Source organism: Salmo trutta, chromosome 22, assembly GCF_901001165.1.
Source record: "Salmo trutta chromosome 22, fSalTru1.1, whole genome shotgun sequence".
Lineage (NCBI taxonomy): Eukaryota > Metazoa > Chordata > Actinopteri > Salmoniformes > Salmonidae > Salmo > Salmo trutta.
In genome coordinates, this window is record NC_042978.1 from 23,867,269 (window position 1) to 24,443,984 (window position 576,716).

Sequence of the window (576,716 nt, forward strand, 5' to 3'; positions counted from 1 at the left end):
TGATTCCTTTACAAACAGAAGGACAGCATAACTTGTGCTGTGTGACCGTTAGCTAAATTACATTTCATAAACTCTCTCGAGGTTGTCAGTCTCAGTATGCACTCTCTTGTCCTCGTCCTCTCATATGTACTGGCTCTCATCCAATCTTTTTTCAGTAATTGCCTCTTCCAAAACTTCCAGGGTCAATTGAAGCGCTTTGGTGTGCTTTTGTGTAAAAAATACACTGATTGTTCACAAATGACTTTGCAGCGTATTAACTCTCTGAAGGTGATAACAGCCCAAGTCAGAGACAAGAATGCAGAGGAAATACCGAGCAGCTTCTTCAGCTGTCTGAGAATGCACTGCTTCTTCCTCCAGGAGCTGCTAACATACCAACATCTGACTTTTAAGCAGCACCAATTAAATGTATTTTTAAAACCACTGCACTTATGACAATTAAAATAGCATTCTCAACCACTCACCTCATAAAAACATCACATCCAACCCCGGAGCGGGACAGTTTTTTACACAATCTTTGTCGCGTCAGCTCAAAGCACTAATTGATGCCTTGTGTAATGTCGATGTCTACAGATGATCTCTTTGAATAAAGTTTAAATATAAACTCCTTACCTTTACTAACATCGACTCTTTAGCTATTTAAAGACTGGAGGAATATCTAAAGCTTTTTATAGTTGTCAGTGGCTGACTTAAAATCACTCCTCCTGTACCTTCTTCTTTAGGATTACCAGGAATGAGCCCAGCCGTTTTATTTCTCCTCCTGAAGATGTCTTCAAAGATGTTCCAGTCAACGCACCTTTCAAACCTGTTTAAAGTCTTACAGGAATCAGACTCTCCCTCCTTTGTGTTCAGAAATAATTATTAAGTATATTTTCAGTGTCTCTCTCTAGATATCCGGCATTTCTAAGGGTAAAATAGTCTTGTCGTGAGCAGGTTCAATCGTACTGCAAAGGGAAGTGGGGGGAAATAATCTGTAATTGTACTTCTTTTATATGCAACAATACTGCAGCCTATCACAGAGGAACGTTTGCACAGCTATCATAAAGCTCACCAAAGGTCAGGCCTGTACAGCCCCTTTGCTTGGTCTCTGAATGTTAAGTGAATGCAGTTGTAGTCGACTACAAACCCAGCCCTGTCATATTTCCCAGTGTTTTTTCCACCAGTTAGCTTCTCCCTTTGAATTAACAGTCAAAGGCACTTTCTTTGTGTTCTAAAACAGAATAAAGAAAGGATGGGAGGCAGGTAGTGTAGCATTTAAGAGTGTTGGGCCAGTAACCAAAAGGTTGCTTGTTCAAATTCATGAGCTGACTAGGTGAAAAACATGTCTGTGCCCTTGAGCAAGGAACTTACTACTACGTCGCTCTGGATAAGTGTCTGGTAAGTTACAAAAATGTTTGGCACATCAAATTCTTTATTTCCATCAGAAAAACTGAAATCAAATCGAAGTTTATTGGTTGCGTACACAGGTGCTATAGCAGGTGCAGCAAAATGCGAATGTTACTAGCTCCAACAGTGCAGTAGAATGTCTAGCCAATACAAAATTATTATACAATGTTTTTTAAATGGTATGGACAGTAGTGGGTATATTAGGATGAGCTATGTTGTGAATACAGTATATACATACATACATACATACATACATACATACATACATACATACATACATACATACATACATACATACATACATACATACATACATACATACATACATAAATACATACATACATACACAGTGAGTAAACAACAGTATATAAACAGAGTACGAGGTGACCAGCGTTCCATGACTCCATATACTCTACAGTCGTGGCCAAAAGTTTTGAGAATGACACAAATATTCATTTTCACAAAGTCTGCTGCCTCAGTTTGTATAATGGGAATTTGCATATACTCCAGAATGTTATGAAGAGTGATCAGATGAATTGCAAAGTCCCTCTTTGCCATGCAAATGAACTGAATCCCCCAAAAACATTTCCCCTGCATTTTAGCCCTGCCACAAAAGGGCCAGCTGACATCATGTCAGTGATTCTCTCATTAACACAGGTGTGAGTGTTGACGAGGACAAGGCTGGAGATCACTCTGTCATGCTGATTGAGTTTGAATAACAGACTGGAAGCTTCAAAAGAAGGGTGGTGCTTGGAATCATTGTTCTTCCTCTGTCAACCATGGTTACCTGCAAGGAAACACGTGCCGTCATCATTGCTTTGCACAAAAAGGGCTTTACAGGCAAGGATATTGCTGCCAGTAAGATTGCGCCTAAATCAACCATTTATCGGATCATCAAGAACTTCAAGGAGAGCGGTTCAATTGTTGTGAAGAAGGCTTCAGGGCCCCCAAGAAAGTCCAGCAAACGCCAGGACCGTCTCCTAAAGTTGATTCAGCTGCGGGATCGGGGCACCACCAGTACAGAGCTTGCTCAGGAATGGCAGCAGGCAGGTGTGAGTGTATCTGCACGCACAGTGAGGCGAATACTTTTGGAGGATGGCCTGGTGTCAAGAAGGGCAGCAAAGAAGCCACTTCTCTTCAGGAAAAACATCAGGGACAGACTGATATTCTGCAAAAGGTACAGGGATTGGACTGGTGAGGACTGGGGTAAAGTCATTTTCTCTGATGAATTCCCTTTCCGATTGTTTGGGGCATCTGGATAAAAGCTTGTCCGGAGAAGACAAGATGAGCGCTACCATCAGTCCTGTGTCATGCCAACAGTAAAGCATCCTGAGACCATTCATGTGTGGGGTTGCTTCTCAGCCAAGGGAGTGGGCTCACTCACAATTTTGCCTAAGAACACAGCCATGAATAAAGAATGGTACCAACACATTCTCCGAGAGCAACTTCTCCCAACCATCCAGGAACAGTTTGGTGACGAACAATGCCTTTTCCAGCATGTTGGAGCAACTTGCCATACGGCAAAAGTGATAACTAAGTGGCTCGGGGAACAAAACATCGATATTTTGGGTCCATGGCCAGGAAACTCCCCAGACCTTAATCCTATTGAGAACTTGTGGTCAATCCTCAAGAGGCGGGTGGACAAACAAAAACCCACAAACTCCAAGCATTGATTATACAAGAATGGACTGCCGTCAGTCAGGATGTGGCCCAGAAGTTAATTGACAGCATGCCAGGGCGGATTGCAGAGGGTCAACACTGCAAATATTGACTCTTTGCATCAACTTCATGTAATTGTCAATAAAAGCCTTTGACACTTATGAAATGCTTGTAATTATACTTCAGTATTCCATAGTAACATCTGACAAAAATATCTAAAGACACTGAAGCAGCAAACTTAAAAAATTTATATTTGTGTCATTCTCAAAACTTTTGGCCACGACTGTACATGGGGCATTAGTCACAAGGTGCAGAGCTGAGTACTGGGAAGATTGCTGGCTAGTCATGGCTGTTGAACAGACTTGATGGCCTGGAAATATAAGCTGTTTCTCAGTGTCTCGGTCCTGGCGCTGATGAACCTGTACTGTCTCTGTCTGCTAGATGGTAGCAGAGTGAACAGACTGGGGCTCAGGTGCTTAATGATCTTCTTGGCCTTCCTTTGACACAGAGTGCTGTAAATGTCCTGGAGAGCAAGCAGAGTGCCCTCCGAAGAGTCATGCGGTTGAGGACTGTGCAGTTGCCATACCAGGCGGTGATGCAGCCTGACAGAATGCTCTCAATGGTGCATCTGTAGAAGTTTGTGAGGGGCCATGATGAATTTCTTCAGCCGCCTGAGGTCGAAGAGGCGCTGTTTCTCCTTCTTCACCACAGTGTCAGTGAGGTGGGAACATTTCGGGTCCTCAGTGATGTGCACACCAAGGAACTTGAAGCTTTTGATCCTCGCCTCTGTGGCCCTGTCGATATGGATGCCCCCCATCCATATCGACAGGGCCACAGAGGGGTGCTCCCTCTTCTGGCTCCTGTAGTCCACGATCAGCTCCTTGGTTTTGTTGGCGTTGAGGGAAAGTTCATTTTCCTGGCCCTACTCCGCCAGGGCTCTAACCTCCTCCCTGTAGGCTGTCTCGTCATTGTTGGTAATCAGGCCTACCACTATATTGTGTCGTATACAAACTTGAGGATTGAGTTGGAGTCATGGGTGGCTAACTCAAATGGCTTCAAAACAAAGAAAACTTGGTTTTGCAGTTGGTTCAATGTCACTGGCATTCTTCCTGGACAATGATTTGGCATTCTAGAGGAGTCTGGTTGGCAGGTAAAGTTGTCCACCTGTGGGTGCCATATGGGTCCACAAACTACCACCAATCTTCTGATTGGGCTGTCAAGTTTGAAGGAGATTTTGCAGCCTGTAATGAGCGTATTCTTCTGTTTTTCGGTTTCTTTAGATCTGTGTTCTGTCCCTGTGCAGAATTCTTCCTGGTTATCAGGGGCTCTGTTATCATCAAATTGACAAAAGACTCAATGTCAGTCATTTCAAGGCCAGTGGTAATCCCTGCAGATTTGCCCAGGTGGCTCAAGGTGGATTCGATTGTGTGCCTTCTGTTGCAGTCTGTCCTGTCCTTCTCAGACAAGTCGTTTTATCTCGCAGTCTCTGTTTCCCCCAAAACTTGCTCACCTGTAGGCCTGCTTCCCGACTCTCAGCGCACTCGTTACAGTATACAATTTCCACCTCCAGAACAAAATTACATTTGAAAAGTGAGGTTGCCATTTGATGTTTGAATTGACTGTTGTGCTTCCAGACACTAATTTCCCGTGGTCTGTTAAAACAAGTTCCATAATTTCTTTCCCCAAACGCAAGAAGCCTATTTCTTTTGAACCCCATTAGAATTTATACAAAGTCCAACAATGTCCTAGGCCCAGTTTCACAAAAGCATTTTAAGACTAAGTTCATTGTTAGAACCTTCATTGGAGCATCGTTAAATCTCTGAGCTGTTTCAAAAAAACATCGTTATTTACGTTGCACTTGAAAACGCTCGTAATCTAACGCCCGCCTCGTAGAACAGCCAAGACCACTCGTAGAACAGCTAAGTGAGTCGTTAGATAATTTTTTGCCCTCCCGCGTAACTTTATACACAGAAGACCTCGACTAAACATAGAATCACATGGTTTATTCACCTCTCTGTGACCTGATAACTTCAAAACAAAGTTGACTACAAATATAAAGTTGCCAATGTCTTTGCAATTGATGCAAGTATAAAAACATGCTTAAAATGAAACCGAGGCAAAAGTTTGGACACGCCTACTCATTCAAGGGTTTTTCTTTATTTTTACTATTGTCTATACTGTGGAATAATAGTGAAGACATCAAAACTATGAAATAGCACATATGGAATCATGTAGTAACCAAAGAAGTGTTAAACAAATCAAAATATATTTGAGATTTTTCAAAGTAGCCCCCCTTAGCCTTGATGACAGCTTTGCACACTCTTGGCATTCTCTCAACCAGCTTCATGGGGTAGTCACCTGGAATGCATTACAATTAACAGGTGTGCCTTGTTAAAAGTTAATTTGTGGAATTTCTTTCCTTAATGCGTTTGAGCCAATCAGTTGTGTTGTGACAAGGTAGGGGCGGTATACACAATCGCCATGACAGTTCCACTCTACTCAATGGACTCCATGACCTCTTCCACTCTACATCAACTCCAGCAGCTAATAATAGATATCAACTGACCAATTCTGAACCAGGCATCAGTGTGAATGTCAACAGTGTGCCACAAAACTGTGTTCGGCCACTGAGCTACAGCCTAGACATGTGGCAGTGAGGCAACAACAGGCAGTGGGGCAACAACAGGCAGTGGGGCAACACTGCAAAACAGTACACTAATTAAAACACAAAAAATAACTAACCACATTAGCATTCCTATATCGCCATTCTAACCATTTTCATATAAACAGCTTTACACAAAAGTGAAAATCAAGGCTATGGCCTTCAATGTGTTCATTAAATATGCATGTAGGCTTGGATTATAATAATTGTTTACCAAATGGAAACTACATCGGGCATAATTAATCTTTTAAAGATGCCAATAGAGTACCTATGCCAACGTTTTCTCTCCCCGACCACTCAATAAATGCCATTAATTTATTCAGCGAATAAAATAATGCATGCCCATATTGCTGATCACAACATTGCTTATGCCGACTCGGTTGTCAACACAATTCCCAAGGTATTAAGCACCCATCTGAACGGAAACGGAGGAAGCAAGAGACAGATGGAGGGTGGGATGAGAGAAAGAGAGAGAAACACTGTACTGTAGAGTAGGAGCCCTGAATGAATCCTCAAATAGGGAAATGTGGATTATTCAGTAGTAAGGGAAAAGAGAGAGAAAGAGACCAGCCTTTGTTTTCCCAGAGAGAGTAGATAACAGGAGAGAGAAAGAAAGAGAGAAAGCAGCTGTCGATAGCACAGAGCGCTTCTGATTGGCTGTCCCAGAGGAACTACTTTGGGAAGCCGGTGCTGACCGGCCAGTTGATGGATCAGCCGTGGGCACGTGAGTGACGAGGGCCCCACTGATTGTGTTTACTCACAAGGTTTTACCCTGCCTGATTAATCCCCAAACTGCACATTTGGCATTGAAATGACTGTGATACACCAGACTGTAGTAACATGGTCATCATACTGTACACAAAGTGTTTATGCTGCTGTTTCCAGCTAGCTACTTCAGGAGAAAGCATGTTTGTTTTATTTGAATCCCTTTTCTTTTCCTCCTAAGGATTGAGTGGAAAAAGGTTTTGTATTTCTTGTTAGTTAACCAACCATATTGATAAAGACAATGTGATTTAATGAAGGTTGTTTCATGTTAGACAGTTTTCAAAACATCAGAGAATCTGGAGCCGGATTTGCTGTGAATCCCATAATGGGAATGCATACATCATTATGATCATGCTACTGCACCATATGGATTTGTTTGTGTTTACAAACCATCTCTCATATTACAACTTGCATGAACAATCATAAATTAGCGAGTTTAAACATGAAACCATCTCCTTGTGTATACATTGAACACTCCCACACGTTTGAATCAGCTAGGTCTTTCATCTAGAGGTGGGGCTAGAGACGCTATCTTAACGAGTAAACAAGGAGGTGTTAAAGTGTTAAAAACAGACCCTAAATCAGAGTAAAAGCAAGGCTGCAGAGTCCATTTATTTCTGCCAGCCTAGAGTAATGGTGTGAAAGATGCTGGGACTGAAGATGAGGCTTTGTGAGAGGGAAGAGGAGGGTGTCCATTCATTTTGAGGATGAGGATGACTTCGGGCCTCCACTGTCCTGGCCTGCAGATCACAGGTCTGGTAAGGTCATTGGTGCTACTGCTATCTCCTGCTGGGTTTCAGTGGGACGGACTTTGGGCTTGTCCGTCACCACCGTACCCCCTCCTTTGGCCCCTATTTTGACCCCTGCTTTGGGTCTTCCTCTGGCTTTCCCCTCCGCCCCCTGGACCCCGGCCCTCTGCTTCCTATTGGCCCTCTGAGCCTTGTTCTTCAGATAGGTCTCCTCCAGTTGGAACAACAGATCCTCCAACATCCCCACCTGAGCAGAAAACAATTCAAAACACAAGAGAACAGAACAAGTTACAATGTGCTATAAGCAATAACTAACACTTTTCACATGAAGACAGATTTTCCAGAGGAGCGTGAGGTTATATAGATTGTGTGTTGCGAGCCAAGCCCAGCAGCTCAACCCCTCCTCTCCTCTCTGCCCCACCAGGGAAGTAATTACCTGGTAGAGATGTAGGGTTTGGCCTGTACCTCCCTCATTCATTTGTGAGGTGAAGGCTTGGCGTGGGAATTTACTGTGCCCAGCCCGCGCTCATACCGGAGAAAGGGAGGAGGAGAAAGGGAGTGAAATATGAAAGTGAATGTATGATGAAGAGATGAATTTACAAAAGCCTATTTGGAGTACCGGGGAGAGATGGAGAGGGAGCACTCAAAGTGAGGCTGAGGTGAGCGCGAAGGAGAGAGAGTGGGGAATAAAAGAATGAAAGAAACTGAAAGAGAAACAGTGAGATAGAGGGGAGATACAATGTAGAGAGACTGAAAGAGACAGGGTGAGAGAGGGATATGTGTGTTGTGAGTGACAGAGGAGCCAGTCTGATGGTGGAGGTGGTGGTGCTGGGGTGTCTGTTTCTATTAATGGGATCTGAGACCCAACTCCACAGCCATACCCTGGGGATTCACCTAAACTCAGAGCAGGAGAAGTGGGGCTGAGACATTGACTGGTTCAACCCCATCCTGCACTTTCTCACCCTACATACGCGCTCCACACTTCCCTCCCATGCATCTTAGAACCTGGGACTCCATTTGAACAACAATTAGCCTCTCCATTGGTGTGCAGGCCGCATCTGCACCACTTTCTATATGAAAGCAGCAGCAACTTCAGAGGGCCCAGGGCTGACTGAGGTGGCTGTGCTATCTATCTATTTGTTTATTTGGATCCCAATTATCTTTTGCAGAAGCAGCAGCTACTCTTCCTGGGGTCCAGGAAGTAACAAAACACTGATACACAAGAACAGTCACACAAATGTACGATATACAAATACAATACAACAAAAAATGATGTGTGTGTTAGAGTATCTTTGTGTGTGTGTCTATGGAGGCTGCTATGCCATGCCCAAGGAGCTGAGCTGTGATATGACACCTGTCAAAGTGTCTATCAAACCTGTCAGCCCTCATCAGCACGGTGACGGAGTGTTACCCTATCGACTGACACTCAATGTATTCAAACTAGCCCAGTCAATACAGCCCTTAAAACATTTAGTGACCTTTTCACTGTTTCCAAGTCAAATGAGTTTCTAAATCAATAAAAATGAAACTTTATGTTGAGTCACAGTTTAGGACTACTTTGTAGTTTTGCTTTGTGTTGTTTGAGCACAGACTCCTGTACAAGCACTCACAGATGCACTGCTCTTATGCTTTTCCATCTTTCCAGGGAGGGGTTGGAAATATTCTGAAGTTTGAGTAAAACACTACAGTGCTGCGGTGCATTCCACATTTCTTATAGATATTTTATGGAGCGGAAAACATTGATGCCGTCCTTCTGCCGGAACTGGGGAAAGTGCAGTTATTTTTATGTCATTTATTTACAGCAAGGGCCAATGTCCTTATAATGACTGGCCAAAAACAAACAGGAAAACAATGCAGACCTGTGTCAGAATCAAGTCGTCATTTCAATTTGTTAGTTAATGCCCTGCTGATTTATGCCAGTTGAAGAGAGCCGAAGGGAAAATTAACTTGCCACCTATTTCTATTTCTCTAGGCGTCGAGTAGCCGCACTCAATAAATTATTGTGTTGAGAAAAGGTTGGTTGTCACTCTCAGGATATATGAAGCAAATACCGGCGGGCATTGATTATAGATTTTACAAGTCTGAGGATGGGAGATTTTATGACCTTATGCACTTTATAGAGTGGACTGGTGCATGTATGCTAGCACAGGCTAATTTGCACATACAGTAACAGTACAAATGGCCCTTACATAAAATACTTGAGATATGGCATGGCTGAGTGGAGGATAAGGTAGACTACATTGCTTGCAGTGCTTCCATTTTCTTCCACAGCCTTATGGCTTTACATCTCTTAGTTTAACAACTGATTTTAGACACAGTGCAGGTAACTCAGCGAAAATTACACCCGCTACAACAACGCTAAATTACAATGTGAATTCAACATGCACAATAAATTCAGGGTGACTAACCAATAATATAGTCTTGAGTTAGAAAATGTGATGTTAGTTATCGTAAGTAAAGCTCGACCTTTCAGTGAAAATCAGTTAAATATCAAAATAGGGAAGTACTATAATGTCCCATCGAATAATTCAAGTAAATTACAACTATTACTGTATCCATTACATGTTTAAACATTGAAACAGAAACAGCTTGCCAGCCCAGCCCTTTCCTGCTCAGTTTGACAGACTCTGCATAGGAATGATGTATGGGTCAGATAGGGAGTGAAAAGACCCATCCACCAGCACTGGGCTCAGCCTATGGCAGTGGGCTTTTAAGGTGTGAGTATGTGTCGATATGCGTGTGTGTGTGTGTGATAGAGTATGTGTGTATGTCAATGTGTGTGCATGATTAATACAGCCCATCACTAACGGCTGTGGTCATGCTCCACTGGGTGTGAGATAGACTGACCCAGTGATGCACTGCACTGCCCTGCGTCAACCCCCCTCCCATACCCACCAGGCACCAGGAAACAACTCCACACAGGACAGAGAGCATGGAAATGCAATCAGGGATATTGTAATGTGATTTATCTTTGATTTCCAGCTGTCCAACGAGGCTCCAGCCCTACAGGACTTGATGTTTATACGCTGATCTGCATTACAGTATCTCAGTAGCTTTACACTGGGTTTTGTTCTCAGGCCAAGTCTGTTTGCAGTACTATGTACCGTAGTGAGATTAAATGCCAAAGCCTCACTAATTAACAAAGAAAATAATTTGGTCTGAAAAATGAAATGGGCCTCTCCCTCCTGGGAGCCATGCCATTTGAAAGTTCAGTAGGCATTGTTCATCTTAATAGAGGTGACAAGCGTGCCACAAGGATATCCCAACGCAAAATATATATATTTTTTCCTGACTCGATATGTCAAATCATCATTTAGATTTTGTTGGGAGAATGCTAAGCGTGCGTTTGGAGGGTACAGTGTAGACGTTGGTATTTCCATCCCCTCGTCCCCTCCTCGTTCTCATTGTCATTTTCCTTTCTCTCTATTTACCTTTTGCATTTCATTCCACACACGTTCTCTATCAGTCCGCCTTCCTTCAAGGGTGTCCATGGTGTCTGCCATTAGAGCCTGCAGCTGTGGGCCCGAGATAAAGATTATCAGAGCGCAATTCACACACCAGCAATAACTTCTCTAAACACAGACTTAAAAGCTAATTAAAAAATCATTTGTCGGATGATTATTTTTACAACTCATTCCTCATACAATGAGGGCTGCCATCTTGTCTTTTTTCTACATGGAGAGAAGCCTGGATGCTGTGGCCTTTCACAGCAGCGGTGGGCTAGGGGAGACAATGTGGACAAATTGACAAACAGCACTCGTCCATCCAACAACCTCTCAGTCTCACATCAGAATTGAACATTCATCCATGTTTCTCAAATGTAAAATTTCTGTGTTTTAGGTAAAGTTTAGCCATTAATGCCAAATTCTTAATGTTAGGCATTAACTCCGAATGGGTTAAGGTTTGGGACAGGCTTAAAACAAAAAACCTTTGTATTACTGAATTCAAATATGCAACCTTTGGAACCAGAGGCAGATGCTTACGCCCATCCACCATACCAGCGCACAATGCCATAGCAAAACCAAAACCTACTTGAAGGTAATAGCGCTAACTGTTGCCACTAGTGGCCGTTTTCCATGTAATCTCCCGACGTCCTCAGACATGGATGGATGTCAAATATCGACTTGTATCACGGGTGACCTGCTTGCATCCATCACGGTGCGTGGGAGGAGGTAATATACATGGGGCTGCACTTTGGAGCCCATTTATTTGCAGCACTAACCCTTAACCTAACCCATAACCCTAACTGTAAGCAAAAGCCTTTTTCCTTGTGGGGACCGGTGAAGTGCTGAATTTTCCCCATAAGGATAGTAAAACCAAACACACACACACACACACACACACACACACACACACACACACACACACACACACACACACACACACACACACACACACACACACACACACACACACACACACACACACAGGTGTGGCTGGCTGCTGGCTGGTACACCTGCTTTCACAACACAAATACCTTTCCCCCTTCTATTTTTCCAGACACAGGACACTTTTCTGGGGGGCAATTCACCAACATGCAGCGTGTGTTCTGAATTATTAAGTTTCCTGAGAGAGCGCTCGCCGGTAAAACTGTGTTTTTTTTGGTCTCCGGCCGGACATCCACTGAAAACTCAGAGAACTCTATAGTTCAGTTGGTAGAGCATGGCGCTTGCAACGCCAGAATAGTGGGTTCGATTCCCAGGATCACCCGCATGTAAAATGTATCCACACATGACTGTAAGTCGCTTTGGATAAAATAGTCTGCTAAACAGCATATATTTGAACTAAAGGCAGAGCAGCTCCCATTACTGAGTGACTGTGCCAAAATATCCACTAAAAGGGCTGGGTATTTAAACTGATTCACTGACAGAAATATCATTATTTTGGACATGTGTTTTTCTCCTTGCCTGTTGAAAGGAAGCACATCGTCATATCGTCATGACTCCAGTGTATGCGACAGCCGACCCCTTTACTGTACTGTAATATCTGTGGTAGTAGAAGCTGTCATGGCTGTTGTTGCCTAAACAAACATGGCCTCTCTCTCCTGGTCTCTATTCATGGTAGATTTGGTTGCAATATCACAGCCACTGTGCGGCTCTATTCTAGTAAAGAGGCAATTCTAGAGCTTCAGCAGCACAGCACATGGTATACCTGAATGAGACTTGCATACACCACCTCTTCCATTTCTGTTTCCCTATTCCCTCCTGTTATCTACTCTCTCTTGGAAAGCAAAGGTCTCTCTCTCTCTCTTTCCTATCCTATATATTTTTTGCCAGTGTGCTGTTAAAGTGCTCCTAGATAACACCACCTCAGGCCTAGGAGAGACCTCTTATCCACCCCTGTACCGCCTCTGATATTACCAGAATGATGTTGAGGTCGCTGCGTCCTGTTGTGTGTCAGTGCACAGAGAATGAGTCAGTACTAGGTAGGCATTTCAAAGTTTGGCCAGAGACTGTTGGTTGCTTACCAGTGAGGTATCTGCGTGGCTGAGGTCCTGCAGGTAGGGGGCGACAGCGAGCTCAGCCAGCGCCTGGTGGAGGATGACGGTCTGCTCCCTGCTGCGTTGGATCTGTCCCAGGTAGCCAGCATACTGCAGCCTCTCCACAAGCCCAGACCCTGGGGAAAAACCTGCCTGTTGTCTTAGAACAAACACAGCATGTGAGAAACAAGGAAACATGGGAAAAATAAAACTTGTAAAACCCCCCCCCCTCTCTTTTCACTCGGCCCTGTTGATCACTAATCACACATTTTTCAAAGAGCTGAAGTCGGAAGTTTACATACACCTTAGCCAAATAGATTTAAACTCAGCTTTTCACAATTCCTGACATTTAATCATAGTAAAAATGCCATGTCTTAGGTCAGTTAGGATCACCACCTTATTTTAAGAATGTGAAATGTCAGAATAATAGTAGAGAGAATGATTTATTTCAGCTCTTACTTCTTTCATCACATTCCCAGTGGGTCAGAAGTTTCCATACACTCAATTAGTATTTGGTAGCATTGCCTTTAAATTGTTTAACTTGGGTCAAACGTGTCAGGTAGTCATTCACAAGCTTCCCACAACAAGTTGTGTGAATTTTGGCCCATTCCTCCTGACAGAGCTGGTGTAACTGAGTCAGGTTTGTAGGCCTCCTTGCTCACACACGCTTTTTCAGTTCTGCCCACAAATTTTCTATAGGATTGAGGTCAGGGCTCTGTAATGGCAACTCCAATACCTTGACTTTGTTGTCCTTAAGCCATTTCGCCACAACTTTGGAAGTATGCTTGGGGTCATTGTCCATTTGGAAGACCCATTTGCGACCAAGCTTTAACTTCCTGACTGATGTCTTGAGATGTTGCTTCAATATATCCACATAATTGTCCTTCCTCATGACACCATCTATTTTGTGAAGTACATCAGTGCCCCCTGCAGCAAAGCACACCCACAACATGATGCTGCCACCCCCGTGCTTCACGGTTGGGATGGTGTTCTTCGGCTTGCAAGCCTCTCCCTTTTTCCTCGAAACATAACGATGGTCATTATGGCCAAACAGTTACATTTTTGTTTCATCAGATCAGAGGACATTTCTCCAAAAAGTACGGTCTTTGTCCCCATGTGCAGTTTCAAACTGTAGTCTGGCTTTATGGCGGTTTGAAGCAGTGGTTTCTTCCTTGCTGAGCGGCCTTTCAAGTTAGGTCGACATAGGACTCATTTTACTGTGCATATAGATACTTTTGTACCTGTTTCCTCCAGCAACTTCACAAGGTCCTTTGCTATTGTTCAGGGATTGATTTGCACTTTTCGCACCAAAGTACGTTCATCTCTAGGAGATAGAACGAGTGTCCTTCCTGAGCGGTATGACGGCTACGTGGTCCCATGGTGTTTATACTTGCGTACTATTATTTGTACAGATGAACGTGGTACCTTCAGGCATTTGGAAATTCCTCCCAAGGATGAATCAGACTTGTGGAGGTCTACAATTGTTTTCTGAGGTCTTGGCTGATTTCTTTTGATTTTCCCATGATGTCAAGCGAAGAGGCACTGAGTTTAAAGGTAGGCCTTGAAATACATCCACAGGTACACCTCCAATTGACTCAAATGATGTCAATTAGCCTATCAGAAGCTTCTAAAGCCATGACATCATTTTCTGGAATTTTCCAAGCTGTTTAAAGGCACAGTCAACCCACTGGAATTGTGATACAGTGAATTATAAGTGAAATAATCTGTCTGTAAACAATTGTTGGAAAAATGACTTGTGTCATGCACAAAGTAGATGTCCTAACCGACTTGCCAAAACTATAGTTTGTTAACAAGACATTTGTGGAATGGTTGAAAAAACGAGTTTTAATGACTCCAACCTAAGTGTATGTAAACTTCCGACTTCAACTGTACATATGTCACAGTCACACTGCGCATTGTTTGTACCAGTTCATTATAACTTTGAATTTTCAAGTGACAACAGTGGGGTGGTGAAACGGGGATTGCTAGCCACTACACGATCTACTACAAAACATTGAACAACAAATGAGCATAGATCGTCAGCAGGATTAGCATTTTGCTGAGTTTTGGAGTATTGACAGCTGTTAACACAGTTCCATAAGGACTAGTGTCAAAGGTCCTTCCTCCAGTGGTATCTAATCTAAGTAGCTGGCGCTTCCTGAAGCGATCCATCACTGAAGATATCTTTTGGCATATCTCCCGTTGTGTTCTTTCTCTACCCGCTGGAACCTGACAAAGTGCCCAGGCCCTTTTATTCCAAGGCAACAAAAGGCTGGAAATCATGTTGAAAAATTGTGATTTTCTTTTTGTGGGACAACGCCCCACCTCTACCCCTCCTCTCGCAGACCTCAAGGTTTTGTTTTGTCCTGGCCTTCCTCCCTTCTCGGTTTACTTTCAACATCCTAACGAGGAAAAAAACAACACATTCCTTTACAGGCTATGCTGTTTTGTTTTGCTCCCCCTGAATATTTCATATAATGATTTTCTTGTACTACTCCCTCCTACCCTTTGCATGCAATGTTTGGGATGCTACAGAGCAGAGCAGCACAAGGCAAACAGTGCAGCAATAGAGTTTGATTTTTATTGTAATTATGTACAGTATTGAAATTAGTTAACCCACACCTCTATGCCAATGCTTTTACTGCCTGTATGATGTTGCTAGTTAAACTATGCAAATTATCAAATTGTTGGTGCCTACTGTAAAATATTTTAATCTACATCTCTATATGTTAGCATACTGTTCCTATATGAGGAGTTTAACCCTGACCCAGAACATATGCAGATGTATTTCATCAACAAATATTTTAAAATACTAAAATACTATAAAGTAGCAGACATGAAAAACCCATCCCGATTTTAAAATTAAACAATTTAGCATTGCGCGCTTCACGGCTCTACCAAATACATGCAGCTCACATCAAATAATTGTACACTAATTGTTGGAGGGTGTTCAAGCTGCATTTGTCTAGATGCATCGCAACATAATAGGATTTCCTTGAGCCTTCTCAGCTGCAGAGTGACTAATTTAATAACCACTGTGTCTCTGCATCTCATAGAGCTGGTGTTACAGATGCAGATGTAATTACAATTATGCTGCTTCTGAAATTGACAGCTAGAGCTCTGCTGTGCGGCTCCAAATGAAATCTCCTCTTTAGTTTGCATTGTCCATCTTAAGGAAAAAAAGGGGTCAGTGATCAGTCAGTTGAATTATTGAGAGCAGCGGGAGGAGAGAGCGAGTTCGTCGGTGACAGGGCTGTCTATGTGGTGGCGAGGAGTCCGCTTGACCTGCAGCCATGCTGCCAGGGGCCACGGGGGAGAGCAGCATGTGTGTGTTTCTCTTGCTCTGTGTGTGTGATTCTGTGTGTGTATCTCTCTCTGGGTGTGTGTGTCTCCCTGTCTGTGTGTGTGTCAAAGTGTGTGCATGCGTGCGTGTGTGTGTAATACGATTGTGTGACTCCCTCAGGCCACATGCTGCTTAGTAAACCCGAGACAGGATCGAGACACAGCACACCAATCAGGGAACTGGCCTGGCCTGCACTGCAAGAAATGAGCACTCCAATTACTAGGGACAAGCACATTTTAACAACAACAACGACAGTGCAAACAACTTCCCCACAAAGTCTATGTTACAAGCCAATCTGAAGCTTCATGCTATTTCATTCATTACTGCTCATTCCCTTTCAAAACACACATCTTAATTCATTACAGAATAGCCGTAGAACTAATGGCTAAAGTACACACGTGAGTAGAAAGGGGTGTGTATGTATGTATGTGTGTGTGTGGTTCTGTTCAGGTAAGCAAGAGAGAGCTGCTATGAGTGAATTAATTTCTTGCAGATAAGAGGACACCACATTATCATTTTGAAAAAACAATCAATAGTTCCTCTCAGATCTCAAAGAGATGAGCCTTGTGTACATTTAGTTTTGCTCTCCACATAACCTGTACTTTCCTTTTACATGTTTCTATGGTCTTCCTCTTTATAAGGATTATTAAAGTAACAACAAAAGACATCAAGGACACCACAGTCCTCCTAGAAATCATCTTCATTATGGAAATATTGTCAATGAAAATGTAGTAATTATGATCCACATTATGTCCTGATAACGAGCTAAAATAAATGACCACTGTTTCTCGATTACAGAACATTTTCTTACATTTTCTATACCACTGCCACATTCAAATACAAACTGTGTGAACTGTTATCGTGGTACAAAATACGAGAGAAAGCGTTTGAAATTAAGATGCATCTGTGATGAACAAACGTTGCTTAAAGAATATGACAGACAGTTCTGACTTAATAGGCTCTTAACAGTGCTGCCTAGCTGTCTGTTAACGCTGCGGCCTAGCCGTCTGTTAACGCTGCTGCCTAGCCGTCTGTTAACGCTGCTGCCTAGCCGTCTGGTAACGCTGCTGCCTTGCCGTCTGGTAACGCTGCTGCCTAGCCGTTTGTTAACGCTGCTGCCTAGCCGTCTGTTAACGCTGCTGCCTAGCCGTCTGGTAACGCTGCTGCCTAGCCGTCTGGTAACGCTGCTGCCTAGCCGTCTGGTAACGCTGCTGCCTAACCGTCTGGTAACGCTGCTGCCTAGCCGTCTGGTAACGCTGCTGCCTAGCCGTCTGTTAACGCTGCTGCCTAGCCGTCTGGTAACGCTGCTGCCTAGCCGTCTGGTAACGCTGCTGCCTAGCCGTCTGGTAACGCTGCTGCCTAGCCGTCTGGTAACGCTGCTGCCTAGCCGTCTGGTAACGCTACTGCCTAGCCGTCTGGTAACGCTGCTGCCTAGCCGTCTGGTAACGCTGCAGCCTAGCCGTCTCTTAATGCTGCTGCCTAACCGTCTGTTAAAGCTGCTGCCTAGACGTCTGGTAACGCTACTGCCTAGCCGTCTGGTAACGCTGCTGCCTAGCCGTCTGTTATAGCTGTTGCCTAGACGTCGGTTAACGCTGCTGCCTAGCCGTCTGTTAAAGCTGCTGCCTAGCCGTCTGTTAAAGCTGCTGCCTAGCCGTCTGTTAATGCTGCTGCCTAACCGTCTGTTAAAGCTGCTGCCTAGACGTCTGGTAACGCTACTGCCTAGCCGTCTGGTAACGCTGCTGCCTAGCCGTCTGTTATAGCTGTTGCCTAGACATCTGTTAACGCTGCTGCCTAGCCGTCTGTTAAAGCTGCTGCCTAGCCGTCTGTTAATGCTGCTGCCTAGCCGTCTGTTAAAGCTGCTGCCTAGCCGTCTGTTAAAGCTGCTGCCTAGCTGTCTGTTAATGCTGCTGCCTAGACGTCTGTTAAAGCTGCTGCCTAGCCGTCTGTTAACGCTGCTGCCTAGCCGTCTGTTAACGCTGCTGCCTAGCCGTCTGTTAAAGCTGCTGCCTAGCCGTCTGTTAATGCTGCTGCCTAGACGTCTGTTAAAGCTGCTGCCTAGCCGTCTGTTAAAGCTGCTGCCTAGCCGTCTGTTAAAGCTGCTGCCTAGCCGTCTGTTAAAGCTGCTGTCTAGCCGTCTGTTAACGCTGCTGCCTAGCCGTCTGTTAACGCTGCTGCCTAGACGTCTGTTAACGCTGCTGCCTAGACGTCTGTTAACGCTGCTGCCTAGACGTCGTTTAAAGCTGCTGCCTAGACGTCTGTTAATGCTGCTGCCTAGCCGGCTGTTAAACCTGCTGCCTAGCCGTCTGTTAATGCTGCTGCCTAGACGTCTGTTAATGCTGCTGCCTAGACGTCTGTTAATGCTGCTGCCTAGCCGTCTGTTAATGCTGCTGCCTAGCCGTCTGTTAAAGCTGCTGCCTAGCCGTCTGTTAAAGCTGCTGCCTAGCCGTCTGGTAACGCTGCTGCCTAGACGTCTGTTAATGCTGCTGCCTAGCCGTCTGTTAAAGCTGCTGCCTAGACGTCTGTTAATGCTGCTGCCTAGACGTCTGTTAATGCTGCTGCCTAGCAGTCTGTTAAAGCTGCTGCCTAGCCGTCTGTTAATGCTGCTGCCTACACGTCTGTTAATGCTGCTGCCTAGACGTCTGTTAATGCTGCTGCCTAGCCGTCTGTTAAAGCTGCTGCCTAGCCGTCTGTTAAAGCTGCTGCCTAGCCGTCTGTTAATGCTGCTGCCTAGCCGTCTGTTAAAGCTGCTGCCTAGCCGTCCGTTAAAGCTGCTGCCTAGCCGTCTGTTAATGCTGCTGCCTAGACGTCTGTTAAAGCTGCTGCCTAGCCGTCCGTTAACGCTGCTGCCTAGCCGTCTGTTAAAGCTGCTGCCTAGCCGTCTGTTAAAGCTGCTGCCTAGCCGTCTGTTAAAGCTGCTGCCTAGACGTCTGTTAATGCTGCTGCCTAGACGTCTGTTAAAGCTGCTGCCTAGCCGTCTGTTAAAGCTGCTGCCTAGCCGTCTGTTAAAGCTGCTGCCTAGCCGTCTGTTAAAGCTGCTGCCTAGCCGTCTGTTAACGCTGCTGCCTAGACGTCTGTTAACGCTGCTGCCTAGCCGTCTGGGAACGCTGCTGCCTAGACGTCTGTTAATGCTGCTGCCTAGCCGTCTGTTAAAGCTGCTGCCTAGACGTCTGTTAATGCTGCTGCCTAGATGTCTGTTAATGCTGCTGCCTAGCTGTCTGTTAAAGCTGCTGCCTAGCCGTCTGTTAATGCTGCTGCCTAGACGTCTGTTAATGCTGCTGCCTTGCCGTCTGTTAAAGCTGCTGCCTAGCCGTCTGTTAAAGCTGCTGCCTAGCCGTCTGGTAACGCTGCTGCCTAGACGTCTGTTAAAGCTGATGCCTAGACGTCTGTTAATGCTGCTGCCTAGACGTCTGTTAATGCTGCTGCCTAGCCGTCTGTTAAAGCTGCTGCCTAGACGTCTGTTAATGCTGCTGCCTAGACGTCTGTTAATGCTGCTGCCTAGACGTCTGTTAATGCTGCTGCCTAGCCGTCTGTTAAAGCTGCTGCCTAGACGTCTGTTAATGCTGCTGCCTAGCCGTCTGTTAAAGCTGCTGCCTAGACGTCTGTTAATGCTGCTGCCTAGCCGTCTGTTAAAGCTGCTGCCTAGACGTCTGTTAACGCTGCTGCCTAGCCATCTGTTAACGCTGCTGCCTAGCCGTCTGTTAAAGCTGCTGCCTAGCCGTCTGTTAAAGCTGCTGCCTAGACGTCTGTTAACGCTGCTGCCTAGACGTCTGTTAAAGCTGCTGCCTAGACGTCTGTTAATGCTTCTGCCTAGACGTCTGTTAATGCTGCTGCCTAGACGTCTGTTAATGCTGCTGCCTAGACGTCTGTTAACGCTGCTGCCTAGACGTCTGTTAACGCTGCTGCCTAGCCGTCTGTAAATGCTGCTGCCTAGACGTCTGTTAAAGCTGCTGCCTAGACGTCTGTTAATGCTGCTGCCTAGCCGTCTGTTAAAGCTGCTGCCTTGACGTCTGTTAATGCTGCTGCCTAGACGTCTGTTAATGCTGCTGCCTAGCCGTCTGTTAAAGCTGTTGCCTAGCCGTCTGTTAAAGCTGCTGCCTAGCCGTCTGTTAATGCTGCTGCCTAGACGTCTGTTAAAGCTGCTGCCTAGACGTCTGTTAAAGCTGCTGCCTAGCTGTCTGTTAATGCTGCTGCCTAGACGTCTGTTAAAGCTGCTGCCTAGCCGTCTGTTAACGCTGCTGCCTAGCCGTCTGTTAAAGCTGCTGCCTAGCCGTCTGTTAATGCTGCTGCCTAGACGTCTGTTAAAGCTGCTGCCTAGCCGTCTGTTAAAGCTGCTGCCTAGCCGTCTGTTAAAGCTGCTGCCTAGCCGTCTGTTAAAGCTGCTGTCTAGCCGTCTGTTAACGCTGCTGCCTAGCCGTCTGTTAACGCTGCTGCCTAGACGTCTGTTAACGCTGCTGCCTAGACGTCTGTTAACGCTGCTGCCTAGACGTCGTTTAAAGCTGCTGCCTAGACGTCTGTTAATGCTGCTGCCTAGCCGGCTGTTAAACCTGCTGCCTAGCCGTCTGTTAATGCTGCTGCCTAGACGTCTGTTAATGCTGCTGCCTAGACGTCTGTTAATGCTGCTGCCTAGCCGTCTGTTAATGCTGCTGCCTATCCGTCTGTTAAAGCTGCTGCCTAGCCGTCTGTTAAAGCTGCTGCCTAGCCGTCTGGTAACGCTGCTGCCTAAACGTCTGTTAATGCTGCTGCCTAGCCGTCTGTTAAAGCTGCTGCCTAGACGTCTGTTAATGCTGCTGCCTAGACGTCTGTTAATGCTGCTGCCTAGCAGTCTGTTAAAGCTGCTGCCTAGCCGTCTGTTAATGCTGCTGCCTACACGTCTGTTAATGCTGCTGCCTAGACGTCTGTTAATGCTGCTGCCTAGCCGTCTGTTAAAGCTGCTGCCTAGCCGTCTGTTAAAGCTGCTGCCTAGCCGTCTGTTAAAGCTGCTGCCTAGACGTCTGTTAAAGCTGCTGCCTAGCCGTCTGTTAAAGCTGCTGCCTAGCCGTCTGTTAATGCTGCTGCCTAGACGTCTGTTAAAGCTGCTGCCTAGCCGTCTGTTAACGCTGCTGCCTAGCCGTCTGTTAAAGCTGCTGCCTAGCCGTCTGTTAAAGCTGCTGCCTAGCCGTCTGTTAAAGCTGCTGCCTAGACGTCTGTTAATGCTGCTGCCTAGACGTCTGTTAAAGCTGCTGCCTAGCCGTCTGTTAAAGCTGCTGCCTAGCCGTCTGTTAAAGCTGCTGCCTAGCCGTCTGTTAAAGCTGCTGCCTAGCCGTCTGTTAACGCTGCTGCCTAGACGTCTGTTAACGCTGCTGCCTAGCCGTCTGGGAACGCTGCTGCCTAGACGTCTGTTAATGCTGCTGCCTAGCCGTCTGTTAAAGCTGCTGCCTAGACGTCTGTTAATGCTGCTGCCTAGATGTCTGTTAATGCTGCTGCCTAGCTGTCTGTTAAAGCTGCTGCCTAGCCGTCTGTTAATGCTGCTGCCTAGACGTCTGTTAATGCTGCTGCCTTGCCGTCTGTTAAAGCTGCTGCCTAGCCGTCTGTTAAAGCTGCTGCCTAGCCGTCTGGTAACGCTGCTGCCTAGACGTCTGTTAAAGCTGATGCCTAGACGTCTGTTAAAGCTGCTGCCTAGACGTCTGTTAATGCTGCTGCCTAGCCGTCTGTTAAAGCTGCTGCCTAGACGTCTGTTAATGCTGCTGCCTAGACGTCTGTTAATGCTGCTGCCTAGACGTCTGTTAATGCTGCTGCCTAGCCGTCTGTTAAAGCTGCTGCCTAGACGTCTGTTAATGCTGCTGCCTAGCCGTCTGTTAAAGCTGCTGCCTAGACGTCTGTTAATGCTGCTGCCTAGCCGTCTGTTAAAGCTGCTGCCTAGACGTCTGTTAACGCTGCTGCCTAGCCATCTGTTAACGCTGCTGCCTAGCCGTCTGTTAAAGCTGCTGCCTAGCCGTCTGTTAAAGCTGCTGCCTAGACGTCTGTTAACGCTGCTGCCTAGACGTCTGTTAAAGCTGCTGCCTAGACGTCTGTTAATGCTTCTGCCTAGACGTCTGTTAATGCTGCTGCCTAGACGTCTGTTAATGCTGCTGCCTAGACGTCTGTTAACGCTGCTGCCTAGACGTCTGTTAACGCTGCTGCCTAGCCGTCTGTAAATGCTGCTGCCTAGACGTCTGTTAATGCTGCTGCCTAGCCGTCTGTTAAAGCTGCTGCCTTGACGTCTGTTAATGCTGCTGCCTAGACGTCTGTTAAAGCTGCTGCCTTGACGTCTGTTAATGCTGCTGCCTAGACGTCTGTTAATGCTGCTGCCTAGACGTCTGTTAAAGCTGCTGCCTAGACGTCTGTTAATGCTGCTGCCTAGCCGTCTGTTAAAGCTGCTGCCTAGCCGTCTGTTAAAGCTGCTGCCTAGCCGTCTGTTAACGCTGCTGCCTAGACGTCTGTTAACGCTGCTGCCTAGCCGTCTGGGAACGCTGCTGCCTAGACGTCTGTTAATGCTGCTGCCTAGCCGTCTGTTAAAGCTGCTGCCTAGACGTCTGTTAATGCTGCTGCCTAGATGTCTGTTAATGCTGCTGCCTAGCTGTCTGTTAAAGCTGCTGCCTAGCCGTCTGTTAATGCTGCTGCCTAGACGTCTGTTAATGCTGCTGCCTTGCCGTCTGTTAAAGCTGCTGCCTAGCCGTCTGTTAAAGCTGCTGCCTAGCCGTCTGGTAACGCTGCTGCCTAGACGTCTGTTAAAGCTGATGCCTAGACGTCTGTTAAAGCTGCTGCCTAGACGTCTGTTAATGCTGCTGCCTAGCCGTCTGTTAAAGCTGCTGCCTAGACGTCTGTTAATGCTGCTGCCTAGACGTCTGTTAATGCTGCTGCCTAGACGTCTGTTAATGCTGCTGCCTAGCCGTCTGTTAAAGCTGCTGCCTAGACGTCTGTTAATGCTGCTGCCTAGCCGTCTGTTAAAGCTGCTGCCTAGACGTCTGTTAATGCTGCTGCCTAGCCGTCTGTTAAAGCTGCTGCCTAGACGTCTGTTAACGCTGCTGCCTAGCCATCTGTTAACGCTGCTGCCTAGCCGTCTGTTAAAGCTGCTGCCTAGCCGTGTGTTAAAGCTGCTTCCTAGACGTCTGTTAACGCTGCTGCCTAGACGTCTGTTAAAGCTGCTGCCTAGACGTCTGTTAATGCTTCTGCCTAGACGTCTGTTAATGCTGCTGCCTAGACGTCTGTTAATGCTGCTGCCTAGACGTCTGTTAACGCTGCTGCCTAGACGTCTGTTAACGCTGCTGCCTAGCCGTCTGTAAATGCTGCTGCCTAGACGTCTGTTAATGCTGCTGCCTAGCCGTCTGTTAAAGCTGCTGCCTTGACGTCTGTTAATGCTGCTGCCTAGACGTCTGTTAAAGCTGCTGCCTTGACGTCTGTTAATGCTGCTGCCTAGACGTCTGTTAATGCTGCTGCCTAGCCGTCTGTTAAAGCTGTTGCCTAGACGTCTGTTAATGCTGCTGCCTAGACGTCAGTTAAAGCTGCTGCCTAGACGTCTGTTAAAGCTGTTGCCTAGACGTCTGTTAACGCTGCTGCCTAGCCGTCTGTTAAAGCTGCTGCCTAGCCATCTGTTAAAGCTGTTGCCTAGCCGTCTGTTAAAGCTGCTGCCTAGCCGTCTGTTAATGCTGCTGCCTAGACGTCTGTTAAAGCTGCTGCCTAGACGTCTGTTAATGCTGCTGCCTAGCCGTCTGTTAAAGCTGCTGCCTTGACGTCTGTTAATGCTGCTGCCTAGACGTCTGTTAATGCTGCTGCCTAGCCGTCTGTTAAAGCTGCTGCCTAGACGTCTGTTAACGCTGCTGCCTAGACGTCAGTTAACGCTGCTGCCTAGACGTCTGTTAAAGCTGTTGCCTAGACGTCTGTTAATGCTGCTGCCTAGACGTCAGTTAATGCTGCTGCCTAGACGTCAGTTAATGCTGCTGCCTAGACGTCTGTTAAAGCTGTTGCCTAGACGTCTGTTAACGCTGCTGCCTAGCCGTCTGTTAAAGCTGCTGCCTAGCCGTCTGTTAAAGCTGCTGCCTAGACGTCTGTTAATGCTGCTGCCTAGACGTCTGTTAATGCTGCTGCCTAGACGTCAGTTAATGCTGCTGCCTAGACGTCTGTTAAAGCTGCTGCCTAGACGTCTGTTAACGCTGCTGCCTAGACGTCAGTTAATGCTGCTGCCTAGACGTCTGTTAAAGCTGTTGCCTAGACGTCTGTTAATGCTGCTGCCTAGACGTCAGTTAATGCTGCTGCCTAGACGTCTGTTAAAGCTGTTGCCTAGACGTCTGTTAACGCTGCTGCCTAGCCGTCTGTTAAAGCTGCTGCCTAGCCGTCTGTTAAAGCTGTTGCCTAGCCGTCTGTTAAAGCTGCTGCCTAGACGTCTGTTAATGCTGCTGCCTAGACGTCAGTTAATGCTGCTGCCTAGACGTCTGTTAAAGCTGTTGCCTAGACGTCAGTTAATGCTGCTGCCTAGACGTCTGTTAAAGCTGTTGCCTAGACGTCTGTTAAAGCTGCTGCCTAGACGTCTGTTAATGCTGCTGCCTAGTCGTCTGGTAAAGCTGCTGCCTAGACGTCTGTTAATGCTGCTGCCTAGACGTCAGTTAATGCTGCTGCCTAGACGTCTGTTAATGCTGCTGCCGTCTCTTACCAAGTCACAGGGAAATGAGTCCATATCAACCTACCCACGACCAAGGTGTGATGACCTTCACACCATCCTGCCTGTTCTTAACAAGAGAGTGTAATTGACAGATAACACACGCGGTGCAGTGTTCCAGCACAGTGGGGCATCAGCTAGCCTAGCGGTTAGAGCGTTGGACTAGAAACCGATAGGTTGCAAGATCGAATCCCTAAGCTGACAAGGTAAAAATCTGTCATTCTGCCCCTGAACAAGGCAGTTAACCCACTGTTCTTAGGCCGTCATTGAAAATAAGAACTTGTTCTTAACTGACTTGCATAGTTAAATAAAGGTAAAATAAACAGTGACGCTCAGCACCTTTTGTTGCTATCAGGAGTGTTTACGAGTACAGCACCACTCTTTTTAGTAGCGCTTAAGGACCGAATATGACCTATCTTTCTGTCAATTATGGTTGCTTTGTTTTCCTCCACTCAAAGCATGTAAACATATACCCACAGCTAGTTTGGTGCACTTAATAAAATCTAAGACTGGTAGGATCCTCCTGCTGAACGTGTCACACACCCGCTCCATGTCCTCTGGGCTACTGGAGCTGAATGAGGCTCTGGGTCCTGAACAAACAAAGAAATAAACATACAATCAACATCCACAGACTCAGCGTTAAACTCAAACTTACTTTAGAACAAATAAATGACAGCTAATCAACACTACGGTTTGCTAATCAATGCAGGATTGATGGTGTGTCTGGTTCTGTGTTTGTGACTCACACAGAGCAGCAGCAGCACACACGCACACTGCAGTGGTGACATCCCCTTATGGTGAGCTCAGCAGCCACCCCCCCTGCACCAGCGGCAAATGACTGATGGCTTAACAGACCCATGCAGTGCCCATGTCTTTGATACATTACACAAAGGCATCGATTTCCCCCCTGCCTACCCCCAACCCTTTTAACAGAGCACAGAGCAGACGACTACAGCACAGCTGACCTCCTCAGCTCTGTCTGTCCGCTCCTCTACCGAGGAACTGAACAAGCAGACAAAGATAGAAGCCGGTTTACACACATGCACGCACACACACACACACAGACAGAGAGATTATATAATCTTTGTTAGTGCAGAGCAGTCAATTCTACACCATCTCTCCTGTATGCTCTTTCTAGACCAGTGGTTCCCAATCCACAAGGGGTACCTAAGAAGACTCATGAGACCATAGGCCTACTGGTAAAATGTACATGAGGGGGTACTTCAGGGGCACTCTGGCAAGGGCAAAATTCTGTTGGTGGTACAGTAACCAAAACAAGTTGGGAACCACTGCTGTGGACCATATGAAGTGTCATGTAAATGCATAATACAGAAGCTAGATTTCTGTTCCATTCTAACAGTGTCAATATTTCACCTCCCCTGCCCCCCTTGACGTAATGATTGCAAGATGACTGGGGTCAAATGACAAATCCACTAATTCCAAAATTGACCAGCTGACTAATGTAATGAACTGAAAGCATGTGGTCAATTTTCATACCATCATCCAACCTAGTGTTCTAAGCCTGCAGTACAGTGGTATGCAACAACCCTGACTGAATAGTCTCTAATAAATATTAAATGTCTCTCGGCAGCATTGCTGTTTTGTTCATTCTGAGAAGTGTGTGTAGAAAGTGTGTGGGATCTCTTTGGTGTGGTGAGTATGAAGGTGCTGTGAGAACCCAGAGCTGACAGTGTGGCGTGATCACCAGGTCAAAGGTTAGGTGACAGTCATACCACTCTGTGGGATGTCAAGGGGGTTCAGTGACTTGGAACTGTCTGTCTGCATACTTCAATATTCTACATCATCTGCAACCACTTCAGAAAACAACTCTATCGACTCTCTCAGGTCTCAGAGTTACACGTCCATAATAAAACAAGCATGCTTCAACAGATGTACAAACTCCAACATTATAAAACAGTTTTACAAACTGGCATACATGAGTTAAGAGTTGGTAAGTATTGCAGTAGCCCGGGACAATAAAATCAGTGACTACAGCTGCTAGCAACAGACTTCTGTGTTCTGTGTGTGCCAGCAGTGTCACGCGTCAGTGAGATGTACAGTATCTGTACCTGTAAAAGAGGGGCAGGTCCTGCTGGTGAGTTTGCTGAGGAAGCTGCCGTCCTGTCCCCTCCTGAAGCCCAGGGTGAGGACGTATTTCTGCTGGGTGGACGGGGGATTGCTCCAGTCTGTGGTCTGGGGCAGCAGGTGACCTCCACTGGGGTCTGGGGGACAGGCAGAGAGGAACAGGAGGGCTGGGTAATTAACATGAATACATTCAAGGTGAATCTTAATCTATTTATTTATTAGGTTAATTTCATTAACGACAGTGTACATCTGAGATGTACATACAGTACATCTCAGAAGTGAGAAGTGATATGTTGCACCACATTTAGCTAACAGCTCATTCCTCTCAAATCAATAGAATCCAATCAGTCTTTTTAGTATATGACCAATATAATGCACAGAATGTGTGAGAGACAGACTTGGGTACGTTGATTCTTCTTGAGTCTGTTGATTGCTATTCTCACAATGCTCTGACATACAAGTAGTGTCTTTATGTCTTGTAATGTTCTACAAGCCAATTCACCCGTAAATATTACATTCAAAACCACACACAAATGTCAGCCCTTTCATATGTTACTGCCTGTATGCATAGTGTACCATAAATGCGTAAAAATTGGGAAATTGCCTTTTTCATCCCCCGAGGCAAAGTTGACAGAAGCCACAGCAGGGGATGATGTGTTCTCCATGGAATTCCAATGATTGGATTACAACTAGGCTGCATCCCAAATGGCAATCTATTCCCTATTTAGTGTAGTACTTCTGATGACAGTTCATAGGGAATAGGGACCCTACATAGGGAGTTGGGTGCCATTGGAATTGGGTAGCCTACTGTATTACCAGTGTCCCCCACAATGGCTGCTTTGCTCCCAAACCAGGTCACTCATTTGGGTTGTTTTCATGGCATTGCTGACCCTTGGGTCAAAGTTACATTAATGCTATTAGCCTTAAAAGGATTCACCCCAGACAGACACTCACCCTCAGAGTGGTGATGGATGGATGATGGGTTCCCTGCTGTGTCTATGAATACAGAGTTTCCATGGTGAATGTACAATACAAAAAAGCAATACCCTTCAGCAAGACTCACTGAGTCTTATAATAGTAATACTGTAGCCTAGACTTCTGGAGCAATTCAAGTGAATGTTCCTCTTTCCTCTCTCGGTGTGTGTGTGTGTGTGTGTCTGTGTATATCTCTCCCTCCCCTGTGTGGTGGTGTTATTGATGAGGCTGGTCCAGAGAGCACTCCCCTCTCCTCTCTGACCACTGACCTGTGTCACCGGGGGTTACTGGTCTGGCTTGTTATCCTGGCTGGGTGGAAGCAAAGAACTGAGCACAAGTCTAACTTTAATCAAGGCCTTCAGAGATCCTCAGCCCTTTTCATCCACTGTCTCTGGGTACTACCCTTCCCTTCCCTCCTCCTCCTCCTTCCCCTCTTCTCTCCTCCCCTCTTCCAACCATTCCTGCTGATGACCTTCCTGGACACTACAGCTCATGCCTCACCCCATGGCAGTTTGAGAAATCGGACCTGTCCGCGGACACATGCACCATTCAGCGCCCATGTCTCAGTGTAGAGGGTAATTAAAGTGAGTCTCCAGAGGTTTTGTATTATTTCAGCCAGTAGTTTTGAAAGTAGAGCTCCCTGAAAATGTTGCACAATTGTGTACTATGTCATCCATTTCAAATATGTTAAAGTCCTGCATTTGAAAAAATATATATAAATGTTTTTGTGCAATACGTATAATACGTTAACAAATTCCAATTCGTACAATATGTTACGAATTTGTAAGTGCTTAAGATCATGGACTGCATCTTTAAGAGTTAATGGAACAGCACTTCTCAAATTGGAACACACTTGCATGGGGGGGTAACAGACAGCCCATGGTGGGGTAACCAGCTAATGTAGCTGAACCACGGTAGAGGGCAGCTTATTTGATCTAGACAGGGGTCTGTAGATATGCATTTGTTTTCGATAGGAGGACATGGTGGAAAGATGAGGCAGGTCAGGCTAATTGAGGCACTGGCAGTGTGTGTGTTTGACCCCTGCTAGTCTGAGCTGCAGGCTGACAGTAAGGAGAACAGTGTAGCCTCCTGCTGAGAGGAAGATGTGGGGGAGAACCATGTTCATCTCACTCCCTCCTTCTGCTGGAGGGAGCTCTATCATTTCTAAAGGATGAATCTCATAGAGATGAGAGTCTATTCCTCGCTCCCATTCCCCCTGGTCTATATTCCATACCTGTGAACAGGTAGTCTGTGAAGGCAGGGTGCTGTTTCCTGAAGGTCTCCTCAGCCTTGGCGATGCAATCCCCCGCGGAGTCCCCAGCAGAGCGCGGGGTGTACATGACAGAGAAACCATCCTCCATGGTGATTGCCTCGTCCAACAGAGCCTGGGAGTCGTGGGAGGCAATGAAGAGAGTAAGAGAGGACCATTGTTATATAATTTCCTTATTATTTTTTATATTTAACCCTTATCTTACCAGATAAATTGACTGAGAACATATTCTCATTTACAGCAACAACCTGAGGAATAGTTACAGGGGAGAGGAGATGAATGAGCCAATTGGAAGCTGGGGATGATTAGGTGGCTGTGATGGTATGGGGCCCAGATTGGGGATTTAGCCAGGACAGCAGGGTTAACACCCCTACTCTTACGATAAGTACCATGGGATCTTTAACATCCCATCCAAAAGACAGCACCCTACACAGGGCAATGTCCCCAATCACTGCCCTGGGACATTGGGATATTATTTTTAGACCAGAGGAAAGAGTGCCTCCTACTGGCCCTCCAACACCACTTCCAGCAGTATCTGGTCTCCCATCCAGGACCAACCCTGATTAACTTCAGAAGCAAGCCAGCAGTGGGATACAGGGTGGTATGCTGCTGGCCTTATGCTGAGGTAGACACTCCTAAAATGATGAAAGTTACTAAAAGCAGAGCTGATTGAATTGTTCAGGCTGCTACAGTAGATCTGCTGATTTGGCCATTCAAGGTTACATTTGTTCTTACTGTTTTCTGTGCTTTGATGGACTGGGGAAAAAATGTATTTTAAACATTGCTATGCTTTCCGTTGGGTTGTTGGGATGAATAAAACATTGCAACTGGGAAACTAACGGTGTTCCTGGACTAATCTATTCTCCGTTTAAATCCACTCTGAATGAGAGGGAACAGATTATGGATTGGGGATTAACATGGCTTTGGTTTTCCCATAACCTTTTACATTTGTCTGAAGCTAAAGGGAAATATTACCCTACCAGACAATTCAGCTCTCCATCTACTTATTATTTCAGATGACATTAGAATAAGCAGATTACAGTACTATGTCAATGAGTTCTTTTTGAGCTTCATATCGCTAGCTAGCTACCTTATTAAATCAACTCTATTGATAAGTGAAGGAGAAAGAGCTGAGGCTTCATTTGTCTGACCACCCAGAGAAACACAACATTATCTCCCTACAGTACTTAGGGAGATAATGTTGTGTTTTCGCCCATTGATTCAATTATTTGGGGGTGTTCTGTTTTGATGGAGAATATCTGAGCCATTTGTCAGCAGGCAAGCAAATGTATCACAATGAAACAAATGCCACAGCTAGGGCTCTAAGATATTTTCTATTAACATTCATTTACATGTGCATGTTTAGTGAGAAAGTATTGTAATAAAATATGGAATGAGTTAGCTGTAAAGATGATCCATAAAAAGGCCATGCGATAGAAAAACAAAATGCCTACTTGACGTCAATACCAGTCCGAAGTTTCTCCCCTGCTTATTTGACAAAGGAAACATTCAAAGTGGAAGTAGTGTGGTTCAAAATCTGTGGCCCTCACCGAGGGACTTGAAACCCACAGTGGGTAGAAGGCTGTGTGTGATGTTGGGAGCTAGTTTAAGGGCCGTCAGGATAAACACACACAGACGTATTGAAATTCACATGGGACGGAAATGAATAAAACGGAAGGTGCTTGATGTACTGAATACTAAAATCTATCCCACACTCATCTCACTTCAAGCAAATGCAAATCAAGGCTCGATTTCAAGCGAATGCAGATCCGTACAAACCCACTTTCAAGGTCAAAAGCATTCATTTTGCCCTCCGAATTAAAAAAAAACTCTTCACCTTTCCTCTGCTAAACTTGAAGTGCAGAAAAGTAACTTCAGCGAGTGTAATTCCCTCTATGTTTGCATGTGTTCCTTCGCCAACCTCCAACATCTTATGGAAACTCATGTACAAAGCTTGGAGTTTATATTCAGTACTACATGGTTATGATGCTAGACATATGCAAGGCAAGTAAAAACGGGAAAACATAGCAAACACATTACATGTATTCTGTCAATTTTGTAAATTGTGTGATAGTAGTGGTTGAGGTCATTAAGATTAGATTAGAGAGAGGACAATGTTAGTGTAACCATACAGTAGTCTAGAGGCTGATTCATTGGATGACCTTTGCTTGCCGGTGTTGAGGTTAGGTTCACTCGGTGCCACCCCGCTGTGCTCTGGTTCATTATAAACCGTTTACTGCTATGCAGCGTTCTGCCTGATTGATATGCAAAGAGCTACCTCAGTCGGCAGTCTTTTAAGTAATAATCATTCATTGAGCTTTTGATTGGGCGGTGGGCCCCTCGTCTCTGCTCTGGGGCCATCTGTTCTCACCTGCCAATACAGTTTGATGAGCTTGCTTATGTGTTCATCTGAGCCCCCGGACAGCCAGTACACCCAGTCAGCAATCATGGCACTCCTAATGACAAGGACAGAGACAAACAGAAACTATCAGACACATTTCAATCAAGATGTTACACTCTGTGGGGAGAGAGGCACAAGAGAGACAGCACACACATTCAATAGCTAGGTGAAAACTGCATACGCAATAGTCTAGCATAGCACAGGAGAGCAAAGCACAGCAGAGTCAAGCAGAGCACATACAAAACAGTGGTTTTTATTCTCTAAAATGGAACAGCATAGCACTGATGACATTATCAAAAGAACCATCTGCAGCAATATCAAAAAGTCAACCGAAATAGCAGACATAAGACCCAGTTTCAGTGTTTCTGGTGTCCCTGCGATGTAAGGATAAATATTTGTCAAGGGAAAAGTATTGCCTGGCATCCTGCCATTCAAAAACCTTTATGTCGTTATTGTGTATTTGTCCTATGTTCTCAGAATAACCAGGTTGCCAACAAAAACAAAGAGGAATGAATTGCACATGACATTATACAAAAAAAACTTAAGGGACTGAAAAAGCATTCTGTCACGTTTAGTCTTGGGAGCACTATGCCTGTAAGTGGATCTATAGCGTAAACGATCACAAGGTCAGGTATTGTTTGTTTTGCAAAGAGTACCTTTGGGTTACTTTAGTATGCCCCATTTATAGCCAATGCCCGTCCATGGCTGAGGGCTCTGTATATGGCACACTGTGTCGCCTTACAGATGTCACATCTGATGCTGCATAAATCCTCTGCAAACATGTTCACCAATCATCTGTGAAAGACCCTTAAAATCATCCCACCATGCAGTCACACTCCTGTCTGTCTACTACACTACCTCTATACTCGTGGAGGCACATTGGATTTGAGTTTTTATTCTGAAGACACTGTGGTAACATAACTGTAAAATCATTTTCAGTGCTTTGGTAGAAAGTGACACAAGCCGCCAGAAGAACACATCACATTTGTCAAATTGATGAAGCAACTATCTCTGATTTTACATCAAAGATTTATTCTCTTTATGGCTGATGTTTGGCTCCCCACCAGAGAAGCAGCTACCAATAAATGATCTTAAGCGTTGGTACTTGTTGGGACAAGGGCTGGAAGAAAGAGGCTGAGTGGTCATGATGATAATAATAATATTGTAGGGGCGGTAACCGAAAGGTTGCTGATTCGAATCCCTGAACCGGCAAGGTGGAAAAATATGCCGTTCTGCCCTTGAGCAAGGCAGTCCACCCCCGACAACAATTGCTCCCTGGGCGCCGATTAAGGCAGCCCCCCGCACCTCTCTAATTCAGAGGGTTTGGGTTAAATGCGGAAGACACATTTCGGTTGATTGCATTCAGTTGTGGATTTGACTAGGTATGCCCCTTTCCCCTAGTTGCAGTTCAACCCTGTTGGCACTGGCCGGGTCTCTAGCAGCTAGGATCATGCCTTGGCCTGCCAGGTTGCTGTCTCCCCTGCTTCCAACAATCTATACAGTGGCTGATGACTGCCAGATGTGCTGTGATCACTGAAAGATAATCCCAGTAATTGGTCATGATTGGTTCATCTGACAGTGATGATGATGGCTCAGCTCTAAGGGATGGATGGATGGGCCAGTGGGCCTGGATTGCCAGAGAGAGAGAGAGGCCAGGCATGGTTGAAGTCATCATCACAGCCACAATCAATGAACCTCATGAGAGCACTCACTGGTGTGTGTTTGAGAAAGGAAAACCCAATTGCACTCCCCAAAGAGTGAAGCAACTGATTTTCCATTGTTGGACCAGCCTCTATTGACTACAGCGGAGGTTAGGACTCATGCCTGGTTAATGGGCGTGAAGTCCATCTAGTAAACCCTAGAGTCTTAGCATTCTCACAACAATTAAATGGTCAAATGCATTGGTAGCGTTCAATGTACATCAGAGTGCTAACTCTATGCGATCTCTACAATAAAGCCAAGATTTCCCCCTCATGAAGCATTCAATGGAATGCTAATTGCTGGCATACAGTTTGCATATAGCATGAAGCTGCATATAGAAACAGCTATTGTTTGGAAGCAGAGTGCCATAGTTCTCAGTCATCTCAGCTTAAAATATACTGCTCAAAAAAATAAAGGGAACACTGAAACAACACATCCTAGATCTGAATGAAAGAAATAATCTTATTAAATACTTTTTTCTTTACGTAGTTGAATGTGCTGACAACAAAATCACACAAAAATAATCAATGGAAATCCAATTTATCAACCCATGGAGGTCTGGATTTGGAGTCACACTCAAAATGAAAGTGGAAAACCACACTACAGGCTGATCCAACTTTGATGTAATGTCCTTAAAACAAGTCAAAATGAGGCTCAGTAGTGTGTGTGGCCTCCACGGGCCTGTATGAGCTCCCTACAACGCCTGGGCATGCTCCTGATGAGGTGGCGCCAACTCCTGGACAGTCTGTGGTGCAACGTGGCGTTGGTGGATGGAGCGAGACATGATGTCCCAGATGTGCTCAATTGGATTCAGGTCTGGGGAACGGACGGGCCAGTCCATAGTATCAATGCCTTCCTCTTGCAGGAACTGCTGACACACTCCAGCCACATGAGGTCTAGCATTGTCTTGCATTAGGAGGAACCCAGGGCCAACCGCACCATCATATGGTCTCACAAGGGGTCTGAGGATCTCATCTCGGGAACCTAATGGCAGTCAGGCTACCTCTGGCGAGCACATGGAGGGCTGTGCGGCCCCCCAAAGAAATGCCACCCCACACCATGACTGACCCACCACCAAACCGGTCATGCTGGAGGATGTTGCAGGCAGCAGAACGTTCTCCACGGCGTCTCCAGACTCTGTCACGTCTGTCACGTGCTCAGTGTGAACCTGCTCATCTGTGAAGAGCACAAGGCGCCAGTGGCGAATTTGCCAATCTTGGTGTTCTCTGGCAAATGCCAAAAGTCCTGCACGGTGTTGGGCTGTAAGCACAACCCCCACCTGTGGACGTCGTGCCCTCATACCACCCTCATGGAGTCTGTTTCTGACCGTTTGAGCAGACACATGCACATTTGTGGCCTGCTGGAGGTCATTTTGCAGGGCTCTGGCAGTGCTTCTCCTGCTCCTCCTTGCACAAAGGCGGAGGTAGCGGTCCTGCTGCTGGGTTGTTGCCCTCCTACGGCCTCCTCCACGTCTCCTGATGTACTGGCCTGTCTCCTGGTAGCGCCTCCATGCTCTGGACACTACGCTGACAGACACAGCAAACCTTCTTGCCACAGCTCGCATTGATGTGCCATCCTGGATGAGCTGCACTACCTGAGCCACTTGTGTGGGTTGTAGTCTCATGCTACCACTAGAGTGAAAGCACCGCCAGCATTCAAAAGTGACCAAAACATCAGCCAGGAAGCATAGGAACTGAGAAGTGGCCTGTGGTCCCCACCTGCAGAACCACTCCTTTATTGGGGGTGTCTTGCTAATTGCCTATAATTTCCACCTGTTGTCTATTCCATTTGCACAACAGCATGTGAAATGTATTGTCAATCAGTGTTGCTTCCTAAGTGGACAGTTTGATTTCACAGAAGTGTGATTGACTTGGAGTTACATTGTGTTGTTTAAGTGTTCCCTTTATTTTTTTGAGCAGTGTATATTCTCTTTGTTACAGAGTGAGAGCAAACACCCATTTATAATCCTGTCATGCCACTCTTGTAACAGAGAGAGCTATAAAAACAGGTTTGCCAATAATGTCAATTGACCCCTTAATCCCCTTTTCTGAGGGTCCAAGGTAACATGGGTGATCAGATCAATAGCTCCCTTACATGAGAGGCCCTGTCTATTGAGTGATGTCACGGAAAGTACATCTGGCTATCACAAGCCTTTTAAAAACGTCTTCAAAACACTTGGAATTGGAAACCTTTCCAGTTGCACTGTGACCGCCCTATGAGACTAGCCTGCTGCCTACAGCCCCTCGTCCTCTTGATATGTATACATTAAAAATACATCTCCTTTATGTCAATGCTGGCAGTCAATTTGACAGAGTTAAATTCAACAGGCAGACTGGGATTTGGGTTAATTTGAAAAGTTCCTGTTAGTTCTCTCACTCTGGCCACATGGGGGGTGTGGACGAACAATAAGAGATTTGTCAAAGGACAGCATGACAACCAAAAAATATCAACCTCAAGACAGAAAAAAAACATTTGGGACCGGCCTGACCCCTCATATCAAGATAATGACCAGTCTGACAGCATTGGGCCGTTTGTGACGGCTGGCCTGAAAAAATGGCCAATAGAGGCAGCTTGTGTAGACTTCACAATGTGACACCATTAAAGTCTAAGGAAGAAAAAAACAAACCAAAGTGATGGGGAAGGTAAGTGGAAGGCCACAGCAGCCCCACAGCACAGTGGAGTACTAGGGGATGGTCAATTCATCATCACCACCAACTCCCTTCACATAGCAGCTCAGCCCAGGTAGCTGTACTGCACCACAACATAGATATGTTCTGATACTCAGGTGACACACCATTGTAAGAACTGTCTTTGAAAGCTGTAGAAAATAACAGCCCAACCCCACATGCCACAGCAACTCCATTAGCAGCACATGCAGCTGTAGAGAATGGCGTTGTTTTCTACTGGTGTCAGCATTCTACATACTCTTGGCTCCCGAGTGCAAAAGGTTTGGCATTCAACACCTCTTTTCTCACACAAATCCGAGGTCTGGGCTTGGCAAATCAGATGTATGCATAATGGAAGACAAAAGTGAATCGTATAAGAAAATGAGTTAGTGGTGTGTACAGGATATTTTTCTCTCCATTCACCAGGCACTCAGTAGCCTACATCCTCTAGTTCCCATAATCGTGGCATACATGTGTCTATTGATATACATTTGATTTGATTTATTAGGATCCCCATTAGCCAACCCCAATGGAGACAGCTAGTCTTACTGGGCTCTGACACACAACAAAAAAATACATTACAGACAAAAGACTTTACATACATTTACAAATATTAAAATGTAGTCTGTGTGCGTGTGTGCATCTTTCAGTTACACATACATGTCAGTACATACAAGTAGCTCACATGGGGGAGAGGCATTGTGCCGTGAGGTGTTGCTTTATTTGTTTTTTTTAAACCAGGTTTGCTGTTCACTTGCGCTATATGAGATGGAAGGGAGTTCCATGCACTCATGGCTCTGTATAATACTGATGTTTCCTTGAAATTGTTCTGGACCTGGGGACTAAAAAAAACTGGTGTCTCGTGGGGTCAGTGCTTTGTGTAAGTGCAAACAACTTGCAATTTCCAACATGTTTCTTATAAAAAAAAAAGAAGTGAAGCAGTCAGTCTTTCCTCAACTCTAAGCCAAGAGAGACTGGCATGCAGTGGCGGTTCTAGCTTGTATGGCTCCCTGGGAGAACCCCCCCCCTTCAGCTACCCCACAGCCAACAACAACAAAAAAGCACCATTCTGCACTAACTGTAATTTTTATTCAGACATTTGGAACAACACAAATAAATAGTCATAACATTTAAAACGATAAAAAAATATATACAAAAATAAGACTCATAAATATCAAAAAGTAACAAAGACAAATAGAAACAAATTGTAGTATATAAATACAAATAAAGATAATCAAATTATTACACTGTTACTCCATTGCTAACAATAAAACACACAAAAAACTAGATTACACAAATTCTATATCACACAAATACACAAATAGAATAACACAATTATAAAGAAGAGAACCTGATTATTACACTATTGCACTTCAAACAAGAAACACAAACTAAATTGCACAACTGCCATCTAAACCCTGACCTTTCTTGCCTTCCTTGATTCAAAGTCATCAATTATATCATAAGAAATCTGCCCAGCAATTGCATGGCTAATACTGATGACAGCAAGGCCACTAAGGCGTTCCTGTGACATGGTGGACCTCAGGTACACAATTGTGGATACATTTCTGAGAGCACCCTTCGTGTATAAATACCAGCAGCTCAAGCAGGGTCATGGTCTTTTTCTTCCCCCTTTAAGGAGTGGATCAGCTTAATATTGCAGAAAGAATGTTGCTTCCATCAATGTAATTGTCTGCATCATTTTCAATCCTCCATATATTGTTTGGGTAAATATATACATCCATATACATACACGCATGCATACATATACACATATTGTCATAGGGGTCGTTGAATGGAGACCAAGGCGCAGCGTGTATAGTGCTCATTCTTTGATTTTTAATGAAATTTTTTTTAAATTAATTTTGTTATTTTTTAATGATTTTTAATGAAAACACAAGAAAACGACCAACAACAGTCCCATCAGGTACTCTAGACTAAACGGAAACAACCACCCACAAATCCCCATGAAAAACAGGCTGCCTAAGTATGGCTTCCAATCAGAGACAACGATAGACAGCTGCCTCTGATTGGAAACCATACCTGGCCACAACATAGAAAATGACAACATAGAATGAAACTCTAGACAACCCACATAGAAAACAGAAAACCCAAAACACATAGACGAAACACACCCCTGTCACGCCCTGACCAATCTACCAGGGAAAAATGACCTCATACCAGGGTCAGGATGTGACAGTACCCCCCCCCCCAAAGGTGCAGACTCCGACTGCACCCAAACCAAAAAACCCAACAACAACAACCCCAAACACAAAGGGAGGGCAGGGAGGGTGACAACAGTCTATGGCGGCTCATGTGCTCCACCCAGAACCTTCCTCTTCTCCCGATCCTCCAGCAACGGAGGTGGCTCTGGCTCAGGGTGTAAACTCCATTCCGCCCGCAGATCCCTCCGCTTCTGTAACATAGGCCTGTGGATCATTATTGGAGGAATCGGACTGTAGATCCTTACCGGAATCACTGTGCTGTAGACCACTGCTGGAGGTTCCGACCTCCAAGCCGCCGCTGAAGGCTCTGGGCTGCAGACCGCCGCTGAAGGCTCTGGGCTGCAGACCGCCGCTGATGGCTCTGGGCTGCAGACCGCCGCTGATGGCTCTGGGCTGCAGACCGCCGCTGATGGCTCTGGGCTGCAGACCGTCGCTGAAGGCCCTGGGCTGCAGACCGTCGCTGAAGGCCTCGGAGGCGTCGCTGGAGGCCCCGGGCTGGGAGGCGTCGCTGGAGGCCCCGGGCTGAGGAGCGTCGCTGGAGGCCCCGGGCTGAGGAGCGTCGCTGGAGGTCCCGGGCTGAGGAGCGTCGCTGGAGGCCCCGGGCTGAGGAGCGTTGCTGAAGGCTCTGAACTGAGAAGTGTCGCTGGAGGCTCCGGACGGAACAGCGTCGCCGGAGGCTCCGGACTAGGAGGCGTCATAATCGGTTCCGGACTAATGACCGTTGCTGCTGACTCCATGCCATGGATCATTTCTATAGGTTCCGCGCCAAGGATCATCACTGGAGGCTTCTTACCTTGGATTTCTCACTACAGGTGCCGGGCCATGGATTATTCCGACAGGCATCGTGCCATGGTTTATCCTTACAAGCTCCGGACCATTTAGAATCCCTCCAGGCTTCTTGCCAAGGATTCTTTCCTCAGGTTTCGGGCCATGGATTACCTCTTCAGGCTTCGTGCCATGGAATATCCCCACAGGCTCCGGGCCATGGACCATCACTAGAGGCTTAGTGCCCTGGATCATCCTTACAGGCGTCGGACCATCGATTATCACTAGAGGCTTTTTATGTGGAGCAGGAATCGGTCTCACCGGACTGGGGAGACGCACTAAGGGCCGAGTGCTCACAGCAGGCACCGGCCGTACCGGGTTATGGGTGCGCACTGGAGGGAGAGTGCGCGTAGCAGGCACCGGACGTACTGGGCCATGGAGGTTTACTGGAGGTCTAGCGCTTGCGGCTAGCACAACCCGTCCTTGCTATTTGCCATATATTTTTCAACTGTGCAGTGATGCTTCACAAAAGTATTGAACTTTTCTATTCTCATAGCTTCTACAGACTGTAAATTAAAAATACACGTTTTTGCTAAAATAATTATTATATTATTGATTGATTGACTATGGTTTTTCAAATCACCCAGTATTGCTGTCTGCAGGGTCATGGTCTTCGATGGCAAGTCAGGCAAGTTCTTCAGTTCCTGTGCAAGGTCTCTGCCATCCAAGTCTGAGTGGTCTTTATAGTGCAGTGTCATACTAAGGGCTTCACATTGTTCTGTCAGCTCCTTATTTGAGAGACTTTGGAAGGTTGATAGCACTCAAACTTGTCTCCTACATTTTCCAATGTGGAAAATCTTTCCTGAAGGGCTGAGGTTGCAGCATCAACAATGACACTGAAAAATGTCACCTCCAGCTTCATCAGGGCATCAATCAAAGGCTCATCAAATGATTCGTATGAAAAGTTCCGCTTTGTGGACCTCAGCCTTTTTTGCTGTAGAACAGCCTCTACATTGATTCCCTCGCAAATATCCTTGGCTGACATTTATGTAGTCATAAAGCCTTTTGCCCTGTAGTTGCTGAGACCTCTCTCCGTCTTTCTGAGAAGACTGACTGCAACATCCACATGCATACTGGGAGACTGCATCAGCTTGCTCACATGTTGGATCTGGCTCCAGATGTCATACCACACCATTGTACAGATGCTGAAGCGGTATGATCCCACCTCCTTTGACAAGGACTGGGCCTCAATCTTTATCACAGGGTCTTGGGTTTGATCCCTCACCTCAATCAGTGCCTCTCTCACAGCTGCTGCCGCATACCTCAGTGGTTCGACACTCTTAACTTTACTCTCCCACCTTGTCTCAGTCCACATCTTCAAAGTGATGTCCACATGTTTTTTCAGGATGGCCCATCGCTGTGTGGAGGCTGAGAACAAGGTGTACAGTTTGTGTAAGATACCAAAGTAACCTGTGGCATCGACAGAACTTTAGCAGCATCAGCCACAATCAGGTTCAATGTGTGAGCCCCACATAGCACAAATAGAGCTCTTGGATTCATTTCCAGGAGTCTGGCTTGGACACCATTGTTTTTGCCTCTCATGTTGGCCCCATTATCATAAGACTGTCCTCTACAGTCCTCAAAAGGAATTTTTAGCTCCTCTAATCTTTTGAGAATCAGGGATAAAATGTTGGCCCATGGACTCCTCTGCCTCCAAAAACCCCATCAAATGTTCCTTTATAAGGGGCTCCTCCTGACAACTGTTCCGTGTGGATGACAACGGAGGTGGAATCTAGAATGATAGAGAATCATTTTGCCAGCTTGATGTCACTCACCATTATTGAAATGACCTTGCTGCTCAACAAATCACTGAGTTCATTCTGTATTTGGTGGCCAAGGTAGCTGGTGGTGTGACTCGAGGTCCTTTTTTGGACATGGCTAAAGTGCTCTTTCATGACTGGATCAAATTGTGCCATCAGTTCAATCTCTTTGAGGAAATGTCCATTTGATGGAGAGTACAGTGATTCTGTGTGTCCCCTTAGTGCCAGATTTCTAATTGCCAGAGACTGCACAATAGCAGTCAGACGTGTCAACACCTCTCTCCATCTTATCCTCTCAGCCCCCATAAGTGCCATCTCATGCTTATCAATTGTTTCCCCTTTTTTGATCCTCATTGCCAGTTCTTTCCATGTTTTCATGCAGTTGTGGTGTTCTGAACTGCTGTTGTGTGAAGTCAGCAACGAACTTGCATGTTTCCAGTTTGTCAGTCCTGAGTTTGCTAAATTAATTTGCTTCTTAGAAAAGAATTTGCAGCAAGAGAGGCTGTTGTTTCTTTCGGAATACACCAACCAATTTGTAGGGATTTTTTCACCACTCACCAAGGTCTTCCTGAAATACTGGTGGTGGCAACTTCTTCCATCACTCTCATTCCTTGGGAAAACAGAGTTAGGTGGTACCTCACTTGGTCCTCGCAAACTAGTTGTGTCCGAATTCTGTCAGTCAGAACTGAAGGCCAGTCAGCAGGGTCTGTAGACTGTGGTTAATCCTCAGCAGCATGATTTGGTGGGGATGCATTTCTAATGGGGAGCACATGGGCATTAGTTTACACACGTTATTCACAGCATTTATAGTTTTATAGTGGTGGAACATCCCACATACATACCCAGTAATAATAAAATCATCAATGTTACCTACAATATGGAAACTTAAAACTTTGCAAAAGGGAAAGTATTTATTTTGTTAATGTTATGCAGGGATGTACACATAAACACATGCGTGTGTACTCACACACACACACACACACACACACACACACACACACACACACACACGTGCTCGTGCACAAACACACCTGAAGAATCCTGCTAGGGACAAGTGGAAGCAAATGGGTCTTCATCCTCAGGCTCAGACAACATTTGTGAAAACACCTGTGTGGCTGAGGAGGTGGATGGCTCCTCATTCTGAGGCTCTGAGATCGATTCTGAAGAGGCCTGTGTGGCCGAGGAGGTGGATGGCTCCTCATTCTGAGGCTCTGAGATCGATTCTGAAGAGGCCTGTGTGGCCGAGGAGGTGGATGGCTCCTCATTCTGAGGCTCTGAGATCGATTCTGAAGAGGCCTGTGTGGCCGAGGAGGTGGATGGCTCCTCATTCTGAGGCTCTGAGATCGATTCTGAAGAGGCCTGTGTGGCCGAGGAGGTGGATGGCTCCTCATTCTGAGGCTCTGAGATTATTTCTGAAGAGGCCTGTGTGGCCGAGGAGGTGGATGTCTCCTCATTCTGAGGCTCTGAGATCATTTCTGAAGAGGCCTGTGTGGCCGAGGAGGTGGATGGCTCCTCATTCTGAGGCTCTGAGATCATTTCTGAAGAGGCCTGTGTGGCCGAGGAGGTGGATGGCTCCTCATTCTGAGGCTCCGAGATGATACCTAAATCCCATACCTAAATCCGCCACTGCCGGCATGCATAGTATTAATATTAGCCCTCTGATTACAATGAAGCAGTTCCTTATAAATGGAATGCACATTAGCGGTGCGCTGGTCAGCTGTTTGTTCACCCACACGCAATTGCTAATAATCCATCCACAACTGCCCTACTGTGATAAAGTGAAAATGCTCGACCCTAACCTGCAAATATAGAAAATGATCTGTAGGCTACAGTCAGAGAGGACGGAACGATTTGACAGGGGGTGCAGGATTTATTTTGCCTAATTTAGATTAGATTCTGCTTATAATGATGGAATTTTGGTAGGCTATTTGTTAATTAAATACATGCACCTTCTCTTCTGTCATTATATGTTGCCCTAGAAGACTAAATAAACCCTTGCTCACCAGAATAATGTCCTAAATGATAGAAAGAATGCTTCAATCTAGTTGACATCGGTAGAGTTTCTCTGCCATCTCTGCTTCTTTCACAGAGCAAAGACGTTTAGGGACCTCGGAAAAAAATAAAAATAATTGGGGGGAAAAGTTTTCTAAATAACATCAGTTTGATCAGTTGTGAGAAAATAGAAAGCTGTGAAAACAACCCAACATGTTTCTGATAAGATTTCAGTTCGGCTTGGACGCATGTTTTATGTGGTTGAAATACTATCAGCTTTTATGATGCTTATAAAGATAGCACCTCTCAAGATGCTGAAACTAAGAAACCATATTTCTCCACTCCTGAGTCAGAATGTACATTTGGTGTACCATTTTACTGCAAGAAATGCTTAATTCTGCAGGAGTTCATATTAAGACTATGTGAGAAGTTATAGACCTACAGTCTGTGTCCATATTTCAGTTTCCATTGTACCCATCTGAACAGTAGGCTACAGTTCCCTTCTCGTGCCATAGGCTTTTTTGAAGTCCCCATCTTGTGACTGTCAAATTTCTATAGTGCCTCACAATAATCATTCACATAGCATAGGCACTGCTATCATCCTCTTTTACCACTTCATCAAATCTTTCACAAACATTACTTTTCTGGCCCTCTCTTCTCTTATTTTCAACTCTCCATTTCACAGCTTTCGCTTATTGAATTAAAACACAGACATTATCCTTTTTGCCTCAGTGGATAGACATTAACTTTTGCTGCCCGTTCCCAAAAGCGTTTGGCGATTGGTGTGTATGCTATCTGGCGCGTGTAAAGTTAGGCCCTGAAGCTTAGACTTACGTACTAATGCCAGTTAGACAAAAAATAATGAAAGAAAAACATTTATAGATTTTTTTTAATGTATTGTTTGAACCCGACCGCCACCCACCCACCCTTAACCCGCCCGCACCGCGGATTTAACTGTGGGGACTGCAGGTTATGAGTCAACCTGCGGATCACTAATGCACATAACGGCCACATTTGTCAAGTGATAAATGTTTCTACAACATGTAAAACATATTTGCCAAAAACGAGGCTATTAGGATCACTGCAGCATTGTATGGGTATTCAATAATTCAGAGCCACTCTATTCATTACATTTCTGTGTCAACGCAGTTTGACACTAGAGAGAGGAAACCATGACCCTTAACTGCTTAAATGGACAAATTTCTTTGTCTAAAATCACATTCTTCACAGAGCTTTTTTTCTACAGGAGAGACATGTTATAGCATACGAGTGGTCAAATAAACATTCCTATTCAATCTTCAACCTGTAATGTAATTGTCTGCAGATGACTATCCAATGATGGAAAGTGCACCAGAAGTCAGGAAAATTGCAAAGCACAATTCAGTGGAGGCATGGTGAGAGCCTTCTACTAGCAGGATTTCTTCATGGAACAAAGGGAGAATCCATCACATTCTCACTACCATTGGAATATAAAAGAACAGAACCATTAAATGAATATTAAATGAGATTGATGTTCGTTAATTATCTGCCCACCTGAAACGGCTTAAGGAATGCATTCACTTATCCATGTAATTAGCTTTGATATGGCTTTATATAATTTCCAAGAAGAAATTATAAAATGTTGTGCTTAGCCTTATAAGCAAGGCTAAGCACAAAATCTCTTGAAATTCCAAAACAAAAAAGGTTTTAGTCTATTGCATGAAAAAAATTCCATTGTAGCTCATACACCTACTGTACCCAGAGAGGTACACACAAGCAATCTTTACCAATGTGCCATCCAGAAGACACATTTAAGCAGCTATTTTCAGCAGGCCAAGATTATGACTGCTTTTCTCATAGGTAGCCAAGCAGTTAAGAGCGTTGGACCATTAAGCGAAAGGTTGCTGATTCAAATCCCAAGCCGACTAGGTGAAACATCTGTCAATGTGCCCTTGAGCAAGGCACATAACCCTAATTGCTCCTGTAAGTCGCTCTGGAATAAGAGTGTCTGCTAAATGACTCAAATGTAAAATGTCATAACAGAAACAGCATATGCAATGCCTTGACAAGATCCATCCCCCAGTTCACTAATCTACGATGATTTGAGCCTAGGCAAAGATGCTGATTTTCTGTTTTGGAGTGTCCAGGACAGAGCAGTGTCAGCATTGGCTGACCTGAGGGGAATGGACAGGAGTCTGAGATGTGTCCGGAGGAGAGACAGAGCACTGCCCACTGCCAGTGTCCTCCTCCTCTCCCTCTCCTCCCTGGATCCCTGACAGCTGTACTGTAGCCATTCAGTTCAGGCCCAATGCCAGAACCCCAACACAGAGACCCAAGAAAAGGCAACTGACCTTCCCATTGACCGTTTATCAAAGCCCTGATGCACACGGAAAACTGCTAAACACATAAGGCCCTTTTATTTTTGTATTAGTAGGCAGGTCGCTAAATTTTGATTTAATTGGTCCCCCAGACAATTCAAAAGAAGAGGGATGGAGGGGGGAAAGAGCGAGAGAGATTAACCAAACTTAACCTGCTCTCTGCTCCAGTCCATTCCAATGATGTGGTTCGATAATGATGAAACAGGAAGGGACATTAACAAAATAAATAGCAGACGGTCGGCTGTGGCTCTGGAGCCCTTTGAAATTTATTCCCTCCTCATTCAATATAGAATAAGCACCGTCATATGTAAGGGACTACTGGTGGACACATTAACAACACTGGAGCTGTAGGAAGTGATGGCTTCTAGTATCTGGGTTATGGCAGCGTTAGCAGAGAATGTAATTATGAGTCTAATTGTCCTCTACCCACTACTCATACTACATTGAGCAGTTAGTATTTATGTGTCTCCATGAACATATTTTTCCTGGAAAAGACGGATCCAACAGTCGGCGAGCCGATGTTACAACCCGCTGACTGGACATGTGTTCATCCTCCCTCTGTAAATGACTTGGCGCTTTAGCCAAAGTTAATCTATCTTCATTTCCTGTGGAGGACCCCCTCCTCACACCCTAGCATTTACCACTAACTCTTACCTCGCCGCGGCACATGGGTTCCCCAGCAGTCGATACACCATGGCCTGGCGCAGATGGTGGCGGAAATAGATGGGGTTTAGCTGGATGGCTCTGGGAAAGAACAAAGAGAAATAAAAAGAGACTAGTGTTATTGAAGAGAGATTCAACCAGTTCAGAATGGTCCATAGTTTCATTGTCTGAGAATCTGTTTAAACGTAATTGCCTCAAAGTGTAAAACAAAAACAGCCTTTCTTTGATGCCTGGTGGTTACATTGTACAAAAAAATTAAAACAACATATTGCTGAGTTGTTCTTTTGGGTCACTTAAAAGGGGAAAATATTGTTGTCATTGTGCTGAGTCCGAGTGATTTTGGCTGAGGCTGTTTCAGACAAAGAAATATACTTTTATGGCAGATCAGTTATGGGGATTTATGAGGTAATCATAGAATGAAATGTTCAATGGGAGTGAGGAACTGTGATGCAAGAAGGGAAAAGAATTAAGGTATGATAGGTTTAATGTGAAATTACTCTGTGCAATTATTGTTCCTGATGTGTTTGCCATTTTATACAAGCATTGTCCTCTTAAGTCTAGGCTTAAAAAGACACATCATCAAGATAACTACTGTAAAGCAAAATGAAATAAACAAATTAAATGATAATCATTTTGCTGGTAGAGTATGTTTTGACAGTGGATTTACAAGTGGATATGAAAAAAATTCTTCACTTTAACTTGATTGGTCAACTCCCCCAGCCCTCCTGCATTAATTTACATAATTTTGTTTCCTTTTGGGTTCCTGCAGTTCAGTGTTGAGGCACTGAACTGCACTGTTTCTTAGTACGAAAACTAAAAAACAGTCACCAAAGATATGGAATAAAAGAAAGCAACTCAGTTGGTGAGCGATAAATATTGCACCATAACAATTAGTAGAGACCTTGAAGAGTAGGAATATGTAAATAAATAGTTAACATGTAAAAAGACAAAAAATGTGCTCAACCACACGGTTCATAAGTCAATATAAGGTACTATAAAGTATGAAGAAAAAAAATGAATACAAATACTTATATTGGTGAAGAAAATATTGAATTGTTGACAACACACCAACATAAATTGGTTAAACCAACATAAATTGGTTAAACTGCATTTCATGCCCCTTGAGGTCAATTCATCCATATTCAGACTAAATGTCGCCTATAAAATAATGCAAATAATATTAATACAAAAATGGTACTTAATTAATTATCTCAAAAGGTAGTCTGAACATGTGTGAAACACGTTGGAAAAGCCTGGATCATTTCAAAATGTAAGAAAACTGTTTTAGGGGACATTGCACTATTCACTGAGTGTACAAAACATTAGGAACACATTTCCATTACATAGACTGACCAGGTGAATCCAGGTGAAAGCTATGATCCCTTAATGATGTCACTACTTAAATCCACTGAAAATCAAGGAAAATGAAGGGGAAGAGAAAGGTTAAAAAAGGATTTTTAAGCCTTGAAATAATTGAGACATGGATTGGGAATGTGTGCCATTCTGAGGGCAAGACAAAAAAGATTTAAATGCCTTTGAACGAGGTATGGTGGTAGGTGCCAAGTGCACCGGTTTGAGTGTGTTCAAGAACTGCAACGCTGCTGGGTCTTTCACGCTCAACAGTTTCCTGTGTGTATCAAAAATTGTCCACCACCCAAAGGACATCCAGCCAACTTGACACAACTGTGGGAAGCATTGGAGTCAACATGGGCCCCCATCCCTGGTAGAGCGCTGTCCTTTCTAATATAAACATTAAATCTGAGAAAAAAGACAATTGGAAGTTGTAGGATTTTACGGGGAAATATATACAGTACCAGTCAAAAGTTTGGATACACCTACTTTCTTTATTTTACTATTTTCTCCATTGTAGAATAACAGTGAAGACATCAAAACTATAAAATAACACATGGAATCATGTAGTATACTTTAGATTCTTCAAAGTAGCCACCCTTTGCCTTGATGACAGCGTTGCACACTATTGGCATTCTCTCAACCAGCTTCACCTGGAATGCATTTCCAACAGTATTGAAAGAGTTCCCATATATGCAGAGCACCTGTTGGCTGCTTTTCCTTCACTCTGTGGTCCAACTCATCCCAAACCATCTCAATTGGGTTGAGGTCGGGTGATTGCGGAGGCCAGGTCATCTGACGCAACACTCCATTACTCTCATTCTTGGTCAAATAGCCCTTACACAGCCTGGAGGTGTGTTGGGTCATTGTCCTGTTTTAAAACAAATGATATTGGGAATAAGTACAAACCAGATGGGATGGCATGTCGCTACAGAATGCTATGGTAGCCATGCTGGTTAAGTGTGCCTTGAATTCTAAATAATTCACTGACAGCATAATCAGCAAAGCACCCCCAAACCATCACACCTCCTCCTCCATGCTTCACAGTGGGAACCACACATGCAAAGATCATCCGCTCACCTACTCTGCGTCTTAGAAAGACACAGCAGTTGGAACCAAAAATCTAAAATTTAGACACATCAGACCAAATGACAGGTTTCCACCGGTCTAATGTCCATTGCTCGTGTTTCTTGGCCCAAGCAAGTCTTTTCTTATTATTGGTGTCCTTTAGTAGTGGTTTCTTTGTAGCAATTCAACCATGAAGGCCTCATTCACACAGTCTCCTCTGAACAGTTGATGTTGAGATGAGTCTGTTACTTGAACTCTGTGAAGCATTTATTTGGGCTGCAATTTCTGAGGCTCGTATCTCTAATGAACTTATCCTCTGCAGCAGAGGTAACTCTGGGTCTTCCTTTCACGTGGTGGTCCTCATGTGAGCCAGTTTCATCATAGCGCTTGATGGTTTTTGTGACTGCACTTGAAGAAACTTTCAAAGTTCTTGAAAATGTTCCTTATTCACTGACCTTCATGTCTTAAAGTAATAATGGACTGTCATATCTCAGTACTTATTTGAACTGTTCTTGACATAATATGGACTTGTTCTTTTACCAAATAGGGCCATCTTCTGTATACCACCCCTACCTTGACACAACACAACTGATTGGCTCAAACGCATTAAGGAAAGAAATTCCACACACCTGTTAATTGAAATGCATGGCAGGTGACTACCTCATGAAGCTGGTTGAGAGAATGCCAAGTGTGCAAAGGTGTCATCAAGGCAAAGGGTGGCTACTTTGAAGAATCTCAAATCTCAAATATATTTTGATTTGTTTAACACTTTTTTGGTTACTACATGATTCCATGTGTGTTATTTCATAGTTTTGATGTCTTCACTAATAGTAAAAATAAAGAAAACCCTGCAATGAGTAGGTGTGTCCAAACTTTTGTCTGGTACTGTAAATATATATTTTTTTTCAAGAAGAGACAGTTAAAGGGTTAAACAGAAAAGGAGGTGATGTCACCCTGATCTGTTTCATCTGTCCTTGTGATTGTCTCCACACCCCTCCAGGTGTTGCCCATCTTGTGTTCTCTGTTTGTCTGTTGCCAGTTTGTTTTGTTTTGTCAAGCCTACCAGTGTTTTCCCCTCTGCTCCGGTCTCTCGATATGTTCCTGTTTCCTAGTTTTCCCAGTGTTGACCATTCTGCCTGCCCTGACCCTGCCTGCCATCCTGTACCTTTGGCCCCACCTATCTGGATTACCAACCTCTGCCTGCCCTTGACCTGCTTTTTGTCTGCCCCTGTTTGATTAATAAACTGTTGTTACTTCGATGTTGTCTGCATCTCAGTTTTACCTGAAACGTGATAGTACAACCTGTCCATGACTGACCCAGCAGACTCGGACCAGCTGCGCAACGCCATCTCCTCCCAAGGAGCCACCATTGATAGGCACGAGGAATTGCTACGTGGCCTTGGCCCGAACGCCATGACAAGGCGTTGGACATCTTGCTGGAGCAATTCTGTGGGTTGGCTCAAGAGGCAGCCTACTACGAAGGTAACCTCACAGCCCCTCAGTAACTCGGCTGTTAGCAGCGCCTTTCTGAGTGTAGATCATGCCCCCCCCCACCTCACTCTCCTAACCCAGGATTATTACCTCAGGTCGTTAATACCGGGTAGAAACTACCATGCAGTATTGAGGGAGTCTCCCAGAACAGAGACTTGGCCAAACTCCTAATCCCCAAAAATGGGAGAATTAAACAATATTGCTACTTTTGAGAATGTGGGAATAGTCTGGACACTTCACTGTCCCTTATGGGGAGTGTGTTTCATGTGGTGATCTCATGAAGGACAGGAAACACACATAACTGTATCTCTTAAAGTGTACATTTCCCAGCTGTCAGGTTTACATCTAAATATTGTGAAATGTATGTGATTAAACATAAAACTATTTGTGAAAAGATGTAATGTGCTATTATCCTTCTAAATGAGTATGGATTTTCATGTAAAGATTAACTAGTCAGTGGCCAAGCCCACATGAGCATAGGCATTACGTTGGCACCATGGACCGCCCTTTTCTACTGAAATGCATAAAACCCACTCCTGATGAAATTCACATCAGACTAAGCAAACCCCAGTGTGAGCTGAGGTTGCAAATGGTTGAATTTCTGAAACCAAAACATGCCGGGTGACGCTGGTGTGTGAAGTGGTTTAAACTACAACTCTACCAAAGGACAAGACCATACCACATGGAGCATTGGCTACACGGCTGGAAATGGTTAAAATCTGAGACTATCGATCCCTACAGAATAAGAGCAAATCTTAGATATGAATTACTAGTCTGTAGCTAGAAATCACGTAAACCTAGGACGAGAATACAGACAACCGCCGAAACATCTATTCTATGAGAACATTCCTGAATGGTACTCTGAAGTACCATTCTAACAACACGAAAGATTTTAATCTTTGGGGAAACGCAACCAGAGTGACTCTGATGAACTCTCCAGCAGACGGACCGGATTCCAACAGCGAAGACAACAACGACATGTGGTTGTAAATATGAATTGCAATTTACTTTCAAACGTGCGGCCGTTCATGGGCAAAGGATTAGCATTTCAATTAATATAATTATAGACTGTGTGTAATGAATCCATGTGGTCTTTCCTGCTCTTTCTCAGTCCACACTCCCTTCCCTTTGTCTACCAAGCCGTCATATCAGCTTAGCCCACTAGGGACTTTTTCCATCATTGTTAGTAACCAATATCTACTGCTTGATTGTTATGTATTTCTGTGGTTATTTAGTTAGTTAGTAAATAAATGATTAAGCCAATTTGTATGTCGCTGATTCATAATTTATGCTAGGGTTCGTGCAGATAACCAAGAATTTTACGACGTTCAGATGAGACTGATAGAAGGTTAACAATAATTAATGATTGACTGCTACTGATATAAAAGATCTTCAGATCTTTAAGATCTGATTCGGGAGATAGCCGCTCTATATAAACTAATGCTTCCGTGGTGCCCCAGGTTATTAATGGTTTAATTGTTGCATGGTTTAATTCAATCACGTAATCAATTAAACATTAGGTAATCGATTTGAAAATAGCATGTCATCTCATTTAACCATACTAGAGACACGACACCGCCTTTCCGCGAGCCCCGCTTACCTCCCAGGAACGCTTCAATGGAGAGCCGGGGAGCTGTCGGGCATTTCTAGCTCAGTGTGCCCACATCTTTGAGCTTCAGCCCTCCTCCTTCCCCTTGGACCACTCTAAGATAGCATACCTTCTCACGCTGATGTCCAGGAGGGCGCTCGCCTTCGCTACAGCATTCCAGTTCTGCTCATTAAGTCTCCTCAGTTTCCCATGGTATTGGGATTCTCCTGGCTCCAGCGACACAATCCCCTCATTAACTAGTCTACTGGTGCCATCATGGGCTGGAGCCCATTCTGCCACGCCCATTGCCTGAAGTCAGCACAACCTGCCCCGGGACGTCTTCCTGGGGGCTCGGAAGTTACCCCGGACCTCTCCGCCATTCCCGCGTAGTACCAGGACCTCCGGGAGGTGTTCAACAAGGCCCGCGCCACTTCGCTTCCGCCGCACCGACCATATGACTGCAGGATTGACCTTCTCCCTAGCACTACTCCGCCCGGGTACGACTGTACTCTGTCGGGACCAGAGACCAAGGCGATGGAGACCTACATTGGGGACTCCCTAGCTGCAGGATTAATCAGTCCTTCTTCTTCTCCCGCAGGCACAGGGTTCTTCTTTGTGGAGAAGGACAAGACTGCGCCTGTGCATTGATTATCGGGGTCTCAATGACATAAGGGTGAAGAACCGCTACCCCTCATCTCCTCGGCCTTCGAGCCGCTCCAGGGGGCCACCGTGCTTTCCAAGCTGGATCTACAGAACGCCTACCACCTGGTGCGGATACGGGAAGGGGACGAGTGGAAGACCGCCTTCAACACGGCCAGCGGTCACTACGAGTATCTGGTCATGCCATTTGGCCTTACCAACGCCCCTGCTGTGTTCCAGGCTCTGGTTAATGATGTTCTCCGCTACATGTTGAACCGGTTCGTCTTTGTCTACCTCAATGATATGCTTGTCTTCTCCCGCTCCACCCAACAACATGTGCTCCACGTCCGACAGGTTCTCCAACGCCTCCTAGAGAACCAGCTGTTTGTAAAAGCTGAGAAGTGTGAGTTCCATTGCTCCACAATCCCTTTTCTGGGTTACATCATCACTGCAGGGAGTGAAAACGGGGGTGGATTGGCCCCAGCCTACTTCCAGGGTGCAGCTGCAACGTTTCCTGGGGTTCGCCAACTTCTATCGCCACTTTATCCGGGGTAACAGCACCCTGGCTTCCCCCGTCTGCACTCACCTCGCCCGAGGTTCCGTTCACATGGTCTCCAGCTGCTGACCGGGTGTTCAGGACCTCAAAAATCGCTTCACCACAGCTCCCATCATGGTTCATCCTAACCCATCCCGTCAGTTCGTGGTGGAGGCCGATGCTTTGGATGTCGGAGTGGGGGCTGTCCTGTCCCAGCGTTCTGCCCTGGACCTCAAGCTACATCCCTGCGCCTTCTCCCATCGCCTCAACGCCACGGAGAAGAACTACGATGTGGGGAATCGTGAGCTTCTCGCGGTGATGATGGTGTTGGCAGAATGGAGGCACTGGTTGGGGGGGCAGAACATCGGTTCATCGTGTGGACCGACCACAAGAACCTGGAGTATCTCCGCACCGCCAAGCGCCTCAATTTCAGGCAAGCTAGATGGGCCCTGCTGTTCACACGGTTCAACTTCTTGGATCCCGGCCTTGTCAAGCCGGATGCGCTGTCACGCCGCTATAGTCCCATGACTACTACCTTGGAACCCAAGACCATCCATCCCACTTCGTGCCTGGCAACGGCACTCAGCTGGGAAATAGGAAAGCATGTCCGTGAGGCGCAGATTTCCCAGCCGAACACCGGGGGGGGGGGCCTGATAACCGGATGTTTGTTTCTGACGCCGTCCGCGGTCCTGGATCGGGCCCACACCTCCAGGTTGGCCTGCCACCCGGGTTCTGTCGGACCCTGGCTTTTGTGTGACAACGCTTTTGGTGGCCTACCATGGTCCCTGACCTGTCCGCATTCGTCGCCGCTTGCACAGTTTGTGCACAGAACAAGACTCCTCGGCAAGCTCCGGCTGGTCTCCTCCAACCTCTGCCTGTCCCTCATTGTCCCTGGTCTCACATCTCCTTGGACTTTGTCACGGGTCTTCCCCCATCTGGAAGGCGTTCTGCACTTTCATTGGGTCGTTGGCCAGCATGTCCTCCGGGTTCCACCCCCAGTCCAACAGCCAGTCGGAGCGAGCCAACAAGGACCTAGAGACTACTCTGCGCTGCCTGGTCTCCGCCAACCACACCACCTGGAGCCAGCAGCTTGTGTGGGTCGAATACACCATTCCCTGCTCTGCCACGGGCCTGTCACCTTTTGAGTGTTCCCTGGGGTATCAGCCCTCGCTCTTCCCTGAGCAAGAAGATGAGGTCGGCATACCTTCTGCACAGATGTTTATCTGCCGCTGTCGTCGTACCTGGAGGAGAGCCCGGTCGGCCCTCCTCAAGACCACCTCCAGGTATGGATGACAAGCAGATCGCCACCGGACCCCGGCATTGGCTAGGGCAGAAGGTATGGCTGTCCACCCGGGATCTGCCCCTCCGGGTGGAATCCCGCAAACTCTCCCCCCGGTTTATCGGCCCGAAGTCATTAGCCCCTCTGCTGTTCGCCTTTTGTTCCCCCTCATATCCTTTGCCCGCCCCAACCCCATCGACTGAATAATTAACTGGTTTGAAAGCAGAGCTATTAAGCACACAAGCCACATTAACCTATAAAATAATTATGTTTTGCCTGTCTGATGCATCTGAGCTGTGCTTATGGTCAGGCCTAACATTCCATGGATCTTTGGCTAAGATACTGTCAACATTTTTTTAAATGTTTACATTTTAGTAATTTAGCAGACGCTCTTATCCAGAGCGACTTACAGTAGTGAATACATACATTTCATTTTCATTTCATGCATTTTTTTTTTGTTGTACTGGCCCCCATGGGAATCAAACCCACAACCCTGGCGTTGCTCACACCATGCTGGCGTTGCAAACACCATGCTCTACCAACTGAGCCACAGGGATGACTAACATCATCATCCCCACTCCCCCTCTGCATCATTCTAATGTACAGTAAGATAAGGGTCTTCTAAACTCCTTATGCATAGGAGGACCCTCGTATCCAGACAGGGGATAGAGAAAGAGAGATCTGTGTGCGTCTCACACTCAGTGGTGTTAAGTATTTAAGTAAAAATACTTTAAAGTACTACATAAGTCATTTTTTGGGGCATCTGTACTTTACTATTTATATTTTGGACATCTTTTACTTCACTACATTCCTAAAGAAAATGTACTTTTTCCTCCATACATTTTCCCTGACACCCAAAAGTACTTGTTACATTTTGAATGGTTAGCAGGACAGGAAACTTGTCCAATTCACACACTTATCAAGAGAAAATCCTTGGTCATCCCTACTGCGTCTGATCTGGCAGACTCACTAAACACAAATGCTTTGTTTGTAAATTATGTCTGAGTGTTGGAGTGTGCCCCTGGCTGTCCATAAACAAGACAACTGTGCTGTCTTGTTTGCTTAATATTAGGAATTAGCAATAATTTATACTTTTACTTTTGATACTTAAGTATATTTTAGCAATCACATTTACTTTTTCCAAGTATGAAAATGGGGTACTTTTTCCACCACTGCTCACACTCTTCTAATGAGCTTGATGAGGGCAATATAAGTCATGTCAGAGATGTTCTACAGCAAGCTGTGGCATTTGGGGTCGAAAACAGCTGCTTATTCCTTATTTAACATCTTCGAGCTTTGGAATGTAACAAATACACCTTGTGTAAAAAAAACAGTAAAAACTTCACAAACGGATCCAGAAGCAGGTCTGCCAGCCAACCTTTCTCAGATGAACTTCTCATTCAAAACCTGAGACATTGGACCTGGCTGGCATTATCAAATATAACAAATCAAATTTGATTTGTCACATGAGCCGAATACAACAGGTGTAGGTAGACCTTACCCCAAAATGCTTACTTATGAGCCCTTAATTAAGCAATGATGCAGTTTAAAAAAAGTAAGAAATAAACTAAAGGAAAAATGGTAACAATAAAATAACGAGGCTATATACAAGGGGTACCAGTAACCAGTCAATATGCAGGGGTATGGGTTAGTCAAGATAATTGAGGTAAAATGTACATGTACTGTAGGTAGGGGTAAATATGCATAGATAATAAACAGAGAGTAGCAGTAGAATATGTCAAGAATGTGAAGGAATGTGAATGTATGCATGTGTGCATATAGCATCAATATGCATGTGTGTGTGTGTCCATATGTATATGCCTCCAGTGAGTGTACATTGAGCCTGTACAATAGAGTCAGTGCAAAACATTTGAATAAATAAGAATAAAATAATGGGGTCAATGTAAATAGTCTGGGTAGCCATCTGATTAACTTTTCAACAGTTAGGGGGATAGAAGCTGTTAAGGAGTTTTTTGGTCCCAGACTTGGCGCTACGGTACCCCATGCCATGCGGTAGCAGAGAGAACAGTCAACAGTCTATGTCTTGGGTGGCTGGAGTCTGACACTGCCTGGTATTGAGGTCCTGGACGGCAGGAAGCTCGGCCCCAGTGATGTACTGGGCCGTATGCACTACCCTTTGTAGCGCCTTGCGGTCTGATGCCGAGCAGTTGCCATTCTGGTGATGCAACCAGTCAGTATGTTCTCAATGGTGCAGCTGTAGAACTTTGAGAATCTGAGGTCCCATGCCAAATCTTTTCAGCCTCCTTAGAGGCAACTTACAACTTGCAGACTTGTTTACGTGCTGCTGTGCGTTTTGTTGCCGATCTTACTTTGCTACTTGACTACTTCACGGATTTTACTTTTTCATTACCGTATATTTTTTGTTTTTCCCTCACTCAACTTTTTTCATTCAACTTTTTCACCCCGGAGGTTTTATCTGGACATGCTTCGTCAGGACTTCAAACAGCCGAAGCTAAGTAACATTAACATGATGCCTTCTAATTGCAGTTGTTGTACTTATAATATACAGGAGAACGATCGCCTTACGGCGAGGATAGCTGTGCTGCAAGCCCAGCTTCAGACGCAATCGTTAGGCAAGGGTAATTTCAGTGTAGGAAAGGATGAAACAGCGTCTGTGGCACCAGTAAGTACAGATAGTAACGTTAGTATAAACCCCCTCGCACGGTCCCCGCAGCCGGACAATTTTCTCATGGCTTCTGGAGGGAAACGCTGTAGGAATGCTCAACCGGTGTCGCTTATTCAGCCGACAGAAACTTTCAACCGGTACTCCCCATTAAGCGAGTCGGAGTTGGAGGCCGAAACTTCTCTGGTCTCTGCTCCTCCCGTTGTGGGGTTTGAGACGCCGAAGCCTCTCACCATTAGCTCTGACAAATTGAAAACCCTAGTCATTGGCGACTCCATTACCCGCAGTATTAGACTGAAAACAAATCATCCAGCGATCATACACTGTTTACCAGGGGGCAGGGCTACCGACGTTAAGGCTAATCTAAAGACGGTGCTGGCTAAAGCTAAAACTGGCGAGTGTAGAGAGTATAGAGATATTGTTATCCACGTCGGCACCAACGATGTTAGGATGAAACAGTCAGAGGTCACCAAGCGCAACATAGCTTCAGCGTGTAAATCAGCTAGAAAGATGTGTCGGCATCGATTAATTGTCTCTGGCCCCCTCCCAGTTAGGGGGAGTGATGAGCTCTACAGCAGAGTCTCACAACTCAATCGCTGGATGAAAACTGTTTTCTGCCCCTCCCAAAAGATAGAATTTGTAGATAATTGGCCCTCTTTCTGGGACTCACCCACAAACAGGACCAAGCCTGGCCTGTTGAGGAGTGACAGACTCCATCCTAGCTGGAGGGGTGCTCTCATCTTATCTACGAACATAGACAGGGCTCTAACTCCCCTAGCTCCACAATGAAATAGGGTGCAGGCCAGGCAGCAGGCTGTTAGCCAGTCTGCCAGCTTAGTGGAGTCTGCCACTAGCACAGTCAGTGTAGTCAGCTCAGCTATTCCCATTGAGACCGTGTCTGTGCCTCGATCTAGGTTGGGCAAAATTAAAGATGGCGGTGTTCACTTTAGCAATTTCACTAGTATAAAGACCTCCTCCATCCCTGCCATTATTGAAAGAGATTGTGATACCTCACATCTCAAAATAGGGCTACTTAATGTTAGGTCCCTCACTTCAAACGCAGTTATAGTCAATGAACTAATCACTGATCATAATCTTGATGTGATTGGCCTGACTGAAACATGGCTTAAGCCTGATGAATTTACTGTGTTAAATGAGGCCTCACCCCCTGGTTACACTAGTGACCATATCCCCCGCGCATCCCGCAAAGGCGGAGGTGTTGCTAACATTTATGACAGGAAATTTAAATTTACCCCAAAAAAAACAACAACGACGTTTTCGTCTTTTGAGCTTCTAGTCATGAAATCTATGCAGCCTACTCAATCACTTTTTATAGCTACTGTTTACAGGCCTCCTGGGCCACATGCAGCGTTCCTCACTGAGTTCCCTGAATTCCTATCGGACCTTGTAGTCATCGCAGATAATATTCAAATTTTTGGTGACTTTAATATTCACATGGAAAAGTCCACAGACCCACTCCAAAAGGCTTTCGGAGCCATCATCGACTCAGTGGGTTTTGTCCAACATGTCTCTGGACCTACTCACTGCCACAGTCATACTCTGACCTAGTTTTGTCCCATGGAATAAATGTTGTGGATCTTAATGTTTTTCCTCATAACCCTGGACTATCGGACCACCATTTTATTACGTTCGCAATCGCAACAAATAATCTGCTCAGACCCAAACCAAGAAGCATTAAAAGTCATGCTATAAACTCTCAGATAACCCAAAGATTCCTTGATGCCCTTCCAGACTCCCTCTGCCTACCCAAGGACGTCAGAGGACAAAAATCAGTTAACCACCTAACCGAGGAACTCAATTTAACCTTGCGCAATACCCTAGATGCAGTTGCACCCCTAAAAACTAAAAACATTTGTCATAAGAAACTAGCTCCCTGGTATACAGAAAATACACGAGCTCTGAAGCAAGCTTCCAGAAAATTGGAACGGAAATGGCGCCACACCAAACTGGAAGTCTTCCGACTAGCTTGGAAAGACAGTACCGTGCAGTATCGAAGAGCCCTCACTGCTGCTCGATCATCCTATTTTTCCAACTTAATTGAGGAAAATAAGAACAATCCGAAATTTATTTTTGATACTGTCGCAAAGTTAACTAAAAAGCAGCATTCCCCAAGAGAGAATGGCTCTCACTTCAGCAGTGATGAATTTATGAACTTCTTTGAGGAAAAGATCATGATAATTAGAAAGCAAATTACGGACTCCTCTTTAAATCTGCGTATTCCTCCAAAGCTCCGTTGTCCTGAGTCTGCACAACCCTGCCAGGACCTAGGATCAAGGGAGACACTAAAGTGCTTTAGTACTATATCTCTTGACACAATGATGAAAATAATCATGGCCTCTAAACCTTCAAGCTGCATACTGGACCCTATTCCAACTAAACTACTGAAAGAGCTGCTTTCTGTGCTTGGCCCTCCTATGTTGAACATAATAAACGTCTCTCTATCCACCGGATGTGTACCAAACTCACTAAAAGTGGCAGTAATAAAGCCTCTCTTGAAAAAGCCAAATCTTGACCCAGAAATTATAAAAAAACTAAAAATCGGCCTATATTGAATCTTCCATTCCTCTCAAAAAAATTTGAAAAAGCTGTTGCGCAGCAACTCACTACCTTCCTGAAGACAAACAATGTACACGAAACGCATCAGTCTGGTTTTAGACCCCATCATAGCACTGAGACTGCACTTGTGAAGGTGGTAAATGACCTTTTAATGACGTCAGACCGAGGTTCTGCGTCTGTCCTCGTGCTCCTAGATCTTAGTGCTGCTTTGGATACCATCGATCAGCACATTCTTTTGGAGAGATTGGAAACCCAAATTGGTCTACATGGACAAGTTCTGGCCTGGTTTAGGTCTTATCTATCGAAAAGATATCAGTTTGTCTCTGTGAATGGTTTGTCCTCTGACAAATCAACTGTAAATTTCGGTGTTCCTCAAGGTTCCGTTTTAGGACCACTATTGTTTTCACTATATATTTTACCTCTTGGGGATGTCATTCGAAAACATAATGTTAAATTTCACTGCTATGCGGATGACACACAGCTGTACATTTCAATGAAACATGGTGAAGCCCCAAAATTGCCCTCGCTAGAAGCCTGTGTCTCAGACATAAGGAAGTGGATGGCTGCAAACTTTCTACTCTTAAACTCGGACAAAACAGAGATGCTTGTTCTAGGTCCCAAGAAACAAAGAGATCTTCTGTTGAATCTGACAATTAATCTGGATGGTTGTACAGTCGTCTCAAATAAAACTGTGAAGGACCTCGGCGTTACTCTGGACCCTGATCTCTCTTTTGAAGAACATATCAAGACTGTTTCAAGGACAGCTTTTTTCCATCTACGTAACATTGCAAAAATCAGAAACTTTCTGTCCAAAAATGACGCAGAAAAATTAATCCATGCCTTTGTTACTTCTTGGTTGGACTACTGCAATGCTCTACTTTCCGGCTACCCGGATAAAGCACTAAATAAACTTCAGTTAGTGCTAAATACGGCTGCTAGAATCCTGACTAGAATCAAAAAATTGGATCATATTACTCCAGTGCTAGCCTCCCTACACTGGCTTCCTGTTAGGTCAAGGGCTGATTTCAAGGTTTTACTGCTAACCTACAAAGCATTACATGGGCTTGCTCCTACCTATCTTTCCGATTTGGTCCTGCCGTACATACCTACACGTACGCTACGGTCACAAGACGCGGGCCTCCTAATTGTTCCTAGAATTTGTGTGGCCTACCACTTCGCGGCTGAGCTGTTGTTGCTGAGCTGTTCCACTCTACAATAACAGCACTTACAGTTGATCAGGGCAGCTATAGCGGGGCATACATTTTACAAACTGACTTGTTGGAAAGGTGACGTCCTATGACATTGCCACGTTGAAAGTCACTGAGCTCTTCAATATGGGGCAATCTACTGTCAGTGTTTGTCTATGGAGATTGCATGGCTGTGTGCTTGATTTTATACACCTGTCAGCAACAGGTGTGGCTGAAATAGATTAATCCACTAATTTGAAGGGGTGTCCAAATACTTCAGTATATATATTTGCTAGTGCTTGACTAAAGAAAATCTCGGTTGACCAACAGCCTATTTGTCACGTTCACTATCTTCAAACTCCTGATCATAAATAAACCAAGGCGCAGCGTGCATGGAATTCCACATCTTTTAATGAAGATGAAACTCACTAAACAACAAAACAGGAGAAAAACGAAACTTGACGTTCTGGGCTGCTCACAGGCAGCTACACAAAAACAAGATCCCACAATCACAGGTGGGAAAAGGGCTGCCTAAGTATGATTCCCAATCAAAGACAACAATAGACAGCTGCCTCTGATTAGGAACCATACTCGGACAAAAACAAAGAAATAGACAACATAGAATGCCCACCCCACATCACACCCTGACCTAACCAAGTAGAGAAATAAAACGTCTCTCTAAGGTCAGGGCGTGACACTATTGACCAAACAATCGACTAATTGAGATAAACCCTAAACCAAAGAGAATTCTCTTTGGAGGTAATACAGTCAGCATTTGATTGCGAGGTATTCTAGGTCGGGTGAACAAAAGGACTTGAGTTCCTGTACATTATCACAATCACACCATGAGTAGTTAATCATGAGACATACACCTCCGCCTTTCTTCTTCCTGGCGAGTTCTTTATTCCTGTCTGCGCAATGTACTGAGAACCCAGCTGGTTGTCTGGACGGGGACAGTATATCTGGAGAGAGCCATGATTTCGTGAAACAGAGTATGTTACAGTCCATGATGTCTCTCTGTAAGGAGATCCTCACCCTGTGCTTGTCTACTTTATTGTCCAGGAACTGAACATTAGCGAGTAATATACACGGAAGCGGTGGATGGTGTGCACAGCTCCTGAGTTGGACTAAAAGTCCACTCCGAATACCTCTTCCTCACCTTTGGCATCTTGGAGCAGCATCTGGGATAAGTTCAATTGCCTTGGGGGCAACAAAGGTTCTAATTTGGGAAAGTTGTATTTCTGGTCAGAATGCTGGTGAGTTACAGCCGCTCTAATATCCAAAAGTTATTTCCGGTTGTATGTACTAACACACAAAAAACATTCTAGGCTAATAATGTAAGAAATAAGAAAACAATAAAAAACACTGCGAAATTGCTTAGGTGCTAGAAGCAGAGCTGCCATGTCTATTGGCACCATCTTTCTCATTGACAGGTCCTTAGTGATGTGGACACAAAGGAACTTGAAGCTCTCGACCTGCTCCACTATAGCCCCGTTGATGTAAATGGGGGCATGACCGGCCCTCCTTTTCCTGTAGTCCACGTTCAGCTTATTTGTCTTGCTCACATTGAGGGAGAGGTTGTTGTCCTGGCACCACACTGCCACCTCCCTATAGGCTATCTCATCATTGTCGGTGATCAGGCCTACCACCGTTGTGTCGTTGGCAAACTTAATGGTGGTGTGTTGGAGTTGTGCGTGGCCACACATTCGTGGGCGAACAGGAGGGGACTAAGCACATACCACCCCCCCGTGTTGAGAAACAGCAGAGAACATTCACAGCCTTTTATGAAGCCATATCGTTTGGTTATTCTGACAGGGCCAGAGCAGATCACCATCTCCCTAATCAGGAAATCATGACAACTTAGTTCTGTTCTCTCCTTAAAAGTAGAACACTATTCTCCTTTGATGTCTGGGGACCTGTTTGTCTGAATCTGGTCTGACATTGTCTGGCTGGCTAATTGACATCTCAGCACCACTCTCAATGTATTGTAAACACGTACCTGCTGCTAAGAAGAAAAATCTTCTAGACAGTGAGAATGCAATACGAATGTCAGTGCCACTGATCACTTTGTGAAAGTTTTGTTAACTCCTTGCACAGAAACAACCCACAAATGGTCAGTATCCTTCCCTAAAACTGTTTATGTCCATCCTATTTCATCTACATGGAAACGATTACCTGAGTAGGGCTTGGCTCTTTAAAGCCTCCCAGATAATTACAGCCATTAATCTGCTGCCTTAACTAAATGGCTGGCATTTAGATGAACGCACAGCTTTTTAGCTATAGTTTCTTGTACGTAAGTGTTCTATTTTAAACTTTACAGACAGAAATGCCATGTAAATGGCCATTGTTCAATGAAGGTGAGGTTCATTGCTTTTATGGAAGAAAAGGGAAACTTCCTCAGTCACATATATAGCTTGAGAACACACACCACTACGGTGTAGCACTACATCAGGAACTATAATAATGAAAATGCACTAACTGGTAAAACATAATGACTCAATCATACTTCAGATCTGTACGTACATCAATTCATCTACTGAGAAGAAATGAGGAAAGTAAATCTCATTTACATAAGGGACACTCAAATTCTCTCAGTTGATTTTTTTTTTTCAGTCTGAGAAAGATGTTGGGATCTCAAAATAACTGTTTGTAGATGACAAACAGTTTGTAGATGTGCGATTTGACAATGTGAGAACAGAACAGCATTGGAAGAGAGATGGCATCTACAACCTGAAGACGAGACAGACGCAGCCCTGGAACAGAAAGTAATCCATAAACACTGTCATCACAGCGGGTTCAAAGACTGCACCATGGTATTTTTATCTGTATTGTTTTGTCGGGTTCCAGACTCCTAAACTAATACATACAAAATCCATTTATGGGGGAATCGTCATGGCTGTCTTTGATCGAATCCCGCCTTTCCCCTCATCCTGCTCAAAGCCAGTTCCTATGAAGCAACAGAAAATATAGAATGCACCACATTTACAGCCGGTAAATGCAACAACAACAAAAATACAAAAGGGAAAAGATGATCGGTAATCCATTTGTGGTTTCAGGAGCTGTGAACATGTGCGCTTGCTTTGAACCCATTGATTTTCTAAACTCCATAAAGCAAACTTGCATTCAGATTTTTTTTTGTGCAACCAACACAGCACAGCTGAGAAAGAAATGTAGGCAGCTGCCATTAGTTGAATAATAATATTCACTTGTTTGAAGGTAGGGCATACTACCTTTATATATATGACATACTGCTCCTGTGGAAGTATTAAACAGCCTTTTCAAACTTTTCTGGACAAATATCCTTTTCTAATGTTTGACTGGTTTTACATAATCCAATAACATATTTTCAGATCAAAACCACTGCTCTAAACTACCTGTCACCCTGATCCAAAATGACCACATGCCAGAGCTGAAATCACCAACAGTAGACAGAGCCCAAAAACGAACAAACGCTGTTGACTTGTCTGTCAGTAAACAAGCCTTGAGATCCTTTGTCACTAGTTCACGTTTTCTGATTCTATACTGCACATCAACATCTTTGGATTAAATATACACTGCTCAAAAAAATAAAGGGAACACTTAAACAACACAATGTAACTCCAAGTCAATCACACTTCTGTGAAATCAAACTGTCCACTTAGGAAGCAACACTGATTGACAATAAATTTCACATGCTGTTGTGCAAATGGAATAGACAACAGGTGGAAATTATAGGCAATTAGCAAGACACCCCCAATAAAGGAGTGGTTCTGCAGGTGGGGACCACAGACCACTTCTCAGTTCCTATGCTTCCTGGCTGATGTTTTGGTCACTTCTGAATGCTGGCGGTGCTTTCACTCTAGTGGTAGCATGAGACGGAGTCTACAACCCACACAAGTGGCTCAGGTAGCGCAGCTCATCCAGAATGGCACATCAATGCGAGCTGTGGCAAGAAGGTTTGCTGTGTCTGTCAGCGTAGTGTCCAGAGCATGGAGGCGCTACCAGGAGACAGGCCAGTACATCAGGAGACGTGGAGGAGGCCGTAGGAGGGCAACAACCCAGCAGCAGGACCGCTACCTTCGCCTTTGTGCAAGGAGGAGCAGGAGAAGCACTGCCAGAGCCCTGCAAAATGACCTCCAGCAGGCCACAAATGTGCATGTGTCTGCTCAAACGGTCAGAAACAGACTCCATGAGGGTGGTATGAGGGCACGACGTCCACAGGTGGGGGTTGTGCGTACAGCCCAACACCGTGCAGGACTTTTGGCATTTGCCAGAGAACACCAAGATTGGCAAATTCGCCACTGGCGCCCTGTGCTCTTCACAGATGAGCAGGTTCACACTGAGCACGTGACAGACGTGACAGAGTCTGGAGACGCCGTGGAGAACGTTCTGCTGCCTGCAACATCCTCCAGCATGACCTGGTTTGGCGGTGGGTCAGTCATGGTGTGGGGTGGCATTTATTTGGGGGGCCGCACAGCCCTCCATGTGCTCGCCAGAGGTAGCCTGACTGCCATTAGGTACCGAGATGAGATCCTCAGACCCCTTGTGAGACCATATGCTGGTGCGGTTGGCCCTGGGTTCCTCCTAATGCAAGACAATGCTAGACCTCATGTGGCTGGAGTGTGTCAGCAGTTCCTGCAAGAGGAAGGCATTGATGCTATGGACTGGCCCGCCCGTTCCCCAGACCTGAATCCAATTGAGCACATCTGGGACATCATGTCTCGCTCCATCCACCAACGCCACATTGCACCACAGACTGTCCAGGAGTTGGCGGATGCTTTAGTCCAGGTCTGGGAGGAGATCCCTCAGGAGACCATCCTCCACATCATCAGGAGCATGCCCAGGCGTTGTAGGGAGGTCATACAGGCACGTGGAGGCCACACACACTACTGAGCCTCATTCTGACTTGTTTTAAGGACATTACATCAAAGTTGGATCAGCCTGTAGTGTGGTTTTCCACTTTAATTTGGAGTGTGACTCCAAATCCAGACCTCCATGGGTTGATAAATTGGATTTCCATTGATTATTTTTGTGTGATTTTGTTGTCAACACATTCAACTATGTAAAGAAAAAAGTATTTAATAAGATTATTTCTTTCATTCAGATCTAGGATGTGTTGTTTAAGTGTTCCCTTTATTTTTTTGAGCAGTATATATTTTTCCCCCTCACCCATCTACACACAATACCCCATAACGACAGTGAATACCCTATGTTAGAATCCCCTTTGACGTCGATTACAGCTGTGAGTCTTTCTGGGTAAGTCTAAGAGTTTTGTACACCTGGATTGTACAACATTTGCACATTATTCTTTTGAAAATGCTTCAAGCTCTGTCAAATGGGTTGTTGATCATTGCTCGACAACCATTTTCATGTCTTGCCATAGAATTACAAGCAGATTTAAGTCAAAACTAACTCAGCCACTCAGGAACATTCACTGTCTTCTTGGTAAGCAACTCCAGTGTAGATTTGGCCTTATGTTTTAGATTATTGTCTTGCTGAAAGGTGAATTAATTTCCCAGTGTCTGGTGGAAAGCAGACTGAACCAGGTTTTCCTCTATGGTTTTGCCTGTGCTTAGCTCCATGCTGTTTCATTTTTATCCTGAAAAACTCCCCAGTCCTTAATGATTACAAGCATGCCCATAACATTATGCAGCCACCACTATGCTTGCAAATATGGAGTGGTACTCAGTAATGTGTTGTATTGAATTTGCCCCAAACATAACACTTTGTATTCAGGACAAAAATGCTTTGCCACATTTTTTGGCAGAATTACTTTAGTGCCTTGTTGCCAACAGGATGCATGTTTTTGAATATTTTTATGCTGTACAGGCTTCCTTCTTTTCACGTTGTCATTTAAGTTAGTATAGTAGAGTAACTACAATGTTGTTGATCCATCCTGGCTGCTATCACAGCCAATAAACTCTGTAACTGTTTTAAAGTCACCATTGGCCTTATGATGAAATCCCTGAGCGGTTTCCTCCCTCTCTGGCAACTGAGTTAGGAAGGACGCCAGTCTCTTTGTAGTGAGTGGGTGTACTGATACACCAGCAAAATTGTAATTAATAACTTCACCATGCTCAATACAGTGAGGGAAAAAAGTATTTGATCCCCTGCTGATTTTGTACGTTTGCCCACTGACAAAGAAATGATCAGTCTATAATTTTAATGGTAAGTTTATTTGAACAGTGAGAGACAGGATAACAACAAATAAATCCAGAAAAACGCATGTCAAAAATGTTATAAATTGATTTGCATTTTAATGAGGGAAATAAGTATTTGACCCCTCTGCAAAACATGACATAGTACTTGGTGGCAAAACCCTTGTTGGCAATCACAGAGGTCAGACGTTTCTTGTAGTTGGCCACCAGGTTTGCACACATCTCAGGAGGGATTTTGTCCCACTCCTCTTTGCAGATCTTCTCCAAGTCATTAAGGTTTCGAGGCTGACGTTTGGCAACTCGAACCTTCAGCTCCCTCCACAGATTTTCTATGGGATTAAGGTCTGGAGACTAGAGGCCGATTTCATGTTTTTGGATGCCGATTTGGCATGCCGATTTGGCCGATAATATATATATATATATTTTTTACTCCTTTATTTTAACTAGGCAAGTCAGTTAAGAACACATTCTTACTTTCAATGACGGCCTAGGAACGGTGGGTTAACTGCCTTATTCAGGGGCAGAACGACAGATTTTTACTTGGTCAGCTTGGGGATTCAATCTTGCAACCTTACGGTTAACTAGTCCAACGCTCTAACCACCTGCTTTACATTGCACTCCACGAGGAGCCTGCCTGTTACGCGAATGCAGTAAGAAGCCAAGGTAAGTTTCTAGCTAGCATTAAACTTATCTTATAAAAAAACAATCAATCACAATCACTAGTTTACACATGGTTGATGATATTACTAGTTTATCTAGCCTGTCCTGCGTTGCTTATAATCGCTTAGGTACACGTTGCTCCAACCATAAACATCAATGCCTTTCTTAAAATCAATACACAAGTATATATTTTTAAACCTGCATATTTAGTTAATATTGCCTGCTAACATGAATTTCTTTTAACTAGGGAAAATGTGTCACCTCTGCAACAGAGTCAGGGTATATGCAGCAGTTTGGGCCGCCTGGCTCGTTGCGAACTGTGAAGACTATTTCTTCCTAACAAAGACAGCCGACTTCCCCAAACGGGGGAGGATTTAACAAAAGCGCATTTGCGATAAAAGCACAATCATTGCACGACTGTACCTAACCATAAACATCAATGCCTTTCTTAAAATCAATACACAAGTATATATTTTTAAACCTGCATATTTAGCTAAAAGAAATCCAGGTTATCAGGCAATACTAACCAGGTGAAATTGTGTCATTTCTCTTGCGTTCATTGCACGCAGAGTCAGGGTATATGCAACAGTTTGGGCCGCCTGGCTCGTTACGAACTAATTTTCCAGAATTTTACGTAATTATGACATAACATTGAAGGTTGTGCAATGTAACAGGAATATTTAGACTTAGGGATGCCACCCGTTAGATAAAATACGGAACGGTTCCGTATTTCACTGAAAGGAAAAACGTTTTGTTTTCGAGATGATAGTTTCCAGATTCTACCATATTAATGACCAAAGGCTCGCATTTCTGTGTGTTACGTTATAATTAAGTCTATGATTTGATAGAGCAGTCTGACTGAGCGGTGGTAGGCAGCAGCAGGTTCGTAAGCATTCATTCAAACAGCACTTTCGTGCGTTTTGCTAGCAGCTCTTTGCAATGCTTCAAGCATTGCGCTGTTTATGACTTCAACCCTATCAACTCCCAAGATTAGGCTGGTGTAACCGATGTGAAATGGCTAGCTAGTTAGCGGGTGCGCGCTAATAGCGTTTCAAACGTCACTCGCACTGAGACTTGGAGTTGTTGTTCCCCTTGCTCTGCATGGGTAATGCTGCTTCGAGGGTGGCTGTTGTCGATGTGTTCCTGGTTCGAGCCCAGGTAGGAGCGAGGAGAGGGACGGAAGCTATACTGTTACACTGGCAATACTAAAGTGCTTATAAGAACATCCAATAGTCAAAGGTATATGAAATACAAATCGTATAGAGAGAAATAGTCCTATAATTCCTATAATAACTACAACCAAAAACTTGTTACCTGGGAATATTGAAGACTCATGTTAAAAGGAACCACCAGCTTTCATATGTTCTCATGTTCTGAGCAAGGAACTTAAACGGTAGTTTTCTTACATGGCACATATTGCACTTTTACTTTCTTCTCCAACACTTTGTTTTTGCATTATTTAAACCAAATTGAACATGTTTCATTATTTATTTGAGGCTAAATTGATTTTATTGATGTATTATATTAAGTTAAAATAAGTGTTCATTCAGTATTGTTGTAATTGTCATTATTACAAATATATATATATATAAAACATTTTAAATCGACCGATTAATCGGCATCGGTTTTTTTGGTCCTCCAATAATCGGCATCGGCGTTGAAAAACCATAATCGGTCGACCACTACTGGAGACTGGCTAGGCCACTCCAGGACCTTAATGTGCTTCTTCTTGAGCCACTCCTTTGTTGCCTTGGCCGTGTGTTTTGGGTCATTGTCATGCTGGAATACCCATCCACGACCCATTTTCAATGCCCTGGCTGAGGGAAGGAGGTTCTCATCCAAGATTTGACGGTACATGGCCGCGTCCATCGTCCCTTTGATGCGGTGAAGTTGTCCTGTCCCCTTAGCAGAAAAACACCCCAAAAGCATAATGCTTCCACCTCCATGTTTGACGGTGGGGATGGTGTTCTTGAGGTCATAGGCAGCATTCCTCCTCCTCCAAACACGGCGAGTTGAGTTGATGCCAAAGAGCTCCATTTTGGTCTCATCTGACCACAACACTTTCACCCAGTTGTCCTCTGAATCATTCAGATGTTCATTGGCAAACTTCACACGGGCATCTATATGTGCTTTCTTGAGCAGGGGGACCTTGCGGGCGCTGCAGGATTTCAGTCCTTCACGGCGTAGTGTGTTACCAATTGTTTTCTTGGTGACTATGGTCCCAGCTGCCTTGAGATCATTGACAAGATCCTCCCGTGTAGTTCTGGGCTGATTCCTCGCCGTTCTCATGATCATTGCAACTCCACGAGGTGAGATCTTGCATGGAGCCCCAGGCCGAGGGAGATTGACAGTTATTTTGTGTTTCTTCCATTTGCGAATAAATCGCACCAACTGTTGTCACCTTCTCACCAAGCTGCTTGGCGATGGTCTTGTAGCCCATTCCAGCCTTGTGTAGGTCTACAATCTTGTCCCTGACATCCTTGGAGAGCTCTTTGGTCTTGGCCATGGTGGAGAGTTTGGAATCTGATTGATTACTTCTGTGGACAGGTGTCTTTTATACAGGTAACAAATAGAGATTAGGAGCACTCCCTTTAAGAGTGTACTCCTAATCTCAGCTCGTTACCTGTATAAAAGACACCTAGGAGCCAGAAATCTTTCTGATTGAGAGGGGGTCAAATACTTATTTCCCTCATTAAAATGCAAATCAATTTATAACATTTTTGACATGCATTTTTCTGGATTGTTTTGTTGTTATTCTGTCTCTCACTGTTCAAATAAACCTACCATTAAAATTATAGACTGGTCATTTCTTTGTCAGTGGGCAAACGTACAAAATCAGCAGGGGATCAAATACTTTTTTCCCTCACTGTGGGTGTCCTTTGCGAGGCATTGGAAAACCTTGCTGTTCTTTATGGTTGAATCAGTGTTTGAAATTCCCTGCTTGACTGAGGGACCTTACAGATAATTGTATGTGTGGGGTACAGAGATGAGGTAGTCATTCAAAAATCATGTTAAACAATATTATAACAACACATTTTTACTCCTAACTTATTTAGGCATACCATAACAAAGGTGTTGAATACTTTCTGAAGACACTGTAGCTCCATACATAACAGGCCCAGACAGGGGAAAAGTTTCACACATAGTTCCCAGGCACTGTGTGCTTCCAAGGGTAAGAAGACAGTGGGGCCAAGACAGGGTGAGTTATGGGGGTCCAGGTCTGGGTCCTAATGGAGGGGGCGGTGGACAGGTGTAATGGTCTGACTAACAGGCAGGTCGGAGGGACAGAGGCAAGTGGAGGTCAGGCGGGTGGGCAGCATGTAAACTGCTCAGAAATAACTAGCTTTATCTCTGGTCCATTAACACATCCTCCCTTTTATACGCATGGAATCAACTGTATACAGAGAAATACTTTTCAGACTGCTTTTGGCTACACAAGATGGGGGTAATGGTTATGTTATCCTTCTGCACAAAATGGATGTCTATGGGAGTTGTATTCAGGCTTGTTGTGGGTAATTCTGACGTACTCTCACTGCTGAGTCCTTTGCTGGGTGTTTTTGTGAATATAAAATCTGACAAGCATCCTCATCCTTACCTGTGGGAGTGGTTGAGGGCTATCTCCGGTCTCTTCAGTCTCAGGTAACAGGCAACAAGTCTGGACTCAATCAAACTGGCAACCTTAGAAATGTCTTCATACACCGCATGCAAAGATTGTTCAACTGCAGCGCCTTTTGAACACAGCTGAGAGAGAGAAAGAGAGAGAGAGACTTTCACTACACAAATCAAAATAGACAGAAATTAGTAAAATCTCAGAAGGCAGAATGTTGGCACATTTGACATTAAGTCTAAGAAATACTTTTCTCTATGCAATTATCATATGAACAGAACATTTCAAACAAGTCCTGTTTTTTTTCCTAGGGATCATGGAAAACATGTCTGATGTGTAGTTGGGGTGACCAGTAACACACAAATGAGTCATCAGCGGAGCTTAATCAAATGACTAAGACAACATTTTAGTGCCACTGGCAAAACTATGCAGCATGTGCTAATTATAGGACCTCTCAACAATGTACAGTAAAGGATTCATGAATGATTCATTTGCATATAAGAGACTGAGATGTACCTGGCGATGCACTAATTAAATACATTTATTTCAGCAGACAATAAACAGGGATTTTTTACATTGAACACTAGACCAGAGGGGTATACTACAAAGCAGGTTCAAGGAGTTATCCAGATAACGTGCCTAAATATTTTGATATAGTATAACATTTTACTTTTAGACAGATAGGCATGGTGTAATAAATTCAGTATATATATAAGTTTATATTTTTGAATGAACCAGAAAATGAATAGTTATTTATGCTTGATCATCAAAGTTTCTCTGGGCATGAATGTCTAGTTCTGATTTACATTTGGAGTTTTCAACTTATGTGAATTCAACGTCAAATCAACAAAAAAGGTCACCGTGTCATTAAAAGTTGGGTGAAAAAAAGACGAAATGCCCTTTCATTGATGACTTCTTGCAAATCCAATCAGTTTCCCACATTGATTCAACGTCATCACATAAATTATTTGGGTTGAAATAACGTGGAAACAATGTTGATTCAACCAGTTTTTGCCCAGTGGGTTAGCTGGTTAACTAATGTATCCTGCTCTGTAGTATACTGCTCTAAGTTTGCCACTTTGTGGGATTTTCAAAGTACATACGCTTTGTAATAAGCTGCTTTGTTTTAAGCATACAACATTGTGCCATACAAGACAAACAGATGTACACAACTGTATCTAAAAGATATACTACATTAAATGCCATGACATTTGTAACACATGATATCTGTGAAAATAGAGGTCATATACCCTGGGGGAAAGCTGGCTGCTGCCATAAGTTCTGGCAGTTTTCATTTTAAGTTTTCAACACTTTGATTTAAAAAGGTTTGACAATCATTTTACTAGACCGGGGAGGGATGGAGACAATAAATAATGATGTAATCTATTTGTTTAGAAAGTGAACAAATAAATAAATAAATGAGGAAGGACTATGGACAGATTTAATTTAAATATCAAGTACCTCCAGAGCTGTGGTAAAACGACTGGCTGCGATCCCATATTTCTTCTGTTGGTAGTATGAGTTGGCATCCTGTAAGGCTACATCCAGCCATTTGTCAATTTGAGGCAGAAAGCCGAGATTAGGTCCACTTGGAGGGCCTACTATTTCAGAGGCTTGACACATAAATTGTGAAGCCGAGGAGGTGACTGGGGACTTGGAGGGCTGCTGGGTAATGTTGTGCTGCTCGTCACCATACACTAGCTTCATCTCAGCCGCCAACAGGCTTTTTAAAGAGATACGGAGGGGTGGAGGTAAGGGGCTTCCCTCATCACACACCCCTTGCTTCTCCACTAGTGGTCTATCGCTAACACCCCTGCTGTCCGTCATTCTCTTCTTGGGCCTGGTGCTGTTTCCCCTCACACTCGCCTTCCTCCTCTTATTTGGGCCACTTTCCTTGGGTGGAGGTGGTGCCTGGGTATTGTGAATCAGATCCCCTTCTGTCTCTGTAGCCGAGCTGGGTCTCCCTGGCGGAGCCTGATTATCTGAAAGCTGTGGAACTCCTGCAGATTGAACCATGATGCGCCTGCAGGAGATGATCACCAATATGAACAGATAATGTAGACTCATGAGGCCAAAGACTCAGCTGGAAAAGTTCTGAGGCAAGAATATACTTGTTACTGTGTAGCCTGGCCCTAAGCATTGTGACTGTGTGTGGGAAGAAATCTCAAAGAGAAACATGGTTCAGATGTCAAATTCCTGCAAAATATGCGTTATAGGTTATAAACCAAATTCCTAGTCTACATCAGAACTTTTCAAAGTAGAAAATATGAAGTTTCTCAAACATGAGGTTGGCCTAGAGACAGATTACATAATGGTAGGCCTAGCCTTGCCCCCAGTCTAATTGTGCATTAACCAGGGTAAGGTAGGCCTACAACTGTGCAATAATTTGTTATATGTAACCTAGACAGCTTTCAAAGTCAGAGATTATGAAAGTCATGCGGACGCTATCCACAGATCTTGCTCAGTGGCGACATCAATTCGCTGCTAATGGGTGCGTTTTTGTAAACATATTAGGCAACACCATATATATTTAATGGCTCTTTGGTATGTAGGCTAGATGGGATTAGTTACTCACCTATATTTTGCTTGCTTGTTATGTGGGTTGTATGCATTCGATCATCTGCATTCGGTTCGTAAAACAACATTCTGTTAGACCATTTGAAAGCGTTCTTCAGGTATTTGGATTCCATGCTATATCATTCGCGGCAAATTTGCGCAGCAAAAAAAAAACACGCATGTTCATAAAACACGTATTTGATTCCAGTATTTCAACATGAACCCATAGACTTAAGTGAAATGTACTTGTACACTGTCTGCTGCAACCTGATTACAGTTTTTGGGAATGGCGAAAGTGGTATCTAGACAAGAGTTTCCCCAACTCCTGTCCTCGAGTACAACCAACAGCAGGTCTACTCATGTTTGTTGTAGCCCCGGACAAAAACAGCTGATTCGATGTGTCAAGGGCTTGATGATTAAATCAGTTTCTCAAAGTGGGGTCTGTGGAGGTACTGCATGGGTCGGTCCACAGCCAGATCAAAAATATTCTTTTTTAATTCATATTACTAACAACTACAGGTTAACATAATTGGCCAAGGGATCCGTGGAATAGGTTTAGAGTGTGTAATACAATAACATGTAATATTATGAATCTACAATTTATGTTATTAATCCTGGGCAACATGGGCCTTGGAGCCAAGGCTCACAAGGATATTTGTATCCACAGTGCTCCACCAATTATACGTTTCAACTCAATACTTACTGCATTCCCCCTCAAGGTATTTTTTTTGGACTTTTATAAATACACTGCTTTAAGAATGCAAAGTTTTCTCTCTGCCCCATGTATTTTTTTTAGAATTGCAGGATATTAGCATTAAAGCTGCAACAACAACACAAATATTTCTGCACAATGACATGTGTGCTGCGAAACTTTTCCTAATCCTTATTATTATTTTCTGAACACATTAACGTGATCTGTGGAATGCACTTGGCATTTTGACTTGGGACCACAAGTTCTGCTCAGATAGTACATTGAATAGCATGGTTACATCTGTATCGAATGTTTCAAATCCAGTGCACTTAGACTGTTGGTACATTCGTGTCATTTGAGGGTCGTCATGAGCAAAGTAACTTGTATCATTTTATTTCACTTGTGAGAACCATAAGTCTAGCCATTCATACACGCGAACTACCTTTAGGTTTATTGATGAAGGTGTAGCCTTCCCGGTGGACTTCTGTTAAGAGCCCGACGCTTACTGTTCATCACGTGGTACGGTTTTGGAAACATAAGGAACATAGCTTTCATATCAGTGAGAAATATGTTTCTAAAAACAGTAGGTTAAATTACACCACACCTTTTATAGAGTTAGGTTTAGTGTTCTCACACGGCCATATCTCCATGTTACAGTGTGTGTTTACGGAAGACAGACTGAAGACAGATGGAAGACAGGAGACCACCTGTGCCTATTAGCTATCTAGGGTGTTCGAACACCTGTGTGTAAGCAGAACTGGGGAGGAAGTCTAGCGGAAGTGTAGTTTGTCGGCTGGAGGCACACAGCCTATAAACACTTACTGTGCAAACCTGCTACAGTAAGTGTATATTTTTTTATTAAACGATTATTTCTCACTGATATGAAAGATAAGTTCCATATGTTTCAAAAACTGTAAAGCAAGCTATGATTATTGATGTTTCTAAACATTAAAACAGAGCATTGGGATTGTAGTTTACATGGTCCCACCAGTAAGCGGTGCTTATAGCTGAGAACCCTTGGGATGAGGCAGAATGCCTTATTAATGCCATGGCTTCTCAAGAGCAAGTGGACACTAATTGGCAGGCTAAAAATTATGCTTGTTTTGTTTCTGGAGGAATTATTTAAACAAGGAACTGGGTGCGCTATAATAATCTATAGTTTCAACAGTGAGAATGAAGATGCTCAGATGGCTTGACAGTAACTTGCTATGTTTATAGACATCCCATAACTCACAGCGACATTGTACCTCAGCAACAGCTTGGTGACAGATGTATAACTTTTTGCCTCTAAGGAGAGTGAATCTGCCATTTGTCTCCAGCAGAGGTAGTTAACATTCTAACCTCTCAAGATGAATGAATGTTCTGCACACATCCATTTCTATTTGATACCTACAGTATATCCATGAATCTGTGTCTGACTTTGGTATTAGTCTACATGTCAGTCTCACATGTGGCACTCCTAACACAACTTGTGCTTATTGTCAAGGCAATTTTTCTGGTTTTCATAGCGCAGAGAATGTTAAACCTTATCACATGCAGATGGGGATAAGTGTATGGAGTAAATGAATAAAATGTCTGAACCTTCCCATCCCAATCTCTTAGATGGTGTAATTCTGCCATTTTTAGTCTGCTGCATCAAGATGGCACTTAAAACTGACAGACCCAATTAAAAAGAAAATGTGTCAATGTCATCAGATGGCCCCAAGTCTTTTTGTCTCTTCATTCTCTGGTTTAGAATGTGAAACTAAAATAACACTAAAAGCTTGGTATTGTATGATACTCATTTGCCATTGTGAAGATTTGTCATACAACTTTGACTTCGAGTTCCTTAGAAATGACAAAAGAGCTGGAGGGTGCTCAAGTATGGTGTCACATTCAGCTCTGCTAGGACTACACTCAACTTGTCTGTGTCATTTTACCAATACCCTGTACTGTGCTATGGGGTTCTTAATGGTTCAGAGTGAATGATACACTAGACAAAGACTATGAGTGTGTAGAGCCATTTGATCTCCTGTTGTTTTGAGGGTCAAAGTACAGTTTCAGCAGGTCATATTTTCAGTAGACTCAGTAAGGCTGTCTTAATTTTCAACAATAAGACAGGTGTTGTTTAAATGCAGTAGCCTCTCTAACCCCCATCCAGTGATTTCTTGAGGGTTCTCTCCTGTGGCAGAAAGCTTTTGTTGTTTCTAGGGCTGAAACAGTCATGGAATTTTGGATGACGGTAATTGGCCAGCAAAATGACCACGGTCACGTCACAGTAATAACAGTTCGAAATACACATTTTCTCCTCTCTTCCGCTCCTGACTGCATTTGTTGCATTAGAAATTGAATGAATAGAACGGGGATCACCTTTAAGTCAAAGATGGCATAATGGGTGGACTGGCGGCCATTGCGAGTGTACCCATAGGAGCAAAGCAGGAAGTAAAATATGTGCTAAAATATGTGCTGTGATTTGTTGATTAAACTCAACTGACGTTACAAACAATACATTACATTGGATGAGCCACATCAGTTAACATCATTTGAATGAACATTCTACATTACCATGCAAATTATTGCATTACAATACCAGACTGCCATTGCGAGTGTACCCATGAGTTTACCAGTCAAGTCAAATTGCCAGGGTTAGAGGTTCCAAGACCGTTCTATTTATTCTATTTCTATATGTGCTGCTGCTGCATTGTGGAGGCATTGCCTAGGCAACCTTAGACTACTTTGCTTGTTTCAGCAAGGAGAAAAGTTTCATCACGTTGTTAAGAGTCCATGTTATGGCTAAAACGGACTCAACCTCACCGATGTCCGGTCGTCCCATCTTCAATTAGCTGTTTTTTCCACTCAAAAAACAAACACCAAAAAAACAATTTTAACAGTTATGATGGTTATTTTATTTTCATGTCGGTCTTCATCCATAACCGTCGGTTACACAGTTGTACGATAATTGTGCCAGCCGCAGTTGTTCCAGTCATCTGAGTGACAGGGCCATGGTACTGGCACATGTTGCACAGTAGATTGGACCTAGACAATCGACGCAGAACAGCAGACACAGCTATTTCTCTGTTGCCTATTGTTTCCCTTTGATGCATATAAATAGCTGTTTATTCCACCTTTTGCTTACCACTCGTTTTAGTGGCTGGGTACGATGTCACAGTCCACACGGCCTGGCAAAGTGAAATTTATAAAAGACCTCAGCTCTGAATTATTAGATAGTCCATTAGAGACAATCTTATGGTGCTGTAAATGGCTGTTATATGACTAGTGCGGAGTACATCTGTGTGAAATACTCTTATTACAGCGCAGTTTCTTTGCATCTGTATTTGTCTAGAGGGCAGTTAAGAGCTGTACCATTTCCTGGATAAGTAAGTGGAGGGCTGTTATAGTATGCCATATTTCACGTTAAAGAAGTGCTTCTGGACACAGCTGCACTTTCTAAAGTCAAGCCTTTATATTTTTCTCTCAATCTCTTTGCTAATAATGAGATAGCAGCTCATCCATATGCATCTACCTTACCCGAGGAGGACCTTGGGAGTATGTTTATGCTTAGTCTAATACACTATTCACAATGAAATAGAAAGACACGTCACAGAGACATCCTTCAGATTTCTTGCTGCTACATTTGTTCCTTCTCATAATTGCAACCCAATACATAGATCTTGCTCACCCTACCCTGGGAAAGATACTACTGATGATATGCTACAGTGGAATGCATCTCCTTGCATATTCAGTAGTCAAGCGTGGAGAGTCGTAATGACATAAAAGGTGTCGACGTCTCCCGATGGAGAGGCTGCTGCTATGTGGATGGTTTAGAGGAGGGGTGGGTAACTCATTCTGGCTTCCTCTCTGCAGTGGTGGGTCTACTGTTAGACCCTATAGCTTGAAGCTTTTCCTGAGCCCCCAAAAAATCTGCAATGACGAAGGAAATATAATAACTTGAGTGGATATCTAATGAAGAAAGTAGGGCCATATAAAAATCAGTTTGCTCACAAAGGCTGACACGGCTGATGAAATAAATCATGTAAACTGGTTGTAGCTGCAGTATAACAGCAAATAGCATAGGGAGACAAGGCTAGTACTCATCGGGAGTCAAAGTTAATACCAATGCTAATGTAGTGGTTCTGGTTAGAGGAGGAAGAGGATGGGGAAGGGTGGGTGCTAATGTAAAATTCATTTAGAAATACAAATAATAATATTAATTAAAATCATCAGTCCGTAACTGATCAACAATACAAACAAATTGGTTCAGAAGAGATTCTGGCTTCTTCTAAATTATGAACATAACAGAATCAAAGTGAAATGGAAGCTCTGTGTTATTTTGTTATTACAAAAAAAGTTGCTAAATATGACAACTTTGTAGTCCTAGATTCCACTGAGTTAATGAAATGGACATCAATATGCTGCTAACAGTATATCTTCCTCTACTGTCCCTGTCCCCATACTGGGCTCGAACAAGGGATCCTATGTTTTGCAACACACATGACCGCCTCCTTGCCAATGTACCAACCGTTTGAACTAAGGGTTAAAGGGTTAAACCAATTCCAGCACTGACCCTTGACTTCAAATCATACGCCTTTACTAAACCTTACTCTGCCAATGCTTAATTAAATCCATATGTCATCAGATTTATTTGGGGGTAAATCACCATGAGGATAAGTATCTGGTTCTTAGAGTAATATACCATGGTGTGGAATACATGTGGATGAGAAAATGCTTTCGGGCCATATCAAGAGCCCTACAATCTTCCACTCTGTATATTTTCATCTAAAACGATACACTTCAAATGAAACAACAACAAAAAACCTGTTGGATATACCACACATTATATATGTGTCCCTCTAGAAATGCAGTTTAGGTCTGCCTTGCTATGACAATTCCCTGCTTCGGTGGGAAGTGTTCTGTCTTCATACTCGGTTGAATAACTTTTGAGGGTGTTGGTACTAGACATGATGCAGGATTTCCCTCCACACATTAGTGATGTAATATAATGTATGGTTCTGGGCTAATGTACTTGCCCAACTTTAGTTTAACCTCTTTTGACTAAAAGTAAACAGGCTTGGAGAAACATATTTAATGTCCAAACAGGCTTGGATAAACATCTTTAATGTCCAAACAGGCTTGGAGAAACATCTTTAATGTCCAATCAGGCTTGGAGAAACATCTTTAATGTCCAAACAGGCTTGGAGAAGCATCTTTAATGTCCCAACAGGCTTGGAGAAACATCTTTAATGTCCAAACAGGCTTGGAGAAGCATCTTTAATGTCCAAACAGGCTTGGAGAAGCATCTTTAATGTCCAAACAGGCTTGGAGAAACATCTTTAATGTCCAAACACACTTGGACATTAACGTTTCCATGCAGACGGCTCAGCTTTTTGAAAGGGAAATGGTTAAATACTGCAGAAATTAAAACGTGGGTCCATTACTTTGTATGAATTGACCCCATATTGAGCAGCCTTTGTCGTGTTCAAATATGTGCTGTATATGAGAATGTTCTAGGAAATGGCAAGGTCAATACAATGTTCAGTGGATCTGTTTCATTAACACACTCAGATCCCCCGTGTGTAAGCCGTTTTCACTGTCAGTTGAGATCTCAGCTGTCTTAGATCAATGAAAGTAAGCTCAGCTGTAACTTTGTTTTACCATCAGATGCATTCTAAAGGTTGCATTGCTGTAAATTTGTGTTCTGTGTACTATAGTGAGCTTTACTGTCAAGGGTGTGTACGGAGGTGAAGTCAGGTGCAGGAGATCAGAATGTAGTAAATAGGCGCACTTTAATTCCGGTCAAAGAATGACAGCACATAACAACATAAGCGTGCCAAAAAACACGGAACTTAACAAAAGTATAGCGCCTGACAATACCCACATAACAATAAACAATTACACACAAAGACATGGAGGGGAACAGAGGACTAAATACATGCAGTGTGATTATGGAATGAAAACCAGGTGTGTATGGAACAAGACAAAACAAATGGACATATGAGAAATGGAGCGACGATGGCTAGAAAGCCGGTAACGTCGATCGCCGAACGCCGCCCGAACAAGGAGAGGAGCCGACTTCGGTGGAAGTTGTGACATTTACTTTCCACCACTTTGTCTACAACAATACGCTTTTAAGTGATACCATGTTTTAACATACAATAAATTCTCATCAAGAGAGATGCGTAAAACGTGCACACAACTACCTGTTTGTCAAAAAGGAGAATTTGGATCCAAAAGCTAAAAGTGGATGCAGGATAAGAACGTGAGCTTGGTGGAAGGCGACGAGAGACAACAGCAATTGTATGAAAGTGAATAAATAAAAGCATGGTAAAGATTGTTATATTATGTCAGAGAAAGAGTGCATCCATTGTCTTCTCTGTGGATTTCAGTGTTAGCCACAGTGGGCCTGGCAGCATGGAGGATCCTGTCTCTGTCAGTGTTATGGATGGTGCTGGCCCAATGCTGTTGCTGAGTGCTAGGCTTTTCACAGGACCCACAGAGAGTGTCATCACTGTGATGTTAAAATTAGCTCACAGTCCAGACTCAGTACCAGGAAGCTCCTCTCTAAAGAAGAGATGCTCTAGGTTGGGAAGGGAACCTTGTAATATTGGATGTTTCATTTATTAATTAGAAATGTGAAAAAACAGACATGAGACCCTCAACAGTAACCCATTAAATATAAAGAATGTTGTTATTGGCATATTGATAAACATTGTTTTATTAATGCTGTAGAAAATATCAATGCAGCTCCTGCCTCTGGCATTTCATAACAAATATTGGACTTACGCTGTATGTTTATCTGATTCTGGTGGTGTTTGTCGATGAGTTATTGAGCAATTATACCAGCACTGTGTGCATGTCAGTGAAGTGTTGTCTTTTACTTCTTTCAATTAGAGGCTATTTGTGTTTTTGAATGTACACAGTGTTTGATGTAGATGTAGATGTTGATGTAGATGTGATTGGGATAGATGTTGAGTCTAGCATATATATCATGGCTGATTGATTTGTCTGAAAGCTATACTACCCAGTACCATGATCACCATGGTGACATTCAGGATCATATCTGTGTCATAAAGGATGCTGGCAGGATTTTGTTTCCACCACCTGAAGTGGTTAAACCACGATCTAGACTTTAGGTCTACCACAGAAGGTGGGCTCTTTCGTGAGGTCATGTAAAACATAATTGTTTAGCTACACAACCCTTATACAACAACACAACACTTCTGAAATAAAATGAATGTTAGTTGCAACAGAAATCAATGCCTTCTGTAATTTGCCATTAATATCAACTGGTGTAGCCTTTCACCTCAAGACCAAGTACTGATACATTACAACCCAATTTTCTATTCTACCATATAAGTAAATAAAACAGAAAGACACATTTTCCACTCAGAAATTGAGGTTGGCAAATGAACGAAATCACTCTGATTGTAGCCAAAACCTGATGTTTGTTTCAATGAATATATCTGAAACATGCTGCCTCTATTCAACAGTCATTGAGATTTTTTTTTTTTTTTAACGCAGCTCCACATTTGTTCACATACTCAACTATTTACTAACTAATTTAGGCAATGTTCTGAGGCACATTCCCACTCTCTCTCTCTGTTGTTGTAAACTAGAAATAATAATAAACAACTTTGTTTTAGAACAGGGGTCTTCATCCTTTTCTTGCCTATGGACCCCCTCTCATGCAAACCGGCAAACCAGGGAACCTCCATCATGTCAGCAACACATGTTTTTTCTCCACATGTCTTGTCTTATCATCTGGTGAATAATAATGGCAAGGACAAGTAATTAGCATTTTAAAATGAATAGATTTGGTAGATCGTTTTTTATTATTTGGACCTCACCACGTTATAATTGAAAGTGTAAACTCTAACATAGCCTATTAGCTAGAAAGGTAACTCTAAACTACGGCTGTGACGATTATGGAATTTTGGGTAAGAAACAATTAATTGTCATGCAAATGGACACTGTTATTGCCATAATTGTAATTTTTGTAAAACAAAAAAATCATAATACATCTTTGAAAACCATACCTAATGAATACAACACAGCTTTGGTGACACCCCTGTCTCAAAAACCAATGGTTTTGATAGAAATTAATAGAAATTGGAAATGAAGCTTCTCCTAACCCTGCCATTCTGCTCGTAAAATGATTACCAACTTTACCCACATCATGTAAAAAGGAAAAAACTGCTATTGGGTAAACTATATCTAGTTGAATATGAAGATGAATTCCCCCTTCTCCTAAAATGAATGTAGTAAGATGATAATGACGATTATTATATGATACTGTAATTGTGCCAGCCAAACTCTAAACACATCTTCGATAATAGCAGCTGTTAAGCTGGTTAAACAAAGGTTAGCAATGTTTTGGAAAAATGTATGTCCAAGTCAAGAAGGCTTGCCATCAGCCAGCTTGACAGCCAGCTGGTATGTCAGATACTCCAGTGAGTGTAATTATCTCAAATCAGTGTAATTTTTTCAATATTAGGAGTTTAAAAAAGTTGACATCAGTAGAAAGAAGATATTCCCATCTTTTTGGTTAAACAAAGGTTAGCAATGTTTTGGCAAAAATGTATGTCCAAGTCAAGAAAGCTTGCCATCAGCCATTCAAAAGTTTGCACACACCTACTCATTCCAGGGTTTTCTTCATTTTTACTATTTTCTACACTGTGGAATAATAGTGAAGACATCAAAACTATGAAATAACACATGTAGTAACCAAAAAGGTGTTAAACAAATCAAAATATATTTTATATTAGAGATTCTTTAAAGTAGGCACCCTTTGCCTTGATGACAGCTTTGCACACTCTTGGCATTCACTTAACCAGCTTCATGAGGTAGTAACCTGGAATGCGTTTCAATTTCAACAGGTGTGCTTTGTTAAAAGTTAATTTGTGGAATTTCTTTCCTTCTTAATGCGTTTGAGCCAATCAGTTGTGTTGTGTCAAGATAAGTCCATCGTATGGCAAGAACAGCTCAATTAAGCAAAGAGAAATGACAGTCCATCATTACATTTACATTACATTTAAGTCATTTAGCAGACGCTCTTATCCAGAGCGACTTACAAATTGGTGCATTCACCTTATGATATCCAGTGGAACAACCACTTTACAATAGTGCATCTAAATCTTTTAGGGGGGGGGGGGGGTAAGAAGGATGACTTTATCCTATCTCAGGTATTCCTTAAAGAGGTGGGGTTTCAGGTGTCTCCGGAAGGTGGTGATTGACTCCGCTGTCCTGGCGTCGTGAGGGAGCTTGTTCCACCATTGGGGTGCCAGAGCAGCGAACAGTTTTGACTGGGCTGAGCGGGAACTGTGCTTCCTCAGAGGTAGGGAGGCGAGCAGGCCAGAGGTGGATGAACGCAGTGCCCTTGTTTGGGTGTAGGGCCTGATCAGAGCCTGAAGGTACGGAGGTGCCGTTCCCCTCACAGCTCCGTAGGCAAGCACCATGGACTTGTAGCGGATGCGAGCTTCAACTGGAAGCCAGTGGAGAGAGCGGAGGAGCGGGGTGACGTGAGAGAACTTGGGACGGTTGAACACCAGACGGGCTGCGTCGTTCTGGATGAGTTGTAGGGGTTTAATGGCACAGGCAGGGAGCCCAGCCAACAGCGAGTTGCAGTAATCCAGACGGGAGATGACAAGTGCCTGGACTAGGACCTGCGCCGCTTCCTGTGTGAGGCAGGGTCGTACTCTGCGAATGTTGTAGAGCATGAACCTACAGGATCGGGTCACCGCCTTGATGTTAGTGGAGAACGACAGGGTGTTGTCCAGGGTCACGCCAAGGTTCTTAGCACTCTGGGAGGAGGACACAAGGGAGTTGTCAACCGTGATGGTGAGATCATGGAACGGGCAGTCCTTCCCCGGGAGGAAGAGCAGCTCCGTCTTGCCGAGGTTCAGCTTGAGGTGGTGATCCGTCATCCACACTGATATGTCTGCCAGACATGCAGAGATGCGATTCGCCACCTGGTTATCAGAAGGGGGAAAGGAGAAGATTAATTGTGTGTCGTCTGCGTAGCAATGATAGGAGAGACCATGTGAGGATATGACAGAGCCAAGTGACTTGGTGTATAGTGAGAATAGGAGAGGGCCTAGAACAGAGCCCTGGGGGACACCAGTGGTGAGAGCACGTGGTGCGGAGACAGATTCTCGCCACGCCACCTGGTAGGAGTGACCTGTCAGGTAGGACGCAATCCAAGCGTGGGCCGCGCCGGAGATGCCCAGCTCGGAGAGGGTGGAGAGGAGGATCTGATGGTTCACAGTATCAAAGGCAGCAGATAGGTCTAGAAGGATGAGAGCAGAGGAGAGAGAGTTAGCTTTAGCAGTGCGGAGAGCCTCCGTGACACAGAGAAGAGCAGTCTCAGTTGAATGCCCAGTCTTGAAACCTGACTGATTAGGATCAAGAAGGTCATTCTGAGAGAGATAGCAGGAGAGCTGGCCAAGGACGGCACGTTCAAGAGTTTTGGAGAGAAAAGAAAGAAGGGATACTGGTCTGTAGTTGTTGACATCGGAGGGATCGAGTGTAGGTTTTTTCAGAAGGGGTGCAACTCTCGCTCTCTCTCGCTCTCTTGAAGACGGAAGGGACGTGGCCAGCGGTCAAGGATGAGTTGATGAGCGAGGTGAGGTAGGGGAGAAGGTCTCCGGAAATGGTCTTTAAGACATGAAGGTCGGTCAATGTGGAAAATTTCAGGAACTTTGAAAGTTTCTTCAAGTGCAGTCGCAAAAACCATCAAGCACTATGATGAAACTGGCTCTCATGAGGACCGCCACAGGAAAGGAAGACCCAGAGTTATCTCTGCTGCAGAGGATAAGTTCATTAGAGTTACCAGCCTCAGAAATTGCAGCCAAAATAAATGCTTCACACAGTTCAAGTAACAGACACATCTCAACATCAACAGTTCAGAGGAGACTGCGTGAATCAGGCCTTCATGGTCAAATTGCTGCAAAGATACCACTACTAAAGGACAGCAATAAGAAGAAAAAACTTTCTTGGGCCAAGAAACGCGAGCAACGGACATTAGACCTGTGGAAATCTGTCCTTTGGTCTGATGAGTCCAAATTTGAGATTTTTGTGTCCTACCGCTATGTCTTTGTGAGACGCAAAGTAGGTGAACAGATGATCTCCGCATGTGTTGTTCCCACCGTGAAGCCTGGAGGAGGAGGTGTAATGGCGTGGGGGTGCTTTGCTGGTGACACTGTCAGTCATTTATTTAGAATTCAAGGCACACTTAACCAGCATGCCTACCACAGCATTCTGCAGCGATTAGCCATCCCATCTGGTTTGTGCTTAGTCCCACTATCATTTGTTTTTCAACAGGACAATGACCCAACACACCTCCAGGCTGTGTACGGGCTATTTGACCAAGAAGGAGAGTGATGGAGTGCTGCATCAGATGACCTGGCCGCCACAATCACCCGACCTCAACCCAATTTATATGGTTTGGGATGAGTCGGACTGCAGAGTGAAGGAAAAGCAGCCAACAAGTGCTCACCATATGTGGGAACTCCTTCAAGACTGTTGGAAAAGCATTCCAGGTGAAGCTCGTTGAGAGAATGCCAAGAGTGTGCAAAGCTGTCATCAAGACAAAGGGTGGCTAATTTGAAGAATCTCAAATCTCAAATGTATTTTGATTTGTTTAAAACTTTATTTTGGTTACTACATGATTCCTTATGTTTTGTTTCATAGTTTTGGTTTCTTCACTATTATTCTACAATGTAAAAGAGTAAAATAAAGAAAAACCCTTGAATGAGTAAGTGTGTCCACACTTTTGACTGGTACTGTATATATACAGTACCAGTCAAAAGTGTGGACACACCTACTCATTCAAGGTTTTTTAATTTTTTTATTTATTTATATATATATATATACTCTGGGATGCTGGCCTTCATTAACAATGTCTACACAGTACTTCTGATCAATTTCATTTTATTTTAATTGGACAAAAAAAATTGCTTTTCTTTCAAAAACAAGGAAATTTCTAAGTGGCCCCAAACACACTACCGTTCAAAAGTTTGTTAATGAAGGCCAACATCCCAGAGTCGCCTCTTCACTGTTGACATTGAGACTGGTGTTTTGCAGGTACTATTTAATGAAGCTGCCAGTTGAAGACTTGTGAGGCGTCTGTTTCTCAAACTAGACACTCTAATGTACTTGTCCTCTTGCTCAGTTGTGCAGTGGGGCCTCCCACTCCTCTTTCTATTCTGGTTAGAGCCAGTTTGCGCTGTTCTGTGAAGGGAGTAGTACACAGAGCTGTATGAGATCTTCAGTTTCTTGGCAATTTCTCGCATGGAATAGCCTTTATTTCTCAGAACCAGAATAGACTGACATGTTTCAGAAGAAAGTTATTTGTTTCTGGCCATTTTGAGCCTGTAATCGAACCCACAAATGCTGATGTTCCAGATACTCAACTCGTCTAAAGATGGACAGTTTTATTGCTTCTTTAATTAGCACAACAGTTTTCAGCTGTGCTAAAATAATTGCAAAAGGGTTTTCTAATGATCAATTAGCCTTTTAAAATTATAAACTTGGATTAGCTAACACAACGTGCCATTGGAACACAGGAGTGATGGTTGCTGATAATGGGCCTCTGTATGCCTATGTCGATATTCCATAAAAGAATCTGCCGTTTCCAGCTACAATAGTCATTTACAACATTCGCAATGTCTACACTGTATTTCTGATCAATTTGATGTTATTTTAATGGACAGAAAATGTGCTTTTCTTTCTATAACAAGGACATTTCTAAGTGACCCCAAACTTTTGATCGGTAGTGTATATATATATATACACTATATTATATATATATTATATATAGATATTTTTTCTTCTCACGAACCCCCTGCAGTACCTCCGTGGATCCATAGGGGGCCGCGGGCCCCGGTTGAATACTCCTGCTTTCGAAGGAACCATATAATAAGGATAAAGATATATCTCTGCTGGGTACGGTATCTGCAATACACACACATCCAAAAAATACAAATGAATAAATGAAGACATATCAGAACGAGCAATGTCTCTCTTACACAGGTATAAGAGTTCAAAACTTGATATTGAGATTTGTTAACTAATTATATTTCCTCAATGAGGCTGGTCTTTTCATTTTATAAGAAGATCATTACAGTGTCAAAATGTTAAGGTCCTGAGAAAATAATCATGCATTTTCCTGCTTCAAAAAGTATTTACAAGATTGCCTGTTGAACATTTGATTCCATCTCCTCTGAAATTTCTTGACAGGATTAGATTAGGTTTTAAACAGAATATGATCCTACTCTCAGGAACTTCAAAGCCCTAGGGGGAAGGAAATACCCTGGGGAATCCTAGTCCTACATGAAAACAAGTAATTCAGCGGCTCAAAAACTGGGTTCTAAAGGTTCAAACATGTGCCAAATCATTTAGAATTATATTCTTGTTTTATTCTTCAGAATATTGCAGACATTCACAGACAATGGTCAAAATGAATGGGTGTACATTGGGAATCTCTATGAATGTATTCTAATAGACCAAGCTCAAATAAATGTAGCAGTTTCCCTGCAAATTTGAGATTTAACCTGTGTTAAGAGCTGCTCTTGCCTGATTAAACATAGCACGTTCGCGCTGCTTTCTGCAGAATCTCACATCACTTTTGTTATGGCAGCGGAGATGCACCGCCTCGTTAAGATGTGTGCGGTTAACTGCTCATCTTTTCATATCAACATTGGTGATTATAAGAGTTGGGTAATTTGTCTGGACTTGGTCTATCAACATACAGTTTAATAATGTCGGCGGCGCACTCATTGGAACGTCAGAGCTGACTTGGTTTCTTCATCGGACTCTATTCTGCTTGTTATTCCGTTCACTGTCAAACACACAGCAACTGGCGCAGGAGCGGGAGTCGACTGTTTTACCTTCAAACTTTGGGAAGGTATAACGGTTGCACCAAATGTAGCCGGTCCAAGCAGCTGGTCCAAGACATTCTGAGAAAAAAATGTAAACTGACTGTTGATAAGCTTTTTGGGAGTATTGACGGCAGAAACCCGGTGCAGTTGAAAAACCTTTGCCACTCCCGTTGCTTCAGTCATCGCAACAGTCAAGCATCATTAACTGTGAATTAACTGGGAAAACTCCTTCAAGGATTGCTCCGATTCGACGAGCAAAATAGAGATTCTCCCATAACGCAGGTATGTTTTATAAGCTATCAGCATATTTTACATGATTTAATTATTTATCTTAGATCATGTGGTTTATTAGGCCTATGTTTTTAAGGCCAGTCTCCATCCCTTATTCTATTTGCATAATGCAACTGAGGATTCATGCCTCTTAAGGAAAACTATCAAGACGAAACGAAGTTGCAGTTTCTGATTGATTAGTGTGTGTGTGTGTGTGTGTGTGTGCGTACGCGCGCGCGAGAGATGATGAGTTACTGAGTGAGTGTGTATTAGGCTATATTACCCGGAGGTCGATCATTCCAAGTGAGATAATTGTTACTACGTCAACAAAGTGGTGAGATATTATTATATATTCTTATTTAGAAAGTCACATTTTTCCTCCACAACATGCTCATCGAATTAATAAACTAGCTCTCAAGACAGAGAATGTTGCTTACAAATAAATAAAACAAATCTGAAAATAACAGTATTCGATCTCCATTGCAAAATCTGGTGCGACATTTTGCAGTATCAGAGCTTTTATTAATTTTCATTTAATGAACAATTGAGACAATAAGAAGTAAGCAGCTTTGCTAACTTCCCCAGTGTTTTACGATTTCCCTCGCATATTCCAACATTGAGCCAGGCCAGCTCTAGTCTCCCATTTATAAAGCACTGCGTCGCTGTCCATGGTGCTGATTAAGACAGTTTGCGGGCCATGCGTGTAGTTCTTGTTCGACAGGAGCCATTTCTCCAGCCTGGCTTTTCAGTTGAAATCACCAGCACTGTGCGCAGAGGCACCAGCCACCAGGCAGTATGGCGTCAGTTGCCTCATCTCTCTCTCTTTAAATGAAACACTAGCTTGAGTCCAATTTGACACAGTAAATCAGTACCACAACCAACTCCATCAACCATTGCTACACATACTGGACGGGGTTGAGGCACTGATTGGATACTCACAACATGAGATTCATGATTGTATGACACCTTCATATTCAATGCATTTGAGATATTCCCTGCCTCATACAACTACAGTATAGTTGATAGCTGAAAAGGATAGCATAAATCACAAAGCTCCAGTCTCTGTACAGTGGATAGTAGTGATAACACTATGTAGGCCTGAGGCCATCAAATTGCTTGCTTATCTCCTGATAACAGTGATTGTGATCATAAAGGATAGCTTGAGATAGGGTTTTTAAATTCACTCAATTAGTGGCACTGCCAAACTGGTTGTTACCCTCTGGACTGTTTGCCTGTAGATGGCAGTACAGGTCAGATATTCATTTACACACAACGCCATCAATCCTGATAGGCCGTTGACAGGTCTAGTGTAATTGGGGTATCATAGCGAGATATTGTTGAATTATTCATTGTGGTATGGTGATGGACTAATGTATCTTTATCATGATTTATGTTTGGATGAATGGTGATGTAAAACACTGACTTCAGTGAATGCGCAGAGTGTACAGTAATGTGCATTCTAGGCCTTCATCTAAATTCTGTGGATCACACAGTTGTGCATTATAGACTCTTTGCATAATTTCATGTAGCAGACCTGGATATATTTTATGAAGGCCTGCTCACCTTAGGTTTCACAGGTGATGTACTGATAAGGTCAGTAATGATTCAGTGAGAACTAAACTCACTATGAAATGAAGAAGTTATATTTAATTGATCTGGATTCGGTAAGCAATGCACAGGCTCTATTGGGTGTCTGAGTAACAGGTATCATGGTTTGTGGTCTGTTGGTGACTCTGTGTTCCTCTTTGTAGAGATGAAAGCCAGACAGCTTTGACACCAACCACAATACAATTCTCTTTGTATTTTTCTGCTGGCCAGCTCCATGTCCATCATGTGAATATTTAGAAAGTGAACAACTGTGCTTCCACACTACACTTTTAATTTGTATTTTAAATAATAATTCCAAGGGTCATGCTGTCTGGCCACTGTTGATGTCTCATTGTTCATTATTATTGAATCCAGGGTTACATACTGTAGACTGCCAACAGAGACCAGTTGATTCAGTTTGAATGTCTACTGCATAAGGAGAGGGGGAAAGGGAGATAGACAACCATTTAAAAAGATATTCTGAGAAATAGAGAGAGCGAGCGAGCGAGAGTCCTCAACATCCTGTTGAGTACTACAGTGGAAGAAGTAAAAGAGTGAAGAAATATTCACCACTGAATAGCTACAGAGCTATGAGTTTACTTGATGGGCTCCAATTCTTAGTCAAGTTTTCACTGTCAAATGAAGTTGTGAGTGTCATTTAGAAGATTGAATGGTTCTGTTACACAAACCAGGGATTTTAGATAAACCAATATTGAATACAGTTGGGTTATTTGACTTTTGTTTGTTTGAAGGACATGGTGAGGGTTGATCAAAGTGGGTTGCTGGTACAAACATGTATTTCAGGTTGTACATGAGAGCCTGCTTGGCTAATGGGCTGAAGGTAATGTATCACGTTTGTAATACTTTCCATGTTAAACTGCCATCAGTGCCATGTTTTAATTACATTACATGTTATGCTTCATGTTGTGCTGGAACCTGAGCCATGCTGTTGGTCTGTCCTGACTGTTTACTGGTTGCCGTAGGCACAGGCGGGTACTGTAGACAGCTAATCTAAATAACAGCATGTTTTCTCTATGAAGGGTCACTGCCTCACTCTGCCTCACGCTCAACAACAAATCATATCACAAGCACAGAAACACAAAACGTTAACTAAGACGCTGCTTTATTTACTCACGTCTCTCAGGGTCACTTTATCGCTGGAGTGTCCTTTCTTTCAATACTTCAAACCTGAATGTTGTCTCCTTGACATACATGTACTGTATGTCCATTGTTAGTGAATCCACTCCACAGTGTGTATTGGAAACAATGCTTTCTCTTTTCTCCATTCAGTTAGAATGATGTGTAAGCTGAGTGTTCCCCATTCTTTCAACATGGCTGACTAGCCACCTCATGACTACTTTGACTTTCTAAACCTGGTTCACACGTGTTTGAGGCCTCCACAGACATGAGCCGTGTCTTGTGTCAACAAGACAAGGTTGTTTTTTTTACAGGTTTATTTTTGTAGCTCATGTTCATTGTCCTAGTCGTCTCAATTTTCTGACTTTGTGAACAGAAAATATGGATATCATTTTTGGGAAGAATAGGTAACTTATGATGGTCTGTTCTGCAGTGCAATCTCATTCCTTTGGGATCTAGCTACAATGTGTTTGACCCTGCTAGCGCTGTGGCTATCTCCTTGTTTAGCCCTGTCGCCAGGAGACTGTTTATAGTCACCTTTAGCTTTTGACCCTCCCGGGCACTTCAATATGACCACAGCTCCTCTACCTCGGTCACACAGGCTTGAAACACGGCAATTAGCTGTGCGGTCACAGCTAATGTTAAGGCACTCTGTCAGAGGGAACAGGGGGATGAGACATGGATTGCACCCCAAATGGCGCTCTATTCCCTATATAGTGCACTACTTTTGACCAGGCCCCATATGGCTTTGGTAAAAAGTAGTGCAATGCAGGGAATAGGGTGCCATTTGGGACGCACACAGAGTCACAGAGCTGACGGATGGCAGAGGGCAAAGCCATGTTACGTAACACAGCTCTGGTGACGGTCAGACTCAGACTCATTGGGTTCATTGAGCAAATTGATAAGACAGCATTAGTCAAATTTGAATATTCCCCATTAGGGAAGTCACACATCAAGTGAAAATGGGGAACGGCTTCATTTAGTCTCTTTGGTGAGTATGACACTAATGAGCTCAGCTAACAGTTCTGTATGTATTTGGGTGAAATAGGACTGCATTTGCTGATATAATCTTCACTACAGTTAATCTTTTTTGTATTCGTAAACCAATATAACCTACCTAGTCATTACTGGGGAATCAGATGCCTTAAAAGTCATATTGATCCATTTCATGGTCCTAGTACTGACATCATTCTTTCCAATACTTTCCTATTTTTCTGGATTTTTCTGGTTTATGAAACCAGGCAGTTTAAACTTTATCTTTACATTTTGAATCCTCACCAGTACTCAAATACTTCAGCGTTGTATCATTATGCAACATTTCCAGGATCTGTCTCGATAGCATAATGTGATTCTAAACGTGGCTTGGAAAATTACAAGCGACAAAGCATTCAAGTATTGAATGCGGAGCTCAAGGCAAGATAAAAAAAAGTTAATTTATTAAATTGTGCTTCCTACTAATTCATGGGCTGTAGTTATTCATTTTAGTCTGTGGTTTTGACTTGCAGCGTTGTTTGCACACACAGAGGACATAATGAAATAAGATCTGAGGGAAAGTAATCATGAAGTGAGGGTATAAAATGGCAAGTGTTCCCCACATTGATCATCCGTCTCATATCCCCTGGGGGATACAGAAGACTGGAGTCAATTATCATCAAAACGTTTGTACATCTGCAGTCTATCTGAGTTATTACTGCCAATAAAGCACAGAAGCTCAGATGCAGATTTGCATTCAAATGCAGAGGATATTTCCTCCCACACCGGAGTCGATAGCATCTCTTTGAGTCACTTATGAAAATGGCTGCTTCATTAGAAGCAGGCAGCCTCTGCCTGTACAGTACTTCAGTGTAATCGTCCAGGTCTTGTGGAAGAGAAGTAGAGGTCAACTGTTGTTTGCCAACAATCAATTGGGGTTGGCTTTAGCTTGATTAATTTAATGACAACATGAATATATTATTGAGATGTCCTGTTCAAAGATCACCCGGACCCCTACTGTGGCTCTCCACAGCTAATACAGAGGTGTGTGTGTGTGTGTGTGTGTCTGTGTGTTCGTGCTTGTGTCCTTATGTACTGGAACGATGGAGATAGTTGGGTGGTTGGTTGAGTGTTATTCAGAGAAAACGGCTCCATATTGTCTGTATGATTTATATGTTCTGCTGCTTAGCTGATGTTGACGCCCTAGTGTGGCTGGGGCCAAACTAGTGTCATCTCAGCTGTCCGTACAGGATGCTACATGTCCCCATGTCCCCACGTGTTTGGCTGCGTACGTTGTCACTTTGTGCTGCACGATGATGAGGACCGTGACCTATCCGCCTTGACCCATACAATGGGTCCATCCGCCAGCCCTGCTCCTAACAGCAGCACTGCCCACTTCACCAGATTAAACGACTGACCGCCGCAGTAATATGGATCATCTGTCTATTGGCTATAGATCCTTCTCACAGGGCCACTGCCAAGGTTATAGATGGCAACATATTGCACTACAGGCATGCGCTCATGGCTAAAACACAGCCACGGACACTGACTGAGCCAGAACATCCTCCTGAGATAGATGGAATAGCAACTGCTAGCTATTGACAGTGCACACGAGTGTAAACAGTACTAGTTTTACATTGCCTCAGGAATGCCTTTCCAAATACCATTCAGTATACAGGCTGCACTCTTAGGAAAAAAAGGTGCTATCTAGACATAAAAGGGTTCTTCAGCTATCCCCATATGAGAACCCTTTGAAGAACCGTTTTTGGTTCCACGTAGAACCCTTTATGTGTTCCATTTATAACCCTTTCCATAGTGGGTTCTACATGGAATCCAAAAAGGGTTCTCATATGGGGACAGCCGAAGAAACCTTTTGGAATCCTTTTTTCTAAGAGTCTATTTAGGCTGCCCTTTACAGGTAATGAAACTCTTTTATATCAGTTATATTTTTCTTTGCTGAAGATGTCACTAACACGCTTACCCCAGAAGCTCAGGGTTCGTTCTCACTAGTGTTAAGGAGAGTTGGTAATGTAATTATTCTAATTGTTTATTCTCTCTCTCCATCCTGAGTAAATGGCCTGCACTCACTGCATTCATCTGAATTACCTGTACTGAAGCAGTTGTACATTACCTTCTATTCTCCACCACTCCTTCCCTTCTCCTTTCTCCATTTACAGAAGTGGATGTTTGACTCTAGTCTCAGCCCAATGCTCCTGCAGCCCTCCGCTCTCCCTGACAAAGTAAGCAGCAGTTACATTTTTTATTAAATAGCTCTGTGAAAAATTTAACAAATCAGTACTTCCCTGTGTTTTAGGGAAGCCTTGTCCTCTACCGATGGCTCTGTGGGACACCCAGAGAGAGAGGGCGGGGCTTGTACATTGATACGGCTTCCTCTTGCTTTTTAAGCCTAGAAACACTTGAAAACATGCCACAGTCACTCATGTCTCCCCCTCGTTTGTCTGGGGTTGTTTTTGTTGCAAACATTCAAGACCTGAAAATGTTGTGTGATCCTTGTTGAACAGATCATGACCCTTCCTTCCAGGAAAAGTAGGCCAGGGGCCTGATAGATATGAGGATCATGTTCTCCCAGGCCTTTGTTGGTCAGTATGGGGAGCAGAGCAGAGCAGTGGAGCGAGGGAGGAGTGGAATAGCCACTGGTTATAGGAGAAGTGCTGGGACATGGGTTATCACTGCAGTGAGGATGAGACCTCTTTCACCTAGCTATATGATCTACTTACTGCCTCACTTTGAACTCAAATGAGCACCTTGGGTAGAGCCACCGCTGCCTCCACCACGTCTTCTGTTCTCATAAGCACGGGGCCTCTTAGGAGTAAGAGGGTTCTCCAAGGTTATCTCTGGGGAGAGCTGATATGAATATGCAAGTGAAATGATGGATATGAAGGTTGATCAGACAATTAAATAATTCCTGCCAGCTAGAGCACACTTTGGCTAACACTGACCACTTTGCGTATGCTTTTATTCTCAAGCCCCATCTGTTCTATTTGAAACTTTTTAAGAGTAGGTTTAAAGAAATGCATTTCCTTTTTGAATAGTCAAATGCTTCCGTTTTACTTGCAGGTGAAGATTGTGACCTTTGTACGCCATTTGATGCATTCTGCAGTCTATATCTGGCTGACCTCCATTCAGCCTGGTATTAGAGTGAATCAGCAATGAGCTGAGTGGCCCTAATACGCAATTTTTCACTCTCAACCCTCACACAGCCCTCTAAACTTCTTTGGACAAACTTAATTAAGAGCTTGAAATCAATGTACTATTGCATAAAAAAACACAAACAGTGAAAACGGAGGGGGAGAGATTTCGCCATATAGTTAATTATAGAGTATATATTACCAAACAACCACTTCATGTTGGTTTTGGTTTTTTTAGTGTGCCCCTCCTAAACTGCTCAGCCCTGCTTCACTTTGGGTTTTACAGACAAAATTACCACGTAATTCGTGTCAACAATAAAAGGGCTGATCTATGTGTAAAAACGGCAACAGGATTGCAGATTGATGGCCAGACCTGGACATTTACGGCTGGTTATTACCAGTTCAATGTTGGTTTATTCATTTGTTTCCCTTTTTCTGAGGCGTGGTAAAAATGTCAAAATGTTCCCTAGTTATTTAATAGGGCAAATGTGCTTACCAGTAAAAACAGCCTCTTGTGATTCCCTAAACTACAACTATGGTAAACCCCAAACAACCTGGTCATCTACAATAGGTCATTGTGTTGTGTAGAGCTCACTAGACACTGAGGCAGTGTATAATCTGAATTTCAGAGAAGTGCAAGATTGTCCTCCTTTTTAGAAGCAGTAGCGTGATAGACGAGGTGAATGTAAAATGGCTTCAGAAACCCTGTTGTAGTCAGACAGGTCGTATCAAATACGGCTGGGTTGATTCTATGGAGGCAGCATTAGTATGCCGAGCCCACAGTCATGTCCCTGCTTGTGATGATATCATCTGTAGTGCTCTTCGGCAAATGTCGCCCCATAGTTTACTTGGCCTTACAAAAATTACCCTGGAGCGTGGCCAAATGCACAGTGAACATGGTTGAGCTGCAGCCAACCTGCACCTGGGAGCAGAGCCTAGGAACACTGTTTGAATTTGCTGACAAGTATTCTTAAGCAGTGAGCCCTGGTGACTATTGGATTATGGGAAACAATAATGTCCTGTTCTACAGGTAGCTCTGTCCTATGGCAGCCAGCAGAGAAGGCGACACGGTCCTTAGACAGGCAGCTAACCAAGAATGCAGTGGTTGATTCTCAGTGGCATTGAACAACACTGAACACACGTCGGTGATTGTGAGACAGATTGGGATGCTGTGATCTATAATAGACAGCTATTGTGGCAAAGGATCAGGTGTAAATCATCGCTAACCCAGATCCCTCATCCCATGAACATCACATGATAGCTGCATGAGGCATTTGCAATGCATTATGTGAGGAACAGATGGTGCCATAATAAATCCCCTCATATCAAGTGCCTATATGTCACATCTCATAAAACAATCATGTGCAGTGTCTTTCAAGTGGCTTATGGAGCCAGAATGTACTCGTGTGTGTTACCTTCTGGTCCCATAGACTGTACAGTGAAAAAATCCATGTTGATTTGTCTTGGATATATATAAATATACAGTACATGTTAAATATAATTGTCTTACGTCAGATGGCATCACTCCTACACGACCCTCAACCGATATGTCATGTAGGATGTGGAACTCATCTAAAGAAAATTGAGATTTTGCTCATCCGCCTAACACAAGTTCCTAATCCACTTTTGGTAGCTATCCAGCTACTGTAGTAGCCTAGTGCAAGCTTGTTTGAATGGCCATACGGTAGCTAGTTTGCCAGCTTGTTGATTAAGTTGTACGGCACCAAAGTTATGGGACTGTTTTCAGAAATCAGCATGTATCTGACTCTGACAGCTGGCACTGTGCCTCGCTACTTTGTAACATTTGGCCAACGTGATAACGTGGCAGAGAGCAGTCGGCTCTGCTGTTGTACTCTGCGCACTAATCACAGCAGAACAGTTATAATGAAAACTAATTTTGCATTAGCTAGAACGTCACTTCACTACACTAGCTAGATAGAGGGAGTATTAAGCATTGAGTGTGTGAACTGGCGCTGTTAGCAACCCTGCCTTTTGTTTCATATGGATTGATTTGAGACTGGTTCAGCCAGCAAGCAGACACTAGCTAGCTAACGCGTTAACTAGCACATTTTCGTGTACATTCCAAATTTCATAAATACTAATTCTACCACCACAAAACACCTTAGTTAACGTTAGATGTAGAATTAGGTAGTGAAGACTTGCTCATGAAAAACCATCAATAGTACCTACAGGTTTATAATTGTTGGTAAGATGAACACTTTGAGAATGTGTTTGCGTGTTATCAGGCCGTAGCACTATCCGACGTGAGACAATGTGTTAAATATATTAATCCAAATGACTCCAGGGTGCAGGATCAGAATAACGACCTGCAGTTGACCCAGTCATTACTGTGATTTGTTAATAATGAAGTATTGAGCTCCTACAGTATCTACTTGGCTGGTAGCAGTCAGAGAGATGATGAACCCGGTGAAACGACTTGGCAGGCCACGCCAGCCACTACTGTCCTGGCTCTCAGAATGGACTTTGATTAATGTCCTCTGTCCACCCTTACAGTCCCTGGGGAAGACGGACTCAGAGACCGGGTCATTGGTGTCACATTAAAGTGCTGTATATGCTGTGCATAGAGTTCCCTCTGGGTGCTCTTTCTTTACTTTGTGTGTGTGTGTGTGAGAACGCCGGAACATTATGTTTCTGTGAAGCGGTGGTGTGGGTTTTTTCCTGAACGCGCACGTATACAGCAATGATTTATATATACGTTAGGCTAATACATAGCATCAGCAATCCAGAGTTTAAATGCATCATTGTTATACAGTTGTTCTGTGCGTCAAGGGTTGAGCTTGTTGTGTTTTTGAGTGTGTGAGCATTGTATGCTTTCCAGAAATGCCTGTGTATCTCAGATAGGCACTATTGGTATTGTACACACCACTGACACTGCTCACTGGTGGCTAAATGCTACACACTATAAACCACTTTCAAGCTGCCCTCTACAACATAGCTCATGGAAACTACCATATGTGAAGAGAAAACTCTTTTGCTATTGATTTGTGTGCTACAGCTTTCAAATCAAAGTTTATTGGTCGCATACACAGTTTAGCAGATGTTATAGCGGGTGCAGCGAAATGCTTGTGCTACTAGCTCCTAACAACAAAATACAAAAAACAAGAAATCAAGAAATGTCAGAACAAATGCCAGTTAGCAACCCAAATAACACTGTATCAATAATCCAAATGCAGTCTATGTGTATATAAACAAAACATATATAGTGAGAATGTACAGCAGTAGATATATTAGCTATGTCAAGAATCCAGTATATAAATAAGAATCAAGTATATGAATATACGGTGTGTATAAACAGTGTAACAAAAATGCAATGTACAGTAGAAGATATATTATAATGAGCTATATGAAGAGTATACAGTGTGAAAAACACTATAAAATAAACGGGAAGTATCCAGTGTTTAATGTCTCTATATACACGGTGTCACGCCCTGACCTGAGAGAGACAGTTTGTTTCTCTATGTGGTTAGGTCAGGGTGTGGGGTGGGCATTCTATGGTGTCTATTTCTTTGTGTTGAGCCGAGTATGGTTCCTAATCAGAGGCAGCTGTCTATCGTTGTCTCTGATTAGGAATCATACTTAGGCAGCCTTTCCCCCACCTGTAGTTGTGGGATCTTATTTTTGTACTGCTTGTTATAGCCTGCAAGACGTGACGGTCATTTGTTTATGATTTTGTTTGAAGTGTTCTGGTTTATAATAAATGAAGATGAACACTCACCACGCTGAACCTTGGTCTACTCCTTTGGATGGTCGTTACAGAAGATCCCACCACCAAAGGACCAAGCAGCGTGGGCAGGAGGACTGGACATGGGAGGACATCCTGGATGGCAAAGGATCCTGGATGTGGGAGGAAATCCAGGCCGGAAGGGATAGCCTCCCATGGCAACAGGTAGAAGCAGTGAGGGAGGTACAGCGACGAGATCGACAGGCAAGGCAACAACGGAGGCCCGAGAGGCAGCGCCCATATTTTTGTTTGGGGGGGGGCAGACGGGTAGATTGGCTAAGGCGGTTTTAAGACCTGAGCCAACTCCCCGCGCTTACCGTGGGGAGTGAGTGACTGAACAAGCACCGTGGCATGCGGTGATGCGCACTGTGTCGCCCATGCGCACTCACAGCCCGGTGCGCACGGTACAAGCTCCTCACCGTTGCTGTGCTAGAGTTGGCCGTCAGCCAGGAAGAAGTGCGCCGGCTCAGCGTATCTGGTCTCCAGTGCATCTCTTCGGCCCAGGTTATCCTGCGCCTGCTCTACGCACGGTGCCCCCCCGTTCACCAGCGCAGCACAGTTCATCCTGTACCAGAGCTCCGCCCTTGCTGGGTGAAAATAGCCATCCAGCCAGGACGGGGTGTGCCAGCCCTAAGCTCCAGACCTCCAGTGCGCCTCCATAGCCCAGTACGTCCTGTGCCTGTTCCTCGCACTCTTCCTCCAGTACGCCTCCATAGCCCAGTAAGGCCGGTGCCTGCTTTGAGCACTCGGTCCTCAGTGCGTCTCCCCAGTCCGGTGAGACCTGTTCCAGCTCCACGAATAAAGCCTCCAGTGATAACCTATGGTCCGAAGCCTGTAGAGATGATCCATGGCACGAAGCCTCCAGTGATGATCCATGGCACGGAACCTGTATTGATGATCCAAGGGATGGAGCCTGCAACAACGGTCCCTAGTCCGGAACCTACAACAACGCACTCCAGTCCGGAGCATCCAGTGACGCTTCGCAGCCCAGAGTCTTCAACGGCGATCTGCAGCCCAGAGTCTTCAACGGCGGTCTGCAGCCCAGAGTCTTCAGCGGTGGTCTGCAGCCCAGAGTCTTCAGTGGCGGTCTGCAGCCCAGAGTCTTCAGCGGCGGCCTTCAGCCCAGAGTCCTCAGCGGCAGTTGGCGTTCCTAAGCCTCCGGCGATGACCCACGGTCTGGTTCCTCCGGCGACACAGAAGCGGGGGGATCAGCGGGCGGTATAGGGGCTACGCCCCGAACCAGAGCCGCCGCCAAGTATTAGATGCCCACCCGGACCCTCCCCTATAGGTTCAGGTTTGCGGCCCGGGAGTCCGCACCTTTTGGGGGGGGGGGGGAGTACTGTCATGCCCTGACCTGAGAGAGACGGTTTGTTCCTCTATGTGGTTAGGTCAGGGTGTGGGGTGGGCATTCTATGGTGTCTATTTCTTTGTGTTGAGCCGAGTATGGTTCCTAATCAGAGGCAGCTGTCTATCGTTGTCTCTGATTAGGAATCATACTTAGGCAGCCTTTCCCCACCTGTAGTTGTGGGATCTTATTTTTGTACTGCTCGTTGTAGCCTGCAAGACGTGACGGTCGTTTGTCATTTGTTTATGATTTTGTTTAAAGTGTTCTGGTTTATAATAAATGAAGATGAACACTCACCACGCTGCACCTTGGTCTACTCCTTTGGACGGTCGTTACACACGGGACAGCACTATTGGCTGTTTGTATGTGTGTGTTTGTGAGAATGCCCAGGGCTACCTGCCCAGGACAAAGTACTGGGCAGGTAGCCGGCTAGTGATGGCTGTTCAACAGTCTGATGGCCTGGTGATAGAAGCTGTTTCTCAGTGTCTCGGTCCTGGCTCTGATGCACTGTACTGTCTCTGTCTGCTAGATGGTAGCAGAGTGAACAGACCGTGACTCAGGTGGCTAAGGTCCTTAATGATCTTCTTTGCCTTCCTTTGACACAGAGTGCTGTAAATGTCCTGGAAGGCAGGTAATGTGTCCTCCGAAAAGTCATGCGGTTGAGGATGGTGCAGTTGTCGTACCGGGCGGTGATACAGCCCGATAGAATGCTCTCAATGGTGCATCTGTAGAAGTTTGTGAGGGTCCATGACAAATTTCTTCAGCCGCCTGATGTGGAACAGCCTCTGTTGTGCCTTTTTCCCCACAGCGTTGTGATGGGACGATTCTCTTTTGGGTCAACTTGTTGGTAAACAATTCGATTGAATATAGGCACAAAAAGTGGAAAAAGCCAACAGCAAGAGACAGAGAACAATTCTGAATGGGTTTAGGAAGGACGAATAACAATGACAGTTATGAGCAATATGTGGAGCTTGCATTGGCGAGAGAAGACAATGTGCCATCTACCTTTAGAGGGGATTAGGGGGAGTTTCAGTAGCCTGAGCTGGCTGAGACTGGTTTCGTTCAACTTAATTATGGAAGAAGAGCAAATTTGGCTTCACATTTTAACTTCCGGTGGCTTATGGTGGATGGCTGATGAATCTGTGATTGTGTGGTGGTGTAGATGGAGGTTGTGGGTAGATTTGATGGAAAAGATTGAACACATTTAGCCATAACTGCGGCCTAAGCTCCCCAGCCCTCTATAGTTCTCTAGTCTGATGGAAACCTACAGTATGTGAATGGCTGTGCTCCAGTGATAACACAGACCACGAGCTCTGCCAGCCCCCTCGGGGTAAACAATGGATTCACTAAAGGTTTTGCTGTGTCCAGACTTCTCACATCTCTAGCCGGGGCCTACTGAATACTAATGCTTTGCCGGCTGGTGTCCATGCATGAACAAACAGACCGATAAACAGACAGACAGACAGACAGACAGACAGACAGACAGACAGACAGACAGACAGACAGACAGACAGACAGACAGACAGACAGACAGACAGACAGACAGGGCAGTAAGATGTCTGTTCCTGGTGATCCAGGAGGCCTGAATGAGAGCCAGCAGCCAACCACATGATTAAGATGCCTAGTCTTGTTAGCAGAAAAAAAGGCAGGGTTGCCATACACTGTGTCATTAGTTCAAACAGTGTGCTCTGCTCTGTGTTTGTTTCTGCAAATGCAGAACGAAACATAATCTTATTAATGAAGGCATATAAATTGCAATCGGGCTGCTTCTAGTTTCTCTGTCAGGTGTCAAGTTATGAATTTCCAATGAGAGCTTTAAGAAATATCACTGGAGCACTCCAAGTTGGTTTGTTTGTCTGTGATTTTTCCTCCCTTCATCAAAGCGTGTGATACATTACAGGCACACCAGTAAGGAACCAGGAAGTGCTCATGAGATTATTTGCTCCTGCTCGTACACGTTCCCCCATATCACTCTAGTCCATACCCATTGTACGGTTTAGGAAGTGGCTCGCTATTTTTGTGCGCAAGTGTGTTCCCAGATGATAGTAGCAGGGGATTTACATTTTTAAAGGTAGTTCTTGGCAGGTCATCCACATTCTCATACAGCAGAGGCTCAGCTTGGAATAGAAATAAGGGGGACATTCGGTGGGATATTTAGTGCAGCATGTGTCTATTTTCAGACGTTGAATGGTGGATCATGCCATTTGCGCAAACTTCCCACATCATTGTGTGATTATCTGAATGCTGGACATGAAGTGGTGGCCTCAAGCGTCTTTGTCGGTGAGGTGGAGAATAATAGCAGAGCTGGCTGATTTTTCAAGGACAAGAGGACAAAATGGTTAGCATGAAGTGCCATCTTCAACCGAGACGATATAAAGGTCGTTCCACAAAATGAGTGCCTTTTGATATTTTAAGTAGGAATTGTGCACCAATATTGCATTTTAAAAGCCTGTTATATTAAATGAAGTGCCCTTTAATATAGACCACATGGAGAATTCAATAAATCAGTTATCGCTATTATTGTAAAGTTATTTTATTGCTTTGGCAAAGTCATTTCTGAAGATTATTATTTATTTTATGTGATTAGTGATTCATTTGTGTCTGTCCCTAATTTTAAGGACAACCCTGTTTTATTAAGTTGAACCTCTGCTCTTTATGACACAATGTAAAACATTTCTGAAATCAAACATGTAGATTTTTTATACCAAGTTACACTTCTCAAAGCAACTGAATTGGTGGACTGCCACATAGATTAAACTGTTATCAGTGAAATGGCTGCTTACATTACATTTGTGTTGTTGTTGAATACCAATAGGAGGAGTTTGTTGAGATTCACAAATGTCGAAGATTCAAAGCAGTCAAAGCATGACTACCCTGAAGGCTTGAGAACTAACACCCAGACGCAGGCGGAAGCATAACCAAACAGACAATCCCAGGTGCTTCGGGAGTTATGACTAATCAGTGGAGAGAGGGCATGTTCACTGATTTCACTGCTTCCCATACAAATCTACATTGTGCAACATACTGTAGGAGCTTTAGAGCCAGGCTCCTAACACTGGGACCACTATGTTCAATTTAGAAGCCAATAATATTGCTGTGCTTCCATTTAGAAGGAAATGTGTTGTTGTGCTATTTATTGATATTTTCGTATTATTTAGACAGAAATGTTGTAACGGCCGTCGTCAAAATGAGACCAAGGTGCAGCGGAGGATGTGTTCATCTTGAAAGATTTTAATGGACCGAATGAACACTTACAAAATAAACCAAAAACGACCAGCAACAGTTCTGTCAGGTTACAAAACTAAACAGAAAACAGGCTGCCTAAGTATGACTCCGGGTATGACTCCTGTTCCTGATTGGGAGCCATACCCGGCCGAAACAAAGCAATCCCAAACATAGAAAAACAGACATAGAATGCCCACCCAAATCACACCCTGACCAAACCTAAATAGAGACATAAAAAGGATCTCTCAGGTCAGGGCGTGACAAATGTTCCTCTCAGTCTGATGCTGTTCCTCTCAGTCTGTTGCTTGATTAGTATGCAGCCTAGCTAAGTGTCCAACTACCGTCATTCGGTGCACAACGCCAGAAGTAGGGTCATGGCAGCACCCACCTTGTAATAAAGGACAGAGACGTCAGAAGTGTTTCAGTCCTCCCTGGTGTTTGAGAGAGAGAGAGAGAGGATCCTTAGGAGGCCTGAGACTGGAGGAGTTAAAGCTACTTTGGCTCACGCTGTCTCCCTCAGCTTAAATCAGTAGAGCTGGATAGAGGACGGGACAGTTAAAACTCCTCTTCTGAGGAACTCACTGATCTCTGGCTCTCACTTCAAAGAGCCTCATTATGCTACAGATCCTCTGTAACTGCCTTTACAGGAAGTGGGTACTTATTGCGTTAATCTGAAAAAATCTGTCATTAGCAGTCAGGCAGCTTTTGATATCCTACACTGAAGTTTTGTTGGGATTTGAAACCAGTCCAGCACCATGTGAATGGATTATAACCCTTTGGCAGTTTTGTGACAAGCCATAGTCCCACATCCCGTAATTCTGAATTCATGACACATCATATGTGTAAAAGTCAGGGTTGATATTGTCCAATCTTAAATGTCCTCCAGGCATATACTGTAGATGCATTCTGTCTCTACTTGACGTAATTGCATAGGATATGAAGATCTGCCTACAGTCAAAAACAAAATACATGTTTTTCTCATGTTATTAAAGATGTTACCCACTTATTGATACCATATTTTAATACAGCCTGTCATTTACATGCCGTACAAAAGAAGACAATGTGGTTCTTCAAACATTAACATAGCTAATGGCCGTCTTTGCGTTCAATCTTCCAAACTTGGTAGTCAGTTCAGTGGACCAATGTTCTCCTATACTATGAGAGGGAATGGTCAGAGCTCCATTGAACAAGGAATAGGTGCACCATTAATATTCCAAAACAGGTTTTATCCCCAGGTAAAAAAAAATTGGAAGGCGGCAAAAACAGAAGAACATTTGTTGTCAAGGATGAACAGATTGGTTTCCAAACAGCGGCGAAGTGTATTAGATTACCCAGTGAGGAGTCTCAGCCTGACGTCTGAAATGAGGTCCGAACTGTTGAATGCCTAAAAACAAATCCATATTTGCTGGAGGGACCTCCACGGCTCCCCGAATCCCACTTTAATGTCTTTAAATATCGAAACCTCATTATTCTGTTGTCAGAGAGGGGCATTGAGAGCCAGAGGAAGAGGGATGCCATAGTGGGCATAGGGCGGTGCACAGGAGGTGCGCCGCAGAATGTACTCCAGAGATTATAAGGGGACCGAGGGAGCAGGGCTCCATACAGGAGAATGAATAAACCCTAATACCTTTCTGTTGTGTTGGTTCTATAGATTCTGAGCTGGTGTAGAAGAAGTATATAAATAAACCTGGAGATGGAAAAAAACACTGCTTGTTTTTACAACAGTATTTATTTCCTGGCTTCAGAGTGTGGATCAATATTCCTTATTCTAGTACCAATAACTGTGGCTGTATGTATGTGGCTGTATGTACGTACTGTATGTGGCCGTATTTTTATAGACTGTGGCTGTATGTATGTGGCTGTATGTACATACTGTATGTGGCTGTATTTGTATAGACTGTGGCTGTATATATGTGGCTGTATGTACATACTGTATGTGGCTGTATTTGTATAGACTGTGGCTGTATATATGTGGCTGTAGTTTTATAGACTGTGGCTGTATGTATGTGGCTGTATTTGTATAGACTGTGGCTGTATATATGTGGCTGTAGTTTTATAGACTGTGGCTGTATGTATGTGGATGTATTTTTATAGACTGTGGCTGACAGAGCATGAGTATGTGTGTTCGTAGAGAGAGAAGTTAGACATGATAGTCTGACCATCACATTCTCTGTCTAGGAGTGGAAAAGTGGCGGAAAAGTGGTGAATTTGTGGGATGAGGTGGAGTGATGCTTTTCCCACTGATATGAAACTGGTAAATTGCTCAGGGTGATTGGATGAGTACCATAGCATGGTGATGGGTGCATCCATGGCTCTGTCCATGCCTGTTTGAACAGTAGGAGGTGCTCTGACACTATACAGAGGGCTCCTAGGAGGGGTCAGGATTGGTCTCTTTAATTCTCCCACTTCAGGTAAAAAATAATCAGTGTCCTGCTGAGCCTCAATCTGATAGGAACAGACGAGGCATGAAAGTACATGCAGGGGGATGAGGGCCCAGGGAGCTGTGGTGGCTGAGCTACCAGACAGCCTACATAAACACTGAGGCTCCAGGTGAGTCCATTCCCTTACTTCTGTGTGATATGGTGCCCTGGTCATGTGACGTGTGCCAGGTCTCCTCCCAACGTGCCTGCCCCAACCCCTCCTCCTCTCCTTGGCTGCAGCCAGGTCTGTTTGTCACTAATGGAGCTGCACCACTCAGACCTCAAGAGGAGGCACCAAGCATTGAAATGGTGGGCATAAATCATGCATCCCGCGCTCACTACGCAGCCCCCTGTTAAAAATGCATGCTGTTGAGTACAGCCCTCTTACGGGATGAACACTCCCACCGAGAGAACGGAACAGGAGCATGGCTGAGACAGACAGCCGGGTGAGGCGCTTTCAACAGGGAGCCTCCTTTAAAGCAGACCTGCTGCTATTGCCGATTAATGAATGTCTTCCCACTTCAACGTATTGGCTTAGAAGGCATAAATGGCACTGATCCCATCGCTCATTTATTCCCACTCTGACTGGTATTGACAGCACAGCTCGTTGGCGATGTGTTATTTTACCTCATGCTTGAATACACCAGGACTTGAGTCATTTATGCATGGTTTGAGCAGTCCTACCAGCTCCTGGCTCTCCTAATGGAACTGGGAGCCCCTTCGCTGACCATTAGTGCAACACAAACAATGATGGCCAGCAACTGAAAAATAACAGCAGATTGTGAAGTTCGATCCTTGGTTCCCACTCCTCTCTCTCCATCCATTATTGAGTCATGATGCAGTGTGTCACAGTGGTGGTCTGCTCGGAGAAGGGTTGGAGGCACACAGGTGGTGATCCACTGGCCACTGATTGGGTTGTGTGTTTTACAAATGGTCAATAGAGGCACAGTGGGGGTACACTGACATAGTCATTAACTGTGGAGAACCATTTGTCTATGCCACTGTAGGGAGGAAGATCCCATCCTGCTCGTTCATGTTTCTTGTTATTAACGGCTGCTTCACACACACACACACACACACACACACACACACACACACACACACACACACACACACACACACACACACACACACACACACACACACACACACACACACACACACACATACACACACACACACACACACACACACACACACACACACAAATCCAAATTAAATGTAACTCACACTACACATTGGGACATTCTTACAAGCTTGACTTACAGCATTATTGGAGATGAGGGTAATGATCATGAATCAGGTCTGAGTTTTGTCATTGTTACTGTCCTTGATTCATTTAAAGACTAGAGAATGACGATGCTTCTGAATAGATAACAATATCCCTCTAAGATTTGGGGCAGCTTTTTTTCTCCAACATGCGCATAATGACATCTAAGCATGGCTGGAGAGGACACAGAGAGAAGATTTGGCAGATATCTCTTTAGCTGCTTTGCACAGGGTTTTCCCATACAAACAGAAATTTGTTTGTCAGATGAAAAAGACTGGATTTCACAAGTAAAACATTGTTTACTGTAAGCTTTACATCCCCAAATTAATACACCAGAGAGAGGGGAGGAGGAATTACCTTAAAATAGCTTTTAACAAGCTCTACGATTTCGGGTTATGCTTATGAATTGTGTTTAACCACACACTAACATATAGGACAAAAGTAAGGTAACCAATTGATAACTGAACAACAGGAATGGATCCACTGAGATGAACAACCTCGTAGCCTAATGTAGATTAACAGCACTTAAACTGCAATTAGTGACATGCTCTATGTCTATATGGAGTTTAGAGCCTCTTCCATTCAATCTACTGTAATCCTCTAAAGGGCTTCTTCGCAGTTCCAATCTACGCCTCTGCTGTACAAGAAGTCCATTTTGACCAGCCATTTGAGTCAGATGTGGTAGCGCTTGGGTCACCAAAGTAATGTAGTGCTTCTATTGGGCTTATCAAAACACCAACCATTACCTCTGAAGGGTGTTGTGGCTGTTTTCTGCACTCCATTTAATTCATGCCTGCTGCTTTTTCCAGAACATGACATTTTTTCCAGACAAAAAGGAGTTCTTTTTTATTTTCAGTTTCTCTCCATGTTCTTTGAAAGTATATTTTCCGGTTCAAATCCTTCTAAAGTAACTTAGGGGTAAATAAAACCTTCGTCCTAAAATATGACGGGAACAAAACAACAAATGATATGCTTGGCTTGAAGCTGGAATTGGCTTGCCCTTTTTTACTCTGCACATTTGGGTCTTGCGGCTTGTGCTCACGGCTCAATAATCAGGCTAGTGCTCGGCCACAGACAGAGAGACAGAGATTTTCTTCCTTATATCTGAACATACGACTGCACATACACTACCAGTCAAAAGTTTGGACACACCTACTCATTCAAGGGTTTTTCTTTATTTTTACTATGTTCTACATTGTAGAAATATGAAATAACACATATGGAATCATGTAGTAACCAAAAAAGTGTTAAACAAATCAAAATATATTTTATATTTGAGAATCTTAAAAAGTAGCCACCCTTTGCCTTGATGACAGGTTTGCACACTCTTGGAATTCTCTCAACACCTGGAATACTTCACCTGGAATGCTTTTACAGCAGTCTTGAAGGAGTTCCCACATATGCTGAGCACTTGTTCTCTGGTTTTCCTTCACTCTGCTGTCCAACTCATCCCAAACCATCTCAATTGGTTTGAGGTCAGGTGATTGTGAAGGCCAGGTCATCTGATGCAGCACTTCATCACTCTCCTTCTTGGTCAAAAAGGCCTTACACAGCCTGGAGGTGTGTTGGGTCATTATCCTGTTGAAAAACAAATGATAGTCCCACTAATCGCAAGCCAGATGGGATGGCGTATCGTTGCTGAATGCTGTGGTAGCCATTGTGGTTAAGTGTGACTTAAATTGTAAATAAATCACAGACAGTGTCACCAGTAAAGCACCCCCACACCATCACGCCTCCTCTTCCATGCTTCACGGTCAGAAGCACACATGCTGAGATCAACCGTTCACCTACTCTGCGTCTCACAAAGACATGGCGGTTGGATCCAAAATGTTACATTTGGACTCATCAGACCAAAGCACAGATTTCCACCGGTCCAAGCAAGTCTCTTCTTATTATTGAAATTCCACAAATTAACTTTTAACAAGGCACACCTGTTAAGTGAAATGCATTCCAGGCGACTACCTCATGAAACTTGGGGAGAGAATGTCAAGAGTGTGCAAAGCTGTCATCAAGGGAAAGGGTGGCTACTTTGAAGAATCTCAAATATTAAATATATTTGGATTTGTTTAACACTTTTTTGGTTACTACATGAATCCATATGTGTTATTTCATAGTTTTGATGTCTTCACTATTATTCTACAATGTAGAAAATAGTATAAATAAAGAAAAACCCTTGAATGAGTAGGCGTGTCCAAACATTTAACTGTTATTGTACGTCTCACAGCTGCCTTATGTATCACGGCCAGTTCTTTTTCGAGTGCCATAACCGTTGAGGGATTCTGCACCGTCATCCTCCCCTGACGCAAATCCATTGTTGACAGGTGGCACAGTGCAGAAAAGAGATGGCTGGTGGGAATTATCTTGTTGTTGCGTGTGCTGTGGCTTCCTCTCACCCTGAGAATTAGGCCAGGCACACATCATTTGTAGACCTAAATAGGGCAGACATGTCCTGCTCTGACTCAGAGATACATCTGAATTCTAATCCCGTACACCGTGGGATTTTAGCGTTTGCATTATTTAGTGGAGGAAGGCCATTAAACAAGGCTCTGTTAAGTTTTAGCCACTGACATGACATAGCCTGTCATTTGTGACTCTATAAACTATGACACTGAGTGGCAAAAGTCATGAGAACGTTGAGATGTACTGTAGACTAGGCTATGTGATTGTTTTGTTAGGAAGACGGGGAGTGAAACAAAATTGTCACACTAACATTCTGAAGAGCTTCAAATTTCTTCTGGTGAATATTCATCACATTGCATTTCCAGGAATAGAGGCCTTACAAACACAAACTGCTTTCCTTTTTTATTGACCTCATACTAAGCCAGACACTTTTTGAACACACTACACACATACAGACACACATCCAATAGCCTCAGACTGTTTGGAGCCATTACTTTTCCTTATTCAATTTGCCAGTAAGTCTACAAATGGTGACCTTAAAAGTCTGAGGTCATAGGTCACATTGTACAAAAGTACATGGAACTTTAGCTTGCATTCTAGTCTCTATAAATGTAAATATAAATGTAGAGAGAACGATTCATTACCAGTAAGTGAAGATGGAAGACAGAATTTCCAGTAATATTTCATCCACACAGATGCCACCTTGCATACTGTAATAATGTATTGGCCACGAACAGCCTCATAATGTGCATATTTGTTTTCTATGCTGTAGTAATGCAAAAATAGCTGCAGTCAGTATTATTTAACAGCAGATTATTATAACTCTTATTATTGCTATTTGGAAATCGGTGGTCAGTTAATTATTCTAAAAGGAGCTGCAATATGCTCATTAAAGTGGAAGAATATTCACATTCATGTCTCAGGTCAGCATTTTTCATCCTTAATGTGTTCCATGTGTAAAATACCTTGTGGAGTTGCAGTGACAGTAATAAATAATGGAGGGATGATAAATGAACATTTCTAGGCCAAGCTATGCAAGTATGATAAACACACAGCATATGTGTGAATGTGTAATGGCACCGCTGTTGCCACAATGTGCCTTGTAAGGTCCAATCCCCTGACAGAACATCTGTATCAGGTAGACTAGAGAACCCCCACCCATACAGTACCACACACACACACACACACACCCTACCCTTGTTTCAATTCACAATGATCCAGCTCAGTTTAATACGTAATTATTCTACAATATTATGTGTCTCACCTTGGTTTATGACCTGTATCTGCAGTAGATGAGGGCAGTGTACGTAATCAACAAATGTGTCTCTTTGAGGTCTTTAATGAAGGTGGACCAAGATAGGGAGGGAGTCCATATTAATTACCTTTAGAATGGAGGGTATTCAGCTCTTCACTCTCCCATTTCAGATTTAATCAGGCTCTTGAAGGACTGGCTGAGATTTACAGAGAATGAGCAGGAAGAAGAGTGGCGGAGTGAGAGAGGAGAAGGGAGGGAGAGTAGGAGGGGAGTGTTGAAAAATAAGGTTTTCTCTGAGAACCACTATGAGGCCATTTCCACATTCAGTGTAGCTTTTTAATTTCTCTAAGTAATTGTGTGTCTTTTCACAATGGAATTTATTTTACGGTGCAGCACACACTGGGCCTATGCCTATGCTTACAGCCCATAGAGCTCCTGTTGGCTGCTGTACTGCTCCACCGTGGCTGCCGATGCAAGCATAGCAGGCTTTCCCTGAAGTGTAATGGAATGATAAATTAACGATCATACATACAATACTAGGACATGAACACTAGCACTCACACATACACAGCTGTGTCCTTCAGAGACAGCTGTTCCATCATGGGTCTCCATTCTCAGTGGTTACAGGAAAAGTCCCTCTATCTAATAGTCATGCAACCCCCCCCCCCCCCCCCCCCCCCACACACACACACACACGCCACACTATATCCCTGGACCATTCTGCATAACAGGGATCTTGGCCCTCTGTTATCAATTTTTCAGCAGCATTCTCCAAATTTAAAGGCCATGACGTATCCATGGTGATGGCAGACAGCAGTCAGTTCTTCATAAAGGTGTGACAATTCGACACCCCTTTCCTTTACAGGTTAGAACTTTTCGGCATGAATCTTGTTTTGGAAGCAGCTCTTCAGAGTAGTCACTAGCTGGCACAGTCACAAAGTCCCAAAATCTGATTTTAAACCTAACCCTAACCATAACCCTAACCTTAACCACACTGCTAACCCTAACGCCTAACCCAAACATTAAATTAAAAGCAATAAGCTCATTTTTGTTTTCATACATTTTTACAATAGCCATTTTTGTCTTTGAAGCTGGCCTATCTAAGGGGAAATCGCTCAGTTCTGCATCCAGGACAAGACTCATGACAATAAACATCAACATGCCTTCACCCCACTTTCCCCACTTTCCCCTCTCCTCTTTACTTCTTGAACCCTGAGGTCTCATATCCTATTGTCTCCTGTCATCTCTCATTTTCAAATGACTACAGCTTAATGTGACACTGCTGGGCCCATGAATACTGGACATATTGATTTCCAAAATACACCTGGCTTGACCTTTGTATTATGTGTGTATGGCCACTATACAGTGCCTTCAGAAGTATTCATACCCCTTGACTTATTCCAAACGTTGTTACAGCCTGAATTCCAAATTGATTACATTGTTTTTTTCTTGCCCATCTACACACAATGCCCCACAATGACAAAGTGAAAAGAAATTAAAATGTTTGCGAATTTATTGAAAATGAAATACAGAAATATCTCATGTACATAAGCATTCACATCCCTGAGTGAATACTTTGTAGAAGCATCTTTGGCAGCGATTACAGCTGTGAGTCTTTTTGGGTAAGTATCTAAGAGCTTTCCACACCTGGATTCTGCAACATTTGCCCATTATTATTTTCCAAATTCTGGAAGTTCTGTCAAATTGGTTGTTGATCATTGCTAGACAACCATTTTCAGGTCTTGTCATAGATCTTCAAGTAGATTTAATTCAAAACTGTAACTAGACCACTCAGAAACATTAACTGTCTTCTTGATAAGCAACTCCAGTGTAGATTTGGCTTTGTGTTTTAGGTTATTTTCCTTCTAAAAGCTGAATTCCTCTCCCAATGTCTGGTGGAATGCATACTGAACCATGTTTTCCTCTAGGATTTTGCCTGTGCTTAGCTCCATTCCATTTTTTTTATCCTGAAAAACTCCCCAGTCCTTAACGATTACAAGCATACCCATAACATGATGCAGCCATCACATTGTTTGAAAATATGGAGAGTGGTACTTTAGTGCCTTGTTACAAACAGGATGCATGTTTGGAATATTTGTGTTCTGTACAGGCTTCCTTCTTTTCACTCTGTCAATTAGGTTATTATTGTGGAGTAACTACAATATTATTGATCCATCCAGTTCTCATATCATAGCCATTAAACTCTGTAACTGTTTTAAAGTCACAATGAAATCCCTGAGCGCTTTCCTTCCTTTCCGGCAACTGAGTTAGGAAGGACGCCTGCATTTTTGTAGTGACTGTGTGTATTGATACACCATCCAAAGTGTAATTAATAACTAATAAATAAATAATAAGTTCAAACGGATATTTCATGTCTGCTTTTAAAATGTTTACCCATCTACCATTAGGTGTCCTTCTTTGTGAGGCATTTGAAAACCTCCCTTGTCTTTGCTTGAAATTTACTGCTCAACTGAGGGACCTTACAGATAATTGTATGTGTGGGGTACAGAGATGAGGCAGTCATTCAAAAACCGTGTTAACCTGTTTGGGGATAGGGGGCAGTATTTGCACGGCCGGATAAAAAACGTACCCGATTTAATCTGGTTACTACTCCTGCCCAGTAACTAGAATATGCATATAATTGTTTGATTTGGATAGAAAACACCCTAAAGTTTCTAAAACTGTTTGAATGGTGTCTGTGAGTATAACAGAACTCATATGGCAGTCAAAACCCTGAGACAAATCCTGACAGGAAACTGAAATCTGATGTGTGGATATCACTTCAAACATTTGCCATTGAAACACACAGGGGCTTATGAATTATTTAGCACTTCCTAAGGCTTCCACTAGATGTCCCCAGTCTTTACAAAGTGGTTTGAGTCTCCTACTAGAGGCTGTGGAAAGTGGTCACAGGTGGAGGGCCATTTACCATTGTGACGCGGCCGCCCATGGCTACCCTCCCCTTTCGAAACGTTTTGAAAGACAATGCAAACGTCCCCATGGAATATTACTGAAGCTCTGGTTGAAAAGGCTCTAAAGATTTATGTTATACAACGTTTGACATGTTTGAACGAACTTAAATTTAAAAAAATGGTACATTCGTGACGACAAGTCCTACTCAGCACGGTACATTTTCAGTAGCCTTCGGAGCGCGCTAACAATTGGGACATAAATGATTAACCTTTTCGAACAAAACTACATTTGTTATGGACCTGGGAATCCTGGAAATGCTTTCTGATAAAGATAATCAAAGGTAAGGTTTTATTTACAATAGTATTTTTGATGGTTGATCATTCCAAGATGGCTCCAACATGTATAGCCTAGCCTATTTTGCTGGGTATACCACGTCGTTTATTGCAAAGTGTAATTTCCCAGTAAAGTTATTTTTAAATCTGGCAAAGCAGTGGCATTCAAGACATGTTAATCTGTCTGGCCCAGACAGGTTAAACACTATTATTGCACATAGAGTGAGTCCATGCAACTTATTATGTGACTTGTTAAGCACATGTTTTACTGCTGGATTTATTTAGGCTTGCCATAACAAAGGAGTTGAATACTTATTATCAAGGCACAAGGCGAGACCCAGATGCAGATGGTTGGAGTCTTACAATGTTTAATAATCCAAAGGGTTAGGCAAGAGAATGGTCGTGGAAAGGCAAAAAGGTCAAAAGCAGGTCAGAGTCCAGGAGGTACAGAGTGGCAGACAGGCTCGTGGTCAAGGCGGGCGGGTACAGAGTCCAGAAACAGGCAAGGGTCAAAACCGGGAGGACTAGAAAAAGGAGAATAACAAAAGGAGTACGGGAAAAACACGCTGGTTGACTTGACTAAATATACAAGACGAACTGGCACAGAGAGACAGGAAACACAGGGATAAATACACTGGGGAAAATAAGTGACACCTGGAGGGGGTGGAGACAATCACAGGAACAGGTGAAACAGATCAGGGCGTGACAGTACCCCCCCAGGGACGCCACCTGGCGTCCTACCTGGGTGCATACCTAGCTAACCGGGGTGTCAGCGGTGGAAATCGGCAATGAGGGCCGGGTCCAAGATGTCTTTAGGCGGAACCCAGCACCTGTCCTCCGGGCCATAACCCTCCCAGTCAACCAGGTACTGGAAACCCCTGCCCCGTGGTCGAACCTTCAGGAGGCGTCTCACCGTATATGCTGGCTGGCCACCGATAACCCGTGGGGGAAAGATGGGCCTGGAGACAGAAGACAAAGGACAGTGAGACACAGGCTTAATCCTAGACACATGGAAGGTAGGGTGAATACGGAGGGTATGGGGTAACACAAGACGGACAGCAGTGGAACTCAGGACTCTAGAGATGGGAAAAGGACCAATGAACCGGGGAGACAGCTTGCGGGACTCTATCCGAAGGGGCAGATCCCGAGTAGAAAGCCTCCGAGTAGAAACCCTCTGCCCAATTCGGTAGCGGGGAGCTGGGGTCCGGCGACGGTCTGCTTGTCGACGATACCTGGAGTTGGTCTTGAGAATAGCCGCCCTTGCTCTTCTCCAGGTACGTCGACAGTGGCGGACAAACATCTGGGCCGAGGGTACGCTGACCTCCTGCTCTTGTTCCGGGAAGAGTGAAGGCTGATACCCCATGGAGCACTCGAAAGGGGAGAGTCCCATGGCAGAACTGGGAAGGGTGTACCGGGCATACTCCACCCAGACCAGTTGACGGCTCCAGGTAGTGGGGTTGGTTGAGACCAGGCACCTTAAGGTGGTCTCCAGGTCTTGCTTGGCTCGCTCCGTCTGACCGTTAGTTTGGGGATGGAATCCGGATGACAGACTGGCCGATGACCCAAAAAGGGTGCAGAATGCCTTCAGAACTGAGATGAGAACTGAGGACCCCGATCGGAGACCATGTCTACCGGGAGTCCATGGATCTGGAAGACATGCTGCACCATAAGCTGGGTCGTCTCCTTGGCAGAAGGTAGTTTGGGGATGAAATAGTCGGCCTTGGAAAACCGATTGACTACCGTCAGAATGACAGTGTTGCCATCAGACGGAGGGTACCCAGTGACAAAGTCCAGAGATATATGAGACCAGGGAAGATGAGGGACCGGTAGGGACTGAAGGAGGCCAGAAGGAGCTTGCCGTGGAGTCTTGTTCTGAGCACACAATGTGCACGCGGCGACGAAGGCAGAGACGTCAGGGACCATTGTGGGCCACCAGAAACGTTGTCGGAGGAAGGCTAGTGTATGACGGGACCCTGGATGACAGGTCAGCCTGGAGGAATGAGCCCATTCCAGGACCTGGGACCAGACTGGATCAAGGGCAAACAGCCGGTTAGCCGGGCCCCCTTCAGGTCCAGGCTGGGAGTGTTGTGCCTCGCGGACCAGGTTCTCAATACCCCAATCCACAGTGGCAGCAAATCATGAGGTAGGGAGAATGGTTTCAGAGGTTGAGGGTGTGGCAGAGGAACTGTATAGGCAGGAGAGGGCGTCAGGCTTCACATTCTTTGACCCTGGGCGGTAGGAGATGGTGAAGTTAAATCTGGTGCACAGGAGGGCCCACTGGGCCTGTCTGGAGTTGAGGTGCTTGGCTGTATGGAGATATTTTATGGTCAGTCCAAACCAGGAATGGCTGTTCTGCTCCTTTCAGCCAGTGCCTCCACTCTTCCAATGCCATCTTCACCGCCAGGAGTTCTCGGTTGCCAACATCGTAGTTCCTTTCAGCAGGATTGAGACGATGGGACAGGAAGGCACAGGGATGAAGCTTCTAGTCCTGGGCAGATTGCTGGGACAGGATGTCCCCCACTCCAACATCCAAAGCATCCACTTCCACCACAAATTGATGCGAGAGGTCCGGATGGATGAGGATGGGTGCTGTTGTGAACCGATGCTTCAGGTCCACAAAGGCTTTGTCGACAGCTGGAGATCATTTGAACGGTACCTTGGGAGAGGTGAGTGCCAAGAGGGGGGCCGCCAGGGTGCTGTAGCCCCGAATGAAATGGCGGTAGAAGTTTGCAAACCCAAGAAACCTTTGCAACTGCACTCTGGACATTGGTTGAGGCCAATCCACCACTGCTTTCACCTTTCCAGGATCCATCTGAACATTGCCCTCAGCAATGACATATCCCAGAAAGATGATTGTAGAGCGGTGGAACTCACACTTCTCGGCTTTCACGAACAGTTGGTTCTCCAGGAAGCGCTGAAGGACCTGTTTGTCATGAAAAACATGTTCTTGTGCAGATCGGGAAAAACCAGGATGTCGTCAAGGTACACGAACACAAATCGGTTTAGCATGTCCCGAAGCACATCATTGACCAAAGCCTGGAAAACAGCGGGGGCGTTGGTGAGTCCAAATGGCATGACCTGGTACTCATAATGTCCACTGGCTGTGTTGAAGGCTTTCTTCCACTCATCCCCCTCGTGTATCCAAACCAGGTGGTAGGCATTTCGAAGGTCTAACTTGGAAAATATGGTGGCCCCCTGGAGAGGTTCAAATGCCAAGGAGAGGAGAGGTAGGGGGTAATGATTCTTGACAGTAATGTCATTAAGTCCCCGGTAGTCAATGCACGGACACATGGTCTTGTCCTACTTCTCCACAAAGAAAAACCCTGCGCCGGCAGGAGATGCAGACGGACGGACGGCCCCAGTGACCAGAGACTCCTCTATGTACTCCTCCATAGCTTTCTCTGGTCCAGACAGAAAATACAGTCGACCCCGCGGTGGTGTAGTGCCTTGGAGAAGATCAATGGCTCAATCATAAGGGCGGTGCGGGGGAAGGGAAGTAGCACATGCCTTACTGAACACTTTCAGGAGGTCATGGTATTCTGTGGGGATAGCAGAGACATCCATAGTCTTGCTAACACCCAGAGGAAGATGACTTGAGGAAGGCTGCGCTGCTTGAAGGCAGTGGGAATGGCAAAATGGGCTCCAACCCAGGATGGAACTTGCGGTCCAATCAATCTTTAGATTGTGCTTTTGAAGCCAGGAAAATCCCAAAACAACCAGAACATGGGGAGATGCAATGAGGAGGAACTGTATTGTCTCACTGTGGTTACCAGAAACCCGTAATTGAGCGGGCACAGTACTATGAGTGACTTCCCCTATAGAGCCGCCTTCCACTGCCCTAGCATCCATGGGCACAGAGAAAGGCTGAGTGGGAATACCAAGCTCCGAAGCTATCGTGGCATCCATAAAGCTTTCATCTGCCCCAGAGTCAATGAGCACTCTGAGAGACTTAGATTGGTCTCCCCACAGCACAAGAGCAAAAAGGGGTGTGCGGATGATGGGAATTAGGGAACTCCCGGTCTGACTCACCATGTACTGGTACCCACTAGAGACAAGGGTTTCCTAATAGGGCAGGTAGCTATAAAATGTCTTGCCCCTCCACAGTACAGACAACAGTTATTATTCATCCTTCGTGAGCATTCCCCCAACTGATAACCTTGCTCTTTCCAACTGCATAGGCTCAGGAGTATCCAACTCAACCTTCGTAGATTCCCGAGAGTGCTCGGGTGGCTTCAAATCCTCTCGGAAGAGCTGTCTTCGGAAACTTCAGGATTCCCTTGGAGGTGAACGCGCCATAGCGGGTGCACAAGTGTGCCTGAGACCAGACCTCCTCTCACTCTTGCGTTCCCTTAGGCGTCCATCAATTTTAATGGTAAGGGTGATAAGGGAGTCAAGATTCATCGGCAATTCCCAAGCAGCTAGCTCATCCTTTACTTCAGATAATCTGTGCAAAAAAGTATCAAAAATAACTCCGGATTCCAGGCACTCCGGATTCCAGGCACTCTCGGCGGCCAATCTGCAGTTCGCAGTCTGCCACACTATGGGAGTTTTGATGTAAGTCAAGCAGTTTACTGGCCGCCTTTCTCCCAGAAACCGGAGACTCAAATACCTTTCTCACTTCTGCCATGAATTCCTCCAGATGACCACAAATGGCAGATTGTTGCTCCCAAACTGTCGTAGCCCAGGAGAGTGCCCTGACATTAGCGTATTAATATACACTATCTTCGATTTGTCTGAAGGAAACGAAGATGGCTGTAGCTCAAAAATAAGCGAGCACTGAGAAAGAAAACCCCTGGCAGGTACCAGGATTCCCCGAATATCTGTCACATCCTGACCAGTATAAGGGGTTATTTGTTATTGTAGTTTGGTCAGGACGTGGCAGGGGTGTGTTTGTTTTGTGTTGTCAGGGTTTTTGGGTAGTGTTCTATGTTTTGTATTTCTATGTTCTATTTTCTAGTTATTCTATTTCTATGTTTATTTTATTGTTTGACCTTCAATTGGATGCAGCTGTTCCTCGTTGCCTCTAATTGAAGGTCCTATTTAGTAGGGGTGTTTTTCTATGGGTTTTGTGGGTAGTTGTTTCTTGTTTAGCTGTGTGCCTGACAGGACCGTTTTCGTCGTTCTTTTTGTTCAGTGTTCATTTATTTAATAAAGAAGAAAATGAGCATTCACATCCCGCTGCATTTTGGTCCAATCACTATGACGGCCGTGACAATATCGCTCCGGAGGAGGTAAGCGGGGTTCTCGGGGAGCCGGGATAGGCTGTATAAACTCACCACAGATAGGGGAAAAATTACTGTGTGATTGGGGATTTTCAGAGGTGGCAGGTAGCCTCTGAGCTAACTTCCTGATTTGCTCCATAACAGCCTTTAACCCATGGTCGTGGCGTTCCGTCAAGGACCTGAGCCCTTCCAAAAGGCCCTGTACCAACTCCTCATGTCTCCTAATGGTGGCTCCCTGCAGGGAGACAGCATGGCGGAGCTGGTCCAAGTCTGCTGGGTCGGTCATGGCCAGTTCGTACTATCAAGGCACAAGGCGAGACCCAGATGCAGACACAGGAGGCAGTTGGTTGGAGTCTTACAATGTTTAATAATCCAAAGGGGTAGGCAAGGGAATGGTCGTGGAAAGGCAAAAAGGTCAAAACCAGATCAGGGTCCAGGAGGTACAGAGTGGCAGACAGGCTCATGTTCAATGGTCAGGCAGGCGGGTACAGCGTCCAGAAACAGGCAAGGGTCAAAACCGGGAGGACTAGAAAAAGAAGAATAGCAAAAGGAGTACCGGAAAAACACGCTGGTTGACTTGACTAAACATACAAGATGAACTAGCACAGAGAGACAGGAAATACAGGGATAAGTACACTGGGGAAAATAAGCGACACCTGGAGGGGGTGGAGACGATCACAGGAACAGGTGAAACAGATCAGGGCATGACAGTACATAACTCCACTTTGACATTATGTGGTATTGTGTGCAAGCCAGTGACAACAATATCAATTTAATGAATTTGAAATTCAGGCTGTAATGCAACAAAATGTGGAAAAAGTCAAGGGCTGTGAATACTTTCTGAAGGCACAGTATATACTGTCATATAGTCACTCTTTAAAGAAGCAACATTTCCTTCAGGCACACATATTATGATGCCCCCTATTTTATATGAACTACTGCCTCAAGGCACTTAAACCTTATTGGGTGTTGGATCAGAGGTGAAACCTAATGGGAAAAAGAACAAACTAACACTCAAACCTTTTTTGATATACTCAGAGGACCATTATTAGCATGTTTTAACCACTCCTATATAAACGGTAGATTATCGGACTCGCAACAAGGTCTGATTTCATTATTACTGAAACAGGATCCAAGTGGTATATATAAAGATCCAGTCCATTTAAAAAAATTGAGGCCTCTTACACTTCAGTGTTGTGTTGCAAAAATTCTAGCTAAATGCTTGGCGGATAGAATTTAAAAGGTTATGTCAGATATTATTCATCCTAATCAGACAGGTTTTTTTTACATGGACAATACATTGGAGATAATATAAGACAAGTACTGAAAACAATAGAATACTATGAAATACCGGGGAAACTAGGCATGGTTTTCATAGCTGATTTTTAAAAATCTTTTGATAAAGTACAACTGGACTTTATATAAATGCCTAGAATATTTCAATTTTGGAGAATCTCTTATAAAATGGGTTAAAGTTATGTATAGTAACCCTAGGTGTAAAATAGTAAATAATGGCTACATCTCAGAAAGTTTTAAACTGTAAAGAGGAGTAAAACAAGGTTATCCACTATCGTCATATCTATTTATTATTGCCATCGAAATGTTAGCTGTTAAAATTAGATCCAACAATATTATTAAGGGATTAGAAATCCATGGCTTAAAAACAAAGGTGTCATGTATGCTGATTTTCTAACCTCTGGATTAAAACCAAATTATGATGTGTACTGTACTATATTATGTATTGGATCACAAAAAAATTATACTTTTACATTACCGTGTAGTTTACCAATAAAATGATCTGACGTGGATGTGGACATACTCGGTATACATATCCCAAAAGAAAGAAATGATCTCACTCCAATACATATTAATATAAAGTTAACAAAAATAGTTGTGGGCGAATTTTGGCCCATTCCTCAAGCCAGAGCTGGTGTAACGGAGTCAGGTTTGTAGGCCTCCTTGCTCCCACATGCTTTTTCAGTTCTGTCCACACATTTTCTATGGGTTTGAGGTCAGGGCGTTGTGATGGCCACTCCAATACCTTGACTTTGTTGTCCTTAAGCCATTTTGCCACAACTTTGGAAGTATTCTTGGGGTCATTGTCCATTTGGAAGACCCATTTGTGACCGAGCTTTAACTTCCTGACTGATGTCTTGAGATGTTGCTTCAATATATTGTGGCAGACCAGGGGGTTGGGTCAAGACGTTTACACAGATCAGACACGGACAGAGTATGATTAGCTCGGTTTCAAGGGTGTTTATTAAATAATAAATCAAAAGAAAAGGATAGGTCTCCCCCATGAGACCCTTTCCGGGATACCGTCTTTTGGGCTCCAGGTCTTCCTGTATCCTGTTGGGCACACAAACTCAAACTCCCTCGTCTTAGCTCAGGCACCATCTCCAACTACACGGAAGTCACCTTACTTCCCCAGTCCTCTCCTGTGTGCTGCCCTTCTGGCAGCTTTATGGGGCTTGTACAGCTGGTGAGCAATCAGCCCTTGATTACTCACCAACTCCCCAATCAGCCCCAATAAGTCCTGGGCGGAGAGCCCGTCGAGACCTGGCACGTCCAGCAGATGGAGCCATTGCCTCGTGATGTATACTCCGTCTGTCACCAGGCCTCGATGAGTCTCCCCCTGGTGGCTGACCTGCTGTACGCCACAATATCCACATAATTTTCCTACCTCATGATGCCATCTATTTTTTGAAGTGCACCAGTCCCTCCTGCAGCAAAGCACCCCCACAACATGATGCTGCCACCCCCGTGCTTCACGGTTGGGATAGTATTCTTCGGCTTGCAAGCCTCCCCCTTTTTCCTCCAAAAATAACGATGGTCATTATGGCTAAAGAGTCCCATTTTTGTTTCATAAGACCAGAGGACATTTCTCCAAAAAGTACGATCTTTGTCCCCATGTGCAGTTGCAAACCGTAGTCTGGCTTTTTTATGGCGGTTCTGGAGCAGTGGCTTCTTCCTTGCTGAGCGGCCTTTCAGGTTATGTCGACATAGGACTCGTTTTACTGTGGATATAGATACTTTTGTACCTGTTTCCTCCCGCATCTTCTCAAGGTCCTTTGCTGTTGTTCTGGGATTGATTTGCACTTTTCGCACCAAAGTACGTTCATCTCTAGGAGACAGAATGCGTCTCCTTTCTGAGTGGTATGATGGCTGCATGGTCCCATGGTGTTTATACTTGCGTACTATTGTTTGTACAGATGAACGTCGTACCTTCAGGTGTTTGGAAATTCCTCCCAAGGATGAACCAGACTTGTGGAGGTCTACAATTTTTTTCTGAGGTCTTGGCTAATTTCTTTTTATTTTCCCATGATGTCAAGCAAAGAGGCACTGTTTGAAGGTAGGCCTTGAAATACATCCACAGGTACACCTCCAATTGACTCAAATTATGTCAATTAGCCTATCAGAAGCTTCTAAAGCCATGATATTATTTTCTGGAATTTTCCATGCTGTTTAAAGGCACAGTCAACAACAAAAATATTTGGGGGTTTGGAAATGATGCAGACAATTACATTGATGGAAGCAACAATCAATCTGCAAAATTAAAGCTGATCCACACCCCCAAAAAATACAAACAATAATAAAAAATAAATTAAAAAACACTTGCACTTGATTATTTTTTTAATTTTTTTTAATAATAATAATCTTACTCGATCTGACTTTGCTGATAGCTACTTTACTGAGGAAAGATGTGCTTACTATTACTGTGATTGTCCCACCTAGCTACTGTATCTTCAAATAATGCACTAACTGTAAATTGCTCTGGATTAGAGAGTCTGCTAAATGACTAAATTGTAAAATGTAAAAATGTTATGTTATTCTCCAGCAGTATCTCAAGGATGAACTGTTTGAGGAGTCAGTAATCCTCTTGTAATGTAGTATTTATTATCCATTATGGAATCAAACAAGATAGAGCTCCATTACTGACATATATGTACCTGTAAATTATACAATAGTGTGTTGTTAGATCTTTTTACAGTTTTCAGAGGCCTCACATTCTCCCCATGCCACAACCAATTACATCAATGAAGAACTTGAAATCTAATACAAAAGACAGACTTCCCTTTACACTTGAAATTATGAACAGTGGAATATGTAAGGTATCTATCAAGTTTCACAACACATACTGGAATTGTAGCCTAAAATGCATCATTCGCAGGGTAAAAATCCATTTAGGTCCATTTCACACTTTCAGGTTATTCTATCTCTCTGGTGTAATTTTTTTCCACTCAGTTTAAACACATTATGCTGCTTGGGGGAACTTAGAGTTCTATGGGGTTGACAAATTCAGCAGTACTTTTCCCAAGGTTTTGCCTTTATTTGCCAAGAAAGAGTGAGGCAGACCGGGAGGATGAGGGGGAAGAGGCTGTGCACTTTTTCCTCTGTTGTCAAAAACTAAGTAAGAGGTAGCTTTTTACATCAAAGAAGATGGAAAGCCCAGGTTTCATAATGCAGTCTCATCAACCAGGTGTCCTGTTTGTTTTGGAATACAAATGAGCAAAAGGCGCCGAGCAAAAACAGTTTCCCCGCAAGGACACTGAATGTGAACTCAATGTCTGGCAAATGTTTCGGGAAGAGGTTGTGCAGAATTCTGAAACAGCCATATTTGCTTGACCTTGCATCCAATGAGAAACACCACTTCTGCCTTACTTCCCCTGGTCACTACTTTATTTATCAGTTCTCTACTAGCGCACTAATGCATCATCATGTCCACAATGCAGACACATCCTACTAAGTTTAGCAGCACAGTAAGCCCAGCTTTATGGCCAGACCAAACTCCCTAGACTCATTGGTAAGTGGAAATGGGAGGTCAAGAAGCTAATATGTCCTCGACTGTCTCAGATAAAATAAAATAAAACTGTCTCAGATAAAATCTTTATAAATTAATTTCCTTTTTTTACTTATTCCAGACACTGTCTGGGACTCCTGATCGAGGGATCAGGTCACCACTAAACCAGGCTTTTGTATATCATAATAATTTCCCTACAATAAACCACACTTTTATTTTTCAGATAGATTCATAGGTTTGTCCCTTGCCCCCTGCTTCAGAGACACTTCTGTCATCTCTTGTAGGCACAGAAATACTCCCAGGCACATTATGTGAGTCAGTGGCGGTCAGTGCCATTTAAGATGAGAGAGGAAAAATTTGAGGTGACAGACAGTGACACATGGACAGACAGTGACACATTCAATACCGCCTTGCACACTCTTGCCTGCCTCTAGCTGATATAGGGTGTGATCATTAGTCCAACAGTTGCAAACGAGAGTTTGGACAAATTCAGGTATGTTTATCCATTTTCAACAGAATCGGCAGAATTATTACACCCCTGATCACGCGTAAACACAGTTCACTTTCATAACAGCCATGTTGTATTCCTTCTCGCATGTATGCCCTCTCCTCCTCTCACCTTGTCCCTTCGCTTGTGGACTTCAATGCACAAAACATCAGCTGTATGTGACCAGGCGAAAAAACCTTTGCAAGCCAAACCATATCATAACTGCTACACACAGCCTACATCATTGCCACAATATTAGATAAAGTAACGGCATAGTCAACATAGCTAATAGAATTAATGAGTTAGTAAACCTGCTACAGTCATGCAGTGGCATTACAGTGTACAGTCAGTAAGCAGTTTAGCACTTACACCGGAGGGCCCTGGTGGCAATAAATTCGGAAAATCATAAGCTTACCTTGACTTGGAAGTATTTGATAGTCATAGGCAGCTAGCTATCATAGCATCTATCTGTTTGAGCAGGGTGTTTGAGGAGGATAAACTAGCTAGCTGCATTTGCTAGCTAAGTAAGTGAAACTGAAATAAAAATGACAATCTCTCTCTCTATCTTTCTCTTGCTTCTCCTTCATTTTGGAAGAAATGAATTTGTTCAAAACTGTTCAACTATTTTCTTTCTCTGTCTTTGAGTCAACTACTCACAACATGTTATGCACTGCAATGCTAGCTAGCTGTATCTTATGCTTTCAGTACTGAATTTATTCTCTGATCCTTTGATCAGAGAATCAGTTCATGCTGTAAGAGCTCTGATAGGTTGGAGGACGTCCTCTGGAAGTTGTCTTAATTACTGTGTATGTCTATGGATGGGGGTGAGAACCATGAGCCTCCTAGGTTTTGTATTGAAGTCAATGTACCCAGAGGAGGACGGAAGCTAGCTGTCCTCCGGCTACACCATGATGCTACCCTACAGAGTGCTGTTGAGGCTACTGTAGACCTCCTTTGCAAAATAGTATGTTTTAATCAATTATTTGGTGGCATGTAATTATATTTAGTATAGTTTTATCTAAAAAGGATAACTTTTTTAATGTTTTACAATTGACATTTTTCTGAAAATCACTGAGGAGGATGGTCCTCCCCTTCCTCCTCTGAGGAGCCTCCACTGATGTGAGTGTCTCTAAGACCATGCCTCTGTCAGTCTGGACATCAGACAGAGTCGAAGAGCTAGCTGATGCTCCAGACAGAGAGAGGCTGAGGAAGGCTGGAGGCTAGCGGCTTCCTCTCCCATCCCGTGGAAATCTGTTTTGCCAGTAGTGGGCCGCAGCAGTCACACTTGTTGACCCCGTGGCGCGGTATAAACAAGATTTAGTGGGCAGTCAATATGTGCCAGGCAGCTCCAGCCCCTTCCCCGTCCTGATGTAATTGGAAAGGGCTCTCAGATATGGTGGATCCACACTCTCCCAGTTCCTCACTCAGTGATAAAGGGAGAGATCCTGCACGACCAATGAATCCCATTTCACTCTACATGATGTAGGGCACAGACAAAGTCCCTTATGACTCAATGGGTGGACAAACTCCTAAATAATATTGGACTGTATATAGACCATTCATAGTGGTTAGCTTGGATGGTTCAGCATCATAAAGCTTTTAGACTTTTTGTTGTTGTACATTTTTAACATCATATCTAAATGCAGTGCATTAGTCCCCCTTTAAAAAAGTTACGACACATTTAATTTTTCTTGTTGTTTTTTCTGTATTGACTGTGCCAATGAGAGAGGATTGTTGTGCTTTGGATTTGAAATGGCTCTGTAAGACGCATTTAATTTCACTCTCCCCTCTCCCCCCATATAGATTGATTACAGTTTGATGATATCAGATGATTGCTCTCTCACTCCTGGAACAACAGGCTGCCGGTCCCCCTGGCATCAGATATAAATTTGATGGGCTTTTCGCTCAGACATCAATGAGTGAGTCACTTTTGCCAGAACGTCTGCCTCTAACCATATCCTACTAGAGATGAAGGAAGAGAGAAATTCAATTCAATGACTTGAATGCCAAATGAGTGTGAATGGTATTCTGTTAAAAAATGGTTTGGTACCAAAATCTTTTGGGTTTACAAATATACAGCAGAGCAGTATGCACATTGTTATCACTACTCTTTTAAAATGTGCATGCCTTGATTAGAATGTTGTGTAGCTGACATTCTATTGATATATGGCACAGGGGAACTCATAGCCTAAAGAATTTTGTTACAGTAGCCTTCCATATTCAGCTCATTGGTAAATGTTGCAGATCCTCTCACGCTATGTTTTTCTTATTTAAACATGGCTAAAGCCGGTGTTCTTTGTTTACAACATACACCATGGCAGTTGTAAATTCATTTGTAGACATTAATGTAAAGTGATTTACTTTGTATTACAAAATAGAATGAGCAGCACTATTTAAGAGCAGCCAGCAAGGACACAAACCACACTGTCATTACAGAATACCTGTGGAACTGATTATGGCTGACCGCACTCTCCGACACAAGGGAGGAGCAATCACAAATGGAAGCATTTTCATTTCCATTAATTTAGTTATAGATAAAAACCTGACCCATTTACTAATCGTGGCGTTGGCACGGTTTCAGCAGGGCCTGTGCTCGAGACCTAGTTGGTAGACAGATTACACCATTAGACTATCATACCTTCTCTGTATGCGGAACCCCCTGGAGTTAGGTATCCAGGAAACAAGTGGTCAGTGGGGCTTTAAATCAATCACAATACTTTTAGAGAGATAAAGAGACCTACAGTACTTTGCTGTGCTTTGCAATATGTAGTTCATGGTGGATTGGCAGGCAGTTGAATGGTGGTATATACAGTATGTGACGATGGTGTGGCGTGGGCTCTATTTTAGATTGGTGCTCTTTTCAGATTTGCTGGAAGGTAACTAAGTGGGTGAGGAGAAGAAGAAGCAAGATAAGGTGGAGGAGGAGGAGAAGAAGCAGGAAAAGGAGGAAGCTGTGGCAGCAGACAAGGAGAGTGGGTCAGAGGAGATGGGGGTTGGCCACAGCAGCGGCAGCTCCTCGTAGCCAGGCATAGGCAGGCCGATCATCAGAGTCAGCCTGAGGGGGGCCTGGTTATTACACCAGCGTGTACTTGGCACCATGCTTTCCTCTCTCCTCTCGGGGCAATGGAGCCACGTGGTGCTGTACCCAGCGTCTCTGAGTCTCCCCCAACATCTGTCCACATGCTTGTTCCACATTGTGCAAAGATAACGACCAGTCTGCATGATGGCAGGCACCTCAGAATGACAGCCCAGGCTGACATATGGAAAAGCTGGCGGTGTTTCATGTAATTCTAGAGAAGACCTCTCCAACTTGGCCCATTGTACATGGGTGGAGAGAATGGCAGGGTGAAAGACTAACATTTGAGTCAATTTCAAGTGTCTCCCTATACAATAGCCACTTTCTGGGAGATCATCTTGTTGCCCATGAAATACAGTATAGACAGGATGGATGCTGTTGTAGTTCTGAGCATGAGTCATATGATGGGGGCGTTCTCCTCTCAGGCTTTGAAGAGTGAACATGGATCCACAGAGGAGAAGTGGGTTGGTGTAATTTACATTGTTCGTGGTTCTTAACATATATTAGAATCCACAGTCTGCGCTGAATGCAGAGCTTTCATCAGAGTATCCACAGGCAAAACGCAGCTTTTAGATTCAGTGGGTGGAATGAATCTTGGATGAGGTCAGGGCAGCGTTTCACTGCTAATGACCAAAGTGCATTAATGTGAAAAGTGCATTAAAACTTTCAATGGGTTATCTGGTTGTCTGTGATAAAAAATGGAGCACGTCAATTAAAATATGCAATATTTATGAAATGATATAAGAGACAATGACACTGAACAAGGAAGACCCAGTTAGCTGGAGGCTATTTTTTTCTTTTCAAATGGTTCAGCTCACTCAAATGGGAAACAGGCTGTGCATTGTGTTTCATTCAGTGAAAGCAACAAGCAACCACAGCATGTGGGTTGCTACCCAGTAGTGGCCTTTTGTGACAACACAACATGCACTGCACCCCCCCCCCCCACACACACATTCTAAAATTGCATTTTTGACCCCCACAGTTTTATCATTGCACTGTGATACAAAAAAACGGCATCGGTGTGTTTTAGGACCATGTGGACACCTCAGCGGTTGGGTAGGCTGTTTGGTGGTTTTAGCCGGTTGGATTTAGGACCACTCGGACACCACAGAGCGTGCGCACAGGCAAAGCTTCTGACCAGCACGATGCTGCTGTCTGCAGCTGCAGTCTGTGTGTTGCGCTTTTTCTCAGAGTTGTAAAAGCAAGCAGAGCAGAAACTGGCTACTCTTTATTTGACTGATGTAGCTGGCAAGGTAACTACCGTTTTACTTTTTTCCCAGTGCAGTGCTGAGCTAGTAGTGTAACTGACATGTAATGTTAGCTAATGTTTCATTCCTTCTCGACTGAAGTTCCATCTGAAGAGAATCAACTAGCTAGCTAGCTAGCTAGTAGCTACTACAGCCAGTTAAGCTCTTGCCTCTAGCTATATGTCAGATTACAGTATCTAACAGCTGTTGTGTGTATGGAAATGTTTTGTAGCCTTTTTATCCCGTTTCAACAGAAGTAAATTAATTTGGCTAGTTATCATCAGTTGATGTACCATTAGAGCTATCAAAAAGTTGGCTAACGTTAGCTAGCTAGCTCACTAACTTTCGGTATTATTTTTACCTCAATCACACTAGACCTGAATCAAATGATGAAACCAGCGTCCAAACGATAGAAGATTGATATTCTGATGTTTTTTGACATAGCAATGTGAGTTTTTATTAAAGTCAGTACAGCAATGTAACGTTATTGATTTGTCAGTTTCTCTAGCGACTTCCCTACTTTTCATACTGACATGGTATAAACAGCTCTACAGACTACACTGTCATGGTGCACACTCAGTACACAACACAATACTGATGATGAATGAATACAGATATTGTATGTTTGAATGCCCAGTCATGTTCATATAATCTCAGACATAAATCATTGCCGTTTAAGACCATCTATAGAACATCCTATATGCCAGTGAAACTGAATATCATGCACTCAGAAATGTAATTCCTCTGCTGGAAATGTAATACCAAAAGGGGACATATTTGTATGTTATTGTCTTCTGAAGGCTGGCTGAATTCTGGCAAAGAGTATGATCTGCTATTTCAGCATGTCTACAGATTCTTCCTTCTCTCTGTTTTTGTTAACTTGGAAATGTTGATACTGGAGACTGTTATCAAAAGAAACGGTGTAACCTATTATTGATAGAGGTTAGGAAATGTATTGCCATTAATTGGAAGGTTGGTTATGCTCCCACAATGTCACAATGGATGGCAGAAATGTCAAGTTATGTATCACTACTACATTTGATTTATTACAATATTAAGGGTGTACTGTGCAACTTTCATAAGGTCTGGGTGCCTTATATGGAATAGCCTACTGTATGACTAAAGGGTCTGTATTGAAAACATTTTTTTTGTTATGGCACACGAGAAACCTGTTTGATTTGCGCCTGTCTCAGTAGACTAATCCATTGAGGAGGCCGTGGGGACGCCATGGCCCAAGAATAAGGGCAGTGTGGCTCAGATGCACAAAGAATGTCTCTCCAGAATGTGCTCACTCCCGCCATTTCGTATACATTGTTTCATAACTTCATTGTGTGCATTGTTTTCTGTGTATCAATTCCCCATTACATATATCACAAGTAGTAGCTTACATTTGTTTAATTGCTAAATTAAATTAAACCAGTGTTTAATTGCTAAATTGTAATTATTTCGCCACTATGGCCTATTTATTGCCTTACCTCCCTTAACTTACCTCATTTGCACACACTGTATATAGACTTTTCTATCATGTTATTGACTGTATGTTTGTTTATTCCATGTGTAACTCTGTGTTGTTGTTTGCGTCACACTGCTTTGCTTTATCTTGGCCAGGTCGCAGTTGAAAATGAGAACTTGTTCTCAACTGGCATACCTGGTTAAATAAAGGTTAAATAAAAAAATGCCGTTAATTCCCATCATTTCTAATCTGCAATGTTTGTTTGGTTATGGTTATTTCTGTTGATGCATTTAATACATTATCATTTCAGTCATTTACCGTTCTCATTGTTGGAGTGGACATGTGTTTTGCAGAACTCACAACCTATGCTACACTTGTGAGAAACAAGTTGTTTATTTCATTCCATTTATGAGTTCTGTCAATTTATTAATCGTCTTTTTTTGAAACGCTCCTGTCAATGTTGAGTAAGGATGCGCCCCTGATTACGCATATAGAAGTAGGACTAGTCTACCTGTCCTGCGCGCAAATGAATGCCTGTAAATGTGCCCATTTGAGGATGTCTGGTAGTATTTCTGCTTGTCTTAACTCACCCCCACTAATGAGCTGTGGAGCTTCTCAAAGTAATTTTTCTTCACCTCAAACAGCAAGTAAACGAAGTCTGTTTTTAGAATCAATTGATAATGACAATAGTTCATCAAAGTATTTACACAATATTTCCAGCTTTATCCCTTTCGATAACCACTCGGCATGAAACTGAAAAATGTGATGCTCTGATAAGGTGGAAACCTGATTACTTCTTATCCCTTGCACAAATAGCCTACAGTTGTGTCTTTCATGGGCTCACTGGCGCGGGCCCAGAATATTTGATACAATGTTTCGAGTTTGCTAGGGAGAGTTTTGGGGCAACCAGGTTAATAGTAGATACAATGTTTCAAGATCATTGCAGACAGACTGTGCATAGCTGTAACGGTCGTTGTAAGGAGTGGACCAAAATGCAGCGGGTAAAGTCTTCTCATTTATTAAAGGAAAAACACTTAAACAAAACAAACGACGAAAAACAGTCCAATAAGGTGCACAGACTATACTGGAAACAACCACCCACAAACACAAGTGAAAAAACGAACACACTTAAATATGGCCTCCAATTAGAGACAACGACAACCAGCTGCCTCTAATTGGAGATCATTGAAAAACACAACATAGAAATAGAAAACTAGAATACAATAACAAATAACCTCTTTTACTGGTCAGGACGTGACAATAGCCAATGTGATTTAAAGGTTATTTATTTTTATCATGATATTTTCTACCTGCATGCCACAATGTTTTTGTGTTGGCTTTATGTAGGTTATTATTACATAGTTGGGAATGGCAAGAAAAGTTATTTTTAGATTTGTATAATTTTCATTTAGATTTAGATAGAATGTGGATTAACCACAGACAATGATTTTGAGATACAATGACTTTTATAAATGAAATTAAACTGTTCCACGAAAATGTGGATATGAAAATCATAACTGGCATGGAGATTGGTAGAAATGGTAAGATAAATTGGCACTCCAAATGGAAAAGCTTGTCGAGCACTGGTGTAGCCTATTACCATTTTCCAAGTCGCCATATCAACTGTAGCAGCTGAGTTGCTTGATATCTGTCAGTGCAGTTATCACTATCTAAAGTTCTGTTCAAGTGCTTATTCAGTCTCTGGTTCCCTTGAATAGGCAGCTGAAAAAAATATGGAAAATATTCGTACTTTCTTTATGAAACACCATTTTCCACCACCATTTTTGTATTTTCAGACAGGATGTTGCACACCCTTGGCTGATCACAGTGTGCAACATCCTAAATTGGCTGGAAATCTGAAAATGGTGGTGGAAAAAGGTGTTTCATAAAGAAAGTACACATATTTTCCCATTTTTACCACCTTCTCGCAATTAAAGCTAGTTAAGGAGGAAAATTATGCCTTTGCAGCCTAAATGGAGGATGCACATCAAGTATTACCGGGAATGCACATCAAGCCTAGGCGTTTGTGCAGATCTAGCGCCCATGCACTATTGGCTGCCTAGTCTACTGATTCCCAAGTTATCTGATGACTGTCAACAGATGACTGTCAACAGATGACTGTCAACAACGGCACTGTTTAAGATATCACAGACATTACGTTGCTCTATTATATCCGTGTAGTTATACCAACTGAATTACTACAGTCACAGCATTGTACAATGTTCTGTGTTACCACGTTAATACAATGTTGTTATTAGTGTAATTACAGCATTTCTACACGTTTAAGAGCAACTCATTGTATACTGAACAAAAATATAACTCAACATGCAACAATTTCAACGATTTTACTGAGTTACAGTTCATATAAGGAAATCATTCAATTGAAATACATTCATTAGGCCCTAATCTATGGCTTTCACATGACTGGGAATACAGATATGCATCTGTTGGTCACAGATACCTTAAAAAAAGGTAGATGCGTGGATCCAAAAAACAGTCAGTATCTGGTATGACTACCATTTGCCTCATGCAACACATCTCCTTCGCATAAAGTTGTTCAGGCTGTTGATTGTGGCCTGTGGAATGTTGTCCCACTCCTCTTCAATGGCTGTTCAAAGTTGCTGGATATTGGTGGGAACTGGGACACACTGTCGTACACATCGACCCAGAGCATCTCAAACATGCTCAATGGGTGACATGTCTGAGTATGCAGGCCATGGAAGAACTGAGACATTTTCAGCTTCCAAGAATTACAGATCCTTGCGACATGGGGCCGTGCATTCTCATGCTGAAACATGAGGTGATGGCGGTGGATGAATGGCACGACAATGGGCCTCAGGATCTCATCATGGTATCTCTTTGCCATTGTTAAAATGCAATTGTGTTCATTGTCCGTAGCTTTGCCTGCCCATACCATAACCCCACCTCTACAATGGGGCACTTTCTTCACAACATTAACATCAGCAAACCGCGCACCCAGACAACGCCATGAACTTGGTCTGCGGTTGTGAGGCCGGTTGGACATACTGCAAAATTCTCTAAAATGATGTTGCAGGCAGCTTATGGTAAGAAATTAACATGACATTCACTGGCAATAGGTCTGGTGGACATTCCTGCAGTCAGCATGCCAATTGCTTGTTACCTCAAAACTTGAGACATCTGTGGCATTGTGTTTTGTGACAAAACTGCACATTTTAGAGTGGCCTTTTATTGTTCCCAGCACAAGGTGCACATGTGTAATGATCATGCTGTTTAGTCAGCTTCTTGATATGCCACACCTGTCAGGTGGATGAATTATCTTGGCAGAGGAGAAATGCTCACTAACAGGGATGTAAAAAAATGTGTGCCCAAAAGTTGAGAGAAATAAGCTTTTTGTGCATATGGAAAATGTCTGCAATCTTTTATTTCAGCTCATGAAACATGGGACCAATACTTTACATGATGTGTTTATATTTTTGTTCAGTATAAATTGAGATTCTTATTTTGTGACCATGTCTACACAATAGAATCACAACTGAAACTCACTTTGAAGTGTAGAAATCTATTAAACCTAGCCTTCTCTGACTTCTCTGCCCTATTATTTTAACATTAATAGGGTACAACTTCAACGGTTGTTTGTACCCTCTAACTTTCTCTACATGGAAAGGATGTCCGTGTTGCTGAAAATATCCTTTAGGTGAAATCATATATAATGGCAGTCCCACAATGCTTGTAGCAAACAGAACAATACTCTTAGCATTCTCCATGTGCTGCAAGTAGCCTATCAATTGTGAAGTGCTTGCAGAACAATGGCTCTATATGGTGGCTAAGTCCAATCCATGGTTTAAATAATTATCCCTCTCAGGTGGTATATGCTCACATGAACTGGTGATCATTCTGTACTACAAAAAAAAAATAACATTCATGCAAATAAAATGCAGTCAAAAAGTACCTGTGAATGTGATGCAACAGCAGTAAATTCAGGGAAGTGATTCATTCCGGGAATAATAGCTACTTCAGAAATGCCCACACATAGAGATACAACACAATAGGTAACCTATAATGGGCTAGAGTAAAATCGTGACCTGAAAAGAGGACGTTAAGTTGCAGACAAACGGAAACAAATATTCCTTGTCTCTTTAAAAAATATTTAGCAGCTTTATTGAAGTTCTTTCTTGGGCCACTAGGTGTATCTCTGTTCCATTTTTCGATCAGCGCATCCTCTCTCCAATAGGGACGAGAAGAGACCTCGGCATTTTATCAAGCAGGTGCACCCTGAATCGTGAGGAGCAGATAAAAAAATATTTACGTTCTTTAGTTTTCATGTTGTTAAGACAAGGAGGGTTGCGCAAGACCCAGAGCAAATGGTCGTCTCTGATGAGGGAAAACATTTTGGATTAAAAACACTTATTCCGGCTGAGGGGGACCCTTCAGTTTGTCTTTATTCTGCGAAATTGGACCGAATTACGACGAAGTATGAAAAAGCGAGTTTATAACCTTTGAAGTGAAAAGTCCTAAGTAAAACTGTCCTATTTTTTCTGGCAATGTTTGTGTCCCTGATTTTAAAGAGCAATGCACTCTGAAATAACGGGACATGGCACTAAGGAAAATTGTCTGAGGTGACGACGAGTGGTGGAGATCAAGCCTTATGGTAAATATACATATACGCAAATATGACTGTTTAAACATGTTATTCGGTCGCAGCTTTTGTGTACTTTTATCAAATGGGGATTTTAAATGCTAGCCTTTGTGTCGAGGTCAATTGTAATATATTGGGAAGGAGGTGATAAACAAGTTCTAGACTGCCTAAATGTATGTAATTGCATGCATAATGTGTAAATTGCATAGCCTATATAATTATCCTACAGTTATGACGAATTTCAATTGGGGATGATGGAATTGTGGCTACATTAAACGATGGAGCATATGTTGCTATAGATGCTCCTGTTCAGCTCTCTGGTGAAATCTCTCTGCTGGAAGCTCACACACTCACGTGCCTGTATGTTGAATATGAAAATGTGATTAATCTACTTTCATAAGGGTCAGTTGTGCTGATGCCAGTTGCACAGGTGCTTAGGTCCAAAATTCACTGTCCATTTTAACACCAGCTGCAGTCCTGTGAAGAGACCTAACCTTATTCAGTGCAATAAAGATAGAACACCATCCTCACTTGATGAAGGAAAATCAATTTCCACCCTTAATTGAAATTAATCAGCCAAATGACTTGATATTAATTGACCCATAATTAAGGATATATACCTCACGTTGAGTCGGGAATGTCTTAGCCTTCATTAATTAATGTCAATGGGTATGTTCAGAGACGACTGAGTAGACAATTAAAACACTCAGCTGGTGGCTAAACATTTTATGCTATGAAGAACTGAATGTATTATACAGTAAATCCAGTAGGCAACGTTTGATGGGAAAGTTCAATACATTTGGCTATAGGCACGAGGCACCAGAAAACTGGATAAATGCGGTATTTATGTGCGCTCAATTCATACCCTACAGACAGGACTAGCTACTCATGGTAGTAAAAGACTGGATTAGTTTATATGGCTTTAGCAAATAGTCGTTAATGATATTATCTACAACATGGATGTTTAAGGCATGTTTGATATGGGGGATAAACTCACCAGTTATCATTATGTGATCTTCAAGCTATTGGTCATTGACTTACATCGATTGCTATATGCATAAGTGGGCATTTTTCAGATCGGCTCCTATACAGTGCGCTCTGGCGTGGTGCTGTTAATTACAGTTTTATTGACATGAACACTGCATGTTGTGTCGTTTTAGCCACATTGGATTTTGCTCCTGTAAAAGCTCATAAAATGAGGTAGTAGGTAGGCCTACCCAATCAAATCGTACACAATATTAGAGTCAAGGACACAGTTGAAAATAGAGAGCCATATGATTAGTTGCTCTCAAGCATTTCGCTACTCTCGCATTAACATCTGCTAACCATGTGTATTTGACGAATAACATTTGATATTGTAACGCAAGCACAAAATACGATCAATTAGGTCTACTGATTTGTGAGAGCAACGAGTAAAATATTAGCTTTTTCCCGTAGCCATTTAAGTTAACATCTATAACATTGAAATTAACATTCAAAATTGTTCATATAAATGTTAATTTAAATGGCTAGCTAAATAAAGATATAATTTTGACTCACTCAACTCAACTAAAATGTATGGTACGAGCCAAATTGATTTGAAACAACGGGATACATTGTTGCTAACGCTTAGGCTACTGTTATTTTTGTGTACATTTATTTATGTATTTCTATTTTTTAACATCTGTGTCATCAGTAGTTCGTACCCACAAAAGTCTCAAACCATTGATCTATTGTCAAACCAGTAGCCTGAAAGGTTAGAGCTTCTTACAATAATCTACCTTCTTTCCTTTAGCCCCTCGCAGCCTCTAACTCAGCTACCCACTCTGTACATGGGAGGGAGCTAGTTCATAAATAATGGAAGTGTTGACTTCTGCGTTCCTGTTGTTTCAGGTGCGTTACTTTAGAATTATGTGACCGATTTAGTGAACTCACCCTCATAATGTTGGTTAGGACATTTTTGGAACTCTTTCTTTTTCAGTGCATTATGCACAGTGCCTCAGACAGCCTATGACAAATGAGCATTGATGGCATATTCTATTGTTCAAGTACAGAAAGTGAACTCCAGGTCTCATAATGCATTATTCATCTAATTTCCCTTGTTACAAGTATTGCAAAAAAAAGTCTGATTGCCAAATTGTCATTGGAATAATACTTTTCATTACAGTATTGACAGAGAGCTTCCAACTGTTGCATGTCTTTGTACATAACATTCTCTGTCTGGGCATTAACATAGCAAGTTGACCTTCACCAGTTTTTCTTTCTATACTACTATTTTAGATTAATTGTTTTTTTTAAAGAGCAAAATATTTTCCCTTTACCGCTTGAATGGACAGTATTGGCACATGATCACAGTCAGACAGTGTGGCGTTTAGTTTCAGATAATAATTCCACAATCTAATAGACATGTGGGAAGCACACCTGCTTTTGCTATGGGATGGAGAATATGGAAGATATCTGCTACCCTTAACTCCTTAGATGATTGCTGTGGAGTTTTCTGTTACAAGTTCTGACATGGTGTTGTTTAACTTGGGGCCATTTTGGAACTGTCTGCATTTTTCTCAGATTTTCTAGCATGGGCTCCAAATGGCACCCCTAAAGAAGGCTTTGTGAGTATCCTGTGTCATGGATGGTGTTTGGGATTTGCCATGGTAGGTGGTTTTGTATGTAAACTAGCCATTTGCTGGTTATTTAGCCCTACAGTCTTTCTTCAACTCAAGTGGACTGATCACTGATGGTCTCCTCTTGTCAACATGAGAGCTGAGCTTAATGGTTATTTGCTGTGTTTTTGGTCAGTTCATTATGTCTGACTGATCTGAGGTGGGTAATGGGTGCAGCGAGAGCATCAGCTCTGACAGGGCGCACAGCAGGATCTGGGAAATGGGGCATTAATCAGGTCGGAAGTGTGTGTGTGTACACAATGGAGGGACGCTGGAGCACCCCATCTAATGAGTGGACAGAGGCACAGAGCTCTCCTGTGGGACCTGACCAACCCTTTGGTCTGATGACTCAGGTTCTCACCTGAGGGCATCCAGTCCTTTTACACTTCTTTTGTCCATTTCCTGGAGAAAACCAAAACACATAAAGTGAATCACAGTATGTGCCAGGGACTCAAAGTGCAAGACAAAGCTAAACGGCCTTAATGGACTTTTATCTCTGTGTCCCTGTGAGGAGTGCAGTTTTTGCTGCTGCTCGCTTCCTCTCATCTGTACTCCACTTCTCACCTATCCACAGCTGCTGGAGTGAAAGAATGTCTCAGCCAATCGATCAGTCCTGTAGCTCTAAAGGTGAGAGAGAGCTGGGCCACAGCAGCGCTTTCACACTTTCCAATTCAGTAGGCTCTGTGTTTTCACAAGAACACCTGTCCTTCCACTCAGGGGGGTGGCTTTTAAAGCCAGATCAGAGCAAAGTGAAAAAATATTGGATTCATATAGAGAATTAACACCGCAAATGCTCCACTAAAGTTTTGACTCATTTATGTCTCTTAAAGAAAGTTTTGCCCTCTATTTGTGCCCATTAAGAAACCAAACCCAAGTTTGAGTCCCACCAGGGGAAACTAGCTGAGTGTGGGTTCTGTGTTTACTCTCTCCAGCTCACAGGCTTGGCCCTTGAGGGCATCCCAGTCCCTTATGAGCTCTGCAGTAACTAACTGACTAATTATTGCTTTGATGTAAACCAATTTTAGGGGGCCCCCTAGATCCTAGGGGTGGGCTAAAGTGGAGCCGTAAGACCTGTCTGCCCCAGGAGAGCTGGGCTGGGGAGAGCCCGCCACATTTGTATTGGAAAATATTATCTAATAGTGGAGTTGATCATTTTCCAAGTATGATAATGACTTTCCCACGCATCCTCCTGACCAGGCCTGTTTCCCTGTGCCCTGAAGTGAGAGAGTGGGAGGTAGTGTTTCTCACTGAGCACAGGGACTCTCGGCGAGAAGGCAGGAAGCTTTTCCATTTTTCAATTTTTCACGCCAACCTAGTGCTTCAGCTGTGACCCCTGGCAAGAAGGCACGAAGATGGCAGCCAGGTGAACCAAGTGGAGGGAAAAAAACAGATGCCTTCCCACACAACCATCCAGCCATGCTGCATAAATGTAGTCAAATTATGAAAACATGTTTTCTAAATACAGGCTCTAACAAGGGCTGTAATCAACTGATCACCGCCTCTACCACCTCTACTTGCTACCTGTCCCGGTCTTTATCCATTGATTGTGTTATCAATGTTTATTCAACTTGTATTCCCTTTTCTTGTTTTGTTTGGCAGTTCTTGCTTCATTTTGTTCAGTGTCTTGACACCCACGTGAAATGCAGTTAAATATAAACTTGATTTGAGAGAATTGACCCGATTGCTAAGTAGAAGCACCAATGAAGCTGTCCAGTTATGATGCTGTTTATCATCTTGGTAAACAGTGTAATGTGGGGACGTGAGACCAGAGGAGGAGGCTTTCTTAAGGGGGCTAATTAAGGATAAGGGGGTAAAGTAAGGAGTAGTGTAGGGAGTAGTGTAGGCTATAGTGTGCAGTGTGATGCAGGACTTCACCAGAGCTGCTGCAGACGCTCGGAGTAGAGCAGGCTGAATAATGCGCAGCCACGTCACCCCTGTCGTCATGCACTTCAGTGCTCCGCCACGAGCTGCAGGCGTATGCTGGGCACCATACGCCGTGTGTTTCTCTGTGTGTGTGTGTGTGTGTATATGTGTGCAGTTTGTGTGCAGTGTGAAGCGCTCACGGCTTGCCATTACAGTTTTAACTCCTCCATGTTCCCAGTACTCCAGAGCACTGAGGGGCCATCAGAGTTGATGTGACATGACAGCACACGAAAACCTGCTACAGTAAGAGGGACTTAAGCAGTAATTGAGTAAATCATGGAATTTGTTAAGTGTCATTAGCCATAATTAAGATGGTAGTAATGATGGAAAACCAAAATGGTGGATACTACTACTTGTATTAGTGATTCTACTACTTCCGCTGCTAACAAATGTAATTGATGATATTATTGGTATCAGCGCTCTAAAAAAATTTATTAGTAGCACACATAGTGGTGGTGGTCATTTGTCATATGATCATTATTGTTTCTTAATCATCATTTCCTTATGGATTTACTATAGATTGTAGATTTCTTATTATTAATGCATGGATGCTGGACGTATTCATCAGTCTTTAATTAATAACCCCAGCCCTAGGATTTCCCCCAGTTTGGAGACAGGCCTCAGTGGAGCTGCTGCAGTCATGTCTAGTTACTCACTTCCTCACCATGTGACTGACATGTTTTACTAAAGGATGGTGATACAATGGGCATTGTCACAAACGGTGCTCAATTTGTTATGAGCACAGAGGAGGCTTCTGACTCCTGTTCTTAATTCACAGCGACATCTCACTGTCACACCGCAAAATCCCCTAATCACACTCTGGCCATGGCGGACCTGCTGGCTAAGCATATCCACTGAAATAGTCATAAGCAGTCGTCTATAAATTCCCCAAAAGCCTTTATTGGAGGTGAAATTAGATCATTAAGGTCAGTGGGAGCTCGCATGGATGTAAACCACACAGTGATGGAAGGTTTAGTCTGTTGACTGACTGCCACCATAACTCTGCTTTGTGCCTCTATGTTCTCTATGTTTTACAGCTTGGGCTCAAATAATAGGCCGTTTGTTTTCCAGAGTACACCTCTATATAATCGGGGACCTTCCAGTGGCTCCTATGGGGAAAAATGTGCTGAACCTCATTAAACGCTGCTCATCTACCATCCTCTCTCAGTCTATGTACTGTATAGCCATGACTTTTCTGTGGTATTTTGCCACTCCGTATACCCATCAGTTTATTAATAGGGTAATAAATAAAATGGTGATGACATATTGTGATGCATTAGGTATAGATTGTCTATAAGTGAACAATTACATATTTTTGACATAACATAACATTGCGTCCCATTTCAAAGCTTCCCATTTCAGCATTGACACTTGGCTGCAGTGTCCCTGAGCAGGTTAGTGATTCGACTCACACTGGGGCAAGTTCCTGCACTGGATCTGCACGATGCATGCCAATCCATGTACTCTGGGAACCAACAACATACTAACAACATGGAAAAAAACCTGGAAAAACAGGATGATACATGAGTTACTCCACATGCAAAATAAATGGCAAGGTTGATTTCATAGATCACCTCTTTTTGCTTGATCCGCTGAGCTTATTATGGTGGGGTTCTTAAGCAGGGGATTTTCAAAGGATTTGTTAAATGGATATCTTGGCCACGTGTGAAATTTGTTCTCAACACCTGGAAGGGTTTAATCACACACAGAAAGTATGGAAATTGGAGGCAAAGTGGCAACCATTTTCTGTCCCCATTTAGGGAAAGTGAGGAAAATGGAATGAGACATAATTTTCGAGAAGGAAAACATGAGCATATAGTACAGTATTTAATTGATTTTCCTTTTGATTCAAATTACATCGGGGTGACGCTATTGTTATGCTATAGGTATGACAGATATTACACAATGTTAAGGTAGCTACCATAGATTTGTTGCCCAGTGTTTCTGGGATGTGTACAGTACATTACCGCCCCAGAGAGATTTAGCTTTGGGAGAGACCTCACTAAACTCCTCTCACCATAGGCCTGTTTGAGTTAGATTGTCATAAGGATTAAAGGACACAATCTGATCTCATCCTCTGTGCACACACTCATTTACTTCATCTCCCTCACACAGTGCAGCACAACAATGTTACCAAATCCTGCTTTGCTCCAACCAGCCAGCTATCATCACTTCAGCCAAACCTCGCCCCTCCATGATTCTGAAAAAAGATTAGAGCCAAAGCCTTGGTTTTTATTTGCCTGTCTGCAGTCTAAATATTTGTCTGGTGTGTCAGAGATGACAAAGGCTTGCGGCGAGGTCCATGTGCAGTTTTTCTTAGCCTCCCCATTGTAAAAACCTCACAGTAGTTTTATAGCCTCATTAACAATACAGTACACAATCAATGCCAGAGGTTTTCATTTCATTCCTCTGTTTATCTGTTTGCCTAATTATTCCAGGGCGCAGATTGCTTGCTATGCATTTGTTTGGATGCATATCATTTGTACGCCTCTGTCAATAGATGCGATTTGTTTTGAAATATGGTTTTGTTGCAAGGGTTGAAGTGAGAGTGGTACCAATAATGAATGTGTTTGGCTATATACAAAAAAAAATTGATGGCAAATATTACCATTGGGTACACCAGGACATCTCATCTGCTGTGTCTGGGATGGTTTAAAACGATCAGACCACTGCAAAACTCCTCCAACCCAGCACATTTCATTTACATTTACTATGGGAGATATAAAGCTCTGTTCCAACCCTGTATTCTTGTATATTCACACACACATAAGTGTACTTAGGTCTACAGGAAGACCAATAAACTGACAGATCTGCTTGACCAACCTAAGTGTTTCTTTCAACATGCTCACAGCTACAGTGTATTTTTAGAACTGCTGTCTAAAAATGTCCAACCTTAGGGTGTGCTTAATGTCTTGGGGTTGTGCGTTGTTAGGATCACTTCATCTCCCCATGGTGTCAACCTACTTCACCACTGGGCCACTCATTTTAAAGTCACTTACTACATGCAGAGGCATCATGTCCATAGGGGGAACAGAAACACTTGACTCTTCAGATTTGTCCTGTTTAAAATATATATAGATACATATTTTTTTTTATACATTTTTGTTGTTGTTGTTTCTCTGTAATACTACTAGGCATCTCGAAATTTTCTGAAGTTGGCTTTAGCTAGCTCAGTTATGTTCTCCAAATCTCATAACTAGCTACTAAGAAGCCATTTCAGGCTATCAATCAAGTTAGAGTAGCTAGCTTGTCTAACTATCTTAGCTGGCATGCCTGCTGGCAAGGTTGGTAGACTTTAGAAAGCAAGCATTAACTAAATGTACTGAATAAAGACAGCTCAAGACAGCTCAAGAGGTATGCTTAGATATGCAGACAAATAGACATATCAATTTTTTTTTTACATAGAATTAAGCGTAATGATTATGTCTCTAGATTGCAGGAAAAAGCTATTTCACGTGTTTGAAAAATGCTAAATTCTTCAACCTAGCCCCCCTCCGGACCATCTCCCAGCCATCCTCAGGTACTTTGTGCCCCCTCAGATTTCTGGGGGGAATGACGCCCCTGACTACATGGTTACTACACTACATTGTATAGTCTCTACTCCGGATGCTGATGTCTCTACGTTTTGGTCTGAATTTTGAATGATGTGCCTGTTCTGCTGCTGTCTCTGTGTCTGTGACGCTGTGTCATTGACTCTATGTGTGGCGGACCCGGTACAGTAATATTGAAGACAGGCATCCCATATTGGGAGGACATAAACCCACTTTGTGTTTCACTGAGAGATCTGGCGCTGTTTTCATGTGCTGGTCTAAATGAATGGCTGATCTGAATCCGCCTGTAACTGATTCCCTTGGAGAGAGAGAGAGCGAGTCGCTTCTAGTTACAAACTAACCTCCCATTCCTCATTAAGACTTGTTTTCTAAAGACGGGTTGGTTGTTTAGCAACAAAACCGATGCGTGTGCAACTATGGGGCAATACACAAAGGGTTGGCTTAGATCGTGGACAACATGTAAACTAGATTTCATCTCCAATGTTTATTGAAAACATAAATACATTTGCACAATGATTTGTTGATTAGCTAGCTAGCGAATTTTAGACATATTAGCATAGAGGTGTCATCCCAGCTAGCAATGAGGAATTGGCCCAGAAGCGTCCCTCTTCCGGGGGGCCGGAACTGATTGAATCGGCCCGGAATCGGGTGTCGGACTCGGCCCGGAATCAAAATGAGTGACTGCCCAAAATCGTCCCAAGTAATCGGTCCGTTTCCGTCTACCGGAATTCAGCCAACTTTGCCAGCATTTTACCAGAATCCCTCCAGAAGTGGACCAATGCAAATTGAAATAAATGTATACAAAATTACCCAATTTAGTAATTTTAAATATTTCTATTATACATTTTATACATACAAATTATACCCATCCACAAAAAAAACATTTTGTGTCAGGGAAATACCATACACCTGGTGACTTTGTCAGCGTGCATGCGCTTGGCCCGCCACAGGAGTCGTTACAGCGCGATGGGACAAGAGCATCCCGGCCGGCCAAACGCTCCCCTAACTCGGGCGTCAGCTCGGGTCTCGAACCAGCATCTGTAGCGATGCAGTTTGCACTGCGATGCAGTGTCTTAGACCGCTGCGCCACTCAGGAGGCTCCAGCCACAAAGTTTTTAATGCTTATCAATTGCGTTGCACAAGTATCAAAACACTAACATACTACACAGGACTCTTAAAGAATTTAATTTAAATGTTAATTGTATTTTTTGATCACAGAAACGATGAGAAAATATGGAAAAATAAATCATGAAATGTTAATTATATAAAGCAGCCCGTGTAGTCATCTGCCAGAGAGTATCCCAGAGCCCCAAGTAATACATTTGGGACAGATAATTGTCACTGGAATCGGCCCAATCCCCAAATTATACATTTGGGCCAGATAACTCACACTGGAATCGTCCCGAGCCCCAAGTAATATATACATTTGGGCCAGATAACTCTCACCGGAATCGGCCAGAGCTCAATCCCCGCATCTTAGCCATAAGTAATACTGCCGAAGGCGGCACATACTCGGGCCACATGACGTCGGGCGAGTCTGACTCTCAGCCGAGTGCCCCGACTCTCAGCCGAATCGGCCCAGATCCACTGTGCTAGCTGGGATCAGTCAAAACACCTCAAAACAAGACATGGTATTAAGAACAAGATAAAACTAGCTGAAACGAGCCAGTTATGATTCCCACATGGCAGCTTCTTGTCATTGTTGCAAGCTATCTGGCCATCCAGAATCACAACAACACACAAACTTCTGCCTCATTAAATCATGCGCAACGTTTTCGTGACATCAGCTAACCCGTCTATAGATGATGATCCAAATATAGCTTTCAAATATTTGTTTTATGTACCGTACTGTATGCAAGGTTGAAAGGTTTCTCTCCTAAGATTTGGAAGTAGCCAGTTAATGTGCAAGTAGAAGCAAGTCAACATGTCGCATTACCTCAAGGCTCGGTTTGCAACTTTATTATGTTATTCTTCTGAGCATATTTCCCTAATTAACGTCAATCTCCTTGTTGAGTAAACATGTTCAAAAGGGTACTCTAGTCATAAGAATATGGATGCTCTTAGAGAATGTTTTGATCTCTTTTCCCATTTCCATGCTAACATTGTCATAATTGAAGTTTCTTTATGTCCCCCACTATGTGTCTATGACAGGTGTCATCGCATTGTAAACAAATAGGATTTCCTTCTCTATATGAACATGATCTTCTTAATTCTCCCTCCATGGTCTGGAAGAGGAGGAGGGATCCCTTAACTAATACCTAGTCACTCAGTCAGTCTGCTACTTGCACATGATTGATGAGGTGTCACTAGGCAGACTCTGATTCCCCTGTGCCCAGAATGTAACAGCCAGTAAAGCCCTGCTCTGTTCATATTTCTTCTCTCCACCTCAGTACTAATTAATAATTTTTTATTTCCTGCAGGATATAGACCCACTCCTCGACTGGGGTTGATTTATCTGTGGAAGACCTGCTGCAAATGGCTGCCCTGCCTGCTTCGCCAGGATGGAAAACAGGACTGTCAATAGGATGCGGCCTGACGAATAGCAGCAAGTGAAGATGTTGCCTCCGCCAGTGTGAAATCAGTGGGGAGTACTTGCCATGCGAAGAGCCTTTGAAAGTTTTGACAGCCGCACGTTTGGGAGGCCTCATACTTTTCCTTTGATTGTACCCCTTTCTGTGGGCGGACCTAAAGTGGATTGTTGCTGCTAGCGCTGCAGTGTGGTGAGCCCTAGTTGGTGTGTGTGTGTGTGTGTGTATCTACTGGTGTGGCAGAGGGAGCATGCCCCTGCAGAGGCCTGGCCGTCTGAGGCTGCACCCTGCCTGGAGGGCCATGCAGCCCCGGCTAGGCGTAGGCCTTGGTTTGGGCCTGGACCTCACCTTCCTGCTATGGATACTGAGCCTAGCGCAGCAGGCCCTGGTCACGGCCTCTCAGAAACTGGACGAGACGGACCCCGTGGTCACCACTGTCTACGGCAAACTGAGGGGCGTCAAGAAGGAGCTCAACAACGAGATCCTGGGACCCGTCATTCAGTTCCAGGGGGTCCCTTATGCCGCACCCCCCACGGGCGAGAGGCGCTTCCAGCCCCCGGAGCCGCCCATCTCGTGGCCGGAGGTCCGTAACGCCACGCAGTTCGCCCCGGTCTGCCCTCAGACCATCGTGGAGGGGCGTCTGCCGGACGTCATGCTGCCTGTGTGGTTTACTAACAACCTGGAGATAGTGTCTTCTTACGTACAGGACCAGAGCGAGGACTGCCTTTTCTTAAACATATATGTTCCCACTGAGGATGGTGAGTTAACAGCAGGACCAACAGGAAAAACAGACCTAAACCAACAACCCCTTTTTAAATATTTTCCTGTATGTTTTGTACTGACAAGAGTGAGAAAAGCATGACCTCTGCATGTTTACGTGCATGACACTGCTTTTATGTGTGTGAGTATGAATGTGTGTGTGTGCCTCTATGTGTGCGTGTGTCTGTGTGTGTCTGTGTGTGTGTCTGTCTGTGTGTCTGTCTGTGTGTGAGTGTGCGGCTGTTCATCAGTCTCCTGATCCCTTCCTCATGCACATCCTCCTGTTTACCTCAGCACGTCCATTCAGGTGAGACTGGTTCCTCCTTTCCCCTCCTCCTCCTGCTTCTCCTCCTCCTCACTCCTCACTCCTGACTGATAGCGGGTCATCATCTGTCCATTGTGTGTAGGCACAATGAATAGGGCTCATCAAGGAGGAAGCTCATGTAAATAATGATTATTGATTGATTTACTGACTGATTGATTAATGAACTAAGCCAGTAAGAGCAACCCACTGGGCACAGATGTCAATTCAACACCTATTCCACATTGGTTCAACGTAATTTCATTGAAATGACGTGGAAAAAACGTTGATTCAACCGGTGTGTGCCCAGTGGGAACTCTCTTTGTTACCACATTCTCTCCTTCCTCAGCAGTCAGATAGTGGTGTTGCATGCTCCAACTGTCCTTAATGGAGCTCCATGTTATTTTTTAGTCTTCTATTCATTTTACAGTAAAAAGAATATCCAAGGAATGTGCCAGGAAACCGGGCAAGAAAATATGTAGACAAGGAGGTATGTATGCACTGGAATAAATAACAGAGAAAACAGAGAAGGGAGGGCCGGTGGCATGGGGCCCCAGAGAGAGGCGTCTCCCCTCCCCAGTCAGCGATCCACCGAGAGGTGAGGAGAGGAAGTGGGGCCCTCTGATTGGCTGCCAGGTCCCAGGTCAGAGAGTATCCTGTAATTGATGACGTGTGCGAGGAGTTAACTGTGGTGAGACGTCGGCTACTCTTAAATTAGATGGGCGAACGGTGAACTTGCAGAGTCTAATCTCAATTAAAAGGGATGGTATCGCTGTTCCATTGGCTTGCTCTGGCTTTATCGATCATGGCTTCATCAAGATAATGTCCTCTAGGCTCCTTCCCTCCCCACTCCTCCCTCTTTCTTTCTCTCTCCTTCCTTCTCTCCTTCTCTTCTGCTGGCTGGCAGAGTGGCAGTGCATTGTGCCTCTCAGGGCCGGTGACAGCGCCCTTGATAAGGCGTGTGGTGTTAATGCAGCCACTCTGGCAGGCAGGAGGCTGGGGGGGCGCTCACTAAACATCCTCTCTCTGCGCCCTCTCTCCTCTCTGCTGAGCTACACACACAGGGCAGGGCAACCCCTCTCCAACCCTCCTCCCCTCCGTAAATTTGGGTTCTGGCATATCAGGCTCCGACACTGTTATAGCATTGCCAACATATTCCCACATCATCTCAGATATTCCATCCCACTAGCACTCCAAGTCCCTTAAACATATATACCCAGAGGTAGTCACACATATATAGCATTTTGTAGACATATACAGTAGCTCCAATGTGCAGTTGAAGTCAGAAGTTTACATACACCTTAGCCAAATACATTTAAACTCAGTTTTTCACCATTCCTGATATTTAATCCTAGTAAAAATTGTCTTAGGTCAGTTAGGATCACCACTTTATTTTAAGAATGTGAAATGTCTGAATAATAGTAGAGAGAATGATTTATTTCAGCTTTTATTTCTTTCATCACATTCCCAGTGGGTCAGAAGTTTACATACACTCAATTAGTATTTGGTAGCATTGCCTTTAAATTGTTTAACTTGAGTCAAACGTTTTGGGTAGCCTTCCACAAGCTTCCCACAATACGTTGGGTGAATTTTGGCCCATTCCTCCTGACAGAGCTGGTGTAACTGAATCAGGTTTGTAGGCCTCCTTGCTCGCACACACTTTTTCAGTTCTGCCCACAAATTTTCTACAGGATTGAGGTCAGGGCTTTGTGATAGCCACTCCAATACCTTGATTTTGTTGTCCTTAAGCCATTTTGCCACAACTTTGGAAGTATGCTTGGGGTCATTGTCCATTTGGAAGACCCATTTGGAAGACCCAAGCTTTAACTTCCTGACTGATGTCTTGAGATGTTGCTTCAATATATCCACATCATTTTCCAACCTCATGATGCCATCTATTTTGTGAAGTGAACCAGTCCCTCCTGCAGCAAAGCACCCCCACAACATGATGCTGCCACCCCCGTGCTTCACGGTTGGGATGGTGTTCTTCGGCTTGCAAGCCTCCCCCTTTTTCCTCCAAACATAACGATGGTCATTATGGCCAAACAGTTCTATTTTTGTTTCATCAGACCAGAGGACATTTCTCCAAAATGTATGATCTTTGTCCCCATGTGCAGTTTCAAACTGTAGTCTGTCTTTTTTATGGCGGTTTTGGAGCAGTGGCTTCTTCCTTGCTGAGTGGCCTTTCGGGTTATGTCGATATAGGACTCCTTTTACTGTGGATATACATCATTTTGTACCTGTTTCCTCCAGCATCTGCACAAGGTCCTTTGCTGTTGTTCTGGGATTGATTTGCACTTTTCACACCAAAGAACGTTCATCTCTAGGAGACAGAGATTAACGTATGACAGCGATAAGACGGCTGCGTGGTCCCATTGTGTTTAATCTTTCGTACTATTGTTTGTACAGATGAACATGGTACCTTCAGGCATTTGGAAATTGCTCCCAAGGATGAACCAGACTTGTGGAGGTCTACAATGTTTTTTCTGAGGTCTTGGCTGATTTCTTTTGATTTTCCCATGATGTCAAGCAAAGAGGCACTAAGTTTGAAGGTAGGCCTTGAAATACATCCACAGGTACACCTCCAATTGACTCAAATGATGTCAATTAGCCTATCAGAAGCTTCTAAAGCCATGACATAATTTTCTGGAATTTTCAAGTTGTATAAAGGCACAGTCAACATAGTGTATGTAAACTTCTGACCCACTGGAATTGTGATACAGTGAATTATAAGTGAAATAATCTGTCTGTAAACAATTGTTGGAAAAATGACTTGTATCATGCACAAAGTAGATGTCCTAACCGACTTGCCAAAATTATAGTTTGTTAACAAGAAATTTGTGGAGTGGTTGAAAAACGAGTTTTAATGACTCCAACCTAAGTGTATGTAAACTTCAGACTTCAACTGTATATACCCAATATACCTTTACTAACTAATCATATCATAACTTCCCCTCTCTCCCTGTTCCTCTTTGCTTAATCATTTGACCTCCTTTCCTGCCAGTCAGAGCCACCATGTTGACCCCCCCCCCCACTTAACACGGAAATTAGAGTATGACAGATGTCACATGACTCTGCCCCCGCCGAGTGCAAGCCAATGAAGTGGCTGATCACACCTTTTAATGTCTCTCTTAAATGTTCACTTGATGATGGCAAAACTGCAGCAACTATGTTACTGTGTTTTGCTACATTGTCTATTTCCATGTGTTCTTATTGCCTAAAAAAAATGACACAGCTTCCTCTAAGTTAGGCCTAGAATTGATTGATTGCAGTGCTACATGGGTAAAGTAGTGTGATGAGATGGAATGATGTTTTAGTCTTCACAAGCTGCAACACACTGATATGTCTGATTCATTTTTTGGCACTGATCACATAGTATTTTGCCACTGCAATTAACTACTCACTCTATATCTCGGGTCACTGTGGAAGCACACACAATTCAGGCAATGAGTAGAGCTCAGGAACATCAGTAATGCAGTAGAGTCATGTTTTGTGCCTCTCTTATATATGTTTGTTAGTAGGCTATTTTTCATCCTTCCAGACCACATTGATAATAGGATTTCAAATTTACAGATCAGAATGTCTCAGTCACATTGATTGTTTCAGGGGAGAGCTAATTCATCCTCTATATCCTCTGTAATACTGCAGAGCTTTTCAGTTATGGTTTGTATTCATTCAATGTTTTGTTCCTCTTTGGGCATATGTAAAAGAGAGGCACATTTGAAGTTGAGTGTTTGGTGTAATTCAGATTGAACTGTGATAGTGTGGTCCTTCTATTCTACATCTGGGGTTCCCAAACTTTTTCACTCAGGCCCCGCATTCCAGCTTTTAGGAACATCCCTCGTCCCAAATTTTAGTGCAATTCTATACATTTTGCCATGTCTAATGTGGTATTTGAGTGACAAACAAATTACAACAAAATCTATAGGTTAAAAAAAACAAAATAAATGTTTTTTGCTAACATGGGCTAGTTGATCTGCACATTTCTGACAAGTTATAAATAGCTCTCTAAGGTATACAATGACTAACATGACAAGAGGAACTGATGATGCACTACCCAATGTGCGTTCTACTATTACAACTTTCAAGAGTAAGTTAAAAGCCGGACTGAGTTCCATGCATTTTTTTTAAATACTCCCCATCTAGTAAGATATTAGTTAGGTTGTTCTCCAAATTTGCATCCACATTGAGGGTACTACAGAGCTGATTTAGAATAGATCTGTGTGGTTGGGGAAAGTCGGCGAAGCTTAAATAAAGCTCTTTAATCAATATGGGGATGGTTTCTATGAGCTGCTGTTCAGTTGTTATAGTAGTTCTGCAGTACTCCAAATAACTGGAACCCAGTGTAGTTAGTGTTATGATGACGGCTGTTTTACACAGAGTGATATATAGTTGCCCTTAGCACCCCCTCCCCCCTTTCCATTTATGAGGTCTCGTCCCAGTTTTGTAATGGTTGAAGGGGGCTCCTGGGGGAGGTGCAGGGCCTCAGGAATAGATTTTTACAGCTCCAATAAGTTTCCAGCCTTCTCCCCACTGTCTCCCCGGAGAGAAGCTGTCTGTAAAACCTGGGCTAAAGTTTTAGTTTTAAAGGTGTGCTGTATCTTTCTTTATGTGGGCTGAAGCACTGTGGGTGGGTGGGTGAATGTGTATATGGTTGTATGTTCCATGTGTTACAGTCTTTCTCTGTAAGAGAGATCAAAAGAGGCAAACCTGTGTGTTTGTGTTTGTGCAGGCAAACGTGGGTGTGCATTTGTAGACTTTTCTGTACACATACTGCCTTGTTCTCTATCAGGAAATCAGAGATGAATTATTCCAGTGGTGACTGTGAACACCACCTGTAGTTCATGCTAAGTGTATTCAATTCGGGCAGAAGTGTACAATGGTGGGCTCAGCATTTATAAAACATCAGGCTGTGAGTGAAGTCATTAGAGCTTGGTAGAGTTGGGAAAGGCCCTATATGTTATTCATGGCGGATTGGATTCTCTCTGCGGATTGTGCTTGCACATACAGAGGGTTTTAACTGCTGTGGTGTGTAGTAAGTATGTGTGAGTCGTGGGACTGCTCTGTAGACTTAACGAGGTGCTTCCAGACTTCGAGGGAAATCTAATCTGTTAATTTTCAATTGATCGATGTTGATTCCACTACTGAGAGCCACACTTCAAGTGTATTTTCAATCTGAAAAACTAATACCTCACCTGGTTTTGATAGCTCCGTGCTCTCACCGTGAGTTTCCATCAACTGAGGTATGAATATGTTGATTGGAAAAGTCTCCCCTGATCTTTTATGCTGTAGCAGGAAGAATGGTGGCTGAACATTTACTATTGTTGTCATACTGAGAGGTTTCTGTGAAAGTACAAATGGTATTCCAAGGTTCCAGTGTTGATAGCTTCAGTTAAATATTAACGACGACTGTATTATAATAAATAAATGAGTATCTTAATTTTTGAATCTTTAATAAAAGGCATTAAACTGAAGTTAACACTCCAGGCATGGCACTTATTATAGAGCTCCTCTAGTAGTAGGGAAACAATGGAAAACAACACACCTAATATTGCTTTCTGTGCTGTTCATTTCTAAGAAATGGTCTTTTGATGCAGTGTGAAATGCATTGCAAGCTCTCATGCATATTTAAAATATACTGTTGAATCAACATTGATATTGCTGCCGAGAAGTAACAGCTTTTTACCATAGTTTCAATTTCATATTCACACGCATTCTTTATGGGCCTTTCCAAAATGTCCTTATACTATGTAATGCATGAGGCTGCAATGATGGAGAACATTCAACAATGATAATGCAATGAGTAGAGAGGGAAATGTTCCCACATTTAGAGTTTGTTTTCTTTCTAACAATCAGTGTCAATACCATGTACTATAGCCCTATTGTTGATGCACAGACGTAGAAGCACTGTACAGTATGCACATCTTTGCACTTTTACACATGCTAACATATGTTCATTGCAGTAGGGTTTGATTCTATCACTTCATTTTTTGTGATCTCATGACCTATTCCTCGGAATTCAGAGCAGGGTTGAATAGAGGCTCTTTAAGAAAACACAGGCCCGGATGTGCAATGCTGCAGTGAAGGAGAGAGAGAGAAAGAGAAAGCGAGGGATAGAAAGAGGGAGAGAACGAGAGAGAGAGAGAGCGCCAGTGGGTGATATAATGTTTGGACCGACTTGGTCGGTGGCAGCTGTGATAAATTCTGAAACGCCAATTCACTGCGGCCCATTTTAAAGGGCCAGGCCACACTTTAGTGCAGAGTTGCTGTGTGCCTCATTTGAACTACAGTGGGAAGCTGTTAAACATCATCTTCCTTGACATACAATCCACTAATTGCCCAAGGACATGTTTGCTATGTGTCAGAAGACTGTGAGGTATAACTCAAACAGAATGATAATGCCAATGGCAACCTGTGATGAAATGTGATGGTGCAGGAACCTTGATTTCAGGATGATGCGGTATTGGAAAGTGGCTTATTTGTTGGTTCTGTGATGAGTAAAACCCCATAGGTTTTATATAGGCCTTACATCATGGATAGCTGGGACTGTATACTCAGGATACCTTGTAATATACCTGATAGAGGAGATGTGTTTTTTCTATTTGCACTATAGTCCAAAAGTGTCAATATATAGTACATTAACCAATTACCATTGATAGTTGTACATCAGTTTGACTGTATTTAATAATTGTCAGGGTGGGCATTTAAATAACAAGTCCACATCATCAGGCTCATTTCTGGCTACCAACTGCACACCCATTCTTGTGATCAGAGAGTATGAAATTTGGTTTTAGCCGACTGCCAAGTCACTTTAATTATGGTTTATGCTAAATTAGGGAGTGTCGGATGAAACAGATTCCGTGCTGCACTTGGCCCTGTTCCCGGTTGAGCACAGTGCATTTTCTCAGTAAGTGACAACTATTGAACCTGAAGAAGAGGGGGGAAGAGAGAGAGAAATAGAGCGGGTTGGAGTGACAAGCTGTTGCAGATGGCCACCGTGCAGGGGAATCTAAGTAAATGCAGGTTTCACCTTGACTTGATAATGGGAACAAAGCACCTGACCCAGAGTGTGTTAATCACTGGGTTTAAGTTTACCTCCCAGCTGCTACCTCTTCTACAGTCTGCCTGTTTACTGTAGAAAGGTCATTGGCACATTTTCATTCCCATGTAGAAACTCATTTTTAATACTTATGGCCCCCGTAACAAATATGTTTAAATGACAGAGGTTAGTCTTGGAATAAGAAGTAATAAACTGTAATTTGCACATACAGTAGTCCATAAATCATTTAGCCAGGAGCCACGTTCTACTGAGGTGCTCCATATCAGAGGGTGTCATTAATAAATGTTTAACCCCAGCAGTTGTCGAGGCGGCTTTCAGATGCATATTAAAGATAAATCCATGAGGATTTGAAATCATTAAGTACCTTCACCCTGTGTTCACTTGTTTTAATGTTTAATTTCAAACAAAAATCAGGAGTGGTCGAGAATGGTACATGTGGGACTTGAATACTTTTGGGACCAAGCCACAAATTACCCAGGTCTCCCATGCTCCCACTTTCCACCAAACATTTCATTATTGGCCTGGAGTTAAAGCCAGTAATTAGTTTCACCAATCCACGGAAGTGTGACTAATTGGAATTTAAGGCTTCTGTCGGTCAAAGGGACAGCAGATAACTTGCTCCCCTGCCCGGCAATCTCTTACACACTCATATACAGTACACACACACACACACACACACACACACACACACACACACACACACACACACACACACACACACACACACACACACACACACACACACACACACACACTCCCTGAAGTATCCAGATACAGTCCACCACAGCAAAATCAATGGTCCTCTTTGTGTCTGCACAAAGGCTGCAATAGACACCTCAGTGCCTCTAATTAGACGAGAGCTGTCAATAACTCATCACTCCTGTCATTAAGCATATTGGCAACCAGGAAATGGGCCGCAGTCAGGTTTTTTTCACTGGTTCAGTGGCTCGCCACATCGTCCGTCTCCCATCTGTGACAGTGCACATTGTCGTTATAGCGGGGGTCATTTAGTCACAGAGTTCATAATGTGTGCACGCAGCTAGAAAAGTAACATGTATTCTGGTGGGTGGCCTCTCCACTCATCTTGCAACCAGGCGACGCTCTGGTCTGACAGGTAAAGGCAAAGGTGATGATTAATGGAGGGGTGGAGGAGTACATTAAGTGACGATCACAAAACAGGCAGACTGGGAGAAATCAGCCTTGAGGTCCGTCCGCACCGAGCAGGTTCCACAAGCAGTTGAAACTATGAGGAGTTCACCTTGAATATTAATGGCTGAGCAGAGCCATCAATCCCTGTGGCAGCCAGGCAGAGGGAGAGAGGGAGAGAGGGAGAGAGGGGAGCTTCAGTATCAGACCGCTGTGGTTATTCTGTGTCAACTGTGCAGCCTGCTTACGGCAGAATTGTATGTGGACATGATAGACAAGTCAAAGCAAAAGATTTTCAATCCAAATGCAACTACATTCTAAGAAAAAAAGGTGCTATCTAGAACCTGAAAGGGTTCTTCGGCTGTCCCCATAGGAGAACCTTTGAAGAACCCTTTTTGGTTCCAGGTAGAACCCTCTCCCCAGAGGGTTCGACATGGAACCCAAAAGAGTTCTGCCTGGAACCAAAAATGGTTCTACCTGTAACCAAAAAGGGTTCTCCTATGGGGACAGCCGAAGAGACCGTTTGGAACCCTTTTTCTAAGTGTGTAGTCAAGAAATATCAAGATGTCCTATAAGTCAACTAAAGTAAATCCTGGGCAGACAATTTGTATCTATTTCTTTTCATTAGAGAGATATTCAATGAGGACACTGTACAGGTCAAATCCCTTTCTTACTCAGTTTTAAAATTGAAGAACAGGAATGGTGGCATAATCCTACGTTAGATATACCTTTCTGCCTTCCAGTGCAGTGCATTTGAAGTCACCAGAGAGAGTTAGATTGGGGCTGCTGGACCCACTGGCTAAGAAACAGTATCACCATTAATATTCATTCAACAAGTAGACATTCTTATGAAAAAGGGGCAGAGGGAAAAAAACGAAATGTATATTGTTTTAGTGTGGCAACTCAAAAATAACCAATAATTAGTACACTACAGTGCATGAAACCAAAACAACTACAGATCTATTCAGCCAGAACAATCACACAGAATCTTATTCGTATATGTTCAATTCCCACAGTCTGCAGAGTGGAGACTTGTTTGAGCTGGGTATACTCCCCTGAGGTGTTAAAGGATGTCAGTGCAGAGTTAAAAGCAGACATCAGAGTCCGGCTGCGCCAATCACATGCCTCACTTTGAGTCAGTAGTCAACTCTATATAGATGGAGCACCATTTCAAGTCTGAGTCACACTCCTTTTTGTGTGTGACTAACTTTGGATCATCCCACTCAAACCGCACCCCGAGCTAGGATGTGATGCTTTGTTGTCTATTTTATGTTTGTGGGTGTTCGCCAGAGCTGAGTGCATCAGTGTCTCTGTGTAAGAGATCTAAGCCCAAAGAAGTTAATGTTAGACATCAATAATTCCATAAAGCAGAATTTCATGTTGAGTCAGAGGATAGCGTCATAAAAAAACTGTGCATTGGGAATGCGTTCCAGCCTCCTTTTGTGCTGTCACTTTGTGACAAGAAGGGTTCTATTCAATCCGTAGCACTGAAGATCCGCTTCATAGTGCGATTGACAATTAAAGGCAATGTCTCAAGCGGCAATTACCTTTACATTTTATCTTCCGCATTCTGGGTTGAATCCAGACCGAAGAATATGACACTATATAGCATCATCTACCGTAGTTACATTATTGTCATATGATTTAGGCATTTTTCTGTTGACCCCGTCAGTGTTAGTAAATCATACATTTGTATGCTCTTGCATGTGGTATACAGATGTAAGATCTTAATTTGACCACTCTTTTGTTGCTGAGAATGTTCCTGCATTGCAGGAAATGCAGATGAGCTTTGTGATTTACATACATTTACTGAAAACCCACAGTAACAGGGTTATATTAACAGTATTGCACTTTTCATGTAGCCTATTTTTGGCCAGATAATAGCCTAACCACGGATCAAGCAACATCATTATGGACTACATGTTCAAATCCTGTTGCTGCAGGATTATTTTGCTGTGAAAGTACAGTCAAATTAAGATCCTACACCTACATCTGTACTATATGCCACTTTTTGACACCCTCTAGCTACAGTAATTTTAGCATAACCTTTAAAACAGCAGGATCTTCTCTATGAATTATGCTTGAATAATCTATCTGTCTGTTGCAGGCAGCACAGGACCCAGGAACTGCATTCATGCCATCAGAGTTCATTTTGTGGGATCACTAAATTCAGTTCTGCTCAGGGTCACAGTGAAGAATTCCAATAGTATTGGACAGGCAATGGTCAGGGTCACGTTTGCCATCTCCCTCCAGCGCTACTCCATAAAGAGCTTAATCGGAAGCCTTAGCACTTAGACCAAAGGTCAACACAGACCAGAACCACAGAGAAAAACTGCAACAACATTCAGACTCTAGAAACATTACATTCCTGTAGGGCCAAATCATTTTTGTTGGAGATTGTAACAAATGCAAAGAGCATATTTTCTGTGTTTATTTCAGGAGGATTTATGACTTGGTGATATAAAACGGCACGCTATACTCAAATAGCTAGCAGCGATTTAGCCACTAAAGCTGTCAGGACTCCAACTGTTGGTCCTTATTAACCAGTGTAGTGGCATTTAGGAAGCCACATGACAAGCTTGGCTAATTCTCTACCTCCTTCCTCGTAAAAGAAGAAGAGAATAAAAATCAGGCTGAAAATCAGGTTAGCCCAGTCCACAGATTTGAAATATCAAGATTGTTAATCACACTGGTCTTTTGCTGGTCCCTGACGTTTGAATAATCACAGGAAGACTGCCTGGCTTTGGTTTTTAATGTGCTTGATGGTAGTCCGCTGTGACTTGGCCCTCTTTGTTCCGCTGTTTAAATGTTCTATCTAGCTGCTGACACAGAGGCCTGTGTTTAATTGTATTCAGGGCTCTTTGTTTGGGATTTTGGAGCGCCATTATGCCAGGAAGTCGGGTTAATTGGTGTTTCTGCTGATAGGAAGGACCTTTAAACAGCTCAAACTGAGTTTAACATCTCTGGCCAGATATTGCTCAATGCCTCTCAAGCCACTGCTATAGCAGAGGCAGCGTGGAGCAACAGTTCCCACTGTACTGTATAACACAGGATATCGGAACAGCGACTTGTTATCATTTGCTCTCGTGACACCTGTCTCAGTGCACTCAGCTCCTGATGTCTCAATAATGGGAAAGAAGGAAACCTTAACAACTCACAAATTGTGTTTGCCAAACGTTCCCATATATCAAAGGAGATTTGCACCTGGCTGATACCTTGCTTTTTATTTCCAAAGGCATTTCAAAGTTTGTCAGGGAGATAAAGTGCTCCAAAGGAATAGGGGGTGAAATGCTGTTTCTTTTCAAATCATTATATTTCTGGTGTTTCTCTTAAGCCCTTAGAATTTATGGTCACCTGCTTGTTGCCTGCAGTTCTTAGATGATGAAGCAGAGGCTCTCCACATTAGATTGGCCCCCCAACCCTAAGATCCTGCTCTCTGATATCTGCCACTGTCATCTTCCTTCAGACAGTCATCGATATGCCTTGTTGTCAGTCACAGCAAACAGGCAGTGCAAATCAAATGAAATAAAAATGAAATAAATTGTCACATGCGCCGAATACAACAAATGTAGACTTTAACGTGACATGCTTACTTACAAGCCCTTAACCCAACAGTGCAGTTCAAGAAGAGTTAAGAAAATATTTACCAAGTAGACTAAAATAAAAAGTAATAATAAAAAGTAACACAATAAGAATAACGAGGCTATATACAGGCACCGGTACTGAGTCAGTGTGCGGGGGTACAGGTTAGTTGAGGTAATTTGTAGGTGTGAAGTGACTATGCATAGTTAATAAACAACGAGTAGCAGCAGTGTAGAAAAGGGAGGGAGAGTCAATGTAATTTTTCCAGTGGCGATTTTATTAATTGTTCAGCAGTCTTATGGCTTGGGGATAGAAGCTGTCGGGGAGCCTTTTGGTCCTAGACTTGGCACTCCGGTACCGCTTGCCATGCGGTAGCAGAGAAAACAATTTTATGGGCTTTCCTCTGACACCGCCTATTGTATAGGTCCTGGATGGCAGGAAGCTTGGCCCCAGTGATGTACTGGTCTGTACGCACTACCCTCTGTAGCGCCTTATGGTCAGATGCCGAGCAGTTGCCATACCAGGCGGTAATGCAACTGGTCAGGATGCTCTCAATGGTGCAGCTATAGAACCTTTAAGGATCTGGAGACCCATACCAAATCTTTTCAGTCTCCTGAGTGGGAAAAGGTTTTGTCGTGCCCTCTTCATGACTGTCTTGGTATGTTTGGACCATGTTAGTTCATTGGTGATGTGGACACCAAGGAACTTGAAACTCTCGACCCGCTCAACTACAGCCCCGTCGATGTTAATGGGGGAGTAGTAGGATTTAATCTTAATCCTGTATTGACGCTTTGCTTGTTTAATGGTTCGTCTGAGGGCATAGCGGGATTTCTTACAAGCATCCGGATTAGTCTCCAGCTCCTTGAAAGCAGCAGCTCTAGCCTTTAGCTCGATGCGGATGTTGCCTGTAATCCATGGCTTCTGGTTGGGATATGTACATACAGTCACTGTGGGGACAACATCGTTGATGCACTTATCGATGAAGCCGATGACTGATGTGGTGTGTCCTCAATGCCATTGGATGAATCCCGGAACATATTCCAGTCTGTGCTAGCAAAACAGTCCTGTAGTGTAGCATTCGCGTCATCTGACCACTTCCGTATTGAGCGAGTCACTGGTACTTCCTGCTTTAGTTTTTGCTTGTAAGCAGGAATCAGGAGGATAGAATTATGGTCAGATTTGCCAAATGGAGGGCGGGGGAGAGCTTTGTATGCATCTCTGTGTGTGGAGTAAAGGTGGTCTAGGATTTTTTTTCTCTGGTTGCACATGTGACATGCTGGTAAAAATGTGGTAAAACTGATTTAAGTTTGACTGCATTAAAGTCTCCGGCCACTAGGAGCGCCACTTCTGGGTGAGCATTTTCTTCTTTGCTTATGGCTTCATAGAGTTGGTTGAGAGCCCTTTAAGTGCCAGCTTCGCTCTGTGGTAAATAGACGGCTACGAATAATATAGATGAGAACTCTCTAGGTAGATAGTGTGGTCTACAGCTTATCATAAGGTACTCTACCTCAGGCGAGCAATACCTCAAGACTTCTTTAATATTAGACATCGCGCACCAGCTGTTATTGACAAATAGACACATACCCGACCCCTCGTCTTACCAGAGGTAGTGTCTCTGTTCTTCCGGTGCAAGGAAAATCCCGCTAGCTCTATTGTCCGTATCGTTGTTCAGCCACGTCTTGGTGAAACATAAGATGTTACAGTTTTTGATGTCCCCTTGGTAGGATAATCTTAATCGTTAGTCCTCAATTTTATTTTCCAATGATTGCACGTTAGCAAGAAGAACGGATGGCAGTGTGAGTTTACTCACTCACCTACAGATTCTCAGAAGGCTGCCTGATCTGCGACCCCTTTTCCTGCGACTTTTCTTCATGCAAAAGGCGTGGATCTGTGCCTGCTCCAGTGAAAGCAGGATATCCTTCTCATCGGACTCGTTAAAGGAAAAAGTTTCTTCCATTCTGAGGTGAGTAATCGCTGTTCTGATATCCAGAAGTTATTTTCGGTCATAAGAGACGGTAGCAGCAACATTATGTACACAATAAGTTACACAAAATGCAAAAAAACTAACAAAATAGCACAATTGGTTAGGAGAATGTAAAAGGTCAGCCATGTTCCTCGGCGCCACCTTCAAGCGTTTAGAGGAAATATGTTTTTGACACAATAAAAGGAGGGCTGAGCATTCACTGTGGTCTCTTTAATTATCCCAGGGGAGAAGAGGAGCTGGTGATTAATGGGAGCAGGAACCTTTTGAAGGACAGACAGACAGTGTCAGACAGACAGACAGACAGACAGACAGACAGACAGACAGACAGACAGACAGACAGACAGACAGACAGACAGACAGACAGACAGACAGACAGACAGACAGACAGACAGACAGACAGACCAGCAGGAGAGGAGACAGGCAGTGACGTGTCAGATAGAATGTTCCCTCTCTCGCTCCCCTCAGCTCTTTGACATGCCTACTGTTTAGCATAGAAGCGCACCTGCTGTGAAGGTCCCTCTTAAAGCACAGACAGAGCACTAACTGTCCAAGGGTTGGTTCAGGCGTCTAAAGGTCAAATTAAAGGAAAATACCACCCAAAACTCTCTTTTGGTATTTGTTTAATTAGTTCATTGTTGACATAGTCCCAAAATGCTTTGCTTGTCAGAAATCAAGTTTTCAAGATATGTAACTTACAAAATACATAAATCATCCCAGTATGATACAAAACGCAACATCATATGATGCAAAATGCATCATATGGGGGCAATTTCTGTATTTTGAAAGTTACATATCTTGAAAACTTGATTGCAGACAAGCAAAACATTTTGGACTATGTCAACAATGGACTACCAAAAGATAGTTTTGGGGTGGAGTTTTCCTTTAAGCCTTGCACACATCACACCAAATGTGGATCTAGTGTTCCTCTGCCGATCGTTCAGAGCCCTGTGTTTTAGCGACCACCCGCTGTAGATGTCTGACTGACACCGGTCAGCAAATTACGTTCAAAGGTGCTAAATACTCTCGGCCAGCAAACGCTATTGGTGTGTCTGAGCCCTCAGAATCTAGATATAATGATTGATGTGTATAATTGATTGATAAGAAACGCTGTGTCTGTAACATAGCATAGATGAATCGCAAATGACAGAAGGGCACCAAGCTTTGCAGTTGGCATTTATACATTCAGTACAGTAGATTGTATTGGGACTCCATGAGGCTTAGATTTAGCAAATTAAGTTTTCAGAAATGTATTCTGCATTGATATCCCACAAAACCATACGATGGCAAAGCAGCAGCCTGTAGGGGCAGGCGGAGTCTGCCAGAAAGCCCCTCTGACAGCCCCTTCCTTCCCCTTCTCCTTCCCCTTCTCCTTCTCTTCCCTCCGCTGGGTCGGAGACATACACAGGAGACCATCAGGGAAAGCACTTCCCTTTTGTTGAGAGAAAACAAGCTTGAAGAAATGTGTGAACTCAGGGGCAGCGTCTGACACATTGGGCCCAGCATCGGGCCCTGCAGCCTGACCTGCCAGATTGGAGCTTCTGGGGAGGGGAAGCGAAACAGCGATTTCCGCCAATGTTTGGTATTTAAGAATTGGGAGGAGAATAAAAAGAGATTGATGTTGTGATGGATTGTCATTGACTTATGACCTTTTCCCCCACATTTCAGTACGGCGAGCCGTTGTCAAATGGCAGAGGGAATTTGCAAAGCTATTACCTTAGTGTCTAAGGTAAATCATATGCCTCTGAGTGGAGATGGCTCCCATAATACCTGCCATTTACTGGCCAAATTATCTATTATATTCCTGCTTCATATTTAGTTTGCTCCAGCCTGGCTCTGAGTCTGAGGGTGGGGAGGGGTGGGAGAATGGGAGCCTCAGCATTATTCACACCATGCAGGCCTGGCTTCTATAGTCCTCTTTTTTTCTTATTCAGATATTTCTTTGTGGATGGCTTTTGATATGCTTTGAGAGACAAGTTCAAATGCATTTTTTTTTTTACTGCCACAGAGATTTATCAGTTGAGGAGATTTTCACCTTTGGAGATTTCAATTCTGTTTCGAAAATTAAAAACATCCCCAAAAGGGACTTCAAACTGAGGGAGGCTTCATCATATTGTTTTTGTTGGTCTGGTGGAAGCAGCAGCAGCGTTTGCAACAGCTGTGGATTGGCAAAAACTGTGTTTGTGTGATGAAAGGAGCATAATTTAATTCAAGGATGTAGGAGGCCACGTTATCAAGCCCTACCCTGCCTGTTTGTAAGGAATTAAAATACCTAAAATAAACCAATGGAGGGGATATTAATTGAATCAGAAGTTAGACTTTCTGAGCAGGAATGATCTCTTTCTTATGCTAATCTGACGTCATTAGCATGCCTGTGGTAATCTTTCCCCATGCAGACTGACTCACTGTTGCTAACTTCATCTTTCGGTCCATCTGAAAACATGATGCTGTCAGTGAGGGTAAAGCTACAGTACATGGCCTTGTGCTCCATACTAGCTACTGTGTGTTCATAAAAAGAACACATAATCAATTAGTTATAATGGGCATTGAGAACCTAATGTCAGCTTTAATTATAAAGACTGAACCATTTTTAGTAGTACTCATACCATTGTTTATGTTTCGAGTACCAACAAATTATTTATTCTGTGTGATATACTGTCTCTTAGTTCACAGTGTTCCATTTGAAACCAGGTTGCATTTTGCTTAATGGGTTTCCAGGTAGTCCAGACTAGGTGCCTGTAATTAAGGGTGTCGTGATGCTCGATCCCAGTCGCTAGGTCCTTGTTGCTAGGTCGAGACACTTTTAATGACTTTGGAATATGAATATATTAAAAAATAATTAGCTGATCTGTGGCGATAATCTCAGTCAAGAGTCAATTAGTAGGTTTTTTTGTTAACGTGACAAAGGTTCCAGAGATAGAGAGGTGACAGTTATTAATTACCTCAGTTTGTCAGGCGCTCTCTATAGAGAAACCCAGACTCAGAGACCAGGGTAAACTGTCTGACATGCCAGCCATAGCCCCAAACAATGGAGAATTTAAGATATTTGACATACTGTACAGGCTGACTGAACACCCTCTCTCCTCTGGTGCTATTCTATTCTGGGAGCCATTTGTTCCTTTCACTGTGCTTATCTATGCCTCCTCCTTTCCTGCCATTCTTAGTTGGACTGTGCCTAGGTGTGGGTAATGAGGATCCTCAGACCTCATTGCCCTTCATTACCACGCGTCCTGATGGGACTATTTCTCTGTACGGAATGTCACCCTCAATGTGTTATCCATTGGCGCATCTGTGGAAAAGAGCCCTTACAATTTTCTATCTCTATGAGGGTTTTAGTGATCAGGTCCTCATAGGCTTTAGAGTAGTACCATTAGACCTAGTCACCCATGTACTGTATAGAGTTATTTTAAAGGAATTGCTCCAATTCAAGCTTGATTGTAATTTTTTTTTGTGAAGGATAAAGGTTTTCCTATATGCAAAAGATGTTGAAAAGACAATAAATACTGTACCAGTCAAAAGTTTGGACAAACCTACTCATTCAAGGGGTTTTCTTTATTTGTACTATTTTCTACATTGTAGAAATATGAAATAACACATATGGAATCATGTAGTAAGTAAAAAAGTGTTATACAAATCAAAATATATTTTATATTTGAGATTCTTCAAAGTAGTGTGCAAAGCTGTCATCAAGGCAAAGGGTGTTTACTTTGAAGAATCTAAAACACTTTTCTAAAACACTTTTTTAGTTACTAAATGATTCCATGTGTTATTTTATAGTTTTGATGTCTTCACTATTATTCTACAATGTAGAAAAAAGTAAAAATAAAGAAAAACCCTTGAATGAGTAGGTGTGTCCAAACTTTTGACTGGTACTGTATATTTTCCCCACATTCCTACTATGATATCACCCCTGTATCTTGTGCGGTTAAGTAAAGGGCTTGATATTTGCCTTTGTGTCTAAGCCTCTCTACTCATAGCATGTTCACACATTATATGCCCTAAAGTTATATGCACATTATATGCCCTATATGCCCTTTGTGCTGAATAATACTGTGAAAGTAAAGAAGAATTTGTCCTGCAGTAGCCTCGTTATAAACCATTCTGTTCTCGTGAACATCAGGTTGGTTTGTACGAGGCTAGTCCTGCATTACCCTCATCAACACACGGACCCAGATGAGGGAGGGGAAATTGAATTTGAGCAGAGAAAGATGGGTGCAAAGAACTCCAGATATTTGTTTTGATATAGGTGGTATTTATTTACAGTGCAGGTCGTGCAGAAAACTGGATCCAGAGTTATTTTTACAAAAATGAAGGCTACAAAATGGAAAAAATTACTTAAGAAATTTTCAAGAGAAAAGCTGACAAATTAAACTTGGTTAAAAGTTTGGTTTAAGGCAATACTATTTGTTTAAGGCAATACAAGACATACTTTGCATAAGCATTAATGTTTCTAATAATACTGAACAAAAATATATACGCAACATGTAAAGTGTTGGTCACATGTTTCACGAGCTAAAATGCACTAAAATCTTATTTCTCAATTTTTTGGGGCACAAATTCATTTAAATCCTTGTTAGCATTTATCCTTTCTCATATCAAGAAGCTGGTTAAACAGCATGATCATTACACAGGTGCAACTTGTGCTGGGGACAATAAAAGGCCACTCTAAAATGTGCAGTTTTGTCACACAACACAATGCCACAGATGTCTCACGTTTTGATGGAGCGTGCAATTGGCATGCTGACTGCAGGAATGTCCAACAGAGCTGTTGCCAGATAATTTCATGTTCATCTCTCTTCCAAAAACTGCCTCCAACGTCGTTTTAGAGAATTTGGCAGTATGTCCAACGGCCTCACACCAGCCCAGGACCTCCACATCCGGCTTCTTCGCATGAGGGATAGTCTGAGACCAGCCACCCGGACAGCTGATGAAATTGAGGAGTATTTCTGTCTGTAATAAAGCCCTTTTGTGGGGAAAAACTCATTCTGATTGGCTGGGCCTGGCTCCCCAGTGGGTGGGCTCCCCAGGACCACCCATGGCTGTTCTCCTGCCCAGTCATATGAAATCCATAGATTAGGGCCTAATTAATTTATTTCAATTGACTGATTTCCTTATATGAACTGTAACTCAGTAAAATCGTTGCATGTGGCGTTCATATTCTTGTCCAGTAAAAATGTAAACACCACCTAAACGGTAGAAATAAATGTAAAAAATTGGCATGAACCTGTGGCTAAATCAGGGTACTTCACCCGCTCGCATTCACATCGGAGCCAGTTCTCTGAGTAGCCTACAAAAAGGTTGGAGATACCAAACAGATATACAATCTAAACATTTGTATAAATGATACAATTACCAGTCTCTGGCATGTGTTGTTTTATAATGCAAAGCTAAATGTTTGATGGGACCAGCGTTAGAATAGGTTAGTTAGTAAGCAATGTGTAAAGCGATCAATTAGTCCGTTCGTGTGGGGGGAGAAACGGAGAGAAATGTCCGATTTGAGGAGTTCACATGCACATTCATCATCACAGGCGCCTACATAGAAAAATTGCATCAGCACATGCTTTATTGCCAGAAGCTGAAGCAACCCCTTGTGCCCTCTGCAATAAATTAGGTGAAAACAATCTGGCTACCAGAATCAGTGCCAAGTAGAGGGCTAGATAGAAGGTAAGTGAGGTGAGAGCGCTAGTGAGGAGCAGTCCTGGGGTGTATTCATTAGTCTGATTCTCCATATGGAAATCGTTTTGCAACAAAACTAGAGTTTCTATTGGACAAATTAATGTAGGCCCCTCCCCGTTTGGGTTTGTTTGGTTTCGTTTGGTTCCTAAAGTTTACCTTGCAAAATGTTTTGCAACAGACGAAACGGAATTGGTCTAATGAATACACCACTGCTTTATACTGTAACTGATGACAGCCTCTGATTGGACTGTGTTTACCAAATATTCCAACATTTATTGGGATCTGTATTTTGATTGGTATATAGAGTGCTTTTTAGAATGCTTTTTGGCTAATTTGTTGGCCTTTACCAGTACTGCAGGGTTTGGGTTTTATTATTTGCTAAGCAGGGTGGATTGCTGGCGAGAGGCTTTATTGGTATTTGCGCAATATTGATTTAGTGACACCATGGAGAGCTCTCCTCTCACCTTCAGTGGCTGTTTTGTTATTGGTTTGATTACTGTAATACCATGGTGACTGATGCACTTTACATTTAGTCATCATCCATATCTGCAGAGAGTACACAAGAGGAGGTGCTTTCAACAGGCCAATGTTATCCTGAACATTTGTATTGTTTGTCTACTGATCATTATCTTGTCATTTTGTATGTTTTGAACAAATGTTTTTGAAATAGCTTTTCTGTTCTCTATCAAATGCTGATAATGGTGAACAACAGCAAAGCGAACGTTCCCAGAGTAGAACATATCATACCCAGTACCCAGTCATAATCCCATACCAGTTCTATGTGGCTTTATAAAAAACTGGGTCCAATCCAGCCCAATCCCCTGTTTTATCACTGTAAATAGATATCCCTGGGCCGTGTGTTCACCCTGCTGTTCTGCACCTGAATCCCAGGGAAATAATTCTCCACTGGAGTGTTGAGTCTCAGGAGAGCTGGCCATTGTCTAACCTTACTGCTCGTTTAAGTTCAGAGGTTTATTGTCATTAAGGGAAGGGAAACAAAATCCCTGAAATGTTCTCCCTCTGTGTTCAGCAATGAGTTGCCCTTTGATGCTGGGGCTGTGTGTTATTGATGTTATTAGCGGTGGGTATTGAGCTTTAGAGAATATATGGGGCCCTCTGTTTAAATTTAGAACCATTTTTTTTATCTCACCTGTCTAATTAGCTGCAGTAGAAACTAATTGTTAATGGCACTGCCATTATTGCTCTGGGTTCTCTTTTTTATTCCAAATGGAGCGGGCTGCTTTTGTGAGGCATAATTAGGTTTTATAGTGTTACTCAAACCAGCCCTTTTTGTGGTGGCAGACAGTCCACACGATTTTATCAGCCACTGTTCTAGAGAGCAATTAGTATGACTACAGCATTTGTAGTTCTTCCGTCCCTTTCTGCTTAAACCAATAGATTAGTATTACTGTGTTAGAAGCACTGCTGTGTTTTTGCTCGCAACCTGCTGTTAGACAAGCAATTATACAGTAGTTTAGCTTGTGGGTGGAGCCTTGCTGATTTCTAGAGAGTCTTGGTTCTGAGTAAAGAAATTCTATACCAGATCTATGGACTGAAGTGTGGAATGCCAGGGATTAGGAGATGGGATTCCTCCTCATTTGTAATTTGGCATTGCTCTCTACTTATTTGACGCTTTCCATGGTTTCTCAATTCCGCTATGTTTTGCCTGCTCATATATTTCACTTTAACTCCAGCCCATTAGATGTAGGCCTATACCCCCCACACACTACTGTGTTGTTTGACCCATTTCCAAATTTGTAAAAGATTTTTAACAAACCAAACAAAAATAAACTTATTCTTCATTGTGTCTCTACTTAGACGGTCTCACTCCAAGAAGTGTGTTTTATCTATAATCCTGGCAAGCGAAGCGACTACTGAGAAAACAGCAATTAGAGGGAGTCATGGAGATGATCCATACTGTCTCCCAGTATGGAAACCATATGTAGTCTTTCCCATTGCTCCAACAATAGGAGAGTTATTGTACTGTTTATCTCTGTGGGCTGCAGGCTGTTGCATCCCACCAGTTAGCAGATACATTGATCCCCAGCTAACCAATTAGTCCAAACACACCATTTCATCTACACACTGAGCTCAGTGCAAATACAAGTGGATTGGGTTAAGTCAAATGACACCAAACGCTTTGTCTTTTCTACCTTTGTTAAATTCACCTGCTGGATTGTTTGAGTGAAAGTATGAGTCCCCCAGCCCTGTGTGCCCTGGTCCAGGTATCCTCTTTAATGACAGAGTCGTCCTAGCCTGGACATAGAGCTGGAGCTGGGCGTCCTGAGCTGAGCCCTTTAAACCATGTCAGTGGGAGGCTTAGCACACAGCATTTTCATCTCCATCCGCAGCCCATGAAGTGGATCTCCTAAGGGCTTATCGGTTACACATCAGAGTAGCCTTTCATGTCCCTTCCACACTACCATCTGAACCCAAGAAGCTGGATGTTTTTTTAAGGTGGTGGAACAATGTAGGTAGATGTACGTAGATGTTGATGCAATCAGTTGTTTGAATTAACAAATATTTATCAAATATCAAAATGCTGTTTGTGGTTTTGATGTCAGTCAGAGAAGTTGAAGGTATTGTTGGTGAAAGATTCACACGGATTGCTGAAGGGAACACGTATAAACGATAATGCACATCTGTTGGAAATTGCATAATGCACATCCTTTAGAAACTGTAACACCATTTTCTTTGTAGGTTTGATTATCATCAAGCCTGCAGTGGATTTGATTACGCTGCAGCTCGGGCTTATTTAGTTGAAAACCCTATTGTGAGCTTATAAATGCTACGCCTGTCTTTATTTCCTGTGTGAGAATTAGCAAGGACTCTTTAACTCCGAGGTCGGTGACTTTGTGGATTCAGCCGGTCTGGACACATTAGGCTACACTACATTGCTTAAACTAAATTGATTGTGAGCCTTGAGCCATTCTCAGGAGATTGTCTCTCTTTGTCATCGTTTTTCACGTCGGCTCCACTAATTGATGTAATTAATTTGCTTATTGATGAGACTCACTTGCCTGATGGTTTTAACTTTAAAATAAAATCTGACATTTTAGTCAACTAATGAAGCAATCGTGAGAATGATTGTGTATACTTTACAAGTAGTTTGTGTGAAACTAATGGCTTGACTGCTATAATTAATTGACCCCAACAAACCTGAATAAGCAGACTTTTAATGAGATGTGACAGAAAAAAAAAATCCACTCAGAGCAGTTTACTGTAAAGGAAAAGCACTGAGTCATATTCTCTGTCAGATTAATAGGAAATGTCCCTTAAAGGTTGGTCCAAGTGTACATTGTACATATTAATAACTGTTTTAGAATGAAGTGTGGATTTTTCTTCTAATCGGACTTCTGTTATATTTTCCAAACGTACTACACTGACTGTGTGCTCTAAGCCATCTCAAGGACTTGGGGAAGGGTGTAATCCATTGAAATTCCTCACAATCCAAAACACATCTGTGTGACAGGCCTACATGTTTTCAAGGCTCAAGCACTTCTCTGCTTGGGCCTTGAAAACATGTAGGACCAAAGGGTCCAAAGCAAATCTGAATATTACTTTCTGAGAATATTGTAGCACACTATTAAGGCGTATATTTTTTACTTTTTCTATGGCAGGCTTCATGTTTTGACAGACCTACCATGCCAGTGACTCCGATGTCCACATAGTATAAAAAACACATGTAGACATCAATTTTCTCCCGAGTTGCGCAGCGGTCGAAGGCACTGCAACTCAGTGCTTGAGGCGTCACTACAGACATCCTGGTTCGATTCCAGGCTGTATCACAACCGGCCGTGATTGGTAGTCCCATAGGGCGGTGCACAATTGGCCCAGCGTCGTCCAGGTTTGGCCGGTGTAGACAGTAATTTTAAATAAGATTTTGGTCTTAACTGACTTGCCTAGTTAAATAAAGGTTAAATTTTTTTTAAATTGTGCCAGCATACATGTGTATGACGGATTTCACAGCTGTAAAGGAACAGGTCTCTTTTTTCCAGAGCTGAGGGGCCAAGGGAGGGCTGACATCAGCACACTACCAAGGTTAGCGGGTTGCATGTTGATCTGCAAGTTTAGACTTTAAAACCATGTCATGCTCCTCCATCTCAAAGCAGGGCTGAGATATAGATCCATTGGGTGGGAGAACAAAAGGCCGCCATAAACCCAAGGGAAGGGCAACGTCTTTTTTTTCACCTCTCTTCTCTCGTTTTTGCAGACTATGCACATTGCCTTCATCCTCCCATCCCACAATATGAGAGAGAGAAACATGAAAGGCTGCCACATGGAATAAGGATCTTTCTGCCAGTATAGGAGTATGGTGTAATTGGATGAAAGCGGATGACCTTCGCCTCATTCGTTCACACTCATCTAGTGGCAAAATCTGAGAACAACCAGGTGTTAACATGGAGGTGCTCTGCCCCAGCTAATACAGGTCTCGCCATATCAGCTTTCCTGTCTCTGCTGAGTTAAACAGATCCAAAGAGAGACATCATGGTAGGATGTGAGCAAAGTGAAGCACTGATATTTGGTTTTGCGGGGGAAATACCCCCGGGCACACACTGGTTGAATCAACATTGTTTCCACGTCATTTCAATGAAACCACGTTGAACTAACGTGGAATAGACATTGAATTGGCATCTGTGCACAGAGGGTAGTCATGGATCAATGATGTAGACTCTACTTTGTGAAGGATTTAATTACCTACTTGGGAGGGATATTCATTCCGGTTAGGTTGGCATAGGCTTCCTAAAATAAACTGCATACAAGGCCAAGTTTAGTTACTATTGCATGTTCCTCATTTAAACAATACACAAATAAAGGCCTTTTGTTAGTGTAACCTGCCCACAGAGTTATATAGCTAATAAAATATGACCTCTAAGAATCTGTAGTATTCCAGAAATGTCTCAAGGACTAGTACACATGAGTATTCTAAATAAAAGAATGCAATGCAGGGTAAAGGCTAAATTAAATGGTGTATCCTGGAAGGAAATGTATTACTGTAGATTGAAAAGAAGGATTGTGAGGTGAATGACTGTTTTTAGCAATAGGACCTTGAAATGAATCAAATGGTTACCTAGACCGTCAAAGTTCAAGTATGTCTTTTTACAGGTCATGTCCAAGCCAAAAAGTGGTTAGACAGTCTTTGGGGTTCTGGAGGACTTGTTCAACATGTCAGGGCCAGCAGGCCATGTTTATCCAGGAGGGGTTAGCCCTAGTTCAAACACTGCACCATCGCTGCACCGATGGTGCTAAAAAATGTACCTTTCTCTTTGGAAGAGCGGGGATAGAGTTCTGTCTGAAACCACGCAGTGCGCCTCGTCAGACTTTTGGCATTAGTTCAGCAGCCTCTGTCGCTCTTTCACTGCGGTGTGGGTGACACACACCTCTGTTTCATGCAGCGCACCAGAGCAGTTCTTCCACTGTCGGGAGAAATGGGAATGAATATTAATATATGTTAATTGCATGCAAATAAAGGTTGCTTCGCTACCACACCCACAATGGAAGCACAATCATGTCCTCGGATTTCGGAGGTGGATGTGTTAAAGTATCCTGCCTAGCATATCTTTGCTCCATGGTGCACCTGGGAAGGAACCACTTACTAGGGAGAATGGGGAAGGGTACTCTTTGCCTGGTTCAGTCAGTGCCCCTCCACAAAATATAGCTGACAGAGCTTTTTATAAATATTTATGATAAAACTTGGGCTTAAACATGAAGTTTAGTAATTCATTTAATATCTGAAGAATTAAAAAAAAAAGTCAAATGTATAACTCTTAGGGGGCACGTGCCCCCTATGGGCATGACGTCTATGCTTCTAGTCTGCTCTCAGCCCCTGCTTTCTAGGTCTGCTGTGTGTGTGTGTGTGTGTGTGTGTGTGTGTGTGTTTGTACGCCAGCCTCTCCATGGAGCCAGCCCTCCACAGATGGTGGCAGCCACAGCAGACCCCTGCATTCCCATGCACAGCACGTCCTGGGGAAATCGCCACAGCGATTTACCGGTCGCTTTGTTGCCGTGACGACTGAGTGGGAGGGTCAGGATGGGGCCCCTATTAAGTGGTTTTCACCATATGCACGTCCTCCCTGAGTGACAAGATCACATCTAACGCTAGAGAGACACAGAGGGCACAGAGTTCCCATGGTCAACATATCATATTTCCCCATTCTATACATTTTTTACGATTTCACATCCGGTCCATGTTATTATTTTTCTGCAGGGGGTTAATTGTTCCCTGAGAAGATACGTTGCTCAACACCTGACTTGCAGTCATTCATAGCTGAACCAGAGGGAGTACTTTCCCAACCCTTTTTCTTGTGGCTGTGCAAAGGACTATTGTCTTGTGTCTTGTTGCTTACATTTGATTTAATTGATTTATAATTTTGCATAATTTGTTTTAGCAGAGACTTCCACTTTGGGTGGCGGACTTGTAATTTGAAAGCTGAATAACATTAGGCACTTACTTAGAATGCTTAATAGTGAGGATGAGACCTTAATATACTTCTTATTACTTATAACTTTGAATTACTGCTGGAGCGGGCTGCGATGTATTATAATTCGAGGAGGGAGCCTTTGAGAAGTTGCTCTGCTGAAAAGGAAAGGATGAGGGCTGGGAGATTAAAGTTTAGGCTAATGGGAATCTTAGGCTCATTTTGAGTTGATATCTCATCTTTGGTCCTGCTCGTGAGGGGATTGGATTAATCAAGGCTGAGCTCATCTGTAATGGATGCTTGAGCACACAATCTGATGATTTGGATGCATGGAATGGACGGCTCTCTCTGTTCCTCCTGTGCATATCAGATCTTCATTAATAAGAGAAGGGAGGGGGGTGCTTTTCAGTTCTGCACACACAGTCCTGTCTGTCTGTTTGGGCTTACTAAGGAGTGTAGACGGAACTGCATGTTCTACTTGACTTATCTACAGTCGGAAGTTTACATACACTTAGGTTGGAGTCATTACAACTCGTTTTTCAACCACTCCACCAATTTCTTGCTAACAAACTATAGTTTTGGCAAGTCGGTGCGGACATCTACTTTGTGCATGACACAAGTAATTTTTCCAATAATTGTTTACAGACAGATTATTTCACTTATAATTCACTGGACTACAATTCCAGTGGGTCAGAAGTTTACATGCACTAAGTTGATTGTGCCTTTAAACAGCTTGGAAAATTCCAGAAAATGATGTCATGGCTTTAGAAGTTTCTGATAGGCTAATTGACATCATGTGAGTCAAGTGGAGGTGTACCTGTGGATGTATTTCAAGGCCTACCTTCAAACTCAGTGCCTCTTTGCTTGACATCATGGGAAAATCAAAAGAAATCAGCCAAGACCTCAGAAAAACAATTGTAGACCTCCACAAGTCTGGTTCATCCTTGGGAGCAATTTCCAAATGCCTGAAGGTACCACGTTCATCTGTACAAACAATAGTACGCAAGTATAAACACAATGGGACCACGCAGCCGTCATACCGCTCAGGAAGGAGACGCGTTCTGTATCCTAGAGATGAACGTACTTTGGTGCGAAAAGTGCAAATCAATCCCAGAACAACAGCAAAGGACCTTGTGCAGATGCTGGAGGAAACCGGTACAAAATTATCTATATTCACAGTAAAATGAGTCCTATGTCGACATAACCTGAAAGGCCGCTCAGCTAGGAAGAAGCCACTGCTCCAAAACCGCCATAAAAAAGCCAGACTACGGTTTGCAACTGCACACGGTGACAAAGATCGTACATTTTGGAGAAATGTCCTCTGGTCTGATGAAACAAAAATAGAACTGTTTGGCCATAATGACCATCGTTATGTTTTGAGGATTGCAAGCCGAAGTACACCATCCCAACCGTGAAGCACAGGGGTGGCAGCATCATGTTGTGGGGGTGCTTTGTTGCAGGAGGGATTGGTGCACAAAATAGATGGAATCATGAGGTATGAAAATGATGTGGATATATTGAAGCAACATCTCAAGACATCAGTCAGGAAGGTAAAGCGTGGTCGTAAATGGGTCTTCCAAATGGACAATGACCCCAAGCATACTTCCAAAGTTGTGGCAAAATGGCTTAAGGACAACAAAGTCATGGTATTGGAGTGGCCATCACAAAGCCCTGACCTCAATCCTATAGAAAATTTGTTGGCAGAACTGAAAAAGTGTGTGTGAGCAAGTAGGTCTACAAACCTGACTCAGTTACACCAGCTCTGTCAGGAGGAATGAGCCAAAATTCACCCAGCTTATTGTAGGAAGCTTGTGGAAGGCTACCCGAAACGTTTGACCCAAGTTAAACAATTTAAAGGCGATGCTACCAAATACTAATTGAGTGTATGTAAACTTCCGACCCACTGGGAATGTGATGAAAGAAATAAAAGCTGAAATAAATCATTCTCTCTACTATTATTCTGACATTTCACATTCTTAAAATAAAGTGGCGATTCTAACTGACTGAAGACAGGGAATTTTTACTAGGATTAAATGTCAGGAATTGTGAAAAACTGAGTTTAAATGTATTTGGCTAAGGTGTATGTAAACTTCCGACTTTAACTGTATATCACTGGTAAGCCTGATGTGGCAGGCACCAGTCAAAAAGTATGATGACTATGCACTATGCAATTTGATTAGGTTGTGTGATTTTCTGTTTTTGTTGGTCAATATGTGTCATTTATTTCACAAAGGAACTAAAAGTAGCAGATTTCTTTTGATAATTTTGGCAGGTTAGTGTTTTTCGTCATGAATCTTGTTCTGGAAGCAGCTCTGCAGAGTGGTCATTAGCAAGCACAAACAAAAAGTCCTAAAATCTGATTTTAAACCTAACTGTAACCACACTAAAATAAAAATTTTGTTTTCACAATATAGCCAATTTTGACTTTGCAGCTGGCCTATCTAAGGTCAAATCACTCAGTTCAAAATTTTGAGCCACCTTTTTTCAGTGTTCTTTTATCATTGTTATGTAACAAGAAATCAAACCTCTTACCTTCTGTCTGTACTGTAGTTGTGTCGCAGGGGCAGCATACTGAACTGCTATTGTAGCTGCTTTTATTCTGCCTACAGAGGAGAATGGAAATGGGATGTAAAAGCAAGACTCCCCGTGAATGCAATGCAGATGTTAAATACGTTCGACGTGGCCCTTCAGGTCCGATGGGAGACCATCTAAATAAGGTTGCTTAAGATTCAGCGGTTCAATTTGAGGGGAGGTCACGGAGTACCATGAAGCCTACTCACAGGAGACTTGCTCATCCGACTTGCTCAATTTTGTCAGAATTGTCTGTCAGAAAGAAAAGAGCCTTGTTAGCCTTCGTTTATAGTTGTTTAACGAATTACTGTGATAAAAAGATCAATACAGCTAGAGAAATATGTAATCTCAGGGTTCTCCAGCATTGGCTGTGGCATGTTGAAAGTTTCTTTCATTTGTTCTGTATGTATCAGGTTTGTGAAACAGGTAATATTTTCTACCCTGGCTCATTGCTATTGTTTTAGCTAGGTGGTCACCTCAACTAGCCTCCGAATTACCAGACTGATTATCGCAATCCATGTAGCGAAACAGGAAACCCCCCTTCCCCTCCTAATGCAGGAAAGGAATAACTCTTTCTCCTTCTCTTCTCCTTATTGCTTTTGTCCCTTGTGCCTTCACACTCCTCTTCCTCTAATTTCTCTCCTCTCATTCTCTCCTCTCTGCCATCTCTTATTCCCAGCTTTCTCTTTATGGATGGATTGAAATTTGCAGAATGGTTACCTGGATGAAAATGGGGGAGGGTCATGCTTTTTCAATTTCAGTCAATCTAGTACAGGGGAGCGTCATGTAATTTGTAATTGACAAAATGTCAATATTTATCAGTGTTTTAGAATTAGTTACTTATTAGGCTGTATATCGATGTGCCCGATGCTGCCCCTCATCTCTGATTCTCCGTTGAGCGTGCAGTATCAAGTGCGCCTACAGGCTATTTAGTGTAATCTATAGGCTATAGGCTAAAAAGTGCATTCTTGGAGAAGCACAGAGCAAAGTTATATTTATAAGATAGCTGCTGGGATGCTGTAAATAAAACTAAGCTGCATTACACACTGCAATGGATATTCCAACCCTGAGCCTCGGCCTGCTCTGCTCTTGCTAATCAAAACGTTTTCGTGTGCTGTCTAACCAATCACTGTGCTGTGTAGGCCTATGGTGGCAATTCAGGAGGAGAGTCAAAGGCTTCTTTCGATTATTTGTTTTATTGGGCCTAGTCCAAAAAATGGTGCATGCGGACTAGCCTATAGCCTATGTTCTATTCAGTTTAAGGAGGAGAGCCCGAAGATGAGGAGGACCGGAGGTTAACTTTGATAGCTTGCTACTACTATAATTGATTTGATTAAAATAATGTTTCTTTCCCATGATTTATTTATCAGAGTTATTGACCTCACAATAAGCCGTATTCGAGTAATGTACATCGTGGTGCTGAAACTTGAAGCAGCAGCGGCACAATCAATTGGAAATGGACCACTCATGCTACTGAAAGTAGGCAAATTCGAGTAGGCATAATTCTTTTTATTTAACTAGGCAAGTCAGTTAAGAATAAATTCTTATTTACAATGACGGCCTACACCGGCCAAACCCGGACGATGCTGGGCCAATTGTGCGCCACCCTATGGGACTCCCAATCATGGCTGGTTATGATACAGCCTGGAATCGAATCAGGGTGTCTGTAGTGACGCCTCAAGCACTGAGATGCAGTGCCTTAGACCGCTGCGCCACTCGGGAGCCCAAAACCGTCTTCGTTTGAATTAGACTTTACTAACAACAAGAGGGCTTTGTGTTGGAGCCTTATTCTTGCTATTTATGAAATAATAGGTAGGACTATCTGTTTTACAAAATAAAATATCCATAGATTTGTAAGTCAATTCCTCCACCCACCATGTACTGTATAAATAGCCTACCTTCGTGTCAGTGAAAGGCTATCTTTTATTAAAGACAGTTGCAAAAAGCACAGGCCTATCCCTTGTTAGCTTAAGACTTTGAAGAAAATAAAATGTATCCGATTATGTAAAGTGATCTTTAACAGCGCTTTTGTCCGCAATGCTTTATGCTAGCACCAAGCTGTGAAATACCGTGAAAGACATGACTCCGATGCATATTGGGAGATACATTGCATTAGGAAAGTATTCAGACCCCCTGAGTTTTTCCACATTTTGTTACATTATAGCCTTATTCTAAAAATGATTAAATTATTGTTTTTCCTCATCAATCTACACACAAAACCCCATAATGACAAAGTCAAAACAGGTTTTTAGAATTTTGTGCAAATGTGTTAGAAAAAACTGAAATATCACATTTACATAAGTATTTAGGGTTGTTTTCCTGTTGGAAGGGGAAGCTATACTCAAGTCTTATGTCCTGAGCGCTCTGGAGCAGGTTTTCATCAAGGATCTCTCTATACTTTGCTCTGTTCATCTTTCCCTCAATCCTGACTAGTCTCCCAGTCCCTGCCACTGAAAAACATCCCCACAGCAGGATGCTGGCACCACCATGCTTCACCGTAGGAATGGTGCCAGGTTTCCTCCAGACGTGACGCTTGGCATTCAGGCCAAAGATTTCAATTTTTCGTTTCATCAGACCAGAGAACTCCAAACTCAATGTGCCTTTTACTGAGGAGTGTTTTCTGTCTGGCCACTCTACCATAAAGGCCTGATTGGTGCTGTTGTCCTTCTGGAAGGATCTTCCATCTCCACAGAGGAACTCTGGAGCTCTGTCAGAGTGACCATTGGGTTCTTGGTCACCTCCCTGACCAAGGCCCTTCTCCCCTGATTGCTCAGTTTGGCCGGGCGGCCAGCTCTAGAAAGAGTCTTGGTGGTTACAAGCTTCTTCCATTTAAGAATGATAGAGGCCACTGTGTTGTTGGCACAGGAGGTTGGTGGTACCTTAATTGGGGAGAACTGGCTCGTATTAATGACTGGAGAGGAATAGGTGGAATGGCATCAAATGCATCAAGCACATGGTTTCAATGTGTTTGCCTTTCCATTTGCGCCGTTCCAGCCATTATTATGAGCCATTCTCTCCTTAGCAGCCTCCTGTGGTTGTTGGGATGTTTTGGTACCCTTCCACAGATCCACGCCTCGACACAATTCTGTCTGAAAATTATGTAGACCTCATGGCTTGGTTTTTGCTCTGACATGCACTGTCAACTGTGGGATATTTTATATAGGCCGGTGTGCGCCTTTCCAAATCACGTCTAATCAATTGAATTTACCACAGGTGGACTCCAATCAAGTTGTAAAATATTCTCAAGGATGATCAATGAAAACAGGATGCACCTGAGCACAGTTTCGAGTCTCATAGCAAAGGGATGGAATTCTTATGTAAATAAGGCATTTCTGTTTTTTATTTAAATAAATTAGCAAACATTTCTGAAAACCTGTTTTCACTTTGTCATTATGGGGTATTGTGTGTAGATTGATGAAGAGTTGTGTATTTATTTAACCCATTTTGGAATAAGACTAACGTAACAAAATGTGGAAAAAGTCAAGGGGTCTGAATACTTTCCGAATGCACTGTATATTGTTTTGTTTCATTGACATTCAGAAACTGAGCTACAATCTTCTATAGCCAAGGAGCCAAAAATGTACTTTGCTTGGGAAGTAATCTAATTCTGTCACTATCAATTGATTAAGCTATTCACTTTCTGTACAATAGAAGACGTTAAACCCAGACTGCTTTTGGGGAAACACTTGTGACCTTCTTGTTGGGTTAAGCAATGGAAAAAAACTTGCCAGCAGTTGAAGCTTACATTTTTCTATGTCGGTAGTCCTACTCTGTCTGGATTGGAAAGGCAGCCCTAACTTTTGAAAGTACCATGCTCAGATTCCTAATGACGTCTCAGAATGTATTATTAGCAAACAGGGACAGTTTCATTGCAAATAAGACACACTGATTTGGCATTAGAAAAATAATAATGATAAGCTGAACACAGGCCTATCTCTGTCCATTCTTAGCCTGTAATTTTGGTACATTTACATTTACGTCATTTAGCAGATGCTCTTATCCAGAGCGACTTACAAATTGGTGCATTCACCTTATGATATCCAGTGGAACAACCACTTTACAATAGTACATCTATATATTTTTTGGGGGGAGGGTAGGGGGGAGGGTAGAAGGATTACTTTATCCTATCCCAGGTATTCTTTAAAGAGGTGGGGTTTCAGGTGTCTCCGGAAGATGGTGATTGATTCCGCTGTCCTGGCGTCGTGAGGGAGCTTGTTCCACCATTGGGGTGCCAGAGCAGCGAACAGTTTTGACTGGGCTGAGCGGGAACTGTGCTTCCGCAGAGGTAGGGAGGCGAGCAGGCCAGAGGTGGATGAACGCAGTGCCCCTTTGGGTGTAGGGACTGATCAGAACCTGAAGGTACGGAGGTGCCGTTCCCCTCACAGCTCCGTAGGCAAGCACCATGGACTTGTAGCAGATGCGAGCTTCAACTGGAAGCCAGTGGAGTGTGCGGAGGAGCGGGGTGACATGAGAGAACTTGGGAAGGTTGAACACCAGACGGGCTGCGGCGTTCTGGATGAGTTGTAGGGGTTTAATGGCACAGGCAGGGAGCCCCGCCAACAGCGAGTTGCAGTAATCCAGACGGGAGATGACAAGTGCCTGGATTAGGACCTGCGCTGCTTCCTGTGTGAGGCAGGGTCGTACTCTGCGAATGTTGTGGAGCATGAACCTACAGGATCGGGTCACCGCCTTGATGTTAGCAGAGAACGGCAGGGTGTTGTCCAGGGTCACCCCAAGACTCTTGGGACTCTGGGAGGAGGACACAATGGAGTTGTCAACCGTGATAGCGAGATCATGGAACGGGCAGTCCTTCCCCGGGACGAAGAGCAGCTCCGTCTTGCCGAGGTTCAGCTTGAGGTGGTGATCCGTCATCCACACTGATATGTCTGCCAGACATGCAGAGATGCGATTCGCCGGCTGGTTATCAGAAGGGGGAAATGAGAAGATTAATTGTGTGTCGTCTGCGTAGCAATGATAGGAGAGACCATGTGAGGATATGACAGAGCCAAGTGACTTTGTGTATAGCGAGAATAGGAGAGGGCCTAGAACTGAGCCCTGGGGGACACCAGTGGTGAGAGCATGTGGTGCGGAGACGGATTCTCGCCACACCACCTGGTAGGAGCAACCTGTCAGGTAGGACGCAATCCAAGAGTGAGCCGCGCCGGAGATGCCCAACTCGGAGAGGGTGGAGAGGAGGATCTGATGGTTCACAGTATCAAAGGCAGCAGATAGGTCTAGAAGGATGAGAGCAGAGGAGAGAGAGTTAGCTTTAGCAGTGCGGAGCGCCTCCGTGACACAGAGAAGAGCAGTCTCAGTTGAATGACCAGTCTTGAAACCTGACTGATTTGGATCAAGAAGGTCATTCTGAGAGAGATAGTAAGAGAGCTGGCCAAGGACGGCACGTTCAAGAGTTTTGGAGAGAAAAGAAAGAAGGGATACTGGTCTGTAGTTGTTGACATCGGAGGGATCGAGTGTAGGTTTTTTGAGTAGGGGTGCAACTCTCGCTCTCTTGAAGACAAAAGGGACATAGCCAGCGGTCAAGGATGAGTTGATGAGCGAGGTGAGGTAAGGGAGAAGGTCTCCGGAAATGGTCTGGAGAAGAGAGGAGGGGGTAGGGTCAAGCGGGCAGGTTGTTGGGCGGCCGGCTGTCACAAGTCGCAAGATTTCATCTGGAGAGAGAGGGGAGAAAGAGGTCAAAGCATAGGGTAGGGCACTGTGAGCAGGACCAGCGGTGTCATTTGACTTAACAAACGAGGATCGGATGTCGTCAACCTTCTTTTCAAAATGGTTGACAAAGTCATCCGCAGAGAGGGGGGGGGAGGAGGATTCAGGAGGGAGGAGAAGGTGGCAAAGAGCTTCCTAGGGTTAGAGGCAGATGCTTGGAATTTAGAGTGGTAGAAAGTGGCTTTAGCAGCAGAAACAGAGGAAGAAAATGTGGAGAGGAGGGAGTGAAAAGATGCCAGGTCCGCAGGGAGGCTAGTTTTACTCCATTTCCGCTCGGCTGCCCGGAGCCCTGTTCTTTGAGCTCGCAATGAGTCGTCAAGCCACGGAGCAGGAGGGGAGGACCGAGCCGGCCGGGAGGATAGGGGGCATAGAGAGTCAAAGGATGCAGAAAGGGAGGAGAGGAGGGTTGAGGAGGCAGAATCAGGAGATTGGTTGGAGAAGGGTTGAGCAGAGTGAAGAGATGATAGGATGGAAAAGGAGAGAGTAGCAGGAGAGAGAGAGCGAAGGTTGCGACAGCGCAATACCATCTGAGTAGGGGCAGAGTGAGTAGTGTTGGAGGAGAGCGAGAGGGAAAAGGATACAAGGTAGTGGTCGGAGACTTGGACGGGAGTTGCAGTGAGATTAGTAGAAGAACAGCATCTAGTAAAGATGAGGTCAAGCGTATTGCCTGCCTTGTGAGAAGGGGGGGACGGTGAGAGGGTGAGGTCAAAAGAGGAGAGGAGTGGAAAGAAGGAGGCAGAGAGGAATGAGTCAAAGGTAGACGTAGGGAGGTTAAAGTCACCCAGAATTGTGAGGGGTGAGCCATCCTCAGGAAAGGAACTTATCAAGGCGTCAAGCTCATTGATGAACTCTCCAAGGGAACCTGGAGGGTGATAAATGATAAGGATGTTAAGCTTGAATGGGTTAGTGACTGTGACAGCATGGAATTGAAAGGAGGAGATAGACAGATGGGTCAGGGGAGAAAGAGAGAATGTCCACTTGGGAGAGATGAGGATTCCAGTGCCACCACCCCGCTGACCAGATGCTCTCGGGGTATGCGAGAACAAGTGGTCAGACGAGGAGAGAGCAGTAGGAGTAGCAGTGTTTTCTGTGGTAATCCATGTTTCCGTCAGCGCCAAGAAGTCGAGGGACTGGAGATGAACTCTGCCTTGTTGGCCGCAGACCGGCAGTTCCAGAGGCTGCCGGAGACCTGGAATTCCACGTGGGTTGTGTGCGCTGGGACCACCAGGTTAGAGTGGCAGCGGCCATGCGGTGTGAAGCGTTTGTGTGGCCTGTGCAGAGAGGAGAGAACAGGGATAGACAGACAGGGATAGACAGACACATAGTTGACAGGCTACAGGAGAGGCTACGCTAATGCAAAGGAGATTGGAATGAAAATTAACTAAACAACTGGGGAAGCGAGAGAGCAGGGCCTCCCTCACTAACCATTCACTGAAACACTCAAATATAACTTTTCCAACTTCCACTTTAGAAATTATAATTGATGTAAACTACAGTGGTTCAGTGTTTCCAGGAATAGGCTCAAACTTAGTTTATTCAGTTAGATAACTTGGTACAGTATTCTTCCGTGAAACCCACCCAGTGCACCGTGTCCTATGACGCCGTAGCTAACTAGCATGCTAGCATCCAATAACACACGGTTAGCACCAATACTTGGTTACATCAAACTACCAATGGATCATTTGTGTCCGTGTCTAGTTCCTTTCATAATGCAGAAGTAATTAAATGTTGGCTAGCTAACACAAAGTCAGTCCTGCTAGCTACACAAGTGGACTACACAACTCAAAAGTTCAGAAAGTTAAGCTTACGTTGGAAAAATCTTATTGACTAAAAATGATACAGTACTGCTAGCTGCTAGAGTTGACTAGCTAGCAGTGGCTGCATTTACCTTTATCTTTTATCTTTGATACATAGACAGCTATGTAGCTAGCTAACATTACTAATAAAATCGTTCCGTTGTAATGTATTTAGTTTCTACAGTACTGCTAGTTGGTAAAGTTGGTTTAAATCTGTTAGTGAGCATTTCTCCTTTGCCAAGATATGCCACACCTGTCAGGTGGATGGATTATCAAGAAGCTGATTAAAAAGCATGATCAATACACAGGTGCACCTTGTGCTGGGGACAATAAAAGGCCACTAAAATGTGCAGTGGTGTTGTGGTGTTGACGCCGTTTGGAAAACGGCGCGAACGAACGAATACAGCTGGCTAGCTAACCTTGTTAGTTTCTCAAAATTAGTTTCTCAAAGCTACACCTACACCTTTAGCTACACCTTTATCCTTGATGCAAAGACAACTATGTAGCTAGCTAACATTACACTAATCAAATCGTTCCGTTGTAATGTAATGAAATGTAATACTACCCACGAAGCGAAGTACAGCACGACTACTCACTCCAGCATCCTGTCACAGGTGTGTGGTATAAAAAAATCTTTGGCTAATATGTAAAATGATGTAGAATTGCATGAAATGTTGATAAAAGCCTATTTTTTCGTGGACCTGTAAACACGATGATAGATTCATGCAATGCTTTTACTATGAAGGAGATCCTTGTCCACCCATACACTTGTCCACGAACCCATAACAGATGGACAGATCAGTGAAAGAGCTGTCCATCTGCTGGTTCTTCTCTGTCCTGGTGCAGAAATATAATGAGAACACCAACGTGTGGGGGCTGAAGCAAGAGGATGCCATGGCAACTCAGCACTTACCTGTAGCACTGAGTAGGAGGTATGAAAATAATGAGTGTTTGAAATCGCAGGGGAATAAAATACACCAGCAGGGGCGGATTGGCCATCTGGCAATTCTGGCAAATGCCAAATGGGCTGGACCATTTTTTTAGTTGAGTGGGATGGTAGAAATTGACACACAAAAAATATATTTTTTATATAAAATAAAACAATGGAAAAGGTGACGATTTTTATGCTGTTTCTCTGTTATACTAATCTATAATGAGCCTTTGGCTGATCAGTGGGCAATGGCTGGCCCGGTTTTCTGATAGGCTGAGCTCATGCAAACTCACATTCAAAGTCAAACACGTCATCAGCAAAGAGACCTGCTCCAACTCTGTCATCAGATAGACAGCCAAGATCATGGCTCGTAAAAAATGGAATGTGCGCCTATAGATGTAGAACGAGCAAATTCTACATTGTCACCTCACTCAAAACGTAATTTTTTTGTATGGCTAAAACTATGATTTGGTCAAACAGTAAAGTGCATTATCCTCATGATTCCTGTAATAAAAGTATCTGCCCTGCTCCTGTGCCCTAGCTGTGATGAGCAAACCACTCTCCCGCCATGCGTTCGAGAGAAAAATGAATTCTGATCATATAACTTTTAAAAATGCAATTGCAGTAAAAACACAGCTTTGGAAACTTTATTTGTTTATTTTTATTGTTAGTATTTTTTAGTGTCTTGTCCCACTCCCGTATGGACTCGGGAGAGGCAAAGGTCGAGAGCCATGGGTCCTCCGAAACATGACCTCGCCAAGCCGTACTGCTTCTTGACACCCTGCTCATTTAGCCCGTAAGCCAGCCGCACCAATGTGTTGAAGGAAACACCGTACAGCTGGTGACCGAAGTCAGCGTGCATGCGCCCGGCCCGCCACAGAGAGTTGCTAGAGCGCGATGGGACAAGGACATCCCGGCCAGCCAAACCCTCCCCTAACCCGGATGACGCTGGTCCAATTGTGCTCCGCCTCATGGGTCTCCCGGTCGTGGCTGGCTGCGAACCATCCTGAGATCAACCTGGGTCTGTAGTGACGCCTCTAGTACTGCGATGCAGTGCCTTAGACCACTGCATCACTCTGGAGTCTAGCCTAGGCCTACTTCTATGCATAATCAGGTGTGTGTTCTTATGAAAGACAATGAATAAATGGACAAAACTCGAAAAAGGAATGAAATAAACCAAAACTTATTTCTAACACATGTAGCATAGGTGTAAGCTCTGCAAATAATGTGTCCACTCTGTAACGACTGTAATAATAATAAAATATTGAATGCATAAACCGAATTTGCTGTAACCAAACAAATATTATACATTAGAAATAATGAGGATTAGTGGTAAGTGTTCTACTGGTGATATACAATATGTAATGGGGAATTGATAGACACTAACAGTCAAAGGACAAACAATTCACACAATTAAGTTATGAAACAATGAATGCACACAATGTGGCGTGAGAGAGCGCATTCTGGAGAGAGACGGGCCTTGTGTGTCTTAGCCAGACTCCCATTCTTCTTGACTCAACATTTTAAATTAAACTCAAGAGCCAAGACACTTTATCTTCACACATACTGTAGGCCTAAGGAATACTCTCACAAATGGTGTCAGGTCCAAAGTAGTACCCATTTATCGAAAACCAATGCAATTTCAAACTAATGCAATTTCACTTATTTTCTAAATTGTATCAAATTGCTTGGTGTGCCAAGACAAATACCCTTGCGGTGCGCGTGTCTTACGTTGTCGATGCCTGTCTTATAGAGTGATGGACTGTGCCATCCCACGGCCTCTGCAATGGATTAGTCCAGGCGCCAATCAGACCGGGGTTTCTTGTGCCATCATTTCTTTTTTTACTATTTGCGACTGCTTGACTTAAATAAAATCTCAGTCGATCAACAATGACCAAAACAATCAACCAGTCAACTAAATGAGGTCAGCCCTAGTGCACATAAAGATGTAATTAATCTCCATTCAAAAATTATAATAATTCTGGAGTCCTATTTTGACAGTAAATAATAGCAACTATAGTCTATTTGTCAACCCATAATTCATGACAATCACTGGATTAGGTTGCACATAAATATATCTTGAAACATGCATTCCTGCTTGGATGTTTTAGATCAAACAACTTATTTATTGAATACCTCAATAGTATTTTTTATTATACTTCTTAAGAAAGCACTATTAATTACTTTATAAGATGATTACTCATGATTAGGTCTGACCAAATCATGGGCTGGTGCCACCAAATGTAAAGGTTAGTGACACCAGAGGAATATTTTAGTCTGCAGCCTTGTAATAGTAATTAAGACTTAGTTGTAGGTGTTGCAAGGGAACCCATATGACAGACACTAATTTGCAATATAGCCTAAGTCAGTAGCATGGCTTTTATAACGTACTGTATAAGGCAGAGAGACAAGAGAATAAGAAGAAGCACAGTGACAGCAGAGAAGGTGCTGAGACAGATAGACAGCACAACAGTGAGACAAACAAAATGGCTAGATCTGTTGCACAGATGGGAAGTTTGAGCGCGCTCGATTTAATCTAAACAGTAAACAAAAAAGTTGTTTGACCTTAACCCGTTCGGCAATTTCATTGGTCTAATGAAAGCTTCATGCCGCCAAAAAACTGAGCACGTCACAGAATGTGTTTTTTATTTTGTATTTTTTTTGAAAGCGGGAAAAATCCATATATTAGCCGTGTCATTGTTTAAGCCGCGAGGTTCAAAGCGTGGGAAAAAAGTAGCGGCTTATAGTCCAGAAATTACGGTAGACAACAATCCATATCGCAATAAATTGCTTGAATTGAGGCGATAACGATAAATAGAATGATAAGTTTATCACATAAATGTGCAACACAGTTTAAAAAAAAGTATCCTTTAAACTACTAGTTTAATGGTTGTAGCCATCAACTATCACCCATATTAGCAAACTTATTTCATTTCAAACTTCACATTTCTCTAGTATAGGCTACTTATCGTAATGAACGATATCAGCAAAATGCTTGCGATAAGTGATCAGTATGGTCGGTGTCGATAATTTTCTGTTTATTGTCCCAGCTATGATAGATACTGTAGGTCATCATTTTCAGTTGGTTTATGTCACTGCAATGTTCTTATGCTCGCCTAACCCGCACTTGTTCTGTGCTGGGTGGGATTGGAAGTGGGTTGTTCTCCAGCGCATTGCAACGCACACAGAGAGGTGATCATTGGCTGCCGTCTTCCGTGCGATCCATAGCCGACCGTGTGCTCAACGATTTCCTGCCAGCCTTTTAATGTATCTATAGGACAGGTCGATGCCTCCGTGGGAAGAATTCTATATTTTTGTGTGATGAACTACTTAATCATCTCAGTTGGTCACTTGCGTCAGAAAATCCATATCCATTTTCCTTTTGTCTTTTATTGACCTGTGCTTTTCAAGTCATCAGAAAGGAAGAGGGGGATAGCAGATTAATGGGTCGGCTACTCGGTTTCATACTTTGATACTAATTAAAGCTTTCTGAGACTAATTTACTAGTTCATTACCCCTCCCTGGATTAGTGATATGTGGGCATTTACCCTGATAATTCTCCAAAGAGTGCACAGGGTTCTCAGCGTTTAAAATAACATTTATGGTAGGACCCACCTTGCATTTATAACCCCCTTTCACCACTCCTCTGCCTCTCTGTCTCTATCTGCCTCACTGTCTCTATCTCTCTTTCTCGCTTATTCACACTTTGATCCGCTATCTCTGTGTAGCTCTGCCTCTGTGTTCCTGTATCTCGTTCACCCCCCTCCCTCGTCTGTTTTCATGCCAACTCCTTTATCACTCTCCACAGAGTAAGGTTTGTCTGTGCAGGGTTGCCCTGGTACATATTTGTACAGTTTAATGGCAAACAATAAATGGATTTTAAATGAATTTGGAGCTGTTAAGCGGCTCAGTGTCATAGCTATTTTTACCAGTGTGCCCTCCATGTGGAGATCTGATAAGAATGACACACTCTTCCTGCAGCTGAAAAGTTCTTGATTCACTGTGCAATATTTCTATGCAGATGTCATTGCTAGCACGAAGCACTCTACAAACCCCATCCATTTATCCCTAGTAAAATATAACCCCAAACTTCTGAAAAGACTCCCTATGGGGATAACTTATTATATCATCCCAGGCTTTGATTTCCTAGATACACGTACAGTATACTGAATGCACTTTGATGCATGTTCTACAGCCAGACATGATTGTTGTAGCATTGTCAACTGTGAGTCACGTTGAACTGTCAGACACATGTTACTAAGGGGATCTGCCAAAACTGACACTATACAAACATGGCTCAATCTAAGAGATGATTTCCAAATAATTTACGTTACATCTTCTATGCTGTATCAAAGTAACCTGATGCTACTTTGAAGTGCTGTTGTTTTTTTGCCCAATGATTTATATATACACTAGGTGACTGGTACGGGTGCTGTGTTGAAGCTACTGTGCCTCAATCTTGGCACTCCCCCACCATGTAAAACATATCTTGGAAGCTATAAAAATGCATTTATTAATGTCTACATTTCTTTTTACCACTTTTATTATATTACAGACATCTTAATGCATACTTGAAATTATATTCTGTGAGCTAAACATACAGATAAAACATTTAAAAAACATTAAAACATGATTCCTTAAAGTATAATTTCTGGGAGATTAATAATGTTACTGTGTCCACAACATAAACCAAAAATACTTAAATACATGTAATTTTGTCCTTGAAACATTTAATTGAAATAGTGTAGAAATCCATTCACTCCTATGGAGGACTACTCCTACTGGGGAGTGCCAATATGGCAGACCGGTAAAGAGAACTAGGCTATTATAAATGGCCAATGCATAGCATCAGCAATCCAGGGTTTATATTTATTTTTTATTTAACCTTCATTTAACTAGGTAAGTCAGTTAAGAACAAATTCTTATTTTCAATGACAGCCTAGGAACAGTGGGTTAACTGCCTTGTTCAGGGGCAGAACAACAGATTTTTACCTTGTCAGCTCGGGGATTCGATCTTGCAACCTTTCGGTTAGTCCAATGCTCTAACCACTAAGCTACCTGCCGCCCCAGGTAGATTCTAACCACTAGGCTACCTGCCGCCCCAGGTAGATTCTAACCACTAAGCTACCTGCCGCCCCAGGTAGATTCTAACCACTAGGCTACCTGCCGCCCCAGGTAGATTCTAACCACTAGGCTACCTGCCGCCCCAGGTAGCATATATATATATATATATATGTATATATATATATATATATGTATATATATATATATATATATATATATATATATATATATATATATATATATCAACAAAAAACGCAACATGCAACAATTTCAAAGATTTTACTGAGTTACAGTTCATATAAGGAAATCAGTCAAGTGAAATAAATTCATTAGACCCTAATATATGGATTTCACATGACTGGGGATAAAGATCAGCCCCCCTCACAATGGGACATTAGGATCTCGTCACGGTATCTCTGTGCATTCAAATTACCATCGCTAAAATGCAATTGTGTTCGCTTATGCCTGCCTATACCATAACCCCACCGCCACCATGGGGCCCTCTGTTCACAACGTTGACATCAGCAAACCGCTAGCCCACACAACGCCATACACGTGGTCTACGGTTGTGAGGCCAGTTGGACGTACTGCCAAATTCTAAAAAACAACGTTGGAGGTGGCTTTTGGTAGAGAAATTAACATTCAAATCTCTGGCAACAGTCGACATTCCTGCAGTCAACATGCCAATTGCACGCTCCCTCAAAACTTGTGGCCTTTATTGTACCCAGCACAAGTTGCACCTGTGTAATGATCATGCTGTTTAATCAGCTTCTTGATATGCCACACTTGTCAGGTAGATGGATTATCCTGGCAAAGAAGAAAGGCTCACTAACAGGGATGTAAACAAATGTGTGCACAAAATTTGAGTGAAATAAGCTTTTTGTGCGTGTGGAACATTTGTGGATTCTTGTATTTCAGCTCATGAAACATGGGACCAACACTTTACACGTTGCATATGTTGTTCAGTGTAATTGGTTGCCCCTATATAATCAGACTGTTCCCTTTTCGTACATTTAATTAGAAATCGAAGATGATTAATTGTGATGTAGTTTTGCAATGTTTCCCTATTCAGCCGATTGGTGGAGCCAGCCGATAGTGTACCAGGCTGGCCAAATGAGTGGCCTTGTTGTTCAGTCTGGATGCAATGCTGCTGAGATGTGCTCATTAACTTGAAAACAGGGAAGGAGGAGATCAATTAGCCAGGCTTGGGTGCTGCTGATGTAATTGAGTGATCTGCAAATGGAGGATATTGATTCAGCATTATGCCGTGTACTAACATTCTGACCATAGGTGGACACCAGGGGATGCTCAGAGAGAGTTGTGACAGTGGTAGTTTGGCAAAGATTATTGCCTTGCAGTAACATTCTTCTGATACCTTACCATAGGTCTACACTAGGAGATACAGAGAAATAAGCTTAGGCCTAGTTGTAACAGTGGTAGAGTTTGGCAAAGATTCCTTCCCACTTTTTAAACTTTTCTTAACTGAATCAACTTGGTCTTGGTTAGATGAAAGAGAAGGTTTGCAGTTTAATGGGTAGTCTCATAGAGTAGTTAGTAGATGGGGGATTGTTAATGAAAATCGGCATCCTCCTTGTGAGGGTAAAACTGCAGGAAAACAATGCTTTGATGATTAATTAGCATACTGCTTTATTCCTCAATTGTGTTCCATTCTTTGCAAGTGAGCTTTGACAGCGAATGCTTCTCCTCTGTGCCAATCTATTGTTGTATAGTAGACCGTCAGGGGATTGTTGTTGTTGTGATTTTGTACTACATTTCACTGAGAAACACAAACAGTAGCAGAGAGCGGAGATAAGAAGAACATTGGAGGAAATCCAAAATCAACATGATTATTATTTGTCATAAGGAAAATCTCTTCATCTTATCGCTCTTTAGATATTGCTGCTCTAGTTAAATTCTTGCATGTTCATTTTTTAAATCTTTTTTATTATTTTTTTTGGGGGGGGTTATAAACAAGCAGGAGATATTGATATAAAATGTACCTTGGGGTGTTGTTGCTTTGCTTTACTAATGCTCTTGTCTCCCTGGCAAGATGCATCGTTCACTTTTAACCTTCGTTCCACTGTTATTCATCTTCTCTCCCTCCGAAAAGTGCCGTTCTTTTTAAGTGGATGACGGAGTTTAAATTTAGCTTTGATGAGACGGGATTGAACTTGGTGCTTGGGATGATAGATACAAAACCTCTCCTGGAGAACATTAAGGGGAGTTGGAGCCATCCATTATTCAGCCTTACAGTAATATCAAAGGCAGGTCCATGTTGTGGACCTGTTCTTCTCTCTGCCATTGTGTTGTCTGCTTTTTAAGCCTTTCTCTCAACAGGTAATGGGCACAGCTTTAGTCCCTATCATATACAATACTGATTATCATTATTACATAACCTATCACACACTGTTACGTTCAGAACTTTAAAAACAACTTTGCATTACTTTTGTGATTATTTTCCAAGTACTGTACACAGTTCATAGGATACGGCATATCCAAACTCCAAAATGTTTTCCCTTTGCAACCATTAGGATCGGCATTTTGTGAGTTAGAGTGGGATATATGCAGGTTCTCAGATGGGAGAGATGAAATATTGATTAAAAGCTAAATTTGTAATTTGTAGGTCCAAATCAAAGGCATCAGTGCACACACTGCAAAATGAGAGAAAGAGCACGTGTTTGAATTCATTTTGGAGCTGGTAAATGATGCCTAATTCTGCTGACATGCTGTTTGAGAGGAGAGGAGGGCTGGGGTTGAGGGATGTTGATGGCAGAGCTGAGCAACGCACTGCAGTCCTCTCTTTCATCCCCGCCGCATGGTAATGCAGTGCTTTGAAATTGAAATGATTTGAAAATAGAATACACTGGCAAATTAGCCTGTTTGCTGTCCCGCTGGTGCCTGGGCCTCTTTGAACATCCCCCTTTCCTCATCATCTCACTTCCCCTCGCTGAGGCCTGGCCTCAGAGGCATGCTCTGTGCTCTGTGTCATGTTGGGAGCCTGGGCTAGAACCCTGATGAACATTGGCTGTCCAGCTCCTGTCAGAGTACAACTCATCTGGAGTCTAGAGACCGAGCATCCAGCTAGTATAACATCATAACATGTTGTTTAGGAGCAGGTGCATTGTTCAGCTGCAGGTTGGGTTTGGCCATTAATCAGGGCCATGGGGTGCGGCTAGTGAGTGGGGTAGTCTACAGGTGTCAGGATGTAGATAGATAGGAGTTGTTTGAAGACCCTCCTGAATGACTCTGAGCATCCACAGAGACTTAAACTGTAATGAGAAAGTGAAAGAAACCAAGACAGATAAACAGACACAGACAGACCTAAACAGAAAGACAGAGGGGGAGAGACTGACGGACAGAACGATAGCAAGAGAGAGAAGGAGAGAACGGTCTCAGAATCTCCATTTAGCTGCGACATAAAAGGCCCAGTTGAGAGCAAAGGAACCAAACCAATTTGATCAGGCTGCATCCCTGGCAACGACGGATACAAAATGAATACATAAGCAGATCATCCAGAAAGTAATATTTATGTTTAATAAATTATTTGACTCATGAGGGTTGTTTTACGTGTGTGGCAGCTCCTCGTAAGGTTGTTTAGCTCAGTGTCTGGCTGATTCCTTGTTTGGTTGTTATCTATGGTAGATTTCACATGCTCAACCTCAGGGCGACATCTAACTCAACCACAGCCATCTCCACGCTTGATTTTGTCAAGTCCTTTTGATGTATCAAAGTGAGACAAACAGATGCATACCGATACAATTTGTAAAAAATAATATATACATACAGTACCAGTCAAAAGTTTGGACACATTCAAGGGTTTTTCTTTATTTTTTACTATTTTCTACATTGTAGAATAACAGTGAAGACATCAAAACTATGAAATAACACATATGGAATCACCTACTAACCAAAAAAGTGTTAAACAAATCAAAATACATTTTATATTTGAGATTCTTCGCTGCTCTGGCACCCCAATGGTGGAACAAGCTCCCTCACGATGCCAGGACAGCGGAGTCAATCACCACCTTCCGGAGACACCTGAAACCCCACCTCTTTAAGGAATACCTGGGATAGGATAAAGTAATCCTTCTAACCCCCCCCCCCTTTAAAAGATTTAGATGCACTATTGTAAAGTGGTTGTTCTACTGGATATTATAGGTGAATGCACCAATTTGTAAGTCGCTCTGGATAAGAGCGTCTGCTAAATGACTTAAATGTAAATGTAAATGTAAAGTAGCCACCCTTTGCCTTGATGACAGCTTTGCACACTCTTGGCATTCTCTCAACCAGCTTCATGAGGTAGTCCCCTGGAATGCATTTCAATTAACAGGCAAGCCTTGTTAAAAGTTAATTTGTCCAATTTCTTTCCTTCTTAATGCGTTTGAGCCAATCAGTTGTGTTGTGACAAGGTCGGGGTGGTATACAGAATACAGCCCTATTTGGTAAAAGACCAAGTCCATATTATGGCAAGAACAGCTCAAATAAGCAAAGAGAAACAACAGTCCATCATTACTTTAAGACATGAAGGTCATTAAATATGGAACATTTCAAGAACTTTGAAAGTTTCTTCAAGTGCAGTCTCAAAAACCCTCAAGCGCTATGATGAAACTGGCTCACATCACCACAGGAAAAGAAGACCCAGAGTTACCTCTGCTGCAGAGGATAAGTTCATTAGAGTTACCAGCCTCAGAAATTGCAGCCCAAATAAATGCTTCACAGAGTTCAAGTAACAGACACATCTCAACATCAACTGTTCAGAGGAGACTGTGTGAGTTAGGGCTTCATGGTTCGATTGTTCGCTTGTTGCAAAGAAAACAGGACACCAATAAGAAGAAGAGATGTCCTTGGGCCAACAAACACGAGCAATTGACATTAGACATTAGAAATCTGTTCTTTGGTCAGATGAGTCCAAATGTGAGATTTTTGGATCCATCCGCCGTGTCTTTGTGAGACGCAGAGTAAGTGGTTCCCACCGTGAAGCATGGAGGAGGAGGTGGGATGGTGTGGGGGTGCTTTGCTGGTGACACTGTCAGTGATTTATTTAGAATTCAAGGCACACTTAACCAGCATGGCTACCACAGCATTCTGCAGCAATACACCATCCCATCTGGTTTGAGTTTAGTGGGACTATCATTTGTTTTTCAACAGGACAATGACCCAACACACCTCCAGGCTGTGCAAGTGCTATTTAACCAAGAAGGAGAGTGATGGAGCGCTGCATTAGATGACCTGGCCTTTACAATCCCCCGACCTCAACCCAATTGAGATAGTTTGGGATGAGAAGGAAAAGCAGCCAACAAGTGCTCAGCATATGTGGGAACTCCTTCAAGACTGTTGGAAAAACATTCCAGGTGAATCTGGTTAAGATAATGCCAAGAGTGTGCAAAGCTGTCACCAAGGCAAAGGATGGCTACTTTGAAGAATCTAAAATCTAAAATATATTTTGATATGTTTAACACTTTTTTGGTTACTACTTGATTCCATATTTGTTATTTCATGGTTTTGGTATCTTCACTATTATTCTACAATGTAGAAAATAGTAATAATAAAGAAAAACTCTTGAATAAGTGTCCAAATGTTTGACTGGTACTGTATATTATTTTAAAACTTTACAAGATGTTGAGTCAGGACACTTCAAGCAATTTAGGATAAACATTAAGAGTATTTTATAGTGAATGAATGCATAGAATTTCACCCTAAAAGACTTGGTCTGACTTGCTTCCATATAAAAAAAAGGTGTGTATGTGTAATGAGCGAACATAGAAATGGACAAGAAAGAACATAATTTATGCGCAGTGGGGCATACTAATCAATGATTATAGGAACATGTGAAGCATTGATCAAAAATCATCATGCATTGCCAATACTACATCTTGTGATTCCAGTACAATTAGCACTATCTGTATCTGCACTTTTAATTGGATCAATATTTTGCTCTGCTGGGAAATTGGTCACACTCAAATCTATCCTCTCCTTGTGCTTACTTAACTTTATATCGAATGGAGATGTCACTCTTCATGATCAAATGGTCAAGGCCTGAATGATTATGCCCACACTCGGCTGGCCAATAACAGAGCTGCTACAGCACATGCTCCTGTTAGATTATTTATTTTCAGTGTTTCCCCTAGGATTTTTTTCAGCAGCAGCAGTTGCAAAGTGGGTGTGACCAATGGCGCATTTTAAAGGTCGTCCTCTTGTCCGCAGCGAATTTAAAAAAAATGTTTAAGCTAATTTCCTTCAATTCTATACATTTTGCCATAGGTCTGAGAGACAATTTGCAGTTTTAAAGCTAATTTCCTGCAGTGATACACTTTTCCACATGGCTTATACCTTGTTCTTATGCTATCTGAGTAACTCAAGCATTATAACAAAATCAATGGGGGCTCCATGATTTTACATTATCCCTGACTGTCTGGTTTTTATGTTGGTGATTGTCAGTTCTCAAAGATGATCTTATTAAAACATATCTAAGTTCATTATCTTTTCTACATACTTTATATATTGGAAACACTGATCTTGCTATGTGCTCCTCGCAGGGGGCGATGTCACTGACCCTCTCCCCTGGCAACTTCCCCTCAACAGGAAGGGTGCTTATTACGAGGTGTGTCATTTCCTATGTCCCTGTTCTCATTCTGACAGCTCCTAATGAAATCCCCCCTACATGCACACACACACACACATTGACGTTACCTGCCTTTAAATCCTGCCAGTGGCTGGCTCTAATGAGCAGCAGCACCTTTACAATCCAAAGGCGCTGTGACATTTGGGTCCCCAGGTCCTCTCTGCTCTCCCCAGGGGGGATTCCAAGAAAATACATTTTTGCTGGCATTTACTACTGATATTTGAAACCAAGCATCAGACCCTTTTTCGCTGGGTCCAGAGACCCTTGTCATCAGTTGTTAGAATGTCAGCCATGTTACGGAAATAAAATATTTATGAATCTCCAGTTGTTACCATTTGTGACTGATGTTACACAGTATTACTGTTGGGACCAGTGTGCAGTACATGTCAAATATATCAGAATATATAGGTATATAAAAGTATAGGTATGTGTATTGATTCATTAGGGGAGAAAACACTGAAGTAGAGGGCAGAGATCATTGCGGCACGGTCAGCATTTTTCACGTTGCGGGTGGTCAAACAGATTATTTTGGGATGAAAATATATTTTTTGTCTCACAGATTATTTGGAAACATCATCTTTCTGCTTTGTAAAAGCACATCTTTGTCACATTATTAATCTTTGTCACTGCTTCACCTTCAGTAGCCTACCTTTCCTATTCTAGTTGGGTGTGTGAGATCAGCCTGGTCTCATAGACTAGACATAACATAGGAAATACGTGACACTGAAATTATTATGGTATGTTACATTGTCCTTTTACATACGACAGAAGTATAATGCAAATGACTAGCAACCCAAAGGTTGCGTGTCCAATCTCATTACCGAAAACTTTATCATTTCAGCTAATTAGCAACTTTTTTTACTACTTAGCATGTTAGATAACCCTCCCCCTAACTCTAACCTTAACCTTTTTAGCTAACCCTTCCCCTTACACTAACCTTTAACCTTTAACCTAACTCCTAACCTTAACCCTAAACCCCATTCCAGCTAACATTAGCCAGCTTGCTAACGGTAACCACCTAGTCACCTAGCTAACGTTAGCCAAAATAAATTGGAATTCGTAACATATCATACATTTTGCAAATGTAAGATATTGGACTAATGTCAATTCCTAACATATCATACACATTGTAATACATAACATTTGATAAGAAATGGATGATGGACATCCACAAATGAATACATACCATACGAAATGTAACATATCATACTAAATGGAGTGTCTCGGATTTACGTATAGAATCATGAAAAATGCGAATACTGTATATGTGGTCTCATTGAAATAGAGTAGGCTGCCTATGCATGGTTGGAGAATCACTGGCAGTTATCTTTCCAAGGAAATGCCTGAAAATCGTCGCACTCCTAAAAGGTAGGCTATAAAAATAGCTTGAAAAAGTGCAAGTCTCCCCAACTCTGCTTTTCTTCCAAATCCGTCAAGTATATAGCCTAGTAATAATGGGCTACTTGAAAATCTCAATTTAACCCAGGCTATTTCTTAGGTTATTTTTGCGCATTTTGATATCGCCTATAGGGCACAAAATTGCTGAGACCATGGCTGGCAAGTGAGCTGCATCACATGTGCCTGCGGTTGGGACCAGTTCTTGCAGGTGGAGTTGGACAGAAAATCTGTGGGTGCAGTATGAAAAGCTGCGGGTGCGGGCGGGATGAAGAAATCAGTCCCGCGCAGACCTCTACACTGAAGCACATTCAAGTAGCGTCATGAAATATTCATGCTGGAATGGTTACAAATAATTTTTGAAGAAAGAAATGTTTGATGTCAGGTGTCACTGTGCCGATACAGTATCCTACTTGGATTCTCTCACTAGCATCTGCATGGAAGAGAGCAAACAGAACAGATGGGGATGATGTGCAATACCAGTTAAATAGCTGAGTGCAACAGGGTTGAGTCCTGTATGACACAGTTGACATAGTTCTCATATGTTACAAGCTGTACTGTATATGAAAGTGCGGGTTGGAAAATAAGCCTTAACTCCCATGGGTGTGTGCTCTAGATGCGTCTTGTTCAATTCTGTGGTAATCGGTCCTGTCAACGAAAGCTTCATCCTAGCCTCTCCCCCTCATCTTGTGCTTTAGCCGTCACACATTTTAGTACAGTATGTCTCCCTTCTATGAGGGTAGAGAATGCTCTCTCTCTCTCTGTCAGGTGTGACCAGTAGTAGGGTGCGTAGTTAGACAGTAGGACAGACAGGCTGCTGGGTTGGAACTGAAGGAAAATCAGGGCGGTTGCCGAGGCTTTTAGTTCCATATGGCATGGTTAGTTGCCTTGGGCTCGACATGTTAGCCTAGACGTGTGAGAAGCCTTGTCATAGGCAGGCAGGCAGCAAGGCAGGCAGCTGAGAGGGTCATCTGTTGTACACTATGTGTGTTCTGCAAAGCACATAGTAGTCACGTGGTCTTCTATACCCTGCCTATCTGTATAGTTTGCATCTACAGAGCCTCGAGAGCTGCATGCATAGCTGGCTTAAAGCGGCAATCAGCAGTTGAAACAATAACAACGTTTTTCGCTAAAAAGCTGAGGGATGGTGCTCGAGAAATATAACCACTCTCAAATTCATAGACAGAGTATAGGAAAGTATTCAGACCCCATGACCTTTTCCACATTTGGTTAGGTTACAGCCTTATTCTAAAATGTATAAAAACATCTGCATCGATCTGCACACAGTACCCCATAATGATAAAGCAAAAACAGGTTTTTAGAAATGTGTGCTAATTTATTACAAATAAAAAACGGAAATATCACATTTACATAAGTATTCAGACCCTTTACTCAGTACTTTCTTGAAGCACCTTTGGCAGCGATTATAGCCTCGAGTCTTCTTGGGCATGATGCTAAAAGCTTGCCACACCTGTATTTGGGGAGTTTTTCCACATTCTTCTCTGCAGATCCTCTCAAGCTCTGTCAAGTTGAATGGGGAGCGTTGCTGCACACCTATTTTCAGATCACTCCAGAGATGTTCAATCAGGTTCACATCCGGGCTCTGGCTGGGCCACTCAAGGACATTCAGAGACTTGTCCCAAAGCCACTCCTGCGATATCTTGGCTGTGTACTTAGGGTTGTTGTCCTGTTGGAAGGTGAACCTTCGCCCCAGTCTGAGGTCCTGAGCCCTCTGGAGCAGGTTTTCATCAAGGATCTCTCTTTACTTTGCTCTGTTCATCTTTGCCTCAATCCTGACTAGTCTCCCAGTCCCTGCCGCTGAAAAACATCCAGTTAAATCTTGGTTTCATCAGACCAGAGAATCTTGTTTCTCATGGTTTGAGAGTCTTTAGGAACCCTTTGGCAAAATCCAAGCGGGCTGTCATGTGCCTTTTACTGAGAAGTGGCTTCTGTCTGGCCACTCTACCATAAAGGCCTGATTGGTGGAGTGCTGCAGAGATGGTTGTCCTTCTGGAAGTTTCTCCCATCTCCACAGAGGAACTCTAGAGCTCTGTCTGAGGGACCATTGGACAATTCCTTTGACTTCATGGCTTGGTTTTTGCTCTGACATGCACTGTCAACTGTGGGACCTTATATAGACAGGTGTGTGCCTTTCCAAATCATGTCCAATCAATTGAATTTACCACAGGTGGACTCCAATCAAGTTGTAGAAACATCTCAAGGATGATCAATGGAAACAGGATGCACCTGAGCTCAGTTTCGAGTCTGATAGCAAAGGCTGAATACTTATGTAAATTATGTATTTCTAAAAACCTGTTTTAGTTTTGTCATTATGGGGTATTGTGTGTAGATTGCTGAGGATTTGTATTTATTTAATCCATTTTAGAATAAGGCTATAACATAACAAAATCTGGAAAAAGTCAATGGGTACTGTATGCACGCTAAAAACAAAAGGTTCCTGGAGTATCCTTTAGGGGTTCTTCAAGTTGAAGCTGTGGGGGAACCCCTATAAGTTCTTCGAATAACCATTTAAAAGGGTTCTTCAAAGAACCCTTTTAAAGGATCCTTGAAGAACCTTTTGAATAACCTTTTGGGGTTCATTTGATGAACTGCCCCCCTCCCCTATTATTATTATTATTAATAATAATAATAATAATATACATAACAATAACAACAATAACACCATATTTTAGTTTTCAGTGTTAATTGTTATTTTAGTGGCACAGCAGAATAAAAACTATCTAAAGATGAGGTAAACTCCCAGCAGAGCCCCAGGTATAATGGATATATCCTCTGGCATGTTGATGTTAATGTGTTGATGTTTTCCATATCCATAGTCAGAATGATTTTGCAGTGCATGGTGATCGAACAGGTTTCCTGTTAAATTCATCAGAGATGAAGTCTGTGAATCCACATTTTTTTAATTATACAGATGATTAACAAAACATGCACGACAGTATTCATACCTTGGTTTTTGTGGAAAATGTGAATGAACTGTTTTGATAATGGTTTTCATGCACATACCTTGTCCATAATGTAGAGGCCCATGGGATATTCATTGAAGAGGTAAGGGAGGAGGATGAAAAATGTGATCTGCATAACATACCAATTGACATACCTTTGTGTATGCCTCCTCGTCTTTGTATACTTGCAGAAAAGGATGCAAAAGTGAGCCGTTCAGTCGTCTGCACCCAATACATCTTGCCGTCAACATATTCTTATAGCCTACATATTCTTACCTCTTTGTTGATTTGATATCCATTGAATTTTGTCCATTTTCTGTTTTAGAAAGATTTGCACAAATATGAAAAGAAAACAATATCAATTTACATCATACAAGGGACAAACCTTCCCTTTAAACTGAGACCTTTACATTTTTCAGTTAAGTTCCTGCACCTGCTGTCCTTTGAAATTCAAATCCAAACGTTTCAGTTGGGCAGTTAGGTTCCTGCAAGAACGCCCACCAACTAACGAGGTTCCTCAATGAACCTATTGTGGGCAATTTTCAGTGCTTAGAACCTTAAGGTTCTTCGAAGTACTTTGAGGATCTTAGAAAAACCCTTATCGAACCCCTAATTTGTAGAGTGTGGATGCAAGGACTGACCATCCAGATATCAAAATGATAGTTTTAACCATGGTTTGAGGCAATACAGTGTTTACATTTACTTTGTTTACAAACATTGGCGTAAAACAAGCTTATATTTTGGGTTCTGATGGGGTTCGATAGTTGAACTAAGCTCATGGGGCATTCATAAGTTATATTCTTCAAGAATCAATGGGTCCATATCAATAATTTCTAAGTAAAATGTATGCACCAACTGCTGATTGCCCCTTTAATGATGAGTGCAGGTTGAGGTTACTATATTGTTTTAGAACGTTAATGCAGTCAAATCCTCCCCAGCCACACCTGTGAGCATTTGTTTCGCATCTGTGTTATTGTTACTGCTTTGAGAGTGTGAGTCAGTCAGTCAAAGAGCCAGCCTCTCTCTGTTATGTGCCTCTAACATTTGAATAGAGTAGGATGGCATTGCATCAAGTGCACAATACATGGGTGGATGTATTCAGTGGTGTCCTGCTCCTGAGTACCACCTGGTCCTGAGTCATTTATCAAAGAGATCCACAGAGCTGTGAGCCATGTAATTGGCTGTATAGCCATGCACACTGCACTACATGTGTCCCATGGGCACCAGGCTCATGACTCACTCGGCCCCTGGGAATGAGTTGTGCTGTTGGACTTGATTTGAAAGGTAAGTTCTTGTGTATTCTGCTCTTGATCAAAATGTTATGGCACAAACTGCATTGTATGAAATATTTCACCATATAGGCTATATTTCACCATAGACATTCAGTCATTTATCAAAGGATGTGAAATATTTGTTCATGCAAGAATATGTTTTATAGCCAGTACTATCGAAGGTCAGTACTTAATCCCCAGATTCATTGGCTTTTGTATGTTAGAGAGCCCGTTGTTTTTATGGTCAAATCAATGATTGACTGAGTTGGTTTGTTTCCATTTGGATAGGCCTAAGATCCTTGACGAATGTGTCGTATGGATGCCCATGTGCACAATGTGAGATCAATTGAGTTCAAAGCATTAATGACCTAATCTGGTTGGAGCCTCAGGGTTCATAGTGCATTAAAGTGTTAAGGGCCAGGAGCCCCGGAGTCGGCCGCCTGATGCACGCCTCACCAGCCCACCTCTTTTTCTGCATTACAGAGTACTCAAGCGTGAAGTTGCACTTTATCAGTCAGAGATGAACACAAATCAATATCGGCACAACGAGGGATATGGAAATTCATTTGGAAGGGGTGTGTAAGAGCTAGGCTGCAGTAATAAATCAATTTATCATCTGACTGGGAGACAGCATTACTGGTGAGACAGACAGTGTGTGTGGGGGGGGGGGGGGGGGATACAGAGACAACGGCACAGGCAAACAGTTTGGCAGTTAGACAGGCGGAGAGGCAGAGTAAAGAGAGGGAGAGAAAGGTAAACCCGAGGTAAAGGGAGAAAGAGAAAATAAATACTGGGAAAGACAGAAAAACAGAGTCTCCCTAATCAGTGCAGTGGAGCCAGGTGCGACACACAAGCGTTGAGGCTCGCAGTACTCCAAGGGGGTCAGAGGGGTTGAAAACTCAGTGTGCAGGGCCTGGCCCTCAGTCACTTGGAGTTTAGGAGTGACGTGATGCTGACAGCATGCTGTCATGTTGACGTCCTGACTGATATGATCCAACCATCCCCTCAGTTAGGGGACAGCCATGCACAGTCATGTCACAGGGCACTGCAGTACCTTGCTCCAGCATCTCCGTTCAGTTGCTTTATAAGCCTTACCTTAGCCTATGAGAATGTGATGGTTTAATGATGTGTTCCGATAAGGTAGGCTACAGTGTACTTTACTCTAGCAGTTTTCATTTTTTGTCATGTATCTCACAAAATCAATCTCAGCAAGGCTGCAGGGTGAAACGGGATGTTTACGCCAAATGTTCTCTCCAGTGTTGAATGACCTCTGTGTTCTTCTCCAGAATGTTGCTACAAATTATAGAGGTGTCATGCCATTGCGTACTGCTCTAGCGGTCTGGCTACAAGACATGAGGAAAATAAATGACTGGACTATTTTAATAGAATGAACAGAAAACAGAGCATTTCCATTTCCCCCTCCCATCCCTGCCTCTCATTGCTTCCCTGTTTTGGTTCTCCTGTACTGTATTGTCATGAAGGAGCATGATCATAAGCAGGATGAGTTTGAGTGATGTGTGTGAAGGCTTCTTTCATTGGTCATACTGTGTATCTCACTCTTTCATGTGCTGCTCTCTGCTTACTCATGCTTGATCTAGCTCGCATGTGTCTAGACTAGCGCTTTGTCAACATTGTGTGTCTGTGTGTGCCTGTCTGTCTTTCTGTGCCCCCCGTCTGTCTTTCTGTGTGCCTGTCTGTCTGTCTTTCTGTGTGCCTGTCTGTCTTTCTGTGTGCCTGTGTGTCTTTCTGTGCCCCCGTCTGTCTTTCTGTATGCCTGTCTATCTGTTTGTCCATCTGTGTCGTGTTTATAGTACAGTCCATTGCTGTGGTCTTTGTGCTGTTACTCACTAAATGAATCGTGTCTTGGTTTATTCTGCTGCAGTCTGACCTATTTCCTGTTTTATTATTTTGCCAATGAGGGAGAATTAAGCAATTAACCTCTGTGTGTTTGGAGCCACTTAATACATTAACTTTTTTTCATTTGCATTTTGGCACTCTGTGATCCTGCAATGAAATTACTTAATTTAGGTTCTATTTTACATATTTGCATAGTATGAGTCCACTAATGTTTCAATCTGGAGTATTCTCTTTTAGCACATTAACATTCACAGACGTGGGCTACTTATTGGAACATAATGTTACAAGACACCCTCACAAACATCCATAACAATTATGCTTTTGTCTGTTTACTTGAAATTGGGAAAGAGGGGTGAGAATGACATGAGGTAAAGCTGTGTTCTGAAAACACCCAATCTGTTTTACTGGGAACGACTTATCTTACATTCTTGAATCTTTTTGAAAGAAAGGGTCCTATTTTCAAGATCCTTCTTGTTTTGTTACAGTACTTTGTAACAAAAGTCTTACTATCTCATAGCTACCAAGCTCCACAAATGTGTATGATATTGTTTACATACTTTCTCTTTCAGTAAAATTTTTCACAGGGAAAATCACTTAAGATTTCTTTCTCTTTTGAGCGTTTTTAAGGTTTGTGTGTTCTTGTATTATCTGTTTCCTCCATCTTCTCCATTCTTGATCCTAGGTCCCCTTACAAAGAAACACAATGATGATTTAGGTGATAATGACGGGGCGGAGGATGAAGGTATTTTTTGATGCCAAACTGATTTGCATGACAAGGAACCCTCCAATTTTTCCTCTTTGTTTTTTTTTTTTTACATTTCTTGTCCTTTTTTTGAACGTGAAGATTTTTTTTCTCCGTAATTTTTGCTGGATGTGTTTTGTCTTTTTTGCTTGATGTTTTAAGAGTATGTTTAATGTCGCCCATCATTCCAGAGTACTTAATTGTTAATAATCTAACATAGGTTTTTGCTTGAATTCTTTTTACATTTTGTAAAAAAATAAATACATGTTGCATCCCATCTAAAAGAGAGTAACTATTAACCCTTCAATGAAATCGTAACACCTTTTTGCATGATTTTTCACAACTCTTTTCCTTTTCCAAAATAAAGTATACTATTCCAACCCTGGGGAATTGGATACCCTGATCAATCCTAACACATAAGTCACCTTCAGTTGTGTTATAAAAAAAACTGTAAGTTTCCTATGCAACATGTATGGATGTTCCTGGATCGTTATGGGCAAAGACCTGTAACATATTGATCACAAAATCCCTTCCTAACGAGACCTCTTCATCACTATTTTACGCAAATTCAAGTACATTATGGCACAGTTATGTAAACCTAGGAATCAAGGCCAAACGTTTAAATCGACAAATCTAAAATGGGCTTCTCACTGAAAGGTAACAGACTGAAGAAAGTACTCAAATAACCCCAAATTAAGTTATTCAAAAAGGAAGTGAGAAAGTTAACTTCCTACTTAATGACAGAACACAGTCTTAATAATGCACATCTCCTGTATAATCTGGTGAAATAAGCACCAATTACAGAAAACTAAACTAGGAATGCGGCAGCTATCTTTGATCTGCAGCAACTTGCGATTTCCTGAGTACACACATCAAAAGATTAGAGACACAAATATACAGTGAAATCCCAGCCAGCCTCTCGAGTATTCACTTGATAAAGAATCCAGGCCAGACTAATAATCCTCTCTAAGACAGAAGACAATATGCTGTTAAAACCAACGCAATGAGATGTGTGAATGAAATGGCCCAAGGACCAATCAGCTTGATATCTCACTGGCGGTGCTCTTTTGACATTTAACCTCTAGCCACAACAGAGATATGTAATCAAACAACAACAACAACAACACACTGCCATGGAACCTCAATATCATGGAATGTAAGATGTGCAGTTCTCTGTAGGTGCCACTCCACCTGTGGATTTGTAATGGATGGAAACTTTTGTCCTCAGGAGGATTGTGACAGGGACATTCTCTTTATATTGTAGCTTGTTAGCAAGGCCATCCAGATTTGGCATTGGATGGAGATCCAGTGCAGTGCTTTTACAGCAAGTCTTCTGTGATGTGAGCGCCTGTATAGGAATGCACCTGTCCTCACTTACCTCTGTACCTTACCTCCAGCTAGGATTAGCCTAGCATGCCATGGTGTCCACGTAGGATGCATGACCGAACCCTATGATTAGTAGGCCCAGTTTAGAACAAATGGCTGAATTGCCATCTATTCTCAAAAGCCAGCACACACAATTCCCTGGCTTCTATTCCTCATTTATGGAGGTTTAAAATGGTTTGACCTCTGTCAGAGAAGCCTGGAATCCCTCCAAAGGATTTAGAATGTGCACTTGCTTTTTTGCCACTCACAAAGATGAAGTGAACACAAGAACAAACAGCATAAAGGACTGCGAATGACATAATGGACATCCTGACAGACACCACAGCCATAACCCTCTGTGACCATATGTGTCACTTTAATCTGCTGCTGGCACCCGCACAAGAGCCAGAGGGGGGCAACACATGCACTGTATGAATCTACATTTTACATTTTAGTCATTTAGCAGACACTCTTATCCAGAGCAACTTACAGTATTGAATACATACATTTTCATACATATCATACTTTTTTTTTCTGTGCTGGCCCCCCGTGGGAATCAAACCCACAACCCTGGTGTTGCAAACACCATGCTCTACCAACTGAGCTACAGGGAAGGCTCTTTTACATGAACGCATGCATTGACATAGACAGACAGACATGCAATCTTTCCAGTTAGTCTTCATTCCTAGTTTTATTTTACATATTTAATAATTTACCTTGCTGTTATGTTTGTAACTATATGGAGAGATCAGGTATTACTCTCCTGTCTCAATGCTGCGCTAGTTTACACACTTTCGTGAATCCAGCTGCTCTTCTGTCATTCAATTAATTAATCAAAGTGAATGGAAGATGTTAGGATTCTGATGCGCAATTTCTGAAAATAATTTAGATTTGATCTCTCTCTTTACAATATCTCCCACTCTTTCCCTATTTCTCTCCCCCCTCTCTTGTTCCCTCTTTCTTTCACCACTAACTTATGCTTTTTCACACACACACACACACACACACACACACACACACACACACACACACACACACACACACACACACACACACACACACACACACACACACACACACACACTCAGCAGCTGCTCAGTCCTAATCAATATTATAGAATCCTACTGAAGACGTGAGGATTAGAGGTGCCCTGGCATTTTCTTCCCTCTCTACTCCTCTGTAGGAGCCCGCTTTCACTGGAAATGTAAGAAAGAGAGCAAAGGAAAGAGAAAGACAGAGTGGGAGGAAGAAAATCAACTAAAAGAACAGAGATGGGCTTGGATTTTGCAAATATAGCCTCATGTTTTGCCATAAAGGCATTTTGGAAGATGCCATCCTACTTTCTTTACTATTTAATTACTTTCCTTAGCTCTGAGACCTCCTTCTAGTGTCCCCTAACACCAAACATCGATAAGATATTGAACATGAATGTGGATATTTTGCACCCAAGATGAAACGCCTGTCTCCTTTGTGGAATATAAAAGTAATCAGAAACCTATTTTTTTGTATCCTCCCTATCCCCCATTTAATTCAAACCCAGCGGCCAAACTAGATGTCCTCCCTCAAAGACAGCATCAATTGAGTTGATGTCATTATGCAAAGTTCAGTAAGCGTAACACTTTGTTAAAGGGAAACGTTGGATGTCTGAAATTGAATTAAAAACTTTTCTTGAAGAATGTTAATCATTAAAACATTTAGGTTCAATCTTGTTTATTAGATTCTACGTTACTGATAAAACAAGCTACCTGTGCCGCTTAAATTGAAATGTCAGTTTTAATCTCTACACTTCTTTAATGCTGACAGTTTATTGGCCCCCCAAAAATAAGAGCCCATAAAATTTCCTGAAACAAAAACAAGATTAATATGGAATTGTCAATCACCAGGAACATGTCATACTTGTCACATATGAAATGAACGGTCTCACGTGCAAAGCAGAAATTGTCTCAAAGCAAAGTCAATGTGTCCGAAATTATGAGAAAACCAAAGCGTCCACAATTTAGATTGCATCTCCAGCTGTCATTTTAATTTGTCCTTTAATCATTTCCTTCCCCTTGCAGACATCCGTGAAAGCGGTAGCCCCAAGCCAGTGATGGTATTTATCCATGGGGGATCCTACATGGAGGGCACTGGGAATATGTTTGACGGCAGCATCTTGGCAAGTTACGGCAATGTTATCGTCATCACAGTGAACTACCGGCTTGGAGTATTAGGTAAGGTTTTCCAGCTTTTGTCCTTATCACTAATCCCCCAACACTAGCTACCTATATACATACTGGACAGTAGGCGCCCATCAATGCTTTTTCTTTGCCTTGGGGGGACAGTGTGAAACAGAGTGAAACGGAGGTGCTATGGTTTCACCCTCAATGAGATTATGCTGTCATTTGTTTTCATGAATATCCTTATTCTCGCTTCATATGGTGATTTACCCCTCCTGAAAAGCATCAAGGCTTTAATGCACACAACTCTGTGGCAATATCCTCCTTTCACTCACACCAGCAGTAATATGTGTCAAAGGAAACCGATCTTGGAGGCACAAGATTTAAGATGATAGTAAATATGGGGATAATTATAACCATGAATACTTTATGACCAGCCCCCAGCATGAGCCCCAGCTTTTGTCCCCATAAAACGACTATTTCCAAATTGATTTCTCTCCATAAGAAGTCTTTATTTGTACAAATTATGAATATTAGAAAACGTGATATGTCAGATGTTTTTATTGTGAACAATTTGGCAACAACTTGAATGCCTCCTGAATTTAAACTAGCAACGATAATGATTGGAATTTTAAAACATTAGGCCTGATTCCTCTGGACTGGTTTCATGTTTATAGTGTTCATCTGAAGATTTAAAAGCACCAGTTTTGGTGATGATCAGGTAAGTGGTGTGGCTGTGTTTTCACTAATGCTGGTTCTCCTGTCAAGCTAAGAAGCTGTGGTTTGGCACTACAGGAAAAATGGGAGCATATTTAATCAGATGTATCTTTTTAGCATCACAAAGAGTCTTGTTGACATTTTCCTCAGTGTTTGTATTTACCCCTGTGGCGGTGGGGTAAGCGGATCAAACCACTCAGCTCTGCTGAATGAGATGAGAGCAGAGTAACGTTACAGGAGCAAGCAGACGCTGTGTGATGTGTGACAAGCCTGCGCTCTGCTCATCTGACCAGCCAATCAAGGGCTTGTCTAACAAGGCCCAGAAGTGCCTTGGCCTCTGTGGCCCTTTTGTAGTGAGGACTGTGTGTGAATGTGCAATAGGAAGTAACAGAGGGGCCCTGTCATCGTGCCCCTTCATCTCGTGTGTGTGTGTGTGTGTGTGTGTGTGTGTGTGTGTGTGTGTGTGTGGGGGGGGGGGGGGGGGGGGAGACGAGGAAAGGCTATTTAACCAACACTGCTACTCCTCCTAATTAACCTGACAATTAGAGGAGAGCAGAAAAGAAGACGAGAGAGAACGGGAGAAAGAGAGCGAGAGAGAGAAAGACTGGGAGAGAGAATGCTAGTGGTGCTTTTCTCTCCCACTAATGATCCAGCCAACATTATTGCACCTTTTGGGTTCCTGGTCTTTTTTTTGCCACCTGATGATTTGTTTTTCTTTGTCAGGGAAGGCATGCAGAGTCATAAGGAGCCCGAAATATGCAGAGTGGCTGACGTGAGCTTTATTTATCGGTTTGGGTGTAGCACGGGATGGATTTGGCCAGGGGCCGTTTCTCGGCCTGCCTCCGTGTGTGTGCAGATGTGTCAGGTTTTTGTAGGACGCCTTAATAGAATAATGGAACTCTGCTGTCAGCGCATCATTATCAGAATTGCTCTGAATTTATGGGCCGAATCATACTCATCATGGACTCCTGTATAAAACCACAGTCTGGCCGCGCTTCAACTCACATAAGACCTATTTAAAACACAGCCCTGTGCACTGTAGTGTTGGCATGAACCTGATGGCCTCAACACATTCTCTGGTCCAATCCATCGTTTAGCATCCTTTCAATTCCAGAATTGTAGAAGCTCACAAATATGACCTTTTAGTAGTTAAAGCCAAGGCTAATAAAGGAGTTAATAACATGTCTAAATCAGGATGGCTTTTATTGTCCTTAATGACTCCCTGTATCAGAACCCAGCTGGCCTTGAAAGCATCTGTTGATCTCCCAACAGTAGGTAGAGCAACAGAGGAAAGTGATCTATCACCGCTGTCTGGGCATTAGCCAGGTAAACAGCCCAGGTTCCACTGCTCCTCCTATGCTAGGCCTGCAGCACGCAGCATGTCAGCGACCAGGCAGGGCTCCGGGAGCAGATGCAGCCAGCCATGTTCTTCCCATTGTTTACCCTTTCAACAACCGCTGCCTTTTGTTCTTGCTGAAATAATTGGTTCTGCAGTTTTTTTATTTAATCATTGCATGTGGCCCAGTGTTGAGGATTATTGTTTTTCATGCTTATTTATTTATTCTCCCTGAAACAAATACCGCAGATAATTTGTTTCATTAGTCTGCGTCTCTTTCCTTTCTGTTGCTTCACGGCTGGCCTGCCCATTGGCCCGACTAACATGTTAGCTGCTGGCCTCAGTCTCTGACTGGTAACCCTGGGCTTGCCTAAGGATCTTTAAGAGGGACATGGAAAGTGTCTGACCCCATTTCTATGAGCAATGCGTCTTGGGAGATGCTTAATTTGAGTGTGTTTATTAATATGCGTTTAGCGGTTCTTCAGGATTGCCCTCTCTCTCTACAAATGCTACATGTATACAGTGTCTTGTATCTTGAGTGGATATTATATACTATTGTACAGTGGCAGTTAGTGCTGTTTAAGACGAGGGAGGACGATTTGTTTTCATGAGCATGGCCTTATTTATATTACAGCATATTGGGTGACAGTCAACGCATGAATCTTCCTCTTATCATATCATCATTCTGAACAGTCGTAACCTCCTTGCATCTGCAAAAACCCCAGCCTTACTTATGATTCAGTATTACACAAATTGGTTTAATTATTTATTTACTAGCTAACTAAATGATAACATAGGATAAACATACACACTTAATACATTAGAAACAGGTCCCTAGCGACTGACACAATATGGCGGCTTGTTACAAAGGTGATGGAGAGAGAGAGAGAAAGAGACACTTATCGTTGGTACATTTTAGGAACTACTCTCACAGTAATCATATACTTTGCACACAAACCGCCGCTCGTTTGGAGTAAGAAATCAAGCATTTATTTACGTGTGAATGCTTTCGTTCGCCATTTATCTGTCGGAACCAGGCCTTCTTAGGAAGGGTGTTAGGCCTTTCCGCAGCACGCTTGTATGGCTCTGATTGTCCCAAAGGCCCCCCCCCCAATCTTCTACTGTTGTTCACTTTGGAAGATGCTCCTTGGAAGATAGGCTAACCAGCCGTGTCGGCGGTACCCATTGGTGATGAGAGTAGTAGAATAGGATGGTTTGAAGAGTAGTAGAATGGTCCCACTTAAATTAGCTTTTCTAGATGCTTTACTTAGGACAGCTAATCAGCCGTACCAGTGAATGTCTGGGAGGTGACGTTATTGTCTCTACCTCTTGTTGAGATTTCACAGTTCGAACCACTTTGGATGCGAGCTGCAGCTCAACTCCTCTCTGGTTTGACATGGTAATTTTTAACCCATCATTTCATACAGTTCTTCAAAAGGGGTGGTTCGTGAGGCTGACACGCTCTCTGAACTCACTCAAAGGGGCGGTGACTACTTACTTGTACAAAGTTATAGAAACAATTTCCTCTTATAGTTTCACATCCCGCTCTTACCAAAAACACTTTCATAATCTTTCATATTTCATGCACAACGTAAAGCATGGAAACTTCGTACATATAGTTGTTATGCTTTCCTGTGGGTGAGAGAGGGTCTGGTTGAAATCATCCATTGCCAAGCTGATCTGACCAATTTGGATCCTCACAGGACAGTCATGACACTAGCCTATGAATGAAAGTTTATAACGTAGGTGCACACAGGTTGAGTGACAAATTTGTGATGACAGACAGTGAACCATGGCCAGGCAGTGACATTCAATACCGCCTTGCACACTCTTGCCGGCATCTAGCTTATATAGAATGTAATCATTAGTCCAACAGTTGCAAACAAGAGTTTCTATTGGACAAATTCAAGTATGTTTATCCCCGTTTTGTTCCGTTTGCGAAACATTTTTCAACAGTATCGGTGGAATGAATACACCGCTGATCACGTGTAAACACACAGCCATGTTATATTCCTTCTCACATCTATGTGCTCTCTTCCTCTCACCTCTTCCAATCGCTTGTGGACTTCAATGCAAAATACATCAGTTGTACAGTATATGACTAGGTGGAAAAACCTTTCCAAGACAAACCGCTACACACAGCCTACATTGTTATCACCATATTAGCTAAAGTAACATCCTAGTCAACACAGCTAATAAACTCTGCAAAAAAAGAAATGTCCTCTCACTGTCAACTGCGTTTATTTTCATTAAACTTAACATGTGTAAATATTTGTATGAACAAGACATGTGACTAACAGAAATTGAATATTGTGTCCCTGGACAAAGTGGGGGTCAAAATCAAAAGTAACAGTCAGTATCTGGTGTGGCCCCCAGCTACATTAAGAACTGCAGTGCACCTCCTACTCATGGACTGCACCAGATTTGCCAGTTCTTGCTGTGAGATGTTACCCCACTCTTCCACCAAGGCACCTGCAAGTTCCCGGACATTTCTGGGGGGAAAGCCCTCACCCTCAGATCCTACAGGTCCCAGACGTGCTCAATGGGACTGAAATCCGGGCTCTTTGCTGGCCATGGCAGAACACTGACATTCATGTCTTGCAGGAAATCACGCACAGAACGAGCAGTATGGCTGGTGGCATTGTCATGCTGGAGGGTCATGTCAGGATGAGCCTGCAGGAAGGGTACCACATGAGGGAGGAGGATGTCTTCCCTGTAACGCACAGCATTGAGATTGCCAGCAATGACAACAAGCTCAGTCCGATGATGCTTTGACACACCGCCCCAGACCATGACGGACCCTCCACCTCCAAATCGATCTTGCTCCACAGTACAGGCCTAGGTGTAACGCTCATTCCTTCGACGATAAACGTGAATCTGTCCATCACCCCTGGTGAAACAAAACCACGACTCGTCAGTGAAGAGCACTTTCTGCCAGTCCTGTCTGGTCCAGCGATGGTGGGTTTGTGCCCATAGGCGACGTTGTTGCCAGTGATGTCTGGAGAGGACCTACCTTACAACAAGCCCTCAGTCCAGCCTCTCTCAGCCTATTGCGGACAGTCTGAGCACTGATGGAGGGATTGTGCGTTCCTGGTGTAACTCGGGCAGTTGTTGTTGCCATCCTGTACCTGTCCCGCATGTGTGATGTTCGGATGTACCGATCCTGTGCAGGTGTTGTTACACTGCCACTGCGAGGACGATCAGCTGTCCGTCCTGTCTCCCTGTAGTGCTGTCTCACAGTACGGACATTGCAATGTATTGCCCTGGCCACATCTGCAGTCCTTATGCCTCCTTGCAGCATGCCTAAGGCACGTTCACGCAGATGAGCAGGGAACCTGGGCATCTTTCTTTGGTGTTTTTCAGAGTCAGTAGAAAGGCCTCTTTAGTGTCCTAAGTTTTCATAACTGTGACCTTAATTGCCTACCGTCTGTAAGCTGTTAGTGTGTCAACGACCGTTCCACAGGTGCATGTTCAGGAATTGTTTATGGTTCATTGAACAAGCATGGGAAACAGTGTTTAAACCCTTTACAATGAAGATCTGTGAAGTTATTTGGATTTTTATGAATTATCTTTGAAAGACAGGGTCCTGACAAAGGGACATTTCTTTTTTTGCTGAGTTTAGAACTAACGAGTTAGTAAACCCACTACAATCATGCAGTAATGTTACAGTATACAGTCAGTAAGCAGTTACACTGTCGGGCCCGGTGGCAATAAATTAATAAAAGCTTACCTTGACTTGGAAGAGTTCCAGTGTTGTGTTGGATAATCATAGCCAGCTAGCTAACATAGCATCCCTCTGTTTGGGCAGGGTGTTTCAGTTGGCTAAACTATGTAGCTGTATTTGCTAGCTAAGTAAGTGAAACTGAAAGTGAGAAAAAAATGACAATTTCTTTCTATATACATTTCTCTCTTGCTTCTCCTTCATTTTGGAATAAATTCATTTGTTCAAAACTGTTCAACGATTGTCTTTCTCTCTCTTTCTCTCTCTTACTCACCAAGCTTATGCTTTTAGTACTAGATTACTTCTCTGATCCTTTTATTGGGTGGACAACATGTCACTTCATGCTGCAAGAGCTCTGATAGGTTGGAGAACGTCCCCCGGAAGTTGTCATAATTACTGTGTAAGTCTATGGAAGGGGGTGAGTATCCAGAGCTCTTGCCGCATGAAGTGACATGTATCCAGAGGAGTATGGAAGCTAGGTGTCCTCCGGCTACACCATGGTGCTACCCTAGACCTTCTTTTCAAAATAGTGTGTTTTAATCAATTATTTGGTGACATGATTATATTTAGTATAGTTTTATCTAAAAAGGATAACTTTTTAAATATTTTACCTTTTTTTAATGAAATTCACTGAGGAGGATGGTCCTCCCCTTCCTCCTCTGAGGAGCCTCCACTGATTGTATAACATGTACAAGTGCAGATTGATGTTTATTGTCATGAGGCATGTCCTGGAGACAGAACTGAGCCATTTCCCCCCTAGATAGGACAGCTGCAAAGTCAAAATTGGCTATATTGTAAAAGTTAATGAAAACAAAAATGTGATTTTTGGTCTTAATTTAAGGTTAGGGTTTGACCTTAGGGTTAGCAGTGTGGTTAGCGTTCGGTTTAAAATCTGATCTTATGACTTTGTGGCTGTGCCAGCTAGAGACAACTCTGCAGAGCTGTCTCCAGAAGAAGATTCATGACAAAAAACGCTAACCTGCTAGATAAGTAACCTACACACACATCTGAAATGGTCATGTAAGGTAATCCCAATAGTCAGTTGTGGTCTGCTAATTGTTCCCAGGTGACTTGACGCTTTGCTGGAGGGAAAGAGAGGCTGTGGCTGAAGGACACGGGCATGTGCCACCAGCAGGGCTGTGGGGGCTGTGGCCTCAGTGTTCTGGTGACACAGTGGATATTAGTGGTGGCTGGTAGAGCGCAGCAGATGTCCATGTAAGCATGCTTAGTGGCTGGTCTTTCTGTCCTCGACACCCACCACCCCCCCTCGCCCCACAGGCTCACTAGCCAGACCCTCTTAGAACCATGCTCTCCTAAAATAAGTACATAGTTTGGCACAAGGTCTGCCTCAGGATGCCGTAGTCAGAACCAAGAAACCACTCAGGATGTGATGTTTCCTCGTACACGGGGATGACACACAGGGATGAGTGTGGCTTTGTTCCTCTTTGTCACTCCACTGTAATCCTCTGTGGATCTCACCGGGCCTGATGTTTGTATTGGTCTGATTTCACTGGGAGGTTATCTGACTGAAGGCTCCCAGCTAACTGTACTGCCCCCCTACCACCTTTATTTACTGTGTCTCGACTCCTGGGGAAATTGCATTGTGACTCCATCTCATGTGCAGCTGCCACAATTTACGGCCAAAGCCCCTGAAGTTATTTGGCCGATGGCCGCGGGGGTTTCTGTCATGCTGACCACCCTCATCCGGTCCAGCCGTGGCATTTATTTTGCTTGCAGATAGGAGATACTGTGAGGAGCTGACGTGCAGGAGGGCAACAACAGATGGATCGATGCGGACTGACACATCTATCTTTACCACAGCGGGAGGGATAAGCTTGCCTTGCTCCTGGGCATTTCTGTGGAATCCAACCAGTGTGGATGATCAAGGTGCTTGCTGGGCAGAGTGCGGGGAGCAGGGCAGCACGGTGCGGGGAGCAGGGCGGCACGGTGCGGGGAGCAGGGCGGCACGGTGCGGGGAGCAGGGCGGCACGGTGCGGGGAGCAGGGCAGCACGGTGCGGGGAGCAGGGCAGCACGGTGCGGGGAGCAGGGCAGCACGGTGCGGGGCTGCTGTCTGGGCTCCGGGAAAACAGATGGATATGTTTAACAACTTGGAAACGAGGCGTATTGGAGGATCAAAGCGGGAGAACCTTGTAGCTCAAGAGGGCACCCTGTTCACATGTACACATGTAGAAGGAAAGTGGGAAAGCAAACCTTTCTCTATGCCAGTGTCATTTTTTTATAGGCACTAACCATCCTCCCTAGCTGTAATCCCTCCTCAACATTTGATCCAGTGTATTTTGCAGTTGAATTATTCATATCTCCTGCAGTAATTTAACACAGCCCAGAGGTGTCTTTCTCTTTGTTATAGCAAAGCTATTCTTTTATTCTGCCTTGCTTGAATAAACCCCACTCTCCTGTCAACTCTTGGCTCGAGGAAAAGCGTCTGTCTGCCCCAGCTGCCATGGCCCGGGATGCTGATTGGTTGGCTGGGTGCTGTAACTTGTGTCATATTTTTAGAGGCGAGTGAGAGGGCTGCTGCTGATGCGGGTCAGCATTTTCCATTCGGCCCTCTCTTACATCAGATAATAAGTGGGGATGAAGAATATCTGACATTTACCGTGTCGTAATCATGCCATGATGCTCTCCCCCTGCTTGTGAAATGGACACTTATCTGAGAAGATGCTCAGGGGAGGTTTGACCAATGGTGGCATCTCACAGTTTGTTGTTAATCTCATGAGTGCAGGTAAAGTCATATTCCCTCTGGTTCTGTCAGTTTTATGAACCTTATACATTACCTAACCTGTTCATGACCAAGATAATGTTTCACCTTTGTGCGCCAAGCTCCTTGAAAAAACAGGTAAGATTCTGTGCTTGTAACCACCCCTTAGACTCATCCTGGCTATACACTGAGTTCATAAACAGAGAGTTAAAAATGAGACTAGAGTAAGCTCACAGAGCTGGAGAAATATCGGTCAGAAGATTTTTCTTTAGCTGCAGGCCCGATTTTTCTGTGCTCTAACTCTTTGCCTTGACTCTGCTGGCCTTGATTATTGAGGATTAAGATTACCAGAACCTCGCAGGAATTTATCTTGGGCCTGGTAACCTGCAGGCATCCAGCCCCACACCTCCTAGTTTCATTTATTGGTGGGTTTTAACCGAGATCCACCGCTGTAAATTGTCCACAAATGTGTTTAGTTAGAGGTGAATCTGTGCCCCAGAAGATTTATATCTTCAACCACAAGCGTGAGGCTGGGTCAGGAGCTAGCGTAGCTACTTACTATGGCTTGGTTTAACCTGCTATGCTTCAGCCACTGTGGACAAAACACTGTCATGTCCTTTACAATAGACCATGCTTTCCAAAGGACATGGGCAGATAGACATATTCATCAGAAACTAATTTGTGATCTCTCTAAATTTCATGTTGAGATCAACAACCATATGGTTACAAATTACAAGTTAGTTTATGATGATGATGAGATTTCACTAGTTCTTACTAGCAGACATCAGACATGCACTGTCTGTTCACTGGGGTTTACAATGACATTATTCATTTTATATTTCATTTCATTTCCTACAACTAGGGCCGGCTCTAGTGTTTTGGGGGCCCTAAGTGAGATTTGGTTGGTTAGTTTATTTTCTGCAATTCTTCACATTTTGCCATTGGGCACAGAGAAAATGTTGCTGTGTTAAAGCAAGTTTTCTGCAATTCTACACATTTTGGCCATGGGACGGAGAGAATTTTTCATTTTACAGCTAATTTCCTGTAATTACCCCCCAAAAATACATGGGATGGAAAGACATGTTTGCAGTTTTAAATACATTTTCTGCAATTCTACACATTTTGTAATGACTTAATAATGTGGATAATATGGTATCTGAGTGAGAATGACTAACTAAATCAATGGGGGCCCCCTGGAGGTCAGGACCCCTGGGCACGTGCCTTGCGTGCCCGGTCTGTATTCGGCCAGGATTACTACAAGTTTAGATTGTTGGCTAGACTAACTGCCAATCTAAACATTGTTAACTGACATTGCTAATTGAGTGACTGTCAGTGACTGACATAACAAGATAAAAACCACTGATGCACAACCAAATTTCAAAAATGTATACTGTGCTTACTCTCAATAGTAAGTTGAGAGTTGAGAGGGGGCCCTAAACTACTGCTTATGTTGCTTATGCATGGAACCGGCCCTGCCTACAACCATGTTTTGACTGCAGTCTTTTAGTAATGTGGTATTTTAGTAAATACATCTGCCAACGTCTCTCTGTCTAATACCATCGCAAATCCCCAAATCCCCTTGAAGGTCAGTCTTTTTCCCCTGCAACAGGGCGTTTTCATTCTTTCCTTGTGGAAAAATCAACACAATATGGAGGATTAAAGGAGTAAAGGATCCATCTCTCTAATCACGTTGCGTGAACAGTGAGACATCCCGTGTTCTCTCCTCATACCGAAATGGTGTAAACCAGGCTGCCTGGGTAGACTGAAAGCTGTATGTCTCATTACAGAGGAGAGAACATAGTGTGATCACAACTTGATTTGCATGTAAAAATTAATACTGCAGCATATTGCATCCTGCTGATTCTAATTACTGGAATAATCATTAATAGGAACATTTAATCATTGATATTAATCTCTGTAATTATTATTAATTTTGTTCCTCTAAAACACAACTAGGAAGTGTCACAGCAGTGCATGCATATCAACCTCTTCATTACCTTGGTTATCTCTCTCGCTTTCTCTCTGTCCTTCACTCTCTCTTGCTTTCTGTTTCTCACTCTTTCTTTCTCTCCCTCCCTTTTTCGCTCTCTCATTTTCTCTCTCCATCTAATGTATTTGTCTTTTCTTCCCCTGCCCCCCTCCCAAACAGTATGCTTAGAGGTTGCAGCGTTGCTGTGTTTTTAGTTAGTGTGTACTGTCTGTATGAAACAAATCAAAATATATTTTATATTTGAGATTCTTCTAAGTAGTCACCCTTTGGCTTGATGACAGCTTTGCACACGCTTGGCATTCTCTCAACCAGCTTCATGAGGTAGTCATCTGGAATGCATTTCAATTAACAGGTGTGCCTTGTTAAAAGTTCATTTGTAGAATTTTTTTTGTGTTATTTGTAACTTATTTTGTACATAATGTTTCTGCCACCGTATCTTACGGCAAAAAAGAGCTTCTGGATATCAGGACAGCGATTACTCACCTCGGATTCGACAAAGATTTTTTCTTCAACAAACAGGACATTCTCCGAACACCCGACAAGGCCAACACCCCAGTTATTTGCAAGAGGAAGAGACGCAGGTAAAGGGGACACAGAGTGGGTTACCTTGTAAGGATCCGCAAAAGGTGAGTGGGAAAGCTGCCGTTACCGTCAATATTACTCGCCAACGTGCAATCATTGGACAATAAATTAGACGAGGTACGATCACGAATATCCTACCAACGGGACATCAAAAACGGTAGTATATGTTTCACGGAATCGTGGCTGAATGATGACATGGATATTCAGCTAATGGGATATACGCTGCACCGGCAAGCTAGAACGGCACACTCCGGTAAGACGAGTGGGGGTGGTCTGTGTATATTTGTAAACAACAGCTGGTGCACGAAATCTAAGGAAGTCTCCCTCACGACGCCAGGACAGCGGAGTCAATCACCACCTTCCGGAGGCACCTGAAACCCCACCTCTTTAAGGAATACCTGGGATAGGATTAAGTAATCCTTCTAACCCTCCCCCCCAGCCCTACCCTCCCCCCCAAAAAATATATAGATGTACTATTGTAAAGTGGTTGTTCCACTGGATATCATAAGGTGAATGCACCAATTTGTAAGTCGCTCTGGATAAGAGCGTCTGCTAAATGACGTAAATGTAAATGTAATTTTGCTCGCCTGAAGTAGAGTATCTTGTGATAAAATGCAGACCACACTATTTGCCTAGAGAGTTTTCAGCTATACTTTTCGTGGCTGTTTATTTACCACCACAGATGGATGCTTGCACTAAGACCGCACTCAGTCATCTGTATAAGGAAATAAGCAAACAGGAAACCGCTCACACAGAGGCGCTCCTAGTGGCCAGAGACTTTACTGCAGGGAAACTTAAATCAGTTCTACCTAATTTCTATCAACATGTTAAATGTGCAACCAGAGGGAAAACAATCTAGATCACCTATACTCCTCAATTAAAGTAGGAAGCACCAGTGACTCGGTCTATAAAAAAGTGGTCAGGTGAAGCAGATGCTAAACTACAGGACTGTTTTGCTATCACAGACTGGAACATGTTCCGGGATTCTTCCGATGGCATTGAGGAGTACACCACATCAGTCACTGGCTTTATCAATAAGTGCTTTGAGGACGTCATCCCCACAGTGACTGTACATACATACCCCAACCAGAAGCCATGGATTACAGGCAACATTCGCACTGAGCTAAAGGGTAGAACTGCCGCTTTCAAAGTGCGGGACTCTAACCTGGAAGCTTATAAGAAATCCCGCTATGCCCTCCGATGAACCATCAAACAGGCAAGCGTCAGTACAGGGCTAAGACTGAATTGTACTACACCGGCTCCGACGCTCGTCTTATGTGGCGGGGCTTGCAAACTATTACAGACTACAAAGGGAAGCACAGTCGTGAGCTGCCCAGTGACACGAGCCTACAAGAAGAGCTAAATCACTTCTATGCTCGCTTCGAGGCAAGCAACACTGAGGCATGCATGAGAGCATCAGCTGTTGTGGACGACTGTGATCTCGCTCTCTGTAGCCGACGTGAGTAAGACCTTTAAACAGGTCAACATTCACAAGGCTGCGGGCCAGATGGATTACCAGGACATGTGCTCCGGGCATGTGCTGACCAACTGGCAGGTGTCTTCACTGACATTTTCAACATGTCCCTGATTGAGTCTGTAATACCAACATGTTTCAAGCAGACCACCATAGTCCCTGTGCCCAAGAACACGAAGGCAACCTGCCTAAATAACTACAGACCCGTAGCACTCACGTCCGTAGCCATGAAGTGCTTTGAAGGGCTGGTAATGGCTTGCATCAACACCATTATCCCAGAAACCCTAGACCCACTCCAATTTGCATACCGCCCTTGCAGATCCACAGATGACGCAATCTCTATTGCACTCCACACTGCCCTTTCCCACCTGGACAAAAGGAACACCTAAGTGAGAATGCTATTCATTGACTACAGCTCAGCGTTCAACACCATAGTACCCTCAAAGATCATCACTAAGCTAAAGATCCTGGGACTAAACACCTCCCTCTGCAACTGGATTCTGGACTTCCTGACGGGCCGCCCCCAGGTGGTGAGGGTAGGTAGCAACACATCTGCCACGCTGATCCTCAACACTGGAGCCCCTCAGGGGCGCGTGCTCAGTCCCCTCCTGTACTCCCTGTTCACTCACGACTGCATGGCCAGGCACGACTCCAACACCATCATTAAGTTCGCAGATGACACAACAGTGGTAGGCCTGATCAACAACGAGACAGTCTATAGGGAGGAGGTCAGAGACCTGGCCGGGTGGTGCAAGAATAACAACCTATCCCTCAACGTAACTAAGACTAAGGAGATAACTGTGGACTACAGGAAAAGGAGGACCAAGCATGCCCCCATTCTCATCGACGGGGCTGTAGTGGAGCAGGTTGAGAGCTTCAAGTTCCTTGGTGTCCACATCAACAACAAACTAGAATGGTCGAAACACACCAAGACAGTCGTGAAGAGGGCTTGACAAAGCCTATTCCCCTCAGGAAACTAAAAAGATTTGGCATGGGTCGTCCTCAGATCTTCAAAAGGTTCTACGGCTGCAACATCGAGAGCATCCTGACCGGTTGCATCACTGCCTGGTATGGCAATTGCTCGGCCTCTGACCGCAAGGCACTACAGAGGGTAGTGCGTATGGCCCAGTGCATCACTGGGGCTAAGCTGCCTGCCATCCAGTACCTCTACACCAGGCGGTGTCAAAGGAAAGCCCTAAAAATTGTCAAAGACCCCAGCCACCCCAGTCATAGACTGTTCTCTCTACTACCGCATGGCAAGCGGTACTGGAGTGCCAAGTCTAGGGCAAAAAGGCTTCTCAGCAGTTTTTACCTCCAAGCCATAGGACTCCTGAACAGCTAATCAAATGGCTACCTGAACTATTTGCATTGTGTGCCCCCCCAACCCCTCTTTTACGCTGCTGCTACTCTCTGTTTATCCTCTATGGGACCCCTTCCCGTTCTCATCCCGGTAACGGGATTGCTTGACAAGATAGCAAAAATCAAATAATTTCAATTTCTCAAACAATCAACTATTTTACACCATTTGAAAGATAAACATCTCCTTAATCCAACCACGTTGTCCGATTTCAAAAAGGCTTTACGGCGAAAGCATAAAGTTAGATTATGTTAGGACAGTACATAGACAAAAAATTACACACAGCCATTTTCAATGCAAGGACAGGTGTCACCAAAAGCAGACAACCAGCTAAAATGATGCATTAACCTTTGACAATCTTCATCAGATGACACTCCTAGGACATTATGTTAGACAATACATGCATTTTTTGTTCTATCAAGTTCATATTTATATCCAAAAACAGCATTTTACATTGGCGCGTGACGTTCAGAAAATGTATTTCCCCCAAAACTGTTGGTGAATCAGTACACAATTTTACAAAAATACTCGTCATAAACGTTGATAAAATATTAAACTGTTATTCAAAGAATTATAGATTAACATCTCCTGAATGCAACCACATTGACAGATTTCAAAATAACTTTACTGGGAAAGCACACTTTGCAATAATCTGAGTACTGTGCTCAGGAAAATACACTACGCAATACAGATAGCCGCCATTTTGGAGTCATCTAAATAATGCATAAATAAATTATCATAAATAAAAGTCATGCATAAATAAAATTAGAAATATTCACTTACCTTTAATAATCTTCATCAGAAGGCACTTCCAGGCATCCCAGGTCCACAACAAATGTTGTTTTGTTCGATAAAGTTCATAATTTATGTCCAAATAACTCCATGTCGTTTGCGCATTCAGTAAGCTACTCAAAATGTAGGACGCACGAGGAAAATGTCACGACAAAAAGTCAAAAAAAAATCTATTTACGTTCGTTCAAACATGTCAAACGTTGTATAGCATCAATCTTTAGGGCCTTTAGAACGTGAAGATTCGGTAATATTCCAACCGGACTCATGCATTGTCTTGAAAAACGTTTTGGAACAGAGCTACCTCTCGCGTGAATGCGCGCCAATGAACTGATATCCTTCCCTGGGTTACCAACTTCCCAGCCTTCTCATTCGGTCTCTGTTCATCATAGACTCCTCAAACAACTTTCTAAAGACTGTTGACATCTAGTGGAAGCCTTGGGAAGTGCACAATGAATCCTTAGTCACTGTGTGTTCGATTGGCAATGACTTGAAAAACCTACAGGTACCAGATTTTTCATTTCCTGGTTGTATTTTTCTCAGGTTTTTGCCTGCCATATGAGTTCTTTTATACTCACAGACACCATTCAAACAGTTTTAGAAACTTCTATCCAAATCTACTAATAATATGCATATTCTAGTTTCTGGGCCAGAGTAGTAACCTGTTTAAATTGGGTACGTTTTTCATCCGGGTCAAGTAACAGACACATCTCAACATCAACTGTTCAGAGGAGACTGCATGAATCAGGCCTTCATGGTCGAATTGCTGCAAAGAAACCACTACTAAAGAACACCAATAAGAAAAGACTTGCTAGGGCCAAGAAATTCAAGCAATGGACATTAGACAGCTATAAATCTGTCCTTTGCTCTGATGAGTCCAAATTTGAGATTTTTGGTTCCAACTGCCATGCCTTTGTGAGACGGATGATCTCCGCATGTGTGGTTCCCACCGTGAAGCATGGAGGAGGAGGTGTGATGGTGTGGGGGTGCTTTGCTGGTGACACTGTCAGTGATTTATTTAGAATTCAAGGCACACTTAACCAGCATGGCTACCACAGCATTTTGCAGTGATACACAATCCCATCTGGTTTAAGTTTAGCGGGACTATCATTTGTTTTTCAACAGGACAATGACCCAACATACCTCCAGGCTGTGTAAGGCCTATTTGACCAAGAAGGAGAGTGATGGAGTGCTGCATCAGATGACCTGGCCTCCACAATCACCCGACCTCAACCCAATTGAGATAGTTTGGGATGAGTTGGACCGCAGAGTGAAGGAAAAGCAGCCAACAAGTGCTCAGCATATGTGGGAACTCCTTCAAGACTGTTGGAAAAACATTCCAGGTGAAGCTGGTTGAGAGAATACCAAGGGTGTTCAAAGCTGTCATCAAGGCAAAGGATGGCTATTTTAAAGAATCTGAAATCTAAAATATATTTTGATTTGTTTAAAAAAAATGTGGTTACTACATGATTCCATAGGGTTATTTCATAGTTTTGATGTCTTCACTATTATTCTACAATGTATAAATTAGTAAAAATAAAGAAAAACCTTTGAATGAGTAGGTGTGTCCAACTTTGACTGGTACTGTATACACAGCAACACCTCCCCCATTGACATTCTTATCTTCTATATTTGTTATATCCTTGTATTCCTACTGCTGTATCATCAAAGGTGCTGTCTAAGTGAGTCTCAGAAATGGCTAATATTTAAATATTATCTAAGATTAGCAAATTACTAAGCTCATGAATTTTGCTTCTGAGGCTACATATATTTATATGAGCTCATTTTAACCCTTTCCTGGGTACCTAATCTAAAACTGAACACAATGATAATATGTTGTATTTCTATAAATTCTATATCTGATAATAACAAGAAGGAATTAAAAGATTTTTGGATTATGTTCAGCAGATGCCTTATCTGGTTTTGCTTGGCTGCAGCAGGGTGGTATATTCTTCGTGCCACTTCAGAATAGCTGTCTTGCTGGACTTTTGGTCTCAATGGTGCAGGGGGTGCTGTCCTGTCAGCATGGCTGGTAATGGGGTGGGGGGGTACTGTCCTGTCAGCATGGGAGGTAATGTGGTGGGGGGGTGCTGTCCTGTCAGCATGATGGATAGTGGGGTGGGGTTTTGAGTGGGGGCCAACAGAGTGGGAGGTTGCTGGCCCCTCTGGGTGGAGATCTGGACTTTCTGGGAGGAGAGTTGGGCTCTCTGGGCGAAGTACTGGTCTCTGGGGAAGTGTTGCCCTCTCTGGGAGGAGAGCTGGGCTCTCTGGCTGAGGGGATGGTCTCTCTGGGTGAGGTGAAGATCTCTCTGAGCGAAGTGCTGGCCTCTCTGGGCGGAGTGCTGGCCTCTCTGGGTGGAGTGCTGGCCTCTCTGGGTGGAGTGCTGGTCTCTCTGGGCGGAGTGCTGGTCTCTCTGGGCGGAGTGCTGGTCTCTCTGGGCGGAGTGCTGGTCTCTCTGGGCGGAGTGCTGGTCTCTCTGGGTGGAGTGCTGGTCTCTCTGGTCGGAGTGCTGGCCTCTGGGCGTAGTGCTGGCCTCTTATTTGCTGGCTTTCCATAGGCCGAATGCTCCTGGGCTTTCATCTCATATTGGCTGTGTACTTTAGCACCCTTGCAAAGACCTTTACACCACACATGTTTAGGTGGATGTGGTCTTGCATCTGGTGAGGGTGGATGTCTTTCTGGTGTGCCAAAAAGACATTAGGCCTTAGTGCACATTTTCTTGAGAGCTCTGCATTGTTCTCAAAAATAATATTGAACGGCACATCGCAGCGCGGGAGAAGAGATTCAATTCAAATTCTTGCAGATGGGTATCTCTCTGTAGTCATAATGGCTACTTCTGCCATAGCTGAGGCCACACATCCTCATGTTATTTAGGTTGTTCGTTCCAGTGAGGATTATTACTGTCTTCGCTCCTATTAAAGTGTCCTCTGAAATTATTTTGAGGGCACTTGGTCATGGGGCACCATATTTTTCTCACCTCCATGCCAGATAGTAGTTCTCTTTCCTGTAGATGTTTGCTGTTGGAGTCCCAAATAGTGGGAGTGTTGGTTGAGCTAGCAGAGGTGGTAGGGAAGTTATTTGTTTAACAGGGATCTGAGGGAGGCGAGTTGGTGTTGGTTGGAGAGGGATCTTCTGGAGGAGACAGGTTGGTGTTGGGTGGAGAGATCTCCTGGAGAGCTGTTTGGGGTGAGTGGGTGGAGCACGGTGGGGGGTGGGCTGGGAATAGTGACCCTGGGTAGCTGCTCGTTCAGAGCCTGTATGGTGTCCTCTCTGTTCTTCAGCTCCTTTTTTGCTTCTAAAACCTCTCTTCTATAATCTCCTCCTTGATCTCCTCTACTTTTGTCACTGTGTTCATTTCAGAGTTCTTCCTTTCTTTCTCTCTGGAGTTTTCTGACTTATGATGTTAGGTTTTCTATCAACCATCTGTGTTTATTCTTCACCTGGCAGAGTTGGTCACGCAGCTACTCCATCTTTACATCAGTGCTGGTGGAGAGCTGGTCCAGGACTCTTTTAACTCTACAAATTCCGACTATCTGTGAGAGTCTCATCTGCACCACAATGGAATTGGGCTTTGGTGATATGGACATTTCTTTGGCCATGTCCTCTCTGTCTTTGTTCATTGGGGAGGAGCTTGCTTGTGATGTTTTAATGTTGATCAGGTACTGGTAATTTTTTCCCTCTGCTTTCACCACAGATTTGAGTGTAAAAAAGCTGGAAACAAAGGTGTGGAGAGCAGCTTCACTCCCTTGAACCCTTACTGTTCCGTTCAGGTATATGTTTATTGTGAGGTACCTGATATCACTTTCTTTCTTCTTGATCCTCCAAAATCTGTGTCTATGTGATAGCCCATGGGGCTGTGGTTTAACTTCGACATGGTGGGGGTGTAGTCATTTGTAGGGGACCCTCTCATACGCCCAATCCCAGGCAGAAGTCTTAGATTTAGCACACACTGTCTGCTGTTCTCTAATCTGCGTGTTCTCTGTGTCTGCCATCGACAGAATAGATAGCGTTCTCCTCTCTCAATGCCTGGCCCTGCACACAGTGCACAGAGGGATCTGTCTGTACTGTACTGGGCTGGACGGTGAGGAACAGAAGCAGGAGGGAGATGGAGGGATGGTGGGCTGGGTTTTGGAGTAACTGCCCATTGCTCCGTGGTGCAGCCCCAGCGCCAGAGTTGTGATGAAGAGGGGGCAGGGGAAAGGTGGATTTATCAGCGCTGCCCTTACAGGTTCATAACATGTCCTCAGAGAGCTGTGAGGAGGCCGGGGTTGCCAGTTCGGGAAAACCGAGAGGGTGCTTTACAACTATCCAGAGATCATATGTTTACTAACACCCCCCATAACAGCTTCTGACATAGGAGATGGCTTTCCCCTCTGTGCCAATGCTGCTCACTCCAATATGATTGTCCCCATAGTGAAGCATGCACAAACTGGGAAGATATTTCTAGTTTACATACACACCATGTACTTCGCTCCATTTACCGAAGCACCATAGATTACTAGTGGAGGAAAATTGCCTGGTGTGTGTGCAGACTGTTTGTGCCGTGTGTTGGTCTTTTTTAAGGAGAGGGGAGTGTGTGTAGTGAGGCAGTGTCACAAGGTGTTTGAGTAGGCAGGCTGTAATGAGTTCCTTGTCCCATAGACAGATAACAGGCTCCGTTCCAGACATTGTGGAGATGGGCTAGCTAGACAGACATAGAAACATACAGCATGCTGCTAGGGACATTTAGAGTGGGAGCCCTACATCCACCTTTACTCGACTCAGTAGTAGCGGTTTCTGGTGTTTGTGTATCCGTAAGTGGGTGGGTATGCGACATGTGTTTCAGTGTGTGTGACAGAGTGTGTCTGTGTGTGTGCACGTGCTCTGTGGATGTGTCTGTTAGTGTGCGTATCTGTGTACATGCATCTGTGTGTGTGTGTGTGTGTGTGTGTGTGTGTGTGTGTGTGTGTGTGTGTGTGTGTGTAAGTGTGTGTGTGTAAGTGTGTGTGAGCACTGTGGTGGGTGCGATGCCACAGGCCTAGAGGGGGGACAGATGTTGAGTTGTCTCCAGAAGCCCTCTACAGATTAGAGTGGTGCTCCCAGGCAACTTCCCAGCACAGGGGGAGAGTATTGCACAACGCTCCGGGCCAGCGACGTTGCTTAACTATGGTAAAAAGAGGAATCTTACTTTTAGCTGGAAACTATCAGCATGCCGGCTGGTTGGTTAGTGGAGATTGTTTTTGCAGGTTGCTGCGAGGTTTTCTAAACCAGTAATATTAGGCTGAAAATTGGGCTGAAAATGAGATTTTTCTTTTCAAACTATACTGAACAAAAATATGAACCCAACATGCAACAATTTCAGCGATTTTACTGAGTTACAGTTCATATAAGGAAATCAGTCAATTAAAATGAATTCATTAGGCCCTAATCTATGGATTTCACATGACTGGGCAGGTGCGCAGCCATGGGTGGGCCTGGGAGGGCATAGGCTGGTTGGATGTACTGCCAAATTCTCTAAAATGACGTTAGAGGCGGCTTATGTTAGAGAAACATTGAATTCTCTGGCAACAGCTCTGGTGGACATTCCTGCAGTCAGCATGCCAATTGCACACTCCCTCAAAACTTGAGACATCTGTGTTATTGTGTTGTGTGACAAAGCTGCACATTTTGAGTGGCCTTTTATTGTTCCCAGCACAAGGTGCACCTGTGTAATGATCATGCTGTTTAATCAGCTTCTTGATATGCCACAACTGTCAGGTGGATTGATTATCTTGGCAAAGGATAAATACACACTAGCAGGGATATAAACAAATATGTGCACACAAAATCTGAGCGAAATAAGCTTTTTGTGCATATGGAATGTTTCTGGGATCTTTTATTTCAGCTCATGAAACATGGGACCAACACTTTACATGTTGAGTTTATATTTTTCTTCAGTATAGTTGATGGCACAGGTGTGATGGAGTGTGCATTAAAATTGAAGGTTGACCATCTGTAGGTAAGGCAGTGGTTTGGATTTATCCTCTCAGTGAAGAGCTGCTATCGAGATCTCCTACAGGCACAGCCAGTGGCACAGCACTCTCTGACTCATTTAGGATTGACTGTCATCCAACCTCGATTTGAATATAGAGAAAATATTGTAATATATTTAGTTTCCACCACTGTCACTGATCTGATGTTCTGTCGCACCAATGATCTCAGAGTGTACTGCAGGATGTCAGAGTGCTACTCCAAAAACACCTTCTTAGAAGCAGATTGTGTGTCTGTGTTGATGCCTGTGCATGTGGGTGACTAGCAGCTGCCACAGTTGGTCCCTTAGTCGAACAGACAATACTGAGACGGACGTTTATCGTAGTGATTCATACTCTTTAACACGTTATAACTGATGAGTTGTATTAATCACACTAATCCAATTACCTGTAACTTTACCATATGTCTCTGTGCTTAATGTCATGAGGCAAATCCACCCGCCGCTGGCAAGTTAATTAGCTTTTATCCTCAGAAGGCTCGTAAGTCATCCGTTCACCTAAATCAGGAGGTTTTAGTCACCAGATTTACTCTGCTTGTTCACCGTCCTCACTTTCACTAGCTACTGCTGAATGCACGGCTGTGTTTATATCCACGAGAGAAGGTCAGGGCCATCCATCCACATGTTTTGTAACTTCTCTACCAAATCCCTGTAGGTAAGATGTTGCTGCCTTTTTTTGCCAGACACTTTACACAGTGGGTGTCAGTCACAGCTTCCGAGACAAACCTTGCTACCTCTCACATGTGGTGTTGCTGCAGACAGTCCAGTTACACCACAGGTCTTTATAGTACTCCATACTAAACTACCCTTTAGCCACTGGTCCAGCTGTCCTGCTGCTCCCCTCATCCACTGATTCATCATGTCCCTGCAGCCACCATATAGAGGACAGACAGACGGACAGACTGAAAGCCACTGATGGCAGCTAGTAGTTATTATGACGTTGCCACAGATATAGTAAACAAACTAAGGGTTGAACTACTGCTGTACCTGTCAAGTTATTGACAGGACCAGGTGATGATTCATTTTACACTTACGTCTAGCTTTGTAGTGGGATTGTTACACCATGGTACAAAGAGTCAGTTAAATTGGCTGGCTGGTTGCTTAGCTTATAGGATTTTGAAACCTGACACCATTGTTGTCGAGATTCCATCATGTGTTTAGTGTGCGAGCAGGTGTGTTAAATAAGTTCTGTCTTGAGACGCATTGGTGAGAATATGCATAATCAATAGAAAAACAACTAGAATGGGAACATTCTAGCTAAGAGCTGATGCCTGATGTGGAAGGACAATGCATTCCCTTATTTATTTGCATAGTTAAAACTAAGACAGAAAAGATGAAGCCATATACCACAACATGATAAATTGCTTTTCAATGAGCAGAAAATGTATTCCATTCTGGGAATTTCCAAGAGCTCAGCAGCATTGTGGTAATAAGATGGTAGAGGGGGGCATCAAGCAGTCTCTCCCTCAACCCCCTCCTCTCCTGTCCCTCTCCCACTCTGTCTATTCTCTCTCTTCCTCTCCCTCGCTCCTGTCACATCAGTCAGGCTCTCTTGGTTTATGTATTTTTAAATGCAATTTTGACCATTCAAATTTAACAGTAAAAGATTGTTTTCATTAGCAACTGACAATAACGTGGATATTTAAACAGATGAGTGGCTTTCAATTTCAACTTCCTGTCACAGATGTGCCGTGCTTTCCTGCCGTCCCGCCACAAAAGGACCAAAAGAGCGCAAAGCATGTTTTTCCATCACTAATGCATATTAGTCAGAGATGTAATTTAAGCATTTTCTTCTGACAACGTGTTTAATCTGTTTCATCAGCAGTATTAGCACTATTTATTTGCCTCTTAACCAGGAACAGTAGCATGGAGACACCTCACAGGCTTTTAATATTACATTTTTGAGGAAAGTCTCCTGGAGAATGTATGCACCATTTAAAGTAATGCACACATGTCCAGGAATCATGGCATAGCATCAAAAGGTATTCACTGTTAGCCATAAATGGGATTAGTCGATGAGCAGGAATATTTCTGATGAGATGACTGTTGGGTTGTGGTTCTCATGGTCAGTCTGAAGGATTGGGGTATTTGGATGGATTAAAGCAGACAGTTTGTGGGCAGAATTTCACAAAATGTCAACACAGAAAATAAACACACAGTATTATTTCAGAAGGTTTTGATATTTAACACCTGAGGCCTGGAAGACATTGATAAAACCTCTTGAATCTAGTTTTGGTGTTCCATGCATATTCCACCTAATACATAAATCAAATCAAAGTTTATTTGTCACGTGCGCCGAATACAACAGGTGTAGACCTTACAGTGAAATGCTTACTTACAGGCTCTAAACAATAGTGCGGGGAAAAAAGGTATGTGTGTGTAGGTAAGTAAAGAAATAAAACAACAGTAAAAAGACACTTGAAAATAAGAGTAGCAAGGCTATATACAGACACTGGTTAGTCAGGCTTATTGAGGTAGTTTGTACATGAATGTATAGTTAAAGTGACTATGCATATAAGATAAAACAGAATGTAGCAGCAGCGTAAAAGAGGGGTTGGGGGGGCAAACAATGCAAATAGTCCGGGTAACAATTTGGTTACCTGTTCAGGAGTCTTATGGCTTGGGGGTAGAAACTGTTGAGAAGCCTTTTTGTCCTAGACTTGGCACTCCGGTACCGCTTGCCATGCGGTAGTAGAGAGAACAGTCTATGACTGGGATGGCTGGGGTCTTTGACAATTTTTAGGGCTTTCCTTTGACACCGCCTGGTGTAGAGGTACTGGATGGCAGGCAGCTTAGCCCCAGTGATGTACTGGGTCATACGCACTACCCTCTGTAGTGCCTTGCGGTAGGAGGCCGAGCAATTGCCATACTAGGTAGTGATGCAACCGGTCAGGATGCTCTCGATGTTGCAGCTGTAGAACCTTTTGAGGATCTCAGGACCCATGCCAAATCTTTATAGTTTCCTGAGGGGGAATAGGCTTTGTCGTGCCCTCTTCACGACTATCTTGGTGTGTTTCGAACATTCTAGTTTGTTGGTGATGTGGACACCAAGGAATTTGAAGCTCTCAACCTGCTCCACTACAGCCCCGTCAATGAGAATAGGGACGAAATGGAGCTTGGTGCTCCTTTTCTTGTAGTCCACAATCATCTCCTTAGCCTTGGTTACGTTGAGGAATAGCTTGTTATTCTTGCACCACCCGGCCAGGTCTCTGACCTCCTCCCTATAGACTGTTTCGTCGTTGTCGGTGATCAGGCCTACCACTGTTGTGTCATCAGCAAACTTAATGATGGTGTTGGAGTCGTGCCTGGCCATGCAGTCGTGGGTGAACAGCGAGTACAGGAGGGGAGTGAGCACGCACCCCTGGGGAGCTCCAGTGTTGAGGATCAGTGTGGCAGATGTGTTGCTACCTACCCTCACCACCTGGGGGCGGCCCGTCAGGAAGTCCAGGATTCAGTTGCAGAGGGAGGTGTTTAGTCCCAGGTTCCTTGGCTTAGTGATGAGCTTTGAGGGTACTATGGTGTTGAACGCTGAGCTGTAGTCAATGAATAGTATTCTCACATAGGTGTTCCTTTTGTCCAGGTGGGAAAGGGCAGTGTGGAGTGCAATAGAGATTGCGTCATCTGTGGATCTGCAAGGGCGGTATGCAAATTGGAGTGGTTCTAGGGTTTCTGGGATAATGGTGTTGATGTGAGCCATTACCAGCCCTTCAAAGCACTTCATTGCTACGGACGTGAGTGCTACAGGTCTGTAGTTATTTAGGCAGGTTGCCTTCGTGTTCTTGGGAACAGGGACTATGGTGGTCTGCTTGAAGCATGTTGGTATTACAGACTCAATCAGGGACATGTTGAAAATGTCAGTGAAGACACCTGCCAGTTGGTCAGCAAATGCCCGGAGCACATGTCCTGGTAATCCGTCTGGCCCCACAGTCTTGTGTATGTTGACCTGTTTAAAGGTCTTACTCATGTCGGCTACGGAGAGCATGATCACACAGTCGTCCGGAACAGCTGATGCTCTCATGCATGCCTCAGTGTTGCTTGCCTTGAAGCGAGCATAGAAGTGATTTAGCTCGTCTGGTAGGCTCGTGTCACTGGGCAGCTTGTGGCTGTGCTTCCCTTTGTAGTCTGTAATAGTTTGCAAGCCCTGCCACATTCGACGAGCGTTGGAGCCGGTTTAGAATGATTCAATCTTAGCACTGTATTGACGCTTTGCCTGTTTGATGGTTCGTCACAGGGCATTACGGGATTTCTTGTAAGCTTCCGGGTTAGAGTCCCGCACCTTGAAAGCGTCTGCTCTACCCTTTAGCTCAGTGCGAATGTTGCCTGTAATCCATGGCTTCTGGTTGGGGTATGTATGTACAGTCCCCCCAAAGTTAGTTTATTGATAAAGCCAGTGACTGATGTGGTGTATTCCTCAATGTCATCGGAAGAATCCCGGAACATGTTCCATTCTGTGATAGCAAAACAGTCCTGTAGTTTAGCATCTGCTTCATCTGACAATTTTTTTATAGACCGAATCACTGGTGCTTCCTGCTTTAATTTGTGCTTGTAAGCAGGAATCAGGAGGATAGAGTTGTGGTCGGATTTACCAAATGGTATAGATGCTAAGCTGGAGAAAACGCATCATGAGTGCATGGCTAATTGAAAGCATGGCCTTCACTGTCAAGTTCCAGCAGAATCTGTTCAGGACAATTCCCAGCACTGCCTGGTGCTCGCAACATGCTCCATCTTGAGAAGAGGATCTCTAAGGATAGATGTGCTACAATTATTCCTAAATAGATTGAATTTCACACGCATTCATTTGCTGGGAACTGGGGTCATGATCAACACTGTGCTGCGTCGTTAATACATAGACGCCACCCTCATCATAGCCCGCTGTGTGCATGACTAACACCAGAGACCATTAGTCAAAACCAATATTAACAGGTACATCCAATTTTCATACCTCCCACCATGTGAAGGCAACGCCAGCCCAAGTGGCCATTAATCACCCCATACTGAGTGACTCACCCTGTGCTGTGTGACTAGCGCCAACATAACGCTAACATAACTCTAACGCAATGAGCACACACTAGCAGGAGGCATGTACCAATGAGAAAAATACAGGAAATTGATATGTTGGATGCTAACTTTGGGGAGATGTACTGTAAGCTGTGAGCGTTGGGCTGATAGAGACATGACAGGACTAGACTGGTCTATTATGAAGAGGTAGTCAATTCCCCCCTCAGTTTGGGCTGCACACATCCATCATATTTGGCATGAGTCAGCGTCAGGGGGAGATTGGGCTGGGGGGAGGGACAGTACAGGAACATTAAACCCATCCTGAATCCTGAATAAGGGTCTCTTGTCCTATACAAGGGGATGATGGGAGGGGAATGGGGTGGGAGCGAGTGTGAGTATGCTCACATGCTCTCTGTCTATCTGAGGAGTGGCTGTGTCGTTCCAGAGGCAGCAGCATCACATCACAGAGTTTAAGGCCTGGGATAGAAGTGGTGGGGTGTGGTGAGTACGGCAGTGTGAGTGATAGGTGAGTGGCGGAGCTTAATATCTCCAGAGCCTGAGTAAACAGCGTGCTGCATTTGAGGGGCTGGAGCGGTTGAGCGGTGGAGGCAGAGCCCGCCGCCCTCTGTGCTCCATAATCTCTCGTCAGTGCAGCCTGTGCCACATTTTTGCTTAAAACCTCTCTGGGCTAGGTGGGACGTGACCGTCCCACACTATTCAACAGCCAGTGATATAGCATGGCGCGAAATACAATACAGCAAAAATATCATCATTTCAGTTTCTCAAACATACGACTATTTTATACCATTTTAAAGATAAACTTCTCGTTAATCCAACCACATTGTCCGATTTCAAAAAGGCTTTACAGCGAAAGCAAAACATTAGATTATGTTAGGAGAGTACATAAACAGAAATAACCACACAGCCATTTTCCATGCAAGGACATGTGTCACAAAAACCCAAAACACAGCTAAATGAAGCACTAACCTTTGACGATCTTCATCAGATGACACTCCTAGGACATCATGTTACACAATACATGTATGTTTTGTTCGATAAAGTTCATATTTATATCCAAAAACAGCATTTTACATTGGCGCGTGATGTTCAGAAAATGTATTCCCACCAAAAACTTCCGGTGAATTTACAAAAATACTCATCATAAACGTTGACAAAATATATATCAATTATTTTAAGAATTATAGATACAGTACTCCTTTATGCAACCGCTGTGTCAGATTTTAAAATAGCTTTATGGAGAAAGCACATTTTTCAATATTCTGAGTACATAGCTCAACATCACAGCAAGCTATACAGACACCCGCCAAGTTCGGGGTCACCTAAACTCAGAATTAGTATTATAAATATTCTCTTACCTTTGCTGATCTTCGTCAGAATTCACTCCTAGGACTGCTACTTTCACAAGAAATTTTGTTTTTTCCCGAAATAATCCATATTTATGTCCAAATACCTCTGTTTTGTTCGTGCGTACAGAGCACTATCCAAAGGCATAACGCGCGAGCACGGTACCAGAGACGAAAAGTCCAAATGTTCCATTACCATACTTAGAAGCATGTCAAACGCTCTTTAAAATCAATCTTTATGGTATTTTTAACGTAAAATTGCGATAATATTCCAACCGGACAATAGCGTATTCATTCAAGAAGAAAAAGAAGGAACGGCGCGCTCGCGGGATCGCACATATCCAATCTCTTTGTCCCCAGGCAGTCCACTCAGTGACTGAGCTACTATACTCTGCCCAGTGACAGGAGAATGCTGAAAGAACTTTCTGAAGGCTGTTGACAGCCAATGGAAGCCTTAGGAAGTGCAACGTGACCCCACAGAAACTGTAGTTTCGATAGAGAATCAAAAGATGAACTACAATTCTCAGACTTTCCACTTCCTGGTTGGATTTTTTCTCAGGTTTTTGCCTGCCATATGAGTTCTGTTATACTCACAGACACCATTCAAACAGTTTTAGAAACTTCTGAGTGTTTTCTATCAAAATCTACTAATAATATGCATATTCTAGTTTCTGGGCAAGAGTAGTAACCAGTTTAATTTGGGTACGTTTTTCATCCGGCCGTGAAAATTGTGCCCCCTATACTTTAAGAAGTTAAATTTTTTTGCAGAAGAGGGCAAGCTGTCTGGTTTCAGGAAGTGGATCATACGATTCAGAGGCAGGCAGGCAGGGCACAGCACAGCAGACCTCTTTCTCCTCTCCCCAGTAACTGCTGGGCCCACCGTTCAATCGGCCGACCAGACCTCTGGCAGGAGCAGGAAGTGGGGAGATGTCTTACCCTCTCACTGGCACCAACAGCCAGCCAGATTCTCAATGGAGAAATCCACTGGAGACAGAAAGCTTCTAGCCTTCTCCCTTCTCCCCGTCTAAAACTAAACTGATCTGATTTGGGTGAATGAGCTGGACTTATACAACTGATAGATAGTTGTCTGTCTTTTTATTGTCTAATCACATCCACTAATTTGATTAGTGTGTACATCGAGCAGGTTAGTATTGCACAGGGCCAGACACAGATACGTACACATGGCTTTCATCCAGTAGGGGAGAGTGGGGTAAGTTGAGCCACCCTTGTTTCTAGGAAACCATACATAAAATGTATAATTTGACCAAATGTTTAGGAAGAGGTAATCATTATCATGAAGGAAGTCTGTGAAGGAAGAAACCACATGAAAAAAGTGTTAAGCAAGTTAGGTCCAATTAAAGTGAATTGATGCTTGTAACTGAAACTTGCGTCTTAACCAAAGTAGATCATTCTAAGATTGTTCTATACATCAGCCCTCTATAAGCTTCAATATGAGGTCCTAAACCTAACATGAAAGTGCATCCTTGTAACTGTCTGGGCTAATATAGTCAAAATGTTTGCCTTTGGGTAAGTTGAGCCAATGTACATGGGGTAGGTTTAGATAGATAGATAGATAGATAGATAGATCGATAGATAGATAAAAGTACAAAGTGTGTGTTAAATTATGCTTAAAATTATTCAAATGCAAAAAGCTATTGGGTTGAATTGTTTTGGAAATAAAGATTGATATGGTTTTAAAAAGATAGTGGTAATATTTCATTCAGTACGGACATTTTTAGGCAGCTTAATTTATACTGTAAGTTCTGCCAAGAGATCACTATTTTTTTAACAAGCTATGTTTTCAAAACAACTGCAAGTCGGTATTGAATGTGTCAATGTCTGTCACCTTGATTGCTCAAATTTCTCTCGACCTGTGCACTTACATTGTAAACTTTAGTTCATAGGCTAGGTTGTAGCAACCTCATGATGGGTATAGGGAAAATTTGAGTATCATGTAGTAGCTTAAACCTATCGATGTTGCATTGAGCTAGATTAATGAAATACGAATGACAGTCATCCAATATGCTGTAATAGAAATAAGGCCATGCTCATAAAATAATTGTCCTCCCTCATCTTAAACGGCCCCGATCGCCACTGATGTAGACATCTTTGTTAGAAAGAATATTTATTTCCCTTGATGGAGTGATGCTGAATGTAAAAATGGCTCAACTTACCCCACTCCCCTATCTTAGTTCATTTGGTTTCTATAATGTCACAATGGCTGTTGTACTGCACTACAGTCTTTATAGGGCTGCCTCTCTGCCCTTGACGCCAGCATGCCCATTAATGTCTCCCTAAGTTGGCTGTAGTGCGCCGAGCGTGGAGGAAGGGGAGGGAGGACACTAAATTTGTCCTCTTGACTTGAAGAGATTGTTCTTGCAATTATTTGAGGACCTTTCCCTGAGTAAATCAATACAATGTAACAATCTTAGATTGCTTGACACTACTTGACTGATGGCTCTAGTCTATTTATTCTCTCTCTCTCTCTCTCTCTCTCTCTCTCTCTCTCTAGCTCTCTCTCTCTCTCTCTCTCTCTAGCTCCCTCTTTATATAAACTCAGCAAAAAAAGAAACGTTTCTTTTTCAGGACTCTGTCTTTCAAAGATAATTCATAAAAATCCAAATAACTAGACAGATCTTCATTGTAAAGGGTTTTAACACTGTTTCCCATGCTTGTTCAATGAACCATAAACAATTAATGAACATGCACCTGTGGAACGGTCGTTAAGACACTAACAGCTTACAGACGGTAGGCATTTAAGGTCACAGTTATGAAAACTTAGGACACTGAAGAGGCCTTTCTACTGACTCTGAAAAACACCAATCGAAAGATGCCCAGGGTCCCTGCTCATCTGCGTGAACGTGCCTTAGGCATGCTGCAAGGAGGCATGAGGACTGCAGATGTGACCAAGGCAATAAATTGCAATGTCCGTACTGTGAGACGCATAAGACAGCGCTACAGGGAGACAGGACGGGCAGCTGATTGTCCTCGCAGTGGCAGACCACGTGTAACAACACCTGCACAGGATCAGTACATTCGAACATCACACCTGCGGGACAGGTACAGGATGGCAACAACAATTGCCCGAGTTACACCAGGAATGCACAATCCCTCCATCAGTGCTCAGACTGTCCGCAATAGCCTGAGAGAGGCTGGACTGAGGGCTTGAAGGCAGGTCCTCACCAGACATCACCGGCAACCACGTCGCCTATGGGCACAAACCCACCGTTGCTGGACCAGACATGACTGGCAACAAGTGCTCTTCACTGACGAGTTGCGGTTTTGTATCACCAGGGGTGATGGTTGGATTCGCTTTTATCGTCGAAGGAATGAGCGTTACACCGAGGCCTGTACTTTGGAGCAAGATCGATTTGGAGGTGTAGGGTCCGTCATGGTCTGGGGCGGTGTGTCACAGCATCATCGGACTGAGCTTGTTGTCAATGCAGGCATTCTCAATGCTGTGCGTTACAGGGAAGATATCCTCCGCCCTGAAGTGGTACCCTTCCTGCAGGCTCATCCTGACATGACCCACCAGCATGACAATGCCACCAGCCATACTGCTCGTTCTGTGCGTGATTTCCTGCAAGACAGGAATGTCAGTGTTCTGCCATGGCCAGCGAAGAGCCCGGATCTCAATCCCATTGAGCACGTCTGGGACCTGTTGGATTGCAGGGTGAGGGCTAGGGCCATTTCCCCCAGAAATGTCCGGGAACTTGCAGGTGCCTTGGTGGAAGAGTGGGGTAACATCTCACAGCAAGAACTGGCAAATCTGGTGCAGTCCATGAGGAGGAGATGCACTGGGGTACTTAATGCAGCTGGTAGCCTCACCAGATACTGACTGTTACTTTTGATTTTGACCCCCCACTTTGTTCAGGGACACATTATTCAATGTCTGTTAGTCACATGTCTGTGGAACTTGTTCAGATTGTGTCTGTTGTTGAATCTTGTTATGTTCATACAAATATTTACACATCTTAAGTTTGCTGAAAATAAACACAGTTGACAGTGAGAGGAAGTTTCTTTTTTGCTCTCTCTCCTCTCTCTCCTGCTTATGAACAGATGTGCCCAGTTCTCTGTAGTAGATCCACTAGGTAAAACACCCACTACCCTTATGAGAGATCATACATTTCCAATTTGTAATGGAATTGTTTATGGGGAAACACATGGCATGGAGACTCACCTAAAATGGACCCTAGTTCACTATCCGCCCTATGTTTTTATAAGCCGTGGATTTACTGAACGTGAAAGTGCTGTGGCAGTTGCTTGATTTCACTGAGCCTAGGCCTGTTTTTATAGCACACCATTAGATGGGCTGGAGTCTCCTCAGTGCTTTCTGGATGTGGAGGTTCCTTCTAAATCAGTCAGGATTTCTTTATTTTACTCAGTGCCTGTCACTACTGTGAAAGATGATTGTTTGCTTTATGGTCATATCTGACTCCAGCCCAACGGATTGTAAATATTGTTCCTTTCTCATAGCAGACCGACAACAATGTGGTGAGGACATGGTACCAAATCAGAGTCAAGATAAGCTTCTCCAACCTGTCCTTCAAATGAATATAGATTATTTATCTTAATATGTGTTGTGGAAATTCTTGCTCAGGGACACTCAAAGTCAATCTTAAATTACTCATTGTTTATTGTCAGCGCTGGAAAGTTTCCAATAAACTTGATGCACCATAGTGAATGTCTGTCAGGAGCTCTAACGGGGCAGTCCCATTAGTTCCAGTATATACTGCAGACAAGTCATATTTGCATGATTAAGCTTATTCATAATTAATTAATCATTACATGATTGAAGTTTGCTTCAATCATGTGACCGACCAATACTGGTTCATAACATGTGACAGACCAACACCTCACGAGGCTTCTTTTCTCTAAGCTGAGACCTTGAAACTGAGATATCCCTTTCTCTAAACAAGGTTCTGGGCGTACTGCCAAATTGCAGACACTGATAGTGAGGATTTGTTCAATCAGTCACTTGCATGAACACAGAAATTGGTTTATAGAAATGCACCAACATAGAACATAGAAATTGGTAAATAGAAAAGCACCAACATAACATTTTCTGTCACATATGCATGTTCAGTGTCTGCATTGTAAACCAATAGCCCTCTCCATCTCCCATTGAAGCTTAGCGCTGTATATTTTCCATTACTTAGCGTAATTGTGCGTGCTAATTGTTTTCCCATTATGAATATACAGTGTGCTGCAATTTTTCTAAAATGTATTTTTCTTTCAAAGTTGCCTATAAAATGTAATTTTCTTTCCTGAATCCAGACTTCCTCTGTGATGGTGACAAATGTGCCTGGGAATTAGAAGAGCCCTGTCTCAGATAGCACCCTCTCCTTCTCTTTCTCTCTCCCTCACTTCCTCACTTCCTCCCTGTCTCCCTTCATTTTCCCTCTTCCTCTCTCTTTCTCTCTCTCTTTCTCGCTCTCCCTCCTTCCCCTTCTATCTACTCTCTCTCTTTCCATCTCTCGCTCCCTGCCCTTCTCTCTGCTCTCTCTCCCTCCATCTCTCCCTCCCTCCCTTCCTCCCCTTCTCTCTACTCTCTCTCCTTCTGTCTCTCCCCCTCTCTCTACTTTCTCTCTCCCTCCATCTCTCTGTCCTTCTATCTCTCTCTCTCTCTCTCTCTATCTCTCTCTCTCTCTCTCACCCTCCATCTCTCTCTCTCCCTCCATCTCTCTGTCCTTCTATCTCTCTCCTCTCTCTCTCTCTCTCTCTCTCACCCTCCATCTCTCTCTCTCCCTCCATCTCTCCTCCCCTCTCTCTACTCTCTCTCCCTGCAGCTCTCCCCCTCTTCCTCTCTTTACTCTCTCTCACCCTCCATCTCTTCTCCCTCTCTCATCTCTCTTATTCCCACCCTTTCTCGTAACCACTGAGTTTCCTTATTGTGGCTGGGTGAATCCTGTTATAGTGCGTCAGGGCCCTGCAATGGGGGCTGGGGGGGTTTTGGTAGTGGAGAGATTGCATGCATGGCCCTTTCTCCCAGACATAATTCTCACTATGAGACGGATCACACAGTTTGCACAAGGCTCCCAGGTTCCTACCATAGCCACTGGTAAATCCAATTGTGTCGTTATGCTGTGTACTCTACCATGGTGCTTCCCTAGTACTCGTACCCCTGCACATCGACTCTGTACTGGTACCCAATGAATATAGCCAAGTTATCGTTACTAATTCTGTATTTATTCCTCATTAAATAATTATTCTACAATGTATATTTTTTTCTCTCTGTATTGTTGGGAAGGGCCTGTAAGTAAACATTTCACTGTTAGTCTACACCTGTTGTTTACGAAGCATGTGACAAATAACATTTGATTTGATTTGATTTACTGCCAGGGCTCAGATGGCATCATACAGATGATCCATCCCAGGGCCTTTTAGGCACTGCATACATCTTGGTTAAAGTACAGAATACACACACTGTTATCTTGATGGGTAGGCTCTTAACTCCCTTTTTTGCTCCAGCTCGTTGTCATCAGTGACGTTGACAAAAAACGAGGGGGTGCCTGCTGAATTCTGAACAAGCTGATATACGATTTCCAGCAGGAGCCCAGATCCAGCAGAGGTCATGGATGGACTAGGGTGCATTACATTGATTGAAGTGTACCCACACACTACCGTTAATGTAGTAACAGTCTCTTGGCTGTGCCCTCTAACCCAATCACTGTTCTGCTGATGTGAGCCCCTGGCTGTTCCTGGCTCCTGCATGGCTCCCAGGACCCAGCGATTAGAGTGAGCTGGACTGATGTTTATTACAAGCTATTCCAGCATGCCTGCTTTATGATTCCAGTTCACATTTCCTCACTTCACATGTTGTTTCTTTAAATATGGGGCTTTACTCTGCAAATCATAGAAACGGCCTCATATTGTGACATCTCGTAAAGTAGCATTACGCAGCACTGGACCGTTATATGGCCTCCTGTGGCCCTGAATGGTAATAACCCTGAGGTAAAGGAAAATAAGTTGCGAACCAAAGAAAACGGATTGCAGGTTTATTAGAATTTCAGAGATGACAAGCATAAGCCAATCACATAAAGAAGAAGCAGCAGCAGCAACAGATGGCAACAGTGACGGGTGACCCTTAGCATTCATCTCTCCGGCCTGCAAATTAAATGGGGAGAGGGAGAGTGGAGTGGAGATGGAGGAGGCGGCAGGCTAGGATTGCTCATTAGATGGGTAGAGAGGACCCCTCTGTTAACCCCGCCATCCAGACCCCCAAAACAGCAAACAAGCAGATAGATACCTCTTAATTGTCTGTCTGTTTAGCATTCACAGCAGCCCTCTGTGTGCGAGAGGGAATCTGGTTGTGTATGGATTGAAGAGTAAAGGCTCCACAACGCTCCACTAAATCACTGTGTAATGTCATCCACTGGGGCAGCTGCACTCTGATGGGTTGTTATTCCATAGAGGAATCATTTCACTGTGCAAAACACAAAACCAGAACAAAAAAGCATTTGGGAAAAATGATGTTCTCTACCGGTTTAAAATGCATTCTGCAGGGTATGGAAAATAGTTGTTTGATTCGGATGGATGATGCAGTAACATAATAGTATTCTCTGTGAGTGCCTTGGTCAGACAAGTGGGTTTGAAGGCTTCGGGCGTCGAGGTGAATGACATTGATCCAAGCGCGTGCTAATTTCCATTGTGCTGGCGTTGAGAGCAGCACCTGTATGTGTATGCATCCAGGGGTCTTTCAACCGCCTGGCTCTCAGGAGGCATCACAACAAGGTCTCAAGACCACAGCTGCAGTAGAGCTGTCCACCATCTGAAAGACTAAATGTATATCTGAATGTCTGTGTGTGTGCGAGGGTGTGTGTGTGCTTATGTGTGTCTATATATATATATAGACTGTCAACTATCGTAGGTGAAGAACAAATCATCCACAAGAGCACTTCTTCCACAGCATCGTTGAGTGTATGCATATAACGACTCGCTGGTACACACAGCAGGATGCTGAGAGACCTGGCTAGTATCTGGCTGGAGTGGAGGTGGTGGTTCCTACCTACCTGTCTCTGCTGTATCACAGACTCTGTGGGCGCTGGAGTGACGATCACTCCATTCTCTGGAGAGTGATGTCAGATGTGCTATTTATCACCCTGGACTCCACTTCAGAGGGGGCCTGAGCATGGGAGAGCACGTCCATGACAGAGGCACTCACTTTGATTAAGACTCCTGTGTTTGTTCCCTACCGCCGTCTGAATACAATCCATCCACCATGCACTCTTCTCTTCCTTAACTGCTCTCTTCTCTGACTCCTATCGTTTTGGCCATTGACCGACCCTCTACGATCCCCCTCTCTCAAAGCATCCATCAACTTCTCAACTCCAAACATTAGTCCCATGGAGCTGGGAAACCTTGCTATCCTATAGGCATCAGGCAGGATGTAAACCATCACCTTTGTGTAGTAAAGCCTGTGGAATGATTAAAGTGAGAGGAGAACGGAGAGGCAGAGGGGACAGAGATTGGTCCTGTTGTAACAGCTCCAATGATTCCACACTGGGGGAATATTGACTGGAATGCGCCTGGAGGTCAATCGAAGTTCACAAGGCAGGACCATATTTATGACAATCTATAAAAACACAAGCCTGGAAGTATAGGCTAGAATGTTGGTGGGCTAGTTGTATTTTTTTCACATCAGATTGATTGCTGCTTTTTTTTGTAATGTTTTGTTAGCTAGCCACCCACTATTCCACCGGTCACACATTCCTTAAGGGCCGACAAGGATATTGTTTTTTTAATAACCCGTTGTAATAGCAAGCAAGCAAGCAGTGCATTCCTGCCAATCATCTCATCCCTCCTTCCCTTTCATCCCAGTGCACAGTCACCACTCTTGTTTACACTCAACCACGTCACCCTCTCTTTTCTGCAGCCAGAAGAGTCATTCTGTACTTGTTTCACATAGTGGTGTCTCCAATGCTTTTGTTTGAAAATGTCAAGGTCTAAAAAAAATAACAGAGTTGTATTATCAGCTAAATCTGAGCTAATTCAGAGAGAGAGAGAGAGAGAGAGAGAGAGAGAGAGAGAGAGAGAGAGAGAGAGAGAGAGAGAGAGAGAGAGAGAGAGAGAGAGAGAGAGAGAGAGAGAGAGAGAGAGAGAGAGAGAGAGAGAGAGAGAGAGAGAGAGAGAGAGAGCTCTGACCACAGACCACAGGATCTGGGTGGGTATGGGCACAGTTGTGTGTTTGCACCGCCTGTATGTCCCTTGGCCTGCCTTGTGACCGCTTATCCTCATTCAACTGCAACAGAGAGGACTTTAGACAACTGCTAAATATATAGCCGCCTCTCTCAGGGAAACCATCCCCATTTTAAGACCAACGCTCAGATCTCTTCATGCTGTTCACTAAACAAGACAGTGTCTCAAATCCCCTTTTAGTGTGAAAACATGACTCTGTGCTAAATGATACAGTAGAAGACAAGGCATTTACGTCCCCTTTGTTTCCAGTGAAACAGGATTGCTGCTATGATGAGAACACTCCAGTCAGTGAGCTTGTTCTATTTCTAAAATGCTACAGTAAATTAAGCTACTATAGCAAGATTTATTGTTCTGTTTTTTAGGCTCTGACACACAAGCTTTTCACAGCACATGTCCTTTCCTGTGCCTTTATCTGCTCTGTAGCATGAGCCTGTGTGCTCTTCTCAGGGCCTGCTTCTCTGTGTAACCTCCTGCACCCGACATGTGGACATCAATTCCCTATGACAAATTTATGGTCGTCATGCTAGATCCCTGTGCCACTATAGCCTGTGAAGAGACCTTTCTGGGTAATAGGCTCTAATAGTCCCTGTGCCTGGATCCATCTTAACAAGAAGGGATCAGTTAAGTTGTCTGCTGGATAGAGTCACCTGGGGGATGGCGCTAGTGCTCACTAAGCCTTACTAACCGAGACGAGGAACGGGAACCTCTATCTCTCTCTTCCCCCAGACACTATCAGACTGTGGCTTCGGTGACAAATCCCCTTTTTGTGTTCTGTGAAAGCAGTAGAATTATTTTCTGAAACAGATTAGGCTATCGTTCTGAAGGCGAGTTATTATCATGTTGAATAAAAAAGAAGCCACAATGTTTATACTTTCTTTTTTGGGTTAACAACACTTTATGATGGTTAATCCTGACTGGGGGGTTGCAGCTGGTTGGAATCCTTTAAGGGATCTGCCCTAAATTCCATGCTGTCATCTAACATAGTAGCGTTGGTGTGGGTCAGATAAGCTCTTGCTCCCATCGTTGTGCTTCTGCCACCCAAACCAAATCTTTTATAGTAGAACAGAGAGGGGGAGTTCAATACTCCGATTGTCCAAAGTGTGAGCAAATTGTAATGGAAATTTGCAGCTGGCAACACAGATGTGCATAACTGAAAGCCCTAGTTCAATGTGCCAATCCTGTTTGCTGGAGTACTCAAGAGCCTGAGTGAGTGGTTTTGGGAAATGATGTCCAGCCTCAATAGTGGGAATTTAGGCTTGTTCCATATGATAATGGTCAAATTGTGTGCAAAATCACATGTAAGCATTTGATATATTGAGATTGTTTAATTTGTTCTCCTTCATTGTGAGTTACTGACATTTTTGCAACGTACATCAGAATAACACTGATTATATTTGACCTTAACAAAAGATTATTGTCTGAAATGGGCCTTGTTGGAAAACTGTTTGAAACCCATCATGATGCACAATTCCCTTTCATTTCTGAAGTGAAGTAGTCCACAATGTTGTTGAGTTTTTATTAGGCAAGACATATTCAGCCCCTTTAGTCCACAGATTTAGACTTGACCATGAAAGTACAACACTTTATTTATTTCCTGTCATTAATTAGTGTGCTCTGTTATTTGGTGTTATTACTGTAATACGCTGCATGGCAATTTATTGGCAGACAATCATTGCAACTCATGGCACTCCATTTTAAACAGCGCTAACACAAATTCATGTTTGGTCATGTTTCAATTATTCATATTGGCACGCTTTGATCCTAATAACTTCTAAAGTAGCTCAGCAGGCTGTTATCAGCACAGTGTAATGCTGAAACATTAGTACAACACTTGGTGTCAAATCAATAATAATTAGCGAATAAAAGCCATTTATTATTTTATTATTCCAGAGCCATGAATAGTTGTATTGAATTGGCTAGCTCCAGCTAAACATTTGCCCTTGTACAACAGCTTAGTAAATGTGACCCTTAGCGTGATGAAAAAGGGACACATTTTATGTCGTCATAAAACAAGTTCAATATAGCGATCACAATCTGTCTCCCAGTCCAATGTTGTGGTAAAGCAGGTTATTCACAGCAACATGGCTGCATGAGAACATTTCTTTTATCTCCTATGTTACCTGTCACAGAGAATCCCTCCACATCACTCCCAGTTCCCTTGTGTGGTACACAGCATCGTTTACGTGGATTGGATTTACTTGCAGATTGATCTGCTCAAAATAATGAAGGGCTTTTGATTTCCCTCGAGTCGGCTGGGGCTCGTCGCTCCTCACTCACTGATATCATTGCTGATGGCTCTCTCAGGCCTGGCTCCCTCTATCCACCTGGAATTAACTGCTGAAAGACAAAGCTTTTGGCATTATGATTGTAGTTAGATTACCCAATCAGTGTGGAGATAACACTCCTTTAATAATCAACGCCTGCATGTGTCAGTCGACAAAACCAAAGGGATGGAGTTGAGGACTGAGGACAGAGATGTGAGACAGAATGGGCTGCCCGTTTGTCGGGGTGAAAGTGTCCGTTTTTGAGGGGGGACTATACTGAAAACCCCATTTCCTTTTTCTAATATGTACTTTATCGTAATAATGATTTCATCTTGAATTATTGATTTACCTTAGGGTCTGGAAAGAGACAGATTTAGTCCCTGGAGAGCAATTTGTTTCATTGGACTAGGAGGATACAGCTTTCATTAGCACGGTCTTCATTAGCACAGTATACTGTATGTTTGGGGTTCAGTGAGACATGTGTGTGTACACATACACACACACAGTATGATGCACCCATGTACAGTACATCAGCATGATTTCAAATGACAGATCTTAAACAGATCTTCAAGGCTGTTTTTAGCTGCAATGGAAATCAATTGGCCTTCTGTAGTTGTTTTCATGATACCACATCTTGCTTTCCTCCATGGTGGCTGCTGTTGATTTAATTATCATGCTAGCAGTTTAATGTGGTTACATTTTGTCATGTCACTATCTGTGTGCTTGATAACTTCTTGATTATGTCCACATGAACAATGATATTCATGTGGTGGTACTGCAGTGAAACAATGTTTGCTGTTCTGTAGCTGCATGCAATTCACAAGACACCATGTAAACCAGATTGTTCTGAGAAATGTGTGAAACATAAACACTTAGAGTAGATGCTAAAATTTGACACAATGATTCCATATGATTGAGGCTGCTGATTTGTTTATGAATACCTGCATTTACAGTGCATTCGGGAAGTATTCAGACCCCTTGACGTTTTCAAATTTTGTTACGTTACAGCCTTATTCTAAAATGTATTCAATTGTTTTTTTTCCTCACCAATCTACACACAATACCCCATAATGACAAAGCAAAAACAATTTTTTAGAAATGCTTGCTAATTTCTAAAAATAAAAATAACTGAAATATGACATTTACATAAGTATTCAGACCCTTTACTCAGTACTTTGTTGAAGCACCTTTGGCAACGATTACAGCTTATAGTCTATTTGGATAGGATGTTACAAGCTTGGCACACCTGTATTTGCAGAGAAGAATGGGAGAAACTCTCCAAATACAGGTGCGCCAAGCTTGTAGCGAATGGACTGTACCCTCACATTATATAGGTTATATGGCCGAGGGCCAGCGATGCCTTAAACAGGCTCTTTCTAAACATATCCCTGAGAATCGCCTTAAGGGGATATTATCAGGGTGATCTCAGATAGACCCAGAGATAGCACATGAGTGTTGGTGTGAGTTTTCTACCCAGGCTCAGCCCTATCCCTGTGGGGAGGTGCTGGGTGTTTAAGCCAAGCTGCTAATGAAAGTGCCTTCAGCCACAGGGAAGCAGCAGTATCCATCTTCATTAAGTCACACTTTTGTTTTTAACCCACACTGACCTCCCTTTTTACCATAGGTTTTCCTTGGACGCACAGTTTCAATGCCATGGTATTTTTTTTCATAGCCACAATTTTATTTCAAGCTCTTACTTTAAATAATGTTACAAGTGGTACACATTTTGGACATTTGTCACATCCTGACCATAGTAAGATGTGATTTTCTATGGTAGAGTAGGTTAGGGCGTGACAGGGGGTGTTTTGTGTTTTTCTATGTTTTCCATTTCTATGTTTAAGTTCTAGTTTTTCTATTTCTATGTTTGGGTTTTTTGTGTTGATCTCCAATTTGAGGCAACTGGTCCTCGTTACCTCTGATTGGAGATCATATTTAAGTAGGGGTTTTTCTTCCTGGGTTTTGTGGGTGATTATCTTTTGAGTAGTGTTTGTTTCTCTCTGCATCACGGTTTGTTGTTTTGTAAATTCAGTTATTTATGTTTTGCAAAGTTTCACGGATTTATTAAAATGTGGAACTACAACCACGCTGCACTTTGGTCCGATCCTTTCGACAGCCGTGACAGAATCACCCACCACAAAAGGACCAAGCAGCGTGCCCAGGAGCAACAGAAATGGACCTGGGAGGAAATTCTGGACGGAAAAGGACCCTGGAGGCAGGCTGGGGAGTATCACCATCCGAGGGAGGAGATTGAGGCAGCTAAAGTGGAGTGCCGTTATTATGAGGCGCTGTACCAACAACGAGGCAAGGGCGAGAGACAGCCCCCCCCCCCAAAAAATTGGGGGGGCACACGGGGAGATTGGCAGAGTCAGGTTGGAGACCTGAGCCAACTCCCCGTGCTTACTGTGGGGGGCGAGTGATCGCGCAAGCACCATGTTATGCTGAGATACGCACTGTGTCGCCAGTGCGCAGCTACAGCCCGGTGCGCTCGGTGCAAGCTCCTCACAGGTGCCGTGCTAGAGTTGGCATTGAGCCAGGAAGGAGTATGCCTGCTCAGCGTTCCTGGTCTCCGGTGCGTCTTCTCGGTCCAGGTTATCCTGCGCCAGCTCTACGCACGGTAACCCCAGCCAACCCCAGCTCTACGCACGGTAACCCCAGCCAAACCAAACCTGTGTGACCTGTCACAACGCCTTGCGCTTGTCGGGCTACGGAGGTTATCCAGCCAGGACGGTTTGTGCCAGCCATAAGCTCCAGACCTCCAGTGCGCCTCCACGGCCCAGTATACCCTGTGCCTGCTCCGCACACCCGGCCTCCAGTGACGTTCCCTAGTCCAAAACTCTCAGCAACGTTCTCTAGTCTGGTGAGACCTATTCCAGCTCCACGAAAGAAGCCTCCAGTGATGATCCATGGCCCGGAGCCTGTAGAGATGATCCATGGCACGAAGCCTTCAGTGATAATCCATGGCCCGAAGCCTCCAGTGATAATCCATGGCCCGGAGCCTCCAGTGATAATCCATGGCCCGGAGCCTCCAGTGATAATCCATGGCCCAGAGCCTGCAGTGATGATCCATGGCACAAAGCCTCCAGTGATGATCCACGGTACGGAACCTATAGTGATGATCCATGTCACGGAGCCTGCAGTGACGGTCCCCAGTCCAGAACCTCCTGAGATGCTCCCCAGTCCGGAGCCTCCAGCGACGCTCCCCAGTCCGGAGCCTCCAGCGACGCTCCCCAGTCCGGAGCCTCCAGCGACGCTCCCCAGTCCGGAGCCTCCAGCGACGCTCTCTAGTACGAAACCTCCAGCGGTGGCCTGCAGCCCAGAGTCTTCAGCGGCGGCCTGCAGCCCAGAGTCTTCAGCGGCGGTCTGCAGCCCAAAACCTCCGGTGGCGGCCTGCAGCCCAGAACCTCCAGCGTTGATCTACAGTCCGGTTCTTTTGACGACAATCCACGGTCCGGTGGTACTAAAGCAGAAGGATCAGCGGGTGGAGCGGGGGTTATGCAAAGGAGCCGCCTCCTCTGCTGGAGGTTATGTGGACTGCATTTGAGCCACCATAGACAATTGTCACCCTCCCTACCCTCCCTTTTATTTTGTTGTTTATTTTGTTTTAGGTGCATTCAGAGTCTGCACCTTTTTGGGGGGGGGGGGTACTGTCACGTCCTGACCATAGTAAGATGTGATTTTCTATGGTAGAGTAGGTCAGCGCGTGACGGGGGTGGTTTGTGTTTTTCTATGTTTTCCATTTATATGTTTAAGTTCTAGTTTTTCTATTTCTATGTTTTTTTTGGGGGGGTTGAACTCCAATTGGAGGCAGCTGGTCCTCGTTACCTCTGATTGGAGATCATATTTAAGTAGGGGTTTTTCTTCCTGGGTTTTGTGGGTGATTATCTTTTGAGTAGTGTTTGTTTCTCTCTGCGTCACGGTTTGTTGTTTTGTAAATTCAGTTATTTATGTTTTGCAAAGTTTCACAGATTTAATAAAATGTGGAACTACAACCACACTGCACTTTGGTCCGATCCTTTCGACAGCCGTGACAGACAGATGCTCTTTTTTTCTCTTGCTTTCTGTATGGGCTCAGAAACAAGCCAAAAAGGAAAATTGTTTCAAACACACTGTTGAAATATGAACCATTGAGGAAATTGGTGGCATCGCTGTGTGCTATGAACATTTGTGTGGTGGACTCATGGAGGGGCATTTGCAGTCTGAATGGGTTAAGCAATCAACTTCAACCCCTAGTGATTTGTATATTACCTTTCAATGCTGACAGGAAGCCTTTAGCTATTGTCACAGTGTTCAATAGTCACCTGCACAGTCACTCCTCATAGCCTCCAGGCCTTGTAAAGGAGAAAGACAATCCAACCCTCACTGTGGCACCACCCTATTACCACCTTTTGAATTCTAGTCAGTCTGAGAGAATGATCCCCCCCTTTCATAATAACCCACGCTCTCCAAACTGCATCACAGTCTATTTTATTGGGATATGGTCATTTGGGAATTAATTGTACTCCCAGCAGTGTGGAAGGTAAAAGCAGCTCTGAATAAGACCTAACCCCACAGGTATGGCCGGGCTCCCTGCGAGGCCACAGAACAGCTATAATAGGTGTCCTTCCTCTGCCCAAATGTGTTTTTAATGCCATTAGTGTGCCCTGCCATTATTGTACAATTAGACAGGCCCCTGTGTTAATACACCCACAGCTCGTACGCCATCATTACCTCTGGAATACTAACAAAGAACACATTCGCCCTGTGCATGGCCAGCATTCCAGCAGGCATTTCCAACGTCGCCCTTGGTGAACTAATTGAATGGCAGACCTCTGACTGTTTTTTGGGACCGGATGACGATCATTTCAATATACAAGGGCATTACTAGTCATGTAGGAACATTTACCCTCCATGTGTTGCCAGGAAGAGTTATGTCCGTTTGGCCATTAGTACAACCCCCCTCCATCTGTACCCTCCTTGTTCATCAGCATTTGAAAAACCCCTTGTGAATGAATATGCTAAATGAATCCAGCATAAAGAGCTCTGCCTGACTGCATGGTGTTCTTGTTTAGGAGACCAGCCCTTTAAAGGGGGAAATCTTTCCAACCATGAGTTATCAGATGTAGACCGACGGCCATGAAACACGATAGGGAGGGCGAGTTCAGGGACTTTGGCTGATTGTTCCGGAGATGCTTCAACAGTTTTACACATACATGGCCGACTGCCCACCAATATGATAATCCGTGCCCTCAGGCATCTCTGTGTTATTGTTGTGCAGAAGGAAGAGAGAGAAATAAACAGATTTGCAGTTTATGACCCGTCACTTGCCATCCCATCATGCACTAGTTGCATGCTGCAATTAATGTTATTGACTCATTGTGTTGATGAATGGAGGCAGCAGATGAGTTAACAACCCAGCGTTAACCTGCTCTGCAGCACAATACTACAGTTTACACAATTGTACACAACACCCCTGAGCATTACGGATGAGGCATGGGCGAAGGACAAGGACACGTGGCCTATTATAATACAATCAAATGCTCTAATTCTTCTTCATTACAATCAAATGTTCTAATTCTTCTTGTAAATTCTAAAATAGAAATAGAGTACTGCGAAGAATCATAATTCTGACTTGACAGCTAGCTAGCAACAAAAAATGTACAATTTGCAATGCCTGAGTTCACAGCAGGGAGTCTCAGTGCTCCTCATGCTCTTTACCGATGTATGTGCACTGGCAGATGAGTAACCATTGGAAACTCTTTACAGATAGCTAGCTCCCGCTCTTTTTTCTCACTCAGTGTGCCACAGTGGCTCTGTGTGAACTTGGCATGTCACAAATCTCATTGTGTAATTCCCTCTGTCAACCGCAGCGTGGTTGCTGTGGCCGTGGCGTCCGAGGCCCTTGGTGGGCACAGACTAAAGATCTGCAGTGTTGACATGTGTGTCGCCAGGATTAGGGATGAATTAGCAAGGTAGTGCTGGGAGAACAGAGGGCAGTTGTTCATCACTCATCTCTTCACTGCTGCGTGAGAGAGAAAGGATGAGAGAGGAAGACAGGGAGAAGAAAGAAAAATATAGTTTCCCTCCCTCCTTGTGTGTGTCATTAGTTACCAGTATAGACTACAACTAGGCCAAGGGGAAGAACAGGGAGGGCGGGGCAGACAGGGACATAATGGGCCTGGTAATTTACAGTGCCAAGGACTTTCACTCAGACACTGGGTGTGTGTGCGCAGGCATCCGTGTGGGTGGGTGCATTCACAGGTTGGTGGATAAGGAAAGCATTTGAATCGCTCAGGTCCTTCACCTAGCCTAGCAGCCATATTTGTCCTGTGACCCTTCTCCATGGATCAGTAGCCGTGAGCAGGCACACACCTGAGCTCTCCTTTTAAGGCCATGGGAATGAGTGACAGAGCTCAGGGTCAAAAACATGACCTAGCATAATCATATAGTATTTGCTTAATTTCCCTTCAAGGTCAATTCTACACGCTAGGTGCTGATCCAACACCGCTCTGCTGCCTCCTATTAAAACACATAACAAATCAAATTGTATTACATTGTCGGAATTGAAATTCCTATTCAGGATGTCCATAAAACCTGATCCCATAACCACCAATGAGTTGTGTTTCCATGTGAAATGAGTGACACATTCTCTCTCTACCCCCCTGAACTTCCCTTGGAGAAGGTTCCTTTCCAGCTCCAGTCCATCCAAGCAGATCCTTTAAATGCATTTAAAGGTGTTTAAAGAGGGTCCTTGTGGTGCATCGCTGCTGTCAGGACCTGCGTTAACAGCTAGAGAGACACAAGACAGATAGGAGGGTTTAAGGGGCTCAGCAGCCCAGGGCCTGGCGGGATTTAGAGCCCCGCCCGGCTTCACTGCACTCCATGCTCCAGGAATTAATAAGGCAGGACTTTACCTCGTCACATTGTTTATTAAAAGCAGGCCCTCTTTATTTTCCATCCGTCGCTTGTTCTCCCCGCTCGGGTTATAAACACCCAGTAATCGATAGGAGACGTGGGAGGTTGGGGAGAGAGGCTTTATGGGGTTGCCTTTTGTTTTTAAATAGATCCCAGTTAGGCCTGGGATTTGGGCTGTGGTAGGAGGGGATGGAGGTGAGGCTCTGGAGAGAGACAGAGAGAGAGAGTCGGAGAGGCTCATGTGGTTCCAGGCACTCGCTGTATATGTTAATTGAGGTTATGCACTTACTGTGCTGTGAGCATTATAACAGTGCAGTCATACCACTTGACAAAAGGTGAGTAATTCTATAAAAAAGTGAATTTACATGATACAAGGATACTGGTCTTTAGAGCATACTTTTTAGTTGGAGTGTCAGCAGCATATTTTTTTTGTCTCTGGTGAGCTATTGTTGTACTCCAATGAGTCACTGCATTGAGCTGGCATTTAATGGACATAGCCGTGTCGGTGGAACATGCCTGGAATAATGAGCCCTAATCAGAAGGACCTGCTGATATTTGCGCATGGATTTTAACTAGTCATTATTCATTATTTGTTTTGGCGTTTCACCTTTTATGTGGTGGACACACTACAAGATATTATGCCTGATTTTGTTATTAGCATTACACAGTGAAATTGGAGGAATCTGGGTAAAACTCATGACATTATAGTGGAATTGATGAGACACATAATTTGGTATAGCATTCAAATCTCCCGAAGACATACCGAGCTTGTCTTGTCATATTTGACTTTTTCCTGATATAAGATCTACACAAAACAAAAATATATACGCAACATGTAAGGTGTGGCATATCAAGAAGCTGATTTAAACAGCATGATCATTACACAGGTGCACCTTGTGCTGGGGACAATAAAAGGCCACTAAAATGTGCAGTTTTGTCACACAACACAATGACACAGATGTCCCAAGTTTATAGGGAGAGCGCAATTGGAATGCTGACTGCAGGAATGTCCACCAGAGCTGTTGCCAGATAATTTAATGTTAATTTCTCTACCATAAGCTACCTCCAGCGTTGTTTAAGAGAATTTGGCAGTACATCCAACTGGCCTCACAACCGCAGACCACGTGTATGGCGTCATGTGGACATTTGAGCAGTTTGCTGATGTCAACGTTGTGAACAGCGTACCCCATGGTGGTGGTGGGGTTATGGTATTGGCAGACATAACCTACGGACAACGAACACAATTGCGTTTTATCGATGGCAATTTGAATGCACAGAGACACCGTGACTAGATCCTGAGGCCCATTGTTGTGCCATTCATCCGCCTCCATCACCTCATGTCTCAGCATGATAATGCACGGCCCCACATCGCAAAGATCTGTACACAATTCTTGGAAGCTCAAAATGTCCCAGTTCTTCCATGGCCTGCATTCTCACCAGACATGTCACCCAATGAGCATGTTTGGGATGCTCTGGATCGACATGTATGACAGTGTGCTCCAGTTCCTGCCAATATCCAGCAACTTCGCACAGCTATTGAAGATGAGTGGGACAACATTCCACGGGCCACAATCAATAGCCTGATCAACTCTATGCAAAGGAGATGTGTCGTGCTGCATGAGGCAAATGGTGGTCACACCAGATACTGACTGGTTTTGTGATCCACGCCCCTCCCTTTTTCTAAAGGTTTCTGTAACCATCAGATGCATATCTGTATTCCCAGTCATGTGAAATCCATAGATTAGTCACTAATTAATTTATTTCAATTGACTAATTTCCTTAAATGAACTGTAACTCATTGAAATCTTTGAAATTGTTGCGTTTATATTTTTGTTCAGTATAATATTGCCTCATCGTTTGCCTGTCTGCCATTGTCAGACCACATGAATATTGTTGTACCAACAATGGTATATTGTGTGGGTGCAATATATTAGGATAACATGACATCATGTATTCTTATCAGTTAAAGCTGTTGCTTCTCCATTTTCCATCTTCAGCACTGCGTATTGCTGTGTGCAGTATATTGTCTTTAATATAGCTATAAGATGGATATGACTTATAAAAAGCATCATCCACCTGTGTTAGCACAGTTCCACCAAGGGATCTGACTTGTTTATAAGCTGGCCATCTGGCTCGTGACCCCTGGACCAATATTAGCTTTTTCTCTACCAATCATTTGACAAAATGGGAGAATGGAAGTTAGCTGAGAGGACAAACTGGAAGCCCAGAATTAGCCCTGTGTTCACAGTGTTCTCTGTCAAAGGCTACACACACACAGAGAGAGAGAGACACCTCTTAGCAAATGACAGGTGTGACTAATAGTGATAACAATAGGAACCTAATTCGTCTTTTGGTCAATGGCAAATGTGTTGCTCTAATTAGAAACCTGTTGGAAATAACCACATATGCCTGCAGACAAGTAGAAAATCCTTAATTAAAGATGCACTATGCAGAAATCACTCTGCCAATTGCTGGTTGCAAGTTCTAATAGTTTGCCTAATTTCCGTTTGTGACAAAACAAGCAAGTATATGGTAGAGAATCATTGTACCATCTAAACCGCTGTGAAATATATTTTCCTTAACCAAAAATATTGTATTTTCAGCTGTTTGAGCTGGTGTAAAAAAAAAAGAAAGTAAAAGATGCAAAAATTAAATTTAAATGGGAAGGATACAAATAGCGCATTCTCAATAGAACAGATCTACCAGATATAACAGCTTCTTAGACTTGCTTCAATGGGAATTACAGATCTATAACATAATTTCTATGTGAATTTGGTCAAAGTTACATATTGAAGTTGAAAAAGGGGGGGGGGGAAGCTTCATGCAGGACAACTGTGTGAGCAGAATGCTTAGCACCGACAGACTCGTTTATCATAGTCCCGTTGCTAGGGCAACGGGAGTTCTTGGGAATCATGTGATCCCAGGCAGTGGGTGACTGTCTTCTTAAGAGAGGGGTTCCTGTGTTTCTGCCAGCAAGGAGGGGAAAAGAGGATGAAGACTAACATTTTCCCAAACCCGAGAGTGGAGCCAGTTGCAATAAAAGAGATCATATCTTTGTCTTTAGATTTGTTTTGATTGCTTTGGAAGTATGTGGTGTTTACGGAGTCTCATGTTGTGTGTGTGTGTGTGTGTGTGTGTGTGTGTGTGTGTGTGTGTGTGTGTGTGTGTGTGTGTGTGTGTGTGTGTGTGTGTGTTTGCGCGCACGTCTGTGTGTCAGCAGCAGATTAATTTAAATCACAGCACTGGGCACTGCGCAACACTTTCTCTTTGTGACAAACTGGCTCATTGCCCCTCACATGCTTAGGGGCTCTGTCTCTCTATCCATGGGTTAGTTTAAAACAGGGGCAGCAGCCAGAATTCCAGCAGATTTTTGCTGCAGGATCTCTGGTACACAGCAGAAAGCCCTTATGCAATTGTCTCAGCTCATTTGCTTTGAGTTTGCCCAGCTTATATAACAGAATGGCTTCATCGCTGCATGCGGCATTGGCGTCGGGAGGTGGTTGTGGTGGTGGGGGGGAGTGTCACTGCTTGCTAATATTTGTCTAATGTCTGCTTTTGGCCTTCCTCTTCCTGCTGCTGTGCACATTCACTGTGCGGTATTATGGTTGTGTTTGTGAGCAGAGTTTGTTCTCCTTTTGGTGGGTTCTGGCCGTGATCATTAATGCTATTGCCAAATCGGCTACACTGCAGCCCGAAATTGCCCTGCTAAAAACCTTAGGATTAATTTGAGGATAAAATAGGCAGTTTAGTACAGAGATACATACAGTAATGTACCACTGGGTCTAAATTGACCTAGAGCACATGTTAAGAGCAAATATCCATCTCCCTGAGTGCCTGTGTGTACTCAGACTTTTACTTCAATCTCTGTCTTGGTGCCAGGTAATGAGTTGAGAACCCATTTTAACGTGAAGCTAAACATGACTGGAGTTTACGGAATAGTCTAAATTGTCTCTTTCTTCAAAAGCTTGGAGACTCCTATGGGGTGTGGAGGAGGCTCAAAGAGAATGATTCATTTGGTGTTTACATACTAGGTTTGACTAAATGAGACTCTGTGCTGTAGTGGTGGTGTTATTTATCAGCTTTGCCTGCAGGATAAAGAGACTTGTTGAGCTCTTGAGAATATGGACAGCAAAAAGCTTTCTAAGAGGAAAGCTCTCAAACATTAATGATGCTAAATGATCGCAGTGATAAGCACTACATTATCAATGTCATTATGTTTGACTTGTCATTCTGGGTTGGATTGTTGTTAGACTTGCCTCTGTTTGCTCATTTTCAAAGAACGTTATTAAATGGGCTAACTACTAGGACCAGATGCATTGATGAATTCAAATATCCTAAACACATCCATTGGTGATAGGGATGAGGATTGAGAGGGTCATTTTGGGGTCAAAAGTCAACATATCACCAATTTTCTTTACCAAACAACATTTAGCCTACCTTTACCCTGTCATAGTCAAAGACATCCATTCATATAGCACATTTAGCAGAAATATAGCAGTTGATCCAAGTTATTTAAAAGGTTCAAGTTATTTAACGGAAAGTAGGGCAGCTATTTTAAACTCATTTTCATTACCGCTGAAAGTCAGACACTTGAGGAACTAGAACACTCATATACTGTAGCACAATGCTTTCTGAGGTTCACTGAGAGGTCACACTTGTACATGCTTAATTGATTGTGGTTGACTACAGACCACACTCTCTCACTCATAACTGTATATTATTCCATGATGTATCCTCCTTTACTGCACAGCTTATCCTTGTGTCAGATAATCACAGTATAAATATTTTCCACCCCTTGATATCAAATCAAACACCCATCCTGAGCATAGAGAGTATACATTTCAATGGATAACATATGGAAAGAACTGTCATCCTTGAATTTATTACCACTTTGAAGTATCCTTTTTCATGTTTATGGTGATGCGGTTAGACTCCATGGTGGAGAGGAGAGGCATGTGAATTTCTCTGGATGCTGGATGTAATAGGATGCTTTAATTGGGTTAGGCTGTATAACAGGCACCCTAAGCTGGAGCTGTAATCTGGGTTTACACTGGCCCAGCATTAATCAGTTTTACATGTCCATTCAGGAAAGGCGTGCTCTGCTCAGCACTACCAACCCAACAGGGGTGAGGAGAGGAGAGTGAGTCTTCCTGTAGTCCATGATGGGGGGAAGTAGATCGGCTACTATGGCACCAGTACAAGTCTTCTAGTACTTACACAGAATCTAGCAAAAGCCTGGATAAACTGACTGGAGTGTTGTTGACCTTGGAAACATAGTTCATTACAATTAATTAGGTGCTTTTATTTATTTCTGTCAACATTTTATTGTGAGTCCCCTTTTAGAGATTCTTAATGATATAAATTAATGAGATTCCTCAATGTCATGGCCAGGCAAATTAATTCAAAGAGGAGACACCACACGGTAGCTTTTACTGTAGCTGTTTAGAACCACCCATTGTCTTGAAATTGGCATTTTCATCTGCTGAATCACTTTGTGATGACATTTGTCTAGTTGCTTCCGCGTATCATTAAAAGTCCAGCAAAAGGAAAATCAACGGGGTTTTATTGGTCAACTCGTCAGGGACCCTGTCCAATTAGGCGGCGGAGGGTGGTGGTGTGTGCCTGTGTACTCCACCACGCCATGTGACATTTCACTCAAACCTAGAAAAAAACACACTGACAAGAAATTAAGAATTCATTTCAGACCTGTTTAGCACAGAGGCCCTTATCAAAGAGACAAATGCTTTTGTCTGCAGAGAAACAAGGAGCCGGGCCCCGTACGGCTAAATTGGCTCTCTGGCATCTTTTGTGGCTCTGAGTGACAGAAGCCCTAATCATATTCAATGGAAATGAAGTCCAGGAAGCTGGATGGTGGGTCACAATAAAAGGTTTTCTTGATATCGCCATGCAAAATCAGCATGCTAAATGCTACCAGACAAGCTGTCCCCAAACATATTGAAGATAAGGGGCTGGCGTGGGGGAGGAGGGGAGGAGGGAGGGACCATGGCTTTGCTGAAATGAAATCACAAAAGGAGCTTCTTACAATGAGCTGGAGTTTCAATAATTTGCTGCCAGTTATCCCAGCAGCAGTGCCTTCACATAGCAGTTCATTTAAGCTAAAGGATGCCAGCGGTGTAAGGTAATGCAGAGTTTCTCATAATAGATTAACAACAAGATGAAGACTGACGTGCACCTTCTCCAATTTCGTAGAACACATGGCTCTGGGTAACCCGACATTATCTCTGGATATGCCAATTAAGATTTTCACTCAAAAGCTAATAATGCTGAGAGGTTGTGGTTCAGTGTCTCTCTAGGACCAGGGGAAAAGAGCACACTTAGCCAAGTGGTTATCCCTGCTCAGAACAGGTGTGAGCCACAGCAACGTTAATTGGGGTAATAAGTTGTCTAACTCAAAATTGGTAAAACACATCTGACTCCGACCGCGATGGATTTAAAGAAGAAGCCAATCAATATGGATGAGCAAGAGACATTTTCATATTCATTAAGTACTGTTTTTAAAGGCAGAGAGACAATCGCTGTGGGGATTGGGGTCTCAGATATGATGGGGATGACATTTACAACTGCAGCCCTCTACCATAGCTGATTGGAGTGGATCAGAGTTACTGCTACCTAGCCAAGGTGTAGGAATACCCTAAACCCTATCATTTTACATTTACATTTGAGTCATTTAGCAGACGCTCTTATCCAGAGTGACTTACAGTAGTGAGTGCATACATTTTAATACTTTTTTTTGTACTGGTCCCCCGTGGAAATGGAACCCACAAACATGGCCGCCTTGTTCTACCAACTGAGCTACACGGGACGTATCAGTGATAGTATCACTCTGACAAAGCAATTAGACAATCCTTATTCACAGAGTAGCTTAGTAGGCATCGCTCACAGAACAACGGACAGCTTTCATGGTATCCATATCAGTATGATAATATACTATTTGATGTTACCCGTATCAGTGTGATAATATACTATTTGATGTTACCCGTATCAGTGTGATAATATACTATTTGATGTTACCCATATCAGTGTGATAATATACTGTTTGATGTTACCCATATCAGTGTGATAATATACTATTTGATGTTACCCGTATCAGTGTGATAATATACTATTTGATGTTACCCATATCAGTGTGATAATATACTATTTGATGTTACCCATATCAGTGTGATAATATACTATTTGATGTTACCCATATCAGTGTGATAATATACTATTTGATGGTATCCACCCTTCATAGACATAAACACAAGGGCTAACCAACCAGCCAGCTCCCTATATCTTGAATTAACTGCTGCTGGTATTTTGAGCCAGTTTTGCGCGTTATCTTTGTGACATAGGACTTTATTGCTACTTTTCATCTTTTGAACTGTGGGGGGACAATAAAGGAGTGTCCTTTGTTTTTTCTCAGAATTCCGCTTCCTCCTATGCCAATTCCTCCTATCTCTTAATGAGGTTCATCCCTGCCTCGGTGCTGACATTAAGATCCCTTCTTCGAATGGCATATCAATTACTCAACCTGGGAGGCGGTCCAGAGAAGTGACTCATAAATTGAGAACCCCTACTGTCAAAGAATATTGGACATCATCTTTTTGATGATTTTGTTTTATCTCCAGAATGTTAAAATGGGCTGAGAAACTAGCTGTGAAATAGCTCGTTAATCTGTGTCCATGAAAGCACGTGTCTCACATTTTGTGGAATTCGCGTGTAAAAGAGTAACAGTTTGTGAACTTGGCTATGACTAAGGGCTGTTCTTATGCACGACGCAACGTGGAGTGCCTGGACACAGCCGTTAGCCGTGGTATATTGGCCAAATATCACAAACCCCCGAGGTGCCTTATTGCCATTATAAACTGGTTACCAATGTAATTAGAACAGTAAAAATAAATGTTTTGTCATACCTATGGTATACGGTCTGAAATACCACAGCTTTCAGCCAACCATCATTCAGAGCTTGAACCACCCAGTTTATAATAGGGTATCAGAAACAGTTATTGTCTTCAGAAAGTATTCACATCCCTTGACATTTTCCATACTGTGTTGTGTTACAGCCTGAATTTAAAATTGATTGAATTTAGATTTTGTTTGTCACTGGCCAACACACCCTGTAATGTAAAAGTGGAATTATGTTTTTCTATATTTTAACAAATTAATTAAAAATGAAGTGAAGAGCCCGGATCTCAATCCCATTGAGCACATTTTACGTCTGGGACCTGTTGGCTCGGAGGGTGAGGGCTAGGGCCATTCCCCCAAGAAATGTCTGGGAACTTGCAGGTGCATTGGTGGAAGTGTGGGGTAACATCTCACAGCAAGAACTGGCAAATCTGGTGCAGTCCATGAGGAGGAGATGCACTGCAGTACTTAATGCAGCTGGTAGCCACACCAGATACTAACTGTTACTTTTGTTGTTGACCCCCTCTTTGTTCAGGGACACATTATTCAATTTCTGTTAGTCACATGTCTGTGGAACTTGTTCAATTTATGTCTCAGTTGTTGAATATTGTTATGTTCATACAAATATTTACACATGTTACGTTTGCTGAAAATAAATGCAGTTGACAGTGAGGACGTTTCTTTTTTTGCTGAGTTTAGTTCTTAACACATACAATTATCTGTAAGGTCCCTCAGTCGAGCAGTGAATTTCAAACACAGGTTCAACCACAAAGACCAGGGAGGTTTTCCATGTCTCACAAAGAAGGGCACCTATTGGAAGATTGGTGAAAATAGAAAAAGCAGACATTAAATATCCGTTTGAGTATGCTGAAGTTATTAATTACACTTTGGATGGTGTATCAATACACCCAGTCACTACAAAGATACAGGTGTCCTTTCTAACTAAGAGGAAGGAGACCGCTCAGGTATTTCACCATGAGGGCAATGATGACTTTAAAACAGTTACAGAGTTTAATGACTGTGATAGGAGAAAACTGAGGATGGATCAACAACATTGCAGTTACTCCACAATACTAACCTAATTGACAGAGTGAAAAGAAAGAAGCCTTTACAGACTAAAAATATTCCATAACATGCATCCTGTTTGTAAAAAGGAGCTACTGTAATACTGCAAAAACTGTGACATATCAATTCACTTTTTGTCCTGAATACATAGTATTATATTTGGGGCAAATCCAATCTAACGCGTTACTGAGTACCACTCCCCATATTTTCAAGCATAGTGGTGGCTGCATCATGTTATGGGTATGCTTGTAATCGTTAAGGACTGGGGAGTTTTTCAAGCACAGGCAAAATCCTAGAGGAAAACCTGGTTGTCTGCTTTCCACCAGACACTGAGAGATTAATTAACCTTTCAGCAGGACTATAACCTAAAACACAAGGCCAAATCTACACTGGAGTTGCTTACCAAGAAGACAGTGAACGTTCCTGAGTGGACAGTTTTGACTTAAATCTACTTGAAAATCTATGGCAAGACCTGAAAATGGTTGTCTAGCAATGGTCAACAACCAATTTGACAGAGCTTGAAGAATTTGCAAAATAATTATGGGTAAATGTTGCCCAATCCAGGTATGGCAAGGTATTAAAGACTTACCCAGAAACACTGACAGCTGTAATCACTGCCAAAGTTGATTCTAACATGTATTGATTCAGGGGGTTGAATACTTATCTAATCAAGATATTCGGGTTTATTTATTTACTTTGACATTACAGATTATTTTGTGTAGATCATTGACAAAAAAATGACAATTAAATCAATTTTAATCCCACTTTGTAACACAACAAAATGTAGAATAAGTCAAGGGGTGTGAATACTTCCTGAAGGCACCCAATGTTTTTAATTTTGTCCCAAAACACCCGCCTCCCTTGGTGGTTAATTACATTTTTTCAAAAAGTACATGATGTGTTTTCCCTTTAAATTGTTGTTCATTTTTACATTAGTGAAGTTTGACTGTGGGAGGCTGGAGACGTCTTTTATTGTATTGGAGCACTTAACTGTTTACCTGCCTTTTGTCACTGTAGATTGTAATACCAGTAAAAACACCAGATGATGAACAATGAGATCCAATCTCTGTTCGGGGTAGAAAATAAAGCACTTATCGAAAACACAACAGTACTGAAATACTGTTTGTTTTATCATCTGAGCAAAGAGGGCGAAAAGTGCACCTGGGAGATCGATATAGGAATGAAAAATGCACATATATGCATGAATAGGAATAAGGAAAAAGTAATTGTTTAATTTTTAGCACACCACCCCCTTTGTCAGTTGATGCGGAGCGGTTATAAAATATTATTTATCTTCCTTAACCATGCTTCATCTCTTCTCTCTCTTTATTTTCCACATCCCTCCTTTCCTCCTTCCTCTGTTTCTCTCTGCTGGTTATTAAAATGTGGGTCAGCCTCAGAGGAGAATGATGATAAATTAAAATACCAGGAGTGCTGCATCCATCTCCATGAAGAATATGGTGGCCATAATAAATCATTATGAGTGCTTTGATCAGAGCTGGACTGACAGGGACTCTAATCAGCAATATTGGACACAATGCATCAGCCGCAACCCTACAGATATGCTAATGATATTAAGTTCTCGGTGGTGTCCATAAATGTGGGGGCTGGTTGGTGTTATTGACAGAATCCTCGGCTCCAGGGGAGACTAGGATCGAATAGCATCATTATTCCTCACATGGGAAAAGTGGGATCAGGCTTTGGAAACCTCTTTGAATTATCGGAATATTCATTTTTATGATTAAAGTAATACACCATCTCGCTTCTGTTCGAGGATGAAATTTTAAACAAGGAATTTGCGGCCCTGGCCGAGCCATCAAATATGGATTGCGGTAGTTTTGGTCTGTGCTGTGTGAGTGGACGTCAGCAGAGCAGGGGAAAGATATGACAAAATGGCTGACTGACTGTCTTGGTATTAGGAAGGCCGTCGGCTCTACTCCTGGCAGAGCGGATGTATAATATTTTTTTCACATTGTCATAATTGTATGTCTCATCTCTGGGTGAATGGAGTAATATGTGCACAGAATATTTTTTTCTCTGTCTAATCTCTGTCCAATTCCCTTGTTGGTTAGTGCAGGGTAAAGGACATTCTTAGGATAATTATTATTGGCAGCATGTTTCTGTTGACTGTCATGCTTTTCAATTCTTCATGATACAAATGTCTTGGACTTTGAACTGGATTCATTAAAAAGCGAACTGCACTTTTAAATGAAATAATATTTCAATGGTGATATGATAATACACAAACTAAAACCTAAACACCTGACCAGCTTTTGCTATAGCTGTTGGTCAGAAACAATTTTATATATGAATGGACAAAGCCATCAGTCACGTGACACCATTCAAGACTCAATAGCACATGGAAGACAAATTAAGTCGGTTAAAGATGGCGTCTCATGGAGAAAATATTGTAACATGCACAGTTTGAGCTACAACAGGAAGTGACATTGCAGGCTAGCTCAGTGCTGCACCCTTTCATGAGTAACTCAAATTGAAGGCCAACCGGTATACTGCAGGCATCTATTAGCAACTCAATTATCCTATCCTTATCACTTCTTCTGTGTGTGATTTAAAAAAATAATCCATTCAAGGACATAAGGACATTGTGTATTATTGGTACCATGATTTTCTTCTAAATATTTTTTGTATTTACATGAAGATTGCAATATTTCCATTAATTATAATTGGGCATCCTGTTTTCTTTTTCTTTTCTTTATATTTCTTTTAGGTGGTAGATTAGCTTTAATATTGCAGACAGATTGTGGCTGCCGTCAATGTAATTGTCTGCTAATTTCCTATCCCCATATATATATTTTTTGTAAATACAAAAAATATGTAGATTTTAAATATATATTTCCTTTATTATTTTCCCCTAACCCTACCGCCCCTCCCCTAATTGGAGTAAACTAATGGACAACAACACTTATGCTTCTACTACCAGCTTATACATACTATATATACTGCTCAAAAAAATAAAGGGAACACTTAAACAACACATCCTAGATCTGAATGAAATAAATAATCTTATTAAATACTTTTTTCTTTACATAGTTGATTGTGCTGACAACAAAATCACACAAAAATAATCAATGGAAATCCAATTTATCCACCCATGGAGGTCTGGATTTGGAGTCACACTCAAAATTAAAGTGGAAAACCACACTGCAGGCTGATCCAACTTTGATGTAATGTCCTTAAAACAAGTCAAAATGAGGCTCAGTAGTGTGTGTGGCCTCCACGTGCCTGTATGACCTCCCTACAACGCCTGGGCATGCTCCTGATGAGGTGGCGGATGGTCTCCTGAGGGATCTCCTCCCAGACCTGGACTAAAGCATCCGCCAACTCCTGGACAGTCTGTGGTGCAACGTGGCGTTGGTGGATGGAGCGAGACATGATTTCCCAGATGTGCTCAATTGGATTCAGGTCTGGGGAACGGGCGGGCCAGTCCATAGCATCAATGCCTTCCTCTTGCAGGAACTAATGACACACTCCAACCACATGAAGTCTAGCATTGTTTTGCATTAGGAGGAACCCAGGGCCAACCGCACCAGCATATGGTCTCACAAGGGGTCTGAGGATCTCATCTCGGTACCTAATGGCAGTCAGGCTACCTCTGGCGAGCACATGGAGGGCTGTGTGGCCCCCCAAAGAAATGCCACCCCACATCATGACTGACCCACCGCCAAACCGGTCATGCTGGAGGATGTTGCAGGCAGCAGAACGTTCTCCACTGCGTCTCCAGACTCTGTCACGTCTGTCACGTGCTCAGTGTGAACCTGCTTTCATCTGTGAAGAGCACAGGGTGCCAGTGGCGAATTTGCCAATCTTGGTGTTCTCTGGCAAATGCCAAACGTCCTGCACGGTGTTGGGCTGTAAGCACAACCCCCACCTGTGGACATCGGGCCCTCATACCACCCTCATGGAGTCTGTTTCTGACCGTTTGAGCAGACACATGCACATTTGTGGCCTGCTGGAGGTCATTTTGCAGGGCTCTGGCAGTGCTCCTCCTGCTCCTCCTTGCACAAAGGCGGAGGTAGCGGTCCTGCTGCTGGGTTGTTGCCCTCCTACGGCCTCCGCCACGTCTCCTGATGTACTGGCCTGTCTCCTGGTAGCGCCTCCATGCTCTGGACACTACACTGACAGACTCAGCAAACCTTCTTGCCACAGCTCGCATTGATGTGCCATCCTGGATGAGCTGCACTACCTGAGCCACTTGTGTGGGTTGTAGACTCCGTCTCATGCTACCACTAGAGTGAAAGCAAAAAAAAATCTTCATTAAAATCTGTACATGCTAAAGGCAATTATTCCAGAGCATCAAAATGAATGTCTTGTCGCATTATGACATCTCAACTGACTAAAGAAATGCTGTATCAGGAGGGGCTTGGTCAATCCATTTCCCTTGAAGGTGGACTTGGGCCCTGTGAGTTCTCTGGGATGGGAACCCTTCCTGGAATGGGTCAACTAAGGCAACATGTAGCCAATTGTTCTACCATTCAAAAGTGACCAAAACATCAGCCAGGAAGCATAAAAACTGAGAAGTGGTCTGTGGTCCCCACCTGCAGAACCACTCCTTTATTGGGGGTGTCTTGCTAATTGCCTATAATTTCCACCTGTTGTTTATTCCATTTGCACAACAGCATGTGACATGTATTGTCAATCAGTGTTGCTTCCTAAGCGGACAGTTTGATTTCACAGAAGTGTGATTGACTTGGAGTTACATTGTGTTGTTTAAGTGTTCCCTTTATTTTTTTGAGCAGTGTACATTTTATGTTTTACAATAGTTATCTTTTGTTTGTTTTTAGTTCCATCCTTCAACTCCACTCAACCCATCTATCTCTGAACACCATCCAGTTTTGATTTCTATTTTGTTTTCTGCAAAAGCAGTCGGCCTTGAACTTCGATGGCTTCAGTGAGAGAGGGCAGTCATTCTCCCTTGGTCATAGAGCACCATCTGTATTTTAGTGTGAATGTACAGGGAGTTCTAGTTCACTCCAGGACCATTTCACCACGTCACCCCTTTACATCGCTAAGAGTTTTAGGGCAAAATGAAATGGGAGGAAAAAAACATCTCTGCTCCATCTGTAGTAGCCGTGTTTCAAAAATGACTGCCCCCTGGCCCAGTCTTTTCCTTAACAGTCTTATTTAGAGAAGAGATCTCCAAGCCCCTGGTCATCTAAAGCCTGATCTCATAAACTCTCAATGTTCTCAGTGGTTGAAATGAGGTGACGGCAGCCATTGGCCCAGAACACATTTGGGTCATAAGCATGTTATTTGGGATGTCTCTTTAATTGTGAGTGGTCCACATTTTAAGATACACTGTGAGTAAATGAGTAAATGGAATAATCTTACGTTGGGCTTGATATGAACTGTAGCGGAACAAAGGGGGTTCTTGGCCACGAAACCACAATCCTGGACCTAACTCTAAACATCATCTCCACATGTTCTGGGTCTTGCAGCCCATGCCTCTCTCTTCCTCGCCCAGAGGTAAACATTCCCAGCAGTTTGCTCTCTGTTCATTCCCCTGTCTGTCCCTTCCTATCACGGGTGGCGCCTTAATTTGCTCGCCGTCTCTCGTTATCTCATTAGGATAGCTGTCAAATGGCTCCAACAATTACCATCCTGCTCCTTCAGAAAGAGGTGTGGGCCTAATTGTGTGAGCCTGCAGGGTATCTCATCATGAGACATGGTTAGGCCTGCTCAGAGTTGGCGTTTACTGGCCACCACCTCCACCACAACAACACAACATTGTGACTCAAACTGGGGGAACCGAGGTTCATTTAAAAGCATTATTTAATTATCTTTGAGTCCTGGCCGGGAGATGAAAGTGATTTATTTTTGTCCAGATCTGATACCCTGTATTCAATCTTTTGGGAAATGTTGTGACTGAAGCACTGCAGATGGTGTTTCATAATTTATTTTCAATCAGTTCCACCTGCCCTCTGTGATAGCTTAGATATAAAATATTTCACCACCTCCTCTAAAGTGGTTTATGGCCTTGGAGACGTGGCACAAATCTGAGACAAAATTGCACAGAAAATGTATACACAAAAGAACTAGCTACCTCTCCTAGTACTGGCACTAGTAAAACTAATACCTCAACTACTGCACTACTACTGTACCACAACTTTAATCACTCATTTATTCTAAATGATATCCTGTTTGATAATGTCAAACCTAACAGCAACCATGCTCATGGTCTTCATTTGGAATATATGATGGAAGGCAGAGAGGGAGCCTGACACATAAGGTCCAGTCAGAGCGGGGTGAGTGTGAGAGCGCGCGGCACAGAGGCAGTGAGTGTTGACCTTGTATGAGCATGTGTCTCTGGGCCGGATCCCAGGGACTGAGTCCTGAAAGGTTGGCTGAGCAGCATCCCATGCTGAGGTCCCAGGCCAGCCAGAAAGCAGGAGGGAATCAGGCTCTCTCATTTCTCATTTAAGAAACACACACACACACACACACACACACACACACACACACACACACACACACACACACACACACACACACACACACACACACACACACACACACACACACACACACACACACACACACACACACACTGTACCATGTGCCCTGCTGACGGGAAAGGCTTAAGCCAGACTCTCCATGAGTTCCCAGTGTAGTGCTTATGATATCCTTTATGTAGGCTAGTTGCCATGTACTGTATTCTTTATTTACAGTATGTATCTATGTCTGTGTGGTGTTGTAATCTATACTATAGAACATATGTAAGTATGTTTGTGCAGCAATGCCCTTCATGAATGTGTAAGCCTGCGGGGCCCATGAGCTTTGGTGTGTGTGTCACTTTAAGTAGACCATCTATAGCGGTGGCAGCTGGGGCCGCTGAGCTGTGGAGGGAGAATGAGCCTCTGTCTCGTTTGCATCGCGGGAGGTCCTGGAGTGTAATAGCTGGCATCTGCGGGGCTCCCATTAGAAAGGTTCTTGCACCTCCCCAAACTGGGCTCTGTTTTCAAAGCAAATTAGCCAGCACTTCTATACGCCAATGTTCATCCTCACCTCCCGCCAAGGAAGTGTGTCGCGGCTTAAATGTCAAAACATTTAAAAAGCTGTTGTCTGGCTCCTTCATTATGGTGAACGGTCCTGGAATTGTGATGGTCTGTTTAGGTTTACTCTACTTAAAATAATACGGCACAGGGACATCCTTCCTGCCGAGGCTCCATAGAGACAACTTAAGAACACTCGACCACAAGTCAGCTGCTGTCGCAGTAATTCACAGGAGAGAATACACTTAAAACATAATTCTTTTACTGCGATTCAGCACATTTTCGCCGGATTGGACTAAATAGAAAACGCAAACTCAACCATCCCTTGGCTCAGTAAACACTAGCTGGGGAGTATTGTGTGTGTGTGTGTGTGTGTGTGTGTGTGTGTTTGTTTTAGGGTCTTGTAGTGAGTTTCTTTGGCCAGAAGAGGGAGTAGGGTCCAGCTGTGATCCCAGAGAGACACACACACACACACCTGGGTCATCTTTTGTCTCAAAGTGTGAAAGACAGAACAGTAACCTAGGTTATGCTAACGTTTAGGAGCTATAGATGTGGCAGCTGTTTCAACAGCACCATACACTATATGTGAGTTATTCTTAATGACATGTAGAACATACCAAACCAATGTGAGACGAGGTGTGGAGCAAGGGCGTAATGTGTGAAATTTAGCCAATGTGCTGTTATTGTCCAGGGGATAGGTGAAATAATTGTTCCATTTTATGATACAAGCATCAAACTTGGTACACTAATACTAGATACCTTAAGGAATATTTTAAAGATTGGAGGCAGCCTAGGAAGCCTGTCAGTCAACCAGGTCATCCAAATTTCCTGTTAGAAGAAAATTGTGTAAAATCGTTCCAAACAATAAAATAGAGTTTGTAATGTTATCTACCCACAAAAAAAACCACAGAGAATATAGACAATTCTGATCATAAAGTACTCTTAAGACCTTAATAAGGTTCATATTGAGGTCATTTTAAGCATAGTCCAGTGGCTACATCATTTTTGGGGGCACTTTGTGATTAAGTATTTCTGGCTATAGTGTCATGGCAGATTGTCCATTACCGCTTGTTGGTCATTTCCAATATGGCCACTGAAAAATAGGTTAAGAAACCCAAGCTAGGTAACTGGTTGGATAAATGTCACCAGGGATACTTTGCTCCGGTCAGATAGTAAGCAGATGACAGAGACGGTGCCAAAGTTCACATATTTATTGAGGACTTGTGGTTGGACATGGTAAAGTTGGATTTGTGTGTGGTTCTTCAACAAAGTAGAGACATAATAAGCAGGTTGCATAACATAACAGGTACATGTGTCACAGGGGTCGTGGAATTGAGACCAAGATGCAGCGTGGATAGTGCTCATTCTTAATTCTTTAATGAAAACACTTCAAACAGCAAAACAAGAAAACGACCAACAACAGTCCTGTCAGGTACTACGACTAAAACAGAAAACAACTACCCACAACCCCAAAGGAAAAACAGGCTGCCTAAGTATGGCTTCCAATCAGAGACAACGAAAGACACCTGCCTCTGATTGGAAACCATACCCGGTCGAACATGAAAACCAACACATAAAAATAGACAACTAGAACAAACCCCCATAGAAACAGAAAACCCAAAATACATACAAAACAACCCCCCCTGCCACGCCCTGACCATACTTCTATGGCAAATGACCTCTTTCACTGGTCAGGATGTGACAACATGTGATAAGGATGAATCTATTAAACCAATATATCTCAAATAATTCAAATAAGGAAACGACATGGCATCTTAATGTTGTGACTTAACAAAAATATGCATGAAAATAGGAAACAAATTTGCTCTTAACTTAGACGCACACAACTGGAAAGAAACTGAGGAAGGGCTTGACAGGATTTAAATACAAACTAAAGGTGTGAATGAGCATATCAGGGCAGTCCTGATAATTAGTGACAAGGATGTGGCATTGAGAGAGAGTCAACAGGTGAAATCAACTTGGTTGATCAAGTTAATCTCAGTAGTATGCTGCTCCACTCTGAGGGCTTTTGTACATATGCCAACCAGCTGCATGGGACTGGACACGATTCACATGGCCATAACTTCATAAATAATTGGTACATACAGCCCAGTGATGGCTTAACATGTTTGAGGAGGTCTGGAAAACAGTAAAATGGACCAAAGTTGGCATATATATGTACGTATGAATCATTTAAAATGTTTGTAGAAAAATGATGAAAAGCGTGTGCTAACTTACTGTTTTTTGTAAATGTTTTCATGGCTAGTTCCAATAGTTTACATCTAAACACTCAAAAAATATATGCAATGATATTTAATATGATATTCTTTTTTTGTGTCAATTTTAAGAAATGTTACAAGAAACCTGCCCTGTACATGCCACTTTAGATAAAATCCCATATTTTATATGATAACAGAAGATGGCGCCGGAAGAAATGGCAGCAGTTTTACGGGCGCCCAACCAACTGTGCTATTATGTGGGGTTTTTTCACGTTATTTGTAACTTATTTTGTACATAATGTTTCTGCAACCGTATCTTACGGCAAATAATTACTTCTGGATATCAGGACAGCGATCACTCACCTCGGATTGGACAAAGATTTTTTCTTCAACAAGCAGGACGCACAGGATGTACTTCAGATACCCAACAAGGCTGAAATCCCTGTCATTGGCAAGAGAAAGTGACGCAGGTATAGAGGACACAGGGCGGGTTGCCTCATAAGGATCCGCCGACGTCAAGAGGGAAATCTGCACTTATCATCAATATTACTTGCCAACGTACAATCATTGGACAATAAATCAGACGATGTACGATCGCGAATATCCTACCAACGGGACATCAAAAACTGAAACATCTTATGTTTAACTGAATTGTGGCTGAATGACAGCATGGAAAACATTCAGCTAGTGGGATATACGCTGCACCGGCTAGACAGAACAGCACACTCCGGTAAAACGAGGGGTGCGGTCTGTGTATATTTGTAAACAACAGCTGAAGTACTAAATCTAAGGAAGTCTCTAGATTTTGCTCGCCTGAAGGAGAGTATCTCATGATTAGCTGTACACCACACTATTTGCCAAGAGAGTTTTCATAATTTTTTTGTGGCTGTTTATTTACCACCACAGACGGACGCTGGCACTAAGACCGCACTGAGTCAGCTGTATAAATAAGCAAACATGAAACCGCTCACCCAGAGGCGGCACTCCAAGTGGCCGGGGACTTTAATGCAGGGAAACTTAAATCAGTTTTACCTCATTTCTATCAGCATGTTAAAAATGCAACCAGAGGGGGAACAAATTCTAGATCACCTTTACTCCACACATAGAGACATGTACAAAGCTCTCCCTCGGCCTCCATTTGGCAAATCTGACCATAATTATATCCTCCTGATTCCTGCTTACAAGCAACAATTTAAGCAAGAACACCAGTGACTCGATCTATAAAAAAGTGGTCAGATGAAGCAGATGCTAAACTACAGGACTGTTTTGCTAGCACAGACTGGAATGTGTTCCAGGATTCTTCCGATGGCATTGAGGAGTACACCACACCAGTCACTGGCTTTATCAATAAGTGCATTGAGGACGTCGTCCCCACAGTGACTGTACGTACATACCCCAACCAGAAGCCATGGATTACAGGCAACATTAGCACTGAGCTAAAGGGTAGAGCTGCCACTTTCAAGGTGTGGGACTCTAACCCGGAAGCTTATAAGAAATCCTGCTATGCCCTCCGATGAACCATCAAACAGGCAAAGCACCCATACAGGACTAATATTGAATCGTACTACACTGGCTCCAACGCTCGTCGGATGCGGCAGGGCCTGCAAACTATTACAGACTACAAAGGGGAGCACAGCCACGAGCTGCCCAGTGACACCAGCATACCAGATGAGCTAAATCACTTCTATGCTCACTTCGAGGCAAGTAACACTGAAACATGCATGAGAGCATCAGCTGTTCCGGACGACTGTGTGATCCCGCTCTCCGTAGCCAACGTGAGTAAGACCTTTAAACAGGTCAACATTCACAAGGCCGCTGGGCCAGAAGGATTACCAGGACGTGTGCTGACCAACTGGCAGGTGTCTTCACTGTCATTTTCAACATGTCCCTGATTGAGTCTGTAATACCAACATGCTTTGTGAGAATGCTATTCATTGAATACAGCACAGCGTTCAACACCATAGTGCACTTGAAGTCATCACTAAGCTAAGGATCATGGGACTAAACACCTCCCTCTGCAACTGGATCCTGGACTTCCTGACAGGCCGCCCCCAGGTGGTGAGGGTAGGTAGCAACACATCTGCCACGCTGATCCTCAACACTGGAGCCCCTCAGGGGTGCATGCTCAGTCCCTCCTGTACTCCCTGTTCACCCACGACTGCACGGCCAGGCACGACTCCAACCCCATAATTTAAGTTTGCAGATGACACAACAGTAGTAGGCCTGATCACCGACAATGACGAGACAGCCTATAGGGAGGAGGTCAGAGACCTGGCCTGGTGGTGCCAGAATAACAACCTATCCCTCAACGTAATCAAGACAAAGGAAATAATTGTGGACTACTGGAAAAAGAGGAACGAGCACGACCCATTCTCATCAATGGAGCTGTATTGAGCAGGTTGAGAGCTTCAAGTTCCTTGGTGTCCACATCACCAACCAACTAGAATGGTCCAAACACATCAAGACAGCCATGAAGAGGGCACGGCAATACCTATTCGCCCTCAGGAGACTGAAAAGATTTGGCATGGGTCCTCAGATCCTCAAAAAGTTCTACAGCTGCAACATCGAGAGCATCCTGACTGGTTGCATCACTGCCTTTTACAGCAGCTGCTCGGCCTCCGACTGCAAGGCACTACAGAAGGTAGTGCGTACGGCCCAGTACATCACAGGGGCTAAGCTGCCTGCTATCCAGGACTTCTATAACCGTCGGTGTCAGAGGAATGCCCTAAATATTGTCAAAGACCACAGCCACCCCAGTCAGACTATTCTCTCTGCTACTGCATGGCAAGCGGTACCAGAGCGCCAAGTATTGGACCAAAAGGCTTCTCAACAGCTTTTACCCCCAAGCCATAAGACTCCTGAACACGTAATCAAATGGCTACCCAGACTATTTGCATTGTGTCCTGCCACTCCCCCAACCTCTCCCTCCCCTGCCAACCCCTCTTTTACGCTGCTGCTACTCTCTGTTCATCATCTATGCATAGTCACTTTAACTATACATTCATGTACATATTACCTTAACTAGTCCGACTAACCGCACATTGGCTACACGGACTATTTGCATTGTTTCTCGCCATCCCCCACCCACCAACCCCCTCTTTTACACTGCTGCTACTCTCTGTTTATCATCTATGCATAGCCACTTAACTATACCTACATGTACATATTACCTCAATTAGACAGACTAACCGATGCCCCCGCACATTGACTCTGTACCGGTACCACCTGTATATAGCCTAACTACTTTTATTTACACTGTCATTATACTGTTTTTATTTTTATTTTGTATTTCTTTACTTATCTATTGTTTACCTAAAACCTATTTTTTACTAAAAAATTGTACTGTGGGTTCCAACATGGCCCTATGGCGCAAGTTGGGGGTCATTTTGGAAAACTGATTATAATCAGGGGTGTAGTGCTTCTAGAGAAAGATCACTTAATTAATAATTAGTTAGTATTCTCATAACAGCCGGAATATAATGGCATACTATAACATTAGTGTAATACCAAAAACACAGCATAATTTCTTATGAAATTTAAGGATGATTGTGCTGAATGTTCTCATTTTTTCTCATGATGTGGCCAAAACCAAACAACGCATGCCATAGGATAAATGTGCTCAGATGTAAACAATACAGGTAGGCTAGTCTGTAGCTTGTTAATACTGTATCATCTGCTCTGCAATCTGTTTAAATAATATTTACTCACATCACTCAAGAAGATCTAAATGCATATTCTCATGAAACTGAGTGAGATCAAATGGTTATGATTGGCATTCAGATGCAGCTTGGACGGTTCACCCGTAAAACGAGAATAATTGTCATTTGCAATTGGCACTATTTTGAAATTAGGTAGGCCTAATTTGGTATTTAAGGGTATCAAATATAGAAACATTTATTAAAAGTCAATGTTTAAGCATGGGCAGACATTGCATTTGGATGATGCGTTTTATGCACATAAAATAATATTATTCAACAGGCTAGTGTGCAAATGTTGATTGAGAAATGATGACATCCTTTTCAAATGTTATTGGTCACATACATGTCATTAGCAGATGTTATTGCAGGTGTAGCGAAATGCTTGTGCTTCTAGCTCCGACAGTGCAGTAATATCTAATAAGTAATATCTAACAAATTACACAACATATACACACAAATCTTAGTAGGAATGAATTAAGACTATATACATGTATGGACGAGCAATGTCAGAGCGGAACGGACTAAGATACAGTAGAATAGTATAGAATACAGTATATACATATCATCATAAAAGTATTTTGTTCAAATTGGTTACTTGTCTCTCAGCTGAACATAATACATTCCTATGGGATTTTACCTAAAGTGACGTGTACAGGGCAGGTTTCCTGCTATTTTTCTTAAAATTGACGCAAAACAAAATATCATATTATATATCATTGCAATCAGTAGACTTCAAGGAACACCCACATTGCATGTAAACTATTGGAACTAGTAATGAATACGTTACAAAAAAACAGTAACGTGGCATGTATTTTCTCACATTTTCACTAAAAGTTTACAGGATAAAAGTTTAAATATTTCTTTAGACATGCCCCAGCTGTGTGTGAAATTTGGAGGCTCTATCACAGTCCACAATGTTTTCCCATAGCTGCTGGACTCTGGTCAAAATGACCTCAATATGACCCCCATGAAGGTCTTAAGAATATTTTATGACCAGACTTATTGTCTATATTATCTGTGGGGTTTATTTAGTGGGTAGGTAACCTTACAAAGTAATTTTGTTATTGTTTGGAATGATGATTTTTACCCTATTTTTCTTTTAACAGAAAATCTGTATGGCAGCCATGTTATTAAAATGGCTACCCTGGCTGACTGACATGCTTCCCAGACTGCCTCCAACCTTTAAAATATTCCTTAAGGTATCTAGTATTAGTTTCACAAGTTTGATACTTGTATCATAAAGTGGAACGATCTCGGGTATGTTTGGTTCTTACTCGCTGGACTATCATGAGTGTTCTTTTCAATGACCTTGTTTTAGGACCATATGGTGTGTGTTTTTTGCACTTCAGTAAGGAGAGATTGAAGAAAATGAGAAGTAGAGAGGGGGAGGGAGTGAGGGGGGGAGAGAGTGGTGAAGTTATTGCAATGAATTGAATGTATTATTCACAGTTGCCCTTCATGATGGCACTGTGTGCTGCTGTATCTGGAGGGGAGGAATCGAGAAGAGGGGAAAATCATCCCTAATTTATGCTCTGCTCTTATTCCAGGCCTTGAATCTCTCTGATCATACAATAGACCTCTGAAAAATATGTAGGTTCTGCCCCGTAATACTGTTATGCTATCTTTAGCCAGTGGTGTCGTGAGTAGGCCCAGTTCAACTCAACTATTGTATAGGAAACATTGAGGTGGAAGAGAATCCACTGAGGTAAGAACTGTATGGTGCCAACTTTGATCTAAAAGGCCTGCCAACTAATGATAAATCCACATCACTACTCAGTTTTCTGTTTATGGCGACTTCACATTTAGAGACAAAGAAACTTGGTTGGTTGTTCTTTGCCATCAGATTGGCTAAGGAAAGGTCAAGTGAAGACTGCCATGTGTTTGGTCTCATACAGCGTGACATGATTGGCCTGGTAGGATCTAAGGAAGAGATAAACCCATTGTGAAAATAAAGTATTATTTCCCCTGTACTACCTCAGTGCCTTTGCATGCTAACCATGGCTAAGGGCTTAGTCCAGTAAGACATTTTGGCTGTCAGATTAGGACTAAAACAGCCAGTGACAAGTATACATACTTACATCTCATTCCAAACAAGAAAATTATTGGAAATAAAGTAGTGTTGTGAGCTCTAATTCCTCCGGTTAATTTTATATTAAATCAATGCTTAATTAATGAGTGAAGAGGAAGGTATCTACATGCGTCATATCATCTCCTCCATCACGACTTGCCTTTAAACCTCTGAAAAGTAAATATTTTCATTCTGACTCTTACGTAACCTTGCAACATTTCATTTTCTTGTAGTCGATGCAAACCCACGGTGCAGAGATTCAGATGGTGGGAAGTTTTGCCATTAGAATTCTTAGTGTTTCAAGTTGTGTTTTAATTTCCCCTTCTTTTCCAGGTGCTTGGCATGTAGCCTTAATTATCTGAACTTTCAGCAGGCTAATAAAATCCCTCATGATATAACACAATTCGTTGGAAGCAATGAGGCCAAACTAATCTCAATTTGATAAAATATGTGAATAGAGGTACAGTACCAGTCAAACGTTTGGACACACCTACTCATTGAAGGGTTTTTCTTTATTTTTACTATTTTCTACATTGTAGAATAATAGTGAAGACATTAAAACTATGAAATAACACATGGAATCATGTAGTAACCAAAAAAGTGTTAAACAAATCAAAATATTTTTTTGATTCTTCAAAGTAGCCACCCTTTGCCTTGATGACAGCTTTGCACACTCTTGGCATTCTCTCAACCAGCTTCATGAGGTAGTCACCTCGAATGCATTTCAATTAATAATTAACAGGTGTGCCTTGTTAAAAGTTAATTTGTGGAATTTCTTTCCTTCTTAACACGTTTGAGCCAATCAGTTGTGTTGTGACAAGGTAGGGGTGGTATACAGAAGATGGCCCTATTTGGTAAAAAGCCAAATCCATATTATGGCAAGAACAGCTCAAATAAGCAAAGACAAACGACAGTCCATCATTACTTAAAGACACAAAGGTCAGTCAATCCGGAACATTTCAAGAACTTTGAAAGTTTCTTCAAGTGCAGTCACAAAAACCATCAAGCGCTATGATGAAACTGGCTCTCATGAGGACCGCCACAGGAATGGAAGACCCAGAGTTACCTCTGCTGCAGAGGATAAGTTCATTAGAGTTAACTGCACCTCAGATTGCAGCCCAAATAAGTGCTTCACAGAGTTCAAGTAACAGACACATCTCAACATCAACTGTTCAGAGGAGACTGCGTGAATCAGGCCTTCATGGTTGAATTGCTGCAAAGAAACAACTACTAAAGAACACCAATAAGAAATAGAGACTTGCTTGGGCCAAGAAACACGAGCAATGGACATTAGACCGGTGGAAATCTGTCCTTTGGTCTGATGAGTCCAAATTTGATATTTTTGGTTCCAACCGCTGTGTCTTTGTGAGACACAGAGTAGGTGAACGGATGATCTCTGCATGTATGGTTCCCACCATGAAGCATGGAGGAGGAGGTGTGATAGTGTGGGGGTGCTTTGCTGGTGACACTGTCTGTGATTTATTTAGAATTCAAGGCACACTTAACCAGCAAGGCTACCACAGCATTCTTCAGCGATACGCCATCCCATCTGGTTTGAACTTGGTGAGACGAACATTTGTTTTTCAACAGGACAAGTACACAAAGCACACCTTCAGGCTGTGTCAGGGCTACTTGACCAAGAAGAAGAGTGATTGAGTGCTGCATCAGATGACCTGGCCTCCACAATCACCTGACCTCAACCCAATTGAGATGGTTTGGGATGAGTTGGACCGCAGAGTGAAGGAAAAGCAGCCAACAAGTGCTCAGCATATGTAGGAACTCCTTCAAGACAAAAGCATTCCTCATGAAGCTGGTTGAGAGAATGCCAAGAGTGTGCAAAGCAGTCATCAAGGCAAAGGGTGGTGTCACGTCCTGACCAGTAAAGGGGTTATTTGTTATTATAGTTTGGTCAGGACGTGGCAGAGGGTATTTGTTTTATATGGTTCAGGGTGTGTGTTTATGTAGAGGGGTGTTTGATTTATGTATTCCGGGGTTTTGGTCTATGTTTGTATATTTCTATGTCTGTTCTAGGGTGTTTAATTCTATGTTTAGGTATTTGGGATTGGGGCCTTCAATTGGAGGCAGCTGTTTATCGTTGCCTCTGATTGAAGGTCCTATAATTAGGAGTATGTTTGTTTTGGGAATTGTGGGAGGTTGTTCTTTGTACTGCTGTGTGAGCCTACAAGACTGTTCGTTCGTTTATTGTTTTGTTTATTAGTCATGTTCACAATAAAGTTAAGATGAGCACACAACCCGCTGCGCCTTGGTCCAATAACTACGAAGGACGTTACAGGTGGCTACTTTGAAGAATCTAAAATCTTAAATATTTTTTGATTTTTATAAAACTTTTTGGGTTACTACATGATTCCATATGTGTTATTTCATAGTTTTGATGTCTTCACTATTATTCTACAAAGTAGAACATTGTAAAAATAAGGAAAAACCCTTGAATAAGAAGGTTTGAACTTTTGACTGGTACTGTATGTGCTTGTCGGGTGTAATTCTTTACACAGTGAACGCTTCCCTCACAGCTGCAGACAGCTAACAGAGGAATGAGGCAATGAGGTGCTGGAGGCACGTTGTGGAAATTCTCATCTACCATACCTACAAGACAAATTACCCAGCTCTGACCACTAGTTTACAATGTTTATGGTAACTCAATCCATAGTAATTTGCATTTCATATTGCATTGATCCACGACCTTGTTCATGTGTCAATCACATTATCAGAATCATATCAGTACTGGCATAGCATCTCCAGTCTGGATGTTGATTCCATTTGCCATAAAAACACGTAAATGGGCCTCCCGAGTGGTGCAGTGGTCTAAGGCACTGCATCGCAGTGCTAGCTGTGCCACTAGAGATTCTGGGTTCAAGTCCAGGCTCAGTCGTAGCCGGCTGCGACCGCAAGACCCATGGGGCAGCTCACAATTGTCCGGGTTAGTGGAGGGTTTGGCCTGCAGGGATGTCCTTGTCCCATCGCATGCTAGCGACTCCTGTGGCGGGCCGGGCGCATTGCATGCTGACACGGTCGCCGGGTGCATGGTGTTTCCTCCGACACATTGGTGTGGCTGGCTTCCGGGTTAAGCGGGCATTGTGTCAAGAAGCAGTATGGCTTCATTGGGTTGTGTTTCGGAGGACACACGGCTCTCGACCTTAGCCTCTCCCGAGTCCGTACAGGAGTTGCAGCGATGTGACAAGACTGTAACTACCAATTTGGATACCATGAAAAAGGGGTAAAAATATATATTTTTAAATTAAATAAAAATACGTAGATAATTGTTTGACAATTTTGAGTAATACGTCTCCCACTGGGCACAGACATCAATTCAACGTCTATTCTACGTTGGTTCAACGTTCATTTCATTGAAATGACGTGGAACATTGATTCAACCAATGTGTGCCAATGTGTGCCAGTGGCCTGCCTCTCCTGGAGTTGAAGGAAGTTTGCTAAACAAGATTTACACAGGCGAGAAAATCGGGGCTCATTCATTTTCTATGTCCCACCCTCAAGGAAAGATGCTAATATGAGTCAAGTGTCTGTGGCTCTGATAGCAGTTGAAGTAATGCTACCGTTGCTTTCTTTCAAAATGGGACTGTCTAGACCTGATGCTCATCCATGAAACTACTCATGAAAGATGAAGTTTGAAATATTTCCAATGAATCAATGAAATAAAACCCACATTACACAAATGGTCATACATACAAAGTATTATAATACCAACATATTGATTTAGTCTTGGGACTGTAGCTTCCAAATCATACATTAAAAGTTATTTGCATACCTCAGCTTCCCTGAGGTTAAAACACAATATTAAAGCCCTTAGGAAATGTATATGTTATAACAGAAGTGTGTGGCTTTTCATTAATATGTGATATCAAATGTAATTCAATATGTATTATAGGGGAGAGTGTGGTAAGTTGAGTTTTTTTTAATTCTGCATCACTCCATCAAGGGAAATACTGTATAGTATTCTTTCTAACAAAGATATCAACATATATTTCAGGATGTTGTGTATCCCTTGACAACAATCAGAATTCATGTTAGCATTACATTTTTGAAAACATAATTTGTACAAAAAAAGTGGTCTATTGGCAAAACTTACCCCGGGTATGGGGTAAGTTGAGCGGCCAGACAGGGTAAGTTAAGCCGCACTACCTTTTTAAAACATTTATCTTTATTTCCCAAATACAATTCAATACAATCCCAATCGCTTATTTGTTTTTAATAATTTTAAGCATATTTTAACACAGGTTTAACACATAACAAGCACTTTTTACTTAAAAAAAACCTTTAACATGGGCCAGGCCCTATTGTTACCTCATATCCCACCGATAATGCCTTACATTACGCCTGGGAAGAAAACACTTAAACTTGCCATTGGCTCAACTTACCCCAAGGCAAACAGGACCTCATGTTGAACCTTATAGAAACTCCAACTGGTTTAGAAAAAACTTAAAATTATCTAATTTGGTTTAGTTACAAGCATCCTGAAACTTCTAACACAATAAATGAATTTGCTTACCACTTTTGGCATGTGGTTTCTTCCTTCACAGATTCCATGAAATGATGACCTTTTCGTAAATATTTTTTCAAATTAATAATTTTGTGTATGGTTTCCTAGAAACAAGTGTGGTTCAACTTACCCCACTCTCCGCTAGTACTGTGTTCTTAGCAAAGAGTTGGAGGTTAGATTATAGTCTCTATAGTTGTGGGCCCAAGGTGGAAGCAGTTGCTAAGAAACTAACAAGTATGGTGGTATATTAGCTGTGTTATTTTTTTGTCTCGATGACAAGTTCAGAGAAAAATGTCAGTGAAAAATCAATCTCTTCCACCCTCCTCCTCTTGAGTATTGTTTTCACCTCAGCCTGTCTCCAAATCAAATGAGTCACATGAAAACATGTTCACTCATTATACTTGATGTGTCTTTGTGTGGATGGAAGCGGAGGTGGAAGCTGGAAGAGGCGGTGGTGGTGGGTTGGGTTGGGTGGATGGATAGATAGATAGATAGATGGAGGGTGTTCAGGGACCTGGTTGAGTGACAGGCTCATCTGAGAGAGAGAGGGAGAGAAAGGGAGAGGGGTGAAGGGTACAGATGGCAGTTGACTTAGCCATTAGCAGAGGTGTAGCGGAAGGCCACCTTGAATGAAATGAGGGGTGGAGGAACACATTTTCACTGTCTTCAAGGGAGGCATCCAATTGAGAATAAATGAAGGTAATTACCAGCACACAGAAAGCGGCAGAAATCAGGTTTAGTGTGTTATTTGTGTTTGACATTGCTGCATGCTTGTCAGTGTAAGTCTGTTTGCTCTTTGTGTGTGGGGAGGAAGGCGTTGAGGTTTACAATAATGGATCCATGGAATGTGACTATATTTTATGCAGCTTGTCTGTTTAAATGAGCTGTAAAATTAAAGCCAGGCCCACCACACAACCCACTCCACACTGTTTGCCTTTGCCACAATAGAGCAGGAGGAGAATGAGTGCTTTTCTGAAACAACAACACGAATAGGCAGGATGGTCCCCCCAGACAGCTGTGGAGAGAGTGCAATGGAGAGAAAGACCGAGTAAAAGGGATAGAGCTAGAGAAAACAAGAAAGAGGGGGCTTAAGAGAGAGATGGAGAAAGATGAGTGACAGCCTTGCTTGTGCATTGAGGGAGGTGGAGAGAGAAAAGGATGGAGCAAGAGAGGGAGGGAGAGAGCAGAGTTTCTGGGGTCTCTTAAGAGATGTATCAGGACTGTGTTACTGTCAAAGAGACAGGGAGTGCATGGTGGCGTGTGTTGCTGGAGTGCAGTCACTGGCTGCCTGTGTCACTCTCAATACAGAAAGGCTCTGACAGGAGACCTACAAGACTACCATGAAAAATGGCTGCTTGATTAGGCCAACCAGCAGGCTGACAACACAAGATGGATTACACACTAAGCAATAGAGAGTGACCACAAGACACAGTCACCCATCCAGCATTCTGTATGCTTGATTATCTGTAGCAGTAAGGACTGTTTGTGTTTTGGCTTCAGTATGTCCCCGGGTTTTAGAAGACTATCTCTTGATGATCTGATTTTGTTGTCCTTAAAGGCCTAGTCTGTAAATCCAATATTGGCATCCGTTGCCTCTGAGGCAATCCTCCATCGACATGATATTTATGTTTTGTGTGAAGGAGATAGGCAGTTATTACATATCTGGTGATTTTATTAATCCTTCTCTAAGATGGCGCTGAGCGCAAATATGTGCATTCATGTCGTTTCGATTTCAAATGGAAATGAGAGAAACAACTCCCAGCTGTTGTACTGTGAAATGGGTTTATCTAGTAACTTATTCATGCACATTTGCATCTTGCATTCATTTATTGCAGCAATAAAGCCAATTAAAATTGGTGCCAAAAATTATATTTTCTTCCTTCTGATGTCAGCTCTTCTTTGCAGAGAGTAGGGATGGGTAAACATGGAAAACATTTAAAGCCAAACACACACACACACACACTCAGTCATCTAAGGAACTGTACATGAACTGGTGCTGGCCCAAGTGTGTAATGAACCTGAAGAGGTGATTAAATGTGTCTCTGTCTCTTCCTCACTAACAGAGCTCTGGATGGATGGGTGCCAGGGGGTGTATGGTGGCACTGCATTGTTTACACGTGCCACATTACAAATAGCTCTGTTAGGGGAGGATGTTCATCAACATGACACAGCACTGGCTACATATATTAATCAACTTCTCAACAAGGTATTAGCCTGTTATATCTTACGTCTAGAGAAATACACATGAACATTGGCATTGGGTGTGTTTGCTTGTGCCTGCTTTAGACCATTTTGTACTTTCAAATCTGATGAGACAATGCTTGCTTGCATGTTTATGGCATTGGTACACCATTTGTCTTGGTTCCAGTAATTATTTTGCCCTATTTGTCTGCTACAATTCCACATAACTTTGATGACAGTGAATTAAAAAGTAACTTCGTTATCCTGTGCTCCTCATCTATTCTCTCCTCACACAACTTGCAGTTCCACTTTCCCCTCTTGTTTCCAAGGGAACAGTTTCTAAGGTTACAAATTTACACTGTTTTTTTCTCTTGCTCGCTCCACAGAAGGTCTATGCACCTACAGGAAAGATTCATGAATATGATGTGGTTATTGTGCTGCCAGATCTTTAAAATATAAGTGATTACTCCCCGACCATACCCAGATCTTTAAAATATAAGTGATTACTCTCCGAACATACCCAGATCTTTAAAATATAAGTGATTACTCCCCGACCATACCCAGGTCTTTCTAGGTGTGCTTTGAAGGATGCTCATTGCCATTCTGACATGAACACCATGTGACTGATGACCTACTCTCTGAAAAAGCAGGACATGACACACATCTCTGTAGATACACACATATCTGGTCCTTCACATCATCTGATGGATATGTTCTATTCCCTTGTGATCTCTCACAGGTCCAATTGAAACCCCTCAGAGTCAGACATGTTAAATTTGCCTCAGCTACGTTCAAATGTGATCCTAATCGCTCTCTACATGTGTCAAGTTAATGAATGGTCCTGCGTGGAGAGTCAGGGAAGCAGCAGGAGTGGTGAGAGGGTGGGAGGGAGGGTGGCTGGCCAGTGGTAGCTCCTGCTTTTCCAACTACATATTAATATACTGGCCGTGTTGCTTGTTGGACCATCATCTGAGAAAAATAGAGCCTCTCTGAGGATGCTGGAATGTGTGGGAGAGTCAGCGATGAGCTAGCAATATTATGTTGATAAATGAGTGGGTTGGTGGTTGGGCACGGCTCAAGTGAGCCATCCTACTATAAGCTTGTATTTCCACTGAAATGTTTTGATGAGTGGAGTGACTTCTTAGAGCTCGATCTGTAGGAGCAAATTTGTTTTGCTTACCATCTGGTTGAAGCATCGACTTAATGGAAATCTCTGGCTGTTTTAGAAGGAATGGATGGGCTTGTGAACACTTGTATGTGTTATTTGTACAATGCCGTCAGAATGTATTCATACCCCTTGACTTACTATAGTTTCAGCCTGAATTCAAACATGATTAAATACTGTAGATGACCATTGCCAGACAACAATTTTCAGGTCTTGCCATAGATTTTCAAGTAAAACTGTAGCTTGATCACTCAGGGACATTCACTGTCTTCTTGGAAGCAACTCCAGTGTAGATTTGGTGTTGTGTTTTAGGTTATTTTCCTTCTGAAAGGTGAATTCATCTCCCAGTGTTTGGAGGAAAGCAGACTGAACCAGGTTTTCTCTAGGAATTTGCCTGTGCTTAACTTAATTCCATTCTTTTCATCCTGAAAAACTCAACAGTCCTTAACGATTACAAGCATACCCTTACTTTGATGCAGCCACCACCATGCTTGAAAATATGGAGAGTGGTACTCAGTATGTTTGGGGCAAATCCAACACAACACTTTGTATTCAGGACAAAAAGTGAATTGCTTTGCCACATTTGTTGGAGTTTTCCTTTAGTGCCTTGTTGCAAACAGGATGCATGTTTTGGAATATTTGTTTTCTGTACATGCGTCCTTCTTTTCACTCTGTCGTCTAGGTCAGTACTACGATGTTGTTGATCCATCCTCAGTTTTCTCCTATCACAGACATTAAGCTTTGTAACTGTTTTAAAGTCACCATTGGCATCATGGTGAAATCCCTGAGCGGTTTCCTTCATCTCTGGCAACTGAGTTAGGAAGGACGCCTGTATCTTTGTAGTGACTGGGTGTATTGATACACCATCTAAAGTGTAATTAATAACTTCACCATGGTCAAAGGGATATTCAATGTCTGCTTTTTTATGTTTACCCCTCTACCGATAGGTGCCCTTCTTTGCAAGGCATTGGTAAACCTCCCTGGTCTTTTTGATTGAATCTGTGTTTAAATACACTGCTCAACTGAGGGACCTTACAGATAATTGCATGTGTTAAACACTATTATTGCACACGGAGTGAGTCCATGCAACATACTATGTGACTTTTTAAGCACATTTGCTACTCCTGAACTGATTTAGGCTTGCCATATCAAAGGGGTTGAATACATTTCACCTTGTCATTTGTAATTAATTTGGAAACATTTGGGAAAGAACATCATTCCACTTTGACATTATGGGGTATTGTGTGTAGGCCAGTGACAAAAATTGAAATGTAATCAATTTCAAATTCAGGCTGTAACACAACAGAATGTGGAAAAGTCAAGGGGTGTGAATGCTTTCTGAGTGGTAAAGAAAACACTAGAATAGATTACATCCTCCTTGCCATCTCCATACCTTACATTTATTTTGAATGTGTTTGCATTTCCCTAGGACATCAATAGAAGGAAGGAAATATGCTACAGTAGGTTTTATTATTAATGAGATCTGATTGTTGGGCAGTCCCTTTGATTGAAATAGCCCTAGTATTCCTACTCTCTCTTTTCTCTTTCTAACTCTAATAAGTCGTTTACCTTGAAGCCACATTATTAGCTGATGATGGTATCCATGCTAACCAATCTGTGTGTTATAAGTTGTGACCCACACTGTGTGAGGCCCAGGGAAAGCAAAGCCGCTGGTAATTACAGATACTTTAGCGAGAAATTATTTCAAATTGACTGATAAGAGTTTTGCCTCCCACATTATTTCTGCTGTGCTGGATTCTTTAGCCCATTCTGTCTACTGTGTAGAATGAACATATCTTTGAACAATGACGGAGGTCTCAGAATAAAATTTGAAGGTGAGGATCTCTCGCTGTTTCCTTTCATTTCATCCAATTGGATTCTTTTCTTAGTGGACTTTTATATAAAATTGAAATTCTTTGGCCGCTTTATTTTGCTTATGTAGCTTTTGTAGCTATTTCCATTTGTTATAGTCAGACCTAGAAGTGGGTACAGATGATTTGTCATTCAAAAGTTTTGACCAGGCCTCCCGAGTGGCGCAGCAGTTTAAGGCACTCCACCCAGTGCTTGAGACGTCACTACAGACCCGGGTTTTATCCCAGGCTGTGTCACAACCGGCCGTGACTGGGAATCCCATAGGGCGGCGCACAATTAGACCAGCGTCGTCCGGGTTAGGGGAGGGTTTGGCCGAAGGGGGGCTTTACTTGGCTCATCACGCTCTAGCGACTCCTTGTGGCTTGCCAGGCGCCTGCATGCTGATTTCGGTAGTCGGTTGAACAGTGTTTCCCACTACACATTGGTGCGGCCGGCTTTCGGGTTAAGCGGGCAGGTGTTTCGGGGGATGCATGAGTCGACCTTCGCCTCTTCCAAGCCCGATGGGGAGTTGCAGCGATGAGACAAGATCGTAATTGGATATGACAAATTTTGACCAAGATTTTCACTGAGTTCTGAGATTATTAACTGCAATTTAATATGCTTGAGCATTTGTTTTTCAAAACCACCATGTCCATTTTACTTACATTATTTTTCAATTATTGAAGATGAGGCATGTTTAGTATAGCATCCTCCGTCTTCCTATCTTCACACTCCTTGAGCAATTCATCACAGAAGCAATTTGTGCTAATTTATTCAAACATAGACATACAATTTGTACCAGAAATGTACCAGAAATGATATTTTTACAAAGAAACCTATTACAGTATCTGGGTCTGGAGAAGTCCAGACCCAGGGAATTATTATTTTGCATTAGCAGCCAGAACAGCACACGCCCACACAAATGCTAATTTTAATGCTTGAGCTACTTTTAAATGTCTGTGAATGTGTTCTGGTACAATGGCTCTCACCCTAATCACAATAACACTCTGCTATCCCACTGCTGTAACCATATTTCACCGGGCCTGCGATCACAATGGGCCACACTTCAAATGAAAAACAAAAGACGGCTGTACACATTATTCATAATAGCCATGGCCAACATGAGCGTTTCCTTCTTTTCAACTCTGTTCATTTTAGTTGCAGGATTTGTTGGAAATTCTATTACCCAGAAAAGTCCATTGAAAGAAATGTAGTGAATTGAGAATCGTCAGAGAGTTTAATAGGCCCAAAGAGAATTAAACGACTTGCCTTGTCTGGCTAATTTCATTAACATTGTAAGTAGTTAATCATTCCCATGACAGATAAAGCACTGTACAACTCATCCCATAATAATCTGGAATTACAGACAGCCAGGTACCAAACGGTTGTGTGTATGAAATGTGTCTTAAAAGCCTGTACTGAGAGGATAACTGAACTCTAGAAGGATTAATAGTGATTACAGCAAATGGAACTTGTTCAGAGAACGGAATGTGCATTGTTTGTGATTATGTCACCGGCCTCAGATTGAATCTGAAGGTGGCCTGTAGTGATGAAGAGAAACTGCCACAAAAGTTATCGTCGACAGTTCTGGTCACTTTCTTTATTTTGAAGAATAGTGCACACTTGGGTTAAATATTTTCCTGGTATTTTACAAATGTTAATTCCCGAGAATAATTCACTTTTCTCCTGGGTAACCCGGTATTTCCCGCCAAAACCGGATGTGTCATTCAAGAGCATTATAAAGTACAGTGCATTCGGAAAGTATTCAGACCTCTTGACTTTTTCCACATTTTGTAACGTTACAGCCTTATTCTAAAATGGCTACAATTGCTTTTTTTCTTCTCATCAATCTACAAACAATATCCCATAATGACAAATCACAAACAGGTTTAATTTTTTGGCAAATGGACATTTACATAAGTATTCAGATCCTTTACTCAGTACTTTGTTGAAGCACCTTTGACAGCGATTAGAGCCTTGTCTTCTTGGGTATGACGCTACAATCTTGGCACACCTGTATTTGGGGGGTTTCTCCCATTTTTCTCTGCAGCTCCTCTTAAGCTATGTCAGGTTGGATGTGGAGCGTCGCTGCACAGCTATTTTCAGGTCTCTCCAGAGTTGTTTGATCGGGTTCAAGTCCGGCCTCTGGCTGGGCGACTCAAGAACATTCAGAGACTTGTCCCAAAGCCAATCCTGCGCTGCCATGGCGGTGTGCTTAGGGTCGTTGTCCTGTTCGAAGGTGAACTCCCCCCCCACTTCCCCCAGAAGTGACTCTTGGCATTCTGTCCAAAGAGTTCAATTTTGCTTTCAACAGACCAGAGCATCCAGTTGCTCATGGTCTGAGAGACCTTCAGGTGCCTTTTGAAAAACTCCAAGTGCACTGTCATGTGCCTTTTACTGAGAAGTGGCTTCCGTCTGGCCACTTTACCATAAAGGCCTGATTGGAAGATTCTCCAATCTCCACAGAGGAACTCTGGAGCTCTGTCAGAGTGACCTTTGGGTTCTTGGTCCCTGACCAAGGCCCTTCTCTCCTGATTGCTCAGTTTGGCCAGGCAGCCAGCTCTAGGAAGAGTCTTGGTGGATCCAAACTTCTTCCATTTAAGAATGATGGAGGCCAATGTGTTCTTGGGGACCTTCAATGCTGCAGAAATGTTTTGGTACCCTTCCCCAGATCTGTGTCTCGACACAATCCTGTCTCGGAGCTCTACGGTATATTCCTTCGACCTCATGTCTTGGTTTTTGCTCTGACATGCACTGTGGGACATTATATAGACAGGTGTGTGCCTTTCCAAATCATGTCCAATCAATTGAATTTACCACAAGTGGACTCCAATCAAGTTGTAGAAACATCTCAAGGATGACCGATGGAAACATATTGCACCTGAGCTCAATTTCGAGTCTCATAGTTACGGTCTGAATACTTATGTAAATAAGGTATTTCTGTTCTTTATTTTTAATACATTTGCAAAAATGTCTAAAAACCTATTTTCACTTTGTCATGATGGGATATTGTGTGTAGATTGATGAGAAAAAGTATTTATTTGATCTATTTTAGAATAAGGCTGTAATGTAACAAAATGTGAAAAAAGTCTGAATGTCCTTCCGTGGCCCAGCCAGAGCCGGACCTGAACCCGATCGAACATCTCTGGAGAGACCTGAAAATAGCTGTGCAGCAACACTCCCCACCAAACAGAGCTTGAGAGGACCTACAGAGGAGAATGAGAGAAACTCCCGAAATACAGGTGTGCCAAGTGTCATACCCAAGAAGACTCGAAGCTGTAATCACTGCCAAAGGTGCTTCAACAAACTCCTGAGTAAAGGGTCTGAATACTTATGTAAATATGATTTTTCCATTTTAAATTCTTTATAAATTTTCCCAAAATTCTAAAAAACAGTTTTTGCTTTGTCATTATGGTGTATTGTACATAGATTGATAAGGAAAATAACTATTTCATGAATTTTAGAAAAAGGCTGTAAGGTAACAAAATGTGGAAAAAGTCAAGGGGTCTGAATACTTTCTGAATGTACTGTATATGATATAGGCTACTACACATTGCTCACAAGAGAGCATATCTATATGCTCTCTTGGGTAAATAAATGAAACTAGCTCCAGTACGATAATATTTTTTCCTCACTTAAATTAAATAAGTTTAGTTGTCCTTATGGTCATCATTCTAATGACATCCTTGAATAATATAGGTCCATAACTAGATGGAGAAAGCTTCACTTATCTTCATTAAGATTGAATGGTTATGGGTCGGATTAAATAACTGCTATAGCCTACCACCATCGCGCTTTCGCTCTTCTTTCAAACTACCCGTGAGTTCTATTGCTTGCTGTATTTAACATTAAGCAAACAAGAGCTTGCGACCCTCTTTGAAAAGTCTATTGGTAAGTAACGTATATGCTGGGAGTCAGGAAGCAAGTGCAGAAGGTGAGTTAAATAATGAACCGATACAGGTGACCGATACTACCTAATGACTGATACTACTGAGGGCTAAATAAAGGAGAGTAATCAGGAGGATGATGAAGTCCAGGTGTGCGCAATGATGGTTACCAGGTGTGTGTAATGTGGGTTGCCAGGACCGGTGGTTAGTAGACCGGCGACGTCGAGCGCCGGAGGGAGGGAGCAGGAGTAGGTGTGATTTGTTTTAGAAATGCAACCCAAAAAATGTCCAGCAAACTATTCTTGTCTAGGTTTTCCTGTATGGGACTCCAAGAGCTAAGGAGCATTTTTTTAAGGAGACTGGCCTCTGGAACACAGGTCTGTGCGTATTGTGCAAGAGACAGAGGCTATACGTTTGAATCTTATTATGCATAACCAATCATTCATCAGCTAAATATAAGGCTAATACTGCATTGAATTTATTACATGAAAGAGGTAGGCTCGGACATCTATATATATATACACTGCTCAAAAAAATAAAGGGAACACTTAACCAACACAATGTAACTCCAAGTCAATCACACTTCTGTGAAATCAAACTGTCCACTTAGGAAGCAACACTGATTGACAATAAATTTCACATGCTGTTGTGCAAATGGAATAGACAACAGGTGGAAATTATAGGCAATTAGCAAGACACCCCCAATAAAGGAGTGGTTCTGCAGGTGGGGACCACAGACCACTTCTCAGTTCCTATGCTTCCTGGCTGATGTTTTGGTCACTTTTGAATGCTGGCGGTGCTTTCACTCTAGTGGTAGCATGAGACGGAGTCTACAACCCACACAAGTGGCTCAGGTAGTGCAGCTCATCCAGGATGGCACATCAATGCGAGCTGTGGCAAGAAGGTTTGCTGTGTCTGTCAGCGTAGTGTCCAGAGCATGGAGGCGCAACCAGGAGACAGGCCAGTACATCAGGAGACGTGGAGGAGGCCGTAGGAGGGTAACAACCCAGCAGCAGGACCGCTACCTCCGCCTTTGTGCAAGGAGGAGCAGGAGAAGCACTGCCAGAGCCCTGCAAAATTACCTCCAGCAGGCCACAAATGTGCATGTGTCTGCTCAAACGGTCAGAAACATGAGGGTGGTATGAGGGCCCGACGTCCACAGGTGGGGGTTGTGCTTACAGCCCAACACCGTGCAGGACGTTTGGCATTTGCCAGAGAACACCAAGATTGGCAAATTCGCCACTGGCGCCCTGTGCTCTTCACAGATGAAAGCAGGTTCACACTGAGCACGTGACAGACGTGACAGAGTCTGGAGACGCCGTGGAGAACGTTCTGCTGCCTGCAACATCCTCCAGCATGACCGGTTTGGCGGTGGGTCAGTCATGGTGTGGGGTGGCATTTCTTTGGGGGGCCGCACAGCCCTCCATGTGCTCGCCAGAGGTAGCCTGACTGCCATTAGGTAGCGAGATGAGATCCTCAGACCCCTTGTGAGACCATATGCTTGTGCGGTTGGCCCTGGGTTCCTCCTAATGCAAGACAATGCTAGACCTCATGTGGCTGGAGTGTGTCAGCAGTTCCTGCAAGAGGAAGGCATTGATGCTATGGACTGGCCCGCCCGTTCCCCAGACCTGAATCCAATTGAGCACATCTGGGACATCATGTCTCGCTCCATCCACCAACGCCACGTTGCACCACAGACTGTCCAGGAGTTGGCGGATGCTTTAGTGCAGGTCTGGGAGGAGATCCCTCAGGAGACCATCCGCCACCTCATCAGGAGCATGCCCAGGCCTTGTAGGGAGGTCATACAGGCACGTGGAGGCCACACACACTACTGAACCTCATTTTGACTTGTTTTAAGGACATTACATCAAGGTTGGATCAACCTGTAGTGTGGTTTTCCACTTTAATTTTGAGTGTGACTCCAAAGCCAGACCTCCATGGGTTGATAAATTGGATTTCCATTGATTATTTTTGTGCGATTTTGTTGTCAGCACATTCAACTATGTAAAGAAAAAGGTATTTAATAAGATTATTTCTTTCATTCAGATCTAGGATGTGTTGTTTAAGTGTTCCCTTTATTTTTTTGAGCTATATATATATATATATCAATCTAGAGTAGGATTATCTATTTTGGATGCAATTTGACTGGAGTTGATGGAGAAAGACTGCGAGAGATTGTGCACTGATTTAAAGCAGTGGTATTCAAGGGATAGGTTGTTTTAAAACTCTGTAGCCGCAATAAAAAAATAGCTATATTTACAATTTAAAAAATAAGGTGACCCCTGAAAGCCAGATGGAGATGGATAAATTAGACTTTACAGTATATTAGCATAGACTATGCTGCAGCCTACCTGTCACAAGAAAAAACTTGACCATGATGAGATGATAGGTCTACATGCGTTGTAAACTGCACTCCATACTGAGATGAGCTGTCTGTCCACACCCTGAGCGTTGATGATTCATCATGCAGAGGCCATAGAGAAGCCCGATTTAGACATTGCATATCATTTAACAGTTTATTTGACAGTCATTTAACGATTTTTATCAGTTTCTCGCAGTTATTTATCCTGGGAAAAGGGAGAGGTTTCGGTAAATATCGATAACCGGTTCCCGCTCGCTTGGCCAGAACTTATTTCCCCCACTATCACAATGCAACACCTCCATCTTTTGGACTGATGGACTAACTACTGCTAAAACATGTCGAAAATAAGAGGTTAGATTGCTAAGACAAATAAACTTTGGTTTAAAATAAAGGGTTGTTAACCAATTATACTCTCCCCTCTTTTTGATGACTCATAGCATCTATTAGTTTGTCTGTCTGTAATCAAGTCATTGTCTCGTCAGCGTCTAGTATGTCCAACAGTAACCTCATTGGAACACTGGATAGGGCATCATGTTTCCAGGCGTCATGTAAGGACTGAATGTGACTGCATTTGCTCCCGCTCTCCATGACTGGAATGACAGTTGGCCCAGCCTTTCATAGGTGAACATTTCCAGAGGCCTTCCAAAGGTACAGTTGAAGTCGGAAGTTACATACACCTTAACCAAATACATTTAAACTCAGTTTTTCACAATTCCTGACATTTAATCCTAGTAAAAATTCCCTGTCTTAGGTCAATTAGGATCACCACTTTATTTTAAGAATGTGAAATGTCAGAATAATAGTAGAGATTTATTTCAGTTTTTATTTTTTTCATCACATTCCCAGTGGGTCAGAAGTTTACATACACTCAATTAGTATTTGGGAGCATCGCCTTTAAATTGTTTAACTTGGGTCAAACGTTTCGGGTAGCCTTCCACAAGCTTCCCACAATAAGTTGGGTGAACTTTGGCCCATTCCTCCTGACAGAGCTGGTGTAACTGAATCAGGTTTGTAGGCCTCCTTGCTCGCACACACTTTTTCAGTTCTGCCCACAAATGTTCTATGTGATTGAGGTCAGGGCTTTGTGATGACCACTCCAATACCATGACTTTGTTGTCCTTAAGCCATTTTGCCACAACTTTGGAAATATGCTTGGGGTCATTGTCCATTTGGAAGACCCATTTGCGACCAAGCTTTAACTTCCTGACTGATGTCTTGAGATGTTGCTTCAATATATCCACATAATTTTTCTTGCTCATGATGCCATCTATTTTGTGAAGTGCACCAGTCCCTCCTGTAGCCAAGCACCCCCACAACATGATGCTGCCACCCCCATGCTTCACGGTTGGGATGGTGTTCTTCGGCTTGCAAGCCTCCCCCTTTTTCCTCCAAACATAACAATGGTCATTATGGTCAAGCAGTTCTATTTTTGTTTCAACAGACAAGAGGACACTTCTCCAAAAAGTACGATCTTTGTCCCCATGTGCAGTTGCAAACCGTAGTCTGGCTTTTTTTATGGCGGTTTTGGAGCAGTGGCTTCTTCCTTGCTGAGTGGACTTTCAGGTTATGTCGATATAGGACTCGTTTTTCTGCGGATATAGAGACTTTTTCGGTTTCCTCCAGCATCTTCACAAGGTCCTTTGCTGTTGTTCTGGGATTAATTTGCACTTTTCGCACCACAGTACATTCATCTCTAGGAGACAACGTGTCTCCTTCTTGAGCGGTGTGACGGCTGCATGGTCCCATGGTGTTTATACTTGCGTACTATTGTTTGTACAGATGAATGTGGTACCTTCAGGCATTTGGAAATTGCTCCCAAGGATGAACCAGACTTGTGGAGGTCTACAATTTGTTTTCTGAGGTCTTTGCTGAGTTCTTTTGATTTTCCCATGATGTCAAGCAAAGAGGCCTTGAAATACATTAACAGGTACACCTCCAATTGACTCAAATTATGTCAATTAGCCCATCAGAAGCTTCTAAAGCCATGATATCATTTTCTGGAATTTTCCAAGCTGTTTAAAGGCACATTCAACTTAGTGTATGTAAGTTTCTGACCCACTGGAATTGTGATACAGTGAAATAATCTGTCTGTAACAGTTGTTGGAAAAATGACTTGTGTCATGCACATTTGTAATCGACTTGCCAAAACTATAGTTAGTTAACATGAAATTTGTGCAGTGGTTGAAAAATGAGTTTTAATGACTCCAACCTAAATGTATGTAAACTTCCGATTTCAACTGTAAGTATTCCTCTTAATTGACCTCTGGCTGCTGCGCTGGTACGACATCTTGGAGTTCCTCCAGCATTTCGTCATATACTTCATGCTCTTCAGGCTGTTCCTCGATCTGTTCTGGTTCTTGTGGTGTCACTGTAGGTCTGAACTCCTGAGCAGTAGCTTGCAGTCTGATACGCCGTTCTGGTTGACTTGGTTGCAGCTTTGACATCGCTCTAGTGGAGACTGGGACTGTACCGGTAAGTAGAGTAGCGTTCCTCTTTATCTGAACTGTCCAATTCTTGGTCAACTGTGTCACTGTTTCTTGTCTGTTTCTGTATTTGTATTTTTCTTTTCAAAAATTTGGTTGGAGTGTCGTGTTACATAAGTAAGTAATTTAGGTAAGTCAAGTAACAGGAGGTTCCGGTGCAGCACAAGAAGGGATTTGTCTCAACTCCGACTGTATCTTGGACACCGGACCACGGTGGTATGTCTTGAGCTTTCATCCACAAAGCCTTTATGGTAAGCGCTGCCTTGGTCTAGTATCGAGAACCAGGTGTATCCCCCTAGGTTGTCCAGTAGGTTTTGTATCCATGGCAATAGGTGACGGTCAGGCACGGTCTTGCGATTCAGCTCTCTAAAGTCGACACATAACCGCAGGCTGCTGTCCTTCTTGTGCACGCAGACCACTGGGGATGTGTGTGGCGAAGTGGATTTCTTGATCCAGCCTCTTTCCAGCATGTTTTGGACATATTCTTTCACCTCTTTGTATAGGGCTTTCAGAATTGAGTTTAGCTTTTCTAGACAGGCGTGTCATCCTTCAAGTTGGGTTTCAGCTTCAGGTTTGAAATGTGCGAACACATCAGATACCTCATACAACATTCTTCTGACCATTTCCTGCTACTCTTCCTGTTGATGTTCTAAGTCAACAAGGGGAGACATTTGTTTCTGGACCCAGCTGGTTTGTGACTCTTTTCTCTGTTCATGTTGTTCAGAATGGAGCTGAGTTGTGCAGAGGTAAGCATCACTGAAATGACTCACAGGCTTCTTCTGACTCAGGTGGAGTGTCTACAGGTCTGATGTCAGCTATCTTCTCTACCAAGCCCAGCACTGTTCTTTGAGAGAGGTAAATGCCATGTTGTATGGAGTTCTGGATTTAAATCTTTACCACTTTAGAGGCGCCACAGGGCACATCCACGAGGCATGGAAACAGCAAACCCATCTGGGTAGTGGCTCTCCATGGCTGGCTCGAACATCATTGTTACTCCCTCTGGCCAGGCTCTGATTCTGCATTTCACCTCGGCTATCTGACCTGTATGAATGGTGAGTCCTTTCTTTCCCACTTTCACAACATGTCGTTGACATTTATTTATGTGTCATAACTTGAATGGCAGAGGCCATGGTTTCAACAACTAATCCTCTAACATTCATCCCCTCACTTAGCAGAGCACTGAGATGTTGTTCGCTGTTTTCTCTGATCAGTTCCTCTATGACATTAAAGCCTATTAGTGGACAGTCTACACAGCTCTAACTGACTAGCATAGGCACATGTATGGCCATTTTCCCATGTTGAGTACTCAAAAGCCCCAGGAACACTTCTGCCATGCATTAAAGGGGACAGCAGTGCCATCGACTGCCGTCACATGGAGCTGGCCAACAGTTAACAAAGTTTCAAGGGGTTGTATCTTAACACTTGGCAAAGCGTTCTATACCCAGGCCCTACTTACAATGCTAACCCATGACCCGTGTCTAACAACATCTATGCTTTGACACCATTGACTGGACATGAGACCATACATATATTCTCAATGAGCTGTGCGACGTGTTTCACATTGGGTGTTTTAGACTGAGTGTGTTGTGGTGTTGCTGTGTGTGGTGTGGCTGGTTTCTCTGTCTTCACACAGTTGACATGGAGTGGAGACGTTTTGTTTGCAGCAGTCATTGATGTCCCTCGTCAGCGACCTGTACCCGTTTCCTGACGTCTGTCTCTTCAGTCAGCCGATGGCTCTATGTCCTTCTTGACCATAGTGGAAGAGGGCAGCTATCGATCCCTTGCAAGGCACAGTCTCGACATTTAACCTGGGTGTTGATTCTCTCTGTCGTCTGTGCTGTGGATGGTGGGGAGGGGTCATATCCTTGTGCCTCACCTCTCCTCTGTGCTCTAGAGGATGGGGGATGGGTGTGTCCCTTGGCCTCACCTCTCGTCTGACCTCTGCAGAGTGTGGGATATGTGTATCCCTTGGTCTCACCTGAAGTAGGTTTTATAATTTTCTCCAGGTTTTGAGCACATGCCAACACAGTGTCAATCAGCTCCTGGATGGCTGTGAGGTTGGCCTTCACTTCACCGTCAACCTGGGTGGGGGAGACTGGTCACATTGTTCACTTTCCCAAAGTTTCTGTGTTGAGCTGACATTTACTGGTCTGTGTCTAGCACTGCAACCTAGACGTTTCTGTCTATCTGCTTCCTCACTGGCTGATTTTGTTCTCTGCTCGAGAATGAAGTTGTCAGTCACACTACGACCAGAGATGTGTTTCTTGATGTCATCCCTGATTTTTGTGAATTTTTCACTGAGACTTAATGTGTGTGTAGAAGCATACCCTTTTTATCTGAGGAGTAAATTGAAATGTATTTTGACTTGTTGAAACAAAGTTTAGGGGTAGATTTTTTGATTATTTTCTCTGCATGTTGAATGAGTGGATCACTCAAATCGATGGCGCCAACTAAACTGACTTTTTGGGATATAAAGAATGATTTTATCTAACAAACGACACTACATGTTATAGCTGGGACCCTTTGGATGACAAATCCGAGGAAGATTTTCAAAAAGTAAGTGAATATTTAATCGCTATTTGTGAATTTATGAAACCCGTGCCGATGGAAAAGTATTTTGATGTGGGGCGCCGTCCTCAAACAATCGCAAGGCATGCTTTCACTGTAATAGCTACTGTAAATCGGACAGTGCAGTTAGATTAACAAGAATTTAAGCTTTCAACCGCCTATCCCTGAGAAGTTTGTCCCTGAAAGTACCTGGTTTGATTACTTTGAGTGCATTTCTGACTACCTCCGACTCAGCATATTTCTCTCTGAGACCTTCATCCATTTGTTTACATATACTGCTGTAAGTAAAATCAGACCCAGAATAAGAGATTTGACCACCATGTATCTTAAATGGGCAGCTTTGCGACTACATCAGTAACCCTCACCAACCAAGATACCTGTTCTGCAACAAGGGGTGCTGCAGGCTTTGTACCATTGCTTACAGTGCCTTTGGTTGGTGTCATGTTGTTGTTCAGTTGGTGTGTTGTTGTTGGTCTTGGTTGGTGTAGTGTCATTGTGTTTATTTGGTGAGTTGTCATTTTCTTCGGTTGGTGTAGTGTTGGTTGATAACAGTTTATTAAGTTGATCATGCAGGTGAAGCAGGCAGGACAAGCCCTTTTCCTCCAGCTTCAGCAGCTTCTCACACTTGATGCGGTCAATGATGTAGTCAAAGGGTTTTGGTTCATTGGATTCAGGTGACTCTAGAATGTCTCTCTCGCTTTCGCTGTCTAGTGCCACTGCTAGTGTGTGCAGCTGGCTTCCGTTCAGTGATGTTTGCTGTTTCTGGACGTCCCAGATGATTTTGCGATGCATCACCATCTTCACTGGATACCTGATGTCTCACTCTGCTCTTTGATGACTCTCGAAGTTCTCCCTGTATCCTCAGCTCTCTGGATGACTCTCGCAGCCTTCTCTGCAGCTCTGCCGTCAGTATCTCGGTGTTTTTAGGATCAGCAACCCGCCATATAGTGTTGCGATCCCGCACGAGCCCCCAAATTTTACCGGTCTCAGACTGATTCTGAGGGTGGCCTTTAGTGATAAAGAGAAACGGATCATCTTGACAGTTCTGGCGCTTTCTTTATTTTGAAGAATAGTGCTCGCACTTGGCCAGAACCTGTTCTTTCCCCCACTACCACAGTGCAACAGCGCCATCTATTGGACTGATGGACTAACTACTCATAAAGAGTGTAGAAAATAAGAGTTAGATTGATAAGACAAATAAACTTTTGCTGAAAAAAATGAAGGGTTGTCTGTTTTTAGTGACTTAGTTTTTCAACCCATTACAATTACATTCCCAAATCTGACAAGTCTAAGAGAAAATATGAACACATCTGTAAAGCCTAGTGCACCTCTCTCTCTCTCTCTAGTGTGGTACAAAGCAAATCCCAGAGCAGACGGGATAGAGCAGGAAGAAAGGCATGCATCAGATGAGCAATCATAGTGTCTGTGAATCAGTGTAGCTCACCTCTGTCTTCTCTCAAGGTGCCATTAAATAACTCTCCAATTATTTTAAATAATTATGTAATCATCCAGGCCTGACATGTGAGGGACTTTAATTAAGATAATTAATTAGTTGATTAATGTGATTTTTCTCTGGAACTCAAGTCATTCTCTCAACTTCTGAAACACAAGTGTAATTAGCACTTTAACCAGAGAGCCCTCTCTTACATCAACACAAACAGTTAGACACATGTTCTGTTCTGTTCTGTGCTGAGAGATGGAGGAGGCGGCTAGGACACAGCCCCCTCACAAACACCCTATGTTGTGTGACAAATAACATTACATGTAAAATATAGGCTGTGGGAAATATGTATATGAAGAGCTACATTATTTTCTCCAGTACACTTTTTTTTAAACACTCAATGTAGGCCCATTATGTACTGTAAATGTAAAGCCTAAATGTGTGTGGGTTGACTGACGTGTTTTCACTATATTTTGTTAATTCACACTACACTACCACACATGCAGATTAAATATGCCTGTAATATTCTGTTCAACCGTTTTTGGGGGAGCTGAATGTGTCACTGTCAAAGGCCAGTGTAATTGATGCCTCGTCTCGTCATATTGTCAGACCATGTTAAGTCTTTGTATCAACCGATTTTTCTGGTGGAAAATGTCTTCATAATAATTAAAGGTATTTGAATAATCTCAGGTGACCTTTGCGCTTGTAACGGTATGTAGTCAGTTTATCCAATTAATTTTAATAGGGTACTCAATTTATCTGGAAATGGTGAGCCCCCTTGGGAGAGCGATAACGTCTATCTGTCTTTAACAAAACAGCAATCTTTTTTTCCTGCCATTTTTCCTCATATCATGATGACGTGACCAATGAAGGACATTGTAGGGCAGGCCTTTTTCCTTCTTCTATGGTAATTACAACCATCAGTGTGTAACCTCCTCCTGTATTACTGATTACGCATCCATGACACACACAGACCATGGTGTCCATAACACTCTCCTCTCCAGGTCTCTGGGAGCTGAAGGGGTTCTGGCCAGACATATGAAATGCTCCATCAAATACAATCTAATGGAATATAAAGTTCATGAACTCAATTGTGACACGTTTCAGGAACTAGGCGTATGTCGCACATCACTACTTCAAAGGAGAGCCATTTGAACGTAAACTTTTTGTTGTTGTTGATCAAAATGCATTTTTTTGGCAGAAATGCCTTCTGGAACATGTGAACTTTCATGTGCCTTAATAACAAACTTGTATGCTATCTGTAAATACAAATAAAATTGTTTAATTACGATTCTAGTTGGTTTAGCCACGGAAAAAGTCAGCAACCTTCCTGCTAGCCATGATTGGCTGAGATAATGAGTGGGCAGGACATGCCGAGAGATGAGCCATGTAGCACGTTTCTGTCTATAACATGAGCTGGTCAGTATGTGTAGGTACTCCTTTCTAAAGCAGCTTTTTTGAAAGGTATCACGAAGTAGAATTGCATAAGTGTTGCTCCACTTTCTGGAGGAACGGGTTTTGAAATCAGCGGAATTAGAGTATGATCGCTAAGGAGATGGAGAAAATTCTGGTGTTTGATTGCAAATATGCAGACGGAGTCAAAAAGAGAGAACACAGAAGGCTGTTGTATAAAACACCTGTCTTCGGATTGCATCTTCAAACTAAGGGCAACCATGGCATCCAAGACGGAGAAGGAGAAGCGTCCATCCATGTATACGGGTCAGAGAGTCTAGCTAGCTACATTTTCAGATATTACACATTTCTAATTTTGTCATAAAGTCATTTTCATTTCAAGTGTACTGTTAGCTAGCTAGCTAGCGTTAGCTGGCTGGCTCACTAACTAGCGTTACATGTATGATCTGTGTAGTAATATTATTCGTATCTCAGAGCCATTTGCATTGCTAGTTATAGCCTAATGTTAGCTAGCTAACATTGAACCTGGTTGGTTAGCTACATGCAGATTCATGCAGGGTAGTAACATTATGAGTTGGGATTATGTTTCATTGTTTTGCTAGCTGGCTACATGTCAAAAGAGAATACCCCACTATGCAGGTAACCATTTCAATAGAATGTTCATGATGTCACTGCGACAACAGTTGATAGACGTAGCTGGTAAATTCGCTCTGGATATCTACTCCATTTTCAGAGCACTCTCGTCTGAGTAACTGACGAATTTACAAACGCTCAACACCGCTTGAATATGGCCGATGTCAGTAAACGTTGGCAGAAAAGCATAATTCAATTGTTGCCAGCAGCACAGTTGCACTCACCAATGCTCTGGATAACATAAAAACAGCCTAAAATGTTCAGAGTGAGCTATTCTCTCATTTGTGTTTGGAAGTAGATTTTATTTTTAAAATGTTATTTATTTCACCTTTATTTAACCAGGTAGGCCAGTTAAGAACAAATTTTAATTTACATCTGCGACCTCGCCAAGATAAAGCAAAGCAGTGCAGCAAAAACAACACACAGTTACACATGGGATAAACAAACATACAGTCAATGACACAATAGAAAAATCTATGTACAGTGTGTGCAAATGTAGCAAGATTAGGGAGGTAAGGCAGTAAATAGGCCATAAAGGTGAAATAATTACAATTTAGCGTTAACCCTGGAGTGATAGATGTAAAGATGATAATGTGCAAGTAGAGATACTGGGGTGCAAAAAAATTAAATAATAATAACAATATGTGGATAAGGTAGTTGGGTGTGCTATTTACAGATGGGCTGTGTACAGGTACAGTGATCGGTAAGCTGCTCTGACAGCTGATGCTTAAAGTTAGAGAGGGAGATATAAGTCTCCATCTTCAGTGATTTTTGCAATTCGTTCCAGTCATTGGCAGGGGAGAACTGGAAGCAAAGGCAGCCAAAGGTGGTGTTGGCTTTGGGGATGACCAGTGAAATATACCTGCTGGAGCGCGTGCTACAGGTGGGTGTTGCTATGGTGACCAGTGAGCTGAGATAAGGCGGGGCTTTACCTAGCAAATACTTATAGATGACCTGGAGCCAGTGGGTTTGGCTATGAATATGCAAGGGCCAGCCAACAAGAGCATACAGGTTGCAGTGGTGGGTAGTATATGGGGCTTTGGTGACAAAACGGATGGCACTGTGATAGACTACATCCAATTTTCTGAGTAGAGTGTTGGAGGCTATTTTGTAAATGACATCATCAAAGTCAAGGATCGGTAGGATAATCAGTTTTACGAGGGTATGTTTGGCAGCATGAGTGAAGGATGCTTTGTTGCGAAATAGGAAGCCGATTCTAGATTTAATTTTGGATTGGAGATGGTTAATGTGAGTCTGGAAGAAGAGTTTACAGTCCAACCAGACACCTAGGTATTTGTAGTTGTCCACATATTCTAAGTCAGAACCATCCAGAGTAGTGATGCTAGTCGGGCGGGCGGGTGCGGGCAGCAATTGGTTGAAGACCATGCATTTAGTTTTACTAGCATTTAAAAGCAGAAGGAGTGTTGTATGGCATTGAAGCTCGTTTGGAGGTTTGTTAACACAGTGTCCGAAGAAGGGCCAGATGTATACGGAATGGTGTCGTCTGCGTAGAGGTGGATCAGAGAGTCACCAGCAGCAAAAGCGACATCGTTGATATATACAGAGAAGAGAGTCGGCCCGAGAATTGAACCCTGTGGCACCCCCATAGAGACTGCCAGAGGTCCGGACAACAGGCCCTCCGATTTGACACATTGAACTCTATCAGAGAAGTAGTTGGTGAACCAGGCGAGGCAGTCGTTTGAGAAACCAAGGCTATTGAGTCTGCCGATAAGAATGCTGTGATTGACAGAGTCAAAAGCCTTGGCCAGGTTGATGAAGACGGCTGCACAGTACTGTCTTTCATTGATGGCGGTTATGATATCATTTAGGACCTTGAGCATGGCTGAGTAGCACCCATGACCAGCTTGGAAACCAGATTGCATAGTGGAGAAGGTACGGTGGGATTCGAAATCGTTCTTGATCTGTTTGATAACTTGGCTTTCGAAGATGGATAGCAAGCTAGCCAACATTAGCCAGTTAGCTTGCATGCTTGATCGCTGTAGTTAGGTAAGAACACTCGGATCAACTCTACTCCTCGGCCAGAGCGTCCAGTGTGCGCTTTGAATGCTCAAATTTACGAACGGACAATCTGACAACGCTCTGAGATTACGAACACACTCTGGCACTCCAGATTACATTTACGAACACACCTGTACAGTAGTATAAACCAGGTTTTAGTCTTGAAATATTTTGTTGTTTAGTACATGGCCTCAAATGTGAATCGTTAAAGAGATGGATGGGGCACAAACCTAAGAGGGTTTAAACGATGCTGAATGGGTGTAGACAAAGAGCTCTCCAGTCGGTGTACTTAAACATTCAAGGGCCATTTTCTCAAAAGTGAGGTTTCAAGTTTATCAACTTTCAAAGCAGAATTACTTTCCCATTGTTCCTCAACTGTAGTGTATGATCTACCATTTTTTCTACTTTTATCCAATGCAAAAAACACAATTTCAAATTTTGCTACTTAAGATCGAGCCGGTCGGTCACAATTGGTCATGCAAGATGAAATGAGCATCATTGCTTTGTTTGTCTGTAAGATACACTTTCCTAACAAGCTCAAACTCTTTCCCTCTTCTAAATTCTTGGGTCTGCTTGTTACACAATACCCTGTCTGACTTTGTTTACTTCTTGAATGCTCCTATCTGGATATCACAACTCATAAAGATGTGCACATAAAAGGAGTCCAAAGTCTCTATGGTTCTCTGCTTCTCGCCACAGTTTGTCCATACACAGCACTGCCAAACATACCATCAAACACTAGTGATGTGTGTTGACTGGGTGGCAGACTCTTTGGGAGTATTTTTATATGTCTTGATGAAATAATGTGGTTGGTTCTGATGGATGGCTCCCTTGTTGCCATTTGATTTCATTTTCACTGTTGATAGTTGCTCTGAGGTTCCATTCTCAACTCTCCAGCGACTAAAGCACCACAACGACGGCAGCTGTGATTCTGTTAGAAATGATTGATTATTGATTATCAATATTACAAGAGTATGCTAACTGGTAATAATGGGCAGAGGAGTGGTAATATTGATAGCCACAGCAGCCTCAGAAGGCTATCATATTACTATTGAGCCATTAGAATATATATATTTTAAATACAACAATTCTCTTCTTCTGCCTCTTCTGTTATGACATTGTGCTTTCATGTAGAGTGTAAAAGTGATCTGTTACAGTCCTTTTTCACAGTTAGGCCCATGACAGTGATAATTGTCCACTCCTCAACCGAAGATAAGAAACTCTAATTGGAGCTAAGTTGAATCCACACTAAGGAATTTCACACTCTAAAGATTCCCTTTCTTGTCTTTGGACACTCTCGCTGACCTTCAAGTGGGAACCAAAGTTACTGCCATGATACACTTTCCAGACTGGCTACAGTCTGTTTATTGTTAAAGACATTCAGTCCATAAATGAGTGGAGACATCGATTCCTATGAGCAGAATAATGAGACTGAGAATGCTTTCCTTTAGAAGCCATTCCCTCTGTGTATTTTGTATTGTTTTTTAGATCAGCCTCCCCACCAAAGGGCCTTTTGCTCTTCAAAGACTTGGTCGGTACGGAGGGATAATTGAATAGCACCAGGTTGAATGCAAAGTGGTCTGTGTCCACGCTAACAGATTTATCAGCCCAACTCGAGCCCCTGCCCCTTTGACCTTGCTTTCTGGACGGCATGTCAGTATGTACATACAGCCATTTCTCAGTGGGGAAACACTTACCCAGCATGCTCAGGAGAATACAAATATGGCTTGAAAATGGGAGTTTGTCTCTTTTACACCGCTATATATCCCCGCTAAGGTTTTGTCCAATTCTTGGTGGAAAACTAGCCATCTGTGGTCAAGCTGTATGAGGCATTTCTACTGTGTGTGTATGCCAGTGATGTCTTGAGGTGGGTGGCTCTGTCACGACCTTGTTCCTCTTTATGTATCTATTTCTTCTCTCCTGCGGTGCGTGGTGCATCATTAAGTGGGTGTAATGAAGTTGTGCTGGGCGTTCTTAGGGAAAGGTCAAGCAGAGAGCTGGGGGCCATGAAGGTTGGGAGGAAGGTTTGAGCCTGCCATGGAGGTTGAGATATCCATTAGAGATGTTGCTAGAGAGCTGTGATTTCTATCAACCACACTAGAATAATGACCATGTTGTCCGTGATTTCACCTGCATACATCATCTGGAATCTTGACATGTAGTGAAAGGCGGACTTTTGCTTTTGATTTTAGGAATTTTAGCCAATGGTCTCACTCATGATAGTTTTAATTGCTGTATGCTTGGTATGTGGCCTCTTACCCTCATGTCAAGTGGAAAAGTTAGCTTGATATTTGAAAGGTTGGCCCATAATACATGGAAAATTGTAAGCTGGACTGAAAAAGCAGGAAAAACAATAGGTTTCCTGCAGCGTCTTGCTCTGAATCTTATTAACAAGAGCTTGCCTGAACTGCAGCTGTGTTCGTAATAGATTATTCAGGTATGGTGGCCTGTGCTGGTGATCTACTGGGCTTTGTGTGGTAGAGGCAAGGCCTTGGGGGCTAGGCCCAGGGCTGTTGAAATACCCAGAGCTGTGTTCTGTTTAGAGCTCTGAGTTGCTCTCTGTGATTATTATTATTTGACCCTGCTAGTCATCTATGAATGTTTGAACATCTTGGCCATGTTCTGTTATAATCTCCACCTGGCATAGCCAGAAGAGGACTGGCCACCCCTCATAGCCTGGGTCCTCTCTAGGTTTCTTCCTAGGTTCTGGCCTTTCTAGGGAGTTTGTCCTAGCCACCTTGCTTCTACACCTGCATTGCTTGCTGTTTGGGGTTTTAGGCTGGGTTTGTGTACAGCACTTTGTGACATCAGCTGATGTAAGAAGGGCTTTATAAATACATTTGATTGATTGATTGATTGATTGATTTGCCTCTCACTTTGTCTTAGCGCCCAGAGGGCCGTTTGGAGATGGTTTGTGCATTTTTTGCATGTACCGGATCCATTCTGTGATATGTTTCACCCTTCAGTCCCACTCCCCTTTGTTTTATTGGCTGAGACCCGGCCTTTCCTATAATCCGTCTAAGGCTGGTGGCTGAGAGAGACAATGGAGTGGGAGCTAAGCAAGCACTTTCCTACTAGAAACAAATCACACTGAGGGGTTTACACTCTTATGTGTTGACAAATTCTCTGGAATAAATTGTCTGATGATAATTAAACCTCTGTCTCTATACATCTCATATAAGTGGCGCATCAGCAGCATTCTGTAGTTTTAAGCATATTTTTTCTTCATTAGAGTAATAGAAAAAAACATCCTATTAAATGGTGACTCATTCCATCAGGATTATGTTTTTAGACTGAAGCCATACGGTACATTCTGTCCACTTTTGACTAATTCTTATATGTAAAGAGTCCTTGTGTCACCTTAAAATGTTTTGAAAATCATACAGGCTTAAATGCATTAATCATTAAGGCTTAAATGCATTAACCCAAATGTAGTTAATACCAGTGTGGGATGGGTACATCATCACCACTATTGTACTATAATGACCATGCAGAGCTGCGAAACATAACAATAGATACCAAAACAATTTAAGCTAACAAAGATCAGCAGGCCTTCGTAAAAGATGCAATCTCAATTGTGACTATTGGATATGGAACTTATACAGTCACATATTAAGTAGTAGAAAATGGTTTCAATAATCAAGAGACCTGCGTAATCATTTGTGTAATGACCCTGTCTTAGTGTATTTAAGCAATAAGGCCCGGGGGGGGGGGGGGGGGGGGGGTATATGGCCAATATACTGTACCACGGCTAAGGGCTGTTCCTTAGCACGACGCAACACGGAGTGCCTGCATACTATGGATGTTCCTGACTAAAAATGTATTGGTTGACCAAGAGTCTTCTGTTCTTTCGATGTCTATTTTTCCATATATAGATATATCCTATGTGTTTTAATCAAATCATCTATATGCACTGAGCTTGTCTGATACATTAAGCGAACTGTTTGATGAAATAATTAAGACACACAAATGACTAGAGGGAGTCTGACCGCAATTGATTTGATTGTGCCGGGCCCAGCTCAGACTTGCTGCGCTGTGTAAAAAAAAATGACAATGAGTGACTGTGTAACTAGCACCCGTTGTCTCTCTCTCCTCCCTACTGTAGCGACCACCACAGAACATTAACAATGTGTATTGCGCTGTCCGTGTTGCTGAATTCTGAAAATTAATTACAGCCATTTCTGATTGAAAAGTTATGTTACCGAAACCCCTAATTTGTTTAGGAAAATCATTCCCTAAACCCTTGCTCTCTTTACGTGACACATGTATGCATCGGTGCATGTGACCAATAGGGCCATACCTATACTGTAGCATATCATAATCACATCAATAAATTGGTTGTAAAAAACTCTGAACACCGTAACACATGGGACAGCAAAATGTACAATATGCAGAGGACGTGACAAACTTGAAACGGGGGAATGTTTACTGTTTACGCAGGAGTTTAAAGGGAAGTCAGATGTGTGGAATAAATTTTACTTGTGGAAAATATTGGAGATCAAGAAAAATAAGATATGGAGCAAGCCTTGCGTGCATATTATGTGTGCTAATCTGGTGCTGTTTGATTTACAATATAATTTTTCTGAGCATTTGGGAAAATGTAAACACAAAATAAATTATAAGCGTACAAGACTCTTGTAACGTTTTTTTGTGGTTTTTGTAAGGCCTTTATTACAGCAAAGGCTATAGATATATATGGATGATTTATAAAGCCAGGCACATTTAACAGTTAGGCTATTGATTATAGACCTAATTAAGTTGGGGTTTCCTCTCTCCTCACTTTTCTTAGACAATTAAGGTAAGGGCTGTTTTCTTGTCTGCTAACTCTACTGCAGCCTGTGCCACATTGTTCTCACCACCAGTATGCTGGTTAACTTTCCTATCAGGCACATAGCAACATGGTCTAGGAAAAGGCGTCAATTCAACAGTGCACTGATGTGCTTTTGAACCACGGACCGCGACCACTATCCAACACAGTAGAAAGCTCATTTGTTATAAAATAATATAATAGTATTTATGTTGCACCATTGTTATTACAATAAATAACCATATACCCATTTCTGTAGCACATGTCTGAGACTATGCCATCCCCACGACCTCCACAACGGATCAATCTACTCGGACAGGCACGTCTTCTACACCATACTGTAGTGTTCGTCGTAAGGAGTGGACCAAAATGCAGTGGGTAAAGTGCTCATCATCTTATTTATTAAAGGAAAACACTTAAACAAAACAAACGACGATAACAGTCCAGTAAGGTGCACAGACTAAACCGGAAACAACCACCCACAAACACAAGTGAAAACACACACAACTAAATATGGCTTCCAATCAGAGATAACAACAACCAGCTGTCTCTAATTGGAGGTCATTGACAAAACTAACATAGAAATAGACACGCTAGATAAACACATAGAAATAGATAATCTAGAACATAAACCAAAAACCCAGAAACACACAAACCAAACACCCCCTGCCACGCCCTGTGTCACGGGCGTCGTAAGGATTGGACCAAGGTCCAGCGGGAATGTGTATACTCATCTTCTTTATTTTTATAAAAGAAGGAAAAACAAAAGAAACACGTATACAAAACAACAAACGCCACTAAACAGTCCTGTCAGGTGCACAGACACAAAACAGGAGACAACTACCCACAAATCCCATAGAAAAAACACCCCTCTTAAATAAGACCTTCAATTAGAAGCAACTAGGAGCAGCTGCTTCCAATTGAAGGTCAACCCCATTAACTAAACATAGAAATAGAAAGACTAGAACTAACATAGAAATAAACTAACAAGAACAGAGCCCAACAAACCCAGAAACACTCTAAACAAACACCCCTCTTACATAGGAACATAGCCCAACAAACCCCGAACCACACAAAACAAACACCCCTGCCACGTCCTGACCAAACTGCAATAACAAATAACCCCTTATACTGGTCAGGACGTGACACCCTGACCAAACTACAATAACAAATGACCCCTTTTACTGGTCAGGACGTGACACATACATTAAAAAATATATAAGTTTTGCTACTGTTTGACTAAAGAATTCTCAAACAATCGACCAGTCGACTAAATGGGGTCAGCCCTACTGGATATAACCTTTAGCAGTGGTATATTGGCCATGTACCACCAACCCCAGAGGTGCCTTACTGCTATTGTAAACTGGTTACCAATGTAATTAGAACAGTAATTTTGTGTCATACCCATGGTATATTAAAGCAGTAAGGCACGAGGGGGTGTGGTATATGGCCAATATACCACGGCTAAGAGCTGTTCTTAGGCACAACGCAACGCGAAGTGCCTGGATACAGCCCTTAGCCGTGGTATATTGGCCATATACCACAAACCCCCGAGGTGCCTTATTGCTATTATCAAATCAAATACATTTGTAATTGTCACATGCGCCGAATTCACCTTACAGTGAAATGCTTACTTATTAGCCCTTAAGCAAAAATGTAGTATTAAGAAAAATAAGTGTTAAGTAAAAAATACATAAGTAAAATAACAAATAAATAAAGAGCAGCAGTAAAATAACAGTAGCGAGGCTATATTTTATTTATTTCACCTTTATTCAACCAGGTAGGCTAGTTGAGAACAAGTTCTCATTTACAAATGCGACCTGGCCAAGATAAAGCAAAGCAGTTCGACACATACAACAACACACAGTTACACATGGAATAAACAAACATACAGTCAATAATACAGTAGAAAAAGTCTATATACAGTGTGTGCAAATGAGGTAGGATAAGGGAGGTAAGACAATAAATAGGCCATGGTGGTGAAGTAATTACAATATAACAATAAAACACTGGAATTGTAGATGTGCAGAAGATGAATGTGTAAGTAGAGATACTGGGGTGCAAAGGAGCAAGATAAATAAATACATTCCGTATGAGGATGAGGTAGTTGGATGGGCTATTTACAGATGGGCTATGTACAGGTGCAGTGATCTGTGCTTAAAGCTAGTGAGGGAGATATGAGTCTCCAGCTTCGGGGATTTTTGCAGTTCGTTCCAGTCATTGGCAGCAGACAACTGGAAGGAAAGGCGGTCAAAGGAAGATTTGGCTTTGGGGGTGACCAGTGAGATATACCTGCTGGAGTGTGTGCTATGGGTGGGTGCTGCTATGGTGACCAGTGAGCTAAGATAAGGCTGGGCATTACCTAGCAGAGACTTGTAGATGACCTGGAGCCCATGGGTTTGTCGGCGAGTATGAAGTGAGGGCCAGCCAACGAGAGCGTACAGGTTGCAGTGGTGGGTAGTATATGGGGCTTTGGTGACAAAACGGCACTGTGATAGACTGCATCCAATTTGTTGAGTAGAGTGTTGGAGGCTATTTTGTAAATGACATCGCCAAAGTCGAGGATCGGTAGGATGGTCAGTTTTACGAGGGTATGTTTGGCAGCATGAGTGAAGGATGCTTTGTTGCAAAATAGGAAGCCGATTCTAGATTTAATTTTGGATTGGAGATGCTTAATGTGAGTCTGGAAGGAGAGTTTACAGTCTAACCAGACACCTAGGTATTTGTAGTTGTCCACATATTCTAAGTTAGAACCGTCCAGAGTAGTGATGCTGGACGGGCGGGCGGGTGCGGGCAGCGATCGGTTGAATAGCATGCATTTAGTTTTACTAGCATTTAAGAGCAGTTGGAGGCCACGGAAGGAGAGTTGTATGGCATTGAAGCTCGTCTGGAGGTTAGTTAACACAGTGTCCGAAGAAGGGCCAGAGGTATACAGAATGGTGTCGTCTGCGTAGAGGTTGATCATAGAATCACCAGCAGCAAGAGTGACATTGATGTATACAGAGAAGAGAGTCGGCCCGAGAATTGAACCCTGTGGCACCCCCATAGAGACTGCCAGAGGTCCGGACAACAGGCCCTCCGATTTGACACATTGAACTCTATCAGAGAAGTAGTTGGTGAACCAGGCGAGGCAATCATTTGAGAAACCAAGGCTGTTGAGTCTGCCGATAAGAATATGGTGATTGACAGAGTCGAAAGCCTTGGCCAGGTCGATGAATACGGCAGCACAGTACTGTCTCTTATCGATGGCGGTTATGATATCGTTTAGGACCTTGAGCGTGGCTGAGGTGCACCCATGACCAGCTCTGAAACCAGATTTCATAGTGGAGAAGGTACGGTGGGATTCGAAATGGTCGGTGATCTGTTTGGTAACTTGGCTTTCGAAGATTTTAGAGTGGCAGGGCAGGATGGATATAACAGTTTGCGTCTAGAGTGTCTCCCCCTGTGAAGAGGGGGATGACCGTGGCAGCTTTCCAATCTTTGGGGATGTCAGACGATAAAAGAGAGGTTGAATAGGTTAGTAATAGGGGTTGCAACAATTTCGGCAGATCATTTTAGAAAGAGAGGGTCCAGATTGTCTAGCCCAGCTGATTTGTAGGGATCCAGATTTTGCAGCTCTTATAGAACTGTTTGTTAACTTGGCTTTCGAAGACCTTAGAAAGGCAGGGTAGGATAGATATAGGTCTATAGCAGTTTGGGTCTAGAGTGTCTCCCCCTTTGAAGAGGGGGATGATCGCGGCAACTTTTCAATCTTTGGGAATCTCAGACAATTTCGGCAGATCATTTTAGAAAGAGAGGGTCCAGATTGTTTAGCCCGGCTGATTTGTAGGGGTCCAGATTTTGCAGCTCTTTCAGAACATCAACTATCTGGATTTGTGTGAAGGAGAAATGGGGGAGGCTTGGGCGTGTTGCTGTGGGGGGTGCAGGGCTGTTGACCGGAGTAGGGAGGGGTAGCCAGGTGGAAAGCATGGCCAGCCGTAAAAAAATGCTTATTGAAATTCTCAATTATAGTGGATTTATCGGTGGTGACAGTGTTTCCTAGCCTCAGCGCAGTGGGCAGGTGGGAGGAGGTGCTCTTATTCTCCATGGACTTTACAGTGTCCCAGAACTTTTTTGAGTTTGTGCTACAGGATGAGAATGTCTGCTTGAAAAAGTTAACCTTTGCTTTCCTAACTGCCTGTGTATATTGGTTCCTAACTTTCCTGAAAAGTTGCATATCACGGGGGCTATTATTTGTGCTGGTCTTTGTGCTGGTCAAGGGCAGTCAGGTCTGGAGAGAACCAGGGGCTATATCTGTTCCTGGTTCTAAACTTTTTAATGGGGCATGCTTATTTAAGATGGTGAGGAAGGCACTTTTAAAGAATATCCAGGCATCAATGACGGGATGAGGTCAATATCCTTCCAGGATACCCGGGCCAGGTCGATTAGAAAGGCCTGCTCGCTGAAGTGTTTTAGGGAGCGTTTGACAATGATGAGGGGTGGTCGTTTGACCGCAGACCCATTACGGATGCAGGCAATAAGGCAGTGATCGCTGAGATCTTAGTTGAAAACAGCAGAGGTGTATTTGGAGGGAAAGTTGGTTAGGATGATATCAATGAGGGTTCCCGTGTTTACGGATTTGGGGTTGTACCTGGTGGGTTCAATGATAATTTGTGTGAGATTGAGGGTATCAAGCTTAGATTGTAGGATGGCCGGGGTGTTAAGCATGTCCCAGTTTAGGTCACCTAGCACCACGAGCTCTGAAGATAGATGGGGGGGCAATCAATTCACATATGGTGTCCAGGGCACAGCTGGGGGCAGAGGGTGGTCTATAGCAAGCGGCAATGGTGAGAGAATTGTTTCTGGAAATGTAGATTTTTAAAAGTAGAAGCTCGAATTGTTTGGGGGTAGAGGGGGTACCACTGAGAAATGTCCTTGTTTTTGAAAGAAAAACATTTTTTTTTTGGCCCATTAACATAAATAAAACTGGCCTTCTTTGGACTAGTTGAATATCTGGAGCATCAGCATTTGTGGGTTCGATTACAGGCTCAAAATGGCCAGAAACAAATAACTTTGTTTCTGGCCAGACTATTCCATGCGAGAAATTGCCAAGAAACTGAAGATCTTGAACAACGCTGTGTACTACTCCCTTCACAGAACAGCGCAAACTGGCTCTAACCAGAATAGAAAGAGGAGTGGAAGGTCCCGGTGCACAACTGAGCAAGTGGACAAGTACATTAGTGTTTAGTTTGAGAAACAGACGCCTCACAAGTCCTCAACTGGCAGCTTCGTTAAATAGTACCCGCAAAACACCAGTCTCAACATCAACAGTGAAGAGGCGACTCCGGGACTCTGTGTCACGTCCTGACCAGCAGATGGAGCTGTCGTAGTAGTTTGGGGGTCAGGACGTGGCAGTCTTGTGGGTGTGTTTGAATGTTCTGTGTGTCTTGTGACTCCTGATCAGGAACAGCTGGGGATCGTTGTTCCTGATTGGGAGTCAAATATGTAGGAGTATGTTTGTCACTGGGGGTTGTGGGTGGTTGTTTTTGCACTGCGTTGAATAGCCTGCAGAACTGTTGCTATTGTCACGTTTATTGTTTTGTTAAGTGGATGCTTTACTCTTTTTTTGGAAATTAAATATGAGTATTCACATACCTGCTGCGCCTTGGTCCATTTATGAAGACAGCCGTTACACTCTGGCCTTTTAGGCAGAGTTCCTCTGTCCAGTGTCTGTGTTTTTTTGCCCATCTTAATATTTTTGATTTCATTGGCCAGTCTGACATATGGCTTCTTCTTTGCAACTCTGCCTAGAAGGCCAGCATCCCGGTGTTGCCTCTTCACTGTTGACGTTGAGACTGGAAAGGACTGAGCACACACCCATGAGGGGCCCAAGTGTTGAGTATCAGCACGGCAGATGTGTTGTTTCCTACCCTTAACACCTGGGGGTGGCCCATCAGGAAGTCCAGGATCCAGTTGCAGAGGGAGGTGTTTAGTCCCAGGGTCCTTAGCTTAGTGATGAGCTTTGAGGGCACTATGGTGTTGAATGCTGCACTGTAGTCAATGAATAACAATCTCACATAGGTGTTCCTTTTGTCCAGGTGGGAAAGGGCAGTGTGGAGTGCAATAGAGATTGCATCGTCTGTGGATCTGTTGGGGCGGTATGCAAATTGGAGTGGGTCTAGGGTTTCTGGGATAATGGTGTTGTGATCCATGACCAGCCTTTCAAAGCACTTCATGACTACATTTACATTTACATTTAAGTCATTTAGCAGACGCTCTTATCCAGAGCGACTTACAAATTGGACTACAGACGTGAGTGCTATGGGTCAGCAGTCATTTAGGCAGGTTACCATAGTGTTCTTGGGCACAGGGACTATGGTAGTCTGCTTGAAACATGTTGGTATTACAGACTCGGCCAGGGACAGGTTGAAAATGTAATTGAAGACACTTGCCAGTTGGTCAGTGTATGCTCGGGGCACACGTCTTAGTATTCCGTCTGGCCCTGCGGCCTTGTGAATGTTGAACTGTTTAAAGGTCTTACTCACATTGGCTACAGAGAGCGTGATCACACAGTCATCCGGAGCAGTTGGTGCTCTCATGCATTCTTCAGTGTTGCTTGCCTCGAAGCGAGCATAGAAGTAATTTAGCTTGTCTGGTATGCTCGAGTCACTGGGCAGCTTGCAACTGTGCTTCCCTTTGTAGTTTGCAATAGTTTGCAAACCCTTCCACATCCGACGAGCGTCGGAGCTGGTGTAGTACTATTCAATATAGTCCTGTATTGACGAGCTGCCACTTCTTGAACGTGGTAGCTCTACCATTTAGCTCAGTGCAGATGTTGCCTGTAATCCATTTGCTTAGTGTGGATGTTGCCTGTAATCCATGCGGTTGAGGGCGGAGCAGTTGCCGTACCAGGCTGTGATACAACCCGACAGGATGCTCTCGATTGTGCATCTGTAAAAGTTTGTCAGGGTTTTGGGTGACAAGCCACATTTCCTCAGCCTCTTGAGGTTGAAGAGGTGCTGTTGCGGCTTCTTCACCACACTGTCTGTGTGGGTGGAGCATTTCAGTTTCACTGTGATGTGTACGCCCAGGAACTTTAAACTTTCCACCTTCTCCACTGCTGTCCCTTCAATGTGGATTGGGGGGTGCTCCCTCTGCTGTTTCCTGAAGTCCACGATCATCTCCTTTGTTTTTTTGACATTGAGTGAGAGGTTGTTTCCTGACACCACACTCCGAGTGCCCTCACCTCCTCCCTATAGGTTGTCTCATCGTTGTTGGTGATCAAGCCCTCTACTGTTGTGTCGTCTGCAAACCTGAGGATTGAGTTAGGGGAGTGCATGGCCACACAGTCTTGGGTGAACAGGGAGTACAGGAGAGGGCTGAGCACACACCTTTGTGGGGCCCCAGTGTTGAGGGTCAGCGAAGTGGAGATGTTGTTTCCTATCTTCCGCACCTGGTGGCGGCCCGTCAGAAAGTCCAGGACCCAATTGCACAGGGAGGGGTTGAGACCCAGGGCCTCCAGCTCCAGCTTGATGATGAGCTTGGAGGGTACAATGGTGTTGAATGCTGAGCTGTAGTCAATGAACAGCATTCTTACATAGGTATTATTTTTGTCCAGATGGGATAGGGCAGTGTGCAGCACGATGGCGATTGCATCATCTGTGGACCTGTTGGGGTGGTATGCAAACTGAAGTGGGTCTAGTGTGGCCGGTAAGGTGGCGGTGATATGATCCTTGACTTGCCTCTCAAAGCACTTCATGATGACAGAAGTGAGTGCTACGGGGCGGTAGTCATTTAGTTTAGTTATCTTTGCCTTCTTGGGTACAGGAACAATGGTAGCCATCTTGAAGCATATGTGGACAACAGACTGAGATTGGGAGCAAGCCGAAGAACACCATCCCAACCGTGAAGCACGGGGTTGGTAGCATGATGTTGTGGGGGTGCTTTGTCAGGAATTGTGAAAAACTGAGTTTAAAAGTATTTGGCTAAGGTGTATGTAAACTTCCGACATCAACAGTATTTACGGTTGGGATGATGCAGACAATTACATTGATGGAAGCAACAATCTTTCTGCAATATTAAAGCTGATCCACCCCTTAAAAAAAATAAAAAATAATGTTATGTCATAGTCGTGGTATATGTTCTGATATACCATTGCTTTCAGCCAGTCAGAATCCAGGAGTCAAACTACCCGGTTTATAATATGTAATAATAAATTTTTTTGCAACAACATCGTGTCACATGCACTCTCAGATCAACATCATCCATCGCCTACAGTTTAGTGAAAGGCCATGTGGTTTACAGTATGAGACCGATATATTAGAAAACTCTCCTGTGGGAGTTTATTTTGTGAAGGCCAAGCAATTCTGTTTAAGGTTGTGGTTGTGTAAATGCTGGACTGTAGGGATTATAGGAAGGAGATTTATTGCTCTCTATCCACCCTGCTGGTCAAGTCTCCCTGCCCTCTGTGCTCCCCAGCCCCAGTTAGTTGGACATCATCAGCTTGAGTACTGTAAGTACTGTAGAGGTGAGGTAAACAGTACACTACCTCACTGTGACTAGTGTATTTATCTCCTAATCCTGGGTATATTATTAGAAAAGGACTGGCAAAAAAATACTTGAACACCTTAATCACATATAATGTGTTTTCCCCTCACATACTCTCCTTTTTTTCTCTATATGCTATAATGGGGCTGGCTTCTAAAGACACACAAATGTATTTGCAGTGTTCCCTGCTGCAATGGAGATGGGGAGAGAGAGAGAGAGAATAAACTAGAGGAAGAAAGAGAGGATGAAACAGAAAAGTGGAGAAAGAGAGAGGCAGGTATTTGCAGTGCACCCCACAGTGAACAGACATCATAGGCAGCTGTCTGGCTAGCTGTTTGTCTGTCTGTCCCTAAGGCTAAAGGTGTCAGAGCAGATAGCGGGAAAGAGAGATGAATACAAGGAGAAGAAAGGGAGGGGATATGAGAGATGGACAAAAAGAGAGGCAGAGATTGAGAAAGAATAGATAGACTGAGGGAGAGAGAAGGCTATAGGGAGAGATGAAGAGAGAGGGAAATGGGTCCCCCTGCTTTACTCTGTAGTCCACTAGCTCCCCTGCCTGTATGAAAGAGAGCAAGAAATCCATTAATCAGAGGGAAATCATCACTTTGGGCTCAGCGTAGCACTCCCTCTCATAGGGGCGTGTGCCATGGGCGGATGTAGAAATAAAAAAGGTATCATTGCAAAATCATTTCTGTTAATTTAGGACTGGGGACGATGCATTATTGTTATTATTCAATGTAAGATGGGCTTGCAATGGAGAGACCACAGTGCATCCAGGCCCCATACATTACACTATTTATGTTGCCACACTCTGCATTCTTTCTGGGATCACATCATTTATTATAAAGGACAGAATGCCATTTGTCTGAAAGCTTTTTATGACCTTGTTATGATACAACACCATCCATTTTGTGCCAAGTGTATTATGCAATCCAAAGCAGCACGAAAAGGGGACGATCCCTTGCATTATTTATGCATTGCCATTTCTAAGATGCAGTGCTACGTTCTTCATCCCTGATTCATTACGCTGAGATAGGGGATACCATTTATGTCATCCTGGAAACCTGATACAAAATAACGTATTTCCCAATATGGATTTCCATATTCATCCTCTTTCAAAAGAACCAGCACAGCAGCCCTTTTATTGAGATAAAGTCTGCTCCTTACAAGGAATGATGCACAGGACCTAGTACGGTTCTGTGACTGATGGATCAATACCTATGCTGGCCTGTTTATTTAGATTCTGATCTTTGAGCACTTTACCTCTCCAGCGTATCACAGTAATGTCACCTGTTAAATTCACTTCAATTGGTGTAGATGAAAGGGAGGAGACAGGTTAAAGAAGGATTTTTAAACCTTAAGACAATTGAGACATGGATTGTTTATGTGTGCCATTCAGAGGGTGAATGGACAAGACAAAAGATTTAAGTGCCTTTGAACGGTGTATGGCAGTAGGTGCCAGTCGCACCGGTTTGAGTGTCTCAAGAACCTAAACTCTGCTGAGTTTTTAATGCTCAACAGTTTCCTGTGTATTTCAAGAATGGTCCACCACCCAAAGATCATACACCCAACTTTACACAATTGTGGGAAGCATTGGAGTCAACATGGGCCAGCATCCCTGTGGAAGGCTTTTGACAACTTGTAGTCCATGCACAGACGAATTGAGGCTGTTATGAGAGTAAAAGGGGTGCAATTCAATATTAAGAAGGTGTCCGTAATGTTTAATACGCTCAGTGTACATCAGAGTGAGTGAGAAAGGGTGTCATGCACTGAAATGGGAGATCACATCAATTAGGTGGGTGAGTGGGGGTACACAGGCACAACAAGATACCATTGGTAGTTGGTTGTGAGTATTTACATACTGTATTTACATTCAGTTATAATCAGTGACCTTCATAGTTGTATATTAAAAAAGACAGCGCTGCCAATTCAAGTTACACAAGTCTGGAACAAATAAGCCTATGGAAATTACTATCTGGAAAGTAAGCTAGTTTTTCAAACAGCCTTTGTGAGACAGTGAGCACAATCAAGGTTCTTTATTCTCTGGGTGTTGTGTAAATCGTTTTCTTAATATAGAATTCATTTGTTTCTTTTCATTCTCACTTTCTCTGAGTTTCAACAGATATATGCAACAGTACAGTCAATTGGATGGTGCCATTTTGTCATACCTATTTTAGTCTTTCAAAAATGATTTCCCTCCAGATCTCACAGTAAGGGTCCATGCTGCTAGCCTTGGTTCTGTGTGGAGAGGTGAAGTGGAGGGGGGTTGTTGAAAGGGCCAGATGTGATGGTTTATGGATCAGTGGTGCCAGCTTCCATGGTAGTGTGTCTCAACTTAGCAATGCATATACTATGCACATCATTGTTGTGTTCGAGACCAGGACTGTGGGGGGGGGGGGGGGGGGGTTGAGACCGAGTCAAGACCGAGACCGGGAGGGGGCAAGGGGTCCGAGACCAAGTCAAGACAGAGACAAGAAAAATGTGAGTCCAATTCAAGACCATGATTGTCATTTTGTCAAATCACCACCATAAATAAGAGTTCAAAATGCCCCATATTTCTGTGTCTATATTTCAGAACAACATATGGATTCTTAAGACATTCAAAATAGTGAACAAATGCATGCTGAGGTCTCAACCAGCCACTCTACAAATTATTACTAACTCAAACACAGTGTGGAACAATGGGCATTCTACACCTTCAAAGAAGGGCTAAGGATTTATAAAATAAGGATTACAATAATAATGATAATTTTCTTATTATTTTCAATGATGTTCTGATTTAATCTCTTCAGTTTTTGTTGGAAAGGAAATGGTTAACACTGAAAAGAAAAAAATATCCAATCAGGACTTTTCTTTACTGGTCTCTGGGGAGATAAATCTAGCAAGCTAAGTCAGCTAGCTAAAGGCATCTGTCATTCAGCTGTATTAGTGTGACATTTGTGAGTGATAGTGGAATCAGCCAATCACATTTTGACTTTATGGGTGGGACCGTTTTTACAAAAACATACGGAAAATGTTGCCTTCTTGAAGGCCAACAAGTCACTACGCAACAGTGAAAAGTAGTTTTCCCACAGTCTAGCTAGCTAGCTTTTGTTGTCGGCTAGTTTGCAGATGCTGCAGCAGGTGTTATCAAAGAGGACGTTGTTGCTAATATGTTAGCTTCTCCCTTTTCAATAATTATTTTCAACAAGAAGTTAAGTTTCAAACGATAATCTTCTGGTGAGTGGAACTGTGTTGTTTTTTTTATTGCAGCACGCTTGCTGTTGTTAGCCATCTCTTTGAAAATAACTTATGTGTGTGAAATATTGTTGCATTTAAAGTGGAACTGACAGCATTTTAGGAATATGTAATCTTATTAAAATCTGCTCATATACACTCCCAGGAAGAATATGACCCTTTTTTTTTTTTTTTTTTTACATTTTCTGACAAGCAACTACTTAGATATTTTCAGGTTTTCATAAATTCTTAGAATGCTTGGGAATTATGTATACTAAGGCATTTGTGAATATTGTATAGCAATATAGAGTGGGAAAGCAGCCGTGCGTTTGGACAATTAAGACACTGCAGTAAATAAAATGGAATAAAACATCTGTCTTGTCCAGGACCGGTGAGCTATAACCAATCAGAAACCGGTTATATTCAGCCGTTGTTCTGGGCTCTGGCACACTCAAACGAGAGCTCTCTGAAATCGGAGTAGACAGCCAGAGTGAATTTGAGAACGCAAGAGATATGCTAATTGGATAACCAATTAGTACCAGGCCAGCTGTGATTTACAACCTGATAGTAATATTTTTTGGACTACCAAGAAATGTTTTGTTGAATTAAATTAATAATGCATGCATCCATATATTCTGCCAACAATGCCTTAGTGTACGTCATGGAACGTTGAGTCAAATATAACCTATTTTTATAACCTCTTATAAAGTTGGGTTTGTAGCATAAACTGCAAGTTTTATATTTTTGACTGATATTATGATTGTCTGTTTGTTTCATATCTGCAAAGTAGTTAAGGCACTGTCAGTTCCACTGTAAACTTTAGGTCACCGGTTACTTTGTGTGCTCAACGTGAAATGTTTTTTGCAATGGGAAGTAATAGTTGTACATTTAGATTGGGAAATGCTTAATGGTTGTGTTATGATTGGGACCTACTGCCTTATTATTTGAATGGACTGCTTATCCTTTATCATGCTGTGTGTGACTGCTGTCTTTCCATCGGCCCTATGCAGTGGTGCTTGGAGAAGTGGGTATACAAACATTTTGCCAAAAAGTTCCCAAACGGCCCGCCCAGAAAGGAAAGGCGCCATGTGTGAAAAATCCAATGCTTTTTATGAGCTTTCCTATAGATTTTTCAGATTTTCACTCTCAATCACTTTTTTGTGTGTGGACAAAATACCAAAATGTGATGGTCTAAGTCCACAACAATGCTTAAACCACATCAATCAGATTGGGTGGGCCTCTGTCAAAACCAAGCCCACCCATGTATACGCCCCTGATGCAAACAGCACATGATGACAATTCACAATATGGCCTACTAACCAACACTTCGGACTAAACTTTTTCAATACCTGGTTTGCATACCCATTGTTGCCTTAGCATTTACTGGTAGATATCGTAAGCACAAACGTCTTTCCTACCCTACCGGCTACCGATGTCATTCTTCTGTGAGCTGCTCCATGCCAAAACCAGTTGAGAGCTGCACACACTTGCTGCCTACAGATTATATTCTGCTGAAACTATGCTATGTGTGCAGCACGCATGTGAATATATTTCTTTTTAAACATTTTTTACATTTTCTTTTTTAGTCATTTAGCAGACGCTCTTATCCAGAGCGACTTACAGTAGTGAATACATACATTTCATACAATTTCATGCATTTTGTTTTTGTACTGGCCCCCCGTGGGAATCGAACCCACGACCCTGGCATTGCACACACCATGCTGGCGTTGCAAACACCATGCTCTATCAACTGAGCCACAGGGAAGACGTGCTTTGTGATTCTGTAGGCTACTTTGTTCAATTTCTCTATTGTACTACTGGACATAATTGATAAACCTCCACTATACTACTTTGATTCGCATCAGTAGGGATTAAGAAGTGAGTAAAAAAGTGGGTATACGGTTTATACTAGAGGTTGACCGATTATGATTTTTCAACGCCGATGCCGATACCAATTATTGGAGGACCAAAAACATCCGATACCGATTAATCAACCATTTTTTTTTATATATATACAGTTGAAGTTGGAAGTTTACATACACTTAGGTTGTGCATGTCACAAGTACGTTTTCCAACAATTGTTTACAGACAGATTATTTTATTATAATTGAGAATTTCAGTGAGTCAGAAGTTTACATACACTAAGTTGACAGTGCCTTTAAACAGCTTGTAAAATTCCAGAAAATGATGTCATGGCTTTAGAAGCTTCTGATAGGCTAATTGACATCATTTGAGTCAATTGGAGGTGTACCTGTGGATGTATTTCAAGGCCTACCTTCAAACTCAGTGCCTCTGCTTGACATCATGGGAAATCAAAAGAAATCAGCCAAGACCTCAGAAAAAAATTGTAGACCTCCAAAAGTCTGGTTCATCCTTGGGAGCAATTTCCAAACGCCTGAAGGTACTACGTTCATTGCGTTCAGTAGTACGCAATTATAAACACCATGGCACCAAGCAGCCGTCATACCGCTCAGGAAGGAGATGCGTTCTGTCTCCTAGAGATGAACGTACTTTGGTGCGAAAAGTGCAAATCAATCCCAGAACAACAGCAAAGGACCTTGTGAAGATGCTGGAGGAAACAGGTACATCTATATCCACAGTAAAACGAGTCCTATATCGACATAACCTGAAAGGCCGCTCAGCAAGGAAGATGCCACTGCTCCAAAACCACCATAAAATGCCAGACTACGGTTTGCAACTGCACACGGTGACAAAGATCGTACATTTTGGAGAAATGTCCTCTGGTCTGATGAAACAAAAATAGAACTGTTTGGCCATAATGACCATCATTATGTTTGGAGGAAAAAGGGGGAGGCTTGCAAGCTGAAGAACACCATCCGAACCATGAAGCACGGGGGTGGCAGCATCATGTTGTGGGGGTGCTTTGCTGCAGGAGGGACTGGTGCACTTCACAAAATAGATGGCATCATGAGGGAGGAAAGTTATGTGGATATATTGAAGCAACATCTCAAGACATAAGTCAAGAAGTTAAAGCTTGGTCGCAAATGGGTCTTCTAAATGGACAATGACCCCAAGCATACTTCCAAAGTTGTGGAAAAATGGCTTAAGGACAACAAAGTCAAGGTATTGTGGTCATCACAAAGCCCTGACTTCAGTCCTATAGACAATTTGTGGGCAGAACTGAAAAAGCTTGTGCGAGCAAGGGGGTCTACAAACCTGGCTCAGTTACACCAGCTCTGTCAGAAGGAATGGGCCAAAATTCACCCAACTTATTGTGGGAAGCTTGTGGAAGGCTACCCAAAATGTTTGACCCAAGTTAAACAATTTAAAGGCAATGCTACCAAATACTAATTGAGTGTATGTAAACTTCTGACCCACTGGGAATGTGATGAAAGAAATAAAAGCTGAAATAAATCATTCTCTCAACTATTATTCTGACATTTCACATTGTTAAAATAAAGTGGTGATCCTAACCCACCTAAAACAGGGAATTCTTACAAGGATTAAATGTCAGGAATTGTGAAACACTGAGTTTAAATGTATTTGGCTAAGGTGTATGTAAACTTCCAACTGTATATACATGTAATAATGACAATTACAACAATACTGAATGAACACTAACTTTAATATATAAATAAAATCAATTTATTCTCAAAAATGTAGTCTCAGAAACATGTTCAATTTGGTTTAAATAATGCAAAAACACGGTGTTGGAGAAGAAAGTAAAAGTGCAATATGTACCATGTAAAAAAGCTAACGTTTAAGTTCCTTGCTCAGAACATGAGACCATATGAAAGCTGGTGGTTCCTTTTAACATGAGTCTTCAATATTCCCACTTAAGAAGTTTTAGGTTGTAGTTATTATAGGAATTTATTGGAATTTTTCTCTCAAAACCATTTGTATTTCATATACCTTTGACTATTGGATGTTCTTATAGGCACTATAGTATTGCCAGTCTAATCTCGGGAGTTGATTGGCTTGAAGTCATAAACAGTGCTGTACTTCAAGCATTGCGAATAACTGCTGGCAAACACAGGAAAGTGCTGTTTGAATGAATGCTTACGAGCCTGCTGCTGCCTACCACCACTGTCAGACTGCTCTATCAAATATCAAATCATAGACTTAATTATAATATAATAAACACACAGAAATATGAGCCTTAGGTCATTAATATGGTCAAATCCGGAAACTATAATATCGAAAACAGAACGTTTATTCTTTCTATGAAATTCGGAACCATTCCATATTTTATCGAACGGGTGGCAAGCCTAAGTCTAAATATTGCTGTTACATTGCACACCCTTCAATGTTATGTCATAATTATGTAAAATTCTGGCAAATGAATTACGGTCTTTGTTAGGAAGAAATGGTCTTCACACAGTTCGCAACAAGCCAGGCGATCCAAACTGCTGCATATACCCTGAATCTGCTTACACTGAACGCAAGAGAAGTGACAGTTTCCCGAGTTATTATTGCCTGCTAACATGAAATTCTTTTAACTAAATATGCAGGTTAAAAAAATATATACTTGTGTATTGATTTTAAGAAAGGCATTGATGTTTATGGTTAGGTACATTAATTCTAAGATTGTGCTTTTTTTTAAATAGGCGCTTTTGTTCAATCATCACCCGTCTGGCGAAGTAGGCTGTGATTCGATGATAAATTAACAGGCACCGCCTTGATTATATGCAACACATGGCAAGCTAGTTAAACTAGTAATATCATCAACCATGTGTAGTTAACTAGTGATTATGTTAAGATTGTTTTTTATAAGATAAGTTTAATGCTAGCTAGCAACTTACCTTGGCTCCTTGCTGCACTCACGTAACAGGTGGTCAGTTTACCACGCAGTCTCCTCGTGGATTGCAATGTAATCGGCCATAACCGGCATCCAAAACTGCCGATTACCGATTGTTATATGAACTTGATATTGGCCCTAATTAATCGGTCGACCACTAGTTTATACCTGCGTATAGACTCCACTACAACACTGGCCCTTTGTGTTTTACATGAAGTGCACTCTCCTACATGAGTGCGCTGGTATTACGGTTGTTGTCCTTTCAGAGTCAAGAGTCTGTCACACATTGAAGGCCTATAGGTTCACCAGTGCACAAACATGTCTATAATAGATATAAAGGCTGTTAAGGTACTGTATTAATGTTTCAAGAAAGGAGTGTACATACAGCGCATTCGGGAATGACTTTCCGCATTTTGTTATGTTACAGCCTTATTCTAAAGTGTATTAAATCGTTTTTTCCCCCTCAATCTACACACACTACCCCATAATGACAAAGCAAAAACTGTTTTTTAGAAATGTTTGCTCATTTATAAAAATAAAATAGAAAACTGAAATATCACATTTACATAAGTATTCAGACCCTTTACTCAGCCCTTTGTTGAAGCACCTTTGGCAGCGATTACAGCCTTGAGTCTTCAGGGGTATGATGTTACAAGCTTGGCACACCCGTATTTTGGGAGTTTCTCCCATTCTTCTCTGCAGATCCTCCCAAGCTCTGTCAGGTTGGATGGGGAGCGTCGCTGCACAGCTATTTCCAGGTCTCTCCAGAGATGTTTGATCGGGTTCAAGTCTGGCCTCTGGCTGGGCCACTCAAGGGCATTCAGAGACTTGTCCCGAAGCCACTTCTGCATTGTCTTGGCTGTGTGCTTAGGGTCGTTGTCCTGTTGGAAGGTGAACCCTCGCCCCACTCTGAGGTTCTGAGCGCTCTGGATAGGTTTTCATCAAGGATCTCTCTGTACTTTGCTCTGTTCATCTTTCCCTCGAATCTTTCCATCTGTTCCCTTTCCCTGACTCCCAGTCCCTTCCGCTGAAAAACATCCTCACAGCATGATGCTGCCACTGTAGAGATGGTGCCAGTTTTCCTCCAGATGTGACGCTTGGTTTCATCAGACCAGAGAATCTTGTTTCTCATGGTCTGAGAGTCATTTAGGTGCCTTTTGGCAAACTCCAAGCTGGCTGCCATGTGTCTTTTACTGAGGAGTGGCTTCCGTCTGGCCACTCTACCATAAAGGCCTGATTGGTGGAGTGTTACAGAGACGGTGTCCTTCTGGAAGGTTCTTCTATCTCCACTGAAGAACTCTGGAGCTCTGTTAGTGACCATTGGGTTCTTGGTCACTTCCCTGACCAAGGCCCTTCTCCCCTGATTGCTCAGTTTGGCCGGGTGGCCAGCTCTAGGAAGAGTCTTGGTGGTTCCAAACTTCTTCCATTTTAAGAATGATGGAGGCCACTGTGTTCTTGGGGACCTTCAATGCTACAGAAATGTTTTGGTACCCTTCCCCAGATCTGTGCCTCGACACAGTCCCTTCTCGGAGCTGTACGGACAATTCCTTCAAACTCATGGCTTGGTTTTTGCTCTGACATGCAATGTCAACTGTGGGACCTTATATAGACAGGTGTGTGCCTTTCAAAACCATGTCCAATCAATTGAATTTACCACAGGTGGACTACAATCATCTCAAGGATGATAAATGGAAACAGGATGCACCGGAGTTCAATTTCGAGTCTCATAGCAAATCTAATACATATCTGTATTATCTCTACATATCATAGTCTGAATATATATGTAAATAACGTATTTATGTTTTCTATTTTTTATAAATTTGCCCAAAGAAATAAAGAAATAATGTTTTCACTTAGTCATTGTGGGGTATTGTGTGTAGATTGATTAGGGAAAACATTATTTAATACATTTTAGGATGGCTGTAATGTAATAAAGTGGAATGATATGAATACTTTCCAAATGCACTGTATTTGGCCTGGGGAAGTGGTTTTATGCGCTGACTGAATGGGAGCTGATAATATTGAGTTTTTAACTCCGCTGGTCTCAGGAAGAAATTACGTCCTCACTGTCTGAGACCTAGTCAAGACCGAGTACAAATGTATCTGACACCGAGACAAGACCGAGACACTCAATATGTGGACCGAGACCGGTCACAAGTACGACAACACTGGTGCACCTAGACACACAACATATCAGGTCAATATTATCAAGATCCAGTCTTTGACTCTGACCCACCACAACTGTAAAATGTACTGTGAATCCAAATTTGTTCTCTTTGGTAATGTGCTGCTGTTTGACTATTCCAGCCTGAGCCCTGTTTCAGCCAGCTGAGAATCCCTGGGCTAATCTGTTGTGCTTCTGAATCAGTTGGACACGCCGATGGGCTAAATTCACTTAATGGCCATGTTTGGCACTGGCTCTCTGTGTTACACTCACTGTGTCTGGGTGTGAGCTCTGCTCAGCTCTGCTCTGTATGCTGGGAGAATTAAGCCTTTTACATTCAATTTATGCAGATATGCAGATAAATACACTGTAGTATTACAACAGTGTGTCTGTCTGAACCACGTTTATTTACAGCTGAAAAAGAGATTATACAATTGGCCTAATGAATTCAATGTTAACATTAGTGCTGTAAATAATAGCTTGCAATGTGTTTTTTGTTTGTATCAGTGCTGTGTGACTGATTTTGTGTGAAAAGCAGCATTCCAAACACCTACTATGATACTTCCTTTCAGAGCTGAAGGCAAGTGCTGTTAAATGTCTGTGCCCTTGCATCAGGAAAAAAGCTATTGAACATTTACAACTGTCCTGCAAATCTCATTGCCTGGGCCCTGTGGCTGTGGTATGATTTTATTGCATCCCCCACTAGCGTCTAGATAGAGGTGATAACCCCATCTCTCCAGCCAGAGTGCTGAGCTGCAAACTTTCTGATTCCTGCCATAAATTGCATTTTTTTCACTATGAAAAATCATGGGAGAAGAGCGGTGGAAAATTCGGAGGCTCCTGGTTATGTTACTTGGCCACCCACAATGCCTGGCCTCACACAAAATCAGGGCAAAAATAGGGACAGTGATAGCAGAAACATTCAGCTAGAATAAGTCTCCTCATCCATTCACTTTGTATTATCGTGTGTGTGCATGCAACCGTGTGTGTGTGTGTGTGTGTGTGTGTGTGTGTGTGTGTGTGTGTGTGTGTGTGTGTGTGTGTCACAGGGTTCAAAGGGTGGATTTATCATCAGGAAAGGAGATGGAAAGGAGGAACACATTACGTGTTATTAAGATGGGAAACCCATGGCCCTACATTATGTGATGAGACCTAAACGGACTGTAGTAACGTTATATATTTCACGCTTTACTTTCCAGTTTCTCCAGAGACCATTGTTAGGGGTAGGGACGATAATATGAGTCACTCTGCAATGTTTTATTAGTGGAGGATTGGCTTCTTCATTGGTTTCAACCGCATAGTTTCCTGGGGGAACTTGATTCAGTAAACAGCGGCTTAAGAACGTTGGCTTAACTATTTAATCAAAAAAGATACTGTATTACCACTGTACTCTATCAAAAGCTTTTTATGTATCGAGAGAGAGAACTGCACAAGGAGCTTTGGTTTCTGATGAAGCATGTGAGATATGTAATTGACGGAGGTAATCTGAGGATAATCGTTTTTTAACAAACCCGCTTTGGTCCAGATGTACCAATTTGGTTAAGTTTTGAGGCGGAATAACAATTTTAGAAAATAGTTTAATATGTGTTTATCAAAGATAAAGAGCGATAGTGAGAGCAATATTCACTAATTGATCATTACTGCGAAGCTTGTTAGCTAGTAGACGACTGGATAAGATTACCATAGAAGTAATGGCAAGTTCTGCTCTCTGTTTTATCAATAGATTTAGTTCTGTCTTGACATTGAAGAGAGTAGTCACTACCTGGTCAAAAAAAAAGTGTTTGCAGAGAATGCTCTAACGTCATTAACAACTTTTCCAATTCAATATCTTCTTTAATTGGGATTTATTCAACCCAGATGCAAATGCAGTAGTGTTTTTTTTAATAAAATATTTGATGACGTCCCATAATATTTTAGGATCATTGACAGAATTTTTGTTAATCATTATGAATTCATTCAATTCAGTTTCAAATTGTTCACAGAAAGTAGGATTTTTTTAGAGGCTCATTTGTATCTGGTATTAATAAGCATGACGATCAGATACTGTAGGCTCATATGTCAAATGTCTATTTTCTTGATTAAAGAAAATAGGGGAGTAGATAATAGTATGAAATCGAATTCAGGAGAATGTTTTGTGCCTGTTTGAATAAAGTGTACTCTTTTGCTTTAGGGTAATGAGCTCGCCAGGCATCAATGGTAGCCTGTGGATTGTAGTTTGTCTTATTTGATTTGTCCCGCATGTCCAGAATGGCATTCCTGTCTGTCCCAATAACCAGTTGGAATTCAGTTAATTCTAACAATATGCCATTCAGAGAATCAAAAAGTAGGATCATATGAATTTGGTGCATACACATTAAAGGACAAGTTTAACTTAAATTCCAGAAACTCCCAAGTGATTCCATACATTAAAACTAGTTCAGTGCCCTCTCCCTTTCTGAAGTGCGGAACTGAGACAGCTGCAAAAATGTGTCACGTGATTTGTGACATTGCTGGATGCAGGCCTCTCTCTGTTTTCAGTGAATGCATGATTGACAAATCCATTGAACTGCATAATTGACAAATCCATTGAACTGCATGATTGACAAATCCATTGAACTGTTCATTGTTTTATTGAAAGCGTACGGACGAATTAGCTATTTTTGTCAAAAGAACTATTGGTTTTGAGTCAGAAAATGTGTACCTAAAATATTTGTGATTATTTTCTATGATTATTTTATGTAGCCGACTGCCACAGCAGCGGAGATGGGTAACATCTGCATATGAGCGCTGTCGTAGGGGAAACTCTGCTACGTAGAAATTTCACAATATGCACTTATATGGAGTGCATGCCATAGATGACATTTTTTGGGGAGGTAGAAGTAGTGAGTATACTGAAGCGGCAATATGTAACTTTTTGGTTGACCCGACCAAATTCCCATAAAACTGTGAGTTATAGATCTGTCATTCTCATTGAAAGCAAGTGTATGTGCATTATTTCTATGCTTCCCATTCTTAAGTTTCGTTTTTGCATCTTTAACTTTTGGTTTTGTACACCAGCTTCAAACTGCTGAAAATACAATATTTTTTGGTTATTGAAAATATATTTTACAGTGGTTTAGATGGTACAATGATTCTCTACACTTGCTTGTTTTGTCACATAAACTGAAATTAGGAGAACTATTAGAATTTTAGCAACCAGGAAATGGTAGAGGTATTTCTGCATGTTATTGCACCCTAAAGACAGCACAGTTGTAATAATTGTCTTACAAAAAAAAGAAGATGATGTCTGACAAAAGAGTCGCGAGTGAGGAGGAAGAGTACCCTCATGGAGGGGCATCAATGTTTTCAAACCTTGTTTATTTAAGCCAGAGCACCCTATTCTGATGAAGAATTTAAGCAAATTCTACTTCAGATGGTAGCCACCGTTTTAGAAAGAAAGGCCGCAGCAGCAGCTAGACCGGGGCTCCGACCCATCCCCAGGATCAACACAGACTAGTGGTTCAGTTGTGGCAATTGCGTTCCAATGCCAACAAATGAGGAATGTTTGTGCTGCATAGAATTTGAATATGTGACTTACAGACATGGAGGAACCTATTGATGATAAAGGGTAGATAGTTTGCTTTTGCGACCACATGGATTTTGCTGCCCACAAAATCTCTCGTGTCATGGAAACATTTTCCGTTTTCCAAAAAGGAATTGGAGACATAACCCTGTTCCAGGTGGGCCAAATGGACAGTTATCTAACGAGTAAGTAGCTAATCTCTTATCATTAACCTCTATGACTGGGACCGTTAGTGGGTTTATGTTTTTCACATAAGCTCAAACCACTATATAGCCTATGTTTATTTATCACAATGTTTTTGGGATATTCTATTGTGCCATGTAAGGTAACACAATGTCTATTTTCTCCTCAAACCCCCTTGTCATAAATACATAGGGCACATATGCTAACCTGTAGAGCACCTAGGCCATCATGTCTACATGATATGGTGTAATGGTAATAACACAGTAAGAACACAGCGAACTTCAAATCAAATTTTATTGGTCACATACACATGGTTAGCAGATGTTATTGAGAGTGTAGCGAAATGCTTGTGCTTCTAGTTCCGACAGTGCAGTAATATCTAACAAGTAATCTAACAATTCCACAACAACTACCTAATACACACCAATCTAAGTAAAGGGATGGAATAAGAATATGTACATATAAATATATGGATGGGCCATGACCGACCGGCATAGACGAGATGCAATAGATGGGTTAAAATACAGTATATACACTACCGTTCAAAAGTTTGGGGTCAGTTAGAAATGTCCTTGTTTTTGAAAGAAAAGCACATTTTTTGTCCATTAAAATTACATCAAATTGATCAGAAATACAGTGTAGACATTGTTAATGTTGTAAATTTCTATTGTAGCTAGAAACGTCAGATTTTTTTATGGAATATCTACATAGGCGTACAGAGGCCCATTATCAGCAGCCATCACTCCTGTGTTCCAATGGCACGTTGTGTTAGCTAATCCAAGTTTATAATTTTAAAAGGCTAATTGATCATTAGAAAACAGTTTTTCAATTATGTTAGCACAGTTGTAAACTGTTGTCCTGATTAAAAAGCAATAAAACTGGCCTTCTTTAGACTAGTCAAGTATCTGGAACATCAGCATTTGTGGGTTCGATTACAGGCTCAAAATGGCCAGAAACAAAGAACTCTCTTCTGAAACTCGTCAGTCTATTCTTGTTCTGAGAAATGAAGGCTATTCCATGCGAGAAATTGCCAAGAAACTGAAGATCTCGTACAACGCTGTGTACTACTCCCTTCACAGAACAGCGCAAACGGTCTCTAACCAGAATAGAAAGAGTGGAAGGCCCCGGTGCACAACTGAGCAAGAGGACAATTACGTTAGAGTGTCTAGTTTGAGAAACAGATGCCTCACAAGTTCTCAACTGGCAGCTTCATTAAATAGTACCCACAAAACACCAGTCTCAACGTCAATAGTGAAGAGGCGACTCCGGGATGCTGGCCTTCTAGGCAGAGTTCCTCTGTCCAGTGTCTGTGTTCTTTTGCCCATCTTAATCTTTTCTTCTTATTGGCCACTCTGAGATATGGCTTTTCTTTGCAACTCTACCTAGAAGACCAGCATCCCGGAGTCACCTCTTCACTGTTGAAGACTGAATAAGGTGACACTTAATAATTGACTGCTATTGATATAAAAGATCTTCAAATCTTTAAGAGTTTATTCGGATAAAAACACTCTTCCGTGAGTTGTAAGATAGGCAAGCCAACATGGGTTGTAGTGCCCAAGTAGGTAATGAAGGTGGGATACAACATCTATAAGTAGATTAAAATCGTCTTTGCAGCTTCCAACGTATTCCAAAACCAATCTTTGGTTTCTTTGCAGCTTCCAACGAGGTTCATTCGTCGACAACAGCAACACGTACTTAACAACTACGCTAAACTTGCCACAGCTTTGAAATTAGAATTCAGTGGTTCTGCAACTCGCAAACACGACAGCTCACTGGCTAACACTGTCAAACAAGTTCGGAATGAACATCCACAAGCTTACTATCACAGGCTTCATTCAGCTTACTTTGGCCTACTCACTGAAACAGGAATGGAAGAGCTGTTACCATTCAAACAAATGTTTCTGTCGAACATGTATCCCACCTTCATTACCTACTTGGGCACTACAACCCATGTTGGCTTGCCTATCTTACAACTCAGAGAGCTTGCAAGCACAGCTTTTGAAGCATCAAAAGATCACAACGCTAAGAGCCCTGACCACTCGGTTTTGAAGTTTGACCAGGAACACTCACTCCAGTTAGAGGGTGCATTATCAGGTATTGGAGTGTTGAGAGATGACTCACAACAACGGTTTCCACCACGAAACCACTAGTCCAATAACCTCTGTGGTCGAAAAAACTGTAAAGTATGTCGCCATTGAAACGACTACCGCTACAATACATCTGTTCACTACGTTCCTGCCCTTGTGTCAAAGCACAAGGGTAACAAAGTGTTAAAGGACGATCAAAACGTAGACCAATGTTCTCTAGAAGTTCCACTACGTGAAGAACTAAAGCAAGAAAAATTGAGAAAAGGGTAAAATATAAGTCACAAGGACTAGGCGGGAAATTACCAGACACCAGGTCCGCAGGAATGAACACCCTTAGCAAGGATGTAAAAATTCAAATTTCTCACGCTCCCACTCGAGACCCTATCCAGGGCCTGCTTGATCAAGAAACAAGTCCACAGGCTTTGTCTATAGATTCTGATACAAAGGTTGCGAAGAAAAAGGTAAAAAGCTTTGTTAAAGCCAAGCCCACTCAAAATCTGAAAAGTCGATCTGCTATCGCCTTGAACAGAAATGGCACATCACGTCGTTGTGAACGACCACTCCACTTTGTGGGGAATATGTCCACGTAACGTGACACTAAACAGCCATACCTGGAAACAGTCCTGGAGGACTGCTTAACTTGTCATGCACTAATTGATTTGGGCGCGACAATATCGCTCATCTCTCAAACATTGTTTGATGTTCTCAAAAGGGTTGGAAGTCAACTAAACGTTGGTTAAAAGTGGAACGATGTGACACTACACTTCGAGGTTTCACTCAAACTACCTTGCCTCTCACATTGAGAGTCATGCTGAAACTACACTTCCAGGACGTATCGCTCATTCACCCTGTGTATGTAACCAGCCTCAAATCTGAACCCCTGCTACTTGGAGCGGACTTGATGGATCGGTTACTCCCACTGATGGATTGGAAAACCAACCATGTAGGTCACAAGCCACAGTGCCTTCTCCACTGACCACATGGTCTTCCCCTAACGCTAGCAGCAACGCAGTCATTCGCGAGGGGTATCTGTCGAAAGCACCCCTTGAGAAAAAGACGATATTACGATGTCTCGACACATTCCATCAGAAAACCTGATTGTCTATTATTTTCATGATTTCGAGCCAGCAGTCTCTGTGAATGCGCAACTTCCCTCCTCCTTGAAGTCGCGCAATACTGTAGTTGAGATGAACTTCTCTTGCCTTTCGGACACTTTTGCAAGCTCTGTGGCCGTCTCAGCAAGAAAAACATTGATGCGCAAAGTGTACTCTGCTTCCGATGATACCTCTTCCACTTTGTGGGGGACTGTCACCCCTTCAATGACACTAATGGCGTCAGTCCAGCAACTGATCCGATGATTCCCACTGCTGAAACACTTTGCAATATCACATATCCTCGTCTCAGTTCACAGGTACTGAAGAGGTTGCCACATGCGGATGCTGTGGTGACTGACAGGCCTTGACAGCCACTGAGCATTTTGAAGCACAAACACCAGGAGTTTTGGTTGGAAGGTTACAGCCAACCAAGCAATTTCGTTTGTGCCTCGGATACCAACACCACCCGCTGGTGGGGGGGGGGGGGGGGTCCCGAGACACAAATGGGGGGAATACTAGCCCAGACCCATGATGAGCCTCATCGGCCGGTGGGGGGGTGAGACCACGTGCAACACCGTACGAGGCCTCCAGAGCAGAAAACAAATCTAGTTGTAAACTCCCCTATGAGAACAGTGAGTCGCAGACAGGCCCTTAGAATCTTAGAACACATCTAACATATTACTGAGGTGTAACACACTGGTCGTAAAAGAAGTCCAGTCGACTTCCGCCTCCAGAACAATTGGCTAAAATAGTAAAATACTCTAATCATGTATTCCTATAGAATAACATTTCAGAATAAATCGGTAGGACAACTGGTCTCCTTGAGTACCAGTAACAATACCACAGTCAGTCCAGCAACAATCAGTAAGAGGATTAGAGACCTCAAGTCAAATTGCTATTGATAATAGCGACAGAGGAGTTAGTTGTCACTCAGATTGCAACACGTGTAAGGGAATCTCCAGAACACTCTTCTTATGGTCAACACACATGCCAATAATAAATAGAACCCTCCATTCAGGAGGAAAGCTATTAGAAGTCATGAACCATGATCACACTGTGTACGATTGGTTCAGTGCTTAGAGAGTACTTCCGTCGTGAGGTTAGCTCCTCCATGGGTAACATAGCTATGAAATAGACTTCTTCATACCTATTGCCACCACAATAGTGGAAGACACAGTGACTTGTAATAAAACCACTACAGACTCCCTCGACTCATTCTGAGCAAGTTGTAGTCTACCAGGATACTTGGTTTTCTTCCGTTGACATGCGCCCTTATCTAAGCATAAACGCATATGTACAACGGAACATCCAATTAGGATTTATGGCAGGATCACTTAAGGGTCCGAGCAAAACACCAGCCTGGGTAAAATTTAAAATTTACCCTGAGGCCTTTGACCCTACAGCTACCATACTCACCAGTTTATCTCCAGAAGTTCATAGTTCATCCCTGTAGACTGCCCAAAATTAATGCCTACAGCTGTAGACTTATCATGTAGTTATCAACTTGGGATAGCGCGATAAGCAATACCCCGCAAATTAGGAACGCCCTAGACATGACATTAGAAACAACGTCATGATAGTCATGTTGCCAAGACCTTGGACGTATATAGAATACAGTCCAATTAGATGATTAATGTGTGATAACTAGATTTTGTATTTGTCTTTTGTTTATGCTTTTATTAATTTTGTTTAGGAAGTGATAGAGCCATAAACAACTTCCCCATACAACCATCAGTTAGTGCAACAACGCCGCTCATTTGGGAGGAAATGTTATTATATATTTCTTGAGTGTGTGTGCGTGGTTAACATCTGCCTAAGTTACTGCCCAGATCTTCCAGTCTGGATGACCAGACGACAGGTCCGGAACGGCGATCCCCAACCCAGACATCCCCTGGCCATTCCTGTGATGCTTTGCAGCTTCCAGAAAACCTACCAAGGTAGACCATCAGAGGGGGGACCTCAACAGCGGTCACCAACTGGACATCCGCTGCCCAGCCTTGTATATGCCTGCTTCATTCACATAAACCTTACCCAGGTCAACCACCAGAGGGGGATCACAACGATGGTCCACAACCAGGACAACCCACAGTCATTTTTATGTTGGTTTGCAACTTGCAGGTTAATCGCAAGATTGAACCCAACAAGGTGGGACTGTCATGACGTTGCCCTGTTGTATGAGGTTCATGACCCCCATAAATACCTTTCCCCCTTTTCTCTCCACCCTACAGAATGGACTCTTGCAAAGCCCTTCGTTAACATAGAGAGAGTATGGTAACATCAAAAGGTTGGGGAAAGGTACAATATTTCTGTAATCCAACCAGTTGAAAGTGTCCGTTGGTACCTAAAGAATATGATGTCATAAGTTGCTGTCTGGGACATTATATCTGATGATAAGATTACATAAATTGTATCTTGGAAAGTCTACACATTCTAGTTATCAGATTCACATGGAATTGTTGTACAATTTAAATGTTTAAATATAAAACTATTTGTGAAAAGATTAAATGTAATTTTAGATTCTAAATGAGAAAATTGTAAACTATGCTCACTCAGTGACCACGCCCAAGTGAACAGACATTGGTTGGGAACTATGAAACACATCATTCTCTCCCCCAATACAAAAGCCCGTTGACGGAAGTCAACCTCAGTTCCTAACGACGGGAGGACTGGTATCCATACGTTTAAAAGGGTTCATTTCAATGTGGTGATGATCACCATGCTGGAAGAATGAATTTCTACTAGACCAGCCAGAACTCATTGCGAGCTGACTATGGCAAAATGGTATGAACTTTGAACTCTTATTCACTAAAGAAGAAGTGATACATCCTAGAAGACGAGTTATCAGCTGCAGCTGTAAATGTACGTGGCCTAGGACAGGACAGACAATCTCCTAATAAGAACGACAGGGTACAACGTATCCGCCCTACAACACTACGAACAGAAATATTCTTCAAAGGACAAGGGCGATCTCTGCTGGGCACCCAGTCTTCCATCTTCGACCCATCTATCGAAGCGCAGCTCAGTGTAAATATATAGATTGCATTTTCTTTTTCCAGAATGTGCTGTTATTGGAATGCATAAGATTCTGTATTTATGGTAGCATAGCTTCTCAAGGTCCGATAGAGACCCAATTCCCTTTGTCCCTCAGTCTTCCTGCTCTTTCATTCAAACCCAACCCCCTTTCTTTGTGTAACCAGCCGTCATATCGGTTTCGTCCGCTTGGGACTTTTTCTTTAATAACATGATTAGTAATCAATGTATGATCCACCCTGTGTATATGTAATTCTGTGTGATTATTTAGGTATTTAGTAAATAAATAATTAAGCCAATTTTTGTATTGCTGATTCAACTTGTTAGCCAGGGTTCGAGAAGATCAAAGAATTTTATGACGTTCAGATGAGACTGAATAAGGTGACAATTAATAATTGACTGCTATTGATATAAAATATTTTCAGATCTTTAAGAGTTTATTCGGAAGACAGCAGCTCTATAAACACTCTTCCGTGGTGCCCCAGGCTATTAACAAGTTAATTGTTGCAAGGTTTAATTCAATCACGTAATCAATCAAATGTTAGGTAATCAATTTGATAAATAGCCTGTCACATAATTGAATCAGTCAGAGACACAACACAAGCAAAAAATAAAGCAGGAAGCACCAGTGACTAGATCAATAAAAAATGAAGCAGATGCAAAGCTACAGGACTGTTTTGCTAGCACAGACTGGAACATGTTCCGGGATTCCTCCGATGGCGTTGAGGAGTACACCACATCAGTAATTGGCTTCATCAATAAGTGCATTGATGGCATTGTCTCCACAGTGACCGTCGTACATACCCCAACCAGAAGCCATGGATTACAGGCAACATCCGCACTGAGATAAAGGCTAGAGCTGGCGCTTTCAAGGAGCGGGACTCTAACCCGGAAGCTTATAAGAAATCCCGTTATGCCCTCCGACGAACCATCAAACAGGCAAAGCGTCAATACAGGACTAAGATCGAATCTAACTACACCGGCTCTGACGCTCGTCGGATGTGGCAGGACTTGCAAACTATTAAAGACTACAAAGGGAAGCACAGCCAAGAGCTGCCCAGTGACACAAACCTACCAGACGAGGAAAAACGACTTCTATGCTCGCTTCGAGGTAAATAACACTGAAACAACAATCTCTATTGCACTCCACACTGCCCTCTCCCACCTGAACAAAGGAACACCTATGTGAGAATGCTATTCATTGACTACAGTTCAGTGTTCAACACCATAGTGCCCTCAAAGTTCATCACTGAGCTAAGGACCCTGGGACTAAACACCTCCCTCTGCAACTGGATCCTGGACTACCTGACGGGCCGCCCCACCAGGCGGTAAAGGTTGGAAACAACAAATCCGCCATGCTGATCCTCAACACAGGGGCCCCTAAGGGGTGCGTGCTTAGTCCCATCCTGTACTCCCTGTTCACTCATGACTGCACGGCCAGGTACCGATGACACAACAGTGGTAGGCCTTATCACCGACAATGACGAGACAGCCTAAAGGGAGGAGGTCAGAGACATGGCCGTGTGCTGCCAGGACAACAACCTCTCCCTCGTCGTGATCAAGACAAAGGAGATGATTGCGGACTACAGGAAAAAGAGGACCGAGCACGCCCCCATTCTCATTGACGGGGCTGCAGTAGAGCAGGTTGAGAGCTTCAAGTTCCTTGGTGTCCACATCACCAACAAACTAACATGATCCAAGCACACCAAGACAGACTTGAAAACGGCACGACAAAATGTATTCCTTCTCAGAAGACTGAAAAGATTTGGCATGGGTCCTCAGCTCCTCAAAAGGTTCTACAGCTGCACCATCGAGAGTATCCTGACGGGTTGCATCACTGCCGGGTATGGCAACTGCTCGGCCAATGACTGCAAGGCACATCAGAGGGTAGTGCGAACGGCCCAGTACATCACTGGGGCTAGGCTTCCTGTCATTTACATTTTTTTTATTTTTTTTACATTTTAGTCATTTAGCAGACGCTCTTATCCAGAGCGACTTACAGTAGTGAATGCATACATTTCATTAAAAAAAATTATCCGTACTGGTCCCCGTGGGAAGCGAACCCACAACCCTGGCGTTGCAAACACCATGCTCTACCAACTGAGCCACATGGGAAGAAAAAGCATAGCAATTCGACACATACAACAACACAGAGTTACACATGGAATAAACAAAACATACAGTCAATATTACAGTAGAACAAAAGAAAACAAAAAGTCTATATACAGTGAGTGCAAATGAGGTAAGTTAAGGCAATTAATAGGCCATGGTGGCAAAGTAATTACAATTACTATATTAGGCGTTGTCAGAGGAAGGCCCTAAAAATTGTTAAGGACTCCAGCCACCCTTGTCATAGACTGTTCTCTCTGCTACCGCACGGCAAGCTGTACCGGAGCGCCAAGTCTCAGCTCGTAAGTAAGCATTTCACTGTAAGGTCTACACCTGTTGTATTTGGCGCATGTGACAAAAAAAAATTGATTTAATTGCAGCACTCGCGTGGGCAATACACTGGACCACTGCTATTCTAACTTCGGTGATGCATACAAGGCCCTCTCTCGCTCTCCTTTTGGCAAATCCGACCACGACTCCATCTTGCTCCTACCGTCCTATAGGCAGAAACTCAAACAGGATGTACCCGTGACTAGGACCATTCAACGCTGGTCTGACCAAGATTGTTTTGATCACTCGGACTGGGAAATGTTCTGGGCAGCCTCAGAGAATAATGTCTATACGCTGTCTCGGTGAGTGAATTTATAAGGAAGTGCATTGGAGATGTTTTACCACTGTGACTTAAAAGCTACCCTAACCAAAAACCATGGATGGATGGCGGCATTTGTGCAAAACTGAAAGCGCAAACCACCGCATTTAACGGCCGAATATAAACAGTGGCCGAATATAAACAGTGTAGTTATTCCCTCCGCAAGGAAATCAAACAAGCGAAATGTCGGTATAGGGACAAAGTGGAGTTTCAATTCAATGGCTCAGACACAAGACGTATGTGGCAGGGGCTACAGGCAATTACAGACTACAAAAAGAAAACCAGCCACGTCACAGACCAACGTATTGCTTCCAGACAAACTAATCACCTTCTTTTTTTTGAGGATAATACAGTGTCCACAGTTCACGGATTTGTGAGTCATGCATTCACTGACAACGGAGCAGAGCGAGGCCTGCATCCAGCAACGTCATGAGTCACATTACCTGTTTTTGCAGTCTCAGGAAGAGAGAGGGGGAGAGGGGAACACTCAACTGAACTATTTTCAATGTATGGAATCACTTGAGAGTTTCTGGATGTTGGGTAAACTTCTCATTTAATATAGACCATTTTCTTTCCATTATGGATACATTTAAGGAACGTGATTCTCCCTTCTTGGTCTTCGCCCTTACCAAGGTGACATTGAGCACATATGTATCATTATGAATAAACCCTTAGTTTTGTTTGGGGCTAATGAAAAAGCAGTTATCTATTCTGTGTGCGTCCTTTTGGATTATGTGTGTTTCTTGAAGCATTGCTACTGTATATCAAAATGGTTTCTTTATAGAATATCAAGACAGCTGGAATGCTTGATAGGATTATTAAGGCCTTTCAAATTCCACAAGAGAATAGCTAGTGTTGCCATTGTTTTTCTAAAATGTAATTGTTATCTTTAGGGTTGATAGGCCCATGGATGTAAAATAAAAAGCAGGACCCACAGGGAAACCCCACCCATTGGTCGCTCCCCACCCAGAAAATCCTCTATAAATCGTTCCCCCCCTTACCTGCCTGAATAATGAGCCATTTATGGGGTTCCATCTGTCGGCTTCTCTCTTGTGTGTTCGATTTTGAATAATTCTTGAGCTTCCTCGGCAGTGGAAAACGTGTGTGTTGTGTTCTGGAAGGTCAAGATGAGTTTTGCCGGGTGGATGAAGCCGCATCTCAGGTTTAGTTTGTGTAGCTGGGATCTCACCTCGTTGTAGATCTCACTCTGTTTTAGCAGTTCGGAAATCAGGTCTGGGTTTATGCTGATCCTCCTCACCTGCGTATGTCAGACCCCCGGATTCCGCTGTAAGGCGAATAATTTGCCGCTTGACTTGAAAGCTGTGTATCCATACAATCATACAGCGAGACCCATTCCGGAGAGGACCCGTGCGGTCATCAATGTTAATCAGTGGCATGGGACCCAGCTTCTCCTGTCCAAACAGTTCATAGAAAAGATTGCTCATGAAGAAAGTTGAGTTGCCCACCTCCACACCAGTTTCAAGTCCTGTGACCCTCACTTTGAATTCATGGGAATGATTTTTGAGTGATTCCGTTTTCTCTTTTAAGAGTTTGATTATCCCTTCCAAATTAGCTTGTGCTGTTTCCAGGTCATGGAGTTGTACCTCCAGCACTTGGCTGTCTTCTGCAGAATTTTCACTTTGGTTAAATAGGTATCCACTTTAGCAGTGAGCACTGCCAGTGATTCATTTACCAGTTTTAATTTTAAATCGAAGGCAGAGGTAATCTCCTCACGAACAATCTCTCGTATAGTAGAGTCCAGCTCTTTCTGCTGTCTGGTGTTCATAGCTGCCATGTTCCCACAGTTGAATTGTGGATGGACAAATTCTAGCTGCTCGAGCGTAATAGACCTGCTAGTTATTTCTTGTCACACAATGAATGTCCCATACCTTAATATGATGTTTAGTAATGATACGTTTTAGGAAATAAGTCTGTTAATTCATAGTAATTTGCAAAAGAAAGCCACGGGAAGGCCACACGTTTCAATGCATGCCACCAGAACCGGAAAACATCTTTTGTTAGTTTTGATTACATTTCCAGGCAAGGGAAGGCAGTTGGTCTGCCAATTACGGTTTGTACTCCCTGTTCTTTTTAGTTGGCTAATTCCAACAACCTTCCAGTCACCTTCTGCTTCCCCAGGCTGTGTGTGGAGGAGTGTAATAGCCTTGGCATGTGTCTGTGTGTGAGTCTGCCTGGCTGGCCCATTCCCGGCCCGGCTGCCTCTCTCTATACAACCCCCCTCCATGCCCCCTCTCCTCTGTGCAGGTACGCTCTGGACAGATTGGGGTTTTGTTTTGCGACTCCCGTCTCGCGGGTCTTTCCCTTTCATCAGTTTTATTTTGGAAGGGGGGCCGGGCAACGGCATGCACCCTCTCCGGCTGTCCCTTCCTCCCACGCTGGTCCTCTGAAGTTGGAGCTAATTAGGCTTGGCGTGGGACTAAGCCTCCTGTGCAATGCCCTATCTCCTGACTCCTCCACTCCTTTCAAGGTCCTAATAAAGAAGTGACAACATGGTCTGTAATGGCCAGCAGTCACAGGGAGAGGAGCAGAGCCAGGCTGCAGAGAGAACGAGGCTTCTACTGTATCATGATGATTCACAGCCAGCCAGTACTGGACTCCACTGAGAACATATGTTACTTTCCTCCTCCTACTGCTGCTTCTTGTGAAGTGAAAAACAAAGAGCTGTATAATGCAATTGCTTCTGTTCTTGTCCCAACAATGCGGCCAGCTGATGAGGTGCTTTGTAGGTGTTAAATAATATTTGTATTGTTACATACACCGGATAGGTGCAGTGGAATGTGTTGTTTTACAGGGTATAGTAGTTCAGCGCTCAAGGGCACATAGATTTTTCACCTTGTCGGCTTGGGTATTCAAACCAGTGACCTTTTTGTTATTGGCCCAACGCTTTAACCGCTAGGCAAGCTGCTACACTGTGTTTATGGATTGGCTGTTACGCTCTCCATTTATCTGTGGCTCATTTAGGTGTGTGGTGAATCCAACTGACAATCTCTTACAAAAAATGTAAACTATTGGAACCAAGACTTAAAAATAACTGATATTGGCACAAGATGGTGTTTTGGAACGTTATGAACGAAATTACGGTAACAAAAAAGTATGCTTAATCCAGTATAAACTAATGTATATAATTTATTACACGAGACAAAATTCACAAATTCTACAGCACAATCAATCAAATGGTTTAATAAAGCCCTTTTTACATCAGCCAATGTCAAAGTGCTGTACAGAAACCCAGCCTAAAACCCCAAACAGCAAGCATTGCAGATGTAGAAGCACGGTGGCTAGGAAAAACTCCCTAGAAAGGCCAGAACCTAGGAAGAAACCTAGAGAGGAACCAGGCTCTGAGGGGTGGCCTGTCCTCTTCTGGCTGTGCCGGGGGGAGATCATAACAGAACATGGTCAAGATGTTCAAACGTTCATAGATGACCAGAAGGGTCAGATAATAATCACAGTGGTTGTAGACGGTGCAACAGGTCAGCACCTCAGGAGTAAATGTCAGTTGGCTTTTCATAGCCGATCAATCAGAGTTAGAGACAGCAGGTGCGGTAGAGAGAGTCCAAAACAGCAGGTCCGGGACAAGGTAGCACGTCCAGTGAACAGGTCAGGGTTCCATAGCTGCAGGCAGAACAGTTGAAACTGGAGCAGCAGCATGACCAGGTGGACTGGGGACAGCAAGGAGTCATCAGGCCAGGTAGTCCTGAGGCATGGTCATAGGGCTCAGGTCCTCCGAGAGAAAGAGAGAGTCATGTCTTAAGTGTAAAACTAACAATGACTCAATAATTCATACCTTCTGGGAGTACTGTAATGTCCAAAAGTTATGGGCAGAGTTAGAAAGCTGTCTGTCAGAAATGTATCTTTACTTTTAATCCGTCTATCTGCATATTTCAAGACATGGCATATGGGGGTGCTGTGAGATACCCAATGGGTGTGCATCTCAATATTAGGAAGGTGTCCTCAATGTTTTGGGTATATTTTTAAACCTAAGTGACCGGTTACAGGATCTGAGGCGTTTGACGCTGGTTCCTACTTCACAGTAGCGCTGTAAAAAATAAAATGTGTATGGTAAAACTTATCAGCCTAGTTGAGTCAAGGAGAAAGCACTGAGCTATATGGAAAGACAGGATCCTTCCTGGCTAGTCATGATAGAATAAGATAACGGAGTAGTTGGACATGCCGAGAGACGAGTCCGAATGTTTATGTCACAAGCTTCTGTCAATAACAGAATGGGTTCTTCCCTGATAAGCATATAGATCATCTTTGCTACTGCAGATTTTTTGAAAAATATAGCTATGGCCAACTGCAAAAGTTTTGCTACAGCTCTCAAAATCATTGCTTCCCAGAATTTAGCTGGGTTTAAGTAGAGACTACTTCATGGAGGACAATGCCATGCTGACTCGTCTGCATTTAGGTGTGGGGCTAAGGCTTAAGATGGTGTTGGGGCATAAACAAAGAAGAGCTCTGGGGAAATGTGAAAATCTTAATATTTTAAAGGGTTTTATCTCCTACTTGTCTTTTAAGTGGGATAACAAGTATCAACTTTTAAAGCAGCATAACTTTCCCATCTGTCCTCTAACTACAGTGTACAGTGATACCATTTTGAAGCTCTGAGTCTGTACTTTTATAAAATGTAAAAATAAGCAAATCACTTACATTTGACATAAGTATCAGGTATCAGTGCAGGTATCAATGCAGACTGTGTGAAGTAACAATGTTTATTGACCACAGGGGCAGGCAAACGACAGGTCAAGGCAGGCAGGGGTTGATAATCCAGAGTAGGAGCAAAGGTACAGGATGGCAGGCAGGCTCAAGGTCAGGCAGAGTTCAGTAAGACAGAGGTGGTAGTAAAGCACTTTAAGCATATGTTTTCATTTCAGTCTACTCATCTCCACTAACCGAAACTAGTTGTATGGATTTTTTTTCTATTAAAATGTCAAATTAACAGCTGTACAGAAGGCCAAATTAAAGTGGAAGAACTTCTTGATGCAATTAAAGCCTTTAAGTCTGGAAAAACTCCAGGGCTGGATCGCATACCAGTGGTGGTACACCAAACCATTTTTTGATATACTTAGAGGACCGTTATTAGCATGTTTTAACCACTCCTAAATAAATGGTCGATTATCAGACACTCAACAAGAAGGTCTGATTTCATTATTACTTGAACAGGATCCAAGTGGTAAATATAAAGATCCAGTCCATTTAAAAAATTGGAGGCCTCTCGTACTTCAGTGTTGTGATGCTAAAATTCAAGCAAAATGCATAGTGCATAGAATTAAAAAGGTATTGTCAGATATTATTCATCCTAATCAGATTTTTTTTTACATGGTCCATACATTGGAGATAATATAAGATTCGTACTGGAAACAATAGAACACTATGAAAAATCTTGGAAACCAGGCCTGGTATTCATAGCTGACTTTGAAAAGGCTTTTGATAAAGTAAGACTGGAGTTTATATATAAATGCCTGGAATAGTTTACATTTGGAGAATCTCTTTATAAAATGGGTTAAAGTTATATATAGTAACCTTAGGTGTAAATAATGGCTACTTCTCAGAAAGTATTAAACTGTCAAGGAGTAAAACAAGGTTGTCCACTATCGGAATATCTATTTATTTATTGCCATTGAAATGTTAGCTGTTAAAATCCGATCCAGTAATAATATCAAGGCGTTAGATATCCAGGGCTTAAAAACAAAGGTGGTGATTCACGTTTTTTTTTAATCCACAATTTGGATCCCTCCACAGCCTCATAGAGGATCTAGATACTTTTTCTAACTTCTCTGGATTACAACCAATTTATGATGTGTAGTATATTTAAGCAATATGGCCAGAGGAGGTGTGGTATATGGCCAATATACCACGGCTAAGGGCTGTTCTTACGTAAGACGCAACGCAGAGTGTCTGGACACAGCCCTTAGCTGTGGTATATTGACCATATATCACAAACCCTTTAAATTGGTTGCCAACGTAATTAGAGCAGTAAATCTAAACATTTTGTCATACCCGTGATATACCACGGCTTTCAGCCAATCAGAATTCAGGGCTCAAACCACCCAGTTTATTTGTTTTATTTATTTTATTTAACCTTTATTTAACTAGGCAAGTCAGTTAAGAACAAATTCTTATTTACAATACGTATTGAATCACAAAATAATGCAACTTTTACATTACCGTGTAGTTTATCAATAAAATAATCTGACGGTGATGTGGACATACTCGGTATACATATACCGAGATAAAGAAATTATCTCAGTCAATACATTTTAGTAGAAATGGAGCAAAAATAGATAAGATCTTGCTACCATGGAAATGAAAGTACCTGTCTATTTGTGGAAATATCTCCCTGATTAACTCTTTAGTCATATCCCAGTTTACCTATTCGCTTATGGTCTTGCCTACACCTAGCGACCAGTTTTTTTTATTATATGAGCAAAAAATACTAAATTGTATTTGGAATGGCAAGCTAGAGAAAATAAAAAGGGCCTATTTATATAATGAATATGAATTCGGAGGGAATAAATGATTAAATATTAAAGACCTCTCACTAAAGGCGTCAGTCATACAAAAGTTATACTTAAATCCAAACTGGTTCTCTAGCAAATTAGTGAGAATGGCTCACCCCATGTTCAAGAATGGCCTTTTTCCCCTTTTATTCAGATTACAATTTCTCAAAATGAAACAACCTCCAAAATATTGCTATTTTTAAAACAAGTCATCTAAAGTTTTTTGCAATTTCAGTTAAATCCACCAAATAATACAACAAATATTGTGGTTAAACTCAAATACACGAATTGATTAAAAAAATTAAAATATTTTTCGATAACATTTAAAAAAAATAGTTATCATCTTTGTAAATTATATCATAAATAGGACTGGTGGAGTTATGTCACACATGCAGCTAACAAAAATATATGAAGATGTCTGCTCTACCAAAAATGACGACCAACTAATTGCAGCATTACCGCAAAAATGGAAGAGGCAAGTGGAAGGGGGAAAATGTAAAGGAGCTTGTCTGTTGGCCCTGCATTAAAGAACAAAAAATGGTTAAAGAAAATTGTGATAAATAAAAAAGTATACCAGTTTAATTTAATGACAAAATATGACAGCTGTGCCATATAGATTGCAAAATAGTTGGGAATAGATTTCCGATGTACCGATTCAATGGCACGCAAAGTGACACCGAATTGAAAATGTAGAATTTTTCTATTTAAATATTATACAACATTTTTGCAACCAATGGAATGTTCTATGTTTGGGGGATACAACCTTCCCAGCTCTGCAGACTTTGCTGCGAAGAGACAGAGTCATTAGATCATTTATTTTGATACTGTCCATATGTATCTTGGTTTTGGTCACTGGTCCAGGAATGGCTGAAGAATTGCAACATTTACCTGGAAATAACTCTGCAGATAGCACTACTGGGTGATTTGATCTATAATATAATACTTTGAGAATTTTTTTATCTTTAATTTACAATCTGTAGAAACTTTGAGAATCGAAAGATTCAGAACTTTTGTGAAGCATCACAGCACAGTTGAAAAAGTATGTCAAATAGAAATCCAATATGGATGGTGTTAAGAGATAGTTGGGAGGGGTTGAATGGAGCTCAAGGGTGGCACCAGATAAGGGTGGCACAATGTAACTCATGTAAAATATACTGTGTCCGTAAAATGTGTATAGTTACAGAACTTTTGTGAAACAAAACAGTTAAAAATATATAGCAAATAGAAATGAAACTGGATGGACATTAGAAATAGATGAGAGAGGTTGAGGGTAAAGGCAGGACAGGACAGGACTAAAAACAAACTAAATATATGTTTTATAAAATAGATTGTGTCTGTGAAATGTATATAGTATGTATAAGCTGGAAGTAGAAGCCTAAGTATTGTTGTTCATTAGTTTACTACAGTTAGGGGAGGGGCGGTAGGGTTAGTGGAAAATAATAAAGGAAAATACATTTTAAAAAGAAATGTGTATGTATATATGTATATGTATGTATATTTATATATACAGTACCAGTCAAAAGTTTGGAGACACCTACTCATTCCAGGGTTTTTCTTTATTTTTTACTATTTTCTATATAGTATATAATAGTTAAGACATCAACACCATTCAAAGTAGCCCCCTTTGCCTTGCTGACAGCTTTGCACACACTTGCAATTCTCTCAACCAGCTTCATAAGGTAGTCACTTTGAATGCATTTCAATTAACAGGTGTGCCTACAGTAGTTCATAGTTCATTTGTTTGAGACAATCAGTTGTGTTGTGACAAAGTTATACAGAATATAGCCCTAGAATATAGCCCCCACACTTAACCAGCATCGCTACGCCATCCCATCTGGTTTGCTCTTAGTGGGACTATCATTTCTTTTTCAACAGGACAATGACCCAAAACACACCTCCAGGCTATGTAAGGACTATTTGACCAAGAAGGAGAGTTATGGAGTGCTGCAACAGATGACCTGGCCTCCACAATCACACGACCTCCACCCAATTGAGATGGTTTGGGATGAGTTGGACTGCAGAGTGAAGGAAAAGCCTCCAACAAGTGCTCAGCATATGTGGGAACTCCTTCAATACTGTTGGAAAAGCATTCCAGGTGAAGCTAGTTGAGAGAATGCCAAGAGTGTGCAAAGCTGTCATCAACGCATAGGGTGGCTACTTTGAAGAATCTAAAATATATTTTGATTTGAGAAACAGTTGCCTCACAAGTCCTCAACTGGCAGCTTCATTAAATAGTACCCGTCAAACACCAATCTCAACATCAACAGTGAAGAGGCAACTCCGGGATGCTGGCCTTCTGGGCAGAGTTCCTCTGTCCTGTATCTGTGTTCTCTTGCCCATCTTAATCTTTTCTTATTTTGGCCAGTCTGAAATGTAGCTTTTTCGATGCCAGGAAGGCCAGCATCCCGGAATTGCCTCTAAACTGTTGACGTTGAGACAGGTGTTTTGAAGATACTATTTAATGAAGCTGCCAGTTGAGGACTTGTACATGTAGACACATGTACTTGTCCTCTTGCTCAGTTGTGCACTGGGGCCTCCCACTCCTCTTTCTATTCTGGTTAGGGCCAGTTTGCGCTGTTCTGTGAAGGGAGTAGTACACATCGTTGTACAAGATCTTCAGTTTCTTGGCAATTTCTCGCATGGAATAGCTTTCATTTCTCAGAACAAGAATAGACTAACGAGTTTCAGAAGAAAGTGCTTTGTTTCTGGCCATTTTGAGCCTGTAATCGAACCCACAAATGCTGATGCTCCAGAAACTGTGGGGTGGCAGCGTAGCCCAATGGTTAGAGTGTTGGACTAGTAACCGAAAGGTTGCAATTTCGAATCCCTGAGCTGACAAGGTACAAATCTGTCGATCTGAACAAGGCAGTTAACCCACTGTTCCCTAGGCCATCATTGAAAATAAGAATTTGTTCTTAACTGACTTGCCTAGTTAAATAAAGATAAAAGAAAAAGAAATACTGAACTTGCTGAAAGAAGGCTAGTTTTATTGCTTCTTTAATGAGAACAGTTTTCAGCTTTGCTAACATAATTGCAAAAGGGTTTTCTAATGATCAATTAGTCTTTTAAAATGATAAACTTGGATTAGCTAACACAACGTGCCATTGGAACACAGAAGTGATGGTTGCTGATAATGGGCCTCTGTACGCCGATGTAGATATTCCATTATAAATCAGTCGTTTCCAGCTACAATAGTCATTTACAACATTAACAATTTCTACACTGTATTTCTAATCAATTTGATGTTATTTTAATGGACAAAAAATGTGCTTTTCTTTAAAAAACAAGGACATTAATAAGTGACCCCAAACTTTTGAACGGTGGTGTATACACACTAACACTACCGGTGAAAAGTTTTAGAACAGCCACTCATTCAAGGGTTTTTCTTTATTTGTACTATTTTCTACATTAAAGCAAGTCCTTTCTACAGTCTAAAATAAAAATAAAGAAAAACCCTGAAATGAGACAATGTGTCAAACTTTTGACTGGTATTGTATGTAGAGTTGAAGTCGGAAGTTTACATACACCTTAGCCAAATATATTTAAACTCAGTTTTTCCCAATTCCTGACATTTAATCCTAGTAAAGATTCCCTGTCTTAGGTCAGTTAGGATCAAGACTTTATTTTAAGAATGTGAAATGTCAGTATAATAATAGAGAGAATGATTTATTTCAGCTTTTATTTCTTTCATCACATTCCCAGTGGGTCAGAGGTTTACATACACTCAATTCGTATTTGGTAGCATTGCCTTTAAATTGTTTAACTTAGGTCAAACATTTTGGGTAGCCTTCCACAAGCTTCCCACAATAAGTTGGGTGAATTTTGGCCCATTCCTCCTGACAGAGCTGAGTCAGGTTTGTAGGCCTCCTTGCTCGCACACTCTTTTTCAGTTCTGCCCACAAATTTTCTATAGGATTGAGGTCAGGGCTTTGTGATGGCCACTCCAATACCTTGACTTTATTGTCCTTAAGCCATTTTTCCACAACTTTGGAAGTATGCTTGGAGTCATTGTCCATATGGAAGACCCATTTGCGACCAAGCGTTAACTTCCTGACTGATGTCTTGAGATGTTGCTTCAATATATCCACATAATTTTTCTTCCTCATGATGCCATCTATTTTGTGAATTGCACCAGTCATTCCTGCAGCAAAGCACCCCCACAACATGATGCTGCCACCCCCGTGCTTCACAGTTGGGATGGTGTTCTTCAGCTTGCAAGTCTGCCCCTTTTTCCTCCAAACAAATCGATGGTCTGTATGACCAAACAGTTCTAATGTTTCATCAGACCAGAGAACATTTCTCCAAAAAGTACGATCTTTGTCTCCAAGTGCAGTTGCAAAATGTAGTCTGGCTTTTTTACGGTGGTTTTGGAGCAGTGGCTTCTTCCTTGTTGAGTGGCCTTTCAGGTTATGTCGATATAGGGCTCGTTTTACTGTGGATATAGATACTTTTGTACCTGTTTCCTCCAGCATCTTCACAAGGTCCTTTGCTGCTGTTCTGGGATTGATTTGCACTTTTCGCACCAAAGTACATTCATCTCTAGGAGACAGAACGCGTCTCCTTCCTGAGCGGTATGACGGCTGCATGGTCCCATGGTGTTTATACTTGCGTACTATTGTTTGTACAGATGAACGTGATACCTTCAGGCATTTGGAAATTACTCCCAAGGATGAACCAGACTTTTGGAGGTCTTCAATTATTTTTCTGAGGTCTTGGCTGATTACTTTTGATTTTCCCATGATGTCAAGCATAGAGGCACTGAGTTTGAAGATAGGCCTTGAAATACATCCACAAGTACACCTCCAATTGACTCAAATGATGTCAATAAGCCTATCAGAAGCTTCTAAAGCCATGACATCATTTTATGGAATTTTCCAAGCTGTTTTAAAGGCACTGTCAACTTAGTGGATATAAACTTTTGACCCACTGGAATTGTGATACAGTGAATTATAAGTGAAATAATCTGGTCTAGTTGTCTGTAAAGAATTGTTGGAAAAATTACTTGTGTCATGCACACGGTAGATATCCTAACTGACTTGCCAAAACTATACTAAACTAAACTGTAATGACTCCAACGTAAGTGTATGTAAACCTCCAACTTCAACTGTATATGTGTGTGTGTGTGTGTATGTGTATATATACACATGTATGTATGTGTGTGTGTGTGTGTGTGTGTGTGTGTGTGTGTGTGTGTGTGTGTGTGTGTGTGTGTGTGTGTGTGTGTGTGTGTGTGTGTATATATACATATGTGTTTGTATATATACACATGTGTATATATACACTTAAACAACACAATGTAACTCCAACATAATCACACATCTGTGAAATCAAACTGTCCACTTAGGAAGCAACACTGATTGACAATAAATTTCACATGCTGTTGTGCAAATGGAATAGACAACAGGTAGAAATTATAGGCAATTAGCGAGACAACCCCAATAAAGGAGTGGTTCGGCAGGTGGTGACCACAGACCACTTCTCAGTTCTTATGCTTCCTGGCTGATGTTTTGGTCACTTTTGAATGCTGGCGGTGCTTTCACTCTAGTGGTAGCATGAGACGGAGTCTACAACCCACACAAGTGGCTCAGGTAGTGCAGCTCATCCAGGATGGCACATCAATGCGAGCTGTGGCAAGAAGGTTTGCTGTGTCTGTCAGCGTAGTGTCCAGAGCATGGAGGCACTACCAGGAGACAGGCCAGTACATCAGGAGACGTGGAGGAGGCCGTAGGAGGGCAACAACCCAGCAGCAGGACCGCTACCTCCACCATTGTGCAAGGAGGAGCAGGAGGAGCACCTTCAGAGCCCTGCAAAATGACCTCCAGCAGGCCACAAATGTGCATGTGTCTGCTCAAACGGTCAGAAACAGACTCCATGAGGGTGGTATGAGGGCCTGACGTCCACAGGTGGGGGTTGTGCTTACAACCCAACACCGTGCAGGACGTTTGGCATTTGCCAGAGAACACCAAGATTGGCAAATTCGCCACTGGCGCCCTGTGCTCTTCACAGTTGAAAGCAGGTTCACACTGAGCACATGTGACAGACGTGACAGAGTCTGGAGACGCCGTGGAGAACGTTCTGCTGCCTGCAACATCCTCCAGCATGACCGGTTTGGCGGTGGGTCAGTCATGGTGTGGGGTGGCATTTATTTGGGGGGACGCACAGCTCTCCATGTGCTCGCCAGAGGTAGCCTGACTGCCATTAGGTACCGAGATGAGATCCTCAGACCCCTTGTGAGACCATATGCTGGTGCGGTTGGCCCTGGGTTCCTCCTAATGCAAGACAATGCTAGACCTCATGTGGCTAGAGTGTGTCAGCAGTTCCTGCAAGAGGAAGGCATTGATGCTATGGACTGGCCGCCCGTTCCCCAGACCTGAATCCAATTGAGCACATCTGGGACATCATGTCTCGCTCCATCCACCAACGCCACGTTGCACCACAGACTGTCCAGGAGTTGGCGGATGCTTTAGTCCAGGCCTGGGAGGAGATCCCTCAGGAGACCATCCGCCACCTCATCAGGAGCATGCCCAGGCGTTGTAGTGAGGTCATACAGGCACGTGGAGGCCACACACACTACTGAGCCTCATTTTGACTTGTTTTAAGGACATTACATCAAAGTTGGATCAGCCTGTAGTGTGATTTTCCACTTTAATTTTGAGTGTGACTCCAAATCCAGACCTCCATGGGTTGATGAATTGGATTTCCATTGATTATTTTTGTGTGATTTTGTTGTCAGCACATTCAACTATGTAAAGAAAAAAGTATTTAATGAGATTATTTCATTCATTCAGATCTAGGATGTGTTATTTTAGTGTTCCCTTTATTTTTTGGAGCAGTGTATATATATATATATATAAAACTTTACCGGTCAAAATCTTTAGAACACCTATTCATTCAAGGGTTTTATTTATTTTTACTATTTTCTACATTGTGTAATAATAGTGAATACAACAAAACAATGACATAACACATGCAATCATGTAGTAACCACAAAAGTGTTAAACAAATCAAAATATATTCTTCAAATAGCCACCCTTTGCCTTACATTTACATTTACATTTTAGTCATTTAGCAGACGCTCTTATCCAGAGCGACTTACAGTAGTGAATGCATACATTTCATACATTTTTTTTTTCCTTGATGACAGCTTTGCACACTCTTGCCATTCTTTCAACCAGCTTCACCTGGAATTATTTTCCAACTGTCTTGAAGGAGTTCCTACATATGCTGAGCATATGAGTAAAGAAACCATATATTAGTGGTTATGATAGGGTATAGTGGTACTAATCTAACGAGACATCTATAAATTATGTTGTTGAAGAATCAATTGGTATATAAATATTTAAAATGAACATTGAACCGCTTTTAATATTGCAGTTTGTACCTACATGGTAGTCTCTAAACTGTTTAGCTGAATTAAGGATCACAGTTGTTATCGTTCGTAACAGAGCTAGTGAGTTCTGAAATTATGCCGAAATGGTAAATTCACTCAGACATGTATGCAAAATAACATTGACGGCTATAAAAATATCAGTGGGATCTTTGGATTAGTTAACCTCACATTACAGCTATTATAATCTTATGTTCTTAAATCGATTGACTAATTTTGGATAACATTTTGAGGTTAAATGATCTTCTAGCTGATATCTTGGCTAACTAACCTTTCAGTCCTGTAGTGCTGTAATAACTTGAGAAAGACAGAAGTCTGCTGTGTGTGTCTAGCATAGCATGTTGGTGTGCTGTATGTTGCTTTCTGTGCAGGTGGCCCGCTTTAGGATATCACTTGTTTTGCATGTGCCACAATGCAGCTAACAATAGCCCCAAGTTATTATTTTGTTTGTTCATCCCAAACTATCCAAATTAAATGTCTTTTGGAAAGGGGGTAAAGCAGTTTTTGTGTTATGAGTACATGATTAAACAAAACATATTCTCCTTGCAGGAGTTCTACTCTGTTCTACACTACTTTTTACTAAGTTGCGCATTTTACACAGGTGTATGGGGCTGTTGACATTACTTTTTTTTGCTGCCTGCCACAAACACTGGGATTCTATGCGTCTCTGTTATGTCATTGGATAAGGTTAAGCTGTGTCAAAAAGTACTGTTGGAGCAGGGTCATTATATGTGACAGCTGTGGTCAGGATACGTCTGGGCCCTGAAAGGCATGAGAGAGATTGATAACCATCCTCCACCTTGTACACATTTGCAGGTCTGAATGAGATACCTCTTTGAAAAGCAAGAGATATCAATTTTTCTCTCAGATAAACAAGGGATTTGCAGTAGCTCCTGGCATTGTTGAGTTTCATTGGTAGTGTGGTGGTGCAGTACCTTATCTGAAGGGAAATCAGTTCAGACTTAAGTTCAGATCAAGTGGAAATATCCCATGCATACAATTAAACGTTGCTTCATTTTAGTATTGTCAAAGAACATCATTACTAACACCCAGTTTGAGAATTTATGGATGAAATAGGTGAAGCTCAGCCAGGTATAATGAACACTGACTGGTAATTTCTGAACTTGAGTATTTACACAGAGAGCCTCCTGACCACAAGTGCATTTCCAGAGCCACCGATCCAACAACTGCATGATTACAACTGTCAGATGGGAGTCAGATGTGAGTCAGATGGGAGCCTTTCCCAAAAGTCTGACTGAAGTGGCTGAATTCTAAGTCGCTCCAGCTAAAAGCACCTATTTGAAGCACTTCCTCCAGACTCTATTCTGGAGGAGGTCAGATGAACAGGTTGGGAGTGGAGAATGTTGTTCTGAGGTGTAATCAACAACACATTAGAGGCGTGGCACTGCCATGACAGCTCCCTCGTGTTAGCAAGGTGGCATCAGGTAGAAAATCCCTCCAGCTAGTGCTTATAGCTTCAGCAGCTCTTCTCTTCTTCCCTCTCTGCACTGGGAAATACAGTCATCTGTAACCTATGTTCTGTCTACCATATCTCATTTCTCAAAATGGATTATCTACAGTGCTCTAACAGTAGAAGAAAGAGGAACAGCTCTGAATCCCAGTACTAAAAGTGATCATTGAGGGTTATGAGGGATGCTGGGGCTAGTGACTAGAGCCCTGATTGAATTATGGCTGTGTAATCAGTAAAGCGCACAGACACTTCCTAGTCTCAGCCAGACACTTAGCTCTCTGCATAGTGCTGCTCTCTCCCCTTGGCCACGCCCAAGTGAACAGACATTGGTTGAGAACTATGAAACACGCCCTTCTTTCCCCCAGTACAAAAGCCCGTTGACGGAAGTCAACCTCAGTTCCTGATGACGTGAGGACTGGTATCCATACGTTTAAAATGGCTCATTTCAACGTGGAGGTGACGATCAATTTGAATTGTGAATTTCGACTAGACCAGCCAGAACACAGTACGAGCTGATTATGGCAACTTGGTATGAATTTTGAACGATTATTCACTAAAGAAGAAGTGATACATTCTAGACATCGAGTTATCAGCTGCAGCTGTAAACGTACGTTGCCTAGGAAAGGACAGACAATCTCCAAAGAACGACAGGGTACTTTAACGTATCCACTCTACAACACTACGACCAGAAATATTCTTCAAAGGACAATGGTGATCTCTACTGGGTAAACCAGTCTTAAATCTTCGACCCATCTATCGGAGCGCAGCTCAGAGTAAATATTATATATTACATTTTCCTTTTCCCGAATTGGCTGTTATTGGAATGCATAAGATTCTGTTTTCACGGTAGCATAGCTTCTCAAGGTCCGATAGAGACCCAATCCCTTTGTCCCTCAGTCTTCCTGCTCTTTCATTCAAACCCAACCTTTGTGTAACCAGCCGTCATATCGGGTTAGCCCACCACTATGGGCTTTTCATGACATGATTAGTAATCAATGTATGATCTTTCCTGTGTATATACAGTCGAAGTCGGATGTTTACATACACCTTAGCCAAATACATTTAATATCAGTTTTTCACAATTCCTGACATTTAATCATAGTAAAAATTCCCTGTCTTAGGTCAGTTAGGATCACCACTTTATTTTAAGAATGTGAAATGTCAGAATAATAGTAGAGAGAATGATTTATTTCAGCTTTTATTTCTTTCATCACATTCCCAGTGGGTCAGAAGTTTACATACACTCAATTAGTATTTGGAACCATTGCCTTTAAATTGTTTAACTTGGGTCAAACATTTCGGGTAGCCTTCCACAAGCTTCCCACAATAAGTTGGGTGAATTTTGGCCCATTCCTCCTGACAGAGCTGGTGTAACTGAGTCAGGTTTGTAGGCCTCCTTGCTCGCACAAGCTTTTTCAGTTCTGCCCACAAGTTTTCTGTGGGATTGAGGTCAGGGCTTTGTGATGGCCTCTCCAATACCTAAACTTTGTTGTCCTTAAGCCATTTTTCCACAACTTTGGAAGTATGCTTGGGGTCATTGTCCATTTGGAAGACCCATTTGCAACCAAGCTTTAACTTCCTGACTGATGTCTTGAGATGTTGCTTCAATATATCCACATAACTTTCCTTTCTCATGATGCCATCTATTTTGTGAAGTGCACCAGTCCCTCCTGCAGCAAAGCACCCCCACAACATGATGCTGCCACCCCCATGCTTCACGGTTGGGATGGTGTTCTTCGGCTTGCAAGCCTCCCCTTTTTCCTCCAAACATAACGATGGTCATTATGGCCAAACAGTTCTATTTTTGTTTCATCAGACCAGAGGACATTTCTCCAGAAAGTATGATCTTTGGCAGTTTTGGAGCAGTGGCTTCTTCCTTGGTGAGTGGCCTTTCAGGTTATGTTGATATAGGACTCGTTTTACTGTGGATATAGATACTTTTCTACATGTTTCCTCCAGCATCTTCACAAGGTCCTTTGCTGCTGTTCTGGGATTGATTTGCACTTTTCGCACCAAAGTACATTCATCTCTAGGAGACAGAACGTGTCTCCTTCCTGAGCGGTATGACGGCTGCGTGGTCCCATGGTGTTTATACTTGCATACTATTGTTTGTACAGATGAACGTGGTACCTTCAGGCGTTTGGAAATTGCTCCCAAGGATGAACCAGACTTGTGGAGGTCTACAAAAAAATGTTGAGGTCCTGGCTGATATCTTTTGATTTTCCCATGATGTCAAGCAAAGAGGCACTGAGTTTGAAGGTAGGCCTTGAAATACAGCCACAGGTACACCTCCAATTGACTCAAATTATGTCAATTAGCCAGAAGCTTCTAAAGCCATGATATCATTTTATGGAATTTTCCAAGCTGTTTAAAGGCACAGTCAACTTAGTGGATATAAACTTTTGACCCACTGGAATTGTGATACAGTGAATTATAAGTGAAATAATCTGGTCTAGTTGTCTGTAAAGAATTGTTGGAAAAATTACTTGTGTCATGCACACGGTAGATATCCTAACTTACTTGCCAAAACTATACTAAACTAAACTGTAATGACTCCAACGTAAGTGTATGTAAACCTCCAACTTCAACTGTATATGTGTGTGTGTATATATGTGTGTGTGTGTGTATGTATATATATACACATGTATGTGTGTGTGTGTGTGTGTGTGTGTGTGTGTGTGTGTGTGTGTGTGTGTGTGTGTGTGTGTGTGTGTGTGTGTGTATATATACACATATGTGTTTGTATGTATGTATGTATGTATGTATGTATGTATGTATGTATGTATGTATGTGTGTGTGTGTGTGTGTGTGTGTGTGTGTACTGTATATGTCATTCTGTGTGATTATTTAGTAAATAAATGATTAAGCTAATTTGTGTATTGCTGATTCAACTTATTAGCTAGGGTTCATGCAGATAACCAAGTACTTACGACAATCAGAATGAGACCGATCGAGGTGACAATTAATAATTGACTGCTATTGATATAAAAGATCTTCAGATCTTTAAGTGAGTGGATTTGGGAGATAACCGCTCTATATAAATGAATGGTTCCGTGGTGCCCCAGGTTATTAATGGTTTAATTGTTGCATGGTTTAATTCAATCATGTAATCAATTAAACGTTAGGTAATCGATTTGATAAAATAGCATGTCATATATTTTAATCATAGTCAGAGACACGACAGCAGCGGTGGCGATGGCTGCTATGGGTTTCTGTGTTTTCGTGTGCCCTGACACACAGAGGCATGCTGACCAGCCCAGAGGCATGTGAGACACACGGGTGGAGTGCTGGAGATGAGACAGAGACACAGTAGCCTGCAGGCCCAGGGAGAAGCATGTGATGCAGAGGGGGGTTGGTACAGTACTGAAGATTTAACCCTGCTCTGGCCCTTTAGCACTGAGAGACGGCCTAGAGATAGCCTATTTGAGTTTTAGAAGGGTCTGTTATGGTTGTGCTTTTAAAACAGATGATTGCCGGCCTCCCGAGTAGCACAGTTAAGGCACTGGCGGGGTGCTTTACTTGGCTCATCGCGCTCTAGCGACTCCTTGTGGCGGGCCGGACACCTGCAGGCTGACCACAGTCGTCAGTTGAACAGTGTTTCCTCTGACACATTGGTGCAGCTGGCTTCCGGGTTAAGCGGGCGGGTATTAAGGAGTGCGGTTTGGCAGGTCATGTTTCGGAGAACGCATGACTCGACCTTTTGCCTCTCCAGAGCCCGTTGGGGAGTTGCAGCGATGAGACAAGATCATAATCGGGAGAAAAAGGGGTAAAAATACAACAACAACAAAAAGTTTATATATGGTTGTGGAAATATCTATGCCTCACAAGCAAAATAGACCTCCGTTGAACATTTCCAACCATAACAATGAGAACAAATAACTATATGGGGTAGTTCGCTGGTGCAAACTAACCTGCCCCCACACACACGCACATACAGACACACACAACAACAGAAAAGCAGGACTTGTGGAGAGCACTGGATATTCAAGCAATAGTACACATATTCAAGAACTATGACAAAGAGTTTGCAATGCTAGAATGATGTGAACCAAGTTTGGCACGTTACCATCTTACTTTGTCTCTGTATATTCCATTTGTAATAATATTATTATTATAATATTATTACAAACGGAATATACAGGAAGACAGTTCAATTCTCAGAATCTGCAATTAAATGGTAAAGGCTTGAACTGCAGTTCTATGAACCAGCAAGGAATATTGTCCCTTTCTATTGCTCTCTGAGTCTTTGCCAATGGGAACAGAGGAAGAAGGCACAATTAGTTGGCAGATTTTGATCTTCTAAATACAATGTAATGCACTCTTAACTGCTGAGAGGGATTGCCATTTTGAGAGCCTTTTATCTTAATACTCCTCTTTGCCTCTAGCAGGCTAATTTCCTCTCTCTTCAGTTTTACCCCCTTTAAAAAAGTAATGCAGTTAATTGTGTGTGAGTGAATCAATGCCACTGACCATAGCCAGTTCTGTCTTAGGTTCAAAGTTATCTGATGAAGGCTTTGAGGGTGCGGTGGGTACCTAATGCTTTCGGGGGTCTTGAGACCTACCGTAGTCAGTTGATTGGAACATTGAACAAGGGGTATGGAGGGATAGGGAAAGGGGGATGAGGGGGGCAATATGCTGACAAGCTGTTAGGCCTTGGAGCCGGAGTTAATGGACAGCTAATATCATGAGTGAACGGTAAAAGTGGAGTCTTATCCGTTGGTGGATGTAAAATCAATAGTCTATTAGAGTCGACAGGGTAGGAGAAGCAGTGGAGAGGAGAGGGGAAGACGAAGCCTAGCGCATCGCTGCTTCCCTATCCCAGGCCTCAGCCTTCAACTCTGTCAGCCAGCCCCGCTAACTACTAATGAAGCGGCCGCTGTGCTGCGACGCCAGAACCGGGCCAGCGAGGCCCGCAGGATTGAAATGGTAATGACAAAGCCAGAGAGGACCAGCAGTGGATGAAGCCGCCACACCATAAGGCATGCTGACAGACAATTAAACCTCTTTATCAATGTGTCCCTCTTTCTCCTCAGATGAATAGAAAAACTATCCCATGGCAGACGCGCAACCCTAGCAGGGTCTTGGCATGGCCGTCTGCTACTAGCTGGAGGTTCACTGCCCCAATTCCACTTCCATGACTCTGAAGACGTCGCTCCACTCCTCTTGAAGGGTATCCAGGGAAGGGGAGTTTGTCAAGTCAAATACAGCCTCCATATTGAGAATGAACATATTGTCTGAGACGACGGCCTGCCTGCCTTCTTGGCTGGTGTGCCTGGCATGTGAGGCATTGTGAAGCCATATGTGTGGGAGCATGAAGTCACTTAATCTCCTCCACTTTTCTGTCAGGCGTCTGTCAGACTTTAGTTCTGTCAGTTTTCTCATGACAGGGATAGAGGGAGGGAGTTGCGTTCAGATAAGGTTAGGAGTGACAAGACAGGAGCTGGTGCTTTTGTGACTGTCTGTGTCTCATCGAGCAGCTCCCAGACCTCCCAAGAGGACCGCTTCTGAACACTGATAAACTAGTGAAGCAAAAACAGAAATAAAAAGCGGGGAAAAATCCTCCTCACTGGTTGACATACCCTCATCAATTCAGCCACTTGTACAATCATGCCACGTGTGGGGATGAAATGAGGTCTCATTGGCGAGGCAGAGGACATTAGCAAAAGCCACCTATTGCTTCCCACTACATCATGGGAACTGCTTGCGTTGCTGTGGCTGCAGCGTGCAGTGTCACAATGGCTTTGGTGTATTGGCATGAACCGTCCCCTGGGCAAAGTGATTCCCTAATTCTTGTGACTCTGTGCTGATTTCACAAACAAAGCAGGGGGAAATACAGTGTATAGACAGAAGCTTGTTGGGGTATGGGAGTTTGTTCCAGGTAAGGGAAGTATTGACCTGGAAATGGCTCCACATGGCGCTCTTCACGGAGCCACAGAGCAGGAGCCTGTTAGGGAAGGGACCATTAATGCCGTGTGGGATGGGTGCGTGTGCAACCAACAACCAGAGGACTCACACTAGTGTTACATAACCTGGCCTGGAGTCACTTTGAATCTCTGTTAAAAAATGTGCATAGCATGGTGAAATGTCTGATCAGACCTCCACAATGACGTAAATTATACTTTGTTCTGATTACTATATTCCACTCTTCATCGTGTATTGGGTGTGAGACATGCAAGAACAGTGGGGTTTTATGTTTAGAGATTGATTTAGATAAGTCATTACTGTTCATATTGAACCACTTCACTGTTTGGTGTAAGAAACATTAAGATATACAGTGCATTCTGAAAGTATTCTGTTACGTTAGACTTATTGTAAAATAGATTAAATACACATTTTCATCAATCTACACACAATACCCCATAATGGCAAAGAGAAAACAGATTTTTAGAAAAACAAATACCTTATTTACATAAGTATTCAGACTATGAGACTTGAACTTGTCTGACAGCTGAAACTCGAAATTGAGCTCAGGTGCATCCTGTTTCCATTGATCATCCTTAAGAAGACAGGATTGTGTCTAGGCACAGATCTGGGGAAGGGTACCAAAACATGCAGCATTGAAGGTCCTCAAGAACACAGTGGCCTCCATAATTTTTAAATGGAAGAAGTTTGGAACCACCATGACTCTTCCTAGAGCTGCCCCCCTGGCCAAACTGAGCAATCAGGGGAGAAGGGCCTTGATAAGGGAGGTGACTAAGAACCCGATGGTCACTCTGACAGAGCTCCAGAGTTCCTCTGTGAAGAGTGGAGAACCTTCCAGAAGGACAACCATCTCTGCAGCACTCCACCAATCAGGCATTTATGGTAGAGTGGCCAGACGGAAGCCATTCCTCAGTAAAAGGCACATTACAGCCCGCTTGTAGTTTGCCAAAGGCACCTAAAGGACTCTCAGACCATGAGAAACAAGATTCTCTGGTCTGATGAAACCAAGATTAAACTCTTTGGCCTGAATGCCAAGCATCACGTCTGGAGGAAACCTACTACCATACATACGGTGAAGCGTGTTGGTGGCAGCATCATGCTGTGGGGATGTCTTTCAGGGGTAGGGACTGGGAGACTAGTCAGGATCGAGGGAAAGATGAATGGAGCTAAGTACAGAGAGATCCTTGATGAAAACCTTCTCCAGAGCGCTCAGGACCTCAGACTGGGGCGAAGGTTCACCTTCCAACAGGACAATGACCCTAAGCACACAGCCAAGACAATACAGGAGTGCCTTCAGGACAAGTCTCTGAATGTCCTTGATTGTCCCAGCCAGAGGCCGGATTTTAACCTGATAGAACATCTCTGCAGCGATGCTCCCCATCCAACCTGACGGAGCTTGAGAGCATCTGCAGAGAAGAATGGGAGAAACTCCCCAAATATAGGTGTGCCAAGCTTGTATCGTCATACCCAAGAAGACTCTAGGCTGTAATTCCAGCCAAAGATGCTTCAACAAAGTACTTAGTAAAGGGTCTGAATTCTTACTCTACTGTTCAAAAGTTCGGGGTCACTTAGAAATGGCCTTGTTTTTGAAAGAAAAGCACATATTTTGTCAATTAAAATAACATATTGATCAGAAATACAGTGTAGACATTGTTAATGTTGTAAATGACTATTGTAGCTGGAAACGGCAGATTTTTTATGGAATATCTACATAGGTGTACAGAGGCCCATTGTCAGCAACCATCACTCCTGTGTTCCAATGGCATGTTGTGTTAGGTAATCCAAGTTTATCATTTTGAAAGGCTAATTGATCATTAGAAAACCCTTTTGCAAGTATGTTAGCACAGCTGAAAGCTGTTGTCCTGATTAAAGAAGCCTTTTTTAGACTAGTTGAGTATCTGGAGCATCAGCATTTGTGGGTTCGATTACAGGCTCAAAATGGACAAAAAATGTGCTTTTCTATAAAAAACAAGGAGATTTCTAAGTGACCCCAAACATTTGAACAGTAATGTATGTAAATATGATATTTAAGTTTTTTTATTTAAAATAAATGTGCAAATGTTTAAAAAAAAACTGTTTTTGCTTTGTCATTATTGTGTATGGTCTCGATTTGATGAGGGATATTTAAAAAAAATTTTTTTTACAATAAGCCTGTAATGTAACATTTTTGGGAAAAAGACTGAATACTTTCCGAATGCACTGTACTGCAGGACTTTTTAAAGGAAGATAAACTCCTGCTCCTCTATGACTTGAGTAATCCCTGTAGCCTTCCAGTACAGTATAGGCCTTTCTTTTGAAGTTTTCTCTTGCTCTCTCAAGTCAGGCGTCTTGATGAGTCTTAACGTAGGGCAAGGCAGCGTACAAGCCACTCGAAGAGAGAAATAAAATCTAATTTCCATGGTGTTATTGGACTCCTATATTTGGTGACAGGGCTCAGCGGCTCCTACACATCTAAAGAAAGGTTGATATTTACAATATGAATGCATTTCCTCCCCTGAGAGTGCTTCATTTCCCCAAAATACCAAAAGCTGCATGTGGTGACATTTCTGATACAGGGGGAATGCATGTGTATGTGGTTCAGGCAGCAGTGGTGTGGCTGCTGCTACTCTTATGCATGATTAATAGCCACAGTAAAAGCTTATATCACCCACGTTTTCCATTGAGCATCATTATTAAATGAGCATATACCAGGCCTGGGAGGATTTCTTTGCTTGTCTTTTACTGCAACACTATGTGCCAATACACTTTCCATGGATATATCTGGCCATGCTCCAGTCAAACTCAGATTGCTGCGCTGCCAACACCTGTGCTTTTCACCTGTCTGGCCAGCTCTGCTAGGTTTGTGTTGAAATATTAAAAGCTACCTCAGGCTTTCTCTGGCATGAGAACATGTCCTTGCCCTTTTTTTTAAAGAGTATTTTTGGAACACTCACAGGTGCTAATGTCCTTATTTGAACCATTAATTGCCCTCAGAGTCATGTCAGTTTTCAGTCTGTTATGCACTGTTACCTTAGAGACATCAGCAGACTCATATAATGATGTTTTGAAGTTAGAAACTCCAACGGCATCCAGCTATTCTCAATAGGCCTACTGGCACAGAAATACTAATTGATACCCAATTACATATGGATGCAAATCACTTCAGTTATATAGTATGTATTACTTTTTTTTTACTTAACTGTCTGACAAATTTCATACAGCATTACGGATTCTCTGTCTTCATGTCTCCATCAGGAATATGGTAACCATGGCTATTCAGCCTACAACTCTTTCATTGCTGCAAACTCAAACACTATCAGGAATTTCTTTGAAGAAAAGTTACTTGAGAGCACTTTGAAAGTTTTCTTCCTAACTAAAGAAAATGTCCACATAACTTAAGCTCCACACTGTTTAAAACCACACAGCTCCCATTTCCATCCACTGCAGCTTTGGTTCATTATGTAATCATGCATTCTAAACGTGTGTGTGTAAAGTTTATAGAAGTCGGGGAATGCACATGAAATTAAGAATTATGCAATGCATCAAGCTAGAAGACCCCACAGGGAAGCTTCTGTTCATTTGTCAGCCAGCAGAACAGATACCGCACGTTTCAAGTTGCTTGGCCTCTGAAGGGAAATCTGAGTAATGTATTGTATAATGCGACCAAATCTCAATACACTGTTTACCACCCCCCTATTACACACTTCTGTTTCACCTTCGGGCTTTGAGAAAATGCTGCTTTAATGGAGAAACCTGCAGTGTAGTTTGCTGCTTCCAGCCAAATGCTGGCCACTCTGTTTACAGTGAATTTCTCTGTTACAACTGCTTTTAAGCAGCCTATCCTCTCACTTCACGGTGTCGTTTCCTGAAGCTACCTTTCCCAGTATGAGACATCGCTCAGCGGGCTTAAAGAGCTGGCCCGCTATCACAACACACCTAATTGGACACGCAGACGACCCTCTCCACATCTACATGAGCAGTGTGCTTAATGTCTTAAAGTACACCTCACAAACCATGAAGATGCAACACTCCATCTTGTCTTACTTCAAGCTCAGTATGAGGAGCAGGGAGAGCAGGTTCATGTGGGGTTTACAGCTACTGTAGCAGGCTTGAATCATCTGTCAAGAGTCTTTTATGGAGGGATATTCCTTGTTTGAAAAACATACAGAGAACAAACAGTGATTCCATGACTGTGGTTTCTGTAGTAGATCATACAGTACAGTAGAATGATCATCCAACTGTGAAGAGTGAGGTCATGATGGGGAGAGAGAGAGGAGTTATTTTTTTATTTTGATTTCACCTTTATTTAATTAACCAGGTAGGCCAGTTGAGAACAAGTTCTCATTTACAACTGCGACCTGGCCAAGATAAAGCAAAGCAGTTCGACACGTACAACAACACAGAGTTACACATGGAATAAACAAGCGTACAGTCAATAAAACAGTAGAAAAAAGAAAGTCTATATACAGTCTGTGCAAATGGCATGAGGAGGTAAGGCAATAAATATGCCATAGTAACGAAATAATTACAATTTCGCAAATTAACACTGGAGTGACAGATGTGCAGATGATGATGTGCAAGTAGAAATACTGGTGTGCAAAAGAGCAGAAAAGTAAATAAAAACAATATTGAGAACGTGTGTGGTGACAGATTGTGTTGAACTACAGAAAACGACCTCTCCTCCAACAACTGTGGCTAATGAGAACTGTTGTTCATTTTCAGCTGTATGAAAAACGCTGCAATGTTTGATTCATGATACAAAAAAATAACATGCCCCCTTTAAAGGCACAGTGCAGTAAAACATGACTTTCCTGTGTTTTATATTTCCACACTTTAAGGTTGGAATAATACTGTGAAATTGTGAAAATTATGTGAATGCCCCTTTAGTGTAATAGCTGTTTGAAAAGACCACCTGAAATTTCAGCCTGTTGTGGTGGGATGGAGTTTTGTCCTTCAATGGTGACATCACAATGTGGTAATACCAATAACACCTAGTTTTCAGTTTTCCCTTCCCCCTCAGACCACTCCCAATCAGTCCTAGCAAAATTCTTGCTTGAGAAATTGCCCTTTGCTAAGAAGCTATTTTTGTTTCTTTTTGACAGTTTTAATAGAAAAAAAAACACAGTAAGGTACTTAATTCCTATGCAGAAATGATTTGATATTGAGATAAAAATGACTTCATTGGACCTTTTAAAGAAAAGTCATACAGGTAATTAAATAACATGAGGCTGGTACAGAGAAACCAACCAGAGATTAAAAGGAAATATACTGGAGAGAGAGAGGCCATAGGCTTCTTACAGAATTATTGATGGTGAGATGCGAGCAGTGCTGAAGAGTAAATAAGGCTCAAACACACAGAACGTTGGGCTGCTCCACCAGGGGTGCATGCTGAGATTTGGAGCAATTAACTATCCAGCCTTATGGATGTACTGTAGTGTACATGGAGAGGGACTGGCATTGGCTGGCAAAACACTTTCTAGAGTTGATTAGTAATATCTTTCTCTTTCATAAGGAATACTTGACACAACAAAAAGCATTTCAGCTATTGAATCTGACCTGTTTTTATAAACCAAGAAAAAGATGTAGCTCTGGGACGCCTTGGAAGTGCATTCCATAGATTCCATAGCATTTTTCTAGTTCTCTGTGAGAAGGTAGCTGTGTTTGTTTTTTCCAATACCTCCTTTTGTGGATTGTAATGTACTATTTGTTGTGCTTTATGTAAGGTTAACCTCGAGCTCAAGGGTTTGATAAATGCTTCCAAACCTACTGTGTTTTTTGTTTTCCATTGTGTTGACATGTCTTTCTGAGCCATGCAGCCTTACTGGAAGTGTCTTGGGATAGAAGGATAAGTGAACAACGGTGTGTTAGTTATTCACAGTCACATTAATTGTACTGAAATACACACAGAACACTAAATGCTACATTATAAACTGGGTGGTTCGAGCCCTGAATGGTGATTGGCTGACAGCTGTGGTATATCAGACCGTATACCACAGTTATGACTAAACATTTATATATACTGCTCTGATTACATTGGTAACCAGTTTATAATAGCAATAAGTCACCTCAGGGGTTTGTGGTATATGGTCAATATACCACGGCTGTATCCAGGCACTCCTGGTTGTGTTGCACTTAAGAACAGCCCATGGCCGTAGTATATTGGCCATATATCACACCCCCTCGGGCCTTATTGCTTAATTATACACTGGGAAGGCAAACAGGGCCAAGAGGTCTGTCATGGAAACTCTAATAAATGAGCAGAGACAAGGGCAGTCAGCAATCAAGTTATTTCTTTATTCAAAACGTATTAATAAGGGAGCAGGTCACACCACACACAAGTGAATAGAGTGAGAGCTCTGCGATTCTGAGTTGGGGCTTGTCTTATACAGCCCAACCTTGTTACAGTTCCTTAATCCACCACAACTGTCTCAATGTGTTGAACCAACCTCTGTGTTATCCTGTGAGTACTAAGAACTGTTTGTTCTTAGAATAGAGGATAAGGAGAGACTTCATTATGAACATAGATACCTCGTTCCGAACATGCAAGTTTCAGAGTACAGAGGGTGTTTTCTTTTTTTGTTTTTACCTTTATTTAACTAGGCAAGTCAGTTAAGAACAAATTCTTATTTTCAATGACAGCCTAGGAACAATGGGTGCCTTGTTAACTGCCTTGTTCAGGGGCAAAACAACAGATTTGTACCTTGTCACCTTGGGGATTCAAACTTGCAACCTTCCGGCTACTAGTCCAACGCTCTAACCATTAGGCTACCCTACCGCCAGGTAAGAACATGAGATGTGCACAGCCGTGGTGGATTAGGTACAGAGTTAGGTGAAACAGCAATTTACACAACCAGAGTAACAGGATTGTACATACAGTGGCTTGTGAAAGTATTCACCACCCTTGGCATTTTTCCTATTTTGTTGCCTTACAACCTGGAATTAAAATGGATTTTTGGGGGGGTTGTATCATTTGATTTACACAACATGCCTACCACTTTGAAGATGCAAAATATTTTTTGTGAAACCACCAAGAAATAAGACAAAAAAACAGAGAACTTAAGCGTGCATAACTATTCACCCCCCCAAAGTCAATACTTTGTAGAGCCACCTTTTGCAGCAATTACAGCTGCAAGTCTCTTGGGGTATGTCTCTATAAGCTTGGCACATCTAGCCCATTCTTCAAGGCAAACCTGCTCCAGCTCCTTCGAGTTGGATGGGTTCCGCAGGTGTACAGCAATCTTTAAGTCATACCACAGATTTTCAATTGGATTGAGGTCTGGTCTTTGACGAGGCCATTCCAAGACATTTAAATGTTTCCCCTTAAACCACTCGAGTGTTGTTTTAGCAGTATGCTTTTTGTCATTGTCCTGCTGGATGGTGAACCTCCGTCCCAGTCTCAAATCTCTGGTAGACTGAAACAGGTTTCCCTCAAGAATTATCCCGGTACTTAGCGCAATCCATCATTCCTTCAATTCTGACCAGTTTTCCAGTCCCTGATGATGAAAAACATCAGTTGTTGTTTTCGCGGTGATGAGGTGTTGGGTTTGTGCCAGACAGCGCATTTTCCTTGATGGCCAAAAAGCTCCATTTTAGTCTCATCTGACCAGAGTACCATATGTGTGGGGAGTCTCCCACATGCCTTTTGGTGAACACCAAACGTGTTTGCTTATTCTTTTCTTTAAGCAATGGCTTTTTTCTGGTCACTCTTCCATAAAGCCCAGCTCTGTGGAGTGTACGGTTTAAAGTGGTCCTATGGACAGATACTCCAATCTCCGCTGTGGAGCTTTGTAGCTCCAGCTTTGGTCTCTTTGTTGGCTCTGATTAATGCCATCCTTGCCTGGTCCATGAGTTTTGGTGGGCGGCCATCTCTTGGCAGGTTTGTTGTGGTGCCATATTCTTTCCATTTTTTTAATAACGGATTTAATGGTGCTCCGTGGGATGTTCAAAGTTTCTGATATTTTTCTATAACCCAACCCCGATCTGTACTTCTCCACAACTTTGTCCCTGACCTGTTTGGAGAGCTTCTTGGTCTTCATGGTGCCGCTTGCTTGGTGGTGCCCCTTGCTTAGTGGTGTTGCAGACTCTGGGGTCTTTCAGAACAGGTGTATATGTACTGAGATCATGTGACACTTAGATTGCACACAGGTAGACTTTATTTAACTAATTATGTGACTTCTGAAGGTAATTGGTTGCACCAGATCTTATTTAGGGGCTTCATAGCAAAGGGGGTGAATACATATACACGCACCGATTTTCATTTCACATTTTTTTAAATTTTTGAAACAAGGTTTTTTTCAATTCACTTCACCAATTTGGACTATTTTCTGTATGTCCATTACATGAAATCCAATAAAAATCTATTTAAATTACAGGTTGTAATGCAATAAAATAGGAAAAACGCCAATGCGGATGAATACTTTTGCAATCCACTGTACCTGTCATTTAAAGTAATGCTAATACAAATTCTTCCCCCACATGCCTCATCCATAGTGACATCATCCATAGTGACATCCGTCAATGGAATGATTTCACCACACGCTTAGGATGCCATGGAATACCCACCCACCGTGACTGATTTGTTGAGCACAAAAGTTTGTTCCTCAACACTGAGGGACAGTTTTAGAACAACTGGGCACTCTGTTGAAGTGAGAGAGTTGCAGTGTCTCTTTTTCTCTTCCTTGGCAAACTGTGAAAATATTTATCACTGTCTAATTTGGTCTTTTAAAAAGGCATGAACAATGTGAGGGCAAATTCCTGTCTGTAATCCTGTTTGGTCTGACATTGTAATCCTGTTATGTCTCGTGTGGTTTGTTTGGCCCTTAATCATGCCATGACCATGAGTACTGCTCTGCAGGTTTGGGTGGGTTTATCGGTGTTTATTCTGTTGTCTTATAAACAAATGAATACTGTAGTTTAAACTGTATAAATAGTTATTAGTTTACAGGTATTTATCAACGCTATCTTTGTTTCCCCCTGAAGTCTCATGCTGCAGGCTCATTTGCAGATTGTCAAACTGGTCATTCGTTCTGTCGGTTTGGTTGCTAGAGTCATTCAGTCTTTTTGTTCTGTATCTATGGACTCGACTGGCTGGCAACGTTCTTATCCCTTGCTAGCTAGCCAACAACAGCTAACTTAGTCACGTCAAAAAGTGCAGCCAGAATAACAGCAAAGTATCCGCATTTGCATTTGTTTAAACTGTTTTCTATTTGGATACATACATAACAATGAGCTAATAAGGCTCTATTTTGTCTGGCATAAAAAATGTGCTCACTCAACAGGACACTGTTGTTCAGAGGAGCTAGCCAACAACACAGCTAACACAATCACTTCAAACTGAAGCTGGAAAGACTGAAAACTAGCTGCACTTTGTTTCTTTGTTTATATCCAATGTAGGGCGGGGGGGGAAAGTCACGACGAAAAGTTAAAAAAAAAATCTATTTACGTTCGTTCAAACATGTCAAACCTTGTTTAGCATCAATCTTTAGGGCCATTTTTAATGTGAAACATCAGTAATATTTCAACCCGACCTCTCCTGTGTCTTGAAAAACGTTTTGAAAAATGTCTCGCCTCACATGAACGCGCAGGTGCGCGCAATAATGAAGTGACGACATCCCAGGGACGTCAACTTCCCTTCCTTGTCATTCGTTCTCTGTTCATCATAGACGCTTCAAATAACTTTATAAAGATCGTTGACATCTAGTGGAAGCCGTAGGAAGTGCGAAATGAATTCTTTGTCACTGTGTGATCTATTAGCAATGACTCAAATAGTACAGCCACAAAATTCTCATTTCCTGCTTGTATTTTTCTCAGGTTTTTGCCTGCCATATGAGTTTTGTTATACTTAGACACCATTCAAACAGTTTTCTATCCAAATCTGTTAATAATATGCATATCCTAGCTTCTGAGTTGGTGTAGGAGGCAGTTAAAAATGGGCACATATTTTTTTCAAAATTCTCAATACTGCCCCCTAGCCCCAATCAGCATTCAGGATTAGACCCACCCGTTGTATAAATTGAAAATAGTACATGCGTTATTGTACAATGACTATTGGAAAATAATGAAAAGGTTCTCGACAAAGAGGGCTCAGTTAGGCTACAATTGTGAAAATTATCTCAGAATGGAACGTCTGCTCTTGCCATTCGTAATGCGTTGATGGGACACATAAAACAAATTGCAATTATGAGGAGAGAGTGGAAGAGAGGCTCTGTGGAACGTGTATATAGTCTTCCATTTCTCTTCTTCTGCATTTAATTTAGCACCTGTCTTCACCTTCTCTTCTTCTTTCTGTCCATACTGTGATGAGAGGAGAAGAGAGGTATTAAACGGGGATTGATAGAAAGGGAGAGCGCAAAGAGAAAGTGAGAAATATGAATGGTCTGAGCTGTGTTTGTGTGTGTCAGTATTAATTTTGTCAACAAAAACAACTATTTCTCAGTGGCAATTGACGATATTATAACTAAATGAGACCTAGAAAAAAAATGAAATCATTATTCAAGTGACGAAAATGTGACTAAGACTTGATATTTTAGATATTTTAGTCAAAATGAATAAGACTAGAATAAATATAAAAAGTGCCAAAATGAACAGTGTGTGTGCGTGTGTGTGTGTGTGTGTGTGTGTGTGTGTGTGTGTGTGTGTGTGTGTGTGTGGACCAGAGGCAGGATGGGAAGGCGGGCAGGCGCTGCAGTAATGAATCTGCGGCCTCTGCCAGTGCAGCACTGTGGAGATGAAATTGCATTGGCCTTTCTGGAGGCTGAGTTAATTGGCTGATTGTTGAGCCCTCTCTCTGGCTGTAATTTATGACTTCCCCTCCATGCGTGTGTGACTGTGGAGGGTGCACTTGACCTTCTCAAAATAAGGGGGTGGTATTATTTGGGAGGTGTGGATATGCGCTGGGCTTTAACAGGGGGAGGTTGTGTGTTTCCTGACAATTTGTTTAATGTCAAACAGGACAGCTTGTTAGACAGCTCTTTCTTTGGAAAGTTAAAAGCCTAAGCAATTCATGGCTAAACACTCACACGAGGGCATAGGGTATGCGCACACAGCCTACACACACACACAGCACGGGCAGACAGATGGTCACTTGTGCAGAGTAGTGGCTCTAAAGAATAGCCAGAAATTCCCTCCCATATATTACAGTAGTGTTATAGAAGCATGGAATTCATGAAGTCAACTGTTACTTCACAAGATATTCCGTAACATTGTCACAATGTCATCCAATTGTATCGTTTCCAGGTTGTCAACCCTATCCCTTCCAGTTCGTGTCATTTTGATTCCACATCACATGAAGAATTTAATTGAGAAAATTACAGGACAGGCTAGCTTGCAGTGTGATGGACTGGGTCCTGGCTGGATGGTATTCCCAACCCCAGACTGGACTCGGGACTGACCCAGAAGCAGCTGCTGGCTGCCTCTTTGCTTGGCCCTCATCTCACATCTCTCCTTAGGAAATTATGCTTTGCTCCATCTATCTCTGCCTCCCTCTCTCATTCTCATCCAGTCCATTCTGGAATGAGGGATGAGGGGTGGCAGGTAGCCTAGTGGTTAGAGCGTGGTGCCAGTAACCAGAAGGTTGCTTGATCGAATCCCCGAGCCTACAAAGTAAAAATCTGTCGTTCTGCCCCTGAGCAAGGCAGTTAACCCACTGTTCCCCGGGTGCCGAAGACGTGGATGTCGATTAAGGCAGTCCTCCACACCTCTCTGATTCAGAGGTTGGGTTAAATGTGGAAGACACATTTAAGTTGAATACATTCAGTTGGACAACTGACTAGGTATCCCCATTCCTCACTCTATTTTCTCCCATCTCTTTCCTTCAGCCTCTCTCTACCCCCCCCCCCCCCCCCCGTCTGTCGTTCTCTGCCTCCCCCTCACTACGCTGACATCTTAGGCACACACATACAGCTCCCGAAGAACAGGCAGGAATGTCACAGCCGTTAAAAATCACCCGTCCTGTCTGACTTAGAGCTGACTGTACCCTACCCAATTAACCTTTCTGTAGAGGAAGCCCTGAGAACGCACAAAACACAGCCAACGATGATCTATTCATTTGTTTCTGTTCTCTGCCAAGACAATTTATAATGAATCAGTGGCACAGTATCTTTTCATATGCTTGGGTCAAAGGGGTGTGTGCATGTGGATCGGTCATTCCACATACAGTACTCTACAGTTCCAAGCCTTTTCTCTCTGAAACCACACCATCATTTAGGTTGGGGGAAGAAATGAGTCGTCTATATCAGTCTAGTCAAATTTATAGTCATAATTTCCCTCTTGGTGTATATTTTTCACCGCAAGAGCCTATGACTGGTTATTTTGGAGCCCAATTGACCATAAATATACCCGAAATTAGAAAACACTGCTGGGGTTTTAATAAAACATGAAAGGATCACTTCATCACCATTTGGAATTTGTTCCTGTTTGAGGTAGTGTGGGCTGGTGATTGATTCCCATAGGAATGGTGCTCGCTCCTCTGAGGGTTCTGCTGAAGTGGGGATCACGTCATGCCTAGCGATAATGTTCAGATATGCTGCTGGGCCGTGGTAATGTTTTATTAACACTTCCAGTGTGTTCAGCTGCCGAACGCTCTTTGATTCTGTTGATTCGCACTCATGTTGGTCTCAGCAGGGTTTCTGTGGAAATCACTTTGCAAAGGGCTGTTTTGATCTCCTGGTTTTATTTACTTGGGCACAGGGCCGCAGGAGGGCTACAGCGAGGCTGGGCCTCTGGCCAGGGGGGCAGAGTAAAGGATGTGGTTACGATGTATGTAATTTGCCCCAGAATAAACTCTTGCTCATACTCCTCACTGCTCACCACTGTCTGTCTTCACCATGAGGCATCTCATTGAAAAGAAGCACTTTTCACACAGGTGTCATCCCTAATCAGACACATGCTACCCTTTGGTCTCTGGTCCTCTGTCCAGTCATGTCACTGCTGGTCCACTCTTTTTCAGAGGCTACAGTTGTATTTACAGTGCCTTTGGAAAGTATTCATACTCCTTGACTTATTCCACATTTAGTTGTTACAGCCTGAATTCAAAATGGGTTAAATGGATTATTTTTCTCATCCATCTACACACAATACCCCATAATGACAAAGTGAAAACATGTTTTTATGTTTAAATGTTTGCACATTTATTGAAAATGAATGACAGAACTATCTAAGTTACATAAGTATTCACACCACTGAGTCAATACTTTGTAGAAGCACCTTTGGCAGCGAGTCTTTCTGGGTAAGTCTCTAAGAGCTTTCCACACCTGGATTGCGAAACATTTGCCTATATTTTTTCAAGATTCTTCAAGCTCTGTGAAATTGTTTTTTGATCATTTCTAGACAACTGTCTTCAGGTCTTGCCATAACATTTTTAAGTCAAAACTGTAACCCGGCCACTCAGGAACATTCACTGTCTTCTTGGTAAGAAACTCCAGTGTAGAATTGGCCTTGTGTTTTAGGTTATTGTTCTGCTGAAAGGTGAATTCATCTCCCAGTGGTGTTGTTGGAAAGCAGACTGAACAAGGTTTTCCTCTAGGATTTTGCCTGTGCTTAGCTCCATTCCATTTATTTTTTATCCTGAAAAACTCCCCAGTCCTTAACGATTACAAGCATACCCATAAGATGATACAGCCACCACTATGTTTGACATATGGAGAGTGGTAGTCAGTAATGGGTTGTATTGGATTTTCCCCAAAATAACACTTGGTATTCAGGAGAAAAAGTGAATTGCTTTGTCACAATTTTGCCTATTACTTTGGTGCCTTGTTGCAAACAGGATGCATGTTTTGGAATATTTTCTATTATGTACAGGCTTCCTTCTTTTCACTCTGTCAATTAGGTTAGTATTGTGGAGTAACTACAATATTGTTGATCCATCCTCAGTTTTCTCCTATCATAGCCATTGAACTCTTTAACTGTTTTAAAGACAACATTGCCCTCTTGGTGAGTTCCCTGAGCAGTTTCCTTCCTCTCCAGCAACTGAGTTAGGAAGGACGCCTGTATCTTTGTAGTGACTGGATGGATTCATACACCATCTAAAGTGTAATTAATAACTTCACCATGCTCAAAGGGATATTCTATGTCTACTTTTATATCCATCTACCAATAGGTGCCGTTCTTTGTGAGGCATTGGAAACTCTCACTGGTCTTTGTTGTTGAATCTGTGTTTGAAATTTACTGCTCGACTGAGGGACCTTACAAATAATTGTATGTTTGGGGTACAAAGATGAGGTAGTCATTTAAAATAATCTTAAACACTATTATTGCACGCAGTGAGTCCATGTAACTTATTATGTGACTTCTTAAGCAAATGTGTAGTCCTGAACTTATTCAGGCTTGCCCTAACAAAGGGGTTGAATACTTATTAACTCAAAACATCTCAGCTTTTCATTTTTTATTAATTTGTAAACATTCCAAAAAACGTGTGAATACTTTCTGAAGGCACTGTATGATACCATAGAATTATCAGCATGTAAGCTGTAAATTACAGTGAGCCTACAGTGAACAGGGGTCATGTTGAGACCTCTGGACGACCTTCTAGGTCCAGACATGCTACAGGGATTCAAACCCCTGCACACAGAGCCCAAATGAACAACCCTCCTAACATATGGTAATTTCATGCTAAATTACGGATATATATTCCACTTTTTCTCATCTACTGTGTTTTGTACAGAGCAAAGAAATGAGGATGAGGGGAGTTCAGTGAGTTATGATAGTCTTGAATGCATTGGGACCTGGTTAGGTTGTAGGTTGGACGGGTATTAGTTTCCCACTCTGTTGGTTTTTGCTCGGTTCAATTGTGAGTAATTATTGGTTCATATCAGATTCAGATATGTGCAGTTGAGAACCTTTATCAAAGCCAACAGAACTCAAGTTGTGAAACCCCATTCCAACGTAGATAAACATTTTCCCTTCTCCAAAGACATAATCACTGTTCTTCTATCTGAAGAACCCCAACTCAAATATTACAGTTAGTCAATGAGACATAATTGTAGCATCACCCTTACACAGCATGGTGTTGATTTGAGCTCATTTCAACAATTCTTTGTCAACTTATAGACAAAATGTATTATCTTGCAAACCCTGTGTGTTTTTATTAACAACAGTGATGATTGAACTAAGTGATGACCTGTTAACCCTTTACACTCATAGGAATTGGCCTATATGGATAGGCCAAGTCATGAGTGCATTCAGTTTCGTGGTCCGCAGCAAATTTTCTTCACAATCAAACAGACTCATTCTGTTCAGGACAACCCAGGGTGTAACGCCATGTCATCTTGTATGAGTGTAAAGGGCTGCCTGACTGAAAACTGAAGAAACTTCAGAAAATGACTTTACAGTCCGATAGTATTGAACATACTGAAATGTCACTCAATACCCACACAATTTATGTTTAGCTTTTGAATGGTTGAATATTGTTATCTTCAATTGCTGTGATTGTGGGATTTAAGCATACTGTACTGATGTTGTCATCTTTCCTTTTCTGTTTATCTTTCAGTTTGCAGTCTCCAATTATTTGTAATTATGTTCAGGCCCCCTGACCATCCACTCTGAAAAAATCACCCTGCGGCTGAATCTAGTTGATGATCCCTGTTATAGACCAGCAATAGGACCATATTTCACAAGTAGGAGGGTCGCTGTGAGGGTCAGCAGTGTCTACATACTGAATGTGATGGAAAGGCTTTGCTGTAATTTAGAGCAGTTCAATAGGCCTACATTGTAGAGCTGGTTATTTCAGCGGTGCTGCTGCATGGTGAGTCTGTGTTGTTGCTGTCTGTATCTTCTATGTGGCTTGTCCTGGGAGGGTTTATAAAACCAGTGTTTCACTCTGGGGTAGTGTTGCTAGCAGATTGTGTTGGACAACGTCTTATGATGCCCCTGTCAGAGAAAGGACATTGTTACAGATGTTTGTGTATGCTACGAGGACAGTTTTTGTGACTAGGACAAGAGTAGCGCAAACAGGGACAAAAAGTGAGGGACCAGAACTGGAAAGCTGCATATTATGGTGGAGTGGTAAATTTGAGCAAATTTCAACAATGACATTAAGCTGTCAGGGAAGATCTGTTCACATTTTCCACTGAAATGGGCAGAGGTGGAGGGAGGGGCTTTTAAAATGTCAACACTCGACCAAGGGCGCTGTCAAGAGTTGGGCTGGGTGTATTTGTGTTTCTGTCTGCTTGAGTGTCTGTATGTCTCTATTTAACTAAGCTTTTGTGTGTGTTTGTCTGTGTTTGTATCTTAGAATGTTTTTGTGCCTGTCCACGTGTGTGTGTGTGTGGCATAACTGGAGATGTCTGTCAGAGAGCTGTCATCCTCTAGGTGCACTGGGCATGTCTGTCCTCTCCAGATGTCTGGGCTGTGATTACATGTCTAGCATGTCAGCCTCATCACGAACAGACAGTGTGAAGCCACTTTGGGGAGATTTAATTGCATTACGGGATGCAAGAGAGAAGGCATCTCCAGGGAGGGAGAAGTCACGATTACCTGCATGGCACTGGGCTTCTGACACGATACAGATCTGCTCAAACTGAGTCCTTTTCATCCGCACATCTAATGTTAAATCTATATTTTTATGTCTGAAAGGAATTGAGATTTCATAGGAGTCCGAAAATTGCGATTTTGTTCTGTAATAGAAATGTCTGCAAGGTTGTTTGGGGGGGAAGGGGGCCGTTTGCCAAAGCTCGGATGTCAAACAAGTCTTTGTCCCTATTAAGAACTGTTTAAAAAGCACTGTTCACATTTAAGCATGCCCTCGGAGGGTAGGCTATGCTATTTTTTTATCTTTTACTATAACAGCCTCCAAAGCTGAAATCTGTCAAATATTATTATGTCTCTTTTTCTCCCTTTCCGTCTTAATGCCTAACCTCAAAAAGGAGATCAGAGCCATCAACACAATTGTTTTTGTGATCTGAAATTCTGTGACACGTTATTGGACTGTGTGTGTGTGTGTGTGTGTGTGTGTGTGTGTGTGTGTGTGTGTGTGTGTGTGTGTGTGTGTGTGTGTGTGTGTGTATAGGTGTGTGTATGTGTGCATGTACAGTCTGTAAAATAACAGGAGACATTCATGGTCTGTGAATGATTCAACTTTCCTGAATCAGCTATCTACTGACCACAAGCCTGTTTTAAATAAGATTTATTTCCATTTAGCTACTCTTTTTGTTGCATTCTAAATGCTATTGATGGTGAGAAGCTTTTGTCAAATGTGAAATGAAGCCTTTCATCTGTGTGGGGTCTCAGTGTTTTCAGGTGGCATGCAGACAGAGAGGTGCATAAATTCCAGCGCATTGAACACTAGCATGGTCTGACTGGTAACCATACCAATAGTAAAACAACTAAAAGTTGCTCCTAACAGAGTGGATTTCATTATTTATAGCTGCCCAATTAGGCATGATGCATAGTGTATTAGAGCAGAGCCATAGAAATCTCTTTCATGACCCAGTGAGATGAAGTAACAACAGGAAGTACAATCAGGCAGCAGGAAAGTAGACTCATATTGTGCTGTATGATCCTTATTTTGGTGAATTTGACGTGTTTAGTTTTCTGTTACGGTTTCAACACACAACAGCTTGTTTGAAGTCGTTTTATTGCACCGCTAGAGACAGAAGAAGCAAAGCCCTACCTCTACAGATGTTGTCATTAACCAGACCTTGCATAAGTCATTACTTTACATTTGTCTTTTTCCCTTTCTACCCATCCCTTTGTTTTCTACCATCAATTAAATAGTTTCAGCTCCTCCAAGCACAGGACGCAGCCAGGAATGATATTACTGGAGCAGATTAGTGGAAAACCCTTTGGTGTTAACATATTCATTCTTCAGGTTATTATACAGGTGTACACTTCCCTCCATTCAAAGGTTTTAAATAGGGAAAATAAAATGTTCTGTTAACGATCCAACAGATAATGCAATTAGGACTTTCTCTTTATGTTTCTCACTCTCGTAATAATCGCGAATCACCTTGTTGTGGAGGAGAATAGGGAGCTGGCCATTCTCAGTCTTTTTTCATATGAATACAAATGTAAGCTCTCCGAAAGCCTCTTCACCCATTACAGTGCAGATGTGTGCTTTTACTCCGGTTACATTTTCCATACACGCAGAGATGTGATCCTAGTGGGTTTAAACGGGGAAGTGAGTTAAAACTGTGAAGTCCTGGCTTTTGTCTCTTAAAATCGCAGTGCTAATTACAAAAGGGTTCAGAAGACTGGACCCAGAAATGGGATGTGCCAAGTGTGTTTTCTACCCTGTGTGGGGCATGTCCTGCCACCCTGCAGACCTAGCACTGGACCCCAGGGTTGTTCTTCTGAGTCAACATTATCCATCAGCACCCTCTCAGACTCGCCCAAAAAAGTGTTGCAATATTCCTCCCACCTTGGGATGGGAATGGACTGAGTGCTGGGGGATATACTTGGTTAATCGCAGTTCTTTGTAACTGTGAGAAATATGGCCTGGTCTGTGCCTTATACATCACAGTGCAGCTACAGAGGCTGGGCCTAACGGCCGTAAATCTGCCATGTGGCGTGTTGCATCGTTTCCTGGAACTTGTTAGGGATGTTTGGCTACAGCGCCAGGTGTTGACTCACTATGTGTGGACATTAGACTGTAATGGCACTACTTCCATAAGAACCAAACACTGTAGGGAGTCATTATTCCTTCCAGTCATACACATACCCTCATTATGGCTTGTTTAAACAGTTCATCTAAATTCACCAAGACATTTTGGAGGACAATTAAATCAGCAGCACATATTTCATTGCAGCTTGACTCATGGAGGATGTGAAAGTTCATCTAGGGGTGTGTGGACACAAAGACACACAAACACAGGGGTTTATGATTAAAAAAAAAAGTAAAAATGCTAGTCAGCCCTGTAGTCACACACACAGCAGCTGAGTCGGGTGGCTGTCTGGCTGTCAGCATTCTCATCACAACAAAGATCCTGTCACGCTCAATGAAAGATATGAGCTGGATCTAACAGTCAGGCTAATGGCCCTTTTACGGCCCTCCCTGGTAATATCAGCTGGCACAGGCCTGCCCAACTCTGCCCATTCCATGACGTCTTTGTCGACAGGGTTTTACTTACACCACCATTGGATACGGGGGGAAACTTTATGGGGCATCTGCTATTGTGGTATTGTTATGTCTCTATTCCGTGTAATTGACTCAGACCTGGTGAAGGTTAAACCGTTTAAAGTCAGTCCTTTAGAGCAGGATTTACATAGACCCATTGGCCTGTCTAGCAGCCCAGCCCTGATGGTTATTGATATCCTACTTGTTCCTGTTGAAGAGATCAATTGAAAGCCATTCTTCATAATGCTATTCTGCCACCCCCTGGGCTCACCTAGATCATACATGTATCTGAATCCTTTGGCATGAAGGCTATTGTTGAGGCATGTTGTCTGAGAAATCTTCTGACTAACGTCTGCAGCATTGACAACAATAGATAAATGCAGAGCAGAATAGGGGGGAGTTATAAACAAGCTCCAGCTTCTCCACCCAGGGCTCTAAGCAAGCACACAGCAGGGAGTGTGACATTATGACTCTGTGCAGCTGCTCCACAAAAACATCCAGGCACAGCGTTTGGGAAATGAAAAAAAAAGGTCTCTGTGAAAATATGTGTGATGACAGCTATAGGTATTTGACTCCTCTCAGCAATAATTTCCTACTGAAACCTGTTTAGCATCTTGTATTTTATTTTACCATACCTGTCTGCCCTTGACAAGGGATAAGGATGTGTTTTACTGAAATTAGTTATTTTTTTTTGACAGTGCTGTGCTGTTTGTGAATACTTGAAGAGAAATTCTAAAACAGAGACCTGCTGTTATTTGTGGGTTTGTGAGACTTCATTCACCATGTGCTGCTGCAGTGCAAGCTGTTTCTGGATCTCACATTCCAAGACAGGTTTGACAGCCAGTCCCCAAAGAGAGGCTCACTCTCAGTTGAAATCTTTTATAGGCTGCAATATTTAGGAATTGTACAGTGAGCTCTTTGAGGTGGGCCCCTCGTCTTTGAGGTGGGCTCCTCATCTTTGAGGTGGGCCCCTTGTCTTTGTGGTGGGCCCCTCGTCTTTGAGGTGGGCTCCTCGTCTTTGTGGTAAGCCCCGTCTTCTTTGAGTTGGGCTCCTCGTCTTTGAGGTGGGCCCCTCGTCTTTGTGGTGGGCCCCTTGTCTTTGTGGTGGGCCCTCGTCTTTGAGGTGGGCCCCTCGTCTTTGTGGTGGGCTCCTCGTCTTTTTGGTAAGCCCCGTCTTCTTTGAGTTGGGCTCCTCGTCTTTGAGGTGGGCTCCTTGTCTTTGTGGTAAGCCCCGTCTTCTTTGAGTTGGGCTCCTCGTCTTTGAGGTGGGCCCCTCGTCTTTGAGGTGGGCTCCTCGTCTTTGAGGTGGGCTCCTCGTCTTTGTGGTAAGCCCCGTCTTCTTTGAGTTGGGCCCCATTGTTGGTGGATCCCTGGCTATGAGGATCCATCGCAGCTGCTCTCTGCTAATACAGTCAAACAGCATCCACTTAGATGAATTGAACTATGTTTCACGAGCACCACAAAAAATGAATGATTGATACAAACTTAAAACAGAAGCATGCTTAATTAACACATTTTGTTGCTTAATATGAGCACGTTTTCCATTCTGAGGGATGTGATGAATGTGTGATCAAGCTTACCAGACAGAGCTAGAAATAGCTATCTTGTAACATTTGTGTTAATTTGAGTTTTGTTTTTCTAGGGCTCCATTAAACTTGAGCACAGATCACATGCAAACATAGTGCCTCTCTATGTTTGCATGGAAACAGCAGTGCACCCTGGGTAAGGCAGGCAGCAGGACTCAGTAAAATAGCAGGACTCAGTAAAATAGCAGGAGCCAGTGAGGCAGCAGGAGCCAGAGAGGCAGCAGGAGCCAGAGAGGCAGCAGGAGCCAGAGAGGCAGCAGGAGCTAGTGAGGCAGCAGGAGCCAGAGAGGCAGCAGGAGCCAGAGAGGCAGCAGGAGCCAGAGAAGAGGAAGCAGGAGCCAGAGAGGCAGCAGGAGCCAGAGAGGCAGCAGGAGCCAGAGAGGCAGCAGGAGCCAGTGAGGCAGCAGGAGCCAGAGAGGCAGCAGGAGCCAGAGAGGCAGCAGGAGCCAGAGAGGCAGCAGGAGCCAGAGAGGCAGCAGGAGCCAGAGAGGCAGCAGGAGCCAGATAAGAGGAAGCAGGAGCCAGAGAGGCAGCAGGAGCCAGAGAGGCAGCAGGAGCCAGAGAGGCAGCAGGAGCCAGAGAGGCAGCAGGAGCCAGAGAGGCAGCAGGAGCCAGTGGCTTAGTGAGAGTGTTGAATAAGGAATAGCATTATTAGTTACCTGACTTGGTGGGGGAATAGATTGATGAATATGTCTCTGTGTGTAGGTATGTGTATGGGAGGAGAAAGGTAGTGTGAAGCAGTGACATTTCATCTTGGAGAGAGCAAGTGTGACGGTGGGGTGAGACAGGGGGCTGTGGTGGTTAAGGGGAGGTTAACCTAACATATCAGAAGTAAAATAAAACGCCTGAGGGGAGATCCCACAAATGGTTTTCAGCGGAAAAGGAAGCTGGGTTGAATTAGCTGTCTCTCATCTGTTTGTTTGCAACTCCGCTAAGGGTGAGGGGAGAAAGAGGAGGTGGGTTCACGGAATTCACCACATGGTATTTGGTGGCGCTTCAGTGGCTTGGTACAGTACAGACTGCAGATGGGTGCCATATCAGGTGTAGGTCCCAGACATCACAGCTGTCAAACACAGTTAGCTCCTCCGGACCTTGAGACTACACTCAGTACTGTACGCTCACCTCCCTTCCCTCCCTGGCCCTCTCTCTGACATCTCATTTGTCCTTCTCTCATTTTCTCCACAACAGACTTCTGGCAACTCAGACGGACAGACATAACTTACAGAAAACGTTCTGTTTACCACAGTTAATAGCATTGATCAAGAAAATGAAGCTCTGAAACACATACATGATATACTGTCACACCAAAAGTGTTGAGCAGTGACTATACCTCTGACTTCTTCAGAATACATTCAACTGTATTTTTTGGTGTCTGAATAAGATTGCTGATGTTGCAGTTCTTGACTTTTATTTTATGTTTAGCAGCCACTTTAGCTAAGAGAGAAAAGTACAAGAGCCCCCCCCCCCCCCTCGCTCTCTGCTTGGTCCGATAACTTTTCCACCAAACAGACAAGAGTAACTTTTTATGAAAGTTGGCCCTTGCATGTGGTCTGAGCCCTGCAGTGGTAGTTTTGACTGTATGCTGTGAGGGGATAGCGTGATAGTCTTACTGCAGACAGCAAAGTCCCTCTTGTCGTACCCACTGGGCAAACACTGGTTGAATCAATGTTTTTTCCAAATCATTTCGACCAAAAGATTCTATGTGATGACATTGAATCAACGTAGAAAACTGATTGGATTTGCAAAAAAGTATTTAATGTAAGGTTGTTGTTTTTTTTTTAACCAACTTTTAACCTAAATCCAATTACATGGTGATATTTTTGTTGATTTCACATTGAGTTCACGTAAGTTGACAATTAGACCAAATGTAAATCAAAACTAGACATTTGCCCAGTGGGTAGGCTCTCTGTGATGACAGACTGATGGAAACGGGTTCTGTTTTGGCATCTTCCCTCTAATGTGGGGGTGGCTAGCTGCAGAGATGGTCTCATTCGTACCAAGTGGGATACATCCTCTTGTTAGGCCTCCATTGTTAGTCATCTCTGTTCTTGGGAAATGACATGGAGTACTAGGCTATAGCTTATTAGGATGGTTTCAGATGTCTCTCAGGGAATTGCAGAAGGCACAAATGTGAAGTCTGTTGTCATGTGAATTTTGTTTTGTAGAAATTCACTACCATCCCTCTATGGAAGATATGTTGTGTATAGTTTATAAGGCTGATGCAGCAGATGTCCCCTTTCATTATATTTGATTTTAGATAAATATGTGAGCTTTGTAAATACAAAAAAAATATATTTGTATTATTCCAAAGAAGACATTTGTACTAGTTGTATTCTTCAAACAATCCATTCTTGTTGCTACTTTTCCCCTAATCATTCCTCAGACTCTGTTATGGAGATAATTCCTTATTTGGCAGAGACACATCTCTCCTCCCTGCTATTTGGCCACTTGTCAGGATATGGCATCCATGGTCTACATGATAGCATCTGGTATTCCAACATGATAAACTCATGCCAGTAAAGGGCATTGTGGGTAATACCTCAAGCGACCATGTAAATCAACAGTGCATGAGACCACACAAAAATACATATGGCATTAATGATCCCAGATTTTACTTCCAAGTCAAAGTTTGTATAGAACAGAAGAAATCATTGTATGTAAAGCCAAAATAACCTTTCAAACAAATCTCTGCAATAAATTCCTTAATAGTCCAACCCACCAACCTCACTATAGTCTGATTCCGAGGCCTCTCAGTGCTGCTGTAGAGTTCTGGTGACATTGTCAGCCGTGCTGTTATGACTGGAGGGAGCGGGCTCCACAACATCATTTTTCTGCCTTGGCTCATTAGGAAGACCTTGCCTGCAGCCTGCAGGTTCCTCCCATGCAGTCCCAGGGTTCTGGAGTGACTCTGTGCTCTCCTCGGGGACATACACTGTGATGTCTGTGATGCCCAGACAGCCCTGGGATCATTACCCATGTGACGTCTCTAATATCAGCCTGTCCTCTGTTGACTTAAGATCTGTTTCCAGGTCAGCATCCCTTCTGTTCTCTTTCCACTTGTCGACCACCATCTTAACCACCACTAGTCTACTTACATTTTACCGAGACCTTGGAATAAGTTTCAGTGTGAACTTGTGGACCCAGAAAAATGTATATGGCTGGCTTCCTTATGCTAATGAAAACGTCACTTATTATGCAGAGTTTTGTATTCTCCCCTCATACTCTCTCTCGCCTTCCTTCCAACCACCTCCCACTCTCTTTTCTCTCTCTTTTCTCTCTCTCTCTCTCGCTCTCGCTCTTTCCCCTCCCACTCTCCATCTCTCCCTCCCTCCTTCCCTTCCTCCCTCCTTCCTCTTTCGCCTCTGTGTGTTAGTCAGTGGAGACCTGTTATCTGTATGCAAATGTTGTTGTTCTCCTAAGAAAGGGAGCTGGTTAACAATTCAGATCAGGCTCAATCTGTGGCTCTGCTGAGACGCACATTTCAAAGAGAGCAGGGATCCAGTCTCAGGGATGCATGTATGTTCTACCCACTCTGTGCACTAGTACTTCCACAAATATGCATCCCCCCATTCTGATGGTAGAGGAATCTGCAGACGCTCATACTGTATGTATCAGGTTTGTCTCTGGGCTTTAAATGAATGCCATTTTCAGGAACTGTCACTTTGACAGTGCTATTAAATGGACGTTTTGTCCTTGTTTGGTGACGGTTTTACATCCAGCTTTTTCTCATTGCTCGTGGAAGTCTTTATTCCCATAGAAATGTAATCTACATTGAACAAAAATATAAACGCAACATGCAACAATTTCATAGGTTTTACTGAGTTATAGTTCATATAATGAAAATCAGCCAGTTGATATAAATAAATGAAACCACAATCTATGGATTTCACATGACTGGGAATACAGATATGCAGATACCTTAAAAATGTAGGGGCGTGGATCAGAAAACCAGTCAGTATCTGGTGTGTGACTATCATTTGCCTCATGCAGCGCGACATCTACTTCACATAGAGTTGATCAGTCTGTTGATTGTGGCCTGTGAATGTTGTCCCACTCCTCTTCAATGGCTGTGCGAAGTTGCTGGATATTGGTGGGAACTGGAACATGCTCTTATACATGTCGATCCAGAGCATCCCAAACATGCTCAATGGGTGACATGTCTGGTGAGTATGTAGGCCATGGAAGAACTGGAACATTTTCAGCTTCCAGGAATTGTGTACAGATCCTTGCGACATGGGGCCATGCATTATCATGCTGACACATGAGGTGATGGCAGCGGATGAATGGCATGACAATGGGCCTCAGAATCTTGTCACGTTATCTCTGTGCATTCAAATAGCCATCGATAAAATGCAATTGTGTTCATTGTCCATAGCTTATGCCTGCCCATACCATAACCCCACTGCCACCATGGGGCACTCTGTTCACAACGTTGACATCAGCAAACAGCTTGCCTTCATGACGCCTTGCACGCTGTCTGCCTTCTGCCCGGTACAGTTGAAACTGGGATTCATCCGTGAAGAGCACACTTCTCCAGCATGCCAATGGCCATCGAAGGTAAGCATTTGCCCACTGAAGTCAGTTACAACTCCGAGCTGCAGTCATGTCAAGACACTGGTGAGGACAACGAGCATGCAGATGAGGTTCCCAGAGGAGGTTTCTGACAGTTTGTGCAAACCCACAGTTTCATCAGCTGTCCGGGTGGCTGGTCTCAGATAATCCCGCAGGTCAAGAAGCTGGATGTGAAGGTCCCGGGCAGGAGTGGTTACACGTGGTCTGCGGTTGTGAGGCCGGTTGGATGTACTGCCAAATTCTCTACAACGACGTTGGAGGCAGCTTATGGTATAGAAATTAACATTCAATTCTCTAGCAACCGCTCTGGTGGACATTCCTGTAATCAGCATGCCAATTGCACACTCCCTTAAACTTGGCATTGTGTAGTGTGACAAAACTGCACATTTTAGAGTTGCTTTTTATTGTCCCCAGCACAAGGTATACTTGCGTAATGATCATGCTATTTAATCAGCTTCTTGATGTGCCACACCTGCCACACTTAACGTTAGCTAGCTAGCCAGTTCAAATAATGACCATATCATATTGCTTGAAAAGTCTTAAATTTAGCTGATATGTATTCGTTATTACAAGAAAATAAACTAACAAGATCATTCTTTATAAGTGAATGACGAGCTACTTACAGAAAATAGCTTACGGTTGTGAGTGTGACGAAATAAAAGCAGGGCATTCTACCTGAGAATTGTAGAACTTGGACACTCTTGTTGACCTAACGTTACTGTATATCCTAATTTGAATTTGGTGCAGGTCATATTTTTCTTCACATTACCTACTCTGGTAAACACACACTCAAAGTGTATTTGCCACATGCACGAGATACAGAAGGTGTAAATGGTACAGTGAAATGGTTACTTGCATAGTGGAGTCTGTAGCTAGCTAGCTAGCTAGATAAACAATTAAACTTTATCCCAACTCATAACATAACTACCCTGCATGAATCTGCTGGTAGCTAAAGCTAACCACCTATCTAGGTTCAATGCTAGCTAGCGAGCTAACATTAGGCTATAATTAGCAATGCAAATAGCTCTGAGATACGAATAATATTACTACACAGATCATACACTTAATGTTAGCTAGCGAGCTAGCTAGCCAGCTAACATTAGCTAGCTAGCTAAAAGTACACTTTAACTTCTAATGAAAATGACTTTCTGACAAAATTAGAAACGTATAATATCTGAAAATGTAGCTAGCTAGACACTCTTACCCGTGGATGAATGCTTCTCCCTCTCTGTCATGGATGCCACGGTTGCCCTTAGTTTAAAGATAAAATCCGGAGACAGGTGTTTTATACAACAGCCTTATTCTGTGTGTTTTCTTTAAGCATTATTTGAAATCCAACGCCAGAATATTCTCCATTTCTTTAGCTATCATACTCTACTTCCTCCAGGCATTCCATTGATTTCAAAACTCTGTCCTCCAGAAAGTGGAGGGTATTAGCTACACCTTAGCAACAGTTCTTCGTGATGTCTTTCAAAATAGACGCGTGAGCAGCGCATGTTATAGATAGAAGCGTCCTACATGGCAGACCAATCCGAACTCATCTCACCGCATGTCCAGCCCATCTATTATTTTAGCCAATCATGGCTAGCAGGAAGGTGCCTTACTTTTTCTGTGGCTAAACCAACTAGCCTCGTAATTTAATAATTGTATTCTTATTTACAGATTACATACACATTTGTTATTAAAGCACATGAAAGTTCACATGTCCCAGAAGGCATTTCTGCCAAAAAAACACATTTTCATTTAAAAAAAATGTAATGGTCAAATGCCTCTCCTGTAAAGTATTGACGCGCGACATATGCCTAGGTTCCTGAAACAAGTCACAAATGGTATACTAAAACTGAGTACAAAGCGAGACCTCCCGGCAATATCTATTCATCTGTAAGCTTGGGGTTTAGCTTTGTCACAAGTCACAATGAGTTGCATAACAAACACATTGTCTCTCCCTAATGACATCACTTCTCCTGTAATAACTGCAGCAGGAGCTATAACAATACACCAGAAATTGGAACAGCTTTAAAACATATGAAAACTTTCCTTTTTAATGCCCTATAAAATGGGGCATCTTTTATTTCCACTCTCTAGCCAAGTCTAGACCTACTAATTATAGGCAAAATAAACAATGCCTCCGTGGCCTGTGAAACAGCTTAATCACACACTGTTCAAAAGCAAAGCTGTCATTACATCTCTCATCAACGCCGCTGTGTTATATTCAGCCCAGAATGACTGGGCCCTAGCTGGCTAACACACTGCACTACTTACCATCCCATGGATTCAGTTCAGCAGCTCGAAACACTCAGTAACAAGACTGCGTCGATGGCCTTGGTGAGGGATTTGTTTAAGGATTGGAGAGGCCTGAACACAAATTAACACGTGTTTATGCATACCAAGACATTCGTACATTATTTCATGTGATGCTGACAGAGTAATTTAACTTGCGCTAGCGACTAACACGGGGAGAGAGAAATTGCCATGTTAATACAGCATGGGTGTTTTCTATCGTTTAGCTGAAGGTACATTGTAAATGGATGTCAGATTTAATATTGCCAATTGAAAAATGTCCTCTCTCACAGGAGCAACATACAGCATTTACCATAAAATATGTACAGTGATTGAAAGATACTTTTGGTAAAATAGTGTATGTGGACACCTGCACGTCGAACATCTCATTCCAAAATCCTGGGCATTAATATGGAGTTGGTCCCTCCTTTTCTGCTATAACAGCCTCCACTCTTCTGGAAAGGCTTTCCACTAGATGTTGGAACATTGTTGCAGGGACTTGCTTCCATTCAGCCACAACAGCATTAGTGAGGTCGGGCACTGATGTTGGGCAATTAGGCCTGGCTCGCAGTCGGCATTCCAATTCATCCCAAAGGTGTTTGATGGGGCTAAGGTCAGGGCTATGTGCAGGCCAGTCAAGTTCTTCCACACCGATCTCGACAAACAATTTCTGTATGGACATCACTTTGTGCAAGGGGGTATTGTCATGCTGAAACTGAGGCCTTCCCCAAACTGTTGCCACAAAGTTGGAAGCACAGAATCATCTAGAATATCATTGTATGCTGTAGCATTAAGATTTTCCTTCATTGGAACTAAGGGGCCTAACCCGAACCATGAAAAACAGCCACAGACCATTATTCCTCCTCCACCAAACTTTACAGTTGGCACTATGCATTGGGGCAGGTGCGTTCTCCTGGCATGTGCCAAACCCAGATTTGTCCATTGGATTGCCAGATGGTGAAGCGTGATTCATCACTCCAGAGAACCCGTTTCCACTGCTCCAGAGTCCAATGGCGGTGAGCTTTACACCACTCCAGCCGACACTTGGCATTGTGCATGGTGATCTTATTCTTGTGTGCGGCTGTTCGGCCATGGAAACCCATTTCATGAAGCTCCCGACGAACAGTTCTTATGCTGATGTTGCTCATTTGAAGGGGTGTCCACATACTTTTGTATATATATTGTATATTGTGCTACGTTGAGGTACATTTTGGCCTGCTGCAGTGTATTACAGTAACTGGGCTTTCTGTACTCATTTTCACAAAGCCCAGAATATACTGTATGAAATACCTACCCATTGATTCTGTTGTGAAAAACTAGACTGATAGAGTGAAATATTGATCCATTGTTGCGTTAGTCCATTAGTCCCTCAGTTGATCCTTGTCTAAGGTAGAAGAGCACATTGATTCTGTACAACTAAAGTCTATGCAGGATTACCCAAGCGCCTCTGTTTTCTGTTTTTCGTTCCGGTGGATCCTGTGTATCCATTAAACCAAGTTAGCCAAGTGGAATAAGTGCAGTGCAAGTGTTTACATTAGCTTTCATTAGTCTCCCCTCTCCCCTGTGTACCTCAACTGGGACTGAATATAATTAGAGTATCGCTGATCCACCCAAACCCAAACTCCACCAACCGCAACCTTACACACATATACTGAATATGAATACATGTATACCTGGCTGAGAGAATAGTACTCGGATACTACGTGGAATACATTTTCTTCAAACATCTGAACCTGTCTAGCTGTTTATTTCCAGATACTGTACATTTATTGAAATATGAAGCTTTTGGAGCGATATACAGCAAAGCCTCAGCATGGGGTTCTGTGGTGTGTTCATTCACATTAGCAAACAGTAGGCTTCGCCCAAGTTAATTTCACGCACACTGTCTACTGAAATGGGATATGACAGGGATGTTAGTATGATAAAAATCTGACATGGCTAATGTATGCAGAATAATGCAGCATCTTGACTGTACAGTAGGTGCTATGTTATCTTCCCCATTATTGAAATGTACATTTAACTTTCATCACTCTCATTTACCCTAGAAAGATAACTCTAATGTTGGCTGTGTTTGGACTGCATTTGGAATGGCTTTTTTCATATGCTAATATACTATATCCACAGACTGAATCCATTTTGCCTGTGAAAATCAAACCCTTTAAATATTATTTAAAAAAAATCTATTCAGTTAAACACTAGCCCCGCTATCTTCCCAACGAGCATTCAGAGAGAAAAAAAAAGAAAAATAAGAGGATAAAACAATTGTGTGGAAGTATTTTGAGGGAAATTGCAGTGTTGAAATTCTGTTGTTGTTTTCTCACTTTTTAATGCACATTGAGGAGATTGGAATTATAGTGTCTGTGTATTTCGCCTGGGGCAGCAGTTTCGGTCTTACATTCATTCATTTCAAGGAATTTAAGTCATAAATAGGACTGTCAAGTCACATCTCGGCAAGATAATGAGAAGGCTTGCTGTTGTTAACCTCTGTGTAATAGCCAGCAGTCACACCGGCCAGGTACCTGGGGAGCTGGAGAGGGCTGAGGGAGAGAAGGGGGTACAGAACAGGGGGGATGGGGGGATTCCTTTGTATAGAGATACTGGGGATATTGCAGCGTAGTTCAACCACCAACCACATGAGGCACTATAATCTCATCTGTCTTCAAAAGTAGAGAATCTCCTTCAAGATTAGGAAAGTGAATAGATAACTGGTAATGAAAAACCATCATCATGGAAAAGGAAACAATTTGGTGAAGGTTTCCACCACCTACTGAATTCCAATTAACCCCTGTGTTTAGCTTTAAAGTAAAGAATGCATTGTGTTTTATCAGTATGCTCCTTGTTTGCCTCCATGCCAGTACTAGCGTATGGAGAGTGCAGATATGAATATGTTGCTACTCTAGCACTGTAAATATTCTGTAGCAAATGTTTCTGAGGGGTTCATTTTTTCCAGGCATTGTGTGAAAAAGAGGTTGGATGAGGAAATACAGCACCAACACATTTGGGCAATGTTTCTTTTTGTAATGCCAAGAGTGCCAAACATCAGAGTATATCATTCCAAGCACATGCCAAGATTTGTTGCCCCACTCTGTCTCCTCACCTTGAAAGGACTGGGAAATAATGTCTCAAACAGGGATTCTATTTTGCTTTTTTCTCTCGCCCTCATCTATGCCTTTTCTTTCCCTCAGACAACCATCTGAAATGTAGATCAATTCAACATCTTTGTTTTTTGCTTGTGTTCCAAGAGGCAATGATTAAAGTATATGACACCTAGACCCACACCTTTCTGCTAATCTTTTATTGAGGTGTGCAATGTGTCATTAGATGGGTAGAGGTATCTTTCCTCAATCAGAATGTTTGTTTGGCCTGACATGGCTTTGTCATAATCCTGCAGGTTCCATAATAAAAGCTTCTAGTATTTTACACAAACTCTAGATATGGCAATTAGAGGGAAGGCAGACACTTCTTACCAAGAGATGGACCAGTGAACTGCTATTTTCTTTTCACATTACTTTGCTTCTGGTTATGGCTCTTTCCCAGTAGTTTTTGGTACTCTCTGCCATTGGTTGTGAATGTAATACATGTTAAGTGGTCTTTTGTGTGACACCGATGGAATTATTTATTTTCTCTCATTTGGCATTCATAAGACAGGGGAGAGGATTAGAAGCTATAGAGCATAACTGTGAAAAATGTATCTGTGCAGAAAGCGGCATTTCAAGTAAACCATTTTTCCATCTGCCTTTTCTCTTGGTTGGGTTGTGATAATAAGACTTAAGCTGGCCCCAGACACATTGTGACACATCCCATCTAGTAAAGGAAAATACACCATATAGGGAACAAAGAGTGATGGCATCGCACTGAATCCTATACTCCATTGTTTGTAAAAATGTTTTGTACTTTAAATGACAAACACACCATTCAACATTATGCAAATTGTAGAGCAATTTCCTCCCCAGAGTTACAAACATGGAGCATTGCATTGAGAGGCCCTCTCTCTGATCTGTTTACCTTAGCTTATTCATTCACATAGCACAATTCCCAAAGTCCGCTTTAGGTCTTTCAGCCAATGTTAGACCAGAGAGCAACATAGACACAAATCCATCTGTATCACTCCTCAAGCCTTCACTGTACCATTGCTTCAAGATTACTTGTGTTCACCTCACCATGCAAAATGTTCCATGGCACATACTTCTTTGTGATTTCACCAAGGAGAAGATATGATATCGTTTCTTTAGCCCACTATCTTATTTAAGCAGTGATCTGCTTTAGCTGTGCTGTCGCTGTATGTTTCTACCCCAGTAAGTATCTCTAGACACAGCTTGCTCCTTGATCTTAGACTATGTACACAATATGCCTGGAGTGAGCTGGTGTCAGTCAGCTTTATTCACAACTCTGTACTGTTCACTTAACTGGAGGCCTTGCTCATTTTCATTGAGTGTTTTATGTTCCCTGTTGACACTGAGCATGTAGGTGCATGTAGATACAGGTCTGTTTCGTCTGATTCACCGGCAGGCCCCAGCAGTGGTCAGACCCACCGTTTGGTTGCTATTCATTTTCAAGCCATGCCTTTTTGATTCACCCCCCCATCCCTGCCCAGCTAAATTGAATAAATTAAACATGCTCTTGTAGATTGTTGTTGCTTCCAGGAGATTAGGCTTTGAATGGATTGGAAAAAGTTAATTAAGAAGTCTGCCTGACTGCAGGTCTCAATGCTTCAAATGTGCATTTTGCAGGAGCGAAAGGTTCTGAGCCAGAGATCACATTTTGATACTTTGTGTGTCTGTTGAATTGGTCTATTTGGTAATTTTCTCATAACAACCTATATCGACTCTGCATAGTTCTATAGGCGATGGTAAGCAACATAAACCTCGATAAGAAAGAGAAAGTTGTGAATTGGAAATGAGCCATAAAAGGAAATATGTCTCAGGGTTAGAGGGGAAAGCACTCCCAGGGTGATTTCCCAGGTAATGGACCTTTTAGCATGGAAAACAGAGAGTAAGGGAATAGGGACTGCCATTAAATGGCTCCACTGTTGCTCTTTTGGGATGCATGGACTTAATCAGATATATTTCACAGATGCCATCTTTTATATATGGCTACACATTGATCTTCAGTGTTACAAGTTCCTAATTGGACAGAACCATGTGGGATAGGCCCGGAATGAGAAGCAGATAAAATATGATTCTCCCTATAATTGATCCGGGCCTTGCTGCTATCAAAACACTCAGAGGACTTGTTGAAGTCATACATAGTAACTAGAAGTTACTAACTGGTATTAGGCTTCTGTGTTTCTTTTGATACTAATCTTGGCACCCAGAACCAAATCTTGCATTCATATAGCATACATAACGTCTTTACTATAACAGTGTCGGGAAAATAGTGTGGGATCTTGATGTGACAGCAAGCCATTCTCTGAATTCTTTAGTAAGCTAGAGCATGATATATGATACATTATGTAACTAATTAGTGATGTCTTTTATAATATAAATCACAATATTTTTGGAATGCTTTGATGATTTTCTACAACTTCAATGTGTTTCTATGGTAACATACGGTTCATACTTAATGCTGTAGGCCTATATGACATGGTAAGCCTCCCAATGACATTCTTAAAGGTTTTCTGTTTGCAGCCCTGCAGCTGAGACTACATTGAATTATTTTATCCATAGTGTATTTTTCATGTGCTATGGATTAGAGGTCGACCGATTAATCGTAATGGCCGATTAATTAGGGCCGATTTCAAGTTTTCATAACAATCAGTAATCTGCATTTTTTTAAACGCCGATTATGGCCAATTATATGGCAGGCTGACCACCTGTTACGCGAGTGCAGGCAGCAAGGAGCCATGATAAATCGCTAGCTAGCATTAAACTTATCTTATAAAAAACAATGTCTTAACATAATCACTAGTTAACTACACATGGTTGACTAGTTTAACTAGCTTGTCCTGCGTTGCATATAATCAATGCAGTGCCTGAAACTGTGTCACTTCTCTTGCGATCAGTGTAAGCAGAGTCAGGGTATATGCAGTAGTTTGGATCGCCTGGCTCGTTGCGAACAGTGTGAAGACCATTTCTTCCTAACAAAGACCGTAATTAATTTGCCAGAATTTTACATAATTATGACATAACATTGAAGGTTGTGCAATGTAACAGCAATATTTAGACTTAGGGTTGCCATCCGTTCGATAAAATACGGAACGGTTCCATATTTCCCTGAAAGAATAAACATTTTGTTTTCGAAATTATAGTTTCCGGATTTCACCAAGTTAATGACCCAAGGCTCGTATTTTTGTGTGTTTGTTATATTATAATTAAGTTTATGATTTGATATTTGATAGAGCAGTCTGACTGAGCGGTGGTGGCAGCAGCAGGCTCGTAAGCATTCATTCAAACAGCACTTTCCTGCATTTGCCAGCAGCTCTTCGCAATACTTGAAGCACAGCGCTGTTTATGACTTCAAGCCTATCAACTCCCGAGATTAGGCTGGCAATACTATAGTGCCTATAAGAACAACCAATAGTCAAAGGTCTATGAAATACAAATGGTATAGAGAGAAATAGTCCTATAATAACTACAACTTAAAACTTCTTAAGTGGGAATATTGAAGACTCATGTTAAAAGGAACCACCAGCTTTCATATGTTCTCATGTTCTGAGCAAGGAACTTAAACGTTAGCTTTTTTACATGGCACATATTGCACTTTTACTTTCTTCTCCAACACTGTGTTTTTGCATTATTTAAACCAAATTGAACATGTTTCATTATTTATTTGAGACAAAATTGATTTTATTTATGTATTATATTAAGTTAAAATCAAAGTGTTCATTGTTCACTCAGTATTGTTGTAAATGTCATTATTACATTTACATTTACGTCATTTAGCAGACGCTCTTATCCAGAGCGACTTACAAATTGGTGCATTCACCTTATGATATCCAGTGGAACAACCACTTTACAATAGTACATCTATATCTTTTTTGAGGAAATATATATATATATATAATTTTTTTATTTTTTTATTTTTATTTTTATTAGAAATATATATATATATATATTTATAAAAATCGCCCGATTTATTCGGTAGCAGCTTTTTTTGGTCCTCCAATAATCGGTATCGGCGTGGAAAAATCATAATCGGTCGACCTCTAGTATGGATTAAATGGATTACCTCAAAATTGGATTTCCAAAATGATACTTAGCGTAGCATCCACTTAGTTGACTCTTTGGAGTAATAACTCCTGTTTTATTGCCAAAAGTATTACATTCCCAAGCTTGTTGGTTTTGCATGTAAAACTGTGCTGTGCGTAATGAGTCTGTTGTGAGTCATTTCCAGGTAGACTAAATAAGATGTTTAATCGTCGAACACTATGAAATACCTTAAAAATACATATACAATTTAGCTTTCTCTCTCATTAACTTTAAATGGAGTTTCTTGCTAAGTTTTGACTACATTATAAACTTCTGTAAAATATGCAAAGACATAATCAGTGTTTGCATAGGAATGAACCATAGCACCACAGATAGAACAACGAGACAGATATTTCACCGGATGTGTAAATGTAAAGCATCCGGTTGGCGTTTCCACTCACCAAATATGTGTGACCCACCACCTGAATTCAGTCCTATGTAGCAAAATTTGAAGTTGTGTTTTTTACATTGGATAAAAAAGTAGAGACTCAGTGCTAGAAAATGGTATATCATACACTGCAGTTGAGGAACAATGGGTAAGTAATTCTGCTTTGAAAGTTGCTAAACTTGTAACCCCGCTTTTTTTTGGCCGTTGAATGTTTTGGTACACCTACTGGAGTGCTCTACTTTGTCTACACCAATTCAGCATTGTTCACACCCTCTTAAGCCTTAGCCCCACCCATCTCTTTAAGGTTTCACTTGTGAGGCCTTGTTCTTAACAGAGTGAGTAGTGTAGTAATCAACCAAAGATTTCAAGGCTAAAAGTGGTAAAAGTAGTAGCATACAATAAGGAAAAACTCCTAGGCCTATATCCTAATCTGACTTTGGTGCAGGTCATGTTGTTTTTAACGTTACCGTCTCTGGTAAACACACACTATATCAAATAAAATCTTAAGTTTATTTATCACATGCACAGGATACAGAAGGTGTAAACGGTACAGTGAAATGGTTACTTGCATATTTGCGTAGTAGAAATATCAAACAGTGTCCAGATAATTATTAGATGACGCTTACCCAGACACACTTGTCTAAATTGATGGGTCATGTGAAATAAATGTTATAACCACCACCCAGCCACATTAACTAAGTGGATGGGTCACTATTGTCTAGACATATACACATGTTCATGAAATACAATAGATGGCCCTAATCACCCCCAGACACACCTGGCTAACTTGATGGGCTATGTAATCATCTGGCGCAGTGGAGTCTTTTGTTTAGACATGTAGCTAGCTAACTATACAATGAACCGGCATAATCTCAACTCATACTACTACCAATACAAACTGATTGTCATAGCTGTAGTATGAATCTGCAGGTAGCTAAAACTAACCAACTAGGTTCAATGTTAGCTAGCTAGCGAACATTAGGCAATAACTAGGAATGCAAATGGCCTTCACATTCAAATATTATTATTACACAGATCATACACATGATATCTTACGAGCCAGCAAGCTAACGTTTGCTAGCTAGCAAACAGTAAGCTTTAACTTGCAATAAAAAAACGACTTTTGACAAAATTAGAAACGTATAATATCTGAAAATGTAGCGAGACTCTCCCCCATTTAAATGGATGAACACTTAACGGCAGACTGGAACCATTTAACTCTGTTTTGTTTGTAGCTACATGTTGTTTGGCCAGCATTGTTTCAATTCACTCCGATTCACACTTACTATGACGTGCAGAAAGTAGCCCATCACAACATTTTCCAACTGATCTGTCAATAGCGCCTGCTAAATTCAGCGCATCAATATTATTGAGAAAAGTAGCAAAGCTTTTGTAGTTCTCGATGGCTAATGTTATATATTTTAAAAAGATGCGGTACAAAGGATTATCAACACATACTGAGCAGCTAACGTTATAGACAGAAGCACGCTACATGGCAGACCAACCCAAACTCATCTCCTGGCATGTCCAGCCCATCCATTACCTCAGCCAATCATGGCTAGAGGGAAGGTTCCCCTACTTTTTCCGAGGCTAAACCAACTAGGCTCGTAATTATTCATTTTTATTCGTATTTACAGAGGGAATACAAGTTTGTTATTAAGGCACATGAAAATTCCTGAAGGCGTTTCTGCCAAAAATAATAACAAAAAAATAGACATTCAAATGCCTCTCTTGTGAAGTAGTGATGTGCGACATACACTTAGATTCCTGAAACGGGTCACATATGGTGGTGAGAGGAAGCCCAGTGGGAGAAGATGGAGTGAGATGGATTTGGCAAATATTCTGCAAATTTTCTCATCGATTAAACATTTGATCTCAATACAGTTTTCTGTTTCCAAAACTAGAATCTGTTATGAATAAAGTGGGCAACGTTTTGTAGACTTTCCCCTTTTCCAAAGTAAAAAAAACTGCATTGTTTAGAAGGAGTGCAAGGGAAAATGTAGTTATTGCAAACACACACTTCACAGAGTAGGCGTTCCCTAATAGAAATATGCAAATAAATGCTACAACACCCCAATAGGCTCTCGCTAGCTAATGCTTGGCTCTGCCCACCTCCTTGCTTGTTCTACCCACTATGATTAATTTGCTCCCATTGGAAATGACAGGCTGTGGTCTATCTTGGGTTAGTTATAAAAATATTTGGTAGCTTTGTGTTCATACCTCCAAGACAGTCCAGTTTATTGATCTGTTCTCTGTTTTGTTCTCTCTGTCTTCCAGGTTTCTTAAGCACTGGGGACCAAGCTTCCAAGGGAAACTACGGACTCCTTGATCTGATCCAAGCTCTGCGCTGGACTAGCGAGAATATTGCTTTCTTTGGTGGTGACCCTTTACGAATAACTGTTTTTGGATCAGGGGCTGGCGCCTCCTGTGTTAACCTCCTGACCCTGTCCCATTATTCTGAAGGTAACCGTTGGAGCAATTCAACCAAAGGTATAATGCAGAGGTTGCAACTTTTGAACATTTTCGGTGTCGCATGCCACCTTCATTACTGTGTGATTTGAGTTGATGTGAGTATTTTGTTCTGGAATGGCTGTATAAGGGTGCTTTTGATTATGTGATATGACACGCCACTGGACCTTATATTGTGTAAAACTCTTGAAGGTTTACTAACCCAGGGAGAAGGTTAAAGTTGACTAAAGCAGTGACCATATATACTGTAGAATCTGATGGTATTCCTACCAGAATACCAGACACAGCCCCATTTTATTTTGATTGTATCACTCTCTCATCTCCTAATCCACGTTCCCAGGGGAGCCCCAGTAAATGTTACCATGCCAGTGTATTGCTTCCTCTAATCTTATTGTCTTCAGAGATTAATTCCACAAAGTATTAATATTCATACCACAGTATGAAACACCATTCAGACGCAGTACGTCAAATCCTACTCACTGCTGCCAATGCAGGTGAATGACAACACTTTTACATTGAACGAGATTTGACAGCACTTTTCAGTGATATATGATCCTTTCCTATGTATTCCTCTGAGCCATCACCACAGGGTCCCTGAGGGCTCTGCTCCTACAACTTTGTAACAATTGCCAAAGTATATATTGAGATACACATAAAAATTATTATTATAAGAATTTATAGAGCTATTCATTACATAAATGATCTCAAAGTGCTTTAAAGCAACACAAAAAATACAAGCAATTTAGAAAACGACAACAACAACATAATTGATGGAAGGTCATGAGAGGTTTGGAAAGTTCATGGCTTGAGTGGTCATTGGAGGGAGGTGGTCAAAGGGGGAGAGCAAGCAAAGATGATCTCTGCAGCAAGTTCGGGGGCAGGCAGGCAGGCAGCACGGTGTCATCAAGGTGTCTCGCCATCCTTGCTGTCATTGTGGCTTCTCCAGTTCATGGACTCTGTAGCAAGTGGAGCTAGGCTTCACTACTACCAAAATGAAGAACCCACTTGGGTGAAGCTACAGCAGTGATGTGGCGGCAGAAAGCACACCACATTTCAATGATAATTAAAGAGTAGCCTTGTAACTTAGTACACCTTAGGATCCTCATCACTGCACACCTCAGCCATCTTGCTTTCGGGCTTCTCTTCATCCTCAACCTCCGGACACACATTTTACATTTACGTTTTAGTTATTTAGCAGACACTCTTATCCAGAGCAACTTCCAGTTAGTGCAGTCATCTTAAGACAGCTAGGTGGGACAACCACATATCACAGTCATAGTAAGTCAATTCTTTCGTTAATAAGATCACTATCATCAAAGTCAGAGCTAGTAGGGGCGGGGGGGGGGGGGGGTTGGGTAAGGAGGTGGTGTGTTGGGTTGTGTTGTGGGATTATTTAAGATACTCTTTGAAGAGGTAGTGTTTCAGATGTTTTCAGAAGATGGGCAGGGGCTCTGCTGTCCTTGCTTCAGGGAGAAGCTGGTTCCACCATTTGGGTGCCAGGACAAAGAACAAGCTTGGACTGAGCTGAGTGGGAGCTGCCCTCTCGTAGGGGTGGAAGGCCAAGAGACCAGAGGTGGCAGAATGGAGTGCTCGGGTTGGGGTGTAGGGTTTGAGCATAGCCTGAAGGTAGGGAGGTGCACCTGCTCCATAGGCAAGTACCATGGTCTTGTAGTGGATGCGAGCTTCAACTGGAAGCTTAGTGGAGTGTGCGGAGGAGCGTGGTGACATGGGAGAACTTGGGAAGGTTGAACACCAGGCTGCACCGTTCTGGATATGTTGCAGGGCATTGATGACACAAGCGGGGAGCCCAGCCAACAGTGAGTTGCAGTAGTCCAGATGGGAGATGACAAGCGTCTGGATTAGGACCTGCGCCTCTATTGATGTTGTAGAGCTTGAACCTGCAGGAGCGAGTCACTGCTTTGATGTTTGCAGAGAACGACAGGGTGTTAACAGTCCAGGGTCACGCCAAGGTTATTTGCACTCTGGGAGGGGGACACCGTGGAGTTGTCAACCGTAATGGAGAGGTCTTGGAGCGGGCAGGCCTTCCCCAGGAGGAAGAGTCTTGTTGAGCTTGAGGTGGTGGGCCGACATCCAAGCTGAGATATCTGCCAGGTACGCAGAGATGCGTGTCGCCACCTGGATGTCAGAAGGGGAGAAGGAGAAAAGTAGTTGTGTCATCCGCACTGCAATGATAGGAGAGACCATGTGAGGATATATATGATGGAGCTGAGTGTGCCTAGAAACGAGCTCTGGGTGACACCAGTAGTGAGAGTATGTGGTGCAGACACAGATCCTCTCCATGTCACCTGGTAGAGCCTGAGATGCCCAGCCTTGAGAGGATGGAGAGGAGGATCTGATGGTTCACAGTGTCAAAGGCAGTAGATAGATCTAGGAGGATGAGAACAGAGGAGAGAGAGTCAGCTTTGGCAGTTCAGAGAGCCTCCGTGACACAGATAAGAGCAGTCTCGGTTGAGTGACCCATCTTGAAGCTGGTTAGGGTCAAGAAGATCGTTTTGAGAGAGATAGTGAGATAGTTGGTCAGAGACAGCACCCTCAAGTGTTTTGGAAAGAAAAGAAAGAAGGTATACAGGTCTATAGTTTTTGACGTGTCAATTGTTGGTTTCTTGAGGAGGGGAGCAACTCAGGCCATTTTGAAGTCAGAGGGGATGCAGCAAGTGGTCAGGGATGAGTTGATAGGGGAAGTGAGGAATGGGAGAAGGTCTGGAGAAGGAGATGATGGGGTTGAGCGGGCAGATTGTCTGGCGGCCGGACCTCACTAGTCGCATGATTTCATCTGGAGAGAGAGGGGAGAAAGAGGTCAAGGCATAGGGTTGTTCTGTGTGAGTGGGACAAGTGGACCAATAGGCTGAGTGAATGAGGAGCGGATGTCATCAACCTTCTTTTCAAAGTGTTTGACGGCTGGCAATCGAATCAAAACAATTGCCTGCTTACATTAGCTAGCTAGCCAAACAAAGAAATGACATGCCAGCTTCAGTTGAGAAACTCGGTGGTGGATTCTGATGATATTCTTTAGCTATATTAATTGTTCATTCTTAAAATAAAAAGTTTGCAGGGAAAAATGCCAGAAATGTATTAATTATACAAATATTTACAAAATGTACAAGAGCTCTCTGCCTAGGCGACCTTACAGTGCCATGGCAACCACGGAATCCACATATACTGTAGCTGATGGGAGTTACAGTGAATGTGCTTCATTTCCGTGTTCTTCTGAATGTACATTTGTGGGTTAGATTGAAAGATTTCATATCAACATGTTTGAAAATGTGATAGTTAAACCAAGTTTTTGTTAACTTATTAGAATGATAAAAATACATGTTTACATGAAAATACATGTGATTTCTTGTTTATAAAACTTAGCAAATCATCAACATTTATAAAAAGCATGAAGTCAAAACTGAGCCCATGGGCTGTCATGGTAACACAGACTAGTTACCTCTCTTTACCTCTCTCTCTTTCTCCATCTCATTCCTTATCATCCCACACTACATGGTGTCTTCCTACAGTACCTGGCTTGTGTGGTGTGTCACATGTGTTTGATCACATGAAAACAGCAAGTTTTAATGAGCACTGTGCACCCTGTGTGAGAAAAGGATACAGAAAATGTTTTATGATAAGGCACATGGGTAGTTCATTATAAAAGCACTAGTATACAGTATAGTATTAGTATGTGATATCATGATAATTCCTGTGTAAAATGGAGTAACATGTTTGTCTACAAACCTTGGCAAACAAACTCTGAAATAGCAAGTCTGTCTGTTTGTAAAGCCCTAATCACTGCTAACGATGCAGATGTCTGTCAAGGCAATAGATAAATGTTTCCCTCTGCTCTCCCAGGACTGGCACAATAAACTAATCCAGACAAATTGACTTTTACATTTTTAAGGATTTGAGGAGAGTTATGTCAATTGCCTGCAAATGTAATAGCTGCATCAGTATCATCAAAGTAATCAATATAAAAAGGTATTCAACTTTTAAAGTAAAAGTAGGCTGTTTATCAGTGACATTCTGAAAATGATATACTGTTCAAGGGCACATTTTGATGTAAGTGTGAATACACATCACACTACATTTACATGTGTTAAGTCATGACATAGTTTCAGTGGTAGATGCATGTCATGTGTGTAATGCATTGTGATTCTATGAGGCGTTTTCTCACTCTGGTGGGCTTCTATCTTGTCTCTCTGCAGGACTTTTCCAGAGAGCTATAGCACAGAGTGGAACTGCGTTGTCCAGCTGGGCCGTCAGCTTCCAGCCTGCTAAGTATGCTCGCATGTTGGCCAAGAAAGTGGGCTGCAACCTGAAAGACACGGTGGACCTGGTGGAGTGTCTGCAAAAGAAGCACTACAAGGAGCTGGTGGATCAGGACATCCAGCCTGCACGGTACCACATCGCCTTCGGGCCTGTTATTGACGGTGACGTCATCCCAGACGACCCCCAGATCCTCATGGAGCAGGGCGAGTTCCTCAACTATGACATCATGCTGGGCGTCAACCAGGGCGAGGGCCTGAAGTTTGTGGAGCTTATCGTAGACAACGAGAACGGGGTCCAGGCCAATGATTTTGACTACGCCGTGTCCAGCTTCGTGGACGACCTGTACGGTTACCCGGAGGGAAAGGACATTCTGCGGGAGACCATCAAATTCATGTACACGGACTGGGCTGATAGATACAACCCAGAGACCAGGAGGAAGACCCTACTAGCCCTGTTCACTGATCACCAATGGGTGGCTCCGGCCGTGGCCACAGCAGACCTCCACTCCAGCTTTGGGTCACCAACGTACTTCTATGCCTTCTACCACCACTGCCAGACAGACCAGGTGCCCCCCTGGGCAGACGCTTCCCATGGCGACGAGATCCCCTATGTGTTTGGCCTGCCCATGATTGGCCCCACAGAGCTATTCCCCTGTAACTTCTCCAAGAACGACATCATGCTCAGCGCTGTGGTGATGACCTACTGGACTAATTTTGCCAAAACTGGGTACGTGCGGTACTGAAACCTATTTTAAAATGTTGTGTATGTGCGTGCATGCATGTCATACTTACACATTTCTCTAGTTAATGAATTGAGTACCATTTTGGTTGTGTTCATTTTTATGTTTTTAAAGCTTGGACAGGATATCAATGTCATTGTCTCATCCAATTTTATTTAACATGCTGTTAATTAATGACAAATGACAGTTTCCATGAGAGTGCAATTCTCGAAAGAAAAACATTTGAATCCTTTTTTGCATTTCCTTTAAGCATGTACTGTAGTCATGGAAATAATTGTTTTTTTGGAACATAATGGAGGACCATGGCTTTTTCCCTCTGCAGCCAAAGAGCCCAATGGGACCATCGGGATACTATTGATCTACATACAGTACCAGTCAAAAGTTTGGACACACCTACTCATTCAAGGGTTTTTCTTTATTTTTACTCTTTTCTACATTGTAGAGTAATAGTGAAGACATCAAAACTATGAAATAACACATATGGAATCATGTAGTAACCAAAAAAGTATTAAACAAATCAAAATATATTTTATATTTGAGATTCTTCAATGTAGCCACCCTTTGCCTTGATGACAACTTTGCACACTCTTGGCATTCTCTCAACCAGCTTCATGAAGTAGTCACCTGGAATGCATTTCAATTAGCATGTGTGCCCTGTTAAAAGTTAATTTGTGGAATTTCTTTCCTTCATGCATTGGAGCCAATCATGAAGGTCAGTCACTGCGGACCATTTCAAGAACTTTGAAAGTTTCTTCAAGTGCCGTCACACAAACCATGAAGTGCTATGATGAAACTGGTTCTCATGAGAACCGCCACAGGAGAGGAAGACCCATAGTTACCTCTGCTGCAGAGGATAAGTTCATTAGAGTTTACACCCTCAGAAATTGCAGCCCAAATAAATGCTTCACAGAGTTCAAGTAACAGACACATCTCAACATGAACTGTTCAGAGGAGACTGCGTGAATAGACTGGTGGAAATTTGTCCTTTGGTCTGATTTTGGTTCCAACCGCCATGTCTTTGTGAGACGCAGAGTAGGTGAATGGATGATCTCCACGTGTGGTTCCCACTGTGACGCATGGAGGAGGAGATCTGATGGTGTGGGGGTGCTTTGCTGGTGACACTGTCTGTGATTTAATTAGAATTCAATGCACACTTAACCAGCATGGCTACCACAGCATTATGCAGCGACACGCCATCCCATCTGGTTTGCTCTTAGTGGGACTATCATTTGCTTTTCAACAAGACAGTGACCCAACACACCTCCAGGCTGTGTAATGGATATTTGACCTAGAAGGAGAGTGATGGATTGCTGCATCAGATGACCTGGCCTCCACAATCACCCGACCTCAACCCAATTGAGATGGTTTGGGATGAGTTGGACCGCAGAGTGAAGGAAAAGCAGCCAACAAGTGCTCTATAATGACACAGGGCGAGACCCAGATGCAGACACAGGAGGCAGATGGTTCGAGTCTCTGATATTTATTGAAATACAACGGGCAGGCATTGAGCAGGTCGGGGACAGGCAGAAGTTCATAAACCAGGTCAGCGTCCGAAAAGTACAGTGGGGGCAGGCAGGCTCAAGGTCAAGGCAGGCTGAATGGTGAGGCAGGGGGGCTCAGTGTCAGGGCAGGCAGCCCGGGTCGGAACCGGGAGGGCTAGATAAACAGAGACTAGGAAAACAGGAGCACGGAAAAACACGCTGGTAAGCTTGACAAGACGAACTGGCAACAGACAAACAGAGGTAAAATACACTGGGGTTAATGAGGAAGATGGGCGACACCTGGAGGGGGTGGAGACAAGCACAAAGACAGGTGAAACAGATCAGGGTGTGACATGCTCAGCATATGTGGGAACTCCTTCAAAACGGTTGGAAAAGCATTCCAGGTGAAGCTGGTTGAGAGAATGCCAGGAGTGGGCAAAGCTGTCATCAAGGCAATGGGTGGCTACTTTGAAGAATCTCGAATATGAAATATATTTTGATTTGTTTAACACTTTTTTGGTTACTAGATGATTCCATATGTGTTATTTCATAGTTTTGATGTCTTCACTATTATTCTACAATGTAGAAAAGAGTAAAAATAAAGAAAAACCCTTGAATGAGTAGGTGTGTCCAAACTTTTGACTGGTACTGTATGTAACAGTAAATTAACATTTAACACAGGGCACATACGAGATCTATGCTTCCACATTGCATTTCGCCAGTTTATGATGGCTCTATATGCCATTCCCAGACAATGTTGCTCATTCTGCTGGAAGTAGCCTCCATTCCTCATGCTGTGTAGTGGTGCTTTACTCATACTAAGTTCCCCCTTTCCCGTGCAGTGACCCCAACCAGCCAGTCCCCCAGGATACCAAGTTCATCCACACCAAGCCTAACCGCTTCGAGGAGGTGGCGTGGACGCGCTACAACCAGAAGGACCAGCTGTACCTCCACATTGGCCTGAAGCCCCGAGTCAAGGAGCACTACCGAGCCAACAAGGTCAACCTGTGGCTGGAGCTGGTGCCCCACCTCCACAGCCTGAACGAGGTCACCCAGATCATCTCCACCACAACCAAGGTCCCTCCACCAGAGGTCACCCCCAGGACACCAAAGAAGATCCCTGTCAACACCAAGAGGCCTAACCCACCTCCCTTCCCCACCGAGACCCAGGACAGTCAGAACCAGCCCTTCCTGGTGGACCAGAGGGACTACTCCACAGAGCTGAGCGTCACCATTGCCGTGGGCGCCTCGCTGCTCTTCCTCAACATCCTGGCCTTTGCGGCACTCTACTACAAGAAGGACAAGCGGCGGCACGACGTTCACCGGCGCTGCAGCCCCCAGCGCAACACGACCAATGACCTGGCGCACACGCAGGAGGAGGAGATCATGTCCCTGCAGATGAAGCACACGGATCTGGACCACGAGTGTGATGCCATGCACCCACACAAGGTGGTTCTGAGAACTGCCTGCCCGCCAGATTACACGCTAGCCATGCGACGCTCTCCGGACGACATCCCCCTCATGACCCCAAACACGATCACCATGATCCCCAACACCATGCAGGGCCGCCAGTCCTTGCACAACTTCAACACCTTCCCCAGTAGTGGACAGAACAACACCCTGCCTCACCCACACTCACACTCCACCACCAGGGTATAGCCGGACGGACGGACGCTGACACACACAGCACACGCCAGAGCTCACACCCAGCCTGAATCAAACGGATGTGGAATAACTTCTACTCCTGTGAATATATGAAAGGAATATAGGAATGTTGCTGGGACGGGAGAATAATTTCATTTTATATAAAAGAAGATATGATTAAAAGTACAAAAATATTTCAAATGAAAAAATTCATAAAGAGAAGGATCATTTTTATTTCTGGTATTGCAACATAACAAGGTCAACTTTTCCAGCTATAGATATCGCCTTCGGAATTTTATAAACGATTGCTTGACCCTGTTATCATGGAAAAGAGAGAAACCTCAGTGGAGCCTCAGAGGAGTAGCAGGGCCGCTTTGTAAATGAAAGAAAACATATTGTTTTCCTGAGGCATCAAACTGTAGATTACTCTTTCTGGAGCCAAGATGAGATGCCGCTTAACCAATTTAGGCATGTGTTACTCTACAAGTAGAGGCAGTGTAAGATATGACAAAAACTATCTACAGAGAGGGGGAAAACTCTTAAAGAATATGCACAATGTAGACATTTTTTAAATGTCTTGGATTCTTTTCATCAATTTATTTTTGGGGAACAGTTTTATTGTATAGAACCTATTTACATATCTAGATATGTACACAAAGCACCAATGCTGTTTAAGTCCTTCTTGGGCGTCAATACCGCAAATCTGCCAGCAGAACAAAAAAGGGGGGATCCACTGGCTTTCTGGCAGATACAGCTTCATCACACAAGTGCTGTCTATACCGAGAGCTGGAGGACAAAGGATACTGGATATTTTTAGCACGACGCGCATGACAATTTATCTGCTTGATGGCTGTTCTGCTGATTAAGTCATAATTAAGAATACTTTTCATCCCCATTGGATTGGTTTGAAGGAACACTACTGATTAGCTTACAAATCCACAGGACTTTGGGAATGGTCACATGGGTGAAGGTCATGGGTCATAATTGGGGACAGCAGGGGAGGGTGGGCTTATGGTAACTACAGTACATACACAATAGCTTGAGTGAACATGGGTATAAGGACTAGTTTTGTACAATTTGTGTTGGTACAACTTTTTGATAGTGGTGAATCACTCGCTGTTTGGGATCCCAATGGAGGGACCTTTCATTGTACTCTTTTAGTTTGGATCAATGTTCTTTGCTATTATACATATTGGGTTTCTTATCACCACTCTTGACTAGTTCAAGACCACTTTAATGTAGAAAAGTAATTACCTGCACTGTTGATCCTTTTTTTTTGGGGGGGGGGGGGGGGTTCGTATGAATGATTCCTGAACACAAAGCGTGCCCAGGGCTATGAAGAAGGGAAGGTGAAGACTTGGAAATAGTAGAACCTCTTGACTGCATAGATTTTCTTTCCTCCTATTATCCTTTCATAGAGTATGTTCCGTAGCGCTGTTTAAAGATTAATGCGTATAAATGTGTAATTGAAGCGAAGAGGCCCTCCGCTGACATGGTTGATTAGGGGGTCCTCTCATCCTGTCGTCACTGCAACTCAACACAGAGAGAGAGAGAGATAGAGATCCAGGAACTCCCATGGTACACCTCTCCCAGGCAGGGAACAGTGATCAGTCAGATTCTTGCTCACTGCAGTAGAACCGGTTTGCCATCACCCTCGTCTCTCACAGAGTAAATGCCATTTGCCTGTTTTTTTTATTTTCTACTGAAGATGCTGTACTGTATCATATCAGATTTTCTGGACTTTTAGTTCTCCTTTTTCTTTAGCATAGTTTACACATGCCTTGGTGTCACATTGTACATGCCTGTCGGCATGCTACCATGACTGTCCCACTAACCCTTAGGCAGCCCCAGTGAGTGTTCCTGCCCTCGCAGTGCTAGAGTGCAACTTCCCTCTGCCAGCTAGCGCAGGCAAGTGGAGTAATAATGTGTCATACAATACAAACCAGAGTGAATAGCTTAAAGGAGGAAGCCGCTGTGGGGAAAATAGTTCTCTCTAAACAGACAAAAGGCCTGCTGTACTCAAGCAGAGAGTGGAGACGACAAATACATTAGTAAGAGACGACTCATAAGTAAGACATAAAATAGTAAGAAACATAATACCACTCCCATTTTCCTGTGTCATAAAAGCCTGGACATTCGCTCCACCTCCTTTACTTACTGGCGCTCTACAGTCATTCAAAGTAAAAACATACACTTCCAAACAATGAGATGTAGACAATGTGTAGCTTTTCTGGGGGAGGTGAACATAAATTATAACAAAAACTTTACGTGTCCCAAAACTAACACCCAAGCAGTTTCACCAGCCTGTATCACAGTGCTGTGACCTCTTAACAAGGTTCCTCACTGGAGAAATGACACTTGGAGGGAGAGAACCGCCCAGCGAATTAAACATGTAATTGCACTAAGGATAAATGATCAAGTAACATTGGAGAGTTGGCAGGAGAGGAGAATGCTAAAGAAGCACTTACTTTAGCACACATAAGCCCCCCCCCCCAGATTGTAAACAGAGTTAGAAATGAGCCAACCTGTTCTACTCTCCTCTCCCATCCTCCTTCCCTCCCATAACAGCTCTCTGTGCACCCCCCATTTTCAATTAAGTATGAATATGGATAGTTGCTGCTCACTGTAGTCTCTCCATCATGCTCCCTCAGAGTGGTGTTAAAATTGTATGAGCCAGTGGTGAAGGAGAGCTTTTCCAAATGTTCATGCAGGACTTCTAGAAGGTAAGAGAAAGAAGGGGGGGGGGGTACCTGAAACTATAATGTGACCATGTGGCTCATGCCTAACCTGTGTTACCCAGACTTGGACAGAGGAGGGTCAAGCATTGTGAATGAATGTAATGCAACGAGTGCCATTTTATATAAAACGCTTCTCAACATCTTTGAGACCTATGAAGATCTTTAAGATCTGTCAAAGGGTGATCGCTCTTTCAAAATGTCTGTGAAAAGGGCGCTATGTGAGTGGGTATGGCAGTTGTATTGTAGATTATTTGTCACTTGTCTTTCTTTCTGGTTAAATAGTAATTACTCTTCTGGAGCACAATAAATGATTTTAATAAGCTGAATTAGCATTGCTGCAACTCTTTTTTCCCCATTGTTTGTTCAATAGGCTGATTTGATTAAATTGCAGAGTAGCCACTCACAGTTAAAGAATGCTTGACTGAACTGAACTTCAAACAAGCCTGTAGTCAGTCACTTGTCTGTTGGTCTGTCACACACTGTTGGGTTCCTTTGCTGTATAGGACTTCATGTTGACGTGTCCTAGACCTAGACTGAAAACAAAATCTCAGACAGTGGACTTTTACATGGCTAAAGTAACCAAATGAATACAACCAACAATATGGAAAAACAAATGACACTTCTGAAGGGTAATGTACACACCAAACATACACTTACCGTTTTCACATTGGTTATACAACAGACATTCAGCTAATGTGAGTCACAATTTGTTTTGTATACACCGTGTATAATTTTTACAAATAACAGAAGTCCCAGATACATTATCCCCTCAAACCATCATTTAATATAAAACGTATCAGGGGAAGGTTTCTCAGTTGCTACCTGCTAGGAAAAAGTGCAAAGGCTTTAGACAGTGCCATTCTTTTCTGGCATACTGTATTTCCATCGATCCTGTACACCTGTCACTCTTCCTTACTTGTTGTACATTTTATGAACTTAAAATTTGATTGTTGAACACTGAAAGAGGAGCAAATATCATTGCTGGTAGAGGTGTCCTCCCTTACATTTTCTCAGTCAGCGTGTAAGGAAAAATAAAATGCAGCTAGTTAGGCTTCAGTATCAAAGTATTTAATTTTATAAATACTTTAGAAAAAGGATATAACTTATTGTTTTTATCTGACATTGTCAACTCCTTTGCTTTGAATGAAGTAAAAATACCTCTGTCTGGTATTTATTAAGAACCTGAAAATCATATACTACAGAATACCAATGTTAAACTAATTTAGACAAAGCAGCTACCAACCACACCCATGTTTGTTGCATTTGTAAAGGACAAGTGGGTGGCATTTCTGTGAACTTTTCTGTAAATAATGCTTTATTATAGCTTACTAATACAAGTGATAATGGTATCCCATCATTCTAGCTGCTGCATTTTATAAGGTATCTTACAAGGTGCCAAATCCAAACACAAGACTTTCAATGTCATCCATATACAACCTACAGTGGTGATCCGTATAGACGTAATAAAGCCATTTGTCATTCTAAAACAATCTGGACAGTTATGTAATTTTCCCTGTTTGAGACCTGAAATAATGTCATAGTCGTCTCTCTCACACGTCCTGATCATAGGAAAACATTTTTGTGTACGTTTTCTTTTCTGATTCCCGTGCTCAACAGAATAGACAACAGTCTGTCATATTCTATAGTAGTATTTGCATGCTTTCACTAATTTAGCTCTTTATGTACTAATTGGCCTTTTAAAGCAATCAACAATGTCTAATGGTTTATTTTTTTGCAGGTTTTGACTGTTTCAGTTGTTGTTTTAAAGTGACAGATATGAAAGATGAGTAATTAAATTGATTTTCACTGCTGTGCTTTCTGTGGTCTGTTGGGGCTGTGTGTCATGAAGGTGTCAATGGTATATTGTCCTCTTATCTGTATAAATCACAAACATATTTGGCATTTTCCTTTCATGGTAATAGGAAATAATTAGAGACTCTCGTCCACTTTGGAAATGGTGACATTTCTACTTGTTGGCAGCGATTAATAACTAATTATATCACCGCCTGACTTCAACATTCGCTAGCAGGCAAGGGATTCTGCCTTGAGACTGAGAGGGGAACAAACAGAGAGTTGTTTACCGCGCATGGTTTTGACCAAGGGCACAGATGCTCCTGTCAAAGAGCTGCTCAAATCTTGTTTGATAAGGGTTTGCCATTTCCCATTATGGAGTATTTCACAACATCAAACACTATTGCCTCTGATAACCATTCTTTCATTTACCAGCACTGTTTGATCTATTTGCTTTCTCATCCCTGGGCCATTTCTTGCAAGCCTTTTATAACATTAGATAATTAGATATTCCTATAATATTCCTATAATTAGATATTCCTACATTAGATATTCCTATGTACTTAAGCAATGTTTTATAAATAAAACTATTGCATAACTTTGTACTACCTATAGCACAGCAGCATATTTTGTGAAATAGATTGAATATCCTGTAAAAAGTGCAATGCAATATGCTCTGAGAGTTGGGAAAAACATACAGAAGAGTTGACCTATACCAATTCTTATGTATGTTCCAGATTTGAATGACTGTGGGGAAATAGTTTGTGTCACATTTAAGTTTGAATTGTTGGTTACAAATGGAGGTTCAACAGCAAATCAGCTACACTTCAATCATGTCGCACCCCTTTTTCGACTACAAGGGAGTCAATACAATTAAACATACACTTCTATGTGACCCTGTGCAACGGACTCTGCCAATAGACAATGTACTTTGCATTATTGGTGGTTTGTTCTCTTTGGAATCTTCAAAATAAAGTTAACAGCCTCCTCCCTCCAAACCCATTTTATTTGTAATGTAAGGCGTCTGTTTGTCTTCAGTGACTTAAGTTTGCGTGTGGACATCCATGGTTTTCATGAGCATTTTTAATATCATAAATAAATAGTATCTTATTTTTTTAACTTGTTCAGACTGTTGTCCTCCTGTGTTCTATAACTGCTGTATAAAAGTCTTCCTATTTCTTACTTAGGGAATCATACACTGAAATAGTTTAGGTCAAATATTACTAGGGCTGTGCGATAAGGCGAAATATATCACTATATCTTTTTCATTTTTGACAGTATGACAGTATTTTATTTTTCTGAACATGTTTTATGAGTAATGCTTGATTCTAGGATGCCAACAAATTCATTCGAAGTGGTTTTAATGGGCTTTCTCCATTCTGATTGCCTAGAAGTTGCCCCAATGGAGGGGGGTGGGGGGTTCTATAACTTTTTGTAAATTAATAAATATTAGATCAACTTACCTCAGAATCGTTTTGGTAGAGTGACCTACATTTTTTGGATGAGACAGATACAAAGTTTAGTTGAGCAAGAGTAGTTGCAGCAAGGGAAAGAAAAATTGGTGTCATAAAGTAGTTTCTGTGAGAATTATAGCGTGGGGGGCAGTTACCCCGGGGGGCTATTTACCCCACGTTACCCTACTACTGAACATGCATATGCTTGATCAAAGGTGAGTATATGAGGACACCCAGGTATTGATGTTATACAAACATTTGCTCATAATTGTAATGACATGAATTTTAATATCTCCATGAGTCTTGAAAACATGGACTTCAATATTGGTGATTCAACTACAACCCTGATATGGCACCTGCTGGAATCATATACCACACTTAGTTGTGAACATTAGCTTTCTTTGACTCTGATCTCAATTCAGTTCAACCTGCATTGCTGTATTTATGCAGTATCTCAAAGTATACATATTTCCCTGTTGTTAAACAAAGTTCAATCCTTTTGGACACAATATCTGGAGCACTACTCCAGTACATGTTTTCCGTTTTTAGAATAATGTCTCTATTCAATCCGTATCGCAAATGTTCCGGGTTACAGCGTGATTGAGATTTGAAAGCATTGTTCCCGTGTTTAGCGGAGAGCGCAATCATGGTAAACACTGCATATGTTGGCTCAATTGGAAATTACATTTACATTTCTATCACGTAATCTGTAACGCATTAGCAATACAGATTAAATAGATCCCTGAGACACGTGTGTGTGCAGGGAGAAGTTTGTTAATGATACTGCATAAATATTGCTAGAGCAGATGCAATGGCCCTCTACCATGCTTTCCCTGGCTAGCAATGTCCAATCAGAGCTTCTTAAATGTCCTTCTGAAATATCTAGAAATGTGAGTGTTTAATTGTTTATTGACAGGTGTCAACATTCATGAATGTACTTCAGTGTCTTTTTAACTGAACAGCTCAAATCTAACACCATATGGTCTGTCTGTCTGCCTGCCTCTCTGTTTTCTGTCTGACTTTCTCTGGTGTAATGAGAACAACTCAACATTTCATGGCAGAATGTCATACAGAGACAAGAGGACTGAGCATGGGGGAATTATTTAAAGTCAGGCAGTATCCTCAGATACCCTCAGACACAATGTTCCCTTAGCTGTACAGCTCAGTATACGTGTTCCAGGCTGCACCAGAAGATGGACGGCCTACTTCTCAGGCATCTCAGACATTTTGTCATAATCTGTGTAGTCTTTCTCATCCCCTGCTTCCCCTCCTTGTAAAGCCCTTCTCTACCTCTGTTCCTCGAGTTTATTTATGAAATGCTGTGATAGAAAAGTACAGTACATGCTCAACATAAAATGTAACATTGCTGACAGCCCATTAGGTCAGCAAGGGTGATTCTGGCTTGTTTTCTTATACAGTGAACATAGTATATTGACAGAAAGCCAAAGGAAGAGCCTGCAATCTAAGGGTGGAGTGTATCTAGTCAGACCATTCTGTCAACTGAGAGTCTAGTGAGTCTTTCATTTGAAAATGTAACAAGGATACCCTGTCTTACAACTTCATCAGTCCACAAAATGAATTCATCCTTTACAAAAACCTAGGTCATAGTTGTCGATGAAAGATTCCGGATCTCCCTTCTGTTTGATAACACCTGAAGACAGTGGGGTGACATGGATGTAGTGGATAATAAAAGAAGATTCATTTTGTTCTTTGGCGGAAAGTTTATTGAGGTGTCCTGTCTGAGTGAATGTTTTTTTTAGGCCTCTGAAAATTACTCATGAGCTGCAGACAGGAAATTTGAAATGTGGGATTTTGTTTCTTCTGATATTTATATAATGTTTCCACATCCTCTTTGGTAAAAATCTGTGGCAGGCCTAAAGTTGATGATGTCATAGTGTAATTGCCCCTCCCCTCAGCACCATTTATGTTCATTGCATCATGCTTTCATTTTGACAATTACAATGTCATTTTAAATGTTCTTAAGAGGATTTATGCCCTTTAAATTTTTTTTTACTGCAATTCAATAGGCATGCCATTAGAGATTCTCTGAGGGGAATGTAACCCTGTGACATCATATCTGGCCAGAGTAATGTATTTTCTCTGCTGTGTGGACTAAAGCACTGCAATACAGTGGGGGGAAAAAGTATTTGATCCCCTGCTGATTTTGTACGTTTGCCCACTGACAAAGAAAGGATCAGTCTATAATTTTAATGGTAGATTTATTTGAACAGTGAGAGACAGAATAACAACAAAAACATCCAGAAAAACGCATGTCAAAAATGTTATAAATTGATTTGCATTTTAATGAGGGAAATAAGCATTTGACCCCCTCTCAATCAGAAAGATTTCTGGCTCCCAGGTGTCTTTTATACAGGTAACGATTTGAGATTAGGAGCACACTCTTAAAGCGAGTGCTCCTAACCGCAACTTGTTACCTGTAAAAAAGACACCTGTCCACAGAAGCAATCAATCAATCAGATTCCAAACTCTCCACCATGGCCAAGACCAAAGAGCTCTCCAAGGATGTCAGGGACAAGATTGTAGACCTACACAAGGCTGGAATGGGCTACAAGACCATCGCCAAGCAGCTTGGTGAGAAGGTGACAACAGTTGGTGCGATTATTCGCAAATGGAAGAAACACAAAAGAACTGTCAATATCCCTCGGCCTGGGGCTCCATGCAAGATCTCACCTTGTGGAGTTGCAATGATCATGAGAACGGTGAGGAATCAGCCCAGAACTACACGGGAGGATCTTGCCAATGATCTCAAGGCAGCTGGGACCATAGTCACCAAGAAAACAATTGGTAACACACTACGCCGTGAAGGACTGAAATCCTGCAGTGCCCGCAAGGTCCCCCTGCTCAAGAATACATATACAGGCCCGTCTGAAGTCTGCCAATGAACATCTGAATGACTCAGAGGACAACTGGTGAAAGTGTTGTGGTCAGATGAGACCAAAATGGAGCTCTTTGACATCAACTCAACTCGCCGTGTTTGGAGGAGGAGGAATGCTGCCTATGACCCCAAGAACACCATCTCCACCGTCAAACATGGAGGTGGAAACATTATGCTTTGGGGGTGTTTTTCTGCTAAGGGGACAGGACAACTTCACCGCATCAAAGGGACGATGGACGGGGCCATGTACCGTCAAATCTTGGGTGAAAACCTCCTTCCCTCAGCCAGGGCATTGAAAATGGGTTGTGGATGGGTATTCCAGCATGACAATTACCCAAAACACACGGCCAAGGCAACAAAGGAGTGGCTCAAGAAGAAGCACATTAAGGTCCTGGAGTGGCCTAGCCAGTCTCCAGACCTTAATCCCATAGAAAATCTGTGGAGGGAGCTGAAGTTTCGAGTTGCCAAATGTCAGCCTCGAAACCTTAATGACTTGGAGAAGATCTGCAAAGAGGAGTGGGACAAAATCCCTCCTGGGATGTGTGCAAACCTGGTGGCTAACTACAAGAAACGTCTGACCTCTGTGATTGCCAACAAGGGTTTTTCCACCAAGTACTAAGTCATGTTTTGCAGAGGGGTCAAATACTTATTTCCCTCATTAAAATGCAAATCATTTTATAACATTTTTGACATGCGTTTTTCTGGATTTTTTTGTTGTTATTCTGTCTCTCACTGTTCAAATAAACCTACGATTAAAATTATAGACTGATCATTTCTTTGTAAGTGGGCAAATGTACAAAATCAGCAGGGGATCAAATACTTTTTTCCCCCACTGTATATACATTGTGTTGAATCAGTCTATGTATGTTTGTAAGACTGTTATTCAAGTAATCACATGTAATCAAAGTATAAATGTCAGCATCATAAAGCAATAATGCCCTGCATGTAGAAAAGTGTATATGTCACATTGCAAACATAATCAGAATTTAGCACAATCAATATTTTCCATCCACCTTTATCAAGCCCAAAATTAGACCTTGATCTTGAGTCTACCATGGGTGCATAAATCAGACCAACCACACAGCCTACTTTAATTCCAACCCAGCGGGAAGTTGTTTTGACCTCCTCTGGTCTTATAAAAGATCCAATGTCACTGGCTCTTTCTCTCTCTGGGAGAAAATGTACATTAAAATGGGAAAAAATTGCTCAAGCAAAAAATGTTTCTATGACTGTCTGGGAGTGGTTTGAGTGGGGAGTTAGAAACTAAAAACTAGCTGTTATTGGCAGAGAGGTTTGAAACAATCTTATTTATTGGTCTATTTACCAATTAGGCTACTGCATGGTGACGTCACCATGGAAAGCTGAAAATCCCATTCATGCAAACCTGCTGATTAGAAGGTCCTGTGTAGATTTCATTTAACCAGCAACTATCAGGAAATAAAATGGATCAAATGTTTTCACAATTTTAGTGTTAGATTCATCTGTTTTTGTACAATTAAGTGATAATGCCCGGGAAGCCGGTGTTTGGAGGTGTAATGGCCGTCATATTGAGTAGACCAAGGTGCAGCGGGAAAATGTATACTCATCTTCTTATTTATTATAAAAGAAGGAAAAACCAAAAGAAACACGTATACAAAAACGAACGACACTAAACAGTCCCGTCAGGTGCTACATACACTAAACAGGAAATAACTACCCACAATTCCCATTACCAAAACACCCCTATACATAGGACCTTCAATCAGAGGCAACGAGGAACAGCTGCCTCCAATTGAAGGCCAAATCAATAAACTAAACATAGAACTAGAAAGACTAGACTAGAACATAGAAATATACTAACATAGAACATTAACCAAAACCCCGGAACACTCTAAACAAACACCCCTCTACAAAAACACATAGCCCAACAAACCCCGAAACACTCTAAACAAATACCCCCTGCCACGTCCTGACCAAACTAATATAACAAATAACCCCTTTACTGGTCAGGACGTGACAGGAGGATATATTGGCACAGGTGTTCGTCTCGGGCTGGCAAACTGTGCCAATATATCCTCCAAACACTGGCTTCGAGTGCATTATCACCTTTATACAACGAGTTACCAACATATTCAAATAATGATTGACATATTTTCATTAAAAACGTACATTTTGATGAATTTATTCACAAAAGCCTCGCCACATTAAAACAGCCGGCTCTAGCCGGCTCAACCATTATCTGAGACGTACCAAGACTATCATTACCTTTTGTTGTGTTTTATTCCACAGCAAAATCTCTGGCACTTTCCACAGGATCAGACCATGAGGAGTTATCCCCCCTAAAGTTCCAAAACTTCAAAGAAAATAACCATAACATGATTTGTCATCTGTCTCTTAAAGGTCAGTGTCTCTAACTTGAAATCCCTACAATATTATCAGTCTGAAAATCATCAATGTAAAGGATAGGCTAAAGAACCAGCAACCCTACAACATGTTTTTTCGTGGGAGATAAAATAATAAGTAGCTTAGGCTAGCTTGTCAAATGTAGGCATTTCAATCCAATTTCAGGACCTTTTGCTCTGCCGTGCGCACATGGTAGAAGTGCACGCTCCACGCGCTAGACTGGAAGACTATCAGGAGAAATTGCGGACAGTGCAAGGTGGGTAAGACAGGATCAAATGTAAGTAACATGTTATATCATGAAGTAGGCCTAAAACAGCTTTAGAGGGAAAATAATAGCAGAGATTAAGCTATACCTAAATCAGTAACACTTTATCTTACTACCAATTCTCACAGTCTCATGTCAGAATTACAGTTGAAGTCGGAAGATTACATACACCTAAGCCAAATACATTTAAACCAAGTTTTTCACAATTCCTGGCATTTAATCGTAGAAAATAGAAAAAATAAAGAAAAACCCTTGAATGAGTAGGTGTATCCAAACTTTTGACTGGTACTGTATATATATATATTTCTTTTGTATTTATTTTGCCCCACCTGTTTAGCAAATAAATATATATATATATATATATATATATATATATATATATATACAGTTGAAGTCAGAAGTTTACATACACCTTAGTCAAATACATTTAAACTCAGTTTTTCACAATTCCTGACATTTAATCCTAGTAAAAATTCCCTGTTTTTGATCAGTTAGTATCACCACTTTATTTTAAGAATGTGAAATGGCAGAATAATAATAGATTATTTATTTCAGCTTTTATTTCTTTCATCACATTCCCAGTGGGTCAGAAGTTAACATACACTCAATTAGTATTTGGTAGCATTGCCTTTCAATTGTTTAACTTGGGTCTTCCGCAAGCTTCCCACAATAAATTGGGTGAATTTTGGCCCATTCCTCCTGACAGAGCTGGTGTAACTGAGTCAGGTTTGTAGGCCTCCTTGCTCTCACACACTTTTTCAGTTCTGCCCACAAATTTTCTATGGGATTGAGGTCAGGGCTTTGTGATGGCCACTCCAATACCTTGACTTTGTTGTCTTTAAGCCATTTTGCCACAACTTTGGAAGTATGCTTGGGGTCATTGACCATTTGGAAGACCCATTTGTGACCAAGCTTTAACTTCCTGACGTCTTGAGTTGTTGCTTCAATATATCCACATAATTGTCCTGCCTCATGATGCCATCTATTTTGTGAAGCGCACCAGTCCCTCCTGCAGCAAAGCACCCCCACAACATGATGCTGACACCCCCGTGCTTCACGTTTGGGATGGTGTTCTTCCGCTTGCAAGCATCCCCCTTTTTCCTCCAAACATAACGATGGTCATTATGGCCAAACAGTTCTATTTTTGTTTCATCAGACCAGAGGACATTTCTACAAAAAGTACGATCTTTGTCCCCATGTGCAGTTGCAAACCGTAGTCTGGCTTTTTTTATGGCAGGTTTGGAGCAGTGGCTTCTTCCTTGCTGAGTGGCCTTTCAGGTTATGTCGATATAGGACTTGTTTTACTGTGGATATAGATACTTTTGTACCTGTTTCCTCCAGCATCTTCACAAGGGCCTTTGATGTTGTTCCGGGATTGATTTGCACTTTTCGCACCAAAGTACGTTCATCAATAGGAGACAGAATGCGTCTTCTTCCTGAGCGGTATGACAGCTGCATGGTCCCACCATTGTTTGTACAGATGAACGTGGTACCTTCAGGCATTTGGAAATTGCTCCCAAGGATGAACCAGACTTGTGGAGGTCTACAATTTTTCTTCTGAGGTCGTGGCGGATTTCTTTTGATTTTCCAATGATGTCAAGCAAAGAGGCACTGAGTTTGAAGGTAGGCCTTGAAATACATCCACAGGTACACCTCCAATTGACTCAAACGATGTCAATTAGCCTATCAGAAGCTTCTAATGCCATTACATAATTTTCTGGAATTTTCCAAGCTGTTGAAAGGCACAGTCAACTGCGTGTATGTAAATGTCTGACCAATTGGAATTGTGATACAGTGAATTATAAGTGAAATAATCTGTCTGTAAACAGTTGTTGGAAAAATTACTTGTGTCATGTACAAATTAGATGTCCTAACCGACTTGCCAAAACTATAGTTTGCTAACAATAAATTTGTGGAGTGGTTGAAAAATGAGTTTTAATGACTCCAACCTAAGTGTATGTAAACTTCAGATTTCAACTGTAGATGTTCATCCATATTTCACAAATATCAGATTTTGAAGTTGTTCCAAACATCAAATTTCGAAGTGTTTAAGGTTAAGTTTATGCATTAACTCAGATTTTTTTAAGGTCAGGGTTAAGTTCAGGCATTTAACCCAAATTCTTAAGGTTAGGCATTACCTCCAAATGTTTAAGGTAAGGGTTAAGGTTTGGGATAGGCTTAAAACAAAAATATCAAAAACAATTTCCTATCACTGGATTCAAACTTGCAACCTTTGGAGTCAGAGGAAGATACTTTCGCCCATTCACCATTCCCATTCACAACACCCAACACCGAAACCTACTTGAAGGTAACAGCGCTCACTGTTGCCCCTAGTGGCCGGTTTCAACGTCATCTCCCGAGTTCCTCAGACATGGATGATGTCGAATACTGACTTGTATCACAGGTGACCTGGCTGTTATTTTAAGGGTCCATAATAAACCATTTATAAGGTATTTACAAACGGTTTGCTCACCATTTATTTGTCGTTACTCCCACATTTGTAAATGTTAGTAGATTATTCACACATGTATATATTTCCTTAAACACATCTGTGTTGTGTGCTTACTCTTTTATCATGTACTGCAGGAATGTTTACCAATGTTTTTGTGATAAATTACTACACAAGTCATTGAAAAAAATTCTGAAGTATAAATAGCACTCACTTTGGATTAGAGACTGCAAAATACTTGACTAATTATTGGTAAATGGTTTAAAAATACAAATGTTGAACACAAACAATTTATAAATGGTTTATTATGGACCCTTAAAATAAAAGTCACCTGACCCAGCATTCAGACACAACTTGTGCCGCAATTTCCGGTCGAGGGACAAGTGTTTGTTTGAACTGTTCACAACCTCTCTGATTAAGCTGTTTTTTTTATTTTATGAGTCCTAGTAAACCTACATAGTCCGGTTATGCATTACTTTATTATTATGCCATCTTATATCATTTGTTTTCATTTAAAAAAAAAGTTTTAGCTTTAGGCTTACTCTAGTTCCAGCGTCCTGATCTACCTTCTTACCTTTTACGTCCGGAGCTCCTGCCCTCCCCCTCAACAAGTGAAGCCCCTGGTATTAAAGTAAACATCACAGATAGCCTACAGATATTTAGAATAGAAACTTGTTTTAATTGTTTGTCCACTTTGCTTGTTGTCATAAAAGACAACCTCTCATCTGTCACGGACAGTCATGTTTGAACTTGACCACAGCATATCCGTGGAATTGCAATGGCGTGTTTCCCCATCCTCCACCCATCCAAAACCAGTAGGTCATCCTTGAGGATTATCTGTGGCATGGCAAGTGCTGTTACAGCTTTCATCAGGATTTAGGCACTAAGAACTAAAGGCACTAAGAACTAAAGGCATAAAATAGGCCTACTTACTATTAACAGCAGTTCGAGTGGCTTTTCTTAGAGTGGGCTAGTGTTTGTCAGCCAGGTTCCAAGAGACATAGTGATAGGTGGTAGTGATGCGAGGGTTGACTCAACCATTTAGACAGGAAGCCCAATTCTGATGTTTTTTCCACTAATTGGTCTTTTGACCAACCATATCAGATCTTTTCACATCAGCTCTTTTTCAGAGGTGATCTGATTGGTCAAAAGAACAATTAGAGAGAAAAAAAAGATCAGAATTGGGCTACCTGTCTAAACGCAGCCCTATAGTCAAGAACTTGCTATTTTCAATGCAATCTGCACCTCTTTTAATCTATAGTAGGGTAATGTGGGGTAACATTACAAGTGCAATGGCCCTCTACCATGCTTTCCCTGGCTAGCAATGTCCAATCAGAGCTTCTTAATGTTCCTTCTGATATACAGTGGCTTGCGAAAGTATTAACATCCCTCGGCATTTTTCTTATTTTGTTGCCTTACAACCTGGAATTAAAATAGATTTTTGGGGGGTTTGTATCATTCGATTTACACAACATGCCTACCTCTGAAGATGCAACATTTTTTTTATTGTGAAACAAACAAGAAACAAGACAAAAAAACTGAAAACTTGAGCTAGCATAACTATTCAACCCCCCAAAGTCAATACTTTGAAGAGCCACCTTTTGCAGCAATTACAGCTGCCAGTCTCTTGGGGTATTTTTGCCCATTCTTCAAGGCAAACTGCTCCAGCTCCTTCAAGTTGGATAGGTTCCGCTGGTGTACAGCAATCTTTAAGTAATACCACAGATTCTCAATTGGATTGAGGTCTGGGCTTTGACTAGGCCATTCCGAGACATTTAAATGTTTCCCCTTAGTGTTGCTTTAGCAGTATGCTTAGAGTCACTGTCCTGCTGGAAGGTGAACCTCTGTCCCAGTCTCAAATCTCTGGAAGCCTGAAACAGCCATTTATCATTCCTTCAATTCTGACCAGTTTCCCAGTCCCTGCCGATGAAAAACATCCCCACAGCATGATGCTGCCACCACCATGCTTCACTGTGGGGATAGTGTCCTTGGGGTGATGGGAGGTGTTGGGTTTGTGCCAGACATAGCGTTTTCATTGATGGCCAAAAATATACATTTTTGTCTCATCTGACCAGAGTACCTTCTTACATATGTTTGGGGAGTCTCCCACATGCCTTTTGGCAAACACCAAACGTGTTTGCTTATTTTTTTCTTTAAGCAATGGCTTTTTTCTGGCCACTTTTCCGTAAAACCCAGCTCTGTGGAGTGTACGGCATAAAGTGGTCCTATGGACAGATACTCCAATCTCCGCTGTGGAGCTTTGCAGCTCCTTCAGGGTTATCTTTGGTCTCTTTGTTGCCTCTCTGATTAATGGCCTCCTTGCCAGGTCCATGAGTTTTGGTGGGCGGCCCTCTCTTGGCAGGTTTGTTGTGGTGCCATATTCTTTGAATTTTTTAATAATGGATTTAATGGTGCTCCGTGGGATGGTCAAAGTTTCTGATATTTTTCTATAACCCAACCCTGATCTGTACTTCTCCACAACTTTGTCCCTGACCTGTTTGGAGAGCTCCTTGGTCTTCATGGTGCCGCTTGCTTGGTGGTGCCCCTTGCTTAGTGGTGTTGCAGACTCTGGGGCCTTTCAGAACAGGTGTATATATACTGAGGTCATGTGCCAGATCATGTGACACTTAGATTGCACACAGGTGGACTTTATTTAACTAATAATGTGACTTCTGAAGGTAATTGGTTGCACCAGATCTTATTTAGGGGCTTCGTAGCAAAGGGGGTGAATACATATGCACGCCCCACTTTTCGGTTTTAATTTTAATACATTTTTTTGAAACAAGTTATTTTTTTCATTTCACTTCACCAATCTGGACTATTTTGTGTTAGTCCATTACATTAAATCCAAATAAAAATCAATTTAAATTACAGGTTGCAATGCAACAAAACAGGAAAAACGCCAAGGGGGAGGAATACTTTTGTAAGGCACTGTATATAGAAATTTGACAGTTTTATTGGTTGTTGTCAGGTGTCAACATTCATGAATGTACCTTGTGTCTTTTTAACTGAACAGCTCAAATCTAACACCATATTGTCTGTCTGTCTGCCTACCTGTACCTGCCTGCCTGTCTCTGCCTGCCTGTCTTTCTGTCTGACTTACTTTGGTGTAATGACTGTCTGACTTACTTTGGTATAATGAGAACAACTCAAAAGTTCATGGGAGAATGTCTTTACTTAACTTAACCAAGCAGCCACAAGTTCTCTCCATGTCATACAGAGACAAGAGGACTGAGCATGGGGGAATTATTTACAGTTAGGCAGTATCCTCAGACACCCTCAGACATAATGTCCTCTTAAGTGTACAGCTCATTATACGTGTTTCAGGCTGCACCAGAAGATGGACGACCTGCATCTCAGACATTTTGTCACAATCTGTGTAGTCACTTTCTCATTCCCTGCTTCCCCTCCTTGTAATGCCCTCGTCTACCTCTGTTCTTTGAGTTTATTTGTGAAATTCTATGATAGAAAGATTGGGAACAGTACATGTTCAACATAAAATGTAGCGTTGCTGACAATCCATTAGGTCAAGGGTGATTCAGGCTTTTTTCTGTTATACAGTGAACAGAGTATATTGACAGAAAGCCAAAGGAAAAGCCTGCTATTTATGGGTGGAGTGTATCCAGTCATACTGTTGTGTCAACTGAGAGTCTAGTGAGAGTCCTTCATTCGAAAATGTAACAAGGATACCCTGTCTTACAACTTCATCAGTCCACAAAGTGATTTATTTCTTTACAAAAACCTAGGTCAATAGTTGTGGCGGAAAGTTTTTGGATCTGCCTTCCCTTTGATAACACCTGAAGACAGAGTGGGGGGAAATGAATGTAGTGGATGATGAAAGAAGATTCATTTTGTTCTGTGGCAGGAGGTTTATTGAGGTGTCCTGTCTGAGTGAATATTTTAATAATAGCCCCTCCCCTCAGCACCATTGATGTTCATTGCATCATGCTTTAATTTTGACAATTACAATGTAATTTTAAATGTTTTTAAGAGGATTTATGCAGTTTTTTTTCAGCAATTCAGTAGTTAAGCCATTACTTATTCTCTGGAATTCATCCACCTGAATGGGTAGAGGGGACATATTGTGACATATTGGTTAGAGCAATGTATTTTCTCTGTTGTGTCATCTAAAGCATTGTACAATATATATATTGTGTTGAATCAGTCTATGTATGTCTGGTGGGTACAAATGTAAGACTGTTTTTTGTGTTTACCCTGTGTGTCAAGTAATCAACTTTAATCAAAGTATAAATATCTGCATCATAAAGAAATAATGCCCTTCATGTAGAAAAGTTAATATGTCACATTGCAAACGTAATCATAATTGATCACAAACAATATTTTCCATCCACCAATATTTTTCACCAAAAGCCCAAAATTTGACCGTGCTCTTGAGTCCACCATGGGTACATAAATCAGACCAACCACAGAGCCTACCTTAATTCCAACCCAGCGGGAAGTTGCTTTGACCTCCTCTGGTCTTATAAAAGATCCAATGTCACTGACTCTTTCTCTCTCTAGGAGAAAATGAGTTTGGGTGCAGTAATTTCTTGAAAGTTGACACGTTTATTGTGTTGTGATCTGCAGGACCTGAGTGATGAAATGACACAGGGTGGTAAAGTGCTGATCTGCAGACACTTCTCTTGCTTGTTAAGACCGCGCCACACTAAAATATCCAACTCTGAGAGGTACCAAGACTACCATGACCTTTTGTTATGTTTTATTCCACAGCAAAATCTCTGGCATTTTCCACAGGATCAGACCATGAGGAGTTATCCCCCCTAAAGTTCCAAAACTTCAAAGAAAATAACCATAACATGATTTGTCATCTGTCTCTTAAAGGTCAGTGTCTCTAACTTGAAATCCCTACAATATTATCAGTCTGAAAATCATCAATGTACAGTATAGGCTAAAGAACCATACAACCCAGCAACCATACATCGTTTTTTATTACGGGAGATAAAATAATCTATTTTAGACTAGATTATGTTTCAAAGCTCTTCAAATGTAGGCATTTCAAACCAATTTCAGGACCTTTTGCTATCAGGAGAAATTGCGGACAGTGCAAGGTGGGTAAGACAGGAGCAAATATAAGTAACATGTTATAACAAGAAGTTGTCCTAAAACAGCTGTAGAGGGAAAATAATGTTTTGATACCTAGCCTAGGCCTAGCAGAGATGAAGCTATACCTAAGTTAGTAACACTTTCTTTTAAGGGTCCATAATACACCATTTATAAGGCACTTATAAGGCAAATAAACAAACCATGTATTAATCATTACTCCCACATCTGTACATGTTAGTAGGTTATTCACATATTCACTACAGTTACAAAGTTTGGGGTCACTTAGAAATGCCCTTGTTTTCCATGAAAACATACATAAAGTGAGTTGCAAAATGAATAGGCAATATAGTCAAGACGTTGACAAGGTTATAAATAATGATTTTTAATTGAAATAATAATTGTGTCCTTCAAACTTTGCTTCGTCAAAGAATCCTCCATTTGCAGCAATTACAGCCTTGCAGACCTTTGACATTCTAGTTCTCAATTTGTTGAGGTAATCTGAAGAGATTTCACACCATACTTCCTGAAGCACCTCCCACAAGTAGGATTGGCTTGATGGGCACTTCTTAGGTACCATACGGTCAAGCTGCTCCCACAACAGCTCAATAGGGTTGAGATCCGGTGACTGTGCTGGCCACTCCATTATAGACAGAATACTAGCCGACTGCTACTTCCTTAAATAATTCCTGCATAGTTTGGAGCTGTGCTTTGGGTCATTGTAGGAGGAAATTGGCTCCAATTAAGCGCCGTCCACAGGGTATGTCATGCCGTTGCAAAATGGAGTGATAGCCTTCCTTCTTCAAGATCCTTTTTACCTTCCCACTTTACCACCACCAAAGCACCCCCAGAACCTCACATTGCCTCCACCATGCTTGACAGATGGCGTCAAGCACTCCTCCAGCATCTTTTCATTTTTTCTATGTCTCACGAATGTTCTTCTTTGTGATCGAAACACCTCAAACTTAGATTAGTCTGTCCATAACACTTTTTTCCAATCTTCCTCTGTCCAATGTCTGTCACCTCTTCACTGTAGACGTTGAGACTGGTATTTTGCGGGTAAATCAAATCAAATGAAATGTATTTATATAGCCCTTCGTACATCAGCTGATATCTCAAAGTGCTGTACAGAAACCCAGCCTAAAACCCCAAACAGCAAGCAATGCATGTGAAAGAAGCACGGTGGCTAGGAAAAACTCCCTAGGAAAAAATCCCTAGAAAGGCAAAAACCTAGGAAGAAACCTAGAGAGGAACCAGGCTATGAGGGGTGGCCAGTCCTCTTCTGGCTGTGCCGGGTGGATATTATAACAGAACATGGTCAAGATGTTAAAATGTTCATAAATGACCAGCATGGTCAAATAATAATAATCATAGTAGTTGTCGAGGGTGCAACAAGCACGTCCGGTGAACAGGTCAGGGTTCCATAGCCGCAGGCAGAACAGTTGAAACTGGAGCAGCAGCACGGCCAGGTGGACTGGGGACAGCAAGGAGTCATCATGCCAGGTAGTCCTGAGGCATGGTCCTAGGGCTCAGGTCCTCCGAGAGAAAGACAGAAAGAGAGAAAGAGAGAATTAGAGAGAGCATATTTAAATTCACACAGGACACCGGATAAGACAAGAGAAATACTCTAGATGTAACAGACTGACCCTAGCCCCCCGACACAAACTACTGCAGCATAAATACTGGAGGCTGAGACAGGAGGGATCAGAAGACACTGTGGCCCCATCCGATGATATCCCCGGACAGGGCCAAAACAGGCAGGATACTATGTAATGAAGCTGCCAGTTGAAGACTTGTGAGGCATCTGTTTCTCAAACTAGACACTCTAATGTACTTGTCCTCTTGCTCAGTTATGCACCGGGGCCCCCCACTCCTCTTTCTATTCTGGTTAGAGCTAGCTGGTACTGTTCTGTGAAGGGAGTAGTACACAGCTTTGTACGAGATCTTCAGTTTATTGGCAATTTCTCGCATGGAATAGCCTTCATTTCTTACAACAAGAATAGACTGACGAGTTTCAGAAGAAAGGTCTTTGTTTCTGGCCATTTTGAGCCTGTATTCAAACACACAAATGCTGATGCTCCAGATATTCAACAACAGTTTTCAGCTGTGCTAACATTATTGCAAAAGGGTTTTCTAATGCTCAATTAGCCTTTTAAAATGATGAACTTGGATTAGCTAACACAATGTGCCATTGGAACACAGGAGTGATGGTTGCTGATAATGGGCCTCTGTACGCCTATGTAGATATTCCATAAAAAATCTGCCGTTTCCAGCTACAATAGTAATTTACAACATGAACAATGTTTACACTATTTCTGACCAATATGATGTTATTTTAATGGACAAAAATGTGCTGTTCTTTCAAAAACAAGGACATTTCTAAGTGACCCCAAATTTTTGAACGGTAGTGTATATTTCCTTAAACATCCTGTTTTGTGTTTTTATTGTTTTACCAGGCATTGCAGGAATGTCTACCAAAGGCTTGCCCATCTTTTTGTGAGAAATTACACTAGTCACTCAAGACATTTATAAAGTATTCAGAAACAATAAATATTGCTCACTTTAGATTAGAGACTAAAAAATACTTGACTAATGATTAGGAAATGGTTTACAAATGTGGGAGTAATTAATAATAAATGTTAAACACAATATATTAATGAATAGAAACAAATTCTTACAGACCTGGGGTCAGCCCAGGTAGCCTAGCAGTTAAGAGTGTTGGTCCAGTAACTGAAAGGTCTCTGGTTTGAATCCCCGAGTTGGCAAGGTGGAAAAATCTGACATTTGATCATTGGGACGTCCCAACTCTGATGTTGACAATTTACATGAGTAAGGGTAGGGGTTAGGTTTTAGGGTAGGGACACCCCAATGATTCCGTATAGCACTAACCATTATGTCACCTGACCTAGTTGTCACGTCCTGACCAGTAAAGAGGTTATTTGTTATTGTAGTTTGGTCAGGACGTGGCAGGGGGTGTTTGTTTAATGTGTTTCGGGGTTTGTTGGGCAATGTTCTATGTTAGTCTATTTCTATGTCTGTGTCTAGTTTATCTATTTCTATGCTTAGTTTATTGGTTTGACCTTCAATTGGAGGCAGCTGTTTCTCGTTGCCTCTAATTGAAGGTCCTATTTAGTAGGGGTGTTTTTTCATGAGTTTTTGTGGGTAGTTGTTCCGTAAGTGTAGCTGTATGTCTCACAGGACTGTTTTCTCGTCGTTGTTTTGTTTAAGTGTTTGTTTTGTTTTTTCATCTTAATAAAGAAGATGAGTATTCACATTCCCGCTGCGCCTTGGTCCCATCTTTACGACGACCATGACACTAGTATTCAGACATTAACTTTGATGCAGTTTTTGGTCGAGGAACAAGTGTTTGTTTGAACTGTTAATGACCTCTCTAATTAAGCTGATTTTATGCCCTCAGATTTTATTTTCTCAACATTTTTAATGAGTCCTTAGCCTACAAAGTCCGGTTACGCATTACTTTATTATTTTACCATCTTATGTTTTCATTTTTTAGCAAAATTTTTTATTTATTTTTTAGCTAGGCCTGTAGTTCCCACATCTTGATCTACCTGCCTACCTGTGAGCATGTGTAACGCCCTGGCCATAGAGAGGGGTTTTTTGTTCTTTATTTTGGTTAGGCCAGGGTGTTACATTGGGTGGGCGTTCTATGTTCGTTTTCTAGTTTTTTTGTATTTCTTTGTTTTGGGCCGTGTGTGGCTCCCAATCAGGCACAGCTGAAGTTCGTTGTTGCTGATTATGAGTCACACATAAGGAGCATGTTTTTCCTTTGGGTTTTGTGGGTAATTGTTTCTGTTAGAGTTTTGCACCTGACAGGACTGTTTGGCTGACGGTTTTCTTATTTTTGTATAGTGTTCTTTCTGCTGTTAAATATTCAATGATGAACACTAACTCCGCTGCACCTTGGTCTACTCTCTCTCACGACAGCCGTTACAGAATTACCCACCAAAAACGGACCAAGCAGCGGAGGAAGGAGAGGCAGCAGGAGAAGGAGAATAGTATGGACTCATGGACTTTGGAGAAAATGGAGAGGATTGTTCAGGATTCCTGGAGATGGGAGGAATTACTGGACGAAGTTGGACCATGGGCTCAAGCTGGGGAGTATCGCCGCCCGCAGTGGGAGATCGAGGCGGCGATAGCTGAGAGGTGCTGGTGTGAGGAAAGGGAGCGCAGCAGACACGAGAGGCAGCCCCCCAAAAACATTGGGGGGGGGGCACACAGGGAGATTGGTGGAGTCAGGCGGTAGACCTGAGCCAACTCCCTGTGCTTACAGGAGGCAGCGCAGTACTGGTCAGACACCGTGTTATCCGGTAAAGCGCACAGTGTCCCCAGTACGCGTGCATAGCCCGGTGCGCTATAGGCCAGCCCCCCGCAAGTGCCATGCGAGGGCAGGCATCGAGCCAGGACGGGTTGTGCCAGCTCAGCGCGTCTGGTCTCCAGTGCGCCTTTTCGGGCCAGGGTATCCTGCACCGGCTCTGCGCACTGTGTCTCCAGGGCACTGGGAGGGTCCAGTTCGCCCAATGCCTGCTCTCCGCCCGTGCCGGGCCAAAGTGGGCATTCAGCCTGGAGTATGGGTAAAGAGCGTCAAGTCTAGAACTCCAGTGCTCCCCCACAGCCCAGTTTATCCTGTGCCGCCACCTCGGACCAGGCCTCCAGTGGATCTCTCCAGCTTGGTCCGTCCTGTGCCACCTCCTCGGACCAGGCCTCCAGTGGATCTCTCCAGCCTGGTCCGTCCTGTGCCACCTCCCAGGACTAGGCCTTCAGTGGGTCTCCCCATCCTGATTAAGCCTGTGCCTCCTCCTCGGACCAGGCCTCCAGTGGGTCTCCCCATCCTGGTCCGTCCTGTGCCGCCTCCTAGGACTAGGCCTCCAGTGGGTCTCGCCAGTCCGGAGCCGCCAGAGCTGCCCGCCTGTCCGGAGCTGCCAGAGCCGCCCGCCTGTCCGGAGCCGCCAGAGCCGCCCGCCTGTCCGGAGCCGCCAGAGCCGCCCGCCTGTCCGGAGCAGTCAGAGCCGCCCGCCAGCCCGGTGAGTCCTGTGCCTGCGCCTAGGGCTAGGCCTCTTACATGTCTCCTCAGCCTGGTGAATCCTGGGTCAGTGCCGCCGGAGCCGCCAGGGACGCCCGCCAGCCGAGCGCAACCAGGGTCGCCCGCCAGCCTGGCGCAGCCATCGCCGCCCGCCAGCCGGGCGCTTTCAGCGCCGCCCGCCAGCCGGGCACAGCCATCATCGCCCGCCAGCCGGGCGCAACCATCACCGCCCGCCAGCCGGGCACAACCGGGGTCGCCCGCCAGCCGGGCGCAGCCATCGCCGCCCGCCAGCCGGGCGCAGCTATCACCGCCCGCCAGCCGGGCGCAGTCAGGGTCGCCCACCAGACCTTCGGCGCGGCCAGGTGCGCCACCTAAGAGGGCGACGCCGAGGGTGGAGCAGAGGCCACGTCCCGCACCTGAGCCGCCGCCGTAAGAAGGCCCACCCGGACCCTCCCCTTCAGTGTCAGGTTTTGCGGCCGGAGTCCGCACCTTGGGGGGGGGGGGGTACTGTAATGCCCTGGCCATAGAGAGGGGTTTTTTGTTCTTTATTTTGGTTAGGCCAGGGTGTTACATTGGGTGGGCGTTCTATGTTCGTTTTCTAGGTTTTTTGTATTTCTTTGTTTTGGGCCGTGTGTGGCTCCCAATCAGGCACAGCTGAAGTTCGTTGTTGATGATTGGGAGTCACACATAAGGAGCATGTTTTTCCTTTGGGTTTTGTGGGTAATTGTTTCTGTTAGAGTTTTGCACCTGACAGGACTGTTTGGCTGTCGGTTTTCTTATTTTTGTATAGTGTTCTTTCTGCTATTAAATATTCAATGATGAACACTAACTCCGCTGCACCTTGGTCTACTCTCTCTCACGACAGCCGTTACAGCATGAGAAACACCTGTCCCCCCGCTCAACACCAAGCGAAGCCCCATGTATCAAATGAAACATCACAGATGGCCTACAGGTATTTAAAATCAGTGGGCTAAAGTATTTTAGTAAAAATACGTAAAGTACTATGTAAGTTGTTTTTTGGGGGTATCTGTACTTTACTTTACTGTTTATATTTTTGACAACTTTTACTTCACAACATTCCTAAAGAAAATAATGTACTTTTTAATCCATACATTTTCCCTGACACCCAGAAGTCCAATTCACACACTGTGTTAAGAGAACATCCCTGGTCATCCCTACTTCCTCTGATCTGGCGGACTCACTAAACATAAATGCTTAGTTTGTAAATGATGTGTGAGCGTTGGAGTGTGCCTCAGACTATGCACAAATAAAATATTAAAAAAACAAGAAAATTGTGCCATCTAGTTTGCTTAATATAAGCAATTTTAAATGATTTATACTTTTACTTTTCATACTTAAGTATATTTAAAACAAAATACTTCTAGACTTTTACTCAAGTAGTATTTTACTGTTTGACTCACTTCTACTTGAGTCATTTTCTGTTAAGGCATCTTTACTTTTACTCAAGTATGACAATTCGGTACTTTTTTCCACGACTGTTTAGAATGGAAACTTGTTTTAATCGTTAGTCCACTTTGCATGTTGTAATGAAATAGTATAAAATAGTATAGAATACAGTATATACATATGAGATGAGTAATGCCAGATATGTAAACATTAAGTGTCTAAGATACCGTAGAATAGTATAGAATACAGTATATACATATGAGATGAGTAATGAGTAATGCAAGATATGGAAACATTATTAAGTGGCTAAGATACCGTAGAATAGTATAGAATACAGTATATGCATATGAGATGAGTAATGAGTAATGCCAGTGGCCAGTGATTTCTAGTCTATGCCTATATGCAGCAGCCTCTAATAAAAGAACCCTTTGAAGAACCCTTTCCACAGAGGGTTCTACATGGAACTCTAAATCGTTCTACCTGGAACCAAACAGGGTTCTACCTGGAACCAAAAAGGGTTCTCCTATGGGGACACCCAAAGAACCCTTTTGGAATCCTTTTTTCTAAGCATATAGTGGTGGCTGCATCATGTTATGCTTGTAATTGTTAAGGACTAGATAGTTTTTAAAGGATAAAAAAGAAAGGGAATTGGGAATCTAGGTTTCTTCCTAGGTTTTTGGCCTTTCTCAGGAGTTTTTCCTAGGGAGTTTTTCCCAGCCACCGTGCTTCTTTCACATGCATTGCTTGCTGTTTGGGGTTTTAGGCTGGGTTTCTGTACAGCACTTTGAGATTTCAGCTGATGTACGAAGGGCTATATAAATAAATTTGATTTGATTTGATTTGGATAAGCACAGGCAAAATCCTAGTGGAAAACCTGGATTAGTCTGCTTTCCACCAGACACTGGAAGATTAATTCACCTTTCAGCAGGACAATAGCCTAAAACACAAGGCCAAATCTACACTGGAGTTGCTTACCAAGACGACAGTGAATGTTCCTGAATGGCAGAGTTACAGTTTTGAATGAAATCTACTTGAAAATCTATGGCAAGACCTGAAAATGGTTATCTAGCAATGATCAACAACCAATTTGACAGAGCTTGAATAATTTTTTCAACGATAATGGCCAAATGTTGCACTATCCAGGTGGAGAAAGCTCTTAGGGACTTACCCAGAAAGACACACAGCAAAGATGCTTCTACAAACTATTGACTCAGGGGTGTGAATACTTATGTAAATGAAATATTTCTATATTTCATTTTCAATAAATTTGCTAAAATGTCCCAAAAATAATCAGGCTGTAACACAACAAAATGTGGAATAAGTCAAGGGGTATGAATACTTTCTGAAGGCACTGTTTAACTTGACAAAGCCACTAAGGCATTTGATCTCCTTTAAAAAATGTGGGCTTATTGTTTCAAATAACCCCTTCCTGTGTAACTTGGCATATGCTAGAGAACGCCCTGTCCCACCGAATCAGAATCCAGGATCTGCAGTTGAGGAAAAATCTTCAGTGTAACATATTATATGATAACCAATACTTTGATTGTCTGAGCTCTATTTTAACAAACCTAACGCAATGGTAAATCTAAGTGCTGGCGGTAGCGCTATAGGTTCGGAAGGGGAGGGGTCAGAAATGTTGTTGCTATTTTCACAACCATAAATATGGGTGCAGTTCTTGGAGGTGACACGAAAGGGCTGGGTTTTGATGAATAAACAAGTTGTGGGTGTGTCGAAGCTCGGCCCCACTGGCCGATCAGAATGTGCTCCATGGCTAAATTTGTGGTTGCATCAAGTTGTGTATTTACTGTCTTTCATGTATTGCATTGTCATCAACTCCAATTTGAACGTTAGTCTGTTATAGCTAGTTCGTTACATAGCCTGCCCCATATTTGAAAAATATGTTGAACATGTTTGGAGTCCACATTGTTCCAGTTGCATTGCTTCAATATGGAAATACATTGTTAAACATAGGCTATAGCATTCACAATGATACAGGGGCTACTGTAAATTGCAGTCTGTGGAAATGCCAAACGGAATCAATGAGCAAGGCACCATAATTGCTCCTCATGGGCGTATAATACAGACAAGGCAACATAGACTTTGGAGGGGTTTTTGCACATCCAACATTTTCACAGGAGCTGGATAAAGATCCAATATAAAGAGAAAGGGGGAATGTCAACTCACCATGGGCCCGACTCCACAAGGGGGCAAAAGTTGGCTTAGTCCCATCAGTTGAAACTTGTGCCCCCTCAGTTTTTGTTTTATGCCCCCTAGATAAAAATAGCAAAAAAGTTAAAATGATTGAATAACAGGTTGGTGCAAAATCTGTATTTCCACTGCGCTTTGTCAGCAAAATGGACAGAGCGTGCTGCGGTTTGTGTAGGGGGGCTATGGAAAGCCACTTGGGTGGTTAGGTATGACTCCTTTGGGTTTCTGTAAAATTTGTGAATAAACACTTCTCATCCTTGGTAGGCTTGGTGAAAAAAGTGATACACCTCCGCCTGTAATATTTGATTTTGATTTATAAGGGCGGGGTCAAGTTTACCGTTGAAGCTGCTTCACTCAACTCTGCCTCACGCCCCACCACTAGAGTTTAGTTAGCTTCTTAGGAACAGAGGAGCTAGCCCAGGTTAGCCTAGAATCCTACCCTAAAAGTTAATTTGTCCAAAAACATGAATTTAATAGCAAATGGTTCATAGGAAAAGAGTGGCTCGAATACTCGGTTACTGCAGATGCAGCATTTTGTTTCCCATGTCGAAAGTTCTGTGTTGGGTTCAATGTTAACACAGACAAGGCCTTCACCCAAGCTGGGTATTCTAACTGGAAGCATGCTAATGATAGTACCAAAGGATTCACTAGGCATGCTCCAAAGTAAAAAATATTTGAAATGCACTGCACTGTGGAAAGAAAAACTATTTCTAAGTGCTATGGGAACATCAGTGTCAACACTTGTTAATGATGTGCAGTTGGCACAAAGTAGTATGTATTTGTCAGCAGTTGTGGACATTATTAAGTTACTTGTTTCAAACCAGCAACCACTAAGGGCAACATTGGATGTGATAGAGTCAAGAGAGGAGGGGAGCTTTTTCTGTTTGGTGCTAAACACCTTGCCTCACAATGCCACAAACACGTCACACGATATTCAAAACGAAATCAAGCTCATGAGTTGGGCTTCTGCAGCTACTGTACATGTGAGAACTCCTTTTTCAATTTGACAAATGTGTTCAGTCAGCATAGAAGAAGCATGGTATATATCCTGCCTGTTTGGCCCTGTCCGGGGGTATCATCGGATGGGGCCACAGTGTCTTCTGATCCCTCCTGTCTCAGCCTCCAGTATTTATGCTGCAGTAGTTTATGTGCCGGGGGGCTAGGGTCAGTCTGTTACATCTGGAGTATTCTCTTGTCTTATCCGGTGTTCTGTGTGAATTTAAATATGCTCTCTCTAATTCTCTCTTTCTCTCTTTCTTTCTTTCTCTCGGAGGACCTGAGCCCTAGGACCATGCCTCGGGACTACCTGGCATGATGACTCCTTGCTGTCCCCAGTCCACCTGGCCATGCTGCTGCTCCAGTTTCAACTGTTCTGCCTGCGGCTACGGAACCCTGACCTGTTCACCAGACGTGCTTGTTGCACCCTCGACAACTACAATGATTATTATTATTTGACCATGCTGGTCATTTATGAACATTTTAACATCTTGACCATGTTCTGTTATAATATCCACCCGGCACAGCCAGAAGAGGACAGGCCACCCCTCATAGCCTGGTTCCTCTCTAGGTTTCTTCCTAGGTTTTTGGCCTTTCTAGGGAGTTTTTCCTAGGGAGTTTTTCCTAGCCACCGTGCTTCTTTCACATGCATTGCTTGCTGTTTGGGGTTTTAGGCTGGGTTTCTGTACAGCACTTTGAGATTTCAGCTGATATACGAAGGGCTATATAAATAAATTTGATTTGGTACACTAAAACCCTACACGCACATTAATTTTAAGCCCAAGCTCTACCCATGCCCACGACGTTCAGGCCCTACCCTACCCAGACCAGATTGCTTCTGCCAAATTTAAGGCCCAGAGTCATGTAAAAATCTTCAGTCTGAAATAGTTCCATTCATTCTGATTGTGTTGTGATTGTTACGTTATGTTGTAAACATTTTCACAGCGTGTCAATAATATGCATGCACATCTGTGTGGATGGCTGAGCTCGTGCAGATGTTTCTCAAATTAAATCAAATCCCCTCATCCTTGATTTATCTAGCTAAGTAGCATAATTAGCTGTAAACTGGTCAAGATGGCTTGTTCTCAGAGGTGTGCAGTTTTAACTTGTTTGTATAATTAACTAACTAACAAACTAACTAACAAACAACCAAATATATGCACTGTGACTTGAAAACGTAGCGCCCAAGTCTTTGCAATCGCAAAAAATCTCTCCTCACATCAACCCTCAGCACTTCGACCGCGAGTCCGGGTATTCATATCTTGGTATTTATATGGAAACTTCACGCCTCAACAAGCTTCTGATTGGTCAGAGTCAATAATCCTGGCCACCATTGTCAGATGTGTGAACCAAATGCGCGTGCCCACAGAACAGTTTTTCGAGGTCGAGGGAGGGTGTGAGAGAAACATCCGCACGAGCTCAGCCATCCACATAAAGAGATGCGGCTGCAATTATTGAACTGGGAACATTTTCACGCTGGGAGAAATTTTACAGCATGACGTCACAATCAGAACACAATCAGAACAACTGGGAACTATTTCACGCTGGGAGGATTTTTACATGACACTCGGCCCTGCCCGAAATCAGAAATAACTTCCTCCATTAGTAAATCCATTAGCTGCTCCTCTCTGACTGTCACTCGATCGCTCCCTGAGTGCAGGAAGATCGCTCCGCATGCACGCTGCTCATGGTGGCGCTGAGTCTGTGTATCCATAGCAACGGCTCGATTTTGGCTGCTCTGCCAGAGATATTAAAAAGGAGGAGATAGGAATACCATTGTGCAATGAATAGAGGAACGTATTACACCACACCCGGCACACTGTCGACCAATCGCGTTCACTTTGTCATACTGCATCACGCGGTTGCTAAACTAATCGTCACTCAATCCCTTTTCAAAGTCAGGATAGGAGTCAAGAAACGCACGTATTTTCCCATTGACATAGAATGGGCAATGTACATAATGGGCGATTATACGATTCTAATGGAGTTTCCCATCTCATCAAAAGTCTCTCTGGCTCTGCTCAACAAACGAAGAGACCTCTAAACTCTGACAAAACTCTGACATTTTTTAAATAATCTCTCCCGTTTTATATTTGAAAAGGTTTAAGCACTTCTGACACACCATGTTATGATCTTAGTCAGATATGACTACTGCGCAGCAGAGCACGAGCAAAATGTTCATGATCAATTTAATGATACCCAAGCCCTAGTTATTGATGAAAAAACAGGCCCTTGTGGTAGCCTATTTGTTTTCGTGGTTGTAAATGGAATATTGGAACCATTTTACAGATTACACTCACACTTGTCCAAAAGTTGCATTGCATGTGTGCCACTGATGTTCTCACCATGAAACCAAGATTGTGATTCATTCTAATACGTTTGGTTTTAATCGAATTAAACAAAAAATAAGCAATATGTTGTTGTTTTTTAACAACAATAAATATCCTAGAAATAAAATGGGCAGGATAAAAAATACGCGAGGCATTGCTGTTGAACCAGCCTTCGTTATAGTAGGCCTAGGGCAGGGGTAGCCTACGGAGGGCTTGGGTTCTGCACATATGAAACGGAAAACAAGCAAATGTAACAGAAAAATAACTTCTAAATACGAGGTTCACTGGTATTCACCGATATTCTCATCTCTCGTTTCATGATGGGCATGGACACATGTAGTTTCCGTCATGGATGGGTTTTTACACACGTCCACAATGGGAGCTGCATGGCTAAAATAATGTAGGCATGCCTACAATACACAGATTAAAAGGTAATGCTAAACCCTTTATGGACTGTCTTGACTACTTGACGATTGTTTTGGGCAGGACAAAAAAAACAGCCTTCATTGAGAGGAGCGGAGGCTATGGTTGGTTTTTAATCAAATAAAACGAAATTAGGAAAAATACTTTTTTTATTTTTCTAAATACAAAGTATACAGGCACCAAAAGCACATTACTCTTGTTCCATGTGCATATGGGCAGTGTGTGTCATGGCTGGATAGGCTGCGTTTCCGCTGTCAACCAAATGTTACCGCTTTAACCAGCTTCTGTTTGATCTTATATATCCCTGCTAGCGCTGCCTGAAACACACCTCTAATATTTCCAACCCTCCCTCTAGCGCAATCGAGCTGATATAAAACAGGTAAATTACCAATCCTTCGCAACAGTTTGAAAACAACAAATATGTGTTTGACACTACCGTTGCCTTAACGCCAGCCGAAAATAGAGCCTTCGGGCGTCAACTTGTAAAATATGTCTGTAACTTGCATTAATACCTTGGAATAATAAGTCTTCTGTCTGGTTCCATGCCATTCATTTTACGACAATGGGCTAAGATAGGTATATGTATACTAAATGATATCTTCAACCAACAGGGACTTTTCAAACTATGTACTATGTAAGCCAGGGACGCAACTTTCACTGGTGACAGGTCCCCCTCACATTCTGAAATTGCATTTTTGACCCCCCCCCCCCATTTTATAATTGGAATGTGACACAAATATAGGCAACAATGTGCTTTAGGACCATGCGGACACTTACAAGCGGTCGGGTGGGCTGTTTGGAGTGTTTATCCTTCAGGATAATAATAAATAAAAAATAATAAAACCAGTGTGCAAAGCTGTCATCAAGGCAAAGGCTGGCTATTTGAAGAATCCAAATATAAAATACAAATAAAGAAAAACCCTGAATGAATAGGTGTTCTAAAACTTTTGACCGGTAGTGTGTATTAGAAAGATCAGCTGTAAAAATGTATGGAGATGATCAAGGCTCAGGCTAAGACCCAGATGCAGACACAGGAGGTGGATATTACGAGTCTCAGAGTTTATTATAGTACAAGGTGCAGGCAAAAGGTAAGTCAAGGCAGGCAAAGAGTCGTAATCCAAATCAGTGTAAGGCAGGTACAGGACGACAGGCAGAAAGGTCAGTACTGGGAAGACCAGGAAAACCAAAAACTAGCTCACGCTGGTCTGGCTTGACAGGACAAGACTAACTGGCAACAGACAACAGAAAACGCAGGTATAAATAATGACAGTATAAATATAAATATAAACACAGGGGATAATGAGAGGAGATGGGAGACACCTGTTGGGGGGGGGGTGGAGACAAGCACAAAGACAGGTGCAACAGATCAGGGTGTGACAGAGCTAGCATTAAGCTAGCATTACAGTGGCTTGCCTTACATTGCCTAATTTTGTTGCCTTACAACCTGGAATTAAAATATATTTTTGGGGGGTTTGTATCATTTGATTTACACAACATGCCTACCTCTTTGAAGATGCAACATATTTTTTATTGTGAAACAAACAAAAGATAAGACAAAAAAAACTGAAATCTTGAGCGTGCATAACTATTCACCCCCACAAAGTCAATACTTTGTAGAGCCACCTTTTGCAGCAATTACAGCTGCAAGTCTCTTGGGGTATGTCTCTATAAGCTTGGCACATCTAGCCACTGGGATTTTTGCCCATTCTTCAAGGCAAAACTGCTCCAGCTCCTTCAAGTTGGATGGGTTCTGCTGGTGTACAGCAATCTTTAAGTCATACCTGTCACGCAGGTATACCTGTCATACCTGTCATGTAGTAGGTCAGGGCGTGACTAGGGGGTGTTCTAGTTCAACATTTCTATGTTGGTGTTTTGTATGGTTCCCAATTAGAGGCAGCTGGTAATCGTTGCCTCTAATTGGGGATCATATTTAGGTAGCCATTTTTCCCACCTGTGTTTGTGGGGATATTGTTTTGTGTTTGTGCATGTGCACCACTACTTTCACGTTTCGTTATTGGTTTATTGTTTTTTTGTTTAAAGTTTCACCATAATAAAGATGTGGAACTTCAATCACGCTGCACCTTGGTCTGCTCATTACGACGATCGTGACAATACCACAGATTCTCAATTGGATTGAGGTCTGGGCTTTGACTAGGCCTTTCCAAGACATTTCAATGTTTCCCCTTTAACCACTCTAGTGTTGTTTTAGCAGTATGCTTAGGGTCATTGTCCTGCTGGAAGGTGAACCTCCATCCCAGTCTCAAATCTCTGCAAGACTGAAACAGGTTTCCCTCAAGAATTTCCCTGTATTTAGCGTCATCCATCAGTCCTTCAATTCTGACCAGTTTCCCAGTCCCTGCCGATGAAAAAAATCTCCACAGCATGATTCTGCCACCACCATGCTTCACTGTGGGGATGGTGTTCTCGGGGTCATGAGAGATGTTAGGTTTGCACCAGCCATATCGTTTTCCTTGATGGCCAAAAAGATAATTTTTTGTCTCATCTGACCAGAGTACCTTCTTACATATGTTTTGGGAGTCTCCCACATGCCTTTTGGCGAACACCAAACGTGTTTGCTTATTTTTTTCTTTAAGCAATGGCTTTTTTTCTGGCCACTCTTCCATAAAGCCCAGCTCTGTGGAGTGTACGGCTTAAAGTGGTCCTCTGGACAGATACTCCAATCTCTGCTGTGGAGCTTTGCAGCTCCTTCAGGGTTATCTTTGGTCTCTTTGTTGCCTCTCTGATTAATGCCCTCCTTGCCTGGTCTGTGAGTTTTGGTGGGCGGCCCTCTCTTGGCAGGTTGGTTGTGGTGCCATATTCTTTAAAAATGTAATAATGGATTCAATGGTGCTCCGTGGGATGTTCAAAGTTTCAGATATTTTTTTATAACCCAACTCTGATCTGTACTTTGTCCCTGACCTGTTTGGAGAGCTCCTTGGTCTTCATGGTGCCGCTTGCATGGTGGTGTCCCTTGCTTAGTAGTTTTGCAGACTCTGGGGCCTTTCAGAACAGGTGTATATATACTGAGGTCATGTGCCAGATCATGTGACACTTAGATTGCACACAGGTGGACTTTATTTAACTAATAATGTGACTTCTGAAGGTAATTGGTTGCACCAGATCTATTTAGCGGCTTCATAGCAAAGGGGGTGAATACATATGCACGCACCACTTTTCACCACTTTTTATTTTTACCAATTTGGACTATTTTGTGTATGTCCATTACATTAAATCCAAATAAAAATCTATTTCAATTACAGGTTGTAATGCAACAAAATAGGAAAAATGCCAAGAGGACACTAACCAACTCTGATTCAGAGGGGTTGGGTTAAATGCGGAAGACACGTTTCAGTTGAACACATTCAGTTGTAAAATTGACTAGGTATCCCCCTTTCCCAGTTGGTCCAAGGCTATCTAGTGGTGCAGCAGTCTAAGGCACTGCATCTCAGTGCAAGAGGTGTCACTACAGTCCCTATTTCAAATCCAGGCTGTATCACATCTGACTGTGATTGGGAGTTCCATAGGGTGGTCCACAATTGTCCCAGGCTGTCATTGTAAATAAGGATTTGTTCTTAACTGACTTGCCTAGTTAAATCAAACTTGTTTTGAAAAAAAGACCACGTACACCTAGAATCTGACCTAGGATACTTCTCTTAGGATGTTTGGTTGCTATTATACTGTAGGCAATGCTTTGTATGTTTGGTCATTATGTGTATGTGTATGTATGTGTACAGATGTAGGATCTTCATTGAACCAGTTTGTTACAGAAGGAAAGTAATCCTGCAGCAACAGGAAATGTGAATTATAATGTGGATTACAGGCCTAATTAATGATATGTTTTGTAGGGTTTGATTTTTCATTGTAGCAAATCAAATCTGACATTTTAAAGTGGAAATTACAGACTTTAGAAGCCTTGTTAACCTTGAGTACACTACAAGTTTGCGTTTCTTGCTGTGCAGGAAAAGTCTCAGCAACAAAATAATGGTCAAATTTAGATCCTACATCTGTACATATGCACACTATCTGTTTTGTTTTTGCCTCCACAATTCTTCTCTTTGGTTATTCTCTAGGTTTTTTTTTCTTCCTCTTTTTTTGTTTGTGGTTGCTCCCCTTGGGCACTGCTTGTATGTACTGCTTAATTTGTTGTCTTATATACAGTATATATAAATAACAATTATTATTCATTTAGTGCGCCCAAAAGTCTAGGGCCGGCTCTGACTGCATGTGTGAGTAAGGATATGGGTACGCAGACCCACGAGCCACTGCGGCCTCTCATGATGAGTTCCAATTTTTTGTGCGCCTCACCCCCATCAAAGTTGCCCATCTCTGTTTTAAGATTGAGATACTGTACTGCACTATATAGTAGGCACTGGCAGTACATGAGCAATGAGTTATGTACTTCATTAAGCTAAAGTAATTTCCCTCTCAGATATCATGTCTCCTTTAAGCCATTCTATAATCCATCGTACCCAGCCATTATCTATATTTCGCACTAAGGAGTAGAGTACCAGAGCTGTTCATACAGATCTATGTAGAGGTGTTATTTCCTGGTACAAGAGCACAGATTAACGAAAAACGTAATATGTTTGAAAACAGAAAGTTTGCAATCAGTGAGTAAAAGTAATTCACTTTTAATAATCAAACTTTTGGTGGTAACATGAAGGCAACTTAAAATCCTTCCTCATGAAATTGGTGTTACTCATTCATGTCTCAATTACCTACCACTGATTATTAACATCTCATAGCTGTCTACTACTAGACTTACATACCACAGCTTCCAATGAGTTGGAAAGCTAGCCTTCTGGGCATCCTTTCACAGCCTTCGTAGCATTAATATTGACCTTAGAGACCATGTAAGGAGCATTGTTAATAATCAAAGATGAATCAAAACCCACATTACTAACATTTATGTTATGACCTTTATATAAAGAATTAATGAGTACTCCAGACTGCTCACAGAGCAACATAGTGTATCATTAGGCACATTTCTTCAAAGAAACACAGAGATACTCACAAAAACATTGTATTTTAGAAACAATAAAACATTCACATAGATAGAGGCTAAAGTTCCATAACATGCAGGGGGGGAACTGGGCCCTGGCCAATACAATGTGTCCTACAGTGTGCACATACGGCATTATATTTAGGCTATTCTGAGAGCATAATTACTCAAGAGTAAAGTGATTGTCTATCAGGATGTAGGTCCAGGTAACATGTTAATTTAGCTCATATACAGCATCACTGGGAAACCCTTCAATTTGGTAAGTGGTAACAGTTTCCATTATCCATCCAAATATGTTTTGTTCACATCAAGTCAAGTGACACATGCTCTATAACTGCAAGATAAACTGATCCTAACTTCACTGTTTGTCAGAGTAATCTGGTCAGAACCTGTATGATTTCAGTGACTAACAATTGATTATCAGTGAACATATCAAAGTATATTCAAATCAAATCAAATGTATTTATATAGCCCTTCTTACATCAGCTGATATATCAAAGTGCTGTACAGAAACCCAGCCTAAAACCCCAAACAGCAAGCAATGCAGGTGTAGAAGCAGGAAAGGAAAAAGCAGGAAAAACTCCCTAGAAAAGCCAAAACCTAGGAAGAAACCTAGAGAGGAACCAGGCTATGAGGGGTGGCCAGTCCTCTTCTGGCTGTGCCAGGTGGAGATTATAACAGAACACGGCCAAGATGTTCAAATGATCAAATAATAGTAATCACAGTGAACAGGTCATGGGTTCCATAGCCGCAGGCTCCAAACCAGACAGGAAGACCACGTCAGTGACTCAACCCACTCAAGTGACGCATCCCTCCTAGGGACGGCATGGAAGAGCACCAGTAAACCAGTGACTCAGCCCCTGTAATAGGGTTAGAGGCAAAGAATCCCAGTGGAGAGAGGGGAACCGGCCAGGCAGAGACAGCAAGGGCGGTTCGTTGCTCCAGTGCCTTTCCTTTCACCTTCACACTCCTGGGCCAGACTACACCCAATCATAGGACCTACCTACTGAAGAGATGAGTCTTCAATAAAGACTTAAAGGTTGAGACAGAGTCTGCGTCTCTCACATGGGTAGGCAGACCATTCCATAAAAATTGAGCTCTATAGGAGAAAGCCCTGCCTCCAGCTGTTTGCTTAGAAATTGTAGGGACAATTAGAGGCCTGCGTCTTGTGACCGTAGCGTACGTGTAGGTATGTACGGCAGGACCAAATCGTAAAGATAGGTAGGAGCAAGCCCATTTAATGCTTTGTAGGTTAGCAGTAAAACCTTGAAATCAGCCCTTGCCTTAACAGGAAGCCAGTGTAGGGAGGGTAGCACTGGAGTAATATGATCAAATTCTTTTGTTCTAGTCAGGATTCTAGCAGCCGTATTTAGCACTAACTGAAGTTTATTTAGTGCTTTATCCGGGTAGCCGGAAAGTAGAGCATTGCAGTAGTCTAACCTAGAAGTAACAAAAGCATGGATTAATTTTTCAGCATAATGTTTGGACAGAAAATGTATGATTTTTGCAATGTTATGTAAATGGAAAAAAGCTGGTGCCTAAAAGCTGGTGTCTTGATATGTTCGTCAAAAGAGAGATCAGGGTCCAGAGTAACGCCGAGGTCCTTCACAGTTTTATTTGAGACGACTGTACAACCATCAAGATTAATTGTCAGATTCAACAGAAGATCTCTTTGTTTCTTGGGACCTAGAACAAGCACAGCCATCTTAGCTCGTGTTATCCAAGTAATGTTGTCATTTGCAAAAAGCAGAAAACATCAGTCAAGAGGAGTGACCTTGGCTGAAGCAGTGTTAAATGGGCCGGCAATGATTATTTTAGTGAGATATTGCTGTTATTAGACCACCATTTTCCTATTTCTCTTTGTCATTGATGCTTGACAGGTTAGGCCTATAATTTCAATTATCTCACTTGGATGGAGCCCAGTCAAGCAAAGATTATTATTAACATATATTTTTTACCTTTTTTTATGTAGGCGAGTCAATTAATAAAAAACAATTCTTATTTACAATGACGGCTTGGTGAAAATGATAGAGATTGTGGGTTTGATTTTTTTAAACTGCCCTCTTAATTCTTTATAAATCTCTATAATGTGAAGGCAGAAATAAAAAACAGATGCCTTTTTACAAAACAGCTAAGTAGTAAAGCTGAATAAGAGTGCTTCAGTGCCCTCAGTCACATTTACTGTTTCAATCAAATAAGCGTTTCCATTTTGTCACTGTAATCCAATGACTAATGGTTTAAGAACATAATTAATTGGAAATGTTGGTTAGAACAACACTATTTATCTTATTCAGCTGTCAGTGTCAATACCATCATTCATATTGTTACCGTTTATTTTTCAGGGACATCAATTCAACAACATCTACTGTAATGAGTAAAAATGACAATACATAAGGACAGACTTTGAAGAGTTAATTACTGAAAAGGATTAATTTCAGTATGGACCCTTATCGACCAGCTTGAGACAACACTCATGTTCATTTGAATATTATCTGTGCTTCCACTGAAGTCATTAATTGAACAGGCTGCTAAGTACTGTGGGTATATTGCTTTTGTACAGTGTATCCATAAATCAATAACTGTGGTGCACCACCTACTCTTTGATATTGATACAGTATGTCCATTCATGAACAGAATTATGTTCTTGGATGTTATTGCTGATGGGCTTGGTGCGCTCAATACACAATGCATATTGATCCAAACAGAAACATTAAAAATGGCAAAGTAAGATAACAAGCATTATGTTGAACTATTACATGATCACATGCATTTATTGAAAAATGTCGATTTCACAGTAATACAGTCCATAGTGAAACTCACAACTTGCACAGTCTTCACATTTTGCTATTTTAAAATGTTATCCCCATATGTTGGTATGTCTTCATCTACAATCTAAGCTTGATGGCCTCAATCTCACACAAATTATCAATGAACCTACCAGGTACCACCCCAAAGCGGTAAACACGGGAACCCTCATAGATATCATCCTAACCAACTTGCCCTCTAAATACACCTCTGCTGTTTTCAACCAAGATCTCAGCGATCACTGCCTCATTGCCTGCATCCGTAATGGGTCAGCGGTTAAACGACCTCCACTCATCACTGTCAAATGCTCCCTGAAACATTTCAGCGAGCAAGCCTTTCTAATCGACCTGGCCCAGGTATCCTGGAAGGATATTGACCTCATCCCGTCAGTAGAGGATGCCTGGTTATTTTTTTTTAATTCCTTCCTCACCATCTTAAATAAGCATGCCCCATTCAAGAAATTTAGAACCAGGAACAGATATAGCCCCTGGTTCTCTCCAGACCTGACTGCCCTTAACCAACACAAAAACATCCTGTGGCGTTCTGCATTAGCATCGAACAGCCCCCGTGATATGCAACTTTTCAGGGAAGTCAGGAACCAATATACACAGGCAGTTAGAAAAGCAAAGGCTAGCTTTTTCAAGCAGAAATTTGCTTCCTGCAACACAAACTCAAAAAAGTTCTGGGACACTGTAAAGTCCATGGAGAATAAGAATACCTCCTCCCAGCTGCCCACTGCACTGAGAATAGGAAACTCTGTCACCACCGATAAATCCACTATAATTGAGAATTTCAATAAGGATTTTTCTACAGCTGGCCATGCTTTCCACCTGGCTACCCCTACCGCGGTCAACAGCACTGCACCCCCCACAGCTACTCGCCCAAGCCTTCCCCATTTCTCCTTCTCCCAAATCCAGTCAGCTGATGTTCTGAAAGAGCTGCAAAATCTGGACCCCTCCAAATCAGCCGGGCTAGACAATCTGGACCCTTTCTTTCTAAAATGATCTGCCAAAATTATTGCAACCCCTATTACTAGCCTGTTCAACCTCTCTTTCGTGTCGTCTGAGATTTCAAAAGATTGGAATGCAGCTGCTGTCATCCCCCTCTTCAAAGGAGGGGACACTCTTGACCCAAACTGCTACAGACCTATATCTATCCTACCCTGCCTTTCTAAGGTCTTCGAAAGCCAAGTCAACAAACAAATTACCGACCATTTTGAATCCCACCGCACCTTCTCCGCTATGCAATCTGGTTTCAGAGCTGGTTATGGGTGCACCTCAGCCACGCTCAAGGTCCTAAACGATATCGTAACCGCCATCGATAAGAAACAATACTGTGCTTGTCATGTTCCTCTTCGTCAGAAGATATGTTGAAATCGCTGTCGGACAAAGTGGACCAATATGCAGCGGATTGCGTGCTCATCATAATTTATTATAATGTGAACACCACGAACAAAACAAGAAAACAATGACCGACAGGAACAGTATAGCAGGCTACACACGTATAGCAGTGCTAAAACAACTACCCACAAACAACAAGACCAAACACACCCTAATATATAGGACTCCCAATCAAAGGCAACTAGAAAACACCTGCCTTCAATTGAGAGTCCATACCCCAATTAACTAACATAGAAACAGAACAGATAGAAAACCCATCGAAACACAAACATAGAAAAGAAACCCAAAACCCCGGAATACATAAACTAATACCCTCTGCCACGTCCTGACCAAACTACAATAACAAATAATCCTCTATACTGGTCAGGACGTGACAGTGCTGCCGTATTCATTGACCTGGCCAAGGCTTTCGACTCTGTCAATCACCACATCCTCATCGGCAGACTCAATAGCCTTGGTCTCTCAAATGATTGCCTCGCCTGGTTCACCAACTACTTCTCTGATAGAGTTCAATGTGTCAAATCGGATGGCCTGTTGTCCGAGCCTCTGGTAGTCTCTATGGGGGTGCCACAGGGTTCAATTCTTGGGCCAACTCTTTTCTCTGTATACATCAATGATGTCGCTCTTGCTGCTGGTGAGCCTCTGATCCACCTCTACGCAGATGACACCATTCTGTATACTTCTGGCCCTTCTTTGGACACTGTGTTAACAATCCTCCAGACGAGCTTCCATGCCATACAACTCTCCTTCCGTGGCCTCCAACTGCTCTTAAATACAAGTAAAACTAAATGCATGCTCTTCAACCGATCGCTGCCCGCACCTGCCCGTCCATCCAGCATCACTACTCTGGACGGTTCTTACTTAGAATATGTGGACAACTACAAATACCTAGGTGTCTGGTTAGACTGTAAGCTCTCCTTCCAGACTCACATCAAACATCTCCAATCCAAAGTTAAATCTAGAATTGGCTTCCTATTTCGCAACAAAGCATCCTTCACTCATGCTGCCAAACATACCCTCGAAAAAACTGACCATCCTACCGATCCTCGACTTCGGTGATGTCATTTACAAAATAGCCTCCAATACCCTACTCAATAAACTGGATGCAGTCTATCACAGTGCCATCCGTTTTGTCACCAAAGCCCCATATACTACCCACCACTGCGACCTGTACGCTCTCGTTGGCTGGCCCTCGCTTCATACTCGTCGCCAAACCCACTGGCTCCAGGTCATCTACAAGACCCTGCTAGGTAAAGTCCCCCCTTATCTCAGCTCACTGGTCACCATAACAGCACCCACCTGTAGCACGCGCTCCAGCAGGTATATCTCTCTAGTCACCCCCAAAGCCAATTCCTCCTTTGGCCGTCTCTCCTTCCAGTTCTCTGCTGCCAATGACTGGAACGAAGTACAAAAATCTCTGAGACTGGAAACACTTATCTCCCTCACAAGCTTTAAGCACCAACTGTCAGAGCAGCTCACAGATCACTGTGCCTGTACATAGCCCATCTATAATTTTTCCCAAACAACTACCGCTTCCCCTACTGTGTTTATTTATTTATTTATTTTGCTCCTTTGCACCCAATTATTTATATTTCTACTTTGCACTTTCTTCCACTACAAATCCACCATTCCAGTGTTTTACTTGTTATATTGTATTTACTTTGCCACCATGGCCTTTTTTGCCCTTTCCTCCCTTATCTCACCTCATTTGCTCACATTGTATATAGACTTTTTTTTCTACTGTATTATTGACTGTATGTTTGTTTTACTCCATGTGTAACTCTGTGTTGTTGTATGTGTCGAACTGCTTTGCTTTATCTTGGCCAGGTCGCAATTGTAAATGTGAACTTGTTCTCAACTTGCCTACCTGGTTAAATAAAGGTGAAATAAATAAATAAAATAAAAAATAAATAAATAAAAAATATCCTAGAGTAAATACTTGGTGGAAGCACCTTTGGCAGTCATTACAGCTGTGAATAATTTTGAATAATATTTTACCAACTTTGCACAACTCTTAGGGCAAAATGTATCCATTGTTTTTGTCAAAATTGCTGAAGCTCAGTAAATTTGGTTGTGAGTTATTGATGGACAGCAATATTTATGTAAGTCAGGACTGAGGCTGGACCACTCAGGAACACTCTTTGAAAAGTCATTCTCGTCTGTCTTTGTCATTAAATATAGTGTGATTGTGTAATTGCTTAAACATTTTATTCTATATCCCAGGGTTTGGTTTTCAGAAGAATAAGACTGGGTTTCCTCTAAGTTTTTACCTGGGCTTTTCTCCTTTCATATTTATTTTGATCCTGACAAACCTCCCAGTCCCAGCCGATGATAACATACCCATAACATGATGCTGCCAACACAATACCCTGTAAAATGTATATTAATTAATAGCCCAGGCATTTATTTGCTTCAATCAGTGAACACAACCAGCACTTGTTAGAGACAGGCTTCTATTTGAGCCAGGCATTTATTTCCTTAATGCACACAGCTTTTACTCTATACCATTTTGAAAAGACTACCACACTGTTTATTGTGACCAGTATGACCAGTATAAACCAAATCCATTTCAGATCAGACTTGCAAAGACTAGGCTCTAGGCTGCCTATCATACACCCTTGATCACTAGTGACACCTCCTTGCACCATAGTTGCAACGCAATCACAGCAGATAAACTTCAGTATTCAACGTTTGTCCAGGTCCCCAGTGCATCGGGAGATGCCTTCAATGTCATCCACTAGGGGCAACTAGTGCAGTCTTTTACATTTTATTTTCTTAAGTCATAAGTGTATGGTCTCGTGTGGCGCAGCTGGTAGAGCATGGCGCGTGCAACGCCAGAGTTGTGGGTTCAATTCCCATGGTGTCACACCCTGATCTGTTTCACCTGTCTTTGTGCTTGTCTCCACCCCCCAGCAGGTGTCTTCCATCTCCCCTCATTATCCCTGTGTATTTATACCTGCGTTTGTCTGTTGCCACTTCATCTTGTCCCGTGAAGTCCTACCAGTGTGTTTCCTGTGCTCTAGTTTTACTTAGTCTTCCCAGTTCTGACCTTTCTGCCTAGCCTGAGCCGTGATACACAGGGAACCAGTCCAAATATGTATGCCCGCCCTACTGTAAGTCATTTTAGATAAGAGCATCTGCAATTTACCTAAAATGTCTAATAAGTCAATGTGTGTGTTTATTTCTTTGATATAACTCCAAAGTACATTTTTTATAATTTATTTCCCTGAGCCTCCTTGGGCTACTGAAATGCTCAGTCTACCTGTGTGGGTGTGGGGAAATGTTATATATATTTACATATAGCCCTCATTGGCTAATAGAATAGTATAGAGCCCACCCTTAATAAAAAACAAAGGCACATGGTATTCAACTGGAGTACTTTGTTTTGTCATTAAAACAAAAGGCATACATCACACCTCTTAATTTTCTATATCATTGTTGTACTGTTTTCAATAGGCACCAGAAGATTCAGTAGGTCACCAGAAGATGCAAGACCAGAACAGCCGGTTTACATGGTGGACTATCCTGGCTTATACCCTGTCTGTCGTCTATTTATTGCACAATGCCATGATTATGTACAGGGCAGACTATAAGCCTCTGCGTCTTAGCCCATGGTATAATCTTCAGTGTCATCACAAAGTCTATGTCATAATTTGGTGAAATAAACTTTGTGATGATACTGGAGATTATAAATTATACATTTTTTCAAATAAGTAAGCACTGTTGAATTGCACTTTTTTTCTGTTTTCTGTTGTTGAAGGTAAATAAAGCAGACTGCAATGAAACGTGTTATTCTTCATAAATTCTCTTGTCAGTTATTTACATAAGATAATAAACAGATCGTTAACAAAATTACAATGAAAGTCAGAATGATGGCAAGTAAGTATCTTTTCAATTTATTGTTTTACAACTCAAGCTCTGGAAGTTATAACTCACAATAAAATACATTTATATTTTGATACTTAGGAACACCTGTTTTAGTGACTAAATTTCAATGGAATTTTCTGTGATCAGACACTTTCTTATCCGGCATAGCACATTAAACACATATCTGCACCAAAATTATGTACATAAAGCATTGACGCTTACACATGATAAGGAAAGACATACACAAGTAACATAGAGTACCAGTCAAAACTTTGGACACACCTACTCATTCAAGGGTTTTTATTATATTTGATATTCTTCAAAGTAGCCACCCTTTGCCTTGATGACAGCTTTGCACACTTTTGGCATTCTCTCAACCAGCTTCATGAGGTAGTCAACTGGAATGCATTGTAATTAACAGGTGTGCCTTGTTAGAAGTTAATTTGTGGAACTTCTTTCCTCCTTAATGCATTTGAGCCAATCAGATGTGTTGTGACAAGGTAGGGGTGGTATACAGAAGATAGCCCTATTTGGTAAAAGACCAAGTCCATATTATGGCAAGAATAGCTCAAATAAGCAAACAGAAACGTCAGTCCATCATTAAATAAAATGTCAAGAACTTTGAAAGTTCATTCAAGTGCAGTCGCAAAAAGCATCAAGCGCTATAATGAAACGAGCTCTCATGAGGACCACCACAGAGAATGCGTTCATTATAGTTAATTGCACATCAGATTGCAGTCCAAATAAATGCTTCACAGATTTCAAGTAACAGACACATCTCAACATCAACCTTTCAGAGGAGACTGCGTGAATCAGGCCTTGCTGCGTGAATCAGGAATTGCTTCAAAGAAACCACTATTAAAGGACACCAATAATAAGAAGAGATTTGCTTGGGCCAAGAAACACAAGCAATGGACATTAGACTCCTGGAAATCTGTCCTTTGGTCTGATGAGTCCAAATTTGATATTTTTGGTTCCAACCGCTGTGTCTTTGTGAGACACAGAGTAAATGAACGGTTTATCTCCGCATGTGTGGTTCCCACCGTGAAGCATGGAGGAGGAGTTGTGGTGATGTGGGGGTGCTTTGCTGGGGACATTTATTTACAATTCAAGGCACACTTAACCTCTACGGGCCACGGGGGCAGTATTGAGAATTTTGAAAAAAATATGTGCCCATTTTTAACTGCCTCCTACACCAACTCAGAAGCTAGGATATGTTTGAATGGTGTCTGTAAGTATAACAAAACTCATATTGCAGGCAAAAACCTGTGAAAAATAGATTTAAAAAAATGAGAATTTTGTGACTGTACTATTTAGTGTCATTGTTTTACAGATACCACAGTGAGAAAGGATTCAGTTCGCAACTCCTACTGCTTCCACTAGATGTCAACGATCTTTAGAAAGTTGTTTGAAGCATCTGTGATGAATACAGACCGAATTAGAATGCTTACAAGTTGACACGTCATCACTTCATTTTTGCGCCTGCGCATAAATCTGAGAAGAGTGTCTTTGTCATAATCGTTTATTCTAGACACTTGATAGGTTGTGTGAAAATATTACTGATGTTTACTGATGTTTCACGTTAAAAATGGACCAAAAGATTAATGCTAAACAACGTTTGACATGTTTGAAGAAACGTAAATAGATTATTTACTAGGTTTTCTTTAGCTTTTCGGCGTGACTTTACACTGCCCACCTCATTTTGTGGGAGCCTACTGAACGCTAACTATTTGGACATAAATTATGAACTTTGTCAAAAGAAACCACATTTGTTCTGGACCTGGGATCTCTGGCAGCGCCTTCTGATGGAGATAATCAAAGGTAAGGGGATATTTAGAATGTTATTATCGATATTAGATGATGCTAATGCTAACGGTATAGCTTAGCTTAGCTTATAGCTTATTGTTGTTAGCATAGTACCAAGTTTATTGCAAAATGTGATTTCCCAGTAAAGTTATTTTGAGATCTGGCCATTCGGTAGCAATTACGAGATGATAATATATTATTCTTTGAATGACAATATTATAATTTACCAATGTTTTCGAATAGTAATTCCGTGATTTGTAATGCTAGATTCACTGGGAGCATTCGAGCCGAAAAAAATTCTGAATTTCACCGCGACTGTAAATGCTGTTTTTGGATATAAATATGAACTTGATGGAACTAAAAATGCATGTATTGTATAACATAATGTCCTATGAGTGTCATCTGATGCAGATTGTCAAAGGTAAGTGCATAATTCTAGCTAGTTTTCTGTCTGTTGATGCCCTTCTTTGAATTGGCTAAACATTACACGCAGCTATTGTCAATGTACTCTCCTCACATAACCTAACTTTATGCATTCTCCGTAAAGCCTCTGAAAATCGGACAGCGTGGTTAGATTTAGGAGATATATCTTTCAAATGGAGGAAAATAGTTGATTATTTGATTATTTGAAATGATTACTCTTGCAGTTTTGAATTCCCCGCCATGGTCACATGACAATGAATCCCAATACCGGGATAAGATCCTGCCCCCTGGCCTCAACAGGTTAACCAGCATGGCTACCACAGCATTCTGCAGAGATACGCCATCCCATCTGGTTTGTGCTTAGTGGGACTATCATTTGTTTTTCAACAGGACAATGACCCAACACCTCGAGGCTGTGTAAGGGCTAATTGACCAAGAAGGAGAATGATGGACTGCTGTATCAGATTACCTGGCCTCCACAATCACCCGACCTCAACCTAATTGAGATGGCTTGGGATGAGTTGGACCGCAGAGTGAAGGAAAAGCAGCCAACAAGTGCTCAGCATATTTGGGAACTCCTTCAAGACTTTTGGAAAGGCATTCCAGGGGAAGCTGGTTGAGAGAGAATGCCAAGAGTGTGCAAAGCTGTCATCAAGGCAATGGGTGGCTACTTTGAAGTATCTGAAATCTAAAATATATTTTCGTCAATTATAAAATATATATTTGTTTAACACTTTTTTGGTTACTACATGATTCCATATGTGTTATTTCATAGTTTTGATGTCTTCACTATTATTCTACAATGTAGAAAATAGTAAAAATAAAGAAAAACCCTTGAATGAGTAGGTGTGTCCAAACTTTTGACTGATACTATAATATTAATAAAACAATAACTTTATTGAAAGAATAAGGTCAGGGAAATAAATTGTTTCATTCAATCCTGAAAACAAAGTGCAAGTTACATCACCAGCATAACCATAAAATCATACACAACCGCTTGCCCTCGCATTCAGGTGCCACACAAGCAACTTATGTCATATTGTCTTTCTATCTTTCCTTTAACAAGCCAACAATTTCTAGAGTAGTCCTCAAGTACGTTGAAGTTTCACTCTTTCTGTTCTGGCAATCAGCGCATATCTTAGCTTGTTCTTCGATCTGTTTGTGCTATATAGCCAACTACTGTGTATTGCTAACTGCTATGGTAACATGGCATGGATAACTATCATACATTAGGAGTTAGCATGACAGCGTAAACAGATTTGGGACCAGGCTAGAGCATTTCTACGACCTGCACCAGTAGCTTGGTATGTACAGCTGCCACCTCCATCAGCATCAACCTAGGAGGGTTAGGAGGAACCAGTTCAGCTGCTTCTCTGCCAGGCGATGTTAACCTGTCTGTCCTGTCGTGTGTGTGTCATACTCTTTATCCTCGTCTTCACCAAGTTGCTCCTCATCAAAAGCATCTTCCGCCAAGAAGTCCATGACCTCATGGTCCTCTTCATCCTGCAGGCCTTCCTTAGTGATGACCTTTTAGCACATAGGAAGGGGAATCATGAATGGAAGGGAATTGTGTAGCTACAAGTTATCAAGCTGTTTGCAAGGTGACAAAGTTATATTTTATCATCCTAAAATGTTCACTCTAACATTTGAGAAAATATCCAACGTAATTGAATTTGTGTAAGTCCATAACTGAAATAACATGATCATGTATGCCTGCAGCAAAGTCAAACCAGCTAGATCTCCAGCCTAAGCTTTCATAAGTCATATGATATATCATAAGGTTTATACATTAATTCTTGTATTCAACAGCCAGAAGGCTTACTAAGTTGTATGAATCATATCACAGATAAACATACACCCAGCTAATGAGATACAGTGCCTTCAGAAAGTATTCATACCACTTGACTTATTCCAGATTTTGTTGTGTTAAAGCCTGAATAAAAAAAATTGTCAATACATATTTTTTTCTCTCACCTATCTACAATGACAAAGTGAAAACAATTATAAAAAAAGTATTATTATAATATATGAAATACAGAGATATCTTATTGACATAAGTATTAACACCGCTTAGTCAATACTTTATAGAAGAACCTTTGACTGCGATACAGCTGTGAATTTTTTTGTGTAAGTCTCTAAGAGCTTTGTACACCTGGATTGTAAAATATTTGCCCATTATTCTTTGCCAAGCTTTGTCAAGTTGATAGATTTTCAAGTCCATTTAAGTCAAAACTGTAACTCGGCCACTCATTCAATGCCGTCTGGGTAACCAACTCCAGTGTCGATTTGGCCTTGTGTTTTAGGTTATTGTCCTGTTGAAGGTGAATTCGTCTCCCAGTGTCTGTTGGAAAGCAGATTGAACTAGGTTTAACTCTAGGATTTTGCCTGTGCTTATAGCAGTATTCCGTTTCTTTTATCTTAAAAAACTCCCTAGTCCTTGCTTATGACAAGTATACTTATAACATGATGCAGCTGACACCATGCTTGAAAATATGAAGAGTGGTGCTCAGTGATGTGTTGTGTTGGATTTGCCCCCACGCTTTGTATTCAGGAAAAAAAAGTTAATTTCTTTGCCACATTTTTTGCAGTGCCTTGTTGCACACAGGATGAATGAATTTTAATATTTTTCATCTGTACAGGCTTCCTTCTTTTCACACTGTCACTTAGGTTAGTTGTAACGCGGGTCGTATAAAGGGGACCAAGGCGCAGTGTGTAGAGTGCTAATATTTACTTTTAATGTATATACTTAAACAAAAACAACAAAACGACCGACAACAGTTCCGTCAGGTGACATACACTAAACAGAAAACAACTACCCACAAAACCCAGGAAGAAAAACCCCTACTTAAATATGATCTCCAATCAGAGGCAACGAGGATCAGCTGCCTCCAATTGGAGATCAACCCAAACAACCCCAACATAGAAATAGAAAAACTAGAACTTAAACATAGAAATAGAAAACATAGAATAACCCAAAACACCGCCTGTCATGCCCTGACCTACTCTACTATAGAAAATGACATCTTACTAGGGTCAGGACGTGACATTAGTATTGTGGAGTAAATACAATGTTGTTGATCTATCCTCAGTTTTCTCATATCACAACCATTAAAAACTTATTCAGGATCGGTGTCCCTTCTGCGGAACGGTTGCGCTAACGTAGGCTAATGCGATTAGCATGAGGTTGTAAGTAATAAGAACATTTTCCAGGACATAGACATATCTGATATTGGCAGAAACCTTAAATTCTTGTTAATCTAACTGCACTGTCCAATTTACAGTAGCTATTACAGTGAAATAATACCATGCTATTGTTTGAGGAGAGTGCACAATTTTGAACATGAAAAGATATTAATAAACAAATTAGGCACATTTGGGCAGTCTTGATACCAAATGTTGAACATAAATGCAATGGTTCATTGGATCAGTCTAAAACGTTGCACGTACACTGTTGCCATCTAGTGGCCAAAATCTAAATTGTACCTGGGCTGGAATAATACATTATGGCCTTTCTCTTGCATTTCAAAGATGATGGTACAAAAACGGTTGTTTTGTTCTTTGTATTATCCTTTACCAGATCTATTGTGTTATATTCTCCTACATTCCTTTCACATTTCCACAAACTTCAAAGTGTTTCCTTTCAAATGGTACCAATAATATGCATATCCTTGCTTCAGGGCCTGAGTTACAGTTAGATTTGGGTATGTCATTTTAGGCGAAAATGTAAAAAAAGGGGTGGATCCTTAATTAAACTGTAAGTATTTAAAATCACCATTGGCCTCACGTTGAAATCCCTGAGCAATTTCCTTCCTCTACGGCAACTGAGTAAGGAAGGATGCCTGTATCTTTGAAGTTAGATACACCATCCAAAGTTGAATTAATAACTACAGCTTAATGAATAATTTTGCCATGCTGAAAGTTGCGAGACATTGAAAAAGCTCCCTGGTCTTTGTGGTTGAATCTGTGCTTGAAATTCATCACTCGATTGAGGGACCTTACAGATAATTTTATGTGTGGGGTACAGAGATGGGACAGTAATTCAAAATTGGTGTTAACCACTATTATTGAATACAAAATGAGTCCATGCAACTTATTTTATGATTTGTTAAGCAAATGTTTACCACTGGACTTATTTAAGCTTGCCATAACTCAAGACATTTCAACTTTGAATTTTGTATTCATTTCAAAAAAAAATTACAAACTAAATTCCACTTTGACATTATGGGGTATTGTGTGTAGATCAGTGACAAATCTCAATTATATATTTTTTAAATTCAGGCTGTAAGACAACAAAATGTGGAAAAAGTAAAGGGTGCGAGCACATTCTGAAGGCGCTATATCTAGCTAGCTAATAATAATAATAATAATATTCCCTCTCTTTGTGTTTGTGTTCTAATTTGTATCTTATATTTTATTATTTATTACTGTTATTGTATTATCAAGAAAGAACCTGCAAGTTAGCATTTCATTGGACAGTGTATACCATGTGTATCCTGTACATACGACTAACTACATTTGAAACTTGATACATTCTTTCTTCTGACTGGCAGGCTAGCTACTAATCCAATCACCAGCCAGTTCGTTTAAGCTCTAATACATAATGACAATTACAGTGTCATTAAAGAAAGTATTCAGACCCCTTGACTTTTTCCACATTTTGTTAAGTTACACGCTTATTCTAAAATGTATTAAATTGTTTTCCTCATCAATCTACACACAATACCCCATAATGACAAAGCAAAAACAGGTTTTTAGGAATATAACATTTACATAAGTATTCAGACCCTTAACTCAGTACTTTGTTGAAGCACCTTTGGCTGTGATTACAGCCTCGAGTCTTCTTGGGTATGACGCTGCAAGTTTGGCACACTTGTATTTGGAGAGTTTCTCCTATTCTTCTCTGCAGATCCTCTCCAGCTCTGTCAGGTTGGATGGGGAGCTTCACTGCACAGCTATTAACAGGTCTCTTCAGAGAAAGGCACACACCTGTCTATAAAAGGTCTCACAGTTGACAGTGCATGACAGAGCAAAAACCAAGCCATGAGGTTGAAGGAATTGTCCGTAGAGCTCCGAGACAGGATTGTGTCAAGGCACAGATCTGGGGAAGGGTACCAAAAAATATCTGCAGCATGGAAGGTCCCCAAGAATACAATGGCCTCATCATTCTTAAATGGAAGGAGTTTGGGACCACCAAGACTATTCCTAGAGCTAGCCGCCCGGACAAATGGAGAAATCCGGGGAGAAGGGCCTTGGTCAGGGAGGTGACCAAGAACCCGATGGTCACTCTGACAGGGCTGTAGAGTTCCTCTGTAGAGATGAAGAACCTTCCAGAAGGACAACCATCTCTGCAGCACTCCACCAATCAGGCCTTTATGGTAAAGCGGCCAGACGGAAGCCACTCCTCAGTCAAAGGCACATGACAGCCCACTTGGAGTTTGCCAAAAGGGACCTAAAGGACACTCAGACCATGAGAAACAACATTCTCTGGTCTGATGAAACTAAGATTGAACTATTTGGCCTGAATGCCCAGCGTCAAGTCTGTAGGAAACCTGGCACCATCCCTACGGTGAAGCACGGTGGTTGCAGCATCATGCTGAGGGGATGTTTTTCAGCAGCATGGACTGGGAGACGAGTCAGGATCAAGGGAAAGATTAATGGAGTAAAGTACAGAGAGATCCTTGATGAAAACCTGCTCCAGAGCGCTCAGGACCTCAGACTGGGGTGAAGGTTCACCTTCCAACAGGACAACGGCTCTAAGCACACAGCCAAGACAACGCAGGAGTGGCTTCGGGACAAGTCTCTGAATGTCCTTGAGTGGCCCAGCCAGAGCCCGGACTTGAAGCTTATTGAACATCTCTGAAGAGACCTGAAAATAGCTGTTCAGTGACGCTCCCCCATCAAATCTGACAGAGTTTGAGAGGATCTGCAGAGAAGAATGGGAGAAACACCCCAAATAGAGGTGTGCCAAGCTTGTAGTGTCATACCCAAGAAGACTTGAGGCTCTAATCACTGCCAAAGGTGCTTCAACAAAGTACTGAGTAAAGGGTCTGAATATTTATGTAAATGTGAAATTTTCCTTTTTTATTTTTCGTAGATTTGTAAGAATTTCTAAAACCTGTTTTTGGTTTGTCATTATGGGATATTGTGTGTAGATTGATGAGGTGGAAAAAACGATTTAATCCATTTTGGAATAAGGTTGTAATGTAACAAACTAGTCGTATATCACACGTCACTACTTCACTTCACAGGAAAGCCATTTGAACGTAAACTACATTTTTTATCAAAATGTGTTTTTTGGTAGAAAATCATGTGCCTTAGTAACGAACTTTAATGCCATCTGTAAATATGAATACAATTGTTAAATTACAAGCCTAGTTGGTTTAGCCACGGAAAAAGTGAGCAGCCTTCCCGCTAGCCATGATTGGCTGAGATAATGAGTGGGCTGGACATGCCTAGAGATGAGTTCAGATTGGTCTGCCATGTAGCACCGAGTTTTGAAATCAGTGGAATTAGAGTACGATAGCTAAGGAGATGGAGAAAAGAGAACACACAGAAGGCTGTTCTATAAAACACTTGTCTCTGCATTACATCTTAAAACTAAGGGCAACAATGGCATCTGTGACAGAGAGGGAGAAGCGTCCATCCATGTATATGGGTGATAGAGTCTAGCTAGCTACATTTTCAGACATTACACGTTTCTAATTTAGTTGTTTTCCTTTCAAGTTAAAGTGTGCTGTTAGCTAGCTAGTTAACGTTAGCTGGCTGGCTAGCTAGCTAACATTACATGTATGATCTGTGTAGTAATATTATTCGTATCTCAGCATCATTTGCATTGCTAGTTATAGCCTAATGTTAGCTAGCTTACATTGAACTTGGTTTGTTAGCTACCTGGAGATTCATGCAGGGTAGTAACGTTGAGTTGGGATTATGGTTCATTGTTTAGCTAGCTAGTTACATGTCTAAACAAAAGACTCCACTATGCAAGTAACTATTTCAATATAATGTTTATGATGTCACTGCGACAACTGTTGATAGACATAGCTGGTAAATTCGCTCTGGCTATCTACTCCAATTTTAGAGCGTGTGCCAGAGTGCAGAATAACTGACGAATTTACGAACGCTCAACACCCGTTGAATATGTAGAAAATAGTAAAAATAACTTTTGACTGGTACTGTATATATATATATATATATATACAGTTCAAGTCGGGAGTTTACATACACCTTAGCCAAATATATTTAACCTCAGTTTTCACAATTTCTGACATTTAATCCAGTAAAAATTCCCTGTTTTAGGTCAGTTAGGATCACCACTTTATTTTAAGAATGTGAAATGTCAGAGTAATAGTAAAGAGAATGATTGATTTATTTCAGCTTTTATTTATTTCATCACATTCCCAGTGGGTCAGAAGTTTACATACACTCAATTAATATTTGGTAGAATTGCCTTTAAATGATTTAACATGGGTCAAACGTTTCGGGTAGCCTTCCACAAGCTGGGAGGTGCTGAACTTAGGGCGACCGGAGGAGGGGCCGTTCCATGCACCATCTGTGGCCGCAGAGGGCACACTGCCGGTCGGTGCTGGGGAGGTTCCTCTGGGAGTCGAGGCAGCAGGCAGGGCACTCCCGTGTCACCCCAGGTGAGTCGGCACCAGGCTCACCCAGAGCCCTCTGTTGCTCACATGTTTTTGTTTATTAATTTTCCTGAGTTTTCCCCGCATTCCAAGCATAAGGCGCTCGTGGGAATTTTATTGACAGATCATTTGCCCATAGTTTAGGGATCCCCATTGTTCCTGTGGATATGCCCTTCCCTGTGCATGCCCTAGATAGTCGACCATTAGGGTCAGGGCTAATTAGGGAGGCCACCGCTCCACTGGGCATGGTTACGCAGGAGGGTCACAAGGAGAGAATCAGTCTCTTCCTCATTGATACTCCTGCGTTTCCCGTGGTGCTGGGCCTACCCTGGTTAGCCTGTCATGACCCCACTATTTCGTGGCAACATAGGGCTCTCACGGGGTGGTCACGAGAGTGCTCGGGGAAGTGTTGAGGGGTTTCCGTCGGTGCTACTACGGTGGAAAGTCCAGACCAGGTCTCCACTGTGCAAATCCTCTCTGATTATGCCGATTTGGCTCTCAAGGCGACTCAATTACAACCCCATCGACGGGGGGATTGTGCGATAAATCTCCTGGTAGACGCAGCACTTCCCAGGAGTCACGTGTATCCCCTGTCGCAAGAGGAGACGGCGGCTATGGAAACATATGTCTCTGAATCTCTGGGGCAGGGGTACATTCGGCCCTCCACTTCACCTGCCTCCTCAAATTTATTTTTTGTGAAGAAGAAGGATGGAGGTCTGCGCCTGTGTATTGACTATCGAGGCATCAACCAAATCACTGTGAGGTACAGTTACCCGCAACCTCTCATAACCAGTGCGATCGAGTCAATGCACGGGGCGCGCTTCTTCACAAAATTGGATCTCAGGAGTACTTACAACCTAGTGCGTATCCGGGAGGGGGACGAGTGGAAGACGCCATTTAGTACCACCTCAGGGCACTATGAGTACCTCGTCATGCCGTACGGGTTGATGAATCCTCCATCAGTCTTCCAGGCCTTTGTAGACGAGATTTTCCGGGACCTGCACGGGCAGGGTGTAGTGGTGTATATCGACGACATGCTGATATACTCCGCTACATGCGCCAAGCATGTGTCCCTGGTGCGCAGGGTGCTTGGTCGACTGTTGGAGCATGACCTGTACGTCAAGGCTGAGAAATGCCTGTTTAAACAGTCCGTCTCCTTCCTAGTCTACCGCATTTCCACTTCAGGGGTGGAGATGGAGAGTGACTGCATTTCAGCTGTGCGTAATTGGCCGACTCCCACCACGGTAAAGGAAGTGCAGCGATTTTTAGGGTTTGCCAACTACTACCGGAGGTTTATCCGGGGTTTTGGTCAGGTAGCGGTTGCTATTACCTCACTGCTGAAGGGGGGGGCGGTGCGTTTGCACTGGTCGGCTGAGGCGGACAGGGCTTTTGGTCACCTGAGGGCTCTGTTTACCTCGGCTCTGGTGCTGGCTCATCCGGATCCCTCTTTGGCGTTCATAGTGGCGGTGGACGCGTCCGAGGCTGGGATAGGACCCGTGCTCTCTCAGCGCTCGGGTACGCCACCAAAGCTCCGCCCCTGTGCCTTCTTTTCGAAGAAGCTCAGCCTGGCGGAACGAAACTATGATGTGGGGGACCGGGAGCTGTTGGCTGTCGTCAAGGCTTTGAAGGCGTGGAGACATTGGCTTGAGGGGGCTAAACACCCTTTTCTCATCTGGACGGACCAACGCAATCTGGAGTACATCCGGGCGGTGAGGAGACTGAACCCTCGCCAGGTAAGGTGGGCCATGTTCTTTACCCATTTTGTCTTCACCCTGTCCTACAGACCAGGTTCTCAGAACACAAAGGCAGACGCACTGTCCCGGATGTATGACACAGAGGAGCGGTCCATGGATCCCACTCCCATACTCCAGGCCTCTTAACTGGTGGCACCGGTAATGTGGGAGCTGGATGCGGACATCGAGCGGGAGTTACGTACAGAGCCCACTCCCCTCCAGTGTCCAGCTGGGCATCTGTACGTTCCGTTTGCTGTCCGCGACCGTTTGATCTATTGGGCCCACACGTCCCCCTACTCTGGTCATCAGGGCATCGGTCGGACAGTGCGCTGTCTTAGTGGGAAGTGCTGGTGGTCTACCCTGGCTAAGGACGTGAGGGTTTATGTTTCCTCCTGCTCGGTGTGCGCCCAGTGCAAGGCCCCTAGGCACCTGCCCAGAGGGAAGTTACAACCCTTACCCGTTCCACAACGGCCGTGGTCGCACCTGTCGGTGGACTTCCTGACAGATCTTCCTCCCTCACAGGGTAACACCACGATCCTGGTCGTTGTGGATCGGTTTTCTAAGTCCTGCCGTCTCCTCCCTTTGCCCGGTCTCCCTACGGCCCTACAGACTGCGGAGGCCCTGTTCACACACATCTTCCGGCACTACGGGGTGCCTGAGGACATAGTATCTGATCGAGGTCCCCAGTTCACGTCAAGGGTCTGGAGGGCGTTAATGGAATGTCTGGGGGTCTCGGTCAGCCTTACCTCAGGTTTTCACCCCGAGAGTAACAGGCCGGTGTCGGCGCACTGCTGGAGCTCCGCATCAAGGGGGGGGGGGGGGGGGGGTACTGTCACAACCTCCATCAGAGTCGGTCCCTCTCCTTGTTCAAGCGGCGCTCGGCGGTCGACGTCACCGGCTTTCTAGCCATCGCCGATCCACTTTTCATTTTCCATTTGTGTTGTCTTTGTTTTCTACACACCTGGTTTCAATTCCCCATTACATGTTCATTATTTAACCCTCTGGTTTCCCCAATGATTGTGTGCGTGTTTGTTCTATTGTTCAGGCTGTTACTGACGGCTGGTATTTTAATGCCGGGTTTTGTTATTACGCCCGTTTATTTCTTGGTACCGGTATTTTTCCCGCACCGTAGTATTGTGTTTATACTGGTGTTATCTGTATTAAATACCTTGTCCACGCATCTCAGCTCTCCTGCGCCTGACTCCTTTCACCAGTTACCCACAGCCTTGACAAATAAAGAGAAAAGATCTCTCGCTGGTGATTGTGACACCACACACACACACACAGTACAGCCATGCTAATATAGCAACTGGATGCAGCCACCACCATGCTTGAAAATATGAAGAGTGGTAACTCAGTGATGTGTTGTTTTGGATTTGCCCCAAACATAAGGCTTTGTATTCAGAACATAAAGTTCATTTCTTTGCCACATTTTTGCAGTTTTACTTTACTTTTACTGCAAACAGGATTCATGTTTTGGGATATTTTTACTCTGTACACTCTACTTTCTTTGCACTCTTGTCACGTCCACACCCGCTCCCCCGTTCAACATCACTGGTCTACTAACCACCGGTCCTGGCATCCCATCTTTACACACCTGGCAACCATCATTACGCACACCTAATTACTTACCCATCCTCAGTTTTCTCCTATCACAGCCATTAAACTCTTTTAAACTCTTTTAACTGTTTTAAAATCACCATTGTCCTCACTGTGAAATCCCTGAGCAGTTTCCTTCCTCTCTGGCAACTGAGTTAGGAAGGATGCCTGTATCATTGTAATGACTGGGTGTATTGATACACCATCCAAAGTGTAATTATTAACTTCACCATGCTGAAAGGGATATTCAATGTCTGCTTTTGTTTTCTTCCCATCTACCTATAGGTGCCAAAACACTTGAAATCCTCCCTGGTCTTTGTGGTTGAATCTGTGTTTGAAATTCACTGCTTGGCTGATGGATTTTACAGATAATTGTATGTGTGGGGTATAGAGATGAGGTAATTCAAACATCATGTTAAGCACTATTATTGCACACAGTGAGTCCATACCTCTTGTTATGTGACTTGTTAAGCACATTTTTACTCCTGAACTTACTTAAGCTTGCCATAACAAAGGGGTTGAATACTTATTGAGTCAAGACATTTTAGCTTCTCATTTTGTATTAATAAAAAAAAAATCTAAAAACGTAATTACACTTTGACTTGATGGGGTATTGTGTGTAGGCCAGTGACACAATCTAAATTGAATAAATTTCAAATTCAGTATGTAAGACAACAAAATGTGGAAAAAGTCAAGGGGTGTGACTGCTTTCTCAAGGCACTGACATATAGTTAGGGGTAAAAGTGATTAGGCAATCAGGATAGATAATAAACAGAGCTTCAGCACCGTATATGAAGAGTGTGTCTGTGAGTGTGTGTGTGTGTGTGTGTGTGTGTGTGTGTGTGTGTGTGTGTGTGTGTGTGTGTGTGTGTGTGTGTGTGTGTGTGTGTGTGTGTGTGTGTATGTTGGAGTGTCAGTGTAGTATGTGTGAGTCTGCAGTGAGTGTGCATAGAGCCAGTGCAAGAGAGTCTGCACAAATAAAAAAGGTTGTCAACGCAAATTGTCATAATTAAAGCAAGAAGCACCAGTGACTCGGTCTATAAAAAAGTTGTCCGATGAAGCAGATGCTAAACTACAGGACTGTTTTGCTAGCACAGATTGGAATATGTTCCGGGATTCTTCCGATGGCATTGAGGAGTACACCACATCAGTCACTGGCTTTATCAATAAGTGCATCGAGGACATCGTCCTCACAGTGACAGTATGTACATACCCCAACCAGAAGCCATGGATTACAGGCAACATTCGTACTGAGCTAAAGGGTAGAGCTGCCTCTTTCAAGGAGCGGGACTCTAACCCAGAAGCTTATAAGAAATCCCGCTATGCCCTCCGACGAACCATCAAACAGGCTAAGCGTCAATACAGGGCTAAGATTGAATCATACTACAACGGCTCCAATGCTCGTCGGATGTGACAGGGCTTGCAAACTATTACAGACTACAAAGGGAAGCACAGCCGAGAGCTGCCTAGTGACACGAGCCTACCAGATGAGCTAAATCACTTCTATGCTCGCTTCGAGGCAAGCAACACTGAAACATGCGTGAGAGGATCAGCTGTTCCAGACGACTGTGTGATCACGCTCTCCGCAGCCGATGTGAGTTAGACCAACATTCACAAGACCGCTGAGCCAGATGGATTACCAGGACGTGTACTCCGAGCATCCGCTGACAAACTGGCAAGTGTCTTCACTGACACTTTCAAACTCTCCCTGTCTGAGTCTGTAATACCAACATGTTTCAAGCAGACCACCATAGTCCCTGTGCCCAAGAAGACTAAGGTAACCTGCCTAAATGACTACCGACCCGTAGCACTCACATCTGTAGCCATGAAATGCATTGAAAGGCTGGTCAAGGCTCACATCAACACCATTATCCCAGAAACCCTAGACCCACTCCAATTTGCATACCGCCCTTGCAGATCCACCGATGATGCGATCTCTATTGCACTCCACACTGCCCTTTCCCACCTGGACAAAAGGAACACCTATGTGAGAATACTATTCATTGACTACAGCTCAGCGTGCAACACCATAGTACCCTCCAAGCTCACCATTAGGCTCAAGGCCCTTGGTCTGAACCTCACCCTGTGCAACTGGGTCCTGGACTTCCTGACGGGCCGCCCCCCAGGTGGTGAAGGTAGGAAACATCACCTCCACTCCGCTGATCGTCAACACTGGGGACACCCACCTCCTGTACTCCCTGTTCACCAATGACTGCGTGGCCAAGCATGCCTACAACTCAATCATCAAGTTTGCAGACGACACAACAGTGGTAGGCTTGATTACCAACGATGATGAGACAGCCTACAGGGAGGAGGTGTGGGCTCTGGGAGTGTTGTGCCTGGAAAATAACCTCAACATCAACTAAACAAAGGAGATGATCGTGGACTTCAGGAAACAGCAGAGGGTGCACCATCCTATCTACATCGACGGGACTGCAGTGGAGAAGGTGGACAGTTTGAAGTTCCTTGGCATACACATCACTGACAGTGTGGTGAAGAAGGCGCAACGGAGGCTAAAGAAATGTGGCTTGTCACCTAAAACCGTCACAAACCTTTTACAGATGCGCAATTGAAAGCATCCTGTCGGGCTGTATCACCGCCTGGTATGGCAACTGCACCGCCCTTAACTACAAGGCTCTCCAGAGGGTGGTGTGGTCTGCCCGCCCTCAAGGACACCTATAGCACCCGATGTCACAGGAAGGCCAAAAAGATCATCAAGGACATCAACCACCCGAGCCACTTCCTGTTTACCCCGCTGTCATCCAGAAGACGAGGTCAGTACAGGTGCATCAAAGCTGGGACCGAGAGACTGAAAAAAAGCTTCTATCTCAAGGCCATCAGACTGTTTAACAGCCATCACTAAGTCATTAGAGGGTGCTGCCTATTGGCTTAGACTAGAAATCACTGGCCGTTTTAATTTGTTTGTAAAAATGTATAAAAACATAATCCCACTTTGACATTGTGGGGTATTGTGTGTAGGCCAGTGACAAAAAATCTCAATTGAATCCATTTTAAATTCAGGCAGTAACACGACAAAATGTGGAAAAAGTCAAGGAGTGTAAATACTTTCTGAAGGCACGGTAGATGAACTGATACACAGCTTTATATTTTCATTTGATGTTTGCTCTCTATTATAACTTTCCCTTAAGCTATACTTGATGACTACATATATTTACCAATTTGTTTTAATATCTTGAAAAGTCGGTAGTTGGATATTCATTTAACGTATAATGATGGTTCAAATGATAATAGTTGATAATGACTATAAGCTCTGATTATGGAAAGCCGTTAATCATGATATGAAAACCAGATGTCCTTCACTTTACCGTGCATACGTTTGTTTCCAGTCCAACTGGATTGTCTTAGTTTACAGGACTGTAACACTTCCATTTAATCGTAGCTAAGTAGTGAGGGCAACTCTATCACAATGAAAAACAAGGTAAAACCACAGAAAACAAGTCACCCACAATGCAACTGCCCATCACACCTGGAATAATGTATTGAAGTCATTATATGGAGAGACAGTTTAACATAATTTGTATTTCTATATATTTCATTCGGGTTGGGAAAGCACTATCATCCCATAGACTTTTGAGTGATCGAATGTCGTTCTGACATTACAAACCCTACAAAGAATGTCTAAGGGAAGCAGTATAAAAAGGGTTAGTGTAATATTTTATAGGGTTAACAATTTCCAAATGACTTGGGTGTGAGATTGAAAGTGAAGGGCGTGCTCCTGGGCAAGGGGAAAGTGTAAGAGTGGCCCTAATGCAGCATCTCATTAAAGCAAATGTCAGGACTTTTTTTTTTTTTACCATCACCTCGCTTATTCCGTAAGAGATAAACTGTCGTTTCGAGTGAGTGTGCCGCCAAAGAGGTTTTTACAAATAAATGAAAAATGTCACAATTGATTTCACTCCTCCAAGACTGCAGCGTCTCAGCTTTGTCACAAACTGTCTTTGTTGTTCTTTTTTCTTGCAGGTCCTGCTCCCGGACGTGGCCCTTTCCATCTCACCCAGGGTAAGCCCCCAAACAATGACCTTTCATTAATGTTGTTGTAACGTTTTTCTCTGTTTCTTTCACTCGCTGCGAATGCCTTTTCTAGCGAACAGGAAGTTGCTGCTGGTGAGGGTAAAAAAAGCTAGGCAGGAAAATAAAGAGCTGGTAAAATGGCGTGGCATGCTGATAGTAGAGAGAGCATGGTATAGTGTTTAACCCTTGCCTTGTTGTTTGCCTGGGATGCACAGCTGGCAACAAAGACAGAAAATTAAAGTAACCGCTCCTTTTTCTTGTTGGTTTACAAAGGATCGCAGAGTGCTGTGATTTTGATGACAGAATGGAACGTGGTGCATTGTTGTCACAGTTCCGTTGATGAAACCTTTTCAATGGCTATATCGGTACCTACTTGGCACGTTAGCAGGTTGCACCAGTGAGTGTTGGCATGTTTGAATTGTTGCAGCATGCATGCGGTCTGATTTCCAAGCATATGGCTTTTTCCTCTGAATATTATATAGTAGGATTGTCTTGCCCAATATGATACTTTTAAATATATTGCTTACCATTAATGATTGAGATCTTACAGTGAAGTTTTATGTTTTGTTTTGTAAAATGTACATGCTAAGTATAGATATTTAAAGAATATCTTACAAATAGCCACATTTCTTTGTTTTGCCACGCCATACAGTAACATTAAGTAATTCATGAGGATTATAGCGTTTATTTTTTCAATGATACGTATAGCCTAGTAATATGCCTACCATTGTTTTGCCATACTTTTTTTGCCTTACTATGGTCATTCTACCATTTTAGTGACGTTCATCCATTTTGCAATTCCATTCTCTGTACCTGCCGCCGCCATGTTTCATGCATTTTGTACAGTGCACTGTTATTGTATCAATCTGGATTGGTACATTATATGGTGCAACATTTGCTCCGGTAGAAATTAGAATTTGACATATAGGCTTGCAAACTGCATAAATATACATTGAGCCTGTGTAAATGAAACATTTGTCTCATGTCACCATTGTCGCATTAAGATTCACCACATCAATGGGAGGGATATATTTCTCCTTACTCTTTCACCTCAGCTGAACTCTCCATATGTAACCCAGACAAAGGCATATTTGTAATATATGTACTGAGTGTCGTAGCGGTACGATATTCACTTGAGAGCTTATATTATGCTTTGTAGCACAGCTTCCCTATTGTTAAGTTTAATGTACACCCTTCTTATGTTCAAAGGATACGTCTCAAGAGACTGTCTTTTCAGCCATAATGGTCTTGATGCACATTTCCTCTTTCGCCTTACATGACAATGATGGGAATATATACTTTGTTGACCCTTTGATCAACCTTTTATGATTAAAAGCAGCCTATTCTTGCATGTTTTTTATATCCATCATAAGCCTTTTACCTTTGTAAAGTCTTTCAAGTTGTTCTTTAAGATGATGCATTGTCATGGTAATGCAGGTAGCATATGATGATGCAGATGAGTACGGATTTATTAAAGCTTCCCAATACAAAGTTACAGCAAGTGTCTGGTCTGCTCCAATTTACTGTAGTGTCAGGCGCCTTGAAGTATCTTCCTCCAAAACCTAGTGGTAAACTAAGAAAAAAGTAAATCAAACTTGACTTACCTACAGTAACTTCAACTTCTACTTGTCGCAGCCAGTATATTTCCAACTGGACACAAGTATCGCTTTGAAATGTTTGCTACTCCAGCCCGGTTGCTCTGTACAGGTCTTTGTATGGACTGTAAGTCTCTAGTAAAATTTTTAACAGACACAAAACAAAGTCTCAGACCGAGGAGAATAGGTTTGCAGTCTGCAGTGTGGGAGATGTGTCTGGAAAATGGACATGGTTTGAAGATTCAGCCTCTTGGATGTTTCTACATTTAAAGTGTGGTAATGATGCATAGCCTTCACTAAGGAAGCCATGGATGTGAGCCAAGTGCTTCTGAAAGGGAGAGTGTGGGACACCTGTTGTGACCTTTCCTGTCTGACGGGCAGACGGCTGAAGGCTGAATGGGGCCCTCTGAATGAGCCAGCCTGAGCTTTTCTGACTCCAGACATTGTTGAGAAAACAGAAAGAAGGCACTGCTTTTCTTGCTGGACCTACGCAACTGGCTGCTCCTATGCCTGGCACATGGATCACACATCTCAGGAAACCCAAGTTTAGATAAGCATTGATACATTTTCTCAAACAAGGCCAGTCAGTATAGCTTGCGACTAAAGCCAAGCCCAGTCAGATGTTTTTATTTATTTTATTTTACCTTTATTTAACCAGGTAGGCAAGTTGAGAACAAGTTCTCATTTACAACTGCGACCTGGCCAAGATAAAGCAAAGCAGTTCGACACATACAACAACACAGAGTTACACATGGAGTAAAACAAACATACAGTCAATAATACAGTAGAAAAATAAGTCTATATACAATGTGAGCGAATGAGGTGAGATAAGGGAGGTAAAGGCAAAAAAGGCCATGGTGGCAAAGTAAATACAATATAGCAAGTAAAACACTGGAATGGTAGATTTGTAGTGGAAGAAAGTGCAAAGTAGAAATAGAAATAATGGGGTGCAAAGGAGCAAAATAAATAAATAAATAAATACAATAGGGGAAGTGGTAGTTGTTTGGGCTAAATTATAGATGGGCTTTGTACAGGTGCAGTGATTTACATTTACGTCATTTAGCAGACGCGCTTATCCAGAGTGACTTACAAAGTGATCTGTGAGCTGCTCTGACAGCTGGTACTTAAAGCTAGTGAGGGAGATAAGTGTTTCCAGTTTCAGAGATTTTTGTAGTTCGTTCCAGTCTTTGGCAGCAGAGAACTGGAAGGAGAGACGGCCAAAGGAGGAATTGGCTTCAAGAACGTGTTGTTGTCAAGCACCTTGGCCACCTGTAGCGAAGACATCAGTGGTGGAAAAAGTACTCAATTGTCATACTTGAGTAAAAGTATCGATACCTTAATAGAAAATTACTAAAGTAAAAGTGAAAGTCACCCAGTAAAATAATACTTGAGCAAAAGTCTAAAAGTATCTGGGTTTAAATGTACTTAGGTACAGTGGTGGAAAACGTAGTCAATTGTCAATTGAGTCAAAGTAGATGCTATCAATCAAATTCCTTATATTAAGCAAACCAAACAGCATAATTTTATTTTTTTAAATGTATTTACAGAAAGTTAGGGGCAAACTCCAACACTCAGACATAATTTACTAATGCAGTATTTGTGTTTAGTGAGTTTGCCAATTCAGAGGCAGAAGGGACGACAACTTGTTATTTTGATAAGTGCGCAAATTGGACCATATTGCTGTCCTGCCTGAGTATTTGAAATGTAATGCACACTTTTGGGTGTCAGGGATAATGTATGGGAGTAAAAAGTACATATTCTCTTCAGGAATGTAGTGGCGTGAAAGTAAAAGTAGTCAAAAATATAAATACTCAAGTAAAGTACAGATACCCCCCAAACGATTGAATTAGTACTTCAAAGTATTTTTTTACTTAGTTACTTTAAACCACTGGAAGCCATATGTGTGGTGTGGTGTGTGACAGATTAGCTTTATTTATTTGAGGTAATGTCCGACTTCTGAGATGTCGGACATTACTTAAGAGTCTGACGGTCCAGTGTTAATGTGACATTCAGTTCCAGACAACGGTAAGCTGTTTGTATCTCAGATAGTCATTTTCATTAAAGCTAAGAAGTAGGCATGATTATCTAAGAGGACAATTTAAATAAATGTTATTTGTAATAAAAGGTCATAGGTTAAAAGCTGTATGGAAGACACGTTCCTCTCTTACTTGACTTTTCCTTTAATGTCTTCAGATGTATTCAATAACACTGAGGTTATTCAGAGGTCAGACTATCACATGTGAATTGATTTGCATAAAAATGTTCCCTGTAATGCTACTGCTCTACTGATCCAGTACTTGCAAAGCTCTGATTTATCTTCTATGTCCAAATGTATTTGGTTGGTGGTTGTTGTTACTGACCATTTGCTGTAGGATCACCATAGCCACTAGTCATATCTTATCCAAAGAGACATAATTGCTCATGTGCTTCAAAGACACTGCAATCCTGAATAACTGAATCATTGTCAGATAAGTGTGGATAGATTTAAAGAACTACCATAAATAACATTGGACGTTTATCAGACCTTAGCACAGACAGAGTTTTACTCCATTGTCACCACATATTACCATGGAGGATGAAGAGATTTCATGTGACTTTGTGCTGAAGCAAGGCTTACACTCATAGGCTGACTCAACTTTAACTCCAGGCACTTCAAATAGCAACATTGGGGCTTTGCAGCAGACAAATACTGGAAATATGGTGTCTTTTTGTGCAAAAAGACTGAACCATGCATTTCGTTAATTCGTAAACAGTGAATCTCCATAGTTATTCACTTAATTAGCTGGAGTGCTCCATGAATGTACAGATGACATTGTCCACCCTTTGTGGGTATGAGTTTTAGCACACAGGCTGGAATTCAAGTTTTGTGGAAAGCTCGAGCTAAGAAGTATTTCTCTGCATTAGGGACATATAAGCCCTTTTAACATAAGCTGTAATTACATTCATTTTTCACACCTTTATTTAAATCCATCAATCATAAATGTATTGCATTAGGGCTTTTTTGGTGCCGTTTCCATGGAAATCACTTAACTGCGTCAAAATGAGAAGAAAGCAACATGCCATTGTCCCCTATATATGTAATTTGTTGTTGCATTTTCTAGGACAGCAGAGATTTTTTATTCCGGAATGCCTTTGCCTTTAAAGCATATAAAAAAAAGCACTACCACCACATCAACATATGTGAAATTTGCAATGACTACTCATAATTGGGTAAAATCACACAACGCACACCAATGATGTAATTGGAAACACTTATCTTCCTCTATCTTTGTTACTACAAAACATAGAAACGCGCAATTTTCACATATGTTGATGTTGTGGTGGTGCTGGAGATGATGAATATGAAGTAGATTTTTTTATGGCCCTTTAAACATACAGTAAATAGTGTATCAACACTTCTAATGATGTACTTCTTTAATATTCAGAAACTTGCCTTGTTTGGCTTTTTAACCAGGCTATTTTCAGTCCTTCTGTGCAGGTATTTTTCTTCTGAACACCCTCTTATGAATAATAAAAGTAGTTACATCTCCCTAGGGGAGTATTGCTGAGCCATCACTACATACTTTGATAGAGAGACCAGCAAGCATTCTCCTTTGATGTTTTGACGAGAAGGACGTTTTCCATGCTCCACTTGCTTAAACTGGCAGTTTAATGACATCTGACACTCTTAGAAACAAGTTGGCTGTCCCTACAGTAGAACCCTTTTTGTTCCAGGTAGAACCCTTTTTGGTTCCAGGTAAAACCCTTTAGGGTTCCATGTAGAACCCTCTGTGGAAAGGGTTCTACATGGAACCCAAAGGGAACCCAAAAGCGTTCTACCTGGAACTAAAAGGGTTCTTCAAAGGGTTCTCCTATGGTGACAACCGAAGAACCATTTCAGGTTCTAGATAGCACATTTTGAGTGTATAGGTTCCTCAGAAAGAGGGGTGTTTGGAAGGATTCTGCTGACTTTTGAAAAGTGGCTAGCATGAAAAATGAAACGTGTCTCCATCATGTCTGTATCAATTCAACAATTTTCGCCTCACAATTTTTCAGGGCATGGCATGAACTGTTAAAAAGCCCCAGTCTTACCATGTTATATGGCATAGGAACACATACCAAACACACTAGTAATTTCACTATGTGTGCCTTCTTACTGGATTACCGGGGAAACTCCCGGTTGCAGCTGACATAACTTATCATAACTTGTCATAACCTGTCATAATATGGTCATAACACTGTCATGACACATATATTTAGAACTGTTGTATCATACAGTATATTTTGTTATTTTATGGCTGGTTATGGCACCTACATAAGCGTGTCAAAACCCACAAAACCTACCAAGGTAGTTATTTTATGGCTGGTTATGACACCTACATAAGAGCGTCAAAACCCACAAAACCTATCACACAAGGCAAAACTTTCCATTAAACCAGTGCTCTCCAACCCTGTTCCTGGAGAGCTACCGTGCTGTTGGTTTTCACTCCAACCCTGTTCCTGGAGAGCTACCGTCCTGTTGGTTTTCACTCCAACCCTGTTCCTGGAGAGCTACCGTCCTGTTGGTTTTCACTCCAACCCTGTTCCTGGAGAGCTACCGTCCTGTAGGTTTTCACTCCAAGCCTAATCTAGCACACCTGATTCTAATAATTAGCTTGTTGATTAACTGAATCAGGTTCGTTACAACTGGGGTTGGAGTGAAAATCTACAGGAGGGTAGCACTCCAGGAACAGGGTTGGAGAGCCCTGCATTAAACCATAGCCTACTTGTCAACAGTATTTGTATGCTATATACAATTTCAGGAGCAGGACAAGACACCCTCTTTTTGACAGATGATTGACATAAAGTCATGTACGTGATATGCCTTTCTGGATTATATGATTATGATGGTCATAATGTGACTTGACAGTATCATAAAGTGTATTTTCTTAGTCCAAGTAAAGTGGCACAGGATGGTCATAATGCTTCATGACAATAAAGTGTTTTTTCTACAAGTTATTTCAAATATGATTTTATAAAACCATGACGTAAAGAATTCATTACAACAACCACAAAGGATTTAAGAAAAACAAACTTTCAAACGAAAGGAAACTTCTTGGCATGGAAAAAACACATTTGAATAAATGTGGATTTTGAGACTGTTACGTAGGTGTCATAACCAGCCATAGAATAACTGCTTTGGTTGGCTTTGTGGATTTAGACACTTATGTAGGTGTCATAACCAGCCATAAAATAACGCAATCTATGTCACAACAGGTGTAAATATATGGGTCATGACAGTGTTATGACCATATTAGGACAGGTTATGGCAAGTTATATCAGCTGTTATGACATATTTTGACATGCTTATGACCATGTCATAAATTGTTATGACGCTAGGTGTAAAGTATTACCCAATTTTGTGTATGAGAGGAAAGGTTGTCAGGAAAGCATTATATTTTGAACTGTATGACAAGCCAACATCTCAGCACAATAATATTTGTAACAAAGGTTAGCTTTGCATTATAATTCATGTGACATTTCAGTTGAAGAGCAGGGAGTGCCGAGTCTACAGGTGCAATCACTAGACCCCACTCCACCAGGCCTTTATCGGGCCTAGCATGACAAATAATTCAGCTGCACCTGACACTTGTGACAGCTGAGACTTTTTGCTTAGATACCCTGACAGCTCTCGTATTGAACAGAAAGCGGCATCCGCTCCATTAAGTTAGTGTAAAATGAAATGTCTAACGGCTTACTGTTATGGCTGATGGTGGCAGCGGTGGGGTGTGGAGGACAACTGGGAGGATATATTGGGAGCTGAGGGGACCAATGGGAAGGAAGCAATGGGATCTCTGCCGAGGCTACATGTGTCACGGGGTCCATGTGCAGATGCTCCAAAGCCATGTGACAGGATGTGACTGGGGTTGAGTATAGAAGAGGTGGGTGGTTAAGTAAGCAACCTACCCAGAAACAGTAGTATGGCTACTCACTTACTTAATAAGATGATAATGATGGACGTGGTCTGACTCTGTATAGATCATTTTTGTTCAAACAGTTGGTTGCTCAGACTGTTGGTTGGCTGCTTGTTCAAGCTGTGATTCTAAAAATTCAGATTTATATGCGCATTTGTCATCGAGTTGTGAAACTGCTTGTGCTCGGACTGCATCTTTTAGAACAGTCTGGTAGACTGAGACATTCTGTGCCTTGATGGCAACTGCCTGATGCTCCATTTGGTTTAAATGGGATTATTAGATGCTAAGAGATTTGCTGGCCAGGACTACTACAATATAAGACAAGCCTTTGCTTTCCATGGAAAAGGCAGGATAGACTAAATGTGAGAGATACTGAGGTTGTTTATACTAAGATTAAAGAGATTATCACCAAGTGTGCTTATATGTGGTCCCTCTAAGTCGTCTCAAAACCATTACTGTTTAGTTCAACATTGGGTTCAGTTTTATAGTTGACCCTGGTTTCCTTTCAATACACCTTAGACAGATGCTCAGTTATTTTATAAAACATTGCTCTGTATGTAACCACACATAATTCTCCAGAGAAAGGCTAAGCAGCTTGTTCCTGCCCTGCAGTACTGTGTGGTTATCTCTTGGTTATCGGTTCTTTAATAAAAAATAAAAAATAAGTGCATTATTTTTGTTACACCAGGGGCAGTTGTTCCAGCCTCACATACTGATAACATCAGTAAACTCTACACAGGTCATCTTTACTTTTACCCCCCTTAGGAAGTGCCTGGCAGATCCTAGAGATGTCCCAAGATAACTTGGCGTGATTTACAGAAGAGAAAGACATTTCTCTGATTAAAAGGTGTATGTAGTATTTTGACTATCTGCTTTATATACAGTACCATTCATAAGTTTGGTCACACCTACTCATTCAAGGGTTTTTCTTTATTTTCACATCAAAACAAGACGTCAAAACTATGAAATAACACATATAGAATCATGTAGTAACAAATCAAAATATATTTTATATTACAGATTCTTCAAAGTAGCCACCCTTTGCCTTGATGACAGCTTTACACACTCTTGGCATTCTCTCAAATAGCTTCATACGGAATGCTTTTCCAACAGTCTTGAAGGAGTTCCCACATATGCTGAGCACTTGTTGGCTGTTTTTCCTTCACTCTGCAGTCCAACACATCCCAAACCATCTCAATTGGTTTGAGGTTGGGTAATTGTGGAGGCCAGGTCATCTAATGCAGCATCATCACTCTCCAAATAGCCCTTACACAGCTTGGAGGTGTGTTTTGGGTCATTGTCCTGTTGAAAAACAAATGATAGTCTCACTAAGAGCAAACCAGATTGGACGGCGTAATGCTACAGAATGCTGTGGTAGCCATGCTGGTTAAGTTTGCCTTCTAAACCAATCACCAACAGCGTCACAAGCAAAGCACCCCCACACCATCACACCTCCTCCTCCATGCTTCACGGTGGGAACCACACATGCAGAGATCATCCGTCCACCTACTCCGCGTCTCAAAAAGACAAGGAAGTTGGAACCAAAAATCTCTAATTTTGACTCATCAGACCAAAGGACAGATTTCCACCAGTCTAATGTCCATTGCTCGTGTTTCTTGGCCCAATCAAGTATTTTCTTATTATTGGTGTCCTTTAGTAGTGGTTTCTTTGCAGCATTTCGACCTTGAAGGCCTGATTCACGCAGTCTCCTCAGAACAGTTGATGTTGAGATGTGTCTGTTACTTGAACTCTGTGAAGCATTTATTTGGGCTGCAATTTCTGAGGCTGGTAACTCTAATGAACTTATCCTCTGCAGCAGAGGTAAATTTGGGTCTTCCTTTCCTGTGGTGGTCCTCATGAGAGCCAGTTTCGTCATAGTGCTTGATGGTTTTTGCGACTGTACTTGAAGAAACTTTTCCATATTGACTGACCTTCATGTCTTAAAGTAATGATGGACTGTGATGGATTTTATTTAATGATGGACTGATGTTTCTGTTTGCTTATTTGAGCTGTTCTTGCCATAATATGGACTTTGGTATTTTACCAAATAGGGCTATCTTCTGAATACCACCCTTACCTTGTCACTATACAACTGATTGGCTCAAACGCGTTATGAAGGAAAGAAATTCCACAAATTAACTTTTAACAAGGCACACCTGTTAATTCAAATGCATTCCAGGTGACTACCTCATGAAGCTGGTTGAGAGAATGCCAAGAGTTTGCAACGCTGTCATCAAGGCAAAGGGTGGCTCCTTTGAAGAATATTACATCTAAAATATATTTTGATTTGTTTAACACTTTTTTGGTTAATACATGATTCCACATGTGTTATTTCAAAGTTATGATATCTTCAATATTATTCTACAATGTAGAAAATAGAAAAAATTAAGAAAAACCATTGAATGAGTAGGTGTGTCCAAATGTTTGACTGGTACTGTATGTCGTATCGTTTTAAAAATATCACAAAATTATTTTTGCATTATTTGACTGTACCTACACCAGAACTCCAGTATTTGTTCTTCATTTCTTATTCTCCATCTTCTTTTTAAATAGGGAGCTAATTTGTTTTCATCACTTTTATTTCCATGACTCATCAAAACTCTTTCTTGTCCCTCTGCAGCAGACATATATATGGTCAGCAATATGTTTGGAACACGAAATCGCAATAAAATCACTATATCAAATCGCAATACATCTAGAATTGTGAGAATCGCCTACATATCGTATCGGCACCAAAATATTGTGATAATATCTTACCGTGAGGTCCATGGCGATTCCCAGCCCTAGACATTACAGCAGTTGAAGTCTTAAGTGATGACTAATTTCTGTATAATTTTACTCTCATCATCCATAAATTATCAGGTTGGAGTGTGATTTAAAACTGCATTAATTAGAAATTAACCTTACAATGACATTAATGATTGGACACTGCCTGTCTCTCATACTGTAGATGTATTTTAATTGCAGTTTAATTGGCAGTAATTGTCTGAGTGGAAAAAGTTAAGCCAATTGTCTGATGATAGTTGATCAGAATTTGTTGAATCTTCTGTGATGTACTTTCCTGCAACCAGATATACATTTCGGAAGAGTTGAGTATTAAATGCATGATTGAATAGATTGAACAACATTTAGCAATGACTTTTGGAAAAAATGTAATAGGCCTATGTTTGTAATAATGATGTGTGCACAAATCTATATAATTACTTGGCTCCATGTACACAGCATCACAATGTGACATGTTTACCTCAAGGATATGAGAACATTCTCACAATAAAAGGGCTTTTGTATAAATGTTTAAGCTAGTAGCACTCAATTACCATGCTCAACATGTCTGGAGGCCATTATCGAAGAATGGGTCTCAAATGAAAACAGTCCCAGTCTCATTTGTGCACGTATCATTCCTGGTTTGTTTTTGTTCAGTTTAATGGGAAATGGGAATATGTAATGGAAATGTAACTCTTAGGAGTGCCCTAGATTTTCTCCTGTCAGGATGCATTACTGTTACTTAGGTTTTCCCTGGCAGTGACACATATTTAAAACCACTTGAATGTCAATCAAGAAACAATGGAAACATTCCCCCTATTACTGCTTTACAGGTGTGTGTGGTTCAAATACTGGAGCTGACCTGAAATCTCTGACAGGAACAAAAGGATCATAAGAGTGTCATTTTTAGGGAACAGTAGTTTTCCATATCAAAATGATCACAGTATCAAAGTTTGTTTTTCCATAGAGGAAATGTTGAGTACCCTGCAGGACTGAGTGTACATTAAGACAGGACATTTGTTTTAACAGTTTCCTCCAAATTAGAACATTTCTTACCTGCATTCCGCATGCATTTGCAAAATATAATAGAACAATAGTCTCTATAGCATACAAAACATTGTCCATGCAGTATGCATATTATTTCCATGACAACAGTGATATTACACAATAGTGGGCTGTTGTTGAAATTTAAACATTACCATTGATACATGGGCATTGATGTAACCATGAAGGATGTTACTTGGAAACATGCACATCACACAATATCTGGAAGATGATCAGAAGCTAAATGTAATGTGAACACATCTTGACATTCATTTGAAGCTCCTTGCTCACTTGTCTTTCAGCTTTGTATTAATGACATCCATCTGTTTTCTCCACCGTGATGTCATAAATGCATGTGATTTTCATAAATGCACACTCCAATATACCTGATATGTGTAATGCTTAGAGGTACTGGTTATCATATTTATCGCCATTGAACTGATGTGACCTATCTATGCCATCTTATACATTACAGTGCATCTTTATGTAGACACGAGGCAGTTGTATCTTGAGGCCAGAATTTTTCTGTAACTACAGTTGAAGTCGGAAGTTTACATACACCATAGCCAAATACATTTAAACTCAGTTTTTCACAATTCCTGACATTTGTTCCAAGTAAAAATTCCATGTCTTAGTTCAGTTTGGATCACCACTTTATTTTAAGAATGTGAAATGTCAGAATAATAGTAGAGAGAATGATTTATTTCAGCTTTTATTTATTTCATCACATTCCCAGTGGGTCAGAAGTTTACATACACTCAATTAGTATTTGGTACCATTGTCTTTAAAATGTTTAACTTGGGTCAAACATTTCGAGTAGCCTTCCACAAGCTTCCCACAATAAGTTGGGTGAATTCTGGCCCATTCCTCCTGACAGAGCTGGTGTAACTGAGTCAGGTTTGTAGGCCTCCTTGCTCGCACACGCTTTTTCAGTTCTGCCCACACATTTTCTATGGGATTGAGATCAGGGCTTTGTGATGGCCACTCCAATACCTTGACTTTGTTGTCCTTAAGCCTTTTTGCCACAACTTTGGAAGTATGCTTGGGGTCATTGTCCATTTGGAAGACCCATTTGCGACCAGAGTTTAACTTCCTGACTGATGTCTTAAGATGTTGCTTCAATATATCCACATCATTTTCCTCCCTCATGATGCCATCTATTTTGTGAAGTGCACCAGTCCTTCCTGCAGCATAGCACCCCAACAACATGATGCTGCCACCCCCATACTTCACGGTTGGGATGGTGTTCTTCGGCTTGCAAGCCTCCCCCTTTTTCCTCCAAACATAATGATGGTCATTATGGCCAAACAGTTCTATTTTTGTTTCATCAGACCAGAGGACATTTCTCCAAAAAGTACGATCTTTGTCCCCATATGCAGTTGTAAACCGTAGTCTGGCTTTTTTATGGTGGTTTTGAAGCAGTGGCTTCTTCCTTGCTGAGCAGCCTATGAGGTTATGTCGATGTAGGACTCGTTTTACTGTGGATATAGATACTTTTGTACCTGTTTCCTCCAGCATCTTCACAAGGTCCTATGCTGTTGTTCTGGGATTGATTTGCACTTTTCGCAACAAAGTACGTTCATCTCTAGGAGACAGAACGCGTCTCCTTCCTGAGCGGTATGACGGCTGCGTGGTCCCATGGTATTTATACTTGCGTACTATTGTTTATACAGATGAATGTGGTACCTTCAGGCGTTTGGAAATTGCTCCCAATGATGAACCAGACTTGTGGAGGTCTACAATTTTTTTCTGAGGTCTTTGCTGATTTCTTTTGATTTTCCCATGATGTCAAGCAAAGAGGCACTGAGTTTGAAGGTAGGCCTTGAAATACATCCACAGGTACACCTCCAATTGACTCAAATGATGTCAATTAGCCTATCAGAAGCTTCTAAATCCATTACATAATTTTCTGGAATTTTCAAGTTGTTTAAAGGCACAGTCAACTTAGTGTATGTAAACTTCTGATCCACTGCAATTGTGATACAGTGAATTATAAATAAAATAAAATTTTGTTGGAAAAATCTAATTAAATCTAAATAATCTAATTGTTGGAAAAATGACTTGTTACATGCACAAAGTAGATGTCCTATCCGCCTTGCCAAAACTTTAGTTTGTTAACAAGAAAATTGTGGAGTGGTTGAAAAATGAATTTTAATGACTCCAACCTGAGTATATGTAAACTTCCGACTTCAACTGTAAATGCATTTTTTTCAGCACAAGACAGAGTGAGCTGCATTTATTGATTGTGGGGGGATTTGATGCTGAAAGACTCCTGCTCAGATGTCCCCGTGAGGCTTTTAAATGGATTACTATGAATTACAAGCTGTTTCCTCATGATGGATAGTTCTGCTTACAATTTACAAGTCAATGTCCAGAGATAACACTGAGAATTTATGGAGTATTGCTGCAAATGCTCTCTCCTTCAACATGAGAATTATGAGAGAGGTTTCCTACCAGAGTCAACCATTTAAGTCACCTGGCTTGTGTGAGTAGTTTTAGGTCATACAAAATTATGCATATCTTAAAAGTTATCACATTTATGTAGCTAAGTCTGTTTCATTAAGGTAATGGCAAGTGTTTGTTCAAAGGTCCAATGCAGCTGTTTTGATCTCAATATCAAATAATTGCTGGGTAACAAAATCAAATCAAATCAAATTGTATTGGTCACATACACATGGTTTGCAGATGTTATTGCGAGTGTAGCGAAATGCTTGTGCTTCTAGTTCCGACAGTGCAGCAATATCTAACAAGTAATATCTAACAATTCCACAACAAATACCTAATGGAATAAGGAATGGAATGGAATAAGAATATATAAATATAAATATATGGATGAGCAATGACAGAGTGCCACAGGCTAAGATGCAATAGATAGTATAGAATACAGTACATACATATGAGATGAGTAGTATAAAATATGTAAACATTATTAAAGTGGTATATTTAAAGTGACTAGTGTTCCAATTATTAAAGTGGCCAATGATTTCAAGTCTGTATGTAGGTAGCAGCCTCTCTGTGCTGGTGATGGCTGTTTAACAGTCTGATGGCCTTGAGATAGAAGCTGTTTTTCAGTCTCTCAGTCCCAGCTTTGATGCACCTGTACTGACCTCGCCTTCTGTGTGGTAGCGGGGTAAACAGGCAGTCCTTGATGATCTTTTTGGCCTTCCTGTGACATCAGGTGCGGTAGTTGTCCTGGAGGGCAGGTAGTTTGCCCCCGGTGATGCATTGTGCAGACCACACCACCCTCTGGAGAGCCCTGCGATTGTGGGCAGTGCAGTTGCCGTACCAGGCAGGATGCTCTCAATTGTGCATCTGTAAAAGTTTGTGAGGTTTTCGGTGTCCCGTCAATGTGGATAGGGGGGTGCTCCCTCTGCTGTTTCCTGAAGTCCACGATCATCTTCTTTGATTTGTTGACATTGAGTGAGAGTTTATTTTCCTACACCACACTCCGAGAGCCCTCGCCTACTCCCTGTAGGCTGTCTCGTCATCATTGGTAATCAAGCCTACCACTGTTGTGTTGTCTGCAAACATGATGATTGAGTTGGAGGCGTGCATGGCCATGCAGTCAAGGGTGAACAGGGAGTACAGGAGGGGGCGAGGCACGCACTCGCCTGGGGTGGCCCGTCAGGAAGTCCAGGACCAATTGCACAGAGAGGGGTTGAGACTTAGGGCCTCAAGCTTGATGATGAGCATGGAGGGTACTATGGTGTTGAATGCTAAGCTATAGTCAATGAACAGCATTCTTACATAGGTATTCCTCTTGTCCAGATGTGATAGGACAGTGTGCAGTGTGATGGCAATTGCATCGTCTGTGGACCTATTGGGGCGGTAAGCAAATTGAAGTGGGACTAGGGTGACAGGTAAAGTGGAGGTGATATGATCCTTGACTAGTCTCTCAAAGCACTTCGTGATGACAGAAGTGAGTGCTACGGGTCGATAGTCATTTAGTTCAGTTACCTTTGCATTCTTGGGTACAGGAACAATGGTGGCCATCTTGAAGCATGTGGGGACAGCAAACTGGGATAAACACACCAGCTTGCGCATGCTCTGAGTATGCGGCTAGGGATGCCGAGGGTTAACACGTTTAAATGTCTTACTCACGTCGGCCACGGAGAAGGAGAGCCCACAGTCCTTGGTAGCGGGCCGCGTCGGTGGCACTGTATTTTCCTCAAAGCGGGCAAAGAAGGTGTTTAGTTTGTCTGGAAGCAAGACTTCTGTGTCCGTGACGTGGCTGGTTTTTCTTTTGTAGGTCATGATTGTCTGTAGACCCTGCCACATACGTCTCGTGTCTGAGCCGTTGAATTTACATTTACATTTATGTCATTTAGCAGACGCTCTTATCCAGAGCGACACCACATTGCATCTCCACTTTGTCTCTGTACCGACATTTTGCTTGTTTGATTGCCTTGTGGAGGGAATAAACTACACTGTTTATATTTCGGCCATTTTCCCAGTCGTCTTTCCATGGTTGAATGCGGTGGTTCGCACTTTCAGTTTTGCGCGAATGCCATGGTTTCTGGTTAGGGTAAGTTTTAATAGTCACAGTGGGTACAACATCTCCTATAAATTTCCTTATGAACTCACTCACTGAATCAGCATATACGTCAATATTATTCTCTGAGGCTACTCGGAAGATATCCCAGTCCACGTGATAAAACAATCTTGAAGTGTGGATTCCAATTGGTCAGACCAGCGTTGAATAGTCCTTAGCATGGGTACTTCCTGTTTGACTTTCTGCCTATAGGAAGGGAGGAGAAAAATGGAGTCGTGGTCAGATTTGCCAAAAGGAAGGTGGGAAGGGCCTTGTAAGCATCGCGGAAGTTAGAGTAGCAATGGTCCAGTGTTTTTCCAGTGCAAGTGATACAGTCGATATGCTGATTTCAGGTAGCCTTGTTCTCAAATTTTCTTTGTTGAAATCCCCGAGTACATAAATGCAGCCTCAGGATATATAGTTTCCAGTTTGCATAAAGTCCAGTGAAATTCCTTGAGGGCCGTCGTGGTATCGGCTTGAGGGGGGATATACATGGCTGTGACAATTATCAAAGGTGATTCTCTTTGGAGATAATACGGTTGGCGTTTAATTGTGAGGAATTCTAGGTCAGGTGAACAAAAAGACTTGAGTTCCTGTATGTTGTTACAATTACACCATGAGTTGTTAATCATGAAACGTACACCCCCCGCCCTTCTTCTTCCCGGAGAGGTGTTTATTCCTGTCAGTGCAACGCATTGAGAACCCAGGTGGCTGTACCGACTCCGACAGCATATCCCGAGAGAGCCATGTTTCCGTGAAACAGAGTATGTTACAATCCCTGATGTCTCTCTGGAAAGCAACCCTTGCTCTGATTTAGGTGATCTTTTTATCTAGAGACTGGACATTAGCGAGAAATATACAATTAAGTACCTTACTGTAATTGTTTTCAATTAAAATTGTCAAAATATGACAAAATTGCTTCTTAGCAAAGAGTAATTTCTCAAGCAATAATTTTTCTAGGACTGTCTGGGAACTCTCTTATTGCTGATGTCACCAGGCAGGCCAAAACTCCATCCCACCGGATCAGGCTGAAATTTTAAGCAATCTTTTCAAATAGCTCTTACACTAAAAGGGCATTATCATAATTTTCACAATTTCACAGTATTACTCCAACCTCCTAGTGAGGAAATATACATTGATTATACCAAACATTAGGAACACACTCCTAATATTGAGTTGCACCACCCGGTGCCAGGTGCGCCTGGTAGCTTCTACTATACCCCGTTCAAAGGCACTTACTTTGTGTCGTGCCCATTCACCCTCTGAATGGCACACATACACAATCCATGTCTCAATTGTCTCAAGGCTTAAAAATCCTTAACTTGTCTCCCCTTTGGATTTAACAAGTGACATCAATAAGGGATCATAGTTTTCACCTGGATTCTCCTGGTCAGCCTATGTCATGGAAAGAGCAAAGGTTCTTAATGTTTGGTATACTCAGTGTATATAAAACGCAGGCAGGGCTGTAGTTTTAGTGACGTCCGGAAGGGATTTTTTATTTATTTCTATGCAATAAAAACAACTTAAATTGTGACAACAAAATAATAACTCAGCTTATAAGCAATAAGACTTGATACCTTGATACCTACCAGACTTGATACCTATCAATCAAATAGAGTTTATTAAAAATAGACACTTACAAACAAATACAAGAACATTCTTTCAGTTTAATACAATATTCAACCAAAAAAAAGGAAGTCTCCTCTCCCACCTCCTGTTTGAACTGGCAATTAAACCGCATGCAGAAATAATTAGACAGGACCCAAATGTAACAGGTACCAGTATTGGTAAACATGAATATAAACTAAACTTATAGGCAAATTATTTCCTGATATACCTGACCAATACTGAAAACTCAATACCCCTTTGCAACAATACATTTTTTCAGAATATTAAAAAATCTCAGGATATAAAATTTACGTGGAAAAAAACGAAATAATGGCAATAGGAAAAAGACAAAGAATAACTCACGATCTACAGCAATCCTTTAAGTGGACCACAAAAAATATGAAATAATTTGGATGCTTAAAAAGTGACAACAAACAACAAATATACAGTGCCTTGCGAAAGTATTCGGCCCCCTTGAACTTTTCGACCTTTTGCCACATTTCAGGCTTCAAACATAAAGATATAAAACTGTAATTTTTTGTGAAGAATCAACAACAAGTGGGACACAATTATGAAGTGGAACGAAATTTATTGGATATTTCAAACCTTTTTAACAAATAAAAAACTGAAAAATTGGCCGTGCAAAATTATTCAGCCCCTTTACTTTCAGTGCAGCAAACTCTCTCCAGAAGTTCAGTGAGGATCTCTGAATGATCCAATGTTGACCTAAATGACTAATGATGATAAATAGAATCCACCTGTGTGTAATCAAGTCTCCGTATAAATGCACCTGCTCTGTGATAGTCTCAGAGGTCCGTTTAAAGCGCAGAGAGCATCATGAAGAACAAGGAACACACCAGGCAGGTCCGAGATACTGTTGTGGAGAAGTTTAAAGCCGGATTTGGATACAAAAAGATTTCCCAAGCTTTAAACATCCCAAGGAGCACTGTGCAAGCGATAATATTGAAATGGAAGGAGTATCAGACCACTGCAAATCTACGAAGACCCGGCCGTCCCTCTAAACGTTCAGCTCATACAAGGAGAAGACTGATCAGAGATGCAGCCAAGAGGCCCATGATCACTCTGGATGAACTGCAGAGATCTACAGCTGAGGTGGGAGACTGTCCATAGGACAACAATCAGTCGTATACTGCACAAATCTGGCCTTTATGGAAGAGTGGCAAGAAGAAAGCCATTTCTTAAAGATATCCATAAAAAGTGTTGTTTAAAGTTTGCCACTAGCCACCTGGGAGACACACCAAACATGTGGAAGAAGGTGCTCTGGTCAGATGAAACCAAAATCAAACTTTTTGGCAACAATGCAAAACGTTATGTTTGGCGTAAAAGCAACACAGCTCATCACCCTGAACACACCATCCCCACTGTCAAACATGGTGGTGGCAGCATCATGGTTTGGGCCTGCTTTTCTTCAGCAGGTGCAGGGAAGATGGTTAAAATTGATGGGAAGATGGATGGAGCCAAATACAGGACCATTCTGGAAGAAAACCTGGTGGAGTCTGCAAAAGACCTGAGACTGGGACGGAGATTTGTCTTCCAACAAGACAATGATACAAAACATAAAGCAAAATCTACAATGGAATGGTTCACAGGTGTTAGAATGGCCAAGTCAAAGTCCAGACCTGAATCCAACCGAGAATCTGTGGAAAGAACTGAAAACTGCTGTTCACAAACGCTCTCCATCCAACCTCACTGAGCTGGAGCTGTTTTGCAAGGAGGAATGGGCAACAATTTCAGTCTCTCAATGTGCAAAACTGATAAAGACATACCCCAAGCGACTTACAGCTGTAATCGCAGCAAAAGGTGGCGCTACAAAGTATTAACTTAAGGGGGCTGAATAATTTTGCACGCCCAATTTTTCAGTTTTTTATTTGTTAAAAAAGTTTGAAATATCCAATAAATTTCATTCCACTTCATGATTGTGTCCCACTTGTTGTTGATTCTTCACAAAAAATTACAGTTTTATATCTTTATGTTTGAAGCCTGAAATGTGGCAAAAGCTCGAAAAGTTCAAGGGGGCCGAATACTTTCGCAAGGCACTGTATAAGTATACTTGTTTATATGGGAAAATAAAATGTATATGATAAAAAGTAAAATTGTACATCTTCCTCAGTCCGAGTTTAACCTTCCAACTCGCTACCCAAGGCTTTTACTTGCAACATATAGTTAAATACACTAAAGAGGAACGATGGGTACATATTGAAGATGCGCACACTCATTCCCAGAATCTTTTTACCTGTCTATTTTCACAGGATGAAGCTAAGAACATTATCAACTTCATAGTTAAGAACACTATAACAATATGGAAGAAAATGAAGCGTAATCTACAAGACCCAATATCACTCCCTAAAAACACAACCCTATAGAACAATCCTTGGATAGATTTTCAGAATTTACACATAAATTGGTCTACATGGAAAACTGAAGGCATAGAAATCATACATGAGTCGGTAACAGGAAATTAAAAAGCAATTTTGGACTGACCAATGTAGATATTTTCAAATACATGCAATTTAAAAATTACATATCACGAAATTTAGATGTGACATTTTTTGGACATCAGAGCAACCTTGAGAGGATCTTATTTGAGTTAGAAAAGGATGTTAATATAATAGGTAAGATATACAAAACCTTGCAGAGAGAATATCCAACTGACCAAAAAAATTTAACTATTGGAACCAAGACTTGAAAATAATTGATGTTGGCACAAGATGGAGAGAATGTTGGAGCATAACTAACGAAATTACAGTTAACAAAAATGTACACTTAATCCAGTATAAACAAATCTATAGTAGAGACAAAATTCACAAATTCTACAGCAGAACAGTAGAATCAAGTCTTAAGTGTAAAAGTAACAATGATTCAATAATCCATGCTTTCTGTGAATGCTGTAAAGTCAAACAATTACAGGAGCAGCTAGAAATTGGCTGTCAGAAGTATTACAGTGTAAACATACTTTCAATCCGTCTGTCTGTATATTTCAAGGCATGGCATATGGGGGTGTAGTGAGATACTCAATTGGCTGGACGATTCTCTTCTCATCACTCATCTTGAAAATATATATACTAAAAACGTGGAAATCAATAAATTCGCCATTATTAACACAATGGAAAAATCGAATGATTTATTATTGAAATATTGAAATAACATGGGCGACTGAGAAAAACAAAATTGGTACAATTATTTAAGGCCATGTGGCAAACAATAATGTAGGCACTAGGGATGGGGGGTATGAGCATGCGGGTCTGGGCAGATTACATGTAGTCGTTGTGTGTGTGCGTCTGTAAGTTGTTGATCGTATGTGTATGTTTGTATTTGGTGTGAAAAAAATATTTAAAATAAACATGAACTTATCGCATTCACATGAATTATTAGAATTTTACTTATGATACTGTATTAGGATTAGTGATGTAGTGGTAAAAAAAAGTGGGTAATGGGTAAACTGTAAAGTCCATAAGTTAATCGAGATAAGACGAACAACCACCGATATAAACCGATATAAACTGTATTGTTTTCTTTTTGTTTGCATTTTAATGTAGGCCTATAGGGAAGATAGGGCATGTGGATATGTTTATATTTAAACATATCTTTTTGGGGTGGGGTTCCTAACTTGTTTGATAAGATTAGTACAGATTTTCTCAGAGGACCCCACATGGGGCCCTAACCCCAAGTGTGGGAACCACTGTACTAACCTCACTCTCTGCTTGCTTCCTCTCTTTCTCTCTGTCTCCTCTGCTTCTTCCTGCCTCAGCCTCATCACTGAGTGCCACATCACTGTCTGGCTCAGTAGCCTACTCTCTGTAGGGCGGAATAAGCCGCTTTGGAGAGTGGTAAAAGTACTGCTATAAAGGGAAATCTGGGGTGACAGGCGAACATAACAACCAAACAAACGAATGTTCCTGATTCCAGCCATTCAACTAGAGGTAGGCGCGATTAGAACTCAGTCAGATAAAGAATATAAGCGTTCTGAGCTTTGATCAACGATGGGAGCAATATTTAGATGTTGACCTGTAATTGATTGTCTTTGTGTACAAAATATATATATTTAAAAAATTTAACAAGGTTCCCTACCTCAGTGTCCTCATGCAGTTACGGCCCTGAACACCAGAAAATGTAGTTTTTGACTGCACTTCAAGAACCACACGTGAGTGATATTTTACGTCAATTTATTTTGTCATATTTAAATCAATAGGCCTACAGTGCATTCGGAAAGTATTCAGACCCCATGACTTTTTCCACATTTTGTTACATTACAGCCTTATTCTAAAATTGATTTAAAAAATAAAATCCTCATCATTCTACACACAATACCCCATAATGACAAAGTAAAAACTGGTTTTTAGAAATGTTTGCAAATTTATAAAAAACGGAAATATCACATTTATTTAAGGATTCAGACACTTTACTTAGTACTTTGTTGAAGCGCCTTTGACACCGATTACAGCCTCGAGTCTTCTTGGGTATGACACTACAAGCTTGGCACACCTGTATTTGGGGACTTTCTCCCACTCTTCTCTGCAGATCCTCTCAAGCTCTGTCAGGTTGGATGGGGAACATCGCTGCACGGCTATTTTCAGGTCTCTCCACAGATGTTCGATCGGGTTCAAGTCCGGGCTTTGGCTGGGCCAGTCAAGGACATTCAGAGACTTGTCCCGAAGCCACTCCTGCATTGTCTTGACTGTTTGCTTAGGGTCATTTTCCTGTTGGAAGGTGAACCTTCACCCCAGTCTGAGGTTCGGAGCGCTCTGGAGCAGGTTTTCATCAAGGATTTCTCTGTACATTGCTCTGTTCATCTTTCCCTCGATCCTGACTAGTCTTTCAGTCCCTGCCACTGAAAAACATCCCCACAGCATGATGCTGTCACCACCATGCTTCACCGTAGGGATGGTGCCAGGTTTTCTCCAGACGTGACACTTGGCATTCAGGCCAAAGAATTCAATCTTGGTTTCATCAGACCAGAGAATCTTGTTTCTCATGGTCTGGGAGTCCTTTAGGTGCCTTTTGGCAAAGTCCAAGTGGGCTGTCATGTGCATTTTACTGAGGAGTGGCTTCCATCTGGCCACTCTACCATAAAGTCCTGATTGATGGAGTGCTGCAGAGATGGTTGCCCTTCTGGAAGGTTCTCCCATCTCCACAGAGGAACTCTGGAGCTCTATTAGAGTGACCATCGGGTTCTTGGTCACTTCCCTGACCAAGACCCTTCTCCCCCGATTGCTCAGTTTGGCTGGGCGGCCAGCTCTAGGAAGAGTCTTGGTGGTTCCCAACTTCTTCCATCTAAGAATGACGGAGGCCGCTGTGTTCTTGGCGACCTTCGATGTTGCAGAATTGCTTTGGGACACTTCCCAATCCATTCTCGAAGCTCTACGGACAATTCCTTTGACCTCATGGCATGGTTTTTGCTCTGACATGCACTGTCAACTGTGGGACCTTATCTAGATAGGTGTGTGCCTTTCCAAATCATGTCCAATCAATTGCATTTACCACAGGTGAACTCCAATCAAGTTGTAGAAACATCTCAAGGATGATCAATGGAAACAGGATGCACCTGAGCTCAATTATGAGTTTCATAGCGAAGGGTCTGAATACTTATGTAAATAAGGGTAATTTCTCTTTTTTAAATTGGCCAAAAATTCTATAAACCTGTTTTCACTTTGTCATTATGGGGTATTGTATGTAGATTGATAAGGATTTTTTTTATTTATTTAAGGCTGTAACGTAACAAAATGTGGAAAAAGGGAAGGGGTCTGAATAATTTCCGAATGCACTGTATATCAGAGATCCAATGGCATGATTTAAATCATAATGATTTAAAGACAATTCTCAGTTTCATCCTTGGCTTTTCATGTGAAGAAGAAGGTGTTGAAGGAGCATGGCTGAGGAAAATTGCTGTCAGTTGCATCGAATACATGATAGCGTTTCACTTTAAATCCCTCAATTCCCTCAGAGACTCATTATAAAGCCAAGTCTCAGGGAAGTAATTAATTCTGCAGTTGTTTTATATTGGTTTGATTCTGCAGAGAATGTCAGGTGGCCTCTTGTTTGTGAAATAGAGATTTATGAGCTGAAGACTGAGAGAAAGGGGACTAAGAGGTGACAGGACAGGCTGCATTTTGCCTTGTTGCCAGAGTCAAAGCTGAACTACAAAGAGAGTCGATAGCACTTGATATTTATGCTTTTCTTTTTGCTGCCTTAGTTCCTCCCTTATCAAACTTGTATTTTATGTGTGTGTGTGTGTGTGTGTGTATGTGTGTGTTTGTGTGCGTGTGTGCTTTTTTCTAGTGCTTCACATTCATGTTTAAATTGTCGGATCTCTAAAGAGCCACAGTAGAGATCAAAGGTTCCCTTTGTAAAATAAATGCCAAAATGGATATCAACAGTGAATGTATCTGGATGCCAAAACATGACCATGACCTTTGTTCTCATAGGGCCCAGAAGACTTTCTCATTTCTCTTCGACAATTCCTGTTCTGCTTTAAATTTCTCCTGAAAAATCTCTCTTCATTTTAAATGTGCATCTAAGACAGGGCCCCTGATACTAGGAAAAGTAGGTCCACTGCCTCAAATAGAAACATGCTATACCCAGGGGTCCTGAGTGAACGGCCAGGAGAGGGACGGTGGGAGAGAGGGCCACCATCTGATGAAAAATAATATTTGTCATTTGCTGCTGCAAATAGTACACCGAGGATGCAGGGGACTGTTTGAATTAATTGCTTTTCAAGATATTGAAATGCCACATGCTTTCATTGTATTCAAGACAATTTGATTCCCAGACTGGATCTAAAAGGGTCTTAGGTGGTAAGCGTGGAAGGGGGCATGGGAGTGGGTGTAGCAATGAGTGTGGTCAGCCCATCTGCACTGCTCAATTATGATTAAATATTAGGTCCCCATCTTGGCATTGTATCTTTTTTTGTATTTTTAAGCCAATTTCCGGCAATTCTACAAAGTTTTCCATGGAGCTGAGAGACATTTTTCTATTTTAAAGCACATTTCCTGCAATTCTACATATTTTTACATAGCTAATGCTGTGTTATTTTTCTCAAAAATAATAACAAAATGAAAACTGCTGAATTCATTTGTCTAGCTTTTATTTTGGTTGTTGTTAGTTCTCAAAGACTATATTATTAAAATACATATAACCTACCAGTCAAAGTTTGGACACACCTGCTCATTCAAGGGTTTTTCTTTATTTTTACTATTTTCTACATTGTAGAAAAACAGTGAAGACATCAAAACTATGAAATAACACACATGGAATCATATAGTAACCCAAAAAGCGTTAAACAAATCAAAATATATTTAATATTTTAGATTCTTCAAAGAAGCCAACTTTTGCCTTGATGACAGCTTTGCACACTCTTGGCATTCTCTCAACCAGCTTCACATGGAATGCTTTTCCAACAGACTTGAAGGAGTTCCCACATATGCTGAGCACTTGTTGGCTGCTTTTCCTTCACTCAAACTAGATGGGATGGTGTATTGCTGCAGAATGCTGTGGTAGCGATGCTGGTTAAGTGTGCCTTAAATTCTAAATAAATCACCGACAGTGTCACCAGCAAAGCACCTCCACACCATCACACCTCCATACTTCACGGTGGGAACCACACATGCAGAGATCATCCATTCAACTACTCTGCATCTCACAAAGACACGGAGGTTGGAACCAAAAATCTCACATTTGGACTCATCAGACCAAAGGACAGATTTCCACCGGGCTAATGTCCAATGTTTGTGTTTCTTGGCCCAAGCAAGTCTCTTCTTATTGGTGTTTTGGTTACTACATGATTCCCTATCTGTTATTTCATAGTTTTGATGTCTTCACTATTATTCTACAATGTATAAAATAGTGAAAATAAAGAAAAACCCTTTGGACAGACCGAAAATGAGTCGGTCTGTCCAAACTTTTGACTCATTCTGTAAGTCTATTATCTTTTCTACATACTTTTATCTGATTTTAGTCATTTAAGTTTACACTGAAAGCTTTTTTCCATCCCGAAAATTATCATATATATTTTTTACACTGTTTGAATTTAGGCTACCCGAAAGGATTACAATGACAGAAAAATCCCTATGTATGACAGCACAAGACATGATCTGAGGCACACCGAGTCTTGACTCTTGCCCTGGTTTTGCATCTCTCTAGCAAGGGTTACACAGGAAACCACGCCAGAGGCAACCATTTCAGCTCACCAGCGATGACATTCAGACAAGCCCCCAGCTGCCCTCACCTGTCTGACCAGGCCCTCCATTATTAATGCAGTGGCTGCTGCTTTCAACACACTCAAACCTGCTGCTGTGAGGCTGCTCAGCGGGCGCCAGACAGCCACTGTTCTGTATGACAGAACCCATGGAAACCTGGCTCTCTGACTGGGCCATATACTGTTTCTGCAGGGGGAACCAGCCGTGGCATAATTCAAATCAAATCAAAGTTTATTGGTCGCTTACACAGATTTGTAGATGTTATCGCAGGTGCAGTGAAATGCTTGTGTTTCTAGCTCCAACAGTGCAGTAATAATGCTTAGCAATACAAATCAATATTCACATAATCCAAAATAAAAATTAAGAAATATCAGAATGAGCAATGTCAGAGTCCGGAAAATGAATATATACACAGAGTATACAAAACATTAAGAACACCTGATCTTTCCATGAGATAGACTGACTAGGTGAATGCAGGTGAAAGCTATGATTTCTTATTGATGTCATTTGTTAAAACCACTTCAATCAATGTAGATGAAGAGGAGGAGACAGATTAAAGAAGGATTTTTTAAGCCTTGAGACAATTGGGACATGGATTGTGCATGTGTGCCATTTAGAGGCTGAATGTGCAGGAACAGGATTAAATGCCATTGAACGGGATATGGTAGTAGGTGCAATGCGCACCAGTTTGTGTCAAGAATTGCAACGCTGCTGAGCTTTTTACGTTCAACAGTACCCCGTGTGTATCAAGAATGGCCCACCACCTAAAGGACATCCCTGTGGAACGCTTACGACACCTTGTAGAGTCCATGCCCTGACGAATTGTGGCTGTTCTGTAGGCGGGGGGGGGGGGGGGGGGAGGGTTATACCAATTGTTCGGTATACTCAGTCACAGGAAGATGGCTCATAATAATGGCTGGAACAGTGAAAATGGAATAGTATCAAACACATGGAAACCATTCCCCTGATTCTGCTGCATTCATTACCACGAGTCCGTGCTCCCCAATTAAGGTGCCACCAACCTCCTGTGTACTCAGTGTATATAATGGATATGAATAGAAAAGGTGTGTAGAGCAGTAGTTATCCTTGTTAGCACTTATCTTGAGACACATATTTTAGCCTCTGTGCAAATATGAAAAGGGATATGAGCGTGTTATCTCTATATTGTGAAACACTGAGGCGTTCATGTAGGCCATCAGAACTTGAGATATAATCAGCCTAATTGGAGAGCACCACAGGGTGATACAGTTACAGTACACTACATGCTGCCAGCAGTGTGTCAGTCAACTTGCTAGCTATAGGTATGATGCTTGTGACAGGACTCAGACTCAAATACCATCAACTGATACAGCATAGAGTCATTCTATTCTGTAGCTAGTTTCAGTCTGTGGCCTCACATTCACACGACTTAGCAGGATGATCTGCAGCTCTCTCTCCCTCTCCCCGCCCCCCTGCCCACCCAGACTGAAAAGATTTCTGGAAGGCACTGACCCACTCCAACATGAAGTCACCCGGCTTAGTCTGCTATCTGAGGTAATTATTGGGACAAAAATACTTGGAATAGTCTACTGCAGTGGGGAAGTTCATGAGAGCACAGGAGAACGTATGCTTTTCCAGTGCAACTTTTAACAAGTGTTGAAACTCCAGTCTGGAACTTTCATCTCCTGCTCCAACCAGCCGTCTCTTGTCAAAGCAGGATGCTTCTTTACAATGCAAATGAGTACAGAATAAGCGGCCACACACTATAAATTAGTCAATTACTTGTTGTAGTGCTGACACTATAATAAGTGTATCGAATACCAGGTCTGCAGTTCATTGGCAAACCTAATCAGCATACTTTTATCTCTTGTGTTGCTTTTTCACCACTTAGCCAATGTCACGGTTGTCGTTGGGAAAGGAGGACCAAAATGCAGCAGGATTGTGGTTGCTCATCTTGAACTTTTATTAACTCAAAATGAATACCAAAATAACAAAAACGAACTCACGATCAACGAAACAGTCTTCTCAGGCTCACACACGCTAGACAAGAAACAATCTCCCACAAAATACAAACCCAAACACACCCTAATATATAGGACTCTCAATCAAAGGCAAAGAGACAACACCTGCCTTCAATTGAGAGTCCCAACCCCAATTAACTAACATAGAAACAGATTCACTAGACAAAACATAGAAATACATGAATGTGACACAGTGCCCAAAAAACCCCGGAATACATAAATCAAATGCCCTACTACCTAAAACACCACCCCGAACCACATAAAACAAATACCCTCTGCCATGTCCTGACCAAACTACAATAACAATTAACCCTTATACTGGTCAGGACGTGACACCTAACATTTAGTTGATTTAGACTAAAGGCTGTGTTTTGTAAAGCACGCTGGACTTACAAAGATCTCTTTGAATTTGTTACCCCCTGCCCACTGTTTAGAAATATCCTATGTTTTCATTACCTTTGCACTTCCTATCAATTTCAAACAACAAAACATCACACTGTTATCAATGAGCTGGCCTGAATAAATGTCACTGTTTGTCAAAGGTGTGTACGGGAGGCGAAGTCAGGTGCAGGAGAGCAGAATGTAGTGAACAGGCGCACTCTAATTCCGTTCCAAAAATGACAGCACATAAAAACAATAACATGCCAAAAACACAGAACATAACAAATGTAAAGCGCCTGACAATAATCCACATAACAAACAAACAATTACACACAAAGACAATGGAGGGGAACAGAGGACTAAATACATGCAGTAATTATGGAATGAAAACCAGGTGTGTAATGGAAAAAGACAAAACCAATGGAATATGAGAAATGGAGCGGCGACAGCTAGAAAGCCGGTGACGTCGATCGCCGAACACCTCAGATTCCTGGAGCGGACCAGCCACCACCGGCCTGAGGAGAGACACATGGAACGAGTGGTTAATGCAGTAATCAGAGGGAAGCTGTAATCTGTATCATACCTCGTTCACCCTCCGGCAGGGCAGACGGAGGGGCAGGGTTCAGGTCGAGAGCCAGACCCGGTCCCCCGGTGCGAACACCGGGGTCTCACTGCGGTGACGGTCCGCGCTGTTCTTCTGGCGGAGTGCGGCTCGCTGGAGGTGAACATAGGCGGCCTTCCATGTCTCCGCTGCGCGCCTGAATCAGTCGTCAACCGCAGGAGCCTCGGTCTGACCCTGATGCCATGGCACCAGAACCGGCACTGAAAGGGGGAAAGGTTAGTGGAGGAGTGGCGAAGCGAGTTCTGTGCCATCTTCGGCCCAGGGCACGAACGCCGCCCACTCCACCGGCCGGTCCTGGCAATAGGAACGCAGAAACCTGCCCACATCCTGGTTAACTCTCTCTACCTGCCCATTACTCTCGGGGTGAAAACCTGAGGTAAGGCTGATCGAGACCCCCAGATGTTCCATGAACGCCTTCCAGACTCTCGATGTGAATTGGAAACCCCGATCAGACACTATGTCCTCAGGCACCCCGTAGAGCCGAAAGACGTGAGTAAACAGGGCTTCCGCAGTCTGTAGGGCCGTAGGAAGAGCGGGCAGAGGGAGGAGATGACAGGACTTAGAGAAACGATCCACAACGACCAAGATAGTAGTCTAGGAACCTGGTCTGTAGGATAGGGTAAACACAAAACGAGTAAAGAACATGGCCCACCTTGCCTGACGAGGATTCAGTCTCCTCGCTGCCTGGATGTACTCCAGGTTGCGGTGGTCAGTCCAGATGGGGTGTTTAGCCCCCTCAAGCCAATGTCTCCGCGCCTTCAACGCTTTAACCACAGCCAACAGCTCCCGGTCCCCCACATATTAGTTACGCTCCGCTGGGCTGAGCTCCTTCGAAAAGAAAGCACAGGGGCGGAGTTTTGGTGTCGTACCCGAGCGCTCTGAGAGCACGGCTCCTATACCAGCCTCGGACGCGTCCACCTCCACTATGAACGCCAAAGAGGGATCTGGATGGGCCAGCACGGGAGCCGAAGTAAACCGAGCTCTTAGCTGCCCGAAAGCCCTGTCCGCCTCAGCCGACCACTGCAACCGTACGGGACCCCCCTTCAGCAGTGAGGTAATGGGAGCAGCCACCTGGCCAAAACCCCAGATAAATCTCCAGTAGTAATTGGCAAACCTTAAAAATTGCTGCACCTCCTTTACCGTGGTCAGCCAATTACGCACGGCTGCAATGCAGTCACTCTCCATCTCCACCCCTGATGTGGAAATGCGATACCCTAGGAAGGAGACGACCTGCTGAAAGAACAGGCATTTCTCGGCCTTGAAGTACAGGTCATGCTCCAACAGTCGTCCAAGTACCTTGCGTACCAAGGACACATGCTCGGCGCGTGTAGCGGAGTATATCAGAATGTCATCAATATACACCACTACACCCTGCCCGTGCAGGTCCCTGAAAATCTCGTCTACAAAGGATTGGAAAACTGATGGAGCATTCATCAACCCATAAGGCATGACTAAGTACTCATAATGCCCTGAGGTGGTACTAAACGCTGTCTTCCACTCGTCCCCCTCCTGGATACACACCAGGTTATACGCACTCCTGAGATCCAGTTTTGTGAAGAAGCGCGCCCCATGCATTGCTTCAATCGCCGTGGCGATAAGAGGTAGCGGGTAACTGTACCTCACTGTGATTTGATTTAGACCTCTATAGTCAATGCACGGGTGTAGACCTCCATCCTTCTTCTTCACAAAAAAGAAACCCGAGGATGCGGGTGAAGTGGATGACCGAATGTACCCCTGATGCAGGGATTCAGAGACATATGTCACCATAGCCACCGTCTCAGCTTGCGACAGGGGATAGATGTGACTCCTGTGAAGCGCAGCATCTACCAAGGGAGTTTTATCACACAATCCCCCCGTCGATGAGGTGGTTATTGAGTCGCCTTCTTTTTACAGAAGGCGAGAGCCAAATCGACATATTCTGGGGGGATGCGCATGGTGGAGACCTGGTCTGGACTTTCCACCATGGTAGCACCAACGGAAACCCCTACACACCTCCCCGAGCACTCTCGCGACCACCCCGTGAGAGCTCTCTGTTGCCAGGAGATAGTGAGGTTATGCTGAGCTAACCAGGGAAGGCCTAGAACCACGGGAAACACAGGAGAGTCAATGAGGAAGAGACTGATTCTCTCCTCGTGACCCCCCTGCGTCACCATGCCCAAGGAGCGATGGCTTCCCTGATTAGCCCGGACCCTAAAGGTCGACTATGCAGAGCGTGAACCGGGAAAGGTCTAACTACAGGAATAATGGGGATCCCTAAACTAAGGGCTAACGCTCTGTTGATACAATTCCCAGCTGCACCTGAATCGACGAGCGCCTTATGCTGGGAATGCAGGGAAAAATCAAGGAAACAAACAGGTACAATCAGGTGGTCAACAGAGGACTCTGGATGAGTAAGGTGCAGACTCACCTGGGGTGATGCCAGAGTGTCCTGTCTGTTGCCTCTACTCCCAGAGGAACCGACATGGCACCGACCAGCAGTGTGCCCTCTGTGGCCACAGATGCTCCTCCTCCAGTCTCCCTAAGCGCAGCCCCTCCCCCCTCCCAACAAATCCACCAGTTGGTCGAAGGAGATGGTGGCATCCCTGCAGGCCAGCTCACGTCGGACGTCCTCGCGTAGGCTGCACCAATAGTGGTCGATGAGAGGCCTTTCGTTCCAGCCTGCTCCGGAGGCCAAGGTCCAGAATTCCAAGGCGAATTCATGGCACTCCTCGTCCCCTGCCTCAAATGAAAGAGCCGTTCCCCCGCCGCTCTACCTTCGGGTGGATGGTCAAAGACGACCCGGAAGCGACGGGTGAACCCCCCCGAAGTGGTCCAACCCCGCGTCTTCTTCTCCCACACAGCGTTTGCCCACTCCAGAGCTCTCCCCGAGAGGCATGAGACGAGGGCAGACACTCTCTCCCTTTCCGAGGGAGCTGGGTGCACAGTGGCCAGGTAGAGGTCCAGTTGTAGCAGGAATCCCTGGCACTGTGCTGCCGTCCCATTATACTCACTGGGAAGGGAGAGACGCATCCCAGAGGGACTGGTTCCGGACGGGACGGGTCGAGGTAACCCCGGTTGCGCTGGTCGAGGCACTGGGGAGACTTTCTGTCTCTCCCAGCAGTCCATAGTCTGGACAACGCAATCCATCATGGTACCAAGATGATGTAACATAGCAGAATGTTCCTGGACGCGCTCCTCGACTCCTCTAACAGGGGTCCCTGCTCCTGCTGACTCCATGGTGTGGTGTGTAATTCTGTCAAAGGTGTGTACAGGAGGCAAAGTCAGGTGCAGGAGAGCAGAGTGTAGTGAACAGGCGCACTTTAACCTCTCTGGGGTATGTGGGACGCTAGCATACTATTCAACAGCCAGTGAAATAGTAGGGCGGCAAATTCAAAACAACAAAAATCTCATAATTCAAAACATACAACTATTATATCCCATTTTAACCTGTCTGGGCTAGGGGGCAGTATTTTCACGGCCGGATGAAAAACGTACCCAATTTAAACAGGTTACTACTCTGGCCCAGACACTAGAATATGCATATTATTAGTAGATTTGGATAGAAAACACTTTGAATGGTGTCTGTGAGTATAACAGAACTCATATGGCAGGCAAAAACCTGAGAAAAATCCAAGCAGGAAGTGAAAAGTCTGGGAATTGTAGTTCTTCTTTTGATTCTCTATTGAAGCTCCAGTGTCTGTGGGGTGACGTTGCACTTCCTAAGGCTTCCATTGGCTGTCTAAAGCCTTCAGAAAGTGGTTTGAGCATTTTCCTGTCACTGGGCAGAGTATAAGAGCTCAGTTACTGAGTGGTCTGCTTGGCAACAAAGTGATTGGATATGCTCGGTCCCACGAGCGCGCCCCTCCTGTTTTTCTTCTTGAATGAATATGCTATTGTTCGGTTGGAATATTATCGCAATTTTACGTTAAAAATACCATAAAGATTGATTTTAAACAGCGTTTGACGTGCTTCTAAGTACGGTAATGGAACATTTTGACTTTGTCACTCGTTCCGCCCTCGCGCGTTACCCTTTGGATAGTGCTCTGAACGCACAAACAAAACGGAGGTATTTGGACATAAATATGGATTATTTGGAACAAAAACAACATTTCTTGTGGAAGTAGCAGTCCTGGGAGTGCATTCTGACGAAGATCAGCAAAGGTAATACAATATTTCGAATACTAATTCTGAGTTTAGGTTGCCCCGAATTTGGCGGGTGTCTGAATAGCTTGCCGTGATGGCTGAGTTATGTACTCAGAATATTGAAAAATGTGCTTTCTCCGTAAAGTTATTTAAAACTCTGACACTGCGGTTGCATTAAGGAGTAGTCTATTTATAATTCTTAAAATAATTGTTATGTATTTTGTCCATGTTTCTGATGAGTATTTTTGTAAATTGATGTGCACATTCACCGGACGTTTTGGTGGGAATACATTTTCTGAATATCATGCGCCAATGTAAAATGCTGTTTTTGGATATAAATATGAACTTTATCGAACAAAACATACATGTATTGTGTAACATAATGTCCTAGGAGTGTCATCTGATGAAGATCGTCAAAGGTTAGTGCTTCATTTTGCTGTGTTTTGGGTTTTATTGACACATGTCCTTGCTTGGAAAATGGCTGTGTGATTATTTTTGTCTATGTACTCTCCTAACATAATCGAATGTTTTGCTTTCGCTGTAAAGCCTTTTTGAAATCAGACAATGTGGTTAGATTAACGAGAAGTGTATGTTTGAGAAAGTTGAATTACGACATTTTGTTGTTTTTGAATTTTCCGCCCTGATATTTCACTGGCTGTGTCCCGCTAGCGTCCCACCTAGCCCATAGAAGTTAAAGATACACTTCCCATTAATCCAACAACATTGTCCGATTTCAAAAAGGCTTTACGGCGAAAGCATAACATTAGATTATGTTAGGACAGCGCCGAGACAAGAAAAACCACACAGCCATTTTCCAAGCAAGGAGAGTCGTCACAAAAAAACAGAAATACAGCTAAAATGAATCACTAACCTTTGATGATCTTCATCAGATGGCACTCATTGGACTTCATGTTGCACAATACATGTAAGTTCATATTTATATCCAAAAACCCAATTTTACATAAACGTTGATAAAATATTCAACAGTTATTCAAAGAATTATAGATACACTTCTCCTTAATGCAACCACTGTGTCAGATTTCAAAAAAGCTTTACGGCGAAAGCAAATTTTGCAATAATCTGAGTACAGCGCTCAGATATCAAAACAAGCCATACAGATACCCGCCATTTTGGAGTCAACAGAAATGACAAGAAATGACAAGAATTTCATTATAAATATTCACTTACCTTTGATGATCTTCATCGGATTGCACTCCCATGAATCCCAGTTCCAGAATAAATGTTTGTTTTGTTAGATAAAGTCCATCATTTATGTCCAAATACCTCCTTTTTGTTCACGCGTTTAGTCCACTACTCCCAATGCAGGAAGTGCGCGCAAAATGTCACGACGAAAAGTTCTATTTACGTTCGTAGAAACATGTCAAACGATGTATAGCATCAATCTTTAGGATTTTTTTCATCATAAATCTTCAGTAATATTCCAACCGGACAATTCCAATGTCTTCAAAAAAGAAAAGGAACACAGCTAACTCTCATGTGAGTGCGCGCCACTGAGCTCATGTCATTTTGTCAGTCGTCTACTTCCAGGAGCTCTTCTCCACTCCCTATTCACAGTAGAAGCATGAAGCAATGTTCTAAAGACTGTTGACATCTAGTGGAAGCCTTAGGAAGTGCAAAATGAACCCTAAGTCACTGTATACTGTATAGGCAATCACTTGAAAAACTACAAACCTCAGATTTCCACACTTCCTGGTTGGATTTTTTCTCAGGTTTTTGCCTGCCATATGAGAGAGTGTTTTCTATCCAAATCGACTAATAATATGCATATCCTACCTTCTGAGCCTGAGTAGCAGGCAGTTTACTATGGGCACGCCTTTCATCTGGATGTCAAAATACTGCCCCCTACCCTAGAGAAGTTCATTCCATTCCAAAAATGACAGCACATAAAAACAATAATGTGGCAAAAACATGGACATAACAAAAGTAAAGCACCTGACAATAATCCACATAACAAACAAAACAATTACACACAAAGACAATGGAGGGGAACAGTGGACTAAATACATGCAGTAATTACGGAATGAAAACCAGGTGTGTAATGGAACAAGACAAAATCAATGGAATATGAGAAATGGAGCGGCGACAGCTAGAAAGCCGGTGACGTCGATCGCCGAACGCTGCCCGAACAAGGAGAGGAGCAGACTTTGGTGGAAGTCGTGACACTGTTGTTTATGAAACAATAACTTCTCCTTCCCTACCGAGCAGAGGTACCATCATACAGAACAACGGTTCAGATCAGTTAGAAATTCTCTCTAAGGTGCACATACACACTTTTCTGAGATCTTGTCAAGATCTACCACACACTGGACTGTTCAGTTAAATTCATTATAAGTTGGTAGTCACGGCATGTGCTATATCGTCCCCTGACTAATACCTGTGATCAGGAAACATTCTATAAATTAACTTCTTATCATTGATCTATCGTGTCTGCCTCTTTCAACTCAAGCTTCTCATTGCGTAACTATAGGGATATTCAATATTTTAAACAGTTCTATACATTACCTTCAATAGCAGGCGAAGCATATTAGTGCAAACTACTGAGTCAATTTGCATATTATCTATTTGTAAAGTGAAGCGTATACTTGTAATTAGGAATGGCTGTAGCTGAATGAGAGGATGAACTATATTGTCATGTGGTAGAGAGTTATAGAGCCTTATTGATGTCAACTTGGTGAGTTCTTTGATTATTTTATGTTTACTCGGCTCTTTTGCTTTCGACTAAATTGCCAATAAAGACTGTTGGAATACAGTTTAGGAGAATATCGAACAGAACAGAGAAACTTTGACAAAGAACAGCTGTTTAGAATGAACTGACAAAAGGAGAGGCTTTCTCGTTGTAACTTAAGCCTAGATGTCTGTCTCCCTCAGTATTGGCTAGCTCTGTTGTCTCTGCCATGCCACACAGGCCACTGCTGAAACAGCCAGCCTATTGTAGCTTTTATCCTACAAAAATGAAATAACACAAAACCTTCCATTTTCTCTTCTTGCTCATCTATTTTCTCATGTAAGCTCTTAATGGTGATTACCATGCTCGGGTGAGTTTGCTTGTGTGTCCTCTTTCACTGTAGTACAAGTGCTGTCAGTGAACTCAGTCTCAGGCTGTTAGCTACTATTGATTTTCCTCAAATGAATGCATATAATACAGTGCGGGCTTGTAGATAAAGAGGAAGGGGAGGGGCATTGTTATCAAGTGGATCTCAACATTAAGAAACAGCCAGTGTGCCAGTGCCAAGACCCTGTCACTTAGAAACCATTGGCAGTAACTAGAGACCACAGTAACATCCCCATTCACCTTCCCTCAAGACTCCCATCAGGGGATTTGAACAAAGGCCCCCCGACAACAGTCTTGGCTCCTTGGGCCCCCTCCTCCATACACCTAGTGACTGTTTATTATACCGTTGCCAAAGCAAAAACTATGATCAGCCCGCTGTACTCCCCTCTTCAATACTATATGACACATTATTTTAGCAGATGCCTCTTCCGTAACATGACATGAATAATAGAATATCAAATTAAATTGAATTGAGACAGTATACAGCTTATCCTTTCACACACAGATGTCATTGTCTAAAAACAATTGTTTAAAAATGTTTCTTATCAAAACATTGGATCTTAATTCAACGATGTTTACATTTATCAGTGCTTTTCAGTTTTGATATGTTAATGCTAAATTATGATTCTGAGCTGCAAATATGAGGTTGCCCTCACTGAGCTGTCAGATTATGCTGTTGGTTGCCTAGTAGAGACATATTCAGGCAGAATAAGAGTTTAGGATTTGTCACATTTAGCATTCAGAAATTCACTGGGGGCTTGTCAAAGTACAATAGCACATTCACCTATCTTTGCCCCATACTCTCAGCTCTCAGAAAAGTGAGAGAGGGGAAGAGGGGAGAGAATGAATGAAAGTATGGATTGGGGAAGAGAGAGGCAGACTGCATTCATGACGTGCTCATTAATGTACTGTAGGTTGTATGGACTATTCTCAAGGCTTGCTTGTTAAATCCATCCATGAATGGCCATTCCTCACATCAAATTAAATCCATGTTGCATTCAGATAACAGTCTAGTCTCCTATAGTACAGTTGAGTTGTAAAGGTGAAATTCCTCTCTCATTGTGTGTTGATTGTTGTCTAATCAACTATACCCATTACATACAAGAAAACGATATAACGATGCTATTATGGTCTTGCCTTCACTCAGCTAGTTGAAGGTTGTCCTTGGGGTTTAAAGCCTTTTTGTGGCTTTCGAATCCACTCAGAGAACCACATACATTACAGTGTTTAGAGATCCTGTTCAATCCCTGCTAGCCAGTCACTTCTTATCTGAGGCACCAGCACATGAAGGCATATATGTGTCCCATGGGGATTACATAAACTACAATAGCTACAGTTGTAGATATACCCACTTTAGATATATACCCATTACAATAGCTGAGAATATTGCATTTTTGTTGGAATTGTGGGATTATGTTCATTCAATTTTGTCAGACAGCAGTTGATGTCTATCTGGTAAAGCAGCACAGCATCCATTATGTCCATAGATGTCTGTGTTGTAGCTTACTTGTATTTCCTTTATCTTTTATTGAAGTCAGCAACATCTTGTTGGACCTAAATGTTTGCTCAGCAGGTTTAACATATAAAGCCTGTGTGTGGTAAATGGAAAGTCAACCAGTGTAATGGACCACAATTGGCATGCCCTAGACTCCTGGATTGATGAAGGGGATTTTAATAGCCGCCAATGATATATTGCCTTCAAACGCATGCCCTCACAGTGGCACCCATCTCTGGGAGTGTGCTCACATTGATCCACAGAGTTAGCCCAGAGTATGAAAACAAAATGTTACTTTGTCTCAGCTTTTTGTTAGCACCATTTTGGCTGTGCCACTATAGTCAATGCTCTTCACCCTGTGGGTATGGATCTGTTGATAATTAAATGCATGTTAAGTGACAATTATTGAGCCAAAGAGCTTTGATGATAATTATTATCACCATATGGAGTGGGCTTTGATCTCCCCTGCCAAGACTCTAGCACAACTGAAATGGTTTCTTTATGTGCTCTTTCTCAATGGATTCCTTCCTAATAGACCATATTGTAATATTTGCCCATTTTCTTTGTCATTCCACTTTTTAATATTGCCCATTGTTGGCATCCCCCCAAAATATCATTGTTCCTAATAGGGAAATGGTTTCAGTTTACATATCCTCATGAATTTCACAAGTTGATAATTGAATGTAAGATTAGAAATGGCAAGCTCTCCCATTGGTATCGCTGTTTAAACACATATCTAACACAGACATTCCTTTTTTACAAGAAAGTAGTGACTGAACTTTATCTGTGTGAATTTGAAATTGGGTTGCAATCAGATAAATCTTTGGTATTTTGTAAACCCTCAAGGTTCTATGGATTAATCAACCTGTCCTATGACAAATTACGATATAGACTTGTAGATTATGTTGTTTAGAAAGATACTTTGATCGCCAACAAATCATTTACTTTTGTTTGGATTAGTGTGGGACAATCCCATAGACTGGCACAAAGCTGTATTAGCGGTTTTATCCTTTCCATTGTGCTTGCGGGTGAATATCCCTCACATATAGGAGGTTGAAATGTACCCTGTGTCTCACATGGGGGAAAACATGTTGGTTGTATTACTAACTACTACAAACATTAAATCCTTTACTAAATTCCCTATCGCTTTGCTTCTATGAAGGAAAACTATTCTCAGAGTTTAAACATGAACATATGACGCACAATAGAATGTTTTCTTTATATATATATATATATATATATATATATATATATATATATATATATGTATGAAAGTGAAATCTGATACCTTCACAACACAATAGAGTAGCTTTGCTGCTTATGCCTGTATAACAGGTGGGTCCAGTGTACAGCAATGAGGAGGAAGTGATGTCAATCAACAGCAGAACAGGTTAGATTAGTACAGGTGAGCCAGGAAGCAACCTATGCTAATGTCTGTACATAAGAAAGCCTTTCTAGTGTTACAGCTTAGTCGGGAGGACGGCAGTTACATGGGAGCCTATTAGATAACCTATTTCCCTGTCCCTGGACTCACACAAACAGGGAATTAACAATGGGAGACACACATGGATATTCTAGCGACCCAGCCCTGCAAGGTAAATGATTATATTGCCACACTGTTTGTGCCACGATTCTGATCGATCCATTGAATGCAGCGCCTCATCTGTGTACCGCTTTCCCTGAATAGGAGAAGTTTGCTGGAGCAACAGCCGCTCCTCTATTTCCTGGGTCTGTTAGACCGCCAGCCGCATGCAATGCTCTATGTTTGTTACTGGTGGCTGGCTCTCTGAAGAGAGAGGAGATACTTTTTGTGTTTAATAACATTCATATGAGGAAGGTAGGAGGTTTGAAAAAGACGAGCGCTAGCGTTATTCTGTCTCTCCTCTTGCTGGCACTCTCTGCTGGAGGAGAGAAGCAACCCACAAGCTGGCTGTAGGATAAAAAAACAGGTGCTTCTGCTGGCTGGCTGGCTGGCTGCAACAAGGGATAAGGTTTGCTACTCCGTTATACATTTTAACTGACAAAAATTTCACAACCAACATCCAGTCATTTGAGACAATTAAATTATACAGTGGTTAAGCTAAATTTTACAGTCCATTATTTATTTACCTGGTATTTACTTGGAATTACATGGTAATTGTCAAAACAAGCAATATTACACACAATTTGGTACCAGCGAGTTACTATTGTATTACATTCTTTGTAAGTATGGGAAAGTACCCATTGGTACCAGATATTTTAAATGCAAATACCAGGCAAACATCAGGTGAAACAGGACCGTGAAATTAAGTATTAGCCATTTTAGTAACAGTAAGACCTGTCTGAATTTGACTTCACCTCTCTCTTGCTGTTCTTATTCATTACACTCTCTGTTCGTACATTTGCTTTGTGTTGCTAGCTGAGCTTCTCTTTCTTTCACTACATATACTCTTATATTGGAGATGTCCTGAGTGGTTCAGGAATCCACCTTTGACCCCAGTGGGCGAGTTTTATTTACAGAAAACCTTACATTCTGTATTCCTGTCAGTGGGCCAACTTGTATATGAAGGGCCAACTTGTATATGAAGGACACACTTGTCTATGAAGGACAAACTGTTTTCAAAGTGGGTTTTGAACTTTTTCCATTCTTTTTCTACTGTATTTTAATTATATGAACGCATAATAAAGCTTCCCTGGAATTGTGTGGATTTGTAGTCTATTTTAAGACTCTTTTTTGATATGGGCTCCTGTCCTGTTCTAATTTCGTCCTGCGGAGGTCCCTGTACAGTAAGCTGTTCTTCAGCCCAGCGTTGGCATTCCAACCAGGTAGCACATTCATTCAGCTGGCTTAATCTCCTAGGTGGACAGTCAGTGGTGAGGCTGAGGGGAGAAGAAAGGAGAGCACATTTCACTGGGTTTCTTTTTAGGACCCAGGTCACATTGTCTACACTTGTTAGATTGACAAAACACATTGTGCTGTTTTCTCGTCGCCCACTGGGGTCAAAGGTGGATACTTGATTAGTTTCTGAATGCAAATTCACTCTCCTCTATCATAACTAAACCTCTTATAATAATTCACATGAAGGCACGGAGCTGGGAGCTAAATGTCAGTTTAGGTTGTACGTGTGGTGTGTTTGCTTGTGAGATGCAGGTCGCGTTTTAGGGTCACATTACAATGAGAGTATAACGTTATTGTACTCCCCTGGCAGAATGTTCTACTTTGTAGTCTGGTTGTTGGCTATGGTATTGTGTTTGCATAATATCAATGAGATAGGGCTCAATAGAACATTTCAGACACTCTGCCATTCTGCATTAGAAAGAGCACTGGGTCAGAAGTTTAGTCTTACCTTTGGCATGAATTTTTCTCAACTTTCCAGAGAGATCATACATTATCTGGTGTTCACCTTTTCTTTTGAAATGTGATCAGATGTGTCTTTTCAGTAACAATGGAGCAGGGAGGCCAGCTACGCTACAGCCTGGTATCTTAGCTGGCTTGGGAAAGCTCTTTGTTATCTGCCCAGCAGAGAGAACGCTCTTTATTATCATCAGACATTGATAAGGACAGGCCTCATCGCGCGTCCGCTAGCTTACAAAGGCAAACTGATACCTCTGAGCTACGTGCCTCTTTGGTACCTGCATTTGGTCTTGTCATACAGTCCTGACAGAAAGTTTTAAAGTTAATTTCCTGCAATTCTACACATTTTGCTATGGGATAGAGAGAACATTTTGCAATTTTCTAACACATTCTTTACTGTTTTACAGCTAATTTCCATAAATTCTGCACATTTTGCCATGACTTATACAATGTTAGTATGATATCTGAGTGAGAGTGACTAACAAAATCAATGGGGGCCCCCTGCAGGTCAGGGCCCCTCGGCACGTGGCCTTTGTGCCAGGTTGGTAATTTGTCCAGGAATACTACAAGTTCAGTTTGCTTGGTAGACTAACTTACCAATCTAAAAATGTTTAGCTGACATGGGCTAATTGAGTGACTATCAGTGACTGATATAACAAGAGGAAAATTCCTGAGGCACATCCAAATTAGTTTTCTACTATTCTAACACTCAACAGTAAGTTGAGACCCAGACTGAGTTTTTGGGGGGGGTCCTCCTAGCGGCCAGGGCCTTAGGTGACCGCATACAGTGCATTCGGAAAGTATTCAGACCCCTTGACTTTTTCCACATTTTGTTACGTTACAGCCTTATTCTAAAATAGATGTAAAAACTATTTTCAGCAATCTACACACAATAGCCCATAAATAATGAAGTGAAAACAGGTTTTCGTACATTTTAGCAGAAGTACCTTATTTACATACATATTTATACCCTTATTGACTCAAAATTTAGCTCATGTCCATCTTGTTTCCATTTATCATCCTTGAGATGTTTCTACAACTTGATTGGAGTCTACCCGCGGTAAATTAAATTGATTGGACATGATTTGGAAAGGCACACACCTGTCTACAGTGCATGTCAGACCAATAACTAAGCCATGAGGTTGAAGGAACTGTCCGTAGAGCTCTGAGACAGGATTGTGTCAAGGCACAGATCTAGGGAAGGGTACCAAAACATTTCTGCAACACTGAAGGTCCCCAAGAACACAGTGGCCTCCATCATTCTTAAATGGAAGAAGTTTGGGACCACCAAGACTTCCTAGACCAGCCAAACTGAGCAATCAGGGAAGAAGGGCCTTGGTTAGGGAGGTGACCAAGAACCCGATGGTCACTCTGACAGAGCTCCAGAGTTCCTCTGTGGAGATGGCAGAACTTCCCGAAGGACAACCATCTCTGCAGCACTCCACCAATCAGGCCTTTATGGTAGAGTGGCCAGACAGAAGCCACTCCTCAGTAAAAGGCACATGTCAGCCCACTTGAAGTTTGCCAAAAGGCACCTAAAGACTCTCAGACCATGAGAAACAAGATTCTCTGGTCTGATGAAACCAAGATTGAACTCTTTGGCCTGAATGCCAAGTGTTACATCTGTAGGAAACCTGGCACTATCCCTACGGTGAAGCATGGTTGTGGCAGCATCATGCTGTGGGGATTATTTTCAGCGGCAGGGACTGGGAGACTAGTCAGGATCAAGGGAAAGATGAACGGAGCAAAGTACAGAGAGATTCTTGATGAAAACCTGCTCCAGAATGCTCAGGACCTCAGACTGGGGGCGAAGGTTCACCTTCCAACAGGACAATGACCCTAAGCACACAGCCAAGACAACGTAGGAGTGGTTTCGGGAACAAGTCTCTGAATGTCCTTGAGTGGCCCAGCCAGAGCCCGGACTTGAACCCGATCAAACATCTCTGGAGAGACCTGAAAATAGCTTTGCAGCGACACTCCCCATCCAACCTGAAAGAGCTTAAGAGGATCTGCTGAGAAGAATGGGAGAAACTCCCCAAATATAGGTGTGCCAAGCTTGTAGTGTCATAGAGGCTGTAATCACTGCCAAAGTTGCTTTCACAAAGTGCTGAGTAAACACACAGCCAAAGTAAACACACAGCCAAAGTGCTGAGTAAACACACAGCCAAGACAATGTAGGAGTGGTTTCGGGAACAAGTCTCTGAATGTCCTTGAGTGGCCCAGCCAGAGCCCGGACTTGAACCCGATCAAACATCTCTGGAGAGACCTGAAAATAGCTTTGCAGCGACACTCCCCATCCAACCTGAAAGAGCTTAAGGGGATCTGCTGAGAAGAATGGGAGAAACTCCCCAAATATAGGTGTGCCAAGCTTGTAGTGTCATAGAGGCTGTAATCACTGCCAAAGTTGCTTTCACAAAGTGCTGAGTAAACGGTCTGAATAGTTATGTAAACGTCATATTTCAGTTTAGAATTTTTTATAATGGCAGTGTATTTATTGATGAGGAAAAAATAGAATTGAATCAATTTTTGAATAAGGCTGTAACGTAACAAAATGTGGAAAAAGTAAGGTGGTCTGAATACTTTCCAAATGCACTGTATGATGCTTATGCCCAGGGTTGGCCTTGCCCACATGTATCCACTCTTTGAAGGAGGAAAAAAATTCAGAGGCTATAATTAATTTGTCAAGTTTTTGTAGTGGAGCCTGAACCAGAAATAGAAAAGTTGCTTGGAAACGTGGAATGGCACGCAAATGGATATTTGAACAGCGTGTGTATGTTAGGCCCTGTCCTTTCCTTCTCGGTCCATAAAATAAGTGCTAAGCCTCTTTTAGTCCATGTCTTCTTTATCCCCCTTTGCGGCGAGTATTTAAATATGTCAATTTAAACAGATACAGCTGTACAGGAGTTCCTAATGTGTTTAATCTCACAAGTCCTTCCAACGGGCCTAGTTACACAAATTTAGAGCATGTTCACATTGAAGCCTAATCTGACTCATCTGTACAAACTAATCCCTGGGAAGGCATGCAAACTGTTTTCATGCTCAATGAGAGTGGTCATCGGCTGACTATGGATGTGTGGATGTACTGTAGCTCCAACATCAAAACGAAGACACATTCTGATGTCATGTGTTCACTCAAACATGAGGGGAAAGACTGATCTGGCCCTTCTCAATTTGTCAGCTAATGAAAGGTCAGCTGAAGAGTATTTTATTGAGAAGTCAGTACATTTTCCCCTGCTTTCTCTCTACTCCACAGAGCGAATGGATTTAAGGGTAGCAATTTTCTCTCTCCAACAAAGAGGTGTTCATCTGCTTTAGGGCTGGAATCAATCTGTATCGCAGAAGTATCGTGGAGGATCGACATTAAAATGTAAAGGTAATTTCTGATTGAGCCGTGTTACAAACCAAATAACTAGCCTGCTAATATTGTGGCACTCACTAAGTCTAGGGGTCTTAGGCCTACCGTAAATTCCGGACAATAAGCCGCAACTTTTTTCCCAGCTTTGAACCTCACGGCTCAAACAATGACGCGGCTAATATATGGATTTTTCCCGCTTTCAATTTTTTTTTCTCGAAAAAAACACATTCTGTGACGTGCTCAGTTTTTTGGCGGCATGAAGCTTTCATTAGACCAATGAAATTGCCGAACGAGTTAAGGTCAAAAAACTATTTTGTTTACTGTTTAGATTAAATCGAGCGCTCTCAAACTTCCCATCATTCTGATTACAGTAGTCATTTTGTCACCCTCATCATGGCAAAGACACAGAGAAATGCATATGACGCAGCTTTCAAGTTGAAGGCGATTGATCTGGCTGTTGGAAAAGGAAATAGAACTGCTGCATGGGAGCTTGGTCTTAATAAGTCGATGATAAGATGTTGGAAACAGCAGCATGAGGAATTGAATCACGCTGCTGGGGTGCTAGTACAGGGCGAACTGGGCTATGCAGGGGCTTGATGGTTACCGTGCGTAGAGCGGGCGTAGGGTAGCCTGGTCCTAGGAGGCGTACCGGCGACCAGACGCGCTGCGCAGGCATCCTCCTACCAGGCTGGATGCCCACTCTAGCACGGCATCTGCGAGGGGCTGGAATAGCTTGCACCGGACTGTGCGAGCGTATGGGCGAGATCGTGCGCACTTCTTCAAACTTCGGCGCCCTCCACTCCATACGTTTCTCCATATAAGCATGGGTAGCTAGCTTAGGGCTCACTCTTGGCCCAGCCAAACTACCCGTGTGCCCCTCCCCAAAAAAATGATTGGGGGTGCCTCTCGTGCTTTATCGGCGCGTATATGGCTTCATACCTGCGCCGCTCTGCCTTGGCTGCTTCAATCTCCTCCGGTGGGAGACGGTAATCCCCAGCCTGATGCCATGGTCCAGCCCCGTCCAAAATTTCCTCCCATGTCCAATTCCCCTGATAGTCCATGTATTTGTTCCCTCGCTCCTTACCCCGCTGTCGTCGGATTGAGACCAAAACACAGCGGGTATATGTGTACTCATCTTCTTTTATTAAGGAAAGAAGGAAAAAAACAAAATAAACACGTACACCAAAAGAAACACAACGACGAATAAACAGTCCTGTAAGGCCATAAGCTATACATGGAACAATCTCCCACAGACTACAAAACAAAACACATACCTATATATAGGACTCTCAATCAGAGGCAACTAAAAACACCTGCCTCCAATTGAGAGTCCAACACCCAAACCTAGACATAGAAATACAAAGAACTAGAAAGAACATAGAAATACAAACATAGAACATAACTCAAAACCCCCCGGAATACATAAATCAAATACCCTACTAAACAAACCACCACCCCGAACCATACAAAACAAATACCCTTCTGCCACATCCTGACCAAAATCTAATACAATTACTCCCTCTGCTGGTCAGGACGTGACAGTTAAAGCCTATTTATTTTTGTTACAAGCCGTGTTTCGTTAAAGCCTATTTATTTTTGTTACAAGCCGTGTTTCGTTAAAGCCTGTGTAAAGTTCATTTGTTTCAATGTACCGGTAGGCACCTGCGGCTTATAGACATGTGCGGCTTATTTATGTTCAAAATAATAATTCAGTGGGTGCGGCTTATATTCAGGTGCGCTTAATAGTCCTGAAATTACGGTAGTTAACTAGTATGTAACCTGAATGAATGTGTGCATTTACAGTATGTAAGAAATCAGAGTTTGAGGACCGTGTTGGATGCAAATGTGCCCAGGGAGACAGCAACTTACCAAGTTCAGGGTCATCTCCGTCTTGACCTCTTGGTAGACCAGTCCAAGCAGATTATTAGGTGTTCAGATGGTGACGAAAATAAACATACAAAAAGGAAAAATACCAAAGGCATGCCCGGACTAAAGACTTAAAAACAAACAAAAGGCCTATTGGCCACCAAACAAACTCAGCAGCCTCATGGCTTGCCAGTTGTGACACTGCCTGGCGGTCACGCTAATTGGCAGCACCTGATGTGCTTATCAACCAGGCTCAACACCTAGACAAGGTTACTGCTGCCTCCTAGGGGAATGAAGTGTGGAAGTGTATTCTGGATAGTGTGTTTGTCTATATCCTAACGCTAACCTTGTCCCCATATCTTAACAGCCAACATATGCATTCACGTTTACCATGAATGCAGTTGGATCTTCTGCGATACAGATTGAATTCAGCCCTTAGTTTATTTAATTTACAAATACTCACTGGCCTGGCATGTCCCAGTTAACCCAGTGTCTGTAAACATGACTGTGGCTCTCAGTCAAACCATTTGAACAGTCACGTGCATCACCGATGCACCGCTTAAATGTCACGGCAGACTACCAAGTCTTTTCAAACACAGCAGCCGCTGATCTAAGACCTTACTTCTCAGCGCAGTCAAGATATAGAACACAGGATTGACCGCTGACATAGACAGATGTCTGCTTCTTTATTCATGCATTTTCTCTGTGTAATTTCTGTCAGTTGTTAATGTGCTGTAGCTACCACTCCCTGGTTTGTCCTGGGTTTCCTGCAGTACAGTTCATGAACTCCTCAGGCAGATTTATTGGTGTGTCGATAGAGTCAGCGCTGCCTGCTATGACATGGCTGATCGCCGCTGAACACGTGGAGGGAGGCAGCCAGCCCCCATTCAGAGCTGGGGTCAGGGGGTCAGGGATTTTGGCTTAACTGGCACTCAGCCACTCACACATCAGGATTGCTGCTAGAGGAGAAACAAGCTTAACGCTTGTCCATGGAAATGCATTTCATGTACAGTACAAGAGCATACAGGCTCTTGTTATCATGTTTATACTGTACCATTCATTCATAACTAACTGTTGTAGCAGAGTAAGCTATAGAAAGAATAACATTTCCACAAAAAGGGTGTACGTTTACATTTTCTTGTTGAAACGCACTGCGTGCTTTATAAGAGTTGACCTCATCCTCCATAAGAAATGCAGATTGTTGTGTCAGAATACACTTAGGTAGAGATGAGAGGGATTTGTCCTGTTCTTTTCTACTGATAACTGAATTTTACATGACAATGTAGATATTACTTTACTTGTTCTCCCTATTAACAAACCATGATGAATTACCTATAAGTCCCTATGTAGTAACTCAGGGCATGTCGGTTCATCAAGTTCAGTTGCCTCGGTTCTCCTCTGTCACTTACTGTGTATGTGATACAGGGTTGGTTGGTTAATTACAAATAATTCATAACTGCAAACATAAGTTGAGACAAAACACCATTTTTTCATGTTATGAAACTTTTATTAGCTGACGAGACTCAAATGAGAGCTTCACTGAAACAAGATACATCTCCCAAAGAAAGAACAAGAACAGGGCCTATCTGATTTAGTCAGCTACATTGATTAAAAGGCCCAACAGTGAACAGCATTGATTATCACTTGAGCACAGATATTTTCCTAATGACAGCGCTCCCTTAACACTTGGCGCACAATGACTTTGAGATTTTAATGATGCAAACAAGTCCCATGCTCGGGCTCATTAATTAAGCAGTCACTACAAGATGTTGACTAATTGATTACCTCCTACGATCAAATTACAATAGTTGAAAGCAACAGCTCTAAATATGTAGAAACCCCCGACCCCACCCCCTCCTCTTCTGCTACAGTGTTTATTAACCCCATTCTCCCTCATTCTGTGGAGAGAGCCTAGTAAGACCCCATACAAAACAATGACGCATTTCAGCAAAATGACAAAGGGTTATGTGCCTTATATCTTTTATCGTTTGAGAGCAGGACACAATCCACTGGTTTTAACCCGGCCATATACATGGTTCAGTAGGGCCCAGATGGCTGGAGGGTCAAAGCCCTGCCTGCCGTGGCTCTGCTGCTCCTTCTCAGGTCTCTTAAGTACTGGGTGATCTAATGGGACTGGAAGCACCACTAAGGCATGGGCCCATGAGTCTCAAGCATCTTGTACTTTAACTCCCAAATTTCGTGCAGGCGACCCATATCTCTTTTAGGCCTATTTAGATCAAGTTAGAGATTTTGTCGTGATCTGCAGGGCCCTCATTGTCTAAAGAAGCGACCATCCCTTGCCTAGTGAATTTAATGGGGAAGGAATTAACACGAGTTGGAACATGTCTGACATGGAGTGTACAGTATGAGCTGATCAAGGCCTCCGTGTTGGATCTTTATGTGTGCTTTGTCACTGATCACCCCCTGTGCAGAGCAGAGCTCCAGTCAGAGCCTGGCTCTGAAGAGGTTTTCTGTCTCTCTCTGTTTAATTACCTCCCCTGTCTGCTGTTACCACCACCTCCATAATTACATATGAATTTGGAATCCGGACCTAGTGTTATGAACCGCGGATACTGGCTGCGACATTCCTCACTCGTATTATTAAGAGATCTAACATGGCTACAGGTGATTATAGTTATTAATTATCATCTGTTGGCAAATAGGTCAAGAGAAAACACATTTATTCTCATGTATTTCCTTTCAAACATTTAACAGATTTTTTCCCAGGATGATCCATAGTAATAAAAAGTGGCCACTGTTTGGGTAGGTTAGTGCCTTTGCTCTCTGTGAGTAGTTCTGTATCAACAAGGGATGAAACAACAAAAAAGCAATCCGTTATTGACACTTCACCTGCTATTCAGAGAGAGAAGGTTAAAGTATGTTTGTGTGCATTTCTGAGTAATGCAACACAGTGCTTTCAAGTGTGTACTCCTCCACTGGCCAACTGATACTAAGAGCTGATATGAATCATTTAGTGCTGATGGATGTTCTTCTTCATTTGAAGCAGGAAAGATTCTGCTTGACTGAACAATACCTTCACGCCCAAACCCTGAGACGTCTCATGAAGACTGAATAGAAAAATACCCTGTGTAGAGTGTAGATGAATACTTTAGAGTCAGGGTGTGCTAACAGGAAACAGAGCAGTGATTTAAATGCAGAGGCAGCAGCCATACAGTCAGGGGTGGAATGACAGGGGTGGTAACATCCCTACTCTTACGATAAGTGCCATGGGCTCTTTAGTGACCACAGACAGTCAGAACACCCATTTAACGTCCCATCCGAAAGGCACCCTACACAGGGCAATGTCCCCAATCACTTCCCTGTGGCATTGGGTTCTTTTTTTAGACCAGAGGAAAGAGTGCCTCCTACAGGCCCTCCAACACCACTTCCAGCAGCATCTGGGGTCCCATCCAGGGACCGACCAGGACCAACCCTTCTGAGATTCAGAGGAAAGACAGTAGTGTGATACAGGATGGTATGATGGTAGTGAATTCCCATTACTGCTTGTCACTTAATAACCATATTGTATTCACATTACTTTAATAAAATATTTAAGTTGTGTATATTACTTCGTTTTTTTACTTTTATTATTTTTCACAGCTTAAAGTCATCATCTCATCTCTGTTCAGGCAGTAGCAGCCAGCCAGACAACCATCTGACATTATCTCTGTGAACGAATAATCATATTTAGCTAGGCTAGTAGTAGCTAGCTGGCTGACTAAATCATTTTACTAGGTCTTCAAAGTAGATTGGGCATACTTAATAAGATTGCTTATTACCATCTACTTCAACTATCAATCGGGTAGAGCTACTTCACCTGTCTCTATCCCTGTCATCATTGTCACGACTTCCGCCGAAGTCGGGTCCTCTTCTTGTTCGGGCGGCAGTCGGCGTCGCCGGTCTTCTAGCCATCATCGATCCACTTTTCATTTTCCATGTGTTTTGTCTTGTTTTTCCTCACACCTGGTTTCAATTCCCTCAATTACTTGTTGTGTATTTAACCCTCTGTTCCCCCCATGTCTTTGTGTGGGATTGTTTATTGTAGTGCTTGTTCTCCGTGAGCGCACGACGGGTTATTTTTGTGCCCATTTATCTTGTTGTTCTGGATGCTGTTGGTTTTGCTAAATAAATCTCTGGTTATTACCCAGTTCTGCTCTCCTGCGCCTGACTTCTCTGCCGCCAATTATGCACCCCGCTACAATCATTGTGTTGTGTTGTGCCATTCCTCTCTCATGTGGTCTCATATGGTCTGTGTGTGTGTGTGTGTGTATCTGCCTCTGTCCGTGGCCGGAAAAAAACAGCCGCAATGGATTATGGCCATTGTGGTTAATTACCAAGTTTCTGCGCTGAACTAGGTTGAATATTTGCTTAATGAAAACTATAATTTCAAATCAGACCAGCGTCCCACATATTTCTTGACAATTTATCATGAATTATTTGATTTCTCTCTAGAGAAACGGCACGTTGAACTCACAAAAAAACTAAAAATGAAATGGAATGCAAGTAATTCAGCTCAGCTCAATATCATGACATTAGCAAAACAGCACAGAATGCTTTTTCTGTGACCATCTATACCGGCCACATTGATATTCGATCTTCTGGTTGGAATGTTGTAGCTACACCACTGTACCTTTAAGCCTGTGATACAAATGTTCATGCTCGGATTTCAGTGAGTTTAAAAAAAAATCACAGTCATGATCATTTTGACTCTGTTGCAGTTTGTTTCACAAGCGTATCATCATGTGCTGGCAGGGGTGTGTTATGAAATGAATCTATTTGGCATGCCCATGGCCTCCATTATAGCAGGTCGCTATTGCTTTGTCACAAGCTATGGAGCATTATTCTGCGCCTGGGCCAGCTGCATTATCTGCATCACATTGCATGTGCAATATGTTAATGGTTTTAAGCATTCTCCATGGAAGCTGCAGTAATGTATGCTTTTGGAACTTTTTAGTGACGTGTCAGCTGGATGCACTATAACATTATGAATCATTTGTGATACAAGTATTCATTTGAAGAATGGTTGTAACCAGCACTACTGTCACTACAGCATTTAACCTGATGTATAGACATCATAGCCACAAATAAGGAGACTACAACAAATTTCCCCTTTAGCATTACCATAAGAGAGTACCCCAAAGAAACCCAAAGAGAGGCTTACCCATACGTTCATGGGTTGGTTGTCATCATGCATTTATAGGCTAATGTTGTACTCTCTGGTGAGGTTTAGAACCTTTAGATATAATCCGTAGGTTTCTGTCTGTCAGGAGCATCTCAGTCCATCTCTCTATCTCTCCATCTTTTCCTGAGCACTGACTCTCAAGTGACAAGCACCTCTCCCAGACCTCTCCCAGACGAGACAAGCCTTAAGTCTATAGGTCTATGTGAAATGGAAATGATTGGCATCCTAGCACCGAGCAATATGTACCTTTTTTAAAGCTGGAACCCTTTTAAAAATATGGGACAGGGGGTCTTATCTTCCCCAAACACCTGTACATGCCTTACTTTGGCATTCAAGGGTTTACGCCGCATGAGAAGGTGACAATGCTATTTGTTGTGCCTTTATAGCTGTCACAGACTTCACATACAAACAGCTTTTGGCACTGTGCCTTGTTCTTTTTTTCCTCAGTTTTCCTCTCTTTTGTCCAAGATGACTTTTTATCGACTCTGATGTTATTTTCAAATCGTTTTTAGTTGTTTAGGAGTTTCTGGTGAGTAAATTCCATTCAAATACAAGTGATGAGATGCACCATACAGTGGTAAATCATAGTGTGATAGCTTCAGTAGTGACAAACACCATGGTCAGGATGTTACAGTATGAATGAGGTTTACATTATAATGTCCAAAACATTGTTCAAAATCCAATCCTCCGTCATCTCTATTGCCAGAAACTTTAGAACATTTTATTTTAATGTTTCCAAGCACATTTGTCTGTTTCCTTTGATTTGTCAGTCTGATTAAATTATAATTTAATCACCCTTCTGCAAGTTCAAATTGATTTCTTGGATTTTCCTCAATTCTAATCTTGTAAATTACATTAATGAAATGTGACACGACAGCTTCATCTCAAACAATTTTTACATGTGATTTCTTGAACTCTAAACCTATGTTCAAGTGTTCATAATCTAAAGAAAGTGATTCTCCGAGAAACAATTAGCCAGGCTATGTGGTCTGGTTTTGAATTTTCCACCAGAACAAACCGCTCTGACATTGACTGAAGTATCTCCCTGCCTCAGAGGACCAAGACATCATTGCTATTTAGGAGCCCTGCCAAAACCCCTTATGATCAGACAAGAAAGATCCATATGGAATGCATGTTTAGGAACCATTACATGGTTATTATGAATACTTGTTGTTTACCATTAACAAATTGTCTTAGGTGATCTTTTATGAGCTTTCCTTGTGCAGATGTAGGATCTTATTTGGATCACTCTGTTACAGGAGAACTTTCCTGCAGTGCAATACATTTTAAACTTGTAGTGTATTTGAGATTTAAAAAGGCATCTGACATTTGACATTTCCACTTAGAAACGTCAGACTTCATTTTCCCTTACGAAAAATGTATCAACCCCTACTAAAATGTTAATTAATTATAATCCACATAATACTTCTCATTTCCTGTTGCTGTAGGATTATTTTCCTTCTGTAGCAAACTGGCTAAAATTAAGATCCTGTAGCCTATATCCCCTCACTCTGTGTGTGGTCGTCTTTCCTTTCAGTGCACAATAGGAATTGTGGGAACTCCGAAATGCAAATATGGCCAAAATCAGACATGTTTTTGAAGAGGGAAGCGTGATTTTTGTGCAACAGTGCACACAGTTGACAGTCACTTGGCTGTGTTCACAGACTGCAGTATTAGCACTTCCATGTCTGTCTTTCTCTCTCTTGCTGTTGGGGTATGTCTCTGTGTGTGTGTGCCCCAAACCCAGTTCGGGCACAGCCAGGAACATGGCATAGAGTCTGACCGAGCTGAGCAGAAAGCAAACAAGTCTGCCATCTCTGCCTGGCACCTCTGCTACCCTGGCAACAGGTCCCCACAGGAGTCAACCTGTGGAAAGAGTACAGCTCAGCTCAGCTCAGCCCTCTGCCTCTATGCCTCTCAGGCTCCCCATGCCTCATATGTGATCTGTCTCTGCAGCCCCATTCCTTATCAAGCAGCCGTAATCTGTTTTTGTGCCTTTTCAAAGCGGCCGGGTCAAGCGTGAGGGCTAATCTAAATTTAATTCACTTTATCACCAGGGAGTTTTCAGTGGTGGAAAGAAGAGACAACTCTTCACCAATGTTGTCATCTATATCTCCCTCCCTCCCTACGTTCTCTCTCTATCTCTCTCCCCCTGTCATCTCACTGATAGGTACCATGTAAAATCCTGGGTCTCCAGGATTCAAAGCAAACACATAGCTAGCCAGGTGATTGTCACGTGCAAGCTATTACACTTTAAGGGGTTGCCTTGGGTTTTTTAGTAGGTATACTGGAAGTAACTAGATTACCATGGGTTGAAAACACATGCATGCATCCAGATTCCAACCCTTAAAATGATTGATAGAACAATTGAATAAAATGCTGTTGATGATAATGACAGGGTGGTGTCTATGCCAATTTATGGGGCTTTGTGAGAAATTAACCTGCAATATAAATATTCACCTTTGAAAGGGTATCACCTGCTCTTGAGTCAACACAAATAGTGCTCTCCTTTACTGGTATTTATGTCTGCTTTTGTTTCTTACATTTTTTCTACTTTCTCTTGATTACAGTTCCGTGAGTTTGTAAGTAGGCCTTCTTTGAATCTGTATCCCCTTTAGAACTCTATACTTCTGTTCCACCCAGTGAGCTCTCCACAGCCTTACATGTAATTACGTGGCATCACTGGCATTAAATATGATATGTTGCTTTTCTTTCTAATCATATTGAAAGCTCTAATCCTGAATTTACAACCAATGTGGAGGATGCATAGCAGTGACATGCATCTGTGTTCTGCTCAACTCCCAGGTTTCCAAGGAAACTTGGGAGGTGCACAGAAAGCTAAAAAGCCTTGCAGCTTTGTATCTTGGTGGTTTAGAGACCAAGCACTGCTCTCTCTGCAACTGGCTAATGATGATGGTGAAATGGAATTACAAGAGGTGGGTTTTGGATTGGTCATCATTACAGGAAGGGATGTTGTTTTATTTAAATGTCTTTCATGTGGCGGAATTTACACTGAAAGCAATTGATATGCAGTCAGAGCTACATTAATTACGTGTTGATTGATGTTCGTAAAAAACGTGCCCTTTGTCTATGAAAGGTAGTGAAATTAAAGTCAGTAGAGAATTGTGATAATTGATCTACTGTAAACGTCTTAACCATATGTAGTGTAGTTGAGACAGATATGGTTCCCCCAGGACTGTTTTAATGGCTGTGATTTCCTGTGTGGTGACTGGTCAAGGCACATGGGTGCCACATACTGGAGAAAATGCTCCTCGTCTCGTTATTTCAAATAAAACATGTGCAGGCTGTATTAGTTTAACTAACCAGGGAATTGGCCATGTTCATTTATATTGTTATGTTCAGTGTTGGGGTCTCAAAAGGGAAATCAAGACATGGCATGGTCTTTGTGCTCTCAATGATATACACTACATGACCAAAAGTGGACACCTGGTCGTCGAACATCTTATTCCAAAATCAGAGTTGGTCCCCCCTTTGCTGCTATAACATCCTCCACTCTTCTGGGAAGATTTTCCACTAGATGTTGGAACATTGCTGCAGGGACTTGCTTCCATTCAGCCAGAATAGCATTAGTGTGGTCGGGCACTGATCTGGGGCGATTAGGCCTGGCTCGCAGTCGGCGTTCCAATTCATCCCAAAGGTGTTCGATGGGGTTGAGGTTAGGGCTCTGTGCAGGCCAGTCAAGTTCTTCCATGCCGATCTCGACAGACCATTTCTGTATGTGCACGGCGGAATTGTTGTGCTGAAACAGGAAAGGGCCTTCCTCAAGCTGGTGCCACAAAGTTGGAACCACATAATCATCTAGAATGTCATTGTATGCTGTAGCATTAAGATTTCCCTTCACTGGAACTAAGGGATCTAGCCCGGACCATGAAAAACAGCCCCACCATTATTCCTCCTCCACCAAACTTTACAGTAGGCAATATGCATTCGGGCAGGTAGCGTTCTCCTGGCATCTTCCAAACCCAGATTTGTCTGTTGGACAGCCAGATGATGAAGTGTGATTTATCATTTCAAAGAACACTTTTCCACTGCTCCAGAATCCAATGGTGGCGAGCTTTACACCACTCCAGCTGACGCTTGGCATTGTGCATGGTGATCTTAGGCTTGTGTGCGGCTGCTCGGCCATGGAAACCCATTTCATGAAGCTCCCGACGAACAGCTCTTGTGCTGGCGTTGCTTCCAGAGGCAGTTTGGAACTCAGTAGTGAGTGTTGCAACCGCGGACAGACAATGTTTACCTGCTACGCGCTTCAGCACTAGCCGGTCCCCTTCTGTGAGCTTGTGTGGCCTACTACTTCGCGGCTGAGCCATTGTTGCTGTAAGACGTTTCCACTTCACAATAACAGCACTTACAGGTGACTGGGGCAGCTCTAGCAGGGCAGAAATTTGATCCTATGGCGGTGCCACGTATAAAGTCACTGAGCTCTTTAGTAAGGCCATTCTACTGCCAATGTTTGTCTATGGAGATTGCATGGCTGTGTGCTAGATTTTATACACCTGTCAGCAACGGGTGTGTCTGAAATAGCCGAATCCACTCGCTTGAAGGGGTGTCCACATCCTTTTGTATATACTGCATGGTGTATGAATGGGGGTGCCTACCTCTGCCTAAGCCTGGCGAATGGTTTTTGTATTGACCCTGGAAAAATAACTGATTTTTAATGGGATGTGTTTTACAAAGGTTTTGAAAATTATGCACGCAAGCATGTAGCTGAGTCCATCTCTACCGCCATGAAGCAGCAGTGCATTGGAAACCGATGTTTATCTTCACATAGTGTGTTCTGCACAGTTTACTGGACACATCAATAGTGTACTGTCTTTATCAGTGTGATACTAAACACAAGCTGAGATTGTCACCTTATCTCTTGGTGTAAACACAGCAATCAATTAATTTGTGTTCAAGGTGAGAAGCCCTGACCTCTGTTCTATTTTCTTAAAGGGAACACATCCACACCAAGCGTTCTGATAAAGAGATACATATTTAGCATCTTCTTCCCTCTTTCATCAGAGCTACAGTAGCACTGCTCTGTGCTCAACCAGAGAAAGGAGAGAAGGGACTAAGTATTCTACCCCTGCGGGGAGCACAGTGGTGGATATGACATTGGTGACAGTTGTGCTTGTAAGCAGCTTGGCACACTCTCTGCATTTACAATGCAGTGTTGATAGTGATTAAAGCGCAGAGGAGTCGCCTGTGATGTGCCCTGGGAAAGCATTCGTCTTTCTGTGTTCCTGCCCTTTCCCTAAAGAGCCATGATCAAAGCAACACGCCGCAGCTCAAGGACAGTGGAGGACTTTGGGGAGGGGGGCGAGGGGCGAGGGGTGCCGAGGAGGCAGGTACACCAGATGGAAAGTTCAGACCTGCTTGTTTCACACAAATGTCAGAAGTGTAAAAAAGCTTTTATAAACCATCAATCACACATAATGGCGACTCCAGGAATAGTCAGGAGGCTACAGAAATTAGAACTCTCTGGTGAACTGTGGAGGTAATTACTGCTGCTTGGCTTAGGTCACTTCCTTTTTAGGGAACTCAAGGGCCGGCAAGCAGCTTTCAAAGACCCATCAAACTGAATTGGTCCTGAGGAAAGCTATCGTGTGACAGGCACAGAGCTAGGGGAAAATCTAACTGCCTCCTCTCCCCAACACTTCTAACAGGCAATATGTGGCTGACTGTGTATGTGAATGTTTTATGTGACTGTGTGTATGCAGTGTATAGGTATGTTAAATGTATAGATGCATTGGCTTGGGCACAGGTTAGGTGTTTGTGTGCTGTTGTTAGTCCATCAGACAGGTAGAGGGAGATGCTGTTTTTACCTAAATATATTATTACTGTGCCATATATTTAGGCTGGGAAATGATTGGAGCATCAATCCAATGGTCTTATAGTGTACACTGTGTTCCCTTGTGATTGAATTAATTACTTTATAGGCTAAGTTATATTTATTTTACCACCATATGACATTTTATATGACATGCAAAGTGCTCTCTAGGCTTGCTTTACGGACAAAATATTTTACCTTGACTTTGCAAAACTGTATTGCTATCATGTTTTATTAGTAGTGTGTGCTTAGGTTGATTAAGAAGGAGATCCTTGGTCATAATTTATGTTCTGAAAACAGAACACTTGGGATGTTGCTTTGATTTAACGTTCACAAGCGGAAACAGGGCCTAGTAAATGTCCAATGTCGCAAGCATTGGTTCAAGAGTAATTTTATATTAGCATTGTTTGATTGTTTTACCATATGTAGAAACTTTATCAAGCAAGCAAGGTACACAGCAAGGTAGAGTTAGGTTAAGCTAATTAAGGTAAGGTGATAAGTGGGCAGTCTTACTGAATATTGGATAGTTTTAGTGTTTCACTCTGAGGTGTTTTAAAAAGAAGTAATTGCCAGCCAATATGCAATTTACCCATATTTAGACCTTCATCCAAGCAGCTCCATCACCTTTCTTTGTTCAGTGTAATTTATATAATAAAAGTGAACATGTAAGGTAAGTTCAGGACGACCCAGTCATTTTAATTGAATTAACTTCTTAAAAGGCTCAGTGTGAATATCAAAGTTCAGTTTGAGCTTCAACAGTGAAATGGTAATGGTGCAATATGCAATAGGAGACCTTTATGTCTGCATCAAAGCTTGTCTTAATTGGCTGAAAGTAAGAGGTGCCACAAAGAGGCTTTAGTGCCTAGCCCTAGGCTATGGCACAGTGTTAGAATGAAGAGTTTAAAACCCTCAGAGTTCAGAACTGCATGTAAGTGATTGTACTGTACTGTATATAGGCCTATATAGGTCTCTTGCCCATCTGTGCTTAGATAACACACATACCACATACACATGTAGGCTCTTAATTTGAGCCAGTTTGCTACAGCAACAGGAAATATAATCCTGCAGCAACAGGATGTGTGAATTATAATGTGGATTATAATGAATGGACATTTTTGTATGGTTTGATACATTTTTTGTAAGGGAAAATGAAGTCTGAAATTTCAAAGTAGAAATGACAAACTTCAAAAGCCTTTTAAAATCTCAAATACTCTGCTAGTTTTGAATGTCTTGCATTGCAGGAAAGTTATCCTGCAACAGGGTGATGAAATTAAGATCCCACATCTGTAGATACTGTACATGATTCGAGTAGGCTATTACTCTCCAAAGAAACTGTAAGTTATTCTCCTCATATGCTTGTCTGACATGAACAAATGTGTCATTCCTGACCTCCGACGGGTCACCTTTCCTCCGGTATGAATCAGGTTTCCATCTTCTAAAAAAGTTTATTGTTTAACCACTTTTTGGAGATACATCGCTTGATCAGTGCGAAATCAATTTCTTTCTCCTCTCTTCTCCCAGACACTTTGAAATGTAATTCTGTAAGCTTTGAAAAAAAGTTATTACTGAAATGTTGAGAGTTTAAGAGTTAGAACTAATAAAAGAAGAGTGCCATAGAAAAATAAAACGCTAGCCACAGGTTACGCCACTACAGACGACTTCATTTGGTACATCGTCTCATCTCTGACTTGAAAGCAATAAGAGAGCTCTTTGTCTGCTATAATTGTATATTTTTCTCTGTCTCTTTTTTTTGCACCCATTGCATAATTATAATGCTAGGATTTTGTGATGGTCTGTGTCATTACTGGTGTACAATGGCCTGTAGAGAGACAGATTGGATTCTCCAACACACTCCCACAAAACTCCTAGCTGATTCTGCATATCAATGGAAAGGCTGTGTTTAAACTGCACATACCGTTATTATTATTTTTTTATAAAGAAATGGTAATGACATTTCCATTCTCTGCTATTTAATTGTGCGAAAAGAAGACATGGCAAACAGACATGGGGGACAGGCATATTTCTCATCAAAGAAGCAAGTTATTCTATGCATAGATTTTTTGGGGCCCTTTTTTCTCTTTCTGTCTTTCTTTCCATTGGGGACTTGGCTAATAAAGAGTCCCTTGGGTTTGAACTCAAAGCAAAAAGATTTTCTGAAGTAAGGCTTCACGGATATCAACCCAGTCTTAAATAACAATCTCAGTGAAGTTGACCATGTTCTTTGCTTCTCTTAGGGATTCTGTTCAATAAATAACAAGCCCCTGTTTCGAAATGGTTGCCTCTCTCTTTCTATTCATCAGGATATATGTAAGAACAATGCTATTTTACTGAACAAGGAGGTTTGCTTGCTTAGAGGTTAGCAAAAACGTATTAATGTTTAATAAATACATTTTGACCATACTCTCAGATGGTTGTGTGTGTGTGTGTGTGTGTGTGTGTGTGTGTGTGTGTGTGTGTGTGTGTGTTTGTGGACGTGTTTAACTATTCTTGTGGGGACCAGATGTAGTAAACCAAAAGAATTTGACCAACTGGGGACATTTCGTTAGTCCCCCCGAGGTCAAATATGATTTCTAGGTGGTTTAGGGTTAAGGTTAGAATTGGTGTTAGGGTTAGAATTGCGTTAAGGGTCAGGGTTAGGAGCTAGGGTTAGTTTTAGGGTTATGGTTAGGAGCTACAGTTAGGGTAAGGGTACGGGTTAGGGTTAGAGTCCACAAAGTTAGCTGTACAAGACTTTGTGTGTGTGTGTGTGTGTGTGTGCGTGTGTGTGTGTGTGTGTGCGTGTGCGCGTGCGTGTGCGCGTGCGCATGCATGTGTGTGTGTGTGTGTGTGTGTGTGTGTGTGTGTGTGTGTGTGGTGTGGTGTGGTGTGGTGTGAGAGCCATCAGACAGTGGTTACACAGATATGGACATGGCTACTGTAGCTGTAGACCACACATGTTTTCTCCCAGGGAGAGAATTAGTTTAGTTTTACCTCCTGGACCCACTTAGCTGATAGCCAGGAGGCTGGACGATCGGTAGTACCAACAGCTATCTGAGATTGGGTGACTCAGTACCTGTAATGCCCCTGCTCAGGTTCAGCTTGGCATTTGTCCTCAGATCTCATCTCAACTTCCATCCTGAACTTTCTTTATCCTTTCACAGAATGACATCACAAGTGACTCAATTGAATCTCTTGAATTAGCTCACTGTGTAGTGTGTCATTGACGAACACAGGAAGACAGGCTTGCATTATGTCCTTGTCTAAAGCATGCTTACTTATGGGTGGTCCTCTGTAGCTCAGTTGGTAGAACATGGTGCTTTGATGCTTGCAAAGGCAGGATAGTGGGTTTGATTCCAGGGACCATGCATGAATAATTCGTTTTGGATAAAAGCATCTGCTAAATGGCATATATTATTATTTTATGTCCTTATTTAACTGGATTCTATTTCTATGAGCTACTGAGTAGACCAGTGCCTGAAAAAAATCACTTTCACAAAGTTTTAAGTCTAATAGGTTGTCCTGTACTTTAACCGCTTACTCAAATGAGAGACTGCCTGAGAATACTGAGGAGTCAGTAGTTTCCAAACAGTCTAAGCTAAAACAACCAAAACATCATTTTTTAAATCAGACTGCAGATGACAAAAATATTAGGTCCTTTCCCCAACTCTCTCTCAAAGAAAGATGTCAGATTTTTTTAAAGAATGTGAGTCGAGTATTGCCGGCTGTGACACAAAGCTAGCCTAGCACTCGTTGGGGAATATAGAGAGAGATTTAAAAGACGCTTTCTCCCATTCATCTCTCTTTCTGTAAAGGTCTGAGTGTAGCTGGTGCAGAGGAGTCAGGTGCAGGACAGCAGAGATGAGTAATAAAAGTAACTTTACTCAAAATCATCAAATACATGTAGATATACCAAGCCCACACAAACGGACCAAAATACATAAAACAAACACGCACAAAAACCATGGGGAAAACAGTAGGTTAAATAAAGAACATGTAATTGGGGAATTGAAACCAGGTGTGTAAAACAAAGACAAAGCAAATGGAAAATGAAAAGTGGATCGGCGATGGCTAGCAGGCCGGTGACGTCGACCGCCGAATGCCTCCCGAACAAGGAGAGGGACCAACTTGGGCGGAAGTTGTGACACTTCCCAAGACACTTGAGAGTCCAGTTCAGATGTTATAATAATAGACTGAATTCTGCAAATAATAGAAGTCTCTTAAATTCTCTCTCAAATCTGTCCTTTTTCTGGAGCCTGTCAAAGGGGTGTCAAGGTTTATAGATCTCCATGATGAACAGTTCCCAAGGCAATAGGAAGAGACTGCATTATCATTAGCAGTATTTATCATTATTGTGGGACTACAATGATTAAGCTTTGATCAAATACTGATATTGAACTTTGAGCATTTATTTATGTATTTTGGAGCATTCTGAAATGTATATTGGCCTGTTTCTTTTCTGGTTTGTTAGGATGAAGAGTTGATCTCTGGAGAGTTGATGCACTGTCCTCTTATTAACACAGTTATGTGGTCAGTCTGTCATCAGGGCATATTGGAGCTGAGACAGTGATGTTATGCGACAGGAACTCGGTCATCGTCATCATGGACCTCAGACAAATTCATGCATGACTATGACCAATGATCCTTTAACCTCAATGTCTTGTCAGGATATGGTCTAAAACCTCAAAATGCAGTAGACTTGCACACTCTTCTGCAGTGTTAAATTAACTGACAGTAGTTAGATGCATAAAATGTCTACACTGCTTGTTTCCTAGTGGAGCGGGGTGCAAAGTACGCTGATGTCGAATCAATGAGTTTGGTTGAGTGCTCCATTTTATTGTAATGCCAGCACATGTGGTGAATTGTCGATGCCTGCCAGTAAACGGCACCTTCAGTCCACCTCCAAGTGAACTCCACTCAGTAGGACCGTAATAGACAGAGTGGTTAAATGAGTGTGCAGGGAGTGTGGAGAGAGAGGGAATGAGTGTTTGCGCATGAAGTGTGTGTGTGTATGCCTTCTTGTTTGCTAATTCCCTCACAAGTGTATGTGTGTTTGTGCATGAACAGGTATAATGTTGTTGTATGTGGGTGTACTTCATGTGCGTCCATGTGTGTGTGTGCTTGTGTCTGGCTCGGAATGAGAGTGCGAGATTGCAGACACTGCCCGGGCTCCTGTCTATCTGGTATGCTGTAGTTACTGTTGCGTCTGAGTCAGTGTGCTCCACTGCGCAGGTGACCTGAAAGCAGATTGCAAGTGCTCACATCAGCCGAGCCAGTGGGCCGTTCACACTGTGCTGTTCCCATGATTTATGGCCCCCAATACAGTCAATAACAGCCTCGGCCCAGATGCAAAGCTCTCCAAGATTAGATTACAAGGCTTGGCCCTGCATTTAGGTTTCTTCATTAGAAAGTGTCAGCACCTTACATGGCCACTGCTTGGTGTCTCTTGGTTTATGCGCTCTCTCCTATGATGATTTTCTTGCTAATAGATTCACTGCGTCAGGTGGGGGCTCTATGGCTGCAGTGAAATCATGCTAGTTAATGATTTCCCATCCTTGAATAGAAACAAATGTTAAATAAGACCTCTGTGCAGAAGAACACAATTGTGATGCTCTGCCTCGCTCCGCTGACTTTTGTTTGCCAATAAATTAAGTTCTTAGTTTGTTTCAGAAAATAAACCAACTTTGAGAACAATATATGGCCTATTTTATAAAAAAAACAATGCTCAATTGTTTTAAAACGTTGACCTAGCGCTGAATCAGAGAGAGAGAGAACATGAATGGATGGGATACCTTTGCAAACCATATTTGCATTATCTTGTGTTGCCTTATCCCATACGTTGCTGTTTTCCCCCTAGTTGTGATTGTTGGGTTTTCCCCTGGCCGTGACAGCACATGCATCGGTTCACTGGTGAGGGAGTGTAGTGATATTGCTCCAAGGTAACGTTGTTAGGTGGATAATTTGATTGATAGTGACTTGCTTGTCAGAGGCGTTCGACTCTCATGTGATGGTTTAAACATGCAGGACAATTAGATCACTGGCAAATGGCTGACCTTGCCCATGGCATTTACTGTTAAGTGGGCGAGCACCTCTCTAAATACTCTCATAACTCAACCGGTCAGGCCTACCGCAACAGGAGCCTGTGAGACGTAGGATCACTGAAGGAATCGGGCCTTTTTGTATGCCAGGTTAGTTACACTTTTATTACAGTGACCTTACTCTGTGTGTGTGTGTGTGTGTGTGTGTGTGTGTGTGTGTGTGTGTGTGTGTGTGTGTGTGTGTGTGTGTGTGTGTGTGTGTGTGTGTGTGTCTGTGTGTCTGTGTGTGAGAGAGAGTAGGCTCCAGACTGTGACCATTTAGTCACATTTTACTAGCCTTTGACTTGGCTGTGCTAGTTCAATTTTTTTATTGATCACACATCATTGCGAGTGGCAAATTATAGCTTTCTCCTCACTCAAAAAGTATTATTTTTTGAGAGGCTAAAACCATGATTTGGTCAAACAGTACACCTTCAGTCAGAGGTGGCACCACAGGTCCCAGAGTGATCAAGTAACCTAAGCAGGTAAAACTCTGGATTAAACAGTATGATGTGAATAATATGTTGTAAAAAGGTGCAATATGGGCTATGATGGGACCAGAGTTTTTCTAACATGGTTTTAAAAGAACTCCTGGCCTTGGGGAGGATGAAAAAAAGCTTTCTTTATGCTGGTTTGCATGGTGTACTCCTGCCCTATGCAACTGTTGACCTAATTAATTATGTACTCAAAGTCTATGTCACCTATTGTGTTTATTGATTCTTTCCAGTTAATCAATTTGGATTGAAGAAGTCTAGATAGCCTAGTCAGCCCAAGTTTGAATGTAAACCAAATTTGATTTCATTCACATTTCCTCACAAACAAATGGGCTAGAAATACACAACGTTACCGCTTTGTTTACCCTGGCCAGAGGGACAAGGCTCATTGTAGGCTAGACTATGCAGCTGCTGCTTTTAGTAGCCTACAATTAATCAGACTGAAACATTTTCTAATTTCCGTGCAATACAGCATGTAATTCGCTAATGTTTAGATGTATAGGCTGCTACATTTATGTAAGAGTTTTTGCTTGTGTCTTTGGGAGTGATATGTAGTGATGTGCAATTCGCAAACGATTCATTATTTTTGAACGACTCTTTTTACTGACTCGAGAGTCATGATTATTTTTTTCAGAGTGACTCGTTCATTTTAATCGTTCGTTTGACCTGCTGTGTCACGTCCTGACCATAGAAAGCTGTTATTTTCTATGGTAGAGTAGGTCAGGGCATGACAGGTTTTTTTTCTAGTTTTTTCTATGTTGTTATGTTATAGTTTTTGTATTTCTATGTTGGGCTTTTTTGGGATGATCTCAAATTAGAGGCAGCTGGTCATTGTTGTCTCTAATTGAAGATCATACTTAAGTAGTTGTTTTTCCCACCTGGGTTTGTGGGAGATTGTTATTGAGTTAGTGTATGTTGCACCTCTTCGTCACGGTTTGTTGTTTTTGGTCTTTAGTTTATTTGTGTATCTTGCATAGTTTCCCAGTTCAATAAAATATGTGGAACGATACACACGCTGCACTTTGGTCCGCTCCTTCCGACGAACGACGTGACCTGCTGGCCACAATTCATTCTAAAGCAGGATTAATACACGCTCCTCCAGCTCACCGGCTCCGGAGATGTGCTCTGACCAACAACTGTGTATATCATGTGCACAAGGGAAAATAGAACATGCTGTGTGGTGCAAAAATGAATGCAGTTAATTGGTTATTGAATGATGGACACAGCTTTGTTTAACCAAACTATACACAGCATCTGCTCGTCAAACTCAAACTCGAGAACGAATCATTTGGGTGGCTGCAGTTCGCAAAATATATTGTTCATATCACTCTCGCGGCAGTGAAGCAATGTATTCCACCAAGAGTTATTCACAATCTAGTCCGGTTGTGACCACAACTAGACCTTCTTTCAAATGTATCAATAAATAATCTTATTTGTATGCCTAGCAATTAAGAAACATACATTGTTTAAAGCACACTTTTACAAGTCTCACTCAATCTAGCTAGTGTGTTTTGAGTTTCACTTTCTCAGGTGTTGAATTAGCCCCAAATTAATATGTACAGTAGGCAAAAGGTTCTCTATTGACCAAATTTGTGAGTCCTATTTTGACAGAGTAATATAGCAACACTACCCTTATTGTCAACCCAAAATTTATGACAATCACTAGTTTATGTTGCACATCAAAATACTTGAATCCTGCACTCCTGCTTGGACATGTTTAATGAACAAGCATATTTCTTTAATCATACTGTAATCAATCCATAGTAAATATTTCTCAATAAAGCACAGTGAAGGACTTTATAAGGTGGTTACTAATTTGTTCTATTGTGTTTTTTTGGTGTGACAAAATTCTGGGCTGGTGCCAGCCTGGAAGGGATGAGAGAGCCAAGCCTATGTGTGCGTAGCTTCAACCACACAGCGCACACACACACACACACACACACACACACACACACACACACACACACACACACACACACACACACACACACACACACACACACATACACACACACGCACACACACACACTTACTACACACACCCACCAACTGATTTCTGGACTGCTGAAAAAATAATTTTCTTAATTTATTTGTTATTTTCCATATTATGTCTATCTCTGAGACATAATGTATGGAGCCTTAGAAATATGTTTCATGAAATGAATAACTTGCTAACATCAGATAACATTTATATACAGTATTAGCCATTTCTGTGACTCACTTAGATAATTCCTTTGATGATACACCAGTAGCAATACAAGGATATAACATCTACAGAAGAGACAAAATACTTATGGGGGAGTTGTTGCTACAGCATATATACTCAGAGCCATATCTCTTATGCTTCGAGAAGATCTCATGTGACGTGTTATTGAAGTGTTGCGGTTACAGGTTCACCTGCCTCTTCTAAAGCCTATTGTTTTGGGGTGTTTCTATAGGCCACCAAGTGCTAACAGTCAGTATCTAAATAATGTGTGTGAAATGCAGGAGGTCTACTTTCTTGGTGACCTGAATACAGTAGGGGGAAAAAGTATTTGATCCCCTGCTGATTTTGTACGTTTGCCCACTGACAAAGAAATGATCAGTCTATCATTTTAATGTTAGGTTTATTTGAACAGTGAGAGACAGAATAACAACAAAAAATCCAGAAAAACGCATGTTAAAAATGTTATAAATTGATTTGCATTTTAATGAGGGAAATAAGTATTTGACCCCTCTGCAAAACATGACTTAGTAGTTGGTGGCAAAACCCTTGTTGGCAATCACAGAGGTCAGACGTTTCTTGGAGTTGGCCACCAGGTTTGCACACATCTCAGAAGGGATTTTGTCCCACTCCTCTTTGCAGATCTTCTCCAAGTCATTTAGGTTTCGAGGCTGACGTTAAACTATCAAATGTTGTTGTTTTTCCATTCTAAAGGTGTGTTTTTGAGAGCGAAAACCTGAAAAAATGGGGGTGAAATGGAAACCTGGAAAAACGCGTGCGTGCGTGTGTTTGTGTGCATGCATGCGTGCGTGCGCGCGCGTGTGTGTGTGTGTGTGTGTGTGTGTGTGTGTGTGTGTGTGTGTGTGTGTGTGTGTGTGTGTGTGTGTGTGTGTGTGTGTGTGTGTGCAATGTGTTCAAAAGCTCCATCCAATCATTGGTTATTATATTTGGTCTTGAACATCTGAAAAGTTAAAGAAGACTTTGACATTCGCAATATTTACATTATGCACATTTATACAATAGCTCCTGTGGAAGGAACTAGAAGCATCTTAGACAAATTGTCCATTGGATGGCAATTGCCAGATTTCTTGGAATAGTATAGCAAGTGTGTCAAGAGCTGAGGCAAGTAGTTTCTACCTGAGTTATCTATGATTGTAAATGAGTTAAGTTAGTGTAAAGAAAATGTTGACCATAAAATATCTCTAAAGACTTATAGCCATAGTAGTGGGGAATATAGTCTAGCCTATGCATATGGTAAGTACACGCTTTTGACCATATTGAGGATTAGACTCCTAATTAATCGAAAGTGCTCTGTTTACAGATATTAGTCTGTAATGAATGTAGTGTGTGGGATAGGCAGGCAGCTCTATAACTGTAAAACTGAAATCCTCTGTATGAAATAGGTCAATTTGTTTTGCTTGAATTGACTAATGAGCTAGATGTAAGTTGAAACATGACATAGTAAACACAGCCTGTCTTATTACCACGTTTCCTATTTGGAGGCAGGTTGTTTAAGCACTTTGAGCCTGGAGTCAGTGAAAACACTCCGACTGACAGTATTGCCTTTAACATCAGTCTGCTTCATTAGCAGTGTTAGTTCAGTCTGACACTAGGGAAAATAGAATGAGTTGAATGGCTTATCTGTGAATTCTTCAGCCCCCTGCCAAGTGTAATCACCTAATCACCCTGACTTGTGTGGGCTGCAATTGTTGCTGCCCACTGTGCTCATCATGTTGACATTATCAATATAGGGGACATGCCTGTGACCTCTGCTGAGTACAGTATTTTGTCTAGCTTTTCAGCTTGACTCTCTCATGGTCAGTCCGTAAAATTAAAGAGGCAATCCGCAGTTGGAAAAATAACAATGCAAAGTCCCTGCCCCTGTTTCCCTCTCAAATGAATCGACAGAGCTATGGATGCAAGTATTGACCATTCATGATATCAAAATTATAGTTCTAATCATGCTTTGAGGCGATATGGTGTTTTTTTTTTACATTTACTTTGTTTACAAACATTGGAGAAAAACAAGCTTATATTTGGGGTTCTGATGGGGTACGAGAGTGGAACGAAGCTCATGAAGCATTTATAACATATATTCTTCCAGAATCAATGGGTACATATCATACATTTATGTCCAAACAAGGATGTAGCAACTGCAGATTTCCCCTTTAAGGTTTGCTTCTCTTTTTGACTTGAGGAAGATATTCAAATGAGATAACATTTGTAGAAAGAAATCATGTCATGTTGATTTCATTTAACTGCAATGGTTGGACTACATTGCTCTTTTAGTACTTTTCTGCTCCACCTAAATAAAAAATAAAAACACAAATAGATGTTGTATTGTCGCGTACTTCGGATAGGCGCAGTGAAATGTGTTGTTTTACAGGGTCAGCCATAGTAGTACGGCGCCCCTGGAGTAAATGAGTGTCAAGTGCCTTGCTCAAGGACACATCAACAGATTTTTCACCTTGTCAGCTCAGGTATTCAAACCGAAGTATGCGTATGTCTCTGTGGTGAGTTAGGATATGAAGAGGGGAAGGGTTGTGTTGATTCACGCTCCACATTACAGTTACCAACCATCAGTCTGCTTCTTTCATGTCATCTGAGGTAGCTTTGTGCAAGGAGGCATGCTAAACCAAGACGTCGGTGGACCATGAAAAATATGCTTACTCCATATGAAAATCTGAAATTATTAAAGATGCCCTTCAGGGTTGGCTACACTTATTATAGTTTGCTGTAAAGGATATACTCTGCTTCCCCGCCCTAAAACAGACAGAGGGATGGTGTTTTTGTAGAGAGGAGGATTTTTTCCTGTTTAGTTGTTGGACTGTATGTTTTTTCTAGAATTACACGCATATCAGGATGTCAGCTTCCATTTCAACACAGGAGCTGTGATGTCTGGGCAGCCTCTTCATTGAGGCTTCAGTTGGTCATGAAAAAATGTATTTTCCTTCCTGTTGCTGGATTGATCCCCTCACTACCCCTCCCAAGCTCTTTCCCTCTACTCTGCTCTAAGCCTACATGTTATGGCGCTACATAAAACTACATCAGTCTTACAACTTCTGGCGTCTTATCCCTAATCCTGTCATATTGCTGTAGTGCCGTCTTCAGTGTTGACAATAGACAAGTGTTTGAAGCATGTGGTGCCTTAACCCCACAGCTATTTCCCCACAAGCTACCCTTTGCGTGCGCTGGTGAAAGATGCCTGGGATGGAGTGGCATCAGTGATGCAATGTCTTACAGCACGGGATGAAAGACAGGGACAGGAATTAAGCAATTGGACAACTTGGAATTATTTTGAAATAAGATACTGGTGTTTGTATAATTACGTCACTTTTACCTGAATAATCTTTAATATGCTGTTCCTGACTGTAATGCGATTATGACATGGCATACTTCAGGCTAATCTCTAGGTTCAATCAGTCAATGCTGTGACTGTTTCTAGGTGTGAATCCCTGAGGACAGTTTCCCCTGCTCTCTAAACCTCTCCATCTTTGAAGCCTTCCAGCCTGCGTCATGCTGTAACTCCAGCGCCTTTTTTCAAGCACCGTCTGAGTATGGGGCTAAGATAGAGAGGAGCCATTGGCATCTATTATAAGCTACCCCATAGAGCCAAGTGACAATACGGAGGTGATTTGCACATGGCAAGGATTGATATCTTCTCATCCATAATCAAATCAGTTTACCCTTTTAATCTGGGATCCCTGGGTAAAATGCAGCATATTGGATACTCAAGGAAGGCAATTAGATTGTTAATTCCTTCCGATAACTGGTTTGTCTTTGTTAGCCGATCATTTATATTTTTTGGGGTGGTTGTCGACTTGGAGTCTGGGACATCTTTCAGGATGTTCAATTTATTCCATTGCACATTTTTTTTGTAACCAAAATTCATAGACATGTTCGGTCCCTGAAACTTCACATTAGACTCTAGCAAGTGGTAAGAGAGAGTATCAGCTTCCATGTTTGACCGTTTGATAGAAATGTCATCTGTTTAGACACATTTGTATAAAATGTTGGCCTTTGGAGATATTTAACTGCATAGCGGTCAAATCCAAGCTTTTACAATGTACCTTGCGTGTTTCAGTCTTTCTGACATATACATTTTCATGGGAAGATATTTTCAACTGTCAAGTTGCGATGTGTACAGTCATTATCACATCTTCCAGAATGCGGATAGTGGGTTGGAGGCACATTCCCACTCAGTTGCAATCATTGTCAGTTCCAATCTGTGTGGATTACAGTCGCACAGAATCAATTCCCCCCTGCGTTGGCATCTGGACTGTGTCCACAAATGGAGACAGAGAGGCCTGCAAATTGTTTTCTTAGATTGCTACATTAGTAGTTCAATGTTTAAGAAATGGGCAACAAACTGTTACAGACCACAACCAAAAGGGAGGAGGATGGTGTTTATTTACCAGAGACCAGTGTCTCTTTTATGAGGGAGCCCTGCATATACAACGTCAGAAAATACATCAAATATCCAGTGGTGTGTATTCATGGATGCCAAAAAATATTGACCAAGAAAAAAATCGAAATAATATATTTTGTCTCTCTGTGTTTCATAATTTTCCTTCAATTTGAAAGAGACTGAATGTCTCTGAATGTCTCAACAGAGACTGAATGTCTCAACAGAGAAAGCATCCGGGCGAGAGAAACTGTCTCAGTACGTGTAGCCCATCTATCTGATGTTGTCTGGTCGAAAAGAGTATGACATTGTTGCCAGCTATAGCATTGAATACAAGGGAATTCAGCAAGCATTTGGCCTTTTTTTATAACAATACCCAATCAGCATTGCGCTAAACTGAGTGAGCTCAACTGTAAATGGCGCTCTGAAAAAAGTGTCAAGGGAAGCCAGTTTAGATTTGGTTTCAAACCAATCAGATCACATCACATCAAAAGCAAAATATAATCTACAGCAGCAAAAACTTGAACTGTTGCATCTCTTTGTGTCGTTCTCCGGTGGCTAGCTAGCTATCTTCCCTTTCCTAAATTAGCCATGGATGGATAGGGATTTGGACTTAATTCTCCATACTGGCCAATGATTATAATGGCAATTCTGATTCAACCATACATTGTGCCCCTGGCCTGAGAGGATGCAAGTTCAATATGTGGCTAGATGTAGTCGGCTAATGTTAACTAGCTGGCCTGGCTTATTGTTGCCCATGAAAGGAAGTTAGGCTAGCAAGCAAGCATTTTAGCCAGGTAGCCTAGGACAACAAAAACATTTCTCTAGAAGTAGGGTGAGTCAACATGTTTTTTGTACTTGCATACACACACACACACACACACACACACACACACACACACACACACACACACACACACACACACACACACACACACACACACACACACACACAGAGAGAGAGAGAAATCAGTACTATGGACAGCCACACCATATTTAGCTTAATCTAACCACGTTGTCCGATTTCAAAAAGGTTTTACGGCGAAAGCATAAAGTTAGGTTATGTTAGGAGAGTACATTGACAATAGCTGTGTGTAATGTATTGTCGATTCAAAGACAGGCGTCACCAAAACCATAAAATCTGCTAAAATTATGCACTAACCTTTTACAATCTCCATCACATGACACTCCTAGGACATTATGTTAGACAATGCATGCATTTTTAGTTCTATCAAGTTCATATTTATATCCAAAAACAGCGTTTTACTATGGCGTTGATGTTCAGGAAATCGTTTCCCTCCAATAACCGGCAGTCAAGTCATCACAACAAAATAATTAATTAATATTAGAAAACATTGGTAAAATATTATATTGTCATTCAAAGAATTATAGATTTACATCTCTTGAACGCAATCGACTTGCCAGATTTAAAAATAACCTTACTGGGAAATCACACTTTGCAATAATCTGAGCACTGCGCCCAGAAAAATACGCATTGCGATACAGACTAACCGCCATGTAGGAGAGATCTAAAATCGAAAATACTATGTAAATAATCCATTACCTTTTGATTGTCTTCATCAGATGTCACTTCCAGGAATCCCAGATCCATAACGAATGTAGTTTTGTTCAAAAAAGCTCATCATTTATGTCCAAAAAGCTCCGTGTTGTTAGCACATGATCTAAGCCAGCCGGACTTCACGTCACTTCACGAACGGAAAAAATATATTTACGTTCGTTCAAACATGTCAAACGTTGTATCGCATAAATCATTAGGGCCTTTTTTAACCAGAACATGAATAAAATTCAAGGCGGACCATTGGGTTCTCTTTTAAAACGTTTCGGAATGAGAGTACCCAACATGAACTCGCACGCCAGGTGTCTAATGGGCCATCACCGTTCCAAGGCTCTTCTTCGGTCAGATCTCACTGTAGAAGACTCAAAACACTTTGTAAAGGCTGGGGACATCTTGTGGAAGCAATAGGAAGTGCCAAAACATTCCTCAGCCCCTTTGTTTTTCAATGGTATAGGCTTAAAGTCAATTCAACACATCAGGTATCCACTTCCTGTCAGAATCTGTCTCAGGGTTTTGCCTGCCAAATGAGTTCTGTTATACTCACAGACACCATTCAAACAGTTTTAGAAACTTTAGGGTGTTTTCTATCCATATATAATAAGTATTTGCATATTGTAGTTACTGGGTAGGATTAGTAACCAGATTAAATCGGGTACATTTTTTTATCCAGCCGTGAAAATACTGCCCCCTATACACTAACAGGTTAAAGTCAATTCAACACATCAGGTATCCACTTCCTGTCAGAATCTGTCTCAGGGTTTTGCCTGCCAAATGAGTTCTGTTATACTCACAGACACCATTCAAACAGTTTTAGAAACTTTAGGGTGTTTTCTATCCATATATAATAAGTATATGCATATTCTAGTTACTGGGTAGGATTAGTAACCAGATTAAATCGGGTAAAAAAAATTATCCAGCCGTGAAAATACTGCCCCCTATACCCTAACAGGTTAAGTTGATTGGACTAAATCATTTTTGGTATCCTAGTTTTCACTGTATTAGACTAAGCAAATGTGATTTGATGATGTTGAAGACAAAATAGTGCTGGAATAGTGGAGGCAACTCCTGTTTTCCTTGCGGTAAATCTATGATTGTTTAGTAGTCCTAAAATGTTGGAAACATTAACTTGCTTGACCATGCTGTAGGTAATGTAACTGTTTGTTACATGCAATAATATTGAATATGCTTTGTGGACTTCACCGGACAGATGTTGCTATCCTGTTTTGTGATGAATTTATGCTGCCATTGTGTCTTCTTTTTTAGGCCTATATATCACGGTGGCAAGGCATATGAACTAACAGGTTATACAGCAAACAATGGAATCATCACTACACATAGGTTGTAATATACACTGCTCAAAAAAATAAAGGGAACACTAAAATAACACATCCTAGATCTGAATGAATGAAATAATCTCATTAAATACTTTTTTCTTTACATAGTTGAATGTGCTGACAACAAAATCACACAAAAATAATCAATGGAAATCCAATTTATCAACCCATGGAGGTCTGGATTTGGAGTCACACTCAAAATTAAAGTGGAAAACCACACTACAGGCTGATCCAACTTTGATGTAATGTCCTTAAAACAAGTCAAAATGAGGCTCAGTAGTGTGTGTGGCCTCCACGTGCCTGTATGAACTCCCTACAACGCCTGGGCATGCTCCTGATGAGGTGGCGGATGGTCTCCTGAGGGATCTCCTCCCAGACCTGGACTAAAGCATCCGCCAACTCCTGGACAGTCTGTGGTGCAATGTGGCGTTGGTGGATGGAGCAAGACATGATGTCCCAGATGTGCTCAATTGGATTCAGGTCTGGGGAACGGGCGGGCCAGTCCATAGCATCAATGCCTTCCTCTTGCAGGAACTGCTGACACACTCCAGCCACATGAGGTCTAGCATTGTCTTGCATTAGGAGGAACCCAGGGCCAACCGCACCAGCATATGGTCTCACAAGGGGTCTGAGGATCTCATCTCGGTACCTAATGGCAGTCAGGCTACCTCTGGCAAGCACATGGAGGGCTGTGCGGCCCCCCCAAAGAAATGCCACCCCACACCATGACTGATCCACCTCCAAACCGGTCATGCTGGAGGATGTTGCAGGCAGCAGAACATTCTCCACGGTGTCTCCAGACTGTCACGTCTGTCACATGTGCTCAGTGTGAACCTGCTTTCATCTGTGAAGAGCACAGGGCGCCAGTGGCGAATTTGCCAATCTTGGTGTTCTCTGGCAAATGCCAAACGTCCTGCACGGTGTTGGGCTGTAAGCACAAACCCCACCTGTGGACGTCGGGCCCTCATACCACCCTCATGGAGTCTGTTTCTGACCGTTTGAGCAGACACATGCACATTTGTGGCCTGATGGAGGTCATTTTGCAGGGCTCTGGCAGTGCTCCTCCTGCTCCTCCTTGCACAAAGGCGGTAGGTTGCGGTCCTGCTGCTGGGTTGTTGCCCTCCTACGGCCTCCTCCACATCTCCTGATGTACTGGCCTGTCTCCTGGTAGCGCTTCCATGCTAAGGACACTACGCTGACAGACACAGCAAACCTTCTTGCCACAGCTCGCATTGATGTGCCATCCTGGATGAGCTGCACTACCTGAGCAACTTGTGTGGGTTGTAGACTCTGTCTCATGCTACCACTAGAGTGAAAGCACCGCCAGCATTCAAAAGTGACCAAGACATCAGCAAGGAAGCATAGGAACTGAGAAGTGGTCTGTGGTCACCACCTGCAGAACCACTCCTTTATTGGGGGTGTCTTGCTAATTGCCTATAATTTCCACCTGTTGTCTATTCCATTTGCACAACAGCATGTGACATTTATTGTCAATCAGTGCTGCTTCCTAAGTGAACAGTTTGATTTCACAGAAGTGTGATTGACTTGGAGTTACATTGTGTTGTTTAAGTGTTTTATTTTTTTGAGCAGTATATATGTTTTTTAAAATCAGTGATTTGACCCATGCACCGCTACTGAAAAAAATAAAATACAATATAAAACAAATAAAATACAGCGCAACACATATTGCAAAGACAAACATATATGCACACAATATGCACAAAACACAGTCAACTAAAACAAACACATTCTTCATTATAAAAATCTTCTGTCCTCAGCCTGAACTGCCCCAGGGACACTTCATTCCAAACATGTGGAGCAGGAATACTAAAGGCTGACTTACCTAACTCTGTCGATACCAAAGTATTCTCCAGAGTTAACCAACCCTGCGAACGGATTTGATAACTTGTCATTTTAAATCTTAACAGTGAAGATAGGTAAGTCGGAATCGTGTGGAGCAGGGCTTTGTAAACAAAAAGTGCATAATGATGTGATCTAGAGACTTTAAAGAGACCCAGCCAACCTTATGATAAATAATACAGTGATGAGAAAACGGCATGCAGGCGCTATGAAAAACGGCATGCAGGGGTTTAAGAGTAGTGGCAGCTGCACTTTGATAAATAGTATCACCATAGTCAAGAACAGGTAGCAAGGTTGACTGCACAATCTACTTCCTGCTGACTAGAGAGAGACAAGATCTGTTTCTATAAAAAAGGCCACTTTAAATTTAACAAGCTCATTCATATGTTTTTTAAATGCAAATCATTGTCAATCCAAATACCAAGGTATTTGTATGTAGGGACTCGTTCGATTATAGAGCCATCCAATGACTGAATATATAATCCATCTGAGGCAATCTTACGAGAACTTGAAAATAACATATATTTAGTTTTGCCCATATTAAGCACACATTTTAAATCCGTAAGGGCTTTTTGCACAACTGCACCATCAGACTGTAGCCTTGTCACAGCCAGGTCAGCAGTCAGGGCAATTGCGTGCATAATAGTATCATCTGCATATGTGAAAAGAATAGGTCCTAGTATCAATCACTGTGGAACACCTTTATGTACTTCAAGAAATTCAGACTTAATCCCATCAATCACAATGACATGAGTTCTATCACTAAGATAATCAAAAACGATCCAATTTTATTTGGAACAGCAAGTCAGACAAAATTAAACGGGCCTATAGTGCATTCGGAAAGTATTCAGACCCCTTGACTTTTTCCACATTTTGTTATGTTACAGCCTTATTCTGAAATGGATTAAATTGTGTTTTTACCTCATCAATCTAGATACCTGTGTGTATCCTGTGTGTGTATCCCGTGTGTGTATTTTCTTTCCTTCTCCTCCTTTTCCCTTACCCAATCACATCCTCTTTTCCTTGGTTTAAAAACCCAGTCAGTTGTTTTCTCTGGAGCTCGAATCTCTCTCTCTCTCTCTCTCGAGCCCTCTTTTGGTTTTTGTTGCTACATGTCACATTTGTCCAGAATTATTTGAGTATGTATTGTTGTGCTTCATGACTGTTTGTTTGTTGGTGGGAAAAGGGGGTAACAAGACAAGTCGCCCATGGGCATACACTACCCGTAGGTAAACTTTGTCTAAATACCCTAGTTAGAACTGGGCGGACCACCCACTGCATTTTTGGTTAGTTAGCTAGCTGTTCTTAAAGCAGGCTAGTCTAGCTTAGGGGTGTTTTTGGATATTTATTATTTCTTTCCTTGGGTCCAGCTCGGCCCCTCTTCCCACCCCCCTTTACCGTGTGTTTACCAAATAAACCAATAGTGTTTGACGGTAGATTTAAGTTGTCTGTGGTTTTTGTTCTCACTGTTCCTTTTCACTGTTATAATTTGCATGAGTTATGTTACGGGTCTCGTTTCCATCCCCCTAGACTGCAGGACCAAAGGGATTCGTAACAGTGCCTGAGATGCCATGAAATTCAGCACTCTAAAACAAAAGCAATTTAGATCAAAATAGTCCATATTAACAAAGGAAATGGATTGACTAACAGTACATCTAGATAGCAATAAAAACGGTACCATTGTAACGGCTGTCGGGAGAGAGAGTAGACCAAGGCGCAGCGGAGTTAGTGTTCATCATGATTTAATTTAATAAAGAACACTACACAAAGCAAAACGAGAAAACTGACAGCCAAACAGTCCTGTCAGGTGCAAAACACTCAACAGAAACAATTACCCACAAAACCCAAAGGAAAAACATGCTCCTTATGTGTGACTCCCAATCAGCAACAACACTCTACAGCTGTGCCTGATTGGAAGCCACACGGCCAAAATCAATGAAACAAACCAACATAGAAAAATGCACATAGAACGCCCACCCAATGTAACACCCTGGCCTAATCAAAATAAAGAACAAAAACCCCTCTCTATGGCCAGGGCGTTACAGTACCCCCCCCCCCCCCCAAGGTGCGGACTCAGACCGCAAAACCTGACTCTGAAGGGGAGGGTCCGGGTGGGCCTTCTTACGGCGGCGGCTCAGGTGCGGGACGTGGCCTCTGCTCCACCCTCGGCGTCGCCCTCTTAGGTGACGCACCTGGCTGCGCCGAAGGTCTGGTGGGTGACCCTGACTGCGCCCGGCTGGCGGGCGGTGATAGTTGCGCCCGGCTGGCGGGCGGCAATGACTGCGCCCGGCTGGCGGGCGTCCCTGGCTGCTCCGGCGGCACTGACCCAGGATTCACCAGGCTGAGGAGACATGAAAGAGGCCTCGCCCTAGGCGCAGGCACAGGACTCACCGGACAAGCGGGCGGCTCTGGCGGCTCCGGACAGGCGGGCGGCTCCGGACAGGCGGGCGGCTCTGGCGCCTCCGGTCAGGCGGGCGGCTCTGGCGGCTCCGGACTGGCGGGCGGCTCTGGCGGCTCCGGACTGGCGGGCGGCTCTGGCGGCTCCGGACTGGCGGGCGGCTCTGGCGGCTCCGGACTGGAGGGCGGCTCTGGCGGCTCTGGACTGGCGGGCGGCTCTGGCGGCTCCGGACTGACGGCTCCGGACTGGCGGGCAGCTCTGGACTGGCGGGCAGCTCTGGTGGCTCTGGACTGGTGAGACCCACTGGAGGCCTAGTCCTAGGAGGCGGCACAGGACGGACCAGGATGGGGAGACCCACTGGAGGCCTGGTCCGTGGAGGTGGCACAGGAGAGACCAGGATGGGGAGACCCACTGGAGGCCTGGTCCGTGGAGGAGGCACAGGCTTAACCAGGATGGGGAGACCCACTGGAGGCCTGGTCCGTGGAGGCGGCACAGGAGAGACCAGGATGGGGAGTCCCACTGGAGGCCTGGTCTGTGGAGGAGGCACAGGCTTAACCAGGGTAGGGAGACCCACTGGAGGCCTGGTCCGTGGAGGCGACACAGGAGAGACCATAATGGGGAGACCCACTGGAGGCCTGGTCCGTGGAGCAGGCACAGGACTGACCAGGATGGGGAGACCCACTGGAGGCCTGGTCCGTGGAAGCGGCACAGGAGAGACCAGGATGGGGAGACCCACTGGAGGCCTGGTCCGTGGAGGCGGCACAGGATTCACCAGGCTGGGGAAACATGCAGGAGGCCTGGTTCTGGGTGCAGGCACAGGATAGACCGGGTCCTGAAGACGCACTGGAGGTCTAGAGCGCACAGCCTGCACAACCCGTCCTGGCTCGATGCCCAATCTCCCCCGGCAGGTGTTAGGAGCTGGGATGTAACGCACCGGGCTCTCCACGTGTACTGGGGACACCGTGCGCTTTACTGCCTAACACGGTGCCTGACCAGTACTACGTTGCCTCCTGTAAGCACGGGGAGCTGGCTCAGGTCTCCAACCTGACTCTGCCACACTCCCCGTGTGCCCCCCCAAAAACTTTTTTTGGGGCTGCCTCTCGGGCTCTACCTGCCTCCCAGGCAGGTTGTCACAGTGGTCCTGCAATTGCTCCCATGTCCAGTCAATCCTTGACTCCAACACCTCCAGCGACCAGGATGCCATCTCCTCCCGAGCGCGCTGCTTCCAATAGTCCTCCTTGACTTCCATCTGCCCTCTTCTCCGCTGCTTGGTCTTTTTGTGGTGGGTAATTCTGTAACGGCTGTCAGGAGAGAGAGTAGACCAAGGCGCATCGGAGTTAGTGTTCATCATGATTTAACACTACACTACACAAAACAAAACGAGAAAACTGACAGCCAAACAGTCCTGTCAGGTGCAAAACACTCAACAGAAACAATTACCCACAAAACCCAAAGGAAAAACATGCTCCTTATGTGTGACTCCCAATCAGCAACAACACTCTACAGCTGTGCCTGATTGGAAGCCACACGGCCAAAATCAATGAAACAAACCAACATAGAAAAATGCACATAGAACGCCCACCCAATGTAACACCCTGGCCTAACCAAAATAAAGAACACAACCCCCTCTCTATGGCCAGGGCGTTACAACCATAGAGGCTCAGAATAAGTTTGAGGAAAAACAAAAAGAAATGGAGGAACTTATTCAAGAGAGATCAAGTCTAATATATTATAAAAATAAAGTGAACTGGATGGAATATGGAATAAAATGCACCAAATAATTTTTAATCTTCAATGTAGAAATGCTACCAAAAACATTTACTCAACATTATTACAAATGACGGAATCACACATGAATCACCAAACAATATTTTGAAAGAGGAAGTAAGTACTTTCAGCATATGTTTTCATTTGTTTCTCCATCTGCACTAATCAAAGCTAATTGTATGTATTTTGTTTTCTATTAACAATATAAAATTAACAGCTGTACAGAAAGACTCATGTGAAGGCCAAATAACAGAGGAGGAACTTCTTGATGCAATTAAAGCCTTTAAGTCTGGGAAAACTACAGGGATGGATTACATACATTACCAGTGGAGGTACACCAAACCTTTTTTATGTACTTTTATATATAGATTATTATTAGCATGTTTTAACCACTCCTATATTAATGGTATATTATCAGACACTCAACAAGTTCTGATTTCATTATTACTGATGCAAGATCTAAGTGCTAAATATAACGATCCAATCCATTTAAAAAATGTGAGGCCTCTTACATTTCAGTGTTGTGATGCAGAAATTCGAGCAAAATGCCTAGTAGTTAGAATTAAAAAGGTATTGTCGGAAATGATTCATCCTAATCAGACAGGTTTTTTACATGGATGATACATTGGAGGTAATATAAGACAAGTCCTGGAAACAATAGAACACTATGAAAAATCTGGGAAATCAGGCCTGGTATTCATAGCTGACTTTGAAAAGGCTTTTGATAAAGTACAACTGGAGTTTATATATAAATACCTGGAATATTTCAATTTTGGACAATCTCTTATAAAATGGGTTAAAGTTATGTATAGTAACCCTATGTGTAAAACTGTACACAATGGCTACTTCTCAGAATGTTTTAAACTGTCAAGAGGAGTAAAACAAGGTTGTCCACTATCGGCACATCTATTTATTATCGCCATCGAAATGTCAGCTGTTAAGATCAGATCCAACAATAATATTAAGGGGTTAGAAATCTAGAGCTTAAAAACAAAAGTTTCCTGGCCATGGATCCAAAATATCGATGTTTTGTTCCCCGAGCCACTTAATTATCGCCTTTGCCTTATGGCAAGGTGCTCCATCATGCTGGAAAAGGCATTGTTCATCACCAAACTGTTCCTGGATGGTTGGGAGAAGTTGCTCTTGGAGGATGTGTTGGTACCATTCTTTATTCATGGCTGTGTTCTTAGGCAAAATTGTGAGTGAGCCCACTCCCTTGGCTGAGAAGCAACCCCACACATGAATGGTCTCAGGATGCTTTACTGTTGGCATGACACAGGACTGATGGTAGCGCTCACCTTGTCTTCTCCGGACAAGCTTTTTCCAGATGGCCCAAATAATTGGAAAGGGAATTCATCAGAGAAAATGACTTTTCCCCAGTCCTCAGCAGTCCAATCCCTGTACCTTTTGCAGAATATCAGTCTGTCCCTGATGTTTTTCCTGGAGAGAAGTGGCTTCTTTGCTGCCCTTCTTGACACCAGGCCATCTTCCAAAAGTCTTTACCTCACTGTGCGTGCAGATGCACTCACACCTGCCTGCTGCCATTCCTGAGCAAGCTCTGTACTGGTGGTGCCCCGATCCCTTAGCTGAATCAAATTTAGGAGACGTCCTGGCGCTTGCTGGACTTTCTTGGGCACCCTGAAGCCTTCTTCACAACAATTGAACCGCTCTCCTTGAAGTTCTTGATGATCCGATAAATAGTTGATTTAGGTGCAATCTTACTGGCAGCAATATCCTTGTATGTGAAGCCCTTTTTGTGCAAAGCAATGATGACGGCAGGTGTTTCCTTGCAGGTAACCATCGTTGACAGAGGAAGAACAATGATTCCAAGCACCACCCTCCTTTTGAAGCTTCCAGTCTGTTATTCGAACTCAATCAGCATGACAGAGTGATCTCCAGCTTTGTCCTCATCAACACTCACACCTGTGTTAACGAGAGAATCACTGACATGATGTCAGCTGGTCCTTTTGTGGCAGGGCTGAAATGCAGTGGAAATGTTTTTTGGGGATTCAGTTCATTTGCATGGCAAAGAGGGACTTTGCAATTAATTGAAATTCACCTGATCACTCTTCATAACGTTCTGGAGTATATGCAAATTGCCATCATACAAACTGAGGCAGCATACTTTGTTAAAATTAATATTTGTGTCATTCTCAAAACGTTTGGCCACGACTGTAGTTGCTGTGATAGTGCTGTGCCCTAGCCTAAACCCAGATTGATTTATATTCAAAATACCATGCTCAGATAAAAAAGAGCGAAGTTGCTTATTTACCAAAGATACAGGAATCTTGGCTAGACATGGTAGCCTGGAGATGGGACGATAATTATCAAGATCACTACTATCCATGCCCTTATGGAGTGGCAGCACATAAGCTGTTTTCCATACTTTTGGAATATTCCCTGATAACAATGTTAGATTTAAGATATGGGTTACTGAGCCAGCAACGAGGGGGACAGCACACTTGAGCAGACCCGGCTCCAATTGGTCAGCCCCTGTGGATTTCTTGGTATCTATAGCAAGTAATGCATCAATGACTTGTTTTTCTGTGAATTGCCAAAATGCAAAAACTTGACTACCTTTTTCTGAAACAATCTGCAAAATTCCAGAATCAGTGTTTAGCCCACTGTCAGAGATAGAAGGATTAGATGCTCTTTCAAAAAGATAGGCCTCTGAAATAAAATGACGATTAAATAAATCAATGATGCCATTGTTTGTCTGTGATGGGGCCAGAGTCTGAATTAATTTGTTTGGGCAGAAAGGAGGAAGTGCAATCCTTTAGAGATTTGACAGCTTTCCAGAATTTTGCCTGATGGTTACATAATAATCAGATTTAGCCTTTTTGATCAGTTAGGCACATTGATTCCTCAGTTGCCTAAAAGTTTGCAAATCCTAAAAGTTTGCAAAAGTGGCCTAATCCTGTGTTCCTACCCTTGACCCAGGCAACATTTCGCTTATGAATGACTTCAGATAATTTTATCTACCTATAACTCTCAGAGTTTTGAAGCAAAACGTCTTTAAGCTAAATCAGGTTCAGGGATAGCTGAGCCACAATCAAGGTCACTAAAATAAAGATAATGTAAGAAAGCTTGTTCACTAAAGTTTTTAAAGTTAATCTTAGTGATGACATGAGGCTTAGTGGGGGAAACCCCACTAGCAACATTTTTATCTAGAGTATTTGTCAAAATAAGATCAATCAGGGTAGATTTTGATGGTTCTTTAGGATTCGGCCGTGTAATCTCAGTTATCAGCTTAGACAGGTTTAGCTCAGAGCAAATATCTTTCAGCGTATCTGACACCGGCGTCCTCCAATCAATATTAAAATCGCCCATAATTAATAGTTGAGATTTACCGTACTTAGATAGCAATTTAGATAAATTGTTCAGAGCTCATGAGGGAGCTGAGAGAGGGCGATACACTCCTACTGTTGTCAGCTGGTTATTATGACCAAGGCCTACATTAAGAACGAGACAATCAAACTGCTTAAGGACAGAGGTAGCAAGAAATACAGAAACACATGAATTGTCCTTTGTAAATATGGCAATGCCCCCACCTCTGACAATTCTGTCTGATCTGTAAACATTATAACCAGACAAACACATCAGAGTCCAGCACAGCATTATTCAACCAAGTTTCAGAAATTACCAGAATGTCCACGTTGGATTGACAAGCCAGAATTTCAATAAAATCCATATTTGAAATCAAACTTCTGGCATTTACATGAACAAATCCAAGACCGCAGCTGCATAATTTAAGGTCAGATGGAGTCTATAATACAAGCATGCTTTGATCAGTAGGAAACCCTTTATTGGTAAATACCATAGGATTGGTTTGAATTGGTATAGGTACAAGATTGGTTCATGTAACATAGCTTACTGTCTGTTGTCCTTGTCAAGTTTGGACTGCCTCTGCTAGTTGTCAGTTTGGCTGTGGAAATGGGAGATACTATGTTTTGGGTACATCCTTAATTTCTGTAATATTTTACTGCAACAATTAATAACTTTGAAATGAGAAATAGAATAATAATATCACTAAAGGCATGTAAGTATCGTTTATGCTAAATGCATCTCAGCAGCAATTTGTAGAAAACAATCAGTTTAAAATTGGTTGTATCGAAGTAAACAGTTTGTTTTGATTTCACCTCTAAAACCCTGATAATGATTCCAAATGATTAATGCTAGTAATTTAGCCTGTGGCATGAACAAACTGCTTCTCTGCGCGACAAAAAAGAGCTGTAAATTGGAAATGTCCAACAAGTGGAGTAGTTGGCAGGCCAAGTGCTCAAAGCAATTAACAGATACTGCAGACTGTCTAAGGGCTCCATGGCTTTTTGAGCTCTGATTAAACATTTTTGATTCCTAAAGCTCTCAGGGAAGCTATAGCTATTTGCTATTTGGAAATCCATTAACCATACAGAGGCACTTTTTGAGGAAGCTCTTAAGGACTTTAGAGGGGATCAAGTGCAACTTTTTATGAGGACATATGGTTTGTAGTGATGCGGTTTTTCATTGAATGACATGGTCTGCTCTTGCTTTCTTGGCCTGCCTTCACTCGAAAAATATGGATTTGTGTTTAGCACATTACCATGGTTGGGTTGGGGGAAGAGAGTATAAACACTTCCGTATCTCAGACATTCACAGTTGTTTTAGGGTCTTTGGGGGTTTTCACCTGAATGCATACAAATCAACTGATCGAGGTTCTACGATCCGGAAAATGCAGGAAATGGAAAGGTTTAAATAATCAGGGATTTCACCGGACAGGAGGATACAGTTAGATGTCTATCTCTGTGAGTCTTTCTCCCTCTACCATTGGGAGTTTTTGTCAGTTTAAACTTGAGTCTAGAAGCTGTCCTTTCCTCAGACTACAACAGACTTAGTTGTCATGGCCTCTATTAACCCATTACCCTCTGCTTCACAGTGTCAGAGGCATGTTTCTATACCAATAAAAAAGAGAGTTCCAAACCCTTTCTGCCAATAACATCTAGTTTTCAGTTTTCCCCTCCCAACTCCCAGACAGTCCTAGCAAAATTCTTGCTTGAGAAATTGTCTTTGCTAATAATCTTTTTTTGTTGTTGACCATTTTAATTGAAAACAATCTCAGTAATGTTACCCAGAAATTATTTGATGTTGAGCTAAAAACGGTTACATTGGACCTTTAATATGGGCACCCAAGCATTTATGGAATGTAAAGATGGAGAAATAGACTTGTGACCCTTTCTTTAGTTCATTGTCAATACATTTTCTCATGAGCACTGAGATACACCTAAGAATACTTAAACCATTTTGGAAACTACATTTTGATTTGTTCTAGATTAATTTAATTAATTAGAGTTAGACTAATTATTGCCAGTGGCCACAGCTATTCATCAAGATGTTGTCTTGTGTTTGTATTGTTCTGCCCTCAAATTGGAATGATTGTCATCCAACTCTGCCCATCTGTATGCCAGAACACCTTTTAAAAACATAACACTGTTTAATATTCAGCTTCTTAATAGGAGCTCTAGTCATTCTTCAATAATATTTCACAGAATTGTGATAGAGTCATGCAAATTCCATGCCAAAGCATATTCTGTTGAATATGGTTAACCATGGTCAGATTAAATCCGGAACACTGCTATGCACATCTAGAAATACACATGGAAACCCTAGGCATGTGCAGAAGACGGTACGCTGTAGTATGTTTACTCAGTATTTTCACAGAGATACACATTAACATCGGAAACCTGGATAATTGAGCTTGTTTATCATATTGTCCCTTTGAAAGCTCTCCATTGTTTATCTCTGCAGCACATATCCATTTTGTGTTGTTGTGGCATAGTCAAGGTTGATGAGCCGGGTGAGTCATTCCCAGTATGAAGGTGAAGTTTTACAGGGAGGCTGTTGTAGGAAGTAGCTCAGCTCCCTCTCCCAATGGGGAGCACTCTGCCATGATGCAGATGAGAGTATGATTCATGATTGACTGGCACAGAAGGAAAATACATATTAATCAAGTGCCAGGAGAAGCGTGGTGCCGTAATGCAAATGGAATGTTAATTGAGTGTTGGATGGCTTTGAATAATGGGAGAGGATTTTCAGCCATCAATGCACATCACAACAATTGGGACAATAAATGTACGTGGGTGTTTCTTATGAAACCAGTTTTAAACATGTCTGTAGCAAATTGAGTTACAAAACCATAATGCAGCTGCAAAAATCAAATGAAGGCTATGATTTCTGTTTTTTAGAAAAGTGTCTTATTTTAAATACATTTTACATTTTCACCTAAATTTTGTACATTTTCACCACAAATTCTGAAAATGCGTCCGGAATAAATTATTAGGTCATTTTACACAATTTTACTTTAGAAAAACCTAACTTATTTGAATAAAGCACAAAATACAGTATGCTGCTGTAGTTTGTCCATAAATAATAAAAATGGTATACTCGTTGAAGTTTACATTAAACTATAATATGTTTAAAAAAGTTGTATTCACCCATGATGGATCATCTAGAGGAGCAGTCCTTAGATAAGCACATGTTAAGTGAATTTATTATCTTATATGCCTTCAGAATGAGGTTCTTATTCTCAAACACCCCCTTTATGCCACGTGGCCTTCTCATTACCGAAACAGTTAAAAAGCTCAAATTGGGAAATGTAAATGAACCCTTACCATACCAACATGGATGGATGAATGGGCTTTAGTGATGTGATCAATTGTTTGCTGACTCATAATGGCAGTCTCCTATTATTTGCAAATTGAGCTTAGGGCCTCTCATTACCAAAACACAAATGTCTCATTACCACTTCATTTTTAGGTCCGTTTCGGGAATGGCAACCTTAATTTTGGTAATGATAAGCTGATTGTAATGTATAGTCAAAGGGTGTGTTGTGCTGCTAACTTTATTTACCAGGACGACAGTCCTTTTTTGGAAAACAACGTTATTTGATTAAGTAGGGTTTGTCAGCAAATATGGGGTTTCTTAACCCCATTTAGCTTACTTTAAGCCACAATCATCAGTTTGTATTTCGGCAAAGAGCAACCCCACCACTTAGAGGAAGATATCACCCATTTGGATATGTGTACCTGTTTTCACACTTACTGTAACTATACTGTTGTTTGATATCCCATCTTTTAGATACTTTATAGGCATATTGTGTTATGCCGTTTGCCCATAGGACTCCATTCAATCCAGAAATACATCTAAAATACCTTACAACAACATATATCCACATCCTAATAGATCAATATTACCTGTAAAGACCTTGGGTATACAGTACAGCGCATTTAGAAGGTATTCAGACCACTTGACATTTTCCACATGTTGTTACATTACAGCCTTATTCTAAAATTGATTAAATTGTTTTTTCTTCTCATCAATCTACACACAATACCCCATAATGACAAAGCAAAAACAGGTTTTTAGAAATGTTTGCAAATGTAACATTTGCATTAGTATTCAGATCTTTTACTCAGTACTTTGTTGAAGCACCTTTGGCTGTGATTACAGACATGAGTCTTCATGGGTATGACGCTACAAGCTTGGCACACCTGTATTTGGGGAGTTTCTCCCATTCTTCTCTGCAAATTCTATCAAGCTTTGTCAGGTTGGATGGGGAGCGTTGCTGCACAGCTATTTTCAGGTCTCTCCAGAGATGTTTGATCGGGTTCAAGTCCGGGCTCTGGCTGGGCCACTCAAGGACATTCAGAGATTTGTCCCGAAGTGCTTAGGGTTGTTGTCCTGTTGAAAGGTGAACCTTCGCCCCAGTCTGAGGTCTTGAGCGCTCTGGGGCATGTTTTCATCAAGGATCACTCTGTACTTTGCTCTGTTCATCTTTCGCTTGATCCGACTAGTTTCCCAGTCCCTGCCGCTGAAAAACAATCTCACAGCATGATGCTGTCACCACCATGCTTCGCCGTAGGGATGATGCCAGGTTTCCTCCAGACATGATGCTTGGCATTCAGGCCAAAGAGCTCATTCTTGGTTTCATCAGACCAGATAATCTTGTTTCTCATGGTCTGAGAGTCCTTTAGGTGCTTTAAGGCAAACTCCAAGTGGGCTGTCATGTGCCTTTTACTGAGGAATGGCTTCCGTCTGGCCACTCTACCAAAAAGGCCTGATTGGTGGAGTGCTGCAGAGATTGTTGTCCTTCTGGTACATCCTCCCCTCTCCACAGAGGAACTCTTGAGCTCTGTCAGAGTGACCATTGGGTTCTTGGTCACCTCCCTGACCAAGGCCCTTCTCCCCCGATTGCTCAGTTTGGCCGGGTGGCCAGCTCTAGGAAGAGTCTTGGTGGTTCAAAACTTCATCCATTTAAGAATGATGAAGGCCACTGTGTTCTTGGGGACCTTCAAATGCTGCTGAAAAAAAAAATTGGGACCCTTCACCAGATCTGTGTCTCGACACAATCCTGTCTCGGGGATATATGAACAATTCCTTCAACCACATGGCTTGGTTTTTGCTCTGACATGCACTGCCAACTATGGGACCTTATATAGACAGGTGTGTGCCTTCCCAAATCATGTCCAATCAATTGAATTTACCACAGGTGGAGTCCAATCAAGTTGTAGAAACATCTCAAGAATGATCAATGGAAACAGGATGCACCTGAGCTCAATTTCGAGTCTCATATCAAAGGGTATGGATACTTATGTTTTTTTTTAAACATTAGCAAAAATGTCTAAAAACCTGTTTCCACTTTGTCATGATGGGGTATTGTGTGTAGATTGATGAGAACATGTTTTTATTTAATACATTTTAAAATAAAGCTGTAATGTAACAAAATGTGGAAAAAGTCAAGGGGTCTGAATACTTTCTGAATGCACTGTATATATATATATATACAGTGCATTATATTTATAAATATATATATATATATCTATTTATAAAGTCACACTGTTATGTTTAAGTCCACTTTTGCATAAATGTATTATACACGTATGTAATTACAGCACTTATACTGAAAACAGTAAATTGCATTAAGATCAGTGATTTTAATATTAATCAAGTAATTTGGGATAAAAAAAATTACACACTTTGATGATTTGTTGGGTTACTTAATATCTGATAAAGATCACTATAGTTTTCATTGGCAAACTATACAACACTCAGTACCGTAACATGTAGTCTCATCTCCGAAACCTGCTCATCATTACTGTAATGCCCCAATGTTTAGGAAATATTAGGAACAATTAAATGTATACTTTTGCAATTTGGGCTTAATCTGATAGTGTGACTTTTGTTCTTTACCCAAATATGTGTATATAAAAAAACATATTTATATATTTTTTTAAGTTTGTGTTACAGTAATGACATAAATTCCTAAATATATTGTAATAATTTAATTTAAAATATTTTTTGTTCTGTGTTATGTTTAATTGATATTACTTTTTGGACTTTGAAAACTGTTGCTGTAATGATAATGTTTGCATTGGTAGTTGAGGAAATTGTCGTAAAAATGCATAATATCTGATCAAAAAACATAATAATTCTGAAATAGATTAGTACAGATCCTTATTTCAGTGCTCGAAGAGGGAATTTCCTGAAAAATGACACTTGAGAACTTTTGGGTCAAATATCAGTTTTGTGACAATGACCGTGTGTGAACAGTATACAATGTAATGTAATGTAATTCCCACAACACACAACAGCTTTAATATCACATTTGATTAACATCCCACTGGACACAGACATAATTTCAATGTTTTCTTTTGGTTGAGATGTCAGCTAACATAAATTCAATGTGAAGTAAAAAAAAAAAATGTCACCATGTCATTGAATTTAAGTTAGAAGTCGGTTTTCCACATTGATTGAATGTCATAAGATAGATGTTTTTTTTATTATTCTTAGGGGGGAATTATTTTAAGAAGTCATACCATGGTTCATTCAGCTATTTTAGAATTTTGGCTGTGATGGAAATGTTTTATAGGCACTCTTAACTGTCATAGGGAAATCGTAGGGTTTAGCCTATTTATTTATACATTCTTTGTTATGGCTTTGCTTTAATTCCTAGTTTGAGACAAAATCTGTATTTCTTTACTTCTAGTAGCTCAGATATTTGTGATGCATTTGTTCAATGTTTGTTTTCCCTCTATATTCCAGAAATGAGAGGCCTTTTGAATGTAATGTTTCACTCTGCTGTGAGTTCCAAGAGTTTTTCCAAATTGGGCTTCAGAGGTCTGTTTAAACCACTTCAGCCCTAAAACCCATAGGCTTAAAGCACGGCAGATGCTGCTTAGTTATATGTCAAGGAACATCTGGCATATACTTAACCATGTCCCTCAAAGGAGACTAATTGAGTCATTAAGATTGTACCATTACAAAATTGAACAAAAAATATCAAGCACAGTAATGCTATCCCTGAGTTTGTCTTAATTACATACCATCATCTTGTTAAATGAACTTTCCTTTTGCATCCTAAGGGGAAACAGATCGACAAACACAAAATTTACCTTGCTTCTGGCACTCAAACACATTAATCAGAGAATCCTCTGGCTTAAGAACGGCCTGTTCTAGAAAGACAGCCTTAAGGGGCAAGAGCTGCATATCATCCAAACCTGAATTCCTGAGGTAGTCCCAAAGAGAGGCTGGAAAAGTGATTTAATTCAGTAAAACATCCTCATCTACTTACTCAATAAATACCAATGGTCGCTAGCTCTAATGTATGTTTTAGTGATGCATGTCTGTTAATGCAATGTTATACAGGGATATACAATATAAATCTACTTTTAAATATATTCATATGTATATACAGTAGAGAAGTCGGAGATTTACATACACCTTAGCCGAATACATTTAAACTCAGTTTTTTTTTACAATTCCTGACATTTAATCCTAGTAAAAATTCCCTGTCTTCGGGCAGTTAGGATCACCACTTTATTTTAAGAATGTGAAATGTCAGAATAATAGTAGAGAGAATGATTTATTTCAGCTTTTATTTCTTTCATCACATTCCCAGTGGGTCAGAAGTTTACATACACTCAATTAGTACTTGGTAGCATTGCCTTTAAATTGTTTAACTTGGGTCCAACGTTTTGGGTAGCCTTCCACAAGCTTCCCACAATAAGTTGGGTGAATTTTGGCCCATTCCTCCTGACAGAGCTGGTGTAACTGAATCAGGTTTGTAGGCCTCCTTGCTCGCACACGCTTTTTCAGTTCTGCCCACACATTTTCTATGGGATTGAGGTCAGAGCTTTGTGATGGCCACTCCAACACCTTAATTTTGTTGTCCTTAAGCCATTTTGCCACAACTTTGGAAGTATGCTTGGGGTCATTGTCCATTTGGAAGACCCATTTGCGACCAAGCTTTAACTTCCTGACTGATGTCTTGAAATGTTGCTTCAATATATCCACACAATTGTCCTACCTCATGATGCCATCTATTTTGTGAAGTGCACCAGTCCCTCCTGCAGCAAAGCACCCCCAGAACATGAAGCTGCCTTCCTCATGCGTCACGGTTGGGATGGTGTTCTTCGGCTTGCAAGCCTCCTCCTTTTTCCTCTTAATATAATGATGGTCATTATGGCCAAACATTTCTATTTATTTTCATCAGACCAGAGCACATTTCTCCAAAGAGTACGATCTTTGTCCCCATGTGTAGTTGCAAACCGTAGTCTAGCTTTTTTATGGCGGTTTTTGAGCAGTGACTTCTCCCTTGCTGAGCGGCCTTTCAGCTTATGTCGATATAGGACTCGTTTTACTGTGGATAGAGATACTTTTGTACCTGTTTCCTCCAGCATCTTCACAAGGTCCTTTGCTGTTCTTCTGGGATTGATTTGCACTTTTCGCACCAAAGTACGTTCATCACTAGGAGACAGAATGTCTCTCCTTCCTGAGCGGTATGACGGCTGCGTGGTCCCATGGTGTTTATACTTGTGTACTATTGTTTGTACAGATGAACGTGGTACCTTCAGGCGTTTGGAAATTGCTCCCAAGGATGAACCAGACTTGTGGAGGTCTACAATTATTTTTGTTGATTTCTTTAGATTTTCCCATGATGTCAAGCAAAGAGGCGTTGAGTTTGAAGTTAGGCCTTGAAATACATCCACAGGTACACCGCCAATTGACTCAAATGATGTCAATTAGCCTGTCAGAAGCTTCTAAAGCCATGACATCATTTTCTGGAATTTTCCAAGCTGTTTAAAGGTACAGTCAACTTAGTGTATGTAAACTTCTGACCCACTGGAATTGTGATACAGTGAATTATAAGTGAAATAATCTCTGTATTCAATTGTTGGAAAAATTACTTGTGTCATGCACAAAGTAGATGTCCTAACCGACTTGCCAAACTATAGTTTGTTAACAAGAAATTTGTGGAGTGGTTGAAAAACGAGTTTTAATGACTCCAACCTAAGTGTATGTAAACTTCCGACTTCAACTGTACAATATATACCCAAATATGAATATATTATATCAACAGGCCTGCATATGTATATACTTGAATTTGAGTATATTACCTCATCAGATCCACATCATCCAACTCTTATGTTTATAAAAGCTATTAGCTTTATTCATTGATGTTTGGATTAGATCTTTGTTTTCACAAAAGCTTACGTATTTGACACAGAGAGCATACATTTACCTATGTGACAAACATCAGAGTATATCAGACAAGACTGTGAATCTCTCAAACTCAAAATGCAATATACTGTGCACTAGAGAAGTAACTGTCATGTGTACACTGTTGACACGTTGACTGTATCACCATTTTTTTAAATCTAGGTAATACTTTCAAATACATGCCCTCAAATTAAGCAGAGTTGATTGAAATACCTTTGGGTAGACACTGCATTTAACACTTCACTGGGTTTTTAGCTGGAGAGATGTGTTCCATGAAGATTTAGCCCATATTCTTGGCAGGAACATTAGCATATTAATGGATTGGTGTTCTTCAAACAGTTATTCCACTAATTAATCCACAATTATGTGGATTGTTTAATTCTCTTTCCCTGCAATATACTGCATAGAAGACTTAACAATAGCAGGGCTTTTATGAGCACAGTAGAAGACTCGGGAATGCGTGGTCTGTGTAATTAACTATCAATACACTTTTTGCATGAATACATTACTTGTTACTGTATCGTGTTGATTAAGCACAAACGACAATGATGATAGTAATAGTGTTTTTGATCCAAAAATGGTCAGAATCACTCTGAGAGATGTTTTCAGTGATGCATAATGGACATATTGATAATATGCCAAACTGAAATTGAAACAGCATGGAAATCAAAATGTTCTCATTTTGAAATGGCCATAATGTTATTATAAGCAATATGCACTTGCTTTTGAAAGTCAATCAGAAAATGACGTTGTCACAGTTTATGGAATTATAATGACTGATACAATTTGAAGATACACACATACAAGCTGAAGATTGAGATGTGGGACACAACGAGTGGATTAGATGAAAATTAGATTTCCCTGAAGTTGTCTGAATTGTTGTGGAACCCAGGCGAGAGGCAACAATTACACTTTCTATTCACTTTGTGTGTGGTCGGCCTAAGATAATTCAACACTTCCTTGTTTAGTGTTTTATTTGAAAAGGAAACAGAATCTATGTATTGATTCTATGTCAGTTTGGTTAACAATAGGTCAGGAGCCTATCAATGATAGGTCAGGAGCCTATCAATGATAGGTCAGGAGCCTATCATTTTAGAACAGGTGGTAATCTAACCCACTTCATTTAATGTATCTACTTCCTAATCCTTGTTGTCTGTTGTACACTGAATAAAATATGAAGTCTCCCTTTTCTATACCTGTTGCTAGCTAATAAGTAAAAAGCTATTTTCAGAAGAAGTAATGCACACCTATTGGAGTCTTGCCTCTAAACAGCCACTTGAGATAACCCATCATGTTAATGCTTCCTGATAGTTTGGCTATGAATCTATGTTTTACCAACATATACTTTACCTTAGGGCGGTTCAATTCTCTTGAGGGCTTACATACGACTGGTCTTATTTTCTCAATGCTGTCATTTAATATTATTGATTGGCTGAGAGATCGCTAATCTGGTGTCATGGGTCTGAATCAGTCCCTGATTAGAAGTAAATAAATGAAAACAAGTAGTGCTGCGGTTCTCCATAACTCTAACTGAATAGACCTGCTGTACCAGACTTACACAGACCACATTTATATAAGACCCCTATGATCAATTCAATGTAACATCTGCTTTTCTTGTAAAATTGTTTTGTGGAGATTTTAAATACACTGCACATATCACAAATATTTAGTTTATTATTATTACATGTTTTACTCTATACATATACATACACTACCGTTCTAAAGTTTGGGGTCCCTTAGAAATGTCCTTGTTTTTGAAAAAAAGGCAAATATTTTGTCCATTAAAATAACATCAAATTGATCAGAAATACAGTGTAGACATTGTTAATATTGTAAATTACTATTGTAGCTGGACACGGCAGATATTTTATGGAATATCAACATAGGCGTTCAGAGGCCCATTATCAGCAACCATCACTTCTGTGTTCCAATGGCACGTTGTGTTAGCTAATCCAAGTTTATAATTTTAAAAGGCTAATTGAAAACCCTTTTGCAATTATGTTAGCACAGCTGAAAACTATTGTTCTGATTAAAGAAGCAATAAAACTGCCCTTCTTTAGACTAGTCGAGTATCTGGAGCATCAGCATTTGTGGGTTCGATTACAGGTTCAAAATGTCCAGAAACAAAGAACTTTCTTCTGAAACTCGTCAGTCTATTCTTGTTCTGAGAAATGAAGGCTATTCAAATCAAATCAAATCAAATTTATTTATATAGCCCTTCGTACATCAGCTGATATCTCAAAGTGCTGTACAGAAACCCAGCCTAAAACCCCAAACAGCAAGCAATGCATGTGAAAGAAGCACGGTGGCTAGGAAAAACTCCCTAGGAAAAACTCCCTAGAAAGGCCAAAAACCTAGGAAGAAACCTAGAGAGGAACCAGGCTATGAGGGGTGGCCAGTCCTCTTCTGGCTGTGCCGGGTGGATATTATAACAGAACATGGTCAAGATGTTAAAATGTTCATAAATGACCAGCATGGTCAAATAATAATAATCATAGTAGTTGTCGAGGGTGCAACAAGCACGTCCGGTGAACAGGTCAGGGTTCCATAGCCGCAGGCAGAACAGTTGAAACTGGAGCAGCAGCATGGCCAGGTGGACTGGGGACAGCAAGGAGTCATCATGCCACGTAGTCCTGAGGCATGGTCCTAGGGCTCAGGTCCTCTGAGAGAAAGAAAGAAAGAAAGAGAGAAAGAGAGAATTAGAGAGAGCATATTTAAATTCACACAGGACACCGGATAAGACAAGAGAAATACTCCAGATGTAACAGACTGACCCTAGCCCCCCGACACATAAACTACTGCAGCATAAATACTGGAGGCTGAGGCAGGAGGGATCAGAAGACACTGTGGCCCCATCCGATGATACCCCCGGACAGGGCCAAACAGGCAGGATATAACCCCACCCACTTTGCCAAAGCACAGCCCCCACACCACTAGAGGGATGTCTACAACCACCAACTGACCGTCCTAAGACAAGGCCGAGTATAGCCCACAAAGATCTCCGCCATGGCACAACCCAAGGGGGGGGGGCGCAAACCCGGACAGGAAGACCACGTCAGTGACTCAACCCACTCAAGTGACGCACCCCTCCCATGGACGGCATGGAAGAACACCAGTAAGCCAGTGACTCAGCCCCTGTAATAGGGTTAGAGGCAGAGAATCCCAGTGGAAAGAGGGGAACCGGCAAGGCAGAGACAGCAAGGGCGGTTCGTTGCTCCAGCCTTTCCGTTCACCTTCACACTCCTGAGCCAGACTATACTTAATCATAGGACCTACTGAAGAGATAAGTCTTCAGTAAAGACTTAAAGGTTGAGACTGAGTCTGCGTCTCTCACATGGGTAGGCAGACCATTCCATAAAAATGGAGCTCTATAGGAGAAAGCCCTACCTCCAGCCGTTTGCTTAGAAATTCTAGGGACAATTAGGAGGCCTGCGTCTTGTGACCGTAGCGTACGTGTAGGTATGTATGGCAGGACCAAATCAGAAAGATAGGTAGGAGCAAGCCCATGTAATGCTTTGTAGGTTAGCAGTAAAACCTTGAAATCAGCCCTTGCCTTAACAGGAAGCCAGTGTAGGGAGGCTAGCATTGGAGTAATATGATCAAATTTTTTGGTTCTAGTCAGGATTCTAGCAGCCGTATTTAGCACTAACTGAAGTTTGTTTAGTTCTTTATCCGGGTAGCCGGAAAGTAGAGCATTGCAGTAGTCCAGCCTAGAAGTAACAAAAGCATGGACTAATTTTTCTGTGTCATTTTTGGAAAGAAAGTTTCTGATTTTTGCAAAGTTATGTAGATGGAAAAAAGCTGTCCTTGAAACAGTCTTGATATGTTCTTCAAAAGAGAGATCAGGGTCCAGAGTAACGCCGAGGTCCTTCACAGTTTTATTTGAGACGACTGTACAACCATCCAGATTAATTGTCAGATTCAACAGAAGATCTCTTTGTTTCTTGGGACCTAGAACAAGCATCTCTGTTTTGTCCGAGTTTAAAAGTAGAAAGTTTGCAGCCATCCACTTCCTTATGTCTGAAACACAGGCTTCTAGCGAGGGCAATTTTGGGGCTTCACCATGTTTCATTGAAATGTACAGCTGTGTGTCGTCCGCATAGCAGTGAAATTTAACATTATGTTTTCGAATGACATCCCCAAGAGGTAAAATGTATAGTGAAAACAATAGTGGTCCTAAAACGGAACCTTGAGGAACACCAAAATTTACAATTGATTTGTCAGAGGACAAACCATTCACAGAGACAAACTGATATCTTTCCGACAGATAAGCTCTAAACCAGGCCAGAACTTGTCCATGTAGACCAATTTGGGTTTCCAATCTCTCCAAAAGAATGTGGTGATCGATGGTATCAAAAGCGGCACTAAGATCTAGGAGCACGAGGACAGATGCAGAGCCTCGGTCTGACGTCATTAAAAGGTCATTTACCACCTTCACAAGTGCAGTCTCAGTGCTATGATGGGGTCTAAAACTAGACTGAAGCGTTTCGTATACATTGTTTGTCTTCAGGAAGGCAGTGAGTTGCTGTGCAACAGCTTTTTCTAACATTTTTGAGAGGAATGGAAGATTCGATATAGGCCGATAGTTTTTTATAATTTCTGGGTCAAGATTCGGCTTTTTCAAGAGAGGCTTTATTACTGCCACTTTTAGTGAGCTTGGTACACATCCAGTGGATAGAGAGCCGTTTATTATGTTCAACATAGGAGGGCCAAGCACAGGAAGCAGCTCTTTCAGTAGTTTAGTTGGAATAGGGTCCAGTATGCAGCTTGAGGGTTTGGAGGCCATGATTATTTTCATCATTGTGTCAAGAGATATAGTACTAAAACACTTTAGTATCTCCCTTGATCCTAGGTCCTGGCAGAGTTGTGCAGATTCAGGACAATGGAGCTTTGGAGGAATACCCAGATTTAAAGAGGAGTCCGTAATTTGCTTTCTAATGATCATGATCTTTTCCTCAAAGAAGTTCATAAATGTATTACTGCTGAAGTGAAAGCCATCCTCCATTTGCAAATGCTGCTTTTTAGTTAGCTTTGTGACAGTATCAAAAAGACATTTCGGATTGTTCTTATTTTCCTCAATTAAGTTGGAAAAATAGGATGATCGAGCAGCAGTGAGGGCTCTTCGATACTGCACGGTACTGTCTTTCCAAGCTAGTCGGAAGACTTCCAGTTTGGTGTGGCGCCATTTCCGTTCCAATTTTCTGGAAGCTTGCTTCAGAGCTCGTGTATTTTCTGTATACCAGGGAGCTAGTTTCTTATGACAGATGTTTTTAATTTTTAGGGGTGCAACTGCATCTAGGGTATTGCGCAAGGTTAAATTGAGTTCCTCGGTTAGGTGGTTAACTGATTTTTGTCCTCTGACGTCCTTGCGTAGGCAGAGGGAGTCTGGAAGGGCATCAAGGAATCTTTGGGTTGTCTGAGAATTTATAGCACGACTTTTAATGCTCCTTGGTTGGGGTCTGAGCAGATTATTTGTTGCAATTCCAAACGCAATAAAATAAAACTAGGTCCAGAGTATGACTGTGGCAGTGAGTAGGTCCAGAGACATGTTGGACAAAACCCACTGAGTCGATGATGGCTCCGAAAGCCTTTTGGAGTGGGTCTGTGGACTTTTCCATGTGAATGTTAAAGTCACCAAAAATTTGAATATTATCTGCTATGACTACAAGATCCGATAGGAATTCAGGGAACTCAGTGAGGAACACTGCATATGGCCCAGGAGGCCTGTAAACAGTAGCTATAAAAAGCGATTGAGTAGGCTGCATAGATTTCATGACTAGAAGCTCAAAAGACGAAAACGTCATTGTTTTGTTTTTTTGTAAATTGAAATTTGCTATCGTAAATGTTAGCAACACCTCCGCCTTTGCCGGATGCACGGGGGGTATGGTCACTAGTGTAACCAGGGGGTGAGGCCTCATTTAACACAGTAAATTCATCAGGCTTAAGCCATGTTTCAGTCAGGCCAATCACATCAAGATTATGATCAGTGATTAGTTCATTGACTATAACTGCCTTGGAAGTGAGGGATCTAACATTAAGTAACCCAATTTTGAGATGTGAAGTATCACAATCTCTTTCAATAATGGCAGGAATGGAGGATGTCTTTATACTAGTGAGATTACTAAAGCGAACACCGCCATTTTTAATTTTGCCCAACCTAGATCGAGGCACAGACACGGTCTCAATGGGGAAAGCTATTCCATGCGAGAACTGTCTTGGCAATATCTCACATGGAATAGCCTTAATTTCTCAGAACAAGAATAGACTGATGAGTTTCAGAAGAAACATTAACAATGTCTACACTGTTTTTCTGATCAATTTGATGTTATTTTAATGGACAAAAAAATGCTTTTCTTTCAAAAACAAGGAAATTTCTAAGGGAGTGTATGTAACTCACGGGTTATTTGGCTGTGTGGGTGTCAGGAAAAACTAGGAAAAAAGTATGAATGTCTGTCTGCATTTATTTAGTTAACCTTGACTAAGCCCTTAGCACAATCGCCCTTAGCACAATTCTGAGAACTTTCCCCATCAGCACATTGAGGTTTGGTAGCCTAGTGGTAAAGAGAATTGATTTTCCCAAGATTCTGCAATAATTACATTCCGTGAAATGAACAAATGGATTCCAGGGTGTTAGAAAATAACTGCACACGATTAAACAGCCTCAATCAAGGTCAAGTCCCTAGTGCTGTGAAAAGAAGAGGAGTGATAAAGATTTAAGTAGTAGAGATTTCCCATATGAACGAGTATAGTATAAAATATGTTATCTCTGGGGGCAGGCAGCTGCGTGCGGGGGCTAGGGGTCTCTGGTGTATCTGGGTAGCTGACCAGAGATAATGCCTGTAGCCATGAGTCCAGGCGGTCTCTCAGGGCAGCTGTCAGAGGCCACAGAAGATTGAAGCAGGTTTTGATCCTGCTCCCTGGGTTTACCACAGAACACTGAGTAGGGACCGGCACTCATATTTGCAAACGGTTCATTAGAACATGATCCAAATACCCCCGAGTACTGTTCTGGCTGGAGAGAATAGGCTACATGCTGTGCTCAGTACACTCTTTGAAAAAAGGGTTCCAAAAATGTGCTAAATCCATCTAAATCCAATAAGGGTTCTTTGGCTGTCCCAATAGGAGAACCCTTTGAATAACCCTTTTTGGTTCCAGGTATAACTATTTTGGGTTCCATGTAGAACCCTCTGGGGAAAGAGTTCTTCATGGAACCCAAAAGGGTTCTTTCTGGAACCAAAAAGGTTCTATCTGGAACCATAAAGGGTTCTTCAAAGGTTCTCCTATGGGGACAGCTGAAGAACCCTTATTGGTTCTAGATAGCACCTTTTTTTCTAAGAGTGTATTACATAGTGGATATACAGTAAAAGAGGCTTTCCCTATATGACCATGTATATTTACTGAGAATTTCTAACTTGTGGGCAGAATCCTAACTTGAGCTACAGCATGCATGTGTAATCAGTGCACACATGGATCTCAAGTAAGGATACATGATTAGAATCAAGATAACACTACTACTCTGAGATTATACTGTAGCTGTTGACCATGTCATGACAACTCCAAACGAGTTATAGCATTATCTATGCGTGTTAAATGGCTGAGCAAGAAATAAGTGCACTAGTCATTTTCACATTGTCATGGAAACGGAAGCAGAGGTATACGATGACTGTCCTTATCAGCTTAGTGAAATATACCTCCAAACAGAGACGTGATTTACTACCACTGACTCCCCCAGACAAAACGCTCTGGTCCTGCAAGCTTTCGTTAATGCTTTTCCTGTCTCTTCATTGTGGTAGCATCTTATCCTGATATGATGTTTGATTACATTTTTAGACACCATATCTTTCCTTTTTTTCTCTCGGTGACAAGCTCAGTGCCCATTTGTTGTCCTTGTATTATTTACTTGTTCACTCTACTCATGATTCACAGTACCTTACTTGTTTATTTTGGTAATGGTAATATGATTGTCTGAGTTAAATGAGCAGTCAATCTCATTCAGCACAAATTGTATTTTTGCAGGACACAACCACAAGAGAGGCAGATATACAAGGTTATGAAAATGCTGGCACTTCCATTTTACTGTCACTGCCAACCGTAACTAACCTTACCATTTTATGACATTTTCCATTGCCTAACATTCAGAAAGTAAAATAGGTGAACAAGAAAAAACGTACGGAAAAGCTCAACCAAACATGTCTTAATCATATTCTCTTTGGTTTTGTCCCTCTAAGGGACAAAAGGGTTTTTTCATGCTGTATAGGATAGGTACTGTACGGCAGTCCCAGCTGCAAGCATACAAGCGTGAAACTCCAATTGCAAGCTGTTGTTATCACTTTCTGCTTTTTCATTCCCATACCACAGATTGGTATCTGCTCTTAGAATTTAACATGGTTGTATGTTCTATGCGCTTCTCTTCACACACTTTACCATGCCGTGCTTCCCCCAACTCTGACTTGCCACTGCTGTTTGACTGTGGAAAGGTAGGTATCACTGACCTGATTTAAACTACAAAGAATATGCAGCCGTGCGATAGCAAAGCAATTTATTTATCTTTCTGCTCGACATGGCCCCTTTGTGAGATGTAGATTGCCTCTATAAGTGTATTTTTAGGAAGTGCCATCTGGTGTAACTGAACATGCATGGGCAGATGTGGCATTTCTCCCCATCTCCCCATGCCATGGTATCGTTGAGCACGCTTGATTTTCCCATGAATGAAGTATTTTGTGAAATATACTTTGGTAAAGCTTAACAAAATATGAAGCGTGTGGCAGAAGTATATTGAACCCGCTGCAAATGTGAAATGTGAGGTCATTTTAGTTTCTATTGCAACAGTGGTTTGTGGTATTTTGTGGTATTTGTGTTAACTGTACAATTGTTTTTCATGTAATTCTACAATTGACTCTTACTTAACCCTCTCTGAATTTTACTGAATGATTTACTTCACTTCATTATCATTAGTCTGACAATTTCATGATCCACGTGAATACATAATGCATTTTGAGGTCTTTGCGCTTTCTGTAAGAATGTTCATTCCCAAAGATAATGGTTCATACAAAGACCTAAGCTTTCCACCAGCATATTCTTCTCTTCACCTGTCATGGCTACAGTAACACTCTTATTGCTTTTTGTGACTGCAATAACATCCGAGCTCCCGGTAACTCTCACTGGGAAAACAGTAGCCAGTGCCCTTGCTCCCATTCTTAAGTCCAGCAGAAATAGTCCACTCTCCATGTGAACTGTATTAATAGTCTCCATGGTCAGGTCATGACCTGTTTGATCCTCTTGCTCACTGCCAGCAGGGCCCTCTCAGGATTTCAGGAGTGCTGCTGCTGTCTGAGATAACAAATACGATTGTAGAAATACACACACACACACACACACACACACACACACACACACACACACACACACACACACACACACACACACACACACACACACACACACACAGACACACACACACACACACTTTGAGTAATCAGGGTTGATGCAATGTGGGGAAAAAGCACTTAACAACATATAATTTAAGTTAACATTCCACTTGTTTTACCTAATGTGATTAGCCAATGTTTATATGTCCATATTCATTCCAGTCATTACAGAAGTTCTGTTTCAATGTTACGTCACAGGCTTTTGGTATTTAGAAGTTAGAAACAATATTTATCGCCGTTAACACAATAGGCTGTTTATTCTTCCACCTTTTATTTGTATTGACAAATTACTTTAAGCAATCTGTTGGAAGCTGGGCTGTGAGGGTGAATACAAAGTGAAAATTCTGACAGTATGTTGATATTTTGTTATAGAACAGAAACCCTGTTGTGATATGGATATGTAACTCAAGGAAATGTATGTAGAATTTAAATGTAATTGTTACACAAAAAAATTATCTGAATTAAATTTTAACTGCCGGTCAGTTCTTATCTGCCTAAAGCTATGCAGAGGATTCCAGTTACTGTTGGGAAGGAGCATAGTAACAAACGGTCAGAGAGAGATCTGACAGGCTTTTAGAACTCAGTACAAGTCATGTCGTTTGTGACAATGCATTACACTACGAGCCGCTGGCTCTAATTGTATCATAATTGGATATAAGGATAATGAAAGTGGCTCATTGTTTATCGTTCCCTCATTAATTATTGTCTGGACACTAATTACAGAACAACCATGTTGTTACATGAAATAAAGCACCACCTTATTTCAAACATTTATTCATTTGTTAATCAATTAAAATGGATTTACACCAATTTTAAATATGCTAATGATTTGTTATCAATAGCGGTTGAAGCGGAAGTGAACTTTTCTCAAATCGTTTATTAAGTGGATGATTAATCGTTCGGGGCAGGTAAAATCTATCACACACAGAGAGGTGATTATTTCATTATGAACCTCTAAATAAAGGTTTGGTCAATGCAGCCAAAGCCTAGTTGTTTATCCCCACTGTCACCTTTGATTTCCCCCTATGTAGAGACGTTGCTGCTTCCCCACCATATCATCTGGCCCCTCAGGGAATTCACTGAAAATATAGATTAACTTTGTGTCACTATTAATTAATAGAACAATTAATGGCACGGTTCGAGAGTGTTATTTTCTTTCTGTGTAGTGTTAAAGTGACTGTTTTTCAGCGAGGCAGCAAGAAGTTGCTGTGGTAGAAGAAGATGAGTACAGAAATGGCCAGGTTCTCACCCAGATGGTAAGGGGACAGACAGACTGTCACCCTGCGTGACCCTTGTATGATGAATACACAACCCATCCTCTAACAGGGAAATTCAGCCAACTGCCATAGAGCACAATAATCTATGCTTTTTTTCAATTTGGAGGTCCTCAGATTATTTCTGTCTCTTCCATGGACATAATTCTGAGATTATTTCTCTCTGTCCATGAAGAGGATTTTGACTTTCCACCTCACAATTAGCTGACCCACTAACTTCCAGAGAAGTGTTCCAAAAGGACTGCAAACGAGCAGAAAGAAGCCCACCTTCACTCTACTGCTCTTCCCAATGTTTTTACTCTCCCGTTCTAAAATGAAAGGCTGACGGTTTCCATTGAGTTTACATGGCACTAGGGGGGATTATTTGCATTGAAGGCTCTCTCTTACTCCCAAGGTTGCCCCCCTGGGAAGAGCCCTTATTCCTGCAGCAAAACTAATGGCTGGAGATCATATATTTTTCTAAATAATCCAGACCTCTTACTCCGAGTGGAGTTGTCAACCCTGACACGAGGGGCTCGGATTATGGCCCATCAAGCCCAGGGACTATCACCAAAGATGAAGGACCTGTTTTTAGGGGTGAAATATGGCTACTTTAGGTATCACACAGGCTTTCAGGACACCCTGGAAAGGTATCAGCAAGAGACCAGTTCAGTGAAGAAGAAGAAGATGATGCACATCTCCATAGAACCACCCACTGGTGCTTTATAACTGCTGGTGGATGATGTACCGTTGCAATGCATATTCAGCCCATTATGGAGGCTCCATATGAGAGAACCAAAGGAATTCATCCACCAAGACAGCTGTACTGTAGAAGGGCCATGATCCATTGTTGACTCGTCGGATCACTCTATCAGCCATCTCACTGATCTCAGTGTGAGGATGCATGGAAACGGCTACTCCAGAGAGCTGTATGGTTCAATATGTGGAATATGAGGCAGGAGATAATTAGCCCTGCAGGTGGGGCAGCTTGCCTCTATACTCTACTGGCCTGTTCCTCTACAATAAACATCATCTGCCATCAGATACCATTGGAGGCTCTTTTAGACATGTCAATTAAAGACAGCGTGTGAATATCTCTAATTATACTCTATGGTAGAATTACCCTGTAGTGTGCTCTCTTTCACTCTGACTGCTGAATATCTGGCATATTAGTCATTGTGTGTGTGTGCGTGCGCATGCGTGTGTGTGCATGGGTGTGTGTGCAAAAGTGTTTTTATATCTGAATTGGCCATTGCCTCGGGGTTCAGTGGATTTTGACTTTGAGCCATCTCCCCCCACTGTAGCAATGATACTTTGTATGTATGCCCTCGAAAAGGCATAATCAATTTAAGAGTTTGTCTTGGGTCATTATTACCTGCCGCAGAGCCATCTGTTAGCCAAGTCAGACTGAGGCCTGTGCCAGGTAGCTCAAGTGTTGGAGTGCATTGCAATGTGGAGGTCTGTAGCACTAGGTTGAGTGGATGGAAGGATGGCAGGACTGGAGGGAGGGAGGGAGGGAGGGAGGGAGGGAGGGAGGGAGGGAGGGAGGGGCACTGCCAGATGGTCAGGGACACCAGCCTCTTTACACTGCCAAATGGGCCCAAGCATATTTAAGAGTACCAGGACTAAATATAATTACTCTCAGCATCAACTCAAAGAAGGGTCTGCTTGAGCACTTACTAACTCATACAAACTGTGAGGAACTATATTGAAGACTAGTGCAGACATAAAACAATGTCTGGTGTGTTTGACGTCAGAGAGCTGTGATGCACTCACAATGAGCTGACCTTTAGTCTGTATAACAGCACAAGGACCCAAGTCACCTCCACGTCTGAGACACTGCAGGTGATGGCCAGTTACATATCACACACACCTCATGGCCTCCGCAACCACTGAGGAAATCAAAGGAATATATATGTGTGTCTCGAGTGAAAAGAAAAGGGCACACCTGTAGCATCAAACATAACCTTCATTATTTCCTTGTGTTTTTAGAGTGACTTTGTTTGACAGGGAGTGTGACAATCCATCATTATGTCACACAAGGGAAAGACCTCATTTTGAACAGCAGAAGGTGACATTCTCTTTGTGTGACAGTGGTAGGTGATACTGAGTGATCTGTGTTTGTGAAGAAAAGAACACCAGCGTGACACGTACTGGCTATATTTAGATCACTTTTCTTTGAGGATGTGAGTGTGACTTTCAACAAGCAGGAACTGGATCATATTTGAGCCATGGAGATGGGGAGAGAAGTAAAGCATGTGATTATGATTTAGTAAAGTACTTTACAAGCAAGTGTATTGGAGGTCGCATAAATCTCTGTTTAAACTATATCTTATCAAATACACAACTTGCCATCTGAAAATTAACTGTATATAATATGCTAACATAAAGTACATGCAAAAAAATCAATGAAAAAAATCAATTGAAAAGCGTATTCAACCACTGATCTCTGTGGTTAGAAATGTGTGAGGAAGAGCAGGCACTGTATTCACTCAATGGTCATCAGTGTAATATTCATTCTCTCTAGCTGGCATGTGAGATGGTCATGCGCTAGGCCTACAGAGTGTACCATGGACCGTGGTGTATTTAGTTAGAGATCTGCAGAGAGAGCCTTGTCTGTCTGTCTGTCGAGTCCACACTGACTAGCCTGATCTCTAATGAATGGGTTGACATTAGCTAATGAAGCTAATGGAGTAAACTGAGTAGCATATGGCCGCCCCATGGGGATCCATACTTAAAGCTTTAATTTTGATAAATGATGCCCCAGGTTATGTTTTGTATTAGAATTTCATTTGCAAAGCTGGATTAAACATAGATGGTAAAGATCAAACAAGGGTGGGGGGTTGGAGGAGGTTGGGGGCTGGAGGGGGTTGGAGGGGGCTGGAGGGGGTTGGGGGGGTTGGAGTGTTTTGGGGTGCTGGAGAGGAAACATACCATAGGTCCTGTTTGAAAGAGGGATGCTGCGTGACACATGTTCCTGCCTGGATAGATCCCCTGGCCATGCATGGAGCTTGCGTCAGATGAAAAGATGGTGAGGAGAGGGAGGTTGTGGTGGAGGACGTTTGGCATGTGTCACAATGTCAACCAGAGTGCATGGGTGAGGAGGAGAGGTAGAGGGCATTAGCTGGCTAGATGAAAAGGCCTGTGGAACATGGGCCGAAAGCTTGTTATTGTGCAAGTCCTCAGGTCACAGGAAAGGTTACTCATCACGAGTTAGGCTATACATATACATTTCATGTTAAATTCTTCACTCCCTATCGTGTCACCTTAGCCAATGAAAGGAGAATTCAATGTGTGAAATGTAGTTTTGTGAAAGATGAACAGAAAAGAGAGCAGAATACCAGTACCAGGTGCAGTAAAGTCAGTCCTTTTATATCATAATTTGACTGAATCATACCAGCCTCCCAGAAAAAGAATGCTACTACACAGTACAGATGATTTGTGCATGCTGCTCACAATGTAAAATATGCTGCTGAAAATGGATGTGGTTGGTGTGCTAAATTCATACAGCAACATGAAAAGCAAGTGTTAGAGGTTTTAATCAAGCTTACAATACAGTCTTGTTTTACACTGACAATTAGTGGCAAGTCCTTATTTGAAAGAAACTGAGTTATATACTGAGTGCAGAAAACATTAGGAACACCTGCTCTTTCCATGACATAAACTGACCAGGTGAAGCTATGATCCCCTTCAATCAGTGTAGAGGAATCAAATCAAAAAACAAATCAAATTTATTTATATAGCCCTTCGTTTATCAGCTGAAATCTCAAAGTGCTGTACAGAAACCCAGCCTAAAACCCCAAACAGCAAGCAATGCATGTGAAAGAAGCACGGTGGCTAGGAAAAACTCCCTTGGAAAAACTCCCTAGAAAGGCCAAAAACCTAGGAAGAAACCTAGAGAGGAACCAGGCTATGAGGGGTGGCCAGTCCTCTTCTGGCTGTGCCGGGTGGATATTATAACAGAACATGGTCAAGATGTTAAAATGTTCATAAATGACCAGCATGGTCAAATAATAATAATCAGAGTAGTTGTCGAGGGTGCAACAAGCACGTCCGGTGAACAGGTCAGGGTTCCGTAGCCGCAGGCAGAACAGTTGAAACTGGAGCAGCAGCATGGCCAGGTGGACTGGGGACAGCAAGGAGTCATCATGCCAGGTAGTCCCGAGGCATGGTCCTAGGGCTCAGGTCCTCCGAGAGAAAGAAAGAGAGAAAGAGAGAAAGAGAGAATTAGAGAGAGCATATTTAAATTCACACAGGACACCGGATAAGACAAGAGAATACTCCAGATGTAACAGACTGACCCTATCCCCCCGACACATAAACTACTGCAGCATAAATACTGGAGGCTGAGACAGGAGGGATGAGAAGACACTGTGGCCCCATCCGATGATACCCCGGACAGGGCCAAACAGGCAGGATATAACCCCACCCACTTTGCCAAAGCACAGCCCCCACACCACTAGGAAGGGGAGGATACCGGTTAAAGACAACTGAAACATGGATTGTGTATGTATGTGTGCCATTCAGAGGGTGAATGGGCAAGACAAAAGATTTAAGTGCCTTTGAACGGGGTATGGTAGTAAGTTCGAGGCACACCCGTGTGAGTGCAATGCTGCTGGGTTTTTCATGCTCACCAGTTTACTGTGTGTCCAGTATCAAGAATGGTACACCACCCAAAGGACATCCAGCCAACTTGACACTACTGTGGGAAGCATAGGAGTCAACATGGGCCAGCATCCCTGTGGAACACTTTCGACACTTTGTAGAGTCCATTCCCTGATGAATTGAGGCTGTTCTGAGGGGATTATGGGGTGCAACTCAATATTCGCAATGTGTTCCTAATGTTTTGTACACTCAGTGTAGATATGTAATGAAGGATTGTTAGTGTAATTCAGGTCTTAATGATCTGAGTGCCACTGGTATTTTGTTGTGGATGGTAAAAGCCAGTCTCAATTGTGTTTCCTGCTTTTATAACAGACACGTCTCATCCCACAATTGACTTGATATACAAATGTGCACAATAGCGTTCATTGTGGTTTGCAGCCTGATAGATGGCCTTAATAACCCTTACCTCAGATTAGGACTGCTCAAATGGATGTTTCTGTTGACTCAAAGTTGTTCACTCTCCAAGCAGAATGTAATGGAGGCCAGTCATTGATCTGATTTCCCTGTAATGCTGCTGGCCCTGTTGTTCCCAGAAACCCTGTATTTATCTCTCGGATCATATTTATATCTCTGAGCTACAGCATCACTTCCACCTCTGTTTATTGATCCGGATACACAAATGAAGCATCGCTCACTGAAGGAGTCTTGTTGCACAATGCACACACGGCAGCCTGCATCTGTTCTGTAATGAGGAGTAAAACACTCAACAAACCACTGCTATATTGAGACTGAGATCAGAGAATGGGATCTTGAATGCCTAACTAATGTATTGAGGGTTCTGTAGTTGCCCTGACACCTAAAGGCAGCTTAGGCAGAAAACTCGTGCAAATTCTGTATTTAATCATTTATATGTAAATATTTGTACAAACATTTTATTTTTCACTAGCTAAATGAGTGCAGATCAAGTCTTGATATCATGAGTTGGATTTCTGCACGTAAATGGATGAAAATCAGCATTGTCAACAAGCTAGTTAATGCTAGCTAGCCGGTGTGTGTTTTCATTTGAGTTACACCTAACTAACTTTACTGACTTTGGGTTGAGTTTCAACAAAAAAGAGGCTATGCATGCAAAGTTGGCAGTGGAACAGCTTTTTGGTTGGTCAGGAGGATACTTCTGAAGTCAAATTTGATCACAGAGTCCCAATACAGAGAATCTGCAGACGGTGGAGATGCCCTGATGACATTGTGCCTGCCTGCCCTTGGACACCTGAACACCATCTCCGACCACCACCTTTGCTGATGGGTCATGAGAGCTTCCAGATCCTCTCATGACCAATCTGCTGGAGGCTTCAAGAAGCACTCAAACAGACATGATCTAGCTGATCTACAGTATAACTTTACTGTTGTAGTGTATATTTATTCTTAAATTACTTCTTGTTGTTTATTTTGCTTAAGCACTAAGATTTTGTCTGTAATGAAAAGCACTATAAAATGTTTATTAGATTATTATTATTATTATTACCTATGGGCAGGAAATGCCTCTCACACTTATTGAGTGAAATGTCAAAGACACTCATTCCTGCTTTCTTTATCTCATTGATGAGATTATAATTTTTACATTTCCAAAGCTATCTGTCTCTGTAAAAACTGAAAAAACTAAAAAGATATTGCACATAATAATTTTGTAGAATTACATCATATTGGAAGTATTCTATGTATGGATTCTGTGTGTACAAGGAACTACTACACTCGGCTCCACAACAATTAGAAATATAATTAAATGCTTGAGCGTGGTGCACACACAATACCAATAATAATACCAGAAAGTCCAACCTATGAGTTGATTTGAAGGTAAGACTCTTCTGATTTCAGAGCAGAAAACAGGCTCAGATCTGAGGAAATGGATGTGGTGCATGTTATTGTTTTCTTGTCTAGCATTCTTAGACATGGCCCCATCTACTGTACATTGAGATTTAATGCAGAGATCCATAAAGTAGAATTATTTGGGCCATTTTATTCATGAGCACAATAAAAATAAAGGTTTGCTCTGGTGACCCAGGCCAGTAACATATTCTGAGAGCTGGACCAGATGCTGGTTCTAAATGGATACTACTGTAGCAACACAGCACAGCAGCCATGCTTCCTCTTATTCCTCCAGGCTGGTGCAGCGTTAGTTCCATCCACTGTTGGCCCACAGTAGTTCTTGACCAAGCATATACTTACTACACTTACAATTGGCATTTGTGTGTGTCCATGAAATAGAGTATGCTACTGTTTATTTGGCAACAGCATTGGCATTGTGTGTTGCTTATGTTGTGCAGCGAGTTGTAGGTATTCCATGGCAATAATTTGCTTAAGTTTTTCTCATCACCTTTCTCCTGTTTCTTTGCCCTCCTGTGAAATGTTCAACAGCTAAACTGATCGACAGCTGGCTTCATGTTTTGTAACTACGGCAACTGACAAGGTCATGTCAGATGAGATGATGGGTAGGCAGGACTGTGCTGGGAAATATTTACTCTCTCTTTTTTTGTCCTCTCTCTTCCTCCCACCCTCTCCCTCTCTCACCCACTCACACGCCCACACACAATAACCTACTCCACACACGGACACACACACACATTTCTCTTTTACTATAATGAACAAAAATATAAATGCAGCATGCAACAATTTCTAG

The 576,716-nt window shown here is 42.5% G+C and overlaps 3 protein-coding genes across 7 annotated transcripts in view; 2 read left to right on the forward strand and 1 right to left on the reverse strand.

Moving 5' to 3' along the window:
• Nucleotides 1-7,056: 7,056 nt before the first annotated feature.
• LOC115158414 (spermatogenesis-associated protein 16-like) lies at nucleotides 7,057-73,289 on the reverse strand. 2 transcript variants are annotated; one of them, XM_029707329.1, is made up of 12 exons: nucleotides 72,969-73,289; nucleotides 71,855-72,416; nucleotides 70,382-70,527; nucleotides 45,623-45,712; nucleotides 31,413-31,497; nucleotides 29,006-29,156; nucleotides 27,751-27,792; nucleotides 26,781-26,933; nucleotides 25,255-25,301; nucleotides 12,686-12,850; nucleotides 10,650-10,733; nucleotides 7,057-7,465 (listed from the first exon to the last, which is right to left on the reverse strand). In XM_029707329.1, the coding sequence occupies exons 2-12, from the start codon at nucleotides 72,407-72,409 to the stop codon at nucleotides 7,217-7,219; spliced, it is 1,767 nt and encodes a 588-aa protein (XP_029563189.1). In that variant the 5' UTR covers nucleotides 72,410-72,416; nucleotides 72,969-73,289; the 3' UTR covers nucleotides 7,057-7,216. The 2 variants fall into 2 exon arrangements, with proteins under 2 accessions (XP_029563189.1, XP_029563188.1); XM_029707328.1 differs by having other exon boundaries at nucleotides 25,189-25,301.
• A 60,712-nt stretch (nucleotides 73,290-134,001) lies between these two features.
• nlgn1 (neuroligin 1) lies at nucleotides 134,002-406,703 on the forward strand. 3 transcript variants are annotated; one of them, XM_029707330.1, is made up of 8 exons: nucleotides 134,002-134,426; nucleotides 144,948-145,813; nucleotides 146,546-146,605; nucleotides 202,856-202,915; nucleotides 206,338-206,490; nucleotides 397,113-397,325; nucleotides 401,513-402,302; nucleotides 404,639-406,703. In XM_029707330.1, the coding sequence occupies exons 2-8, from the start codon at nucleotides 145,306-145,308 to the stop codon at nucleotides 405,453-405,455; spliced, it is 2,601 nt and encodes an 866-aa protein (XP_029563190.1). In that variant the 5' UTR covers nucleotides 134,002-134,426; nucleotides 144,948-145,305; the 3' UTR covers nucleotides 405,456-406,703. The 3 variants fall into 3 exon arrangements, with proteins under 3 accessions (XP_029563190.1, XP_029563191.1, XP_029563192.1); XM_029707331.1 differs by lacking the exon at nucleotides 146,546-146,605; XM_029707332.1 differs by lacking the exons at nucleotides 146,546-146,605; nucleotides 202,856-202,915.
• A 99,250-nt stretch (nucleotides 406,704-505,953) lies between these two features.
• The window catches only part of naaladl2 (N-acetylated alpha-linked acidic dipeptidase like 2), a 288,194-nt gene continuing 217,431 nt past the window's right edge, over nucleotides 505,954-576,716 (forward strand). For both annotated transcript variants that reach the window (XM_029707333.1, XM_029707334.1), the window contains exon 1: nucleotides 505,954-506,157. In XM_029707333.1, coding sequence (XP_029563193.1) covers nucleotides 506,115-506,157 — 43 coding nt within the window. In that variant the 5' untranslated portion in view covers nucleotides 505,954-506,114. The remainder of the gene's footprint in view (nucleotides 506,158-576,716) is intronic.

Excerpts from the sequence above, each read along its gene's own strand:
- LOC115158414 (XM_029707328.1), bottom strand. The coding sequence starts at position 72,409 with ATGGTTCAATCTGCAGGAGTTCCACAGCTTTCAGATAATCAGGCTCCG. Across the intron at positions 25,302-26,780 it reads GACCTGCCCCTCTTTTACAG|GACCCAGAGCCTCATTCAGC; the intron begins GTACAGATACTG and ends TTGTTTGTTCAG. Across the intron at positions 12,851-25,188 it reads TTAAGTGCACCAAACTAGCT|GCAGGTTTTTCCCCAGGGTC; the intron begins GTGGGTATATGT and ends CTAAGACAACAG.
- nlgn1 (XM_029707330.1), top strand. The coding sequence starts at position 145,306 with ATGCCCCTGCAGAGGCCTGGCCGTCTGAGGCTGCACCCTGCCTGGAGG. Across the intron at positions 145,814-146,545 it reads ATATGTTCCCACTGAGGATG|TAAAAAGAATATCCAAGGAA; the intron begins GTGAGTTAACAG and ends TTCATTTTACAG. Across the intron at positions 146,606-202,855 it reads GAAAATATGTAGACAAGGAG|GTCCCCTTACAAAGAAACAC; the intron begins GTATGTATGCAC and ends TCTTGATCCTAG.